Raw genomic sequence first — 563163 nt, forward strand, 5'->3', positions numbered from 1 at the left:
ACAGGGACAACAATACTAGGAAGTTGCTGCCAGGAAGCACGACTTACGGTAACCTGTAAAACCACAGTGTTGTTTTTATATTAAAACAGAGTAAACAAACAATATACGATGTGTTAATTAGGTGCTTGTTGGCAGATTATTTTAACTGCTAGCTGTTTCCCTGTGTCCAGCCATTATGCTAAGCTAAGCTATACTACGCTAGCTTGCTAGCTCATGTTAGCCTATCATATGAACACCAAATCCCAAAATGTCCAACTTCCTTTAGATACAGATAAAAAAAAGTCATTGCAAATCTGTTATCTACTGTGTGCTTTACACACAATGATTATTGTAGACACCCACACACGTTTAACCGGCCATCACAAACAAGTCTGTCTTTACTGCCGTCCATCTTGATAACATTAAGATTTCAGACAGACCATTAACAAACAGTTGATTCATTCTGTCTTTCTGGGCCAGATAATACTGATAAAGTAGTCTTGTTTAAACAAAGTCAGTACAGACAGCCAAAAAGATACTATACTGTGTGTGTGTGTGTGTGTGTGACGGAGAGAGAGAACCAGCTCATAACAGACAGGGCTGATAAACACACACAAACACACAACCGGCGAGAACCAGACAGACAGGTCCTTATGCACAGTGAGTACTTCTCTGTGAAGCAGGGTGTGTGAAACAAGGAGTGCCCGAAACATACACACACACATGGAGACACACCAGACAAAAACAAATGTGAAAGTACAGGGTTAGAATTGGTACAATAAACACCGTGTGGAGGCACATATGTGTTTACTCAGTTGAAAGAACACGTTGGATCCCGTTTTGCCTCACGCTGAGTTTGTTAACAGTGTGTGTATTTCACTCAACAAACAAATCAATATAAATATTGTTGCAGTCATATTAATGATCTTTTTTATGGGTGAGTATGTGAATGTGGCGTAACTGTGTGTAGGTGATTGTTTTTTTTTGTGGATGTAGGTGTTTTCATCAGGAGACATTTCCTGTTTCCTGTTTCTTTGCCTTTTTTGTATTTTTATGTTGTTTTCCATTTTTATGGACTGTTAAAGATTTTTTATTTTTTAGTTTGGCCATCCAGTGTTTGTTTCTATACAGTTTATTTTTGATAACACAACATATTTCACTTTCAAGTGACCAACTCCTACATCATCGAGGAGAAAACATGTATGGCTTCTTTTTTTTTTTTAGCATATATTTACAGAGTGTTGAAATTCTGTTATATTTTACAAACTGTCTTTGAATGTAACACTGCTCTGTATTCTTAGTTTTAAAGCATTTCTGCCTTTTTGAAATAGTGGCAGAGACAGACAAGAAAGGTCGGGGAGAGAGAAGGGATGATATTCAGCAAAGGGCCCAGGTCAGACTCGAACTTCAGCCGCTGCACTCAGGACTCAGTCTTAATGGTATACGTGCTCTGCACTGGGATGCCCCTACCACATTGTATTCTCTATCATACATCAGTGTTATCTTGATGTTACACTGGCAAAATGTCAAATTTATGGGGAAATTCCAGTTTTGTACAGTTTTGTCATATTTTCATACTTTTGTTCCCACTGGTTTTGATAACAATGTCCTCGCTCAGCTGATTTCTGAGATTACGGTGACTTCACTTAAAAGTCACCGATGACAAACAGTCAGATGATCAGACATGAATGAAACAAACCTTACTTGAGCTCAAAGACGAACTGTAAAATTATCACCTGAACTGTGTTATAATCTACCACAGTTTAAAGTCCAACTTCCTGCTTCACCTTGACCTCCTGCACTTACAGTTGATTTATAGTATGCACAGTTTGACTGTGTAATGAAAGGCTATACTTACTGATATTTCAAGTGCACTCACTGTCAGGTTGATCAAAACAAAGTGGTTTAAATGATCTGGCTAAACTTTTGGAGCGTTAACAACCTGTCTCATTTTTTGTGTTTCATTTCCTTTTGTTATAATGAGGTCACCATTTTCTCACATCTCAGCAGCCAGTTTCTATTATGAGTATAATGTTATCATAAAAAATAAAAATGATGGCCAAAACTGCAAAAATAAAACCTAAGTTATAATAAATCATAATTTTCCTTTAGTTGTAGGCAGATGTGGGGAATTCAAGTCACATGACTTGACTTGAGTCAGACTTGAGTTGCAAATTTGGGACTTGCTTGACTAACGCTGATAAAATACATGCCTTTCCTGGGTATTCATGACTTGACGCTTGACTAAGAATTTAGACGGATGACTTGAAAGGATGTGAATTTTTTCCATTAAATATTTGCATTGTTCTATATATTGAAAAGTTAAGTTTTGTTTTTGAAACTTATTTTTATTTGTCACATGATGAGTGATTCACATGAGGGATTTCCAGCTCAATGTGCGTTACCTTGGCAGCCAATTAGGATGCTGCAGACCATTAGAGGCCAACACATGATGCAGCTATCCATGAGGCAACTAAAATAATTACACTAGGAATTATGTTGTCAATAACGTTAGTAAGAAGAAAACAGTGGTAAGCAAGGTCTGCAGCTCAAAATCAGTGACACAACCAACATCCCACTTCATCCATCACTATAAAACCCACAAAGAAAGGTACGTGAATTTTTCTTTTCAGTTAATTTAATAGATTGTAGGTCATCAAAATTTCTCGACTTGACTCCTGACTTGCTTGACCAGAGCAATGACTTGTCTTGCTTGTCTTATCAAGGGATGACATTTTTGTAGGCAGATGCCAAAGTTAGCTTTACCCAGGTTTCCTCATCAACGAGTAGATGGAATTTCTCAGTTGGATTTTGGATTATTGCAGAAAATAAGCTCTGTGGCAAACAGAAGTTTATGATACTTACAAGTTTTGTCCAGCAAGATAAACTTTACAAATGGACACCACTTTAATTATTTTTGAAGCCTGAAAGCAATAGAAGTAAAAAGCTTATGCTAGGCTATAGATGAACGACATCACGGTTGCTTGACTTAACATCGCCACCTATAGACTGTATATAAAGATGGATGATGTGTCTCTACTTCCTCCACTTTACAAAGACAAATCCCAAATATCCCGGATACGGCCGCTGCCATCTTGCACAGGTGGCGTCATCTGGAGCCTTAGTCTGCGCAGTAGCAATCTCCAGCAGTGTCGAGTTTCCGCCAAACACCTGTCTGACCAATCAAGAGTAGCACCACTGATAGTGGGCACACTGATTGGCACACACAGCTGTCAGTTATGACCTCAGTCCCCCTTTATAACATCAAATAACCAACTAAAACCAAGCTTATCAGAAAAATGAACAGTAACGCAGGGTTACTCGTGGTCCCTAAAGTCTCCAAAAGTAGATCAGGAGCCAGAGCCTTTAGCTATCAGGCTCCTCTCCTGTGGAATCATCTTCCTGTTACGGTCCGGGAGGCAGACACCGTCTCCACATTTAAGACTAGACTTAAGACTTTCCTCTTTGATAAAGCTTATAGTTAGGGCTGGCTCAGGCTTGCCCTGTACCAGCCCTTAGTTAGGCTGACTTAGGCCTAGTCTGCCAGAGGACCCCCCTATAATACACCGGGCCCCTTCTCTCCTTCTCCTTCTCTCTCTCTCTCTCTCTCTCTCGTATCCTATTACTGCATCTTGCTAACCCGGCCATTCTGGATGTCACTAACTCGGCTTCTTCTCCGGAGCCTTTGTGCTCCACTGTCTCTCAGATTAACTCATATCACAGCGGTGCCTGGACAGCGTGACGTGTGGTTGTGCTGCTGCCGTGGTCCCGCCAGATGCCTCCTGCTGCTGCTGCCATCATTAGTCATTAGTCATACTTCTTCTGTTATTATACACATATGATTATTGTCACACATGTATACTGCCAGGTATTAATACATACTTTCAACATATTGTACCGCAGTAACCAGAACTATAACTATAATATTATTACTTTCATTAATGTTGTTGTAAGATACTGTCATTACCTGCATCTCTCTCTCTCTCTCTCTCTCTCTGTCTCATTGTGTCATATGGATTACTGTTAATTTATCATGTTGATCTGTTCTGTACGACATCTATTGCACGTCTGTCCGTCCTGGAAGAGGGATCCCTCCTCAGTTGCTCTTCCTGAGGTTTCTACCGTTTTTTTTCCCCCGTTAAAGGTTTTTTTTGGGGGAGTTTTTCCTTATCCGCTGTGAGGGTCTTAAGGACAGAGGGATGTCGTATGCTGTAAAGCCCTGTGAGGCAAATTGTGATTTGTGATATTGGGCTTTATAAATAAAATTGATTGATTGATTGATTGATGAACATAGAGCACAGAAACCATCTTTGGGAAAAATTTATTTGACATATGCTTTGGGATTTTAATTTGGACCATGTCTCATCCACTAACATGAAAAGGGATGGCTCTATATACAACCAGGCTGTAAAGCTATGTTCGGCACGATGACATTCTTCTGAGTGGTGCATTTACTGACATATTTTATGTTGTCGAACAAAACGTGCAAGTCTCTTAAGCTTGTGTTTAATCACAGACTTCGTTTCAGGCTTCTCACCAAAAAGCCATTCATAAACCGATTGACTTCAAGACGAGGAAACTGGGAGTGCAAAACTGCTAACTTCATTTTCATATTTTAGAATTCATTCCTGCACTTCTCTATAGAAGGGACTTGCTTGATTCTCTTGACAGTAGCTTGGGACCTGCTTGAGACTCGAAAGTAAGACTTGGGACTTGCTTGCACATGTGTGACTCACCTCTGGTTGAAGGATATTTATGAGTATTTCTGGTGCCTGTTCTAAAACTCCAGCTTGAAAAGCTTCATGTGGTGAGCTGATGTGCGGAAACTGATGGTGATGAAGCAGAACTCTTTAGGAAACTCATTCGATGGCAGTAAGAGGAAGCTTGATGAACAGATGTTCAGGTCCTGCCAGCTAACAGGAATCTGCGTCGCTCTGTGTGCCTCTCCTGACCTTGTGATCTCTTTCATAACAGGATAAACATTCGTAGCACCATACGGGGTAGATTCCAAGTAACTTGTCTGTAACTTGTCAGCCACATTGTCGTTTCTGTGGTTTGTTTCTCTTACTTTTTTCCGTTTCAGGAGGACATTTTCTTTTCCACAGAATCCCTCAAACTTTAGATTCATAGCAGCAAACGCACTCAATTTGTTAGATAAGTGAGATGCACAGACACACATGTGGTAAATATGGTCAGATCATTTGTGAGGAGTTGCAGAGTAGGCTACAGTTTTAAATTAGAGTTTCAGTAAGCCTGCCTGCTCCTGGTTCCAGAGAAACACGCATACAAACACAGTTCTTTGAAATCCTCCCCCACACTTGTGTTTTCACACTTAATGACAAAAACATAAACCACATTTCCCCTGAAGCCGGCACAAAGACTGGAATGGGTTGACCTTTGTAGAAACTGTCTTTGGGAGGCAGGAAATCGACTGCTCCAGTAGGCGAACTGGCCACCAGTGGCCAGACATTTTCTCTGTTGCATGATGTTGCCAGATAAACTGATACAGCTGGCCTTTGATGCTGGTCAAGTGATAATTAGGGGAAATACAGTATTTCTGGGTCACTGAAACTAGTAATGATGCAGTTTAACAGACACACCAACATGCATACTAACTTATGGATTTTTGTAGTAACATAAAAGCGTGATATGATGCAACTTACAAAAGAATAAAAAAGAATTATTTCGTATTATCTTGTCAACACCATGATTGAATTTTTATTCTTTTAAAAGGTCATGATTTCTATGCCAATATGAATTTAACTTACCCAACTTAATATACTTAATGTCATTTTCTATTGTCGAGCTAATTGCATTGTGTTATGGTGATTACTAATTCCCAGCCCAACGAATGAATGTCCGACAGCGAATGTGCTGGAGTCAGCAGGATGGCATCTTTGACTGTGGCGAGGAGCCAGAGCATTTAAGCCTGCGGCACCTCTACATATTGTTCTGTCTGCCACACAACAAAACCAGGGCCTCCGCTGCAAAATACAGCCAAGAGCAACACTGCTGAGCTGCAGTCAGAAGAGGCAGGTCAGGGAGCTGCTGGTGTACAAGTCGGTCAGTCACGCAAACATTTCTTTGCTTACATTCGGGTTGGATTTGTTGGTTTTGAGATACATGTTGAAAAATGACCAGCAACGAGGAGGCCAGACCGTTTGGTACCATGACAACAGCTGCCCCAGAGGTGAGTTCATGTCCACCCAGACTCTGCAACTTCCCTGAACTACTTTTTTGTTGTTGTTGTTGTTGTTGTTGTTGTGTTGGGCGTTTCATTTCATTGTGTTAAAGTGGTTTTGTAAAATGACTTTTCAAATGCGACTGCTACAGGACACTCAGGGTGATGATATGAAGTCCAGACAGGAACAAGAGGAGAAACTGATCCTCACAGCCTGGCAAAGCATGGTGAGTACATGAGGAAAGGTATCCTTAAAACTGTATCCCTTAAAACACTTCAGTGAAAGGAGCAGTGTGTGGGATTTAGGGGGATTTGATGGCATCTGCCTGAGGACTGTAGGTTGCAACTAGCTGAAACTTCTCCTAAATAGAATTCCTTCAGTGTTGATTGTTCAGGAGGTTTTAAGCGAGAGTCGAATTTTTCATGCAGGCCGTTGACGTTACATCTAAGTGTTTCTCCGATGCTGCTCGGCTTGTTGCAGACAGGCCGTTAGCCCTGACAGCTAATTACTTAAGATCCAGACATTCAGGAGGTTTTTACCGGGAGTCGCATTATCTGTGGAGGTCTCTTCCTCACAAAAACAAATGGACCCGGTGATTAAAACTGGCAAAAACACTGAATAAAGCAGTTTCGTGTTAAAAGAAACATCTCTGGTTTTCTGACACCGCTCATTGTAGAGGGGCTGCAAACTATAGTGGCTGACATGAAAACCTGAATGTCCCCATCTAGAGCCGGTGTTTGCTTTGTCCATTCTGGGCTACAGTAGAAACATGACGGTGCAACATGGCAGACCACATGGACGAGAACCCGCTCCCTATGTAGGTTGAAACAGCTATGGAAACGAAAACACGCTGTTTCTTATTTTCAGGTGATTATACACCTAAGACAACATACTAAATGACTAAATGACCCCTGTTGAAGTGCTATTTATCACAAGTGCATGGAAGTTAAAAAGATTTGTCGGGGTATACCAATATAGATGACACAATACACGATTTTTGTTGATTTTTTGCATTTTTTCCTCCCCGATTTGATGTGTTATGGCCATTTCCCTGTAGGCTACTGATGTCTTTTTAACTGTTAAGTATCTTGTTTTAACCTGCATATGAAGAGCCTTGTGGGGGGATGGCAAATTGTACACATAGGTTTATGCTTTCCCTCACTGGCCTCCCACGAGCAAGCCACAGTGACATTTTATTAGGTGTTTAAAAATGTTATTTGTTTACACGCAGAGCTAATTTGGCCCGAAGACAAGTGTTAAACACCATGTTAATGCTGTGCTGGTATAGGAGAGTAATTGCAGTGTCAGTAATGGGCTACTTATTATATTACTGATAGCAGGTGTCAGTTTAGGCTGGTCAACATGTCTAAATGTTAGTATTATAGTGTTTTCACTAACAGCTGATAGATTGTTTTTGCCTCCTGCAGTCCTCAGCTCTGCAGCAGCACAGTTTGTGCAAAGACTCCAGACCTCCAGGCCCGACTCAGTCTTTCCTGGCCAAGCAGAGGCAGTCCACCCAGGCCAGGAGGGTGCTCTCCCCCCAGCTGCAGCCCAGGTAGGAGCCTCCATCTGCAGGGACAAATGGAGGAGTACAACCCACTCACAGGTGTGATGGAAAGCAAGATAGAGGAAGAAGGTGCTTATTTTCGGTCTTTTTTTCCCCCTATGAAATCACTTTGCTGCTATCACCCCCTGCTGGTCAATGCTGGAACTGGAATTATATTTAGGACTAGATGTAAAAACAAAATAGTTATCATTATAAATTACTGTCTTTAGCTGTTTTATACCTAAATGTGCTTGTCAATAATCACCAGATTGTCTGCTCCATTCATCATTGTATAATATTTATATATTTATTTTTGTAGATAAGATACAATTTCCTTTAGAAATGATGCAAAACATATTAATTTTGTCATTAATGTAAAACAGTTGTGTATTCTCATTCATTTCATTCAAAGTTTGTTTAAATAAAGTCTGAAAATACGACAGATAATGCATTAGAAATCAGTCTATTTACAGGGATATTTTAGTAATCAAAGAAAATAAAGTCACCAAGTAAAACTGTCCCCCACTTTTGTCTGTTCATTTCAGCACCTTTTTTGTTTTTTCAGTACAAATTTAGGTTAATGATAAAATACATGTACAGTCTTCAGTAGCCTAATAACAGGCAATATGTTGATATTCTAAAATATAATGTGCAGATAACTGAAAAAAAACAACAACAACAAACGAACACATTTTTAAACACACACTCCTCCTTGACCCCCTGGCCAGCTGGGGCCTATCTGTACGGAGTTTGCAGCAGTCAGTGTGTGATGTCCCATGTCACCTACATGTCCATTTGTGTCATATTGTATCTTGCTGGTGGTCCAGCAGAGGTGGAGGGATTTTGCCTCTCTAAACAAAATCTGGGAGTTCAACATTGTCTTTTATTTAATATATTTTCAGCAACTGGAGCAACTCTAATAGTGGAAGCACAGTTTTATATCTATGACTAATTTCACTCTTGAAAACGTGCACTGAATCAATCATTATGGTTTCAAACAGTCAAAAGTTCATGGGAACATAACAATCCACCGTCCACCTAGGACCCAGTGAGCTCTGATCCCATGCTCACACTGCGAAAGCGCTGAGGTTCGTCGTAAGACGGCACAGTGAGTAATGACATTTTGTTTCCACCAAAGGGAGGTTTGGAAATGGCGGGCACAGCTCTGTTCTGGTTGATAGCTGGCTGGGAGCTGCAGTGCTCCAGACTGGAGTGGACAGCTGGGTGAAACAGGAAGGCAGAGGGGTGACGGGAGGTGAAGGGAGTGGCAGAGGCTGACTGAGTGGTTGTCTCTCTTGAGGACTGGGGGGGTGGAGGAAGCAGTGACACAGGAGCTTGGCTCTCCTCCATTGTACTCTCTTCGCTCCTTCTTTCCTCCCACATCTGCCATTCTTCATCACTCTTCCCCTCCACTCCACTCACCTCCCTCTTCTCACCGACGGCAGGATGCCCTCCTCGCCTCTCCTGCTCTGCACCAAACTGAATCTCCAGCAGAGGCGTTTTGGCGCTCACCTCCTCCCTGAAGCTGCACACAGTGCTCTGGGTGTCCTGCCCCAGCCCTGAAGGCAGAGACCCACCTTTACCTATTTTACCACCTTCATCGTCGTCATCATCGCTGGTGCATTGGTCAATGCTGGGAGAGTGGCGTAGCCTCTGGAGCTGTGCTGAGGTGCGGCGAAGAGCCCCTCCCATGAAGCCAGTAGGGGAGGGGGCTGCGTTGAGAAGGCGGTTGAAGAGGGCCATGTTGGCGTGACGACTGCCCGACTCTTCCATGTTCTCAGCAATATTCTCCAGAGGCTGGAAGTGCATCTCCTCTTTAGGGATCCTGTCAAGAGATGTCCAAATAATTTACCTTTTTATTTTGTTGAAAATATCATAATGTACAGTTGTTGGTGAAGCTTCTCAGTCATCCAGGTCATGGTAAGCTTAAGTGGTATATCGCAGGCAACTGGACTTGCTTGAGTTTCTCAAAGATGTTTCACCTCTCATCAAAGAGGCTTCTTCAGTTCTAACGGACTGGTGCGGTGTGAACCTTTACAGAATTGTTGGGGTCACATGTGAGCTCTGAGTTTCAGAGTTGTCACCTTTTTTCGTGACCTTAACGACTCTGTAAGGGCACATAAAGCCTGTGACTTTGCACCAGTCTGTTAGAGCTGAAGAGGCCTCTTGGATGAGAGGTGAAACTTCTTCATAAAACTCAAGCAAGTCCAGTTGCCTATGATACAGCATACTCTACAGCTGTGTTTTATGTTGTGTTTGGACATTTTCACTCTTTCTCAGCCCCAATAACTTCACACTACTACTTTCATTTTCATCACCCAAATTTTCCCACCCAATGGGGGGATTCAAACTGAAAGTGTCACAATCACAAGTCGAGCACACGAAGAACAAGAAGGTAAAACCCAAAGACTCACGCCATGTCGAAAGTGGACCCCTGGAAGGAGGGTTTGCGGAGGACAAAGAGAGTGGCGGCAGTGTAGGGAGGCCTAGGGTTGGAGTCATTCCAGTAACGATCTCTCTCCATCATTGGCAGATCTCCATACATCTCGTCCACCGCCATCATGGACACCTGCGGAACAAAACACAGAAAGACACACAGACACTGATAAAGCACTGGGAGTAAAGAGCACAAGACAGATCACATTATGGACTTACTGTACATAAATAAGGTGATACAGCCTCTGATGTTTCATGTGGGATTAAAAAATGTCAGCTAGACAGATATTGTTGAGGCATTTTTGGCGTTCACACAAATATATTGAAAGAGTATATAGTAAGATGTAACAAAGCAAATAAGAAAAAGAAACCTGGAAATTTCTGTCTATCAGCCAGTTGGTCTCAAAGTCGTCATCATCTTCTCCAAAAGGGTTGATCAGCTGCTCTGCAACCTTCAGGACATAACAGACGAAGTGACAAACTCACTTCATGAATTATTGATTGATTGATTATGTTCAGGTATCAAAATATATCATATGTGATTCTCTCTCTGACCTTGAGCCACCCAGCATAAAAGAAGAACTGTAGTAAAGTGAAGATGGGCACGTAGAGGTCGAGGTCATGACCTGGATAACCTTGATTGGGGTCCAGAAACTGGCGACCAATCAAACACACCAGGAAAAAACTGTACACTGCCAGAGTCACCACCTGTGGGAAATATGGAGGTTATTAAACAATTTTTCATTCATATTTTTATTTGTTTGTTCCACATGGTAAACAATACGGCACCTCCCACAATTTTTTTATATGACGTAATGCAGGTATCACAGCGCAGAAAGACGCGTGCATCTACAGCTAGCCAACCTAGCACCACTGAGCTAGCTAATGTTTACATCTCATGTTGTCACGAGCCTCTCATCCATGAGTAGATGCACGCTTCCTTCTGCGTAGTGATACAGTTGGTGGGCGCAGTTCTGCTCTGCAATCTGTGGATTATCATGTGTAACCACTTCATAAATTTTGGCAAGGAAACAACTGACGTGTCAGAGGTCCCTTGAACTCTCACCTCAAGATGTCTTAATGAAAATGGGATCCAACAGTCTCCCCTAAACTTGAGAAGGCTTGTTCCCATTAGAGGTTTTGTCCCTTATGATCAACATACTCCTTCAAACTAAAGCTACAAATTTGTCTTTTCAAAGGAAAAAGACAACCAGCCCATCTGAAGAACAATGAATCGAATGAATGAACTTCCATATCTACAGGAAACGTAAATATACTGCTTGTTAAATGCATAGTCTTTTTTTAAAAAAACTTACATTGTAGGTAAAATAGGGGTTTATTTCCTTAGATTTAAGCCCAGTTCCGACCAAAGATTCGTAACGAGATGAGTTGAAACAGGCAACTATTTGCAATACACATTTTGCAGCGTTCTGAAAACCTGCCGGTTCACACCGATGCAATTAGATGAGACAATTTATCATCTCAATGCAACAACTCCCTGTACTTTCATTCTGATTTCCAGCTTTTCAGGCTTATTCTATGGCTGAATATAATTTGTAGCTTCTTAAAATATGAATGAGGATAGTTGATAGTGAGATACTGGCTACAGTTGTATTTGTAGTAGTGATGAAATGGCGAAAAACAGAAACAAAACGAGCATCAGATGGACTGTGTTCATGATAAATACACCACAATAATATAAGTAAGCAGTACCAATTAGTTAGTCAATGAAAATTTATGAGTATGGGGGAGCATAAGCACATACAGCGAGCAGCAGCAGTGACCCACTGTCCGACATTAGCACACCGTGAGGATGGAAACAGACGGTTTGGACGGAGCACCTGCCGCAGCAAATGAACACACTGTCTGTGGTCATTTTGACTTGACTTGTGGACTTCACTACAAGCTGACTGGCTGTAGAAACACGTGATGAGCTTTATGTTATAAAACCTGCAGAGTTGCAGACACCATCAGCCTGCTTGAGTCAAGGTCAGACAGCCAGTTCACACCACTGCAACTTTTCTCTGCAGCGTTCTACAACAGTTTCAACTTGTCATGAATCTTTGGTCTGAACTGGGCCTAAGGCATCAAGAGCACAAAAGCAGGTTTAGAAAAAAAAAGGTGAAGCACCACTGAAGGGTGCTTTGGTTCGTTGGTGTCTGACACCGACAGGCCACTGACTAATCATCGGTATTTGATGAGTTGGTAGTGAGACTTGACTATAAGTATGTGATTTCATAACTCTCATATTGACACAGTTTTCCATGTAGTGTATATACACTTACCTGAGTGTAGACCAGAGGAACACTTATCATGTCGTAATGAAACAGCATGCTGCACTTCCCTCTGAACGCATTCAGTGCCTGTTCACACACAGATACAGTACAGAGACATGCTGAGGTCACTTCACAGCATTTATCTCTTCTGTCTTAATGTCTGTGTAAATATAAATTGCAAACTGAATCTTAGCTGAAACACAAGAACTGTTGTTCCTCATCATCAGTGGGCCTGTGTAATGGTGTGTGTGTGTGTGTGTGTGTGTGTGTGTGTGTGTGTAATGCTGCACCTCCAGCAGTAGTTTGAGTGTGTGATCATCTTTGATCCTGCCCTCACAGCGGGCCACAGCCGCCAGGTTCGTGAACCAAACGCAGGGGATCCAGTATTTGTTATAAGGAGAGTGGAGACCCTCAAACTTCTTTCGTTCCTCTCTTGACATGAATCCTGCACAAACAGCAGAGCAAAATGTCAAACCTCAGATTATTTTATTCCTTATGTAAAATCTGGTTTAGTATGATCTGATTTAACCAGTGTTTGCCTGAACTTTTCTTGTATTGTTTCCAATTAAGTCATATTGTGAGTGAGAATGTGTCAAGAAAAGGACTGTGCAGCTCTATCAGTTAAAACACAGCTTGTTAAAAATATTCTGTTACTGCTGACATCTTGTTAATAACACATAAAGTCAGGGTGTAAATCAAACTTTGATGCCACCAAAAGTTGAAACTAACAGAGTAAATTTAAAATACAGCAGGCGTCTCATGAACTTGTAAGTGACGTGTGAACTTTTCTTTTATCTCCAGTGAATTTCAAGATGTGCCTGTCCTTGTGATTTATCCGCCCACTGCTGGAGAGAACGTACAGGAGAGGAAACAATACACACTGTTGACGTGAGCATGTAACTGATTACATCACTCCATAAACAGCACTTCCTGACGCTCTCTGAGCACAGCGTGAAAAGGTTAATCTGACACATAAAGCTCAGTGTAAATAGTAACTACTGAGATAGAGGTAGTTATTTAGTTTTAATTCTTGTTTGGAAGATCACATTTTACTGACTGCAAAATCGCAGCGGGTGTTGTTGGCTAAGGTCGGGCCCCACCACCCTCCATCATCACCCCTGTTCTTGTACCTACTCACCAGCCTCCACCACGTGGTCCATGGTGGGGAAACGTTTGAATACCGCCGTGCTGACAGAGCGGAGGATGAGCAGGGCAGACAGACTGGCGTAACGCATCATGGTTCGTCTCAGCAGGCGACCCCTCTCATCGCTCCCCTGGAGGCCCCCAGACAGGACGCACATGAGCCTGTCTGGGAGTGGGATGCTGGTGTACTGGCTCCACCAACGGTTCACCACCAGGGTCACATAGAAACCTGGAAACAGCAGTGGAGGAGAGTTGCAGGGAGATCGGACCTGAGAGGAAGTGCTAAAGGTGTTTTTTGTCAAATTTCCTATCAAATACTGTCCCCTGCTATACATAAAATTGTTTTGGCTTTACTGTTACATCATTTCTGCTATTAAGCCATGCATATGTAAGCTTTAGCAAGTATTTTAGCTGATTTACATGCATGAAGGATATGAAAAACAGATTAACTGAGTAAACTTGCAGTACATACTGCAGAAAATGTACTGTGGAGTCTTTAAGAGCAACAGAAATGCAGCAAGAACATAGCCTTTGTGCATGGTGCACCTGCTCTACCAGGTGAGCTAGTGGGCGTCCCATTGTTTTTACATTTTGGAGCCTGGGGCCCTTTAATGATGCCACATAATACCATGGACAAATAAATACGCTTCTGAATTGTACTTTTACTTAAGACGTGAATTATTATTAATCATTTCTAATGAAATGTTGACTCAAAAGATTCAGAGTCTTGTATTAAATGCTTAGTGAGAAACACAACGTTACCTTTTCAAAGCTGGAATATTTTTGTGCACATGCAAAAGATTGAGAGACACTGTTTGTGATCTATATTAATGTAGTGTTTTTATTCTTTCCCCAATGAAGTAAACTAATGTAAACTGAAAAACCAGTAGAGAACCTCTAAAGAATGATACAGAATCTTAAAATATTTTCTATTGGTTCTTCAGGTTTGTTTAGGTAAGTTTAGTTTACTGGGTAAAGAACCAGTAGAAAACCTCTTAAGAACTTCACAGGGGCTTTAAAAAGTTCTCTGTGTGACCTCAGTACTATATGTAGCACCTCAACCCATGCCAAAGAACCAGGAACCAACATTTTTCCGTGAGAATGGTGATAGAAAATGTTGCCTGGTATATCTAGATTGATTCCCAAATTTCAGTATCGCCATGAACCATATTAACAATCAGTTATGCTCACAAATTGTCAGATAATCAGTATACTAATTATCAAATCAGAATGCGACCATTCCCTCCATCACCTGCAATGGATGTATTCATATCTCATGTGCAGCAATGGTCATGCATGTGTGCCCTATGCCTATGAAACAGAGGTCTTAAGATCTAGAGCTGCAGTCCTTAACGTGGACACCCATTACAAGACTTTCGTGTCATTTTCTTTTTGCTCACTCCTGTGTTATTGAGCAAATCATTCTCTCATCTAGAAAGTCACACTAAAAGCATGTCTGGGATGAAGCTCAAATCCTGCCCCCTCCTCTATTCTCACAAAGTTGACAAGAACATGATTAGTGCTTACCCAGTACAAAGGACATAGGGATGAGACTGGCATAGTGGTTGCAATAAATTGCCAGCTTTTCAAAATACCTCTTCTGATCATCATACAGGAAAAATCTAAAAGAGTAACAGTGGCACACAATGACAGTAAATCAAAGCATTTGTGAATATCTCAGCAGCCAGTGTTTCCTAAAACTGTCCTCTCTTTCTTACCTGTAAGTGATGCTGATGGCGGTATACATGGCAAAGAAAGCCAAGAACTCTTTGTACAGCACCTTGTAGATGCTGCCTTTCCAGGCAAGCAGCAGCTTGGAGAAGCCACAGAAACGGGCGTTTGCAACTCTGGCTGTGTAGGTGACAGTCATTGGTGACAGCCAGATTATAGGTCCTCAAAGAAAGAGATCTATGACACAAACAGCCACCTCTGTAATTACACCTGCGGTGAAAACATGCAACAAGTTCAGGAGGGTCAGAGGCCATGAACAGACCAAGCTAAAGTTGACAAAATCGCTCATATAAGAATCTATAAAACTCTCGGGTCATTCATTTGATTCACAGATAAAGTGTGTTCCCATTAACGTGATGAAATGACACCAAATGAACAGATGATAAAGTTACTAATAATGTCTTTTGTTGAAAGAATATCTGCTTACCGTTTAAAGTGTTTCCTTGGATGTACCTCAGCGCATCTCTGTGCGTAATTGGCACCACTGGAGAAGCGACTTCACATTTTCACTTAGCACTATAGTCCTCTCTGTGCGCGCCAGTGTTGTGTCTTCAAAGAGCTCATAACTCTGATATCCCCTGGCGTAAGCTCGGTTAACTCGCGGCTCGGTCGGCTGCATGGCAGTAATCCTCGGAGCCTCCTCGGTGCGTCCAGTGGTCAGTGCGCCCCGGGGTAAATCCCCAAAACGAGGAGGAGGAGCTCGTTAGCGCGGCCCCCGACCGGGACAGCGCGGCCCGGTGATGGACCACAAGCGACAGGCCGCAGCGCCGGGGCACAAGGAGCGCACAGGACCGTACAGTAAAGCAGGGAATTATGAAACAGGAGCCAGTGGAGCATGGAAAACTTTCGTGTTAAGTGATATGTAAACAACCAATTTTAACGGCTATAGGTTCATAATTATATTTATTGAAAAACAAAAAGAGGATATAGATATTTCCTGCAAACTTCAAGTGTAAAAAAAAAAGTTTTCCTGTGTCCATCCTTTCAAACTTTTCCTTTTTTCTCAAGAAAAAAATCCCAGCGGGGTGTAATAATCCCACTTGTTCCAATTGTATTTTCTCACCAGGACATATTTTTCAAAAGGAAATCATTTATTACGACTCAACAACAACCTTTAATGACTTTGGATATTTTGGGCAGACACGTGCTGTGCCTGAAACGCTCTTGAGACCTGCAGGATTTTACGTCGTTCAGTTTTGCTGTGACACATCTTCCCTTATCTTTCGTTTCAGAAACGTAAGTCACTCCTGAACTGTGGTGTTAAGGGTTAACTGAGGCACTACGCTCTGTCAGAGGAAATCTGCAGTCTGGTTTGTGTCTGTGCGCGCTGAAGAAAATGTGCTTCAGTCTGCTGCAATTAACAGGTGTATTAACCTATTCAGATCCCCTGACCAGTCCAATGGACTTAACTTTTTTTGGGATGTCTAGATTTATGGCTACTGTCATCTGACTCCCCCCAAATCAACAAACTTATTTAATTGGATGTCTATAAGCCAATCACGCTGTTCCACCTCATCCAAGGTTGACTACTGTAGAGCCACAACCCCTTTTTCAACAAGCATGGCCGACCTTTATCTAAGGAGGGAGTGCAAGGCACATTTTGGGCTACTAATCAACATATTGTTTAAGTACAATATTTGTGCTTAACAATTTTTAAGGTAAATATTAAAAGTTGTATATATACAAAATGTAATATGAAAGATTTATATCGTTTACTTTTTAATGTTTTTTAATTCAGTTTTTAATACATCTGCAGCCCTGTTGCCAGAAGAATGTTTGCATTGTGCGTTTCTGCAAATCATGGATTTTATTACATGTGTACGTCTGATATGTAATATATCAATGTTTTTTAAAGTGACGTAATATATGAGTTGACTTTATCATCAAGAGGTTGAGGGCATAGTTGATGACATGACACTTTTGTGAGATGATTGAGCTTGTTTTTTGGCAACCCTTTGCAGCATTTCCACCATAGACTGTAAAAATGATGGGCTAAGCTTCGATGAAGTCACCCAATGGTTTGTGGACTCCCATTTTGAAGTCCTGAGTTTGGCATTTCGGCTGTCGCCATCTTGTTTTTGTTGGTGCCAGAAGTGACGGTATTTGGGTGAGAGGCTATGGAGGAGTGAGGAGTTGACCTTACTGAGAAGCTGAGGACACTACTGAGGTCACTCAAAGCAACCTGCCCTAAATATTGCGCAACTTTAAGCTTTAAGAAATGTAAACAGGTGAGTTATATAGAAAATCATCCCCCTATGGTTCTCATAAAGGGGAAATAAGCTGTAGAGACCAAAACCTGTTTTTCTGCTGCATTGTTTACATGACTATTTGTGCTGTAAAGTTGGGCATTTTAACATGGGGGGGTCTATGGCTTCTGGAGCCAGCCTCAAGTGGCTGTTCAAAGAACTGCAATTTTTGGCACTTCGATTTTGGCTTCATTTTTCAGCCCTGGATGCTGATGGTTGATTTCCCTCTGGTGTTTGTAGCACCAAACAGTTTTTTCTGGCAACTCTGTGCAGCATTTTCACAGGTATTTGTTGCACCAAACTTCCAACTATGCATGTCAAAGAACCTGTTTTTTCTTTTTTGTCAATCTACACATCCTGGTGTTTACACCTGTAAATCTGGGTGTTTTAAGCCAAAACATGATCTTTTTCTAACCATTACCAAGTGTTTTTATGCCTAAACCTAACCACACCTTCATCAGTGCTGAGAAACATAAAGGTTCCAATGTATCTGCTCCAAAGTAATGTACAGATGTAACAAATCTGTGGTTTGTAGAAACGTACACATTTTTTTCAGGTGATAAGGTTGAAATCTGCCCACTGGACTGTACAGTGAAAAATACACATAAACAAGTATTTGAGTAAAAAACATCTAATGATTTATGTGTGCATTTAGAGTGGAGATCCTCCATTACAATATTTCTTTGTTCGATACATAATTGGGGTGTGGGGTTGGGTTAAAGGAATGACAAAAGGCTCACATCTGAGGCAAGTTTGTTTTAATTAACACTCGCAACATAATTTAAAGAAAATCTATAGAAAACAGATTATTGACTCAAAAGCATTCAGAGACAGAAAAAAAGGGGATGATTATGCTTTTCCTTGATGGTGAATTAACCTGTCATCTGTATTGTTCTGTTGGTAGCATCAGGCGAGCCAATCAGAGTCCAGTATTCAATCACCAGGGCAAAGATGTTGGATTCTGCTTTAACAACTCATCATTCATTTGTTCCACCTTTGATTAGGCAACATTCAAAATATTATCAACAATGCACTAAATAAGGCTACTAATGTATTTCAATGGTGTTCCCGTATAGTTCTCAGTAAACAGGGTGGACACAAAGTGTTTGACAGAGTTTGATGAGTTCTATGAGCGCTGCATGGGAACCTGGCGGTGAGACTTCAGCTGTGACTAACTCCTTAAGCTTCCAGACACTCGAACATCAAGAGTGTAATTACACATTTTGCCTTTGAATCTCATAAAACTGCTGCCGTCTCCAACCACAAACCACCTGTAGCAAACACAGTGGCCTAAAATATTTACCAGAGGCCATTAAGACTGTCCAGTTCAAAAAATGACATAGCTGTATTTGGATATAAAGCTCCCAACTCGATTCAGAATCTCACTGACATTAGGTTACTGCATTTACACCAGGATTACACAGTAAAGTGAGGTCTAATGATTTGACACATGGTAAAAGACTGACTGCTCTGATTTGCTTTATTGCAATAACGTGGATGTTCGTGGCCAAGAGAAAATATTACTAAGACCACAGGCTATGTTTGTTTTTGTTTTCTAAGATAATTGTCTATTTTATTGCCCTGCCACTGCACCCTGAATCTGTAGACATTTTGATGTAAATTCCAGATGAATCTGCATGAAGTTTTAGTCAAAACGTCAAACTGGAGAAGAGACACAGCCACCAAACCACACAGAATAATCAAGGCATAAACATCAACCATCTGAAAGCGGTTTTATCCTGGAATACACAGCACCCTCACTGGGAACGCTGTTTTTACAACTGAGGCTGGACACTGCACAGGATGGAGGAGGAAGGAAAGGGTTTTTTTCGTAGAGAAAAAGTTAAATGCTTTGAGTATGAATAGTATAACTGCCACACAGAGGATATGAAGGAACAAGAAGGTGAACTTAGAGTGAGGCAGCACAGATCTGTACCGTCTTACCTCTGTAACAATATAGCAGGTTATGTACGTGTGTGTTTGTGATTTCATCAGCTCCCATTCAACAAGGGCGTGTCTTGCTGTAGCAGTGCTCTGCTTTGGATGACGGACTGAGGACTGAGTGGATTGACTTGAGGCTGTTGCTGCAGGGTTTGAGGCTTTACTGGGGGGAGCTCAGAGGAGGTGAGTTCAGATTGTAAAGGTGGGGTCTGTAGGAGGGAGAAGGGAGGTCCTGCAGGTAGGGAGATCACTTATTTGGGGGTTTGTAGGGTTCCAGAAGTTGCTTAGAGAATGTGTTGACCTTGTCAGCACCTCGAACCTCATGTGGCAGCAGCGGTAGCTTGACTATGTGGAAATCTTCATAAAGGTCCTCCATCTGTAGAGAGAAGACAGACCACTGGTGAGGATGATGACAACTCTGCAGCTGTATTTGTCGACACAACCCCAAAAACAAAATGCTGACTCGTACCTGGTCTAAATACTTGGACTGTATTTTGTGGCGGGCTTCACACATTTTGCATGGCCTCTCTGAGTCAGGGAAAACAAGTTGGTTGACGATGATGTTGTGTGTGTCAATGCGGCACTTGGCCAGCTCCTGGATCAGCCGCTCCGTCTCATACAAGGAGAGGAACTCAGCGATACATACACAGATGAAGGTGGTCTGTTCCTGATGGATGTGGGGAAGAAAGAAAGCCTTTTAATATGACTAGTTGTTCTAAATGCTAAACCTATTTTAAATTTCATTACCTACAGAATACTTGTGCTAAATCAACGGTGGAACATGCGGTACAATGAAGCTGCAATCGGAGGACAAGAGGTGATAGAAATAGGATGTCTGCAAAAAGCCTAAAGCACTCCGCTGGAGAAAAGCTGTTTTATATAATTTTTGCAATAAAAATGTTCAGAAGAAGTGTATCAAAAAACTGAAACATTTAACAGTGTTCTGAAATTTCATACTGTGCCGTCATTACTCCTCTCATCAAAATACCTCATCCACTCTGGAGGAGTGTGAGTGGCTGGGATGCTGCGTCACCACAGCACACATACGTACATGTGCTGTAGAGTCACGCTGTATGGATGCATACAGTGTAGAGATGTCTGTATGTCCACAGTGATACAGAGCAACAGCCACAGCAAGGAAAACATTTGCAGTGTCTTTGGTCAATCTCAAAGTGCTAAATTTAAAGTGTAAAGTGTATCATTTCTTTCACCTAAGGACAAGCAGAGACTTTGCATGCAGATACAGAAAACACTTTGAAAAGCCTGGATTACTCAAAGCAAAAACTCAAACAACATAAAAGCACTACACGGTAAGATTTATTATAATTGTTGTAATAACAGTAATAAGTTTTGGTTCATGTATGTAAATGGAGTCAGAGACAGACACTAATATCTTTAAGCACTGGCCCCGCAGACTACCAAGCCCCTAAATTTGTTGGCTAAAGTACATTTTTGATGGCCCAAATGTAAACTTATGTAAAAACAAAAGCCTACTGATGGCTTATTTTTGAATGCCTGAAATAAGAGCTGCTGTTAACACAAGCTTGAGAGACTTTCATGTTTTGTTCTATGGTGTAAAATATGTCAGTAAATACTCCACTTGTGAATTTTTAAGATTTATGTGTCTTAAAAACAAGTGGCTAAATGAGGCTACAGATTGTCATCATGCGTAACGTGGTTTTACAGCCTCATTGTGGTGAAGAAATTAAATCATGGGACTGCAGTCTACTTGGTTTATAGCCTAACATTTTCTTATTACTTCTGGTGATTGCCCTTAGGCTTCAAAATTTCTAAAAGCGGTGATCATTTGTGAAGATTATCTTGCTGAACAGACTGTTTAAATACCATAATTTTTTGTTTGCCACAGAGCCTATTTCCTGCAGTGAACCAAAATCCAATGGAAAAATCCCGTAGGCTTTTTAACGAAGGAGCCAGGGCGATGCTAATTTTACCGTTGGCCTACAGAAAAATACATCCCTGGTGCACTCTATTAGCTCCGTTAGCTGGTAGCTCTGTAAGCCATTCACACTGCAGAGCTCTGCTGCCCACTGACTACAAACAGTTAACTGGCTCTCCTCCACGTGATTACAGCATAAAGATGTAATACGTCATAGTTGGTAGATGACGTTTTTTTATTTTCATGTTGAACTACAAGGCACAAATGAATGGGGATGTTTGTTTGAACTGTAATGTTGTGTTGGGGAAGGCTTGCAGTATGGTTTTTTATTTTTATTTCTAATCCCTTAACATGCAGTTTAATTCTCAAGAGACCAGATAAAATGTAGTAGCAGAGGCCTGCCTACAAGCAATTGTTTGGGGGCCGCAGAGTTAACTTTTTATGGCCACAGTCAAAGGGCCACGTTCAATCTCGAACCCTGGGAGTGACTTACTGGATCTTTGAACTGCTCACTGACTGAGCGGATGACCGGCAGGGTCTCCTCGAGCTTAGATGCCAGCTGGTCTGCATTCATGTCACCCAGACCGAGCATGTTACACATCTACAAACAGTGAGAGAGATAGATAAGACAAATATGAGGCACTGAACCATAGTCAATTTTTAAAGTATAAAATAAACTACAATCAATAAGTGAGTGAAAGTGCTTGTCCCTCCTCACCTGGGAAATGAAAGGGCTGATCTGGTTCTTTATCTGCATGAGGCGGCCCAGACCACGCTCCACAATGGTGGGAAAGTTAAGCAGCCGCAGTGTGTGCCCAGTAGGAGCAGTATCAAAGACCACCACTGAGAAGTTCATTCCTTTAACTAACCTGGGGTACAGGTAAAGAGAAGTGCTGAGTAAGTAAAACACAGGCTACCATTTTTTATTAGCTCAAAATATAAATGCAACTCGGGGTCAGCAAAAATGCTAAAAAGTGCAATCTGGTATTCCAGTGACCGTGCTGTCTTACCTCATGACCTCTGCGTAGCTCATGGCCTCGTCGATGCCAGGGAAGGCGCTCATGGCCTCCTGCATCATCTTCTTACCCATGCTGAGCATGTTGTCCTCCTCGAAGAACTCATCAGGCAGCTCAGCCACACCCAGGCTCGGGTCAATCTCCTGCACTCACACAAACAGCTACTGTCAACTGGCAGGTAATTAGCCAATTTAGCAGAGATCACAAACACTCCATGTCATAAATATTCATGGAAGATAAATATGTCTAAGAGATTTTGATAATTCAGTCGACCTTTTTATTACATGTGATGGCTCAAACAGTCAGAGAATGTTTCGACGTGAAGAGTATGATGATTTCACTGAGAATCAACTCATCAGTTTTGATCAGCAAACCATGTGCAAATTGTGGACAGTTGTGCCAAAACACATGAAATTTGGTTGAATGAATTAGAAACTCAAAGAAATTTGAGCTTATTCTTAAATAAAATATATCTCCTTCAAGAATTGTGGCAAAGCAAAACCTGTCAACATCTGACATGTGAACGGCCGTACATGTGCATGTTGTTTCAACGGCATGACTTACTGAGATAATTAAATAGAACAGAGACACTAATTACTTTTATTTACACCTGTGCTTTTTCTGCCATCACAAATCAAAAACACCTTTTGAAAGAGGTGAAAACAATCTCAGTTCAACTATTATAAGCAAAAAATGAAAACAGGTCGTGACATTTACTTCTATACTTCAAACTCTGTCTGTAGTGTCTCCCTGTGCACAAGTGCTCACAGTTTTCTTAATGCAGAGCGACTTACCATTGCAAAGAGGTTGTCATAGCCCTTGACCTTAGTAGGCACCTTTGAGAACTTCTGGTCAAAAGCATCAGAGATGTTATGAGCGGGATCAGTGGAGATGATGAGGACACTCTCCCTGACAGCGGCGAGCTGGACAGCCAAGCTGCAGCTAGAGAAAAAACACAGGGGGGGTTTGTGTGTTATCATTTCCTGATCTTACAAGTTGCATTAAGTAAACTGCAGTGAGCAAGATAAATGATGCATTCTCTGGACATCGATGGTTCTGTTGCATGTAATGAATGCAACTAACTGTGGCTATCGGATCCATAAGACTTTGGTTGATCCTTAAACCTTTACGTGTGTAAGTATCCAAAAGCACTAACTTGCTTGCCATAGCCCCAAAGTAACATCATAACATCATATTTTGGGCCTTAGAAGTTGCTTATCCCTGCCTTGGATAACACATGTTTTTTATACTGTACGCATCACTCATTGGCTTCAGTGATAGTTACAGGAGGCGTAACTATGTCAGCTATCATGCAGACATCACAGCTAATGCTAGCTAGCTTGTGTATTCATTACCCGCGGGTAGTTGTCCATTAGATTAGTTACGGGCTAACGTAACTTAAACACAATCTACTCGTTGAATAGACACAAAGCTGAAGAGAACAATCAGGCTGTCGGTGTTATTCTGCCCCTTGGTTGTCAAACGACTTAAGACAGCCATGAATAACGTTCATGTGTCAGCTGGCTAACGTTAGCTAGTGACAGTGCTTCACAGCATTCAACTACCCGGCGAAGTGACAGCTAGCCTACCGTTAACCTAACTTAATTTACCAGTGACAGTATTGCTATTTCAATGATAGTGCGTCTTATAATTTTAAACTATCGATCTTTAGATTCTTGATGAAGAAAATAACGTTACATCGTTTTGGTCCACTTACACTGATCCACGTCAGGTTATCGTGGTGGCCAATCTAAGCTAACGTTAGCTATGCTAACTTGCGACGTAGCATGAGTCAATAGGAGGAAGCTAACGAGCATTTTCTTTCAACTTACCTGCACGTCGTTTTACCGACACCACCCTTCCCGCCCACAAATATCCACTTCAAAGATTTCTGCTCGATGATATTCTTCAGTGTCGGTTCTAGCGGCTCCACATCAGGCGCATCTTCAAACTCGTCTTCCAATGAAGCTGCCATCTTGTCTGCGTACACTGTTACAGCTCAGGTGGGATGAACCGACGCTGCTGCCTTCACAGCTCCTCGGAGAAAGTCGAGTTAAATATGTCTGAGGAAATAAATTAAATTAAAACAGTAACAAGAAAGAGAGAAGAAAGGGTAATTTGATGGTAGTTGTGGGATGAATATGTTGGGTGTCAAGGCAATGTCAGACCACCCCATACAGATACTCAGATATTATAAGTAGGGGTTGGGCCAGAAGGCCAGAATTGGCAGAAAAGTAGAAATTTAAAAAAGCCGGATGTCTGTAAATGTCACAAAAATAATACTTTCAGAAGGTAAGACTCATACCATTTTAATAAAATAAAATAATTATTTTTGAAACAATTAAGTACACAACACATTCCCAATTCAAAAAGAGTTCATTCTTTAAGTTGTTTCCATTTATTGCAAACACAACTTACACATGAAAAGTAAACACAAGACAATTATTTTAAACTTTTAAAAGGCTATAAATGGTTTAAATGAATAATGATTAGATCAACGTAATCAAAACTTCTACCTGTGAATTCATTTCAAATGAGAAAAACCACAGATACAGGCTTACAACTTGAATATTTGCTTGGCTACTATTTTTTTTTTCAACAACCTTTTTATTGGGGTTTTCAACTATATAAAGATATTACACATACATAAAAAAGTCAGTCTTGGCAGCAAATGTGGTAAACCATCAAATGAAAAGGCAAACAAGAACAAAAAAACCCCATCAAAACAGAGGTGAGCGAACAGATGTTAGAATAGTGAACAGTAATCGTAAAGTGCACATGGGCTACTTCACTTTATATCTTAATTCAGTTGCCTCGCCCCCTCTCCAACCTTTGGTTTTAATAAAAATTAGGAACACTTTGTTTCAAAAATTCCATGAATCTCCCCCAGATATTTCCAAACACTTCCCCTTAGTAATATGCAACACATGTTGATAAATCCTTTACATATTGATTCATACTTGCTTCGTTCACATCTTTCAGCCTTATAGCTATTTCTCTTTAAGCTTGTAAGAGACACAAATGTCTTACAGCACAGTCACACTTCTTGGTAATAAAATCTTTTGGATAAATACCTAAGATGCACAGCTTTGGCCAACAGGGGATATAAAACTTTAAACCCAGGATCTCCTACCTGTGATCAACACCAGTTTCTTCAGTTAAACATATTTAGCTACTTGTATGCTGTTATCATAAATACAAATGGGAACTATTCTTCTTGTGAAAATGATTTTATCATCATCAAGATATATGACAAGCGTCTTTGATGTAAAACAATAAAAAAAAAGTCACATCTGATATATGCCTACGCCAAATGTGCAGGAATGAAAAAAGAGAGGTGAAAAGTTTTCAGTGTACTGAAACCACAACTCAAAATAAAAGCTATTACATGATTTTCCCACACGATATGAATGTAGCACAACCCAAAAGAAATACAGGACTATTTAGCTGTGTACCAAATGGCAGGTTAGCATTACTGACACCACACGTGTACTTGACTTTCGAAGAGCTTGTGGCCACAAAGCTGACTTTTTTTTTTAAACCCCAGGCCCTCACAGAATGGAGAAAGTACATAAGTGGCCTTTACAGTACTTCATCACTACATAGGCACTTCACTTTGCAGCAGCTTTCACAACAGAGGACTGTGGTTTGAGTGTCAACGACCTGGTTGTTCTGGGGTGACTGTGCCCCAGAAGGTAGAGCAGGCTTTTTACTAGAATCAAGACTGGCTCCTCCAGTCTGGTATGTTGAAGTATTCTTTGGCAAGATACTGAACCTGCCTACTGCCTATTGCTGCAGGTGTGTGAAGCAGCACCTTGTGTGGCAGCCTCGGCCACCAGTGTATGAACATGAGTGTGAATGGGTGAATGTGGCATGTAGTGTAAAAGCGCGTTGAGTCATTGGAAGTCTAGAAAGATGCCATGCAGATGCAAGCACATTTCCCATTTACCAAAAGAGCACTGTTGTTAAAAAAAACTGACAGATAAATAATTCACCAGGAGAATTTATCAATAGAAAATATTTTGATTTAATTCTGCTTTAAACCAGTAAAGTACATGCAATGTTTTACTGAGAGATTAAAAGCAGCTGTGATTAGGAAAATCAGTCATCACAATTTTGATTTTATCAATAACAACTCAGTGACAGAAATACATGTGCATATTAAAGAAAACCCTCTGAAGATTAGGATTGACAATCTTTGGCTCTAGTGAGAAAAACATTCATTGACATGAACATGCACATGCTGTGACCACAGGATAAGGCACTTGCCTCCATAAACATCTTTTCATGGCGTCACCTGTCCCCATCTCAGTGCTGCCATCAAACCTGTCAGCTTTAATCCTTCTAGACTCATCGCTTCCCTCTCCAATTCCCAAGCAGTGCCAAGCCAGAATCCTTATGTGACTTGTCTGAGCTCGCACACACTCCATCCCAACAGGAAAAGAGCAACTTCCCACTCCATCTGATCTTTCACAGTCTGTCTGCCGGAGCCAACGTGGCCAGAAAGCAGGACCCTGATCCACCCATTGGTAGCTTAAGCCACAAGTGGCAGAGCGCACTAACCAGTCTCTGACTGAACTTGCAGCATGTGAGGGCAGAGGACTGAGGTCCAGATCTGCCACTTCCTTTACCAGCTTCTGGTGATGGGTCTCTGCAGCCTCTCTCAGCTCTGGAGAAGCGGTCAGGTTGAACTTCTTCCTGGCAGTGGTGTAGTTGGGTAATTTTGCAGGCAAAGGTTGACCATCACCATGAACCCCAGTGGCTTCAGCCGGCTGCTCTATGGACATCCAAAAGGGGTCAAAAGAGGACCCCAGAAGACGCAGGAGGCGAGAAGGTCGGCGATGTCTGGGTTTGGGCATGTAGTGGTAGTCTTCGGTGTTTGTCAGCAGGGTGTATGGGCGGACTGGCTGCGAGTAAGATGGTAGACTGGCTCTCAGCTGAAGAAATGGTGAATCCCAGCCTTTGTCCTCCTCATCTTGAGTCACATTTGGAAGCTGGATCTGGGTTGAAATGTTAAAAGTAGACAATGTAGATCCATGCAGATGGACAAAGAGAGAAATCCAGCAGAGACAGCTGAGCAGTCTTGGCATGGTTTAAGGTGTGGATGACACAACAGAAAGATGAGAAAATGCTCCTCGTTCTCCTTCTCATCCGTTAAGTTATGGGTTCTCCTCTGGGTGCTTCAGGGACTCTGTGTACCCTACACCAGACATCCTTGAGCTTGTGAACAATAACATACTGGAATCAGTGCCTTACACACAAACAGCTTATTATTGAGTATGGCCAGAGCACACCTAAGCTCCCACTTCTTCTTCAAGGCTCTGATGTTTTGGCTAACTTCAAAGCAAACATACAAGACAGTTCTGAGAAGTTTGGTTTCATATGTTGATTACCAGAATTGCGATAAGTTTAAAAGATCCTTAGGTGTGATAAATTCAAGTGAAAACAGTAACAGATGTGTCATCATGCAGACATGTATGAGATCAAACAGAAGTTCCACATCACAAATTTCACAGCGAGCATGATTCAAGAAAAAGAAGAATCATTTGACCTCAATTTGGTGGAGCCGTGTCAGCAACCTCAAACACAAGATCTTGAAAAATAACAGCTCTCTCACACAAAGACTGCACTTAGATCAGTTCTAAAAACAAGCTCCAGGGTAAAATCCCTTCATGGCAGCTTAGATAATAACATAGCAGAGATGATTTTAAAAGAGGAGGGATGCAACATATTTGCAGGACAATAACCCCATTTTATTCTCATCTACACAAAATCAGCTGTCTAGGTCAAAGGCACATGATGGCGTAATATCAAATATATTTTTAACTTCATACTTAACTGTAAACACTTGTTCTAATATCATTTTTTGTTTACATCACCATTATAATAATACATTTCATAAATACAGTCACAAAGTTATTTATACTTACATAAAGATTACAAACAGCAGGAATTATTGGAGAAATATTGCATTTATACAGTGAGTTGATTAGGCAGCAGGTCTGTAGTGTCAGGTTGTATTGTGTGTGTGTTTTCAGAGAAAACCTGACTTCAAGGGAAACTCTGGTATGTTTTCAAAATGGTCCCTATTGTCCCATGTTTTTCTGTCTAAGTGACTAAAGGAGACAACAATTTTTGAAACTGGTCCAGTATTGAGAGACCGCTACAGCTGTAACATCAAAATAGGCTGCAATTCAATCCCTACAGGCAATTGTGCATTAATTAAAAGTGCTTATTTTTTAGCCACTGACATTCCAGATTGTGATTAGAAGTAGCAATGGGCATTTTAAGCAATTTCCATATTCAAGTACTTGTATTAACTTATTACAAAGTAATTACAAACAAACAAACAAACACAAAAAATCTAATGTAATAATAGGAATGTAAATTGGCTAATAATGGAAAATTTCAATAGTCAGGCTTCAGTTAACCTACTAAACCATATATTCAAAGTCATATAAGATAAGGAAAAGTCAGCAAACTTTCCGTCGCTGCTATTACACAGTTTAGACACAGCACTGAAGGACTGTCTCTGGAGTTCAGAGCCCCTCTCCTCCCAGTCAGTTTTGTATCTGCCTGGTTAGCATGAGCTAACACAGCAGGAGCTGCTAATAGCCGACATCAAGCTGTTCAACAGTCCCAATAAACTAACACCGACACTGAAACAACTCAACTCTAAAATTTAACCCACTAAGAACCAGTAATGTTAGCCGTGTGATCCTAACAGTAAGCCCTGTCACTGTGTGTAGACTCATCAACTGTTCCCTGGTGCGGAGTTCACACTCCTGTAGCAGTAGTCTCATGATAAACAGGGAGAGCAACAGTCAGGCAAGGAGGTGCCGAGCAAGGCAAAACACTGCATGCAGCTCTACAATTAATAAATTAAATAAGACTTTACCCATTTTAAATAGCCCAAAAATACATATTAAAGTCATGTTTACATGAGGGAGGTTGGGTGGTGATTACACATTGACGGACGTCCAAATGGAGTTCTCAAGTACTCATGCCCATCCCTGTTTAGAAGTGTCTCACAACTTTAGGGAAAGGACCCTACAGAGAAATTAAATGTTTCTCCATACCTTTCGCTGAATCAGTCTGTTTGTTAGTTTGTGTAACCAAGTCTCGCTAAAAATCTGAAATCCCGAGGGGCTTTTTAACATAGTTGAAATCAGCTAAATAATTAGCCATGACATTGAAAATCTCTCACTAACCTACACTTTTTGTACTCCAATACAACAAACTCTTGCCAGCACTCCTTTCTCCAACTTTCACAAACGTTTTCACCACTTCTTTTTGCAACATTGCAACATTTCAGAATGAAACTAATAAACAGACCAGCAAAAAGGTGCTTAGAAACAATAAATTTCTCTGTAGGATCCTTTCCGTAATGCTTCCAGACACTTAAAATAACAATCGGAGCCTGTCAGTGGCAAAAACAATTTTAATGGACATACACTGAAAATAGGGTCCAGGTTGAAAAATACCAAAGTTTCCTTTTGACACAGCATGTGTGTGATTGTAGGTATTTTAATATGATTGCGTGTGTGTGTTGACCTCTACATCCACCCGCTTCTCTTGTTTCTCCTCAAACTCAAAGTGAAAAAAGCTGGTCATGTGATCGGTCCTGTTGCCGGGTAGACTGTGGCGGTGGTCTGGATGTGGAGGGTGGCCCGCTGCGAACTGCCTGCCCACCTTGGTCTGCCGCCTTCGCCCGATCTTCCAGAAACTTATCAAACTCTGAAAAGGACAGTTACAGTTAGAGATGTGTGTGCACATCATCAACACATGAACATACAGAAGAAGAAGCAAGAAATCTAAAATGTCTTTTGCATTAAAATGGCAGCAATGTATCAGAGAGAAAAACATACCTTCACTGGACACTCCTTCACTAACTAAAGAATGGTCTTCCTGCATTTCCAAACACAATAAAACACAAAGAGTAAAGATTATATCATCCTATATCACACAAACACTCCTTATAGAGAGACACGCTTTCTCTTACCATATCACAAGTTAACCATTTGTCAACATCATTCTGCAGAGAGTTTTTCGCTGGTGGCATCTGAGAGGAAAAGTGATGAAGAGAGAGATAAGGTGATACTTCGCTTTAGCTATATCCACAGATTTAACACTTGGTACAATTCTTTAATAATACATGAAATATTTTGCTCAAATCCATTTCTGTGTTACATCAATATACACACCCCTCCTGTGACCTGCAACCTCGTATCCAGAGCTCCAGCAAGGCCCTCCACAGCTCCCGGGTCCTCATACCTAACACTGGAGACAGGATGTACAGTCATGCAGTCATGAAGCAGTGTAGTGCTACGTGACAGTTTTTCTCAGATAACAATGGAAATTCTCCAAACTACTTGTTCATCCAGACATCAACAGCTAAGGCTACCACAAGTGATGAGACATTTTCATCACTCATAGTCACTGCTGCACACAAATAAAAACACGACACATGTCGTGAGAGCGTGTGTCAGGATATGATGTGTCTCTCTCTTAGCACTGCTCACCTTTTCCTCTGCTCAGCCAGGGAGCTGCCTCTTGTCTGGGCAAACATGTCAAACTCCTCCTCCTCTTCTGCAAGATGGAAGATTAACTCAGTAAGTCATAACTGAATCAAAAACACAATGTCAGTGTCCTCCATCTTGCTATTTTAATTCCTGTAGCAACACAGTTTTAATAATAAAACCTCAAACTATTTCTATACCAAAATGTCATCATTTGTCATTTATAGAAAACGGCATATTTTTTGTAACTGTGAATATGTAGCCATAGGCTTAGTGATGCCCAACTTTCAAACACATTACATGCTTCAACAGAGCATTTTTTCGGGATGTCATCCTTTTTCCTACATTGCCATGTGATATCAAGTCATGGTGATGTTTGTTATTGTAAACACTCCCTCCCCATGTGATGCTCAGCCACAATATCCTGTTTTCTACCACAAATACAGCTTACAAAAGCATGACTTCAGTTTCAAGTCATATGTACAGATTTGGTGTTACAAAAGAGCACACATGAAGCAGAATTTATACAAAGTTTACTCACTGTGGTTGGCTGATTGCTGTTGATTGGCCCCGGTACTGACTGCTGGTTGGCTGGTTGTTGCGATGACAGCAGGTTGGCTGAGAGTTGATGGCTCAGGGCTGAGGTCGATGAGGCTCGGGATTGTGGTAGAGCTCTGAGAACACAACACAGTAGGTTAGGGTTGTATCGAACAGTTTGAAGCTTCAAAAATTAATTTGTTATATTGCCATTTGAATTCTACATCAACATTCAAATGCTCAGTGGTGGCTCCTTAGGATTGGTTCTGACTCGTGCAATCTGGAAATCCATCAGTTAAAAAAAAAAAAAATTAAAAAAAATTCTTCCTTTAGTAATGTAATGCAATGCAGAATCTGTCTTGAGAGATTATGACTCGTGTGATCAAAACATTCCCAACAACTCCAGCAGAAATGATGAGGAGCATCTTACCTGTTGAGTATTTGGAATTTGTGCCTTGTTCAGTCTGTCAAACCTAAAACAGAGTAACAATACAGTGATCATGAAATAAGCCACGAGAAAGCTACATACAGCACCCTTAAAACTAACATTTTCTTAAAGACATAATCCAGCAGCACACCTCTCATAGCGGATGAAGGCATTGTTGAGGTCATCGTTGACCACGAGCAGCTCTTCAATAAACCCTTCATCCAGCAGCTGGGGGATGAGCTCCACCACTCGAGTCTGCATACTCTTACACATCGAGTACAGTTGCTGCTCGGACAGAGGGCGAGAGTGACATTAATTCATTCTCATCACTAATGACATGGAGTAAAAGAAAAGCCGTACAGTGCGGTTGTACAGACAACTTGAGCAGAACACAGACCAAAGAGATAAAATGTAATTAAGTTAAGTAAAACAAATCAGAAATTAGCATCTCTGCCTGTTATGTAACTTGTTTTTTCCATGTAAGATCGATAAACATAGACACACATGGCATGCTGTTAAAACTAATTAACAAATTACATAAATGTTTGCTTTTTAGCACCTTAAACTGCATAAAGGTCAACAATGATACATTTCTTACTGTTGACTTACCAAGTGTGATCATACAAGAATGAAGCATCACAATAATACACTCAATAGACAGTATATCTTCCCACAAGTAATTGTTTTAAACTGAAATGATGAATGTTGAAATGATGAAATGAATAGGGCAAAGACTTGAATACAGGAAATGCTGTAGACAAATCACACACACACACACACACACACACACACACACACACACACACACACACACACACACACCTGTAGCAGCTCTGTATCATCTTGCTTGCTCTGTCCAGGTATTAACTCATTCAGCATTTCTGACATCACAGTAAGATTTCCCTTCACCAGCGCCAGCTCGCTTCGCAGCTTCTGTTCCTGGATAAGGAAATGTACACATGTATATGTAAAAAAAAAAAAAAAACAGCAGTCAAAAGCCACAACAAAATGGTGTTCATTCTATAGTCATTGTTTTGCTAACTACTAAGATTAGATGCTGTTATACTGTATGGGGGCAACACTGGCTGGAGAAACAGCCTATAACTCCTCTGATACAGTTATATTTTAGTTATATTTTATATTTTATATATATTATATATATATTATATTTTAACATGTCATAGCGGGAAAAGCACATGTGAAACTATTAGTATTAAAACTAGGGTAGGGGGAAACCTGGAAAAAGCCCAAAGAAGCAGAATTTTAAAATACACCCTCCTCCTGCAGCTCCTCCCTCTCTGTCCTGCCCCTCCCACCAGAGAACCACAGCCATGTGCAAACACTCATACAATAACCCTTTGTTTCCCATCCATTGATTTATTTAATTCTATTTCATTGTAGAGTTGCACACAGTGCATCTGCACAGCCCCTCCTCTTTTTATCAGATCACAAATGAGACAAAAATCAGCTACTAGCCACCCCACAGTCCCTCCGCCTTGCTCCTCGCCACTGTGGACTGCTTCGCCAAGAGGAGAGCAGGCAGCAGCTCTGTAGATGGACCTTCGGTCGACAGCTGTAGTTGCTCGAAATCAGCTGGCACAAACCCCCCAGTGCTGGATGTTAGAGTTGGTTGTTGGCCAGGGGCAGTACCTGGTGTAACCTGTGTAACAGCAGCAACAGAAAGTTTACTGATCCGACAGGGAGTCGGGGCTGTCCGGTCCCCTGGAGCTGGGGTTTATGGATTTGGGTTGCTACAGCCACTGACTGATGGTCTGTCTCCGAAGCTGCTGCCCACTCTCCTCCCTGCGAGGCAGTCTGTAGTGGTGGGTAATGAGGCGGAGGACACACTTTGATTTGAGGCTCGAGCTAATGTTAGCTACATAAACGTGAACTTGAAGCTGCAGATATGAGCCTTTGGTTTCAGTTAGCAGATGGCTAAACTATTAGCAACATTTGCTGTACATCTCTGAAACACAATGCCGAAATTGACACGTGTTTTGTCTCATTTAATGTCAGACTCTCTTTTAGACTCTCTTTTTGATAAGTCTGTCTTCCTTCGTTTGGGATGCTTTGCAGTGTAGGCAGTTGTTGCCAATGCTGGAATAGCAACTTTCTCTGCAGGATTATTCGTCATGAATCAGGGTTTCACCGAAAGTACATGCCAGCGCATCTGCATTTGTAGAACAGCCAACAGGAATGGCTTTTCCCTGAAACAACCTGTGATTTGCTGAAGTCTCCCGTTACAGCCTAGATTTCCTAAAACCTGAAAACAGAGCCAAGACGAGGTGCAGAAGTCTAGTCTTCTCTCAGTCCACTTGCATTACAATATGTTCAAAGTTTATTTTGGAATATTGGCCTGATGAGGCCAAGATAAAACAGCCTAGCCCAGCTTTAACAATGGCTCTGCTCCAGCAGTTATTGCAATGCACTGAAGCTATTGACAGTGTTATTCATTACACCTGTTCTTTGCCAGTCACATTGTTAGCTCTGACAAGGGCTTGTTTAACTTCAATTTCACGTCACATTCTTCCCCAGGTCACATGTGCCATGCAAGGCTCGGTGCCCAGTTTGGAAACCTCAGACGTGATTTAAGATGCAGGTAAACTCAAGTTTATGTTTGTGGATTAAATGCTGCTCCAAGGAAGTTTAGGTGGTGATTTCTTCCCACTGCTGTATGTAGTCATCGACTTAAAGGTGTTTTTTGACCGTGGTACCTGTTCTGCAGAGAGGGAAGCTGGCTCCTCACTGGACTCGACTGGGGGTAAAGTATTCTGAGTGGTAACACTGGAAGGTGCTTGTGGTTGTGACTGCTGTGTGGGAGCAGCAGCAGGGGTCATCTCAGCAGTCCCATTTTCTGGGATACTCTGCAAGATGAAGAGAGGTACAGGGTAGAGACAGATATCTGTACGTAAATTTGATTCTGTGTGTTATTTTTACTTTGTAGACAGTCTCACCCTATTTGGAGTGTGGATGGGGGACAGAGCATCCAGATCTGTCATGGGGAACTCTAGACCACGTCTCCTCAGGTCATCATATACGTACACCACCCCTGCTAGGGAGGGAGTGCTACGAAATGCATCAGCCCATGACTGTGGATGAGAAGGAGATCATATAACAAAATATAACGACAATGACAGAATACTAAATCAGTGTTTAATGCCACAATATACAGGCCAAATGTGAAGAAAACAAGAAAAAAGCAGCAGAAAAGGAATGGTCCTTCAGTATTTACAAACCCGACTATATCTAATGTTATCATTCCAGCTGCTCTCTATTTCACACAACTGACTTTCACCACGTAGCAGAGGAATGTGTGGAGATATTTAAATCACAAAGAACACTACAGATAATGCTATTCAAAATATCTGCAGCCATAATAGAGTCCAACTTAGGTAAACTTGGAAAGCTGTCGGATGTCAACACACCACTGAAATATCTCTCAATGTAAGGGAAGTGAAGAATAAGAATTCCAATTAAATAACAGGCTTTAATAGTCTTCAAAAACAGTTTTTTGAATTTGCATCAGGAGGAATATAAATGCCCTCTGTGGGAGCATACAGTTACCTGTATGAGGCTGAGCACCCTGTCATGGAGGGCAGTGGGAGGGTTGTATTTGGGCAGAATGGAGCGGACCAAAACTCCTTCAACAAACTCCTGCGACGCCACAAGAACGTGGAAGCGTTGGCCACAGTTCTTCACACAGGTCTCAAGAACCTGTGTGACATTGAGACAGTCCACAAAACAAAAAAGGTGCAAATGTAGTTAGATTTATGCAAGTCAAGGTGCTCCAAAACACCATCACATCTAGGCCACCAGCCAATCAGGATGAGGATCAGCCTGGCCTTAAAATGACTCTCTCACACCCTTCAATCCTAAACTCATAAAATAATGAATAAAACTCTTACATGCAATCACCTAAAGACAATACTCACAGTAAGGGCCAACATGATCTCTCTGAAGTTCTTGTTTCCAACAATTCTCTTCTTAATAGCCTTGACAGCGTCTCTTGGCCTAAGAAAATATATGAAAATAAGCAAATATATGAAAATAAGCTAAATTCATTCACAAGCAATATAAAGCTTTGATGTGTCGGAAACATACAGTGTGTGAAGGTAGTTTTGTTTGTGGCTTATCTCTATAATGAGAGCATGCTAAAATTAAGGGGGTCATTCCAAAGTTCCCAGTTCCTATGTTCCCCAGATGTATATGGCACACAGTGGGAACTTGATGAAGGGTCCTATGTTCCCCACTTCTACTTAAATGCTCTCCCAGGGTCCTATGCTCCCCAGGTCTTAGGACCTAAGACCCTGGGAACATAGGACCCTGGGAACAAATGACCTGGGGAACATATGGCCGTGGGAACATAAAACCCTGGGAACTTAGGACCCTAGGAACACAGGACCCTGAAAACATAGGACCCTAGTAACATATGACCATGGAAACATAGGACCCTAGTAACATAGGACCCTGGAAATATAAGACCCTGTGAATATAGGGCCCTAGCAACATAGGACCTTGGGAACATATGGCCCTGGGAACATAGGACCCTGGAAACATAGGACCCTGGGAACATAAGACCCTAGGAACATAGGGCCCTGAGAACATAGGGCCCTGGGAACATAGGACCTGGGAAACTAAGGACCCTAAGAAAACTGAGGACCCTGGGAACATATACGATCCCAAAATTAAGTCACTTTCAAGGCACGAAATCTAAAGACTTTTTACTGTACACATCCAACTACTACAAACACATTGCACTTCAGGCTTAGTGACATTCTTCTTGAGCATTACAAACCGCACTGCCTAACAAACTATGAGATTGGCCTTAAACATAAGTAGGTCATTCAGTCACAAGCAATTACACTGAAATAAACAACAAACCCATAAAGGAAGTGGTACGGTAAAAAGTTGTGCAAAAATAAAACATGGAGTTCTACATACAGCAGTTTACTAATTAGTCAGACAGGTTAGGCAAAGTGCACCAGATGGGGACAGTTTGTGGCTTCTTCGTGAAACTGTTACTTATGTGACCACCTTACCCCTCATCTGTCTCGTTGATGATGTCACATATCTCCATGTTGAGCCCCCAGTCCTCTGACTGTAGAGAGCCGCTGGTCGCTTGCTCTATAAACAAAGAGAGAATCAGGTGAAGGTGCAGACATACAGTAATACCGAGAAAATATCATGATATCTGCCAGACTATGGGAAGTCATGCAAGTCATTTTTAGCTGGTCTTTCGAGTTGTATTTCAGAAATCATTCTGGGATAAACGTGTCAGTTGGAATTAAAATGTGTGGCATGGTTCACATTAATGGAACAACACATAAAATTAAGAAAATATCACACAGTAAATACAATATGTTGCCCACACTTGGACACTTTCATATAGGAAAGAACATTGCCACATGATCATTTCTGGGTCTCACTTTTAGAGTTCGGGTGTCTTCTTTGTATCTGTGGATCTAAAGAGTGAAATGTGCACTGCATTTACAGTACTGGTACTTGAGATTATACACCTGAAAATTGATTTGAAATTAGAATTAATATTTGGGATTTTTAAAAAAAAAATCCATAGTCAATTCAACTGGATATTTTTGGCTAGTTGGAGGCAGAGACAACAAGCTATAAACACAATATTAACATATGCCTTGTAAAGTTGCTGTGGTGAACGTGTAACAGCAGTTGCCAGCAGACATAGAGCCATATTGTTATTCATTTAGAGTTGTGTTTCTGGCCATCTGACAAATGTAAATCAAATATTCACACTCCATTACAGCTCAGTTTTGGTCTCCACAAACTCCTCAGAGAAATAACTTTCTGTTCAGCTGTTAAATGCTCCACTATGTTCGTGTATGTGTGTGTGTGTGTGTGTGTGTGTGTGTGTGTGTGTGTGTGTGTGTGTCTGTTGTTTAGTGGTGAGCATTTGTGTACAGTCAATTTTAGAGCTTTTTTTCTGAAAACAGCTGCCTGCTACAGCTGAAAATGAAGCTATGAAAGCAGGAGCTATGAAGGCAGTGCAAGTGAACCAAAATGGTAAAGTTGTGGGCCAGAAAACCAAAACAATGAGCTGAAAGATGCTAAAATGCAGCATAGAACTGAGGTAAGCTTCAGACTCTGGCGATAATTCTCAGTGGGTTCATCACTGCAAGAGACACAGTCATTTGATCCATTATTCATAGGCTTAAAGCAGGCTGTGTGCACAGCCAAGTCGATGAAATCATCACAGTTGTTTTTCAGACTCCCTCCAGAGCCACATAAGACATTATACAACAGTTTTTACAGGCTGAGTAACACTTGCGAATTGTAAACCATAATTTGCATGTGTAAAATTGGGTTGAGAGCACATGTGCTGTAGTTGGTAACTTTCTGTCTCTACAACTGCCTCTATATTCACACAGCACTGAATGAGACACAGCAGTCAGTCGTGCCAATCACTGCTCCTGAACTATGGTCAAACTCAAACAAGGCAGTGCTGATCAAATATGTATCAGGATTGTCACTGTATTGGCTATTCGTTGCCTCGAATGTTTTCAGAGACATATTTAGTGTACTGTTTAGCTGTAAAATAAGATTACAAGCTTTCTCAATTTACAGCTAAACAGCACAATAAAATGCAGTACTAGAATCTTGGTTCATATCTGATCAGCGCTGGCTAGTTTCCCAAGTTGACCACAGTCTAACAGCAGTGATTGCCATGATCGACAGCTCCATTAGAGACTCCTCGGCTCAGATTCAGGGTTTCACACACGTTTATTTATTTGTGGCAGCCTGCCACGATTAAAACTTCTGCCGCCATGTATTGATTTTCTATTTTCAGGGCTGGATAGTTCATCAGGAGCAGAGCTGTAATATATATCCGTCCTTTTCATCTGCTTATCCAGGGCCAGGTCGCGGGGGCAGCAGGCCAAGCAAAGCACCCCCGATGTCCCTTTCCCCAGCAACGCTTTCCAGCTCCTCCTAAGGGACTCCAAGGTGTTCCCAGGCCAGATGAGATATGTAATTTCTCCAGCATGTCCTGGGTCTACCCCGTGGCCTCCTAACAATGGGACATACCCAAGTAATATACCATTTGATTATTAATTGCGCCATACTCTTGCAGCGCAGAGCATTCTCTGGGCACGGATGGAGCAGCAGAACATCAGGCGCAGTGAAAGAGAAACTTAAAAATTGGTTCTCATCCATTGATCTGATCAGCTTTAAACAATCCAATCTGCTCCTTGAGGACTGTGTGGAGGCGGCTGAATAAGATTTCACTGAAAATGGTGGAGCACAGACAAAGGGGAACACAGCTAAAAAAAAATCAAATAGGCCTACTGAAATCTCTCATATGAACTAAGTGGTTTCCTCCAGACAATGATGTTTTTATGGGAACTCATTGTTTGTTTTAATAAACTGATGGAGAAAATTAGTTTTCATCTCCACCATGTATTCCCGTCCAAACTATTTAGCAATCAAAGCCAGCTTTCTTTGCACTCCACCCCTCATAGGCTCCTCATAAGACTCTAAATCTCCTTCATTCCTTTCCACCAACACCCCCACACTTCTCCAAATCTTTCTCAATCCCATTTTACTCCCTTTCCCCTCCTTTGCATCCACTCCCTCCCTCCCTCCCTCCCTCCTTCCTCTCTCCTTCCCCAGCTCCCTCCACTTCATGTGACTGTCAGCTGCTTCTGTTCTCATTGGCCTCAGAAGGAGCTGAAGCCGTCTCTGACATTTATATGTGAGAAAGTGAGTGGATGAGATAAGAGGAAGGAAGGCTGGAGAAGGGGTGTGCAACAGTTTCTCACTAACGTCATGACTGTCCTGATTACACATCTTTCCAGGCATCTGCAGCTCTGTGGAGGATGTGTTGGCTGCACAGTTTTGCAGTGCTCTGACAACCTGTTGCCATTATGAGAAAATACTGCTGTTTTAAAAGTTGTGTGACGCGACATATGCTCGTTGGAGAGCATCAGCAACACTTGTGCGTAAGGTGTGAAATTGTATCCGGGACAAAAACACATCAGTCATAGAGGAAGTGAGAGGAAACACACAGCGCCTTTTTAATTCGCCACATTAGGTGTTACTTAACTTGAAGCAACCAATCACATGTAAGATCGAGGGAGCTTAGCCCCGCCTCTGTCGCGTCATTGGCTCAACTGACTTCTTTTTATGTTTCTGTCAAATTTGGAGTTCATTATTAAACATTACCGAGTAGGAACAAGAATTTAAAGTGTTGTTAGGCTGTTTTAAAAACCCCGTGAGTGTGCTTATAGAATCCCTAAACATGTTATTGATTATGGAAATTAAATTAAGTCAAATTGAATCAAACGGTGAACAACTCCTGACATATCCTACTAACGTTAGTTTCAAAAGCAGCTGCGACTTACCGATTCTCTGACCGACGGGCGTTGAAAAGGGGTTTCCCATTAGAAACTCCATCGTCTCCCCGATTGAAAACATCCTCGAAAATTGCAAGTGTCCACTCCAACTGTATTAAAAGTAGTCTGACAACTCCTGAGCTCAAAACTGCGGTGTTTCCTTTTGCTTTCAGTCGCTGCTTCAGAGTGCACGGACTCTGTGAGAGGTCACGTGAAAGCACACAGAGCCAGGAAACAGCAGCAGACATCAACACAGGGCCGTGTGTTTCATCACATCTGCAACAATGCTGTAAAAACTCGATTGTACTCAGACAAAGACACTTTATTTCCAGTTGCTGGTCCCAGTACATTGCACATTAAACTCTGAGGTCTACAGAAATAAAATTATTAAGTATGAGAAGAGTATTTTTCAGGTAGGCCTCAAAAAAATAGGTCGGTGCAGGTCATGGACCTCAACCATTTGGTGCTGGAAGAAGAATTGAGATCTGTGAACCGTGCTTTATTGAAGTTAAAGTCCAGCATCACACATCAGTTCTGCAACCTATGGAAACTCTAAATTATAATAATAATTGTAAACTTCATTCAAATAGCATCTTTCAAACAACAACTACAGCACAAAGGGCACATTTAGCATTCAGTGCCTCACATGCAAATAGACATAATGGACCTAAAAAAGTCAAGGAAATTCAATATAAAGGGACAATTAAAATAGTTTAAAACATGGATTAAATGATTCTACAATCTTTATTTAGAGTGGTGGTGATTTGAGAGCCTGTTATAATTAAAATCTCATACAGTATTTCTTAAATAAATTACTTCTATATTAGTACTGGGTAGTTTAATCTAAAATAGTGCAGAGGCTATTTAATGAACTGAGTTTCCCACATAAAGTCTTGACTTGAAAAATAACTATAACACCAGAAAAATGTCGTAGATATTTCTGCACACCGCTGATATGAAACATTCAATCAGTCAATCAGTTTTATTTATAAAGCCCAATATCACAAATCATAATTTGCCTCACAGGGCTTTACAGCACACGACATCCCTCTGTCCTTAGGACCCTCACAGTGGATACGGAAAAACCCCTTTAATGGGGAAAAAAAAACGGTAGAAACCTCAGGAAGAGCAACTGAGGAGGGATCCCTCTTCCAGGATGGACAGACGTGCAATAGATGTCGTACAGAACAGATCAACATAATAAATTAACTGTAATCCGTATGACAATCACATTCATATGTTATTATGTAGCAGATCTGTTGAAACGCTATGGTTAAGGTGTGGTTAAGTTTAGGCACAAAAACCATTTGGTTATGATTAGGAAAAAGAAAAGTGTTATGTCTGGTTGTGTTGCTACAATCACAGCTGGAACTGCTGCGATGTCTTGAAAAACATCTGGTTTGGTGGCACAATTGGTGCTGGAAATGACCCAACGTCCTGTGAAAAAACATCAGATTATTGCGGCACAGTCTGTGTTGGAATTGCCTTGATGTCCTGTTTTGAAACACCCCACTGGCAATGCTGCAATGTCTCACAAAAAAAAAAAAAAGAGTTTTGGTGGCACAATTGTGCTGGAAATGCTCCAATGTCCTGCTAAAAACATAATTTTTGGGGGGCACTAAAAAAAACCCAATTTTGGTGGCACAATCAGCACTGGAAACGCCCCATTGTCCTGCTAAAAACGTCAGATTTTTTGCCGCACAGTCACAGTTGGAAATGCCCCGATGGCCTTCAAAAACCAACTGGTTTTGTGGCACAATCAATGCTAGAAATGTAACAATGTCTTGCTAAATAACACCTGTTTTTTTGTTGTTGTTTGCTGGCCTAATACTGGTCTGCAGTGGTCTGCAGCATGGCAGCAGTCCAGTCTCACATCATCCATCACCCCCTTTACCTTCTGATGACAAAGTCAGTTTATATGCATGTAACCAAAACTACGTCACTTTAAAAACGCTGATGTGACACGTAGGCAACATAAAAATGTAATGTATCCTTGGTTTGTAAAATGCACAATGCCAACATTTCCTTCTGGTGACTAGGCTCAAAGAAGGCTATATGTGCTTGGTGACCTTAATGAACTTTCTTTGACCAATGTGAAATCAAATGTTTTCTCATAATTGATACGTGCAGATCCTGTTTTTGTGCATGTAGCTACAAACCAGCTACTCTGAAACTAAGACCAATTGCAGCAACCCAAGACAGTGTTTTTATACATATATCATCCCTTTGACCTTTCCCATACTCTCCCCTTGCAAGAGGAAAGATAAATATCAATTTTGTCCTGTTTCTTCCAGTGTACAGAGCTACCATGATTTGTTGAGTTGTAACAATAATGAAAAAAAAAAACAAAAACAAAAAAAAGGGGGCGGCACGGTGGTGTGGTGGTTAGCACTCTCGCCTCACAGCAAGAGGGTTGCCGGTTCGATCCCAGGCATGGGAGCCCTTCTGTGCGGAGTTTGCATGTTCTCCCCGTGTCAGCACTCCGGCTTCCTCCCACAGTCCAAAGACATGCAGATTGGGGACTAGGTTAATTGGTAACTCTAAATTGTCCATAGGTGTGAATGTGAGTGTGAATGGTTGTTTGTCTCTATGTGTCAGCCCTGCGATAGTCTGGCGACCTGTCCAGGGTGTACCCTGCCTCTCGCCCGATGTCAGCTGGGATAGGCTCCAGCCCCCCCATGACCCTCAAGAGGATGAAACGGTTAGAAGATGAATGAATGAAAACAAAACAAAAAAAAACCTCCAGTGAGAAAAGTTTATTCATTTAAAAGTTAAATGAGATTTCAGCCTGGGTTTCACTGTAACTAATGTTACCCTCCAAATCAGTGTGCTGCCTTTGTAATCCTGCACGGTTCCTCTCAAAATGAATATGGATTATGAAATGGTGTCAAGCATTTGCAGTTATATATTTGTAAATATCACCAATTTTCTTCTCTTTGATTACATGTTTTGATCCTCAGAATTGACATCAAATTGGGCTCCCTTGTGTATGTGCGGAGGATAAGCTTCAGACAACTATTAACACATTAAAATACTTGAGGACACTAGTTTGCAGCTTGATGAGGGACTCTCTGTGAATCAGTCTTGAGACTCAGTCTTTTCAGTATCACTGCGCAAAGATATGACTTTCATATGCGTGTCTGTTCAGGATGGAAATATCCCCCCAAGGTTTATGGCTCCATCACCAGCGGTTTCTCTTTGTTTCTCATTTCAAAATCCTGCTGCTTTGGTCTACATGTACAAGTAATGATATTGTTTATGTAATAAGACAAGATGAATATTTGTGAAAGAATCTCTGGTGACAAAATTCACACTTCATCTACACAAAGCCGTTCTATGCAGTGACAGCCTTGTAGGACATAAGAACAATGAGAGAATAAAAGCCCCTGCACATGAAGACGTAGAGCTCAGTATGAATGATATGATAATGAGGGGCAGATAACTGCACACTGTGGTTAGTGTGTTATAATTTCACAACCAGCATCTGAGACCACAAGTGATGTCAGTGTGAAGGGGTTTATTATGGTTAATAATTATTCTCCACAATTATATTTTATCTATTTTGCCCATAATCGACCAATTTAAAGATAATATATCTAATGTCGTAGTAAATGTATGATAAGTCTCTCTGTGAGTCTCTCTGGTAAAGAAAACAACAAACTTTAAAGTTTACTGAGGTCACCTGACAGCTGATAGTTTCTGGTGAAATGGTGCCCTCTAATGGACAACAGCGGAAACTACAAGCAGACACAAATACACAGATGAAAACGTGTTCACAGTTTTTTCCTCAAATTTTACTATTCTATTTCTTTATTTTAATATTGTACTTTTCTAATATACCCACCCAACCATTTTTTATCTAATTAAATAGAAAATAAAACATATTTTAATTGTTTTAATAAATTCATTTTAAATACTAAAGCTGTTGTCCTGCACTTATTTGTATATTTTTTTAGAAGTCATATTTACTAAAAATTTTGTTTTAAAAAACGTATATATATACTCTGTCACATGTTAATTGTTTATAATTATTTAATTCAATTCCACATTGTAGGAATAAAAGTGTGTGTTTTATTGTTTTAAAGTTAAATTAATAACACTAAATCCTTTTGTTTTAACCTTGTATATTAGATTATTTTATGTATTTTGGTTAAATATCCCTTCCTTTTTATGTGGCGTAAACACAGTACATTTGATAGATATGATATTAATTTGTTTACATATATATATATTAACCTTTCAAAAACTATTCTAATATCAAGCCATTCTGCATGACTGCTGCATGTAATGTCCTTTTGTATCTATACATGAACACCACTAGGTGGCAGCATTGAATCTAAATGGACCATGTGTGATCTAATCTGTCCAGCAGTGTGATTTTATGACAAGAATCCATGTACTGAAAAATCATGGACATTGGTGTTTAACTAAAATGGTGAGATGATTGCAACCAAGTTGATGTGCACACCATCTCTTCCTTTGACAGTTCCCACTGATACAGTAATGTCTAAGTTTCATTCAATACTTGCACCTCTGATGATGATGATGATGATGATGATAATACCTGAAATAGAAATTAAGAATAAATTGAGGCGTTTTCGGATGACATAACACTTCCTCAAATCCACAACTGTCATCATGGCTTCTATGGCTCTTATTTGAATGTCTGAGCTGAGGTCAGGTCTTCTTGCCCATCCCATGAAACAATCACTACTTATGTCAATGAGCAGCTTGTATCTGTCACATAACCAACATGCTGTCCTCCGGGAACCGATGACAACACTGGAACAATTATTTGTGACTAAAGCCAGTAAGGATGTGAAGATGAAAGTCAGTGACCCCTGACCTTTCTGTTCCTGAATTTCCCTGCTCCACAGACACCCTCAGGCCTGCGTGTGCTTATGACCCTGGTCGTAAAAATTAAAAGTGAAAATGCTAATTGCCATTTATCACATCTATGGCTCTCTAAACATTTTCAAAACCAGATTTCATCATCTTAAGCAACACATGACTTCTCTTTTTCTGCAGGCACACGACTCCTCTCCAAGCACTGTGGGCTCAGTTGATATGAGAGTCAGATTAGAGAGCTCAGATGGATGCTGGGTCACAGTGTGGCTGAGAGGAGGAGAAAACCAGTGTGTTATCTCTTTTCTCCAGGCTGTATGACCCAGCATAATGTCACAACTTAAAAAACCCTCACACCATTGTTCATACAATGAGAGGTCTGTATCAGGCCTCTGTGGCCAAACACATTCATGTTTCCTAATTAGCCAGAAACAGCTTTATAGCAGGAAATTGTGGAAAGGAAAAGTTTACTTATTTGTATGTTCATTCATGTTTGGATATTTAAAAAAAAGCAATTTAAAGGAAACATCTCAGTTTTCTAGATGTTTCCAGTGGGCTCACACTCCTGTGGTTGAGGAGACTATTATGCCTGAGGGAAACTTGTAGAAAACCACACACATAAGCACGTTTTAATCCAAAAGTGCCACACAATAAATGGCATAACCATGCATAATTTCAGGAGACTAAGCCTAGGAAATTGCATGCATGTATGTATGAATGCACTTGTGTGTGTGTGTGTGTGTGTGTGTGTGTGTGTGTGTGTGTGTGTGTGTGAATGTGTGTGTGGTTGCGCTGGTTGTAAATTGATCCCTCCTACTCTCGCTGGTTCGTTGTGCAGAGGAGGGGCGAGGAGGAGGAGGAGGAGGAAGAGGAGGAGGAGGAGGAGGAGGTGGGAGCCGAAGCAGGAAGGAAGGCAGGCAGAGAGGGAAGGGAGGCAGGCTGTGAATGCCAACAAGCCCCGTCGTAATCACACAGCTCCGTAGGTAGGGTTTGATAAAAACGTCTTGCAATGGAGAGGAACGACGACCACTATTAAACACCTACTATGCGCCAGTGCCGCGTTCGCCCTGTGCGCGTGCAGCAGCCTCACCGTCGTCGGCACGTTTGATCAGAAAAACCGTCTTTTCCGCTGAGTGAAATGTATCGCGACTGCTCGGGATTCACATTCTGACAATGGAGATTGAAAATATCGTGGCCAACACGGTTCTCCTGAAGGCAAGGGAAGGTAAGCACCGCTACATGATAAAAAAGAGAATAAATTCAAATGTATATTTCCCCCCCCACCTCAACGACAGCAGTGACCATGGACGAGCCTGAGCTTTCGGCTGTCCTCCTTGGGATTTATGCTTTCTCTGTCTCCCATCCCCTGCGCAGCGCTTTGTCTCCGGGCAAACACCAAACATATTTGGCTTAAATCAGCTGTTTGTACCCCAACAACACACATATGTACCGGGCAGGTTAACAGAAGGCCCAGCAGGCTGGAGATGAACAACGCAGGGAGTGTTTGCAGCATCGCGCTTAGATGGCAGCGTTGCATTAGAGGCTGTCGAGCAAATTTTTTCACACAAGCACCAGTGGTCTTGTGGATATTTACAATTTTACGATGACATAACGGGTATTTAATGGTATTCGCATTACATGTTGTTGAGTGGGGACCAAAATGTAGCTGCGCAATGGGGCTCCGTGCCTCGGAACATCCTCTGCTTACCTGTCATTATAGGTTTCGCTGTATTTAAAGCCCAATTAAGAATGTAAAGTGAACGTGTGGTATTATTTGACGCAGAAATATGCCACTGCATTGCCGTTTGGCTGTTGATAGGGAGCTACTGGGAGGACGGGGTAACGTTATAGTGGAGGTTTTGGATGACTGGAAGAAGGCCCACCATGTACCCCGGCGGCCCAGGCGCTGTAGCCCCGGGTGTGCACGCTGCTCAGTGGGCCGGTGATCCCGCGGCAGCTCACCTGGAGGTGGAAAAGAGATGAGTATCCATCTGTTTTCCAGGAGATGGCAGAGCAGAGAGGCTACTTTGTAGCCCGTGAGTGGGCGCAGGGTGGGTGTACAACACTGTATCAGCTGCCAGGGGAGGGTAAAAGGTGTTATCACTGCTCAGCGATTTCCACTTGTGTTTTTTCCATCTTCCAATCGGATTGGACACCAGCATAAGGGTCTGTGGCCTCGGAGGATATTGTCCAAGTTGATCCATTTTTATTCGACAGCAGAGTCGCCCACAGTGCGTACATGGCTCGGGGGTCGCGGTTCAGTGTGCGTATGCAGAGGCCTCCTGGTTTGCATTATATTCGGACTGCGTTTCAGTTCAGGACTAAACGCCAACACTGCTGTGAAATGGATTATTCACAGCAGCAGTGAATCCATTTCATAGCAGCAGCTGCTCCTGACGAGGCATCAGGCTTCCCTTTACCTGCCGTTAACTGGTGCTTGGTAGTGGTGTAGTGGAAGTTGAAGAGATGTTTACTGCTGTTTTGTGTCTGTGTGGTTGTTTTGGCAGCTGGGGTGTTGTAGTTTTTCAGGGGCATTGTTAGATTTGACATACGAACAAGACCAGGTCAAAATTTTTTTGCCAGAACTAAAAAGTTCTGCAGTTACTTTGCATCTCTTTGTGTCCCTCTGTGGTCATTTTGGTCTGTATGTGTTAGTTCTAGTGACACTTGGTGAAGGCAGGGGTGGGGGTGGGGGGGTGGGTGGGGCAGGGTACCTGACACTTTGGCCCAGGGGCGTAGTAGTGGGGGGAATAGCGAGACTGATTACCCAGGGCTTCAATGAAGGGGTTGAAAATGCTTTTAATAAAAAGTTTGTTTTTATTTGCAATTTATTTTTTTTATTTCTAAATTATTAGCGCCATAAATAAATTAACATTGATCACATACATCATTTGAAAGACTGAACTTTGTATGAAAAAAATGGAAGCCCTCTTAGGCTCCTCTCACCCCTTAAAGGTGCAAAATGGTTTAGTCCGCCCTGCACTAAGATGCGTCTCTAAACTTAGCGAGAGCTTAGTGAGTGACTGCTTATGCTGCTCATATCTTTCCTAAATAAGGGAAACCAGGGTTCTAGAAATGCAAAGAAAGAGGCAGGAAAGGGAAAGAAAGCAAATTGACTGTGTGAGAAAAAATTCAAGAGGTACGTTAAAGAGATGAACAGAGAAAGGGCGTGGAGCCCACAGAAACTGCTTATGCATAGGGCCCAGTATTTGGTGCTACGCCCCTGCTTTGGGGCTTTGTGCTTGCGCCCCGTAGGCCCATTGAGTAATCCATCCATGTTTGTCTTCACACCTCATGATGTAAACTTCACACTGTTATTATCATTTTAAGAAAACATAGATTTATAAATAAGGAAATCAGTCATACTTGCAGCCTTAACAAGGATTTTTGATGTAGCTGGTATAGCATGGACACAATCCTTTGCAACATCAAACATGTTGATCATACAATCGTTGTTTTTAATATTTCTCCCTGCTATACCATTCACTGTGTTAATTGGCACTCAGATTAAAACAGTTAATGGCTCCCAATTTATCCCTTTAAGGTGCACAGGAGACTAATTTGATTTTAATTAGGCTTTCCAGAGGTGGGTGTTTGCAGCTGTCAAAGTATTTCATTATGTCACACTTGTCAACACGACAACACTTGACACGAGCTGTGGAGTGAACCCCCACCTTTAAACACGAAGATCCAGACAGAGAACTGCTCCTGTAGATCAGAGGTCAGCTGCCTTTTTATTCAACAGCCTCGATCACCTTCATGCTACATGGCATCAAGGCCTCTGCGAGCAGCTGAGGGGTGCAGGGAGGCCATCCAAGCCACTGAGTCAGCAAGAGTTTGCTCTGCTGATGTGTCCTTGAGCAAGACATTAAATCAGTTGTTCTGTAACTCTCTGACCTCGTTGTGGAGATGGAAAAAAGACAAACAGTTTCCCAGCGTACTAATAAGTATGCACAGTGCATAAACAATTATATCTTTTCTTTTTTGGCCAATATGCAGCATTCTCCCTCCCAGATTTAAAGGGATACTTTGCCGATTTTCAACCAGCTTTGTATCATAACAGTGTGGTTTTATATGTGTGAATGAACTGTGGTAAACTTCCTTCCATCTTGCCAGCACCCAGATCTCCCTGTTCATCTCCCAGCTCAAATTTTCTAAGGCTCTAGGGCTGTTGCCTGAACTACAGATTGTGCTTCAGCATTTTTGTATGCCTGCCACCACTGACACAAAGAGTATAGAAGTGGATTGAGAGAGAGAGTTTAACTGTACTAAGAGATTGTTACCAGCCAGCTGCCATATTATTTCCTGTGTCAAAACGGCCAAGCTTGCATTATGTCACCCACCAGTGCAAGCGTGTATTGGTCCAGTGTGGCACAGTGCCTTCTGTTAGTTGTAGGTTTTCTACGTCTTGACCAAAAGCAAATGTCGCTGCCATTTTTCTGTTTTCTCTGGTCATATAGCACCAATTTCAGTCTTTAAATTGCATATACAGCCCAGTTTTATGAAAAGACTGGTGGTGCCTCGAAGAACTTAAAGTCTGGTCACAAGATGCTCATAACTTTTGACTCTTTAGTCAGCTTTTACACACCTGTTGATGTGAAACTGGGTGGCCAGAGTGAGAAGTGATATGACAGGGTGTGTCCAGTTGAGATGACACGTGAAAGGGAAGTGGTTTGGTGCGGTAGGGATGACACCGCTCCCGCCGCTCTCCACTCCTGCCTCTGTGAAACTTATATATACATTTGGTGCATAATGTGGTAAGGAAATCCAACACCTGTTACAGTATTTAGATTTTCCTTTACCGCTAAAGATGCAGGATGTGACAGTTGCATGACGTGACAGTCTTGTACAGTCAGAGGAAGTTATCGCTACAGCTCCCCTGAGAATATATTAGAAAGTTTTTGAAATGGTGTTTGTGAGAATACCGAGGATGTGGCAGAGAAGCAGCCCATAGTTTGACAGCTCAAACTGTTTTCACATCGCTGAGTAGCACTCACACACAGTATTTTCCTATAGATTGTAGAATGTGACTGATATATTTGAGGACATGTTTTGCTGGCTCATATTGTTTTATCACAGACTGTATCGGTGCATATATTGGCTGGTGTTCACAGAAAACTTGTTGTAAACAATGCAGTTAAAAGCACTTGATATAATGCAGAAACAGTGTTATCATACTTTGTCCCGCAGACTCCACTGTTTACAATACTTTGCAGCACCTGAGCTGGCAGAGCACCTATCATAGCGGAGCAGATGGTGGTGTGAAGTCTGCTGAGAAAAATTATGTTTACTCTTCAGCTGTAAAATATCCTGCATCCATTACATGTATTTGTCAGGTCTCTTCAACGACCACATTGGAGGGTCCTTTGATCAATTCCACATAAAAAATGATGGTTTATATAAAATGGGAAATGGTTGTTGATACAAACTGATAAGTTTCTTGCAGCTGAACATACAGCTGTATCACAATAACTAAGCAAGCTCTGTTGAGTAGCTACTGGAAAAAAATTATAGTAGACATATTTTGCTTTTTCAGACCTGAAAGTCAGAGGATGCCAATCCTGATGTCAACCAAGTTTAGGGGTGGGAATCACTAGAGCTCCATGTTATGATATTATCACGATACCTAAGTCACAATACAATATTGTTGCAATTTTAAATGTTTTGTGCTGAGTATTGCGATTACATATATTGTGATATTTTGCAATTTCTAACCCTTTTTTCAACTGCATGTGTCAGAGGAAAACTTGGTCAACATCTGTTTTTATAATATGATAATAAGATAAAGAATTTGGCAAAAGGAGGACTGGGTGTTGTAGTTTTTCAGGGGCATTGTTAGATTTGACATACAGACAAGATCAGGTCACATGGTGACCCTTAAAAGCCCAGACACATCAAACCAACATCAAAAGCTAGTGGCTACAAAGGCCAACTGTTGCCTGTGTCATACCAGAAAGTTGCACCTGAACACACTGCAAAGACTACAGCCAACGATCAACTAGCATGTACATTCTGTGCTTGCGTGAGAAAAAATAACTCTAGAACTAGAAGACTGTTGGGATGGATTCAAAACGCTAGTTAGCCAATTAGCACATTAACAACACAACTTGATGTTGAAAGAACAAATTATATTTACCATGCGCTAGTGGCTAAAAAAAAAATCTTACCTCATGTAACAAGTTAGTTTCAATCTCACACCATCTTGACTTGCGCTGTTCACCTTTTTCTTACTTCCGTTTTTCTCATACTCAGATTCAACATGCTGAAATGGCTAATAAAAGTGTCCAAGGGTTGACAAGTGCCAACAGTGTGGGATGCACCATTAAAATCTAGGGTTACAGATGCCCACTGACGCCCAACACTGACAGGTGGCCGACCGTCAGCTTGGTGTGTCAGGGCCTTGAGACTGATAACTGTAAATTTGTGGTTTGTTTCCACCACATTTACTTCAGTAAGAGAGGGACTACATTTCCCAGAGGTCCAGTTGAGAGCCGGTGTTTACTTGTTGCGTTCAGCCATGAGTTATAAATATAGTTGGGATAGACGGCAGTGTTGGGTGCGTGGTTGGAGCACAACAGAAAGAGCTCTTCCAGTTGAGAAAAGTTAGTTGCAACTGGGATTAGGGCTGTCTATTGGCAAGAATTGGCAAGTATCACGATACAGAGTTTACAATTCAATATATTGTGATACTGTACTGATTTTTTTTTTTTATCTAATTGTAGGAAAACTGTTAATGCAAGGGGTGCACCCTTTATGACTCGGTCTGTGTTCTTTGTTTATGATAGCGATACTCTGTTACATTGGAGCGGAAGAGTCAAATGGTTGAAGATAGATTACAACACTGCTATTTGGCGGTTTAAACACCAAACAAATGGCCACCACGAATCTTTGCATTAACTATTCATTAAAAAAATCAAATATTGCGATGCTCAAGTGTATAGATATTCTTTTACACCTCTAGTTGTGATGTCTGACTGTAATGCATTCTGGTCTAATGAGGTTTGTCATCTAACAACCTGGTTCATGCTTAAAGTTTGTAAAATGGCAAATCTGACGTGCTGTCGGCTTCATCGGCTTTAAAAATGCTCTAATTGTAATTAAAGCTGCACTTGTGAAGTACTGATGTGACTTTTAAGTTTTCTGCATTTGGGATTAAAGAGCATACACTTTGTAAAAGCATCCTGTTGCCACAAAAATGTTGCAGGGTGGAATTAAAAATTTAAATCTGAGTTGGTCAAAAATGGCCAAATAGAAAGTGAAATAAACAGGTGATTCATTTTATGGCCATCGCTGACTTTGAGCCCAGATCTAAAGATTTAAGCTTTTTGGGAGAAATGTTTCTGTGCTAAGAAGCAATGGAAAATGGGATGGGATGTGGATGGGGGTCAGCAACAAACTTAATTTAGCCACTTAAAAAATGCCCCATCTAAAAAAATCAGTATCACTTTTTGTGTATGCATTATTCAGAGTATTTTCACTGTTTGACCTTTTAGTCAGGCAGCCAGTTCCCACGGAGAAACTATTAACAGCTTCAGTTACCCCTCTGTGCTCTAAGCTGCCAGACTCCAATGGCAAAAACAGTAACTTTAGCTCACTGAAGACAGGAGCTGCCGGTCCACCCCTGCCTTGATCAGTTAGTTTGTTTGTGTTATTTTTTCACTAATGTGAAAAAAACTTTAAAAATGCCAAAGTCACACAATAAACATGCAAACTCACTAGCAGTGGTAGGCATGCAGCTCCTGTTCTTCAGCACTGTTAAATCACTGTTTTTCTCAATGGAGTTTGGCTCTGCTTCATGTTTCAGTTGGAAATCACTGTCTGGCACTGAGGTGAAGCAGTGAAAATACTCTTAATATAGGGTACAGTCAAACTGATACAGATTTTTTTAGGTGAGACTTTTTTGAAGTGGCTAAAATAAGTTTTGTTGCGGACCCCATCCACAGCAGTACATTGCTTAGCTTCCATGTCGAGCTCAAGCCAGCTTCTCCAATCTGTGGATGTGCTGACTGACATCTACTGTAGGTAAAACATGGATAAGTATAGATAAGTACCCCATACAACCCCACTTCAAAATATCTGAACTGTTCCTTTAAATTGTTTTCTCTTGTTAATACAAGCAGGTACTTTAACATATGTTCACCTCATATTACATTTCCATGCATATTTTCGTATTCTAATATAATAAGAGACAGGACATGAAGGGCATTTAATCCCTGTTAGTAGAATCAAATTTCACTAGATCTTATCTCTGCTGTGTTTCTTTCATCATTCCTACTGTCTTCATGAAAAGGAAGGAATGTGGACAGTCAAGTACTCACATTCCTCCCAAACAGTAGAAACTAATCCTGCTTATATAACTTATTTCCACCTTACAAGTTGGAAGCTTTGATTTCTTTTTTTGCCACAGAGCATTAGAGGTGTGTGTGGATATACCTCTGCTGTTAGTGTGTCTAACCTCTCTCTGCTCTCTGCCCCCTCTCCACCACCCTTCAAATTGTAGGCTAGCAGGTCCTCTCAGACCACTTGTGAGGGTTTTCCTGTGACGTTAGCCAGCGTAGCTTTATTAGTTTTGTGGTCATAGCTGGGCTAACACTTGTTGTCATCACTCTGGGGTGTTTCCTCCAGCTGAGGCTCATAAAACACATTGCTTTGTGACTGTCCCTTGATGTGGGACTCATTTTACAGTTATTACACCCACAAATGGGCTGTGCGGAGAAGGAGACGCAGTGTGTTGCGTACGCGGCTATGCAGCATGGCACTAGCAGCGATGCTTGGCTGGGTGGCTACTGGGATGTTCATTAGCACAATTTCTTGGCAAGCTGACTAAGCATGAAGAGGCACTTTTTGTGGCACTTTGTGAACATCATAAGGACGTTGTTCTGCTGCCTTGTTAAATGTTAAATGGCCGATCTTCCCATGAGAACCCAGCTGTCAGCCTGATTTTAACAATGTGTACGGCTAAGTGTATTTACAAGTTCTTATGGTTCAAATAAAGATTTAGTTTCTCTAAAAAGAGTTTTTAGAGGTCTGGCAGAGTCTAAGTCTAGTAGCAAGTGTATTAAATATCAAAGGTCCTTCATGCTTTATCAGTTTGAAACATTCCTAGAGTCACAATTTTGCCGTCTGCCCTTGGTTAAATTTTATGTCAGTCCTGCCTTCAAGTATGACTTGAAAGTGTTGTCTTATCAAAGATAATCTTCAAGGTGTAACATGTGCTGTGTGTTCCACACCCAAGGGCTCAGTGCTGCAGAGGGTGCTTTTTGTGTGTTCCTGCTCTTTCAGCGCGGCCATGAAATTAACCAGTGGGCCCTTCATCTGAGAGACAGCTGTAGATAACATATAGATGATTAACCTCTGAGTCTGTCCTCTTACTCACTGGAACTCTGCATGTCTTGCTCAAGTTTTAGTCTCACCATGTTCCCTCACCGTCCTTCCCTCCCCCTTCTCCCTCAAGACACTGTGAAAACAAGGGTCAGTTTTCAAGCACGTCTCGGCTAGATTTAATGGAATATCTTGAACACGGAGAGATGGGGCAGAGGAACGAAAGGTCTTGCAAAACACCACAGCACGCTGGTGGAGTGAGCAAGAGCGCATGTTTATGTGCAGCGTGTGTGTGTGTGTGTTTCCTGCTCATGTGAAAAACTGCATGTCCTACCTCGTGTGAGAGGTTGGACATTCCCCCCCCTGTGCCGCGTTGCTCGTCGTCTTGTCATGTCCTGTAATTTACTCCGATTTTGTAATGTTGTTTACATTTTTGCACGTGACCTACGCCTTCTCGCAGGGTCATATGGAGAGAGAGCAAGATTGAGAGGGGGAAGTCTGGCTATAAAGAATTAACGACGGCATAACAAGAGAAGAAAACTGTTTATATGGGGGAGGGGAGCAAGAAGTCAGAGAGAGGAGGAAAAAGGGAAGGGGGCATGTGAGCGAGGTGAGGATTAGAGGAGCGCAGTGCTGCCTGATATTCACATGTTTCTCTTTTCCCCTCTCTCTCAGCTGATGTGTGTCTTTCAGTGCGAGTATACAGTCGGATTACCTTATGCAAACACTGGGCCTTTGCTTTGAATAGGCAACACAGATACTCGCAGCTAATGTTTTCCTTATCAGGGGCTACTCCAGCCAATCACACACTGTATGGGAGAAGGACTGGGAAAGCAGCAGGCCATTCATTTATCATGGCCAGGCTCCATTGTGCCCATGTGCGTGTGCATGCTCATATTACAATGGGCCTAAACTATGCGTGACCCTCTCTCATTTCCTACCATTTAAGTCATGTTTTTGGGAGAGTACCGCAGCCCTCCGATCTGAACCTCCACCTATGTGACTGCTGTAGGCTGGGGGTCAGATCTGAGAGGTGTTTGGCTGCTACCAAATATTCAGGGTACGATTACATTGGCCAAAAATATCTTAGTAAACAGTGTTATCAGTGTTTTTAAAGTTAGGAAAATGCTGCTAGTGCCAAAATATAGTGGAGTTACTTAACAGCATGTTTGACTTTTTACCTTTCATTTACTTTTCTCTTCGTTTTATGCTCAGAGGAATTTTTCAAGTGACCAAGATCATTAATCTCCGTGCTGTTTTTCTTTTTAGAGTCAGGGTTCAAGGAATTAAACCTTCTTGCACTCATTACAAGTCACTGTGTGTAAGTGTGTAGCCAAACTGCCCGAAGCGGACTGTAAGGAGATGTAAATACTGGCTGCTTGCTGCCGTGGTCGGTCTGTCACTGTCACAGACGAGCTGGATTTTCTGGCCTTGTGGCTGTTATTCTTGAGTGTCAGCATGTGACATGTGTTCATCAGATGGGTGAGCGGCTTCTCCCATATGGCGATGCAAAATAAAGACGGGTTGTGAAGACAGCAGCGCCCGCGCCGCTCTGTTTTCACGGTCACATCTGAAAAAGCTGGGAATCACAGCAGAGGAAGTTGCCAGTGATGCTGTTTCCCCTTCCAAATGTTTTTATGCTATCACAACTATCTCTTTAACTTCCACAGACTGACCATTTATTCTCTGATTATGGGTGCAAACAATCACTTCTGGTGTTCATATATGTGCCACATAACAACATTTTGTTTTTCAGTAATTACAGAGCTGATTGTAAACTTTAATTTTGATGAATAACTAAATGGAAATCTCACTCTGCAACTAACCGTTATTTTCTTGATGTTTTTTTGGTCTTTAAAATGTCAACAAATCCAGCCAAAGTTCCCAGAGCTCATGGTGGCTTTTTAAAATCACTTATTTTGTCTGGCCAGCCGTCCAAAACACAAAAATGTTGAGTTTATTTTTATACAAGACAGATATTTATTATTGAGCAAAATCTGTTTAGAGCTTAACCGATACTGAACTTTGAGACAATATCCAATACCTGTATTTTTACATAAATGCGTATAATAAAGACATTTTGCTTCGATACACCGACAGCCATTCACAAAAGCCCTTAAGTATTGTTACCTATGTTAGCACCACTAGATGTGCTGACGCTGCTAACGATGCCAACAGAGCTAACGGTTATACAATAGTCAGCAGTACACTGGATTTGCAGCTCAAAATTTAGCTACTTCACCGCTGGGCGACCTGGGTGGAGACCAGAGGGTGGGCACAGTGTTTCCACAGCAACACTGTTGATTCATGCTGGTGTTACTAGCAGTAATAGCAGAGTGAGCGGCACCACTACCAAGATCCCACCAGACCTTGGTGGTGTGCAGTGCAATAAACTGAAAAGTGGTAAAATTAACCTATAGACCGCCATGTGTAACCTTTCAAAAATACTCTCAGTGGTTACCTGAATCATGGTTAACCATTGACATCTCTTAGAGGCATTTGACAAAAACTCTTATGACCAAGATGTGTAATGGTGGAAGGTTTCACGGTTTAAAATAAACTATGTAATGTCAGCACTGTTTCCTTATTACCGCAAATATATATTTGGCATTCGTCTTGCATCTTATTGTGACTTGACAGCAAATACATATGCTGATATCACATCTTTAATGATCTGCTGACTGACTTATTGGTCTAGGTTTTGTTTCACCTGTTTCTCCATGTAAATTTAATGGATGAAAAAACCTTTAAATGCTGTTTAGGCATATGAAAGATTGAGTCATAAACCCATCGGTCACACAGGAATTTCTCCTCCAAGTACTATTTTATTTTATTTTTTTACTTTTGAATTTGAGATAAGTTGTGTGAACTCTATTTGAACCGGCTTTAAAGAAATAAATCTCAAGTCTGAATTTGTGAAAGCTGCAGGAACTCTGAAATGGTGGGGTGGGCAGAGGGGGAGTCGCCCTGAGATGATACTTCCACAGTCTACTGTATGACCTCCAGTCTGGTTCCTTCTCCCACTTGAGATGAAAGGGAGAGGAAAGGGAGGACAGGGAGAGGAGCATATTTGGGATAGTGTTGGACTGCATTTGGCCATCACACGCATTATGAGCATGTGAAAACAGCAACTGATCACTGGGGAGGAGAGAGAGCCCAGACAGAGAGAGAGAGTGAATGTAACATTCATTAATGCACTCATAGCTCACTCCAGACAGACAGACAGACGTACAAACAAAAGCTGCACGAAAACACTCTTGGTGTACTCCCTCTCTCTTGGTCTCCTTCTTTGTGTATTTCCTTTCAGTTTTCATACTCATACAGACAGAAAGTAAATTAAACTGCTATTGGTGTATCATTTCTACTGTAAGAAGTGCTCCAAGTAGGGCTGGGGAATATGGATTATAAATAATACTGCGATGTTTTTAGGCTCTACTGCAATACACGACGTATATCTCGATTTTCTGAAATCTCCTCTGAACTATGGAAGACTGCTAAAATACTAACCGACTACAAAAACTGCAGTCACAATATAGTTAGATAGTTACTGTTATATAATAAAGTTAAAATAAAGTGCTGTTATGATAAAATTAAAGTAGCCTACTGTTATCAAAAGTTGAATTAAGTGTCGTTAAGTTTGATAAAGCATTGTTTTAATGAAATTAAAATACTGTTATAATAAAGACAAATAAAGTATTGTTATATTAAAGTTAAATAAAGTATTTTAATAATAAAATTAAATAAAATATCATAAACATAAAGTTAAATAAAGCACTGTTATAAAGTTGAATAAGGTATTGTAATAATAAAGTTAAATAAAGTATCGTTACCATAAAGTTAAATAAAGCACTGTTATGATAAAGTTAAATAAGGTATTGTTATAATAAAATTAAATAAAGTTGAGTTATAATAAAGTTAAATAAAGTACTGTTAAAATAAAGTTATAGCAAGTACTGTTATAATTTAGTTACATAATGTAGCCTTCCATTATAATAAAGTTAAGTATTGTTAAAATGACATGAATCAAAGCGGAGCCACTGATTCTTTTATTGCGAAGCACCTGACTCGTCTCAGGCAGGAGGCGTTGATGCTTTTGCTGTGAACTTGAAGCTTCTGGTCAACAGTTAGATGTTAGCAGTTAGCATAAAGTTAAACTGTTAGCAGTGCGGTGCTATTGGGTCAGCTAATTTCGATGGTGACACTAATGCTAAAATCCAAATTCTCCAAAACACAGAGAGTCTGACTTACCAACATGTGAGGTTTTATTCACTGAGAGCAGGAAACAAACTAACAGCTCCCCAGTTCATATCTTAACTATATTTGCAAGTCGCACTGGTGCTCCACGGTCACAAAATGTGACTAGATAGTTGCGCCCTGGAGCTCTGCACATACAAAAACACACACTGTTTTGTTTTTTCTTGTCTGTGAGATGGAGGAAGCCATAAGAGAGGGCGAAGCAAATCTCATACTGGTGGCTTAAAAAATGACGGGACAACATATACTCAATGTTTGCAATTTTGTTGTTTTTTTATATCCTGCACGTAACAAGCAGCGATACATTGTTTATAATCAGTACATCGCCCACCCTTCAAGTGAGCCAAAAATGATGGATGGTGATTCCCTTTGGATGCTCAGAAATATTGTTATATGGTAATAAGACATAAATGCTCCATCAGAGGCTTTGCATTAATGTGACCTGGCTCTCTGTGTTCCCTTTAAGAAAGAACAGACTGTTGGATTTTATTAAAAAGGAATAAGAGGGCTTTGGTTACCGTAGGTTGTTTTAAATGAGCTGAGTGTAATGTTGGGTCACCCATTCATCTGTGGCCAGAGCTGTTTATGGCATTTTTTATGGCATTTTGCTTTTGCTGGATAGTTGACAGCAGAGAGCAACCGGAAACATGGGGAAATGAAGAAGGGGGGGGGGGGGGATGTGAAGCCAGTTAGTTACACGTCTAAGACTGCTGTTTGACCAGGATGACCCTGCCGTCTGTAAATCTTTTAGGGAAAGGAATGTGCATCCTCGTAGTCGAGCAGCATGTCTCCTGATTTGACACCAGTCTTTTCTCAACATGTTCCAACTTTTGAATCTCGGCGATGCTGCGCATGCGCAGACCTGTCCCGAGATCCCGCTCGATGATCTCAGCGCTGGCTGTAGCTCGGCCATGAATGAGCGAAACTGCTCTGAAGTCGGTGTTTATGGAGGGCCCCGTTCTCTCGGAGGGGAGAACCAAAGTTAAATAAATACTTGCTCCATCCTGTCTGCATTAAGGGCCTGCACACATGGCTTTGACGTCAGAGTGACATTAAACAGGGTGGGGTGGCCCAGCCAGCTCCGACAGGCACATGCACCCGCGCACACACACACACACACTTACATACACACATGCTCCTCCATAGCTTGCTATTAAAATCCCTGTCTTCCTTTTGTTCTCAGTATCTTTGTCAATTTTATTGTTTTCCTCCAGTATTGTCTCTGTCTTTCCTTATCTGTCTTTTTCGTCTGACCCCAAGTTTAGGTGACATTTCTCACCCTTGTGTCTTTTGTACAGCGCACAAGTGTTGTCACTTTCAACCTTTTATTGGCACTACAAGTCTCAACTCCCTCTAACAACATCAGCCTCTCACAGGGAAGAAGTTAATCTTTGACGATTTGTTACTTTTTGTTGAACTGGCTTGACTGTGTTCATCAATCATCCTGTGTTTTTGGCTCAAGCGTGTGCAAGAATTTCTCCTGCAAAATAACCAGCCAGGTGCAACTGGCTATCATCAGACAGTGTTATGCAACATTTATCTTTTCTGCGCTTCCCTTTTTAAAATGTTGTTTCCTTCTCCCTGCAACAGAGAGAGTATATTTTTGTGCATGTGCTCATACATCTACATCTGTACATGTGAGTGTGCTTGTGTGTGTTCATGCCCTGCAGCCCCACAACTGGTCTATCAACATGCCTGTCAACATCTACAACTTGAGACTTCTAAGTTTTGTTAACAAAACGTCAACAAGTATCTACTCATAACGCTCCTGTCTAACCACAGAGACAGACTGCATCATACTCTGAAATCCACACCCACAGGAGGGGGGAACGATCAGCGCCTCGCATAGCTTATTTAGCCTCAACCTCTACAGTCTGTCTGGCCAAATTAGGAACTGGAACTTATTTAATGACAAAGCACATTGCCTCAGCTTTATGAAAGTTACATCCACCATGTAATATCCACTTTGTCTTAGTAAAAGCTCTGTTTTTCGGTTTGACAGCTCATAAAAACTTAGTTCTGGGTTCCTTACCCTGTTGGCAGTGCATCCCACCACACAACAGCTTTTAGGCATTTTTCTGTTGTTTGCTAGCAGATGTAAGTGACAAGGAGGCACCTTCATGCAGTATAAAGTCAGAGGAGAGCAATGAACTGTTTCCCCTCCGGTGTAGGCGGGACTTAATAGATTGATTGCATATGATGTCAGACATTAGTGCAGTGTCCAGATGGAAGGGAATGCAACTGACTACCAACAATGCACAAATGTTTGATTTGCACTGTTTACGGCTGTTCCAAGTGATCACATTTGGAAGAAACAAGGGCCACTTTAAATCCCGAAAATATTAGAATGTAAAGGGGAGAAGTAAAAAAGAGAACAAGCTGTAGTTGTGGATCATAAACCTCCGCCCTCAGTCAGAAGAGCAGAGTCAACTAACTTTAAACATTAACTTTAAAGCGGTGTTAAACATGCCTTGAGTTGGATGCTATTACAATATGCTGTGACAACTTCTCCATGTTTTTAGCTATGACCCAGATTTTTTATGGCATTTCAACTGACCTCTGGGAACAATTGACTGAGTAGGTAGAAAATAGTAGCTAAAGTTAGCTAATATTAGCTAGTAATATTATCCCAACAGTGGAGCATCCAAATATAAAGGACAGTTATACTCAAGCACATTTACTCACCCGACCAAAGCCAAGACAGCAGTCGTTTCAGTTGTGGACCTGACCGCACACAAAATAGTTAAAGCCCATGAGACTTTGTACGCTTTCATCAGCTTGCCGTGTAACATTAATAACATTAGGAGGTCCAGAGAATGAGGTCATTTGTAACGATGATCATGTCCACACCAGGCAAGTCGGTCAAGTTATGGGAAAAGTCCCTTTCTTCATTTTGTTTGTATCACATCAAGGGTTAGAGATTAGCACCAGCCACCAGCCAAATGCTGGTAAAATATTGGTTAGGGTTAGGGTCAAGTGGCTCCAGATTTTCTTCACGAACCAGCCAAAAAAAAACAAAAAAACAATTGTAATCTACTGAGTAGCTGGTAAATTTCAGAATCCACCAGCCACAGTGGCAGATGGACAGAAAAGTTTATTTCCAACCCTGAATCTAACATGAGTTTCAATTTTCTGATTATACCTGCTGCCTGCAGGTTCATACAATCCTTTTATGCAGTCACATTCCTCTATTTCCAATCAATCGATCAATCAATCAATCAATCAATCATTATATGGTTTATCACTTCCTGCCCTTAATCTGAATTTTGCGTGTCATAAAAGTCATGCGATTGCAAACGCAGCCCAAATACGTTGTGACAGCTTATATTGCTGAAATCTAACCTGCTAGTATGTTTGTGGTTGTTGTTGTTCACTGTAGGACAAGCCTTTAAAGTATAATTGGTTAAAAAAAAAAGATGTGTTGCTGTAGAAGAAGAAGGGGGATGTTTTTGTAGGGGTGAGGAGAGCATGGACACTGAACATGCAGTGTGCTAGTGTGTGCTGGGACGGTGTTGTTTTGCAGGTGTTTGACCACGATGACCCCCTGTATGTATTTGTGTTGAAGCTGTCACGTGTCACTGCCGGACCAGCTGGCGTCTGGTGAACTTCGGGGCAGAGGATTTCCCTCTCTGTCATCCTCAAACCGTCACAGTCTACGTGGTTTACACGAGCTCTGGGATAGTTTATTTACTCAGTGTTTTAAAACATGGGATTAAAGTGATGGGAAAAACAGCAATGTGTGCCCAAAGATAGTCGAAGGTTGAAATCCGCTGACTCAAAAACCAGATGTGTGTCTCTGCAGCGAGGGCTCTCTGTCCTTAATCTGACTCCTTCACTAATTTTCTACTCTCTAAAAAAATCAAAACCACTGAAGAGGTAGAGTGCAAGTTTATTTTTTAATGATAGAAAGAAGAAATGTCATGTATAATTTTTTTAAATGGGAAATGTGCCCATCATGCAGAGTATTGGTTTGTACGCTTTATAATTTATTCAAATTCAAACAAGCTTTATTGGTGTAAGTGTGGACAATACATTACCTATTTTATATTTATAATTAAGCTAAATGAGATGACAAGATTAGTCATTTACTGATTTGACAGTCTGTAATTAAAACGCTAGTCTTGCCAACTTTATACTGGCAACGTTTTTGCACAGCTGACTTTTTTTTTTGAGTGTATTTTTTAAACTGTAGAGCTACCAAATTATATATACCAACTAAATATTGATTTAGTATTGATTAAGATATCTATTTTTAACGTAAGTTAAATAAAGTGTCAACTTCCCATCTGACATTACCAGAGCCTAAAGTGATGTCTTAAAAGCCCATTTCATCTAACCAAAGTCTGAGTCAAAAAAACAAAAAGACCAAAGTAAGCAAATTCTCATAAATGAGAAGTTATATATTAACCATAACCAGCATGCTTATGTTTATAACTGGAAGAAAAAATGCTGATAATCAGTTTTGATCATAGATGTACATTGATACAACTGTATAAGCTTCCCTCTTGTCTCTTTAACCCATTCGTGCCCAAAAACTGTATAAAGTATAATGAGCAATAAACTGCCACAACCTTTGTTCTGCTTGGTCTAAAGCATTGAAATCTGGTACAGGCATACTTCTGGTAAGTATCTAACACAGTTCTTTTTCCAATGCACAAAAAAGCAAACAAAAAAACCCCCAAACACCTGCTAATATCTGATTTTTAAATGTAATTGGAAAGGTTACAATATGCATTCACATCCGATTCTTCAGTTGTCACGGGTATTTATCAGCTCCGGCTCCAATCGGCATTGATGGAAACACAATGCACCAATTTTAACTCCTTAACCGGTGAGATGAAATGATGCGGCACCACAAAATATCGTCCGTCTATGCCCAAGCCGCACTCAAACACTGATCCAAATTAGTCTGCACCAACTTTGAGAAAGAGACTGAATAAGTAAGAGATATTTAAGAGGAAGTAACCAGTGTAATGTAACACCGAAGGAACACCATGATAAGAAAATGGCTGTATCTCAGAAACTGTTTGACCGATTCAGAAAATTATGTCTGATTTGTGCTAAGACAAGCCCAGAGAACACTTCCACCAAATTTCAAAAATAAGTTGCAGGCACAAATGGGTTAAATGTCTGCTGCTTGTGTGTAAAGCTGCTAATCTGCAAATCAAAGAAGCATATCATCGGGATACTATACTGACTTCATCATTTTTAGCACCCTGTCTGTCCTCAAGGAGTGAGTACCTCAGTTCACCCCACATACTGACACACACACACACACACACACACACACACACACACACACACACGCCTGCTGGTGTTGGAATGAGCATATCAGTAAAATAGACAGCATGGCCCCGGTCCTCTGAAGAGGGCTGTTGTGCCTAGAGGTCATTCACCTCTCACATCAGGGTCATCTCATCTGCTGAGAGGACTCTCCAACGCCCCTGTGTGTATGAGATTACTGAGATTACTTTAAAATGTTAAAGTTATGTTTGGCCAGTGTTTGTTTCCAGCGAAAGAGCCTACTTTGTGTTTGTGTGTGTGTGTGTGTGTGTGTGTGTATGTGCGCAAGCGCGAGCATGTTGACCTTGCAGCGACCAGAGGCAGGGACAGCTGGTTCATCTCACCAGTCGCCTCTATGCATCATGACAGAGCATGTGGTGAAGAATGTTGACAGCTTCAAAGATCATGAGGCACACACACACACACACACACACACACACACACACACACACACACTAGGCTGGTTGTCCTCTTGTTCTTGTGTTGAAAATGCCAACCATTGGATGTGGTTAAAGACTCAAGTGCAATGTTGAAACAGTGATTTGATTGATGGGCTGATCTAAATGTCTCTCTGTGTCTCTCAGGTGGAGGAGGGAAGAGGAACGGTCGCAGTAAGAAATGGAAGGAGATGCTAAAACTCCCCCACATCAGCCAGTGTGAGGAGCTACGCCGCACTATTGGTAAGAAACCTGGAGTGTGTGTGTATGTGTGGGTGAGAGGCAGAAAGATAACGTGCCATGCTGTGTCGTTGGGGTGGGTCTGACTGCGGGAGGAAGTTCAGATTGGACTTCCTTCCTGTTTCTACCCGTCTCCACCCGCAGTTACAGGCAGGGGACAGGAAACCGTGTGTGTGTATGTGTGTGTCTGACTCAGGGAATCCTTTTGCACAGCCATTTCTTCATCTTAAAGACTCTCCTAACATTACGTGTGTGTCTCGCTGACTATCTGTCTGCTCACACGCCAAATCAAAACGTCTTCACCCCGGCTTCCTTCCTGTTTTCCACATCAGGTTTGACTTGAAAGTAGGGGCAGGGTTCTCTCTTTGTGGCCCAGACAAGTGCTCAGCTCCTGGGCTACATTATCTCCTCGTCCCCCACCACCCGCCCTGGTCCTCTGAATGCACAGCACTCCTAGCTGTGTGTGTGTGTGCGCGTGTGTGTATATGTGTGTAGGTGCCTGTGTGTGTAATAGTGCGTCACAGCTATCTCTGCCAGAGATTGCAGTGCCACCCTCCCCCACATACTCTCCCTCCCTCTTTTCTGTCTCCATGCCTCCCCCTCCCACTATCTGCATCTCTCTGTCTCCCTCCCTCTTTCCACCACTTCAGAGCAACATAAGAGTGGCAGAACAGGAGAGTTACAGAGAGAGCAAGTGAAAAACAGAAACACAGAGAGAGAGAGAGAGAGAGAGAGAGAGAGAGAGAGAGAGAGAGAAAGAGGGAGAGAGAGAGAGAGAGAGAGAGAGAGAGGCTTCTACTAACAGTAGGAAAGATCTCCTAAGGACAGGAGAGAGTGAGAGAAACAACGGGAGGAAAGGAGGGAGGCTGAGTGAAAGAGATGTAGATGAACAAACTCCCTACGGTGATATCTCTTACTCAGCGTCGATTGTGTTCCTTGTCGTTTTGTCTTCATATCACAAATCAGCACTCGCAGATCTAATTATCGTAAACCTGAATGTATCTGTCGGCAGCCATGATGTATTACCTGCTGTAAAACGGCGCATAAATGTCATCTTAAGTGTGAGGAAGCATTGTGATCGGTGTGTCTTACATATTTAGTGCCATTTGGATTATAACTTTGCAGAGGATTCTAAAAATGGGCTTCATGTCCGTGTGTGTGTGTGTGTGTGTGTGTGTGTGTGTGTGTGTGTGTGTGTGTGTCAGTGCGCACAAACGTGCACGCTGCAGCTGTTGAGGGTTACATACGTCACTATTACATAGAAGCTATTGCATAATTTCCCTATCACACCGAGCGCAGGATCAAAATAATCCTTTTTGCCTACTTAAACACACAGACGTGTAGGCATGTGCATGCACTCACACACACACCCCCGTGTGCATAGACGCTCACGCATGCCCGCACACAGTGTAGGCACAGTGGATAGGATACAGTAAAGCGACTGATAGCAGTGTCTTTGTTGTGTCTTGATAATGTCAGGCATTTGACCTTAGCCTTGACAAGTGTGCAGTACTTCTAGGAAGCCTAGATTACATTATGTGGGCTGCAGCCACTTTGTCTGCCAGCCTGAGGCCACTCTGACGCTCTCTCCTCCTTTCCTTCCATCTCCCCTCACTCTTCGGGTATCCGTCCAGTGCGTACGGTACACCTGCACCTATCACTTTTGATCGCTGCTGCAAAAGCGTGCACACACATTACACATACATCTGGCCATTCACTGTCTCACTAACTCACTCCGTCTTGGCCTAAATTGGAGTTTTAATTAAGTTGTAATTGCAGCTTACTTCACTGCCTCAGACAATTACTAGTCCAGGCTAGTTCAAGCTTTACGACTCTCCCGTCATTCTTTTCAGTCCTTTCATTTTCCTGTTCGGTTTTCTGTCTCGCATCTTGTTGTCTTGTACGTCATACCGACTGTCTCTCTCGACTTTCAAAGTTGTTTTTCTCCAGGACACAGGAGAGGGTTTGCTTAACACAAAGGGGACATTTTTCATTAGTGGAATGCTGGCCTGTATTCTCGTATTCAAATGATTTAGAGCCTGGAATCGCCTTGGACACAGAAACACAAACTCATACACTAACCCAGAGCCAGGCCGAAGAAACTCGTTTCCTTTCAGGCATTTGGTCTTTTTATGTTCACAGTCTTCATCTTGTAACACAATCCTTTAGTTACGCAGGTGAACAATCTGTAAACTTCATCAAAGAAATTTCCAAGATAACAAGAAAGAATGTGCAAAGACATACATGTGATTTAGCATTGTTTCTAGCTTGATATTAGGACATTAAAAAACACTGACAGAGTTCACGTCCAAACCACTAAAACTGCAAAAACTATAAGCATGTTGCTAATTTTTTAATTGCACCTTTTTTCCTTTTTATACAGTCTGACATGAAATACTTCTGTAGTAGTTGTTGCTCCTACAGGAGTAAGCTATGTTATTAAAAAAATGACTTGTTTACAGCTAACTTATGAAAACATAGATACTAAAATCTCTCCTGTGTCCCAGGGTATAGATTGTTGCCAAGTCCAAGTTCTCTGTGTACCGTTAAAATGTAAACAAATTATGACAGAAAATAACAGTACGTACAGAACTGCTGAGACTACTCCCCTCTGTTTAAAAGGCATGTAAAGGTGGTGTGTGATAGAAGAGGCTTTGCACTATCGGGACATCTGTGCTACAAGCTCAGAATGTCCCCTCAACATGATTTATATATATATATTTAGAGACAGGCACACTCCTCTGTCCATGCATATACACACATATGTGGTAAGTTGAAAACCCGTTGACAAATGGGTATAAAATCAAAAGTAATAAAAATAAATAAAATAAAAGTAATTTGCAATTTAAATTATACTGAAAATAATGATTTATGGCACGCATTGCTCTTAAGTGACAGGACAATAAGCCCATAAACAAATATAGCTGAAAGCTAAACAGCGGTTCAAAAGGTCAAATTATTGGTTTTTGGCCTTCATTATGGCTCGAAAACCAACATCCGTAGAAAAGTTTGGTCTCATTTTAAAGTGGAGCATATGCAGATTAATTCCATACCTGATATGATATGATCCATTTAAGTTAGGCAAGATACAAGATCAGTAAATCCCCCTTTTTGTTATCTTCACATTCATCTCCACCGTAGCCAGGAAGGACAAAAACACCGGGTGCAACTCAGGCCCCCTTTGAAGCCAATTTGACATAGTGGCTAAACTGTGTAACTACAACCTTTGAGTTCGTCACATGATGCTATTGTGCCTAAAAATGCTTTTTTCCATAGACTTATATTGGGAGAGAGACATCAGTTAATTACTTGATACATCTTTTTGAGTGTCACATCTCCCATGGGATGACTCGCTTCACTTTAGGGGATTTGATTTATTTGGCTGGATAACAAAGTCTGCAAGAGCAGCACAATTAGAATAATTTTATCCCCATTCAAGTTAGCTGAGGGTTAGTGATGTAGCTGACCTGGCTGACACAGGTTAGCCACTTTGCTGAGGAAGGCTCTAGTGCGCTTGCTTTTATCCGAGTAACTTTACACCTGGGAAGTAACTTTTTTGGCTTCATGCGCCACTGAGTACCTTTTAATAGGAATAATCGAGGCCCCACCTCCAACACTGAATTCTCTTCAGTTCTTTTTATACATCTATGGTGCAGATGCGCCGCGTTACAGTGGCCATGGTGGCCTGGCATGGTGGTTTTGTTCTGTCCACCTGATGGTGTCACACCACAATGAGAGCGTTTTAGAAGAACTGTTTTGCCTGCCCGATTTTGTAGACTTGCAGGCTTCTGTAATTGTGTTTATTTTTATTTCCTATTTTGTCAATAGCCTACAGACAAAGTTAATACCGTTAAAGTCCAGTTCTGAATGACATGGGTCAAAGATTTGTGGCTGTGTTGCAGCTATTAAAAATACATTCATTCTCATAGCTACACTGTGTTTATATTTCACTTGCAGCGCCTGTTGGCAGGAAAACTAGATGTGCTTTGTGCAACGCGATACAGCTCACATAGTTTTTGGGATCGCAACTGAAAAACGCTGCAGTACATCTGCTGGAATTTTTTCAACTGGAAACGATCAGCTCAGGCAGCTGCCCAGCGGTGTTCTGCATTCTACTGAGTGCACTTTTGTAGTTTGGATTATGTTCGTGGCCACCCAGTGACACATGGATCATGTTGCTGTCACATACATTGCTCAATGGGTCTGTTACTTAAAAACTGTGAAATCCTTTCAAGAACATTGCACAACAGTTTCTGTGATTTTTTTATTACGCAAATTGGAGTGTGTCACCTCAAAGAGTGATCAGTTGTGCTGTTATTCATTAGCAATTAGACTGACACCACCCTTAAACCCCCACAGCAAAACCTGTTCTGGAGCAAGACGCTGAAACCTAATCAGGAGGCTCATTGTAAACTGGAGTGTTGGTGTAATGATATGCAGTGGGGGGTAAACCAAATTCCCATGAGAAAATCTAAACTAAAATACAGAATCTGTAACCTCTAGCTTTTTGGTTGCTGAAGAGCAGACGCTAACGATTCAAACTAAGAGAGCATTCAATGTTCGTTTTCTTCTGAACCAGAGTGGAAAAGTTGACTTTGTTGAATTTGGTTTGTTTAGGTTCACACTGCCCATTTGCAAACAAACCAGCTCATAAACAGAAGTCACGTGCACTCACATGAAGCATCTTTATTGGACAGAGCGTTGACAACCTGTCCAGTGATTGCCACAATGCAGGATTTGTAGGAAGTCAACACATTTGTTTGCATGGAAGTAAAGGGAGATCCACATTTTGAGGTGTTCACAATGTCGTTCTCACCTGGACAGAAGAATCAATGAAAGGAGCAAACACTCCAAAGTTAAAATAAACTACTCCAGACGTGTTTTTGCTGCCCTAAAATTGCCCTTATCAACGATGAGTGTGCGGGGCTTTCCCAGCTCCAGCTCACAGCTGAACACAGCTGATAGGGAAACACCAAAGCAGGCCTCCAAAAACTTGGTGATCAAAGATGAAAGGCAATGTCTGAAGGCAAGTGCAAGGCAATACAGTCACAGATCTCTCGCTGAGATTTTTTTCTGAAAGAGCTTTTGTTCATCAGATTTAAAACACAGCGGCCGCACAGTGGAAGGGGAAGCAATAAAAATATCATATCTCTACAGTCTACTGTTTGCTCGCCAAAGCGATAACTTAGGTTTTGTGGTCGTATAAGTGGTGAGTTTGAATGAGAAGCTCAGAGCTGCAGAGCGGAGGGGAATGCTGTGTAATAAACAGTGCAGCTGGGAGGGCTGTTGTGAAGATTTGATTTACTGTTGGAGGTTGTCCTGTAGCTGTCAGCACTCAGAAATGTTCATCCCGTGCATCCCTCCTCCTCCTCCTCCTCCTCTAGTCACAAGTGCACATGTGTACGTGAATGTGTGTGGCCTATTTTTGTTTGTATGTTTATCTTGTGTGTGTGTATGTGTGTCCTTTCTGTCAACCAGTGATGGAAAACGTCCTGGGTCTTCTTCCTCATTTGGTGCCAGAGGAAATATGACTCAAATGGACGCCATTAGTCCTAATAGGCTGGGGCCAGCTGCACAGGAGACACGCACACACATAGAAAACACACATACAGAAAGCACAGAAATGCAGTGGGATTTTTGTGTGTGTGTGGTTTTTTTTTTTTTTTTTTTTTTTGGCATATTGTTGCATGAGCAAATACTAATTAAAGGTGTGTAGGATGTAGTGGAATCTAATATAAGTATGTTTTCATTAGTTAATAATCATCCTGCTTTTAGTACATTAGAATGAGTTGTTTATGTGTACACAGGTAGTATGTTTTCATCTATGAGGTCCGCCATGTTGCACCGTCATGTTTCTACAGTAGCCCAGAAGGGACAAACCAAATACTGGCTCTAGACAGGGCCATTTAGGATTTGGCATGGCCACCCTAGTCAGAAGCCCCTCCATGATAAGTTATCAGAAAAAAAAGTGGGCACACATAAGCAAGTGCTGGTATAACTGCCCATCTATGTCGTGCGGAACAGCATCCAAGAAACACTGTTTTGTACCATGAAGCTGCTTTATTAAGTGTTTTTACCGGTTTTAATCTCCTGGTTTGTGTGTTATGGAGAGTAAGGGACCTCTATGTATGATTTCACTGCTGTAACACTGAAGGAAATCTAACCGTGAGAAGTTTCAGATGGTTGCAATCTGTAATCCTTACCCCTAGATGCCACTAAATCCCCCTAAATCTCACACACTGCTCCTTTAAGGGACAGCTCGCTTTGTAGATGAATTTTACATTCCTTTTCTCTCTCCTTCATGCTTGCAGTAGGCTGTATCTGCAGTTACAAAGTTACTGGATGTGCATGATGCAGTAGTTTCTTTTAAAGGATGGGGAATATATCTTTAAAGTCCACTTAACAAAAATACACATTGTAACGTAATGTACATGTTTATAAAGTTGCTAAGATATGGACATTTGTGTTAGAGGTTCAAAAAATGTAAAAACGGCCCATTTGCGCATTGGGATTTTTTATTTTATTTTAAATGACGATATTGAAAAACCTTTTATTCCCAAAGACTTCTCTGAGGAGCTCATTTTTCATCTTATCATCTTATCATTTTATCTTAAATGAAAGCAGGTTGTCTTTTACCATTTGGCACCTGGCACACTGCTTCTCACATGGCAGATTTCACAAATTGGAGAAGTGAGCAGTTTTAAGCTGAGAGTAATGCATTAAGAGCAATGATGTTATCTAAAATAATCGATGATGTTATGCTGCTTCTCGTGGATATATGTGCACTGCGTCTCTCTTGATGGGGAGTTGGACAGCAGCTCTGCTCTGCTCTGCTGTCTGCCATGTTCTCACTTTAGAGAAGGCAATTAATATTTTCCTTATCAATGATGTAGTATTTAACCACCCACAACTCGGGCTGGGCGACACAGAGAAAATCAAATATCACAATATTTTTGACCAGATACCTCAATATGGGACAATACTGAAAGGCTGACTTTTGATGCCTTCACAAAATATTAACACAATGATAATAAGTCATCATCAGTAAATGTGAATATAATGACCAAGTGGGTAATGGCACATGATAGAAAACAGCTAGTCTGGTAAGTTTAGAAAAGTACACTTTACTGCAATGCATTCTTTAAAAAGACAACAGTTTTACAACATCCTTTATCAAAGACAATATCTAGGCGCATGTCATTGATATGATATTAAAATAGTACTCAGCCCTAACCACAACGCATCCTCGTGGCCCTTTGTGTGTAGCAAGCCACGTGTATATGTGTTGTGAACCTGCCGATGTAGGCACATCTTAATATCTGAATAATGCACCCTTTAAACGGCAAAAAAATACTGCACCGTTAACTTAAGACGTTGATCAATGGCGCAGTCACTTTCTGCTGCCTTAAAGTAGAAATGCGATAACAATGGGCTTGACCACAACTTCATTTTAAGACCAGTACGCCCATGGGCACACAGATGGGCTCATTTGCTACTTACACAGCATGGGCACTGGCTGTGAAAATTGCAACTGCATTGTTCTCAAACTAGCAAAGACAGTTCGCTGTGCTGTGCGCCGCTTTTCTCCAGGTGTAAGATAGGGCCCTCAGACTTTCTAGACTCATCCCAGGGCTGCTTGTGGGGTCTCAATCGCCCGGTTTAGAACAATTGTTTTGGTGTATTTTGTAGTGTATTAACGTTTCTCCATCTATCTCCCCCTCCTCTCCTCCCTGCAGAGAGGGACTACACCAGTCTATGTGAGAAGCAGCCCATTGGTCGGCTGTTATTCCGTCAGTACTGTGACACCAGGCCAGAGCTGAAGCGCTGCATTGAATTTATGGATGCTGTGGTAAGACTTTCATTGAACTTTTTTACCATCATTCTGCTTATTCTTAGCTCTCCCCTCTCTCACTCTTTTACTTTTCTGTCCCTGTTTCTCTGTCTCACTCTCTCATCTTCTTTGTCTCTCTTTGATTTCTCCCGTGAGACTCGGCCTGAATCGGGCTCTGCAGAGCAACAAATAGGAGAGGCAAGTTAGTCCTTGGTTCTTTGCCTGCTCTTGGCAGTAGCACAAGGTGGTGGGTGGGGTGGGCGTAGGGGGTGATTAGCGATTTAGACAGGCTGTCAGAGAGCAGACCCCTCCCCTTCCTCCATGCACTCCTCCATGAGGTCAAGCCCACGTCAGAGGCAGGTCCCCTGGGTGAGCAGGCAAACACAGGCCCGAGCTTGTGTCTCGGCCCCTGGAGGTATGCGAGAAAGGAAAACAGGGGGGAATCATGCTTATTTAATAAGAACCTACATCAGTCTTTTTTAAGGAAAGTAGACAGGCACATGTGTAACTGCGCTGGGGGTGACACACACTTACACTGACTGACAAAAATGCAATAAATGAAACAAGCACCATTTTAGTGCTGAACATGTGCCGTTAGTCCCACTGAGGGCGTCATGCTTTGGCTGTGATGCACAGTCGCATTGCTCGGTCCCATTCCTCTCCACCGAGCTTGTTTTTAAACAAAACACACAGCTCAAAGCAGTCAAACTCCAGACCATCTCCCTGCCTACAGCCATATTTGACCAAAAACACAATCTGCGATGCGGTGAGAGCTGAGGCTTCATCCTGATAGGTGACGGATATAATGAGCGAAGCGTGAAGATGAACATGTTTGCTAGTTTGCCGCTTTGACTAAGGTGAGATGTTTTGTCACCAGTGCCATCTCTCTATTTGTCTGCGGTCTCACACTCGTTTCTATTTTCACCTGATGAAATGATGCTGACTTTAATTTCTTCCTCTTGCTTGTTCCTCATTAACCCCTCCACCCTTTTCTCTCTCTCTCCACCCCCATCTCAGCCTTCCTCTCTGCCTTCTGGTGCCCGTCTCTCTCTGACCTTATTTGGAGAGATATTAAAGATGGCTGAATGAGTACAGCTTCCTGTGCTGTTGTGGTTGCTCACACGTCTGTTCTTCTCTGACAGGCCATGTACCAGCTAGCTCCTGACGAGAAGAGGAGGGACTATGGACTGAATGTTTTAGACACATACTTTAATAACGGGGTACGCTGCACACACACTCACTTAATGACAGAGCTGGTCGATATGGACAAGATGATGTTTGCTCACATTTACAAATGTGCAGAATAAATCTTCCAGTTATTGAACTGCATGATTTCATTAATCAAAACAGCAATTTTAGAACTGTTTGTTTTTGATCTTCATGTGATTTATTGCTTTCTTTAAATATGTCAACATTACATCTTCACTTAGTAATGACTAAACCAGGGATACACTGATTTATGGGCTGATATTCGCCTCGTTGACTGCCATCAGCCAATCAGCAATAAGATAACAGTCAGTTTTTCTATTGTGTCCATGAACTGTAAAAATAATAAACGTAGCTACTGTGACATCACCCAGTGGTTTGTGGACTCCGGCATGTCGCCATCTTAATTTTTTGGAGCCAGAAGACGGTATTTAGGCGAGAGGCTGGTGCTGTGGTGGAGCGATGGGTGGATCTGACTGGGAAGTCAAGGACACTATCGGCAGACAGCCTGTCACTCCTAGCAACCTGCCCTTAATTATGCATAACTGAATGCCTTATTAAAATGTAAACAGATGAGTTATAAAAAAAAATCACACCTGTACAGTTGTCATGAATGTTGAAATTAGCTACAGAGACCAAAAAAAGTCAAACACGACGACAACAAAAACATGGGTAACAGCCCTGAATTTCATAATTGGTGCATCTCTAGACTTAACACATTTTTGCCAGTGATGTTTAATGTATGATCTGCTGTGAACTGTATCGACTTTGGACTTTATCCAAAGTGTATGAAGCCAGAGATGTGGCTGCAGCGGTATTAGGCGGTGTTTACATCTCTATTCTGGTTCTCTTGGTTGGTTTATTAGCATCATTGGTGGAGACTCTAACTGGATGTCATTTCTGATTAAAAACGGTGAGACACACCTAGAAATAATGTACAGGAAATGGGCTGTCATATAGTGCAAATCACAGGAAATGGGTTGGGTACATTTCTAAAGTTTTGGCTATTAATCAGTTTAGCTTTTGAATGTATACATGTGTCACACACCCATGTCACACTCTGGTTTTTCCTTGTTGTGTTCTCACCAAAACCACAACGAGATCTTTATTTTCATGCTTAGAGCACTTTGGTCCGTCGTAGAGTTTACAGCATTCTCGCCATCCTAAATGAACTGACAAATGAAACAAAGGTGAGGTGAGGTTTGACCACAGCTGTGATGCCATGCACTCCTAGCCAGACTATGCACGTTCGCAAACAGCAAGGGACAAGCTGACTGTTTATGTTTTGATCTGTTTTCTTAGCCCTTGCAGCCAAATTACACCCCATCATCTCTCTTTGTTCCTGTCCCCCTGTCTGTGTATCTGCCTGCCTCACCCTCTGTCTTCTCTTTGTAACCCTGAAGTCGGCAGCCCATCTGCCAGACGTACCCCAGGATGTGGTGGCTGGGTGTCGGGAGAGGCTGGAGCAGAGTCCATGTAAGGATCTCTTCAATGACTGCACCAAGTAAGTCTCCCTCCAGCATATAGATTTAGTGTTTCTGTTATTCAGTATGATTGAGTCTGGCCATCAAAGTGCGGCGGCACCAATAGAGTCCTGTTCCTTCAGAAAGCGTGTGTGTGTTTGTAGACTGTGTGGACTAGTGCACCATGTCACTAGTGATGATGAGGCAGCTGGCACCTGGAGTGCAGTATTACGCACGCACACACACAGACTTGCAAACACACGCACAGTGGAGGCGAAGAAAAAAGAGCAGTGGGCAGAGAGAGCATCCGGATGGCTGGCATGAAAACAACAGCCACCTCAGTGTTCCCCGTACACACACACATGCATATACACACAAACACAGATTTACAAACACATACACACACTCGCACACACACACACTCTTGCAGGTGTTTCTGCTTCCTGCTCTGAGAGCCAGGAGAAGCAAACAGACCGGGGATTATTACCCCGAATGTACTTCACATTGCACAGACTCACACACATTCACACACCTCAACGTAGCCCAATAATTTAACTCTGTCACAGTTAGTTTCTGTTGCCGGGACGTCAGCTGAATGATGTATTGTGAAATGTATATCATAAGTTGTCACATTGACCTCTGTGACAATAAATATGATAGTTACACTGTAGAAGGAAACTAGTTGTTTTAACTTAAGGCTAAAAAGTTGCTGCTTGAAGTTAGTGTCCAGGCTGCCATAAAATTTTAAGTTTGCTGAATTTGAGAAGACAAGTTGAGGTTATTTTGCAATAATTAAAATCAAATAAACTTTTCTAGTCCAATAAACTTAATTCAGTTGTACTTACAGTTCGGGTAAAGCTAAAATAAATATGTGTGATGAGTTATAGTTGTGTTATTAAGCACCCAGCCACATTTGAATGATTAAAAAAGATGCTAATGTGTTTCAAAATCTTGCCACACCCACCCACAGGAAAGCTGCAGCCTCTTTAAAGTGTAGCACTACAATGGATACTCCATATAGCAGCTTTGTCAGACTTTTGTCAGCCGTACATGTTTGAGCCACCAGAGCCAGAATCAGATTCGGAGCCAGGGTACACTGAGCTCCCCGAAAATAAACATGGCTCTTCTAAGTCTGCGACAGAATGGTAATTTTATTTATTTTTTCAAACAACAAACCTTAACAGCTTTAGTTCTTATATAGTGTAGGGGCGGGGCTTGTGCTAAGCTCCATTGCGTCACAGAGAAGACTTTAGCCTCACCAAAAAATCCTCGACACAGAAATGGTGAAAAACAGTCTTAACTCCACATTTCAGTACTATATAGTGTTTTCACGTTTCAACAAGTGTTTTCTAACATGTATAAAGTGTTTAGATATGAAACTCTTACTTTACCCTGACATTAAATCCTTCAGTTTACAGACCTCTCCAAGCACAGTTCTATCAGCCCCACAAAACTTATACTAACTTATGCTGTTTCAGTTACTTACAAATATAAGCTATACTCTTTGTGATTGATAATAGAAGACCCTGTCAAAGCCTTGTATTAGTATGATTTTATGTGACAAATGATTGATCAAGTGACAGCTTGATTGAACTAAAGGATTTAAATACTACAACTAAATTAAGAAAAAAATTATTTCTTTTGAATTATTACAAAATTACCTCAACTTGTCTTCACAAATTCAGTCATCTTAAAATGTTAAGGCATCCCAGACATTAACGTTTTCAAGTTAAAACAACTAGTTTCTTTCTCCAGTGCATTATTTTTATTTTCCACATTTCTTATTTTGGCTCACTTCAGATATGTCTGTATTGGTTAATAGTAGTATGAGCAGTTAGAGTTTGTTGATGTCTAAACTGAAGTGTGTGATGATTGGTTTGTTGAAGTTCTGCTTGTTTTTTGTAGCTTTTTTCAGTTTAATTACAGTAAATTGATGTGAGTAAATCGAGATTGGTGAGAAAGTCATAAAGCTGGTAACACAATAAATTTTGTTTATTGTCCTGCCCTAACCAGGAAACATAAAAAGTGCTTTCCATAGACAAGTAGGAACCAAAATGTTGCAGGATTGTGTAATCAATCCGGCAGTGACTTGGCAGAAAAAGACGTGACCCAGGTTTACTGCCATACAACACAATTTATTATATAAAACCATGTACAAAAACGTACATAAATATATCACATCATTAAATAAGAAGCAGATCACAGTACAGTCCACCCCTCACTAAATCAGAGAGCTTCAGGAAAACAGACCCATGTTCCCATGTTCCCTGGCAAAAGCTGAATTTCTGTGAAGTCCCAACTTGTAGCCACACAGGCAGACAGACTTGGGTTGGAAATGCTGCGTCCAGCCTCTGATTCACTGAGCTTCCTCGGGGAATACCGGAATCTGCGAGAAGGAACTCCAGAGAAGTGGGAATTATGATCGGGAATACACTCAGTTATGTTCCCAGCCTGTTCGCCTGTTCTGGCAAAACACGTGGAGAGCTGTTGGATTTATAAAATGAGTAACCCATACGGGTGAGAAGCTGGTCATGCTGACTGCGAAGGACAGATACACTGATGGCGGTGTTTTTGTGATTTTCTTTCCTTTCTATGTTATCTAGTTTTGTGCAATGCAGTAATGTGGGTAGGGCTGGGCAGTGTTTAGAAGTGTTGATGCCAGTGCTGATACCTTGACTTACATACGGGTTCCTGAACAATACTTTAAAAAAGAAAATGAAATTACTCATTATGGTGCAAATCTTTAATTTTCAGTTCCTTGTGTGTGTGTGCGTTTGCAAGGAAAGGCAATGTAGCGGGACCTTGAGCTGGGTGAGGTGGTGGCTTATGTGTGACTGAAGCTGGAAACATCAGTGTGAGGTTAAGATGACCACAGCACACCTGTCTTCTCTCTTTGGCATCTCAGGTCATGGTCTGTTGGCCCTGTTTCCTTCCCCTCTGCATGCATCTCTATTTTAACACGTCTTGTGTAGTCAAAAGGGCTCTGGCGAGGGCAGAGAAATGGTGAGAGAAAGCGAGAGGCCACAGAATTATAACACTGAAGTTTCACACTTGGTGCTGTGGGAAGCATCCACTCCATTCAGACTTCTTGACCGGATTGGAGCCAGTGAGAAAGTGATAAATAGACAGGCAGAAAGCACAGCATGAGGGGCGAAGTTAGAAAGACCCACAGAGAGAAATGACAGGAGAGCAAAAAGGAGAACTTGGGAAAAGTGAGGAGAAATGGAAAGAAAGTGTTAAGGAGAGCGGGGCAAAACAGCAGAGTGTACAAACATAGAACAACACAGGCACATGTTTGTGTTACTGAAAGCCTCGCTGCTGCGGCAGTTCAAATGTTTTTGAATGGGATTCCTGTTCAAGTTCGGTCATCACTTCTTCCACTATCATTATTATTTGTACCCGGTTGTGGAATTTTTATTTTCTTTAATTTTCTTATTCCGATATGTAATCCTGACCCGGGGCTTATTCAGTCTTTTTCTCAGAGGGAAAGCCTGTAGGAAAGCATGGGGCTGCACGTGGAAATGTGACTTTTGGCAGAGCCTCACACCCACTAGCAGAAATGTATTAGCTCACTCACGGATTTTCTTCTGCTGCAGTGGAACATACGGTTATGTCATACCAGGAGTAAAGCGTGGCCCTTCAGTACATGTGTATCTCAGTGTTTTGTGTATCGCTGATCTTGACAAAGGTCTGTATGCTGATATTTCTCCCCTTTCTCTTTTCTTCTCCCTCTCTCCTTCGAGTAACAAAAGCCATATTGTAGCTGTGTTTATTTCTACTGCCAGTGGTGTCTGTCTGAGGCTGGACTCCAAGCCAGGCACTGCTAGGCTCCTGCCTTTCTGGAGCCCCTTTCTTTAAGTGTCCGGGACCGGTTTTGTCTTGTAAGACTGAGGGAAGCCAGTGGACGTGATAAGTGAACGCTAATGAGAGTCTGGGCTGAGAAAGTTAAGTTATTCAGGCCATGGTCTGAGATTTAAGACAGAACTAGATGCAGGGGGAAAAAAAGTATGCTTTCTTTGAAAGTCCAGTGTGTAAGATTTAGGGGGATATATCAGCAGAAATGGTATACAACATAAAATATGTATGTTTTCTTTAGTGTATAATCACCTGAAAATAAGAATCATTGTGTTTTCGTTATTTTAGAATGAGCCGTTTATATCTACATAAGGAGCAGGTACTCTTTCACAGAGTCTGCCAAGTTGCACAGCAATGTTTCTACTTCTTTCCATTTTAGCATCGCCACTGCAGTAAGCAGCCCCTACGCAACGAGCCAAACGGCATCAGAAAAATACTGCTTTTTAATATGAAACTGCTTTATGTAGTGTTTTTACCAGTTTAATTCACTGCATCTGTTTGTTTTTGAAAGAAAGAGACCTTTACGGATAGTTCAGCTCCCATTTAAAAACCTCCTGAATGTCTGGATCTTAAGTTATCAGAGAGAAAATGTGAGTGCACATTAGCAGGAGCTGGGCTAGCAGCCTGTCTATGACAAACTTAACAGCGTAGGAGATACACTAATGTGTGAAGTGAAATTGCTTTACTGCTGGTTCATTTGTTTCAGAGAGGAGGAGACCTCTGCATATAATTTGACTCCCAGTAAAAAACTCCTGAACAATGAACACTGAAAAGGATTCCTACCTGGGAGATCACGCTAGGCACATGGGTTGCAATCTGCAATCCGCACCGCTAGATGCCACTAAATTCTACACACTGCCCGCTTACGACTGTATTGAAAACATGTTATTGTATCCGTTGAGGTTACAGAGCAAACCAGCACTTTGGAGGGTGTTTTAATTAGTTTTAATTTATCTTTGATAAACATGCTTTCATTACAAACCCTTGTGAGCTCAGGAACAGCAGAATAGAGACCAATAACATCTCGTAGACGCTGAACTTCTCCTGCAAAGACAACTAGTCCGAATAGGTGGAATCTCATGTACAAAGCAACTGGGTCCCATGATGACATAATTCAGTTTTCTTTTACACAGCAGAGGGTGCTTCCCTTGTGGAAACTCTCTACTCTCGAGCCTTGTGCCAAGAACAGCCACCCCAGCGCTGTTGGTAACCACAGGCAGCTTTCCTCATCCTCCTTAGTGATGAAGTAATTTTAAAATATGGTCAAGGAAAATATGCTTGCCAAATATGAGCATCTCTTCAACGTTTTGGGTGGTAGACGACGGATATCTGCTGTAACTTTGGTTTTCAGTCATGTGCTGAAGGCTGGCAGGAGAGATTTTTTAGCACACAGGTCAGCAGGAGAGAAAGTGCTGCTGGTGAAACAGTTGTTGTTTGCTGTGGTTCAGGAGGAGTACAGCTCACCTCTGAAACGCTCTGCACAGAACCTTTCTGTGGTCCTGGAGTTAATGTTTATGCACACTGTTGGGGCAGTTCTTTTTTACATTTGATTGAACCCCAAACTAATAATATTGATCGCAAGTCTCAAGTCTTTTTCACTTACAGAAATGTAATCAAGACATTTGATGTTGTGCAATGAATCTTTGGGAATGTGATGGGGCTGTTGTTTAGTACCAATGATTAGACAATTGTTTGGCCAGATATCAAGGTTCTTTAGAATTTATTTCACCTTTGAAGGCTGTTCATGTAAGGCAAATGGCAAAAGTGGAATTATACTTTGTGTTTTTTGGATCATGCATTTTTACCAGATGTTTCTGTTTTAATCAAGTTAGCTAAATTTCTTGCTTTGAATTACGCAATTTTTTGATCTTGTTTGAATTGTGCCATGATTTTCACGTTTGTCAATTTAATCGATCATTTTGCAAGAAAGTCGAGTTTATCATAAGTTTGTCATGGTACCATTTAGTTTTGTGTGAAACTGCTCAGTTAACTACATCACTCGTCTAACACGACGTACGTCACCAACGCTAGCTAGCTTGTTAGCTAGGTAACTTAGCGTAACGTTGTCTTGCCTGATGTGTTTTATCCAGCAACTCCTGGTCTGTTCATCAGCTGGGAAGTGAAAGATTGAGCAGGACCCGTTGCTTGATTATGCTTGATTATCTTGAGTTAACCATAGATGATAACTACATATCACACCCCAAGGTTGCGTCAATTCATTTCAGTGGAGTTGCTTGTCTGGCGCATATGCCAAAAAAAAAGTTTCTAGCTTCTGGGTGGGTTAACTTCTGTGGTATGCAGTCCGCTGAATATGCACAGTAGTGTCTCTTCCGCTGGCCCCACCTGTGAGTTCCAGCTCAACTCAAGGACTTAACATTGTGATGACATCATGGATTTTTAAATCGATTATTTTGGCTCAAAGAATATTTTACAATTACAAAACCCCCATGTATCAAACATTTACACTAGAAAGAGTCATAATTGACCTTGTTTACAGTTCGAGGTGTGCTGTCAACAGTTTTACAGACATGTCTCTTATAACGCTAGTCTATGGGGAACCACAAGCAGAGGGCCATCTAGTTCCACTACACTGGAGAGAATGCAGACATCTCCACGGCTTATGTCATTAACACTTGACAACTCGTAACAAAACAATTTAGGTTGATAAATGGCACTGGGGGTAAGAGGAAAACATGTTTTGGGTTTCAAGATGAACTGTCCCTTTAAAAATGTTATCTGTTGGCATCACAGACAGCAGGGACAGTAGATATAGTAACCACAACATTTTTGCTGACCTGCATTGTTTCCCTCCACAAGCCTTGAAGTAGCTGTGTCATACTGTTCACTTCATGTCTGTTTGGTGCAGCAGTATCAAAGAGGACATGGTGTTTAAGTCAAACAACATCTGTAGTCAAAGCAGTGAAAGAGGACACTGATATGAGAGGCTGGCAGGGTCATGTCAAAGAGTCATGTTCTTACAACTCTCAGGGGAGTGACGTTTGACGTATGGTCAGGAGACGATGAGGCTGTGACCTTTGGTAACCTTTTCTTCCCTCAAAGAACTTTAACTCTGCGTTATGGTGGGTGTCAGTTGCCTCACTCCTTTAACCTACGGCAGGACTTTTCCAAATTTCAGAGGGGGTGGTTATGTCTGAATATATGACATAATCGCATAGATTCAGAAAGACTCACACCCACATTCACGTGCGAAGGAAAGTGAGATTAGATGTTCCGCTCAACCTCCTGCTCAGAGAAAACCGGTTTCCCCAAAATCCCCTGTTTCCTGGTTGAGTTGAGTGGAATGTCTTCGTTCAAAGGCATTTTTCATTTTTCACGGTGGTGTACCGGCGCTGAGTTTTTTCAGTCTTTCCACTGAGAACGGCTTTGAACCGGAACACAGCCGGCAATGCCTGAACACACACACAAACACACAGATCTACACAAACACACACGTGTGTGATTCAGGGGGTAGTCAGATAAAGAGGATGTGTGTGTTTGTAGTCATTGTAAAGGTTAAAAGGCGTTCTCTGGGGAACACAGGCCAGATGTCTGTTCATCTGTGTGGAAGATTTGGCAAGAAATTTTACACGTGCTTGTTTTTTTGCTGTTGTTTTCTGGTGACATGTACACTGTTACATCTTTATAACCTTATTATTAAATGATCACCAACGCTCTCTCTCCCTCCCTCCTTACAGAATAGTTCGTGATTATCTGAGTGGAGCTCCATTTTCCTCCTACCAGGAGTCCATGTACTTCTCTCGCTTCCTGCAGTGGAAATGGTTGGAGAGGTGGGTAGTCACTGCAGATTATGCACTTGGTGAAGCAGACATGCAAACCATTCCCTTTTTCTACATAAAAATGACATCTGACATATTCAGACTTTTTATTTTTGGGGGAATCATCATTTCTAGAGGGGAAAAAACTACAGATAATTAAGGTGAATATTAATGAATATGATTTAAAGAAATTATGAAGGTCATCACATTGCAAAACACTGCAGTATTGCACTTTATACAGCAGTTAGCTCTGACCAAGTAATTACATTAGACAAGAGTGCTGATATAGAGTGTAACAGCAGTGAGACCTTTAATCATACATGTATCAGTAACAGTTTATTACATGACTAGTGTCAGAACAAATTTTGCACTGCAAAGATGAACATATTTCCACAAAAAACATTTGAGTTAAATCATGACTAGTTGTCAGAAGAGCACGGAGGGAACAAAATAGACCTGGATACTGCACTGCGAATCTCCAGGTGTGCCCACATGACATCATCCTACCGGCTACTGTTTGTTCACGCTGTTAACTAATTGAAATCACACCATACTGACTGTCAACAGACTGTTATGTCACTAGCTGAACAATAAATAGAAACACACAGATAAATATACACGATACAAATTAGCTGGCCTGCGGTAATGTGTAGACCTACACAAAGTAGCACGCTAGTGTGCAGGAATGTTTATGTGTTGCTTGGCACCGTTCAGTCTCAGTCCAGCTGAGGAAGTATTTGGATTGGCGGAGCAAAAAATCATTTAATAAACAAATAAATCATAATCTATTTTCACTTATTACTGTTACGTTATGAAAAGCACTTGTAGAACTGTTGTATAAAAACAATGTCAGACTTACTATCTCAGGCATTCGACCTGCAGCCTCGTGCCTACGACCGAATCACAGCCATAATGATATTCCGTGCTCTATGACAGGACTCCTTCTCGTCTAATATTGCGTAGTTGAATATAGTAACAACAAGGGCTGCACAGTTAATCAAAATATTATCAAAATTGCAATATAGGTAAATGCAATAACTAGATTGCAGGATCTGCAATGTTTAAGAAATGTAAAATCTGGTGGTACAGGGATGTCTCTGCCTTCAACTCATAATCAAGATGTAAGGGAACATTCTTGTTAGTTTGGTACAGACGACAGCAAAAAATCAAACCATTGTCATTAAAAGAAAATAATTTCTAAATAAAAACAAAATTCAAAAATTACCATTTCCACAAAAATCATGATTCATATCGCAATTGCAATATCTGTCAAAATAATTGCAATATCTTTTTTTTGGCAATTCCTGCAGCTCCAGTAATAACATTCTGTCAGTAGGTGCAACCCTCTCCGCTAGGCATAGTCCAATTGGCCAGAATCTGCATGCATGCAAATGAGGTTTATTAGACTAGTGCTGCTGTACAACCCTGCATGGTTGAAGGAGCAAAGTGTGACAAGATGAGTGCAGACAAAAGTGCAAATGCCCGCCAGCCATCTGGCAATATTTTGGGTACAGGAAATACGAAGTACTGTGCAAGTCTGATTCAAGAACTAACTACATTTTAATATCTGTTTATGTATTGCTAGTAATATCGTCATTGCGATATTCAACATTGTTATCGCAAATCGCATATTCTCCTCATATCGTGCAGCCCTGATGAAAACCTTATCTAAGGCAAAAAAAAACTGCTCACAACAAACAGAAAACAAACAGAACAGGATACTGTACATAGGGACTAGTCACAGGAAAGATGTTTGCATTAAAACACAAAGGTGGTGCTGCCAATCAGCGTTTTTTGTGTGTCTTGGTAAATAATTGATGATGCTTTGCATAATGGCTGGGTAACAGAAGCAGGGTGGAAACAGCAGTCATCAGAGAGGATTAATAATATATTAGAGCATTACTCTGTCTGCGACATCACATGGTCTGAGAGAATGACATAACCTATCTGTTATTTTATATCTCTTTTTGTCTCTCTCTTTATCATTTCTCTTTTCTTTCTGTCCCTGCAGGCAACCAGTAACCAAAAATACCTTCAGACATTACAGAGTATTAGGAAAAGGTGGATTTGGTGAGGTGAGTGTCACTGCAATCAGAAAGTAATACATGAGGGGTTGTTAAAGTTTTTGTGATGGATACAGAGCCAACATTATGTTTACTGACTTGGCAAGTTTGGGAATGAGACGTTAATGATTTACATTACTACAAGCAACCTTTAGAAGTTGATGTTGGGTGGGGAAATGGGTGGTGTGACATATTAACTTCCATTAGTTATAGTTTTTAAGGTATGTGTGTTTTTTTTACTTGCATCTGTGTGTGATCGTGTTTCCCCGCTTCCTTTTTTCCAGGTTTGTGCCTGCCAAGTACGTGCCACCGGTAAGATGTACGCCTGTAAAAAGCTGGAAAAGAAACGAGTGAAGAAAAGAAAAGGTGAAGCAATGGCACTAAACGAAAAACGCATTTTAGAAAAAGTTAACAGTAGTTTTGTAGTAAGTACTACTTTTTTCTTATTCAACCTTTCAACAGAATTGTATCTGTGTGAGTGAGTGAGTGAGTGAGTGAGTGAGTGAGAGCATTGTTTGTTATGGCTCCAGGATCCTGCAAATGAAATTGAATGGCGTGTTTGCAAAGGCTGTCCATCAGCTGTTAAAGACAGTCGCTGTGACTCCAGCTTTGTTTGTTTAATGACGTCCGCACCAGGTGGAAGAGCTAGGGAGTCGCTGTGGAAAGAAACACGATGGGATAAAGTACAAAAGGGGGGAAAATAAGGCACATGATATTGTGATTATTGACCAGTTGCAGGTGACTGCATACTGCGAGGGTTTGCAAAAAGGTCGACGAGTTCAGCTGTAACCAGCTTGCAGACACAGTTTTAATCAAAACCAAATGCAAATTCATTGTTGCAGCAAACCTGAGATTTTGCCTGTGCAAACATGTCGAATTAGATTTTATTTGGAGCTTTCTGTCTGCCTTTAATCATCTGTGAATGTATTGTGCAATTTGATTGAAATCTATTTAATGCCATGTGATTCTTAATGTTTTCATGTGTTCTTGATGCAGTGGTGTTTGACACTTATACAGAGTGATGGTTTTATATTTGTGACCTTTTACACGTGCATGTCATTGATTGTGAGGAAAAACAACAAACATGACTCTGCACCTACTCTGGTCACACACATTTTAACTGTCTAATTTTAAGTTTGTGCTATAGCCTGAATACAATGATGGATGTCACTAAGCACACTCAGCTAAAAACTAGACCAGGGACACGATAAGGATAATTACTTCATCAATCTTATTTGCAGTGACCCTCGAAACTGAGTCACAGTTCATCTAGATTCCTTTAAGTGTCCAAATGTCCTCTCAGCTTGAGTTCATTTGGGGCCAAATCAATTATTGGACATGATTTAGATCGAAACACGTCTCTAATCAACGGAAATGTTCATGTCAGAGCAGAAGCCTGAGCGTTACATTCAAAGCTGTAGTTGGTAACTTTTGTAGAATTAACTTTTTGTTATAATTGTTAAAAAGTCACTGTATTCAGAGAGCAGTACATGAGACAGATAATCTGTGGAAAAAAAATACTCTGCCCACTGTAGTGCTTCTAATGGCCTTACAGCACCTGAAGGACAGCAACCAATCAGAGCCAAGGAGTCTTGGACACAGCTGTCAGTCATGTCAATCACTGCTTGTGAACTGCAGTGAAACTGTCAAAGTAGGCAGTGCTGATCAAATAAGATCAAGATTCTGCCACTGTGTTGTCTATTTCTCACCTCAGATGTTTTCAGAAACATATTTCAGTGTACTATTCAGCTGTAAAATGAGAAAGTTGGTCCAGCCGGTGGGCAGTGCTTGGTGCATCGCTCCACTGTTTTCAACATGGCGGCAAGGTCACAGAGGTTGAATCCAAATGTCCGGACTTCACCTCACTTGCAGACTGGCAGACTTTGCGGATGCATTCCCAGAAAGTCTGGGAGTGCTGAGGGCTGAGTTATAGTCCTGTACATTTTTGTTCAGTCCCAAAAAAGGCTATATATGGTATTTATATCTTGTTATCTGCAGGGACAGATGAGTAAGCACTATTCATCAACTTTTATGAAATATATATTAATATGACAGCAGGAATAGTTGACCATCTCCACAGCAGCGAGTAAAACAGTGTCAAGGGCTGTCTATCAACCGCTTGCAATCTTTGCCCTCGCAGACTTTACGTAATGACAGTGAATATGTCACACTAGTATGTACAACTGAAGTCCACAAGGGCTCAATCTGCAAATCCAGAGGGTGGACATTTGGATTCAGCCCAGCTTTCTCATTTTACAGCTAAACAGTACACTGAAATATGTTCCTAAAACATTTGAGACAAGAAATAGGCAATGCAGTAACAAAACGCTGGTGAGCTTGACAGTTTTACAGTAGTTCACAAACAATGATTGACATGATTGACAGCTGCGTTAGAGACTCCTCGACTCTGATTGGTTGTTATTGGTGAGTCACAGTCTGATTCTAGTGAATGCCATTAGCAGCAAAATTAGGTGAGAGAAGAAACGTGATTTTTTTCGCAGACTATCTGTCTCATATGCTTCTGTGTCACCACCTTGTTTCCAACTGTATTTTTAAGGAACTGCCGAATTTCAAAGACAATGCTACGGAAGCACAATGTTTAGAACAATATGAAAACAACTTCCAAAAAACTTCATCAAAGCATTGCAGGTCCAATCATTAGGGAACAGTATTAAAACTGCTCTTCTTTTTTGCTCCACCAAAGCGGCACCTTACTAACATTTGTAAAATCCTGTATGGTGCTGAAGTTTCATAACAGAACAACAGCATGTAGGAGAGAGCAGTGCAGTGTCCTGCTCCGAGCATGTGAGCCAGCACAAAAAAAGAAATCATTACCCTGCCACTGTACCATCATGCCTCAAGCTCTTAATGGTGGCGTAGCTCTTGGCTGATTTTCCTATGGAGGATTTTTATAAATTGAGCCATAGTCATGAGTAAGCGGTGGTTTTTGGCTGGCGCTGTAATGCCAAGCCTGAACGCTTTTTGGGGAGTCACCTAGCTTTTCATTTCTTCCATGCCGTACCAAAGTACTGAAGGGCAGAAATTTACAGTTGACAGTCCATTAACATGTAAGATGATACATTATAGGAACAGTTAAAGACCTTAAAATGAGATGGCAGTAATTTCTATAGGTGATATATTGAATATAAAAGAGATGTGACAAGTTATTTTCATTTAATTACTGTGATGGAAGTGCATAAAATACAACTAAAATAAGGGAGATTGACTTTATTAGTGGATATTTTCTTAAATAAAATATGACTAGGACAAGTAGCAATTTGTCAGCTCACAAACTTAAAATATGAACCACCCTCACTCCTTCTACCTCAGTGTGTGCATTTGATGCAGTGGATGTGTGTATATGTCTCTGTTTTTTAATTTTGCTATCATCAGTCCTTTTACATGAAAATGAAATGCCTGAATTTTAATGCATGTTGACATCAGGAGTCAAACGCTGCTGGAAAACCAGTAATGTGTGCTTCTCTTTCCATTTCGTCCAACTCTACACACACAAAACCTCTCAGGTGCTCCGGCAGGAAAAGAAAACTTAGCTTTGGCTCTGTGTTATTATTGTTCCGAAGACAAGAAAATTACAGCAAGTGCTCGTTTTACATTCTTGAAACATGGCGAGGAGCTGCTAGAGAGATGAGCATGTTAATTTCTGGTCTGTGTGCAGTGTGTACTTTGTATATGTGTACCTACTGTAGAACACAATGTTCTGCTATTTAATTGTACAGAATGGAGATATTGATCTTTTGTACAGTAAGCTGGACTGGAAGGGAGCAGCAGAGTCTCACAGCCTCTCCATGTTCTCCATTTGAAGCTAATGGATGTGTTTGAGTTGTACTACGTTTTGGATTAGTCGGTTTCTGATGCAGTGTGAGCTATGTTGCACGTCCTTGTTTTGAGTGAGTCATGGCAGGAGCATGTGTATGGGCATGCACACACACATACACACACGCACACAGAGGCTGGAGTGGGCTTGTTACAGAACCTCAGACTTGCAGCTCTTGTCACCTGGGATTGGCACATGATTCTGTGTGTGTGTGCGTTCGTTCTCTGTGCTGCAGGCAGAACTGATGACTCTTCATATGCCTCTCTACCTACGAGAGCAGCTCTGTTGCCTAGCAACACTGACCAAACAGCAGTAGCAAGGAGAAGAGTCAAGTGCTCTCTCAAACCCCTCATTTCTCTCTCTCTCTCTCTCCAGCGTTTTTCTTCTTTACCTTTTTTTGATCAGTGCATCATACTATTAGTCGATACATACTGCTGCCTTACTGTACGTTTTAACCAGTAACCCATCCACATATTCAGTGTGTGGGTGTGCATATCATGTGTATGTGAGACGCAGGGCAGGATGACCCTGTTCTAAAGTCTCCAGCAGGTGAAACTGAGGTAGAGCTGCATTGTTCTGACGCTATCACTTGAAATGTTTTGATACTGGTGCCAATATGACAAGTTGTTACAGATTTGCAGCACTTTTCCCTCTACACAAGTCAGAGGTCGTTCTTTAATGTCTTATACAACCTTCCTAAAATCTAAAAGGTTTACATCGTAATTGTTCGACCACAGAATTACACAAAGTGTGATATCAGTAAAATTTAAAGGTCCAGTGTGTAGGATTTAGGGGTATATATTAGCAGAAATGAAATATAATAAGTGTGTTGTCTTTAATGTATAATGAGCTGAACGCAAGAATCATTGTGTTTTCATTACTTTAGAATGAGCCGTTTACATCTACGTATATCATCATATTGCACCACATTTCTACAGTGGTTTTTGCATCGGTAACCGTGGTTAGCCGCCCCTCCACAATGAGAGCATGGGAAAAATGGTGATCTTGTTTTCAACAATATAACACCTGCGCTACATTCAGAGTGAAATACCTAAATACAAAAACTTGCATGTTGTCCATCTTTATTCCCCCCAGCCCCAGGAAAAACAAGTTGTATTAAACTAAAATGACAGTATACATACATGTATACATGGGCAGATACATATTTCAGACATACATAAGCAGAGTAAATCAAAGTAAATCAAAATGTAAACATAAGTACCCACATGCATTCATACAAATAGATTTACACATCAGTCACAGTTGTCTATAGCCAGTCTACTTTGTAATTTCAGTTATTGAACATCACACAGTTTTAGTGTTTTCATATGTCAGAAATTGTCGCCATGTCCTGTAAAATTAACCTGTAGAGCCACCCAGCTTACACCTTATTTTCTCAAAGTATAGTAAACTCATAAGATCACCGTCCCACCTCCTGCTTCTGCTTTGTAAGTGTAAGGCATCTAGCAATTAAGGAGGCAAAGACAATAGCATTTGTATAGTGTTTGGGAATGCAGGGATTTTTTTTAAATGTGAAACTGCTTTATTCAGTGTTTTTACCAGTTTAAATCACCAGGTCTGTGTGTTTCAGAGAGGAAAAGCAATTATCGGAGAAAAACAGTGAGCACACATTAGCAGGAGCTAGGCTAGTAGCTTTTTCCAACATACCAAATAGCATTAGAGGAACACTGATTTGTAACATGAAACTGCTTTATTCAGAGTTTTTATCGGTTTAAATGACGGGGTCTGTTTGTTTTGGAGAGGAAGAGCCCTCTGCAGATAATTCAGCTCATGGTAAAAACCCCCTCAGCATCTGGATCAGAAATAAGTTGTGAGTTATCAGAGAAAACAGTGAGCGCACATAGCAGTTACTGCGCGAGCAGCCTGTCGGTGGTTTGCCAAACCGCATTGGAGAGGCACAGATTTGTAATGTGAAACTGCCATGTTTAGTGATTTTACCAGTTTCAGTCACCTAGTAAATTTGTTTTTGAGAGGGAGAGACCTCTGTAGATAATTTGACTCCTGGTAAAAACCTCCTGAGCATTGAACACTGAAGGGATTCCAACTGGGGAAAGTTTCAGCTAGTTGCAATCTGCAATTCTCACCAATAGATGCCACTAAATCCCCCTAAATCTTACACACTGGACCTTTAAAATATCTGATCAAAGAACAGGTAAAGACTAACCCTTCTCTTACTTTCCTGTCTAAGAAGCTTATGATGATTAACCTCATTTGAGAGTGAGTAATTTTCAGTAAGCCGATTGCTTTGGGTTGCCAGTTCTGTGATTTTATTGCATTAGCATAGATGTTTGGCAGTAGCGGACATTTTGATGGCACAATTGAAATACATTTAGCTTCTTTTATTACTGGGAAGCTTCCTGACACCAAGCCCAGTGTGAGAGGCATTGTTTTGCGGTGCCAAGTTCAATAGATTTGTCCACTGCTAATGAATAAACATGGTTTTTGGAAGTGTGCACAAGACTGTTTGCTTTGGCTTTTGGTTCATATTTGCGTGTTTGTTTAGGTACGGTATGTATATGTGTATGTGTATGTGCTTGCCCATAAGAATTTTTCCCATCCCCTCTTGTGGTCCCTCTTCGACTGTGTAGTTTGAAGCAGATGGGATTCTTCCCAATGGCAGCAACATCCTGCTTGTACACAACAGCACATGCACACATGCTATACCCTGCGTGTCACTGACCTACAGGGAGGAGGGGAGAGGGGGGGGGGGCTGGTGGGAATGAAGGGAGAGAAGAGAGATAGATGGTGGGATTAGAAGGAAGGGACACGAGGTGATGGAGTAAGAAGTGGAAAAGAAGTTTCTGGTTTTCTGTGATATATCTCTCTTTGTTTCTCTTTGTATACATTCCTGACATTCCATCTTGAATAATGGATGATTATTTCGGGCATTAAATAAACCAAATTAAACAATCATGTTCCTCTAGGCACTCTGTCTCTTACCACTGCTCTTCCCTCTTCCTCCTCCTCCCCCCTTCCTTCTCTCTTCATGCCCTCTTCTACACTGACTCCTTGACTCGCTCCCTCACCTTCCTCGTTCCCCAAAATTTGCCTCCCTCTTCAGGTTAGTCTAGCATATGCCTATGAGACCAAGGATGCGCTGTGTCTGGTGTTGACCATAATGAATGGCGGAGACTTAAAGTTCCACATCTACAACATGGGCAACTCGGGCTTCGACGAGCAGAGGGCCATCTTCTACGCTGCTGAGATCTGCTGTGGCCTTGAGGACCTGCACCGTGAGAGGATAGTCTACAGGTCAGAAACAGTCCTGGGGCAGTTGTAGATGGGGGATTAAGTGAAACAAGAAGACTAGGAGATTTTTTTTTTTTTTCATCATAGGATTTCTGTTTCAGAGATTACTGTAGGCGGATCATGTTTCCTGTCTAGCCCCTCGTGCCTTCACATGTTAAAGACTACAGTAAGCGTAGAGGCTTTAGGAACATTTTTTAGTGGTATTTTAAGGATCTCTGTCTCTGAGGACCAATGTTGTGAGGTTTACAGCCCCAGAACAACATTATGTAAGCTTGTTGTTATACAATAGACTTTGCCTAAAACTGGCTGAATGTCCTGGCCTTTAAAGGGGCACTCTACTGATTTTACACAGGAAGTTTAGATGAGAGGGTGAGAGGATTTTCACTCCTGTCCCATCGCACACCCACAAAACAAACCTTTGCCTTTAATCTTTATTTCCTCTTAATATGTTTTTCGTATGCACCAAACATGAAGACAAATTCCTTGTAAGTGAAAACTTACTTGGTAATAAACCTTATTCTGATTCTAACTGCTACAACCACATGTCAAGTAACTAGCGCTTAGTCCGTTAGCTCAACATTAACACATAATGGCAATGACCATCGATGCACAGAAGTTAGTATCGCGATCACGATAATATTATGTTAACAAACGATCCATTTTACTTCACATGCTTAACATAAAACAACGTGTGCTCATACTTGCAGGCAGACTTCACATTGTTAGCTCTGTATTGTTGTTATTCCTCTCGCACCTGCTATTGAAATTGATTCCCATCCTGCGGGAGTGCCACAGGAATCCCATGACCCACTGGATTCCCAAAAAAATATCAGCCTTTGGTAAAATAGCTTGTCACAAGAAGCAGCAAATATAGTTGTATGATGTCCTCTTTAAAGAGAACTTTAAAGACAAACTGGGGAGTGGGAGTGGGGAGTTTAAACGAAGAAGATTTTTACCAGGCACTGACTGTGGTAACAGAGTGCATCTTTCTGTTCATTTCCTATGGAGAGCAGGAGAAACAGTTGTGCAGGGCATGATGACAGTGTTGCGGCAAGTCTGAAGGAAGGGTTGCGGTGAGTTCGCTGTTTCACAGTTGCATAAAGTAGACTAGATTCAAGCATAAGCAAATGAGTCTGCCCAGCACGTCACCCCTGGCCTACGAAACTTGGACCGAACTTTCAGACTCTGCGATGTAATTCTAAAACAAAACAAGACTCAGCACTTGCATTGCCTATTTTTCTCCTCAAATGTTTTTCCGAAATAAATTCTGTTGGATTGTTTAGACAGAATAACAAAAACTGTATGAGCTGGCCGCCATGTTGTTTTCAGCTAGCAGAGAACCAGGGACCGCCCAACTAGCAGCGCGTTTATCCAGTCAAGTGAATCCCACGATAGGGTACACTAGTGTGAAGCCCATCTAGCAGCCAGTTGAGAGGAGCAGCACGTCCACTTGCATCCACACCTGATTTTTTTTTTTTTTTAAATATAACATAAGGGTCCAATTTAGATGCTATTCAGTTGCATCATGGGAAATGTAGGATCTCAGATTTAGAAGCTTGACCAATACTAAGAGCTAAAAGTCGTTATATATCAGCCTCTCCTGCTTCCATTACCAGTCTCTTACACATGACCAAACTTTATAGAAGTGTTAACAAATCAGTGGAATACTCATTTAACTCTAAGACAATCGACAAAGCCAACCAGTCCAAGAGGTCCAAAACAACTCATAAGCAAACTCCAGGTCTGGCTATTTATCCCGGCTCTGGTGTTATGAAGAGCAAGAGTGTTTGCGGTAGTGCAAGATTTGGGAAGAGTGCAAATGGAAAGTCCTGGATGATGAAGTGTCACTGGATTAATGGTGTACTGATTTCACTGAGGTGTCATGCACCTGTCACACTCAGTGGAGCCTCAGAGTAATGCTAAGATAAACACTGATGTTCTTAGTGGACGCTCGCACCCACATGCACATGGCCCACATCGTCATATAAACACAGTGTTCCCTGATCTCTGCATGTGTTACAGTAAACTTCGCAGATGGCACTGTGGTGGAACTTGGCATCGGTTAGCAGAGTGTCCGAGATTTCACATTTTACAGCAATTATAATGAATAAGAAACTTTTTTTAAGACAACGATTCGGCTTTAAAATGGTTGACGTAAAGTTAAATAAAGACGTGGCTTTAGGTTAACGGAAAAGGCCTTAACATATGAATGAGTTTTGAGATGATATTTATGAAAAGACACTGACTTTATAAGCCACAAATCCTCAGTCAGGCTGTTGTAACTGTTGAAAACAGGCTCAGTAAAATAAAACACATGATAACAAATAAAGCAAATACAGTTATCTGGGCAGATAAGCCATGTATTAATCCACATGAAAGATTGTAGAAGCACCCGCGCAATAAAAGACAATGAAATGTCAACAAAGTGACAAGTTAATAAAGGTTACAAATATTTATCCAGGGTTTTATTGTTATATCCTCAAACGTAAATTCTATTATTACACAAGCACTATATCAACTCTTTTTTTCCCCATAGGGATTTGAAACCTGAAAACATCCTTCTGGATGATCGTGGTATGTTCCTTTTTTTCTTCTTCCCTTGATGTAACCCATACCTCACAAGGTACAAGACACACAGTTTATAACTTGGTGCTTTATGATGCGTAAGCACAGCAGCAGAATGTTTCCCCGTCTTTCACAGGCTGAAAAGCCATCTCTCCAAGTTCTTCACATCACGCTCTCTCCTCTTCCTCTGAGTCATACTCCCATATTATCTATTCTCTGTAACACAGTGTTATCTTGAAAAAGAGGAATCTCCTTCATGTCTCTCACGCTTGTACTTTTCCTGTTCTCTTTCTTTCACACTTCTATCATTAAAGATCATTTCAGTGTAATGAGTATTGTGAGGGGGCTATGGCTTCGACCTTTGCACTCATTAATATTGTTTTTTGTGACTCTTGATATCTAGACAATGAAATGTATTCCTCTTTGGTGTACATTTGATTTAAGTATGTCCTTCCAACATCATCTCAGTTAATAATCAGTGGTTCTTTCTCAGGACACATCCGAATTTCAGACCTGGGCCTTGCTGTTCAAATCCCTGAAGGAGAGACGATACGAGGGAGAGTAGGCACTGTTGGATACATGGGTAAGGATCTGGGTAACTCTGATGCCCTCTCCTACCTCCTTCTTTAGTCAGACATTTCATCCGTCTTAACTGGAAACGGCTGAAACCATTCCTTTACCTTATCTGTAGAGATATCAGCTCTCTACCACTTCTTATGAACTTAATTAAAGGCACAGTTAACCCCAAAATCAAAAATACATATTTTTCCTCTTACATATATTGCTGTTAATCAGTGTACATTGTTTTGCAGTGAGTTGCAGAGTGTTGGAGATATCTGCTCTAGAGATGTCTGCCTTCTCTCCAATATAAGAGAGATGGATGGCACTCGGCTTGTGGTGCTCAAAGCGCTCAAAAAATACATTTGAAAAACTCAACAGCTATGTCTCTTTCCAGAAATCATGACCTGGTTACTCAAAATAATCTGCAGACCTTGTTGTCAGCAGTTTGATGTAGAAACTTTTCTTTCTACTACCCACCACTCGTATTACCGCACAGAAGGAAGCCTGCATCTACTGCTGGCTCACTTAGCACCACTGAGCTAGCTAACCTTACAGCTCAGCTGAGGAGGAAGCTATCAGTGTTTTACATCTTGCACTGTCACAAGCATGAGCTGCTCGTCCATGAGTAGATGCACGCATGCAAGTTTTTCAAATGTATTTTTTTGTCCCTTTGAGCACCACGAGCTGAGTGCCATCTAGTTCCATTATACTGGAGAGAAGACAGACATCTCTACAGCCAATATCTCCAACACTCTGCAACTCACACCAAAACAGTCTAGATTAATAAACAGCACTACAGGAAAAAGGAAGAATGCTTTTGATTTTTGGGTGAACTGTCCCTTTAATTGTATCCATTCCACTTGATTCAGATTTTGAACCCCTTTCTTAGGTTTCCTGTTTGCCACTTGAACTGACCTCTCTTTTCTCACTCTTCGTTCCCACCACTTCTTCCTTTCCTCAGCTCCCGAGGTGATCCAGAACGAGAGCTACACCTTCAGCCCAGACTGGTGGGGGCTGGGCTGTCTGATCTTTGAGATGATACAGGGCCAGTCCCCCTTCCGCAAGCGCAAAGAGCGCGTCAAGCGGGAGGAGGTGGACAGACGAGTACGCGAGGACCAGGAGGAGTACTCTGATAAGTTTGCAGAGGAGGCGAAGGACATCTGTAGACAGGTGAGAGTGAGGAGATGGAGGTGGCAGATGACTGTGGGTTTAGGAAATGGGACAAAGGGAGCATGTTAAAATCATTCTTTGAGACTCAGTACACATGAAGACATGGATGGATGTGGCTGAGGGGACAGCGGAATGAGAGGAGTATGCAGAAAAACATTGTTAGAGCACATGGTGATGATATCAGTTCAATATAGGCATAAGCTTTAAAGTTCATGTCTTCATAAATTACATCAACAGATTTATAGTACTGCAATAACTGCCTTTATTAATATAATAAGTAGCCGTGGCCTTAATAGGTGAGCTCTTTTTATGTTCTGCCAGTCACTGAGTGGACATAGTGACACGTGAAAAGAGGAAGTTTCACAGTGACATATTAAAAACAACACCGTTTAACTGGCAGCATTTCATTCCAAAGAATGTGATCTTTTTCCTGTTTTCGAAGAAGCAGAGTTCCTTAAACTGTATTTTGTTTAAAAAAAAAAAAAAATCTACAAAAGCCATACTCTTTTTATTTCGCTTATCCTAAGATGCAGATTTTCAAAATAAGGCATGAGGTGTCTGGCAGCCCAAATTTCATTTTTATATCACTGAAGAACTACATGTTCTAATTCAAGATTAGATAATAATATTGAAAATGCCTGTTTGGTTCAGGAGAGTGTTAAAAAATGAAAATTTCCCTCCACTACGAATGTGCTGTTTAAAAATATACCTTATTTCTGAACAGATTTACTTTACACCTGTATTATTTGATTTTTTTTGGCCACCCAGAGACAGTAGAACAAGCTTTAAACACAACACTGACAATTATCATCTTTTAAAGTTGTTGGCACAGTTGCATATTTATACATCCAGCTGATGAGGAGCAAAATTACCGTGTGTTCGTATTTCTAGTGACCCGACGAATCCTCAACTTTTCTGGCACTGTTTTGGTCTCCACCACCTCCTGAGAGAACTGGTTGGCTCTTTAGCTACCAAATGCTCTGCCATGTAGCTAAATTCTCTGCTTGTCCTTCGGTGCTCGACAGGTACCATACAAAATGAGTTGATCAGGGGTGAAAACAGCACTGATGAGAACACTGAGACAAAATCCAAATGGTTAATTTGCAGGCTGTAAAACTAAAACAATGAAACTGCTCACAACAAGGTCTGTGGATTATCTAAAGTAACCGGGTCATGATTTCTGGAAAGACACATTGCTGTTGAGTTTCAAACGTATTTTTTCAGTGCTTTGAGCACAAAAAGCCAAGCGCTGTCTAGTTTTATTATATTGGAAAGAAGGCAGACATCTCTACAGCAACACTCAGTTACTCACATCAAAACAATCTAGATTGATAAATAAGAAAAATACGTATTTTGATATGAGGGTGAACTGTCCCTTTTAAGGAGATAACTTATGATAACTTAGCTTGAAATGTTTCCATCTGTGTTTCCCCTCCTGTCTTCCACAATCCCACCATTTTGCAAGAGGGAGCCACTGAGCTGCTTTGCCTCTGAGCAGGAGGGGACCGGACGTTTATTTGTGTGACGCCGTGGAACATTCTGACCCGAGGTTCAGCAGAATCAAAGACTCCCCAGGGAGCAGAGGACAGGAGGGGGCAAAGAGAAGAAAGGTTTCAGCAAGAAATGGGAGAAAGATAATAAGGAAGGGGAGAGAATGTGAAAAGGGGGAGAACAGTCTCTGCCACGCAAGAGAGATGGCTATTACCACAGCTCAAAATAGACAAGTGATCCAAGAGCAGAAAGTGAGAGCGATAGCCTGCTTTGAACCCTGCTGTAAATTGGGCAAGAGTTGCGCAAAGACAAGAAACAATGGGGAACTAGAGAGAGAGTGAGAGATGTGATGAAAAAGGGAGAAGCCACTGGTGCGTTGATTGTGAAAGCCACCAGCTTTTTGGGTGACAACAGGGCCAGTGAGAGTGTCCACTAGTAGCCGAACCACTAAACAGCACTCATCCACTTCATAAGCCTGCTGTACTGTAGGTGGTGTGGTGGTAATATTATCCAGAAGCTCTCGTAGAGACGGTGATGGCGCTATCTAATTCTGTCCATGATGGCGCTGCATTAACCCCTGAGTGCATGGATTTGTGTTTGTCTTTATTAGATTACAGTGGGTTGGATACATATAGGCAAGAGGATTACATGCAAACTATAACCATGTGTGTTTGTATACATTGCACTAGAGGGATTAGTCAAACTGTCAGGAGTTATCCAACATTACAGTAACCCTCCCTCCCCTTTTTTGTTATTTATGATTAAGAACCGAGCTTAAATAGAGGTTTAGTTTATGTTATTTTTAATAATTTGAAATACATTAATCTGTAATTTATCTTCCAAAGCCATTTGGGCTGACATGCACATCATTAGAGAGTTGCAGTGTTTAAAGAACTCCTGCTTCTTCCTCTTCCTCCTGCTGCGTGTCAGCTCCTGGCTAAGGACCCCAAAGACCGGCTGGGTTGTCAGGGTGGAGGGGCCATAGAGGTCAAGCAGCACCCCATCTTCAGAAACATCAACTTCAAACGACTGGAGGCCAACATGCTGGACCCTCCCTTCAGCCCCGATGTAAGAACAGCGCGCACACACACACACACACACACACACACACACACACACACACACACACACACACTCACAGTGCATACAGGCCCGATTCACAGCTTGCAGCCTGAGACTCCAGCGAGCTGCAAATCAGCATACAGGAAATACCATTGTCACAAGTAAACAAACACTTCCAGTATAAGCTAGTTATCATGCTAGCTAGTGGGGGTGGTGAGAGGCAGGCGTGTGATTTCAGTGTTGAGATCCCAAACTGGCTGACAAAATGGGAAAACATGCTTTCTGGAGCGAATACAGCAGAGTTGCCCCGTTTTATGGTAATTGTCACTAATAGGGGGAGACGGGGTTGGTTGGCACGCAGCTATTTTCTGGTCCTTTGAAGGTCACAGACACAAAAATGTAACATAGATAAAGTTTGCTTTCTTTACCTGCACTAATCTACAGTGTTAGAACATCTGCAAGTCACTAGCTGTTTTGGTGAGGGTGACATTTTAGTTTTATAGTATTGAAAGTAACTAAATGGGACTAAATGTATTATGAGACTGTTAGATAGAGATATTGGAAATGTGTTACTTCTGGTTAAAAGATAAAGAAGGTCTTTAAAAAGCCAGCAGCACTCAAGTTTCCATCAAACTTTCTCGTTTATTTTACTCACAGGCAGTTTACAGGTAGCACAGATGCGTTTTGACACACTGATGAAGACCTAGTGTCGAAACGCGTCTGTGCTACCTGTAAACTGCCTGTGAGTAAAATGAACGAGAACGTTTGATGGACACTTGAGTGCTGCTGGCTTTTTAAAGACTTTCATATCGTTAACAGAGCCGTGCACCTCCACAGTTTTTTTTATCTCCGAGAGTGCTCGTATTTTCCACTGTTTAAAAGGTAAAGAAATCATCTACATTTTGATGTAAGATCTGAAAGTCTCTGATGAGTGATGGTAGCTGGCTAACAGAATTTCATCACAAACTCAAGTCAAATTTTGGTTGGCCCACTAATTGTCAAATTAAAAGTTGAAACTGTGTTTTGAGAGATTAAAACTTTATTTATATATATTATTATTAATTTGAATGGTACATGACAAAAGTAACTAGACATTTCAGCACACACTTTGCTGAAAAATGTTGTTTGATGTTTTAAAATGGACAGATTTTCATGTATCTGTTCATGTTTTCTGTTTTTTGTTAACTTAATTAATGAATTGTTTTTATTGGGTGCTTCATATTGCACGTTGTGCCAACAAACCCTTTGACAAGGCTGGTTGGCACAAAGGCAAAACGTGGCTTTAATCACAAATCACCTAATGCCATGTGTCACAAATTGAAAAGTGTGCCACCTTACCCTGTTAAAGTGAAGCGTGTGAACAGTAGATTGCTGTGGTCATATTAGGAAAGTGTGGATATGTAGAGTGTAATATCATCCACTACCTTTCCTGGATAAATGTAGTTAACCAAAAACACTGTAAGATATTATTGTGTGGTGCACTCATAGATTTTTGCCTGCGATAACAAAGCTGCTCACAGAGAGAATCATGACATTTTCAGTGTCATAAATAGCTGGGGTGAGGGAGAGTGACTGACCCCCGAGGTTAAATCAATAGTTGAAAGTACATAGTGCTATCTGTGTTTCTATTTTTGGGCTATTCAGGTCAGTAGGGCCTTGCTGAGGAAAACAGAGCAGCAACGAGTCCTCAGGCGTGTGATGACTTATATTAAAGTAACCATGAGACTTTAAGTATTTCAGGATTCCCCCTTTGATCCAAAGTAAAGACATTTTTCACAGTCGTCTCATTTCTCTCTGTCATTCTCTGTCTCTCTCAGCCTCGGGCCGTGTACTGTAAAGATGTCCTGGACATTGAGCAGTTCTCCACTGTCAAAGGCGTGAACCTTGACCCCACAGATGACGACTTCTACCACAAGTTTGTCACAGGCAGTGTCTCCATCCCGTGGCAGAATGAGGTACTGCAGGCACAGGCAGCTGAAATGATGTCACCATTCAGTCTCACAACAGACATACAACGCAGTACAGCACTGATGGCATAGGAATATCTGTATTAATGATGAATGCCTTCCTTTAGGAGTATTATAAAACAATGAGCCCGTGAAAATGCTTTTAAATATGAATATGCCATTGCCTGTGAATGACTCAAGTGATTGAATATTTATGAGTGAAGGTGTGGAGGTGTTCATTAACTTCCTAAATGCCAAATCCAGATGGATTCTTAAGCAGCTACCTGTAGAGAGGCTTGTGTTATAAATAAATTGCACCCACCCCAATGCTGACGCACAGACCTTTTGTAACCAGGGTAGATAACTCGACCTCTCATCCTTTGTAGATGATTGAGATGGAGTGCTTCAAAGAAATCAACGTCTATGAGACTGATGGGACGCTGTGCTCAGATCTGGACATGAACCGGCCTAATCCTCCACCAAAGAGAGGCTTCTTTTACCGCCTGTTCAGAAGAGAGGCAAGTGCTAGTGCTCCGGCAACTGTCCGAGGGGGTGGGGGCTAAGGTACTTCTTCTCTTCCTTCTTTCCTTTATTCTTTTTTTTTTTCTCCAGGCCTTGTCCAAACTCAACATGTGAAAACGGTACCTCTGAAATTTGGGAAATTTGAATGTTGAATTTGTTTCCAGTGAAATCAGTCCTAGTTCAAGTTGGTTGGAATAAGGCCTCTCTTTTTTCCTTTTCTTTCCCTTTGCATTTTATTTTCTGTATTTGTTGCTATGCGGCTTTGTCTCCGAAGGTCTAACAAGAATTTTTTTTTCTTGAGAGAAGCTGATTTTTGGTTGTGGGGAGTCTTGATATCAAGCTTTGCCTTTAAAGGTCCATTGTGTAAGATTTAGGAGGGTTTTGTTGCAGTCAACTGAAACTTCTCCCGGTCAGATTTCAGTCACTGTTCATTGATCAAGAGGCTTTTACCGGGAGCATTACTGTTACAAATCTGTGTTTCTCCTATGCAGCTCAGCATGTCACAGACAGGATGCTAGCCCAGCACCTGCTAGTGTGCTCACCCTTTCACCGATCAAGATGTTTTTACCAGGAGGTCAGTCATCACCATAGGTCTCCTCCTCTCCAAAAAAAAGGGACCTGGTGATTTAAGCCAATGAAAAATACTAAACATAGCAGTTTCACATTTTAAAAATCTGTTTATTTGACATTGCTTATAGCAGAGGAACTGCTAGCTACTGTGGCTGATGTGACACAGAGAATGGTCCTATCTAGAGCCAGTGTTTGGTTTGTCCATTCCAGGCTACTGTAGAAACCTGTAGGTGTAACTTGGTGATCTCTGTAGGTGAGGACTTGCTCCCTATGCAGATATAAGCGGCTCATTCTAAGGGAACAAAAACACAACAGTCCTTATTTGCAGGTGATTATAAGTAAAGGTAACATACTACTTATATTTTTATTTAATTTCTGTCAATATATCCTCCTAAATCCTACACACCGGACCTTTAAGATACAGAGACACATATCACAAAATGTTTGTCAGAGATAAAATATATTCAATATTTTACTGGTTGTAGAGGGCTTCTCAACTACCACGTTATTTCCACTAACTTTCACTTGTCCTTTATCAGAGGGATCTTTCATTTTGTTCTGTACTTGCTTGAACTTTCCTGGAATTCAAGGGTGTAGCTACCACTGGGAACAAGGGGATGACACATCCTCATCACTTCTCAAAATCTGTCTTTTGTAGTTTCAGTTTGGTTTTCTTATTAAAGCACTCTGAACAGTGATCTCCTACGTGGAAAATGCGGAGAAGATAAACAATTAAAATGTCAGTATGCTCATCTGAGATGCCTTCAGATACCACCATGTGCTCACTGCAACAATCTTTAAGGTTGTAGTAAATGCTTTGTGGATGTTTTTTCACCCTGCGGTTTGCCACTCAGGCTACATACAGTCTGCCTTATCTTATTGGTAAAGGTTGTTGCAGTTGTATTTAGCGTGAGAAAAAGTTTGAAGGCACTGCCAACCTCTGCATGATTCTTAGAGATGAAAAACAGTAACAGTAAACAGTAGGCAGCTCTTTGTAGATAAGATGCAAATACAGCATCAGGTCTCTAGCAAGGCAACTGCATATCATTTTAAGTGGAGATAATGCATTAAAAACTGATTTATATAGCAGTTTCAGTTTTGTTATACTATCATTATTCTAGGAAGCACAGAATAATCACATTTTGTTAACTGCTACCAAACGTGCACCTTTGCTTCAGTTGCATATCTTATGTTATCCTCTAACTGCTGCACACCAGCTTGGGCTCTACAGAAGTACTACTTGTGATGTGGTTAAATCAAGGTTGGCGTTTGAGGAGAGTGTGACATCATCTCGCTCATGGGAGATGGTGTAGAGAAGATAGTTGCTAATTTTAGTGATATATCCTCACTTCTGGTTCTTCCCAGGTCTGTTTTAAGAGCGGTTACAGTGACGACGAGATCGAAGAGCCCTCGCGACTTTAAACCACTCCCTCCACCTGCCCCGCCCCCCTCGCCGCTGAACTTCACCACAAACTCCAACCGAGCGCAAATCTTAGGAACTCAGTGAATGTTGACCTGTATTTATGAGCTGTATTAAAAGTGTATTATAATTAAAGAAAAAAGTATGAGTTTAAAGATTTTGTACATTTGTACTTGAATTTATGTCTAGATGTATATTTTCACTAAAGGTTGTATTGTACAAAAAGCCATAAAAGTACCACTTGAATGCATACATTACATTTTTATTTCCTTTTTATTTTCTTTTGGAATGAGTATGGATAATGTGTATTGGGGAGTTTTTTTTAAGAAGCACAGTACCAGTAGTTTTGTTTGTATTTTCTCAATGTAGCATAAGGCCTTTTTTTGTTTTTATATGTGCTGTATGTTTGTCATTAATTTGGTGACGTGCTGTTAGCACATCAGATCCACCCGGTTCTCAAACTAACCCTTAGCCTCTGCACCCCTCTAGGCTCAGGTAGATCTAAATGAACCGCATAAATCCAAATGATATAGGGGAAAATAAATCCAGTCTAACAGAGCTGTGTTGATGCCATGCTGCTTAAGCCTTCCCATATGTTTACCACATCTCCACTTGCCCCTTTGATTCGAGTTTGGGAGTGATAATCCACACCCTTCCCTCAGCCCAGCCAGGCAGGTTGCACTGGACTGGACAGCATGTGTGGTAAACCGTCTTCTAGGTGCCTGTAGCGACTCAATTCTAGCAGAGATGGCATGGATTTATTTCTGACAATCTTTAAGTCAGCATGTGCAACGGTTAGTATATTTTAAGGAACTATTACAAAAGCATTTCTGGGTAATACAAGGCCTGATAATTACCGCTCCTGGACCTCTCTGAAAATCTCTCATGAGCTGCAGAAGGCTCAGATCAACAATGTCAGAGTGTGTTTCCTTTTGGGAGCACAGCTGTTAAAGGGATGGTTCTGATATTTTGAAGTGGGGTTGTATAGGGTATTTATCCTTAGACAGTATATTACTTACAGTAGATGTCAGTCGGTGTGCCCCCAGTTTGGAGAAGCAGGCTGGAGTCCAACACAGAAGCAAAGCAATCTATTGCTGTGGAGGTGTCTGCAACAAAACTTATCTTAGCCACCTAAAGAGAGATTTCTAACCGCAAAATGAAGCTCTCTTCAAAGCCAGACTCCATTGAGAAAAACAATGATTTAATATTGCTGAACACAGGAGCTGCTGATCTACTGCTGCCTCAATCAGGTGGTTTGTTTGTGTTATTGTGTGACTTTGGTGAATCTGAACTAACCTGTTTAAACACCAAAGTGGCACAATAACCCAAACTAAGTGATCGAAGCAGCGGTAAACAAGTAGATCCCATATTCAGTGAGCTAAAATGACTGTTTTTGTCAGTGGAGTCTGGTGGCTTTGACAGGAGCATAGATGGGGAACTGAATTTGTTAACGGCTTGTCCGTTGGACTGGGCTATCTGACAAAAAAGGTAAAGCAGTTTAAAATACTCTCAATATAACATACACTTAAACTAATGTCAAATTTTTTTATGTCAGACTTTTTTTTAGGTTGCTAAAATACCTTTTTGTTGCTGACCCCAAACCACAGCAATGCCCTGCATAGCTTCTACTGTTAATGGTTAATAGTAAGAACCCCATACAACCCCACTTCAAAGAATCTGAACTATCCCTTTTAAGTAAATGTCTGTTACATTTTTCACTCAGGCAAAACACTTTTTTTTATCTTTATTCCTCATCTTTTTTTCTTTTGTTGTGCTACCTGGCTTTTCTTTGCTTTGTTTTTCCTGACGTCTCCAGTAAAGAAATCCTTCCCCCTGAAATACCCTAGTAATTTGCCACCCCTATTTTTTAGTGTACCAGAAAGTTAACTGAAGAATGAGTTGGAACACAGAGACAGACGATGAGGATGATGATGGCACTGTATCAGAGATCTGACCTGCAGCTGACAAGGGCTTCATCTAGATAACAAATTGCCATTGCATTAAACTAGCTTCCATTGATTCAGCTGTCAGCAGCTATTAGCCTCTGCGCTGAGTCAAGATACAGCCTGCTTTGGCCTCTGTTGATCATAGATAGTACGATGCCTGTTGGCCACATATCCTGCTAGTAGATCTCCAGTTAGATCCAGTGGCTTTAGCTGTATGTACTAGATCAAAATAACATTTCTTAATAGCACCCGCCTTTAACAATCCCATTGAAATCCTGTATGTTGTTCTATCGTAGGAATGATGTGAGACAGTGTGTTGACAGGGAGGAACATGGGAATAATGTTTATTAGTATCCTACCTGCAGAGCTACCATCATCTGTGTACAGGAACACTTGCAGAACCACAGCTGTTTTGCACTTTTGTTTCATCATAAAAGAAATGTTTCCTTCCAAGTTACTCAAACTGTGTACAAATGCATTTTCTGTACATTTTCCAACATGTTCTGATTGTTTGGCATTTTTTGGGCATTTGATGCCTTTTTTTGCTTTTGAATTTTGTTTTTGAGGCAGTTGCTGTTTACTCCCCACCACCTGGTTTAATGCTGTGAATACCCAATCTGAACATGTTAGCTTTGTGTGTGTGCATGTGTGTGTGCGTGTGTATTACATTGTATGCAAATGCAGCTTTTGTTCAATCTAATGCATTGAAGTACAACAATACAATAGTTACAAGTCACGTAGGGACTTGGATGTCACTCAGTTGGATTTCAAACCATTCAAGACTGCTTACATTTGAAATGGTACGCATATAATTCCCCATGTGGTTAACTAATTTGGAGAGTTGGCTTGTTCTAAAAAAATGTCCCCTGTTGCACATTCCATTATCAAAAATTAGGAATCAAATGCATCTGTTGCTGGCTTGTTGTCACTTGAGTTTCTGAGTGTCTTTGTCTTTTTTTAATTTTATTTTGTTTTATTTTATTTTTTTTTTTTGCTCTCAGGCACATTTTAAAGCTGATTTTTCTTGCCTATGTAGATTTTAGCCTTTTTGCTCTTTAGCCTCAAAAACCTTGTAAATGATGTATTTCTAACATGTAACTAAGCTCTAACACACATTCACTCACTCTCACAGGGAAATGAAACTGTGTTTGCCACCCATGCCTCTGTCATTGTTTGAATTTACTCTGATACCATCCATATAGCAGTAAAGAAATTCTGTTTAGTTTCATTGCACTATGGTGTGTTTTGACAATGACTATAGGAAGTGTCTTTAACTTTTTTGCCAATGATACCAAAAGCAACATTAAGTAAAGCGAACTTGTCTTGTTATCGGAATAATTTACTAAAGACTGACAGCCTTTATTGTATGTGCCAATTACCGATCTAAGTTCTGACATCCCGCCTTTTTTCAACCTCTTTATCATTCCGTCCATTCTGAGAGAAATTCCTTCACATAAAGGAACTTTAAACAGCTCAACAGTTTTGAATGTCCGCACTAAGTGCATTGTAATGCCTGTTTTAAAAAAAATACATATGTTTTATTACTCAAGCATGTATCGGTTTGTAATACTTCAGGTTCCTTGTATATGTAAATGATGACCTTCTAGTGCCAACATATCTCACTGGTATCTGAGGACAACTTTATAAATGGCAAGGTGACCAGCTGAGTTGGCCCCGTTTGAATTCAGGACATGCATTCCTCCTTTCCTCGATGGCGAGCCTGTCCCTGAAAACTGGGATGGCACTCACCAGCAACGTTTAGTTTCTTGATGTCACTTGAGTTTTGGGATAACCACCGATAAATGCCTGGAGGTTCACCAGGGTTTCACATTCTTCTGTCCAGATATGTCAGATAAGTGATATTTTCGAGGAAGGGAGGAATGACAAATGCATTATTGGCATTCAGATGGGGCCTGGGACTTCTTGATTTTTCTTCTTTTTTTTGTATCTGTACAGTCATGTTGTTCAACCACTGCAGTCATTGTTAATTCTTGTACAAGTTGTATCACTGGTTGTTGTACCATATCTGACATTTGTAATTATGAAATAATACACTGCCATTTGTATAAAAATACTTGTGTCTTGACTTATTTGTGTCGTATGTTAATATATTTTTTATGAATAAATACACACAAACAGAAAAAAAAATAGGAAATAATAAAAAATAGTGTCATGCGGTAAGACCTGTGTTACATCCAAGCCATAATATGAATTTGCACTGCTGGTATTACAGGCTATTTCCTGCAGGTAAGACTTTAATACAGCCTTTTCTACTACTTCCTTTCATTCCTTCCAGTCATTGCATTAGAAAATATTCCTTTCAAAGTTTTAGATTTCTTTCTGTTGTCTTTTCTTCATTAAAGCTACCGTTGCTAACTTACATTAGAATAACTTTTTTGTCATTTTGGCTGAAACTGTCACTAAATCCAGACAGTAATGCATGAGACAGATGATCTGTGGAAAAACAATCATGTTCTTTCTCTTCCTTGTGGTGCTTATAATGGCATTTTCTAGAATCCACCACACCTGAACGAAAACAACCAATCAGAGCCGAGGAGTCTCAGTTGCAGCAGTCAATCAAAACTGCTCATGAACTGCAGTCACACTGTCAAGCCCGCAGTGATCAAATATGAGTACAGATCTTGTTACTGCATTTCCTTTTTCTCACCTCAGATGTTTTCAGAAACATTTTAGAGTACTGCTTAGCTACTGATTAGCCCTATCCCCCCTGCGGCTTGCCCAAAATGCAGCAGTAAGACTCAGTGGTACCAGGAAGAGAGATCATGTCACACCGGTACTGGCCTCTCTTCACTGGTTACCTGTGAAATACTGAAATGATTTCAAAATTATTTTATTTGTTTTTAAAGTGCTGCATGGACACACAGCTGCTTACATCTCTGAACTGCTTATCCCCTATTCCACCTCCCGACCCCTCAGATCTGGTGACCAATCACTGCCCTCCATTTCACGTACCGAGTTAAAAACTAAAGGTGATTGAGCATTTTCAGTTGTTGGTCCTAAAGTGTGGAATAATCTCCCACTTACAGTTTGACCTTCCCCTTCTACCTTTCTTAAGACCCATCTCTTTTCTTTAGCCTTTAATTATCACTAGGAGGAACACTGCTTAACACGTGTATTTTCACTGTTTTATTTTGTTGCTTGTGCAGTTATTGTATGGTCTTATTAATTGTACTTACACTCTCCTATTAATGGCGGTTTTGTTGGATCATTCCTGTGTTTTTTAATTTCTTTGTGAAGCACTTTGGTCAATATTTGTTGTTTTTAAATTGACTCTCAAAGTAAAACTGACTTGGCTAAAATGAGAAAGTTTGCTCCTGACAATGGGCGGTGCGTTGTTGACTGTTTTCAACATGGCTCTGGGCCACAAAGTACCATTAGTAGCACTACAAGGAGGCAGAGGAACACATTTTTTTTCCACGTTATCTGTTTCGTGTACTACTGTCAAATTATAGTGACAACAAATATAGCATTACCATCTAGAGCTTTAATTATCTTCCACTTAGTCAGGGGTTTAACCTCAGTAATATAATTGTCCATGTGAGGATGAGAGCTAGATAAGTTAGATTTCCATGCATGTGTTTTTATTCCTTGCTTTTGATACATAGAAAGCTCTATTAACCTCCTCACTGACACACCGCCCACTCATCTATCCTTGCACACGGATAAGAGCCACAGCTACAGCATGTGTGTCGCTCAAATGTGTTATTACAATCTGGATTACAGCGGTCCCGTGACAGCAACAATAACAACAAAAGGAAAAAAAAACCTTAGTCACTCATTGGCCCTTTCTCAAGTCACTCAACATATAGTCACAGTCTGATTGGCCGCTGACATTTCACCCCTCCCCTTTCTGTGCAACTGTCACATATGCCACTTCCTGGTGTGATTGTCGGGGGATCGCAACGCTGCATCAAAGATGGCTTATTATCAACCAACATTTTGTCCATTTAGGAATAATATTGTGAAAGAATAAGAGATATCTTGCACGAAGGGAAGGCGGAGAGCCGGTGGTAGCTGTCGCGAGCAGTGTTAACACTCTCGTCGCACTACGCACCGCTTGCTCTCTCTGTGCGCTAACTTGTCCCCACTGTGCTAGCTAGTTAGCTCACATAGTAAATATTAGCTAGCCTAGCTACCGTTAGCTTCCTTACTGTTGATTGCTAAAATGGCCACCATGGAGAAATTGATGAAGGCCTTTGAGTCTCTGAAGTCATTCCAGCAGCAACAGGGACCACCAACCGCCGAGGAGCTTGTCCAGAGGCAGTAAGTGGACTGTTTGGTCTTACGGCGATTGCATAGCAAGCTAACAGCTAGACAGGTAGCTTAGCTCGTGAGCTAACGTTGGTGCCTGTCAGGTAACGGCACCAAGGGTTAATAGCTAGCCTGAAGCCAGTTACGCCAACATGCAAGCCAGTAACCAGACCCATTATTGAAACTTCTCCGCTGTCTATCTACTTGTTGCCAGCTGTTGCACCAATGCTTAGCGAGGATTTGCTGCCTGACATTATCTCAGTGCCAGCAAGGGAGATTTTTGGGGTCAGGCTAGCTGAATGATAGCTAACACAGAAGGCATCCGCTAATTGATGCCCACGCACCTGCTCAAAGGGTCAGGGATCAGTTAAATGACTCACAGTCTGCTTAATAAGTTGATCTCGGTGGACCAATTCTGTTTGCAATGTAAATGTTAAATTCGAGTGTAACATGGTGCAGTTAATTGTACAGGAGGGCAGATGTAACTTCTGCCGATGACCTGGTGCATTAATACGGCAGCCTCCTGGAGTGACGTCACTTACGCCTGTCCATCGCACCCCATCCTGATCAGTAGAGCCAGAGGTGCTGTAGTGACTGGGGGTGTGATCCAGAAAGCAGGTTTTGTTAGTGAACCCTGAGATGAGGGAAACTCTGGGTCTTTGAGTTACAGAAAGAGAGGTAACTGAAACTCTGGGTCAGTTACTGTGGTCACTGACTCTGGGAAGCTCACCTGCTGCCAGGTTTTCTAAACAAACCCTGAGTTTCTGTCTGTCTCCTCCCTCTAACAGAACTAAACACACTGTTTCATTTCTTTATTGATTCAGTCATATCAAAGCATGGATCAAAGCACATTATTTAAGGGAGATTTACTGAATGTCTGGATCAAAATTTTGGTTGGGTATCAGCTTGTTATCCAGACTATCTAAAGAAACATTTATGCCCTGCCAGTCAGTTCTTTGATCAACGGTTTTTGCCCTGATTCAGATATAACGCAGCATCAAGTCACCCTTATTTCACAATCACACGTCTGCATGTCCTATTTTTACAGGGCTAGAGCACTCCCATTAAAATGTTTATTGCACGGTTTAGACTCTTAAGATCAATGAATAATAATCCCCATGATGTGACTGGGAACATAATTCCTCTAATATTTGAGATAAGGCTATGTTAATATTTCTGAGAGAAGTGCATGGTGGTGCTGCTGCAATATGTGAGCATGTGAGGGTTTTTTTAATAGGCTGCATATAGTCTGAACAACAGCTTTTGAATGAAAATGTCTGAGTGTACTACGTTTGTTGATATAGGTGGGTGCTCTACTGTAGCTTATTTCTCTACTCCAGTGCAAATCCCCAACCAACCACATTATTACTGGATCCAGTTACAATCATGTCTCAATGCCTTTGTCCTTGATTTATGTTTTTTAAATCTTCAACTCTATTTTCCATCTTCAGTTGCTGGCCCCTGTGTTTTATGTCCGTCAGACTAAAGCTGAACAAATAGATGTAAAATGTTGGCTAATATAGACTATAACCTAAATGATGAATGAATGGACAACCTCGAATGAAACTTCATGGTGCTAATTTAGTACACTATTACCCTGACTCAGGCTCTTTAAAAAAAGATAAATGTGCACAGTCCACATACAGGTCTTCAAATATATCATAGATTTATCAAAATAGACCTTTTTTATGGCAGACATTTTAATATGTAATAGTAGAAATAGCACAGGTGTATTTAATAACATTAATGATAGCTGCATTCCTCTTAGGTGAAGCCCTGGTATTGTGCATGCTGGCTCACTGCAGTAGCTTACTGGGGCACTTAATGGAACTGAGCCATTAGTAATGTTATAAGTTTGGTCTGTTTTTTTCTACTATGACAAGTCAAAATGTATGCTGTGAAAAGGTCCACCCTGCCAAGCTCCAGTGGCGTAGTTTGCCATCCCAGTTATTGTTATCTGTACAATTTACCTGTTGCAATGGTGGATTGTAGTATCTTGTAGAGCTCCATTGATGATGGCTTTTTTTCATTCACCGCACACAAGCTTAACTCAGATTGAACATATTCAGAGTTGATTAAACTGACCCTGATCCCGAAAACTCAGTGTTTTCCACCTCAGGGTTCATCAACTCAGAGTTCAGGATTGGACTCAGATTTTGATAAACCTGCTTTCTGAAATGGACCCTTAGTTTTTGTTTTGCCTCTGCTCAAAGAACCAAGCCTTTTCATTCAAGAAACACATGCCAGACACCTTCCATAATGACAGTATCATCTTTTCCATCTTTTCAAATATATTATTCACCTTAGTCAGTAATTTCATCTGCCAAGTTTCAAAATGGTTTGGTGTTAGTACCGCACCATCAGATTTATCTGGCTCATCTTGCAGTCCAGCAGTGCCCAAAAATGTCTGTTTTCACCTGTTGTCAGCAATACACTCCACAGAATGGTTTCTCCTTTATGATTAGTATACAGTATAACCAATTTATAAAGGTAATATACTGTAGCTAGACAGTTTAGACTGCCATAAACAATCATACTTTTGATGTATTAAATGAGTATCAACTTCTAGTCCATGCAACATCTCAAAGCTATTATCCTGGATAGAATTAAATCTTGAAACTCAATATGTTTAAATCTGATGAGCCAATAAGGACTTAACTCAGGGGAAAGCCAAGTCTCTGCAATCATGCTTTGAGCTTCTGCAGTTGCTGGAAAGCAGCTGCGGTGCCTGGCTCCAAAAACTGCAGCTGCTTAGCTCTCACATGATTATCATTCTCTCTGATGCCACAGAAAATCATGAGCAAGTCAGACGAAATCATAACTGGCATGCATGTTGTTATGATTGCAGATGTTAATTATGGTGTGGGCCTGGCTCATCTCTAGGGAGTCTACCATATTAACAACATGCGCTGTTATGTTTGCGTGATGGGTGTAGTGTTTGGAAGGTTCACACAAGGAGGTCACCATTTTTTATCAGTTGAGTATCCATAGAGAACATTGCTACATATTTTCACATGACGTAATGTAAAACAGCAGCTACGTTGAATAAGCTGCACAGTTAGTATTAGGCTACTCTTTAAGCTCTACGTCCTGTACTTGTTATACACAACATTATGGTGATTATAAATGGCATCACTAATGGTGTAAATGATGGAATATACAGTATATGCAGTCTTCCAGCTATGTAGAGAGTGCCATTTACCCAGTTAGAGAGCAGGGTTTATGCTACTCTGTCACTGCTGCTGATATATGCTTTATAATTAGATGCAGAGTAAATCAGTCTGAAATTGTGGTCTTGTGAGTTTCCACTTAAGTGGCTTGCCAGTTTTGTTATGGACATTTCTCCCTTTAATTCAAGGGATGCTTATATTTGACTTGAGTTTGAATGTACACTGTGGTTCCTTTTTATGTATGCACAGGGATTTCTTTGGTTGTTGTCTTTTCAGTGATACCTATAGAATTGGCCAGCGTTGCAGTGTTTTATGGGTGGGGTGGTACTGACGTGTTACATTCAGTATTCCATCAGCAATAAATTTAATTGTAATCCTGATTCATGTTTAGAGATATAATGACTACCAGGAGTTTAATTTCTTTGAGGTACTTTCTCAGTCTGGACCCAATTCTTCTGTCCAATATGTCTCCTCCTCTGCCTCTATCGCTTCTTGTCTTTTGCTGACTCTTGTTTTTTATTTGTCCCTTTTCTCATCCTCGCCATCTTTTCTCTTTCACAGGAAAAAAGAACAGGCTACCACAAAGAAGGATAGGGTCACCCACTGCCTGACAATATGTGAAAACATAGTGGCTCAATCTCTGAGGTAGGCCTTCCTGAATGAACTTCAGAGAGTGTGTGACAACAGTGACCTAAGCTTAATATTTGCCAGTTTGAGTCGGATTGCATTGAGAGGTTATGACATTTTACCCCCTCTGATTTCATGATATTTTTGAGTGTTTCATGTGTAAACAATTCAGAAAAGTGTTTTTTACATATACAAGCAATGTCTGCTGAAAGTTGATAGTCTGTGTGTGTAATGACATTTGCCTCACCTTTCCTCTCTATGGTCCTGGGAGCAGAACATCTCCAGAGTTTCAGAAACTGCTGGGCATCGCCATGGAGATGTTCCTGCTCTGCAGCGATGACAGCGAATCAGATGTCCGGATGGTAGCCGATGAGTGCCTGAACAAAATCATCAAAGTGAGCAGGACCCCACACTGCTTTCTTTTCTCCTATTTTCAACTTTGACTACGTTTACATGCACAACTTATTCTGTTTTTTTGCCCTTATTCTGGAGCCTTTCTCTTTCATTCCTTCAACCACCTTGAAAAGGTCAGCGATGAAATATTTGCGCATATCCAAAAACATCAATGTTGATATCAAAGTTTTTCATAATGTTTAAAAGGAGGTGTGTTTCTTCCTCCCACCCAAAATGTGTGATTTTAAATGAGTATGCATGTCAACCCCACAGCCTTTCAAACTGTTGGCTAGTTGGTTGCACAATGCATTCATGACAAAACACAGGGCTGACCATAAACAAGCCAGAGACCGTGTGTTGCAAACTGTGGTAAAAAGCTGAGACACATATTCCAAATGTGTTGTATACATGTCCAAAGAATGCTCCTAAAACCTGAATAATATTTGCATATCCCACATGTCTTAATCAGCAAATGCTTAATTTGGAAAAAGGCCTGATGGACGTATCCAGATGGAATATGCTGCTTATATGACTAGGACAGTATGTTGATCATCAATTAATTTTCTGTTAGCACCCAATGAGGACACAGTACACTTACAGAATAATTAGCCTTGGTTTGGAGAATAATTTTTGATATTTATTTTCAGGCACTGATGGACTCCAACCTACCTAGGCTGCAGCTGGAGCTATACAAAGAAATTAAAAAGGTATGAAGTATATGTTTGTGCTGTGAGTTGTTTTTTTATGCCACAGTGTTATCCTCAGACCAATGACAAATGTTTGACATTTGTTTCATGTAAAGTGCGAAAATGCAAACACCTTGTGTGCTGAGTGACATTAATGATTTTTGGGCATCTCTGTAGAATGGTGCCTCTCGGAGTCTGAGGGCGGCTTTGTGGAGGTTTGCTGAGCTCGCTCACCTCATCAGACCACAGAAATGCAGGTATGCACACACAATGCCTGAAAATCCCACCTGAAAAATAGCAAATTTTGGTGTACATTGCAAACGTACTAACTAGTTGGTTAAGGCCCTGTCTACACATATACAGATATTTTTGTAAATTCATATTGTCCTCACATTTGGCCTCTCATCTATGCAAATAGAGTTTTAGGTTACTAAAACAGCTATTTAAAAAAAAAAAGCCTTTTGTTGTTAGAGGAAGAAACATCACTGTCTAACACACTTTGAAAAGGGTTTTTTGCTGCTTTGTTCTATTTGCATTCTTATCCTTCCCTCCATCTCTGTGGTCCAGACCCTACCTGGTCAACCTGTTGCCATGCCTCAGCCGAATCACCAAGCGACAGGAGGAGACAGTACAGGAGACTCTGGCTGCTGCAATGCCCAAGATCATGGCCGCCTTGGGACACTTCGCCAATGATGGCGAGATCAAGGTATCCAGACAAAGCAAAAATGTTGAAAGTGTTGATAATGGAAATTGAATTTTTGCTTTCAATTGCTTCATCTGTTGTCTTTTAGAATTTAATACCGTGTTTCTGTACCCATGCCTACATTTAATTTTAAAGGCTTGCTTCCTACCGGCAGTGTCAAAATGCTGTCATTTTAAAATGTTTTAGATGTAACTAATTTAACAGAAATTACTGCCAAAAACTGGACACCATGTGCACGAGGACATATGCCTACATGTACATCCTGAAAGCTTGAATTCATAGTAGTCCAACCATCTTTGTCCCAGGTGCTGCTGAAGTCATTCGTGGCCAACCTGAAGTCCAGCTCCCCCACCATCAGACGGACAGCAGCCAGCTCAGCCGTCAGCGTGTGCCAACACTCCAGACGCACCAGCTACTTCTACACCTGGCTCCTTAATGTGCTGCTGGGTAAGACACACACAGAGGCACACACTCATAGAAATACTCAAGACATTCACTTTCTCACCTGCCTAGTTTTAAATTAATTAGTTTTAATTAATTACATTTGTGACCTATTTTAGTATTGAACTGCTTTTAGCTACAGCACTGTAGCTACAGACATTCAAATAGGACAAATAAACACACATCCTGACCTTCTGTGCTAAGATAAGATAAAACTTTATTTATCCAGAGGCAAATTGCTGTGCAGCAGTTGCAATACAAAGTTGAATGAGAGCAAATATAAAACAGCATGGTGCAAATCCAGAATACATACAATATATATCCTTTTCTAGGTCTTCTGGTTCCAGTGGATGAGGAGCACCCCAGCCACCTAATTCTGGGCGTGCTGTTAACCCTTCGCTACCTGATGCCTCTGCTGCAGCAGCAAGTCAACACCACCAGCCTCAAAGGAAGCTTTGGAGTCATGAGGAAGGAGGCTGATGTACAGCCAACACCTGAACAACTGCTACAGGTAGAGAGTAGAGAGTGACTGTGTGGATGTCTGTGTTTGTATGTTAAGTATCAAGGTTTGGCTAAATTTCACATTTGTGTGTCTCAAGGTGTACGAGCTGACCTTACACTACACACAGCACTGGGATCACAATGTAGTCACGGCGGCTCTGGAGCTCCTGCAGCAGATGTTCAGGACTCCCCCGCCAGAGCTGCTGCATATGCTCATCACCGCAGGCAGCATCGCACGCGGCACTGTATTCCGCCAGGACACCGAGAGCCGTGCACGCTCCGGCAGCATCCTCGAGCTCATTGGTAAACACATAAATCAGTTGGGACTGTGTTCATAAAGCTTGTTATCCCCTTTGTACGATGTAGTGTTGGCTCTGCAGTGTTTTACATAGTCGCAAGGCACTTGGGATGCCTCAGCTTCAGGTAGCTTTTAATTCATTAACCCTTGCTGATTTTGCCAGGTAATAATTACTCAATCAAACCGTGTTTTTGCTCTGCTCTAGTTCCTGCTTTGGTCTGTGTTCGCAACTTTTTTCTTTGCTTGCTAACTCTTTCCCTGTTGTCTGTAAATAATCGTTCGGTTTCCTATGAGTTTCTCTGAGCTTTTGCTGCTTTTCTCTTCCTCACCTCCTGTTTCTATATCCTGTTTCCTACCATTTGCAGCGGGGGGAGGGTCTTCCTGCAGTCCACTCATTCTCAGGAAACAGAGAGGTGACTAGTCTATTTATCTCCTCTGCTCACCTCTACCCTCTAAGTGATGTTTCTGTCAAAGTTTGGGCAAATTTACCTTTGACTGAGTCACCTGTGGCGGTTGATTTTCCTCTGAATTGTGGATACGTTGTTAATGATGCACAGTATTTATTTTTTAATGTACGAATCCAAGAAAATCTAAGGCAGATTCCTTTGTTGTCGTGTTTTTAATACACTCAGTTAAAAGTAAATTTGCACCACCCAGGTTTAAGTCTCTTTCCCTCTCTTCATCTGGTGTAACTGTTGATGTTATATTGACACTAAAGTTGTTGTTCTCAGGTAAAATGCTCTCTGGGGAGGAGGATGGGTTGGAGGACGACGCTGAGAGAACAGAGGTCACCACTGGTGCCTTCACAGGTGAGATACAACCACCAGGAGGCAGAATGTGAAGTATTATGCAACAGTGGCAGTCTTACCGGCTATATTTCATTTTTAAAACTAATTGATAAAGCCCCATGCTGCAGTGAAAAATAAGCTTTGTGTGCGTCTTTCTTGCAGCATCGGTCGTTGGTGCAGAAGGCTCCACGGCGGCCCAGGTTGACATCATCACCGAGCAGCCGCGCTCCTCCCAGCACACCCTGCAGCCTGGCGATTCTGTGGACCTCAGTGCCTCTTCAGAGCAGGGCGGCGGCGGGGGTGGAACATCTGCATCCGACACGCCTGAGTCACCCAACGACAACGAGGAGGAAATGCTGAGTCGGAGCTCCAGTGGCGGGGCCAACATTACTCCAGAGACGGCTGACTACACCACACCAGAGAATGTCACACCGGAGGGAGGACCCTTAGGAGAAGGCGGGACTCTGCTAAGCACTAATGACCGCTCACTTCCACCCAGCGACTCCTCGCAGACCACCACAGAGGGACCAGATTCAGCTGTCACCCCTTCAGATGTAGCAGAACTGGTCAGTGTGACTGAATGGGCGTGCAAGTGAGATTTAATTTAGTTGGTGAATACAGCTTAAACACACAGTGCTTCACTTCTGTGCATATATGTGTGAAATCCAGAGGACAGCCTGCTTCCCTGGACACTAAAAGACTTAATTACCATGAAGTGCTAAAATTAACTATGAACATTAATGTCCCTAATGGCAGAGTTTCCACGTTAAGAATGATGCTACACTTTATGGAGTTAGGATTTGTAGAATGGACAAAATATTAAGCACTGAAATCAGCATAAGGTGGTTTTAAATGTTTTAGCCCTTTACCTACAAATTGCATATACGTAAATCTAATTTAAATCATTTCCCAAATCATAGTATAATGCTTTCAGTTGATGACTTTATTATTGGTAATATTAAAATGACTCCACTAACACAGATAAAACATGGCCTAACAAGAACATTTATAGCCACATTAACACATTTTTATTTAGTCTCGCACCTAACCTTGCCAATATCAGTCCTGTTGAGCCAGGAGAGGTATTTCCTCTCTGATAGCCAAGATGGATCTTTCTGTGTTTGTTGAAGGGTGCAGCTGTATCAACAGGAGAGGTGCTAGTGCTCTGGCTAGGACTAACGGTAGCTTCCTTCCCATCAGTAGCAGAGCTGCTTGCATCCTCACCACTGTTGCCCAGATTCAGGTTGGGCGGCGCATCTAATTTTTAGACATTAGTGCACGTAACATAACACCTGTATGTGTGGATGGGCAAAACCTTGCCCTCTATAAAGCATAGTGAGGACTCCCTAAATGACAGCAAAATGCAGTAAAGACACTTCCACTGAGCTGAAATGAAAGAGTGCACCTAAATTGTTTCAGAAAAGCACTGACCAGAGGGCCCCACAGAGGTAAATCATTGATTTTCGAATAGATGGATATTTGGCTTATTTGGCAGGGCTTACAATTATAGTGGAAAAACTGTCTTCCCTGTTTGGGAACTTGTTGGTAGTTATGTTTAGTACATTTGATAAGCAGTAATGGAGCACAACATGCAAACCACTTGTATGGTAATGTATGGTGTATGCAGAATTTTATAATAATAAATGCTCTTTGGAGTACATAGGTGAGATGTGACATCACAGATTTGGTTCAGTTATTTGGGTTTTGCTGCTCCCCTTCAGAGACATTTTGGTGTGAGTTTGTCCACTCTAACAATTCTACCTCTATGGCCTTCCCCCCTCCACCTTACCCTTCTCCCCGCTTCGTCGCAGTCGCGCACTCCATTGCCACGGGTGATTGAACCATCCCCTCCCTCGCCAACTTCCACCGAGGGTCCTGATGCCACAGACAGCGACTCTTCTGTCTACACTGCTTCCTCTTCGTCCTCTTCTTTCTCTTTCTCCTCCTCTTCCTCCTTCTATGCCACCTCTTCCTCTAGCACTAGTGACAAGGTCAGCCAATTGGACACTTTGAACGCAGTGGGAGGGGCTTGCTTGTCTGGAAACTTTTGGCTTCCTCCATTCTTTCCCCTTTCGTTCGCTTGTTCGTCACAACCCATGCACAGAACTTACCCTGCTTATTGCTTCCTTTCCCTTCTTGTTGTCATTGACAATATATTAATCCCTGTCTCCTCCTCCTCCTCCTCTTCCTCGTTTCCAGTGATTTCCTCTCAAAAATGAGATGCTTTTGAAAGACCTTTGTAAAAGCAAGCAACCCCAACATCCCATGCCGATGGCTTGCATTGAAGAGTTCAAAGTTGAAGCATGAAGGCCATCTGTTCCTTTAACCGTTCACCCTCAGATTTGATTCCCTTTACCTTTCAGAGAGACTGTGACAGGCTTTTGTTCCTGCGGAGGCCAAACCTGGGAAAACAATTATTTAAAATTCTCGGATTGAGAGTTCTTTATACATCTTCCCAGTTAGTTCTCTGTAAAATGTCATGTGTGTTCCCCATGTAGTCGAAATACTAATACTAGTTTGGATCAAAAGCTTGGTCTTCCTCTGGATTGTGACAACCACAATTGCAGAGTTCTCAAGCCTGTGCTTTTTTTTTGTCTGTGTGTAGTTGATTTGCTGTAAATTAAGTGACTCAAGCATGACCCAGCAGAGTTTAATAAAGGGAATGTTTGACTTGCAGTTTCAGTTGTTTGTTATGCTGTGTCTCAATGTCTCCTCAATCCAGCAAATCTAACTCAAAAATGAATGAGTCAGAACTACTTCAGTATCCTTTGCATGTGGGTGCATTGCAGATGTGTTGCATTAAATGTTTCTGTAATCTAACTTTAGTTTCTTACTGACAATGTTTGCTCTGTGTTTCTGTGCATAAGGTGCTGGATGGCAGTGAGAGCCAGTACTCTGGGATGCAGATCGGGACGTTACAGGATGAAGAAGACGAAGGAGCAGCACCTGCCTCCCAAGAAGAACCTCCAGAACCCTTCCTGCAGTCAGCGCTGGGTATGCTTGTGTACACAAATATGCACACACATAAATGGGTTGACAGTGGGAACAGGTTCCTTTTCATTGATATGAAGTTTTAATCATGCTTTTTGTTTCTATGTGCAGCTCTGAGCAAGCCTCATCTGTTTGAAGGCCGAGGTCACAACCGGCAGGGTTCAGACAGCAGCGTGGACCGCTTCATACCAAAGGACGAACCTGCTGAACCCGAACCTGACAACAAGGTAATCCACGCACCAACATCCATGCCAATTTTTTGTACCTGAAGGTAAAGAAGGCAAAATTATTGTGTATCTGTCCTTAACTTAAAATGCCTGCTTCTCAGCCATCTCGGATAAAGGGTCCGATCGGGCATTATACAGACCAAGGGGCCGAGCCGCTGGTGCACTGTGTACGGCTTCTTGCTGCTTCCTTCTTGCTGACAGGACAAAAAAATGGTAAGTGTTATCAGAACTTCTTAAAATATGCCATAGGTGTGTTTAAAGATGTCATCCTATTTTCCTACAAATAGACTGATATAAGTCCAAATAAGTACCAGTGACATTTACCCTGTTTTTTAAAAGGTGCTCAAGTTGGAGCATCTGTGAACTGCAGCACTATGAGCTTTTACTTTTAGGTTTATCTGGCTTCCTTTTTTGTTTCATTTGCATATAAATTTTTGCTGTGCTATGTTTTTCCAGGTCTGACCCCTGATAAGGAGGTGCGAGTGAGCGTGAAGGCTCTGGCGCTCAGCTGTGTCGGGGCGGCAGCAGCACTGCATCCTGAAGCCTTCTTTAATTCCCTCTACCTGGAGCCGCTGGACGGCATTCCAGTAGAAGGTAAGGGCATAAAAATTTTAAGAGAATCCTATTCAGATGATGCTTGATGCCTCAAGAGGTCCCTTTTGACAAAAGGCCTATATTGGGGATTAATGGACAAAACTAATATTGTGGGTTGGGAGAGAGTTACTGCCCCAAGCGAAGGGGTTCAAGTATCTCGGGCACTTGTTCACAAGTGAGGGTAAGATGGAGTGTGGGGTGGATATGTGGTTTGGTGTGGTGTCGACAGTGATGTGGGCACTATGCTGGACCGTTGTGGTGAGCAGATGAAAATGGATGGATGGAATATTGTGACAGTCATCACTCAGATCCTAAAGTCTAAGGGCTTTTATTATTAATTTACTAGAACATCATCATACTATTTTCACATGGAAAAGAATTCACATATTTAGGGGCCTTGCACACCCACACAGGTGTTTCCACTTATTCAGGCTTGTTAGGCCTCTGCTCAGGTGGGTGGAGCTATGCTGGCAGACATTTTGACTTGTCACAGTAGGAAAAGCACAGGTGTAAGTAATGAAATCCATGATGGCTGAATTCCATTTAGTTGCTTTCGTTTCAGGTTGCTGATGGTGTGCATGCTGGCTCTGAACTTGTACAACTGAGAACCATGATACTGAGAATTTGTCATGATATGATTATATGGATGCACAATAAGCAATATTACTGAAGTTTGAAGCCTGAGGAATGAGTGTAGCTGTGGCAAGAGTTTTGGATTGCCTCACTGAATCTCCAGGATGAGCAAAATGTTAGACTTTTGGTGAGATATTGCAGGTAAAATTGGCTTTTGTTCATTGAAGCTCATTGTTAATGTGGATATCTTTATTGAAACAGCAGATGTTTTTGTTGGTCTGTGGCCTTTTGCATTCACTTATCTTAGTGAATATAATTGCCGCTGTTTTATGGAGCACAATGGGGCTTTTACACAACAGACATTTTGACTTGTCATTGTAGGAAAAGCAAAGGCATCACTAATAACGTTAACTGTCTTCCAGTTTGCAATGACAGTGTGATGGTGAGCCAGCGTGCACCATGACAGGACCCTAAAACTAAAGCAACTAAATGAAATTCAGCCGTAACGGATATTATTATTCACACTCCACCGTCTTCAGCTCTGCCTTTGACCCTGCTCTCTTTCTCTGTCCCCTTGCAGAGCAGCAGTATATCAGTGACATCCTGGGCTTCATTGACCATGGGGACCCCCAGATCAGAGGAGCCACTGCCATCCTCTGTGCAGCCATCATACAAGCTGCACTCACCAAAACACGTTACAACATTCACACCTGGCTGGCCAGTGTGCAGAGTGCAACAGGTGTGTGTGTGGTGTGTTTCTCTTGATGCTGACATTTTTAAAGTTTGGATAGTATTTAAAAACCCCCTCCAGTCAGTTTTACTTCCTGTTTAATAGTTAACATTCTTTTTTTTTTAAATCAGAACAGGGAGTGTGTTTAATGGTCAGATGTAACATTAATCCATAACTATAGCAAAAAGATGGCATCTACAAAAGTTTGGAAAACATCAATATGGCATTACTTTGGTTAATTTGCTGTTAACAGAGCACAAGTGAGACAACACTTGGCACAACATGGCGACTTTCTTCTCTCCTTCACTTGCTCTCCTCTTCACCATCTCCTCCTGCTGCAGCTGTTGGTTGTGTAGTGATGAGGTGCTCTTTGGCTGATGTGCAGCTCTGTGGTGCAGCAGCAGCCAGAGTCCCTCAAAGGAAGGATAGATTTGTTGCCAAGGTCTGCTGTTTGAAATGGAGCTATGGGATGTTTAGGAGGGGCATTGTCTACTAGCATAGGCTGCTTTCGCCTCAGCGCACAGCACCGATGCTGCCCCGATCAACAGTAGTGTCACTCTTTTTATTTTTTCTAATGGCACTGAAAATTATGTGCTTCCCAGTGTCTGGACCTGTTAGAGGCCGATGCTGGTGGGCAGTACAAACTTTAAACACATCCCGGAACTGCATTTCAGACAATGGACTTCTCTATCCATCCTGCGGTGCCCTGTGGCCAAGAGACGGTAAGGAAGAGAGCAAGTGAGAGACATTTGGTGTGTTGTGCTATTTTAGCCGGGGGTATTTGGTGATATTCGTGGTGTTGATTGACGCCATTCACTTCACACTGGCAACAAATGCCATTATTACAATAAACAACACACTAAACTAAGATGGAGGGCAGCTACACAGAGATGTTACTAAGGTTATGGTGCCACAATTCGGGTAAAATACAAGATAACTAGACAAGCTATCTTATTATGATGTTTACATTGTTCAGACGGTGCACCTGCCTGAGGACAACATATGACTTAGAGATTCTACTATGGTCATACATCATCTTCCTGTTTTAGCAACAACCTTCTATTTTTAACTTTGAGCACAAAATTAAGTTATTGGACAAAAAAAATCTGAACAGTATCATAATGGTTCTCTCTCGCCTGTCTGGTCCAGGTAACCCCCTGTCCCTGGTGGACTTGGTGCCTTTGCTCCAAAAAACTCTGAAAGATGAATCATCCGTCACCTGTAAGATGGCTTGCTCTGCAGTGAGGGTAAGGCACTTCTGTGCAAGTGTGTCAGTAATCGGTGCTCTGCGTGCAAGTTTGTGTCTGACTACTTTTATGCATATTTCAGCACTGCCTCATGACTGTGTGTAGCAGTACGTTGAGTGAGCTCGGCCTGCAGTTGTTGATAAACCTTCTCGCTCTGAGGGACTCCTCCTATTGGCTTGTTCGCACTGAGCTCTTGGAGACCCTGGCTGAGATGGACTTCCGGTAAGAGCAGTTGTCGTTTTTTGTATTACTGGAGCTACCTGCTCAAGCTGTTAGGGGTGGACTGTACTTTCAGCATCACTGTTCTTCACATTATCAATGTCTGTTAGATAGCATGTCTAATCATGTCACTCAACTGCCTTTTAAAGATATTTACTCTTTCCTCTTTAAGGTTAGTACATTTCCTCGAGAGGAAAACGGAGACTTTGCACAAAGGGGATCATCACTACACTGGGGTAAGTTCTCCGTTCTACCTTTATTGTAGTCTTGCTTTGAAAATTCAAATCTTCAAATGTTTTTAAGACACAAAGACATTCAGTGTGTCCTGTTCAACTTGAGTTTAGTGCTACAACTAACTATTAGTTTGATATTGGATTAATCTGTTTTACTTTGCTTTATCAGTTGTTGATCAAATAAAGAGGGGAAAAAAAGCTATTTTATATTAGTATTTTATTTGAAAAAACAACAACTTATTCCTCATCTTCTCGACAGTGCTCTTTCAAACAACTTCAAATAAAAATCCACCAAATGTATGCTACATCAAGACTAAGTACAGAAAAGGCCTCTTCAATAAGAAATGAATTTGGGAAAATGGGAAATGGGACAAGCATATATTTGATCAGACATTGCTGAAGTTTCTGTGGTGAAGAAATGAAGGATTCACTTGAGACTGTCTCTCACTGATGCTGTGAAATTTTCCAAAAACTCCATAACATCACGTTACACTCCAGTGTCTCTCTGACCTAATTTCAACAAATTAGTGTTCACTCACAGAAATACCTTCTGTCTTGTTTTCTCTGTTTTGTGATGATCAGTGTAGCCAGGCCCTTTTGATAAAGCTATTTGTTAGCTTTATGAAGTGTTAGCTTCAAAATATTTGGGGGCTCAGCTAAGGGATGCCTGGCTACACTGGATCAAATGCTTACTCCAAAGACAAAGGAGATGGCATCATTTCTTGTAATGCAATACGAGCTACACAAGATGTGGAATTGGCTGACTTACTGCTCCACTAAGTCTTTGCCTCCACCTTAGGAGACGCTGCCCAGTGCGCCATGCATCATAGCATAGACCCAACTAATCGATTATGAAATTCAATGGCAACTATTTTTATTATCCGTTTTTAATTGACCCTGCTTGAGTTGCTGAGACTGTGGTCCCTAATTAGTCCACATTTCTCTCTATCTAGCGGCTGCAGCTGCAGGACAGAGTCCTGAACGATGTGGTCATCTGTTTGTTGGGAGATGATGACCCCAGAGTCCGGCATGTAGCAGCCTCTGCTGTCAGCAGGTATACTATCTCTTCTTTACTGCTGACAAGCGCACTTTTTGTATTATTTTCCCCCCTAGGTGTCTTCTTCCTAATGTCTCCTCTAATCCTTCCCGCATGTCTCTGCGGCTTTCTCTCTACCAGGCTGGTTCCCAGGTTGTTCTATGACTGTGACCAAGGTCAAGTGGACCCGGTAGTGGCTATCGCCCGAGACCAGAGTTCAGTCTATTTGCAGTTGCTGATGCATGAGACACAACCCCCCTCCCAGTTCACAGTTAGTACAATCACAAGGTATGTGCAGTCGTCTCACAGGCTCTCAGTGCCATCCTATTCCTAAAAATGATTCTCAAGATCATTGTCATGTGTTCCTTTTTATGGTACATACAGTTTGTTGTGTTGTTCACTCTACAAGAGCTTTGAAATTGAGTGGTTTAATTACAAAGCTCATGAAAAAAATTAGAGCACAACCTGAGAAACTCTGCTCTTCCCTTTTCTATGTCTTCCAGGACATACAGAGGCTACAACTTGTCCAACAATGTGTCTGATGTCACAATCGAGAACAATTTGTCCAGAGTTGTTACTGCCGTCTCCCATGCTTTCACCTCCTCTACCTCCAGAGCCCTGACGGTGAGCTTTTAAGACATGCATAACATTTTACCTTTTTTGCCTGCTCTATGAAAAGCTTGACATTGTTTTTAAATACCATCCGTTTGTCTTATTTCTCTGCAGTTCGGCTGCTGTGAGGCCTTGTGCCTCCTGGCTTCAAATTTTCCTGTGTGCAATTGGAGCACAGGCTGGCACTGTGGCTATGTTAGCTCCAGTAGCAGCTTTTCTTCCCGCTCTAGTCTCAACCGCAGCAGGGGCAGGGCCCTCAGGTTTGTGCACTCTCTCTTGTTGATTAATATTTTCCTGTACATTTAATGCCATCCTATTTGTATTATCTTCCACACAATTTCTTGCCAGCCAACGTGCTCCTCTTTCTCCACACACACCTGATCATCTTATGTCCTTGTCCCTCTGTTCTGTAGTGTGTCACAGCCCAGCAGTGCTCCAGCCTCTTCAAACACCACCTCGTCTGCACCAGAGACTGAGCGGAGGACTCTGACAGTGGGAATGGCTAACATGGTCCTTTCCTTACTCTCCTCCGCCTGGTTTCCACTGGATCTCTCTTCACACCAGGATGCACTTTTGCTCTCTGGCAATTTGATCGCTGGTGGGTAATGTGCATACAAAGATTCATGAGACCATGCTGTTTATGGAGCTTGAAATTATACTACATTGCAAACATACCACTATTCACTCAAACTTTGAGGCAAAAACAATAACTTGTTATCGATAACTGTTATCATTAACTGTCTCTTGATCGTGTGCCCAGCTGTGGCTCCTAAATGCATGCGCAACCCATGGGCTGGAGAGGAGGAAGGCAGCAGTGGTAGCACCAACACCAGTGGAGGCCCAAATAAGATGGAGGAACCCTGGGCAGGGCTGTCAGAGCGCTCCCTGGTGGCCATGGTGGAGCAAGTCTTTTCTCACCTACTAAAGATCCTCAACATCTGTGCCCATGTGCTAGAGGACACACCACCTGGACCGGCAGTTAAGGTAACTGTTCATAGACTCTCTGTGTTTGGTCATCATTTGTAGTGCGAGGTACACACTACGCAAGAATCAGGCGGATTTTTTTGTGCCTGATTCCCTCTCCTGACAATCATCAGCAAAGCCCGGATTTTTTTTTGATGCTTCTAAAGATCATCTTGCCAGATTTTCCTGTGGTGCGAGTCATGTAAAGAGTGTTTTTTATATCCTCTGATCTGCAAGGAAGTCTATCTTTGCCACAACAATTTCAAAATGCAAGTATCAAATGTTAAATATTTACGATTTGAAATTCTGTGTGAGCGGAACTCAAGGATCGTCAGCGGCCCTGTGGGTTTCAGAGGGTTTTAATGCAATATCAATTGGGTTTCAACTCAGAATTTACTCTGTGGTATCCTTGACTTTATCCAAATTTTTCTTTGTTGATTTCCTGTAAAAAAGTGGTGCAAAACCTTCTTCCTGCCTGTCCTCTCCCATGTTTGTTTACTCTAAAGTCACAAGATTCACAGTTTGGGAGTCAGGACTCTGGTTGTTCGTGAATGGAATCTGTTAGTGTGTTGTATGCTGTTTTGGGCAAATCCTTGCTCTCCACACACTTTAGAACAATTATCTATTTATCATGACATGTCGGTTGGTTTGGTTTGAAATTTGAAAAACGTTTAGCGTGGGCCAGGCTTAAGTCACATTTCACTGGCATCTGCTTATGACTACAAGTTGTATCCACAGGAAGGTCATTGTATTGAGTTCACTTCTTGTTTTAGGCTACCCTCCCCTCCCTGAGCAACACCCCCTCCCTCAGTCCCATTCGGAGAAAAGGCAAGGAGAAGGATGCCACTGAGCCCAGTGCTGCACCTATGAGCCCAAAGAAAAGCAATGAGGTCAACACAGGTAAATGCACACCTGGCCATGCACAAGCACAGCTTCATATAATCTCTCTGAATTGTCTGTGAATACTTAAAAGTTTGATTTTGTGCTTTTTGTGAGCAGCCAGGCCAGCAGAGAGCACTGGGTCAACAACCGTTAACAAATCTACCACCCTTGGCAACTTCTACCACCTGCCACCCTACCTCAAGCTCTACGATGTCCTCAAAGCTACACATGCCAACTACAAGGTCAGGGCATGCCTCCGTTTTACCCCACTTTTTATCAAAATACAAACAAGTTTTAGTATCTTAAGTGGTGTTAATTGTGTGTGTTGCATCCTAGGTGACGCTGGACCTCCACAGCAACCAGGAGAAGTTTGGAAGTTTCCTGCGTTCCACTCTTGATGTTCTGTCACAGCTCCTGGAGCTGGCCACACTACATGACATCAGCAAGGTAAAGATATGACATCACCTCTGTGAGCAGGAACGAGATTCTGGATGATTTTTATTTCATTAAAAATAATTTAGTTTGTTTCAGTAATATAAGCCAATGTATCAATCAGTTGAATAAATTGATGAACTATATTCTCTGTCAGTGTGTGGAGGAAATCTTGGGCTACCTCAAATCCTGCTTCTCCAGAGAACCAACCATGGCTACTGTGTGTGTACAACAGGTCAGTAATCTGTGTAGTTTGTCTGTCATTGTAGAGCAAGTTGTCTGTATTGTTGGCTGTATTTTGTGTGGCAGTCTTTATGGTTCCAACACTGAGCAGTGTGCTGCAACCGGTGCGACTCCACACAGAGTGAGGCTGGTTCCTGCCGACAGGGCCTGTAAAGGCATTGGTTTCCCTGTGCGATGGTTCCATACATCTTAATACACACATAGTCATATATTAGCCTAATGTCGTCTTGCCTGTGCCTTTTTAGATGCAGCAAATTTCGTAACTGTTAGCAAAGTATGATGAAGAAGGATTATATGATAGTCTGCATTGCATAACAGTCAATCTAGTTTGCACTGAATTAATTCAGAAATTGGAGGAATTTCTTTCCTAAAAGAACAAAACAAAACAGATAGATCACTGTTAGTAAGCGCAGCCAGCAAATCTGACGGAGATAACAAAGATGTGTCCCTTTGGTATTTACTCCTGCAGGGACATCAGCCCTTGCGAAGAAAAATGTCCTATGCAAGACCAAAGTCAGTAAATCACAGGGGAACAAATAAACTTAAGATAAATTTAAGGATGGAAAAATCTAATCCAACACCATAAACATGAGGTCGCCTGAAATGGGGAATATCCTGTAAGACACCCCCACGACTTAATTATGATTAGGTGCAAAGAAAAAATACTGACTTGGTTGATACTAAATATTTTCTAATCAAAGGTCCAGATACACCTAATCTACATCAAAGGACTAGTGGCGACGGAGGCTGACTGTTTCGTCGCCTCATGTTGCCAAATACGAACTGTTTCTGCTAAAGAGCTCAGTGGCTAAAATCATAATCTTTACTAATTTAAGAAGTTTGTGTCAAGCTCACCCTGACAAAACACTGACAAGGTGGCCGACTACTGCCAACGGTGCCAGATACTAAGCAAAAACTAGGTCAGCAGACATTCACTGGCAGCCCATCATTGACTGATGGCTTGGTGTTTCAGGGCCCACTTGAGAATAGCAGATTTAATCTAGTTAGAAGAAATGTGCCTTAATGAAATGAATCCTTTTTAAAATGTGTAAGCCAGTTTATTTACACAAGTCTATTTGAAAATTAAACTCATCTAAACAAATGTGGACTCCAAACTATTGCTTGTTTTATTTATTAACTGAAGACCTATCTTTCTTTAGCTGCTGAAGACCCTGTTTGGCACCAACCTGGCCTCTCAATATGAGGGTTACCTCAGTGGACCAAGCCGTTCCCAGGGCAAGGCTCTCCGTCTTGGCTCGTCCAGCCTGAGACCGGGCCTTTACCACTACTGCTTCATGGCACCGTACACTCACTTCACCCAGGCTCTCGCTGATGCCAGTCTCCGGAACATGGTGCAGGCTGAACAGGAGCAGGACACCTCTGGGTGGGTTGTAGCAACATACAGATGAGGCACAGGAGGAGAAAATGACATGCTTTCAGATAAATAAACATAACAACATTTAAGAAACTGCCTTCTCTGTCCTCTTTTAGATGGTTTGATGTAATGCAAAAGGCTTCGAACCAGCTGAGGTCCAATATTGCAAATGCAACACGGCACAGAGGAGACAAGGTAACCTGTTGTGCTGTTTTTTGAGTTGCGATTGTGAATAGATATTCAAGTATAATTTTCATTGCTCATTAGCTTGAGCAAGGTGCTGCTCCTCTAATAGTTGTGGCCTCCCCTGTTGTTTTTTGCCAGAACGCAATCCACAACCACATTCGTCTGTTTGAGCCGCTGGTGATCAAAGCTTTGAAGCAGTACACTACCAGCACCTCTGTGGCCCTGCAGAGACAAGTACTGGACCTGCTCGCCCAACTTGTGCAGCTCAGAGTCAACTACTGCTTGCTGGACTCAGATCAGGTTAAACATAAACAAAAAAACACACACACTGTGTGAGTTCATCTTCAGTCTGTTGAATTAAGCTCACTCAGGAAGATGTATTCTATGTTTTAGGTGTTCATAGGATTTGTCCTGAAGCAGTTTGAGTACATTGAGGTTGGACAGTTCAGGTGAGTTTTTTTTTTTTTTTCTCTCATCCATGAGTCATGCATTTTCACAAACCCATGTCTCTCCCAGGCGTTTTTTTTATGTGTGGTTACAGTAGTGATAAAACCTTTCTCCCACTGAACTGTAGATTAGCCCATCTATTCAGTGCCGTCCTGTGAACTAAAATAATACCTGTTCTTACGCAGAGATTCGGAGGCCATCATTCCCAACATCTTTTTCTTCTTGGTGCTGCTGTCTTATGAGCGTTACCACTCCAAGCAGATAATCAGCATCCCCAAGATCATCCAGCTGTGTGATGGCATCATGGCGAGCGGCAGGAAAGCTGTCACACACGGTGAGAGGGAACACATGCAACACACAACCATTTTCTCTACTTTTAAACACATTCACTGAAGTTTACTCTCGCTTACATTTCTAAACTTTACTTCACACTAGCGCATTACTTCAAAAGCACATTCTTACCATAGCTGTAGTCTAAGTAATTAAATTTTCCCTCCACAGCCATCCCAGCCTTGCAGCCAATTGTCCATGACCTGTTTGTGTTGAGGGGCTCAAACAAAGCAGATGCAGGCAAAGAGTTAGATACCCAGAAAGAAGTGGTGGTGTCCATGCTGCTCAGACTTGTGCAATACCATCAGGTACGGTCACAAATGGATACAAACAGACCCAAAATGTTAATGTGAAAACATTCCAGTCAGTCTTTTCTCTGCCTGATGATCTCTGTTCCATGGTGTGTTGCAGGTGTTGGAGATGTTCATTCTTGTACTGCAGCAGTGTCACAAAGAGAATGAGGACAAGTGGAAGAGATTGTCCAGACAGATCGCTGACGTCATACTTCCAATGATTGCTAGGCAGCAGGTAGGAAAATGTGTGTGTGTGTGTGTGTGTGTGTGTGTGTGTGTGTGTGTGTGTGTGTGTGTGTGTGTGTGTGTGTGTGTGTGTGTGTTGGTGCACAGTGACAAATATAAGACATTTAGGCTACAACATATGTAATGAAAAACCCTTATATTGTCATCAGTAAAGATATTTGTATGTTGATCCTCACAGATGCACCTAGACTCTCCAGAGGCGTTGGGAGTGTTGAACACTCTCTTTGAGACTGTGGCGCCCTCCTCTCTCCGACCTGTAGACATGCTGCTCAAGAGTATGTTTACCACCCCGGCCACCATGGTGAGACATCTCATTAGTTAGTATGCACAAAAACCTGGACAGACTTTTAACTTGCCTGTCGAATGTACCTTAACACACCTTGCAAAATATAGATTTTTAATTGACTTAAATTCAAACCTCTGCTCCTCCCAGGCATCAGTAGCTACAGTCCAGCTGTGGGTGTCTGGCATCCTGGCGGTGCTCAGGGTACTCGTCTCCCAGTCCACTGAGGACATTGTCCTGTCGCGGGTCCATGAGCTGTCCCTCACCCCACATCTCCTCTCCTGCCATACAATCCGTCGCCTGCATCAGCAGAGCCCGTCCCCAAGTGACCCTCCCCCTGCTGACACTCTAGGTAACCAGGAACCTAATGGTGAGGCCCAAAAAGCCCTGCCTGAGGAAACCTTTGCCAGGTTAGTGAGCGTGTTTGCTATCTGTAGTTATAGGATATTTTTGATGTAAGGACTGAGGAATATTTTTACTCAGTCTGATCATTTTTGCAACCATTACTTTGCTTCCATGTGTCTTTCCTTTTTTCCTTCTCACTTTCATTGACATCTGTCCCTGTAATCCCTCTTTCCAGGTTCCTGCTGCAGCTGGTAGGAGTGTTGCTGGATGACATTTCCTCCAGGCAGGTTAAAGTGGACATTACAGAGCAGCAACACACCTTTTACTGCCAGCAGCTGGGCACACTGCTCATGTGCCTCATACATGTCTTCAAAAGTGGTGAGCTTGTTGAAATTTAATTGTCATTTTTGTTGAGAGTCTGGCTAATACAGTAGATGTTAAGCTTTACAATGAAATGCATGATGCTCTTAGGAAGTGATGCACTTTAAATATAAGGACACTGACAGTCCTTTCCCTCTTTGCTTTCCTTCTCCTTCCAGGAATGTTTCGCAGGATCACAGCTGCAGCTAGCCGTCTCCTGAAGGGCGAGGGTGGAGGTGGACAGACAGGCACTGAGGCCGGCCTGTTTTACCCTTTGGAAGGCCTGAACAGCATGGTGCAGTGTCTGATCACCACCCACCCCTCCCTGGTGTTGCTGTGGTGCCAGGTCCTCCTCATCATCGACTACACCAACTACTCCTGGTGGGCTGAGGTGCACCAGACACCCAAGTAAGAATGGATGTTGTAGGTTACTCATGGATGTCATATGTTTGTGTTTAGACCTTAATCGTTCATGTGTGTCATATCATAAAAAAACACAATGAGGTATCCTGAATTGTAAGACTACAAGGCATCAAAAAATGAATTTGTAGTGCAACATATTGTCCAAAATGAATCCCTGTTTGAGCATGAGCACGGCACAGAATCTTGTGACAACCTACCCTGTCTCCATCCTTCTCTCAGGAGACATAGCCTCTCTTGCACAAAGCTGTTGAGCCCTCACTCCTCTGGGGAAGGAGAAGAGGACAAGCCTGAGACTCGGTTAGCCATGGTCAACCGAGAGATCGTACGCAGGGGGGCCCTCATCCTTTTCTGTGACTATGTGGTGAGACTCATAACAATAGTGTTAACATATTTTGTAGTAAGTCACAAATAGATGATGATCGTAAAAATATTTTGATTACACAAAACTTTAAGTTAACGTGTTCATTTTGATTTTTCTCTTGGAATAATAGTGTCAGAACCTTCATGACTCAGAGCATCTGACCTGGCTGATAGTCAACCATGTGCGTGACCTCATCAGCCTGTCCCATGAGCCTCCAGTGCAGGATTTCATCAGCGCTGTGCACCGCAACTCAGCTGCCAGTGGTCTCTTCATCCAGGCCATCCAGTCCCGCTGTGACAACCTCAGCACTGTGAGATCACACCCTTTTTAACTCCTGCGCAGCCAAGTCATTGTATTCATAAAGCACATTTAAAAACGACCAGTCTTGATCAAATATATCTTGATTTTTCTTTTCAGGCAACATTCTTTTTTGGTTTTTCAGTTTATCATCACAGGAGTAATTTTAACTTTTCCTTCTTTCCTGCCCTCTTTTCATCCACTTGCCTTCTTCTTCACCTCTCTTTCTCTTTGCTCTTATTCTGTCACCCCTTTTCTACCTTTACTAATTGAGTCCTCCTTTCCTCTTGCAGCCTACCATGTTGAAGAAGACCCTGCAGTGTTTGGAAGGCATCCACCTGAGTCAGTCCGGCTCCCTGCTGATGCTGTATGTGGACAAGCTGCTCAGTACACCCTTCAGGGTTCTGGCCCGCATGGTCGACACACTGGCGTGTCGCAGGGTAGAGATGCTGCTGGCTGAGACACTACAGGTACAGCTTGTGTGTGGGCTTGTAACTTGTTGTCACAGGGGAGTTGGCTTGTCAGCTCAATGTGTGCCAAATTTTATTTTAGTGTCATGGTTCCATAGGAGTACCCAACCTATATAAGACTCATGAATATATTGATAGAAGTAGATTTCTCACTTAGGGTAAAAAGTTTTTGAACTTAAAATTTCTCTGAAGTTGTTATTCTGACCCTCCGTCCTGCAGAACAGTATAGCTCAGCTGCCTGTGGAGGAACTGGACAGGATACAGGAATACCTTCAGACCAGTGGCCTGGCTCAGAGGTAACTCTTTTGTATTGCAATTTGAGGTTTGTAGTTTTAGCAATCTGTTGCATATTAATTTATATTTGTATTGTAAAAAGCAGAAGAAACAACAAAAAACAGAAATAAAACACACCAGTCAAGCTAAACTTAAACAGAACATCTATCTGGAAAAATGCATTATATTCTCCCTGCATTTCTCTTTCTCAGGCATCAGAGGTTCTACTCCCTGCTGGACAGGTTCAGAGCCACTGTTGCGGACACCAGCAGCCCCACACCTCCTGTGACATCACACCCCTTGGATGGGGATCCACCACCAGCCCCTGAGCTCGTCATTGCAGATAAGGTGAGAGATTAGAGAATCAGTGTCTGAGTCTGTATTTCATTTTTTTACTGTCTGTCTTGGTCCTGCAAAGTAAAGAAACCCAGAATAGGAGGTATTAATGTTTTTTTGCACATGATTTAATTTTGTTTTTAGGAGTGGTACGTGGCTCTGGTGAAGTCTCAGTGTTGTCTTCGTGGAGATGTTTCGCTGCTGGAGACAACAGAACTCCTCACCAAACTTCCTCCCACTGACCTCTTTAACACCATGAGCTGCAAGGTGACAGACTGCAGTGCCCAGATATCAGGGATAAATATTCTTGACCATACTGATTATTTTAATAATTGAGTATATTGCATCTGAACCTGCCTTTTTTTTCCTTCCAGGACTTCAACCTAAGCCTGCTGTGTCCATGCCTAAGTATGGGGATGCAGCGGTTAGCACGGGGTCAGGGGTCACTCTTGTTGGAGACAGCCTTGCAGGTGACCCTAGAACGGCTTGCGGGAGTCACCGGCTCCCTCCCTTCCCCACACCAGTCCTTCCTGCCACCCGCCCAGCCACTGCCATATTGGAAGCAACTAGCTGATGTGTATGGTGAGTGGGAGGGAGAGATTGGTGTATGAAAATATAAAGTCAGAGCTCCGTAATATCTCATACTAGATCAGTCGTTTCTAAGTCTGCTAAATTTTGACCGCTTGTACAACTTTAAGTTAAGTTGAACTGACTTAATTGACCATGACTTCTTCTGTAAAGCATTGAGGTTGCATTTTGTATTAGGAGTAGAAGAAATGCTGGTTTGATACCTAAATCTAAGGGGAAAAATGCTGAAGAAAAATATTCTTCTCTGTCTGCTGTCTGTTTTCAGATGAGCCAGGTTTCTACTCCAGGGTTCTGTCGCTCTGCAGAGCTCTGTCCCAGTACCTGTTGAATGTGAGCCAGCTGCCTTCCTCACTACATATTCCCTCTGACAAGGAGCACCTCATCACCACTTTCACTTGTACTGCAACTGAGGTAAAAGACCACTTATTAAATGTTTTGTTTAGTCACTTGTTTGTTATCATTTGATTAATTTAATCACATTTAAGATCTTTGTTTCTCCTGTTTGGTGAGATTTCCAGGCTTCAGTCTCAATCATCTGACACAAGAATTTAATAGTCTATAACAAATAGGGATGAAATTATGGGGTCCCAGATACATTAGACAGAAGTGGTTACTCTCTCCTCCACCCTTGTATGTCTCTCTCTGTCCAGGTGGTGGTGTGGCGTCTCCTCCAGAACAAGTTGCCCCTGAGTGTGGACCTGCAATGGGCTCTGTCCTGTCTGTGTCTGGCCCTGCAGCAGCCCTGCGTCTGGAACAAGCTCTCCACCCAAGAGTACACCACACACACCTGCTCCCTTATCTACTGCCTACGCCTCATCATTGTTGCAGGTGAGAAGGCTGCTGGGACTCGTTTGTGCATTCGCTTTTAAATTGTAGTACGGTCACATGTCATGACTGCCTTAAGACCCAACATGTTTTCATGCCATTTCAATACTGGTTAAATGTTTGGTCTTGCCCCCCTCCAGTGGCTGTGAGTCCTGGTGACCAGCTTCTGCATCCAGAGAAGAAAAAGACAAAGGCAGAAAGAGATGCTGAAGGAGATGAAGTGGACTCGCCACATGCTGACCGTGAGCACATATGTAGTGATTCAGTAAAGCTAACGGGCTCAGTCATTTCCTCTGAGTTGGATCCCGGAGGGTATTTGCCATCATGTATCCCTTAAAGCTTTCACCTGTGTGTTGCAGACATGTGCGAGTGGCAAGCATGTGAGATCATGGCAGAGCTTGTGGAAGGCCTGCAGAGCATTCTTGCCCTGGGTCACCATAGAAACAGTGCATTCCCTGCTTTCCTCACACCAACCTTGCGCAACATTGTCATCAGTCTGTCCCGACTGCCTCTGGTCAACAGCTACACCCGAGTACCTCCACTGGTCAGTGTGCGAAAGATATTATGACTTTAGTATTTGTATACGTGAATGTATTAGTCCATTAAACATCTATGTGTTTAGGTTTGGAAACTGGGCTGGTCCCCTCAGCCAGGAGGAGAGTACGGCACAACGCTGCCCGAGATCCCTGTGGACTTCCTGCAGGAAAAGGATGTCTTCAGAGAGTTCCTCTATCGCATCAACACACTGGGTATTGAAACACAAATATATGGAATGATTCAGTAGAGTAAACTCTTGAATGCATGTCATGTGACTGGATTTGTTGCTGTATGTTTAGGCTGGAGCAGCAGGACTCAGTTTGAGGAGACCTGGGCCACACTGTTGGGGGTGCTGGTCACCCAACCCATCACTATGGACCAGGAGGAGGAGACACAGCAGGAGGTATAGTATACCTGTAACATAACTCACACAGATGCTTACTTTAATTAGAAAGATGCAAGCATTCACAGTGCAACACATAGTCTGGTTGTCATGATACATTGGAATAAATTGTGGGATATAATTCTAAAGCCTATAGTTCCCTTTCTTCATCCTTCCCACCTTCGTCAATGTTTTGTTTATCCTTTTGTCTCCAGGAGGACTTGGAGCGTACCCAGTTGAATGTCTTAGCAGTGCAGGCCATCACCAGCCTGGTGCTGAGTGCCATGACCCTGCCCACTGCTGGCAACCCTGCAGTCAGCTGTCTGGAACAGCAGCCCCGCAACAAGAGCCTGAAAGCCCTGGAAACACGGTAGCTGCACATCCGTCTTCTATTTACACCGTAGTAGTGCCCAGAATAAATATGCAAAGATTTCTAAAGTTTGTGTGTGTTCTCCCAGGTTTGGAAGGAAACTTGCAGTGATCAGGGGCGAGGTGGAGAGAGAGATTCAGGCTCTTGTGTCGAAGAGAGACAATGTCCACACACACCACCCGTACCACGCCTGGGACCCTGTACCCTCGTTGTCGGCAGCCTCAGCTGGTAATTCATCGTCTCTCACTAGACCCACAGCTGCTGGACCTCCTCCTACTCTGATTTCTTGTTTAATTTTGTTTCAGCAGGCACGCTGATCAGCCATGAGAAGCTGCTGCTTCAGATCAACACAGAGAGGGAGATGGGCAACATGGACTACAAACTGGGACAGGTCAGAGATGCATTAAAAGAAGAGAGAATGTGGTGGATAAAATGAAGCTTGAGGAAGAGTGTGTTTCAGTTTAAGTTCTTTTTTGTGTGTGTGTTTAAGATATTTTTGGGGCATTTTTTAGCCTTAAATGGATAGGACAGACAAGTGTGAAAGGGAGAGCCACCGACGCCCTGCAGTTTAAGTTCTTAATTTTGATACATACATTTTCTAAAACAATGTTAAATGTTTTTAACTTATGCCAGAAGCATTTTGTTTTCAGGGCTGTCCATCAGTCCCTTTCTTGTGAATGTGATATTTTAGGAATTCCTGAAGGGAATTTCTTCAGATTTGGCACAATCTGCCTTGTTCTTCTGGTAGTCCACCACAAGCTTATTTTGCTGATACTGAGTTTCTTTGTTTTGCACCGTGTGACCAAGTTCTCTATCAGTCCTCACTAAATATAGTCCCCAAGTGAAGACAGTATATTTTTCAGTGGAAATTATTCTCTGCAGTCATAAATGTCAGTATAGTAAAACTTATGACAAAACTTGCAAAGGCATACAACTACAAGGCAGTCAATCTAGTTTTCTTCCCTTTCTAGGTCTCCATCCACTCAGTGTGGCTAGGTAACAACATCACCCCACTGAGAGAAGAAGAATGGGGTGAAGATGAAGAAGATGAAGCAGACACTCCAGCCCCCACCTCTCCACCCATATCTCCCATCAACTCAAGGTCAGACATGCACTCACATTTCTTCAGTACACATGCACTGAAACAAGAATGGGACTGATCACTGTCTCTGTGTTTTCAGGAAGCATCGTGCAGGTGTGGACATTCACTCATGTTCCCAGTTTCTTCTGGAGCTCTACAGCCAGTGGCTGATCCCTGGCTCCCCGAGTAACAGGAGGACCCCGACCATACTCGTCAGTGAAGTGGTCCGATCGGTGAGCTACGATGCACAGTCTTGGTGTTCATTCTACATGTTCAGCCAGGCATCTTCATTTGTATCAGTAATGGATTGCCTAAAACTGTTTTAGAGTTTCCAGGTTATTCTTGAACAGTAGGCACTCACTCTGGAAACAACATAATAGACAATACAAATTCACACCTTCTTGTCTGCTCTGGGAAAAGAAACATTTGTGGGGATCCAACAGAAATGAGTCAATGACCACCTCTCACCCTCTCCACCGTGTTCCCCCTCTTGTAATTCTCTGTAGCTGCTGGCAGTGTCGGACCTCTTCACAGAAAGGAACCAGTTTGACATGATGTTCTCCACCCTGATGGAACTGCAGAAGCTCCACCCGCCAGAGGACGAGATCCTCAATCAGTACCTGGTGCCTGCCATCTGCAAAGCTGCTGCTGTACTGGGCATGGTGAGTGGCTGTGTGTGGCTCAGGGGAACCTTTTTATGGCCGAAGAGTGTGTTTGTGATTGGTTGTAGTAGTGTACCATTACCCTCTACGGTATATGAACAATCTAAAATGTATATTTCTAGGACAAAGCGATAGCGGAGCCTGTGTGTCGCCTGCTGGAGACGACCCTGCGCAGCACACACCTGCCCAGCCGCATGGGGGCTCTGCATGGAGTGCTATATGTGTTGGAGTGTGACCTGCTGGACGACACAGCCAAACAGCTCATCCCCACTGTCTCTGAGTACCTGCTGTCCAACCTTAGGGCTATTGCTCAGTGAGTATCTCTGTTTTAAAAAACAAACACGCAGACACTGACCTCATTTCATCATCTAATGAGCTGAGGATGAAAGAGCCTCAGTGAGCAAATGTGTTTGTCAGTATGTGACCCCCCCTGCACTGTAAGTGGATCTTGGAATCAATTAGTTTTATCCATCTTAGGGCTAGTGCAGATTAGTTTGCTCAGACAAATTTCTTTGATCCAAGACTAAAATCCTCAAGTCAGCACACAGTCTGCAGTGGGACCAAGAGTGCAGTGCAAACATTGGCCACTAGGTGCTACCCTTCACATTTCAAACAAATAACTACTGGACTTTCTGTTTTAATATACTCTTAATTTTTTCCCACTAACTCTGTACCTGTCCTCTTTTTTTGTATGCTGCAGCTGTGTGAACCTGCATAACCAGCAGCATGTGTTGGTGATGTGCGCAGTGGCCTTCTACATGATGGAGAACTATCCTCTGGATGTAGGAGCTGAGTTTATGGCTGGAATTATACAGGTAAACATTCTGTGTGTGAAGCAACATGAACTCTGACGGTATATAGCACTTTTACAGCACAAAAATAACATAAAACACAGCGCCCTGAACGTCTTGATTTGAAAAAATTTGAATTCAGAGTGTAAAGTGACTGACCTCATGGGCATGGTTTGTGTTAAATTAATATTAGCTCACTTTCATCATCACCCTAGGCAAGCTGCAAGACATCTGAACAAACTGTAGTCTAGCATTTAAAAAATGCACCCAGCATTCTGTCTGCTCGAGACCTCTTTTCTTGTTCCTCTCTGTAAAAATGTCTTCCTCTCTCTATCCTCCATGATCTTCTGCCTCTCCCTGTGCTTCAGCTGTGTGGCGTGATGGTGTCGGCCAGTGAGGACTCCACTCCCTCCGTCATCTATCACTGCGTGCTGCGCGGTCTGGAGCGCCTCCTGTTGTCAGAGCAGTTGTCACGTGTGGACGGAGAAGCGCTGGTCAAACTCAGCGTGGACAGAGTCAACATGCCGTCGCCACACAGAGCCATGGCCGCCCTGGGCCTCATGCTCACCTGCATGTATACTGGTAAGAAGGGCTGTAACACTGAGTGATACGCCACAAAAGCAATGTAGCATCCTGCATGCTGGCTAAATCACCAGCATGCACTGTATAAGGACTGGTGCTTCCATTACTGCTGTTGTGACTTTCTCAGTCCACCGCAAACTCACCATGGGATTGAGCTAGCTGGCTAACTCACCTGCATGAACCTCAACTTTACTGTGGCATTGTTATTTCAGTTAAGGTTAAAGTTGATGGTCTGCAAGCTTAACTAATGTCAGAGCTGCTTCAGTGAGGATGTGTCCCATTTTCTTTCCTGTACTCTCATCCCAGACTCCTTCCTCCCGAATAGTATGTAGAGTAGAATGTTGTGATGTCCCCGCTGTAATGACCCGTCCACCTCTCCCCACAAATGATTTGCCTTCACCATTATTAACAGCTAAAAAATAAGGATGTAGACAGCAGTAGTGCAGTATGGAGTCAGATATGTTCTCCTGTTAAAAACACAAGAAAAGAGTGGTCCTCCTTTCCAGTTATACTCCATTAGGTTAAAATTGTTGGTGCTGTCCCGTTACTCACTGGAGTTGCTTACCTCTTAGCTGAGGGTGACTCTAAAAGAAAGAGGAAGTGTTGTGGGGCAGAACTGGGACATTCCTAGAATACCATTAGGTGAGAATTCAATATATTGCTGTCTTTAAGCCTACAGAAATGCTAACTCATTAGCTTTGCGCTTGTTTGTGCATGCCACCATTGCATGCAGCTTACAGCACATACTTTTCACACACAGCAAATTGCGAACCATTTTTTATATTTAGCGATGCATGGAAAGTGCACAGCTTTTGTTATTTATGAGACACATAAGTGTTATTAACCTTCCAGTGTACAAGGGGAACGCAAAACTCTGTATTTTAAAAACACTTACAGTTGCTACATAAACAAATCGGCCCACTATACACCCACTGTCAGTTATACCTACATGTAGTTGAACCCTGTCATGATGACCAATATTAGTGATTTACATTCATTAAATCTCTCTACAGCAGAACAGACCTCTCTCAAAACTCCAGCCCTTTCTTGATGCCTGTGACAACAACAGAACTGCTTGCTCCCTGCATGTGATACCTGTATTCTGTACATACCTCTGATATACCCTACCTCTAACCCCTATGTCGTTCCCTACTAACTCTAGAAGCTCTTAGCGTATTGTTGTCCATATGCTGATTGGCTAAATAACACTCCTTTGTTGCCAAGCGCTAGCCAGCAAATCTTTTGAGTAAGCCGCGGCTCTTGAAAATTCAAACTTTCGGCATACCTCTCTTTATGTGCGGCGCAGCAAAGCAAGCTGAAGCACATTCAGGTCACAGGAGAGGATAATCTACTATGTAATGTACCCAGGAAACGTGGCATTGAAAATCTCCCCTAATACTTTAAGCACCAGTCACTTACAGAAAACCTACTTCTTAAGGCAGTGATTTGACTGAAGTTTCCACTTTTCAGTTTGAGGTCAACTAAATTCTGATCTGAAGTTTGTGATATCAGTGTCCCCACTCTAACCTCTCCCCCACTGGTTCAACCGGTGCCACCTCCCTCCCTCTCGTCCTCTCAGCGGTGCTTGCGTCGGGTTCCGACGTGACAGGGGTTAGAGGTCAGGTTGACTCTGGCTCTGCCGCAGCAGAGGCGATGGGCGTCACGGCAGGTCATGTTGGTTTCTCCTCAGGCAAGGAGAAAGCCAGCCCTGCCACTCGCCCCGCCCACTCTGACCCTCAGGCTCCAGACAGCGAGTCGATCATTGTTGCCATGGAGAGGGTCTCTGTGCTCTTTGACAGGTAACACACACACTTGCACAGTACATTCTCCATTATACAAGAATGCACACAGTTCTATTCAGTAAAACATGGTTGCCATGGGTCTGGAAAGTGCTTAGATTAAGAAAAATATATAATCAAGGCCTTAAAAGTGCTTTGATTTAGCTTACTGGAATCTCTGGGTTTGAGTGTGGTGCACTCTGTTATCTCAGAATTCACAAGATGATAACATCCGGACGGCAGGGCCAGGCCACACTTTCTTTTTATATATCACTCTCCATGTAGGCTACAAGCATACAGCAATGAACTTGTGTGCTCTCTGGTGGTGAGTTCATCAAGAAAATGAAGCATTTCAAATATAAACTCAGCGTCTGTGAATGAGAGGCACCAACCAGGAAAAACCTACATTTGGACCTTCTCATGAATTGTGAGATTTCTGGATATTTTGCTCATGTAACATGTCTTCTTAATGAAATCATAAAATGTTGTTTTTAATATAGATACGACACAGTAGCCCAACTCACAGTGTTTGTTTACAATAACTTTGGGTAGAAAACCCCTGCGTCACGTACATGAAATGAAACGGTGCTGAACAAGCGCTGCCTCACGTGGTTAGTTTTCAGCCAACTAAAAAAAAAAAAAAAAAGGCGTGTATACTATATTTTAATATTTACAATGCTTTACCTTGCTGTCAGACAGCTCTGTCCAACTGGGAACCATTGACAAAGTAACTTTACTTTGCAGAACACAGGAGTTGCTAGTCTACAGCTGCCTTGGTCACCTAGTGTGTGAGTAGAGAAAATATTCCAAATATAGCGTACACACAAACTGATGGATGTTTTTTAGGTGGCTAAAATGTGTACATTGGTAGATTTAGTTTATCAAATACGATAGCAAAGCAACATGGTACCAAGTAAGCACAGCAGAAAAGCCAGATAGGTCGGACTACTATTTTTAACTATATATCTTCAAACAGTTATTTATGGCTGAAAATGGCAACAAAAATAAATAGTTGTGTTGTTTTCACACATCTCCACAATTCAGATCAGTTGGTAGTTGTCTATCCAAAAGTGCTTGTTGTTGTTAGTGAGACATCATTCAGTCTATATGACAAAAATTCCACAAATTTATCAAATGTTGCCCTTTTTGAGTGATGTATAAGTTCCACAATATTTGACATAACCATAAAGTAATAAGGATGGTTGAAATGCCTTTCTTCTGAGTAATCATATCATATGTAAAAATGCTGATTTGTTTTATAGTGGTAAATATTGATGAAAAAAGAGGTGCACCAACAGCCATTTTGAAAAATACATTTTACTTACACTCAAAATAATCTCCTGATTCGTAATAGGTACAGCTACCTCACATACCCACTCCTCAAAGAAATAGCCTTTTTTAATACTGTCAGGCATTAAAAAGAAAATTTAGCCAAAATGTTTTTCAGCACAGATCATATGTTTCTCAACATTAACTTTTAAAACAAGATTTTTTTTCCCACCTTATTCCCGGTTGGTGCCTGCTCTTTTATTTCTATTTCGATCTAATTTAAGTAAGCCTTTCAAGCCTGTGTATAGTACTGTGCTGGGTTAAACTGGTACATGCTACCAACTATATGCATTATTGCATATGCATTGAGGTAATTTGTCAAAGTGCTTGAAAAGTCCTTGAAATATAACATAAAAGTGGCAACCCTGTAAACAAAAAACAACATACACTTGACTCCAACATTTTTAGCTTTCTTCATTCATCTTGGACCTCTGCAGGTTTGTGGCATCCAAAATAATTTTACAGTGTGCGTTTTGACAAGTAGTAGCAGTACGTGTTTTATCTCCCATCACCATCATGTCTCTTTGGGCTTTCCTGTTTGTAGGATCCGGAAAGGTTTACCCAGCGAGGCTCGGGTGGTGTCCAGGATTCTGCCCCAGTTTCTGGACGACTTCTTCCCCCCACAGGACGTCATGAACAAGGTCATCGGAGAGTTCCTGTCCAATCAGCAGCCTTACCCACAATTCATGGCCACTGTCGTCTACAAGGTCAGCAGCGGGACATGAGTCGTGCAAATGAGAAAGAAAATCACTCAGCCATTTAATGCTGAACAATAACAAGATTAGAAACTTAATAGCATTCTGTACATGAGGCTCACAGGGGATCTTATTATTTTATTCATTATTTGTTTTGTCAAATCAAATTCCCTGACTGCAGAGAGTTGTGGTGGTGTTTTTTATTCCCTTTCTGGCAATTTGCTTCTTGCAAGGAGCATTTCAGAGAATTTCAGTGAAGTTGTTACTTGGTACCTCTGTTGTTACCGCCCCTGCCAGCTCCTTCTGTTGTCCAAACAGACAATAAGTTGTCAAGACAACATCAAGCTGGAGCAAAGACAGTGTGTTCCTGTTGTTGTCCAGGAATCTAAAATAAAGAATAAATGAGATCTGTGCAGTCAGTAGAAATTGGAGTACAGCAAAATATGAGCAGCAATGCTTAAACCTAAATGTTGAAGTGTCTGATTCTTGCATTCTTAGTAGTTGTTTTGAGATCTTGTGTTTTTGGAGAACACCACCTCTGTGTCTGCCTCTGTGTGCTGCATTTATTGTTGCCAGGCTTCAAAAACAAACCCAAGTTAGATCTTTTTTTCCTGTAGTAATCTCCATATATTTGTCTGATTCCTCTCTACCTCTCCCTCTGCTCTGCACCCATCCTCAGGTTTTCCAGACACTCCATGCCACAGGCCAGTCTTCCATGGTGCGAGACTGGGTGCTGCTGTCGTTGTCCAACTTCACTCAGAGGACACCAGTGGCCATGGCCATGTGGAGCCTCTCCTGTTTCTTTGTTTCGGCTTCCACGTCCCAGTGGATCTCAGCCCTGTATCCTTACATGATATGAAACCCATGAGCAGGACACTGACTGGGTTCTTGCATAGAAATGGCATTAATAGAATAGTTTGATGTGGTCATTTGACTAGTTAAACAGAAAATGGTGCTTGTTGGTGACAACATGCACAAATCTGCCGTGAGGTGTTACCCTCAGTAGTTTGAGCACTACGTTTTGGCCTGCTGCTGACTATTAAGTGATGGACAGTGATAAGTGAGAGACAGAGACTGCAGGGATAAACAGCAAGTAGATCAGCTTAATTTTACATCTAACTTTAGTTTTGGACCAAACCAGAGTTGGTGGTTGTTGGAATAGTGGACTAAATAGATGACTAAAAGACTAACCAAGATAATTTTGGTGATTTTTATTTTGTTTCTGTTGAGTTTAAAAAGTCTTTTACGATGAGTTAACACAGCAATTATGCAAATGTTAGTCCTAGTTCAGTGAAAGAGAAATTTGGTTTGGTGTATGGGTGTAATTTTTCTGTTTAATAAGGAAAATAGGTGTAAGAATATTTCCTTTCCTTGTAGTGATTTATTAGATACGTATGAAGGAAGTAAAGTCTCTGCTCGAACACATCTTCAGGCTGGAGCTACAAGAGCTGTAATGTGAATCCAACAATCCTTTATTTCTCTCTAGCAGTGAGGCAACCGAGAGAGTGCACAAAGAAGCCTCTGCATGCTTTGCACTGCTACGCCTTTGGTCGTTTGGTTGTTACTCTGACTTGCTGCAAGTTGCTTTGTTTATATATGTATTTATGTATGTAGGGATGTACAGCAGTTTAAATGTACATCTTACCAAACAGCGTGGTCTGTTGTCCTTAACCCCCTTCCCTCAACCAGACTACCACACGTGATCAGCCGTATGGGCTCCAGTGAGGTGGTGGACGTCAATCTGTTCTGCCTGGTGGCCATGGATTTCTACCGGCACCAGATTGACGAGGAGCTGGACCGCAGAGCTTTCCAGTCTGTCTTTGAGACTGTGGCCTCACCAGGCAGCCCTTATTACCAGCTGCTGGGCTGTCTGCAGTCAATCCACCAGGACACATCGCTCTGAGGGCCACGGATGAGACGGACATGAAGGCAGAGAGAGAGAGAGGGAGGCCGGGGGGAATGAAGCACGGGGAGAGAAGTGGATTAGAGTGAGAAATGTGGTAGGGCGAGAAATTAGATCTCCACGTACGTCTCCCCCTTGAGTTGCGACAGAGGGGAAGAACAGAATGTGTCATTAGAAAAATCTACTGTAGCCTCATCCCTTTCCCTCCTTTACACTGATGTGAGTACAACTACTGAATGATGAATTCAGTGGGGTGAGCGTAAGGAACAAACCAAAGGGAGATCTGAATCCATGTCAATTTAGGGTGTGTGTTAATTATACCAAGACTACGAAGGACACTGGCTGCAAAACCTTCAAACTGAGGTTCTCCCTACGACCACATTGCCCCCCTACAGACCATTCCTCCAGGCGAATGACAGCACCTTCAGCACCTCCTACCCAGCACCTTGATTAAAACCACATAAAAAAAAAAAAACAAAAACACCAATCAAACACAAAATTGGATTTGTTTATTTTCCTGTGAGGACTTGCTTGAGTATTGTGATGTCAGTAAAGTAAAATAGAGGAAAAAAAAAAATAGAAAATGCAAAGTATTTACTATATTTAAAGTTTCAATGCATCTATTTTTCAGTGCGTTTTGTTAAAGAGTGCTACAGGTCTGGTTAGGACACTGACAATGGGCTGACACATAAGGGTCAAAAATGCCTGCTTAATGTTGTGAATTAGTATCTTTGAAGACCTTTTTTATATTTAAGTTACTTGTGGTCGTTCTCTGACACACATGAGTCAAACAGTAAATATTTTATGTGTAAGAATGATCACTAATAGCCATATATAGTTTTTTTTCCCCCAATGACAAAGAAGCAGGGGATGGATTTTGTGATTTGTGGCTGCAGAAAGGGCAACTTGATTGCACTCATTACAGCAAGTTGCTTCAATTTCTGTGTCTGTGCAGTGGCCTGTTCTGGATGTTATTTTGAGTGGACAAAAATTAGACGGGTATATGCTTGGAAGTGTAAAAAACAAAAAAAACAATACATTTAACTGTCAAAGGGCCCGTATACCAACATGTGAGACGGTGTAAACTGTCAAGCAAGAAAAAATACCAAAATTGCAGTGATGTTGTTTTCTCTTTTTTAACCAGTAGCAGAGGGAAACATTTCCTCTTATTATTTTTATCACAGTCCTTATATCTGTCTAGTCCTTTTTTAAAAACTTGCATTCAAGTCTCGTACGCTCTCCCGTGCACCTGAACGATTCCACCTTTCCATTTCTTGTACTTTTTTTAATTCTCAGGATGTAAGATGTGACTATTGTTATAAGACTGGAAGTCATTTACAGTCATCTTTAAATGGAGTTCGTATCTGTAAAAAAAAAAAAAAAAAAAAAAAAAAAAAGTAACTGTAAAGTAATATGAAAGCCATGGTGCATGATAAAATAAGAACTGTGTAAAAATGAGAGATTCTCAATAGACAGTAAGATAATGTGATTTCTTCTCAGTCTGTCTGTCTACACACATACACACGATCAGAAAATGATAAATCAGTGACTCAGCAGACCGCAGAATGCAGAAATCTCCGAGCTTATAGTATTTTATTGAAGACTTGACCTTGAGTTGCCTGGGAGTGTGCTGGGCGGCGTTACTCTGTACATACACTTGCCTTAGATAAAGACTGAATATATGTATGTCCTGTACACTGAAAGCTTGAAAGCATGCTTAGCATTACTGCTATTTTTCTTGCATAGTCCTTAATACTGTATTTCCGTGGGTACAGTTGCCATGACTGTTGTGTGGGAGAGATGCAACACAATCCAAAGGGAGCCTTGTAACCTTAGCGACCAACAGCAGCTTTGACAAATCAACAGACGAGGAAGTGTAGCGTAGTGATGCCACGTGACAGCAGGAGGTTTTTTTTTTGTTTTTTTTTTTGAGCTTTAAGTATTTTGTCTCGGTTAAAGATTGATAAATATTTCATCATTCATTGTGTTTGTGCAGAATATTAAACACACCTAGCACTTAAAAACACTTGAAGTTCCTCTCATGTTGCTGTTAGGCGCTTTCTTGATATGCAATGAGTCCTGCAGTACATAAAAGTAAAAACATCACAGTGATTTGTATGCTAAATATGTCACCACTTTCCAACCTTCAGAGCAATGTGACTGGCTTCTTTTTGATCATGTTAAAGATAATGCATTCACACAATAAATGACTCTGCAGCTGTCATTAAAATTCCATTCTGAGGCCTCCCTTTCGCAGATAAATGAGCCTAAATGAGTCCTGCTTTTCTCGAAAGATCAACAGCATTTTCTAAGTCAGTGTGTGTAGTGAAAAAAAAAGAGGATGACAAAAAAGCTTTTCTGCGCTACTGTTCAAGGAAATAATTCAAATACGGGACAGAAAAAAAATCTTTTCATGTCAGCTTAGTATCTTCTCCAGGCAGGAGGAGAGCAAGAGACTGACTGGGGCCCCCTGCAGGGGGTAATACGATTACCCAGAAATCTTTTGTGGTTTGGAGAGGTGGGCGTGGAGGTCATGGACAAAGGTCATGTTCAACAAATTTAACATGCTTCCCTTGAAGACTTCATTTTTTCTTCCACTTTAAAAATCAGCAACTCAGAATATATTCCTCCTTTGCCGATTTGAGAATCACTGCGGTTACATTTTCTCTTACATGCCCTATAACATCGACTGTGTTTGCAATTAGCATCTTGGCTTCTAAAGAATACCTCTTTTTTTCCCCTCTCTAGAAAACACAGTCGCCACAGCTGTGATTCTGAAGGTGGTTATAGAAGACGTACAGACTGCACATGATGTGATTCCCCTTTATCTAGATTCTGGATCCTGAACAGGACCATGGAGCCTCTGTCATATTTTTGGTTTTGTTTTGTTTTTTCCTTTTTTACAATTGCCTGTAAAAAATGAAGAGATTGTGTATTTCAGTTCATTTTAATATTTTAAAGAGATTAATCACTGCATATGGTCTGTTGTAGAAATGAATAAATTATTTAAAGATGTTAAACCTATGTGACGTTTGTGAATAGTATGACTTCATGTAGGTGAGTTGTAAATTCACCTTAACCACTAAGAGTGGCACAATTTAAAGTGTTAAATGTAAGGATACGGCCATTACAGCGTTCTGCCACGCTGTGCCTTGTCTTCCAAGCTGTTGCCAGCCAACTCTGATTAGCCACAGAGGCAACAAATGGTCAAGGTGACAGAAAATACTTAATTTACCAACATGTGCTCATTTAAAGGTCCAATGCGTCATTTTAAACTTTATATCAGACCTTAAACTGACTCTTAGCTGACCTCTGATGTGATCAAATTATTACGTTGTACCATTTCCTTCTGTCAGCCAGGCTGTAATTCCCTTTTGTAGTCTACACACTATAAAAACATATGTTGCACTTGTTTTACAGTGCCCATTAAGATGGGTGGTTCATGATTAAAAGGTATTAACAGGATTAGCAGACAGCTGCCATATGGTTCATGAAGCACTGGGCTGAAATCATGATGGCACAGGTATTAAGCAAACTGTACATGGCAAATGCTTTTTATGGTACTTATGATACTTGAGAGGTTTATCATGTCACCTGTATGAATTACACTAAGAATTTTACATCATAATACACGATAAAAACTACAACATTGAACATCAGATAAAGTTGAACAGGTCACAGTTTGGGAAAGAAAGTTAAATGCATCCCAACAGTGTTTTAGATCATCTCATTTCAACTCTATATTCCAAAAGTGCAATAACTTTTTTTAAGCTTTTTTACTCTGGTTTGCAATTGTGAACATTTTTCACATGCACATGTGACACTTGGACATGCAGGTGTCTTGCTAAAGTAGATTTCTTTAGTTTATTTCACTGGCATAAAGAATCAAATGTTTTACTTTGAAGTGTTGGGTGGAGCTGCTCCTTGCTGTCTTGTGTTGATTCCTTTCGAGGTGTACAACAGTGTTAGCTGTACAATTTAAGGAGCTTTTCCTATTTATTAACATTATTTTATTTATTTAACACAGGCAATTAATACATATAAAACACACGACAATATGATGACTTGACAATATAACCTCACAAAAAAGGAAAAAAGTTAATACAAATAAAAAAGACAAAATAAAACAAACACATCCCTCCTTCAGTAATTCAAATAATTTGCTTTACACTACTGGTAGACACTGAAATATACATATGACAGGTATAGCATATTTAGAGATAAATGTAGTCCCAATCTTCACTGGCACTTTTTTTTTCATTTCATGTTTAGTTGTGCTATGTTTGTGACGGTTTGTAGCATTTTTCCCCCCAGAAATTGGCTTTGAAATGCATTTTTTGGAAACTGAAATCTTGATTGAGCTTTATTTATGTGTGTATTGTTGTTCCAGTAACAAAAAGACAACAAATAATGGCAGTAATGATATGACATTAAATCAAGCGTACAAAAGATAAAAAGGACTAGGGTTGCAATGAGATTTTCATAGGATAACCATCTTAGAAAATATCACTGTATCACGGTATGTGGTATCGCAATTATTATTATTATCATCAGGTACAATGATCCTTTTAGGGAATTAAAACAGAAGGGTTTTTTGGTTGGACAAATGTTTTATTATAAGTGGGACTTAAAACTGTTTTTTAAAGTCTGACAGGCAGTAAAAGAAGGAAAGAGATGCACACATGCAGGTGAGATTCTCTGTCCAGTCTTTTTAATATCCTGTATACCTTAGCAAATATATATGGTATGATAACAGACATTTCCATACCATGGTTTTACGGTATACTGCTGCAACCCTAAAACAGACATAAGAAGGGGAAAATATATATGGAAAATTAGTTGTAAAGTAACCTTGTATGCACAAACCTAACTAAATGGATACACAGAAGTGGTGTTTACAGTTGTAAGCAATGAAGGCTCGTGATAACAGGGGTATATGAGTGTAACTGGTGATGATTCTTGGTGAAAAAGGGCAGTAAAGACAGTTGAAGACCCCACAAAACAAGATATAGCCTAGACCAGTGGTTCTGAAATGGTGTGCCGTGATGCAAATCCAGGTGTGCCATTGTATTTTGTGATAACCACACATTATAGCTGCAATATTCAACCGGGCCTATACAAATAGTAACAGATTCATTTTTAATTGACTTTATCAGTATGTTGTGCAGACCCATTTCCTAATAAAGAGGCAAACTGTACCTAAACGGGGAAACCAATTTGTCGCCATCCACGTGTGGGAATAAGTTTCACATTATTATCTAACATTATTTCCATGTAAAAAGAATGTGTTATTGGTGCTTTGCTGTAATTTTAAAACATTTAACATGTATTCTTGACTCACTTTAAGCCACATTTCATGTGTAATAGTTGGTTGTCAATTATTATTTGATATTAGTAAATAAAAACAAACATTTATGTGGTGATAAGAGTGATAACACACCTTATAGAGGCTATTGTGCACAGATATTTTGGCAAAAGTTTGAAACCCACTGCTCAGCACCCTGGATAAACTCTCCCAGTCACAGTATCAGAGGAGATAATGTGGCCTATATGAACTTTTAAAGTGTTTTTTCTTGCATTATCTTTAGTGTTTGAAGTCTCCCCCTCTGATCTGACCACCCCCTCCTCTGCCCACTCTAAACACACCTCCCTCTCCTCCAGTCCTCCTCCTCTTAAGGCTACTTCGCCAGATGGTGCAGCCTTTTCTTTTGTTTACCCATCGTCCCTGAGTTTACTTTACTAACCCTTAGCTACTAAACTATGGACACTGCCCGGGCAGCATCACCGTCGGACACCGACAAGTAAGTCGTTTGTCTTTTTTAACCTCCCGCTGAGTGAACCCGCGACACCCAACATCTTTGTCGGAACATAAAAAAAAGAAGACCTGCATCCACCTTTTACTTAGCTATCCCTGCTTTACAACTCAGACGTATTGTGGCCAGCTGTTGTCGTTTGCTGTCTCGCTACGTGAGGGTGAACTACAAATACATACTTGGGTCCTGCTTTTTAATAATATTCCCAAAAAATTAATTACAGTAGCAGACATGGAGGGCCGCTCTTGAGATGCTGACTTTTGACACCTGTGGAACAGGCGACTGTTGATACTTTTATTTGTGATTTCTCAAACTAACTTTTGTCAATTTATCCACATAACTGTCCGCCGCCTGACTGACAACTCGGGAAACCAATGACAGGATGTAGAAGTCTGTGTACACCGCCGTTGCCATAGTTACAGACCGACATTCCAAAGACCTGGAAATCGGGGGGCGGGACTAACGTTTAAGCACGGGTGTGTGCACTTTTGAACAGCAAGTAACGGCAAGAAACTTTTTACATTTGTAACTTTGCGAAGTTAACAGAGAAAGCATGCACTTCTGAGTATTAACTGTCAAACACATGTTTTTTAATTTCTTTACAAAGCAAGCGTTACAACTTGAGCTAACGTAACTTTACTAGCATGTACCGCTAACCAAGCTAACGGTAACGCGTCAGCTAATCTCAGCTAACGGTAATAGTTTCTTTACAGTTCAGTACCGAATGTGTTAGACTATTTGCGGACAAATGGTTTTAAACTCGAACGAAAGCCTCAGTCCGTGTTGATAGTAAGCTATAAGCAACGTTAAAAGTTACCCCAAAGTTTCACTTGTTGAAGGCTGGGTCTAATTAATTTTACCTGCATGCCTGTCAGGTGTGAAAGGTATCTCCCATTGGACAGAGCTGCTGTGACTCCACCCTGCACAGGTGTGTCTGTGTCTGGTGCCTTCCTCTTAACACGTGTTATTAACTCTCAATATTGGCATTAATGACAGTATAATGCCTTGATATTGTGCATGATTTTATAACTATAGTTACCTATGTACTATGTGGAGTAGAATTATCCAGTAAACTTTGGTTGAAACAGTAAAGCATGTTAAGGAGAGAAAAGGTTCATGAAATGTGGACTTAGCACAAGTTTGGTGACTTTAGACTTGACAAAATCAAGAGAGACTTGCAACTTGACTTCAGCTTTAAAAGCAATGACTCTTGACTTCACTTAGACTTGAGCCTTGTTACTTAAAAATACTTGATACCTTACCCCAAACCCAAAGACTGAAAAGTATTAAAAAGTGAGCCATAAAAAAACTCAGTTCCTTATTATTTCCTGATTTGACTTAGACTATTAATTCCCAGCAAGCTGACACTTAGTTTCTCTCCATTGTTAAGACATGATAACTGAAACTGGGATCCACTTGATCTTCGTCATGACTTTGTTTTCTTAGTACAGCACAAGTCTTCTCTTGTATATGTGTGAACAGTTTTTCATCAGTGTCACACATTGTTCACACCCTTTTCATAAAAGTTAATACCAGAAAGACCAAAAACTACTGGATAAACTGTGTTGAACAAAAGGCAAACATCTATTCACAGTTGATAAAAATTATTTGCATGATTATGAATTTCCAATGCACCTATTTGAAACTCCTTTGCACAACTCTTCAATCAGCAGTCCATTTATAAAATAAGTTTTGTTACAAGTTTCCAATGCTTTATGAGTGTCAGAGCATTTTGCAAACAAAAATCTTCATTTTTCCAGCAACCTTTTGTCTGTGAACTATTTTGAAAATTATTTTCTGACTGGACACGTGTTCAGGCAAATCAAAATTGTAATTCCCCAGATCCACATTGCTTGAGCCAATCTGACAGCATCCAGTCAAGTTGCAGGAGAGAACCATTAAGAACTAATGTTACATTACTGAATGCCAGTTGGAAAAAATTATGCCAAAGATTATGTTGTTTGTGTACAAAAAACTACATGGTGGTCATCAAAAAAGAATTGCAGACATATGCAACAACTTCCAACAAGGTTGTTTGAACAAATAAGCACACATTTTAAAAGCACTCATAGTTATTTAAAAGTTTAACATGTTATTACTCTTTTGAAATTCAAAGTTTAGGACTTGGGACTTGACTCTGGACTTTTCAGTCTTGACTTGGGACATGAGTGTAAATCTTGAAACTTACTTGTCTTCTGAAAGGTTCTCATGACTGACTGGCTTCTTTTCTGTTGTGCTGCAGGTAACTGAGCCTCTGAATTGGGAGAGAGTGACACCAGGATGGGAATGCTACAGTAACAAGGCTGTGCCAGTACTGAGGATAAACTTTCACCCCTCTGCTGCATTTAGAACCGCGACTCATTTTTTCGTAGCAGCTTGCCAGCAGAGCGGTGTGACAAGAAGACAGTTGAAGATGCCCTGCGTTCCTGCCTGAGCAGAGCCAAGGGATGTATAATGACTAACTGATACATACTGAATCAATGGACAAGAGGACGTTCCCTGGCACAATGTTCAGGCAAGTGGATGCATCATCCAAAAGACGCCCTTGTGGTGGAAGTGGACTGCCCCAGCCTCTGCCATCCTCCTCCATCCAGCAGGGTCGCATCCGGGCTGTGGAGGTGGCAAGAGGGAGAACAGGGTATGGCTTTACGCTGTCAGGCCAAAGTCCGTGTGTCCTCAGCTGCATCCTGAAAGGGAGCCCTGCAGACTATGTAGGTTTGCGTTCAGGAGACCACATCCTCTCTGTCAATGACATCAATGTCTCCAAGGCATCGCATGAAGATGTGGTCAAACTGATAGGACGCTGCTCTGGTGTCTTGAAACTAGTCATTGCTGAAGGAGAGCGCCACAGGCGGCACCATCACCACCACCAACGCAGTGCTGGAAGTCGTCATCATAGCAGTAACACAATGGCAGCATCGTACATGGACTCATGCTCTAGTGATGATGAGCTGGATGGTTTTTATGACAACGGTGTAAATAACAACAATAACAGCAGGTCAGGCTGCGGGGCTCGTGGGGGGTGGTACAAACCCAAAATGGATTCTAAGCAGCTGGGCATCAACAGGGCAGAGAAGGTTGTGGCAGAGCTGCAGTCCGGAGGAATTTTTAACATGATTTTTGAGAACTCCAGCCAGTCCTCCAGCAGCTCAGAGAAGGAGAGACCTGGGGCCAGCTCATCATCAAAGCCACGCCCGCTGTCCGATCCAGAGTTCCCTCCATATCGGAACCCCTCGCGTTCACAGAGCAACCCCAACCTGCTCTCTGAGGAGGAGATGGCCCAAGTTCTAAATGATGACTCAGTCTTCCTGGACGTAGACTTCCGTCATCTCCACCTTCAGCACCACGAAGAGCAAGACTTGGATGTAGGAGATGGTGGCGACTTGGGCCTAGAGCCCAGCGAGGGCATCCTCAATGTGGGCATGATTGTTGGCTATCTGGGCTCCATTGAGCTGGCCTCCATAGGGACGAGCTTAGAGAGTGACAGCCTGCAAGCCATCAGATGCAGCATGAGACGCCTCCGGGCCGAGCAGAAGATCCATTCACTGGTCTTGATGAAGGTGCGATTGAATGTTTTGTCAGCCATCATATGATAATAACTTATTAGCTATATATTTTGAATGTAGTAAAAAAAACAACACTAGTGTACCCTTGACTGCAGTAAGCTTAAAAACCTCTAAACTTTGTCTTGTTGAGCACAAGGCCTCAAATAAGCAAGACAAGATTTGATTATACTGCATACACTATTCAAGAAAATAATCAACAACATTACTTTGTTTCATTGGTATAAACACAGTGGGGCGTCTGTCTGTGATCGTTAAGATGTCTGGTAACTATGATTGTCTCATTATCCTCCCCTGTATCAAATTGTAACATGTGTTAACTATATCTTGCCAGGTGATGCATGACAGTGTGCGTCTGTGCAGTGACAGAGGTCAGGTTCTGGCCACCTATCCTGCAGAAAAACTAGCCTTCAGCGCCTGCTGCCCCGATGACCGTCGATTCTTCGGACTGGTCACGATGCAGGCCACTGACGACCACGACGATTTTCACTTCGGCAACGGACGAGATGAAGAGGGCAGTCTGAGGACTTCCTGTCACGTCTTCATTGTGGACCCAGACCTCTGTCACCACCAGGTGTGAATAGAGAGACAGTGATGAGATACAATAAGGGGTTACAAGTCACACATTGAAGGAGATAACTGGATTTTATCACAACATCAACTGAGTTATTTTGTTTTTACGTACATGCATAAGTTATTCCAATTTAATTGTAAAATTACTAAGTATTGGATGTTTTATTTTCCACTGTTTTGTCAGCAACAGATAGGACTTCCAAACATAAAAAATGCAGCAGCCAGGTGCTGAATTAGTGCTCTGCTAGGTGCTCTTTAAAGGAATAGTTTCGATTTTTTGAAGCAGGTTTTTATGATGTACTTGTCTATGGTCAGTGTGTTAACCACAGTAGATGTCAGGTGGCATACTGCTTTGGAAAGGTGCAGCAGCAGCCTTCTTATAGAAAAGTCTACCCCCATTTGCTGTATTAAAAAAATATGTTTTGCTGCTGCCCCTTTTCACAGCAGTATCTTGCTGAGCTTCTGTGTCGGCACTCCTGCCTGCTTCTCCAAACTGGGGGCGTGTTGACTGCCATCTACTGTGGGTAATACACTGACTATGTATAAGTGCCTCATGCAATCCCACTTAAAAAATCCTTTTAAGATGAAAAATAATCACAGAAAAAAAGTTCTGACTTTTTGTATGCAATTTTATCATTGAGAAAAAAAGATAATTAGCGTAAAAAATGTCTACTTGTCGACTGACACTCAGGGTGATTGTTGTTTCCGAAGGTTCATTTAGGTGTAGCGAGGAGGTTTGGCTTTGAGTGCACACCTGACCCTGACACAGGAGGCTGCCTGGAATTCCCACCCAGTTCTCAGCCTCTCCTCCAGTTTGTCTCCGTCCTCTACCGGGACATGGGGGACAACATTGAGGGGGTCCGGGCTCGGGCCTTCCACGATCCAGACAATGACGCCCAGCAGAACCACAGCACCAGCAGCAACAGTGACAGCGGGATCGGCAACTTTTTACCAGAGGAGAAGAGCAACAGAGTGCTTTTAGTAGACCTCGGAGGTCCTCCTAACCACAACCACATCTCTGGGCCACGCCACTGGGACAGTCCACCCTCATCCCAGCAGGCCTGGAGCCCCACCCTAGGAGCTGCGGCCCCTCACCCACCTCCTCCTCCTCCACCAGCTCTGCGAAATGGCCACTACCGTCATGATCCACACCTGGCTGACCTCCCTCACCCTCTCCCCTTGGCTCACCCCGATGTCCCTGGCAGGCACTCTCGAGGGGTCCACCCACACCACTACTCACCGGGAAAGCGGGGAGGAGCTGTGGGGGGAGGAGAAAAGAGAGGGGGCGGAGGAGTGGGAGCAGGGGTGGAGCCGCAGCGGTGGCTACCAGTCCATGTGCTGAGAGACTGGCGTCAGCAGCACCACCACAGCCATCTCCAGGGCCTGAGCAGCGATCAGGAGTCCTACGCCGAATCCACCGACGGATGGTCATCAGCCAACTGCAGCACCCTGCCCCCACCCATGAATAAGATCCCGGCCGACCGCTACCGGGCTCCACTGGCCCCCGGGGACCACCTGCCACCACCTGGAGGGAGCCAGCCTCCTCCTCCTGCACATCCCCACACCCACCGGCTGGCTGCTCACAAAGATGAGTGGGCTAAGAAGCTGTTTGGTGGAGACAGGGAGAGAGCTGGGGCAGAGAGAGGTGAAAGAGAGAAGAAACGAGGGAATGTAAAGGAGGGAGAGAAAAAGGTATGTCTTTGATAAAGTTATTAATCTAATTAGTAATAGCCTTAATTATCATGCCGACATGTATTTTATTCATTTTTATTAAATATTTTCAGCCCAGTAGATGGTCAGTCTTTCTACAATCCTGCATTCAGTCGTGTGTTATGCTGTGCCAGTTTGTGGGCTGTGGGCTTTTGGAAGAGTTGTGTTAAAACTGACCATGAGATGAGAAGCCCGGGCAGCAGGTAGCATCCCCCATCACATGCCCCTGCTGTGGAAATTTACTCTGACTAGAGTGTGTCCAAGACCACAGTTTATTGAGGCTATAAATCCATCTGCGTTCATCCCACTGCTCTCCATCGCATTCTCACCCTCTCTTTTTAAGGGCCCAGCATTTAACTCATTCAGTCCCTGAGTAAAGTCTGTCTCTTTCTCACATGTAAAACTTTTTGGTTGTTTTAAAAGTTGGGTTGAACCTTGTTCACCCCACCAAACATCCCTATAGTGTGTCAAATAATGCCAGCACCGTGGTTGGCTCTCTCCCCAGACTTAGTACAAGTGGATTGATAAGTTATTTATCCCCACTGCTCCAGTATCAGATCATGTATTATGCACCAGGCCGGCATCTGCCTTCACCTGAAAACCACCTGTTTCCCACCGTAATGAGACTCAACAGCAGACCAGGCTTTACACTGGTGTTAATGAAGTAAATGTATTTGCATAGAGTTTGTTTGATTTAGTTAAAGCATTTATTTGCTTATATATGATTTATTAAAGACATTTCAACCACATTGTTACATTAGTAATATGACAAACAGTAAGTGAAAACTAATTTACATTTGAATACACTGGCTGCATTATTTTGTTAGAAGAAACTTCCTTTTGCATTGAGATACAGCACATTATTGGCTGTTTGTTTCCCAACAATAGAGAGGAACAGATGCAGACAAAGAGTGAAAGATATATCCAGCCTGACTGGATTCCTTCTGCATTAATCTTTCTACAGCCCGTCTGAATCTACAGAAGTATTTAGAGAACAGTAACATCATCAACATGTAAATATCCAAACAGATACTGGGGATAGAGTCTTTTTTTACTTGATTGTGGAGGAGACTGGTGCTTCCCTGAGTAAACGCATGGTGGACAGGGTCCCAGAGACCCCCAGGAGACAATTGGAGGAAGTGTTTACATGCCCAGGGCTACGGTAGCGGCTGAAAGTGACAGGAAGGTTGAACAATGTCTTCTGACTGGAGACAGCTAACTTCAGAGGCTGTGACTTTCATGGTAAGCCACGTATAGTGGTAGTCAAAATAAAATGCTGACTCTGCTGTGACAAATGTAGCTTTGCTGTATTGATATAGCCTTCTGTCTCCTGTAAGTAAAACTGTATTATATGGCGATTTTGTACAGATATTGTGACGTGAGACTAGATATTGTCTTTATTGGACATCATCGTAAGTGTTGTCTTTTCCTGGTTTTAGAGGCTGCATTACTGTAAAATTGTGTAATTTTCTGAACTTACCAGACTGTTGTAGTTGTTGCCTTAACCCACTTAGTCATTATATCCCCATTACTGATGATTTTTCATTAAAATCTTGTGTAAATATTTTGTCAAAGTACCAATAGTCAACCCTACAATATTTTCGCAATATTGATATTGAAATATTTGGTCAAAAATGATTTTTTCCATGTCAGCCAGCCCTATGGTATTATACCGTAAGTATTAGAACTAAATTATTAATTATTGCATACATGTAATACAGTGTCTTATGCATCCTAAATGTATTTTTTTCCAAACATTGAATTTTCTTCATACAGACATGTGTACGTATGTATACAGTAAAAAATCAATGGGTGCCTTGTCAACCAAAACACACACTGAGGCACAAACACAAAACACAAATAATCATCTTATCAGACACAAAGCCATTTTTTGTACCTAAAAAGCACGTTGAACGTAAAATTATTTTATTATCGTCACAAAAATTTAGTTCTGAATAGCCTTATCGCAGGTCTCTGTTACAGAGTACTCAGTCTTTCTCTTCATCATTTGAAAAGTCTGCATATTTTACAAAAGCAGTCTTTTAAACATAACCTGTTTCTCTTTTTGTGTGTACATTATTTCTAAAGGGAAAGCTATTGGCATTTTTCTAACCCAATGTGCAACACTTGTATTATTAGTCTTTTTCTAAAATATTGTGATAAATATTTTGGAGTGCAGGAGACACATACCTATCATTGTTCACTTTTGGCATACTTATTGTCTTTCAGGTAAAGCCATGAAATAAAAAATCTAGGGTCAGTTGGACTCTTGTTTTGAAATAATCTTTTCTGTTGCCTTTGTATCCTCTTCCCAAAGAGATTTTATCTGACTGCTTTGCTAAACATGATTAAATAATGTACATTTTATACATTATATTTTGATCTAATTAAGTTGGATTGATATATGTTCGCATTAGATGTATACACAATTTTCCTTAACGTATTCCTAAGTCTTGGCCACATGGTGGCACTGTTTTACCATCTAAACCTCCATAAGCCCCCTGCACTCTAATCACAGACCATGGGAAACTAATTTAGATTTTTATTTTTAAAAAAGCTATACATCTATTTTGAAAGTCTCTTGGTAGCTGAAGTTCATCTGACCACAGAACGCATGTCTTTGATTTACTTACATGATAGAAATCTGAACTTTGAGTGCCTCATTATGGAATTAAAGTCAGAATACACTAAATACAGACACAAACAGGCAATTGAATCCTGACTCTTAAAACGTGATACTGTGATTGATATGATTTTTTCATTTATTGTAGAATCAAAAAGATAACTGTTCAGTTATGTCAGTTGTGCTTGTAAGACTTTGGTACAATTAAGCCCGTTACACTGGAGCAGTTGTTGTTTTTAAGAGGAAGAAGTGTTGTGAGTTTGGGTTTTTATGTTGACAGCTGTGTTGTTGTAAACAGGAAAGATGCCTCTTTTATGTGACAGTGATAGTGTGTGTGTGTGTGTGTGTGTGTGTGTGTATGTGTGCGCGTGTATGTGTGGGAGGGAGACCAGGGGACATGATCATCAGCACAGATAAAAGCTGTGAGTTTTCCACTAAAACATAGTCTTTCGGATGTTTCCCTGAGCGTGTAAAAGCCCTTGTGCAGCCACACCCAGAGCAGAACAACCCCTGACTAAGATCAACACGGTATAATTTTCTTTTCAATCCAAATATTCACTTATAAAAAAACCTTTTGTTCACTTACTGCTTTGTTTCCATTACATAGAAGACTTATTTTCAACTGACAACGTTAAACTGAGGTCATGTGTGCATGTGTGTATCCACATGTGTAATCGAGTGTTCAGATCTGCGTTATCAGACACTCACACACACATACACATACACGTACACACACAGACGTAGGGTTGCCTCAGTATCCAGGCAACACCACTGGTCATTTCCTAATGAAATGCTGACAAGACCTGCTCCTAATCAGCCAGTCAGATTCAACATGTGTCACAGTTTGGCCTCTGGAGCCTGCCAGCATGGATTAATTACTAATTAGTTAGCTGGGGTCCGTTGATATTCACTCTCAACTGAAGTATAAGGAGATTGACAAAGTGTCGTTGGTGAGAAGAAGAGAGCAAGAAGCGGCATATTTCTGTTGTTCTCCAAAGAAGAACAGTTAAAAGGCTAATTGTAGACTCCTCTCGGGTTTACAGCACTTCTCCGCGTGGTTACATCATAGTCAGATGGCTTTGGACAATAAATCTTGATGACCCAGTGGCTAATTTTCTCATGTACTCATTTCAGGCAGCCGTTTATAGCATCATGTAACAGCTGGCCGGTTTTACCTTTGTTCCAGTTAGTTGGTTTCCACCAAGCAGCAACCTCCAGGGCTGAAAAATAGAAGTGCCAAAAACTGCAGTTCCTCTAATGGCCACTTGAGGCTAGCTCTAAAAGTGAGTTAATCCCTATAGACACCCATGTTAAAATCCCCAAATGTACAGTACTTCTTAGTGTGGTTACATCAAAGTCAGATGGCTTTGCACAGTAAATTTTGATGACCCAATGATTTCTTTCATGAGCTCATGAATTGCAGTTTTCTTTTTAAAAAGCTGCATTTTAGACTGCAACAATTCCAAAAAATACCAGCAAAATCCTGGAGAGACTGACTTTCAGCATCATGTAACAGCTGGCCAGTTTTAGCTTAGTTGGTTTCCACCACAATTGTTATGTCATCTTGCTTTTGTCTACAATAATTATTAAGTGGAAGTACATTACATGTACACAGTAATTAACCCTACGCAATACAATTCAAGAGCACAACATACCACTTTCTCAGATACAGCTCCACAAGTGCCATCCTGTCCCTCCCATCTGTGTGTGTGTATGTCTATGTGCTCTGGCTGTGGTTGAGGGGTGAACTAAAGTACTATCTGGTACCGCAGGCAAAAATCACAGGACTGTACATGCTTGCGCATAACATGTGGTATTTAACATTTAAGTGGAAAAAAGAAGAAACCCATGCACGTGTAAGAGAGGAAGCTTCAGGCAAAGCTGAGCAAATGTCTTCATGTAAGCTTCCATGTAAAGCTGTCCACATGGTATGTCGAGTCTTTATTTAACTGACAGACATTCAATTATCTAAAACACCTGTCGGACCAAAAGCACACACAAACGGGCACCGGTCAGGCTGTTAATTTACCTGTCAAAATCTGTATCGGATAATTGTTTTGATCACTACGGTTTAGAAATTCTAATGTTATTATCCCATGGGTTTTTAATATAACACCCGTATGGGTAAATTGACATTACATGACAGAGATGCACGACAGCATTATTAACACCCACACAAAAACCTTGGCTACTGTCCACAATCCTCCAACAGTGTAAACACTAAAGTTTAAAAGCACTCATAATGAAAATATAATTGAATATGGATATGTTAGATAAGATGAGTAGATGTTTACTGTGCATGTTTTTTTTATTTAATATTTTAGGATGTTTAAGGTTGATACTTATACCAGTATTGATATTCGATATGATATTTCACTTGTTATTCATTTTCTTTTCTATATGAAAAAACATTTTTGCCCAAGATAGTATCATATAAATATATTTTTTTAAGAACTGTGACCAGGATATCTACTGAAAGGGACATTTTACAGTGTGAAAATAAAACATGTCAGTACTGTCTGGTGAACAAACTATCCAATGGAGACACTTTTAACCCCAAACATATCTCTGCTATGCTGAAATCTGTCATTTACATTTACATTTACATTTACATATGCTGTACCAGTATATCTGCCATAAGCCAATATCGGACGATTTATTGCTCTAATTCTTATGTAAATTTGTTTATTTTCGTGGGATTTCACCAGTTAAGAGTGACAGAAAGTATGAAGAGAGATAGGGAGAGGGATAGGGCTGGGTATGGGTACTCAATACTGTAAAGGTATCAACCGAAATAACCCAATACCAAGTAATATCAAAACTTCTCCAGTCAAACAATACCAGCATTCTATTGTCTCTGTATGTATGTGAAAGTCAAATGAGCATTGTTTGCTGTTTATTCAGCTTCCCGTAACAACTTCTCCTTTGCTGTTGGCCAATTTCTTTCCCTGACTCGTAGGCTACTGCCCCCCCCCTCACCTGCATGTACTGAACCTGTGTATATTTTCTCTCCTCAGGGTGGTCGGTTCCGTGGTCTCACCATGGGCTTCCCTCCTCTCCCCCAGCGCTCCTCAGCCAGACGCTCCTTTGGACGCTCCAAACGTCTCAGCCTGGCCCGCTCTCTGGATGACCTGGAGGTAGGAGAATTTGCATGCACACATACTAACACACACACACATACACACACACACACACACACACACACACACACACACACTGTTCTTCCATCGTCCAACAAAGTATTGAGTGTTACTGTAGCGTTCAAGCTCAGTCTGACCACTTTGTTGCAGTCACATTTGAGCCACACGTGCACCATCCATCTCTAATAATAGCACCTCATGCACATCATACATCCTCACATATCAAGGAATCTTCTGGCATCACCGTGGCAACATACACACAATCGCAGACAGAGCCAGGCCAGGATACAGCAAGAGCCAACAGACGTATACAGCCTGGTATTTATGGATTTGGACGGAGGCTGGCGTACAGCTTTGATAGGAAAGAATTTCTCAACATTAGGGTCTCAGTTTGATATCTGCAACCATACATGTAGGTGTGGAAGTATAGCATATTAAGCTGACAGGGTGCAGTATGGCCACGCTGTAGCAAGAATCCTACTTACGCCTTCTTTTTAGCTGCAAGAAATGACCTATTATCCAGTCATTTGAGAAACATGTGTTTTGCAATAACAATATGCCTATTTAGTACTACTGTACAACATATAAAGAGGAAGTATGCAGCTGCGGCTGTAGTAGATTTTAGGAACAATACACTGCTATCATGGTTACCACTGTCAAAAGCCTTGAGACAAAGCTTAGGTTTGCTCAAGGTTATACTCATTTTAATTGTGTTTAAGATGAATATATATGGAATTGCATTTCTAGCAGCTATATTTGTCATCTTTTTATCATGAAGTGAGATAACAGTTGCCTAACTGGCTACAGAACAATAGTGCACATTCAAGTTCAACTAAAGTGGAACATAGTGTTATTCTCATCATGCTTGTGTCTGTGTGAATGTTGGCAAGACCAAAACAGAGTCCTGCTGTCTGTGAGCACAATTCATAACAGCAGTTTTGGTCTTAAGATAGAGATCAGAAGGAAGCTAAATGTTTCCGGCGTTTAGTGGCTACTGAGGCGCCCAGGGGGTGGATAAGCACATCCCACACTGTTGCTTCAGTAGTGATTTTTTTTTTTTTTTCTGGAATATACATTTTTGGCATTTTTCCTTTATTGGACAACACAGCAGAGAGAGACAGGAAGTATGGTGAGAAAGGGAGTGAAGCTGGCAATTACATGCCACAAAAGTCCCTGGCTGGATTCAAACTGGAGATGTTGTGTCTTAAATTAATAGGCCCAAAATAGGGATGTTTATTCTTAACTGTTAAGTACCAAAAATTTTGACCAATACTATCAGATAAACAGTTAAAAATAAGAATCAAGGATAGTACACTGGTGCTGCAGGGTGAGATAATGAGACAGCAACGTCTGCCGCTGCCCAGGCTGGAGTCATATGACACCACCAGTTCAATGCCATGGTGTTGCTGTAGGGAGAAGACTGACATTACAGCACCCCTCAACAAGCTAATGACGAAGAGGCAGAGGAGAACACCTATACAAGAGACTATCCTCCTTATTGGATACAAATGTCAATCCTCTTCACTGGTGGGAAAGACCAGCAAACATTCTGTTGCTTCTGCTACACAGAATGGTCAGTACAATGTTGCCCATTTAGCATGAGTTAATACAGCAGCAGCTAACATTCAACACAGAGCAGTTTAACGCCCCTAACAAACTCACACCAACACTGAAACGGCTTGACCTGTTAGATAATGGTAGCTGTGTGATGCTAACACTTAGCTCTGTTGCCTCACAGCAAGAGGGTTTCTGGTTGGAACCCAGGGTCAATGCCAATCTTAATGGAGCTCACACTCCCGCAGCAGTAATGTTATAATAATCAGAGAGAGAGCACAGGGGGAATGGAGCACTGAACGAAGCATTACGCTGCCTGCAGCTCTAAAATGAAATAAGATTTTATACGTTTTAATGAGTTAAAAAAAAGAGTCATGCTCAGCTCCTCCCCACTGTCGGGCAACGGTTAATGATTGGTTCACTAGGGTTGGCTATTGGCTGTCGTTTACAAAACAAAGTTCTAAATTAACATCCCTAGCCCAAAACTATTTTAATTACATTTAATTTGGCTGTGTATAGTTTTTATGAGAAGTCTTCCGACTGAGTCAATTTCCTCAAAGGCAAAATCAATTTGCAGATTACTTGGTACCTCAAATTAGCTTTTCTGCCCACAAATTCCCATCATTGCCAACTATAATTAACAAACTATAATTACTTTCTGTTCATGATGTTATGAAGAAGAGGTTGCACTCTGCTAATATCCATGTTTTACTGTCAGTCCAAATGTTAACTAGACACTTAAGACCCCCCTACAAACATATTTCACAACCTGTCTTTCATATAATCATATTCATTTTCTTTTTATCACAACGATAATTACAAAAATGATTCATCACCAGGTGGTAAAATCGGAAGCACCAGGGCATTTTTCCAGACACTTGAATTGCCCTCCATTGTGTGTGTTTCATACAGGGGTAGATCTTTCTCTGTGTCATTGCCAAACCATCCCATGGCAGGGTTTCTCTCCTCTTTCTCCTCATCATCCCTCCCCCCCGATCCTCCACCCCCACTCTATTCTACCTTTTTCTTCCGGTCGTTAGGCCTTTTTCTCTAGCTGCTTATGCGGTAATGTCCACAAACAGAGAGGGCTTTGTGTTGTGAGAGGGGGGAAGAGAGAGAGATTGGTGTGTGTATGCATGTGTGTGTGTTCGTGTGGTGATGGTGGTGGGGGGTAATGGGGTTCGAAGTGTTAGCCTGCACTTCTAATGAGCTCTGATGAGCAACAAGCTGACATTCCCCTCGTTAGTGAGGCCTCACCACAAAAGCATAGAGTATATAGACGCGCACCCATGCTCACACACATATACATGAAGAGCCGTGCACGCATATACACAAACAAATTGCACCCCTAAGTCGGTCCCACACAAACACACCAGTGCACACGAACATGATTGCACTATAATTGCACGGAAACACACACAGACATACATGTACACGCACAGTTCTCAGCCATCTTGTTAGCTGTGCTATCGAAGCTTCACCAGCAGCTTTCAGACATCATGCTGCAGTTGAAGTGTGAGTGTGCATGTGTGTGTGTGTGTGTGTGTGTGTGTGTGTGTGCGTGCGTGCGTGCTGTACTGCATGTATGTGTGCATGTCTGCCAGAGCTTGAGGCGTGCAGCTTGTCTTGTGATCGGCCTGATTGTAGAGCTTAACCATTTTACACTCAGACACACACAAACATACCCACAAACAAACAAACAAACAAACAGACAATGTCTTATGACAGCAGTAAGGGGAAGGAAGTCAGGGCATACGCTCTCCTCTGGCTGTGTGTGTCTGGATTTCAGTTGTCTGATAAACTTCTCAGCCACATCATTTTCCAGTGGTGTGTATGTGTGCAGGCTAAGGGACACTGTTAAACAAATACCTGGACAACTTTTGAAATTAGGTTTTATATCACACCATCAACAAGATTAAGAAAAAGCCTCACATTCAGCCAACAAAATTCACCATTTCAAAGGACCCGCACACACAAAAACCATTCTCAAGTGGTCCTCAAAGGTTGAAATCTGAAGAGCAAGGTGATTGTGTGTGCCACCTGTGGAAGATATTTACTAAATAGGACTGACAAATGTAAACAGGCAGAGATAATCATTCAAATGCCAAACAATGTACAGGCTGATTGCAAGACTGATTGCTGCTGTTTCATCCAAGAGCTGCAACCTAATGATAAGTGGAGGAAGATGAAATTTCTCTTCCAGTGGAGCTCAAGTGCCGGTTGGGACAGACAATGCCAAAGAAGATATTTTACCGGTGCAGGCAGTGTTTTCCATATGTGTGTCTGGGCATCCACTTGCTGCTTCGTAACTGAGCAAGACAGGTTGACTGTAGCCACGTATAGGCTGTCCACACATAAAAAGCAGTCTGAGCAGGCACACTGCTGAGGTGGTTAAAGAATTAGTGCTAAAGTTCAGCTCAGTGCCAATACCTGATTACACAATTACTGTAATATATAAGAAGAGTTGAAGTAGTGCAGGAGAAAAGCCTACACACACTTATTTTAAGATTAGACTAATATGATATCTTGGTTAGTTATAATCTTATTGGACGTCATCGCCAAACACTCACAAGGTCAAATCATTTTTGACTGTTAATGCGGTGGCTCAAAGTTTGACATTAACAAAAGCTTAAGCAAAAAAGCAATGCAAGGTTTGTAAGTTTAATCCTCAACATGTGAATTGTAACAAACCCCATTTTGATACTATTTATTGCCAGTATTTTAACCACAAAAGCTATTCGACGTATTTGCAGGCTGTAATTGCCTCTCTAGACAGTAGTTTTTATTGTTGGTGGTGGACACCGCATTCCCCACGTGGGAACTGTGTACCCACATGCCCACATGTGATTGACAGGAAATGACGCATCTACTAGATGTGATGTGGAAGGCAAAAGCCACATTTCAAGTATTATGAAAGACATTCCATCATAGGTTCATTATTTCTGCTTTGGATGACTAAAACAATGTGATAGGTGGAATCCATTCAGCCTACAGGTTTTTTGATTGCGCCGCTAATTGTGGATGTATAAAGAGAACTGGATACAGCGTTGGGGGCAGGACCCTTTTCATTCCTATAAAAGTTGCTCAGTGGTGCATGAAGCCAAAAAAGTTTGACTTCCCAGGTGTAAAATTACTTGGATCTTCTGCATTGTTGAGCCCATAGAGCAGCTACACTAGAGTCTTCTGCCGACTAAGCAGCTAGCAGACCTAGCCCTCCGCTAACATGAATGTGGATAAAATGATTTAATTGCACAGCTCTTATCGTCCGAATGGATTTAATCCTGATAGTAAGATGATTATTTCACAAGGGTTGTATCCACCGATTTACAGACATCTCTTTCACGGTCTCGCATTAGCGTTCAAGTCAGGTGCACTTCTTGGGGGCTTGCCGTAAACCTTTGTTGCATTTCTGACAGAATATGAAGTCAGGTATGCTGCCCCCTGTGGTCAATATGTGTCATTTTAAACAATGTCTGGCCTGTCCTTTTTAAAAAGTACTTGCAATTATCATCTGTGACCACAGGTGTTGCCAAATCAGTTAAAACTGAAATCTTTTAAATTATAGGTTTTAGTCCTTACTAGTCCGTACCCATTGAGTGCACAGTTGCCCACGTACAGTTTCACATGGTGTGTGTTTGGGATGCAGGTGATAGGAAATTGCAGATTAAATAGTCAACTGAAACCATTAAGAGCAATGTATTCAGACAGAGTTTTTGTGAATTTGATAGTGCGATTGTTTTATTGAAAGTACAGTAGTACCATTGTCAATAGTGGGATAGTTAGTGGGCTAAAACTGTACATTAGCAGTTGAGGTAGCATGTTGAAAGGCAGATAGTTAAAGTGTTCATATGTTGTATTAAAAGTGGGGCGCACTGGTAGAATGACTGACAGAATGACTGACTGACACTTTCCGTGATTATGTACAGCATACCATACCATGACTTAGTCATACCAAAAATTAGAAAAAACAACAACATTGGTCCACAGGGGGAGCCACAGCGATCGGTCACATTTTAGCCATTTTTCAGCATTTTTCTCTTGTTACAGCGCCACCCAGTTGCCAATTAGAGTTAAATTTCTCCAGTCACCTTGAGTGTCCTGTTCTACATATCTACCAAGTTTAGTAAAAATCGATATGGCGGTTAGGCCTAGATAAGAAATTAGCTCTCTAGCGCCCCCACTTTGTTTGATGGGGTCAATAATGGAGGGGTCCCCTCAGATTATGTGTGGTCATATGCCTACAAAGTTGCGTGGTGATCAATGAAACCCTTGAGATGTTATACACCTTTATGTGATGAGCCACGCCCGTCGCAATATTCATTGCCTTATAGAAGCTCAGTTTTAGTAAGTTTTCCAACTTTTGCCAAGAGGGAACTTTAGATATTGCTCCCTAGATTATGTTCACCCAGTTTCATGCAGATCGGTCAAACTTCCTAGGAAGAGATCGATTTTAAGAGTTTCTCAAAAAATTCAAAATGGCAGAAAATCTACATAACCGGAAGTTAGGGGTTCTTGAGGCAAATTTGTTCCTCATAAGGAGAGGCATCTCTGTGCGAAGTTTCATGTCTCTACGACATATGGGGCATGGGATATGCCCACTCAAAGTTTGCAATTTCAATCAGCTGCTCTAGCGCCCCCCTTTGGCCAATTGATGTAATATTGCTTCATTCGCATCCCCCCATGACCCTCTACCACTGTGCCAAATTTCACATGGATTGACCAAGTCAGTGAGGAGTAAAATGTGGGACAGCCACACCCACAGACAGACAGACAGACAGACAGAGTTTTTGTCATTATATAGTAAGATTATAATAAGAAAATTATGAAATCCTCTCTACCCAGGACTGACCTTAATATTTAACCAAAATGAAAGATTTCACCTCTTCAGCCACCTCTGCACTTTCTCTCGCTGCAAATGTTCTTTTTATTTTTATGTTTTTTCTGGGTGTAACATTACCCACACATGCTGGGTGTGTGACTTTTCAGAAGCTAATTGACTTGAGCCCTAATGTTGGCTTCTTCTCCACTGTGACAAATGTCTTTTTCATGGGAGACGGTGGGAACTCGCAACTGAGAAGGTTGGATATTTTTTTCCCACAGCTCCCATCATTATTATGTTAGAAGGGGCAAGAAAATATTGTTTTTGCTGAGACAAACAGGGGTTTTTAGGGGTATCTTTCATTTTTTCTATCTTAATACAGTACTCACATGCCAGTATGTACATTGAAAGGCTGTAATTGTTCCTCCTGCCTCTACTGGCTTTAAACAGATTAATACTAAGTGATGGGGGAGAAAATCCACAGTCCTCATTCTGCGCAAAAATGCATTCTAACGTTCAGCTGAAGCAAATATGAAACTTGGGTGTCATCCAAAGTCATGCTCATAGTGCAGATTTCCCTCTTCTACTTCCACTGACAGTGTTTCCTTTTTGAGCTGCAGGGGAGGCAAAGTGTCAAAAGACTGTAACTTTGAAAGATACCCACTTGATTCGACGCACGGTGACTGTGTAGCCCCATGTTAACTTTGGTATACTTGTGAATTTATTTTTGCATAGAACAAGGAATGTGTCCCCCATCACTCTCACTAGAATAACATTAGGGCGGGGATCTTTTCATGGCCAGTATGGACAAGAGGGAATTATTAAAGCAATGACAGTGTTGTTTTAATGTACATAAGGGCATGTTAGTACTGAGCAGGATTGAAAATTGCAAAGGTATTCTTTATGATTCATCTATTGGCTCAGTTGCTCAGTAAGCTCTCTGATGTGGAAATCTATGAGCTACGATTGAAAGCTCTGATTAAATCTGATAGAATTTTGTGCATTAGAGGTAATGACATTATCAGCGTTATTTTCTCGGACTTAAAGTGGAAATACACAAGTTTTTGTATCCAACTTCGGTGTTACCCACTGACTTAAACTCCATGTATGGCGGGGGCTGGGGTTCACTAATGAATGATGCAATGAATAACAGAACAGCACAGCGCACCTAGGAATGGTTCAGCTCCAAAATAGAAAATCAAAATGTGGCAGCAGATGTTTTAATTGTGGCAGGCTTCCACAAATAAATGGATGTACTGTATGGGAAAAACTAAACTTATAATTTTTAAGTAAATGTTGATTGCACAGTGTAATGGCTATAGAATAATGACACCAGTGGTGCTTAGATTGGTTCCCTACAAGCCACGCTTTCACTATGCATCTCTGTCTGCCAACTGGTTTCGATTTATGGCACAAAGAAGTTCGTCAACCAATTCACAACCAAAACAAGGAGAGGATAGCACTTTTGTTATCCTTGGTAGCTATTTATAGCTGTCCCCAGTTAGCAAAGAGTATCAGCGCAAGTTTTTTGCAGTTACTGTGCCCAGTAGTGGAAATGGTGGATGGTGGAACAACTGGAGTAAACAAAAATGCAGTGTGTCCTGTGTTGTTGGTAGTCCCAAGGCCCTGAGGAAAACGGATCTAGTTGTCTTTGCGACAACAATGCCAAGAATAATACCACTTGAAAATGCAAGGTCCAAGAACTTCAAGAAAGGTCCCTCTGTAGCCACATAAGGTATTAAACAGCCATTTTACAATCTGAGTTGCACTAACTATGACGAATTAACTGATTTTTATGTGTAAAATTGGTGCAGTTCCCCTTTAAAACAACATAGAAATATGTTCTACCAAACTTTTATATCGTGTCTAATATACTTTTACATACAGCCTATATCAGTCGAAAACTAGTATAATTTAGTGCTGGGATAGACTCGTGGTTCACAATAAGCGTGGAATGGAGTAAGTGAAATAGAGGCATTCATGAACTTTGTCTGTAGTTGTCCAGAACTCCAAGTGACAGTAGATTATAATGTGAAAACAAAACCTGAATATCTTTTGAGAGTACTTCAAAACATTTTCCAAAGCTGTGTCAGAGTGACAGTCAGATGAGCCATATTGTGGAAAACAGGTTGACATTGAATGCGGTCGCCTCCTGTCTGTTAACTGCTCTCTTGGTTATTTCTCAGGGCTGAGTGTGAATGAGGTGGTGCTTCACCCGCTGTCCTCACCCCTGAGCCGAGAGGAGGACAGGCAGGAGGTGTGTGTGTGGGTGTGGGTGTGTGTGTCTGTGTGGGAGGGGGGAGTATTAGGGTGAGTACCTCCACTGTGTGTCAAGGCATGTTGAGGAATTTAGCCACTCCTTCGTTCACTTGTACACAGCCTAATCATTTCTACAGGTATCAATCCTTGCTGTCAACAGGATGATCTCCCTGTTTTCTCAAAGTATCTGTCTGCTCTCACTCCTCCACCATAAATCATCACTGAACGATCAGTGCACTCATTTCTCTGTGTTTTGCCTCTTTTGCTCCCCCTCTCCACCCATCATGAATGTCAGTTTACTCTGCGTGCTCCAGACATGCACGGGGCATACTAAGCAGATGACAGAAGAGCACTGAGGGTAACACATTCAACTCAGCGCTGATTCTATGTGTGGGTGTGTGTGTTCCTTAATGGCAAGGGGTCTCCCTCTGCAGCCGTGCCTCCGCATTTGTCTGAGTGTGTGTATGCGGGTGTCTCTCAGCCCACAGCAGTGTGGGTGGAATAGAAATTATACGAGGGTGGGTGGAAAAGCAGAGGAAGGGGAGGGGGAGAGCGGAGAGGCAGGGCGAGGGAGATGATAGAGAGGGAGGAGGTGGAAGAGGAGGGGGGATGACAGAGAGAGAGAGAAAGAGCAAGAGAGGGAAGGGGAATCTGGTGACAGCGACATTCTGTAGCGGTTTGGACATTTGAAAGCCATCAAGCTTTGCCGCTTCGTCTCTCTGCGCGCACACACACACACACACACACACACACATTCAACAGCTGATAACAATGTGTACTGAAGGAAGCTCTCACGTGCAGCGCTGAGGATTACTTGTCTCTTCCTTCATGGAGCAGCAAACTTTGAGCGTTGATTCTGAAACCACCGCTGATCCAGTGAGTAAACGAGCCGTGTGTGCACGTCTGTGGGAATTTGTGTGTGTGTTAGCTCTCCCTGTGTTTGATGCAGCATCCTATATTTGATCCCAGTGATGACTCCCTTGCTTCTGTCACATATAGCATGCAGGCTGTGTTACACAATCGTGACTGTGCTGGAGGAGATGACATTACTCGAAGAAATATTACAAATGGATTTCTTGTCAGCTTGAATGAAAACAAACTGTAGATATTAAAGCTTTACATGTGTACACCTCCTCCAACTGTTTTATGTCACTGTTCTCTATTCCTGTGGTTCTGGTGGAGCTGTCAATTCATGCTAATCCTTTAACACATATTTATATGGCTTAAGATGACTTAAATGCTCTGAAACTTTAGTTGCTAGGCCCTATCTCTGGAATGACAGATCATGTGATCTGTACAGGCCAATCATCAAGGTCTTATTGGCTCTGTTGAGTTAAAGGGAAACCTGTTGATTCTTTGGTGCAGTCCATTGGATCAGTTTTACTGTAGAGTGTAAGTGTATTTGTGTTTGTTCCAAAGGAGAATTATTTTGAAGATTTTTGTCTAATGTGTTGTAATGTGATTTCCTTTTGAAATATGACCATGCCACGTTTGTCCATAAATACTTACTTTCTTATCTGTTACACTAAATGTGTAGATTTGTAACTGCTAGTATATATATTATGCAATGAGGTTGTGGTACCCAAAGTATTGTATTTATGTATTATAATAGGCCAGTAGTTGTGTATGAGTGTGTGTGTGTGTGTGTGTGTGTGTGTGTGTGTGTGTGTGTGAATGTGTATGTGTATAGACACGTATGTAGTTTTGAGGGAGGGGGTTTTGACACTCTGGTGGAAAGCAGCACAGAACAGTATTTCACTAAACACAGCTGTGAGAAAAGAGCGGCCTGCAAGCCCTCTGACCCACACACACACACACACACACACACACACACACACACACACACACACACACACACACGGGGACATAAAAAAACTCATTCACATACGCAAAAAGAAGTGAAAAATCAGATGCTCAAAGATAAAAACCTGTGCACACATTTCTTTTTCTTTGTGTGTGCTTTCTCACTGTCTGAGGGTGTGTGTGTGTGTGTGTGTGTGTTCCTCGTGATATCCCCTGGGAGCAGAGTGTGTTAGGGAGGGAAAATCAGATGATGAGACAGAATCAACACTGTTCCTGTACATGAAACACCTCAGGAGGCCAGGAGTCACATCATTTGTTGCTCCAGTTTCACACAAACACAAGTGTTTCTTTTTATCTTCATCAAGTGCCAGATGGATGCAGTTTACCACATCAGCACAATCAAGCGGCGTCATGTGATAAGTCATTTGCAGGACTGGGTACTGAATTGACTCGCAGATACAAAGTGTAGACAAAATAAGAGGGAAGGCTTACCAGTTTGAAGCTGTACTTTGTCGTAGCTGTTGATCAAGTTATCCTGTCTTTCAAGCAGTGTGTTGGCGAAGGTCTACTTGTTCCTCTTTCCTGGTGCAGTTTTCCTGTTTGACATGAGTCATCATAATTTTCAAGATCCTCTTTACTTTTTGCATAATTTTGCGGTGTTTGGGACTCATGCACCGGCAGCTACTGTAAATCACAGTTTTTACAAATCATGTTAACGTGGAAGTCCTTTATTTTTTAACCTGCTCCCTATTTTCCGATGTTTTTCTGTCCAAGTGACTAATGGAGGCAACAACTTTAGTAACTGTTCCAGTATTTAGAGAGAGTGCTGCAGCCGGCAGCAGCGAAACAGGCTACAACGTAATCACTCAAGGCACAGGCACCCCTTCAATGTACGTCCACTGAAAATGTTTGTTTTTGCCACTGCCAGGCTCAGACTTTTATTATGAGTGTCTTACACCATTACGAAGAGGACCCTACAGAGAAATGAAAACTCTCTCCATATCGTTCGCTTGTGCTGTTGTATTTTGTGTTCAAGTCTCACTAAAGTAGAAATCTTGTTCTGAAGTCTCGTGAGACGTGACTTACCTAGTCCTATCTGAAAGATTTTCAGTGTCATGACCAAGTATTTAGCTGATTTTGACAATGTGAAAAAGTCTGTGAAATTTCAGACATTTCTTTTAGGACACAAAATAGACCAGAACAAGTGTAAGGCATGGAAAAACATTTAACTTCTTTGTAGGGTCCGTTCCATAATGTTGTAAGATACGTATTTTAACAATCTGAGCCTGTCAGTGGCAAAAACAAGCACTTGCAATGGACATAAATTGACAGGGCACACCTGCCCTGAGTGGTTACATTGCAGCCTGTTTCTCAGCTGCCGGGTGCAGCACCCTCGCTCAATACTGGACCAATTTAAAGAATTACTGTTCCCATGAGTCACTTAGACACAAAAACATTTGAAAATAGTGTCCAGGTCGAGGAATGCCAGAGCTCCCTTTTAAGATTAATATCATGTAGCAGCATGTGACATCTTTAATAGAGGCGTGACAGTCACCAGTTTTTAAGCAAGCTTTCAAGCACACACGAGACAACATACCGCCTGAGTTGATGGTGCACCAATAAATCTGTAGAAAATGTTTCTGTTTGATATAATACAGGTTTGTGTGTGTGCATGTTTGTGTGTGTGTTGTTGCCCGCAAGGTCTGCACTTAGTGGACTGTCCAGCCGCATTAGCTATTGATGCTAACACACAGTGTGGTTCATTGATTAGGCTGTTCAGCTAACTCATCATTATTTCACCATCTCACATTGAATAGTGGTTCTGTTGCAGTAAAAAAAGATCTGAAGAAACCAGATGTTTTTTCCCTGCCCTGCTTTGTCCAGTGATCGACCTGTGTTGTGACAGCAGAGGGCAGTGTTGAGTTTCGTTGGATTTCAGTGTTTGAGTGCACGGCAGAGAAAAAGAGAATCTCTTCTCTGCAGAAATATTATGGCTCTTTTAAAAGTGAGTTATGAAACGCCTTTCATTTTCATGAATTGTTAACCAACTGTTGGTGAAGTAATTAAGTAAAACCACCTGTTGATTCCTCCTAAATTGCTGAACCTTGTCTCTCATATACTTTATTTAAGACTCTGGCTTCTGTCCCTCTATTTATTACCTCACCACAAAGTTTGAACTTTTGAAATGTGATAATGATTTGCAAAAAGTCTTATGCAGAGGTCAGGCAGGATAACTATGATCAGACTGTGCCAAATGCTGATGCCTTAAAACAGGTGCATTGGAGGAAGATTCTCATAGGTAAGAGAGAGGAAAATACTTACAAACTGTATATACACACGTACACACACATATATATATATATATATATATATATATATACTTGCAATAAACTTTATTTAAATACATAGAGATGTATTAATTGTTGGGAATTTTACTAAATGGTTTATGGCAAAGCAGCAAACCCGTTTATCTCTGGCTGCATTAGTCCATGCTAGGCAGCGTTGCAAATCAGTGAGCAGGACTGCTTTATGGCAATATTGGATCAACAGAATTTATGTGCCAATGTAATGAAGCGCCTGCATTTGTTAGGCATTTAATTAACTGAATAATAAACTGAAACTGAGTTATTACTGAATTTCCAGAAAATAAACTACATCACATTATACAGAGATGGGCAGTATTTCAACTAACTGTATGTATGCATATTTAATTACTTTAGAGTATAATGTAGCTTGTATTTTGCTGGACAGAAGAAATAAAATACTCTTAGAACTTGTATTTGTGTATTTAAAATAAGAAGCATCTATATCCCGAGGTTTAAACTGTAGAAGAAAACTGAGCAGCGTTAACCTCATCACAGACTGTGGTTAAATGGAAGTGAATGATGTGTCCTGTCTGGTCCAGCAATGCACTCATCGTGAACTACCATAATTCATTTGTGTTCTCCTGGACTGCAGTGTCAGGGGTTACATAAAGGAGAATAATACTATGTAGGTTGTTGTTGATAATGGGGGGGAAGAAGTGAGGGATGCTTCTCTTTTTCAACTACTATTTGGTACTGTGTCATACTCAGCTCTACTGGTGCTGCTTTGTGTCTTTTGCACTTGTTCAATTGATTGCCTGTAACGTTAGAGATCTTTGAAATTAACTTAGTCCATTGCATTTATTTTTATCACTCTGGAGAAAGACATCTGCTAAATGTCCAGTCTTACTGTCATCTGAAAGAACAAGTGCATCACTGTGGCAAAAGTGTTCAGTTCTCTTCTCTGCATTTTAATTGGCTGTTCACTCAGTCAGTCAGTGGTCACTTTGACCGACAGAAACCAAGTAACACGCACCCCTGTATTCCCAGCCAACCACCTCCAAAATATCCTGATATGCCACTTCAAATCTATGATCTGTTGACATGGTATAATTACATACTGTTTGTTTAAAAGAATGCTCCAAAGACAGACACCTGGATCTACAAATACAAAAAGCATAAGTTAGAAATAACAAACAGGGACATGATAGCATAGAGTATGACAAACAATACTGACTGCAGCCTAATATGACCCATTTAAGGCAATAAACCATATTTGAGATCTATACTTGTTGGTCTAACGAACACATCTGGCTGGCTAATATTTCATGCATATTTCAGGTATGTAGATATATATGGTTGCTTTAAACTGACATTTACTGTAGAAGTACAAACTATTTTCAGCATTAACTTCTAACATGTGTACTGCATGTGTGTGCCTGCCCTGTGGTGTCACTGTCATCTGATATCTGCATAGAATATTTCCCTTTCATGTTGAACTTGCCACGAAAAGACGGTGATATAATGCTCATGCACACAAAGAAAAAAGCGACTTGGCTATCGACCACAGGAATCAGGCTTAAGAGAGTGAGATGTGAGTGATATTTTCCTCTCCCCTCTCTTCCTTTTCTCATCAGGATGTGGATTTAGCCAACTTAAACTTTGTCACATCCCTCTTATCCTGTGTAGCACCCGGTGCGTCTCTCTTCCCCTCCACTTACAGATATGATCTGCGCTGAACTTGAGCACAGGTTACTCACACAGCACTCATAGTTCTTCCTGGTCTGTCAAAGATGTGTGAAAGACCAGTGAGCTGTTCTAAAATTAAGCACTCATGGTTTACTGGCTTTTGAGGTGTTGATTCAAAGGTCCAGTGTGCTTCATTGAGGGGAATATATTGGCAGAAATGGAATATAATATACTAAGTATACTTAGTGTGTAATTATCTGAAGAGAAGAATTTTTGTTTTTTATTACCTAAGAATGAGCCGTTTATATCTACATACAGAACGGGTCCTCTTCTACAGAGATCGCCATGTTACACCACCATGTTTCTATTGTAGCCCAGAACAGACAAATCAGAAACTGACTCTTGATAGGGCAATGATATGGCAATTGTGTTTTTGTGTTGGCCACCATAGCCAAAAGTCCCTCTGTGATGAGAGTGTAGGAAAAACACTGATCTTTTAACATGAAACTGCTTTATTTAGTGCTTTTACTGGTTTGAATCTCCAGATCTGTTTGTTTTAGAGAGGAAGTGAGCTCTGCGGATAATTTGGCTCCTGCTAAAAACCTCCTGAACTTCTTCATCTTAAGTTATCAGAGAAAAAAGGTGAGCACACATTAAAGGGGTGACTGGGCTAGCAGCTTGTCTACGACACGCCCTACAGCATAGGAGAAACTTGTAACGTAAAACTGCTCTATTCACTGTTTTCACTGGTTTTAATCACCTGTTCCATTTGTTTTGGAGACAAAGAGACCTCTGTGGACAATTCAGCCTCCAGCAAAACCCACCTGAACACTGAACACTGAAGAAATTATGCCCTGGAGAAGTTTCAGCTGGTTGCAGTTTGCAGCCCCCCCAGTAGATGCCACTAAAGCCCTCTAAGTCTTACACACTACTCCTTTAAGCAGCTGCACCAGGCAAACATGAAAGTTTTAAAAAATTAGCGGCCTATTGGTTGGGTTTTAGTGTTAGAAGCTCTGGTAATTAGAGTTTTGGCAGCGCTTTTAGCCTCAGTATGTGTGTTTGTGTTGTGTGTATGGTGGTAGTGGGGGGCCTTAGTGCTGGAGCCATCCTGATGTTGCTATGATACGGGGACGTGGAAGGTTAACATTAACTTTAACAACAATATGGTGCTGCGTTTTTGGGCTCTATGGCCTCAAATGGCGCTTGTGGAGCTGAAAAGAGGGCAGTGAAAATGTCCTGCTTTGGGCCAATGGGCGTTAAAGTGGCACTCTTTCATTAGAAATAATGGGAGGGGAACTGTAGTGGACATAGCTCTTCATGTTTACTGGTTTTAATATATTTTTAGACGGTGCAGCTGAGCTCTTTGATGTTTGTGATTCCTTTGGGCAGTGCTACATCCTACAAGGCAAGAATAACCGAAAATAAGCACAGACAAAAGACAGATTTTAATAACTGGACTGTTTTATATCCAATTGAAAAACATTTAGATTTGCCACAGCTTTAGAGTCTGGCAGTCATACAAGTCCAATTCAGAGGAGAGATGAGTGGAAACACTCACAGACAGTTTGTTGTGGTTTGTAAAGAAGACATGGGAGGAAAATGTTTAAGTTTATCTACAAAATTGTGTAATTGAACACCCACAAACATCTTAACACACACATACTAGTAGAGTGCAGCTCAGGGTCAGATACTATCTGTGGAACTCGGACCAGGTCCCATAGACACACTCAAACATTTTTACTCATGATGATGTGGGGTTTTTTCTCACTGTTCAGCACACACCAGTGAGTCATCACAGATGGAGACAGTGTCATTACAAAGACAGAGCATGGAGAGAGAAGGTGTAACAGAAACTCTCTTTTGCCAAAACAGGAAATTAGGGGGAGCTAGGTGTAGGCTCAAGGCCATATGCACGGATTCAATTGCAGCCTTTGTGTGTGTGAGAGTGTGTGAGTGTGCTGAAGTGGGCTGCTCTGTCCTGTGAAGTGCCTTTGTTTGCTCCAGTTGACCTTTTAACAAACCTGCAGAAATTTAATTAATCTTTTCAAAGCGGACACCAGAGAATAAACTCTTTGTCTTCTTCCTCTTCATGCTTTTTACCCCTTCTTCTCCTCTCCCTCTGTTTATAATACATCAAGCAAAGAAGAAACGTAATTTCCTCAATAACTGGAAAACACCAGTTGAATTCAGTCATACCTAAACCTGCCTCACTGTGATTTGAACAGTGAGGCGTAGGAGGAGGGTGGAGAGGTAAGAGCAGTGCTGCTGCGTGATTGGCAGGCTGACCTTTGTTCCCTCCCCTTCTCGGTGACTACTGCCCGATGGGGGCGTGTCACTATGGAAACGGAGCCGAGTATGCGTGTGTGTCTGTGAGAGAGAATGGAACTTCCTAGTCAGTCTGTCAGCTGAGTGTGTGTGGAGGAGTGTGTGAGAAAGAGAGGGAGAAGTATAAGATGTTGTAAGAGAGGAAAAGTATGTTAACTGTGAGATACAGTATACGTACTTTGGCAGATAGTTGAGGGTAGTTCTTAGGTGTGTGTGTGTGTGTGGGTCACAGACGTGCTGCGGCATGGCTCCATCCAAGTCAGCTGTCTGCATGAATTTCCTGCCCTAGATAGCTCCCAAAGAGGCACCGTCATCGTCCGTGCACGTGTGTGTGTGTGTGAGGCTGTTTTCATGTGTGTTTGTGTGCTTCAGATATGTAGATTCAGTGGGTTTCCTCCTGTGTGAGAGGAGAGCAGGATGAGCCTGAGGAAGAGGCTCTCCTTCAAGCGAGTCTGGAACTTCAATACAGTGAGTAGTATTCACGCACACACTTAGTACAGTGCTTTACAAGTGGTCTTCATAGAGAGAGTGCACAACTTGCCATACTTTTTTTATAGCACAAGGAACTGAATTGATTGAGAGACTCTTTTATTTATGTCCACAGAAGCAAACTTAACTAACACTGGATTCAAAATATTTAAACACTCTCTGATTTATTAGCAAGAGTTGTTAACAACAAACCAAAGTCTGGCTGCGATGCTGCCAAAATGCCACAATTGGATAAACTTCAGCAACACTTTTTCTGACCTCAGTTTTGCATGGTTTTGTTTTTCCTTCTGTACTGTTGATGACAAAACTGAAAAAGGATGAGAAGAGAAAGAGAAAAGGGAAGCAAGAATGTTTTTCAGTGCAAGTGACAGTGTTGTTCTGCTAACTAAAAGTGAGAAAGACGGTGACAGATGGAGGAAAGAGAGAACTGTCACCTACAGCAAATTACAGAGAGAGAAAGAGGAATCCATTACCTTCAGACCATATGCGAGGAAAACATGGGGATGGGAGGAGGAGTGTGTACAAAGACAAATGGAGATGAGGGAAGATGAAATACAGTGAGAGGACAGTGGCTCCTGAGCAAGGAACAGTATAAATACTTGAAATGAACACCCTGTCTGATAGTAAAGGAAAGAAGGGACTTGGTTGTGGCAGGCTGGGAAAGTGTGTGTAAAGGTAAAGTGAGACAGAAAGCTAACAAGAGACGGCTCCAGGCTGTTTCCCTTCCTCTCAAAGCCAGATGTGTTTCTGGTCAGAGCGGGAGATAGAGAGGAAGAGAAACAGAGGTAGAGACGGGACCACAGGTTGAGACAAATGGAGGCAAAGAAAGAAAGAGCTTCTTTTTTTCTTGCCTTTGTAAGTCATATGGTTTGTGCATCTTACCTCAGAGGCTTGTCTTGTGTGTGTAGAAGACAGTGAGAAAAAAACAGCTGTGAGACAATGGAATTAATTTCTTGTGAATTTCACTGACTGTAGTGTGTAGACTGGCAGCTGCGGGTGCGTTCAGACAGGGTGATTTGATCAGATTGTATTGTGTTGCATGTCTTGTACCCTCTTCTGTCTGTGTGTGAAAGGCAAGGAGCCAAGTAAAACAAACATTTATCACAGGGCTCAGCCTCTGAGTCACATCTCCTGTGTGGCTCTATTGTAGGAAAACAAACATTATCCGCATTCCTTTCTTTCATAGAGAGTGGATATTGATTCCTAAATACATTGCAGGGATCTCAGGGCTTTATTCCCAGAATTCCAGACGGAGTCTCAGAGGATTTCACTTTGGAATAGAGAATGGAATTTTGAAATGTTTGCGGGGACGCTGAGATGGTGAACACAGGGTCCATTGACACAGAGTTTTTGTGTTTGTTTATTCATCAATTTAGTCTGTTATGTTTTTGAATATCTGCCTGAAAATCTTTTTTTCCCAGGAAGGGATAAGATTTGTGCAAATCTGTCTTCCTCAAATCAGGGTTGCATTCAAAGCATCCTCACTCATGCTCACACCTGCAGAGCCTCTTTTGACTTTGGGAACATTACAACCTCACCAGCTTGTTCGCTTCATCCCATCCTCTCTGAGGTGAAGCTCCAGAGTTGATAACGTTTATAAAAATACCCTTTTGTTATATTTGCTGAGACTGACGCTACATTCATTCAGTACCACATAAGAAAATGAATCCGTAGTTGGGTTTCTGTCCAGATGTTCAAATTTTAACAGAATCTTCAGAAAATTGGCAAAAGAAAAAGCAAATTATGTGCTTTTTCATCCACTAATGTTATGCGTATATTCGGAATCGGTTCATCAAGATAAGCAGTTAGGTGGCTCTAATTCTCTAAGCAGGTGTCATTACTGTATACCACTGCAGAAGAAAAACGCTAGTACAACCCCAAATGAAGGAAAACAATTGATGTACAATAACAGAGAGCATAGTGGATAACAGAAATAGAGTTTTGAACAACTAATATTACAGCTCTGTGCTCTAGGAGGAGTTGTGGGAACAGCCCGGTGTGCAAAAGTGTGTCAAAAGCCATCCGGAGAGAAAAAAGAGCTTGCAGTGGCCTATGCAATGACTGTGCACCATCATTTATTTGCTGAGTCTGAGTCTGTTTCCACAGCAGTAAGTCGCATTTTCTGTTTATCGCTGCACCAACTTTTCCACCTTACCCAAGAGTAAAAACTTTTTTTTTTTTTTTTTAAATACAATATTTTGAGATGTGGTTAGAGCATTCTTCTTCCATGCGGAAGGTCAAGGGTTTGAATCCTGCTGGGGTCGACGTCAGCAAAGGCATGTGGTCACAAGAGGTTCCCACCGCCGAATCAAACGGGATCAGATTCCTTAAAGAGGCTTTGGGATAAGGGAGTAACTCGGGAATCTGAGCCAAGTCCTAAACGAGGGCGCATCTCTAGCCTCCTGTAGACAGGAGGTTCTAGACTTAAAAGCAGGTTAATTTCGAGATTTTTTGGTGTTTCCACTCAGGTTTTTTTATGCACAAATTGAAAATGTGCATAAAAAGGTTGATGGAAACACACTTGACAAGAAAAATCTTTGCCTCCTCGTATTGCTTCTAATGGCATTTGCAAGAATCCATTGTAGCTGGATGAAAGCAACCTGTCAGTGTGCAATACAGCAGTCAGTCATGTCAGTCATTGCTTGTGAACTGTGGTACAACTGTCAAAATGATCAAATATGAATCAAGATTCTGTTACGGCATTGCTTATCTCTCACCTCAAATATTGTCAGAAACATATTTTAGTGCACTGTTTACTTGTAAAATGGAAAAGTCTGTGACCCAGACGCCAAGTTGAAAACCATCGAGTGAAAACCAAGCACTGCCCGCCAGCTGGGGCAAAGTTAATAATTTTACAGCTAAACAGTGCATTAAAATATGTTCCTGAAAATATTTGAGGTGACAAATAGGCAATGCAGTAACAGAATCTTGATTCATATTTGATCAGCACTGCCCAATTTGACAGTTTGACTGCAATTCACAAGCAGTGATTGACATGATTGACAGCTGCGTTGAGCTTCTTGAGTCTGATCGGTTGTTTTCGTTGAGCAGCGGTGGATTCTAGCAAATAAGATTTGAATTTATTGAAAGGACAGCCTCATGAATACAAATACAGACACAAATACGAAACATAAACATACAGACAAAACTGCATTACATAACAAGCATACACTACAAATACACAAATACCATTAGAAGCAGTCGGAGGAGGGAGAGGAACGTGATTTTTTTTCTGTCTCGTGTAAGACTGACACTTTCAAAAAATATGACAAATAGTCTCATAAAAAATGACCTACTGTAGCTTTAAACTAAGCTAAAGCTAAGGGGGTTTCATGGTTGCCAGCCCTGGCAGGGTGACTCTGGTCTTCTCAATGGCAGCCACTATTCACCTCATATTCAAAAGTAAACACACAGGCACGCACACATTGAGACTGTTGGCGCAACAGCTTCCTCCTCAGCTGGATGCTTGTGTGTCTGTGGATGTTTGCGTGCAGTCGTGAAATCTGTGTTGTGAACTCGCCCTCTAAGGACAGCGTGTGTGCATCAGTTGTTCGGTTATAGGTGTGGTCACCTGTGGTAGTGCCAGTGTTTACAGGCACATGACTTGATATGTTCAGTGTTCTTCCATATTTCAATCTTTACAGTCATGTTTCACTTACACACATAAAAATCAAATTCCTTACCAAAGGTGGCAGTTGCAGCTCCCAGTGTTGGAGCCAGGAATAGGTTCCTGTGGTACAAACAGTGTTGTCTTTGTGTGTGTGAGTGCATATGTTATCCCTGACAGTTTCTCTCACAGATAGACAGTTTTTATTCACCCTGTAAAGTGTCACTGGCTGCTCTGTGTCTCATCCCATAAAACACAACGTCTTTTTCCAGGAACCATCGTCCACCTCTGTGCACGCGTACAGATAGGAATTCCGGAAACTTGAGATTGTTAAAGAAGACTTTTATGGCTTTATAAAGTATTAATATTATGATAGCAGTGAGAATGAACGGCTGTAAATTGTACCCTCTGTTTCGCCATAGTTTGAACTCGATGTCCAGGCTTCATAACAGATGATGTAAGCCACCCCTCTCCCACTAGTCACAGCTAATAAAGCATTTGGGACCTGTGCGCACAGTGACCAACCACTCCCTGCAAACACGCACAAACACACACACATAAACAAGCCAGGCATGTGGCTACAAGATGGCATTTTTTGTTCAGGGAGCTGAAGGCAGGAGGATCTTGGTGAACAAACATGTTGTGACTTGCAAACAAAATAATCATGTTTTTGAAGCGCACATAATCCATCAGGTCATTTTAAAGCTACTGATCAACAAGGTTTTAATGCAAGATAACACTACAAATCCCACTGGCATCCCTTTTAGCAGCAGTGATGGACTAGGAAGGAAAAACAGGAGGATGTTTGATGTAGATCTGTGTCTGTGTTGCCAGTAGTGAGTGTTGTGAAGACATGTGATGCAGTTATCTTTTGTTGAAGTGGGCCAGAAAGTCATTTTATAACTGTTCAGAGTACAGCACTTCTTAGAACACCCAAAAATATTCTTATGAAGTTCCTCACAGTAATCTCTGATTTTTTTTTTCTGAATTCCACCATTTAAAACAAGATGTGCCAGCAGCTGCAGACTGACTCGAGTTCAAATATTAGGTCATAGGGCAGAGATAAGACTTAGATAAGGCATGAGACACAAGTGGTCCCCTTTCATGTGATGTTTAATATCCAGGATTTCCTACACATTTATTTAATCAGGTGCTGATGTTGACCTGCATCTGTCCCTCTCTCTCTCTTCACTTATATAGAAGTAGAACGCTCTGTTTCTTATAACTACAGTGCCCTCACTTTAGTGTTGTCTATTGTTTTTTCAACCTGCTTTTGATTAAACCAGCCGTATACTCAAGGAAACCACGCACCACGGGTCTAACCTGTGTAACTGCAGCAAAAGAAAGTTTGTTTTCATTCACCTCTGCATCAGCTGCTCCTCTAATCCATCGATTAAATCTGATCAGCAGTGATCAGTGTGACCACAGACTGCTTGACAGGAAGTGTTGAGTTTGATGATTAAACAGTTTATTCTTTAATTCTCCTCCCTGTGACATAACAAACATTCCACCTGTGCTGCGTTCATGGCCCTGCCAAAACCTCAGAATTGAGAGAGGGGACACAGAATGGTCACAAATGGGAAAAAAAACCCTGTCAGCTACCACAACACATAGAATCTATTTCTGTGGGAAACACCAATATCTGATAAGTGCTGAAATGACTGGTGTATTGACACAATAACACCTACAATTGATGATAGACACTGAAGTCATTTGTCAAGGGAAAATGTCTTTTAGGTTTCCAGATTTTCAAATTTTAAGATTTTCTGGCTTTCTAAATGTGAAAAAATGAATATCTTAGAGTTGTGGACTACTAATTACACAGAACAAAAAATTTGAAAGTGTCATTGTGGGCTCCAGGAATTTGTAAAGGGTATTTTTCACTATTTTATAGACTGAACTATTTATTGATGAATATAAAATAATGGAAACAATAGTAATTTAATATGATTCTCGGACTTCATTAGATTAAGATCTATACATTAGGTGAGCTGGTGTAGTTTGTCCATCAGGAAACACAGACAAGTTTTCTCTTTTTTTGTCACTTAGATTTTATTTGGTCCTTTTTTTTAATTTAAGAAAACAGAACATGAACAACATAGCCAGGCGTTTTCAATTTGATGAAATGCTCAGTACATATCTTGTTCACAAAAATGTTGGTTTCTTTTATGTGTCAATTTAAAAAATATACACATAAATTGCTGTGTCTGAACACCTAAACCAGAAAAGCTTCCCTGTCTGACATTTTGATTCACATATCAGTGCGCTAGAAGGTCAAGTATCAAATTGAAGTTATCCTGCATAATTACATCTTAACAGCTGTTACTTATTGTTTTACCAAACTGCTTTTCTACTTTATTGCTGAAAAGATTGTATTTTGAAAGTGCAGGATTTTCTGTCTCTTAGGTCAGTGTCTTTTGTTTTGTGTCTGCCCTAAAAAATCAACAGGAACTTGGCAAGCCTTTACATTGAAATGCAGTTAAAAAGATTCCTAGCAATGGCTGTCATGCCACATTGTAACTGACTCTATCTGAGACTCTTTGAATGGCAACCATTAACTACAGCTCTGTTTGAATTCACAAAATTCACAACCACATGCACATTCTGAGGTTTTGCTTGGAACTGAGTCCTCCACACATGTGGAAACCTTAATCATGGCCATCAGTCATGTGCTGCTGTGTCACTTGGTTTTCTGCTGATCTTATCAGTGCATTTACTGTATGATATATGGGACATAAAAGCCCCATTAATATCTTTGAATCAGCATCAGCAGAAAACAACCGCAGACAATATTGGGGCTTTGACATAGCGGTAAATTGCTACTGCCAGTAACACTCAGTTAATATAGAGCTCACTAAGTTTGAAAGCAACGGAGGCTAAAAGTAGCACACACTTTGTGACATACTGTGGGGGATTTATTTGATATTATGAGTCTCTATTATCAAGACTGTTACATTTTCCAGCTTCTCTGTGGATAGGGGCTTGTGGAGAGAGGCTTGAGGAGGGAAAGTCTGGAAAACCCCAGTCATTCCCTGAGGCTGTCAGGAATGACCGGGATCTGCCAGGAGAGGAGGGGGAACACCACTGGAATGACTGAGGAAGGGTTGAAGGAGGGAGGGTGTGAAGAAGGGAATGACTTGGGGGAAGAGTGGAAGGAGAGAGGTGGTTGTGGGGGACAAAGGAAGAAAGAGTGGGGTTACTGGGTAGGAGGGAAAGAACAAACAAATGGAGAGGAACTGAAATGGGTTAGAGGTGCAGGGAGGAAAAGAGAGGAGAGGGGACTTGGGGCCTCGACTAGGGGCCAAACCACTCCACCACAGAATACGTCTGGAAGTGATCACACTGGAACTGAATGGGGATGGGGGGTGAACACACATGCACAAATGCAAAAGAATGCACCCTACATACAAAAGACATCTCTAACAGATGTCGACCACATGCATACATGGACTACGCCGATAAAAAATACATAGCATGTCTTAACACACACATGAAACACACACACACACATCAGAGGCAGAGTGCACGCTGTTGAAATGTGTGAGATGTTAAATGTGTGGGAGTCTAATCAGCGTTAGGATTGGGTAACCAGTTTCCACTGGTGAGATTTCTGCCTCTGTCCTTTTTTCTTGTCCAGTGGGACGGTTCGACCACAATCAATTGCTATGAAGTCACATCAAATCTGTTTTCACACGCCACTGCCAACCTCTGCTCTTCCAAGAACAGTCTGAAATAGCTAATCCCAGTCATTACACTGGCAATGCCATCTGGCTAGGACAGCTTGGCTCAAACGAGGAAATGGCCAAGATGCACATGAATCAAACCAGCACATATGCTGCACCAGGGAGTCAACTCAGTTAGATTTGTTAGTAAGTGTACGTTGAATCTTTGTCAGGGTATTGCAGGATTTGTGTGTGCAGCAGTTTTATTATTGCAGGATTTGTGTGTGCAGCAGTTTTATTATGGTTCTTTTGTATGTGCAAAATATGAAAAATGTGTCCGTGCGTTTTAGTAACAAGCTCCAGGAAGAAATCTGTCTATGAAGGGCAGGGGTGTTATGCAAGTCAAAAAAAATTAAAGCAGGGGGCATGAGCGTCCTTACCCAGAAAATTCTCTGCAATTTGATATATATATATTCAAAGACTTTGGGGGGGATTATTTAAAACGACACTAAATCAGTTTTAATTTCTAATCTTCCACTGTATATTAGGGTAAACATTGCTCATTTATTTTGAGATTTTTGATCAGTTATTTGTGCTATTGTGGTTATTTACTCACTTTTACAATAGCTTCTACACTGCCGCTGCTTTCCTTGAAAAGTAGCTCAATCTTGTCTGCTTCAAATTCAGACAATTAATATAACATTCATTCATTCATCTGTCATTGGGTGAGAGGCAGGGTACACGCTGGACAGGTGGCCAGACTAACACAAGGCTGACACATAGAGGCAGACAGCCATTCACACTTACTTTTACACCTATGGGCAATTTAGAGTCACCACTTAACCTAACCTGCATGTCTTTGGACTGTGAGAGGAAGCTGGAGAACCCGGGGAAAACCCACACTGACACAGGGAGAACATTCAAACTCAACACAGAAGGGCCCTGGCTGGCTGGTGGATTTGAACCCAGAACCCTCTCGCTATAACCACAAGCAGCTGTTAACTTTTTTTAAAGATTATTTTTTTGGGCTTTTTGCTTTTAATGATAGGACAGAAATGTGAAAGGAGGAGAGACGGGGGATGACATGCAGCAAGGGGCCACAGGCAAGAATCAAACCCGCGGCTGCTGCAGCAAGGATATTGCTATTGTGGATGGGAACCCTGCCCTACCCACTGAGCTACTGGGCAGCCCAAATGCTATTTCCTATATAGAGGTATAGCAGAGTCATGGTGTCATGAGCAGAGAATGAAGTCACGCTGCCTCTATGTGTGTCATAGTCCAAACTTCTCTTTTCATTGTTACTCTCTGTGAGTAACAATGATCAGCCCCTTGTTAGCTAATTGCGGTTGCTCTGCACAGCACTCATACATTGGTCACCACTGATATCGGTACGGTGTAATCGTGGAAGTGCAACGCCCAGCCTTTGGTTTCCCCCTGGTGAACACCTGTCGCTTTGTCAGCACTGTTACCATTGTTAGCACTGTTCATGGAGTTAGTGCCACTAGCTACAAGCCGCTGGCTCAGCCACCCACTTGTTGTGAACCTTATACAGACAATCCTGCCACAGACTCTAAATCGTCAGCTCCTTCATGAAGTCATGTAAAAAGACTATATCCACAATGCATGTTCATTTACAGAACATAGACAAAGCCACAGTTGAAATGAACCTGCAGACATGGCAGTTTCTGTATTTTCAAACACACTGCACAGGAAGCAGCACAAGTTCAGTTGAGACCTTTCTGACATCTAATAGCAGTGTCAGCTCCATTGTGAACTCAATCTCAGACTGAGCAGTCGTAACCTATTTTCTCAAACCCCTCAGCCTCCTTGAAAGAGCCATCATCACCACGAGCCGAAGTTCATATAACCTGTAACCACACCTACGCACTCTTGTATCACTAGAGAAGGAAAAAGAGGGGTAAGCAATAATTGCAGTGTAGGATTTTCATGCCTGCCTTACTGCCTGTCTGCAAGACTTTAAAAGGAATACCAAACTCTCTCCAAGTTTGTTACAAGTTACAACATAATAGTGTATCTCTTGCACTATTAACCCTAACTGAAGACAGTGCTGGGGCTGTCATTTTTTTTTAAAGAATGATGAGATTTTTACCATGCATCTTGAGTCGCATATATAAAATGGAATTCAGTGTTTTGCAAACTATACCCTGTGAAACTATACCCTTAACACATCTCTCCCTTACCAATATTTAATAGGATGCTATGCTATCACAAATAACAGCTATGCCTACGTTTCCCAAATGTTATTATGTGTGTAAAACTAATTGCATTTCATTTTTACATGTTTGAAAAAGGGACTGATAATCTAATGACCTACACACATTTAAGCTGTGGCCTATTTTCCTCCAGCAGCGATGCACAACAGAGTGATACGAGTGTGTGTTGCACACCTGCTGTTGTAAACCAATTTCATCCTGCAACTTTTGGAAGAAACCAATACCATGGGGAAAGAGGGGTTGACTTGTAAAGTACGGTCCATGACATGATTAGAAGAATATATTTGAATCATAATGATAAAAGATCAGAACCAAATATTATTTAGAAAATATATAAATAAATAATTTAAAGTCAATTTAAAAAATCCAGTTTTTAAAAAATTTGGTGAAGCACCTTCCCCCCAGCTTGAATAGGCACGACTCATGTGATGGTGGGAAATCTGAGAGCATATTTACATACACTGTGGTAACCTGGTGACTGTAAAACCTGCATATTTATAAACCAAGGATGGATAATGCTCGGTGTGTTATTGCTACAAGATGCTGTTCCAGAGAACACAGTTTTCTGTCAGTGTGAATGTGTCTGAATCTTACGGCTTACTGTTCAGCTGAGAAACTGACTTATTTAGTTTACCAGAGGCTTCTGTTTTTTTCAATCATTTCATTGTTTTGAACACAAATAATGATCTTTTCTTTCAACACTTCCCTGTCTCAACTTTTCATGCATATGTTCAAATGCATTTAAGTACAGTATGAACACATGGCTGAGGAATTAAGGTTTTCCAGCTTCAGTGAAACACTGGGTGTAAACTTCTGTCAATTATGTTTAATTAATCAGCTTACTGTAGAAGACTGACGGTAACCAGGTTACTTAGTTTGAATTAATCCTCTGAGTGAAGTAACTGCAACTGGTTTGAGGGATTTACTCAAGGTTGTCTCTGTGACCCTTCGTCATTAGGCTACATCCACACCTATATATTTTTTATTTAGAACACATAACAATTGCTATGTTTATACCTAGTGTTCACACTACTCCGACATTTTGGAACCACTAAAACAGTGTTTAAGTATGGATGGGTGGAAATGTAGACTTTTGAAAACAATAATACAGACACTCATGTTTGCTTCCCGACTGGATTTTATCAGTCACGATGTGTCAAGCCAAAACATTAAGGCTGTCTACCTTTTGTGATTTCATCCATCTTGTGTGGATACTTCTTTTCCATTGCCATGCTTCCTCTGGTGATGGATTAGGCTTCTGGTACCACTCTAATATGTCGCCTATATTGGCTTTGTAACGAATCCCAATCTGTTTTCTGCTGCATTGACCACCTTATATTCACGTGTTACTTTTACTAAGAGTTCCACCTCGTCATCAGTCCAAGCAAAGAAATCTCTGGTCTTATTTTTTGCCATTTCTGTAGTAACTTAGCAACCAGCCGTAGAGTAGAAAATCTGCTCCCTGTTTATACATGTGTGTCCAGTGTGTATGAATGGTCATGTGATGTGCATTTTCAGGCATGTTCATATCTGAAACTGTGCTTAAACACTTGTGTGTACTCAGATCGTTTTCGTGTTAAAACGCAATTTTAAAGTGAAAAACTATTCGTGTGGATGTGGCCTTAGTCTGCTTTCATTCTGTGGGTAAAAACAGGGTGTGGACTCGATATTATGCGCATCTGTGCAGATGCTGCTCAGTTTTCAGTTTAAATATAAATTCATAAAATGTAATTTTCTGTGGAGAAACTTGCAATGAAGTGGAAACATTTCTAAGTGATGACCAGACGATAACCCCACAGAAACCTCAAGTCATCCAGGAGACTCCCATGTGTTTGTACTGCTGAGTAACGATGAGATCATTCAAATTTCCAAATGCAAATGTTCCATAGAAAATACCCTCAGAAGCAGCAAATATGCCCTTGTATCTCCTGCACAGCCTGCCTTCCATCATATGAGTAAACATAAAGCCGGTCATTAGCACCATTAGTGGGCAGATTAACGGCATCAAAAGCTTCTGACAGATCGACAGTGTGGCTTAGTGTGGATTATTTATTCAGAGAGCTGATGTGAGTTGGCATTCTGTGTTTGATAAACACTTCTGTCTTTAATTGCTGCTCACCCTTCCTCCTGTTTCTATTTTTTCCTCTTTCCCCCCTTTCTCTCTTTTCCCTTTGCTCCTTCTGAGTCACATAGCGTTCCAGAGTTAGCTACATTACTGATGTCTGTGTTGAATGATCTCATCCCAGCTCAGCACGTCTGGGATAAAAATCACTATTGTGTGCTGTGTGTGTGTTTTTCTGTGTGGTGTTTTGTGTCTATGCCTGGGTAATAGGATATGATCTTCAAGCAAGTTTGGTTTGAATTAGTCTGTGTAGACATCTGTGTCTGAAAATAAGATTAGATACAGATAGAGATACATATGTCGATGCTTGTTAAACTCCAGCTATATTTGGTGACCGTGGGATATGTAAGCAAACATCACACTTGACTGTGAAATTGGGGGCAGGTAGGCCTAAAGTTCCCCTCTTCACCTCTTCACACACACACACACACACACACACACTCTGACAGTAAGCCCCACCCCTCTCAGGAGGCTTTCTTGCAGAGCAAGCACAGCCAGTTCACAGATGATTCCTCCCACACACAAGACAAAGAGTGTGGGCGCTAACCTGACTGTGTCATGATGTGAAAGTGTGTGTGATAATGAACCAGGTTCTGTGAGACACCCAGTTTGTCTGCGTCTGCGTCTGCATGTGGCTTAAAGTACATGTCCAGGCAGCTGCCTCCTGGCGCTGGTGTCCTGTGTGAGCTTGTGTGAAGATGTCTCATCTGTGTGATGAGCTAATCTCCTAATCCATGTCTTTCTGTCTTTCTTTACAGTCCGCTGCCGTCTCCGATGGAGGTGAGTACACATGTCTGTACAACATCTGGCACTCGCCATATCATGTTTTGAAATGCCTTTTGTCATCATCTTTAATCTAATTGGCCTCCTTTGGCCTTCAGTTGTTGAGATCTACATAATATAGCACTTTACGGGATAAAATAAAAAGCTTATAGCAGGGGTCTTTAGTGTTTTTCAGGCCAAGCACCCCTTAGCTTAAAGAGAGACAAAGCAGGAACATAACTACACATATTATGTAAAATTGAGTTGCATGTTAACCTGGGCGTACAATAACATGTAGGGCTGCCTAAAGCGCCATGTATAAGCATAACCCTTTTATTGTGCATACAATACTAAGGTGTGTCTGAGGTGGACGGTGTGTCAGAGTCTTTTGCTTGAAAAGTTATAAAACACTATTGTGGCTCACAAGAATGTCCATACACTTGAAATAATAACAGCACATTGGCCAATATGTTTCAAAAGTGAGTAATGTTAGCTAACTAGTTTGCCTGCTGTCATGGACAGGTGCTGTACACAGTGATTCAGAGTTAGCTAGCTAACATGATTGCACAAGGATTTGTGGGTAACAGTTAGTCTATCATTAATTTTTGTGTATTGTAAATCAAATGGTTTTTTTTAGGAATATGCCAATTTATCTATCTTAATATGTTGGATATATGTTAATGTGTATTTTCAGTCATATTTTAATTAAAAAAAGAAGCTTAGATTAAAGCTTAAATTACCAAACAATTTAGCAGCCCCCTTGCAGGAACACTTAGGACTCCCTAGAGGTGGCGGACCCCTGAAGACCCGGGGCTTATTGTGTAGGGCCAGTGGTGTTGTTCTTAAATGTAGGATTATGGTCAAGGTCATTGTGGATGTTTTGTGAACAGTAGAACTGCCAAGGGTTGCTGTATACCTAAAACCGCCAGGGAATTTACCCGCTGTTAGAATGCATCGAATCTCAAGGTACATGACATCGTAAAATGTTAAATAAACAAATCTTGGTTCATCTATGTATTATTCTACAACACAGCTTTGTAAAATGGGATGCCATAGTTGTAGTCACAAAATGTCAATGTGGTAGTAGGATAAAATGATAATAAGGTTGCACTGAAAAAGACTGATGTCTGAAGTACAACCATCAATCTCTTTCTCTTGCCCATAGTGCAGGACAGCCTAGGATGTATGATGCCACTCTATTACACACAGCAGCAGACAAAAGGCATTGCCATAGCAACATAGATTGTTTATCCAAACATGAGCAATAAATAGCACAAAAATAACTGCATTTTCTGTAAAGGTAAATTTTACACCATGGTGCTGTGAGGTTTACATGTCCATCTTTAAAAATCTGGCTTTATCTAGAAAAAAATTAACAACAGGAAGTGCTTATAACAGACTTTTAGGAGAAGTCACAGACTGGGAGACTTGGATGTTTTATTGAAACAAAGTTCCATACAGTTAAAAAACAGCTGCTGGTAAATTTCACCTGTTGGCGGATCTCCTGTTAATATCTGGCTGCTTTCACAAAATTGACAGATAGTCACAGACAGTCTGGTTTGACCTGCTCTACATCTGCCCCACCTCGGCCTGCTGAATTTGGCAACCCAAGGATAGTCCCACATTTGTAAACCTTAGCTGCACAACAATTTCTTGTGGCACACATGGCCTCTGTTGGGTCTATAGTTTTAACAGTGTGTCAAACTTCTCAGGTATTGTTTTTATTCGTCATGTTGTGCTGTATTGTACTGGACCTCATTTGAGGCAAACTGTTGGTGTCATGCGTAATTAGCATGTGCCAACAATAACAGAAGCTCCCTGATTTGGGAGACTTCTAATGGCGCTTCAACACCTCACAGATGCACATGAAAGACACCATTTATGGCAGGTGGGAGATAAAAGGAGGAAGAGGAGGTGAGAAACAAGACAGAGTGGTGTAGAATGCACGGCAGACATGTTTACATTCAGCTCCAGTGTGCACAAGTGTTTATGGCCACTTGTTCACACCACGTGTCTGTGGAAAAGTGGATGTGTTGTTGGTGAGTGAAGTGGACAGCTTGCTCTCCTTGCACATTTATGTACATGTGATGTATGGAGCATGATGATATACGGACTAGTTTATTACATTTTTTACTTAAAGCACAGAACAAAGCAGCTGACATGACATGTCAAACAAAATGAGCAGCTAAAAAAATAAGAATTAAGAAATAGTGGGCATTACATCCATCCACAACCTTTATCACCTCCTGCAGCTACATAAAGGCAGCATCAAACAAACAAATAGGCTTTACAGACAAATAGCAAGGTTATGGGAAGACTGATTTACAGGAAATGTACAGAGACTAGCTAAACCGATTTAGGAAACCCTTGTGATATGGAAGATGTCAGTGCAGATCCAGTGTACTTTAAGTGAGGATCCCAAACTTTATAAAAGCATCTACTGAAGAGTGAAGCATACAAGAGATATATTCACTGGGAACACACTGCATTAAAAGATTGTGCCACGACTTTTTGTTGGAGCAGCATCCTTCATCCAAAAAGCAAAATATTTTTCCTGGCAGCAGAAGTCAAGAGATTGAAGAGTCTCTTGTGTTTGATATTTGAAATATGACCATCCGGGAGACCGAGTAGGAGGCACATAGGGTCTAAATCTATTTGAACACCAAATATAACGCACAGCTCATCAAAAATACTCGACCAATGGCTTTGTAGCTTCACACAGAGCCAAAAACAGTGACTGTAGCTGCCAGACTCAGAGAGAGGAGACATATTAGCATCTGTTTTGTTTTTGAGAGCAATATTATATACAGTATGTATGATGTACAACTGTGAACTTAATAGATTTGGTGCTGTTACAGATAGATATTTCCACAGCATGGGTCCACACTTTTAGAGAACATTTTTAATGATTTCTCTCAGTTGTTCAAACTAGTAGTATAGACCACTATCAAGAGGACTCGCTTGATATGTCAGCCTTTATTGACTCATTGTTTGTATTGGTGTTATTACAGGCAAGAGAAAACTGTGTATATAAATTGCTAAATTATATTGCTGCTGTGTTATTGCCTCTCTTACGTTAACATCATTCTGAGATAACGTAACAAGGAAACGCTAAGGAAAAGGATACTTGTTTGACAGTTTATCCATTCTGCATACTTCAAGTTAATGAGTCGAGAAACTCATGAACTCACTGAAGGTTAAATGATGGATGTTATCTTCATAGGTAAAGGAATCCAGCACAACAAACCTGTGGGAAATTGTGTGGGAAAGTTGCTATAAAGCCCTCAACTGTGAGACACACATGTACATTTTGGCCAGTTTAACTCCCGGGTAACAGCAACATAACAGAGAACCCCGTTCCCATCTGTAATGCATTGTGAGCTATAATGAAGTCCATTCCTCCCTTGTCTCAGATTGATGGACTGATAAATTAGCTGTGAAAAAATGTGCAAATCTACGTGTAGACTGCATTTTATTGAGCTATGAGTTCACCCTCTGTGGCAAACTCACAACATCTGTATACGTTACATTCTTCTGCCTGCATTCAGTGGTGGAATTCAGATTATTAATGCAGTATAAACCAATTAATGGATTGCGATATATTATGATGGATTACGCTGCTCAACAACACATAAAGTATTTGACATTACCCCAATCTTTACCAGCTGCAATTAGAAGTGCTTACACATTCATGCATATCACTAATTATATTATCCATTTAGTTTGATTCAGGTGTTGCAGTTTAATCAATACTAGCTTTTTGAAAGGTTGTTTCCGATATGCCAGCTCTGAAACTACAAACTACATTTTCATGTTAATACAACTTAACCTCTTCCACTCTCTCCTCTCTACCATAGACCCATATTTGTCTTGTTTAGGGGTGACAGGGAATCTTGGAGATAGCAGGTCAACAGTATATGCCACATAGAAATGGTATGCATCATCTGAAAGCTAGGAATTTTCTAGATGCAGCTCAGGACTGTGTCAAGTTTCTCTAGTCATAAGTGTCCAATTAATTCCTTTATCAGGTGCTATTCATACTTTGAAAGTTTAAAGTGTATAGGATGCTGCTGCAGCACTTTTTGGGTTAATAGCATTAGATACACAGATTTTGTGCTGATTTTGGTGCATTTTTTTTACCTCTTGAAAATTAATAAAATGGTCAAAAATACCTCCACAACACCACATTAAGACACCAAGACCTTGAAGAAAGCCACAGAAAAATCTGTGCAGTGATTTGGTATCTATCACTTATGATATTTGGTGATTTCTGTAAAAATTGCTTTTTCAGCGATTGGATGGCGAGCACTTCTCTTCTGGAAACTGCTGAGCCATCCATCCTTTAAATGCTCCAGTCTCTAGTTTGTGGTTGTAAATTTTCATGAGGCTGTGATTTTCTCAGAGGACACTATAGCTCATTTTTTACAGTGATGTCTGTTTTAAAAAAAGGTCTCACTACAGTGAAATGGCTACTATGGGGACTAACATCATCACACTTTAATACAGTTGGGCAAAGTGAAATCACAAGAGTCTCAGCTTTCCAGTCAAATCCAGTTTATGCCCAGTATGCAGAAATATTCAAATACAATAGGCTAAAATAACACATATGTATTGCATGAGAAAAACTGAAAAGACTGTGTGGAACTAGCATAAAGAGGACACGTCTGTAAAGGGGAGACTCTTGGGCACCTGTAAAATCATTTTCATGTAGATATCTTGAGGTGAGAGGTCAAGGAACCCCAGTGAAAATGTTCATGCCAGTTTCCCTCATCAAAATTTAACTTTGAAGCGTTATTTATCCCCCTTCCCGACAAGATAGTATGACACGGTTGGTACCAGTGGATTCCCCAGATCTTTTAGTTTCACTCTAGGCCGCTACAACCTCCTAAAGACAGTAATGTCATCAAGGACGTCAGCGTCCTAGTGGAGTGGAAGAGGTTTAACATATTCACATTTATAGACATTTTTATACACTTAAATAAACTAGTGAAATCAGTTATTGTGACACCAGGAAACTGCTCACAATAGCACACCCTAGACAGTGTGTTTTTAGAGCAAAGAAATTAAACAAAATACCCCAAATAACTCATTTATTTTGAATTAAATAAAACTGACTAATCTGAGAACACACATTAAAATGCCTTTTAAGCCTCATTTTATATTTTATATGTATATCCTGTGAACTTGCTCTCCAGTGTTATACATATGTAGTGTAGCATGGATTTAGATCATGTTTTGTGTGCATATACTAAATGTCACTCTATGACTTTTATATACAGCAATTAAACTGTAGTTGCAGAAGGCCTAAAGCAGTATATTACATCTTGTGTTGTGCCTTATTTGGAATCCGTGTCCCACATTTTGATTTATTTTAATCTGTCAGAAAAGTGAAGAGGCGGTTGACAGATATTCTGCCTTGTTCTTTGCATCAGTCAGCTGTGTGTGTCGCTGTATGAGGGCTGCAGGCCTCATTAGTCTCAGTAGTGGCCTTCCTTTAACAAGCTCCTCATCAATACTGCAGTTTTTGTGTGCATGTGTGTGTTTGTATGTGTGTACACATGTATGCGCTTGTGCTCCGGCGTTTTTAGTTCCGTCCTCCCTCGGCTCTGAATTATTCATTATCTCAAGGCCTGTGTGTGCTTGTATCACTTGCCTACCTGGAAACTCATAGTGGTGTGTATGTATGTGTGTTGTGACCTGACTCTCTCTGTGTTCTCTGCGGTTGTCAGCCAGCTTGCTCGCCACCACCAGCCTCTGTCTCTCCTCCTTCTCGTCTCCCTGTTTTTCCTCTGTCTCGCTTCTTCCTTGTGATGCTGTCAGCTGCTCTCGTGTGTGTGTGCCCTGTCTTGGACTGTGTGCTCAACCTTGTGTGTATGAGTTTGCAAGGGGCCCTGATAGGGTAGAGTATGGATGGAGGGGCTTGGTTACCTCTAAGGATTCGCTACTTGCCCCGCTGGCACCACACAGGCTCCTACCAGCTCTACCCAGGTGAGGATTGGTTCAGATGATTCTTCTCTGGCTAGAGGAAATGTAGAATTTGGGAGCAATAAATTAAACTAATATTAACCTCAGTTTAGCTTTAGGTTAGTCGTTGAAATTCTTTTAAGGATTGCCCCACGATCACAAGATGCAGATGGTTTGCCAAAGTAACTATCAGCTGCAGGGCAGGAATCAGATGAGCTTAAAGGAGCTACAAGGAGTTTTTATTTTTGACGTTATATTTTGTGTGAATGACTGATGCTGAGGCAGGATTTTCTGAGAGAAAACAACAAAAAAAAAAAAGATAAGGGGCAATGGTAGAGCACAAGAAAAAAACGCAAGTTAACTTTGGGTAGTCATTCAACAGATGTAGAGAATTGTGGATTTGATAGCATTCAAAACTGACCCTGAATTGGCCCTCTTCCTTTTTTGGCAGGTGTGGAATATATTTTTTGAAATACAGTGCAAGAAGTAGTGTAATATCAACATATATATTTATGTATGTTAGGGCAATGTTAGGGGCAAAAACAACATTGTCACTGTCGTATTACAGTTGTTAATTTTACACAGTAACAAACGTGATAAGTTTCCTCATCACTATGCATCCTGCAAACAGCAGTGTTTAAGAAAGACAATAAGAAAAGAAGTTGCATGTGCTAGCCAGATCAAGATCTTGCTCATGGAAACAGTGATAATCATCATAATAAAGATACTACATTTTATTTAAAAGGCACCTTACAAAAATATCCAAGGTCACCTTACGGTGCGTAAAATAACATAAGTACCAACAACTACCAGTTTTGTCCACAGGGGCTCTTTAAATCAGCACAAAATGAAAGTTCCTTGTAGTTGCTTTATCCTGTCTGTGTTCAAAAATGTTGTTGCTCGCCTGAATGGTGTTAAGTGTTGTACTGCTCTGCTGTTTCTTGTCTCCATCTTCATTAAGAGATAAAAGTGGCTTTAGAAGGAATGTTAGGAGTGAGGCAGTGACGCTGTCGGTGGACCAAATTCTAAGACTCTTTAGGTACTTATTATCCTTCTTATTGTATTTTTCTGGTCTGCTATTATGGAAGGCTAACTTTGCTCACTCTGTCACTGAGCTCTGTTGAGCATTTTCACAGTAATGCCTCTCTAAAGGCTGATTTCCTTTTGTATGCACAGCAAAATGTACCCTCTGTGAAATGCAGATATCAAAGTGTACACTCTAATCTTGCACAAAGTCCCTGGAGACTTGGTTTTAAATCTTTAAGGGGAACTATGCAAATTTTCAAAAAGTATTATTCCTGTGGTCTAAGACAGTCCAAACAGTCTAAATATGAGCAACTCTCTCCCAAATCTAAAAACTAGAGTACTAAAACTCAAATTTGTAATGCCCTAGGGTATGAAGTCTAGAGCTGCTCCGTAGACAGTGAATGCTGGAAGTTGTTAGAGATGATGTTAGAGATGAGAGCACCCAGGGAAATATTCTGAATATATGTGTATATTCTCTGTTTCAGAACTGAGAACACTAAGATAGAAGAATAAAGCTCATTTGGGTTTAAAAAAAGAAAACAAACATTCTGTGGGTCCACAAAATCAGTCTCTCACTCATTGTCTATGGAGCTGTACAGACTTCATACCCTGTGACATCACAAGTTTAGACTTACTTCTCTGGTTTCTGAGAGTCGCTCATGTTCATGAATATTGATTTAACTTTACTAGACCATGGAAATAAAATATTGGAATTCTTAATGTAGGTGTGCTCCCCTTTAGGTATTTCTCTATAACATTAAATATTCATGTTTTCTAGTATCCTGAACCTTTAAAATCGTACTCTTCAGTGATGGCTGTGGTAGAAATTGTCATCTCTTACTGTGTATATCAAGCTCTATTCTTTTTTAAATTACACTTTCACTTTCATTTATGCGGTGTATACTGTACATGCATTTAAGCATGTTTGGTTTGTTAGTTGGCTTAGATGACTTGTGCAAGACAGGGGAAATCACTGTAGACCGTTTCATTAGAATTGCTTTGCTAGGCAACGGCTTGGGTCCATGTCTACTTCCTGTCAGCTGATGTCATTCATTGTCAAGTTTGAAACCGCCTATTTAGTGAATTTTTATTTTGAGGAAAAAAATTTGGGAATATCTCAACTCTTGTGTGGTAATATGAAATGACATCTGAGACTTCTCTCTTGTTGTTCGCAGCCAGATATTACTGCTGTGATGTGCCTTTATAGTGTTGGCCTGTGTCTTTGACAGACAGGGGATCTATTCAGAGTGTATACTGTGATAGACTCCAGCCTCTGTGGATCAGAATGAATCACTGAACAGGATAAGTGGTTAGAAGAATGGATGAATTAGTGTTTTCATCTCATTCATGGGGATTAAAATTACCATTAATGACTAAAGCAGGAGTCTTAGTCATTGTTTACTATGCAGTTTGAAACTAAATGAGAGTGAATAAGGTTTGAAAAAAACTTAATCCTCAGTGTATAACCTCTCACTGAGAAGAAGAAACTGGTGAAAAATGTGCAGAAGCAGGAATCACACTGGAATGATCTATTAATAGCCAAGTTTCCAAGTTTGAAATTACACATGACTTGTTGGGCAACATTATGGCCTTTCAGTTTATTTACAGGATTTGCGTGGTGTCAGGCACCTGACCGGTGATGCCTTCCCTCTGGCCGTTCTTTTATTTTGTTTTATCTCAACTGAGCATCCCGCTTTTAGTTCATCAGGCCCGAGGCTCAGTTATTCTGGTTATTATCAGCTTCTCTCTTGTGCCTTTGCTTTGCAAGTTTGTCTTAACATTAGGAACACAGACGTACTGAGGGTCTAGTTGTGAGAAAAAAAAATCGATTCTTGAGTGCGTTGGGAGCCTCCTTAGAGTGATTGATCATTCATGCACAAAACTTCCTAATTGGAATGTTAAAGTAGTGCTTTGTGAGTTGCTACAGTGTTAGGTAAATTGTTTTGGGGAGTTGTTGAAGATCATATCAGTGAGACTATGAAGCGCAAGTACGACACAAAGATAATGTGTGCAGTGAAGCATGTTGTCAACATACTTTCAACAGTACTGAAATAAACAGCATGGAGTTGCAGGGATACTTGCAGCTTTTTGGTTACTTGTGTCTCATAAGTACGTTATCTTTTTCCATGTTTTCATTTTTATACTTTATGTGGAATTGCATAGACATTTTCTGTTGTTTTACACAACTCCATTGTCCACAACTACACTAGTTTTTGTTTTTCACATGAGTGTTTTTGCATGTATTTGTTGTATTATGATATGCAGTATATGATGTCACAGTCTGGCGCTTGGAACATGGCAAGAATAGGAAACACTTTTTGTAATTTAACCTTTATTCAACCAGGAGTAAAAGAGACATTGAGATCAAAAATCTGTTTCAAAGGTGTCCTGGCCAAGACAGGCAGCAGCACAGATAACATGGTTGCAGGAAAAAAAGAAATATATAACAGTTCAAATTGTAAACAAAAAACATCTTACAGTAATTAAAAGATATTAAAAGCATTCTTCAATCCGTCCAAACATCTACAGGGAGATGTGCCTGCTTCATAGCCCATGTGTCCAATGAGACCAGCTCCTAAAGAATAAAGAAAATTTGTAACTGATTTCAAGCCGAGGGAGCAACATACTTTAATGTTCCTTTTCCCAGTTCAGTATTGACTGTAGGAACAGTTAGCAAGAATAAGTCCTGGGGGCTAAGACAATAACTTCCTACAGTTTTAGAAAGATGTTGACTTGTAGGTAAACAGGTAAAAGACCAAGAACAGTCTTACAAATAAGAATGTGCCAGTGGTTAAGTCTGTGGGTTGGACAAGGCAGACCATCCTACCTGAACAAAAAGAGAGCAATAGGGAGTAAGGGCTTTGAGATTTGTAATAAATCTCAGTACTCTGTGGCAGACAGTATCCTGTGTGTAAGCATTTTGAAGACACATGAATGTATAAAACATCCCCATAGTCCAGCACAGACATTAAGGTGGCAGCAGCAAGTTTCCTTTTGACCTTGAAGGAAAAACAAGACTTGTTTCTAAAATTAAAACCCAAATGTAACTTCAGTTTTTTTTTCACCAGTTGCTGAATGTGAGACTTCAAAGAAAGACAATCATCGGTTATAATTCCAAGATATTTGTAATGAGATACAGACTCAGTCTCAGAGTCCTTTAGCATTTGAAAACATCATGACTTTTGTTTTGTCAGCATTCAAAACAAAGAACACTGATTCGCTAAATCATAAAGGCAGATTATTTATAACTTCAAACAGATGGGTAGATAAAATCTGTAATATCAGTATTGCAGTGTGCGTGCGTGTGTGCGTGCGTGCGTGTGAAAGCATGCTGTAGTGGTGTTGTGTTGTGAAATGAAAGGATAAAGCAGCAGCAAACCACAGCAGGACACGTGTGGGTAGAGGAGGTTTCATTGGACTGGCTGCTACTCTGACCTTATCACTGGCACGGGACACATCATGCCACTAATAGTGCTGAAGCCCCTGCAGATGGAGAAAAACAAACCGGCAAGCTTGCAGAGAGAAAAATAATCATTTGATTTTAATCATATCACCCATCCCAGACCAGAATAATCATAAATTATGCTGTTGTGAATGTGCACTGACAGTGGAAAAAAAGAAAATCAAAATTAAGATGCAGGGAAAAAAGTTTTTAATTACTGCTGACTGAAAATCAAATTGCGAGATACCTGGAGATTCTCAGCCCTATTTGAAAAACTACCACTACAAGTATTTGATGTTGTTTTTTTCTGTGTGTGTGAACAGAACTTAACAGCGTGGAGCTGCAGGGCTGCAGCAGCGACAACAGTCTGAACAGTAATGCCAGCCTGCCCAGTGTTCAGAGCCACCGGCGCCACACTGAGAGGAGAGTGGCCAGCTGGGCTGTCTGCTTCGAGAGACTCCTGCAGGACCCCGTGGGAGTCCGCTACTTCTCGGTACTATAAACAGCACATGGCTGGTGTTGGCCAGCGCATTCACATAACAGATAAGCTATGCTTCCCTCAATTCAATTCAGTTCAATTTTATTTATAAAGCCAAATATCACAAATCACATGTGATTTGCCTCAGAGGGCTTTACAGCATACGACATCCCTCTGTCCTTTGGACCCTCACAGCTGTTAAAAAAAAAAAAAAAAAAAAAAAACTTTTACGGGAAAAAATCAACTGTCAAAAGGAATTTAAAGCTACAGCTGGTAACTTTATAAAAAACATTTTTTTATTTTTGCTGAAACTGTATTCAGACAGCACTAAATGTGACAGATAACCTGGGGGGAAAATCGTTAAAAAAAAAAAAATCATACTCCTCTGCCTACGCCATTGCCTTTCCAATGGACTTACCACACGTGAATGAAAACATCCAATCAGAGCTGAGAAGGTGTTGCAGCTGTCAATCATGTCACTGAACATGAACTGCAGTCTAACTGTCAAACTAGGCACTGCTGGTCAAATATGAATCAAGATTTTGTCACTGCATTGCCTAGCTCTCACCTCAAATGTTTTCAGTACTTATTTTAGTGCACTGTTTAGCTGTAAATTGAGAAAGTTTGTGTCACAGCTGCCATGTTGGATGCAGTTAAACGGGAGTACCAAGCACTGCCCCCCAGCAGGACCAGCTTTCTCAGCTTAACAGTATGCTAAAATATGTTTCTTAGAATATTTATGTGAGAAATAGGCACTGCAGAATCGTCATTCATATTTGATCTGCGATTGATACGATTGACAGCTGCTTTAGAGAGACTCCTTGGCTCTGATTGGTTATTCCTGACCATGCCACAGTCTGATTATAGCAAATGTCATTAGAGGCAGTAGGAGAGGAGGGGGGACATGATTGTTTTCGTAGATTATCTGCCTCATGTACTTCTTTCAGAATATAATGACGGTTTCAGCAAATGTGGCACAAAATTATTTTATAAAAGTCACCTTTCTGATATTGTAAAGTTAAAAGTCAGGTCAGGTGGGTTTTCTGTGTCTTCTGACTCATCATGCATATTACAGTAACTGTATATGAAGATGGACAATGTGTCTCATCTTCCTTCCACTGCACAAAAATGAACCCAAATATCCCTGATACGGCCGCTGCCATCTTGTGCTGGTGACATCATTTGAGGCCAGAGTCTGCACAGTAGCGATCTTCGAAATATCGAGTTCCTGCCGCTACATTGGTCTGACCAATTACGTGAAGCACCATTGATCGCGAACACCCTGATGGACACATAAAGCTGTCAATCATCTCATCAAATCCCCCTTTTATAGCATCAAATAACTAATTAAAACCAGACTTATCAGAAAAACAAACACTTAAACATACAGCAGTGTGATGAGAAGTATCTTGAATAAAAGAAACCGTCTTTGGGATACATTTATTTGAGTGTTTAGTTTGGCACATGTCCCACCTGCTTACATGGAGGGGGCGGCTTTTACGAGCTTTACTGCAGCAAGCCTTCAGGGGTCGATCCAGATGGTTTGGCTTCACTTTTTGGGAGCTGTCGTGTTGTCCAGTCTGGTATATTGGTTTGCAACATTTTTTCCCGATTTTTGATCCACATCTTAATTCTTGTGCTGCAGGAGTTCTTGAAGAAAGAGTTCAGTGAGGAGAATATCCTGTTCTGGCAGGCTTGTGAGTTCTTCAGCCACGTACCTGAGAATGACAAGAAGCAGGTAACAGACATGACATTGTTTGATTACACACATGCTTCTGTTTACACTCCTTTTAGCAATAATGATGGAAAATGTTAAGTGTTAATCAGCTTTTTTTATTCCTTGTTTTTCTCTGTCTTTGCCTCTATCTGTACTTTGACCTCTCCTCCACCCTCCATGTTCCTGCCTGCCGCTCACTTTGCCTGACCCTCTCACCTCCTCCAGCTTTCTCAGCGTGCCAGGGAGATCTACAACAGCTTCCTGTCCAGCAAAGCAACAACACCGGTCAACATAGACAGCCAGGCCCAGCTAGCTGATGACATCCTCAACGCTCCCCGACCTGACATGTTCAAGGAGCAGCAGCTGCAGGTAGCATGCACCAAACACAAACTCAAGAACCTATACTTTGAAATCTCAAGGTGATCAGCCGCCGTGTCTTTCAAAGAGGAAGCATCTGCTCCAGAATCTGTACTTAGATGACACTGACCTCTGCCCTTCCTTGTGAGGGGGAAGTGAAAAGACACTTTCCCTGAGGGACGAAGTTATTATTACCCCTAAAACTGAATCAAAACAGACCTCCATTGAAGTTGTATTACAGCACGCAGCATAAGTTCTGCCATTCATCTTTGGCTGCTGTAGAGCATCATGGATGTGAATGGCTTTTTAAATGTGCATGTTGTGAAGGGGGGGGGGGGGGGGGGTTTAAAATGCCCCATCGATGTTTAACCTCTGATAAGACACTCACACACACACACACACACACACACACACACACACACAGACACCACACATGCACACACACACACTTTCTCCTCAGTAATTTCATTATATTTTCAAGCAGCACACAAAAATATCAAAATCTAACCGATCATCCTCTGGGCATCACAAAAATGCTCCCCAGAGGACAGACACAATTTATTTTTATAACCTCATGGATTTTAGGACTCCAAGAAAATAAAATCATTTGTGTGCTGGTAGTCATCTTTGAACATGAGCAACTTCAAGGGGTTGCCAGTGGGATGTTAGACTTTTACTTTGACCTTTCTCCCATGTGCTTCCAACATGTCTGTATCTTCATTTTCTTCGGTCTTTCCCTTTATTACTCTCAAGTTTTCCATCCTTAAAGGGATCATTTGCCGATTTTTAACCAGCTTTGTAAATGAACTGCGTGAAACTCCCTTCCATTATGCCAGCAACCAGATCTCCCTGCTCATTTGCCAGTGAAAATCAGCTACAGATTGTACTTCCTTACTTCCACATTTTTGTATGCCTGCTGCCACCACAGACACAATGAGTACAGAGGAGGATCAAGAAAGAGAGACCCCACCCCCCTCTCTGTTTCTCAAACTCATATGAAACAGTAAAACTAGGCAGTGCTGATAAAATATAAACCAAGGTTAATATATTGCCTGTTGCTCACTTAAAATATCTTCAGAAACATATTTTTAGTGCACCGTTTGTCTGTAGTATGAGTTTGTGAACAGGAAGCAGGTACCATACTGTTTCCTGTATTGTGAAACATAAAGGCTGAAAAAAAAAATGAGATCAAATGGTAAAACTAAGCAGTGTGGAACAAAATTGAACCAAGATTCTGTTATTGCGTTGCCTATTTCTCACCTAAAATATCTTCAGAAAAATAATTTAGCGTACTGTTTAACTGTAATACGAGATTGTTTACTACCTGCCGACCACCATATTGACCATCTTTCCAGCAGTGAAATATTTTATTTATTTAAAATACATTAATCCTCTCCCCTTTCCTTTCTTGTTTTGCCTTCGTCCTGCCCTCCTTTCTTTGCATGCTTGTTCATTCCTTGCCCACTGATTACTCCTTTCCTGCCCTTTCTTCCCTTTAGATCTTCAACCTGATGAAGTTCGACAGCTACACGCGGTTCCTCAAGTCTCTGCTGTACCAGGAGTGTATGCTGGCCGAGGTGGAGGGGAGGCCCCTGCCTGACCCTTACCACATCCCCAGCAGCCCCACATCCAAACATAGCACCACCGGCTCCGACCGCTCCAACCTGTCCACACCCAAGAAGGTAAAAAAATGCAAAGCCTCAACAAACACTTCCACTTAGCTTTGCATGTCACGGTTTTCTCAGAATTAGTGTTGGTATACACAGAAACATAGGGAAATATATATGAAAAAATCTATAATATAATGTATATACATTAGAAGTTTCAATAGGAGGAGAAGCACAGAATTGCTTTTAAGATTTTTTACAGTTTCTACAGTCGGGAATGATTCTGGGTTTTGCCATCTAGTAGAAAATATCCAATTTGGGGTGTGAAGAAAGGCACAGCACTGGCTTGTCATTATATATTTCTGTGTGTGGTTACATTCATCCTACAGTGAGGTTCAGGTTGTACCTTTGTGTGTCGATCCCTCTTTATTATTTATTATTTATTATGTTTATTATCTTTGTGTCTTATAGGAGGACAAGAAGAGCAAGTCAGGCAGATCTTTAAATGAAGACAGTCGGGATGATTCAGGAGACCGGAGGAAAGGCATGTTCTTCTCCTGGTCCCGCAACAGGAGCTTCGGCAAAGGCCCGAAGAAACGAGAGCTGGCCGACTTCAACTACAGTCAGTAGTTTTCAACGTGTTTAAAACTGTATTGATTTCAAAAATGGATCATCACCTTGTCTGTCCTTCCTCTAGACACTACTGACGAGTGCATTGTTTTTCAGATTTTTCTGGCAGCAATGGTCGCCGGGAATCCCAGGGCTCGCTGTCTTCAGGAGCCAGTCTGGAGCTGGGACCATCAGGGTCAGGAAGGAATGAGGTCAGTCTGGAAAGAGACATCAGCAGATAATTAGTTTAGACGTTGCAGTAATGGGCACACAGACATTCATTTCAGCACGGAGCAGCTTTATCTTCACACTCTTCCTCTCGGTGTATCTGCTTTAAAAAGAGCTCAAACAGCAAAACACCGAGAATACAGAAATAATTTAAGACTGTTTGTTATTTTCCTCCATTTCCATTGTCTCTTTTATTTTTTTAACCCTCCTCTCACTATCTCCTCTAACCCTCCCTGTCTTTGTTTTCCTCTCTCAGGGTGATGTTTCCCGAGGCGCAGTATCAGTGTCAACAGAGCGCGGAGGGGGCAGCGCCCCCTTGAGGCAGTGCAACATAAGCTTGCCGGACGGCTCATGTTGCTCTGTGCCACTGAGGGCCGGAGTGTCCATCAGGGATCTGCTGCTTGGTCTCTGTGAGAAGCTCTGCATCAACCTGGCAGCTATAGACCTCTTCCTGGTTGGAGGGGAGAAGGTACAACACAAGTGGATGTGGCCTTTATTATGGGCTTCAAATCTCTTTATGCAAATGATCAAAAAGGACAACAAATCACACTAAACCAAATTAAGCACACAGAATTTAGTCTGGGTTGGTTGTTATAAAAACATATTTTAATGGAGCAATAATCAGTTTTCTTTTTCTATAAACAACAGGTGAAAGGACTGTGTGTATTGTGAAAGATGTCTCTTGTAATGATGAACTCAGGAAATTGTAACCTGACCTCTCAGGCCCTGTCTACATGTATACAGATCTTTTTGAGAATGGATATTTTCCCTCTCTGTTTAAAAAAAAAAATCTGTCACACGAATCAGCAGACCTACACAACCTTGGTTTGACAAAATATCTACAGCCATACTAGAGCGCAAAAACAACTCCAAATCCTTGCCGGTGTGAGCTATCGTCAGCAGTCTCCCCTCGTTGTGGTGGACCAAATAACGCTGGGAGCAGCGGACGTCTCTGTTCGTCTGTAAAATTGTGCAGTAATGCTAAGTTTAAGTCTAAAGTAGCCATTAGACCAAGCAATGCTAACAAAACATAAATAAACTGGTAGTCCGCCAATGTTGTTACTGTTGGCACAGGCTTATTATACAAAGCAACAATGGACATGTGCAAATTGAGGAGAAGTTTTGAAAAATCTGCACTTTTGAAGGCCTTTTTAAAGAAATCTTTGTTTTAGTGGCCTAAAACTTCATGTGCGTGTCAAAGAGAGGCCAAAAAAGGAAAATATCTGTTTCAAAAGACGTCTATAAACTTGTAGACAGGGCCTTAGTTCTACTTTTACATCTTTCAGTTCACTGTTAATGTTTTATAGCCTGCAGCTTTACTGGAAATATTTTGATAACATGATGCTATATCAACCCTATAAGGTTAGCCAAAAACTTCTTGATGCAGCTTTAATAAATGATGATTACAATTGCTCATAAAGAAGCATTTCATATCGGTCAGGGGGTCAGAGAGCAGTAATTGCCAGGTTTAACTTTTGTTGTTTCATTTAACAGTCAGTGATCACATTTTAGGGTTGCGTAACTAGTTGGACATTTTTCATGATGGCTTCTCTCCTTTTCTCTGTCTCACTCTCTCAGCCACTTGTTTTAGACCAAGACTGTATGACATTGTGCTCTCGAGACCTCCGACTAGAAAAACGCACTCTCTTCAGGTACAGTAATGAGCAGTAATCACCTAAAGTTTTTAAACACTTCAAACCAACACCAGAAGTAAAACTGAGACTTATTTTCCTTTTCCAGACTTGACTTGGTCCCTATTAACCGCTCAGTGGGCCTTAAAGCAAAGCCCACCAAGCCAGTGACTGAAGTCCTCAGGCCTGTGGTGGCCAAATACGGCCTGCACCTCGCTGACTTGGTGGCACGTATTGTAAGTCCATCCTCATTCTGACTGCCTGTAGATACACAGAAGAAAACACACAGACAGGCAGTGTATTTGATGACATCATATCACTTGTGTGTGTTTGATGCAGAGTGGGGAAATGGAGCCATTAGATTTAGGTCTTCCTATATCCAACCTGGACGGGCTGCGGGTGGTATTAGATATTGCAGAAAACACTCCTGGAAAAGGTAAGGAGCACACATACACACGTATAGTTGCTGTCGATAATAAATGCAATCTGCTGTTTCTCTTCAGGTGCATTTACGTGGATCCACTATTAACAAAATACTCAAAATACAAAATACTGAGCAAAAAACTAGCACATGTATTGCTGTCATTTTTGCATCTGTATTTGCTTTCATCCAGCAGACAAACAGAAAGTAGCTCCTTCCAAGAGCCTCGTCCCTGCCTCGACAAGCAGAAATCAATCGACAACAGTAAGATCTCCTCCAGCTCATATTTTCCCATTTTCCTCTTGCTCTGGAATGTTCCATAACTCACTGAATGTCTCCACTTCCTGGTTGATGATGTCACGCTACTAAGTGTCTCTCGCTGTCTTCAATCACCCATGTCTGTTTGCCATGTGTCAAAAATATGTGCAGGTGTATGATGTTTGTCTCTGGCAGCGATGTGTGCCTGTGTTAATGTGCACTGTTGCTGTTGAGCCTCGTCACACTCTCAAGGTTCCTAATGTTCCATTATTGTGGTCTGCCTGTGGCCGAATGCATCGTCAACTTCTCTCTCTGGTTTGCTGGTTCTCTTTCTTCCATAACAAACCCAGTGGCTAGGCAGTAGTAGCCCAGTCTTGCGGGGCGTTTGCTGGGTCTCAGAACCTCAAAGACTCCCTCTGTGCAACTGGGAAGGACTTAATTAGTGGTGGCGGTTGCTCTTTAGATTGCTGTGCGGGTTTTCTTTCATTTTGGGCCTGATTGATGACCATCTGTAATGGTCACTTACTGCTTTCTTGGCTGGTTCTAGATGAAGTTGTTTTCCACTCAAAGGGCAGTAGTGTGGCTTAAAGTAGTAGACAGTTGGTCCCTCTGGTGTTGTGGTGTCTTTTACTATTAGCTTACATGTTGGTGATGCTTAGTACACACAGTGTTAAGCATTGTGGTTGTCTGAATGGAACATCCCACCTGTCTTTCAATTATAATTTATGTTTTATTAGAATTATTTTTAGTACGTGTCACTGATAATGAATTACACAAAACCAATGAATTCATTTTCATAATTATTTTGATTCCATTTGATTGTCCTTCTTCTCAAAAGCAGTATTATTGAAACTTGTGCCCCCCTTCCCCCCATCAAATTGTTCTCATTATACAATTTGTCACCCTCCTCACCATCAGTAGCACTGGTGCCCACGTGTTGTCATTACTTGTGCCCATACTTGCGCCACCATGACTCACCAGGGCTCTAATGCCCTGCTCCGCTCTCCTTATGGCACCCAGGGGGAGGACAGGCCGTCAGAGAAAACCGGTTCAACCCACCCCCATGGGGAGAACGGCAAAGCTGGGCCCAGCCCTGACACAAGCAGCCAGCCGTTACCCAACCACTCTGTCTCTCTCCATAAGGCTCCGGAGAAAAGAAAGCAGAAAAAGATTAATATAGACGAAGCTGAAGGTAAAGACTGAACGACCTCCCTCTCTGTAGCTCTGTAGCTTGGTTGCTGTGATTACAACTAACACTTCCTCCTGTTTGCCTTATTGCAGCAGCAGCAGCACCAAATGCTTTCAAAGCTAGCTAGCTACATGTAGCTTCTGCTCACAGTGAATGTAGCTTTGACTTGTCTGATTAATACATACCCTCTGCTGCATGTTTTCTGATTACAATGAATGTGTAATGCTGTTTTTCAAGATGTTATTTTGGTGATTATTCATTTATGTATGTGTGTGTGCACACGTGTGTCTGTATACTTGTTTCTGTTTGTTGTGTGTGTGTGTGTGTGTGTGTGTGTGTGTGCACCTGCAGAGTTCTTCGACCTCATATCCAAAGCTCAGAGCAACCGAGCAGACGACCAGCGAGGCCTGCTAAACAAAAGCGACCTGCAGCTCCCAGACTTTCTGCGCCTGTCACCAGTGGCAACCAACCCGGCTGCCCCTCCTCCCTACGACCCTGAGCCCAGTTGCTCCACCCCTTATTCCCGTAACCCCAACAACGGCAGCTTCCCTAGCAGCGGTCGCCGGGGCAATAAGACGATCAGCAACGACAGGGGAGGAGGAGGCAGCACCCACTTGCTCAACGCGAGCCATCAGTCCCAGAGCTTGGACTCTGCACTGGGAACTGAGAGTGGAGGGGGGAGGAAAGCCAGGCCACCTCCTCCGTTTCCTGGCACCATCTCCCCCATCCACCCATCCCAGGGTGCCCAGCGTGGTCTCCTCCAGGACTCTGGCAGAGGAGAATCAGTCCAGATGCTGGAGGAGGACACGCTGTCTGATCTGACTCTTGTGGGAGAGGGGGACATTAACAGCCCCAGCCTCAACTACGTCACTCCCTCAGCCCTACAGTGCAAACCCCGACCCCAACAACAAGCACAGGACGGTCGGCCTAGCTCAGGTACTTCCCCCGTGTGAGCTCTAAAAACTTTTAAACTTTCACCTCTTCCTTCAACTGACTGTGAGAGGGACTGGAGACCCAATATAGTCAGTTTGAAATTCCTTGTTGGTCACTTTTGGCCCAGAATGCATCCAGTTCTCCTCCCTTTATTTCATTAATCACTTTCTACTGTCTCATTAAAATTGTGGAACATTTTTTTCCGGATTCAAGTATAAAACAGTCAGTAATGTAAAAGGACAAGCTTTCATCACATGCAGTAGAAATGAGTGTTAAAGGAGCTGTTTGTGACATTCAGACACCCATTGTTCAGAGTCTAGGGCAGAATTGTCTGTCCATGTTCTCAACATAGAGGTGGCTGAGCTGGCGGGTAGCAGCTAATGGTGCTAACCTGCAGGGAAACTGGAGGGTGTGCGCCACTCTTTAACAACAACACTATCCTGATATCAGTGGTAACCACCATATGAGCACAGAGCAGAGGCGATTAGCTCGCCAGTGGGACACACTTACCTGGAGGTCCTTTTCATCACGCTAACTTATGCCTGGGCCACACTGCCTGTGCATGTGGATTGTGCATCCTCTTGTGTTTTCTTTTTTTGGCACCCGTGTTAACAGGTTAGAGCAGCCACATTGCCCAAGTAAGCAGTGCTTCTCAGGCAGGCTCAGCTGCTGCACAGCTGGGGAACATCCAGATGTCTCCACGTCACGCACGGATTCAGCCATAATAGACAATGATAAGGTTTTCATAAGCAAACTGACATTGTACCACCTTTACAATTTCAATTTCTCTGTCTGTCACAGACATGAAAAAATCTAAATATTTATTTTTAACTTAACTTTAACTTTTTACCGTTTCCATGTAAAAGCCCTCTGACAATGTTACGACCTTCAAAGAATAGACACAATCCCTTCATTTGTTAGTACTGGCTTTTAATTGTGTAAATACAGCTCTCACAGCTGCAGCAGCAATGCTGTCTGTGTGAACGCCGCACGTGTGCGACCTGCAGCAGTTCAGCGAGGTAGCTGTCACGCGCTGCTCACACAGGCAGTGTGGTCTGGGCATTATGCCTCCTCACCCCCTCTCTTCTCCTGTGACCCAGAAATCATTCCCGTTCCACAATCATGGAGGATCTTCCAATTCATTATGTGCACCTTGAGTAGACGAGGAAAGAGGAGAAAGGAGAGAGGAGGCCTCTGGAGGAGTTTAGAGTGAGAAAACACAGGTGTGTCATACACAGAAGTCTTTCATCAGTCGACATACACACATTCTTACGCAGCTATGAGGTGTATTACTGTGTACATAACAACGCGAGTAAATAAAAAGCCTAAGTAATAATACTACTAATAAATGGTTATGTTAAACTGTTATAGGCCTATAAGAGATGTTCCCATCTATCTGTTTAAGGTTTTGAAATTCTTTTTAAATAAGGGGTTTTGCAGACATTCATTCCTGCCAGTCAGTTTGACAGGTGATACAGCTGTGCAGCACGTCATGAGTAACAGACTACTCTTAAGACTGCTGCTCTGTAACCAAGGATTTCTCACTTGGCAGTTTCAACTCCTTGCTTCCTCTGCTTGCTTCTCTCTTGGGCGAAATTAAGACACAAGTAAAGAAAGCAAATGAGGGAAGCGAGGAGACACGTCAGCATGATGAAATGCACCCAGGGACATTCGTTCAGTAAAATGCACGCACAGCCGGACTGTCTCCCACAACATCAAACAGAGAGGTTAGGATTACAGTACACACAGAGGGAGCATGACTTAATTCTCTGCTCAGGACACCATTACTCCACTATAGATACATAGCAAATAGTAGTTTGCTGCTATAGTGATGTTCTGAATGTCACATACAGCTCCTTAAAGTCAGTCAGTGGATATAGTGAGTTGATAAAGTGATATGTGCACTACCTTGCGGCCAGCATCTACTGTAAGTCAACGACAACCTTTAGATGAACTTGGTGAGACACATAAAGAGAGGAAAAATGGATGCATTAGGCTTGGGCAGAACTTTCCCTGCGTGGTTTGTATCTGTGTGAACTTTTGAGCGGACTTGCTGTGGATTTTCTTTCTGGAGACGTTAGCTCGAGGACGAGCTCAAGAATAACTGGCGATGACCAGTGCCAAACTCCCTCCCGCACCCCCTCCTCAGTGTACAGAATCTAACAATGCACTTTAGCCAATTACAAACAAGACTTCACTCATATTTACACATTTTTAAAAATAATTTTCTCCCTGCTCTTTTTTTTTTTAACCTTTCAAAGTGTCCGTTTCGTGCTACAGGTGGTTGAGCTGCCATAGGTTTAGAAAACAGTTGATATACTTGCTAACAATTACTAGCTGTTCCAAACCCACAGCGGTATGGAGGCTACATTGCTGCACTTCTAAGTGACCCGTGTGTTATTTTCTACTTATTACATGCTATTGTGCACACTGCATGCTGACCCCATTAATACAAACATATGCTACAGTGCCATGGACACACACACACACACACACACACACACACACACACACACACACACACACATTTGCTCAGCTGGTCTTTGTCGACTCAACACAGTACAGTCTGTGTTTCCACCACTGTCCTCTCACCTCAGGCATTTCTCGTGTCACTCATGAAACAGACTGAGTGCACACACAGTCCAATCTTGCTCTCTGACCAAATGATCCAGAAACGTCTGCACTGACTGTACATGAGCAGTTTTTCAATATATTTTCTTTGCACTACATCACACGGCAGCATCTGTTTCTGTTTCTTTCCGCAGTCTCGCAGGTCAACAGTGTTTTGAACCGTCTTTCCCTGCAGGGTTTTAGCTGGAAAAATTGGACTAACAAGTAAAACCGTTTCACTTTTTAAAGGTTTCACTCATACTTTATCCTGTACTATATTATCAAGACGACATTAATTTATCCCACATCCTTTTTTCATTTTTACGATCTATCAGTTAAAAGTATTAATTTGTATATAGTCAACTTTGTGAAAGCACCGTATCGCTGTAGTCATCGTTGAATTGCAATGCAGCCATGCTGTTTCTTCAGTTGTGTCACAATAGAAATCAATTCTCCTCTGTTCAGTCGACTGTACTGTCTGTAAATAGATCAAATAAATGTTTTAAACGTTGAACTCTCTCTCTTTTGAGCCTCCTGTGAGTGGCTTCTTGTCTTTTCTTAGACTTTCAAATGATATTCTGTTCTTCTCACTTCATCTGTTAGGAGTGTGTGCCTCAAATTTGTCCTCAGCACTTCTGTGTGTGGAGGCGCTGAGCTCTTACCTGTAGAACTATTTATCAGTCTAGATTGTTTTGGTGTGAGTTGCCAAGTGTTGGAGATATCGGCCGTAGAGATGTCTGCCTTGTCTTGAATGTGATGGAATTAGATGGCACTAGGCTTGTGGTGCTCAACACACATCTCTACAGCTGATATCTCCAATACTCGACAACTAACCCCCAAAACAATCTTGACTGCTAAATATATATGTGTTTTGGTTTTTCATCCAAGTATTCTACTTCTCCTCCCCTACATTTCAGAGGGAATTCAGTTTTACTCCACTACATTTATCTGACAGATGTGGTCACTAGTTACTTTGCAGTAGTTTTACATTTCTATAAAATATTGTGATTTTTTTTACAGATTAAATTGCACAGCACTATATAAAATAGTTAAATTCAGCCCCACCACTAATGATAAGTAATAGAATATGTCATGAAATAATACTGACAGACATCTTTCTGCTGCATAATAAGTGCTCTTACTTTATGTGCAGTTGGTTGTGAATACATTTGTGCTTTTGAGTAACAGTTTCAAATCTTTGTTGAATTGCTACTCAAGTAAAGGATCTGAGTATGTCCTCCACCACTTGGACTAACTAATAATGGTTTATATCTCATGTTGTCAGACTCAAATATCTTATTCTGAAATTGACCAACAGATACCTTTTTATTATAGCTAAAAAGATGTTTCAGTACCAGTTAAGAGCGTCTTCAGTTTATTTTTTCTTCAGTTTGTGACCTCTGACCACCTCACTCTGTCTGCACAACCTCTCTCCTGTATATCTTACTTGATATTCCTCTCCTCTCTCTGTTGCTTCTTCTTCTGTGTGTGTGTGTGTGTGTGTGTGTGTGTGCGCACGCGCACGGGCAGGGGCAGGACAGGGCTTTTGTTTCAGGGTACAAAGGCTTTTGGGGGAACTGGGCTATTAGCTATGCATGGGTTCCCCTCTGCTCAACGCCTTGTTAGGCAATCTTTGTCATGCTGGGCTCTTTGGTAGCTCACAAACAAAACTAGCTTCTGTTTCTTCCTCATCTTCACACACAAGCACACAAACACACTCACAGATACCCATTTCCACGTCACATATACGTACTCATGCTCACCTACAGATACAGAGCATCTGGGTGTGTGCGTATCTTTAGCATCACATGATGATCTTATTCTGTAGCGGTTTTCCTTAGAATAATTCTTCAGTGTTGTTTGTTGGGTTTGTGTGTCTTATGGGCCTGACATGTGATAACAACAGCAACTTTATTTAATGGTTCATGCAATTAAGCAAAACAAGTTTGTACAGAAACAGAGAGGGAGATAAAATACCTTCGCCTGTTCTACTTTCTCCCCTCTCACACACACACACACACACACACACACACACACACACACACACACACACACACACACACAAAGGAACAGACAGTTCCTGTCTGACTGTGATGTATGGGTCTGCGGGTTTTTTAAGTGTTCACCAGTAGACTATGTCCGGGGCAATGTCGGGAAATAGATAGGAAAGGACAAAAAAGAAAAGAAAAATAATCTGTATCTGTGAGGACAGTGGATACTGTCTCCTCCATGGAGTTACAAATATGTCAAATGAGAACTACAAAGGAGCTTTATAGAGACCATAAAAATTTATTTGGTCAAATAAAATCATGATGAATATCAAGGAAGTATTGAGACTTCAAAGCAAGCCATTCTCTGAGTGTTATTCTTGTTTTAATGCTGCAGGACCCAGTGAGTCGTCTTACTGTTGCTGTAATTGCATGGGAAAACCCTGTTCACAGAAGCTGTTATACGAATACAGTTTTGGCTTGGTGCTTCGATTCACTGGCTCTTGCCTGGACCGTTGCCCGTGTCCACTGGCCAACTAAATAATTGCCTTCCTGAGTGCATCAGTACTACTTAGCCTCTCATCTCAAATGGCTCCATCTGCTGGTGAGACAAGGAATTTAAAATAGGTGGAATGGTAGAGGAGCAGAGGTAGATGAGTTTGAAAGAGGCAGTGGGGAGAAATCACGGAGGAAAAAGAAGAACACACAAGAAATGTCAAGTACAGAGATGATAGTGAAAATGATGACTGGAAGAAAATTGACTGGGAGTCAATGGGAGCTCTGTTGGACAATCAGAGTTGTGAGATGGATAAAGGACAAATCATCATTGGATGTCACAGACAGAACTGGAAAAGGGAATAACTGAGTTGATGGTAACCAAGTGTCATATTTCCCACTTAATAGAAGAGTTCCAGTTAATGGTGTTGCTGATACACCAAGTATAGTCGACAAGCAGATTTAAAGGAGCAGGGTGTCAGATTTAGGGTGGCATCCAGCAGCGAGGATTGCACATTGTAAACAGCTGAGAGTTCTCCTGGTTATTAGGTTAAAATTCTTTCAGTGTTCATTTTTCAGGAGGTTTTTTTACCAGGAGTCGAACTATCAACAGAGGTCTCTTCCTCTCTAAAACAAACGGACCCGGTGATTTAAACCAGTAAAAACACTGAATAAAGCAGTTTCACATTAAAAATCAGTGTATCTCAAACACTGTTTGGTCTGTCTTCATCGAGCACCTACAGATATGTGTTCACCTTTTTTGGGATCCAGTCATTTAGGAGGTTTTTACCTCGAGCCAAACTATCCACAGAGGTTTCTTCCTCTCCAAAACAAGCAGACCCTGTGATGTAGACTGGTAAAACCTCTGAACAAAGCAGTTTCACATTAAAAATCAGTGTTTCTTCAACGCTGCCTATCACGGAGGGGCTGCCGTCTATGGTGACCGATGCGAACATTTGATTAGCTGTCATGAGCCAGTGTTTGGTTTGTATGTTTTAGATTGCAGAAATATAGCAGATCAATTCCCTATGAAGATCTAAATGGGTCATTCTAATGTAATGAAAACACAACTATTCTTTTTTTTCAGGTATATTCCATTTCTGCCAATATATCCCCCTAAATCTTACACACTGGACCTTCAAATAATGTTACAGAGTTGTTGGCTGTCATACAATGTTCAGGATAAGTGACAGGGAGAGGTGTGCAACAACATCTGTTATGATGCATTTCGACTCAGTAATCCTGCCTGACAGATTATTCTTGGATCATATCAGTTGTTCAGTCAGGGCTTTTGTTCCCAAGCCCATTCAGCGCAGGCATTGTTGTTATTTGGACATAGCTTGTTGGTGTGCAGACATGTTACACGGATGTGTAGTCAATGTCGAGATAAAATGTGCAGCAGCAGAGCCCGAGTATAATCAGTGTGGAGTCATGAAGCACAGCGGGCAGATTGTCCAAAGAGATAGAAAGAGATGGAAGTCACGAGGATCAGGTCCAAGAAAAGGATGTCACGAGGAAGCAGCTACAAACAAAGGATTAAAAAAGTAAGGGAGAACATATCGGGTACAAAGCAAGATAAGCATTGTATTGTGTCACTACAAGGTTAAGTTCTTAGCATTTCCGCCTTGGTGATTAACTGTGCTGCTAAGGCAGAAAGGAAATCTGAAAGAACAGAAATAGTTGATGCTGCAAGAAAGTTCTTAGATATTGTGGGAAATACTGGAGAGGAGGTGCAGGGGCTGTTGAGAGAGGCCTTCAGGCCCTCTCAGATAGATAAGGCTAGTTTCAATAAAGAATGGGATGGGGAGAGACCCAGACCAAGGCGAGTTGAGTCTTATTTTCAATCCAGTAGAAGGCGATAATGCAACATTTTGGATGCCAACCGCCATTAAACAAGAAGAGAGAGGAGAGGGTAACAGATGGAGAAAAAGAAGGAAAGTAAACAAAACCCCAGTCAGAGCAAAGTGTATTGTATTAGAACAAGCAGTTCAACCTTCACTTGAAATACATTGCATGCGAGAAAGAAAGAGTAGGTTAGTTTACAGTTGCACTTTTATGGTACAATCATCAAAGGTCAAGTGTCAAGTCTGTGGCACCTTGCGACATTTTTGGGGAGGTTACTTTTGAAATGTAATGGGTTACAGAATACTTAATACCCTGCTAAAATAGAATAACTACTTTAACTATTTTAATTACATGCTTTGTAAATAATTACATGTAACTAGTTACTCTTACTGAATGAATGTAGTATTCTACGTAAAAATGTTTAACGAAAGGAATACAATCGGATGTAACTCCCTTGTAATCGCCAAAATTTTGATTAGTAACTGAGTTAACTAATTTTTTTCTCTGTAATTACCTGTAAGCAATTACATTTATTTTGTTATTTATTAACGGTATTACTAGTTATATGTAACTAGTTACTTAAAGAATGAATGTTGTATTCTACACAAAAGAGTATATTTGTGTGTAACCCCTGTAAATCACCAACATTTTTATTAGTAACTGTAACTTAATCACATAATTTTCTCTGTAACTAACTGATTACAGTTACATTTATTTTGTCATTCAATAAAAATGTAACTAGTTACATGTAATTAGTTACATGTTGGGGAGTAACTACTCCAGCATGGTCTAGCGGTGAGTGCCAACCATGTAGTATAAGTACGGTGGCCGACGCGAAAACGCCAATGGCCTGTTCAGAGACGGTGTATGGTTTGTCACTTCTGGGCTACTGTAGAAACGATACGGCGGACTCGGCGGACTCCGTGGACGAGGACCTGCCCTGCTCCGTGGATAATGTTAACCGCTCATTCTCAGGTAACGAAAACGTAGCCAGTTTTAATTTCTGATACAGTAACATAATTGTTGTGAGTATCGATTTCATATTCAATTTCTGCCAATGTATTTCCCTAAATTCTTAACACCGGACCGTTAAAGGCTCCGGACACCTAACGTACGGTCGCAGTCCTCAGGAGGAGAGGTCTAATTAGGGAATAAGTGGAAACACCTGGAGACCAACGGGGTGTCTATTCATACTTCTCGTCATGTAACGTTAAAGCTTATCTTGAAACACAGATCTGAAATGAGATATTTTGTACTCTTGCAACAAGTCAGCTTACTTGCAGTTGGTAAGTAGGACGACCTTATTGTGCTGTGTCAGCTGTACATTCACCACAGTTACAGCCATGCTAGCTACTCTGTGAGCCTATGCTTCGGTGAGCTAAAGGCTAACATTAGCATGCTAACATGCTCATGTTTAGCAGGTGTGATTTTTAAAATGCTCAGTAATTGATTTTAGCGTGTTAGCATGCTAACACTTGCTAATTAGCGCTAAACAAAGTAGCTACACCTACAATGATAAACGAAAGCTATCCAAATGTATCTGCTGTTTATATAACAGTGGTCGCGATAATCCAGTCGGACCAAATTATTGGACCAATCACCAGATAAATAAAATGCTGAAATGAGAACAGCAGGGCACAATAGAGGACGAAAAATTACTTCAATAAATGAATAAATAAATAAATGTATAAATAGGTTCAGGAATAAATATCTAAATTAATACTGAAATTAACATGGAAAATTTTCTACATTTTTGTTCACTTACATTTAGTAATATGTATTTTTGTATTTGTTTATTAGGTATGACGGTTTATGTATTTATTTAAAATTTATTTTTAGCATTTATTTTTTTAATTAATTCATTCCTGTATTTACTTTTACATTATATTATTTTTATATTTATTTATAGATTTATTTATTTCCATATTTATTCCTATGGTTTTATACATTTTATTATTTATGTATACATTTACTTATTTCTGTATTGATTTATGCCTGCATGCATTTATTTAATCATGTATTTACACTTAAGTCATTTTTCCTCCTCCATGGGGCATAAGGGAGATATGTTTTTGTTTTGTTTTTTATCTTTATCCCCCAACTTGAATTATTCCATACGTGTTTGTCATAGCAGGTAAAGCACAGGTGTAACCAATAACATCACCATGGCTGAATTTCCACCATCTTTATTGATTAAACCTGTGTATTTCCTGCCAGTACATGTCAGATTTCTACTGTATGAAATGCCTGCTTAACCTTGTGTGTTCATGTCTTTTGAACACACAACATCAGATGCAGCAACAGATTTAAAAAGGTCAGAGTAACATAAAATTGAGCTGTTGAGAGTAAATCAGCTGTCACCGCATAGTGAGAGAATAAATCCCTACTTACCTCAGCCAGTAGATGGCAGCAGGCTGTATTAAGAAGGGGACATCGTCTCCTTTCACTCACATACACACAAATACACACACATTCACATTGAGCACCCTCTAACCCTCTTTCCCATGATGTCATAGCCAAGAACCAGCCCTAGAGCCTGCATCCCAGCCCTCCCTGGGTGTGTGTGCGTTCGAGAGAGAGAGATTGTGTGTGTCTCTTGCTGTATCCATGGTGTTGCAACAGTTGGCTTCATGCTGGTCATGGCTGTCAGAGTGTGATATTTTACTGAATTTGACAGAATGTGAATAAGCTTCTTAATTTCTCGCTCTCCTCTTCACGTACACATAAACTAACCAAGGGATGAAGATATCCATATCCTGTAGCTTTAGTTCATAGTCTGTGTGTTCTTGTTTTTTTTTTCATTATAATTGTCACTGCGGCACAGACTTGCTCTTACTTTTGTGTGTTCTTCGCATGTGGATGGTTTGCAGTGACGGTGAGTGCTTGCTTTTCATTTCTTTTTTATCCTCCGTCTGTCTCTTTTGTTGTTTCTCTTTTTAAAGCAGCCTCTTCTTCCTCAGGTAAAGACAGAAACAGATGGAGAGACAGGGAAAAAGGAGGAGGAGGGGGTTTCAAAATGCCTAGCAGAAGAACAACATCCTCCAAACCCATCCCTCCCTCCCCTTCTCCTCCTCCTCTTCCTCCACCACGGCCTCCCCTTCGTTCACGTCGCAAATCCAAATCACCTTCATCCCGCTCTAACCACTCGACCCCAAAACGAGCCCTGGATTTGGACAAAATTGGGGCCACGTCTGACACAGAAGACAGCAGGCAAACCTGTAGAGGGTCCAGAGACCCCCGGGGCTCCCAGGGTTCAGAGCTGGACAGGAAATGGGAGGGTGTGGCCTTGGAGCTGCGTTACCGTGGCAGCAGGATGAGGTCAGCAGTGTACCAGACTTCAGACTTGCCCTCCATGGTCAAAGCCAAGAGACAGTTGGAGCAGAGTGAGGGCAAAGGGCAGATAGACCGGAGTAAATTGAAAGCAACCTTTGTTTGAGGAGCCTAATGTTTAGCTGACTCATAAACTGTCTGGCCTGATGTCGTGTCTGTGACTCTGACCACGCTGACGCAGTCTGCAGCAGCTGTAACATTGTCGAGGCCTAAAGTTTAGGCAAAGGGCTTAATGTCAACAACTGTGCAGCTGCACCCAGACTCGATACAGAAGGGTGCTATTAGTGGATGACAGGCTGAGATTAATCAAATGCTGTGTCCCAATTCCAGACTGCATACTCATTCCCAGTATGGACTCTGCAGTGGTGGAAAGCAACACTGTACAATTTTTTGAGCATCTCCATTTGATGCTACTTTGTACTCTTACTCCATTACTTTTAAAAGGAAAATATTGTACTTTTTACTCCACTATACTTATCTTCAGAACTTATTATAACAAACAAAACATACTGCCTTTTGAAATTTAATGTATGCTTTGATGAAAACGCCCAGCTCCAGGAACACACTTTTTTTTTTTTTTTTTTTTTAAATCTGTAGAAAAATACTATGCTGTCTAATTGAAAGTCAGATTAATTAGCACGTTTTCAATGATAAAATCTATAATGTATGTTAACTGCAAAAACAGCATCTGCAACAATTGGTTTATTGTACTGAATATAACAAGTATTTAGTATGTAATTGGGACACAGCACTGCTATCTCTGGGCCTAGCTGTTGGCTTTCTCCCTCACGTTGTGCCCATACAGGAGAATACTTGTATTTCTTTGGTTCTGTATTTTGACAGAAATCTGTTAATTAAAGGGGCACTGCAGCGATTTAGTATAGATCTTCCATTAAAGCTATAGTGCGTAACTTCTGTCGCCTCCCAGTGGATAATGCGTTACTACAACTAATAAGCCGGCGGCACTTCCATGTACACAGAGTAACACTCGCCAGTCGCCACACACCGTACACAGAGTAACACTTTCCTTTGTGGTAGGATCCACTTCTGAACTGTGTCTCGGCCGCTTCTCCACCATGTTGCTTTCTCTTTCTACCTGCGTTCTACCTCTCCGCTCTTCCTCTCCCTCCCTTCTTTTTGTGAGGAAGCATTTCCTGTGTGCCAGTGCGGGAATGTCGCCGGTCTACATGCATACTAAAAATGATATGTATTGAAAAATACCACAAGAGGAGCCGATCGGCTTAATCAGCATTGTGTCGTCTCCTCTAGTAGTGGCTTGGGTGAAATGGACATTTACGGACCTGTAGAAGTTACGCACTATAGCTTTAAGTCGGAAAACTTGGAAACAGGGAAACTTGAGGCAGCAGAGGCTGAAATATTCTGACTTGCAGTCCTCAGTGTGGGTCAGACGCTTAAAGTGATGGATCCAAGTTTTCCCATAATGCCACTTCACAGCGTCTTTTGTTAGGCCCTCCCTGCCTCATAAACACCAACTCGTTTAAAACTCCACAATCTCAGTTTGCACCCCAGACTCTCTGTTAAAAATGTGCAGCCTTCAACCTTAAAGCTGTAGTTGGTAACTTTTATAAGGATATTTTTTTTATCATAAATGCTGAAACTGTCACTTCATCCACACAGAGGTACACCAATAATCAGGTTCCTCCTCCCAATCCAAGTGCTTGTAATAGCATTTGCTAGAACCTACACAGCAGACAGTTTGCTCCACCTGGTGGGCAAAGCTTAGTTTTTGGCTTAACTGTTCCCAACATGGCAACTGGGTTAGAATTGTTCTCCTTTTACAGCTTAACTTTACACTAAAATATGTTTCTGAAAATGTTTTTGACAAAACAGTAACAGAATCTTGGTCCATATTTGATCAGCACTGCCTAATTTGACAGTTTGACAGTTTGACAGCTGCATAAGGGACTTCTCGGCTCTGATTGGTTGTTTTCATTCATGTAGTAATGCCATTGTAAGCACTACCAGGAGGCAATGCTGTGGCTCAGAGGTAGAGCAGGTCGTCCACTAATCAGAAGATTGAAGGTTTGATCCTCGGCTCCTCCAGTCCGCATGTCAAAGTATCCTTGGGCAAGACATTGAACCCCAAATTGCTCCCGATGGCTGTTGCATCGGTGTGTGAGAGGGTGTGAATGGCTACTGAGGAGCAGGTGGCTCCTTGTATGGTAGCCTCAGCCATGTGTGTGAACAGATGAATGTGACGTAGTGTAAAAAGCGCTTTGAGTGGTCGGAAGACTAGAAAGGCGCTATACAAGTGCAGTCTATTCACCATTTTACCACAGTTTTTATTCACAGATTATTTGTCTGATGTAATACTGTGTGGATACAGTGACAGTTTCAGCAAATAGGACAGTTATATTTTTTTAATAAAAGTTACCAACTACAGCTGTAATGAAAGAGGACAGCACCAAGGTTTTCTTTGACTTGACTGAACTCCTCCAGAGCTGCAGAAGACATTACACAGCTGTTTTCACAAACAAATCTGAAGAGTGCCTTTTTCAGGCTTTTAAGGGGTAGACAAATAATGAAAACTATAGCAGTATTAAAGTCAGTTAAAGTTCTACTTTCATAAACTGTTTAACATGTCAACCACCTGCATGACAATTAAATATGAGCAGTTTGAAAAATGAACCCTGAGACATTGTAAGCTGTCTGCGTTTTGTAGGATAATATAGTGAAGTGTTCCTGGCACCAGCTTGTTCATTAAATTCACCTGTCATTCTAGGAATAAATGGCCCTGAACTTAGAGAGGCCCTGGAAGTAATACCATCCTGAAAACATCCAATCCTGAGTCAGGTGCTTTGGTCAGTAGCAATGCAAGGTTTATATTACACTGGGCCTTGTAGCTGTGAGACAACAGCAGGACTGCTGTAATCACCCTTTTGCCCTCAGGATGTGCTCACTCAGTGGACGTGACATGTTCACATAATAAAATATTTTCTTGACTAGTAATCTTGTATAATCATTTATTTGTTGTTGCGGATTTGAATCTAATTCGCTCATTTTACATCTCTTAATTGGCATTACTCCGGAGTCAACTTTTACAGATTAAACTGGCTTTCCACAGACAGAGCAGAGGCTCCGCTGATTAGCATTAAGGCAACATGAATCCCTGTCTAACACCCAGCTCAGGGCCAGCTTTTTGAGTTAAGTGAAAGGTGCGCGAGTTATGCACTTTTAATTGAATTAGCTCCACTGTAAACAATAAGCACTTGACGCAGGGTGACAACTGTACTAACTTGGCACGGCCCTGCGGGGGGAGGCTGGTATCTCTCCCCGCCTCGGTGCTGTGATCGTCGGGGAGAGAGTGCAGTCTGCCGGCGGGGCTTGGGCTGTAAAGGCTATTTTGAAAAGTGACCTCCCCTCTCTATGGACTGGGGCACACACACACAACACACACACCACACACAGCTGCTCGGAACCATGACAGAAGATGACGGATACAGTGGTCGCGGAGGGACAAGTCAAGTTTAGAGATGGAAAAAAGGTTATTTTGTCCAATATTATTCTTATTTTTTAACTTTAAAATGTTTTTCCATACTTCAGAGACAACTACAGGAATATATTTTGTCATTTAATGATTCTTTACAAACTTCTTCACAGTGGAAGACTCGGTGCGTCGTTCTTCGGAAGCCCTCTCCGGTCGCAGGTATGGCACACCGTCTTTATTTTCACACCTATCTAATTATTTCCACTGAAAGTGTGAACCCATATGTAGCGACAGAAAACCCAGTTAATTCATCCGTGTCATTCAGCACTAATGTTAACTGCTTTTCTGTGGTTAAACTAATCACAACTTGTAAATTGGTGTCTTGGCTGTGCGCCACCGGAGCGCGCGTTGGGTATAAGCGTCAACACGGGGATGTCACGCAGTACGACCGCTGAAATAATCGATTGGATTTCTTTAATTGACCAAATTCACCTTTTAAAGGATGCGGGCAAATGCCTGTCTAATTCAAATTAAGACTGGATATGAAATTAAGTCTGGTGTTTTTAGTGCCAGTTGGATTTTAGGTTAATTATTTGAACGCCTCCCAGCTATAAACGTAACCTGTGACTGCCACAGTGTACCAGAGGTTTCTTTGCAAGCTTGGCAGAAACTGAAAGCAGCATGTCTGAAAACAGTATTGAGTTTCACTTGAGATGCTGTGAGGACAGACGCTGTGCCTCTCTGCATACACAAACATGTGGCTGGAGCTGTAGCCTACTGCTGTGTCCTTGAGGAAAGTGGGTATAATGTACTGCTGTGTGTGAGTACATGTGCGTGTGTATTTGTGTCTTGACTTTCATCAGCAGCTGTGCCAGTGGATCAGTTCATTGTTTTAGGGTTTGTTTTGACAGCTGTTCTGTAAACACAGGCAGGCATGCAGTGGAGATGACAAAAAAGCGACTCTTTTGTTATTCTGCTATTAATCAGAAAATTGAACTTTAAGCCTGTCTGTCTGTAAAGCTCTTCACTCTGTGTGTCTCTGCATCAGACTGTCTGACTCTGCTGGTGTATAAAGAGAAGAAGAAAGGGAAGGAGAAGGGCACAGGCCACAAGGAGAGGCTAAATGTAACACTGGAGGTATGTTAAGCAGACCAAAGGCCTGCTGCTTCTGATCTCAAGTGCAGCTTTGTTACAGCTTTTTATTGTTTTCACAAAATGAACCTCAGCCTTTCTACTGCTGCCACATGGATGGATAAGAATATTGAGGATGTAGTGGCATCTAGCAATGAGGCATAGATTAGAATTCCTTCAGCATTCATTGCTCAGGAGGTTTTTACCAGGAGCCAAATTATCTTTAGAGGTCTCTTTCTCCTCCAAAACAGACTGTCCAGGTGATTTAAAACCGTGAAAACACTGAATAACATAGTTAAGCCTTACAAATCAGTGTTTGTGTGCTCACATTTTGTCAATCATAACTTAAGATAAAGACGAGGATGTTTTTACTGGGAGCCAAATCATCTTCAGAGGTCTCCTCTTCACCAAAACTCCATTTATATATTGGCAGAAACTCCATGTCTGCCGAAATATCCCCCTAAATCCTACACACTGGACTTTAAGCTGGGTCATGAATGGACTTTCAAATGGTTGGAGTATTAATTGAAAAAACTGCAAGACGGCACTCGCCTAATGTCACCTGGGATAGGCTCCAGCGATCCTGTGTCAGGATAAGCAGTTACAGAAAATGAATGAAAGCAATAGAATAAACAATCAGGGACAATATATCAAACTCAGGAATACAGCATCAAACAAAGAGGAGAAAAGAAGAGTATCTATGCCTAAAAGAATTCACTTGACCTGAATCAGGAAAGGCATAGCTCTTTTGATTGAGGTTGATCAGACTATTTCCCTTTTTAGATTTAAAAAAAAACAAAAAAAACCAAACAGAATAAAAGAGTAAGTACAATCTAAATGACTCGTGTGATTTACTCTTTTCCTCAGGGGATCTGTGGCGTGGAGCCGGGGCCCGGTTATGACGGGGTATCCTACACCCTCTCCATCCTCTGCCTGGCTCACACGCTGGTCCTGGGCTTCACCAGCCGAGACACGCTGCTGGCCTGGGATGCCCGCATCTGCTACAGCCTGGGAGAAGGTCAGTGGTTTGGTCTGTCACAGTCTGAGCACTTGTTCAAGGATGTGATGTGCAGATGGTTCATGCACTGAAGGGGAAGGTCTGTTCACTAAGCTGCAGTTGGGTAATGCACATCAAGAAATTCAGCTAGTTGTTTTACATCAGCTTGGTTTTTGTGTTTGCATTATGCACTAGAGGAAGCAAGGAGCCCAGAGAGTTGCATACAGCTGAAGAGGAGGCTGTTTTTTTGTGGATCAGCAGAACAACGCTTGTATAGGGAATTATTTGTTTGGTTGAGTCAGTATTAATATCTAAAGTATTGCTTAGTCAACCCTTAGGATTACATCAGATTCACCACGACCCAGTTCTTTTTGGTCGTAACATGTTTTAAAAGATTAAACCATGAGTGTGGTCATATGTATGTACAGGAAGAATATCCTAGATCCTTTGTAGTTTGGTTGGCTACAAGGTGTACTACTGTTGCAAAGTAACACTTCAGTGGAGGTCACTTGCTAGAGGGGATCGAAGAAATGACAAGTGGAATTACACACTGATAAAATCTGTCCTCTATCGCTCTGGTCCTCATCTATCTGCAAAATCTGCTGTTTCATCTTCACAACTTTCTTTTCAGTGGAAAGTGTTTTGAGGGGCTGAAAAGGTCCAGGTGTAAGAAATGCCAAAAGACACTGAATCCCATGTTATATGGGTAAACTGCTGATAGAGCTGCTTTTATACAACTGATGAAATTTACTTAAAGGTTCTAATACAACATTTAGAACATTAATATAGCAGAAACAACTATTTCCTATGTAAAGATATAGTGGAGTAATGGCTTCCTGAGCAGAGAATGAAATCACGCTACCTCTTTGTATGATAACGCCCTCCCAGCCTACAGTGGCAGGGTGACTGTTGCAAAAGCGTAGTGCCCACCCTCTGGTTCCCCCCTGGATAACACCATTAGCCGTGTTAGCACTGTGGCCATTGTGTGCACTGTTTTAGCGCTGTTAGTGCCATTATTGCAGCTAGTGCTGTTAGCTGCTGTCATTGTGGCTCAGCCCCCCGTTATTATCCTGGTGCTCTGTCGATTTTTACTGCCTCATCTTTTTTTTTTTTTTTTTTTTTAAATTTAACTCATATTTGACCAGGTACGTCCCGTTGAGATTAACAATCTCTTTTACAAGGGAGACCTGGCCAAGACAGCATCACACAGAAAATGTTTACAGCCAAACAACCACACAATAAAAAACATAAAAGATACACACTGACATGTAGAAATATCAGAACACCTATGCACAATAGCTAAAATGCTCAAGTAGTGCGAAATAGTAGCAGAGTCTTGCTACCCCATCGAAAAATAAGAGGAAGGATAAGGGGAGCATATTTTGATACTTTATGATAACATCTTTGAAATCTGAGAATTCAGGAGTGGCATATTATGATAGACCAATATTCCTATCCAAAAATACTTCCAATGCACAAAAAGACTTTTGCAAGAAGAGTTAAAAAAAAAAGTAAACACTTTCACTTGAACTCCTCCATCTTCTTTCTGGATATACACAAGCATTTTATCTGTTGTTAAAAACTCTGTCTTTCAGTTATAAGTTTACTGTGGTTCTCTTAAGAATTCTAATGTGGACTCTTCACAAATAACTTTTCACCTCTGTGCAAACTTTATTGAGAAATGTCCTCTCTTATTATCATGAATTTTAAATGTCTGCAGCCTGTTTTTTTTTTTTTTTTTTTTAAAGCTGTGCTTCACAGCCAGGCTGTGACTTGAATTTACATTTTCTGTGTAGCACTAGGGAGCACTGTCAGTGCTTACATTTTTAAACATTTTTCTGAACAGGTAATTCTTCTCCTTCCTCTTTCCAAAATATCACCTGAGGATATTTTCGAGGCTCCATCCTACTCCTTAATCATATTATCCAGCAGCGTTCTGCTCCTCCGTCATTATGTGAATGTCACATAATTTTATCTTGCCTTGAAGCCCACAAACGACAGTTTTGCTGATATTAAGAGCTCGTGTCGGAGGACATTTTCCAGCTTAATAACAGCAGCTCTGTTCTTTCCTCTCCTTACTGTTAAATTCACAGCACATTAAATATTTTATGTTTCAGTCTAAAACCCACTGCTAAGAATCCTAATGTAAGGACTGACACACAGGGTTTGTAGCTGTGCTTTCTTTAGATGAGAATATTTTAAAATGCATCCACCATTAACTTCATTTCCTCTTAAAGATCACTACAACTCTCTTCTCACAGCAAAAGTTGATTACCTGCATGCAGATTGTCCACAATGCTGCTGGCCAAATGCTGAAACCACAGTTTATCCTTCATGCAAATTATGAATACTTTACAACTGCAGTTAACATTTTCCAAAGCATACAGATTTCCATGCTTCAAGGTGGTACATTTTACATAACTTAATTATGCTAGAAAAGCACTGACTGAGCCCTTCAATCTGTTCTGCAGACTGAGGTGAGGAGAAGTGAGCTCACTCTCTGAAGTCTCTGCATAAACTCATTTTAAATAAAAATGCTTTCTGTTTATATTCTTAACTTTATTAGTATCTCTCAGTTGATGTTTGTCTTGGAACGTCACTTCACTAATGGTGTCAAATGGGCACACAGTATGTATACATATATGTACATACTATATGTGACACTGTACAGTATGTGTTGACTGTGAGAGGCAGAGACAGACCTTGGCACTGAAAAAGGGCCATCTGCACAAACTGAGCAGTGACAAATTGCAGCCAGCAGAGCTTAAAGAACTGCTTAATCATCATTACCACAGCCATCGGTTACACTGTACATGTGTGTTCATGTGCTCGTCTGTGTGTATCCCCTGTGGGTTTGTTTTTATGTTCCACCTCATCTGCTGTGTGATATATGTGCTTTATGATCAATGATACTTAAGTTGTCTTTAAATTGCTATGACAGAGTACATAAAAGCCACACACACTAATCTTTTCAAACCTCCTCTCTCTGCTTCTCTTTGTTTCCTTCAGTCCACAGGTTCAGTGTCAACGTCGAGCCAGGCACCAAACTGGAAAGCGGCCCCGCCTCCCTCCACCTGTGCAACAACCTATTGGTCCTCACCAGAGGCGTCCCTCCTGTCGTCATTGGACACTGGAAGCTGTCAGCGTTGCGTCGATATGGCGCTGTGCCAAATGGCTTTGTGTTCGAGGGCGGGACTCGCTGTGGATATTGTAAGTAACTCCTGGTCTGAGAAGGTTTTACTGCTGTGTGAATTTAGGCTCTGTGGCCTGAAGCCAAAAAGGGCAACACTTTAATAACTGAATAACAGCTATGAGCAATGCACAGTCCCTCCATGACTGGCTCTGTTTGTTGTTGTTAGTGGTGTATTTGTCTTATTTGTAGGTAACAGACCAAACCTAGATGACGTACGGTTGGAGTAATTTCTACTAGAGCTGCAGTAGTGCTTAAAGGTCCAGTGTGTAGGATGTAGGGAGCTATATTGGCAGAAATGGAATGTAATAAGTATGTTCTCTTTAGTATCCTGACATTGGGTTTTTGTTACCTTAGAATGGAAAATGCCATGTTGCATTGCCGTGTTTCTACAGTAGCCCTGAATGCACAAACCAAACACTGGCTCTAAATGGGGCCGTTTGCATTTTCGTGTAGACCACTGTGGTTGGAAGCCCCTCTGTGACGAGCTGAACAGCACAGGAAAAACACTCACTTTTAACATGAAACTGCTTTATTCAGTGTTTAAATCACCAGGTCTGTTTGTTTTGGAGGGGAACAGGACTCTGTAGATAATTTGGCTCCCGGTAAAAACATCCTGAAGGTCTGGATCTTACGTTAACTAAAAAAAAATTGTGAGCACACATTAGCAGGTGCTGGGCTAGCAGCCTGTCTCTTATGAGCTGGACAGCATTGGAGAAACACTGATTTGCAGTGTTAGACTGCTTTATTCGGTGTTTTTATTGGTTACAATCACATGATCTGTTTGTTTTGGAGAGGAAGAGCCCTCTACGGCAACTGCAGTCATCACCACTAGATGCCACTGAACCCTACGCACTGTTCCTTTAAAGAAATCTATGGTCAACATTGTATGTTGATGTCAGTCCCCCACAGACAAATAGCCTCTTTCTGTGTTCTCATTTTACACCAGTATTCAATACATTGTTGAAAGCACTAGTAACAAGACATGCTGCATTTTGCATAAGCAGCATGACTCAAACCTCCTAAGCTGTTGCTGTGACATGTGTATATGTTTTGCAAACAAATGGGAACACATAGATTCTGAAAAGAGGAAAACCAATAGTAGGAAATGTCTTCTTACTCAGTGAGAATTAAGATTTTTGTTGCTTGTTTTCCATATAAATTGAAGATTATATCTAAAAACAAAAGATAGTCTCAAAGATGGAGAAAGTGCTTCTAAGTTCAGAAAACAGGTCCATATATTAGCAGTCCTCCTGCAGGGTCACAAAATCCACGAGTATGCATTCAACCATGAGAGATTCATGTTCAGCATAAGAACGAGAGTAAGTGAACTTCAAAGTCCAACCAACCAAAACTCCCTGGACTGGTATTGTCCATGTGATGTACAACTACTGCAGCACAGTTGTCTAAAATCCACATTTTAAAGTGCCTCCCTTGGATCAATAAATGCTCCATTTCATTTCTCTCCAGTGCTCACAGGTTGATAGATCTGTCATTTAACACTAACAGACCCATATAAAAAGCTGTGATTTATGTGTTTCAGGTGTTTATAGAGTAACTTGATCCCCTTAGAAATTATTTTCTATGTATGAACCCACCACACTATACACCTGCCCACCAAATCATGCTCTGTGTGTGTGTGTGTGTGTGTGTGTGTGTGTGTGTGTGTGTGTGTGTGTGTGTGTGTGTGTGTGTGTGTGTTTGTATGGTTGCCAGGTTGCCAGGGTGTAGATATCTCCTGAATGTCCAGCTGATGTGGGCATGAATGTGAAGAATGAGTGGCAGTTTTATGTTTTTGGGTGGGGATGTGTGTGTGTGTGATAGAGAAAGAGACATGGACAGCAAGATAGTGAGTGTTCAATGGCATCATGTGTAAAGTGTTTATTGTAGGGAAACCTAACAGCCAGCAGCTGCTGTGTTCCTGATTTTATTAAGACACATACCTGAAAATATTTTTTGTAGCTCTCCTGTGTTAGTGTTAAGAGACGGTTCCTGTACGTGCTTATGTGACATCTGTCTTGCTGTGTGTGTGTCTGTGCAAACAGTCTCATGGCTCCTACAGGAATAACCATGAGGGCCACAGGCTCTGGTTTCAGTGTTCGAATGGGCAACATCTATAAATACCAGCCTCCCCCTGTAGTGGCCACTCAACCAATTAGGTAGTGGCTGCTGGCTAGACTGCCAATCACAGTATTCTTCTTCACCTCATCTACATATTACCCAGCAGCCACCTGGGCAGTTGAAAGAGGCCCTCTTGGCATGGCTGCAGAAACAGAATGACATAAGGAGAAAGATGTGATAGTCATATCGGCAAGTGACATTCCTTGCATGAGTGCAAGGTAGAGCCGAGTGTTAGCTTACATTTTTACATGTTTATTTGTATTTGATGAGTGCATGCGGGACATACCAGAGCTCAGCAGTGAGTTTATGGAGTGTTGGAGGCTCTGACTTGCTTCTACCATGAGTACATTGGGTTGTAAGAAAATTTGGATACATTTAAGTATCACACTACTGAGTTCTGTAATACTGTAGTGATTGTCAAAAACACTATTGAGTTACAATGAATAGTTTACATGCAAAGATTTGTGGCAGTGGTTCACTTTGTGTTGTTTAAAGCCCGATTGCTAGATAGCAGTGTTCAGTTCAGTTATTTCAGAACTTAGAGGGCATTACCTCATACAACATCCCTCACAGAGGATAAGAAAAAACTCCACCCAAAAAATCGTTTAATGAGAAAAAAAAAACACTATTACCCACCAGTATTGTAATTTATCTTCAGCCATTTGATGCTTCCACCTAATGTAACAGTGCATCGCTAGAACACAGGTCTATGAAACGGGCAGAGTCAAAAAGGGCGCACAGGCACAAATAACATTTTTCTTAATGTTTTAAAGATTTAGCCTTGCTTTGAGTATTGGAAATTTCACAATATACTGCGTCGTGACCTCAGTATCATGATTCAGATCATATCACCAGATTTTTTGCCAAAACACCACCCGTATAGAGTGCTGCAGTAATAACTCCAAAAACCTGTAAATGAGTTTGCACTCCCAAGTTCACTCGTCTTAAAGTCAGTGGGTTTTTTGAATGGGTTTTGGTGAGATGCCTACAGTACAGTCTGTGGTTAACACAATTAAAGAGACTGTTTTGACTTTTCTGTTTTCTTCTGTGACATAAAATTTGTCAGTAAATCCCCCACTCACAAGTGGCTAAAGAGACTGCAGAACATCAAAACAACATGGCTTTACAGCCTAGTTGTGGAAGGGGTGCTGAAGTCATGCTACCATATAGAATGCTTCAGGAATAAAGTTTTTGGTAGGCAACACCCTTGTTCCCCACAATAAGCTCTGTGGCAAACAAACATTTAATACTTGCCTGTTTGTTCAGCAAGATAATCTTCACAAATGAACACCACTTTGTTTTTTGTTTTTGATGCCTAAATGCAATCGCCAGAGGTAAAAAGCTAATGTAAGGCTATAAACGAATTACTCTATGGACGCATGACTTAACGTTGCCCCCACAGCACAGCTGTAAAGCTGTGGTTGGCATGATGATGTTCTGTAGTCTCATTTAACTACTTGTTAGCAACCGCCTTTTTTAAGACACATAATAGCTTCAAAGTTCACGAATGGGGTGTTAACTGGTGCATTTTATGTCATAGAACAAAATGCACAGGTCTCCTCAGCTTGTATTGACCACATACCTTATTTCAGGCATCTCAGCAAAAACCCATTTTAAAAAAAAAAAACAAAACACTGACTTCGAGATAACCAGGAGTGGAAAAATGCTCACTCATTTCCAAGTTTTAGGACTTGTTCCTGGGGCACTCATAGTAGTGTGTTTATAGCCTAATGTTAGCTTTTTACTTCTGGCGGTTGCTTTTATGCTTGAAAAAATTAAAGGTGTTCATATGTGAAGATTATCTTGCTGAAGAAAACGTGTTGGGTATCATAAACTTTTGTTTGGCACAAAGTTCATTTTCTGCAGTGATCCAAGATTTAGTGGAAAATTCCCATAGGCTCTCTGACAAGGGAATCAGGGCGACATTAATTTCTGCATTAACCTACAAAAAATCATCATATCTGCAGCACTCGTACATTCCCCAAACACCATTTCTGTATCTTTTCATACACAGCCCAGTTTTCAGTGCCCTTATCTCTAAGCAAATGCGGTGCACCATGCCTTATATGCTGTATTAGCATGCTAAAGCGTGTCCCTGAGTTCTTTCAGAGGGTGTGCAAATTTACTGCAAGTTCCATGATAATATATGGGTGCTTATAAATCATGCAAAAACAGTAGAATACATAGGAGCCAACACACTGTGCGGCAAAGAAAATCTTGGAGTTTGAACACGAGGAGTTCTTTAATAACACACAGTGCCTTAGTATGCTTGAAAAGTACGATATAGCGGAACATATTTGCATCAGGCCATGATCAGTGCAATAATGTGCAAATGATGCAGAAAAGGTACTGAATAATTTCAGGGAGACATTGTGAAGTGTTCATTAGGATACACTTTTTGGGCACTGTACTTTGAACCAATGTAAAATAACTCCTTTACCCTCTCCGCTCCATAATTTCCCCAGAGGCTTTTTTGCTCGAGCAAATCAGTAAGCGGGTCCCTTGGTCATCTAATGCTGCTGTATAAAAATATTTTACCCTTGACTGCCACTGTGCTCTCTGCTGCAGCTGCACTTTGGAAGTCAGCTGCGCCACGGACAATATGATTTCTGGCTGCAGAGTTGAAGATGTATACCACGGTGACACGACACGCCTTTTTACTGCCATGGATACACACACACACACACACACCCTGACAGCCAACGAGCCAGTCCTGTGGGACAGTGGGCAGTCGTGCGTGTGTAAAGCCTTTTACTAGGCAACAATCACTTGAGCTGGGGTCTTCATTGATGTGTGTTGGATGGATGCAAGCCTTTAGTTGCACAGTCACATGCACACACAATCACACGCACACACTGTAACAGTGTGAATCGGTGCATAGTGATATCAGTGCTTCAGCTTCCATTCAATGTGATAATGAATGGTGTTCTGTAATCGATAATATTTGGAGCAGAGCTGTGTCTTTGCTAGATGGATATTTTCTGGCTTATCAGGTCCACACGTGTTCCTGTTGACCCCGTACCCAGTGCACACACAGACAGGGTTTCAGAGCTCACATGCAGACAGAGTAATAAATGATCCTCCGCAGAGGTTGGATGGCTGTGAAGCCTTGTGGTCTAGATAAAGGCGATTTTAAGCTGACATGCTATGTCAGCAATTTTTCCATGTCTCTCAGCGGGCATAAACACACACACACCTCATATTGTGGTACAGGAGTATGTTGATGCACGTGTTAGGTTGAGTTTATTAGAGGTTCTGAAGTATTACACAGTACTTTTGCCTCAGAGTGCCATTACAGTTTATCCATATTCATCCAGATCAATGACTGTATATGAAGATGGACAGTGTGTCTCCACTTTTTCCCACTGTACAGAATTGAAGCCAAAATATCCTGGATATGCTCGCTGCCATCTTGTGCTGGTGACGTCATTTGAAGCCAGAGTCTTTCCAGTAGCGATCTCTGTGGTATCTAGTTTCTGTCTGACCAGTTGCGAGCAGTGCCATTGAACGTGAGCACACATAGCTGTCAATCATGTCATCACCCCCCCTTTGTATACCACCAAATAACCAATCTTAACAGTAAAACTCTTTAACATACATCAGTGTGATAAGAACTACCTAAATGACAGAGACCATTTTTGGGAAAAATGTATTTTATGTGCTCTTTCACTTTTGGTGTTTGGTCCATGTCTCATCCGCTAACATGGATAGGGTGGGATGTATGACCTGTAATGCAGTCAGCCACCAGGGGACAAATTGAGGTGTTTTGGCTTTACTTCTGGTGAGGTGTCATGTCTTCCATCTTTATTATACAGCCTATGATCCAGATGAGATGGTTTCTAGAAGTACAAAGTGACAGGCAACTTCAGCCACTCCAGTGTCATGTGACATTAAGGTGTGAATGATCCACAGAGGTTAAAAAGTCTCTGAATCTCCACCTGTCATTAAAAGCACTGACGGCTCTTTGATGAGTGGTGGAACTTCTCTAAGACCCAACAGCTGTTCACCTGCCTTTGCTCATTACTTCTACATTATATGTCATTATAATCCCTGCAGAAAGTTGTCAGCTAGTGTAGACGATGGAAGGTGCCTGTGTGAGTGATTAAGCTGAACATCAATCCCAAGCTGGCAGAGCTTTGGTTTATCTGTTGTAACCTGACAGAAAAGCTGCCTCTTTCTGTATTCAAAATAATTCAGTTCTGCTACAATAAGAAAATCCAGTCGGCTTCTTTTAAGATGAGCTGCCATGAAACTGAACTCCGCATATTTGTGAGAAATAAATGAGGACCAGGTCCAACACGGCCTCTTTGGTGTTCATAACAGATAAAAAAAAAAATACAACTATGACTGCCAAAAAATGTCCTCAGAGAAAATAACAGATTTGTGAAACACATCTTATTTTATTTGAACAAATCCAAATGAGTTTCTTTCTAGTGCTAGAGTTGCCATGATGACATCGTCTCATAAATGCTGGAAAAACATTCTAAAATTGCTTGCGCAGAGAAAAAGCTTCTCAAGGCCTCTGAATATAATTTTGTTTTTCACACCAGATGAAAAGGACAGACTAAAAATATGTCCCTGACTTCACTACACTTTGTACAAACAGAAATGTTGGTATTAGCACACAGTAGGATTAATTAAGTCATGAGTCATGACAATGTATGTATAATTACCAACAACTTTGACCGATAGTTCCCAAAATTATACTCACAATTATGCCAAGTTAAGCTGCTGTAATCAATATTTTTAGATTAACAATGGATTAAGTTGATGAATGGAAATGAGCTTTTAGCCATATCTGGTGCAATAAATATGATGTGCATTGTTCCTGTTCTATATATAATAAAACAAGCCTATAAAGTGAATTAGTATGTGAAAGACACTGCTCATAGTGATGAACCCACAGAGAATGATCTCTTGAGTCTGCAGCCTCTCTCAACTCTGCTGAGCTTTTTGGCATCTTTCAGTTCATTGTTTTGGTTTTCCAGCCTGCAACTTGACTTTTTGTTGGTTCATTCTTTCGGCTCTTTCGGCTCATTCTTTTGTGCTTGGCACCAAATGGCGGACAAACGAAGGTAGCAATGATCTAGCTTCTGAACATAGTGGAGCATTTATAGCTAAAGAAGTGCCACATATTTTCATCAGGAGTTGGTAGAGACTGTCTTGAGCCTGCAGTTTTTGGTGCTGTAATTTAACTGATGGTGATTAAGATGTTAAGGTGTTGAGTAAATGCCTTAGAAGTGAATGCAATCCGAACAACAGCCTAAGAAATGGTCAGTATTTTTTAAACATGAAAACAACACTCTTGTTGTGATGGGCAAAAATGAACTAACCTTTTTAGATGACTCTTATTAGTGAACCGTGCCAGTCTGTCAAACGTCTGCGTGCTTATGAATCCCCAACTTTGCCCACTTGCTGTTATCTGTTCACACTGCCTGCCATGGTGAGTGAACAAAAAGCAGTTGATTCAGACTTGAGTCAAGACGTTTGCCAGCCAAGGCCAATGGTTCATTCTTGTGCTTCTCTGAGGCTAATTGTTCCGACTTTGGTGTGTTCATGAGCTTACAGTTTTAAAGTGAAAACAACATGAACACTACAAAGCAGATGTGGTGTGTGTTATTGCTCTGAGTGTTGAAACATGTTGATAACAAAGAGCGTGACTGGTAATGCGTTAAAGAGAAGTGTTGTGGGGCCGGCAGCACCGCTGTCGAACATACATGTTGTATAACAGAGTGTCACAGAGAACTCAAAATGTTTGATATGTTTACCTGTATCAACTCAAAGGAATCAATACTGTGAAAAGACCTGGTCCGCCCACACTATTTTGTCTGACTTTGATGGCTGAAGCAGTACATTAGGCCTTCCACATGGCATGAAACCTTGTCACTTGTGACCTATAGGTGAAGCAACACCTTTCTGACATATTTCACAAAACTGTAGATTCATTAAGGTCAACTTCTCAAAGTTCCTTCAGTTCAGCTTAATCATTTAGATTAAAAAGCAGAACATCTTTTGCTTTTATTGTTTTTCTTTTTAGTGTTTTGTAGCCTCAGAGTAACCATGAGTTCTAGAGGTCACTATGTAAAATACTGGCTTTCATCTCAGCTAATAGCCATACAGTTTTATTGTCCATGATGGTAAAAGTCAATCTTAACTGATGAGTTTATCAGCAGCTCGAGCATTTCTACCGCCTTAAGGAAATACCATAAAATACACAACACCTAATGAGGGTAATAGGTTTCCACTGCATTTAATGCTCAGTGATGATTCAAACAAGAATCTCTGAACCTTAGGGCACTGGACACATACTTAATATTTAATAGAGGAGAAAGACACCTTTACCCAAGTACTAAATGTTTGGTATTGTTGTATTAAACAAATACAATTTCCAGCTTTTCCATAAAACGACAGCAGGCTGACTGGCATTACTCGAGATCGACTCAGATCAAAAATTGTTCTCAACAATCTTCTGCTCTACTTTCTCAGCTGTTTTTTGTATTAGCTGCAGACTCTGTTCCATAAGAACAAAGATTATTTTTTAACCCAATCCCTGAGTAAGGGCTTACTTTGTGGCTGTCTTTTCAATATCTCAGCGATGTGAGATTTTGATGTTTCATGAATTTTTTTGCTTGCCTTGTGTTTTCACAGACTCCTACCTCTGTGTGGGCTTTATAGGAGGGTGAATTGAGAGATGTTTTATGTAACCTTTAGAAGAAAGGGCTGTTGCTGCCTCAAAGAGCAGCCTTGCCTTTACAACAGTCTTCTGAACTGCTCTGGATTTTGTTTGGCCTTGCTCAAAAATATTATTTTACTCTACATTTGACCATTTACTACAGTATTTTCTTACCTTTTTCCATGTGCCATACTGATTACTACTATTGCTTCATGCTGTTTAATTTGCTGATTAATTTTTTTTTTTTGAGTCTTCCATCACATAAGTCATTCATTGATGGTGCTGCCTGTCTCCCTCCTCCTCTCTCTTCTAGGGGCTGGTGTTTTCTTCTTGTCCTGTTCAGAAGGAGAGCAGATCAGTTTCCTGTTTGACTGCATTGTCAGGGGCATCAGCCCCAGCAGGACCCCTCATGGCCTGCAACCTGCCCTGCCAGGTGAAAACACGCTTGTTTAAAAAAAACAACTCATGTTTTGGGTTAAAATAAGTGTTATGTGACAGTAATGTGACAAATATATCACGTGTAATGTCAGTGCACGACAAGCGTACGTAAATTAAATAGTATTACATAACATTACATTAAAAACAAATATTTAGATTTGGTGTCACCCAGGATGTACATTTGCAAGTTATGTAACGTTGGATGAAAACAACAAAGACTTTTGGTGTCAAACAGGACATGATCAAACCCCTAGGAAGTGCACTGGGCTTTAAAGCCAGTTTTTGTAGTGGTCAATCTATGTCCATAATGCGATGACATCAGGCCTAAAAGTCTTTTTCCATGGACTTAAGGCCCATTTATGCTCAACGTTAAATACAGATCCGGTTACGGACAGAGACTTCTGTCTGTGCTCCGAGTTCATTTCGTCCGTAATTCTGCACATTTCCATAAAGCTTACGGATACAGGCCAAACGGAGCAGTACCCCTGGGAACCGTAGGGGCAGTGTTGCTGTCACTACCCCATACGTAGCTCTAGTGAGACACGAAGAAGAAATTACAATTCAGTTTCTCTCATTGGCAGTACTAGAGAAAAGAATTCTCCGTCCTCCAGTCGCGATGTATTTAACGGCCTCACCGACCACCGCCTCCTACAATGCTGCCTCTGTTTTTGTCTTTTATGCAAGAGGTACATTATCAATATCACCTCCACAGTCGCCATGTTTGTTGTTGAGTTTGTTGTTATCAAACTTTTGACGCTGGGCTACCTCCTGGTGGATATAATGGTTAACATCCATGCCAACGTAAAGGGCTCATGGAAGTATGTGGGCAGTGACCTTAACATCGTTTGAAACAGATGTATACATTTTCGTACGTAAAGAGAGCATAGATGGGCCTTTACATGGTGAAAGAGACGTCTGTAAATCAGTGGATACATTTTTTGGAGCGATGCGACCCTTATAAAATTACTCATTTTACTATCTGGATTTGATCCATTCCGTCCGATAACATTTGGAAAGTCTAGATGGTCCGCCCGATTAAATAATTTTATCCCCTTTCAAGTTAGTGGAGCTCTCAACTGGAGGTAACCAGCTAGACCAGTGAAAGTCTCTAGTGCGCCTGCTATATGGGCCACACAGTGCAGAAGCAGTGCCGATCATTGGGGTAATTTGATATGTGGCAGGTGTACTTTTTTGCTTCATGCACCGGTGAGCAACTTCCATTAGAATTAACGTGGCCCCACCTCCAATGCTGTATTCAGTTCTTTTTATATATCCACGGACACGTACTGCGGTCTCCTGGGTGAAAGTCTTGTTTTGTTTAACCCATCCACCTACACAGACTTTCTTGCTATTTATACCTTGACAGTTGCTATCACTGCCAAGTATTGTAGTGGATTGGTTTACACCAGAGTTACTTGAAAGCCAGGTTGGTCTCATGAAAACATTAAAGGGTGCCCTTGGCGTCAATATCACATGTTGAGGGACGTGACAAAACATTGGGGACCCGGGGATGTGAACAGGTAAATTCATGTAGTCTAAGGAGGATTGAATAGTGATATTTTTAGTAATAACATTAGCAGAAGAGACCCACTGTTATGAACTGAAACAATCAACCACATTGGTATGTGACTCTGTGACTTTCATTATAAAGGTTTACTGCCTGTTTAGTGTGCATGTTTAGCATTTGTGCCAGGCGCCATGCTAACGGAAACACGACATGCTTAGAGCCCCAAGGGTCACTGTGGGGCTTAGAGAGGTCATGCCTTTGTGTGTGACTTGTGTGCTATTGTAACGTACTGCTAATTTCATAGGCATTTCTGAAATCACAAATATGTAGACAGACGGTTTAGTGACAGTTGGAAAGAGAAAAGGTTGTACAGGGCACATACCAAGGATCTGACAGCTCAAATACCTCTGAGTAGACACAGAGACAAGGTTACCTCACTGTGGTACATTAGGCTACACACACACACACACACACACACACACACACACACACACACACACACACACAGTTCCCAGAATCTGTCTTTTGATTAGGACAGATGTACTTTTTGTAAAGATGAATGCTTTGGGTCCAATAGGTGGAGAATTGACGCCATTACGGAGCAAAGTCCTCAGTAACAGGTTTTGGCCTTTTCTTCTTCATACTGTAGAAAAAGGACAAGAACAGACCTTCAGTTCTTTATTTTCAGACATTAGGTACTGTCATTATTAAACTGCACTTAACTTTTTTGCACAGTCACTCATTTAAAAGTAAAACCCTGAATATTTTGACCTGGGTTCAGTTTTCCAACCTGTTACCATCATACTGAGATTTTAATTTGCCTATCCATAGGTGTCAGTAGAATTAATCATTTCTTGCCAGTCAGGGAGTTCTCTATGTGCAGTTTTGTACTGCACAAGGACTCAACATTATAGCATGTGTTTTTCAATGCATCAGTGGCTCACTCTGTAAACAAGAGCCTTATGATCAGTATAAGTTAAGGAACATAAAATATCAACAATAACATAACATGATAATGTTGCACTGACATGGGGCATTCTGCTGCCTAATGAGCATGTTGTACTTGGAGCAATAAGTACAACATGCTCATTATCCACCCTCTTATCCATATTTGGATGAAAGAGCGAAGCTAACCCCCAAGCTAGCTGCTAGCTTGGATAGTCGGGTAGGCTGTGGTTCACTGTGATAATGCTAATTTTCGCTAGTGAAAAACAGGCCTAAAACCAGAAAAGCAAAATGTACTTGTTTCAGTATAACCAAATGCTGAACAAGACCTTTTTAAGTCACCAAAATGTTATAACTAAGTTTAATGACCTGAAAACACACTGAAATAGCGACAGCTACTGCTATGCTCTGTGAATCTGGTGATATGCCATGGTTACTTAACCTAACCAAGATAGATAGATAAACCTTTATTTAAGTGTCAATCCACAACACACAATAAGAATACCAAGTGCTGTAAAGTTTGGCATTTTAACATGGGGGCCTATGGGGATTGACTTGCTTTTAGAGCTGGACTCCAATGACCATTCGAGGAACTGCAGTATTTGGCACCTCCATGTTGGCTTCATTTTTCAGCCCTGGAGGTTGCCCCTTGATAGATTCTGAATTTATGACTAACTTATTAAAATGAAGTATTTTTACATTGTGGTATTGCTACTAAGTTAAAGCAAAAAATCAGAATACTGAAAATATAACTTAAGATATACAAATACATGGTATGTTTCTTGTACATGGTGATGAGTCAGCATTAATATACAAGGCTCTTAAGGACTGGATCAGACAGCCGAGAACATGGCCAAATAAATTATGTGTGTAGCTGTGTAGGTAGGTGGAGAGAGTTGAGTCCGAATTTATTAGGTTGATAGAAAAATAAGAAAAGACAGCATCCAGCTTGAAAATGTCCAGAGTTAAACTTCAGCCACCCTGCAACATTTATTCTAGTGTGAGCCAGCCTGCGTCAGTCTGAGGCCCACTGTAACCCTACGACATTCAGCGCTGTGAAGCAGCTATAATTAGCATAGACCAGCAACGTTAGCAAATGTTAGCTGACACCTCACATAGCGTAGTGAAGAAAGTTGGCAGGTTAGCATTAGCTGCTGCGGTCCAGAGGCAGAGATCCAGGGGTTAGGTTGTTGACACCTATACACACAAACACCCTGACCCAATGCAGTGTGCGCACATTGGCAAACACACACACACACACACACACACACACAGAATGTATATATAGCAGGCATTAAGTGTGTAATTGGCAGGGTTTTACACTAAATTGATGTTCCAACAGATAGTTGAGGCGCCTGTAACCTCCTGGGAGACGTTAAATTTACAAGCACTCATAACAGCTGGAGACTAACTTAAACACACACAGGACACATCTTAAAGAGGAGGCTGATGCATTCAGTAGCACTCCAACAACTTCTGCATTTAATATTTCCATTTGGATTGATAAAAGAGTTTTCTCGGCTGGTTATGTGAGATAAATATTTCTAAAGGACATTCTGCCATGCTGAAGTTTGTTTTCACAACTAATGCCATTTTAAAAAAAAAAATGAATGTGAGTGACCTTAAAATATTTTCATTTACGTCTTTATCTACATACACACCATCAAAACTGCGGTGAATTCATTTGCTCCAAAGACTATTCGGGCTGCAGTCAAATTACCATTTTAATTTAGAGTGCGATAAAGATTATTGATCCTTGAAATGCAGCAAGGACTTCGGTTCTGAGCTTTACTGTTTCTCTTACCTTGACGTTGGGACAGCTTCCCCACAATTGTTGCTTATAGATTCGGAAACATGATGGACAGTGAAAATGTGTTTTAATGTCATCAGGTGTGTGCACACACCTCAGTCTTGTTTTCATTCTCTCTGCTTACACATTCTGAAGGGTCCTTTTTATGTTTGTGCATGTCTGTGTGTCCTGTAAAAAACAGAAGATCCCAGTGCTGACCCAGTGTCAGCAGAGGACCGAATCGACAAGGAGGCATCAGAGCTGGAGAAGAGACTCAGCATGTTATCTCAGAGCAGCCTCGCGAGCAGCACAGGTACGTTTATACTGTTTACTTCACCTCAAGCTGTACTGTATCAATATATAAAGCATGAGCACTCTGTAATGTATCAGATGGATAGTAAGCGTCATCCTAGGACCTTCAGATGTAGTTTATTATGACGTTTTGCTCTAAATTATGAATCTCTTACTCACCACTGAACCTTATACTGTATGCTTCATCACTGGTCTATATTTACAAGGCAATTTTTTGGAAAGTTTCTGTCATTACGTGTGTGTATGAGTCAGAAATGTGAAGTTCGGAGGGTCAGCAGGGCACCTATCCATGATTCATTTTTGATGACTAACTCTAAAGTTGTGGAAAAAAGAAAACCTTCATGTTTTCTGCCTTCACTGCATAGAAAGGCCGGCAAAAGACTTGAACCGTGGCAAGTGAGGACAGCTAATTGAAAACGGATTTCACAGGGTCATGGGATTTTGTACCCAGAGCTTGAGTAAAGACACAATTTATATTTTAATTATTAAATGTTCTGTGTATAGGCATTAAACTTTATGGTTTGTGTGCAGGCTAATAAATTACTTCAACGGGATCTAATAACTTTATCGCCCTCTTTAGCTTCCACTTATAGCTGCAGCACCTCCAGCTCCTCCTCCAGCCAGTCAGATGCAAGCTACGGAAGCAGACTTCCATTTTGGGTGGAGCCATTAGGTAGACCTCACCTGTCCAACGAGACGGCGTCAAGCTCGTCCACGCTGAAGGTTTTGACCAGCTCAGATGACAGGCTTTATGCTGCTGTGATGGGAAGCTCTGGGACTCGGCCATCCTCCGCCCAGCTCCATTCTCGTGGTCTCCATGACAGCGGGCGACAAAGCTCATTAGACAGTGGGATCGGAATAGCTACAGGCAGTCAGTCATCTTACTCAGGGAGCTGCTCCTCGTATACGGGGAGTCTGGACATGGCCAGCCAGGGAGGGGAGGGGGAGTTTGGCTCTGTGGCCAGCCTACCTGCTCCACCCCCTCCTCCTTCTTCACCTCCTGCTCTTCCTCCCCCAACTTCTCCTCCACCTCCTCCTACTTTTCAGTCCACACCTGTCCCAGACCACAGTTGTGCTACCTCTTCCTCCTGCTCTTGTTCCTCCAGATCCAGCTCTCGTGTGTCCCGGAGGCACAGTGACGAGTATCAAATCCCCAACCTGCTCAGACAGCGGTATGACACCCCCAGGAGTCTGCTCCAGACCCTGTCCCTGAGGGTACAGGAAGGCCCACCAGAGCTGGACAGGGACAGCAGGGGCAGTGGGGATGCAGGGGGCAGTCAGGGACAAAGGTTGAGCAACATCCCCACAGAAGCCAAGGCTCAGCATCATGCTGGGATGCAGCGCTCACAATCCTGGGGCAGTGAGAGGGCGCCCTCCGTAGACAGTGAGGGGAGGTCCACACCTAGAACCCTGCTGGTGCCTGGAGGTCCGGTTTGTGCAGAAACACAGGTACTAACAGTCTCACACTCAAAACTTCAATAAACCAGTCAACACTCAACTAACTAAGCACACTAAATATCAGAGTATCTTAAGATAATGTATGTTGAAATTAAAACTCCTCCTCATATATTGGATCAAAGTGATAAAAGATATTTTACACAGGCTCTATCAGTGGGACCAGAGAAAATATGCCTTTTAAAATATTTCCATAACCCAAGAGTCTAACACTGAGGAGATTTGGTTAATCACATTATAATATAGTACAACCATCTCTGCAGTGCTCAGCACTATATTCTGAGAAATTCTCAGACTTTATGTTCTCTTTGGGAGTTTTGTTTCTGTGCTAACATTTGCATTAAGTGAAATCTTAATGAAATGAAACAAAATGTTTCATGCTAATCACTTACTCCAGGGTTTACTCCCACAGATTGTAATGTCTCCTTAATGTTTCTGTGTGCATTTATTAAGCCCACACTGGTATTTCTTTTATTCTTGTATTAATGATAAGTGGGGTCTTATGCAACTATCCCTTGTGATAATAAGACAGGATAAGCACCTCAGTCGAAATGGGGTTTGGCTGTAGAAGAAAGAGGCAGCTTGAGTACAAGTGATATCGCTAAGGTTACCAGTTCGGCACCTGCTGTCACAGATGTTTAGCTGTATTGTAGTTGCAGCACTTCAGTGAAACACTGCTGTTGATTCAAGTATCTGGGAGAAAGTGTCTGTTTATGTTTTTGCAAGGTTCAAGACCCGGCTCATATATTTCTACAGTAATATGGGGAGTAGTCTAACTCCTGGGAACCCGTGGTACTCTGTCGTCCTAGTATGCTACATCTGTTTGGTCCTGGGCATAATTCTACGTTTAACATATAGACCAAAAAAAACCACATTTAAGTCCAGTCTCAGTATTCAACAGTACAGTGAGGCTGTAGATCTTTAGATCTGGACCATGACCATATTCAATAGGATTCATTCTTCAGTAAACCAATCAAATCTGCACCAAATCTCATGGTGATGAGAGATGTTGAGACAGGCCTAATTCAGTCCAGACCAGGGGTAGGCAACCACATGTGGCTCCTTATTTACTCTACAGTGGCTCCCTATGGGTTTGTCAAAAAAAGGATATTTTTTGACATTTTTTTTCATACATCATTGTTCTAGGCCTAAAGTGATTTTACATTTGCCACTTGCAAAAATGTGTAGCCTGTACACTGATTAACAAGGTCTTCAACTAAAATGTTAATAGTATGCGGACAGATGTGTTAGCTTCACAGCCAACGCTGCAAAACTGAAGTAGCAAATAATCATGACGCCCAATGCAGAGGAGCCACCTTGTGGTAAAAGATATTAATGAATGCTCGTTTGGAGCCATCAGTAATGTTGATAGGCTAATTTAGATACCTTCTTTAAAGGCTCAAATATGCCTGGTCCCTCCATGCATCCTTTTTCCTTTTAATAGTAAAGGTTGCCAACCCCTGGTCTAGATCAAAGTGGTGGACAGGTCAACCAACAGACAAAAACTGACATCCACAGAGCTATGCTTCCAGCATGGTTAAAAACTAGAGAACTAATACAGAAAACAAGCTGGAGTTCTTTCAGATTACCTCTTAGAAGTAATTAAAGGAAATAAAACACCAGGGATTAAGTGCTGGACACAGTGCTACAACCTTTAAACACATCACTTAACGCCATCTACAGCACAATGGTCATATCAAAGCTTACATTTAGACTTACAATACTATATCCACACAGTGGTACATGAGACTGTGACTAAATTATGTGTGAAAACATCATGTTCCTCCACCACCTCTGCTTCTAAAAGCACCGTGGCTGATTGAAAACAACCAGTCAGAGCCGAGGAGTCTCTCATGCAGCTGTCACTTATTTTCATTAGGGCTGTGCGTTCAAATGTTCTAGATATGTGATGGTGATAAAATTTATGTCGATAACGATAAGCTTTGGACTTTTTCTTTTTTTTGACATTCTTGATATGAATAGATCTGACAGCCTATCACACATCGGAAATGAACACGACAATAGCCAGTCAGTCTGCTGCATCTCCTCTCTGCTCTGTGTTGCTGCCAGTTTGTATCAGCTCCTCACAGACACAGTGACAGCAGTGTCAGTTCAGAGCAGAGCCTAAGCGGAGGCAATGAAACAGACTTAAGGATAGATTTCATTGGAGTCACCGACAGCAATGCTCATTATCCAGAAGTACAACAAAGAGGAGACTGTATGATCAGTTTATCAAACACCTGTTGTCATGTGGCGTCTTCAGGTCATTCTGCCTGCAGTGCCTTCTCTTAATCCATATCCAGTTGGTTCTACACAGCCACGGAGCTCATAATGTTAAAGAGCTGAAAGTAACCTGCCGTTATCCTCCACAGCTGAGAAAGTATTGACAATGAGCAATGAGTTGCAGATAGAGACGGAAAACAAATCAAGAGTTATGTCATTCAACATATTCTTTTATCATAAAATATATTTTAAACCAAGCCATGTTTGCATGGTCAAATGTTATTTTGTTTTAATAAACTATTGTAAAGTTTAACACATGAACCCTGTGGTTGTTTAGGCCTCAGTCATGAGTATCAAATTATATATCGTGCTAAATATGAATATTGATCATTATGGGAAAAAATTATCATGATAATGTTTTTTGAAATGTCATCCAGCCCTAATGTCAATTACTGTTCATCAACAGGCAACCACCAGGCAGCACTAATCAACAGAATTCTGTTACTGCATTGCATATTTCTCACCTCAAATGTTTTCAGAAACATATTTTAGTGTACTGTTTAGTTGTAAAATGAAAAAGTTTGGCTTGACTGTTTTTAATATTGCGGTCAGGCTACGTTTTCATTTTACAGCTAAAGACTACTGTAAAATCTGTCTGAAATCAACTGAGGCAAGAATTGTTTACAAACTTGTCATATGCACTACTGTGTAAGTTTCAGCAAATATAACAAAGTTATTTTATTTATAAAAGTTACCAACTGCGGTTTGAACCTAACAGAGCCAAACGAGTAGTCAGTAAAGTTCTTGGCAATATATAACCTTTAATTTGTTTTTTAGTACTTGTAAGGTTAAGTTGATTTGTTGAGGGTTGCAATGTTCGTTTCCTGGTTCGGACTGAATGAAATGTTGATTCAACCAGATGGTAATCCTTGAGGCGTTAGTTTGGAGAGTTGTTCAGCAAATTGCCCATCAAGCTGCTTTTAGTCGGTCAAGTTGAGGGTCTCTCTTTTCTAATGGAGTTTTTCTCTGTTTGGCCTTTTGTAATATTAACTTTTGCCCTTGCCGTGTTACTGAATTTTGCAGTGTTTGTGACTGATGCACCAGCAGTTCAAGCAGCAATTATCTGGCCTCTTCACATATACACACAGCTACTTCCAGTTCAACCTAATGACTCACTTGGGTGACTGCCTTTGTAATTGCGATTTATAGTCAACGCCTCAAAGGCTCGTGGGGAAGTTGAGAACACTGCAGTGCCTGCCACACGAGCAGAAAAGCAAAAAGAATATGTGGGCATGTTTTCTGTATAGAGTCTACTTGCTATTCTGTGATTTAGACTGGGGATCAGTAGCATCATAATCCATTCCCACCACACAAAAACCTTTCTTTACGGTCTAAGGACTGTATAAAAGAAGTGGACATAGTTTCTGGGTCTGAAAAGTGAAGCCAATGCAGAAGTTCCTTAAACCTACATTCTTTCTAATGGCCAGCAGAGGGCGACTCCACTGGTTGCCAAAAGGGGTTTGATTGTCTAGATGTCTATGAGAAAATGACCCTACTTCTCACTTGAATTACTAACTCGGTAAACATTTTCCTAACTGGTTTTTGGTCTCAATCACTAGTTTCAAGTCTTCTTCAACACAGCATGAGGTTCATTTTGTAATTTATGATCATATTAGAGTAAAAATTAGACGCTAAAGCAGGGTATGCTTCAGGGTGTGGCTTTTTTGTGATGAACAAGTCAAGGTGACCTGCCAATCAGGACAAAGGTGTAGCAATGTGTATCCTCCTCAGCTCCACCCTCTCATCCACATATGGTCACTTCCTTAGACTGTATAAAATAATGGACGTAGCCACCATGACGTCACTCTCTGGCTTGTGGACTCCTGTTTTGAGCTCCTTGAGGCTTTAAATTTGGCTGCCGCCTTGGATTTTTAGAGCCAGAAGGGACCATATTTGTACAAGAGGGTGACTCTAAACCTAAGGCTAGCTGCTAACTTGGTCAGACTCAGCACGGTGCATTTATAGCTATGATTAACTGTGATAATGCTAATGGTGATTTTCGCTAGAAAAAAAACAGGCTCAAAACCATTCAAAAAACATCCGAAACATTCGACTCTTGAGAGGGTATTTTAGTCCAACCAAATGCGGAGCAAGACTTTTATAGATGATGTTACATCTAACTTTCATAAGCTGAAAACACGCTGAAATAGCAACAGCTATGGCTATGCCTGTACTCTGTGGATCTAGGGTTAAGCAATGGTAACATTACCTAACCAACATTGTTGTCATGGTAGTGACTTGTTAATGAGTGGCACCTACCTGTCAGTCAAAGCAGCCTTGCCCTTAATTATGCATATCTTTAAGCCCTAATAATCACCCCTGTACAGCTGTCATGAATGTTGACATTAGCGACAGACACCAAAACAGTTTTTGTTACAGGCTGTAAACCTATTTATTTTTGCTTTAAAGATAGACATTTTAGCATGGGTGTCGATATAGATTCACTCGCTTCTGGAGCTTGCCTTAAGTGGGCATGGAGGAACTGCAGGTTTTGGCACTTCATTGTTGCCTTTGTTTTTCAGCCCTGACGGTTGCTGCTTGGTAGCAATATGCATCCTCCCCAGCTTCACCTTCTTGTATAAAAATGGTCACTTCTGTCTCCAAAAAACCAAGACTGCCGAAACACCAAACTCGAGGCTTCTAAACAGCAGTCCACAAACCAGTGGGTGGCATTGTGGCAGCTACATTCACTTTTTTATATACAGTCTATGCTCCTATTTTGTAATCACAGCATGCCCCCTCAGTTTATTCCATTACAGGCAGTTTAGCCTCTAGTCCAAGTGGCTTTGCATGTCTTTGCTCTCATCACCTCAGGGTGTGGAGACATGGTGTGAGGATTCAAACACCAAAAAGAAGTGACTGAATCAAAGCCAGGTCCTTCTCACTTTGAGATTACTGTGCCACCTGCTGAGCCACTGAACCGCCAAATTAGAAAAACAATAACTGCAAAGAAATTAGGTGGTAGTTTCTATCAAAAACCTGTCTAGAACTGGACTTATTTTCACTTTGATACTTATTGTCTGAAACCTCAAAAGCCCTCAAAAGAGACTTCTCCACATTATGTCTAATTAATTTTCTGATAGATTGTGAAAAGCACTTCCCCCATGTAGCGAGTAAATTATCAGAGCAGGAGAGGAAGCAGCCTGACTTGTGATTTCTGACAGCTTGTGTAGGAGTGTGTGTGTGTGTGTGTGTTCATTATACATCATGTTTATACTGGAGAGAGAGAGAGCAAAAGGCGACGGAGAGAGTTAATGAGTAGTGATGAAACAGACAGAAACCCTCAGAGAGGAGAGTCCTGTTGTATGAAACAGAAATGAGTTTTCTGTTTCATCAGTCCTCGACTCTGAAGTGTCAGCGGTTCAATATGGCAAAAACTACACATCCGTCATGTCGGTAATGAGATGATGCCTAAGTCCACAAGTTGTATCATGTGCTGAAACAAACCGTGTGACAGAAAATATTCTTGAAGCGTGAGCCTGCTGTGTTATTAGCTGCTGTGGGCAGGAGGAAAACGATAAATTGGGATACGCTGTCAGAGAGTTCTCATGTCTGAGCCAGCCGCCCTTTTTGTTTCTTGTCTACCACCTCAAAAAATGTCAGCTCTGTCCTATCGACTCTGTATCACACTTTCTTTTTACCACACATCCTCACGCTTCCCTCTTTCTCCTGATCAAACTTTGCCTCTCAGTCTGCAGCTGCTTACAAAATCTCCTCTCTCCATACCTCATTTCTCTCCAGTCTGAACAGTTGCTGCTTCCTAGTAACAGTGTTGATTTGTCGCTGTGAAAAAACAATTAACCCTGTCTCAATGATAACCCCTCTTGTCTCTCCAGTGCAGTCATGGGTCAGACAACTACATTACACCGGAGCAGTGGCGGTCAGCGAGGAACAGATGCCTCACTCAGGTAGGATTTTATCCGCCTATTAGCTCCAGCCATAAAGAGATTTTGTATACTTAAGGCAATGTAGCTTTTGAAAGAAGAAACAACACACTCAACAACACACTTATATGAGAAGTTTAATTCATAAGCAAATAAAACACACCTTCGCATATTTCAATACAGTCAGAGGTTTTGCTGTTAGAGCCTTAAAGAAGACTCTACCCACAAAATGACCAACCTAGCATCACACAGTTTTTCTCACATGCCTCCACTGTGACCGGATCTTCATGAATTTAAGTAATCAGGGTTTGCATTTTACAACAGCAAAACTATATAAAAACATCTTTTTACAAACTCTCACACAACTTGCACAGTGTAATCCAAGCCTCAATTATCCAGTTGTATGCTCAGTAGTCTATTTCCTAAACACGTGCCTTTTCGAGAAAACGTTACTGTATTAAACACTTTCCCAACAAGTAGCACGCCTAGAGCAAGCCTGGGTATGGGCATGCGTTCTGCTTGGGCTTTGTTTGAGCTCAGTTGTGTGACCGGCGTGCTACTTGTGCCGTCAGTTATTTGCCTGTACTGTGTCAGTGTTGGAGTTTGACACACACACACCACAGATTCGTTTTTACACACATCTACACGGTGCTGCAGAACTAACCGTCTCAAGCACCCCTCTTTACCATTCAGGACATCAGCTGACCCACTAAACTATCACTTGCCGCAGGTCTGCCGGTAGCTAGCATTGGGCGAAGCTGAGGGGTATAAGTTGCAACCATGTTTATTAAAGTAATAAAATAACACAGAGGCTGCTTAGTCTGAACCAAGGTGGCAAACTCCTTATTACCGTCAGCATCATCAACATCAGGGCATTAAAACTTCACACCCACCATTTATAACTTTGACAATAAAAGCCCTAGACATATTCACTGCTTACAAGAGGGAACTTAGTCACATAATGTTAAATATTTTTCATTCTCGGAACCCATCGGCTGTATTCGGCGTCTGACTTCCGGCAGACGGCGATACAGCCTCTGGGGGCAGACCCCCGATTCTTTGGCATTCCGATAAGTAAATATGCTGAACCACTGCGATGGATTCAGAGTTTGCAGTGACACCAATTATGTTCCGCCTCATTAGTTCACTACATGGACCATTTAACTTGGCAACAACTGCAGCCGGCTCAAACGTGATTGGTCAATATCACGCGGACTACAAACAGCCTACAACCGGAAATGAGGGCTCTTTCGCTCTTCTTCTAGAGGCAAGATCTCCGGGGTTTGCCTACAGACTCTACATTCACTGAATGTAGAGTCTGTATATAGAGACTAAATATTTTTAAATATTTTAACTCTGACCTTTTTTTTTTAAGTTTGCATTCAACATAATACCTTAATATCTCAATGCATGTACATGTAGGCTAACACAAAAGGCAATTTATTATTTTGACCTGTTAAAAAAAAAAAAAAAATGCTTGGCCGGTGAGTGAAAGTTACATTTGGACACTAGCTTTTGTAAAAATGCATGTGGTTGGGAAGTGCTGAGCATATAATGGGATAAATGAGACTGGATTAAAAAGCACGAGTTGTACAAGAGCTTGTTAAATGTTTTATAGTTCTGCTGTTTCACCCCGATTACTTTAATTCACGAAGAACTTGCACCTTTTTTGAATTCTTCGTTTACTGGAGGCATGCGAGAAAAAACAAACCTTTCTTCATGAATTCAACGTAACATGGTGAATAATTGATACACAGTGGTCATTGTGTTGGGGAAGGATTCCTTTAACTAGTCTGGGATGATCAGTAGTAAATTGTGGCTGATGTTAAACGGTAGCTAGATGCTGTGTAACTGACGTGAGTACATGACGTGCCAGCTTTAAGACTCCTCTACCTGTGTTACTGTTAGACTATCTAACATGTCACAGATTAACGTAACAGTGTCTTTGCTGAAGAGAATCTCTGGTAATGTAGCCAAATTCATTGTGCTGTTATCCTGTAATTACCACTTGTGTCTACAGTATCAAATATGACAAAAGCATCAAACAAGCTCATTTCTTAAAACAAATACAATGGATATAAGCTGCAGAACCTTTAGTCAATTCTAGAGTGCTTCAAAATAAAATCTGAAATGCTTTTGTCATACATTTTCTAGGCTGCCAACTCACCATCAGGACTGTCATCTTCTGCAGATACACAAGGTGTGTTTGAGTCTTGCTCAGTAACATTTACTCAGGTTCTGTACTAAAGTGCAGGTTTGAGGTACTTGTACTTTCTGTGAGTACTTAAGTTTTATGCCCCTTCACTTCTATTCCAACACATTTCAGAGGTAAATACTGAATTTATTTGACAGTTACTTTTACTTTGACAGTTAATTTTACATTTAGGTTTTAAATAGTTTATAAACTATGATGCATTACATTGATTGAACTACCAAACAGCATATAAAGTTGTTAGAATGAGCTCCACCATGACAAGTTACGACACTGAAAATACTGCTTATATGTTTGTTCATTACATAAGATCATACATTATTACATAGCACTGACCGGGACCTTTCTGTTGAATGAGTACTCTTTTGATACTTAATACTGTAATACTACTTATACTAATTCACACTTTAACAGAGTATTTTCACATTATTATATTATTTTTATTTGAGCGAATGATCTGAATACTTCGTTCACAGATCCTCCTCTCTGTGTGACAGAGGATCAGGATGAAGTTGGGGATGTTGCTGACAGGTTAGCAGGTCTGAAGTGGTCGTTGTCCTCTCTGCCAACCTCTGCCCCTCCACCTCCACCTGTAGCACTGAGCATGCACAGGCCAACATCAGCTTGTGGTAAGAAAGTCCCCATATCTCTAATAAGTGAACTATCATGTTTGATGTTTCCCCAGATGTATCTCATTTGTAGCTCACTGCTGATGTACTAACACTAAACCCTGCTGGTCAGGGGTAACCAATAGGCAACCAGTTTAACAGCTACACTTTTGGATTCTTCCTTCAGGTATTTTCCAGTCAGCCCACACAGCTCCTTCATCCCTGGACACTGGGCTCCACAGTGGCAATGCTGCTAATTATGTTAATATCCCCATTAGCCCCCTGCCAGCTAGAACTAACAGAGAGCTCCTCTACACGGCGCTTGATCTGCGGGAGCCCGGCTCAGCTCCAGCCTCTGGTCCTTACAGTCCTCTCAGAGGTAAGACTTTGCAGCTCTGCAGACCCAGTAAGAATACACAGCCTTAAATTTAAATCTCCTATTTTTCTACTGCTGCTTTCTTTTTCAACTGGCTTCTGAGAGGGTGGTTTTATGTCAGCTTTTGCATCATACGTCTTCAATATCCATAGACCTAATCTATCATTAGCATACACAATATTATAGTTTGACATGGTGTACATTGATAAAAGGTAAGAACAAAGGCAGGGGTAAGGACAACAGAACTGCAATATGTTTAATTTGGCTAAAATCGATCTTACAAAACCTAAATGCACCACCAAAGAAAAAATTGCACTGATATAGAGTGCTGCAGGAATGAGTCCTAAAACCCCGAAATGAGTCGGTATTAACACTTCGGTTCCCTTGTCTCGAAGTCGGTGGGTTTTTTGGTCAGATGTCTGAAATAAGGTCTGTGGTTAATACAAGCTCGAGATTTTGTTCTACAATGTAACATACTGCACTCGTGAATTTGGAAGGTTTTATGTGTCATAAAAAAGGCGTATAAGAAATGTCTGGCATTACCACGTGCATGCCAAACACGGCACTACAGCCTCACTGTGGTGGCGGCATAGAAGTCATGTGACCATAGTGTAGTTCGTTTAGCTTTAACTTCTTGCAGTTGCATTTACACTTTAAAAATTATAAAAGTGATGTTCATTTGTGATGTATATCTTGTTGAACAAGACGATTTTCTGCAGTCATCCAAAACGGAAATGGAAAAATACCCCCCTTTTTTTTTTGAGGTAACAAGTGCAATGCTAACTTACAAATTGGCCTACCAAAAAAGTCATCCCTGCAGCACTCTATTATGACTGACTAAAATAAAAACTGTTTTTGTGTGGTTGAGAGTCCTCTACTATTGCTGTTTATTTTACTACTTGCCTTGTTGGGGAGGAAAGTTTACTTTGCAATTAGCATAAAGTATGGACAGATCAGTACACTGTATAAATAGGGAGAAACAATTTATTGTGCTGATTTTTGTGTTATAATCACACATTCATGGACTGAAGCAGTTAACAAAAGTGACCTAAAGCAATTTACAACACAGGTAATAATATAAACATCATTCTCAGCTTTTAATTGGCAAATTAAAGAGAACATCCAAAGTAATTTTATGCGTTCTTACAACTAGATTAAATTAACGGGTTACAAGAAGACTTCTCCCACATGACAATTTGTGGTAACACTTTCATGGACTTGTCAAACATTATGTACATATCATAAACATTTATGACTGCTGTCATTAAGTGTCTTTCACTTTTTGTAATGACAAGTTGACATTGTTTGGGTTGTCTTGATTATGACAACTTGACATTAATTAAAGTGACATTAACATAAAGACATCTTCTGGTAGTGTCATCCTGGTAAATGTCAAGTTGTCATTGTAAGGACATCCCAAACAAAGTTAATGTCAAATTGACATGACAAAAACCGAATGACACTTCATGACAGCAGTCAAACGTTTGACATGTACATAATGTTCATGACCGTGTTATGTCACTCTTATGTAGATACCTTCAAGTAAAGTGTTACCCAATTTGTAATCACTGTGTGTTACCTTGAATTCTTGAAGTAAATGGTGTCTGTATTTAACAGCATTTACAAACTTTTACACTACTCCTGAAATATAGCCCAAGTCTCATTTATCCAGTCGTATGCTCAGTACTTCCCAAACACATTTTTGCTAAAATATCACAATGTAAAACGCTCCCGCCTACAAGTAGTGCACCCTGAGCTCCACTTGATCAGAGTTCAAATGCGTGCACATGCCCAGGCACACCACTCGAATATTATGTTTGAAATCAATAACATTTTAGTGAAAATGCGTGTTTGGCAAGTACTGAGCATACAACTGGATAAAAGAGACTTGGATTATACTGTATGAGTTGTGTGAGAGTTTGTAAACAGATATTTTGGTATAGCTTTGCTGTTGTTTACATGGTCCCCATAAGTTTTCTTCAATAATTCAAGGTAACATCCTGTAAGTATGATACAGTCATTTTGTATCCCAACAGTACCAATGAAGAAAAGGTCATAGTGTATGCTTCAGTTAATATGTGGCAGAAGTAACTGAACATCTCAAGGACGGACAGGTCGCTGCTTGTTTTTCCTGCATGTGACAAAGTATAAACAAATGTTGTCTCCTTCTCCAACCAGAGGAAGGTTCCATCAGGTATGCCCATCTTGACATCGCTGCCATGGAAACAGCTCAGAGAGTGGGGGCGGAGCATGTTCAGGGCAGGGAGGACAGACTGACTCAGCTGGAGAGCAGGCGGCGAGGGCCACCGAACTGACTCTGCAACTCGGTGACACTTTAAAATACTTTTCATTGCTGATTCTCTCAAAATAAGCTCAAGTGCTTAACTGTAGTTGATCATTGTTGTACTTAACACACCCACAGTTGTGCCAGTGTACAGAAATTCCCACAAACAATCCATTCCACTAAGAATAAGAAGAAAATAGGAAATGTCTGGGTAATCTCTTATGCAGCTGCCATCTTGGATGCGTTTTGTGTTAAGTTCTCATATTCTTGTACTTAAGTTAGAGCTTTCCTGCATTTCTAGAAGACTTTTTATCCCAGAAATGCTCCTTTTTTTACTGTCTTTTGGGCTGCATGGCACTTATATCTGCCTCTTTTAAGATTCTCTCAGGTGACTGTTAAACATGGATTACAATAGCCTTAATTATGAGGGATTAGGAGGCAAAGTCCCTCCCCTTCCAGTGGACCACAATGGGACCTTATTTTGCAAAAAATGTGTAGGGTAGTTAATCTTGAGACAAATAATTATTTGATCCCATTTAAATTGTGCCACAAATTACACACAATGTTTAAAGGGTAATTTTGCAAGTCAAAAAAAGTTGCAGTTTGTTGTAAAACTGAACGATAAAACTACAAAAATATGCAAGTGATGTCATAACCACCTTCAGCGCTTCATTGACACTTTCATGATCGATCACGTGCAGCCTACTTCAGCCTTTGACTATTTAAAAAGCAACACTGTTGCTTCAACTAAAGCATGAGAGGAATGCTGGCAGAAAACTAATTGTGCGAATTTTTAAAGCGTATTCATTTCACACTGTTTCTTACAACATATTCCCTCTGCTGACTGTAGCTACTCAAAGGAGCTGTCAAGGTTGCTTTTTAGCTGGTTTTAAGATGAAACTCGGCACATAAATTAAAAATAACATGAGTAGAACATAGCTACGTTACCAGGCTACTTAGCTTGCTGGTCTTGGTGACGTAGCTATGTTGAGCGAGACGAGAGCTGCAAAGTCATCTTTTAAACTGACAGATGTGTAGTTCATGGCACAATTCAGACAAGTTAAATTACTTTGTCATACAGAAATAAGGTCCCTTGTGGGACACTGGAAGGGGAGGGACTTCACTTCTCTATGGCACCAAACACTAATGTTTACCACTGATATCATAGCTAGGAGACAAGAGACAGCTGCTGTGCTTGGCAAATTGTAATTTGTTAATCTGGAGTTTCTTTTAAATTCCAGCTAGATTTACTTTAAGACTGTCTTGGCATGGCACTATTTGTTGTTACACCTCCTATTAAAAGGTGAGAGATCGAGCCCGCCTCATCGCACTGATGCCTCACAATCGACTGTTAGAGTCCCAGCTTGCTTGGCTATCATTCCACATCAGAGCTCAAAAGCATTCGATTGAAGTAAGCGTCTTAGAGTTATATCTCGGATGCAAATTAGATTAATCCAGGCCCATGTGGCCCAAGAAGGACATGACTGAGTAATCGGCCAGCCAGGGACATTATTCATCACAGTAATCAATGTCTCTGCTCCAGGTCAGAATTGATGAATGGGAAAGCACAGTGTGTGTTCCAATTTCTCACCTCCCTCTTGATATCATCAGGACAAATTGTCCAACATTTGGCACTAATTTATTTTTATGGCCGCGGTTCCCTACCGGCATATCTCAGGAGGCGAAACAACATGAGGGCGAGTTATAAAAACTTTCCCAAAAATAGCCTGTTAATGTCACGACAGGGACTGCTTCCCTCTACAGGATTTGTAAATAATAACTGCTTTTATTTATGCCAAGACAATAAGAATGATATTAAACTATATTTTTAAAATATTACTGTTTGTATGTTGTTGGCACCTGTATCTTATTGATTAAAGACTGCTGTTACATTTTGACGTTTCCGGGTTTCAGTGCTTCTAACCTGAATCTGCAAAGCATTCTTCACATTGATTAGACGGTAACAGTGGCATCACAATATTTCAGCCGACTAATGTCTGAGTTACTACCGTACCAACAGCCACTCTGATGTAGCATTAATTACTTGCACAACTACTGACAGATGGGTGTGGACAAACTGTCTGGCCAGCAATGTGCCGATATTCCTGCAAGATGAAGTACTCATGCAGTCAGCTGGCTGTTCCCCAGGACCTGAACCATCCCTTAAACTACATCAGCTGGTTAAGAGTGACTCAACTGCTGCTGTCTATCCCTCACCAAACACCCCCACAAAATTTGCAGGCCTGAAGTACTGCAACATTTACAGCCAGACATTTTTTCTACACCTGCCTGCAAACCGTACAAATAAATGCAAAGTACCAGACTTAACATGTAAACTATTCCTTCTTTGTTTTATCTGTGACCTAATAAGTTCAGCTGATTTTTATAAATCTCTCATTATGTACAATTCATCCATTCAGCAACCTCACATAAGAAATCAACAACTAATAACACTAGAAATGTAGAAAACACTGATTTTTTTTCTTTACAGTAGTTGAGGTGGAATGGGGGAATGTAGCGTACGCTGTGTGTGGGGTTGCAGAGGGAATTATTTCAGTTCGTCCAACCTTCATGATTCCGTGCCTCTCAGAGCTCGTTGTGCTCGAGTCCCTCACCAGAGATCTTGTTGGACAAGTCCTGCATATGTTTCTTCATCTGGAATCGAACAGTGAAAGACATGCATGTTAACATTTCGCCGCAAGACGAATATCTGTAGATCTATAATTCAGTTTGTGTGGTGGCTGAGAAGTTTACAACGAAATATGCTCTGCCTCAGCATTTACACAAAAACTAAGAACAACTTTTTGGTTGTTTTCGTGGTAAACTGTCGCTAAGACTCTGGTCAGTCTTTTGCAATGTTCATGTTTTATAAAGGGAATCTGTAACCTCTCTTAGGTTGATTAGTAATGTTTTTAAACTTTTACAGCATTAAGATCATTTTGGATGCTATACTTAAAGGGAAATTTCGGTTTATTTCAACCTGTCTCCTACATATTTAGGACGATAGGAAGATGAAAAGTTCATTCATTTATTTTATGAAAGATTTATAGAATAATGGCTGACTTTTTGCCAGACTTCGACTTTGTGGAGGAGGAATTTGATTTTGCAGAGTTTGATGGCCGCCCTTATTTATTTGAGCCAGAATACACTGACGAAGAGCTTCGTGAAATTGAAGAACGGAGGAGGGGAGAGAGAGAGAGAGAGAGACAACAGGTAGAGGACAAGAGAGGAGGAATGGCTGCTGCAAGGCTGTGTAGCTCTGGAGATTGGTGGTGTACCTGTGAATGCTGTGCCCCAGTGCCCACAGAAGAGGAATGCCTCTGTTGCAAGCAATGGGACCGGTTGCAGCCTTATTTTCAAGGTCTGGATGTGACCGAGGACGAGACACCTCTACCTGGAGTAGTATCCAGCTGGGCTTTTTTTTTTTTTTTTTTAAAAAGGTATTTTTTGGGCTTTTAGCCTTTAATGGATAGGACAGACAAGTGTGAAGGGGGGAGAGAGAGAGGGGGTGTGACATGCAGCAAAGGGCCACAGGCTGGAGTCGAACCCGGGCCGCTGCGGCAACAGCCTTGTACATGGGGCGCCTGCTCTACCACTAAGCCACCAGTGCCCCAATATCCAGCTGGGCTTTATCTAGAGCTCGCGAGATATATTTTGGCCGCGCTTTGGAAAGCAGAGCTACATGGTAAACAAACATGGCACCACACCGGTAAGGTAAGACAACACATTTACATGACGTTTTCTATATGTTCTCTGACATTTATCCTAACGATATGAGGCGGTCTTTGTGGGGAAAAAAAGCTTGTTTAGTGGACTAACTTTGCACTTGAAGGTTGCCCACTCACTCACGTTTTAACAGGTCTGACGCTACTATGCGCCATGACTGTATCTAGGCTAACGGCTATCATGCTAACTATTACTTTTATGTCACTAGTCACTTGAAGCAAATTTAGGACAACAGGAGACAGGTTGAAATAAACCGAAATTTCCCTTTAAACATATTCAGTCACATTCCCAAAGTTAATACAACTGTGGCACATTTATCTATCAGAATATACTTTGAAATAGTTGCTGGAATGCCAATGTGGAGCATGGTTGAAATTTAACTTTTGAAAACTAATGGACTTGTCATTGGATACAACACAAATTATTGTTTTTTGAGAATTTATCTCTAATTAACATGGATACTTTATCCTAATAATCTTTAATACATTGGTTAAAGGCATTTTTCCCCCTGATGACTACAATGATATGTAGAAATATGAAGTCTCTTTTCTGTAACACTTCCTATAGAGACCACATCTATAATGCATTATGAGGGCAATCAGTGAATTATTATTAATGCTTTCTGATGCACTTTATCAACAGTCATAAAACATTATGCCTTATAATCCATCGTAAGTGTCACATGTGTTATGGATGCTCATGATGAGGCTAATAATACATTATAACTACAAATGACTGACTTATGACATTGCCTTTAGACATGAGTGTCAGATTTTAATCTTTCAAAAGTATTTAAGTCTTATCAAAGTATTCTATTGTGTGGTAGGCATTTCATAATCACTTATGATGCAGCATAGATGCATGACGTGCATTACAATTTACTTAACACCAACAATGACACATTATGATGAAGCAGATATTATTATAGTGGCACCAATGTGCTTCACTTTACATAGCGCATAATATGATACTGCATGGACTATTATACAGATGATTGCTGAGGTGTGTATAGGTAATTATGATGCATTATAAGCCATCAGTCAGCCTCTAGTTCATGACTAGTCAAGAGCACCCATAAGACACTTGACACCTATGTAATTCATTACAAGTCACATTTTACAACGTTTTACGACTGTGGATATAGTGCAGTGTAGTCAAAGAATTATGATTCACTATGAATGCCCTCATAACACATTGTGGATGTGGTATTCATGGAAAAGGTTGCCGTTGTGGAACATCCGTCAGCCTTTTGTTTATGTCAGTTGTGTTGCAACTCTAGAGGTAAGAGACTCTGCTCCTCTACAACCAAACAGTACAAGATGTTGTAAACCTTTGTCCTCTGTTTCTTTGTAACTACTTTTTCAACACTACAGCGATGTTTTATTCATTGCCCATTCTGCAACATTACTATTGTCTACAGCAGGTGAGCAGTCTGTTATTGGACAGTAGCTTTGTGGTCTTTGATGGCAGAATGTGGAGTCAAGGCAGAGACACACCAAACTGGCATCAAAGAAATGGTGGGGATGAAGGCTGACTGTTGTGTCGCCTGTGCCTCGGCCAAAAAGTTGCACTTGAACACACTGCAAAGACTACAGCCAGCGGCCAACTAGTGCTTACGTTCACCTGCAAATAACTGAAAAAAACTCTACATACCAGCAGGTGGCGGTAGTCTGTATGTGTCATTCAAAAAGGGAAACCGGAAGACCGTCAGGACAGATTTAAAGCTTGTTAGCACATGAATAACACAACCAGATGTATAAAGAACAAAGAATATTTACCATGTGCTAGTGCTCAGTAACAAACAGTTACAAATCGTTTCTGCTAAGAGCTCAATGGCTAAAAACATCTCACCAAATATAAGAGGTTTGTTTCTATCTCACACTGTCCTGACTTTAGTCTTTTGTTTGCTTTGTTTACTTCTCTTCTCTCACTGATGGATTCAGACATGGATTCAGACACGGATTCAACATGCTGAATTGTCTGAAAATCCACTGGCAAGGGCTGACCAGGGCTGACCAGTGCCAACGGTGCAGGACACACTGCAAAAACTTGGGGCACAATTGCCCACCACCGGCCAACACTGATTGATGGCCTACATTAAGCTGACAGTCGGCCATTGGTCACTGTTGGGCCGTCAGTTAGTGTTTCTTGCCCAAGTTAGTGTGCTGTGTTCCCCAATGTTGCCCCTCGTCAACTATTTTTTGGCCAATTCAGCATGTTGAATCGGCGTCAGCAAATACAAAGCCTGTCGTCGAATGAAATCACTCTGATCTGCAGCTCAGCCCAACACACGGGAGGAGAAACACAAGTGAGAAAAGTAAACAGAATGCTAAAGTCAAGAGGGAGTGAGACTGAAACAAACTTGTTACATAAGTTAAGATTATTTTTCTTTAGCCATTGAGGTCTTCAGCAGCAATATTTCCTAATGGTTTGTTTAAATGTTTCCTGGTGCACGGTGTTCTTTCAACATTGGATTGTGTTAATGTGCTAACTGGCTAACTAACCGGTGTCCCTTTTTGAATGATTACAGACAACCACCATCTGCTGGTGTAGAGAATTATTTCTTCTCACACAGGCGCAAAATGTTCATGCTGGTTGGCTGTTGGCTGTGGTCTTTGTAGTGTGTGCATGTGCAACTTTCTGGCCAAGACAGAGGTGGTGTCAGTCAACGCAGCGGGGGGCCTTCATCGCTGCTAGCTCTCTGAAGTTGATTTGGTGAGTCTGGGCCTCAAGAGCTAGCACACAAACTTTATATCGCTCCTTACCTTGTAGCCCATTTCTCTGGTCTTCTCAGCTAGTGTGTTGTACTTTTCCTTGTTCCTCTTGATGTGCTCTTTGTCTCCCAAAGACTCCACGTGTAGCAACTTCTGGTGGGAAAGCTCCAGCTGCTCCTGGTAATGACTGTGCTTCTCTACCTTGGTCTCAAAGTGACGCAGCTCCTCCTAAGTGAACAAGAAAAGGAGGGCGGTGAGCACGGGGGGGTGCAAGTTCAGTTCACCTTCAATTACATGCACAGCTGCACAAGGGAGCTGATATGCATCTCAAGTAGTGACTCGAGAGGAAATGTCACAGAGAAAATTCTAGCTGAATGTTTCTCTGTGACACATTTTGATCTTGAAGCCAGATACATTTTAAAAGAATGGAAATTTAAATTGAGTTGTTCACTGTGATTCTCTGCTCATGGGACAAAGGGTGAAAAGAGCACAATGAGAGAAAGGAGAGTGGAATACTTGGGCATTTCAAATGTGTAATGCATAAATGTGATCAGAATAGTGTGCACTTAAGGTTTATGGCTTACCATACACAAGTACTACTTTGCTACCAAGTACACTACAAAAGTTAAAAAAGCTGTTACAAAAAGAGCACTTGACTAAAAAGTTTCCAAGAGGTTTTCTAAAAGTTAGACTGCAGCACTCTACTACAACAAAAAGTTTTATCTCGAAACTAATCAGAGGAAGTGTCCAAAAGACTGTCACAAGCAATGTAAGAGCTACCTTGAGAGAGTCCAGCTCGTCTTTGCTCAGGTTCGCTCTCTTGGCAGCCTCCCACAGCTCAATCACACGGGGCTCCCGAAACTCTAAAGAGGAAAATGGACAGAGACAGATGAAGCGATAAACAGTCCAAGGAGACACCAATACTTGCCAACTCAAGAGGGAAGGAGCTTTGAAGAGGAGCAGTCACAGCAGATGTTTTAATCACAACAAGCCTAGATGCTCAGTAGTTTGGTATAAACACAGTGGGGCTGGGTAAATTGGAAAAAGTCAAATCTCACAATGTTTTTGACCAAAGACCTTGATATCAACATTGCAACAATTTTGGGTTGACCACAGGGTATTAACGAATTACCGCCATTTTTGGTTGTTTTTGCAAATAACTTCATTCATCCTGTTTTTAGTGCTTTGTAAATGAGCTTTATTGTTTGGCTATCATCAGGTATATTGTCACTTTTTAAAAGACAAAGATGACAAAATTTTAATATAAATTGATACTGCATTTTTACATGCCGAACACAGAAGGACAATTATGTGCAATAAATGGCACAGCAATTTTCAGATAAACCCTTTTGGTTTCCATGATACAGAACATCTGGACAAGTAAACCTGTCAGCACAATGGATGATGGGAAGGCTGAAGCACGTAGGGATTCAGTATTATTTTATCCTCCACTGCTGCTGTTGTTCAGCCTTGTGACTGTTAGGCTCTGTCTAAAATCACTCACTGCATAGTCCACCATATAGTGAGTAGGGAGTAGTGAGTAAGTGGATGATTTTGGACACAGCCTTGGTCTCCACAGTATTTGTCCTGCCCCTCCTCCACTATGATTAGATGACTGGGTAAAAAGTGACGGTGATAAAGGGCTGCAGCGTTTTAATCAAAGTAAAACATTTTTCAACTCTTGCAACTGGAAAAAAAGAAGCAAATGCACAGCTTTCGACGCAGATTAGACATTCAGCCCCTTGTCCTGCTGCTGGCCTTTGTAGCAGAGAGTAAATATGCGGTGCTCCCATGGAAAAAGAAAAACCATGAACACAGAGACTGTAGCAGCTGCTTGCCATCCCGAAAGATTGGCTTGTCAGTAGTGCAGTATTGCGGTTATAATGACAACCTTAATTGACTGTTAGATGTTGTGCTTTCACAAAATATTTAAAGTGAGATTTTTCATGAATAATCATCAGTAATGTGGATATAATGACTACCTGAGTGCAGTCTGGTGAGTTCAGAAAGTTACATAACTTTACTGTAATACAGCCTCTAAAACCAGGAGAAGACAACATCTAGTCTCACATCACAGTATTGATATAATATCAATATAATGCCCGGCCCTAATACACAATATAAAAGAGAAGAAAACTGCTGGCATTCACATCTCTGCAGTCACAGTTTTCTCTTCCCTCCATAAGCACCAGAAGCTGCACGGATAACAGAGCCAGACGGAGAAAACAGCAAGGAGGAGATTAAGACTGTTTTGTGCAAGAGGAGGCAGGAAGTGAAGGGTTGAGTGAGAAACAACCTGGAGGGGAATCAAAGGAGACGAAGTAAAAGGAGTCAGTATGAATCAGCAGCAGGTACATCAACTTCATATAAACTCTTCAACAGACTCCCACTGAAACCTGCACAACTGAGACTGCTCACAACGTCTGCACTACACTCCATCAAAGGCAGCAGACTATGAGAGATAAAAGACTGAACTATAAGAAAATTAAATCATGAGAGAGTAATGAACGCTTTCTCCAAGTTAAATAGCACAAAGGACAAGCTGGCTGATATCACTGGATGGATGCAGCCATGTGGGCTAAAAACTAAAAGCACAACACACTTAGGTTAAGTCGTTAGCAGAGCAATGCTCGCCAACTGTGATACGGCAGAGTGTGTTATTATTATTACAAATCCCAGTGATTAAGCTGATGAAATAAACGCAGAGTGAAACTGCAATGCACAAAGAGACAAGCCGTGTGTGTGTGTGTGTGTGTGTGTGTGTGTGTGTGTGTGTGTGTGTGTTTTCTCTCTTACCGCTGTCTTCAGTGAAGCCCTCGTGGCTGAGCTTACGGAGGCGCTCAAATCCCTGGTTGAGGTCTCTCATTTTCTGCTTCAGGTCTGTGTGCTTCTGATGCAGCACATGCTCTTTGGCGTCACCCTCCAGGGGGGAGATCACATTCTTGTGTATTTCTGTTTTGGCGAACAGGCGAAGGAAAAGACAAGGAGGAGAGGAGGTGATGGGGCAGGTTAGGAGTCGAGTTGGGTGGGTGGTTTAAATGAAAGAGAGGGGATAGGAGTGGAAGAGGAAATGAAGGAGGTATGAAACAAGACACCACGAAGAATAATAATAGCACAGAGGGAAAAAGGGAAGAAGGAGGAAATTAAAACAATAAAAGAGACAAAGAAAAACAGCATTTAATATGGAGAGTTTAGTAGTAGCTATAAAATATAACGTGTCGCAGGACTGGCTTTTTCTTCATATATCACATTTATTTTTCCATAGAAAACTCGAGAAACCTATGATCATCATCCTGCCGGTAATACCACCATGTTTTTATGAAATACCTGCCTGTCTCAGCCGAGGAAAAGGTGAGGAATTAAAAAGCGGAGTGAGGCCAGCTGGACAAACGCTTGACATTTGGATCAAAAAAAAAAAAAAAAAAAGGTGAAATGAAGACTGTGAGAGGCAATAAAAGTGTGCGTGGATGGAGGTGGGGGAGTTGTGGAGGTACATGGATACTCCCCTCAAGGCAACATGTGATTGGCTCAATGTTTAAACGCATCAGACAAGCAGAAAAACACCCCTGGCTGGTTCGCCAAAAACGTAAGGCCGTGGAGTGCTAGCAGCAAAGTTCTGGCACGAAACAGCTGCAAAGTGTCAGTGGCGTCCGAATGAGACATGCCTGTCCTCCTTGTGTCTATCTCAAACACAGTGGGGCCTGTCAGCTCGGCTTAAAACTCACAGCTTGATGTGATGTGACAAGCACTGATAGAGCGCTGAGCGGTGGGTGGCAGCATGTGCAGTCTGATACCTTCCACCTACATACATGACCACAAGACTGAACAAACAGACAGAGAGTACTTCAGACTCAGGACTGGTTTTTGGATGACTGACCTGAGCGGCAACAGAGGAACTGCTATCAGCCAAAAGAGGCTGTAAGAGGACGAGAAGGTGTTTATTTTTGCATTTACTTTGGAAACAGTGCCGACAGCTAGAAAACATAAATCTGGCCTTATTTCTGAGCAAAATTCTCCAGGCTTTATTTAAACATGTAAACTTAGAAGTTATTCTGGTTTAGGAGCAAAGCTGGGATCAGAACCATATGTATGCTTGTATACAAACACAGATAGTGGTGAATAGTAAAGAGGAGGACAGGGCTTAAAGGCTCATAAACTTGGCCTCATAATACACTGATATAACTAAGCGGAGGTGGTGTGACACCTCTGCTCAGCTGCAGAGCAAAGGGAGTGATTCACGCAGCTCACCCTCGGTCCTGCTGACAGTATCCATGAGGATGTTGTACTCGTGGATCTTATCCTTGTGATGCTGGAACTCCCTCTTCAGACTTGACAACTCCTCGCTGGAGAACTTCCCCGAGCTCTTGGCCTGGCGGAAGAACAGTCATCGAAGGCAGAAAGGAGTTAGTCTCAAAAGCAGCAGGAGAGGAACGGACATACTTTGATGGCACAAGAATGACAGATACTAGTGTGAAAAATAGGTACGGTACAATTTATTCACACAAGAAGGTTTAGGTGGCATGAAATACATCAACGTCTATAATAGACACATTTGAAAATCCATCAACTCAATGGACTGCCAAACACATGAGGGCCATTTTACAAAGAACATACTGAATATATTGCATATGGGAAATCTTCTTAAAATATGTATCATCAGAACTTTAAAGTGGAACAAGTTTCTACTTTAACTTATTATTATGAAGTGAATGTCACTTGCACAGTGTAATGGCTGTAAAATTATGACACCATCTGTGTTGAGATTGCCTCACTTTCACTCTGCAATTTTGTCTGCCACACGGTGCAATCTCCTGTGAAATGAAAGATGGATTTATGGCACAAAGAAAGTATGTCAACCAGTGCACAACCAAAACAGGAAGAGGATAGTATTTTTGTTTCCTTGGTAGCTAAGAGTATCAGAGTAAGTTCTTTGCAGTTACTGTCCTCAGTAGCAGAAATGGCATAAAGTGGAACAACTGCAGTAGCTGTGGAAAACACAATGCAGTGTGTCCTGTGTTGTTGGTAGTTTCTTGGCTCTGAGGAAAATGGAAACTCCAGTTATCTTTGCGACAATAGCGGCAACTGTAATATACTATTTAGGACGAGTAGGAGGGCAAAAGTTGAAAAGTTATCTATTTCCACTTTTAAAATTGTACTGTTTGCAGCTGCAAAAAGTGCAGAGATTGAAGCTCAAACTTTTCCCATATGCTAAGCGTGAACTCCCAGTTAGGCAGCTAGCCCAGCGCCTTCTGTGTTTGCTCACCTTTTTTCTCTGACAACTTAAGATCCTGACGTTTAGGAGGTTTTTAACTCGAGCTGAATTATCCGCAAAGGTCTCCTCCTCTCCAAAGCAAATGGACCCGGTGATTTAAACCGGTGAAAACACTGAATAAAGCTGTTTCACCTTGAGAAAAAAAAAAGTGTTTTTCCATTGTTGCTCGTCAGGAAGGGGCTAATAACTACAGTATCCTTATCTAAAGCCAGTCAGTCAGTTCTGGGCTACTGTAGAAACATGGCAGTGTAACAAGGCAATCTCTGTGGAAGAGGATCCACTCCCTATGTAGATATAAATGGCTCTTTCTAAGGTAATGAAAACACAGCGATTCTTATTTTCAGGTGATTATAGACTAAAGAAGACATACTTATTCTATTAAAAACAATTTCTGCCAGTGTATTGAACCAAAATCCTACACACTGGACCTTTAAGCAATTTCAGACTTTAACTGTGTAATTTAGGAAATTTTGATACAACTACAGTAAAACATATCATTATTTTCTTTCCCTAACGAGCTGCACACTTCCTGTCACAAGTTGCCAAAGGACAAGCTTTTGAAAATAATGTGTGTGTGTGTGTGTGTTTTTTTTTTTTGTTTTTTTTAAAGGCACAAGAGTGCAGTAATTGTGTCAAATGTGAAAGCTGCATTAAAAACACCACTGGTGCTGCTAAGTGAGAAGACCCTTGTAACCCTAGTCTCGCCACCAGACAATCAGAGATCTCCGCCTTCTGATAGTCTGGGGACACTCCTTTCTAAAGCGTGTTTAACACACCGGAGAAAACGGCCGGCAACAAAGCAACACCTCTTGCATTTTTGAAAAGGACATGCCCTCACAGAAATGTGCGCTCCCCCTTTCTCGTCCGCAAGGAAACAAACACACAGAGAGCTTGAAAATGGATGCCGAGAGATTTAACTCCGTTTTATCAAACGTGTGCTCAGTCCACAAGATTGTGGAAATGAAGACCTTACAGCGACTTTGTTTAAAACTTTTAACGCAGTCGGACTATGTTTATGAGCACAAGAGTTCAGCGAGCCACCGAAGGACCGCCCTGCGGATTTACTATTGGTTCTGCAACATAGGGAGTTTTTTTAAACTCTGAAATTGTATCCGCCCATCTAAACACAAAATCAGGGAGAAAGACATCAGTCTTTAGTTAAGCAAAGCGTCTAAAGACTGACTTGTGAGTCTATTGTAACCCTGTCACTCAGTTTCCCATTAAAAAGATCCGGAGCACCAGATGCTTTACAGTTCTCTTGTAACTGATTTGAGGGTCATGTGCCTATTCTATTGGTAGATTTCGATCTACCAGCAGAAGCAGGGAGCCATAAAGGTTGTACAATGCCACTACAAAAAAATAGGAGGCATAAAATCGAGCCACCATATGCAAAACATATTTTGATAGTTCTCTTTCCTTCTCCTTTGCACACATACAAACCTTGTTCCATAGTTTGTCCAGCCTGGGATCATCAAACATGTCTCCCTCTTTGGCATCATGGTCCTTCAGGGAGTTGTTCTCCAGTGGTCGAGTGTCTCTTTTCCCATCCATTCCATACTTGGCCAGGATCACTACATAACACAACAGAGTTTTTACTAAAGAGCTAAAAACAGTTGTGATGACTGATCCTGACATGAGCCTGTAAGGAGTAACAACTGAGGCTGTCATGGGAGGAAACTGTTAGACACCCAAGAGAATATAATTTGACTAAGACACTATTCATCATTTAAGAAAGACTAAAACATTTCACATCAAAAATTATCCACGGGCTCACAACCCTTGACAGCAACTCATTAATTCCTAAGTTACCACACAGTTTAAAAAGGAGAAGCATCTCTAATGATTCAGCTGCTGAAAATATGCTGAGCAGGCCAAGAAACAACGTTTTAAAGTCTGAGAATGTAACGAGAGCTTATCAAAAGAAACTAGCTTCACTTTATTTCTTGACACCGAGTGGGAGATATCCATGTGCTCTATTCCGTGCTGCTCTTAACCTGTAAAACCTTTAAAGATGAGAGCGAGACAAGAGGAAAATGCTCATTTACCCTTCTATTTGTTCACTTAACAGATCGACTTACTCAACCCAAACTTGGCAGGAAGCCGGAACAAACGAGGAGAACAAATGAAGAGATTTTAAATGCATCCAAAAACTGCCAGGACACAAACAGACTATTTTCCATGACAGATACGTTTTGATGTTGCCACATGTTTTGAGATTTCTGTAACTAATTTGCTGGATATTTTCAGGTATATGCAAAAGAACCTGAGCAGCACGATATATTAACAGTGTCTTCCTCTCTCAACATTTCAGACAGCTACATAACAACACTAAGTGGACTTTGCTGTGAAGAATCTCTGCCCTCATTATTCTGCTCTAGTAAACTGTTATTACATCCGCTGAATCAGCACCATCTCAACCTGCTGGTAGCCCATCACTGTCACATATTAACAACAGATCCTTCATTAGGAGAGTGTCTGCATGTAGGGGGGTAGTTTAAAATCCTCATAAACAGGATGGCAAGCTTGTCGACTATCTCTGCAGTACTGTAGGGCTCGTATACTTTATATTTTATGGGCTCAGTTGAGGCTTTTGACCAGAGTGCAATGAGTACAAGCAGTAAAATAAGCTTATGCTCCCTGATCAACCAATTTACAACAAGAAAGGTGTCAGGATATGTCTCTAGCATATCAAACTGAGAGTACAGAGGATGTGCTATGACAAGAAACATAAGGAAAAAAAGAAATGGTTTCTGAGCCCAATTAGAGGGACTCGAGGAGAAGGACTTGATTCAGCGGGGAGAAAGGGACTTGAGGTCCTCCTTTAAGATTTATATTTAGCTCCAGAGGAACAGAGAGTGATTCTGCTGCTTTGCCTTAAGCTGGAAGGTCAATGCACCACTGGGGAGTATGGAAGGAGAAGGGAAAATGTCCAGAGCGGATGGAGTGCTCCCAGAGGTGCTAAAGGGCGGCAAGTGTCCACCGACTGCTTGTGGCAGAATGACAAACAGAGTGGTGTGTATGGCTGGGTCATTGCCAGCAGATACTGAGGTGAAGATCCCCTCACATACTGGTACACCAGCTCCACACTTGTGATTATGTTATCTTATAATTGCTAAAAATGTAAAGACATGTGAAATGGTGGTGCTTGGTGCTGTTCCTGCTTCATTCCCATCACAGTATTTACAAAATGAGCTTTCTAAAGGATCACTAGGTGCAAGGATTGTGGGGTGTTTCAGTCTCTAATGAGCTCCATAATCAAATCAATACATACTTTTTTTTTGCCTGTATTTCACATGCACACTCATGTCTTTCACATTATTAATTGAGGTGCCAACACTGCATATATTGATTTGTGCACACTTTTAGTGTGTAGTATGGACACACCTAAAGTCTTAAATTCAAAAGGAGATTTTGTCAAAAGATGCTGGCAACAGTCAAGCCTTGATGGGGACGTTAAACATATTATACTTCTTCTTGGCAGTGCCTGAATTGAACCAAAAAGGTGCCAGTATCTTAATTCAGCAGTTACATGACAAGAGCACTTCATGTGTCTTGGGTATATTTTCATTTATGTGCATATTTTGGTAATATATCCCACTTCAAATGTTCAGGCCCACATCACATACATTATATATTTCCACAAGTTGTAAATAAATGTATATCTGGTTAATAAAACCTTTGTCCGTATTGATACAAATCAAATTGTACACAAATATAATATTGCATATATGCTACAACAAAACCAACTGTGTACTCCCAAAGATTTTACCTCATTTACTTGTTTTTCACATTTAGCAAGTCACCTGCCTTGTAGAAATGGTCAATTTGGTCCTTTGTCCAGGAGCAGCCAGGTGCACAACGTTACTACCACCACAGTAGTTGGCTGCTGAGGGAGAAGGCTCAGTGTTGGTGCTGCAACTAGTGTTGACAGCCTCTGAATCATTTGCACCGCAATTAGCTACTAACTATGCAGCTACAACAGCAACAGCATTAAGAAAGGAACCGTGGCAGATGCTTAAGTATCTACCTGGTCCTCTGTTTTTTTTTTTTACCCCCCATTCTTTTGGCTTTTTTTTTTTATCCATTTTAACGACATCCTTAGCAACGTTTTCTCAGCATTAAGCTAGCTATGTGTTAACACAGGGACACAGTTACATGGGTGTTAAGGAGTGCATTAAGTACCTAGACTCACACACTTGGGAGGCGGTACGCACTTTGAAGCAAGAGTACTTAATGTAGACAAAAATTTGCCAGTACTCCATTTCAGGCACTGCTTCTATGCTGATGCAATGCCAAGTAACACATTACACACTGCTTTGACTTTGTATAAACTCTGCCAAAGGGTAGAGTTTATTACATTAACTATCACGCCCAGAACTGTGTATTCCTTTATATGTGATCCCAAAAAGTTCAGGCATAATTTACCCTTTACTATGAAATGCCCGATGGCAACCATAAACTCTAAAAATATATGTGCTCTATTAGTACCTACAGTACCAGTCAAAAGTTTGGACACCCTTTGCCATTTACTTGAATGGAAAAATGTGTCCAAACTTTTGACCGGGCTTTGACGAAGATAAAAGTCACCTCAACCTGCCAACTCAGTGGATCTCTGTAAACCTCCAGCTTCAAATGGCAACACCTAAGAGTTTCACACTTGACAGAATCTACGTCTTACCCTTTAATCTGTCAGGAAGGTGCTATTTGCCCACAGACACACTGAAGCCTCCGAGTATGAGGTTATTAATGCTGCTTTATAAGGGAGACATCTGCATCACTGACTATGTTTACATGTACACTAATATTCCACTATTATTCCCAATATGACAATATTCTGAATTTGATACGGGTCATGTGAATGACATATTGCATTTCAATATTCCGAATTAGGCGTTTTTCCCAAGGTAGCATTTTTCGATTAAGACGTGGGTAGGCTAGTATTATTAGAGTTTTAGGAGCATTCTATGGGCATGTATACAGCTCATTTGGGATATGCTCACAATTGGGATTTTCACCACAATTTGTGACACATGACCTCTTTCCTGTTTACGTTCAGCTGTGTTGTCATGGATACGTTTTACATAAACCATGGCTTGGGTAGAGATGCATGCCCAAAGTGAAGCTCACAAGTCTGCCACTGGTATAGCGCTGCACGATTAATCTGATCGCAATCGCAATCGCAATCGCGATGTCAGGCTGTGCGATTACATAACTGCTTAAAAGGCTGCGATTTGCAATTTAATGTGGGCTAAATAAATGTTAACGTGTGTGCCTGTGAACGTGACTGCCTCTCCTGTAGTGTGTGGAGTTTGTTGACATCACGACCACAAGCTATCCTGGAGCGTGCAGCCGGCGTGCAGCAGTGACCAACACAGACACTGAAGGAGAGCATGAGCTCGACCATGAACAGCCTGACTTGGTGGCGAAAAAAACGTCTGTTACATGGCCATACTTTGGATTCAGGTACGGCGAGGCTGAACAGAAAGACGTGCTGTGTAAGTGTAAAAGTTAAAGTCGCCACGTCGCGCGGCAACACGACCAATCTATATCAGCACTTGAGACGGGACGTGGCGACTTTAACTTTTAAACTTTTACACAACACGTCTTTCTGTCCAACGTCGCCGTACCTGAAAGGCGTGCCGTATAAAAATGTAAAAGTTAAAGTCGCCATGTCCTGCGGCGACATGACCGATCTATAGCCTATCAACACTTGAGACAGCACAGGGAAAAGTAGGAAGAGTACATGTGAGAGAAAGCCAAGCCGTGTAACGTTAAAGACAAAGAGACAACTGAAAGCCACCAGAGCCTCATAAAACAACATCCACGCACACTTAAGCAAACATTTGTAAGTGTCACAGGGAAATCATGGACTCCATAACAAATGAAAAGTTTAGCAATTTTGCTCGGGTTCGGCCCACTTGACATGCTGCTGTGTTGTGCTATGGCGTTGGAATTTGTCATTTACGTGACAACGCCTGAACACAACACACGCTCGCTCCGCTGTGTGTACAGTTCCGTGCTGCTCTGCTGTGTGAGCAGCGTATTTGATGTGCTCAGTGTGTTGATGGTCATTGACACACTGTCTGTCCATAACAATAACTATGTCAGGTCACTGCCCCCCTAATATAATGTAGGGGAAACACTGAATCAAGCAAAAAGACTCATGATACCATTTATTTATTACATTTTATTGTAAATATATTGTAATCGCAAATCGCGATATTGTCCACCATAATCGCAATCGAACATTTAAATCATGCAGCACTACACTGGTAGGAAACTTTAAAAAAAAAAAAAAAAAAAAAAAAAAAAAATCATTTTTGAATGCAAAGAAGCAAAATGGCAAATGCAGCTCCTGCTGTTTCAATTTTCCATATTTTGACATGATAAACATCATGTAAGGGAACGTTACTCGGCGTATGCACAGCAGGAATATTAGTGGGAGATTCAGTTTTTTATTGGCCATGTAAACAGCTTAGTAGAAATATCTTCTTATTTTGGAAGAAGGACAAAACACAGAATTTGTGCATGCAAATGTAATCACTTCCTCATTTACAACACAGATTCTGATTACTAAAAAGCAGACTTGGCCAGTGCTTTTTACTTTATTCAGTCATGCAGTTCTATGTAAAGCTTTGTAAAGTTTTGTTGGTGAAACAGACAAAATCAAGTGTCTAGAAAAATCCTCAATGATACAATTTTCACTGTGGGAGCCGCTTAATATTTTATGCCATGTTTCCTATGTGCTACTAAAAGTTTCTGTAAACATAATTCGAGCCAATGTTCCAATTACAGTTATTTGTCAAAATCATAACATTTCAGCACAGAGCAACATCGCCAAGGTCGGTCACTGAATCTTTAGGACAAGCTGACTCTACAGTGAATTCAGAGCAACGTGAGGACATATTTTAACCTATCCCTGACTGCACAAGCGGACAAAGCTGTCTCACCATTAAAGTTACGCCGCAGTTGGGCTTCTTTCTCCCCGTTTTCATCCAGGCCCTCCACCTTCATCTTCTTCCACTGCAGCTCATCTTTCTCTTGGATCTTCAGGTCACTGTGCAGTTCAGCCTGTCGCACAGGGGACAGCTGCATCTATCAAAACCAAAATAAGAGACATCAGGGCTTTAGTTAGACAAAAGGAGGGGGAAACTTTGAGGACAGAGAAGGGTGAGGAGTGAGGACAACCAGGCAGCAAAGGGAGACTGAAACTATGACACAGCAAACACACTGTATAGCACCTGCAAATTATGTTTTTGGAAGAACTGTTTCTATAAAGGTGGAGCTGAAAACATGCTATACAACTCAAAGCCCAGCTCTAATCCCCATTTGACCATGATAGCAGATTTCAAGATCAGAGTCTGCAGTGGTCTAAAAATAAGGCAGGTCACCACAGTCAGCTCTAATTGAGCAGTAGGGCTGGGCTTTGGTTCTCAATACCTTTAAGGCATTGACTGCTATAACCTCAAACCAAATATCAAAACTTCTCCAGTTTAACAACACCTGCATTCAATCCTTTTGTACCCAGATCTGAAAAAAGGACTATTTGTATGGTTTTGCTCACAGCCAATTACCACAAGCCTTTTTCAATTTACTGGACATGTGACTGGCCCATTTTCGCAACAGCTACAACCCACACAATCTGTGATGTGGTAAAGTCAGGCGCAGTGTATTTGATGGATCTGGCAGTTTAACCTACCAAAAAGTCACCAAAACATTTCAAAGTATGGTTATGCTACAGGCCTGTGGCATTTTATGCAATTGAGTGCTTACATTATTATTTTAGAATAATGTACTGAAGGAGACTTTGTGCCATCACATTTTTTTGGTTTGAGAGCAAATATCCGGTTGCCGCTGTGCAAAACTCTGCAATACAATTAAGTCCGAAAAAAACACTGCAGCCTCGTGCCTATGACCAAATCACAGCCGTGACGATACACGAGTATAACATCACGAGCTCGAGTGTGATATTGCTTTTATACAACAGTTCAACAGTTAAATAAGCAAGGCTGATTAAGGCATGTTGAAAAATGAGGACAAAATAGATAATTTAAGCATTTTATTTGTCTTCCGCCAACAAAAATAGTTCCCTCAGGACTCCGCTGTCACCGTTGCTATGTAACGCAGACATGGTGCGCCAGGCACTTACTCTTTATACACATTTATCTGCACATTTCCATTAATTGTGCAGCCGGTGAAATAAGTCTCTGGCGACTGCATGGTGGACTGTCGCTTCACAGGCACAGCTGACTCTGCCTTCTGAGCTGACAGTACGTTGCTCCATCGTTTTCTGCTCTCCATGGATGGCTTCCAGTATTTTTAACAAGCTCTTAGACGTGCAAGACAAAAGGTATATTTTAGGGCCCGACTCCTAATTAGAAGACTAACTTTACACATAGGCTACGTTAAAACAACATCATACCTGTGCCCACTAGACCCGCATCTGACAGCTTCTGTATGGCAGTCGCCCTGAGGCTGTGATTGGTGTAGATAGCTGTTGTCGCCGCCTCTTTACACACCTTCGGCAGCATCTGTGCAAGTGAGTTTATTCCCAGCGGAGCTTTAGTGTACCAGATATTGTCTGTGTGAGCTGCTGTCATCCTGGGCTTCAGATAAAGGGCATTTGCATCTGGTGGAAGTTTGTTTAAATTCTTTTCCAGGGATGCAACACAACTGCTGACCTAACTGACACTAACCGTCAGTTTTGATTTGATTGTTGATTGCAATCAGCTGTGAGGCGGAGTAATACATACACAGTGAAATAACCGTGATGTTGTACTCCAATATCGTCACGGTTTTACAGTCTCTCGACCAATCAGATTGCAGGGCCGGAACTAACTGTTGTATAACTTCAGTTAGAATCCTACACTGTTGGCCACTGAGAACTGTAGGAGCGACATGGTAAATAACACTAATTCAAAAGCTGTAAATGTGTAAACCATGGTTACTTAGACAGAAACACACTCACTCTCTCTCACACACACACACACACACAACCAAACACTAGTAACGATTAGTATCAACCATTGATTCATCATTACACATAGCGTCTGAGTATTAACAACAGCTTCAATACTTAGTGTCCACAGTATTAATAGGCTACACTAGTACCAGCCGTACGTTCGTGCTCTCTCTTATTATTAAAGTTTACTACAGTCATTCTGCTGTTCTCTGCTACTATCCAGAATTGGAAATTAACCTTTTTGTCCACATGCCACTGTGGTTGTGGATGTCATCATAGACCCTTTTCCACTGCAGTCAAGGAAGGATCTTTGAATGGCTGAATTTGACGGATGATTCATCATCAAATTCTGCCAAAGGACTTTTCCAATGTCAGGGATGCTTCAAATTCTACCAAGGACAGAGTCCCTCATTCAGAGAATTTTAAAGGATGCATGTGTGTTTCCTCAGCAGGTAAAGTAACCACAATTCTCTGTGGTCATTCATTTGGATTGATATCTCCCCCAGTTTATATCATAGAATTATATATATAAAAAAAAAAAAATACCAATAGAAACCTAATAATTTACGGTTTCCAATGTGTCCACTGCCAAATGAGATTTTTAAAATACTTTGATTAAGATAAAACAAAAGTTTTCAAAATTAATCATTTACAAGAGTGACAGAAAAGTTTCATTTGGCCTACCTGTTTGGGTTTTTTTTTTTTTTAAGAACAATCCAGAAATATGTTCTCCCCAAAGGTCATGTGACTCTGAAAATACTGCTTACATTCGTTCAAATTGTACAACAACATTAAAGAGTGCCAAATCATCACAGTACCCTGAAACCCCCCTCAGTCAGCTGAGGGTTAATGACGCACACCTGGGGACACTCGTTAGCCTCTTCAAATGTGTGTTCACCAAATGCTGGGAGGGACTCTTGCCTTACCTCTGTAGGATTCTTTCTTGGAAGGACTCATCCTACCAAGGAAGGATCCTTGACTTTGAGAGACACCAGCTGAATCACTAGAATAGCTGACTAGAAGTGAGCCTTCGTTAGTGTCATCAGTTTCACCTGTGCTTTTCACACAATGACCGCTCTAAATGTTTGCTGTGAAAAAGGCCTACAATTGTGGTAAAGTCTTGTTATAGCTGTCTCTTAATAAAAAAAATTAATTGTATGTCCTCAATGTCATTTTTTATCCTTTGGAATCAAAAATGGCGTCGAATATTGATATATTTTAAGGAATTGTATCAAAGTTAGAAAGTCCAGTATCATGACTACATATACACACACACACACACACACACACACACACACACACACACACACACACACACACACACACACACACACACACATTTCCCAACAGCCGTCCATTACCATCACGATGCCCCTTTAACCACTCGCACACCTGAATTTGTGCACAGGTGTGCATCATCTCCTGCTTATCTAATTAAACCGTTACTGAATATTTCAACTGTACTGACAAAACTACAGCAACGTAGCTGCTTTATGGACAATGTAACGTTAACGGTAGCTGACTTTACTTTCTTCATTTTAAAGACCGACAAGCTAACATTAATTGTGTTATATGGTCTTGGTGTGAGCTACAGCTTCACGTTAGCAGTACAGGTAACGGTTTGTCTCATTGTACGTACCCTTTTAGCCTTCTCCCACACCTGGTTCAGCTTAGCTATCCTGAACTCCACCGTCTGCTCATCACCGCCGCTCGGTTTGGGCTCGTTTACTTCACGCGAGTATTTCCCGGCCATTACACCCACAGAGAAACACAGGGCCACGACTAAACACTGCAGCTTCATTTTAAAAATAACTATACACAACCAACGCCAGAACAACTCTAGCTAGGCTAAAAAAAAAAAACTAGCCGGACAACACTACAAATGCTCCCGTTGTTGTGGCTCACTGGAGTACCAACGGTCATGTGCTCAAAAGGGGAGGGTACTTCCTCAATAGGTGCATTCTGGGATGTGTAGTTTCGTGTCCCAGCTCTTCGTTATCAGTAGAACGTATACGACGTTTCTTTTAACTACAATTCCTGAAATGCCACTCTGCGTGGTTACCAAGCAACGAAGGAGAACACTGAGCAAATAGAAAGCTTCCACGAGTTTTATATGACTGGATGCTGTTCACATTAGTATGTACGCTACAAAAATGAGGTGAACTGTTATTCAGCAGGTGTTGAAAGGGATTTCCTGGAGTTTTCAATGGGAAGTCTAGGTTTGTAATAACAGACACATAAAAAAGAGGTAACTCACTTTGAAAATACACCCAGGTAAACTTCTTTTTGATTTCCTTTTTTGCCTGAAAGCGGTGGAGGTTATCACAAATACTGTGTTCCTAACAAAGTAAGCCCACATTAAGAAATTCTCGAATCTCTCAGTCAGCAAAATTGTAATTAAATTAATGGTAGGTAGTTTTTTTTTTTTTTTAATTTTTGATGTAATATAATATAAAACAAATGCTTAAAAATCAACTAAATTGTTGGTCTTTTTTTTCTTATAAAAAACCTTTTTATAAAGAATATTTAGAATATTACTTCTATATGTTATTTCTGCCCACTGTATTTCATATATAATGGCCAAAAATCTGAAACTGAAAAAATACGACATTAAAAAAAAAAGAAAAAAATCTCAAAGTAGAACAAAAGTTCTGAAAGATTTTAAATTACAAAAGTAATTAAATTAAAAAAAAGGTCTGAATCTGAAAACAAAGTCTGCAACTGAAAATATCATTTAATATATATGTGAAAATTAAAACAAATAATTCATTCAAAGGATTTTCAAAACAGAATCAAAATTATATTTAACCCAATTTTTTTTCCTTCACTTACTTTTCATTTAAATACATTGTTGTATTTTTCAAAGTTCAAAATCAAAGTTTCAGATTTTATTTTATTTTTGTTAATTATCAAACCATTCACTATGCTTTTTTATTTATATGATTAATCATATGTTTTTATAAAAATAAAAATAAAATAAAATGCACAGTGATATATACATATTTTAACAAATGAGACAATTTATGTAATAGTATATTGAAATTATATTTATTCTATTGCAGGCATCATTATTTTGTTTCCTCTGTTGTTGTTTTGTCTGTGTCTAATTGAGATAAGATTGAATGTCCCGTGGACAAGTGTAAACTATTCATTTTCATTTGTTTATTTTCTATATAAATTTGAATTCACACTTGACTACTTTACTGACTAAACACAATTAAAAACAAAGGTCATTGATCATAGAGCTTTGTTAAACTAATTACTGACTCCATCCTATCAGGGTACCATATGTATGGATTTGATATTTTATGTATTCACATTACTAGATCTGTATCAGTTGCACCATCCATATTGTTCTAAGAATGTCTACGTCCTCCCTCACTGGACCAAAGAGTTAAAAGAAGACACACACACACACACACACACACACACACACACACATTATGATTTAGCGATGTTGATATTGTTCATCTCATATTCATGTCGGCTGAGCTAATTGAATTTAGTGGGAGACAGAATGAGAGCAAGCTTTTTTTCTATTATTGATCTGCGCTGATCTCCTTGATAGAATTCTTCATGCAGCATTCATGCCAATGCACCGCAATAACCAAACTGAATTCAGTTAAACTATATTAAACTGGGAGGAGGAGAGACAAAAGTAAGACAGTCGGACAGTCAGACAGAAAGACATTATATTGTACTCCCGCGCCTTAATAATATTGTTTGAGAACTTCAACGTCGATAAATCTCATTCAGCTGAAAGCGAATTGAATTGAAGTGAGAGAGAGACGGAGAGGATGAATATTGGGCTGGTGCCATGCAGCAATTCACATCTGCTCAACAAAAGACCAAAACAAATCAGAGCAGTTTCAAAACAGAAAAGAGTCACAAAAAATGCTGCATTATTTACCTGTCAGTAAAAATCCAATTATAACTTCTATTAAAAAAGGATGTGACCGTAAATTACATTGTTTTTAGACCAGCAATCAAAAGTCAGTTTGATCAGCAGGAAGTGAATGGATTTTTATTCGGATACGATGACATTTAGAGACACAGATAGAAATAACCCAGGTGTATTATATTCTATAAATGTAGTGCTGTATTACTTTACCTCATAATTCAAAAACAAACTTTACTGTGAGACTTAACAAGATGAGTTAGCTGTGTTATCTCTGTCACCTGGTTATTTTTATTGTCTGATACGCTGTAACTCCAATATTACCAGATTAACAAATGTCACAGGGCCTGGCAGGTAGTTATATTTTCCCAAGTCAAAGAACTGTAGCACATTTGTACTAAATGTCATTCCTTAGAGACTGAGGGAGTCTTGTATTCTATTTCCTGACCAAGACTCATTTGTTCAGTCATCCAGATTTCCAGGCTTGTGGAGATAAAGTGCTTATCAGCTCGGATTATAAAGGGATCCCACTGACAAGATGTAGGTGTCTGGCCACTTCCTGTGTTGTTACTTTCCCTGTCAGGGTTCATTGGTTTCAAACATTTGTATCTTATCATTACACTGAGGTTTATGGTACAAACTCTGAAATCAGAAAACTACTTCAGATGTAAATACCCCCCATCTAGTGTGACTTCTACTGATTGCTACAGCAGAATAATCTTGTAGTATTTGGATCAACAAAATAAGAGAAATTAAAGCAGGGATTAAGAGACCTCCTTGTGTGCTCACTGAATGGTGACTTTTAAATATTGCTCTGCTTAGATACGTTTGGTTTAATCCCAAACTTAAATGCTGATACTAAAATTTATCTTAAGAGATCAAAAGACAGGCAGAAAGTTAATGAGTACCAGTGGCTGAAAGTCCATATATTGAAGTACTGAACTTAAAACTAGATTTGGTATCTTTTTTTGGAAAATAACTTTGTGTCAGGGGTGTAAATATAGACAGAGCAGGCACTGTGATTGCACTGGGGCCCCTGGGGTGGAGGGGTCCACAGAGAGTGGGCCCTTGCAAGTTATTCAGAGTGCCACCTTGAATATAAACCTGTGTCCAAAGATAAATGATAAAAAAGGATATTGTTAATTTAAAAATGGTGCCATTTGCTGTAGACTGCTCATAAAGGCAAACCCATCTGAGTCATTGTTTCTGATGCTGATGATGTCAAATGTCAAGTCTCTATTGACTATGTTTCTAGTCAAGACAATACATGCACAACAGGGTGCACTGGGGCCAGTCGTAACTTTCTTACACCACTGCTTCTTGTCATATTTGCTGAAACTGTCACTATAATCTGAAAGAAGTACATTAGACAGATTATATGTGAAAATAATCAATCAGTCATGTCCCTCTTTTTCTTTCTATTGCTTTGAATAATATTTCTATAGAATCTACCGCAGCGCACCAAAAACAACAAACCAGAGCAGAGGAGTCTCTAACGCAGCTGTCAGTCATGTCAATCACTGCTTGTGTGCAGTTGAACTGTCAAATCAAGCAGCACTGATCAAATTTGAATCCATAGTCGCTCATGCTGGTCATGCTATTAGACGTGCTACAAGACAACAGAGTCATCAGAAGAGTATGGTGTTTTTCACGGATTATCTGTCTCATTTAGCACTGTGTGAATATAGTGACAGTTTCAGTAAATATGGCAAAAGTTGTTTTTTTTTTTTTGTCAAAGTTACCACATGTAGCTGTAACCTAAGGTATTTGAGGTATCTCTATTTTTCTTGAGAATTTGCATTTTCTGCTACTTAAAAGATTGTGGTTAATAAGGCAAAATGTAATCAACCAATAAAGGATGATGTATTATTATGGTTACATAAGATAAGACATTATTGATAAAATAAATAAATAAATAAATAAAAATCCACAAACCACCAAGCTGTACATAAGGTAGTGGAAATTAGGCCCACTTTTACCAGGTGCAAAAGTAAAGTGATGTACAAATTAATGCATCAGTGATGCAATAATATATTTATTCTGATTCTGAATATTACACATTACTCTGAATTGGACCATTCTGCATAATGAGTATTTTATTTTTAACTTAAGTAAAAAGTTGAGTGCATTTTTTACGTGTAACAGAGTATTTTGACACTTTGGTGTTGCTACTTTTGCTAAGTACAATAAAAGAACTGAGTGCTTCTTCCACCACTGTTTAATACTTGCATTATGTCTAATAATTTTAAGCCTGTGTGTGCCCTGACTTTGAGTACTGTGAAGATAATTTATGTTTTAATTAATAATTTAAAGTCATACAAGCTGTCTACCAACAAAGTGTAATAGGGCTAATAAAAGCATGGATGAATTACTGAACAAGTCAACCATGCACACACCCAGGGGCCCAAAGTGTCTGGAGCCCCCCTGGCCTTCACCTGCAAAATGTCATTTAAATTAACATGTATAAACCAGGAAAAGATTCAAAATGACCACCAGGAGACACAAAGACCACAGAGAGACTGAAATGATAAAAAAGGACACAGTTATCTCAAAGAGACACATGTGATTAAAAAGAGATGCAAAACTACCACGAGGAGACAAAAAAATACCACAAATAAAATTGCCACAGAGACAGAAACCCACATAACATAATAATGACTACAAAGACATGCAAAAAACAAACTGGCTTTGCACCACAACGTCTGTGTCTTGCCTCTGTGTGGGAGAGGTGGTGGGGCCTTTTGCATATCTGTGCCCACAGGCCCATTCTCTTATTATCCACCCATGAATATAAGTCCCACCCTGAGTTCCTAAAGAAGAAGCAGCACTTTGATCAGATATCACAGGTGGTGTTCATTTACATATAATGAAGCACCACAAATGGGACGACTTAGAGTATGAAACTCCCTTGATCCTTTTCCAGCTCCTACTGTATAACTTCCTTCTTTCTATTTCATCCTTTGTTGTTGTTACATCTCCATTTACTGCACCTCCACATAACACACAGCTTTTTTCTTTAACGAGCAAAACAGTCTGTCAGAGATCCGCGATTGTGAGAGCCACACTTAATGAATGTGTCTGCCTATGACGAGAGCAGGCTGGCTAGAACTGAAAAGGTTAACAGTGACTTCAAAGGCGCCGATATTTTATCAGGAAACAATTGAAACTGTCACGTCTGTCTGAGCTTCTGACACACCTGCAGCATTTCTGTGCACATGCATGCACACAAACATCAACTCATGCAGAATGAATGAACAATTTCCAAATGGGAGTGAGGGACCTCATAAATATATGGAGAAAGATTAAAAAATACTTGCCTCTGTAATTCTTTTTCTTTCTTGTCATTCAGTTGACATTTTAACTTGCATCACTGATCTGCATCATTACGTGACAAATAAATAATTGGAATTCATTGCATTCAAATGACACCCCAGAAATAAGGATGTGCTATCCTTTGACAGCTACTACGACAAAAACAAAATCCCTTTTAACAAAAGATCTAAGTGATTTGTTTCTGGAGAACATTGCTGCCTCTGTCTCATTCCAGATATCCCTGCACTGCCCTGGATTACTTGACATATTTGTACATGAAATCAATGGGATTCAGTAGTGATGTCATAGATCAAAAAGGGATAAAACAGAGGGCGAGCAGTGGGTGTTGGCCTGGTTGTGATTGGGCGTAAGCCTGCACATATATGTGTCTGTAAGCGAAAGCCTCCAGAGTGGAAAGTCAAGAAGTAGAGAGAGATATTAGGCCAGTGGGAGACTGCAGCACAGCAAACAGCCCACAGTACCATGACTGTTACATAAACTATGTTTGATGACAGCATCATTTTGTCTCCCTTTGGCTTCCATTATGTGGAAAGAGATAAATCGACTGAGGTGGAGTATGAGAGCAGCGAGACGAAGAACAAAGGCGGAGGTACAGAAAGCGAGAAAGTGCAAAGGGAAGAAAGCAATAAGGAAAAAGAAATATAGAAACACAGAGACTGAGGTAGCAGGTGTTTTGTCAGCAGGTTGTGTTATCCTGTGGGTGTTAGGGAGAGTCATAATGAAATAAAGGATATATTCAATCACTGACCATGAACAAACACAGTCATTAAGACCAAGTGATTGCAATAAACAGGCTTCGATCATCGTATTACCTGTGCTAATTTAACTGCAGGGAACAACAGGAGCAGACATCACATTAGCTTAAAGTCTAACTTGGCTCAAATAAGCTCCTCGCTAATAAAACTTTCAGCATTTCAAAAATCTTCTAAGAGCTTTTTCATTTTTCTTCCAACAGTGCTGAGGATTGTTTCAGGCATGTTACTCCAACAGCAGTTTTCCTACATTTTGCAGCAGCTTGGTGGTGGAGCAAAAGAGAAAGAATGAATATTTAATGACTGTAGATATACCAAAATATTTGCTGATAAAGGAAAAGAAGACACATTCTTTCCCCTTGCTATTTATTTTAAATGATGTTTTCATTTTTAATTGTCAGCTTGCACAAACATGATGAGCCCCTTGATGTCTGAGCTACAATTGCAAAAGTTTAATGTTCTTTTCTTAATTTAATATTTTGTAATAAAGACATACATTGGGTTCTTTGGCTTTATTTAGATCCAGGGGGCAGATTGTTGGTGTGTAGAAGGGATGGATATTATGCTTTTAATACAAAACTAGACAAGTGCACCCAACAGAGTGCAGACCTTCGCCAGGCAGCCGCCTGGACTGATCATGGCCACTCTAGACAATTTTTGTAATTTCAGCAGGCATGCCACAGCAGGTTTGCAGAAATGTTCTAGAAACTAATAAAAATAAACACTTTGTCTTTCTTTGACAGAACCATGGCGCATTGCACAGAGCAGATCGAGTTTCCTGCAAACAGGTACTGTATACGAAATATAGATACAATATAATTATGAAGATTTAATGTATTTCTAATGACTAAAACACAGCCAGAAATCTTTGATCCATGTATTCATAGCTCAGGGGTGTCCAAACTTTTTTGAATGGGGGCCAGATAAAACAATGTGAAAATACCAAGGGGCCAACTGATTCTCGCATCAAATGGGTTTTAAAAAAAAAGTGAGACAAATGCAACCATTTTTATGTTTTAATGAACTATTACTACGTGATGTCTGTCTACACACTGTATGATAGTCCTGTCATTGTGAGGTGAAGGTGAAGTGATCTTGCTTGATTAACCGTTATTGTGTAAAGGTCCACATATGGTGTATTTTGAAAGTCAAGCTGAGGGCCAATTAAAATTGGTCTGTGGGCCACAACTGGCCCCTGGGCCAGACTTTGGACATGCCTGTCATAGCTGGACTTTGAACGGTGTTAACTTTGTCTGCAGGCTGAAGCACAACAAAGTACAAAATAATGACAATAAACAGAATAATTAAAAAAGAAAGAAAGAAAGGAAACAATTTCACTATGTAGCCTGCTTATTCACTGATGGTAGAAGCGCAAATTATCAAGGAAAAATGACCAAATCAACAAAATCTGCTAGTCTATAGAATCAAGCAGGTGAAACACTCCGCGTGCTGCAGATGGACAAAACCATGTTGCAGCTGCAGCCACTCAAATGATCCCTCCTGGCTCCCTTACAGTCAAGATGGCGGTGAAGATAAGGAAAAATGGCCTCTAATTCATCTCATATCGCGCCTAACTTCTGGTATGAAATTAATCTGCAAATGCTCTAGGTCATGAGACCAAACTTCTCAGTGGATGTCAGTTTTTGAGTCACAATGAAGGCCAAAATGTGGCCTGCAATAGACTAGAAAAGGCTTGCTATTTCTAGAAAAGCCAATTTCCAGACAACTTGCCATCCCTGCTGGCCAGATAAGAGGAGTGAGGAGTTAGCGGTCAATGAAAGTATCAAACAGTCAACAACTGTTACAACAATTCGGGGCATCGGTGGCTTAGTGGTAGAGCAGGTGCCCCATGTACAAGGCTGCTGCCGCAGCGGCCCGGGTTTGAGTCCAGCCTGTGGCCCTTTGCTGCATGTCATCCCCTCTCTCTCTCCCCCTTTCACACTTAACTGTCCTGTCCATTAAAGGCAAAAAATGCCCCAAAAATATCTTAAAACAAACAATTGTTAGAACAATTCAACAATTTTTAACAATTGTGAATCACAGCAACCACAAGGAGTCCTTGTGCATGCAGTCATACGTGTGTACACAAAATATGAGGCTAACTGGTCCAATAGTTCGCAAGATAACCTCCAGACTTACACCTGGTGGGGATAATAAAAGGAATTTCAATTAATGCAGCGGTGGGACAAGATCATTACTCTGTACACTACAAGTCATTCAAATTACTGCTGAGGTAAATGTGCTATCAGCTAAAACTACCTAAAGTATAAAAAATATTACTTGTTCTGAAGAAAGATGGCTTCTGTTACTGATATTTTATTATGTGTGTATATTAAATTATTAGATTGTTGCTGATGTATCAGTGCATAAGTTGCATTTTGCCGGCTGATGCAGAGTTGTATCCAGTGGTTCTCTAACAATCAGGCCCCTTCAAAGGCTCACAACATAAGTCTGAAGCAACCTGATCTCACAGAAATACGCAGGTGTACAGAATCCCTATGATAGGGATATATTACGACCCCTGGCACTACATCAAATTAGGTGAAGCTGCTTCCCAGAAGGACTCTAGCCCCTGCTGAGCTGCGCTGATGAAGCAGGAACACTCAGTCCAAAAACATGTTGAGCATGAGCCCTGCTCAGAGAGGATGAACCCAGTCGAGTACCTGTATATCTGGCACATTTCGACTGGCTGTGGCTTATAGAACAGAGACTTGCTGCGCTGAAGGTCTGCAGCTGATGTGTTATTTTTTCTCTCTCCCCCTTTTTTATGAGGCTTCTGGGATATCTTCTTCATCTTTTTCAAAGGCCCGGGTTGGGCTGCTACAGAGAGACTCAGATGAAAGAGATGGGGAAGAGACAGACGCCGACTTTAAAATTATACAATAAATCTGCATCCGACGTGTCACATAAAAAAAACATCACATACCTGTAAAAACCCGGTAAAAAATCACCATCTATTTGCAATTAATTGTAACTGACATAAAGTCAATTTAATGTTCATTTAACTCAAACCAAATAAGTGATATGCAAGTGTAATTTGCATCTCATACACATTACATTGGATTCAGTGGGGGGAAGTAACTAAGTACATTTACTCATATACTTAAAGAAACAGTGTGTAAGATTTAAGGAGATTTAGTAACATCTACCGTAGCAGTGAGGACTGCAAATTTTTTACCATCTGAATCTTCTACCAGTTAGAATTCCTTTAGCTTTCAGTGTTCAGGAGGTTTTTACAAGGAGCTGAATTATCCAGAGTATCTCCACCTCCATAACAAGTAGACCAGGTGATTAAAACCAGTAAAAAAGCTGAATAAAATAGTTTCACATTAGAAATCAGTGTTTCTCTGATGCCGTTTGGCATGTCGGAGACAGGGGATAGTCCAATACCTGCTAATGTGTGCTCACCTTTTCTCTCTGATAACTTAAGTTTCAGACATTCAGGAGGTTTTGACCTGGAGATGTTTTACCTGCAGAAGTCTCTTTCTCTCAAAACAAACAGATTTAAACTAATAAAAACACAGAATAAATTAGTTTCCGGATAAAAAAAAATTGGCGTCTTTTTTTTTTTTTTTTTTCTCTCTGGCTTTTTGCCTTTATTGGTTAAGACAGTTTAAGCATGGAAAGGGAACAGAGAGGGGACGACATGCAGCATGGGGCCACAGGCTGGGATTGAGCCTGTGGCTGCTGCGGCAAAGACATTGCCTTGGTAAAAGGGATGCCTGCTCTCACCACTACACCACCAGGAATCCTGGGGGCTTTTTGCTATGTTGGCTAATGACAAAACGACAAAAGTTATCTAACAACTCTTTCTTTTTTTTCTTACATATTTATTACTGTTTCATCCATCACCTTCTGCCTCTGACCCTTTTAGCCTGCATATATCAAGTTGCTCTTCGTCAGCTGTGCAGTTGCTGTCCCGCTATGTCTCCAATACAGCTGACTTTCTTGTAATGCTATCTGCTTCTGTTGATGTCTATAATCAAAGCAAAATGTGTCAAAGTAATGCACAAGGAGGATCCTGTGATTGAAATGTGCTAATTTTAGAGCTTGGTTAAAAAAATAAAGAGCTTCTATTTTTGCATCCCTGCAGCAAAATCTTTTTCCTGATGACCACAGTGTACAGGTTTGCTTGTCCTCATTTTGAACGTTTCAAAAATGATAACTTCCTCGCATTTTTCAGTCTGTCAGCAGTAGGGACTTTCAACTCCTGTCATCTTTGATGCAGTTTCAAGCCTGAAATGTCAGTGTGAAATTGCCAAAAGGCAAGTTATATGATATTGTCAATTTCTGAAGAGCTTACTCAGTCAAGGAAGTACGTTATATAAAACCTGCATGGCAAATATCAAGACATGAAATAGCAACATACTGTACATAAGATGTTTAAGTTTCAGCTTAAGTTTTATGCCTTGGGTGATAATCTAAAAGGGACTGAATATCATGTACAGCTGACATCAAAGTGTAGCACTTAACACATTACTTTAATAATATGCAGTCATTCTTTTGCAATGTGCTATTGCATACAGGGTCATAATTATGGGCTGTGATTTCAGTGACACTGGACTCTTGTGACTCTCTTAACCTGCACTGTAAGTGCTTTTGTTCTTTGAAAGTTGGCCAGATTCCCTGTCAGTCTTTCAGCTATAAGATTTTTATTTTAAAGCTTGCTGGCATGGAAAGGCATTACATTTTTAATGAGAAATGGATATGGTTGATGTGTCCCTAATAGCATGAGTAATATCATGTGCAGTGCTGCCAGTAATGTGTCCTTCTGCTTTACACTCGCTGGAGTTGAAGAGCATCACTCAAACCAATGGAAGCATTCACAGTAACTCCACTTCTCCTTTCTGAATGTCTCTCTAGCTATACATTCCCATCTCTTTGCTGATTTTATATTAATCACTGTTAATATGCATCATTATTCACACTTCAAAACCCAGAAGCCCATCACCCCATCATGCTTTGGTCAATGGATTTACTGTTTCTAATTAATTAATAAGAGAGCTGCTCTGTCTAGCTCAGTGCGCTCAGTGTGGCACTGCAGTTAGTCCTGAACTGTGCTTACCAACCAGTGTTCACTGACTAAAAACCATGTTGTGCAAAACAGTTTTAAAGCCACAGGGGAGTGCAGCACATACAGACAGACAGGGGACAGATTATCTAAAAATACCCCAATGGAAATTTATAAGATTTAAATTAGTACTGAGTTATGTATTCACTGTATATATTCCTGGCATGTTGCTCCTTCAGTACTACATTTAGCATGCATAATACAGTCCCACAGAAATATGTGAAACGGACATGAACAAGTTCTAATTTGAACAGTCGTTTTGATAGGACATGATTGCACTTTGGTTAGGTTTAGGAAAAGAAAAGCCACTTGGTTGGGTTTAGAGAACAAAAACATACTAGGTTAAGTTTGGGAAAAGATTGTGGTTTCGGACAAAGTAACTACATATGGGACATCAGTGACGTTGAATTATGTACTTTGCGTGGTTATGTAAAGTCCGTAAAGTCATGTAACTATGTTGACTTTTCGTTTCACACGCAACACATTCTCACTCTGACCTCGTCACATATCGATGTTAGGTCGTGGACTTTCCACGTCCAGATATCCCTTGAAAGGTACCTGGGTGTGTTGGTTGTTGTCTCTGGGACGCTGTGTCAGGTTCTGCCTGAAACATGCATCTTCTTCTTTCAAAATACACTTCAGTTTTCACGGGAAATGTACTGTTTACATAGAGTGTCTTTCAAAATAAACGCACTATGTCAGTACAACACCACATATTGATGTTTTTTCCTTCAACAACCAAAGCACGTGGTTGGGTTTAGGCAACAAAAGCATGTGGTTGGGTTTAGGTAAAAAGAACAGGGTTTGGCTTTATAATCTTACAGGACGTGAACACCACTCTCCCAAGTGAAAGTCGATGTTTGTTGGACCCATCCACCAACCCTCTCACCCACCCCACTCAGACATTCACTGCTGTGACTTTAGTTCTTGTCCTGCCGTGTTTCCCCTCATGGTGCAGAATGCAGTTAAATTATAACAGCGACTGGCCACGTATCATGCTGACATTAAAGTATGGCTTTATTCGTCAGTCGTCGGTCTCCTGGTCGAAAGTCCATGTTTGTTTGACCCTCCCTACGCAGACTTTCTTGCTCTTTATACTTCATTTGTGTATACATCAATACAAAAAATCCTCACTGACTTTGCATTACCATTGTTTTTGTGTTGCCAGCATGTAATTTTTTTTTCTTTAACAATTTTTTATTGATTTTACATTAAACAGTATACATTCGTTTACAGCATACATACACGTCATTGCATGTAGGAAAATAATAGCACAGTAGCTGTAACACTCAAATACTTACAAGTGTGTAAGATCCCTCACCCACTTATCCCTCCCCCACCCACTACCCGTGGGAAAACTTTCATTAATGGTTAAGTTCATTTAATTACAAAAGTTAACGCAGAGGAAAAATTTAAGTGAGAAAAAAGGTTGAGATCATTTGGAAAAGGTCGTGATAAAGTTTTAGTCGAGGTAAATAAGTAAGACGTTTGAAGTGAGATGGATGAATCTGGCTTATTGTGCTGTTTAAATGTCAGTGTATGGCCTGTTTGTAGTGATGTCTCCTCCTCCTAATGCTTTTGCCTTACTGACTGACTGTCTTACTCACTGTGCACAGAGCGCATCACTGGTATGTTTAGATATCGTGATAGATTTATTGCATGTGGAGCAAAATACACAACATACAACATATCTGCAGATACAGAGCAACCTCTCTGTTTGGTCTCACCCAACTCTGCGGGAAATTTCGGACTTTTAATGTTTCAAAATTTTCACCAGCTGTCGCTAATTTTGTCTGTCTGCCATTTGGTGCTGAGCAGGTAGTGTACAGTGGGTTTTTGGAACTATTTCACTGAAAACAGCTGCTGCCACCTGAAATAAGTTGATGAGAGCTGTGAGCAACCAAAGAGACAGAAAAAATGTTGGCATTGTTCGTTTCTGTAAACCATGGATATGCGGGCACAAAACCCTTTTGTTTATGGTTAAGAAAAGATCATGTTTTGACAGTTTTTCTTGTTTGCTAAGACACATTTAATGAAACTGGCCTAAACTTGATTTTCATCATCACCTTTTTAGCACAGCAGAAGTCTACTCTTGCAAATGTGTTTACACATTTTTGATTTGTTTCACACATTTTTTGAAACAGATAACACAGATTGCAGATAGAAGAGACCCAAAACTCTTCTGGAATAACTGTGCTAAACAAAATGAAAACATATATTCACAGTTGATAGAAATTACTTGCATACTTATGAATCACTAATACACCTGTATGAAACTCCTTTGCACAACTATTCAACCAGCAATCAGTCCTTATCCATCTATAAACGGTGCCACCTCTGTGTTGCTATTTGCAATATAAGAGGAAAAGGCAAGTAAGGAGAAGAAGAGACGAATATTCAGTATTTCTGAATCTGAAAAACATGGAAACAAGACTAGGTCAAAAACTATATGGTTGTAGTGGTCCAGCCAAAAAAGAAAAAAAATGCCATGGGAAATCTGATACAGTACAGTAAAAAATAAATAAATCTGATTATATTTGAGTTTGGGTTACATTCTTTTTTGTGAATAAAGAATGCAGCACTTAAGCTGTACCATACTGAATGCTAACTGTAGAGCAACACAGGTCATACAGTAAGTGCTTACTGTAGGTCTTACATATAAATGACAGTTGATAGGCACAGAAAAACCTGCACACTGGAATAAAATGAATAAAGGAAATGTTTCAACAGATCATCTTTAAAAGTGTAAAAGGTGCAGGTACAGAGTGCAACAGGTTTGGTATCTCTACTAAAATCATATTTGGAGAAAAGAATACAGTTCATTCTGTGATGTCCTTGCTTGTCTTTTGTGGCAGATACTGTAACTATGCAAAGTATCAATAATGTCACAGGCATTTAGCACAATCTACTGCAAGGTCAAACCAGTTCATATTAATAGTTTTGTATTGTATTTTGTTGTCCATTGTGGAATGACTGATTGAAAAAATATTTCAGCTTGACCACAAGTTGTGTTGAGTGATGGAAATATTTGCTTTTGTTGCATGTTTTTAATGTTTTGTGAGTTTTAGAACATTTTTGCAAAATGTCTCAGTTTGTGCCAGAGACTTTCAATTTATGTCTGTGTGTGAACGGTTTTGAAAATGTAACTTCTAAATGAACAAATGTGTTCAAGCAAATGGGAAAAACTGTGAAATACTTGGTTTCTGGGGCACAATCCTGGCTCGGAAAGCAGCGATATCTGTAAAAAACTACCACTTTTCATGGTACTTTCTCAGTAGGAAAAACAGTGACAGGCTGCTAAAAAAAACACCAACATTTGGTGCCTAAAAAGCTGACTTGCTAAATCACAACCCTTTTTTTCAGTTTGTTGGTCTCAAACAGTGGTCTGCAGTGCTCTACAGCTTGGCAGGCATCTCACCCAGGTGACACACTGTCCACCATCCCCTCCACCTCCTGATGACAAAGTTAGGTCATATACTATGCCACTTTAGAAACGCTGATATGATATGTATGAGCCGTGCAAATGTAATGTATCTGTGGTTTGCATAAATGTACAATGCCAACACTTTCTTCTGGTGACTGTGCTGTGGCGACACTGGACTAAACCAAAAAAGTTGCAGGCTGGCAAACCCAAACACTGAGCTGAAAGATGCTGAAACGGTCAATAGAGATAAAGGATATTGCAGAGTCACGTGACAATTCTCAGACCAGGTTAGATGAATCGTAGAATAAAACAGTTTCAACACATGTTCATACCTCTCCTTCTCCTGTTTTGTCACAGCCTGGAACACACTAAAGCCTGGTTCACATAGACAGGAGTGTTTTTGACACACAAACAGCTGTTACAAAAAAATCTCCTTCAAAATGCAAATGCAAAACCCAACTGAAGCCCTGAAAAGCATGCCAAACCCACAGGCAGCAATGCAACCACACGAAGAAGAAGAAGAAGAAGAAGAAGAAGAAGAAGAAGAAGACGAAGAAGAAGAAGAAGAAGACGAATACTAAGAAGAATACGAAAAATACGTAGAAGAAGAAGAAAAAGAAGAAGAAGAAGAAGGCGGCCAGTCAGAAGCCTTGGTTACATCAGTCATTGCATGAAATGTCGCCTCACTTGTGATGCCTTGCAAAGGAGATAACGGCGCACACTCTGACATTACAGGCCAAAAACTGTTTTCCCTTGTCCACATTGTGCCATGCCATTGATCCAACGGCCAGGAATTCCAAAGCCTCAAACATCCAAAAATGTGTCAAAATGGACCGAAAGCCCATTTGTATGAAAGCTTGTTATCCCAAAAAGAGACATCCATCACTCTGAAGGGCCACGCTACACACTCTATCAAACAGAAGTACATGGCTGATTATCATTATTGTGAATGACATCATTGTACCTTCTTACCATGGTGACGGCATGACCCACCCCGTTCTCCGATTGTCTTACCCTCACCTTAACCAATCTCACTCCTCATGCCTAAACCTAACCAATCCAACCAACAAAGGCAATGTGTACCAGCCTGTCAAGGGTAGAGTAGGGCAAGTCATGCCTTCACTACAGTCCAAAGGCCCAGTGACCTCATTCTGTATAATATCAGTCAATTCAATTTTATTTATAAAGCCCAATATCACAGATCACAATTTGCCTCACAGGGCTTTACAGCATACGACATCCCTCTGTCCTTATGACCCTCGCAGCGGATAAGGAAAAACTCCCCCAAAAAAAACCTTTAACGGGAAAAAAAAGAGAGAGATGCAGGTAATGACAGTAGCTTACAACAACATCGTTGAAAGTAATAATATTATCGTTATAGTTCTGGCTACTGTGGTACAATATGTTGAAAGTATGTATTAATATCTGGCAGTATACATGTGTGACAATAATCATATGTGTATAATAACAGTAGAAGTATGACTAATGACTAATGATGGCAGCAGCAGCAGGAGGCATCTGGCAGGACCACGGCAGCAGCACCACCACACACGTCACGCTGTCCAGGCACCGTTGCGATATGAGTTAATCTGAGAGACAGTGGAGCACAAAGGCTCCGGAGAAGAAGCCGAGTTAGTGACATCCAGAATGGCTGAGTTAGCAAGATGCAGTAATAGAATACGAGAGAAAGAGAGAGAGAGAGAAGGAGAGAAGGTGCCCGGTGTATTATAGGGGCGTCCTCCGGCAGACTAGGCCTAAGTCAGCCTAACTAGGGGCTAGTTGGTAGTTAGCCATATGCTTCTGCCTGGGAGAGTGTGTCAGAAAACTGGCCCTTTGGAGCAATGGGTGTTTGTTTTCTCAGTACCAGGCTGTCATACAAATGGGCTTTCAGTCGGATCTGTTTTCACTGACCTAAAACACAGTTTGTGTTTGGTCAAAAGGCCAAAATGCTTAAAAGCTAAGTTTGCATATGGCCTCAGAGATAATAATTTTCTTTCACAGAAAAAGAAAAAATGGATTCGCATAATGAAATTGTTTGCAGATGCCTTTAGCTAAAACAGATCCTAATCCTGTATAGGAAAAAAAACACCCAAACAAAAGCAAAACACAAAACAGCAACTACTCTTTTTATGGTCTCAAAAGAAATCAATAATTCCAATCCTCCTGCACTACAACAAGAGTTGTAATTATTCTACTTCTTAGCCCTGTTACCTTCAATCCCAGCGGTAAAATCCTGCAAGTACGTTTCTTCACTGATATTATTGTGCTTTTAAGTATGTATCTTTAGAGATGTATGCATACTCTTTATTGACTGTCTTGCCTCTGTGTGTGTGTGTGTGTGTGTGTGTGTGTGTGTGTGTGTGTGTGAAAAAGAGAGAGGGGTGGTAGTGGATTCAATATTCATTAAATGTTCTCAGTCTGCTGACCTTTTCCTTGCCACCCCCCCCACCCCTCCCCGAGTCCATGCTTCATTTGATTCAATAAGAGACGCTAATTTTCAAAGCAAACCTTACAGAACTATCCCCTGGAGGTATTGCTGTGTGTATAGAGAAGAGAGAGCAGGCATGGCATAGATCAGCTGAGAGGAGACGGATGACGGTGGAATGGGGAAAGAAAGAAAAAAGGGGCGGCTAAACAACCTGTTCTTTGCCGCAGAACCATCTTCAACCTGTCATTTTGAGGGTGGGAGAAAGAATAATACCAGTAATTTGTGCTCTGATGACATCCTTGACTCTACACAGGTGTAGCGACTTATTGTGTCAACTCCTCTGAAAAAGGTATTTATAGTTGAGCTGGGAAGTAGGAAAAGTTTACAGAAGATCCTTGAACAACAAAAACACAGACAAGGGTTATGATGAGGTTGTTTGACTGAGACAACTGAAATGGAACGGCAGTGCACGAGTGCACACTGTGCAGTCGTCAAAATTCACCTTTTGACTTACCTGAGATGGCAAAATAAAACAGCAACAGCAGCTGTCAGGCTGGTGTTTACTGGCACGGATGATTTGTATACTATGTTGACAGGTGTTTCAGTCCTTTTCCATACATTAACACCAGATGCATTCACTCATGCATTAAGCAATTTGTCATGAAATGCATGACTCACTGAGGCATTCAGATGTTGTAATGGTGGGAGACCTTTATGGATGAACTGACAAAGACTGTGTTCATAGCATTTAGCAGATGTTAATTTTTGGTCCAAGAGCATATTGTGAGTTTTCGAGGGAGAAAATTGGGTTTGTGTGTGTACTTTGTTCATATCGAAAGGTAGAGATGCCTGACCGACTGACTTGAGCTAAATGTCTTGAACTCTGTGGGTAGAGGGCTGTTTTCAGAGCTGCCACAACAAAGGAAGCACAAACAGACAAACTCAGTGTGACCGTTTCCCCAAAAGAGCATCTTTGTCCACAAAAATCTATTTCTCAAAGGCCAGCAGAGGCCCGGGGCTGACTCCATGAACCCAACAGTGAAAATCTGGTTTCTCTTGTTACCTTGCAGACCCTGCTGCTTGTGTTGACCTGAAACCTGCAGGGATGCAGGCAGGCAGCCTCGACTTATTTCTGTTGATCAGAGTGTTCCTGTTGCAGACAGACTGTAGACACAGACTCTACAGTCACATTTACTGCAACACAAAGTATCACTTTTTCAATATTTACTTTTCCATACGGATATACATGGGGTGGTTACCATGAACACTCACATACACAAGTACAATGCCAACAATAAACGTGATGAATTACATATTTGTGTCAGCCAACATGGACGAGAAGTCATTAAACTTTAGGGCTGTCAACGAACATTCTAAATTCGAATTTAAATTCGAATTTGAAAAAAAAATGGACCTTCGAATGTGAAAATTGATATTCGATTGTGGAGAGAAAAAAAACCCCACCACCGCAGCTGTCCTCTTTGCGAGTGGGCATTGGCATCTGACGCGCATTTCTCCACACTGGTCGACAAGCGGTCCTGCTCCCAGCTGTTGTCTCTGTCACCCGGCTTGACACATTCGCTCGCGGCTCGCGCAGAAAATAGACTAGACGCCAAAACGATCGCTGCAGGGCGCGAGCCGGTCACGGTCCGGTGCTTCGAGGCTATTCGCAGCGCTTCCGCGGGTGGTGTGGCCTGACAGGTAATGTTATAGATAATTGTTTTATGTGTTTTAATGTGTAGGTATGTAAATGTTTTCAAAGACGTTTATGTTGAAATAAAAATACCTACAAGTAGTTACGTTTCCTTGTATAAATACATATACAAGCATGTTTCCTTGTATTAGTTTGTCCTCTTGTGGACATTAGGCAGAAAAAAAAATATTCGAATGTTTCGAACCTATTAGTTTCCACTTGGCAAATGCTGACGTTCTATTAGTAGGAATATTCGAACGTCATTTTTGCGCAATTTTGACAGCCCTATTAAACTTATAATCTTTTTCCAGTCTGGACTGATTTAACACCCGTGGTTGCCATGGTGACAGCAAGTACAGTTTAATACTAAAGCAAACACTTGTTGAGTAACTCAGAAATACAACAAAAGAGTAGCTGGTGTGTCTTTTTACAGTGTAGCCAAACAGACTCATTTAATGCTGGGGTTGGCAGAAATTTGGAAAACGCAAAAAAACAAAGGAAAATAAAAACAGCAGGATTTGAAAAGACATCCTCCTCCTGCAGCTCTTCCCTATGCCCCTCTCACCAGATGACCACGGGCATATGTAGGCACTTACAGTAACCAAGTGTTTCCCCAAACACTGATTTATCCAATCTTATTTCATTGTAGAGTCGCCTGCAGCACATTTGCTATCTCTCTCCGTTTATGAGACCACAAATGAGACAAGAATTAGCAGCTTGCCACCCCTATAGCCTTTCTGCCTGCTGCTGTGAACTGCTTCAATGGGAGGAGAATGGGAAGCAGCTCTGGAGATGGACCTTCAGTTGCCAGGTGTAGTGGCTCATATTTAGCCAGTGCAAACCCCTGTGGTGGCCTACGGCAGCACCAGGTCTAACCTGTGTAAAGGCAGCAACAGAAAGTTGGACAAAATAGTCCAGGCTGATTCAGGTAACTGCAGGCAATGACTAGGGGTCAGTCTCTGGAGCTGCTGCCTGCTCTCCTCTTGACAAGGTGGCGTGTAGCAGCAAGGAGTGAAGCAGAGGACACTGTGATTCGAGGTAGGCTTGTGCCGGTTTGAAAATTTTCCAACCGGTTTGATTTAAAACCAAATATCTAACCAAACCAATATATCAAATTATATACCTAATTTTAACACTGGGGGTCGCATTTGAGCTATTTTTCCCAATAAAAGCCCATTAAAGGTGTAATGTGCTTCCAATCCACTAGGTGGCAGTAATGCTGTATTAACCGCCAATACACACAAGGTTACACAAGAAGAAGAAGACGCAGAAGGACACCAAGGAACCTTCCTCCGACTCCGCTCTCTCAATGGAGACACGGCGGTTGAGAGGGCCGAGTGAGAGGACGTTCCTGTAGTAGTTCCAGCCCCCCAAATAGTACCAGGAACTTCTTCAGTGGAAACAGGTTACTAGGGCAACAAACTGAATGACTGCTGACTCCCTCGCACTTTTCCCCGCTCCCAATGAAATCTGATCTCTGGCAGCAGCAGCAGACAACTGAGCAGAGCGGAGCCGCAGAGTCCCTCTGAAGCCTCTGAGACAAACTAAACAAAACACTTGTAGGCTCCTCCACTTCATTTATAAACAAACATAAACCTTATTAAGTTGTCATAATGCATGTTACAATGCAAGATAAGTTGAATATAGTCCCTTGACACGCTGCCGATGTGAAAAGCTTTTTTTTTTTTTCTCTCTTCCGGTTTATCCGGTTGACGTGAATTAAACCAGGTGGGGCTCTTAAACCGGACCGAACCGGTTAAACCGGAAATTGGCACAAGCCTAATTTCGAGGCTTTAGTATCAGCTACATAAATGTGAACTTGAAGCCGCAGCTGTGAGCCTTTGGAGTCAATTAGCAGAAGGCTAACTATTACTAACATGAAGTGCTTTGTTGGCATTGACATGTTTTATTTCATTTACTGTCAGACTCTCTTTTAGACTCTCTTTTTGATAAGTCTGTCCTCCTTGTTTTGAGTGTTTCGCAGTGTAGGAAGTTGTTGCCAATACTGAAATAACAACTTTCTTTGCAGGAACTTCACCACTGAATCAAGCTTTCACTGAATGGCTGTGCATGTGCATCTGCAATTGCAGGACAGCCAATACAAACGCCCTCTCTCTGAAATGACCTGTGATTGGTCAAAGTCTCCTGCGACAGGCTAGATTTTCAAGCAGAGCCAAGAGGAGGTGCAGAAGTCTTTTCTCAGCCCACGTGAATCACATTATGCTCAAAGTTTATGATGGGATTTTTGCCCAACAATGCCAAAATTAAACTGCCTACCCCAGCTTTAATGAAGATGTCAGTCAATAGCCTATGATGCGAACAAAAGGTCCAAACGAGCTAGGCTACTACTAGAGCTTGTTGTGAGATTGTTTATCTCAGTCACCTCTTTGTAGCTTGTAGATTTTTTGAGAAAGTGTCAGAGAAGTGTTTAACAACATCTAAGATGATTTTTGAGGCTGTAGTTTGTGGTGTTGCTGTTGGGTTATGCTGTGTGGGAAGCTGACTGCAGTTCAATGATGAGACAAAACACTGAAACATCTCACAGTATAAAGGACTATATCAGACTTTGGGTGTTGTATCATGAAGTTATGTTAAGATTTCTGTGCTACACCACTCTAAGCAGGAGCTGCTGTAATGGTGCTGCTGTCACTGGTAAATTCAGAGATAATTGCAATTTTTGCCAAACTGAACTCTTGAGGATCAATATGCCAGCACACAGTAATAAAAAGCTGATTTTTGCAACATGATTTTCAATTAAAGGTTGGCCTTCTGAGATTTACCTGGGTCTTTTTAGCATGTTTGAATAATTCATAGTTACTTGTAGCCTGGAGGCAACAAGCTGCATAATTGTCCTGCAATATCTTTTGCTGTAGTTGGCTAAATGTTTGCTTTCATAAACTACTGACAGAGTGCCATTGGAAAATTACATAAATTAGATAAAAAAAGTCAAGCCAATTCTGAATATAATAATGATGGATGAATGATCTTCTTAGGTCTGCTTCCAAGCGCTCGCAGCACATGTGAGATGTTTTTCTAACGACATAATCAGCAAACAGGAGCCTTGCAGAATATCAAAATAGGGATTTGAAACAAAATGTTGTGACAGAAATGTTATCAGCCTTATCTCTGGAATTCTAATAAGTATTTTTTTGTCAGATAAATGACGAGACGAAAAAAATCCGCATGCAGCAGTGCTCTCTGAATCACTGTTGTGATCTGTTCCCAGCATGGTGCCACCTGCTCATGCGGACCCTCTTGCATTATTCTGACAGTAAAAGCCTCAGGTATCATGATAAACCATGGATCTCATGTGCAGAGGCGTACAACTCTCTTTACCTGAGTAATACATGCGAATGAATGCAGTCCCACCATGCACCTGCCCTTGGCATTCAAAAAGAGAAGAATAAAAAATGAAAGCCCCTGGGTCCTGGTGAGCAGCCTGGTGCCAGATAAACAAAGGAAAGAAGTGTTTCTTTGGGGAATCTGTCACTGGGAAGCGCAGACTATAAGACCCAAGGTGGGCTTGGGATTGTAAAATTTGAAAAGAGCAAGCTTTGTATCACCACAAAACACACTTCATATGTCACAGAGCTGTACAACATGGCATTTTCAGGTATTAAGAGGAAATGGTATTTCATTTGAAATCAATTTCTTGATAAATGAAGAGGGGGAGGAGATTGTACAGAGGACGTTGTTTCTTTCTATGGTAAAGTTGAAATCTCAACATGAATACGATAAATGTCTCTGGGTAACACAGGCAGGGAAAGAGCAAAGGCAAAGTTGAAAGAGATGGAAACAGCAAGACAAAGAGAAAGAGAGACAGAGAGCGAGAGTGTTGTGTGTTCGGAAAGAATCCAATCCATTCACAGGCTTCAGCACAGATCTTTTTGAAAAACTTATCATCATGCCATTCAATTTTGAAGTCAAGCTCAAAGTATTTATATACGTGATTCACCTGCTCTCCTGAGCTCATGTGCACGCTGCTGTGAAAAAAAAACAGCTCTTACAAAAGCTCAAAAAGCAAACTAACATTTAGATGCTGAGATGTAGAGAGAATTGCATTTTACTTGAATGTGTGCGAATGTGTGAGAGTTCTAGTAAAAAGTTTGTGGGAGATGTCAAAGAGCGAGTGGACTACAGTTGGAGTAAGGAGACACTGTTATCTTTAATTCATAAGGAGCAGGACCACCACTGACATAGTGTTTCAAAGAGACAGAGACTGAGAGAGACAAACAACAAGGGCAAAGGGAAATAAAGGAAGCGAAAATGAAAACTGCTCAGCAGTGGGTGACCTTGCTCAAAGAGAGGACAGGGAGACCTGTCATTTGTTGGATAAGGGACTTCCTCCAGGGTGCGGCCGTTTCTGGGCAGAAAACCCTTTTTTTTCCTTTTACATCAGAATTGTTATGGTTTAAAACAGCACTCCACTGAATTTATATATAAAGATGGGTTCTGCTCAACCTGTGAAAACAGTTGTATAATGTTTATGGCTTTGAAGGAATTTTGTCAGTTTTGAGGAAATGACCCTATTCATGTCATAATTATGTCATCAGGGTTATTTCTACTTGTTCTTAAACCCAGTTCAGACCAAAGATTCGCGACGAGACAAAATCGTTTTAGTTGCAGTGCTTTTGAACTGTCTGGTCTGAGTTTGACTCAAGCCGCCTGATGTTGGCCTCTGCAACTCAGCTGGTCAAATCACCAGCGGCTGGTTTAAGAACATAAAGCATGTCACCTGTTTCAACAGCCAGACGGCTTATAGAGATCTTCCCTGGTCACGTCAAAATGACTGCAGATGGCATGTTTGCTTGCTGCGACAGGTGTCCCATCCTCGCCAACCCTTCAATTTCTGTCATCATAGTATGCTGGTGTTGGACAGTGGGTCGCTGCTGCTGCTGCTCGCTGTATGTCCACACACACATTCTCACTGACTGATTAATTGGCACCAGTTATTTATATTATTGTGGCGTATTTATTATGAATACAGTCCATCTGATGGTCGTTTGTTTCTGTTTCATCACTCCTACAAATGCAGCTGTAGCCGGTATCTCACTATCACTATACACATTCATATTTTAAGAAACTACAATTTATGTTCAGCCACAAAATAAGCCTGAAAAGCTTCAAATTAGAACTCAAGTATAGAAAGTTATTGCATAGAGATGATACACCGTCTCATCAAGTTGCACAAACCGTGAACCGGCAGGTTTTTAGAATGTTGCAGAATGGAGCATTGCAAATAGTTGCCCGTTTCAACTCGTCTTGTCGCAAATCTTTGATCTGAACTGGGCTTTAGAGACTGCAAATTTATGACAAAAATCCTGCATTACAAACTGGTGGAGTTTGAAGAACGTCAGCATTTGCCAAGTGGAAAAATTTTAACAAAAAATGTTATCAAGTTGCATTTTGGGAAGTGTAGTATTTTTGAAACTTGACTCAACCTAGGGAATAAACGTCAGAATATCTCGGCCTCTGCTGCATCAGTTTTGACCATTATTTTCAAAATGTGTCTTTTGCCACTTAATCGCAAAAAAACATCAGTATTGTACATTTCTGTGTACCATGGGTATGCAATGCTGTAGTTACTGTATGTGGTTAGGTTTAGGCACAAAAAACACTTGGTTATTGTAAGGAAAAGATCATGTTTGGGCTTGAAAAACCTGGTTTTGGTGGCACAATCGTGGCTGGAGAAGCCATCTATGTCTTGGTAAAAAAATAACCACTTTCATTGCACTATCCTTGCTGGAAACACAGTGATGAGTCACTACAAAACACCCAATGTTGCTGGCTAAAAAGCTGTTGGATAGACTTTGACAATTACCTGCCAAAAAGATAGTAATTTTTGTTTTTTATTGGTTGGCAGGTGTCTCATCGAGGGTTCACGTCATCCACCATCCCCTCTACCTCCCGATGACAAATCCAGTTCATATACACGTAATCAGGAGTACTTCCCTTTAGGGCATTAACAGAAAAGTCGATTTGTCGACGTGTCGACGTCAGTGGCACAAGTCGACACCCCCCGGGAGGAGTCGACAAGTCATGTGTTTTTTCCCTCTCTCTCTCTCTCTGTGTGTGCTTGTGTACGGAATGCAATCACTGCCTCTGATTACGCTGATACGGCGTACTCCGCAAGGAATGTCCGCAGTCATTCGGGCTTTCATAGTCGAGCGCACTTCCGCGTTGTAGTTTCCTGTAAAAATGTCCGTGAAAAATCCCCGCGATGTGAAAAATACATGCCGAGCAGTCGCTGGTGCGCGGAGCGGAGTCTGCGCGGTCGTAAAATCTGAGCTTTGCGCACACAGGGCTTGCGGACGTCCTCCGCCGTGTCAATGTGATGACGTCATCAAATGACTTGTCGACTCGACTCGACTTTATTGACAGATGAGTCGACCTGAAAAAAAATCAAAGTCGCTAATGCCCTACTTCCCTTCAGAAATGCTGATATGTTACCTATGAAACGTAGTCTGCAGAAACCTTTTGTGAGCCCTCCAACAATTTTGTATTGCACTTCCGTGAAGTTAAAGTACCTTTTAAGTAACTTACATGACAAAATCATACAATCCTTTAAATGTATTTGTTATCTTGATCACTGACTGGATTCATAGTCATTCTTTTGTGACAGTAAAAATGTTCAGCTTGAAATGTGTGTCTGCATTTGCATATTGACTGTGGTGTTATAATGGACAATGAGACAATATTCCACCCACAGCCTGTGTCTGTATCCGTATGTGTTCCTTCTCATTAAATCTCGGTGAGTGTACATGCTGAGTATAACTAACGTGGCACTGTGACTCTGTCACTGATTCTCTGTAATGTAGCCATGTGTTGGCCTTAGAGCTATGAACTGCCTTCTGCGATTTACATAAAAGCACACAGTTGGGTTCTGCCTCATCACATGGGCAAACTGATATGTTCAACAATAAAAGCAGACCAAACAGATGCATTTGTTCCCTTTCAGTCTCCCCTACAATGTCTCTGGAGGTGACTGAATTCACAGTACATTCCCTCAATATTAAAATCCTAAAAAAGCCCCACATCATTAAAGATATATATGATATCACACCCACAATGCTATCTGCTGTGTGCGAGATGACTGAATCACCCTGGAGGTTCTGTGTCCTTGGTTTTTCTGATTAACATGACTTTTTCTGCAAACATCTACCATGGAGCAAAACATTAACAAGACATCAAGTCACAAATGGACATTTATATGTACATCTATGTTCATAACAGTTGGCAGACACTCAACTTTCAATGCTGATCAGCATTTATGAGTTGGACAACATCAAATCAGCTGAGAACAAATGTCTGGCAGCACTCAATTTATTCCAGTGTATGACAGTGATTGCTAGAGGTATACAACCAGGACATCCAAACACACACACACACACACACACACACACACACACACACACACACACACACACACACACTCTTTCACTCTCTCTCTGTTTCTGTTCAAATTTTGTTTGCATTCATTGTCATACACAACATATTTCTTGCTAGATTATTGTGATAAAAAGGGAAATTTTATATAGTCTGTCTTTGGATCGCTTGTTATTTTATTAGCACCAACCAGGGTCGTGTTCGCCTGACATGGTTTTTAAACTGATAATATTATCCAATACTGAGAAGAGACACAACAAATCAGAGTTAAAATAACCCTCTTATCCTTGAAAAGTATTCATGCAAGGCTTGGTTTAACAATGAACTACAGATAATCTCAAAAATATGAATTTGACTGACAAAATTTACATAATGTAGTCGCTGCATTGATATAACAGGATTTTACAACAGAAGCTGTTATTAATGCTCCTGATTATCTGCATACTCTGTTCCTGTCTTGTGCCTTCATCCACCCGTATAATAAAACCATATGTGCTTTTTGGCATTGGCTCCAGGCATGGCAATGGCAGTCTGTCTTTTGGCTGTTCAGTTGGTCCACCACTTTAGTCCAAGCAGAAATATCTCGACAGTACCGGATGGATCACCATGAAATCAACCTGACCTTAGTAATCCCTTTACTTTTCCTCGTGCACTTTTGCCTCTCAGCGAAATATCTTAATAACTACATGACATTTGGTGCAGACATTTACTTCCACATAAAGATCAATTGATGGTTTTGGTGATCATTAACTTCACATCTAGCACCATCATCAGGTCGAAATGTAATTTATGACCAAATACCTGCAAAACTGTTGACATTCCTATAAGCCTCTGCTACTCTTTGTGTTTAGCGCTAATAAGCAAATGTTACCATGCTAACATGCTAAATTAAGAGGGTGAACAATGTTAAGCAAATTATAGCTGCTGAACATACGCATGTTAGCACTAAGGTTGGGAATCTCTCTGTGATAGACGATTCGATACGTATCTAGATACACGGGTTATGATACGATTCAAAAACGATACATTTTTAATACAGAACGAGTCGATACAGTGTAGGAACGATACGATTCGTTACTATTCTATGGTTAACATTTGTTGATGTAGACATTAATCATACATTATAAAATAAAGAAGCCAATTCTATAAAAGTGACATTCTTACAGTATTTTCAAATTTGTAAAAGACCACATCCCCAAGCATTGTTGCTGTATGGCACTGGCAAAAATAAAATAAAAAGACAAACAACAACAAAATCACATGTCAAATGTATTTATTTTTAGACATGGACCAAAAAAAGTCTTGCTGAATGAACATCATTTTGTTGGATGGGATCAATATAAAAATGAGAAGAAGTTTTAAACTTTAAGTGAAGTGAACTTTAAGTAAAATTTAAGTGTTTTAAACCTACTTGTTGTGTTGTTTTTGTGGTATTGTCTGTGTTTTTGTATGTATCTTATATGGACTTGAGTCTGGAATAAAGTTTATTATAACGCTGTACAATATAAACATAAAGCAGAATAAAATAATAACATGCAATGTAGGGGCAGAATCTGACATCTCCTGTTATTAGTTGATATCATGGACTGTGATGTCTAGCAGCTTATCACTGACAGCGTGTCAGACTATTTCTCTGTGTTTGCTACACTCTGTTTGTCATTTATAAAAAGATAAATCACTTTTCTATAATACATCAATGATATTTCAATGAAATAAATTACTTATTGACTTATTCATACTTCAAAACAGCATCAATAAGTGATTAACATAAGGGGGGGATCAAAATAAAATAAATAAATAAAATAAAAATCAACCAGCCGCCCTCCTCCCCTGACAAGTAAAGAACAGTCCCTAAAGTGCGGTGAGGTTTGTGGAAATGTGAACTGCTCATTTCTCCTCTGACACGTCACATACCTGTGTGTTGCCAGGGCTCGCCTGGTATTTCTGGGCAGTCATGACACCGACGAAGACTTCTTGGACCTGGAGCCAGGCTTGTCAGTCGCCGGCCGGTAAGCCGTTATCATGTGCCGCCATATTTGACAGGAATACGTATTTCTGTCTGTGTCTGTGACCCTGCGTTCAACCCACAACCGGCAGGATTCGCCTTTAGTTTCTGCTGCGGCTTGGCTGCTCCCTGGTTTATCCAACCAGCATTAGCTTCTGTTCCTCATCTCCACCGGTCAAGTTGGCGCTGATGTTTACATCCATTATCATTGTCAGTAATGCCTGCTACAGAGCATGCCGCCGGGCCGGCTCTCGCGATGTTTTCGAGATGCAAACTGTTAAAGCCAGTCAACCGATTTCTAGTCTCGCGATACCCGAATCCATGACTCTACAATCGATTCATCTAAGGATTCATGGCTGATTTGTATCGATTGAGGAGGCTGCTACCGACGTAGCCGTATCTCTCGCTTGTCAAACTGGATATCCGGTCGTATCGGTTAATTGTTCCCAACCCTAGTTAGCACTGCCGTGAGCAGTGTTGGGGAGTAGTGAACAACATGTGCTTTAATTATACCACAGTAGTAGTTTAACTACATTTTGCAGTAGCTTGCTGGTAGTTTAACTACATTCATATCTGTACGATTTAAGTAGTTTTATTACTTTGCCATTTGTTGTGTTGTTAAAGGGTAACTTTGGTATTTTTCAACCTGGACTCTGTTTTCTGACATGTTTATGACAAGATGACTGATGGCAACAAACATATTTTAAACTGCTCCAGTATTGAGTATGAGGGCTGTAGTTGGCAGCAGTGAAACAGGCTGAAATGTAATCACTTGGGGCAATTGCGCACCCTCAATGTATGTCCACTAAAAGTGCTTGATTTTTGCCATGGACGGACTCAGACTATTATTGGTCTATTATAATATCTAACAACATTATGGAAAGAATTGTTACAGAGATAGAGAAAGATCTCCAAAAATTGCTATTGTCAAACCCACCAGACTCCATTTAAATAAACAGTAAATTTAGCGTTTATAGAGCCAGCATATTTTCACATCTAACTGGGTGAATAAGGGTTTAACTCAACCAAACTGGAGTTAGTGATTGTTGGAACAGTAGCGAGACAAACCAAGATGACTTTTGTGAGTTTTTGGATTGTTTTTGTGGATTTTGAATGAAGTGTGTTCGATGATAATAAAATAACTGTTCATTTAAATGGAGTCTGGTGGCTTTCGGGGAGGCAATTTTGAGACTGGTTCTGGTTAAAGTCAAAGGACCTCACTCCTAAACAAAATATCTATCTCTCTTGGGATTTTTTTTCCATGATGTTGTCAGACACTCAGAATAACAATCTGAGCCTGTCAGTGGCAAAAAAAAAGCACATTTAGTGGATGTAAACTACCAATGCACAATTGCCCCAAGTGGAAACACTGCAGCCTGTTTTGCTGTTGCTGTTTGCACTAAATACCGGAACAATTTCAAAAACTACCATTGTAATTAGTTACTTGGACACAAAAACATGAGAAAATGGGGGCCAGGTTGAAAAATACTGAAGTTGCCCTTTAACTACTGAAAATATAGAAAATGTTTAGCCCTCCAGGCACAGTAACGCAGAACGTTTCCCTGTTATGCAGATCTAATTGTGTAAGTGTGTGTGGGAGTGTGTGAAGGTGTAGTTTTGCATTTGCGATTGCTGCAAATATGATGTTATGTGTATCTGAGTGTGTTTGTGTGTGTCCTTGTGAAATAATAGACAGATGTTTTGTGTATAGATTCTTTAAATATGCAGCAAAAGTATGTTTACCTTAATAACAGTCAGTGATGTATACCAGATCATACAGGTTTATTTACAATATATTTGCCATTTTTCTTTATTACTTATGTTAACATTCCTTCCTCAGAAAACAAATAGGTTTTTAAGTGTATTTTCATGATGCATTGCTTCAAGAGGTATATGGATTAAGTCTGTCCAGGAGAAGCAAAGATACCTTTGGCTCAAAATCAAGACGACCAATGAGTGGGCATATAAAGTTTTCATATGCAGCATGATGATTATGTTGTGTTTTTTAAATTGTGGTCATTACCAATTGTAATGTCGTCATCCATATCACATTGTCTGTCTTGGTTACTACACATTAAATACATAGGAGAGGGCTAAGCATTTAGTTCTCCTGACTTTAACCAGGTGCAAATACTCTGATAAACTAGTACTGGCTTGATGACACTTTGTGGCACACACCAATATCTTTTTCTGTTTTAAGAAAGGCTTGGATATTTGATACCAGTGGAGTAGGCCTTTAGTGGAGGTTTACTGGTCCCTTAAGCAATAAAAAACAAGTACCCATTTCCTACATGTTATTATCGTACCTTAAAATGGTTTGTGACTGACCAAGAGATGCATTTTATCCCACACTGTCACACACAAACTGACAATATTACAGATGGACATGGTGACAGAGAAGGGCAGAGAGAAAAGTGAAGGACAGAATATAAAGGAGAGGACGGGCACATGCCTGCACTGATGTGAGATGGGGTGTGACATATGAGGTTATTTCATACTTAGATGAATTGAATTTTTCACAGAGACTAGGGCACCTTTAGAAGTGCTATTTAATGTTCTGCTCATAAATATGAGAACGACTGCTACACTGTTAAGAGGAGAGGATACTTTGTCAAAGGTCAGAGTACAAAACTGGCTGCATAACCAACTGAGGAACCAAGTGAGCGTTTAAGTGACTGAATATTGTAATCAGATTTCTGTATTGTATACGTTGCTCATGCATTGGTTTATTTTAATCTCCTCCTGTCCTCTACCTTAATAGATACGTGTCTACTGTAAATAAATGTCCATTATACAGATTGATGTATTTTTACCTTACAGGTGTAGACCTGGTATTAACTTTCTGTGATCTGAACATAAATGGACAGCCCAGACACATCACTGTGTCTATTACGCGTCTCCAGCTGACCACTTGTGCTCAGATTACATTACTGCCTACATCACTTATGCTAGGAGGTCAAAGGGTCCCGCTAACAGTAATTAGGTCCACACTCTCGCTGTGCCAGCACAGCTTGAGATATCGCTGCCGGTAGAATTCAACACATCTCCTTCCAAAGGGCAAGTTGGTGAATGGTTACACAAAACTTCATCCAACTTGCCGTAAATTTTGTTGTAGAGCGTGAGCATCAAACAAAACAAACAAAATCTCTAACCTTCAACTGTACAAACAAACAGGTAGCTGGAGCAACACCAAAGAAATCACATGCAGATGTTTGAGATGGCAAGGCCATGTGCTAAGAATGGAACAGGGCAGGACAAGAGTCGCCTTAAGGGCTCATTTATGCTCCCTTTACGTACAAAAATGTATACATCCGTTTCAAACGATGTTACCGTCACTGCCCACATACTTCCATGCATCCATACGTTGAGCATAAATGGGCCTTAAGATGGACCCGCCCAGGCAAAAGACGAAAGAAGAGTAACTAAGTCAGTAAGTGTGGAGCATAAGCCATGCTATTACCAAAACAACCACCACAAGTCTTAGAATGATGACATAGCCCTTGTTTGGGATGCACCAGGACACATTAGTGTTAACATGACAAAAGATAAGTGGTCCAACGCGTCCCGGACAAACTCGGAAAGTGGCTTGTGTGATCAGATCACAATGCTTCTTGGTAGTTGTTCACACTTGTGTTAAGTGCTATCCACTTGTGATTGGATTACCCAAAATGCATGTTAAAGATCTAGAGAGGAGAATTTAGGGACATCTAGTGGTCAAGTTGCAGATTGCAGTCTACTGAAATTTCTCCCATGTGCAAAGCATGTAGAAGAACTACAGTGGCCAACGCGAAAAATGTGAATAGATAGTGTTTGGTATGTCTGTTCTAGGTTACTGTACAAACAACATGGTGGACTCCATGAAAGAGGACCCAATCCATTTGTACATATAAGTAGCTCATTCTAAGGTAACGCGTGCAAAACAATTCTTAGTTTTAGGTGATTATAAACTACTGAAAACATAGTTATTAGTATCACATTCCATTTCTGTTGGTACATCAGCCTAAATCCTTCACACTGCACCTTTAACCCTCAGAAGCATAAGTGGGGTCAAAAATGACCCCAGGGGTTGTTTTTCTTCAATATCTATGGAATTAAAAGTTTTTATCATTTCATATTCCAGGTATTGCTCATAAAACATGTTTTTGACATGAGGCCATTTGCATTAAAAAAAAAATTATATACATTTTAAGAAATTGTTGTTTTCATATCACTACCCCACTCTTCCATAAGTGGGGTCAAAAATGACCCCAAGCAGTGTGACCCCAAGTGTGTGTGTGTGTGTGTGTGTGTGTGTGTGTGTGTGTGCGTGCGCATACGTGCGCGCATGTTAGGTAGCCTATTGTGCTATTGATTATTCAATGATGTCGTTAGTAAGTGTGTGTGTGTGTGTGTGTGTGTGTGTGTGTGTGTGTGTGTGTATGTGTGTTAACATTTACTGCATTTGTTGTGTAGAGATAAGCAGACTTACTATGATATTTAAAGCTTCCTTGTAATAAAATCTAAGCCGTTAGGTAGCCTATTATACTATTATTGATTATTCAATGATGTCATTAGTTGTTAAAATGTTAATAAAAAGTGATAAATAAACATGTCAAACATAAAATCATTATTTTGTTGACCAAAATATAATACAAATCATAATCTTTAACCAAAATGAAAGAAATTGCTTAAGTTTATCACATAAAACGCATTGATTCTAACTTATGGAAGAGTGTAGGTATTGGTAGGTCATGCGTCTAAGGGTTAATACCAGGCATGAACAAACTCATAATGACTGAGGCTTGCTGCCGTAAGTGATTCACATTCTCAGAGATCAAACTAAAGCAGATTAAAGCTGCCTGATCTTGAGATCAGACAACAGGAGACGTCATTAACATGTTATCAGGGCTAAATAATCCAACAGAATCAAATGGCAGCTCACATTGCAAAACAACCATGTCAAATTAGTCCAAACGTAACCCCAGAGTAATTCATTCAGTGAATGTACCGGGGCCACGCTTTGATGAGGCAGTTTAACGGTCACAGGGGGCAATAATTGGATATTATTAATAATTATGGTAATTAAGGATGGGAGGCCTTTCAATACATGGTTCAGCTTGGCCTACTACATGAATGTACTGAGGCTGTTAAGAGTTTTTGGCTCTGTTTAGCTAAACAATTTGTTAACCAAATAACCAAAGGTGCTGACTCTAAATTGTCCGTAGGTGTGAATGTGAGTGTGAATGGTTGTTTGTCTCTATGTGTCAGCCCTGCGATAGTCTGGCGACCTGTCCAGGGTGTACCCTGCCTCTCGCCCGATGTAGCTGGGATAGGCTCCAGCCCCCCCGCGACCCTCAAGAGGATGAAGCGGTTAGAAGATGAATGAATGAATGCTAACCAAAGGTGCAGGTTTGGTCTCAGAGGTGTGAGGGCATAAAAAGTAGATTAACCAGAAATAAATAAATAAATAAATAAACAATGAACACAATTCCCTGCATTTATACACATCTTTATCTATTTAGCATATCACACAATTGGTTGCTTTCCATAATAATAGTAGTAATTAGAAATGCTCAGAGAGTACAGCCTACGCATTAAATGTCCTTATCCTGTGAGGCAAAACCTTGGAGGAAAAAAGCCCACAAAAGCCCTCACTGCTATTTATAAAGCGTATTGCTATGAGTGCACTGTAACAACTGAAAGCAATTTCTCTCATCTGGATTACGACACCTAGGCAGTAAAAGGACACTGTTTGGAGAGACTTCACTAAGCGAATCCACCTGAATGTGTAAAGGTGTTACATTTTCCCAGTTAAATTTTACCCTCAAAGGGAAACTATACTCTAAACACTGATGTTCTTGAAAAGAGTGCTTCACCAAGTTACAGCTTTGATTCTCTGGTTGAATTGGACCTGATCCGTTCGGGCCAGGCCAGGCTGTATTTCTCAAAATACCTTCTGGCTTGAACCCGGTTGGGTTTGTGCCAATTTCACTTTAATATGCCGACCTTATAGTCTATAGTAAAGCCAAGAATAATGTGTTGCCATCAACTTAATACAATAATGTAAATGTTGAGATTTAGAATTTGGTGTAAACTGACAAAACGTTTGAATTAGGGGGTCATTTGCTCACACACCGTACACAAACTCCAGTGTGCTGCACAGGAAGAAGCATGTACCTGGTTGTGTGCAATCTGGAAATCCATCGGTTAAAAACAAAAACAAAACAAAAAAACAAAAAAAAAAAAAAAAATTTGCTTGCCGTGTTGCTTACAAATACTTCGGGGAGAAAATCAGCAGAGTTTAGCTATATATCACATTTTTCATGTCACTATATCACCGTGTAGACTAATCTGATGTTTGTTAAGTCTATAAACACAATGATTGAACAAACGTTACTATTTCTGTGTGCATGTTTTGTAAATAACATGGTTATCATAGATTAGCTGGGCTAACCGTTAGCTGTTAACGTTAGCCGTTAGCGGTGTCTGTAATAACCATAGACTGTATAAAAATAAGGTAATAACTCAATAAACGGTCCGTGAATAAAATATTTTTTCCAGCGGATATCTTAGTTACAACATGATTGAGCTAGCAAAGCAGTTTTGTGTTGCTACAGTATGTGTGGTATTTATTCAGTTATGGGAAATCACGATATCTAGAAAGCATCAGTGGCTGCAGCTGACAGGGACAGTTAGCAAAGCTAACATCAGGACGTCATCTGTTAAAAGCATCCTGTTGTCGGATACGACATGAAACTACTCCAGTTAGCTCAATCATTGTAACTCAGACATCCGCTGGAAAAAATATTTTTTTTCACATTGACGAGATGGCGTTTTGGGTGGAGTGGTCGCTATGGACGCGGAGCTTGCTGTTTCTGTAGGTACACATTTCCTGGGGACACCTGCAAGGCTTGGTCATGCCCCCTCCATTGTGATTGGCTAAAGCGCAACATCGTTCAAACTCAAAGCCCCACCCCCCCACCTCCCCTTTCTAGTCGGCTTTCACACAGGGCTGCCGACAGATTCTACAGTGTAAATTGCAGAATCTGTCTTGAGAGATTAGGTTGTGTGTAATGACTAGAGTTGTATCAGACTGGAGGGAAAATGAGAGAGACAAAAAGGAGTCGCAAGGCGACTTGATTGGCATTGTTTGCCTCTGGTTCCCTCGCAGTGGGAGACGTGCGAAACATGCAACAGAGAGTGGTTACCATCATCTCCATTGCCATGGACTGCTGTGCTCAATTGAAACAGAGTTGCACTGAGGGGTGCAGCCCACTTTGCCGAACCTTTCATGTACAAGACATGGAGTCAACAACAGACTCTTCAAATAACAAGGAAGGAACAAGAAAGAAAAGTCAGAGAGATGGTGTGAGGAAACATCAGCCCTTAGACTGTAATAGATGTATTGACCTTTTTCACAGTGGAAATTCAGGTTTTAATCTGGGCTTGAGTTGGCTAGGACAGAAACCATGCAGGTTCATGTAGGGTGTAACATTGTTGACACTGATTAACAGACGCAGAGATACCCACGTATTCTTCTTTCTTGTCAAATCCTGGCACCTCCATTACCCACAATGACCACTTGAGTGGCAACAGTTAGGTTGGAGATTTGGGTGTACTACTTAGCCTCAAGCCTCTAGCTTCAAGCAGAGATGAGAAGGAGGCTATAGAGGTCATGGAAGGATCTTTTCATCAATTTTCACGCCATCGATGCAAGAGAAGCTAGATGCAATTCCCCAAATTTATTCCTTGGCACAGAGTGTGTGGCCTGATAGCACCATCCCCTTTGATGATTCCTTAAAAATTCATTTAACTTGAGTGAGATGAAGAAGAAGACTGTGGGTGGGCAGCCTGCGTGTAAAAGCTCAATACAGAGCACTAAGATCATGAGGAATCTCTTTTAACATTCATTCAATGTTAATGACACCCGTTACATTATAATTTTTGTGACTCAGCAGTCCATATCTTTCTGGGTGTCTATGCCACTTATTAGTATACGTATTTCTTGTTTTACATATGGAAATTGATGCAGCTCAGCATATTGTAGGACTTGGGGCATGTAAAGAAATGAGAACATATATTTGCTTCAGTCACAATCTAAGCGTCATATTCAAATGGTGGATACAACATGATTTACATGTTTATTACCTCTAGCTCTATGTGCCCCTGTGCATAATAAAATTACCATATACAGTAAAGCTGGGGTTTGAAGATTAATCGGAACAAATGATTGTGTGGAGCTTAGCGTCTGAATCCTGCCCTATGGTTTGTGTGCGTGATTACATGTGTGCCTCAGAGGCTGAAAAATGAAGCCAATGCGGGAATGCCAAAAACTGCAGTTCCTTAAATGGTCACTTGAGGCTAGTTCCAAAAGCAAGTCAGTCCTCACAGACCCGCACGTTAAAATACCCAACCTTACAGCAGAAATAAAGGTGTTAAAGCCTGGTACAAATAAACGGTTTTAGTCACTACGCTGAAAGTAGGAGTAAGTCACACGTCTCAAGCAAGTCTTATGTTAATGTGGTGAGAATCAAGCAAGTCAAGTCATTGCCTAGGTCAAGCAAGTCATAAGTCTACTCACAAACTCATACAGATGAAATCAAATTTTTTATTTATTTTGTGGACTCTAAAGTAATTGAGTCTGACTCGATCCCAAGTCATGAGACTTGAGTCCATGCTTGAGTGCAATACTTCTATATTTAATACTTAGGTACATTTTCCTGATTATACTTGCATACTTAACATTTCAGTGCAGGACTTGTGCTTGTAACACACTATTTTCATAGTGTGGTTTCAGTATTCTTAATAGAGTAAAGGATATAAACACTTAATCCACCACCGGCTAAGCCATGGCCCTGTCCTGCTCCAACCCCTGTCTGAATGGTCACGGTGAAAAACACTGCACTAATGTAACATACCTGCTGCTGTGAGAGAGCAGGGACGATAATTCCACATTGTAAATGTCTCAAAACGCTAGTAGAGCAGGAACAGGAGAGCAAAATAACTCAGTGAGCCACGGGGGTGTGAGAGGAAGATATCACATGGCGCATGGGTGCACACAGCAACCACACACACACACACACACACACACACACACACACACACACAGTAAACTTACTGTATGTTGTGGGAGCAGGCAAGGACAGTCTATGGTGTTTATCTACAGCATGTTGTACTCCCACAGGCCATCTGTACCTGCTGTTCTCCTTCTCTGCTCCATACAGGTAGAACATGGCAACCCACTGTATGCGTGCCAACCCAACATGGTTACCTGGCTGAATTGTGAAACACACATGCTGCACAAACATGTTTTTGGACAGCATTTAAATTTCATCCACAACAACTTGTGTTTTCGGATGGTGCTTTTAGTGGCCTGACTATATTTCAGTTTTCTCTCAAAGCCTACAATTTTCACTTTGCTCCTTCTGGTCTGTTAAAACTCAGCTGGTGTTTGCTTGAGGCGGGTGTCATGTCAGGTAGGTTGTACAGTAGATGACAGCTGCTGTCCTTCAGTGAGACATTTTGATGAACCTGTCCTCTGCCCGACAGGACAAATGCATCAGTCACCGGGCTGTCACTGGCCTTTTGGTCTGATTTCCTAACCTGATGATGAATTAGGAAATGTGTGCTTTAATGCACCAAAAACAATCCCTGCTAAATCTAAGGTGAGACAGCTAATGGAACTGCATCACTTGTCATTTTGCATCTTTGCCAAGTTTTGAAGTGACACTCTGCGAACACACCAAGGACAATAACCATTTAAGATGATTTGTAAAGTAGAGTCAAGTCAATTTTCTTTATATATACCAATATCACAAATCACACCACATCGAAATTTGCCTCAGGAGGCTTTTAAATATGTCCAGCATACAATAGGCTTGGGCGGTATGAAGGTATTGTGGTATTTTAAAATCCTGAAGGTGTGATTTGTAATTCCGTCAAAAACACAGATGCTCCTCTCTGTTAATGTGATACAGAGATGCTGAGATGTGAGGTGATGTATTGTAGTACACAGCAAGTGCCACCAGAGGTCTGTCTCTGCTGGTGGAACTGGCAGCTGAGCTGAAAAGATAGTGACGGTGAGTGGTGGGGATAACGTTACAGGACCAGTAAAAAAGAGAAATGCCTCTGCTCTGACATATAACTCTATCTTGGGATGACTTCTTCCGACCACAAAATCATGTTATAAGCGACATGATTTTAGTCAATGCAGCATTTCTGTCCAGCACACTGATGTGTCGATATTCGCAACAAGGGAACCAGTGTTACCAGGTCCTCCAGCAAGAGGGGTTCTTGTTTCCTATCAGTTCATTACTCTATGGTCATTAAGTACCTTAAGTAACCTTGCATATTACAAACAACAGCATTATATGCTAGACAAAGACATGCATGCTACATTTTTTCAGATAAATAGTCATATACTGTATACCCCGGTTGCGTTCGGCAGTTATCTGATGCTGATAAATGTAACAACCTTGACATGATGGGAAATTCACTGTGTAGCATCTTTCTAGTCTTTCAACCACGCAAAGCGCTTTTACACTATACGTCACATTCACCTATTCACACACACATTCATACATACAGTGGTTTCCAAGGCTAACATAAAAAGTGCCACCTACTATTCAGTTGACAATTCACACACATGCCATTGGTTCAGTATCTTGCCCAAGGATACTTTGACATGCCGACAGGAGGAGCCGAGAATCAAATATCTGATCTTCCTATAAGTAGACGACCAACTCTAACACCTGAGCCACAGTTGCCCCAAAATGGAAAATGATAGCTCTACAATATACATGTATCTTGGACTTGAGACACCTACGCATGTCTCTGTGCATTTCAAAATCAATCGAAGTGTGTTTCAGCATGCCTGTCTCTTTCTCAGCTCTGAGGTATGTCCCTCCACTCCCTCTGGTCTCCACTGAACTTTATTCATGCTGAGTGCACAGAAAGTATATGCTGAGCCACTACGGTGATGTGGTTTGTGTCTGTAATTGTGCATGCCTGAGTGATGGATGAATACATCTCTGACAGTGAGATCAAGAAGCGTGAAAATAGAAGTAACTGCAAAATTAGATAAAGTTTTGAGATGGCTAGAGAGATGGAGGAATGGAATTAGAATGAAAGAAGCTGGTAAGAGGCAAGAGAGAGAGAGAGAGCAGCAGAAAGGCGCAGCTCTCCTCTTTCAACCAAATTTCTCTGCCATTACATACTTTCTCATTCAATTCCCCCAGCTGTACATGACGCAAAATTAAATTAACGCTTTTCATTCCCAGCTCATTTTCAGCAATCAACTCTGCCTTGTTGTGTCAACACCCAACTGAATTCAACAGTAATTCATTATGTCTGCACATTGGTGTGTTTGTGTGTGTGTGTGTGTGTGTGTGTGTGCATTCCCCCATGAGACACTCCTGCAATGAAATCACACTCTTTTATTGCCTTTTGTCCTTTGTCATTTCATGTAAAGCCTGTAAAATCCTCTGTGAGTATGTGTGTGTGTGTGTGTGTGTGTGTGTGTGTGTGTGTGTGTGTGTGAATCTGGAATTACATGTGCGAGTGCAGCATATCAAACAGCTCCACTGTGTATTGCACATTCCCATCCTCACTATTCCCTGACCAAATTATGTGATCATATGCATCAGAGACTTGCAATGAAAGCAACAGGATCACATCACAAGACTGAATACTGGACTTCAAATAAAGACATTACTAGAAAAAGGATCCATCAACCCAAACCCAATTTTAGAATGCACGGCATTTGTCTTGAAACTGATTTTTTTTTAGACAGCTGAATGGTCAAATAATACCAGAAAATAGGGATTTATGAGAGAAAATGCTTGGTCAGAGTACTGCAATGCACAAGCGTGGCTTCTTCGCAGAAAATGCCTGTATCTTTATTTCCTTTAATTACCTCATGATCCAATTTTCTCAGTAGCCGTGCACTCCATGAGCTTTATATAGTGAGAAAAAAAGAGAGATGGTTTGCAGACTTTGCTTTTCAAAAAAAAAAAAAAAAAAAGAAACCTCCATGCTGTTAAATATTCATCCTCAAACAGAGGGTTATTCTGGTAGTTTCTGGAGTGCCACTCTAGCTTTGCCTGAAAAAGGAAGAGGAAGAGGAAGCCGAGAGGGGAATGGAGAAGGGAAAGCTTTGATTGAGTGAAAAGGTCAATGTGTGTGACTGTGCTCAGAAATAGAGGGTCACTGGTGGGTTAGTGAGTATCTGCCATACACCAAGGCTCACTGAAAAACTCTGACGCACATACTGTAAAAAGGACCATTTACATTACAGTACAGGCAGCAGAGATGCATCTCTCTACTGTTCATGTGCTTACAAAATCTGTTAAGATGGAGCTACATTTTGGGCACAGCCACATATGCAGCCAAACCCACCACAAAGCAGACAGTAACTGTTTGCAACTACAAGATACAGTTACTGCTGGCGGTCTACAAAAAAAGATTAAACCTAACTCGTACACGTTTAACATCAGCAATATGGCAAGTCCTTTTAACATTTAATCAGGGCTGACAAGTAGCGATTTAGTTTTCACTGGTGGAGATGTCATTTTGACATGTTGAAAAGTTAATTCAAGATGTCTTTGAAACAGTTTTGACATGTTTTTCACATATAGAAATACATTTTCAACTGGTCCAAACTGATTTATTAATTCCATTTTCACTAGTAAGACTGATGATTACAGATATCTACAATGCAATTCCCACATGTTGAAAAAGAATTGTGACAAGTGGAAATGTCATTTCCCATTTCAGATAACAACAGTTGCAATCCCACTGTGTTTGACATATCAACAAACCATTGTGTGCCATGTGAGCGTCATATGATAAAAGTACCACAAAGCCACTGGCTGCCTTTTAAATTAACATATTCATTTTGGATATGTAGCTCATTTTGCATATGTATGTACGTCATTACTAATATCTACAATGACATGTTTGACAAGTAGAAATTCCTTCTCTGATATGTAAAAGTCAATTCTGACTAGTTATAAAAGTTAGTGTAGAAATCTTAAATATAATTGCTAGTACAAATATAATTTCCACTGCTACAACTGTACTTCAGATATCTGAAATTAAATTCTTACTTGTTAGAATTCAAAGCTGACATATCAATAATGCAATTTTGACTATAAGAAATTCTAATTATAGATAACTACAATTCATTTCTCACTGGCCAAAATGTTAATTCTTGATAAACACTTCATTTTTTACAAGTGGAAATGTTCATTGTAGACATCTGTAACTTTATTACAACTAGCTGACCTTTACCATGGCTTATTTTTAAGCGCAGTTATAGATATCTACAGTTCAATTCTGACGTGTTATATTCCAAGCTGATACATCCATAATGTAATTTTTGAATGGTTGCAGTTGTAATTAATGATATTTACATGTTAATTCTCACATTAAAATGTTAATTAAATGTTAATTTAATGTTAATCAACAATTCAACTGTCACCAGTGGAAATGTACATTGTGGATATCTACAATTGTTTTTACATTACAGATACCATAAACTGAATTCTTGATATGTAAACTCAAGTGTCACTGGTATGAATATGTTGGCTTCAAATTCTAGCAGCAGTTGTTGATATCTACACTTGCTATGACTATGGTGTTAATTACAAAATGCAACCTTGATCTACCTGTCAGATAGTTTGGTGTCATGATTATCCACTTAGCATGGTTTGCTTGTTTTCCCCATTTTGCATGAGCAAAGAGAACAACAGCAGCCTAGTTGTATTGACTGGGGAACAGGGCATGCACAGTGTCATGAAGGCAGGTACAAGGCAAGGACAAACCACAGCCTTTGAATATTTAATTCAAACAGGTCGCTACAAATTAAATAATGATTTTTTTTTTCGCACATTAGATTGGTACTTTGAATTTCAGATGAAAGGTGACAGCCCTGATAACAGCAGAGGGACAAATGCAGGAGAGGAAATCTGAATAGTAAAATGATTGTTATTCTAATGCTCTCTGGCACCATACAGTGCCTTTTCTATGGTAAAAGGAAAAGTTTGCTCTTTTTAGGAAATACTTGCTTTTTTGCTGTGAGTTACATAAGAAGGTTGATACCACCCTCACATCTGTATGATAAATAACATAGGAAGCTACAGCCAGAGAATGGTTAGTTAAGCTAAGCTCAATGAAATGACTGGATATCATAGACTATCCTACTATATAATGATGAAAACTCTGTCTGTAGGTGTGTCTGTTCCACGTTTTTCTCCTCACTGACTTGGTCAATCCATGTGAAATTTGGCACAGTGGTAGAGGGTCATGGGAGGATGTGAATGAAGCAATATTACATCAATTGGCCAAAGGGGGACACTAGAGCAGCTGATTGAAATTGCAAACTTTGAATGGGCATATCTCATGCCCCGTATGTCGTAGAGACATGAAACTTTGCATAGAGATGCCTCTCCTCATGAGAAACACATTTGCCTCAAGAATCCATAACTTCCGGTTATATAGATTTTCTGCCATTTTGAATTTTTTGAAAAACACTTAAAATCGATCTCTTCCTAGGAAGTTTGACCGATCTGCATGAAACTGGGTGAACATAATCTAGGGACCAATATCTAAAGTTCCCTCTTGGCAAAAGTTGGAAAACTTACTAAAACTGAGCTTCTATAAGGCAATGAATATTGCAGAGGGCGTGGCTCATCACATAAAGGTGTATAACATCTCAAGGGTTTCACCGATCACCATGCAACTTTGTAGGCATATGACCACACATAATCTGAGGGGACCCCTCCATTATTGACCCCATCAAACAAAATGGGGGCGCTACAGAGCTAATTTCTTATCTAGGCCTAACCGCCATATCGATTTTTACTAAACTTGGTAGATATGTAGAACAGGACGCCTCAAGGTGACAGGAGAAATTAAACTCTAATTGGCAACTGGGTGAGAGAAAGAGAAGAGAAAAATGCTTAGAAATGGCTAAAATGCGACCGATCGCTGTGGCTCCCCATGACTAAGTCATGGTATGGTATGCTGTACATAATCACGGAAACTGTCAGTGTGTCATTCTGTCAGTCAGTCATTCTGTCTGTCCCACGTTTTTCTACTCACTGACGTGGTCAATCTACAGTATGTGAAACTACACGTAGGCATTGAGGATTGGCATGGGTAGAAGGTGACAAAGCTACTAATGGGTATGGACTAGTAAGAATAATGGATGGAGCTACCATGACGTCACCCATTGGTTTGTGGACTCCTGTTCTGAAGCCTCGAGTTTAGCAAACGGCCATTACCATAAGTGACCATATTTTGGTCACTTATGGTAAGAGGCTGGAGCTGTGGAGGAGTGAGGGGTGGATCTGAATGAGAAGCTCAGGACACTATTGGCAGGCAGCCTGTCACTCAAATTGGCCTGCCCTTAATTATGCATAACTTAGCCTTAATAAAATGTAAACAGGTGCAAACCCCCTCACTCCCACCCCACCCCATGGACAGTCGTCATAAAGGGGCAAATTAGCCATTGAGACCAAAACGTTTTTTGGAAACGAGGGAAAACCCCCAGCTGGACTCTGTCCAAAGGTAACAAATTTAGCCACTCAGCACCTCTGCTGGACTATTTCTTGGCTGGGTCAAGTAACTTCCTGTAGACTTGTCATCACAGTTGCCAGGCAGTAACATCGCCTAGGATGTACTGTCATATAATTGCGAGTTGACAATAATAGAACATTTAATCTTACGCCCACATATCAGCACAAAACAAGGCTCAAGACAGCACTGGCACTGCCTCATGAGGAAGAGATTCTCAAATCTACAGACAACCTGTTCCTCCTCAGAGTCAGCACAAGACTGCTCAGGCAGAGCGGTTTCTCCACAGACACACTGGAGGGGATCTCTGTAGTCGAGCTATTTGGAGCTGGATGGATGTCAGTGAAAATAGTCAGTCATCCAGGTCATAGTAATCATAAGTGCTATATCATAGGCAACTGGACTTGCTTGTGTTTCTTGAAGACGTTTGCCTGTCATCCAAGAAGCTTCTTCAGTTCTAAATGACAGGTATGGAGCTGCAGGCTTTAAACTCTGTGTGGGTGTGAACCCTTACAGAGTGATTGGAGTCACATGTCCACTGAACAAGTGGTGATATGTGATGAATTGGAAGTGAGAATATACTGACACACAACGTGTTGGTCTGTGAGCTGTACAGGTACTAGAGGTTGAATTTTTTATTTAATATTTGGACAGAGTCAAGCTAGCTGTTTCAAGTGGCTTACAATCTTTATGCTAAGCTATGCTAACCTGCTACTGGCTTTAGCTTCATACTCAATCAACAGATTATGATATTTATATTCTCATCTAAGTCTCTGCAAGACTTAACCTGTATTTGTGATACTTGCTACCTACACTTATATGATTTTGGTGCATTAATTGCATTTGCTCACAATTGTTAACATCTCAGATTTAATCTGTTAATAATGCCCACAAATCATTTGAGGATATTATGGTAAGTTTATACCAAAGGATGGCAGCAAAAAGTGTGGGGGCACTTGAGGCTGCGCTGCACCTATAGTCCTGCCCCAAATGTGGCCATGCACAAGCTTCCAGCCTGTAATACGACCCGTCTGATTCAGGATCACTGTTGTCAGCCCTCACAGATTCTGCTGCCAGCAACAAAATTAGATGCTGCCATTTTTTTCAAGCTCTGCTGCCAATCAAGACACATGTATGGAGTGAGGATAGAGGAGGGGATTCAGCTTGACTGAGTGACTAGAGGGATTTGTTATGCAATAGCGAGGTCATATGTTACATTTCTGCAGCAGTCGGTTGCTCTTGTGTATAAAATATTGGAAGAGGTAGCAGAATCTACCACAGGAATTATCTGTAAACACTGATTAAACTTCTTCACACCACCAAAATGAGACCGAATAAATTTTACATTAATAAATCTGAGGACAATATGTAATGAGAACTGTGTGGAATCAACAGATCCTTTAAATTTGACACATGCAAATTCTGCTCAGTCCACATACAGTGACAGTCCTCAACAAAAATCTAAGAAACAGGTAGCTGATGGTGTTGTAACTCCTACATCTCCAGCCTTTCTATTCACTGCCTCATTCAGATGACAGATGATTTAGTGCACTCATGTGAATGAAATTCATCAGTTTGACATGGGTAAAGAAACTTAAGTTGTCCCAGATTATTTCTTATTAAATCTACTCCTTGAAGAAGTAAGTGGATAATAAGTGCTGTGTTTTTCTTTTAAAGTTGTTGCTGCCTGTCACACAAAGCTGGGGTAAGCAGAACAAAAACAAAACTAGCCTTTAAATTCTGTGACTTTATAACTTTGTGCCTAGAATGCGAACACAGCTCTCACTTTGGTTTTACACCCAGAGAGTTGAAAAAATAAATGGGCGCCTCCCATTGGAGGTTTTCCTCTAAAGGGAGTCCCCTAACAGGGAGGATACCCCAGGGTGGACCCAGAACACGCCAGAGGGATTATATATCTTATCTGGCGTGGGAACGCCTCGGGGTCCCTCAGGAGGAGGTGGAAAGCATTGCTGGGGAAAGGGATGTCTGGAGTACTTTGCTCAGCCTGCTGCTCCTGCCACCTGGCCCCAGATAAGAAGGATGAAAATGGATGGATGGACTCTCCACATTGAATCAGGCTTTCATTGAGGGGATGTGCATGTGCATTTTAATTTTAAAAAACAGCCAATTGGAACGCATTCTCCCTGAAATGACCTGGGATTGGCTAAAGTCTCCCACCATGGCCCAGATCTTCTGAAGCATAAACACAGAGTCAATTAAAAGATGCAGAAGACTAGTTTTCTCCCAGTCCACTTGACTTACAATTTGCTTAACGTTAATTTGGGGATTTTTGCCCAATAAAGCCAAAGTTAAACTGCCTACCCCAGCTTAAATGACCGATTGGCTTTCTGTGTCTTCTCTTTTTCTTGTTCTTTAAGAAGTTTAAGAAGCTACAAACTCCCCACCAATAATAAAGAAGTCCTTCTTTTGCTTCTGTGAGAGGACATTATTTGAGGTTCCTTGTTTGGAAAACACAGGTTTGCAAGTGTGTGAACACATGATTTATGCTTTAATTTTGACAGTGTTGAGGACAGTGTCCCAAAAGTTTTCTTGGTGGCATCAACGCTTTTGGTGTCGGACTCGTTGCCAAAATCAGAATGAGGTTCCTTGAATAAGGAGTTCTTGAGAAAGTTAATCAGTTCCTAGATTAAGTACTTGCAGTCAAAAAAGAAGTATTAGTGGTCACTCTGGATAAGCATTATTTAAATGCGTGACATGTAAATGTGAGTGGATTATTAAAAAGAGCTCGGTGGAGATCAGCTGGTGAGATTTTTAACGTGCGTTGACGGGGATTTGAATCATTTCCTCACTTACTGAACTGCAGATTAAATATTTTAGAATATTCACAAATTGGGATGCATGAAAAAGATGTAAAATATAATTAAACACACATGTACTGTATCTCCTCAGTGGCAGCTCTCTTCACCAGTGCTGTCAATTCAAGTTTGATCCTCAGAGAAGCATAACATCTGTGTAACATCTGCTCTCTCATTATGCAAACTATTAGGAGAGGCAGTCGTCATTTTTCAAGGAGTCATATTGATAATATCATGTGATGGCCACTGTCATCTGTATGAATTGTTTATTTCCCCCAAAACATCTTGCTCAAGTGAAAACTGTACAACTACCTACAAATATGCACACACACACACACACGGTATGCATTTTTTTCTTTACTCCCAGGATGCACCATTTGTCTTGTTCACTTCGCCTAATACAGTAGTTTCACTAAGTATTATCATATCAGCGCAGCCTTGTCTGTTTCAGTGAAAGGACGCTTTCACAAGCCTATGTGTGCGTGTGTGTGTGTGTGTGTGTGTGTGTTTTCTTTGTATTCCTCCTGTCTAATCTCTGGCCGCAGGACATACAGCGCAGTACCGGGAGTAAGCTTTAAATAAGCTGACAGAGGTGGGAGAGGGAGATACATGTCTTGGTTGGATTCTCACCTCAGTAGGAGTTAACATTTACAGTGCAGCTCCTTCAACACACACATCCAATTAGCACTCAAGGCAAGTGTCAACTGCTCACATCTTCATGATTCTTTGAGTGCGCGCGCTATCAGGGATTCAGAATGTCAAGTGAAGGCCGACTGTTTTCTTTACAATCCAAGGATCTCATAGAAGAGAAAAATAAAGATGGAGAGAAGTATGAGAGCTGTCTTGCCTGATCAGATATAACTGTCAACTGGTTAACATTCCCATTGCATCTTCAGTCTGACTTTGCACTCACTGTAATTGATTTCCTTGGGGGAGGGGATTCAATTTTCCCTAACCGATCACTAAAGGCCAATGTCTTCACCTGAATCTAACATCATTTTAAGTCCACACTGATGCAAGGTCATGCCGGCATCCTGATTTTGCTGGGGTTTTAGCTTTACTGTCATATTTATTTATTCATTTAATAACATGAAGACATGTCAGTTTCGAACAGCCTCGACAGCAGCGTCCATCTCTTTTATAGTGGTCACCACTGTTGTTATTACTCCTCATTGCTTTTGGTGCAAGTCTGGCGACCTGTCATGGGGGTACCTTGCATCTAGTCCAATGTCAGCTGGGTTTGGCTCCAGACCCTGAATAGAAATGGATGGATGGGTTCTGGCGCACTGCTTGACAATGCTTTACAGCAGCTTCACAAAGGCGTTAATCCCCCCCATGGCCCTGACTGGCCAATTGTTATCCCCCCCGCAGAACTCATTGGTTGTGTTTCATTTAAACAAAGACCACTGTTTCATGTCATGGTCTCAGACCAATCAGTCAACTGGATCTTGATGGACTGGGCAGATTTTAAGATCTGTACCCAGGAAATGAGCTTTAAAAAAATCACTACTGTCATCAACTGCCTGGAGAGCAGAAACCACTCTTCTTTGGTGAAAACTTAGTCATTTAATTTTGTAGACATTATTCATAATTTCCAATTATTTCCTCTTGTGACCAACAGTTTAATGAAAGCATGGTCCTGTAAATTAACTGACTTAATTACTCTAGGGTCACATTTGATTGTTTTAAAATGTGAGCTGCCATCTGATAATTGTTGGATTATTTACCCCTGATAAGATGTTAATGATGTCTACTGTTGTTTGATCTCAAGAACAAGCGGCTTTAATCTGCTTTAGGTTGATCCCTGACAGAGAATCTGCATCACTTCAGGCACCAAGTCCAGTACAGTCATTATACAGGGATTTGTCTCATACACACTGATGCAGATTACAGTTTGTTATATAAGTCCGAGACAGAAGGATCTTACATATAGAGCAAGACAATGCAAATGATTTACACAAAAGGGTTAGGGTTATTGTAAGAATGTAACCAGCACAAGAAGTGAAACACAAAAGGGTCGAAGGCTGGACAGGAGATGACCATTGCAGGAAGAGGTGAAAAGAAAAAATAGTGAAGAGATAAACCATGACAATTTCATGAGACTGAGAAGAGCTGGAGGTCTTTCACTTTTAAGTGCTCTTTAGGTTAAAATACCAGAGCAAATCAGTTGTGACTGAAAAGGTCATAGGTTCAATTCCCTCGAGGAATTAAACCTTAATGCTCCATTAGTGAATGTTGACAGGGTGGCTGAGAGCACTGTTTTGTAATTTCAAGTGGAAAAACGATTTTCTGCCTTAACATTTTATATGTTATATTCTCACTCACTGTGTTAACAATTTGACTGTACAACAAGATTGATGGTCTACAGCCATGCTAGCAGCTATGTGAGACTCTTCTTTGAGCTACAGGCTAATGTTGACATGCTATCAAGTTAACAATGACCAAATTTATTGACCAACTATACAAAAAATAACAGCACGAATAGAAAACATTCAGGTGCAAACTTTTTTTTTTTGAAGCAGCAGGGAAGATGCAAATGGATTGCACAACACTGTCACAGCAAGATAAGTGCAGGTGTATCTGATAACATTAACGATGCTGCAATTAGTTTCAGTGTTAAAGCTCGCTCCACAACCTGGCACTGCATATGTTGGCTGACTGATACGGATTACTTGGACACTTAAATGGAACGGAGACAATGCTAATGTAATTAGTAACACCTGTGCTTTGCCTGCTATGACAAGCCAAATGTTTGCTGTGAAAAAGGCCTCTGTGAATGTTCTCTGTGTACTTTACCAGAGTCAAAATAATTATAATACATACGTGAGGAAACTCCCATTTCTGGCTGCATTTAATCATTCCCTGACAACCATTGACAGTTTTCTTTCCTCTATCACAGCTCTCCCTGTCACTGCAGCCTTAGTAGGTTTGTTTCGTCACTCTAGAAGATGGGTGTGCTGCATCATGTTGATAGTGTGACATCAATATGTCATGCAGACAAAGAACGGTCAGCACATTGCTGCACAACCTGTAGATAGATGTGCAGAGATGAATCTGTAGTATCTATACAGTATGTTAGCCAGTGACAAGAGACGTTTAATTTAATAAACATTAGGGTTGGGAACAATTAACCGATACGACCGGATATCCGGTTTGACAAGCGAGAGATACGGCTACGTCGGTAGCAGCCTCCTCAATCGATACAAATCAGCCATGAATCCTTAGATGAATCGTTTGTAGAGTCATGGATCGGGTATCGCGAGACTAGCAATCGGATGACTGACTTTACATCTCAAAAACAACGTGAGAGCTGGTGGCACGCTCCGTAGCAGGCATTACTGTCAACGGTAATGGATGTAAACATCAGCGCCAGCTTGACCGGTGGAGATGAGGAACAGAAGCTAATGCTGGTTGGATAAACCAGGGAGCAGCCAAGCCGCAGCAGAAACTAAAGGCGAATCCTGCCGGTTGTGGGTTGAACGCGGGGTCACAGACACAGACAGAAATACGTATTCCTGTCAAATACGGCGGCGCATGATAACGGCTTACCGGCGACCGACAAGCCCGGCTCCAGGTCCAAGAAGTCTTCGTCGGTGTCATGACTGCCCAGAAATACCAGGCGAGCCCTGGCAGCACACAGGTATGTGACGTGTCAGAGGAGAAACGAGCAGTTCACATTTCCACAAACCTCACTGCACTTTAGGGACTGTTCTTTACTTGTCAGGGGAGGAGGGTGGCTGGTTGATTCTTATTTTATTTATTTATTTTATTTTGATCCCCCCCTTATGTTAATCACTTATTGATGCTGTTTTGAAGTATGAATAAGTCAATAAGTAATTTATTCCATTGAAATATCATTGATGTATTATAGAAAAGTGATTTATCTTTTTATAAATGACAAACAGAGTGTAGCAAACACAGAGAAATAGTCTGACACGCTGTCAGTGATAAGCTGCTAGTCATCACAGTCCATGATATCAACTAATAGCAGGAGATGTCAGATTCTGCCCCTACATTGCATGTTATTATTTTATTCTGTTTTATGTTTATATTGTACAGCGTTATAATAAACTTTATTCTAGACTCAAGTCCATATAAGATACATACAAAAACACAGACAATACCATAAAAACAACACAAGTAGATTTAATACACTTAAATTTTACTTAAAGTTCACTTAAAGTTTAAAACTTCTCATTTTTATATTGATCCCATCCAACAAAATGATGTTCATTCAGCAAGACTTTTTTTGGTCCATGTCTAAAAATAAATACATTTGACATGTCACTTTTATAGAATTGGCTTTTTTTATTTTATAATGTATGATTAATGTCTACATCAACAAATGTTAATCATAGAATCGTATCGAATCGTATCGTTCCTACACTGTATCGAATCGTATTGAATCGTTCTGTATTAAAAATATATGGTTTTTGAATGGTATCGTAACCTGTGTATCTAGATACGTATAGAATCGTCTATCACAGAGAGATTCCCAACCCTAATAAACATGCTTGTTGTAACCAGATAGCTGTCGTTATAAGACTTGACTTTTGACTGAATTCATAGGCTTTCATTTTTCAATTTGATAATTAGAGGAACATTTTCTCAGGTAAAACATGTGTTTCTTATCATGGGTCAGGCTCAGACTGACCTTCGGGCATTTCTGGCGAATGCCAGATGGGCTGACCCACCTTGTGGGCTGCAAGGACACCAACAGCAATGTTGGAATAAAATTGTAAGGAAAAAAAGACCTGACAGCTGTGCCTCACTTGATTTACAAACAGCCTATCTGATTAGGGTTACACTGCCCCAAAATTGTCAACAGCCTACATATACTATCAGGACAGTGCAGTGGTACTGGCCGTCTTCTTGTGAATCAGTCCATCATGTAATGTCAGAGATCAAGCAGGAGAAGTTAAGTGGGAAATGAATAATATCAAGACAGAAGGAGTAGAATAAGTAGAGTGACCAAAAAGAAATGGGTGGTCCAGAGGAAAATTGCCAGGGTTAGATTTTGTTCCCAGTCCGACCCTGTCATGAGTGATGTGATACACAATGCTACCAGTGGGTTTTTGCACTATTCCATGTGGTGAGAAATGCACCAGAAAAAAAGCAGTGAAGAGGAAGACAGCTAACAAGAAGACATTGATTCAATTTCGACACAAAAACAAAATTAATTCACCTTGGCCAAACTGGAAAAAATGATCAAGCTATATTTTTTTTTCTTTTCAAAACTCTGCTTTGTAATTTGTAACTTTGCGGCTGTTTCCAATAACCCCTCAGTAAAAAGCTGTGAAGATTTAATTCTGGGAAGTCAGAAAATGAAAACTTTACTGAAACTCTTAAAGAGTTGAAGAGTTCAGGACATTTGCAAGACTGAATGAGCTCAAGGCCGCTTACAATTCTCATGTAAATATGACAATCAGTAACAGGGGACAAATGGCTCTGCAGCAGTCACAGGTATTTATTGGCTCCAGCACCTCTCAGCAGTGATGGAAATATGACTTCCAGATGGACATGCTAATTTTCTGGCTCAATGCATCAATGCCCTGCCGTCTCTGTTCAAGCAGCACTCGAACATTGTTAAAAATGTAGAAGCACTGAGTTTGAGAGAGCCTCAATGAGTAAGAAATGTGAGAAGAAGTAACCACAGTTGGGTTTTACTGGCTTCCATCCTACTATCACTGTTTACTAAGGAGACAACTGCCTAATTTTAGAGGGCTTCTCAAAACTAAAAAAAACCCTGCATATATGCACAAATTTTGTTGGAAAAGGGGTAAAACTGTGACTCCCCACTTAAACTGAATCAGCCTCTGAGTGAATGAGTGAGCGTGAGAGGCAGAGAGAGGGAGACAGATTATACTGCTGAGGGAGGCCACAGGAGAGAGGATATGAGAGGCTGACAAACAGAAAAAAAAAGATGAGGTTTCCAAAGACATATCAAACAACTTATGGACTGAGTGATTGCCAGCCCCCTTAAATAAGTACTGCTCATTCTGTTCTCATCATACAACACATTTTCCTTATCTCTCACCTGAAATGTCCCCACATCATCATTTACCTATGACAGTTTAAATGCTCACAATTAAAATAATAATCTGTATAGTAATTTGTTTCTTAATGAGATGCTTCTTTTCTTCAAGGTTTAAGAAATTTCCATTTACAGCCTTGTTTGTATTTATTAAGCACCGTAATGCTGATTTGCATATTAATACCCAACTGTGAGCTGAAGCTTTGCTTACATTTGTGGGCATCATTGTTTAATCTAATTTAAAGAAAATGAATGCAGTAGGCACATGGCTTTGCATACATGAACAATAAACACACATAAACACACCCAGTCATCCCGTCTTGTCCCAGTGGTAGCCATTTTCTTATGTTTCGCCATCCCTCTTGTTTATGTTCATTACAGTTCCCCAGTGGGCAACTTTCTCTCGTCTCAACTGCTGTTTTGTTATTATTTACACTGATGCTCGTTACTGCCGTTTCTGTCAAACAGACACGGAGAATGCTGCCACATCTGCCTCCCTGTTGTTGACTCAGTGGTTTGCGGTGCTGATTTCTGATTCTGTTAAGCTGTTGTGTTCGAGTCAAGAGCGCTCTCTGAGAAATGAACCACTGAACCGAGACTCAAACTAAACAGATTGTTTTTTTTTTTCCTTGTTTGGATTGTTGAGTACTGACATCCTCTCAGTAATGATGATAACACAGTTCTTCAAATATGTTTTCCTGTATTTATACACTTTGTCATTAAAAAAGCATTAGGACTGCAATAGACTGGGATGTTTCTTTGTGTGCTGAAAGGATGGTTTGATACAGCGGGGTAAGACCCTTGAAAACTCTACCAAATCAGATCGTGACATAACAAATCCTAGTTTTATCAGTTTTTATGAGAAAGGAAAAACTGTTGTGTTATGTCGAAGAGTACATTCAATTATAGAGCATATTCAAATTAATTAATCAGAACACACATGCTTTATTCGGAAATCATGAGATGTGAAAGCTTTGAAAGCTCAAGAACATAACAACAGACTGACATTCTACATGCAGGCTGTGACATTAATTTAGTGGTTAGAATTTGAGCGAGAAAACAAAATGTCTTTGCAGTGCATTTTATAGTAACAGTGATAAAAAGTAACTGAAAAGTAGCAACTTTTCTGAAGGAAAGAAAATAATAAAATGAATTCGTCTCCACTCAGCAGAAAATATTTCATATATATGAGCTTAAAGGTCAAGTGTGTGGGATGCAGGGGGATATATTGGCAGAAATGGAATATTATATAATAAGTATTTTTTTTGTGTATACTCACCTGAAAATAAAAATTGTAGTGTGTTTGTTACCTTAGAGTGAGCAGTTTATATCTGCATAGGGAGCGGGTCCTTGTTCAAAGATTCCACTACGTTGTTTCGACAGTAACCAAGAACTGACAAACTGGCTCAAGAGAGTGCCATTCGCATTCCCACATTTGCCAACGTATTAAGTAGCCCCTCTGTGATAAGCAGTGTTATAAAAACACTGCTTTTAAATGTAAAACTGCTTTATTCAGTGTTTTTAGCACTTTAAATCACAGGGTCCATTTGTTTTGGAGAGTTGTGGATAATCTGGCTTCTGGTAAAAACCTCCTAAACTAAGAACACTGAAGGAGCTCTAACCGGGAGAACTTGCAGCTGGTTGCAATCTGCAAATCTTACTACTGGATGCCACTTAATTCTCCTAAATCTTACACACTGTTCCTTTAAATCCCTGGGATATGAGCAGCATTTATGGCTTTATAATGACATTGTGAAGATATAAACTTTGGATCATATTCTTACATGTACATTATTTTGAACTCTGCCAGCCTACTTTGCAACATTACTTTTATTTTCGTGCATGCACGGGGCAGTGTAATATGTGGGCTCTGCTGCATAAATATAACTGCAACTTTCCTTTACTGTGGTCCAAGTCCATGAGTCACACACACACACACACACACACACACACACACATACATACACTCCTAGAATATGTAAATTTGCTAAATTGCCAGTTTGTCACTACACAGCATGACCAACTGTGATCTGACAGACTTTAGAGGCACAGCAGAAATATGTATGGGACTCTCATTAAATGTTGAGACTGTTGCATCGTTGCTCTCTCTATATTCGTCTTGTGTGTTTTATTATTATGAATTTATGATTATTTGCGGTGCTTCTCTAGAATACTCATGTTAGCAATTAACTTTGAGGTTAATATAATTAAGACTTAGTGGGTGATTGTTCTGTTTAGGAAGTCACAATATAGTGTATTTAGATTTATTTTATTTTTTTTTACAAAATTAGTGGTAAGATTTTAAACCTTTCTATCAAACTACTCTCATCTCATCATTAAAGGGACAGTTACATATTTTTTCTCTCTACTTATCCATCTGGATTGTTTAGGAATGAGTTGCAGCTTGTTGGAGATATTAGCCGTAGAGATGTCTGCCTTCTCTCCAATGTAACACCTGCCGATTGTATCACCGCACAGAAGGAAGCATGCGTCTAGCTCACCTAGTACCACTGAGCTAGCTAACATTACAGCTCAGCCAAGGAGGACGTTAATGTTTACATCTTGCTGTCACAAGCACAAGCCTCTTGTCCGTGAGTCGATGCACGCTACCTTCTGCGTGGTGATATGGTTAATAGTGTATAGTTCTGTAGAGAGAAAATAGTTCCTACGTGAAACTGTTCACAACAAGGTCTGTAGATTATCCTGAGTAACGAGGTCATGATTTCTGAAAAGAGACATGGAGTTTTTTTAAATGTATTTTTTCGGCGCTCAGGAGACATCGCCATGGCTGATACCTCAAACACTCTGCAACTCACACCAAAACAATTGAGATTAATAAAAAGCACTACAAGGAAGAGGAAAAACATGGGTTTCTTATTCTGGGGTGAACTGTCCCTTTAAGGAAGTATGTCCATCTTTTTCTCCATCAGAATCATCCCCTTTGTTTATGCATTAAAATTAATCACTTTTAAAAGTCAAACTGTACTGGAGAGGAAGTACACCAGCAGCTACAAAATGTGCTGACATTTACTGGGAGTTGAGTCAACTCTGTAGGAGGAGAAAAAGCTGTAAGGTTGCCCTCTGAAGCATGACCAAATACTGTGTGATGTGCTTCACTGGCCCTCCCAGCCAGTAGATTTGATCAGCTCTGTGAGGAAAGTAATAAAGGGATTGCATGAAATTCAAAATGGCTACAGAACAGTGAATAACAAAACAACATTTTAATTCAGTGCCACATGGGTCAAGAGTTATTACCGAAAACATACAGTTGCAGTTGTGTTTGACTGAGTTGTGGTGGAAATGTGAAACTTATCAACTGCATTTGGTGGCTCAGGGTCTCTGATGGCACCAGATGGCTTTAAAGACAGAGGGAAAAAAACTTTAAAAACAAGATTAACAAAAACAATACCAGGAGTATTTGGGATCCTAATGAACATCTGTGTTGTCTTTAAAAGAAACAGTGAGTTTGCCCGCATGGTAACAGCAGGCATACATTCGTAGCTTTAGGCTCTGGTGTTTAGATCTGTGTTTATTTCTCCCAGCAGTGTGGATGCATGTTGGGGCCGTGATCATGGAGGTGTGAGGAGAACACATACATTGCACCCCCTTCACAGTAAACACCTAATAACCAGCAGACGGCTCGCTAGCTATATAGTTTAGAGAATATTATAGATCCAAGATAAAACTGACACAAAGGCAGGGATTGGGGTGATCGCATTAGAATGGATGAAATTCAGGAAGCTTAGGGTGGGTGTGGTCACGGAGCCTTCAGTAAATCAGTGTCAACAAACAGTCAAACAGATGACCGTCAAACCTCAATGCTGAAATGTATTATTTTCGTTGATTAAAATCAACTGTTTATCATTAGAAAAAAATAATCAGTGGCTGTGCGGGCTCTGTGTGGAGTTTACATGTTCTCCCCGTGTCAGCTTGGGTTCTCTCCGGGTACTCCGTCTTCCTCCCACAGTCCAAAGACATGCAGGTTGGGGATAGGTTAATTGGTGACTCTAAATTGTCTGTAGGTGTGAATGTGAGCGTGAATGGTTGTCTGTCTCTATAGCTCCTTTTACACTGCCAGATTTTCCGTGAATGTTGGGCCATTTGCCCGCAAGCTGCGAGTGTTTATACACACAGAGGTGGAATGGCGAGTTGATCTGAGGCGCCCAAATTTCCGCCTCGTAGGGTAGTCATATTGGCGGAACCCTTTTAGTTTAAACAGACTGAGGCAGCCTTCCGCAACGGGAGGGGCTGTTGAAGACTTGTGGGAGGAGCTGTTGATGACGGCATACATGCAAGCCACTGGCAGTGGATAAACAGGAAACAGCTGATAGCAGGAATTAGGGAGCAGCTAGTAGCACAAACCTGACAGACACTGTAAAGATGAGCAACTGGGGAGACAAGGAATTGTGTGCCTTCCTTGCCCTCGCAAATGAAGAGGCCATTATCCGTCAGATGATGGGGACGGTGAAGAATGGGCCAACTTACGAGAGAATCACCGCCAGACTATTCCCGCCTGACCAGCCGCGGCTTACCTCCCACGTCACTGTTTACGTCATACGCTGAGCTACACATTTTGTTACTTGCTCACGCCCCTCATTTACAAAAATGGATGGATGGATGTATTGTTTGTAACAGGGTGTAAATTATTATTGTTAAGTAAAATTCAGGATGATATAAAGCACAGTGTCCTGACTGTTCAGAACATGTACGAACCGTCACACACAGGTGGCAGGTAAGTTATGGTCAACTTAAATGTCTGTTCAGCAGCTAAGAATGTCATTAAGCTGTGTGAGTTCACACACATATTTTATCACAAAATCCTCCTGCAGTGCATTCTCTTTCATCTGGTTTAAAACAGGTCAAATGACATTAACAATCTATTATTTATGATGACCTAATTAGTCCCATAGACGAGTGAAAACACATCATTAATAATCTTAAATATTTCACAAAAACAACCAGGACATTTTTTAATAAATCAGGACATGAATTGTGGCTTATATAAGTAATCAGAATATTTTTGCAGGTTGAGAGAGTAAAAAAATGTATTGATTTACTAATAATGTGGATGTACTGATAATTTAATTAAAGGTTTCTCATTTAAATTTTGAATTTTCCTCAGCTCTGTAATAGCCTGCCAGAGGCCATTAGACAGTCTGTTGATATGTTTAAGATGTAACTAAAGAGCCATATTCTTTGGGTTTTGATTGTGTTTACCCCATTTTTATCTGATTCGCTGTGTTTAAACTTCTGTTTCAATCTTGTTTTATTTATCTGTGCACTTTTATGTCTCTCTGCTTGTTTGTGTTTACATATGTCTGTCTTTGTGAAAGGCTTTGATGCAAAACCTGCACAAGTGTAGTCATCTTGTCTGTGTATACATACTCTACAGTACATCTGTCTTTGTGAAACACTTTGATGCATCTGTTTTCTGCACTGTATAAATAAAATAAACTTTAAACTTGAAAATAGACTTGTCTTTATTCTGGTGACAGGAGCAGCTTGTTGCACAGTGTCTCCGTTATGTTATCAATTATTCATGACAATTTGGCAGCACTCTAAAATACACAATACATTCAGTGCAGCTTTCTTCAATTCGACTGTATCACCAAGTCAGTTCTCTTTAGCATTTTGTCTTGAAGTCTCAATTCAAGTCAGGTCTCAGAGCATATGTACAGCTCTCGTTTTGGCTTGCTCATATTATCTATAACTATAATGGATCATTTTTGGGACAAACAGGACAGCACTTAGGATTCAGAACAACTGCTAATTATCTCAGACTTTACTGAACTTTTCGGGGTGTCTGGTCATAATGGTTTTGTGGGAAGAATGAACATTTAAGAATCTTTCTGTTCTTGATTAAAAGCTGTTTTAATAGTCTATTTTTCACTCTTTGGAACATGCCATGTGAAATTACTTTTCTCAGACGCTCTTCTTTCTGTGATTGTTGTCTCTTGTCTCGTCTGTTCCTTATGAATGTGTGTGTTTCTCACTCACTGACACAACTCGCAATACTTATCGGAATGCACAGTTTTAATCGGCCGCAAAACATCATGTGAGATGATTTTCAATGCATACAACTGGTCTGTATGATTCCAGGGCCACTAAACCAGTGCTACAAATGCTGTGCTGGTTAAAATAGAAATTCATTCATTTTCCATAAATGCTTATCCTGTTGGGGGTCGCAGGAGGGCTGGAGCCTATCCCAGCTAACACTGGGCATGAGGCGGGGTACACCTTGGACAGGTTGCCAGACTATCACAGGGCTGACACATAAGCCTTTTTTAAAAAGGAATTGTGCAAATTTGCAGGAAAGCCCAATCAGTCTTTTTTCAGCATTGGCAGTATAAAAACAAAATTGGGAAGTGCGGCAAAGTGCTGCTTGCCTACTTTTGTTTATACAGAATGCGCCTTTTTCGGGGCAATGGGGGGCGTGAGCAAGTAACAAAATGTATAGCTCAGTGTGTGGCGTAACCAGAGATGTCAGTGGGAAGCCGTGGCTGGTCAGTCCTTCGGCGATTCTCTCGTAAGTCGGCCCATACTTCACCGTCCCCGTCATCTGACGGTTAATGGCCTCTTCGTTTGCGAGGGCAAGGAGGATGCACAATTCCTTGTTCTTCCAGTTGCTCATCTTTACAGTGTCTGTCAGGTTTGTGCTACTAGCTGTTCACTAATTCCTGCTATCAGCTGTTTCCTGTTTATCCACCGCCAGTGGCTCGCACATGCGGTGTCATCAACAGCTCCTCCCACAAGTCTTCAACAGCCCCTCCCATTGAGGAAGGTCGCCTTGGTCTTTTTAAACTAAAAGGGTTCCGCCAAAATTGGGCACATCGGGTCAACTCGCCAATCTGGCTCTGTGTGTCTAAACTCTCGCAGCTTACCTGCAAAACGGCCCAACATTCGCAGAAAATCTGGCAGTGTAAAAGGGGCTATAGAGACAAACAACTATTCAAGCTCACATTCACACCTATATGGGCAATTTTAGAGTCACCAGTTAACCGAACCTGCATGTCTTTGGACTGTGGGAGGAAGCCAGAGAGCCTGGAGAAGACCCATACTGACATGGAGAGAAGATAAGGACTCTGCTCAGGGGGCTCCCCCACCCCGGGGTTAGAACCCCCCACCCCAGGAACCCTCTGCGATGTCCCTGTCAGATAAACAATAAACTAAACTAAACTAAACTATGGAGAGGGTGGTGTGTGGGCCCAATCTACTATCCATCTATTAGTGACCTTAGGCGAGATGGAGAAGGATGGCAGGTTAAGGGGAACAAAGGAGATGGTGCCTTCCCATTGCCCCACGCTTACTGCTAATAAATCTTAATCAGCAGCTCCATATTTTACCTTTATTAAAATATCATCCCACTTTGGTCAAAGTTAACTTTGTGGTGTGTGATCTGGATTCAACACAAGCTCCTTAAAATCTTGTAAAGCAGCCAACTCTGACTTTAATCTGCCCCCCTCTTTTCTCTTGCTGTCTCCCTGAACTAACCACAGCCACCCTGTCCATTTGGGTGTTTTAAAGTCTGATTATTGCTTTGCAGCATAGTGCGTAAAAACTGCATATTTTTTTATGCTTTTCTGTAGCAACTAGTTACATAAGCCATACACAAGGGACAGTAATGCACAATAACACTACATGCAGAGTGCTTTGTTGACATTTATAGCTGCTGAGTCTGCATGTTACACTCTTGAAGATAATCATTAGGATGCTATCATAGTGTTTCTCTGAGTCTCCACAAGTCATTTTGCCATTTTTGTAACATTTAGATGTGAAGCACAAATGATTACAATGGCAAACCTCCTGTGCCAGTCTATCCTCAGAGTGCTCTACTACTGGCTCCATACTTACAATGCTTTTTCAAAAGCCAGGAAGAAAACAATCAATCTGTCAAAACCTCCCTGATCACAGTCAATCAATCACTGTGTTGGCTGACAGTCACACAAAACCTGCATGTCTACACAAAGACATTTTGATGCTCAAGGTGGTTAACATTTAATGTAAATCAGCAGCCTGTGATGTTAATTGCATGTATGGTATAGAATACTTAAAGTCAGAAAGAATCGGCCATCAGCTGCTGTCCCTGTGATCTCAGGTGACCTCTTGTACACAGCAAGTCTAGCTTAAACAGCCCGTAGTGATTATAGTAATTACTAGGCAGTTGAGGGAGGCCAGGGGCTAAGAGTGGGGTCAAAAGAGCCCTGGCATGATTGGCAGGTGAAGCCATAAGGTCAAATAAACACTACTAAACCTTATCAAACTCTCAACGCGTTTTCTCCTGTCGACACACAGCAATAAATGAAATATCAGGGTGTTTGATAGTGTGCTGCCTCACCCTTAGTGCTTGTATCATCAATTGGTATCAGATGCAAGCATTATCATAAACCCAGGATATTATTTTTAATCACAACCAATAATGAGCAGAAGTATGAGTTCTTTGCCTTTATCTGATACCATTCCTTCCCCTCTGCTCCTCTCCATCTACAGCCATCAATCTTGCCAGGACAAATATGACATTTTAACTTCCTCTCCTTGCCTGAGCGTAATGATTCATTTCTTCATCGGATCATTTTAGCATTACAAATTTGGGCAGCTGTCGATGGTCGTGAAGTGCTCTTACGGTCCTATCTTACATGCCTGTGGCACAGCACAACTGTCTTTGCTAGTTTCAGACATTTTTATGTCTCCAAAAATATTTGCTACATTAACTGCTCTTAACACAGAAGAAAATCAGTCTGTTCTCAAGTTTGCCGCATCCACCTTGTAAATAGCAGTTCATGAGGTGCAGAGAGTTGAATTCATGTTATGCCCAAAACAAGGGATTCAATAAAAGCAAAAGCTTTTTGCTCCTCTGGACCTGGACACACCTTAAATGCACTTGCACAATGCAATGTAAACCATGAGCTATGTAAAAATAGGGCCGATAATGTTTTTGTGTGTACTACATTTCATGACATGCCATCCAAATAGTTCTTGAGATATTTCATTCGGGATCAAAGTGGTGGAATGACTGACTATCATCTTGTGGCATGGCCAACACACACCCAACACATGCCCAAACCCATGTGTTATACCCATAACAAAGCTCAACCGAAAACATGCACCCAGTAAATTGCAGATCTCCACCATGCAAAGACAATGTCACATGACTCATAGTTGGAGCTTTGCTACTGCTTGAACCGGCATAAAATGATCGCAGCAGACTCATGAGTACAAGATTAACAACTGCGTTAGAAAAATAATCAATTATGTAATAAAAACTTGGAGATGCAAGCTAGTGAAGGTAAAAAGCTATAGGGGGGTAACTATGACTCCCAAAGTGCACTTCAAGAAACACCTAATCACAGAGCTTAATTCATGCCCTGCAAACAGAAGGCAAAGTAAGAGATTACAGTGTTAAGAAAACTGATGATGCAATCTGCAGTTTGTAGTAAATGACTTTACTGCTGCATTTTGGGCCAATTTGAGATTAATTTGCCAACTATGGCGCAGTGATTTGTTCACAAATTCAACAACAAAGCATTTTTAATTTGTTACTTCTGACTGTTTTTTTCTCAATAGCAATGGCAGCTGTGACTGATGGGTATTGTAGTATTTAGAGCCATCCAACCAAACTGACAGGAATCAATCTGATGGTCATAACATAAACATTTGTGATTGTTTCATTCTCTGGTAGAGTCTCATGTTTTATTTTAAGCATCACTGGTGATATTGTTGAAAGAAAAAAAACATCTCACAATTTGTACTGGTAGTCTTCGTTGCATCAAGCACATTTTATAACGGATTAGTAACACAAAAGCCATCGAAGAACTTGGATGCATTCTTAGACATCTGATTTAGCATGTTTAGAAAATTTAAATGTTAGAGATGATATTTTCTAAAAGAACTGCATCAGGTGCTTTTTGCTTACTTTGGCTTTTTACTTAGTGCAAAACTAACCCCAACATCTCCACTGGAGTTGCCCAGTTGTCACAATAAAGACCTATGATATACTGGGTATGTATGATCCTGAGAATACTTTGTGACAGCCTAGTTTTCAATCTTGATACAAAGTGTACACACTGCTGTGCCTTTTTAACAAAGAAAACTATGTTTGTACAGTCGTCCCTCAAGGCGTTAAGTGATTTATGTGCCCCGTACTGAAAACTGTAAATCTTTCAACAGCTGCTGTTTTCTGTCTCCTGAAGTAAGAAGAGAAGCTCTGTTGTTTTGCTGACACTTGAGGGCAGGTGGTTGTCAGAGCACCTTGTTAGAAGTTGTTCTACAATACCTCCTCTCAGAAACATGTCCCATCTCTGACAGATATCAGTCTTACTTCTGCAGCAGGGGGTGCAATGTTGGTGGGAAGGTACTGTGTGTTGACCCTCTTGGTCCTGACAGTTTATGATTGATTGATATGTCAGACAGTCAGTTATAGAGTGAAGTGTTATGAAGTTTATAGCAGACTCTGTGGTCAAGCTCAAACCAATGAGAGCTCTGACATACTGAAGGTGTATTTGTCTTGTAAGTGTGGAGCACAAGGCATCTTTAGATGATTTATTAGAACAACGGACAAACTGCAAGAATGCCTGAATATCAGAATTCATTTTAAGTTTTTACAAGCCTCTCAGAACATTCTCAAAAGATGGAGATAACAGAGACATGTTAAAGATGTCAGAAAATCAATTTGCTGAGATTCTCACCTTGCTGCAATGAAGTTACAACAGAGTGTCGTCAGCAGTGCAGAAATCCAGAGAAGATTAGAGAAACTGTGCTTTCAGCTTTTCCTAAAGTTACTCTTTTACCTGACCTGCATGCTACATGGACATACCTTATAAATCTCCCCTCTTGGCAGTTCTTTGCAGCTGTGGACACAAAGACGTTGCTCCCCCAGTGCTATCTCTCTGTTCATTAGTGTTTATACTATTGCAAGCCAGTTACTTTACAAAGGTTATTCCCATCAGGAAAAAAATGCCTGAGCACAGGGCTTCAGACTGCAACCAGTCTGGTGAGTGAGCAAGTTAATATTTCATGTGAGTGCATAATGACCATTATCATCGGTAGCCCCACCAGCAGTTGGTGCCCCATGCACAGCATGTAATGGGTGTGTAGGCCTATTTAGTGTCATAGAACTTTCTAAAAAACAATCCATTCAGCTGTTACTGTGTTTCAAAAATGCAGCAGTTTGTGTAGCTGATTATTTCAAAAAGCAAAATGAGGAGAGAGAAAGAGTAGGAGGCCGGTTGGGAGAGACAACAGAGGGTTCCAACTCAGTAGCCACTGATGATGATGTATGATCAAATTTTGTGCTGGCAGGACTAACTGAGAAAGTGGGAAAAGTTGGTCTGAAGCCTTGGATTACCCCCTGCATTCACTTCAATACGTGGCATGCAGTAGAACGCTTGTGGCAAAGTTTGGCATTTGTCGGTTCACATCAGTTTGCAGACTGTCCACATGAAAAAGGTGAGAATCAATCATTTCAGCACATGCCCCAAAACGACATACCCTCCATTGTTTGTCAGTTGGGAGAAAAGTAGGGACTATTGTTGATGCCAATGTTACTATAGGGCAACAATGTTCACAGAATGAGGAGGTCAGTGGGAGGGGCCAACAAAATGTTCGTCTTTAAGATGGGAGTTTGTTTCCGGACAGTCAGTGCTTGTTTCTTTTTACCATGACGATTTTAACCTGGACAACAAAAGTCCCCTTACCTTACCAAAGTAGTAATTTTAACTCAAACCATAATCTCTTTCAGTCTAACCAAGTTGTTTTTGTGCCTATACCTAACCAAACTTAATTATAGTGGCGTCAGATCAGAAAATAAAAAAACTGTCAGAGAGCATGGACCAACAATATATCTTGTCATGTTGGCCCCAATCACACAGAGAGTGCAGCTTTTTGTAATTGTTTTTACTGAGAATGAAGCTTTTTAGTCATGTTTTTTGCATTGCGATGCACCTCGCATTTCTGTGCTCTATCTGGCATTTTTTGCCGGAGTGCTCTGAACTCAAGTTGAAAAAAACTTCAACTCTGAACGTAAAAGCACGTCATGTGATTTCTTTTTTTAGTCATCTTTTTTCCAATTGTCCAATCAAATAATTTGTGAGGCAGGCGTTCTGTGGTGGTCACGACAACAGGTTTACAGTTGGTAAACAATGAAGGGGTAACTGGTGGTAGTGGTTGCTGGATACCTAGAGCAATACGGCACAGTGACAGACAGCAGGTTGTCAAACTGCCACAGAGTCATCCTAAAATATGCCTGGAAATGGCCATCATCAAGGGAAAGCTCCAGGACCAACTGGTGGTACTCCCCGTGATCTACCCTCTTTTATAGGTACCCACACAGATCTCTGTTTCTCTGTGCCCAACAAACTATTTGCTGACAGCCTGTCACCCTCAACCAGAGCGACAACAAGTACCCTCTGCCTCAACATTTTAGAAACTAGCTACTAATTACTGTGAAAAAATAACAACAGTAGATTGATTAGATTGATTACACAGGAAGGTTAGTGAAAGGACGCGATGGGGTGGTTGCCTGGCAACAATAAATAGGTGCAGCAAGTGTTTTTTCACTAGCGGCATTCAGTTTAAAAAAACAAAAGGCAGTGTGGTGTGCCTTACATTTTGCATCTTGCAAAATGCTTTCTGTGTGATCGTGGCCTTAATTTGGAGGACTTGTCAGTTTGACATATATGGCTTTCATCAAGAGTTCATTATTTTTCAAGCACCGCCTAACATTTTTGACATCAGGTGATGCACAAATGAAACACATGGGCTCCTAAAATTTCATGTTTGTTCACTGTACAGTGAATTTGCCATCTACTACTGCAGTACGATTTTGAAGAAATTGGTAGTTTGATTGATTGGGTCAATAATAGGTGGAGGTGTCTCTGCAGACCAGAGAGAGCTACAAATGGTGAAGATGTAAGAGCTGTTTTTCTTGAATGAACAGGGGTGAGGGGTGCCTGCTTTTTGAATCGTGAGGTCCTGCAGGCTCACCAAACCCTCAAGGATTTTATTACAATACACTTTCATCCTGTTTTTAACAAAGACCTTGCTGTCTGCCAATTGAGGTTTACTACCCAGTCAGTCTGCCGAGATTCTTTTCTGAAATGTTTCAGGTTTTCCTCTATATATTCCAAGTGACAGGCACACAAAGTTTGATGTTTATGTGGATTTGATTTAAAGTTTTATGACTTTTTGTGGGAAGTCATGGCCACATTCCCCTTTGGCCAGTTGGTGTGAAAACTGTATGAGCTCCCGATTCCCCATAACAAGTTTTGTGCAAATGAATTCAACTTTTTAGGATTTCCCATTAAACGTCAAACTAAACAGAGGGAGAGGCAGGGGGAAAAAACAGGCACAAATCCATGGCCAACTCTGCTGGTGGAAGTAATAGTGACATTTTAACCTGGCTATGCACTAACAGCAAAAACAGGTAGAAAAGTGGAATTCAGTTGAATGACCTATTTACACTCAACAGAATTACAAAAAAAAAGTTGTGGATATTGTTATGCAGGACCAATAACAACACACCCCAGATGATGTACTGTGGGTTTGTCAAGAGAAAATAATTCTTTTGCTTTTCCATTCTTTTTTCTTTTCCACATTGGCTCTTGACACTGCAGCATTTTCTACTTGTGCTGTTTTGAAACAGTTGAGAAAAATACCACCACATTTCCCCAGAGCCAAAGGTGACATCTTCAAATAGTTTGTTTGGTTTGACAACATTTAAACCCTGCAAAATATTAAATTTAGAATATGAAACTGAGAAAAGTGGCAAATCATTACATTTGAGAAGCTGAATTTACAGCCCAGTTGCCTGAAGAAAAATGATGGCATTGTATGTTTCTGCAAACCACGAATAAGCTACATTTGCATTATTACATGTATCCTATCAATGTTTTTAAAGTGATGCAGTATATGAGCTGACTTTGCAATCTGGAGTTTGAGGAGATAGTGGAGGGTGTGTCATCCCTACGCCAAAAAAAATATTTTTTTCCTCACCATAACCAAGTGGTTTTGGTGCCTAAACCTAAGCACACATTAACCATAGCACTATTGAAATGTAAAGTTTCAACTAGGATTGAGTGTAAATTTAAATTAAGTGAATTTTACCAGGTGTCCCACTTGGCTCAGCAGCCATTCCTGGGTAGAACACAATGACATTGTGTCCCATTGTGTAGCATCATGTAACATCTGAGTTCTTTGTCCATATTAAATCCATTAAATATGCACATCCGTTACATCATGTAGACAAACCACATACACTGAACAAAAATATAAACGCAACACTTTTGTTTTTGCTCCCATTTTTCATGAGCAGGACTCAAAGATCTAAAACTTTTTCTACATACACAAAAGACCATTTCCCTAAAATACTGTTCACGAATCTGTCTAAATCTGTGTAAGTGAGCACTTCTCCTTTGACGGGATAATCCATCCCACCTCACAGGTGTGGCATATCAAGATGCTGATTAGACAGCATGAATATTGCGCATTTGTGCCTTAGGCTGGCCACAATAAAAGGCCACTCTAAAATGTTCAGTTTTATCACACAGCACAATGCCACAGATGTCGCAAGTTTTATGGGAGCGTGCAATTGGCATGCTGACTGCAGGAATGTCCATCAGAGCTGTTGCCCGTGAATTGAATGTTCATTTCTCTACCATAAGCCGTCTCCAAAGGCGTTTCAGACAATTTGGCAGTACATCCAACTGGCCTCACAACCGCAGACCACGTGTAACCACACCAGCCCAGGACCTCCACATCCAGCATGTTCACCTCCAAGATCGCCTGAGACCAGTCACCCGGACAGCTGCTGCAACAATTGGTTTGCATAACCAAATAATTTCTGCACAAACTGTCAGAAACCGTCTCAGGGAAGCTCATCTGCATGCTCGTCGTCCTCATCGGGATCTCGACCTGATTGCAGTTCGTCGTCGTAACCGACTTGAGTGGGCAAATGCTCACATTCAATTGCGTCTGGCACGTTGGAGAGGTGTTCTCTTCACGGATGAATCCCGGTTTTCACAGTTCAGGGCAGATGGCAGACAGTGTGTGTGGCGTCGTGTGGGTGAGCGGTTTGCTGATGTCAACGTTGTGGATTAAGTGGCCCATGGTGGCGGTGGGGTTATGGTATGGGCAGGCATATGTTATGGACAACGAACGCAGGTGCATTTTATTGATGGCATTTTGAATGCACAGAGATACCGTGACGAGATCCTGAGGCCCATTGTTGTGCCATTCATCCACGACCATCACCTCATGTTGCAGCATGATAATGCACGGCCCCATGTTGCAAGGATCTGTACACAATTCCTGGAAGCTGAAAACATCCCAGTTCTTGCATGGCCAGCATACTCACCGGACATGTCACCCATTGAGCATGTTTGGGATGCTCTGGATCAGCTTATACGACAGCGTGTTCCAGTTCCTGCCAATATCCAGCAACTTCACACAGCCATTGAAGAGGAGTGGACCAACATTCCACAGGCCACAATCAACAACCTGATCATCTCTATGCGAAAGAGATGTGTTGCACTGCGTGAGGCAAATGGTGGTCACACCAGATACTGACTGGTTTTCTGACCCTCCCAGACCCCCCCAATAAAGCAAAACTGCACATTTCAGAGTGGCCTTTTATTGTGGCCAGCCTAAAGCACACCTGTGCAATATTCATGCTGTCTAATCAGCATCTTGATATGCCACACCCACAGGTGGGATGGATTATCTCGGCAAAGGAGAAGTGCTCACTAACACAGATTTAGACAGATTCATGAACAATATTTGAGGGCAATGGTCTTTTGTGTATGTAGAAAGAGTTTTAGATCTTTGAGTTCAGCTCATGAAAAATGGGAGCAAAAACAAAAGTGTTACGTTTATATTTTTGTTCAGTGTAAATATCAACTCTGCGCTCCAGATCAAACTGGACACGTAACCACTTAAAATGTGGGTGAGTAGGCTGCTTGCAATCTTCTGCTTGTAACATTACTTTTTAAAACAGAAAACACATATTTTATATTGTTATTTTTATTGAAGTTGAGTTAAAATATAGCCCACAGCCAGTAGCCGAGCCTGTTATTAGCAAACATCATGTAACAGCAACGTTCAGCTTCCTGGTGATCTCCCTCCAGTCAGCTGACATATGTATTTTGATTTTTGTAGTGACATAAGGAGTGTTGAACAGATAACACTTCATTTCATTTTCATGAATCTGCCATTTGTGATGTTTTCAAAGTGAGTGACAGGAATAAACACAACTACAGTGTCCAACAAAAGTTCAGCTCAAACTGGTGCCTGCACCTCTATTGTCAGCTTCATATCCAAAATGTTGTCATATTGATGCAGTTTTCTTGAGAGACTAACCCTGCCATGTCTTTTCTCGTCACCCCAAAGAACATAGTAACTTTCAAATAAACAAACCTAACATGTGCAGCTCTTCCCTCTCCCACTTGTACTGAAATTTGACCTCCTTCATGTTGTTGACATCAGCCTGGGCTCTGCAGTAAATTACACATGACCTGTCAGACACTAGTGGCTCCGTTAGTCCATTTACACACGACCTGTCAGGCACTAGTGGCCCCATTAGTCCTTTTATAAACATAATATTATATTAACTGTGTTGTTATATTGCTTATTCCTGATGCAATATTAACTGGATTTAATGCAAAGATGCTGTCAGCACCGGTTGCTGATGTAGGCTAACTTTTAATTTGCTAAAACATGTAATAATGACAATACCAGTTCGATTGGTTTGCATAAAATAAAACCAGTTTAGGCTTGTACACCAGACTGGACCAGGCCAGAAATTGACCCAGTTCTATGGTTTCAACTACTCCTGCTACATGATAACATGAAAATTCAACATACCATTTGTTTGCAGAGACTTTTTCTAGCAATCGGTTGGAAATGACCATATATTTGGTGTTTATACTTAAAAAGTGACTTAAACTTCTAACTGATTATCAGAATTGTTGCTAATTAATTTTCTGTTAATCAACTAATTCATTATTCAGATAATTGTTTCAGCACTACTTGACTCATTCTCCCTCAAAATTAGGTCATATACCACATCACTCACATGTGGTGCCCACACCCCTACAGACACACAGTTCCTGTTGTTTAAGCTTTCACTTCCTCTCTTTGTGTCTCCTCGCCCCTCTGCATTTATCTGTCCTCCCTGACCAGCAACCCTGTGAGCTGCGCTTACTGTGGCAAAATTGTGCTGCGTTAGCGAGGAACACAGGTTCAACAAAATGCTTCTTCTGAATCCCCTCCAATCTCATTTGTGCTGAGTACACTGGCAGCAGGCACGCATAGACACAAGCAACGAGAAACCCTGTTGACAGGTGATACCTCACATCGGAGAAAAGGGTGTTTTTTTCTGAATGGACAGATCTATCACAGACTGGAAACTCAAGAAACTGTCAGAGAGGGAGGGCTGAGAATAGATCAAGTTTGGGAAGTTGGCGTAAAGGTAATCAGGGGAGCTTAGCCGGGGTAGTGAGGCTGTTAGAGTTCAGAGCCCACAATCATTATGCCTCACAACATTAAACAGTGGTCTTTCCAGAGCCTGCGATTTGGTGATTCAGTGTAATTACTCTGCATATCTTTAGTTTTGTGTCTGCTTCCACAGTGTCAGCACAATCTTAAATCACCCAAAAGTCTTTTCTGTAAAGTTATTGGCCCATCGCTTATCTGGGTTCACAAAGGCACCACTCCAGCCGCAATACTATCAGCAGAGTGAACTAATTAAGGGTGAAATCAAAGCTTTTTCACTCAATGTGTGTGTGTGTGTGTGTGTGTGTGTGTGGGTGTGTGTGGTCAGTGAGTCATGACAAATTGGTACTGCCCCTACTGAGGTGATTCCTTTTTTTTCTCTTTTCCAAACACCAGCTACAGTATTTATATGGATTCAGTACATTTCTTTAGGGAATAAACATCTTACTGTATCAAATGCATTACCAATACAGATACACTCGGGGAAGAACATGTTCTCTAAGCATGCATGGTTAAAAAGGAGAGTGTGTTTGAATTAGCTCGATCAATATTGCAGCCATCGTCATGCTGGCAGACTTCCAGGCTCATTGTTTGAGGAACACTGACTGGGATGCGTTTCTGACTGGGATGCGTTTCTGCCTGAAACCAAGAATCAATGAGCTCTGTTACACCGGGGTATTACACAGCCAATTACACATACACATAATCTACAGTATACTGTTGCTCTTTTGTGTGCACAGGCTGATGCAGAGAGATGGCATTCAATTGAAGCCCTTGTGTCAGCAAAAAGCCTAATTGCTAGAATACACGTTGGCATTGTACATTTCTGCAAGCCAGGGATATGTTATATTTGCACATTAAGATGTAGCAGGTAATTAAACTTTACGTTTCTTTATGTGACAATAATGCTGTGGTTATTGCGTGGTTAGGCTGATGGTTAGGAAGGGATAATGACTGACATGCTTTTGGTGTCACAATCCTGGCAGTGTCTCTGTAAAAAACAACCTCTTTATGTGGCATTATCCCCACTGGAAAAACAGCCACGGGTCACAATAAAAACACCTAAAACGCTGCTGGAAACACAGAAATGTCTCGCTACATCCCAACGCTTTTGGTTATTTGTTGGTCTCAAACAGCGGTCTGCAGTGGTCTGTAGCTTGGGAGGCGTCTCACCTAGGTTACACACCATCCACTATCCCCTCCACTCCCTGATGACAAAGTCAGGTCATATACTACATTACTTATGACATGTACAAATTTAACGTATCCAGGGTTTACAGGAAGGAACAATGCCAACAATTTCCTCTGGTGACTGGGCTGCTCAGGCACAGTTTACACCGGTCAACATCACTGTAGATGTAGTGTGTGGCAGCGGGGTTCTGGCTTCCTCCTACAGTCCAAAGACATGCAGGTTAGGTTAACTGGTGACTCTAAATTGCCAATAGGTGTGAATGTGAGCATGAATAGTTGTCTGTCTTTATGAATGAATGAATGAATTAATGAAATTTTTATTTTCGTGTCCTGCCACCTTGTGGCCCATCCCATATGGGATTATAAGACACATCTCCTAGAAGACAAAAAAAAGGAAATTGACAGTCCTTCCTGTCTCTAATACAACATAACTTATACTACATACCACACATAGATACACACACTGAATGTACATACTGGAACAAATAAGGTCTTTCCCTATTACATATACAGGGCCCTCCTCCTCAATGACCAGGCCTTTTCAAGAAATGAAGCAAATGAAAAAATATCATAATGAAAAAGATGTTTCAATTTCTCCGAGTTATCCAACCACACAAACTTGTTTTTTGGATCTACCTTATTAAAAAGTCTCTGCCTAATAAAATCATACAATGGACAATAAAAGACAAAGTGCATTTCATTTGCAATTTCATTGAGATCACACAGACTACATATTCTATCCTTCAGCAGTGCCTATATATCTACCTGTCTCGGTATGAAGACCAAGTATCCCAGCTCTAATTTGAGCACACAGTGACCGTTTCTTTCTTGACAGATTATACAATACATAATTTTCTGGACCATAAACATGCTTTATCTCACAGTAAGTACGAAGCTTCGGTTTACACCATATATCTAGTGCCCATCTGTCCTTTACTTGCTGAAAAGTAATATCTTTAACAAAACTGATATCTACTTTTTCTTTGTCATAGTAATGGTCTTCATACCCAGTTCTAACAAGGATGTCATACATATCACTCGCCCATGCGCCCTTAATCATGATATCCCACTCAAAAATCTTTCTTATAATTCTGTTGGAATTCAGCCCTAATATTCTATTCCAAAGACGTGCCATACGCACACTCCACCGTACTTCACTGGGTTCCCACCCCGTATCTCCCATAATAGCCAGGGTTGGTGCAAACTTATGTACACCCAAAAAGTACCGCATGGCTCTATTATGCACAGCCTAACTTTTGGGGTATTGCAAGTTAGAACCCCACACTCCTGCCACATAATCTAAAACCGGACATACACCTTTGGTTTAATTTGGAGTAAGTGGAGAAACCAATATCCCTCAGGGTCTTTGTTTTCCCTATAACTCCCCCTAGTGCCCGGTTTGCTGACTCAGCCAATAGACATGTTCCTTTTGAAAAACACATGTATTCATCCAAGTAAAAGCCCAAATACTTATAATATTTTGTGTAATTCAATTTTACTTGCCCGAATTGTAATTGAAAGTCACAAATGTGTGTGGCTGGGGTTCTAAAGTGCATAATTTCAGTTTTCTTATCATTTATTGAAAGTCTCCGTTTTTTTACACCAATTATTTGCACATGTCAGCATTCTTTGTAAATCCACTTCTGTTTCTGCCATCAAAACAATATCATCAGTGTACAACAATCTCATCAGTGTACAACAGTATGCTGACATGTTCATTTCCACATTTGACTCCACAATTTAACTGTTTAATTTGTCTGGCTAAATCATTGATATATATGGCAAACAAAGTGGGGGACAACGCGTCTCCCTGCTTAACCCCTGATGGTGTGGGAAACCAGTCGGTAAGGTTATCATTTACTTTCACACAGGCTTGGGGTGCACTATAAAGAGAGCGAATTGCCTGATAGAATTTTCCATCTACACCGGTTTTGATCAGTCTGTACGCTAAAAGGTCTCTATTGACAAAATCAAAAGCTTTTTGAAAGTCTATGTAACATGTTGATTTATTTTCCTTCAGTCTGTTTCTTACTATAGCACATACTGTATAAGTATGGCCAATACATGCCCTGGCCTTACGAAAGCCATTCTGCTCCTCTACTAGTAATTGCTCAGATTCCAAAAATTCCATCAATCTCTCATTAAGTAACGATGAATACAGTTTATAAACTGTGCTCATCAAACTAATTCCCCCATAATTTAGGGGATCATTTTTCTGTGATTCTTTGATTTTTTTCTATGTGTCAGCCCTGCCATAGTCTGGCACCCTGTCCAGGGTGTACCCCGCCTCTCGCCCAATGTCAGCTGGGATATTTTCCTTTATAAACAACAGTACCTGGTGTTTTCAGACAGCCACACACACTCTAGTCCTGACGTTTCGTAACAGTGGCTCCACTGGCTTCTGTAACTCAATGGATTCTCCCATTGAGGTTTGTGCTACTTCTAAATTACCCTCTGTGATTTAAACAAAAATACATGTTTCCTCTGTTAGCAGTACAAAAACAAAACTGTTTCCATTAAGTTTCGTCGGTGCAGCAGTGCACTATATTATAACTGCTCTCCTATATTCATGTTATCCACCCATGCTTGCCTCTGGTGATATTATTCCTAATTTTTTGCTGTATTCTCTGCAGTCAAACAATGCCGAAGCTGAAGGTTTTTACCTCCCAATAGTCTTTGTTAAAAGTTGCTTTTTAATATATTTTTTAAAGCACCACCCCTGCCTGGACAAGTGACGTGAACTGCATGGAACAATATTAAGCAAGGTCATGTTGTGGTGACCAGTTTCAAAAATTTCACAATTATAAATGTTGATGTGATTTTGGGCAAGGTTTTCTTTCTTCTGTGAGAGAAAATTAAAGTTATTGTTTCACTTCAGCTACGACAGAGAGTTAAACAACTGAGAGGAAAGGCCTTCAAACTTGCAAACAATTGTGGATGACAGATGCTGGTCAGAATCAAATGAAGCTGTGCTCTTGCTGTTTATTTTGAGTATTCATGTTTGTCTCCAAAGTGTCTGCTTTGAATTATTTATGGAAGACACAAAGGATTTTTTTTCCTTTTGTTTGTTTTGAAAAGTAGTTTAAAAGTTTCTTTTGTTTCTTAAGGGAAAGAAAATGTCAAATCCTATTAGGACTCATTAGGATCAAAGTCGGAAATCACAATTCAGCTTATATGTACTGCAGCTATAAAAATGGTCTGCATGAGTTTGGCTCAAGGCAAACAAACCCTAAAACAAATTTAATACAAAACATAACCTGTTCACCTAACAGCTCTGCTCAGTCCCACTTCCGAGGGTGAATGTGAATGAGAGGACGTCTACAGAAAGACCAGACATGAATATTGATATTTGTCTTAAAGCTCTCTATTCACGTTCAATATTATTGAACAGATAGCACCAAAAAAAAAGATTTTACTGTCAATTCTTATCTGAGCTGTAACCTCCTCAAAACAAGTCAAGAAAATCAATACTGACTGGCTTATTACAATGAGCTCTGAGGGGGCATATTAAAGGATGCTTACTTTTAAAAATGTAAAATTTTGATTGAGTTTTTCTTCAAAAATTCTGTCTGTTTACAGTAATCACCAATCGAACGTCAGAAAAAGAGGTGAAAATAAAAAAAAAGTCCTTTCCAAAGCATTTCAGTCTGAGGCATTACTTTCACCCAATCATTTCTGAAGCCTGTAAAACTTCTCAAATTTATCATTCTTATTTTTTGGGGGGAGAAAGAGTAGATTTTACTTCTTAATGATGAGAGTGCAGCTGACACCTCCCTGCACTGACACAGACACATTACCTCTGTAGCTCTGTCTGTCTGTCTGTCTTCTTCTTTCTCTCTCTCTCTAGCTCACAAACACACACACACACACACACACACACACACACACCTTTCACAGGAGGGTGACACACCAGCTTCTGTCTTGAGGAGGAGACAGTATGCTTCAGAAAGGTCAGAGGTCAGTGTGGAGGAAGAAGAGGAGACTTAGAATGATTTAACAAAGCTCACTCTCTGAATGATAAACAGAGCCCATGACTTGACAGAGTGGGAAGTCGAAAGTAAAAAACATCTGACAATTCACAGAAGGTTTATGAGTAGTAGGATGTTCTGCAGACTCAGGGCCAGATTTATTAAGCCCCTTGTACGTGTGCTCTCTGCCTACAGACAGGCACGTTATCTACTTTGCTTTGTCATCTGAGGCTCAGTTTAGGAGTACTCAGTGAAAAACATATAATATCAAATAATCCCGGCATGTTTAAGCATCTCTATGTTTTGATTTTGTTTTCGAGCTTTCTGAAAGGCAAACCATTACACTGAACGAGTTCAAGCCCCCATTTACTTGCAGCAAGTCCTGAGGACAGTCTCAGGCTGGAGAATTACAGCAGCTGCTGCTTCAACAAATCACACACGACTTTCAGGCAGAACCTAAGACTGTGTGCACAAAAAGAATAAGAGCTTTGGCACAAATGTTCTTTCATGTACTGAATATAAATCCGAATTTAAGTTTGAAATAATTTACATTTACATTTCTGTAAACCACAGATACTGTTACATTTGTGCAGTATTGTGTAGCTGGTACACTGAAACTTCATGTTTCCACAACGCTGTGGTTAACATGTGGTTAGGTTTAGGCATAAAAGCCACTTAGTTCTGGTTTGGAAAAGATCAGATTTTGGCTTAAAATACCCACTTTTGGTGACACAAATCCCACTGAGATGCAGCCATGTCTTGGTAAGAAACAGCCACTTTTCATGGCATTGTCCCTGGTGGAAACACAGAAGTCTATCGAAAAATATATATTTTTCCTGGCACTATCCTGGCAGGAAACATATGATATCGTGGTCAAAAACAACCGTTTTTCATTGCACTATCCTCAGTGGAAACAAAGAACTGTCTCATGAAAAAACAGTTGCTTTTCCTGGCACTATCCCCGGTGGAAACGCAGTGATGAGTTAGTGAAAAACAAATGGTTTTGTTGTCTGTTGGTCTTGAACAGTGGACTGCAGCTTAGCCGGCCACTTGCCTAGGTGGCATGCCCTCCACCATCCCCTCCACCTCCTGATGACAGCTCGTATACTATGTCACTTTATAAACGTTGATAGGATGTGTATGAAAAGTACAAATATAACGAAGCTTTAGGGGCTGTACATATGCCGTGTTTTTTGTGCCCTCAAGTTCATTGATTTCAATATAGATGCATTGCAGGTGAGCTCAAACGCCAAAACGATGCCTTTGCAGCACATGCGTTCCTGAGTACCTATTTTTCAGGGCATGACGGCTGCACTCTGACATAAACTCAACTTTTGGAATGCAGCAGCATGCACTGCATGCCATGTGACGAGGACTAACCAATCACAGCCAACAGATATCTTTCTGTTCTTCTGTAAATATCAGTCTGTGGTAACTATTGAAAAGTTGATCATTTTAGTGCAGGGCTGCCAGAGCTTTATTATCTGTGCCATGGACAATAGGCCTACACATAAATAACACTTGGAAGAAGATCAGCTCTGCACTCAGGATTTCAGGTAAATAGGCTATGATATGGGGCTTGTTGAGGCTGCTTAGCAACCTCAGACGCAACCTGCTGCCGCGTCCTTGAAAGCTGGCACACAGTAAGCACAACAGTAGCACCCAGCGCCTGAACTCGCGCATTCTAGACAGTTAAAGACGCGGCATGTGTACGGCCCCTAACCCTACAATAACTATCCTTATTAAAGTTATATTATTACTATTAAACTACAGTACCAAAAGTGGAGCCTTCCATTACAAATGGAATATTGCATGGAAATAAATGAAGGCAGTTATTGCACAGGATCGAGGCTAAGTGCTAGGTTGATAAGCCGATACTTTTACACTTGTAGACCTATTCATTATCACACACAGGGATACACACACATATGCTTACACACAGACTTAGACAGAGGCTGTTTGTAGCAGTCATGTCGGCTACAGTAATCAATTGTCTGTAATTGAAGGAGTGTAGGCTGGATTGATGCGATTTGGTAGAGAGGACAGCGGAAAGCATTAATGAGTCAGAGAACAACATCGATCCTCTGCTTAAGGCTCATGCACATGGCATTGCAGAGCTGTGGACATATACCTGTACATCCTCATTACACAACTCTCTGTTGTTCCAAAAAAAAAAACTTGAAATCACATATTCTTGATTTGCTTTGCTCTATCAAATTCCACTGTTGGTATCACATTAGCAAGTGTAACTACAGCCTGCTGACAACCTCTGGTTTGTCAAGATGGATGTCCTACAGTAAAAACACCCAAGAGGCATCTCATAATGTCATTATTGCAGGAAGGTGAAGTGCTGTACTCACAAATACAGTTAAGAAATCCCTGAGTCCAGCAGTGTGATGAGGCGCTGAGTGTATATTCTGCACTGAGCACTGCCTGTTTGCTTTTTTTTTTTCCTCAGCGCTGACAGTTAAAAAATGCTCAACTTTGGGTAAAAGGCTGTGCTCGCCACTGTCACTTTTTACTCAGCCATTCAATCACAGTGGAGGAGGGGCAGGACAAATACAACGAAGACCAGCTGAACAACAACGACAGTGGAGGAGTATGTTAATATACTGTGTATATATTAATTTATGTTTCCTCTCATGAACCAACATAGACCAGCAGCTCCGTCCTCTCTCCCTACGTGCTTCAGCCCTCCCTTCTTCAAGAGCAACGACTCTACCTTGTGCAGACATTTTTACTTCATCAGCTATTCTGTATCATAGCAACCAGACACAACCAAACCAACTGCTGTGCCTCTAGAGTGCTGAAGTGCTCCCAGCTGGGTGTTTCCTGAGGAGCACCTGGTGTTTTCAGCATGGTGGAAACAGGGCCTTAGACTGCTTAGGTAAAATTACCAATCACTGGGTCTAGGGGTAATAACTTTCTACAAAAAATCCAATACAGCATACCAATATTTCTTCCTGAGGTACAGACACAATACTCTCTGCTAATACAAACAAACATGAATAATCCTCCGGCCCTATCACAGGGCTGCTTTATAGCTGCTTGTTAAGTTAACAAGATGTAACATAACATCAAAGAACACCCATTATATCAGAGCTTGGCAATTAGTTTTAGCTACAGGCTCGTTTTTTCAGCACTGTTAATTGGGAGGCCAACACTCGTTTCCAGGTTCAGCAGAGGCATATGGCTATGACTTTCTGTTCCTTCCTCGATTTTTTTCTTTATTAGTGATCCGGAAATAAAACCTTACTAAAACCCTGTGGCCTGAAAATGGGATGCTGTATGTTGAACAAAATTGGGGTTGAATTTTATTCGAAGACTAGAACTTTATATTTTGACACCCAGATGTGTCATTTTTTAATGGAGCATGTAAAGGCTCTAATATTAGACTGATCTTTATTCACATGACAGACATTGAGGTTTGTTGGTAATGTCATTGCAAGGCTAGCGCATTTGTACCTGTACTTGTAAGTTTCACCTACTGCTGCCACAAAGACAATACATGCATATGAATGAAGAGGAGTGGAAAGTGTCCACTAATTTCAAAAGCTGGTGATACGCTGTTAATTTGAGCCCACCTTTGACCTGAATATTTAGTTACATAACTCATTTTAGAGTCAAACTGAATTTCAGATTCATTGGACATGGTTTTCCATGCAGTATACAGGTGGGAGCGAGGAACGATCATGGCCCCGATCAACAACTCCCAACTGACTATTGGACATTCGGATGAGTTTCTGACATGCCATTAATTTTGGTCGGCTGTTGTCAGGCTCTTGCGCAACTAAAGCACAGCCTCATGCACATTCCCCAAGGTCGGCGCCTTTTTCTCACTCTATCAATTAAACAATGTATACCCAGCTATTATGTTGGTGCTGCTAACTTGTTATCTTGTGCTTCTGTGTGTGTGTGTGTGTGTGTGTGTGTGTGTGTGTGTGTGTGTGTGAGAAAGAGAAAGAGAGGGAGACCAGATAAACAAGAGGGGAAAATCAAAAATTGGACTGTTCTGCTTTTGCAAAATTGACTTTTAAGCTCTTTCTGGGACCTCTGTCTCTACATTATTATGAACAGCAGTGCTGTAACATTACAAACATACCAAACATACACTAGCGAACAAAGTTGTCCCTGGCCTGCACCAAAAAGGGTCCACAGGGGACGATGGGCCATTCCAGTATCAATTTTACACGTACAGTGCGAGTACTCAGGTTGTGGCTTGGCGATCGCACCGAACAGTGAGCACACAAATTGGGAGCATTGCCTTCTCGTTGCGGGTAATTTACTCACACAGTGGGAGATGGACTTGAAAAACAGCATTTCTAAAATGTGCTCAAAATGTAAAGTGTGGACGCAGCTTCAGACACAGTCCAGGGACGGAGTTACCCGCAAAGCAGCCAGAGATTAAAAATCTTAACAATCACAGATCTTTCCAACTGCTATCTAGAGATTGACAGAGGAGTGTCTGAGTATGTGAGTGAAAAACAGAATGAAGGAATGCCTATCACTAGCTGCACTGACTAACATACTTAAACACACAAAGGTCAGATATATGTTTTATTCATTATGTTTTCATTACTGGAGAAAAAGTTTTAAGTAGGAGGACTAATAAATGAGCTTTAAGCTGTGGGAGACCTAGTCTAACCTCTGGGAACCTCTAGCCTATTTTTAGTGCTATAATGTATCTGAAACCTTCATAAAATACCAAACAGCTGGATCCACTGCTTATTGCTCCTCTTTTTGAAGTGAAGACAGAGAACCAATCAAAATGCTGCCTTTGAAACCACATTTTGCATAAAGCAGTGAAAGCAATGTTCTATCATAACCAGACGGTCACACTGATGAACAAACAAATAATACCCTGCTACACAAGAGCCACAGACTTTAAACATCAACTCACATTAGCCTTTTTGCATTAGTCTCCTTCTTATCACACTCATAAACATGAACACATTTTAACCTGCACCTTAGCTTGTTAAGTGACCAAACAACCATTCACTGGGGAAAAAAAGAAACTGCTAATGTCATTTTGCAGGCTAGAATGCTAATTAGATGCTCAGCTGCAGCACATTAAACAGCAAGTATTCGTGTAGATGCTGGGGTGGTCTTTACTCTTCAATACCACTGCTAACAACAAACGATCTGCCCATGGCTAGTAAGCTGTTGCACTTACAAGTTAGTTTATTTTATCTCTTCTCCCACTGTCAGTGCTCAGCCTGCCAGCTGCTGTCCATCAAACACTGTCAAGCTTCTCCAGAAATTGAGAAGAATAGAGATATTTCTCCAAATAACTTTTTCATTCCTTTAAGTGAAAAGGAAAAAATAAATCTACTGACAATGCATATAAAAACATTATTCTTGATTGCAAAAAAGGATGGTAAAATGTGATTTCAGATGTTGTTTCAGTACAGAACACCAGCAAACAGCCACAAAAGAAAAGAAAACATAACAGCACACAAAAACCATACTAGCAAGAGCATTCAGTCTTTATGCAGCAGAAAGCAAAGGCTTCTGTCTTTTGTATCATCATGTTGTATGCTTGTATTGATGTCATTACATCACAGTACGTGTAGCACAAAACTGCATGGTGGCACCAGAGAAATGAGTATAGTACAGTCTAACACCAGGACAGTTAAACTTCAAGGATATCAATCTGTCTGTTTAGTGAATCAGTTTCAGCTGCTTTGGTGCAAATGAAAGTGACATCAGGTGCAATGGAGAGGCAAAAGCAAGACACCTCCAAAAAGGGAATGGTTTTACATGTGGTGTCCACAGGCAGTTGCTCTCTCCTTCTCCTTCCTGACTGATTCTTCTCTAGTTTTGTGTCTGCTAGTGTCCTTGTCACTACTGGCAGCATGAGGTGGTACCTGCACCCCAGCTGGTTGCGCAGGTAGTCCAGCTCCTCAAGGATGGCACATCCATATGTGCAGTCACAAGAAGGTTTGCTGTGTCTCCCAGCACAGTCTCAAGAGCATGGAGGAGATACCAGGAGAGCGTCTGTTACACGAGGAGAGCTGGACAGGGCCGTAGAAGGGCATCGACCTAGCAGCAGGACCAGTATCTGCTCCTTTGTGTGAGGAGGAACCAGAGAAGCACTGCCAGAGCCCTGCAAAATGAACTTCAGCAGGCTACTGGTGTTTCTGACAAACTGTCAGAAACAGACTCCATGAGGGCCTGACGTCCTCTAGTGGGACCTGTGCTCACAGCCAAGCACTGTGCAGCTCGAGAGGCATTCGCCAGAGAACACCAGAATTAGCAGGGATGCCAGTGGCACCCCCTTCTCATCACAGTTGAGAGCAGGATCACACTGAGCACATGTAACAGGCGTGAAAAAGTCTAAAGACGCCATGGTGAATATCATGCTGCCTGTAACATCACCCAGCATGACCAGTTTGGCGGTGGGTCATTAATGGTCTGGTAAGGCATATCCTTGGAGGGTCACAGAGACCTTCACGTCATAACCAATGGCACCCTGGCTGCTGTTACATACCGGTATAAAATCCTCAGAGCCATTGTCAGACCTTGTGCTGGTGCAGTGGGCCCTGGGCTCCTCCAGGTGCAGGACAATGCTGGACCTCATGCGGCCAGAGTGTATAGGCAGTTCCTGGATGACGCCGCCAAGTACCACCACAGATTGTTCAGGAGCTCACTGATGCCCTGATTTTAGGTCTGGCAGGAGATCCCCCAGGACACCATCCGCCCACTCATCAGGAGCATGCCCAGACGTTGCTGGGAGTGCATACAGGCATGCGGGGGCCGTACATGCTACTGAGTCACATTATGAGTTGCCGTGATAAAATTCACACAAGTTGGATCAGCTCTTTTTCGGTGTAATTTTGAATTCAGCCTTCAGTGGGCTGACGATTTTGGTTTCCATTTATTGTGCCCAACAAATTATACAATGTGCATCAGTAATGATTTTCAACTTGAATAATTTGTTCATCAGAATCTGATGTGTGATTTAAGTGTTCCCTCATTTTTTGAAGCAGTTTATTAAAATGCCTTTGCACTCTGCTCACAAATAAAAGCATATCTCTAAAATTAAACAGTGTACACAGTTCAGTTTTAGAAATATTTTGTTCATGTTTCATCATTTAAAAATGTTTTGGATTAATATGTTTTTGTGTTTTCATTTTGTAAAATGTAATGAAAAACAGCATTTTTTGAAGAGAAGACGTTTTTTTCATTTATAATGCATTTCAATACCTTTTTCAATTATAATGGTTTATTGACTTACATAACCTTTTAACTTAGGTTATACAGATTTTAGGGATATGAAGCATTTGAAGAAACCAATGCAGGCACTGGCAGATCAATTATATCGCAGAGTTCAAATCTCAGCTATTACTTTCTTTGCCTGTAGGAGATGACATCAATATGTGTGCATCTAAACTGTTGCTTCTATTAATTTTCTTACCTTTAGGTGGCACAACATGTGTAGATCTCATCTGATGATGACAGAACAACTCTCGCCTGCGGGAAAAAGATACAAGTCAGTAAGTGAGATACACGCCAGTGCCAAGATGTGTTTTGCATTAACCAAGAAAATAAAAAACACAACATGTTGACATAGCTTCTAAAATAAGCATGTTCAAAGTTACCCCCTGCTGCGTGAATGTATTGAGCTACACCAGCTTGTGAATGTGAGGCTTATACATGAGCACAAAGTATTTTCCACTCAAAGGGTTCTGCGGAGCACTGAAATGATGTAACATCATTTCCCTAAGCCCTGCACATTGCAAAAAGTGCTAAGCATGCACACACAAGCCAGCCACTGAACTAATCACACATTATCACACCATCAAATGTGCAACTCATCAGAGCTGGACGTTGCAGTGTGAGTGTTGCAGTGGTGCTGTCCATCGTACTGAGGAACAGTGCAGCTTATGACTATTTCATGCTTCATTCAGAAATGAACGGAGCAGACTGGGTGCCACATGGCACATGAAATTTGAAACTACTCAGTTTAGAAATTGCTGAACAAACTACTCACTGGATAAAGTGTTGTTTTGTGTGTGTGTGTGTGTGTGTGTGTGTGTGTGTGTGTGTGTGTGTGTGTGTGTGTGTGTGTTGGATATACCCTGGGCTTTTAAAGCACATCCACCGAATAAATTGATTAACGCCTTATCTTATAGCCTTGCAAGTTGGAATTCAGATTAAGTTGGTATTAAGGAGACTATGTTGAGAGCATGGTGTTTCTGCCTAACTGAATGTATGTGTAGGTGTGCACAGCATGTGTGTATGAATAAGAATAGCGCTTATATCTGTATGTAAAAGTGTCTGCAGGGTTTGGCCATATAGAGGCTGAGCAAGACAGAAAGCGGACTCCAGTCTATCTGCTCTGATGAAACAGTAACCAGAGGCTCTTGCTCTTTATCTCTCAATCGCTCTCTTCATGGAAACAAATCTATTATATTACATTTTCTCTGTCTGTCTGTCTGTCTGTCTGTCTGTCTCTCTCTCTCTCTCTCTCTCTCTCGCTCTCTCTCTCACTCACACACACACACACACACACACACACACGATGTAATATAATTTCTGACTGCCTTATTTCCCCTCTACACGCAGACTGCCATTAACCCAGGAGAAATGGAGGTTCCCTTACGTGTGTGCCAGCATGTTGTTTGCACGTGTGTGTGAGTGTGTGTGTGTGTGTGTGTGTGTGTGTGTGTGTGTAAATCCCTGACATTTTCTCTCTCAGACAGCTCCTCGGCATGCTATCAATATATATCAATAGCACTCTTATGTTGATAAAATAAGTGTGTGAGATTATGCATGAATAATTGTTGCTATCTTCCACAGCTGTGTCCAAAATCTCACCCTTTATATCATATAAAGTGACCTACATTAACCCTTCACTCAACCTGCAAGCTGTCAATCAAACACAGACACTAAAGCACCCCTTCAGAGAGTGAGATAAAAAAGGAAAACTTTTTGAAATACTTGTGTCCCCCTTCAAAACTCTGTGTTTAATAAACTGGCTTTTGAATAGATTTTGTGTGTGTGTGTGTGTGTGTGTGTGTGTGTGTGTGTGTGTGTGTGTGTGTGTGTGTGTGTGTGTCTTTGGTTGTTTGTTTACTCTATGCTGTCATTAATGCTGTCTGTTCTCAAATTTTTATTCGTCTCTTTTATTTGTTTCCGTTTTAAGCCTCTTTGAATTACTCCAGTCTTGCAATTGCACTTTGTATTTTGTTTTTTGTGCCTGTAAAGCACTTTGTAAACTTGTTTTTGAAAAGTTCTATACAAGTAAAAGTTTATTATAAATTATTTATTATTTTAAAGTTATGTTTTTTAGGGCAAAAACCTAGAGATGTTAGGATATGGATATCAGTATCAGAAATGCTTCCAGCACTGCCTAAAATGCTGGATCAGGTTTCATTGAGTATGTGAGTCTATGCGCTGATCCAATACCATTTCATTTGTTAATAAACTTTTAAGTAAAAGTTTAAAAAAAAAACAAAAAAAAAACAGTAGCCTATACAACAAGGTGTGTTGTGCAGGCACTAACCACTGCTGTTACAGCAGTGAAGAATGGATGTCTGGTAAATAATGTAACATTAGCTGTTAACAAAATGTCAGCAATTTGGCAGTACTTTACAACGGAAAGTCCCACCAGGAAAAAGACAACATGTACCGTGTGCGAGGCTTTAGTTTCTAGAGGTGGCACGAGTGTTGCCAATTTAAATGCCACCATCATGTTTTACAGAGGATTTAACCTGAGCATGCAACAATGATAGCAATTATTTCACATCGATACAGGATCAAAAAAAGATGGCATTTCAGTTGACTCTAAGTTGAAGAACCACTTTGTTTAATGTGTTTTCATTATGAAGTAAATGTTGATTGTACAATGTAATGTCTGTAGAATAATAGTGCCATTGACATTTAGATTGGCTCCCTATAAGCCGTGCTTTCACTATGCACTATTGTCTGCCATCGTGTATGATCTCCTGGGAAACTGATGGCTCGATTTACAGCACAAAAGAATTGTGTCAACCATTGCACAACCAAGAAAGAAAGAGGATAATGCTTTTGCTTTCCCCGCTAGCTACCCAGTTACCAAAGAGTATTAATGTATGTTCTTCTTGTTACTATGCTTGGTAGCAGAAATGGTGGACAATGACACAACCAAAGTAATGGTGAAAACTCTACCCAGATGGTAGTTTCAGCATTCTGGTTGTCTTTACAACAGCAGTCCCAACAGTAACACAACTTGGAAATGCAAGAAGGGTGAAAGTTGTCTGTTTTCTCTTTAAGGTTAAAAAAAAAGAAGAAGATGTCTCAGTCTTTCATTGTCAGTCCCTGTGGGTTTCAGTTGCCCATCCAATCTCACATCCCACAGATCTCTTCCCATTTGCCCAAAATGGAACTTTCTGCCTCCAGTAACCAGCAAAAATGGCAACAACATGCAAATCTCAGCTTCAAAACACCGTTAGAAAGCTGTGTGTTATGTTTTTCAGTCATTCCTTTCAACCATAGTTAGTAGATAATACATTATTGTGTGCATAAGAAACCTCATATTCTTGTATAACTATGGAAAAGGGGCTTTTTAGCATGCATATCATCTGTCTGTTAAAATACGCGAGCTGTCATTCTGTCCTGTGCTGTCAGCAGATAAAAGACAAGTCTGACAAGTGTTGCTTTTCTCTCCCTTGTTCTTGTCTCATGTCAACTCAATATCTTTATGTTCAAAAGCAGGGGCTGCACATTCAGTTGCCAAAGTCTGGATTTACAGTGTATTTAAATGGAAGTTTCCATCTGGTGTACAATATGACAGATACTAAGAAAGACATCAGCAGCGCGTAGACTCTCTCCCATACATATAATTAGTGTATATGTACTGTAAACGCAGAACAAAGAACTTAAAACGAGACAGGTGATCCACTGCACATACACACTCACACGAGTGGGAGGTTTCCTTTCTGCCTGTGTGGTCTGGCAGAGTTTGCCCTGACAGCCACTGCCAGTCAGTCTCTCTTAGCTCTTTATTGGGTTAGAGCTATCACAGAGGACCAGGTGGCCAACGAGCTGCAGGCAGTCCATTTCTGGGAAGGACACACACACACGCACGCACGCACGCACGCACGCACGCACGCACGCACGCACGCACGCACGCACACAAATCCAAATGCATGCCCACATCCACACAAATAACACAAATAAAAACTGTTTGCATACATTCACGCACACAAACTCAGTCACTGACTCTAGTGCACTTTTGAATAGTCGGCAATTTGTGGTCAGATCTTGCTCCAGTCGCCGTCTGTGCACATCACAATATATCAGAGACACAGAGAGGGATAAAAACGAGAAAGGACCCGCATCAATTTAGCTGAATGATGACAGCCCTGTCGAATGATTTGATTCTCCCTTCTCCCATACAGCTTCGCTTGATTAAACTAATATGTCACCAAGGCAATCTTTCTTCCCTTGTAATCAGAAGCACACTCTCTCATGTCTCTGTTTGTCTCACTCTGGTGTTATTTTGGCTATTTTTCTCCATCTGTCTCGATGTCTTCTTCCAATTTTTATGTCCTGCTCCCTTATGCCTTTCTTCACCTCTTTATCATGGTGGCTTGTGCTTGTCTCCTCTCTTCTGCTCTCCCTGTGTGCTTCTCTCTCTTAGTGTATTTAACAACCAACAGTTCTAACCAATGTAATTGAGTTCGTTTACTGTGTTATTCTAGGACACACACTCTATAATTCTATCTCTATATTTTCCTGCTATTTTAAAAAGATTCATCTTTCATCTGGGAGACACCTTTTAAACAGTGACTAGGTTTACACACACACACTAAAGCCCCTTTCCCACAGGACAAAAACCCTGTTAACATCTGGCTTTTGTATTTAATGGGAAAGGTTACAACTGGCAGTCACTGCTGGGACAAATTAATCTGCAGTTGTCATAGGTGTTTATCGGCTCCAGCTCCAAGTGGCTCTGATCAACAGATATGGAAATATGACATCCAGGTGAACATGTTAGTTTTAGCTTTTTTTTTTTTTTTAACGGGTATTCCCATATTTGAAAAACCTGCATATATTAGAATTTTGGTGGAAAAACGGTATAATTCTCCACTGTTATATGACAATACTCTTAATTTAATATGGGTCATGCAAACAACATATTATGTTTGGATTTTCCAAATTGGGCCTTTTTCGAATGAAGCATTTTCCGATTAAGACATGTGGGATGTGGTGGTATTATCCTGGTTTTAGAAGCATTCTTTGGACATGAATACAGCATATTAGGAATATGCGTCTCCATTGGGGTTTTTACACAGCCTCATGCCTGCTTACAGTCAGCTCTGTGCGTTGTACACACACCAACTAGCCAAGGCTGTTGGGTAGACATGCATGCCCAAAAGAAAAGCACAACTGTAAAGAAGCAAAATAGCACAGCTCCAGCTGTTCAACTTCTCCATATTTTGACATGATAAACAACATGTTACAGCATGTTAAAGGGCCAGTGTGTAAAATGGGTTGAAAACAGTGACATCAGTGGTCAAATTCTAGATTGCAGGGCTCACTCGCTCACCCCTCCCGTCGGGTAAATGACGGTGGCCTCGTGGGGACAAAAAGCCTTGCGCAAGAGTTTTTCAGGAGTAGGTCTATCTAGCAACGAGGTGAATATTTATTTAGAAATCTAAGCCATGTTACGATATTGTAATGAATCCCTCACGAGCAGGAGACCAGAGGAGCATTCGGGAAAAAGGCCAGTTTATTTGAGCACTCCAAAAACTCCGGTAACACTCCAGGGGGTAAAAGACTCCGTCCCAAACTCTGACTCTTCTAGCGTAACAGACACACTTCATACACACATACTCATTTACCATACCCCCTCCCCTCTCTGCTCCACCAATCTCCAGCCCGCACACTGACTGACAGCGTAGCCTGTAAACAGAGCTCAGCTGTTTATTTAGCCTAGCAATATCTCTGGACTATAGTAGCTGCAATGGACGACTTTGAACACAATTTTGAAGAGTTTCTTGAAGCGGACACAGACCCAGAGCTATACCTGTTTGAGCCGGAGCATACAGATGAGGAACTCCATGTGTTTGATGCTGAGCGGGCGAGAAGAGAGGCTGAATGCACAGAATGGGATTCGGTGTTACTGCTGCCATCGTTGGGGAGATATATCATCAGGAGGAAAAGCGCTGCAGAGAGTGCATCACAAGGAGTGAAGTTGTGTCTTCTTTTCCTCGCAGATGACGGTTCGGGTTCATTCTCTCCTGTTGCGTGGTAAGTGTGGTCCATTCGCAAACTTTCTAACTAAAAAAACTTTTCACTACTCTCTATCGACAAACTACTAACACTCTCTGCTGTTTCCTCCTCCTTCTTCCTTCCTCCCGCTGTCTTCGTTGGTTTATTTATACACGCGGAACGTATTCTCTGGCTGGCTGGATTGTCCGCTAGGTCTGCCATACATACATGGCGGCACAAGATGGCGACCTCTCTAAAGCAAGGCCCTTGTTATATATATATATATATATATATATATATATATATAAGCATAATTATAAGGCTACAAAAACCAAACGAATTTTATTTTATAGCGATTATACACTTGTATAAACATATTAATGGGTAGAATATTCAGATTCAGATTCAGATTGACAATAAACCATGCCAAATATTACACACTGGCCCTTTAATCGGAGTATGCGCGGCTGCATGTTGACAGGAATATTCGTGGTATATTCATTTTCATTAACCACCTAAACAGCTCAGACATGAATATGTTGTGCGTGTAAACGCAGTCATTGAGATGGAGTGGAGTGGAGCATACATATACATACTGACATGCATGTTTACAGTGCATGCATGTGTATGGTAGAATACTGTACATACACACTCACAGACATACCCATTGTGCGCCTACAGCGTGCTCAGGAATGAAAGCATCCAAGGTCACATCATAATCCATCTTTGAGTCTTTGGTAATTAATTTAGAGGAACTGCGTACGAGGAAAACAATGACTGGAGCACTATAAATTATTCAAAACAAAACAAGGTAGACATGACTGAGGTGTCTTAATGTTTGATGAGTTCTGAATGCACCAGAGACATGTTGTACAATGGAGTGGGGGTATCTTGTTTGTGGTTTAACCTTGCTATAATTCTGTTCCTCAGGGGGAGAACACAAGAGCAAAGGAGTGAGACTGAAAGGTGAAATAAAAATGGAGAAGGAAAAATAAAGGGAAATGGCAGGAGGTATAGAATATATGGGGTTCTATGTTCATTTGTCGATACGGATTTATTGCGGAAACATTATTTGCTTCTGGACACACCAGGTGACCCAGCCAAGGCTGATCAAATCCCTCTTCAACCAATTCACCCCCTTTTCCACTTAATGCCCAACAAGATGAAGGCTTGTCAGGCAGCCATCGGGCAGCAAAGCCCCAGAATCCAACCTCTACTGGAAAGCTCCTTGCTCTCAAGCCAATCATTCCCACATTCAGTAACCAGCTCCTTGTATTTGGCAAGTTACCTTTCAAAGGCTTCATCCACGTGATCCTCCCAAGGGACTGTCAGCACCAGAAGGACAGCTTTGCTCAGTGGATTAAGACAAGAGAACAATTCCTGATCTCAGCATGTTGGAGGAATTTCCATTGTTTCTTCGCAGCAGGTCTTTGATACTCCATGACTCTCGTAAAGGTGGAAGTATTTTTTAAGGGCACGATCCCATCAAAATCAGAGCAGATGGCTTTTAACAATGACCTTCAAGATTTGATCATGCCTCCATCTGTATCATCTCTCCCCAGTGCTGTGGAACAGCTGCAGAGGATGTGCTCTAGGGCTACACTTTTAGTGGACTCTCAGGCCCTACAAATGAAGGTTTAACAAGCAGAAACATACACTGTGTCATTAAAGTGTGGGCTTCTTTTCTGTCATTAGTTTGTACTGACTTAAGTCAGGTGGTATCTACTACACCTGGTTTTCCCATGTGATCTGTATCTAAATATGTCATCCAGAAAATGACTTCTGATCATAGGCATATGCATTTTCACCAGGCAACGCATTGTATCTTGACACAGGGAGTCGGCAGATCTTGATGTAACAGGGACTGGCGGTACATAACGTAGGTGGACTAATGGAAGATGTGGGTGTCTTTGCATAGGAGATGGTTGAAAGCCCTGTGCATCTTCTACAAACACTATAGGGTGCCCCTGGTGTCATTATGATGTGAGGGACGCTGCAAAAGCAGCATATTTCAGTGCTCTGGGATTGAGACCAGGCTGCACCAGGTTAATATCCATTCTCATTATCTTGGCTCCAATATCTGATCTGACATCTTGACTGTGATTGGATGTCAATATGCAGATTAAGTCAGTGAAGCCGGTGAGAAACAAACAAAATGTTGGTCAAGAGAGGCAATGCTGTTGTATATGGGCTCTCAAACATTGTGTTTCCTCCTTGCTTCATGGATGGGTTTCATACTTTCAGAGTGATAGCAGAAAGAAATGACAGGACAAGAGGAAAGAGATTCCAATCCGGATTTCAACTGTGCTTGCTACGATTCAGGGTTGGAGTTTTAACCCCTAAGCCATGGGGTCACCCTGGCATCATACATTGATAAATAACTTTTTAGCTGCACTGTGGCTTTATATCTAAAGGTGGTCTGGCAGTCTGATTGCAATGCACTGTGTGTACCTTCACACAATTTTCTTATCTCCTGCAATTTTTCTTATTCAGATAAGATATCCAAAACATAACATGTTATAACAAGGTGTAAATTGGTCTCCGTGAGACAATTTATGCATCTTGGGAGGATTTGTTAGCAATCTGATTTCAAACAAAGTGTTAATGCATCTAAGAAGCATTGAACACAGATTAAAATTTGACTGCTCTAACCACACCATGAAGTGGTTTTAGACACATTATAAGCAGATATTAAAAATGTGAAAATTCATCTATCTCTCCAAGACAAGTTTGCAAAAGTTACTACTTCAATAGGCAGTCGTTACAGCAAGCCACTTACAGCATCTGTCCCCATGATAATGGAGCTGTGTTTAGGATTCAGGGGGATATCAGGAGAAATGAGATAGAATATTCATAACTATGTTTTATTTAGTGGATAATCACATGAAAATAAAAACTGTTCTGTTGTCGTTAATTAAGAATGAGCTGTTATATCTACCTACAGAGTGGGTCCTTTTTCAGAGTGCACCAAGTTGTTCCTACAGTAGCCGCCGGCCCATTCTCATTCCAAACTCATTGAATACCACCATTTTTTGAGTGATTTCCACGTCAGACAACTGACGCCAAAAGCCACTTTTCACGGCAGTATGGTGCACGGTCGGGAGGCGTCAGTATGAAACACAGCCGGACATAACCTCTCATGTTGTTATGATATGCCACCGATTGGCTGGACAGCACCTGTCAAGGTGGCATGATATGCAGCCAGGTGGCATCAGGATGCAATGTGGCTGGACGTAACCTTTTGCCTTGTTATGATATGCTGCTGGTCGGCCGGACGGCGCAGTTGCTGTGGTATGATACATCAATGGACAGTGTCAGGTCTAAATCCTGCCTGTAACAATGTAATGTTAGGAGCTGCAAAGTCCCTATAGAGCGGGTGGGAGTTGTGGTGCATGGGTCCAGCAAACCCCAGTGTTGACATTCCAGTGTTGGTAGCACATCCTGGAAGGTCAACAGCAGACGCAGAAGAATACCTAGCACATAATATTTAGGCAAAAGGCTGCTGACAAAGTAGAGGACAATGCGTTGGCCCAGAAAGGGCAAACCAAACATTGGCTCAAGATAAGGCCATTGGTGTTATCACATCTGCTGCCATAGTTCTCCTACAATGCTTGGCACACTGGAGAAGTTTCTGTTGGCTGCAATCTGCAACCTCACCACTAGATGCCACTAAATCCAACAAACCCGACCTTCAAAACAACGTGAACAAAGTCTCCAGCAATGTCAACAAATAAGATCAGACAGAAAAGGTATCAAGTAGTTGTAGCATTTACATGAGCCCTGATCAGTTTAACCACTGATTGATTTGTGTGTGCGAAAGAGCATTGATCTGTATGGGTGAGGAAGAAGGGCAAGTGAGAGCACATGAAGATGATAACACTTTTGTCTCATTCATAGTTTAAACATACCATTCATCCATGTGTTTGTGTGGGTTTACAGACTGTAGTTGTGTTTTTAACTAAAATGTTTAAGTGCACTAGTTATTCTGGTCTTTTTGGCAGCCTCAGGTCCCTTATATCGACACCCTCTAGACGGGAGTACAGACGACACTAATAACTACATAATGCTAACTACATATAGCCCAGGAAAACCATGAAGGATTGTAATCAGATTGGTTATCTGGCCATCAGAGATGCACTGATGTCCAACATTGTGGTCCAACATTGCAGAAATGTTTGATTTTATATTCACATCATTTTTTGATCATCATTACCATTTAAATAGACTTTGACCCTGTGCAGCTGCAGTGTCAATTATATGATGTATAAGCACAGCAATCTAAGAGGTTCTTGAACCAAGAGTGGTATTTAATCAGAAACTAGAGAAGTAGAGACATGCAGGTTGGATGGAAGTGGCTGCTTGCCAGCTGACTGGCACTCTCCATTTGTCTGTGCCTACATAAAAGTGTGCCGTTTTCTTAACTCGCCTTTTTTTCCTCTTCATCCATGCTCCCCACCTTCCCACAGGACGTGGGACATGAGGTCGGTTGACCAGATAGTGTATTGATTTATTGTCAGAATAGCAGAACACCCACACGCCAACCAGCAGCTGGAGAGTGTACACAGCTCTCCTTTCTTCCCTGGCTGGCACAGCTACTGCCAATCTGATTTAAAAGACTGGTCAGAGCTCACAGTAAATGTGTGGTTAAGCTTTTATTTCTGCAACAACAGAATAGACAGGGATGGTCAATGCTGTAATTTAGGCATGTGACAAAGGAAAGAATGGGAAGAGAAGCAGAGGAGGAGGAGATGAGCATGTTTGTCTGCTCCTCTGTTCCAGTATGTCACAGCATAAATCACCAAGACATAAAATCAGTAATGTAACAATCTGTTTGTCAAATATTTGTTATAAAAATGTTGACTTTTGTATGTGAGGGAGTGCATCACCCGATAAAGGGCTGTGATAAAGGGAGAGTGGTGCAGGAGCTGCTGCGGACAAACACCCTTGAAATGACTTCTTAAGATTGTTGTAACACTGACATGACTCACACTGCAAGCTTAGGAAAAATACAGAAACTGCACACATATGCATCGTCTGTAGTGGACTGCAGTCTTGCCAAAATTTGTAATTACCTCAGGAGGATCAGTCTCTGTGTATTGGAATTTCCAGCAGGGGACACAGTAAGGAGGGAGGGGAGGATGGAAAAAGAAAGAAGGGGAAATAGTTGGATAAATGCCAAGAGGAAAGAAAAGAGGAGAGATAAAGAAATGTTAAGAGGACAAGGAAGCTGTAAACAGAGGGATAAAGACATGGATAAGAGCGCGCCAATAAAGGATTTGACAGAACAGACGTCCTGTAAGCTCAGTGAGAGCTTGTCTATTTAATGGACGCTCGACACACAGAACAAAAAAGAAAACTTGTAGATGTAGTCTTTCTGAGTGATATGACAAGAGGCGCATATAATAAATGATACACCCAGCAGTATTTCACTGGCTCTATTCATTAATGCGGGTATACTGATATCAGATGTCAATGCAAAAGTCTATAGAAAAGCCATCCCGCAGTTCTCTTTACTCACTGTGGTCTGACACTGCTATTTGTTAATTTAATTTAATTTAAATTAAAGTTAAATTGAAATTTAGCTTCAATTTAAAATGCGATCCATTAACTTAAAACTTACACTTGAGGAGGTTAAACTTCAAGTTTCTTGAGGAAAGTTAAGGGACAGCTGCTGAATGTCTCTCAAGATACTGTACTGTCTGTTGTTTTTTTCCTTCTATTATTTAGCCATATTGTGCAATTAATTCGGCCTGAGCATACGACTGGATAAATGAGACAAAATGGATTAAACTCCACGAGTTGACTGAGAGTTTGTAAACAGATGTTTTGATAAAGTTTTTCTGTTGTTAAACTTGGTCCCTAATCAATCAATAAATCAGTATGTTTGCTGTTATCAGTGGAGGCACAGGAGAGAAAAAAATCAAGGTAACACGGCATGACTAAGCGATACGCAGATGGTCATTTTGTGGGTGAAGTATTCCTTCAAGTTAGGGCTGTACAAACTATTTTGAATGGGGGCAAGATTACATAATGAAGAAATACCTTGGGCCAGCTGCTTCTTTCATCATATTGGTTATCAAAAAAAATCACATACAAATGAAACAAACACAACGGTCCATCTTCATCTATTAGTGAAAAGTATTGAACCTTCCACTGCTCCCCAAAGCAGCCCTCTCTGTCAACTTATACTTCTTTGCTGTGGCCATGTCTGCTACCTAGCAGGAAATGTCTGCGATTAAAAATCCATTTGTTACTTGTTTACAGTCTGTTTATGAAAACACATTAGTTCTGCCTGTGTGGTTCCTTCTTGATGCATGTCTACAAAGTGTATGATAGTCCTGACATTGGGAAGGTTACGCAAAAAAATGCAAAAGTAAAACTGCTTGATTAACCAATATTGTGTGGCCGCCACATATAGTATATTTTCAAAGACAAGCTGCATGCTGTTTAAAATTGGTCCACAGGCAGGGCTGCCCCTGACCAAATTGGGGCCCTAAGCGAAATTTTATTTGGAGGCCCCCATCCCAAATGTATCATAGGTACAAAATGACCGTACAACAACTTGCCATTTAACTTGACAACCTTTACTGGCAATAACAAATGTACTGTAGATACAGTAGTTTGGCTGTATGAGTCAAATAAAATAAAAAATTCAACCTGAAATAAATAAATAAATAAATATTAAATAAAAATAACTTCAAACTGAAATAAATTAATAAACAAATCTGAGTCACAAATAGCCATCAATTACTCATCAAAAGAAAGTAACTTCCACCACCTCAATCCCCCACCCTTGATTAAACACTGAAAATAAAATAAAAGAGGGAGACAGGTTTTTCCTATTTAATCTTATTTTGTTATATTTCTCCCTCTCCCCTCTCTGGAGGCGTCCGATCTCCCTCAGCCCTCCACCTCTCCCACCTTAATTAAACACTGAAAACAGAACTAAAATACAGAGACATTCTTTTCTATTTTCATCTTATTTAGCTATATTTCTCCCTCTCCCCTCTCTGGGAGCATCCGACCTCCCGGCCCCGCACATACCCCCGAGGCTCGGGTCTCCCCCTCCGTGGAGCCCGCCCGCCCTTCCGTCCCCGCCCATACTCCTGAGGCTCTTTTGGACGACATGTTGACAACTCTTCACCTGCTGCAGCTCTGCAAGTGCCTGCCAGCGCACCCCTCTTATTGTTCAAATGTCGAGTGCTGTCAATCACTGCAGTGACGCATGGGTGGTCAGGTCTCTTCTCTTCTTCCTCGAGCTGATTCTACGCGCGCCTCATGGTAGCGCATGTGCGCATATGCGCAAATGCGTCCCCTCATGCAAAATGTGGCCCCCCATGGAAGATGAGGCCCTATGCACAGTGCGTGTTCTGCGTTTAGGGAGGGGCGGCCCTGTCCACAGGCCACAATTGCCCCCGATCCAGTCTTTGGAAATGTCTGCTTTAAAACCACGCTTACCTTTCTGGAAATTTTACACTTTCCTTTGTTTAGGTTAAAATGCTATTAATAAGCTGATGGCACACTAAAATGTAAGTGAATTCCACCAGAAATAAAAACTCATAATTATACCATTCCCATATGGTTCTAAGAAAACTCAGACCAATCATTACATTCAGACTGAATGCAATGATTGGCCGAGTGTCCTGTCTGTCTTCCCCATGTGGAGGCCTCCAACTGACAAAGCTAAAAAGGGACGAGATGGTCGCAGAGTTTGTGCTAGACAGGTACTTTTAAGTTTGCCTCTAATGTAACATAGGCTATAACGTTATATATGACTCCTCTTCTCTTCTACTCTTCTCTTGGCGTGTTACACTCACTCTCCTCTTCTGTGTATCAAATGTTACCATGCCAACACCTACGTCTATCATGGACGTAATGAAGACGTAATGGAGGAGGGGGGAGTAGGCCTTGGAGGGAGGTGGAGTTGTGGATGTTCAAATTTTTTCTAAGTGCTGTGTGAAATGCAAGAAAGGTAAGAGTAGTTTTAAGTGAAGCTTTACAGATCAGTTTTAAGTCATAAATAACAACATATTTTGGGTTGGGCTGGGATGTGAAAAAAAAATCCTTTGGATGGACTGTTTGTCCACTGGGACCATTATCCATTAATTTACAATGTATTAACATTTACAACTGCAGACATTGTGGATTAAATAGATTATTAGGATTTATCAACTACATTATAACTAAATAGAGAGGATAAACACTGACCAAACCAAGCAACATAATGACAGCTAATAGCTCATGACTGATTACTGAAAGCATTTTAAATTACATTTAACATGTGCTAAGAGTATTACTGTTTTACTGTAATACAAAAATAGAAATATTAGTTTTGTAATATGTTAGGAATAAAATAGTTACCTATTACATAATAAGATATCTGTATTTGCTACCAATAAAAATGTCTCTCCCACTACTGTAGAAACATATTAAATAAAGAAGTGGTGCCTAGTTCTTTGCGCTGTACTTATAACGGTGTGGTAATATTAGCACAGGTGGGAAGCCAATGAGGGAGCATGCTGCTGTGGTAATTTCTCATTGGTTTTGGTCACTGTCATACTATTTGTTTTTTTTTTTACACACTTTAAAACAACATTCTGTATTTTAAATACATTCTACAAATATACGTATGTAAAAGTGTTTACAAAACAGTCTAAGTGATTCTATCAAGATCAAACACAGCAGTGAAATATATGCAAGGGCTGGGACTACAATGAGAAGCCATACAGCTGACAATGCAGTGACTAATTCCCTTGTGCACTGTGACATTGTGTTTGTGTAGGGATGTTTTATTTACATCAAAGTGACAACAGAACGCTCAGCCAACGGATTAAATGGCCACCACAGTCACACAGTCTCATGACTCTGATGCCTGCCAGCGTTAAAGATGGGCTCACGGAATCAAAAGCATGTTCTGAAAATAGGCAAAGTGAGGCATCTTTGCCGGGGGAAACACTTATCCAGCTTCATTATACATGTGCAGCCGTATCTCCCCTAAGGACTTACATCACACTGTAGATGCTGTTAGTTAGGAGCAGTATCCAGCTGATTCCCCTTTGTGAGTGGTAACCTTGAGGCAGTCCCCTTGACAGCTGGATCTACATTCATTGCACATAGTCCCTTCTACTGCATGCCATCTCATGCCAAAATCTGTGCCTATGTGTGTTTTCACCAGTCAGCATTTCGTCTTTCTAGTGACAGAAAGCTCTCACACAATCGGTTATTAAATGGCGTGTGTGTGTGTGCGTGTGTGTGTGTGGCAATGACAGTGATGACCGGTGAGTAAGAGAAAGGTCATTAAAATGCCCTGGATTCACAATTACATGCCTTTTTGTCTCCTTCTCTCCCTAAATATGCTAACACGTGCACACACATGAACGCACACACAGATACACACAAATACACACTTTATGATTTTGTCTTTCAGTCCTATATGGAGGAATGAAAATCTGTAAAGAGGATAAGCAAATTTAATGGTATTAGACCGTGAAGGATAAAGTCTATGTGGACGTAGTGAAGCTTCAACAATAAAGCTTCCAACAATGTGTTCTTAAGGCTTTCATTACGTAACTGCGTCACAGGGCTGTCTCACACTCACTGAGGCAAAGAAATTGATCTTTGCAGTGTTTGCATAGGGTCCTTTTAATGTAGGGGTAATTCAGATATACAAAAGAGTCAAGGTTGCAGTCCTTGAAAAATAAGATAGAAAATAAGTTAAGTATATATACATACACATTTATGTATGTATGTATATATCTATGTATATATATATATATATATATATATACACACTATTTAAATATACACGCATACACACACCTGAGGAATAATATACACAAGGACACGCATGCCTACACGCACACATGCACACGCACACACACACAGTTGGTGCAGAAATGAAGGCTATATTTCTGGAGTCTAAATGCAATTACTCATTGAAGGTGTGGACAGAAACTATTCAACTCGGCCTTTCAATTCAGTTTAGATTGAATGCATTCATTGTTTGCAGCTCAGAAATAGCTCAGGCTGACAGTCCACACTGACTCACTCCCACTAATAAAGTAAGTGAAATATATCAGGCACCTAAACAAAGATTGCTTTCTGATTTATTGGAAAGAAGCATCACAAGGAAAAGCAAAACTAATTTTAAAAAGTGATACAGTGATTCCTTTATTAAGTTAGTGACAGTTTTTGGACAACTCTGTTGAGGGAGTTTTGATTCTTGAGCCTGGAGCTTTTGCTGTGTCCTCATTTGTCACAAATCCTACTGTTGTGACATGCTGTAGTAGGAGTATGCTCTTTGTTGAGGTCTATTGCTGAGAGGATGTTCCTTTGATATGGAAAACAGACTTAGTAAGTCATTATGAGGAGAATCTCTCAAAATAATGAGAAACTTTCTCAAAATAATGATTTGCTTATTTAGAAATAACGATTTAAAATGATGACTTACTTATCTCTAAAATGATGATAAACTCTCAAAATAATGACTTACTGAACTTAAAATAATAAGCTTTCTTAAAATGATGAGTTAGTATCTCAAAATAACAAGAAACTCTCAAAAGCCATGACTTAGTATCATCAGTATTATCATCATTATCTGAGATATTAAGTCAGTATTTTTGGAAAGCTTCTCGATATTTAAGATATCAAGTCATGATTTCGAGAACGTTTCTTATCGAAATGTCTTACATGATTTTTTTTATCACACTGTTGAAAATAGGCTTCCATAATGAGGTGATTTAAAGTTGCTCTCGTCAAAAAATGTTCTATTAAAAATGGATCATATGACTATGTATAATATGGATGGGGATACACATGATGAACACACAGAGTTATTGTTATGTTTCAGTTCAAAAGAGGACCCAAATGCAGAGCAGGAGGCAGGTGGTTTAATAAAGGGGGGGTTTAATGCAGAACACCTCCAAACAAATGGTAAAAGGTAAACGGACCTGCACTTGTATAGCGCCTTTCTAGTCTTCTGACCACTCAAAGTGTTTTAAACACTACTGAGTCACATTCACACACATGAGGCTACCATACATGGTGCCACCTGCTACTCAGTAACCATTCACGCACTCTCACACACCAATGGAAGAACCATCAGGAGCAATTTGGGGCTCAGTGACTTGCCCAAGGACACTTCGCCATGCGGACTGGTGGAGCCGGGGATCAAACCACTGATCTTCTGATTGGTGGAGGACCTGCTGTGCCCCTAAGCCACAGTTGGCAACAAAACTGGAGATACAGGCAGACGTAACCCAATATACGAAAGAAAAAGGATTAAAACCTAAATGGAAAACAAACCAGGATGGCACATAGTGATGAACACAGGGAAGCAACCCAATGGAGAACGCGAGAGAGAAACACAGCCCAGGGAAAGACACCATGAATACAGCAAAACTGAAAAAGGACAAAAGGGAACGTATATACAGTACACACAGAAAACTAATCACAAGAACAAGACACAGCTGTAGTAAGCACACATGGGCAAAAGGAGGGAAACACAGGGACTGGCTGACAACGAGGGCATGGTAGGGAACACGAGGGTGAAACAGACTGATACATGTGCAGTGAAAACTCTGGAAACAAGGAGGGACGAACACGACTGATAGATGGCAGGCATGTTGGAAAACAAGTAGGAAACAAAGTAACCCAAGACACATGACGAGACTGACTGTGTGTTCCAATCCCCATACTACCATACTATATAGCTGTGCAGAAAAAGATTCAGTATGTCTCAATACATAGTATGTCAAATGCAGTATGCCAAAAATACCAGGATGTCCTACTACATCTGGTTCAATTTTGCAGTACGCAAGCCAGCATGCTCTTCTGGCTATTGTGACCCATAATCCTCTGCGCAGCGGACGAAATGTCCCATCGACTGACCCACAAATGGATGACAGCTGATTGACAGATGATTGACAGCTGTCAGAAGTGTTTTTAGCTACAATGTACTGTTTTGATTTTACAGCCCATAAGCACTGTCACTGCTTTCATCAACATCAGGAAGCTGTTTTCAGCTAAAACAAAACACAACACTAAAACATAGCTACTGGATCACCACCAAATGGCAGACAGACAAAGCTATCACCTAGCTAGTGTTGCTGAAACACATTTAGCAAGGTAACAGCCAGATTATTTTCTCAGGAGTTGGCAGAGAGCACAGCAGAGGTGCAAAGAGAGTAAACATTGGAGCTAGATTCATCAGGCCAAAACAAAAATGACTCCAAATGAATGCTCATGTTGCTTGATGTCTAAACAAGACATCAAATAGGAGCTGTTGTCATGAGTTAAAGAGCATTGAAATGGACTGACGTGCTGGATGTACAAACGACTGACTTTTAAGTCTAATGGCTCAAAAACAGTTCTGGGCACACAATAACTGGAGATAATAACAGGAAAAGAACCTTGAAGATTTGTGCAATAGGAAACAAAAGAAAGTTTTAAGTTTTAGTTGAAAGGTTTCTGCATTTAACCTTTTTTTAAATCTATTTAACCATGAGCAAAACTCTTTGTCACCTTTATTAACTGCTAAGAAAAAGAGTTTTTCTTTCAAAATCTGCCTTTTATTTGCAGAGTTCTGGGCATTGTGGGCAGTAGTCATTAACTTAAGACTATTCAGACCTGCACAGTTTTTGCTGTGCATTCATACCATCCTTAAACAGAGGAGGTGGTAGTCTGAGTGTCAGACTGAAGCTCCCAGAACCTTCAGTCTGACATGCCTTCCATTGAAGGCGATTTACAAGGGGGAGGGAATTTGATTTTTCCCTAACCAATCAGTAGAGATCAACGACTCACCCAGAATCTGACGTCATTAGTATCCATGCCTCGGGGGTGCCGAAAACAAGCAAGCATTGCCTGTTTAAAATGTCTCCATCGTCGTGCACGCCCAGCTGCATCGCTGTTAAATCCAGTTTAGCAGCTTCCTTAATTTGGTCCTCCATTAACGCGAGTAGTGGCAAAATACCTCGATAGCGTCGTTAATGTGGTCTGTAGGATCTGTAGCGGTTGCCATTGTTGCTATCCTCACCAGTTACCCACCAGCGTACAGCTTGACATCAGCGTGGCGCTGATTGGCTAATCGCTAGACCCCCGGTGTTCATTGGTCCGTCCATCGTTTGGACGAGATAAATCGCAAATTCATTGAAATATGCCAGACCAGTAATGCAAGCCTACTCAGTTGAGTGGGCGGGGTCTATGGTCTGGAACCAGGCTAAGGAGGTAGCCTACCACACCATTTATCACCCACTTACAATGCACTCTTGGGATCTATCCAAGACTTAACATCCATTCTCACCTTGACCCATCTAACCCTGACAACACACAAGATGGTCGGCTTAAGCCTAGTTCACACTACACGATTTTCACCGCAATTTTGACGTCGCAGAGGATCTTGAGAGCCACTTTGGGTCGGAGGTGAGTCGGCAGATAGTCTGCCACGACAAGTCCTCATATGTGAATAAGCCTAAGAGCAAGTCGCCCCCTCGTCTGCGACTGGGACTGGATATCTGGCATGCTGGAAAACTAAAGAAGTCTGACACGACTGACAAAGAGCATCAGCCAATGAGAGGCGGGATATGTCCCACGTCAGCATGCAGGAGGACGGAAGAAATGTGAGGAGGACAAGCCAAGCCAACAAGCAACAACAACAATGGCCGCGTCCACAGGATCACGGGGAGCGCATTGTGTTTTGACCCAGGCCCCGGAGGCAGATCTGATTCAACACTGGGAAGAATATCCATGCCTTTAGGATGTGTTGTCTCCATTTTAAAAACATAGTTTGGTGATGTCACAGCGTTATCTGGGGCTCTGTCGGCGAGGGCTCGGTGGAGAAATCTTGTGGTGTGCACACACAAGTCGTAACGCAGTTGGCGAGACTCCCGCTGACAGAAACACACGTCACCAGGTATGAACACTCAAAAGATTACGATAGTTTCCGCAACGCAAAATCAGGGTGAAAATCGTGTAATGTGAACTAGCCTTAAGTCAAAGACTCACATGTGACCTCAACCTCTCTGTAAGGGTTCACACCCACACAGAGTTTAAAGCCTGTGACTCTGCACCAGTCCATTAGAACTGAAGAAGCCTCTTGGATGAGAGGCGAATGTCTTTAAGAAACTCAAGCAAGTCCAGTTGCCTACAACATCACACTTATGATTAAAATGACCTGGATAACTGAGAATCTTTACCAACACATTCACACAGTAACTCTCATATCATGAAAAAATTGTTCTGTAAAAATCACATTTGCTTTTTAGCAAATTAAATCAAATCAAAGACAATGACTGTTAACGGTTTCTTTTACCACGGTATGTCTTTTAAATTGTACGTGTTTAAAGAATGATTTAATCAATAATCATATGTTTAGAAGGACAAAACATTTTGGCTTCTATCGCTCTGTAATATGGCCTTATTAATGCAAGCTGCCGATTTACACCTTCATAAAACTTATTGGCTTCACAGTACGTCTTCAAAAAGGAGAGTTGCTTGGAATGACAAGACTGTCAAATGGAAAACTTTAACAATCAAAGTTTAATTACATTTTTGTTACTTTGTTCTTGAAAGTTAATAAAAAAAATCTTGCCATTCAACTTCCATCATCTAATTTAAAATTGGCATCAGTCAGAGAATGGAGCTGTTGATCTTAACTCTATTTTACACTTCATAGGTTTTCTTCCTCATAGCCCATGACAGAGAATCAAAATATTATTATTATTCTGCAGTGAGGATCAAGGCCGTTATTATAATCAGTCTCTATTTTAAAACATGTGGGCAGTCTACCTCCTCTAGACTCTGAGCAGCATCAGTGCAGCAGCAATAAACAGAAAGTGGAGAAAGAACTGTGACAGAGACATAATTGGATCACGTTGGAGGGCACCTCATCTGACTCCACACGATAGTTCATTATAAAGATCTATCGATTATCTCAGGATAAACTACATGGTCTAAAATCATTTAAGGTGACTGATGTTAGAACTAAAATGTATTTCAATGTGCCTCTCATAATAGAAATGACAACAAAAATATGCTAACTAGTATGCTGAAATCATAATGTGGACCCAAGCACAGCAGAAAAGAGCCACAGTATGTCAACAATGCACCCTTGCCAAATTGTAATTTGCAGCAATATGCTGTTTCCGCTGAAAGAACAGGTGGACAAACCCCAGAGGAAGAGTGGAGGCTGTGAGTTAAAGCAGCTGTTGATGAGATGTCACACCAGCACATCCTGTTAATTCATAAAAGAGATCAAAACACATTTGACTCTTTATCTTTTAACTGTTTCTAAACATTTCTGAAAAGACATCATTAAACCCACAACTACTTACAGTCCCTCCCTTAGTGTCCTTATGTATGTTTGTCTTATGCTGTTAACTACTCTCCCAAAATACAAACAAGGGTGCATTCATTATAACTTCTCATTTTGAAGGCTTGGGTGTCAGCAAATCAAATAATCACAGCTAAACTATGGCTCCAAAACAAATTCAAGGCCATGTCTTTATTACCATAATCAAACACTTCAGAAAGCTAATTCAGGAGGTGTCTGTGTGGAGTGTGTTTGTGGATGTGCCTGGTACTTGCTGGTAAACATTTGGGTTTGATTACAAGCTCATAGTGTTACCAAGTTTCAATCTCCTCTGATACCCTGTGTTCTTGTCTGACTGCAGTATACTGCTTGGAAACATGATGAATAGCTGCAGGAAGTTAATCTTCATTTACACATTCATGAGGAACTTGATTCTCACTGTTAATATCTCACTTGATGGTTTCAGACAGGATCACGCATCTTAAAGTGAGCAACTTTTTAAACTGCTAATTTAATTTGAAGCCGTGTTGGGGGCTGTCTGGGGAAGTCTGTCTGTAGGTCTGTCAGTACAACACATTCTCACTCCGACCTCATCACGTATCGACGTTTGGTCATGGACCTTATAGTCCAGATATGACCTGAAAGGTACCCTGGGTGTGTTGGATGTTGACATTCTGGGACGCCGTGTCACGTTCTGCCTGTTACATGCATTGTCTTCTTTCAAGATACACCTCTGTTTTCATGGGAAATTTACTGTTTACATACAGTCTCTTTCAAAATAAAAGCACTACGTCAGCACAACAATGCAAATTGACATTTTTTTTCTTCCAACAACGAAAACACGTGGTTGGGTTTAGACAACAAAAACATGTGGTTTAGTTCAGGAAATATGAACAGGGTTTGGCTTTATAGTCTTACGGGACACGAACACTGCCCTCACGGGTCAAAGTTGGAAAGTCTGTTGGACCCATATATCACTTTTAATCTTGTTAAAAAAATAAGTACTTTTGTTACCTGACAAAACTTAAATACATCATGAGTGACGTCAGTGCTTGACAACTGGATGACTAATACTGTGGTGACGCCTCACAGGCAGCTTGTCACTCAGTGGTACGCCCTCAAGTATGCATAACTTTAAGCCTTCATAAAATGTAAACAGGAGAGGAATATAAAAATGTAGTTCAGAAGAGGGACATTAGCTAGAAAGACCAAAAAAGCATGACAAAGCATCTGTATCTGACACCCTGGAATTGTGAATGGCTTAATTGTTTATTGTAATAACTTCTTTTTTTCTTTTTATGCCCAACCATTGCCAAGAGCACATATCACAGATTCTTTCATCTCGACAACTTTTAGTTCTCCCTCCCACATAGGGCACTATTAATAATGGCAGAATGAGCTCTTGTCTCTATACAGAACAACCTGTTGTTATTCACGTGGGTGTACGAATACGCACAACGGCATCCTACTGAAATTAACTGCGTCCTGGAGAAAATATATTCTCAAGGTTTGCAGCAAGTTTAATATCAGATCAGGTCAGAGCAGAGAGCTGTTGTATCCAGGGAATTCTGTGTTTGCGGTTGGTGAGCCCACAAATTGAGCTTATGAACCTGCATACCAACATACAGCTATAGCTTTATATAACCTTTTTGCCTGTGTATTTGTGCAAATTACAGTGGGAGGCTTGACTTATTTATGTCCCATTAGTTCATGCATTTATTATTATCACCATCCATCCATCATCGTCTCTTTTTTCACTTCTTTGATTTAATTTATTGATCTTGCTACAATATCTCAAGATGGATAATAAATAAAGGCCCTAAAATCCAATTATCAGCCAGTTACCTAAAGCAATGCACTTCTGCAAAGTAGGGGCATTTTAAATTATTATTGTCATTACCTTTTGCCCGTAATGCTTTATTTTTGACAGTGAGACAAAGAGAGGAAAGACATGGGAACGATTGGGGCTGACATGCAGCAAAGGGCCTGGGCTGGACTAGAACCTGTGCCGCTGAGGCAAGGATTCAGCCTTACAGTACATGCTCTGGTGAGCTACCTTGAAGTCAGGGCATTTTTAATTATTTTATATAAGTGATTTCAGTATTTCTGTCTTTGTCTGTGCTGTTTCACTGGTTTGAAGTAGACAGGACTCAGTCAGAAAAAAGAAAAAATATTTCTTTATCCCCAAACTAAATTTTGATTAAGTAGTAGTAGTGGATTACTAGCTTGTGTTGTCTGGTCACTGTTAAACTTGGTTGTTGTTTATTTACCCACCAACTGTTAAAGCTGTATTATGTAACTTTTCTTATAAAATAACTTTTCACATTTGTTGAGACTGTCACGGCAATAAAAGTGTGTGAAAAAAAAATCTGTGAAAAAAAATCATATTTCTCTACCTACTCTACTGCCTTGTAGCATTTCTAAAAACAACCCATCAGAGCTAAGCAGTCTCTTACGCAGCTGTTAGTCATGTCAAAGACTGCTCATGAACTCTGGTCTAACTTCCAACTAGGCAGCGCTGATCAAATATGAATCAAGATTCTGATACTACTGTACATTACCTTTTTTTCATTCTCGGAACCCATCGGCTGCATTTGGCGATACAGCCTCTGGGGGGCAGACCCCCGATTTTTTGGCATTCCGGTTTGAGGAGGCAAATTTCCAACTTGCGTTTATATATAAGTAAATATGCTGAACCATTGCGATGGATTCAGAGTTTGCAGTGACGCCAATTATGTTCCGCCTCGTTAGTTCACCGCACGGACCGTTTAACCTGGCAACAACTGCAGCCGGCTCAAACGTGACTGATCAATATCACGCGGACTACAAACAGCCTAGCACCAGAAACCAGGGCTCTTCTGCTCTTCTTCCGGAGGCAAGATCTCTGGGGTTTGCCTACAGAGTCTACATTCACTGAATGTAGAGTCTGTATATAGAGACTACCTTTTTTTCAGCTCAAATGTTTTCGGACACGTATTTAAGTGTACTGTTTAGCTGTCACATTACAAAGCTGGTCTGCCCGTTAGGTGGTTGTGGTGGCCGGGTCACACACTTTCTCATTTTACAGTTAAATAGTACACTAAAATATGTTTCTCAAGACATATGAGGTGACAAATACGCAATGCAGTAAGAAAATGATGACTCATATTTGATCAGCGTTGCCTAGTTTGGCAGTTTAACCATTGTCCATGACTGGTTGTTTCTGGTGTCCCTAGGTACCTAGGTTCTAGTGCAGCCATTAGCAGCAGTGGGAAGACGAGGAGGAACTTTTTTTTTTCACAGGTTATCTGTCTCAGTGAAACTTTCTGCAAAAATGACAAAAAGTTATGCACTATAGTTTTAAAGAAAAGTATTTTCCGGCACTTTACAGCCCTGACCCGGGTCTTGAGAGGATTGAATGGAAAAAGCAGCATAAAGTTTTTTGGAGGTGCTTAAGTTGGAACTGAATGGTACAAAAGGGCTCCTTGGCTGTAATCCTACAGTACAAGTCACTCAACCTAATATATAAACAACATTCTTCCTTGTTAAAAATGATCACGTTCTACAGTTCATTCTATCTGTTTATCCATCCATCCATACGAGTATTTCACTCCAATTGCAGGCTCCACGCTGCCTCTGATTCAGCACCCCGGACAGCGCCTGAGGTTGTGCTTGCTCCACAATAACAGGCAACACCGTGGAAAAGTTGCCTCGAGAAAAGGGCTGTTAGACACACACACACACACACACACACACACACAAAGATACTTAACCCTGCCACTTTCCATCTATCTTCTCTGTCCTTCACTCCATTACTCCATGCCCATCACGTAAATAGCAGTGGGATAAGCTTTTCAGTCCATTCCTCTTTCATCCTTTATGCCTCTCAGTCGTTTCTGCCTAAATTCCCCGCTCAAATCTCAAGATAACCTGATTTGCTAGTCCATCTCCACCTACAGAGCTCAAGAGGACCCTGTTTCTCTGTCTCTCTATATTCCACTGTCCCTCTCCCACCACTCTATTTCCCTTAAGTACCATAGGCTAATACTGGGAGATTGATGATCCTTCTGTCTCTGTGCAATGCCATCTCTGTGTTTGAGCTAATTCACCTGCTCTGGTGTCTCTCTTCCTGTATGAAACCTTATAGGGATCACTTTACACTTACCCAACAACTCCCCCTCTTTCAGTCAGTCCCTCCACCTCTTGCTCCCTGACTTTCCATCCTTTGGCCTTCCCCTATCATATGCTCTGCTGGTCTATGCCCATTGATAATACTTGACGGGTAAGGAAGGAATGGAAATATGCCAAATCCGACCCTCTTTGCTTTGCTCCTCTCCTCACATTAAGTCCTGTCATCTCTCATCCCGGCATATCACTCGCTCCGGTGGTCCATACTGTAGGACCACAGAGGGAGATATGTGGCAATGCTGCAAGCTGCTGAGGTGTATATCTGTGTGTGTGTGTGAGAGAGCCACTCAGGTGAGCTCAGCCCATAAATTAACAAATCAGGATGCAGACGGAGCGGGAAAGCAGCTCATTCAGTGTTCCTGCTAGAGCATGGTTAACCCCGTGATTTATGGGTGTGTGTGCATGTTGTTTGTCTGATGGGGATGGAGTGGACAGGGACGGTCATGCATGTGTGTATGCTGTGATAGACTGTGTGGTGGCTCAGTGTTTGCCTGCATTTAGTACAGAGATGGTTGATGGACTAGTTTGTGATTGACAGGGACAGTGAGTGGAGGGTGGGAGTTTGATGGCGGAGTTATAAACAAAGGGAGCCTGAACCAGTTCTCTGTCTCTCCCACCTCTCCCCCCTGTCATATACTTCATCACTCAGAAAAACAACCTCCTCCCAACCCCTTTTTTGAAATTTCATTTCATCTCGCTTTTATCAGCTGTCACCTTTGCTCCTTCTCTACTGAGCAGCCTGAACTTTGGCTGAATAAAAAATAGCTTTCTATCAACTGCGCAAATGTAAAATCTTTCTAAATGATTCTCTCGCATATTTACTATATTTCTACAAATGAGAAGAACAACAAACATTTCTCTGAAAGTAGTCTGACCTAATATAGAAAGTAAAATGCGATCTGAAGAAATTGAGGGTGAAGCCAGGAAACAAGAGGGTGGGAAAGTAAAATAAAGAGACGTCTGTGGCTATGAGTGTTTCTACTTTAATCGTGTAAAGACGGGAGAGAAGCCTGGGAGACAAGAATGAACCAGGACAGAATGAGATGGAGAGATAGAGAGATGTGGGTGGATGTTGGAGAAAAAGACAATAGTAACTACATTAGAAGCCCCGCAGCCCTAGGCACTGGCAATATTGCATTTCCTGCTGAGAAAAACAACATGAAAACAGGCCCACAAAGAAGAGGGAATTCACAGCTCTGCCGATATAGAGTTGCTATTCACTGTTAACACATAAAGGCAAACATGCAGCCAAGCACGCGCCCACGAGTATGCAACCACATGGCTGCACGTGCAGAAAGAGACAGACCAACACTCACACTGTTTACAGAAACTAAATCTGCGAATCCCATATTTTTAAGGATTCCGCTTAAAGTAGTTAAAAAAAGAAAACTAGAGTCTATAGCCATGCTAACAGCTCTGTGAAGCTGCACTGCTCGTTTAAATAAAAAACAACTGAAAGATTAGAAGTCCAAAGTTCGTTCTTGATTTTCAGATGTCACGGAGTACAAAATTGCTTCTAAAAACACATTAAATTTGTCTAACTTGGGGCGTCGGTAGCGTAGTGGATATTGCCGGCGTCCCATGTACAGGGGCATTGCCTCGCTGCAGCAGCTGCGGGTTCAAATCTGGCTGCATGTCAGTCCCCACTCTCTCTCTGTCTCCCCCTTTCACTAACTGTCCTGTCATTAAAGGCAAAAAGCCCACAAAAATAATCTTTAAAAAAAAAAAGAAATTGTCCAACTCAGATTTTTTTAAGCCCCATGTAAGCTTTAGCTGAGTTTAATCACCTAATGGTACACTAAACAAAGACTTTGTCCGTTGGCTCTTGGGGGCACAAAACAATGATCAGGGAGGTTAAAGAATATCTTTTTTGTAAAAGACAGACACATTTGCGCCTGAAATTGACTATATAAACTCTCAACAGTTTAAAGCATACTTAAATATAACGATATGAATAAATACAAAACGCTATTTACAAATTCACATAATAAATGAAGCATAACCCAACTACTGCAATTTAGCACTAAATAAAAGGTACATTACAAATTACTAATAGCAAAACAGATTTGAGTTGGGATCAATAATTGTCCCTAAACTATACTCACACTGCAATGCTGTGTTTAACTTCATACTTCATACAGTTGCTGCAGCCTCACTGTCACCCCCTGCCCCAGGGGGGTTATGGGGGTTTTTGGGGCAGCAGCCGAGATTTCAGGGGATTTACAGTTGTCATTACAAAATGTGCCAATTTGAGTAGCCACCTTGGGCCCCTTTTCCCAAATTATTTTGGCAACATTTGCCTGGTTTGCCTCTCCTGACAGTGCACCACTTGACTTACCCCCATTACTTACACTGAAATCACATTAGTTGTGTTTTTCATATAGCTTGTATTGACAGGAGAAATGTTTCAGTGTGCTGACGGTTCCAAAGAAACACAAACCTCGCCTTTGAGGTAAAAACAGCAGGGCTATGATGTACAGCAAAACAGTTTCAAGATTGACTGTGGCTACAGCTGTGCAGCTGTCATCAGTAACCGATGCTGCATGAGATGTCAATTAAGAAGAGAAGGATGACTCATTTACCAAAATATAAATGTTTACTCAATTTGTTCGTCTTTGCATCTCTTCCTTAAAGGGGAACTACACCTATTTTAAAAAATCCATACATTTTATTCCTATGGTCTATGACAGTCCAAAAATATTAGTAAAAATGAACAACTCTCCTCTGAATTCAAAAACTGGAGTGCTAAGACTCAAATTTGTGACACAAAATTGTCAGATATAAAGTCTGGAACTGCTCCGCTGACAATGAATTGGGAAGGATTTCTTAGGTGACACTTGAGAGCACCCAGGGGAATGTTCTGAGTATATGGGTACATTTTCTGTTTCAGAACTGCGAACATTACAGAAGATTAAAGCTCATTTGGGGGAAAAAAAGAAAACAAATACTCTATGCGTCCACAAAGTCATGCTCCTATTCATTGTTACGGCTCAGCTCCAGAGTTTATGCTCTGTGACATCACAAGTTTGAGACTTCTCTGTTCATGTTCACAAATATTAACTGAACTCTCCCAGGCCATGGAAATAACATATTGGTTTTCTTAATTTAGGTGGTGTCCCTCTTCAAACTGGGGGGGTCTAAGAAGTAAGTGAGATAAATGAGGAGTCATTTGAGTAAATTTGCATGTAGGGGAACTGGATACATTCACGGCAACACTTCAAGCACTCATCAGGCAGTTCAAACATTGCAGAACATCATTACTGAAGTCATTTTTCCATTTTTACTGTCTTAAGCTGTGGGTGTTTAAATAGCAAACTGCAAAGGCTTTGAGATTAAGTCTGTAGACATATCTTCTCTGCACATATTGGTATGCACGTGTGACAGCGGGTGGGCTGTCGAAGGCTGTGTATATAATTAATATGACCTTTAACTACTGATTACACCCGTCTGTTTGCATGAGCCGTCTTTGGCCACTGGGGAAGACTGCTTTCATCCATCACAGTATCTGGGTGTGCTTCTGTGTTCGGGTGCACATCCGTACATTCTTTTCTCATCAATTCATCTTAAGGAATTCATGAGTAAAGTAACTGCAAACGGGCCAGATCATGTTGAGACTTACTTGGCACTACAAGCAGCTCACATGCTGTCGTGCTCTTCCTACTATAGATTCATACCCACAAGTATAATAATTCATTTGTTACTGGGGGGGAGGTTTGTGCAGCTGTAATACATTGTGTGGTACAGGCTCAACCACATATACAGCTGCCTGTATGTGCACAGCTGCAGTTAATTTTATCCGAGCGGATTTGTTAGGAAGATTTAGGAGATTTGCTTTTCAGACAGCAGAAAACACAAAGGAATATCTGGCAGCTGGCTCTTCAGCAGCACTGCCTTCCGAAAAATGCATTTATATACAACACTACTGCACTATATTCCATGCTTAATGATACCTTTTCTGAAATATCTGAGAAATAACAGGATATAATGACTATTGCAACACTGATGATGGGGCAGATGCAGGATACATGTATGATTAGGCACAATGGTTACTGTTATAGGGGATAAAAACACACGCATCATAAGTTCAGACCTACCCAACTAATACAAGGCTAGAACAGTCGCAGTAATTAACTTTTTAGCATCTCATAGCATGGGTGACCGCCGTACATTTGTGGGGGTTGTTGATCAATGCCAGTGACTCAATAAATACTTGGCAAGGTGCTGCAAGTTCTGGCTTTCAAACCTCAACATGTGCTCTGTGTTGGCACAAACCTACCTGCCCACTGTAATTTCAGGACACTCCAGTTCCCTCCCACTCACATTTTTGCAAAACATTTCCAAAAATGCACATAACAGAGATGTGTTATTATCATGACACTGTGGCAGTTAATGCTGTGGTGTGTGATTAAGCAGCATGAGAGGCAGACCATCAACAACCCAAGGGGGTAGAGCTGGATGGACAGTTTAGGCAACACGAGGCTAAATCAGGTATGACGTCTTGCATGTTTCTTATGTCTTCTATCATCACTGTTAAAGCTGACCCTGCCTTATGAAGACTGCAAAGTATGAACATGACCATAAAGGCTCTGGCCAGCAACTGCCACATGCAAGGCTGAACGTTGAAGAGTTTTCCCACAGAGGAGAACAGTAAAAGTTTTGTGATGTTATTTATTGTCTATTTTAAAGGCTGAAACACGCTTCCCCAGGCGGCACATAGGCAAACACACACGGGGGCTGCTCAGAGACATACATGTGGCTGCTGATTTTATACTTGTACGTACAACTTTTTAAGAGTATGATGTTTGCTGTATGTCACATTCCATCTTCATAAACTGAGTGAACAGGATAGGGTGTAGGTTTCATTTTAACACTGTAAAAGACACATGAAGCAGGGAGTTTGGGGGTCCTCTGCCAGGAAATTGAAAGTACCAAAGACTTCCTGCATTCTGGTGAATTTTTCTGCAGCAATTTGTGCCTTTTTCTGTCTTAATTTACGGAGTAAATGTTTTTATTTTTGTAAAAAATGCTGCAGCTTTATCATTATTATCCTGAGGGTGGGAGGGTATCCCCTGCGCTCCCTTGAAATCTACGCCAGTGGTTACAGACATGAGCAGGAACACTGGATTTTGCATTCAGAGATGGTGCCTTCTTCCTATGAAAATTGCTCACTGAGCTCAAATGCCAAAAATGCCTCCGCAGGCTTCCTCACGATTCTGCATTTTTGGGCCCATACAACATGTACAATGGAGTCCAGTTGAGAGCCTGTGGATCAGACTTACTCTGGCCAAGCCGTCTGACTTCCTCGTGGCTCCCAGCACACATGAATGTTATGAAATATTTTAATCTCATTGCAGACTTTCCAAATGTTGTTGGACTGAATGAACTGAATTCTGATAATACTCAGAGTCAGTCTGTGGCCTGTGTGACACAAAACTCAGGTAAAATGAGGGTGTCTCACCTGAGGAAGCCAGATTACATTATTGATGATTCTTGTGATTTCGATGTAGTGATCACTGTCAGACTTTTAGGTCACATGTCGCCCACTGCCTCAAGAAGACTTATTCCATACACAATCATTAAAAAAGGAATGGCTGTAAAATGATGAGTACATTTTTATGAAACACCCTGAGATGACTTTTAGAGACATTTCATCCAATAACCCTGAGAAGTAGAAGAGTGTGTAACTATATTATTGTCATACCCTTCAGGTGCGCAGGGAGCTGGCAGGAGGTCAGTTGGCTGAGCCAGAGTGAGACTATAAAGCTCATGCTCTATACCCCCACAGACGCAGAACTCTGAAAAGTGCTTGTGCCTGCTAGTATCTTCATTGGAATAAGTGGGGAGTCATCTTGAACAATTATTCAGTTCTCCTCAGAGGTGGAGCTGGGGGTTGGCTTCTGAAGCTCTGGCCATAAATGTTTTCACAAAAGCCTTGAATCTTTTAGGATTTTAGCCCTCTCTCTCTCTCTCTCTCTCTCTCTCTCTCTCCCTCTCTCCCTCTCTCCCTCTCATTCTGTTACTGCATCTTGCTGACTCGGTCATTCTGGATGTCACTAACTCGGTTTCTTCTCAGGAGCCTTTGTGCTCCACTGTCTCTCAGGTTAACTCATATCGCAGCGGTGCCTGGACAGCGTGACGTGTGTGGTTGTGCTGCTGCCGTGGTCCTGCCAGATGCCTCCTGCTGCTGCTGCCATCATTAGTCATTAGTCATACTTCTACTGTTATTATACACATATGATTATTGTCACACATGTATACTGACAGATATTAATATATACTTTCAACATATTGTACCACAGTAGCCAGAACTATAATATTATTACTTTCAATAATGTTGTTGTTAAGAAAAAATTTGAGTTTTTCTGAAATGATGTACAGAACCTTGGGCATTCTGTTATCTCAAATAGCTTGAAAATAGAGCATAGCTGCCATAAATGGAGAAAAGGTCAACATCAACCTAAATATGCCCTGCAGGAGACAGTAAAGCCCCGTTTCCACCGGGCAGTATGGTTCATTTCAGTTCAGTACGCTTTTTTTCGTTTCCACTGTGAAAAGTTGTGAATGGTACCACTGGAACCGTTCTGTACCATCCCCATTTTTGGTCCCCCCTCTGTTCGGGTACCTAGCACACAGATCTGGTACTAAAAGGTGGAGCTGTGAACACTGCAGTCCATTGGTTGGTCAATACCGGATGGTTACTCTTGCTCAGGGCTGAGTTGTGGCTGGTTTTAAGGCAGAAGCCACTAAACTGTAGCTATAAAATGAAAGGATGTTTTGCTGGCTCTTGTGCCAGCTTAGGTCTGAGAAAAAAAAACTTGGGCCGACTGCCTGTGACTTTTAAAGTGGAGGGTATACTTGTAATGTTACTCAATGCAGTTGATGTAAATCCATCAGCACACCTTAAATTTAAATGTCAACTTTGACCATTACTTTATTTTTTATTCTCTCTCTTGAAGGACATACATTTTTAGTAATATGTGGATCTTCAAGCGTTTGAAAACATAAATGTTTAATTCGACCGGATTATGTGAACTGCATATATCCCAATCCACTTGGAGAAAAAAAAAAGTGTTGCGGAGCATTGTTCTTATGGGCTCCAACCAATAGCTGTGAATCACACAACCATGAGGCATGATTGCCTATATAGTCATAAATGTACACACAAAACATTGATCAAGTAGCACACAAGTATTACGCCTGGCAGAGATAAATGTGTATTTATCAAAAATCAAAATAATCATTAGATGTAGCCCTATCTGCACAAGACATGTTGGACTGCTGGATCTCTTCAGATACGTAACATACTCATCCATATTGTGAAAACCTGACTTTTCTGTTTGTGTCAGTAATTTGCTTCTGCAAGCAGTGCCAGAAATCTGCCACACTTGCACTTCCCTGGTGGCAAAGACAGTTTGATAAATGATAAATGTCCTGATTCCCTTATGCTGCTTTAAACATATTTCAGATGAGAGGTTTATTGACAGGTTCTAGGAAGATGTACTGCAGAGGGCGAGTCAAGTTGCTCCATTTGTAAAAGGAATTGATAAAAGAGCAGTGGTAGCAGAGGGCCGAACCGAGACAGGAGAGGAGGAAAGAGAGAAGCCCGTTCAGCTAATCAATACCTCCCAAGTGTTACTTCATAATCTTTTCCACTCCACACATTTACATTGATCACTCACAAACACTTAGGAGTAATATGCCCATGAGGGCCCTGCTGGCACACACACACACACGCACATACACACACACACACACACACACACACACACACACACACACACACACACACACATGCAAGCAAGGGTTTTTAAATACAAATGGTTCAGGGAGGAGTAGCACATTTATTGTTATTTTACGCAGCGCACTCTACACCTGCGAGGTTGGATAACGTCTAATGCTCACAGGGTGCAGGATTGAAAAACAGCAGCAATGCAGTACTCTATTCCAATGAGGAGCTATCCATCTGGTCTCACACTGCTGAGGGATGTGTGGGAACAACACTGCAACAGAGGTGTTAATGTTCCATGTCACTCTCAGAGCTTCTCCATGGGAGCCAGGAATGAGAGGCACAGACTGACAGTACTCCATGTACAACAGAGCCGTCAGTTTAGCCAGCTGAAACAGTCAATTCCAGATAGCTTCTCAGGGGAATATACTGTGTAGTCTGTGGGAATTATTTATCATGGTTAAAGGGAGTTTAAGTAATGTGAGTATAAAACAAGTCCCCACATTAAAAATGCAACTGTAAACAAAAGGATTTAATGTGGGAGGAACATTTAAGAACATTAAACAATAAAAGTAAATGTCAGGATTTGGTGTCAGACCTAAAGAGCAAGGACTTCTTTCTTGCTGCAACTGAGACTCAGTAGTCACTCAGGGAGAATAAGATACCAATATTCCCACTGACAATAAACTCAGCAGACTCAACAGATCATTATGCAACACCGCTCCAAGACATGTTGTGTTTTGAAGGATGGGTGTGTGCACCTTGCTCTTTCTCTTCTGGATCCTCACTTTCTTGCTCTTGCTGTTGCTATTATTACTGGTCCCTGAACCTGTATGTAATAACCCAGCTGGATACAAGTCCATACAGGCTCCCCAGGGCTTGCTGAAAGTCATTTAGGAGAGAGTGGAGTGAAAGTAAACAAGGCAGAGTGAAGGACGGTGGAAATAAACAAAGATATGTCACAAATCAAACAACTCCCAGAACGCAATATATGCCAGAATACAAATCACAGAATAGCTATGTAGAGAGTATCTGTGGGTTTAAGTGTTTTATACCATGCTGCAGTTTCACTACTTTGATACAGACTGAGAACATTTACTTGGATTGCCATGATATCTTCGATAGACATTCCTGGTCCCTAGAAAATGAATCTTAAGTTTTGTAATCCTCTGACTTTTCCTCTAGCACTACCCTGAGGTCCATATTTGTGCTCCTGAGTAAAATGTCTATTGGACTAACTATTGGATGGATTGCCATGAAATTTAGCGCATACCTGTACATGCATGTCCCCCTCAGGATGAACTGTCATAATGTTAGTGATCCCCTCATTTTTCATCTAGTGCCACCATCAGTTTTTTTTTTTTATTCTCTCAATGCTTAAGTTTATGAAAATTATGTTTTCTATTGACATAATGTGGAAATGTTGCTGGGAAGTTGCAAAAATGTTGAAAACTAAAGTATCCACAAAATCCATTATTACATTTTCTTTTTGTTCACATTTAACCGAAATGATGAACCTTATCCAAAGTGCTTTTGATGGCTAATTCTGGACATGAACCCAGCGTTCAGCTGTCACAATTCTGCACTTAGTATGTCTGCCATCCAGCTGGATCACCTTCCTGCAATTCCTGTGTGGTACACATATGTAGTCTTTTATTAACTAGAAGAAACTTTGCCTATGAGCACAATAAAGACAATGATTACCTTTTCAAAAGAATGTAATTATGAGATTAATTTAGTAATATACAAATCTCATTTCTAGGGGACAGGGTTGCCTTTGGACATTCCTTACCGTCTGATGTGCTCCGTGTAAAAGATGTATACCGTGTACAGTGACAATTTGTGGTGCTGTGTGAGACCAACGTGCTGGCAGTTCTTTTGTCTTAAAAATGTCTTGCGTCTGGTGTCTTATTCGTGTTGTGTCTGATCCAGCTCAAAACTCCAAATACCTCTTGACACAGGTGCCACTAAAAGCAGCTAATGAGTCAGTGCCACCACGCCATAAGTTTGGTGTCAGTTCTGACTATAGACTGAAAAAGAAAATAATGGATATAGCTACAGTGACATCAGGTCTGTGGAGTCTAGTTTTGGAGCCTGAGTTTGGCATTTTGGCTGTTGCCATCTTGGTCTGGAGCCAGCAGTGACCACATCTGGATGAGAGGGGTAGATGTGACTCACAAACTGTAGCGACACCTCCAAGACAGTCTGTCACCTCAATGGCCCTGCCCTTAAATATGCATATCTTTAAGCCTTAATAAAATGTAAATGGGTGAGTTTTATAACATCTTACCCCCTGTACAGTCGTCATGAATGTTGGGATTAACTATAGGGTCCAACACAGTTTTTTGCACCAGGCTGTAAACATGGTTATTTCTGCTGTAAAGTTGGGCATTTTAAGATGTGGCTCCATGTGGACTGACTTGCTACTGGAGCCAACCTCATGTGGCCGTTTCAGAAACTGCAGTTTTTAGCACTTCGACACTGGCTTCATTTTTCAGCCTCAGAGGTTGCTACTTGGTCCTGACACCGATATCTAGAAGACTTCACCAAAATAAACCAATAACGCTTGATTATAACAATAACATCTACCTTTCAAAAAAGTAGTAAATGTTTAAAAGATGAAACTTTCAGCTGGAAAAAAAAGACAGAAATAGAGAGTAAGAGCAAAGTACAAGTAAAGGTGGATCACATAAATAAAAATGTAGTGGCCTATATACAATGATCCAAATTATAAGCAATGGATAAAAACAGCATAAGATGCACAGATGCATTAAACTGCATGGCACAGGCTTTGGCTGTTTGTTTGTCTGTTGCCATTAGCAACCTATTTCCTATTCCACTTAGAGCTGAAGACCAAACGGCAATAACATTTTCAGAGCTGGAAACAAACTATGATTTTCCAAACCGCCCGCTGTGGAAACAATTCTCTGATGGACACTATCCTCACAAACAGGACACAGAGAGGATTAACTGTCTTTCACACACACACACACACACACACACACACACACACACACACACACACACACACACAGTCAACAATCACAATACCACCTCAGCGCTGACTCTAATGAGTAAAGGAGATACAAGGACAGTTGCTAGATGATTTGTTAAATGAAAAAAACACATGCATGTGCTCAGATGGGAAGACAAAGCCAAAGCCTCACACTGACATGATACAGCCTGACGGTTACAGTGGACTGCTTATTTGGGGCATGACTGAATAAAAAAAACAAAACATGTTGTTTGTAGTATTCTTCTTATTGTGGGGACTTATTTCATACTCTGATCTCCATTCATTTGATTTTTTTTTTGCCTTCTAGCGTACATGCTTATTGCTTATGTGACCACATAATTTGTACATGTACGTTGTACGTCTTCAGATATGGTGACACTGATATGTTTTTTTCTGATCATCTATGCATTTTTTCTATATAGGGGCACATTGACATTGTTTAAGACCTACTGGAGGTTAAAACGAAATCTGTGTTTTATCATTTTGAATGGCTGTGTTTGCCTCAGCATCTCGCTGGATCTTTAGACATATATTGTTTCCTACTCTCTATGATTGTGTGTTCTCTTTCCAGCAGTTTTATTGCTGTGGGGTGCACAGACACAGTACTGACACAGTAATTTTGATGTGACAAGAACATAAAACTGAGCTGTTTTATACCTGTCTGCCAGACACACTGCACAGTGTTGGTACACACAGATCATATAACCACACACACACACACACAAGGATGTGTGGGGCTGCACCAGCTGTGTTGGTGATACAGGACCTGGGTGAGCGGGGAACGATCAGTCTGGGATTTTAGAATCCGATAACTGGGGATGAACAGACCAGAGGCACAAACACAACCTAACATGAGCAGCATAACAATGACCTATGCACATACAGCCGGATGTGTGTGCGTGATGGGGTGGGCTTCAGTGTGTGACTGTGAATGAATGAGAGAAACAAAGAGAGAGAGAGGGGTGTAATGAAGGTGAAAAAGAAAAAGAGAGTGATCGAGGGACCCATGAAAGTATCCACAGTGGCGGGAGCTCAGAGAACTCACAGAGTTTATAAGGCAGCAGATGGACCATTACTACACCATTAAGGATCAAAGAAGCAATAACAATCCCAGCACCTAAAATATGGGTCTCTGCGTGTGTCGTTGCTGTTAACATGTTTTAAGTGTGTATAAAAGGGGTTATTTTCCCTCTTCATTGCCTTCATCTTCAATCCAAGAGTGGTCTTAAAAGCTTACAGCTTTTACAATCACATTATACAAAAACAGTCTCCAGCACTTTCTGAGATTTAGGACAGGTAAGATGTGCTCATAGGTTCAGGCACAATCTACTTATAGTTTTTTTTTAATTTTTTAAAATGAGATCATTTAAGTGAGTTGTTGACCACTAGTAGCACTATGGAGCAATGTCGGTTCCTCTTTTGTTTATATCGTTTAGATGCAGGAGCACACAGGTGCTGCAATTCACACCCAACTGATGGTTGCTGGCAATTCTCGACACAGAATAGAGACAGCCACTTTCTGATTGAAGCGTGCATGACATGTCCCTACAGACCACGCCCACCACCAGTACATGACAAACACACCTACTTTATTCATTATACACGAAGATGTCACCTTATACGTAAAGAAATGTTACCCTTATCATTACCCCAACGCTCATTGCCTCTCTTTTAACTTAACACTTCATAGCTAGCTCAATGCTAACTTAGCATTTTCTTCAGGGCTTCTTCTTTTGTACCAAAGGGCAAATGGGACTGATGTTGTGGGTGTAGTGGGCTCAAACACACTCAAACTTTGAGACCACAAATAACTCATTTAGACAAGTATTTGTACCCATGCTCACTGTAAAGTGACTTATCAATCTCGATTTGAAAAGCAAAAGAATGACTTTAATCAGCCTTAAATTCTGCAACATGTTAGTCTGGGTATTTAAACTCATTTCCTCTCACAGAGTTGGTGAATAAAACTAGACTTTCAGCTGAGTTTAGACTGTTTACAGCACACACTCACAGATAACCAAGCCTCCTACCTGCCCGTCAAACAGCATCAAACCATAAACCTTCTCTAGACACTCCAGATCTGAGCAGACTCCTGTGGGGATCAACAGATGTGAAGTCTGGTGGCTGCTCACTCTGCTGTGGTTCACCGGCTAACAGGCGGAGCTAGCTGCTAACAGCCACTGCTGCAAGTAATAAACTCCATAAATCCATTCAACGGCTCCACCATCCACAGTCAGTCACGCACGACTGCATATTTACTGCTGCATAATAGCTCAAAGTGTTTTGCAGCCCAGTGAAACATCATGGCACCAACTATTCACTAGCATTTACCAGCCAGTTCTTACTGTTCATACCACATGAGAGAATAATTACAAACCCGGCTGTTCTCGGCTTTGTAATTTAAAAAAAACATTTTCTTGACATGTTTTTGGAAAACAATTTATCATTTGGTTCTCCTCTTGGTTTTATTCAAGTACTTTGTCAAGGACCAAGTAAAACACGTCTGATTTTCAAGGTTTTTCAGTACTTCAATTTCTGAATGGCACATTCAAGTACTTAAAGCACCTTAAAATACTTTGTACGAACCCGGTCTGTTGTTTGATAGGATGATGTGTGATTCAGTGAATAGAGAATTTAAGTAATAAAAATACAAAAAGTCACCAAATAAATTTATCACAGAATTCAGACCGTCTTGACATTTCTTTTTTAATGCACTTGGGTGATTCACAGCCAGTGATGCACTTCATTTAACAAGGAGTCACATCTGGCTTGTGCTTTAACAGCCCTGAACACAAAGCCACAAAAGACAGACAGACAGACAGACACACACACACACACAGACACACACACGCACACACGCACACACACACACACAGACACACTCAAGTTAATCACGGTCAAGGAGCAAAACACTGCCATTGTAAGTAATGCCACATGCTTTATAAAAGCTGTTATAGTCAGAGTAAGATAAATACCATTAGGCAACAGGCAAATAATCTTCCTAATTATGGCTTTACATCTGGCTGACTGGCAGCTATAGGCTATATAGGTTGTGTAATGCAGGGTAATTAGAGAAATAGGATGAGAGCTGGAGAGAGAGTCTGCTGTGCTTTTCTCTCACAATGAAGCTTTAACCCTGTGTTAAACAGTGTTGTATTTGATCAGTTACTGCCCATTTATATTTAAAATCAATAGATATCAAGTCTCCATGCCTCCAAATCTGAGGCCATGGTTGTCTGCTGGAAAATGGTGGATTGTTGAGTTACTGCCTCAGGCAAAGGAGTTCAAGTATCTCAGGGTCTTGTTCACTAGTGAGGGTAAAATGGAGTGTGAGATGGATTGGCGGTTTGGCGCAGCATCTGCAGTGATGCGGGCACTGTGCCAGACTGTCATGAGGAAGTGGAGGCTGAGCCTTAAGGCAAAGCTTTTGATTTACTGGTCCATCTACATCCCAACCACCTACCTATGGTCATGAGCTTTGGGTCGAGATCGTTGATACAAGTTGCTGAAATGAGTTTCCTCCGTGGGGTTGCTGGGCTCAGCCTTAGAGACAGGGTGAGGAGCACAAACATTTCAAGGGAGATCAGAGTAGAGCCAGTGCTCTTTCGCATCGAAGGGGGCCAGTTGAGGTGGTTTGGGCATCTGATTAGGATGCCTCCTGTAAGAGGTGTTCTGGGCACGTCCAACTGGTAGGAGGCCCCGGGGTAGATCTTGAACACGCTGGAGGGGATACATATCTCATCTGGTCTGGGAATGCCCTGGGGTCCCCCAGGAGAAGCTGGAAAGCATCGCTGTGGAGAGGGACGTCTGGGGTGCTTCGCTCGGCCTGCTGCCTCACATAAGCGGATGAAAATGAATGGGTGGATGGAAATATCAAGCCTAACCCAACATCAATTAGTGTTGACAGTGTGCAGTGGCTAGATATATAAACAATGTGTACACAAAAACCTTGTGTAGACCTTTTTCCACACATAAACTAGTATTCTCAAAGAGAGAGAATGTGAATGTGGACCAGATGGATGAAAGGTGGCCTGACGGACTTTAAGAAAGAAGCCATAAATCAAAGGGTGAGGGAGTTCAATGCCAAGCACAAAAAGAACTCAGAGACCACGTCAAAGTATGAGACAGAAATCTTCAACCTTAAGAGAAGTCTTCAACTATAGGAGGAGAGGTTAAATGCTGCCCTGCGCCTGAGCAAGCAAGAATTTGACAAGATGGTCGCATGGTATGAGGCAGAGAAACAACTAGTCTCAGACCAAAAAATCAACACAGCAGTCAAGAGCCAGCTGCAGATTGGCTATCAAAGGAAGGTGAATGAGATGGAAGAACAACTCCACCAGAGGGATGCTGAAATCCTGATCTCAGCAGGAAGAAGCAGAGTCTCTATCAGATGCTTAAATGAGACAACAAACCAGCTGTTAAGCAAAGGAGCTGCACTCTTTTAGAGCAAGGAAACCTGGTGGGCAAGTTCACCAAATACCTGGCTGATGAACCCTGTGACAGGGATAAAAAAAAAAGGTGGAGAATAAGAGTAAGGAGCTCAGGGAAAAGTTTGCATAGAACCTAGCAGAGAAAGAACAATGCTAGGAGATGGAGCATTTGAGTGCCAGAAGAAGGTGAAGCAGATGGTAGAGCATATCCACCAGAAGGACACTTTAATCTCAGTCTCAACAAGAAAAAGAGGTTCTCTGTAAAATGCTCTGAACAACCTCAAGCCAGCTGTTGAGCAAAAAAACTGAAGTTTGAATGAGAAAGCCTGGCAAGCAAAGGACAACGCTCTCCAGGACAAGTTCACAAAGGACCTGGCTGAAGAACACCAGAGCTGGGAGACAGAAGAAAAGCAGATGCAGACAACATTAAAAGTGATGGAGGAAGAGAGAACAGAAATGGAGGATACATTTATAACAGACCTGGCCAAGACACATCAGAGCTCGAAGATGCAGCAGACTGCGTATCAGAATAAGGTGCACCAGGTGGAGGAACAGATCCATAGGGACACTGAGATTCTGAAACTCAGCAAGGAGTAGGAGGGTCTCTCCCAGCTGAGCAGCAAAGCAGCTGAACTTCTCCAGAGTGAAAGAGCTTGGCAAGAAAAACACAAAGCTCTGGAGGAGAAATCAATGAAAGACCTTGCCAATCAACACCAGAGCTCCGAGACAATACTAAAACAGATGGAGGGCGAGAAATGGGAATTGGACGAGGTCTGTCTGAATATGAAGAGGAAGAGTAGATGCTTCCTGTTTCGCAGAAGGACAACAGACGATAGAGAGAAATGAAAAGCAAAATACGTCAGAAGCAGATGAAAAAGAAAACAAAAGAGGAGAAACTGGGGACAAAGAGGGTTCTTTTCAGATAGATGCACAAGAAAAATAAGTGTGACAGTGACAGTAAGGTGGAGGAGAATGCTTGTTGTACCACTCAGCTTGGAAAACAGCCCCACTTTTAGCTCTCCACCTTCCATCCCACCTCCATTTACTTCAGGCCCTCCTTCTATCCACCCTCGTCCATCTACCTCTCACCCCTATTCGGTATACTTGCCCCCTCCTTCTATGCACTCCACCTCCATTTACCTCACCTCATCCCTCCATTTTCCCATCCACCCCTCCCCCCCATGGCATCACCCCCTTCCTGCTATCCACCTTTCCCCCTCAACCTCCCCACTCTCCCCATCACCTTCTACCTCTCCTGACAAATTAAGGGTGACACAGTGGCTCAATGATTAGCACTGCAGCCCCACAGAGACACTTCCACCTGTTCAACTGTGTGGAGTCTGAATATTGTTCCTGTGTCTGTGTGGGTTTTCCCCTTGTGCTCATGTTCCCCATTAAAATTATTTAAAAATGAATAAATACAGAATGTGACAGAAAGTGTCACTACATTGCCATTACTGTCATTCCCCAGCTGCAGGTTCAGTGCAGAGACACAGAGTACAGATGTGAAAGACCTAAACCAATCAGAGGAGACTGGGATTGTTTGAGAGACAGATGCTGCGGATGTGTTCCAGACAGAGGGTGAATACAGGTATATTCAGACAGATTGTATGTGTTTTTTTTAGAATACAAGTATGAACTTCAAAATGAGCATATAATGGTGCTTTTAAACATTTTTAAAATGTAAAGTGTCTCTGCTAAAAAATGTAAGTGGTTGGGGCTTTAATTATTACTGAGGTAGAGGTTAAAAAAGTCTAAACCAGTGCAAGTGACTGAAATATCTTCACTTCCCCAGGAAAAATATATCCTGTCTGAATGGGCTCAAAGCTGAACAATGTCCAGACTTACACATGATTTAAGTCTTTTTACACAAACTTTTTACTACACATTATTTGACTCCTAAGTCATGTTTAGTACCATTCTTCAGGCAATTTCTTTTAGTTTTTATACCGAACTGACAATAATTAACTGTAAGTAAAGTACAATAACTTTGAAAAGCAGCACATAGCTTTCATAAACTACCTGAATGCCAATACTATTACGAATTATTCATAGAAATACTTTGAGATGGATCACAGGGCCAGAAGTCACCTCTTTTGCTCATTACTTAAAAATATATATATTCTGAATGTTGCATAGAACACCTGAAATACGTTCTGTATGTAAATGTGTACCAGTATTAACTGTTTTTTATTGCCAGTGGGTAAACAGGTTGTAACATAACTTATAAACTGAGACCTTCCCTGACTTTCTCAGTTGCCTTTAGTGGCCTTTGACCTGCCTTTTATGTAAGGGACTCGGGCCAAATTTTATGGGAAAATCCAAAAGAAATGATGTTATGCGTGTTCCCAAGTGCCTTAACTCTCTTCAGCTCAGTGCTAACAGTGTGCAATACTAGTTTGCTATGGTCAACAAACAACTGGTACCCACCACAACATGGAGTCCACACATGCTGCTTTCATTATATACTGTACATTTTGAGAGACCTTTACTTAGCGCCCTGTAGCAAGTCGAATGCAGCCAGAGCAAGATCAAGCACCGAGGGTCTGAACTCAGACCACCCTCTCTTTTGTATGAACATTTTTATTGATTTTTCCCCACAAATAATACAAATAAAAACAAAAACAAAAAAACAAATTAAACAACAAAACAAACAAAAACACAGACCACAACACTGACACCTCTCAACAGTCAAGCACTACAAATCACTGACAGCATTACACCAACAAATCAACCATCAATTCACAGACAGCCAGTCGGTAAAAGGGCTCCATGTAAACATATATTGGTCCAATTTATCCAGCAGGGAGTATGTCACCCTCTCGTAAGCAGCTAGCTGTGCCATTGTTGTAGTCCATTCTTCATAGGGGGGTGGATATTTTTTCCTCCAGTGTCTAAGTAATATCCGTTTAGCTGTTGTGAGAGCCAAAATAATCCACCTTTTGTCATTGTCCTGAAGCTCAGTGGTCGATCCCAAGATAGACAGTTTTGCAGAGATTTGGAACTTTTTGTGCAAGACTTCAAATATAATCTGACGGATGTTATTGCACCAGTCACTTAAGTGCTGGACGTGTCCAGAGTATATGTAGTATAGAGGCACCACTTCCATCACATCTCCAGCAAGAGTCTACTGGTATTAACTTCCATTTATAAAGTTGTTGTGGTGTCCGATGCCATCTATGTACCCTCTCGACCGTCCCGAGTCCCCGCCGGATCACCTGTATATCGTGTGCTTGTCCGTCAAAACGGAAACAAAATCTGTGTAAAGCAACATATACTGTATCCTCTGCTTTAGTAGTCTGATGTTGTTTGTGCCCTTCAGAGACAGTTGCAACACTGCTATCAATGTCATGGGAGACTGATAGTCTTGTGTTTTCCCTGGCTGAGATGCATGACAATGATGCAGGCAGCCACACCCCAGATGAGATCCAAGTCCACAACAGAATTTAGACAAATATTAAAGAAAGTGCAGGTATTTTCATACATGTCATAACATGATAGTTGAGTAAGGGACATGTGAATCTCAAACTATTCTATTAATGTAACTGTAGTATGGGGAGCTCCCATGATTTGAAATGTTGACCATAAACTACAATGTCCACTACAATAAACTACAATAAACTACAATGTTTGATGCCAAGTCTGGCATCGAACCTTTCTTGCACTCTCTCTCTAATTTCCTGTCATAGTCTACAATAACGATGAGAATGGCCCCCAAACAGAGAGGTAGGCTGAAACGCTGAACAGCAGAAACTGTTGAGAAGGTTTGTGAATTAAAAACAGCAGACAAAAAATGTGAAAACAGAAAGCAGTAAACTAACAGACATTGTGGGATTATGCATATCGAGCATGACCCTATTTTTTTAGCCCACTGACAAAAAAAGAATCTGCATGCTCTGCAATTCTATGGGCCACTTTTTCAAAGCAGTTTGCAAAGTTTCTAAATTTTCTCCAGAATTGGGAATATCTGTCTTACAGATTTTTTGCTAATAATAAAGACATCTAGTAGCTGCTAAAACTGCTCAATAGCCCCAGGCAAAGGAAACTATTGAACTGACAATGCTGTTGGGAAAACTAGAGTGCTTTAGTATTGTAAGGAAAATTAAATAGAGATCCATTAAGTGGTATAAAGAGAAGAGCCTGTTGAAAGGAAAGGGTGAATTAATTTTGCTCAAAATCTTTAGTCATTTTGCTGTTGATAGTTTCTGTCTAGTTTAGGTCCACAGATGCTAAAGAACAATAGACCCACAGTGCTTTATCAATATGGTTATAGCTGTAGCTTGGAGCTTAGCCAATCTGTTTTCTTTACCTTTCCATCTACTTTTAACATCAGATCTTTTTTTTAATGTTTCAAAGGCAGTATAGACCTAGTCTGAGTGGGCAGAAGTTCGCTGCATAGATCAGCTTCTCATTGGGCAGAACGAGCCACCCGCCCTACCACCTCCGGTTGTGTAGCAGTGTTTGATCTTACAGGCAGCCCAGAACAATTGTGATTGGTTGAAAGAAATACAAGCAGCCGGGGTGTTTTTTTCTCCAATCTCAAAGTGAGAGTCGGCCCAGCCAGACCTTTCTTTTCTTGAGAAAGGTCTGGTGAGCGAGACTAGTATAGACCAAACACAGTAGGACTATTCTTTCTTCAATTCTTGAGTTACAGCCAGAAATGTGTTTTATGAGGTCACTGATCTTGACTTTTGACCACCCAAGTTCTAATTAGTTCACTCTTAAGTCCAATTGGAAGCTGGTGCTACATTTGAAGAAATTTCCTTAAGACACTCCTGAGATATTGCATTAATGAGAATGGGATAGACAGATGGACAACCTGAAAACATAATGCCTCTGACCCCAGATGACACTGGTGTGGAGGCATAATAAAAAAATGAGTTCACTCTCTGTATGTGTGAGTGGATGGGTGTGTGCATGTGACTGAGTATGGCTGTGCACGTGTGTTTTGCTTATATTCTTCATTTCATTATGTGCAACTGTAATTCAATTAGCCATGCCATGCTCATCTCCAGCATCGACAGCAGCAGGCTACGACCAGAGTTCAACTCCGTCAGGAAGTTGTTTGTGTGTGCGTCAATTTTTCCCCATGTGTGGAGGGATAACCTCTGGGTAACAAGACTTTTTTTATATTCTGGTAAAGTTCAAAAAGAAAGATTAACATAGGGTCAGCATATTTGAATCACTGCTGGCTATAAAAAGCCAAACACTGATCCTGCCCATCTGGTTTTATGGATTTTGACTTTCAACTAGCTCCGTCCACCCACAGATCTATTTACATGTCACATGATGAAACAATACTGCAGTCAAGAATCACTTTATGAAAGTCATTGTGTATTGATGATATGGAGAACAGTACAATAGCCAAATTCAGCGGCCGAAACAAAACCCTTCCCGGTTATTCTCAAGTTATTTCAGAAAGTGCTGCATTATAGCTTCATAGTCTTTCTGCTTTTCTTTTTAGAGGAATGTTTTGCAAAGCAGTGTTTACCTTTCTTTAAACTGTGCAGCCCAGCTGGGTCGAGTCCATGTGTGGCTTCTGAACCTTGGATCCTGCTTTGGCATGGCCTCCTTTCATTGCTCAGGAGCAGGGATCAAAGATGTGAGCCTGGTGAACTGCAAGCAAAACGAGGGATTTTTGAGTGCCAACATGCACACAGAAGTACGTAAAATATACCTCAAAGCAACAAAATAGGAAAGGAAAGTAAATCCAGACTGGTAGTTTTGAATGTTCTAGTTATTCACAACAAATTAGAATTCCTTTTCAGAAAGCCAGGGAGAACAAAATTTGTTGTTTAACCAAACATTTATGGCATTTTAAATGTGCTTTAAACCACTGATGGCCACTAGGAGGCAGAAAAACCTAAACACAAGTTGACAAATGCACACCATCACCTAAAAATGTTACAGCTAACAAACAATTCACTACTTATACAATAGTCAATACAATACCTTGAAAAATATCTATATTTAATACTATTTTCAATACCACGGGGAAAATTAAGGGCATCTGATTACTAAATAAATAAATATAACATGGATATATGAGAATGATGACTTTCATTTTCTCGGTTAGAAGCAGAAAACAGCAGAATGACTGAAGTTAACACGAACAATCATCAAAACCTTTTTACATTAATGAAAATAATTTCCTTCTTGTGGTAGTGCACATGTTCAAAAGCCTCTGAGATCGTCACACATTCAAAATGCAATTAAGTGCAAGAAAAAACAAAACACAACCATGCCGCACAGGGCTATATGCAGTCAGGGCAAATGAGACAAGTGACGAGACCATAGCATTGTAAGAAATAGTAGGCAGAGGTATGGGGTACTGCAGCATTCAGACAGAGCAAGAAGGTAGTACTGATAGAACTGATACTGCACAAAATGAGCTTTAAAACAATTTCAAACATTCAGAATAAATATGCATCAACAAATCAGTATTTTTGACAACACTATTACACATCCAGCAGACTCCAAAAAATATTGGCACTCATTTAGAGTTGTTTTTTTCTTTGGTTAATCAGTGAATCTAAGTCCATAATTTACTCTGTTTTAGTTTCATTTTGGTCTGTACAAAACTTTTGAGGATCATATCTGGCTTTTTAGCTGCTTGATGTTTGCCTTTCTTCACTGGCTGATCTTTGGCTGGCTGCTGTTTGGCGCTGGACAAGTTGTGAAGAGTTGTTTTATCACTGCTTTTTGGCTGGAAAGAGCTACCTGTGGGGATTGATGCAAAAGGTCAGACTCAGTGAAACCAATCCAGTGAGCTAAGAGAGGCTGAGTGTTTTACCTTGTGTATCAAAAACATTGATTCATACAGGTTTAACTGTGTTTTGGGATATTTTTCCTGTAAGCTTGCCTCATATGGGGACGTACTTCCAAAAAGTGAGTGACCGTTGTAAGAATAGGACTGCAAGGCTAAGTGCAAGTCAAACCCAGGGTGGACTATATTCTAAAAGTGTTCTAATTAGCTGAAAACATTTCAAATGATACTATCTGCAGAGTCTATGATCTATAACTCCAGGGGAAGACCATTAGGGCTAGAGGAAGACATCCCCTCTGACAGAGACTGCACAACCCCAGCTGCAGTTTCTGCTTTTGTTTCTTTGGGAGATTATGAGGTTTCTTATCCACAAAGATCAAAGAGTAAAACATTTTCACACATATCAACAGGAGTCTGATTCTCTTCATGCGTTTTTGCTGGTAATTGAATCAATTTGGAAAAAAAAAGAACCAAAACACCGGAGCATTTATCACTGAGACTGAAATATCTAGTAAATCACACATTTTGCTCTCATGCTCACAGCCACTGCCAATCAAAATGCTAAAATGAAATCTCCAGTTAGTCATCACTCACAGGTACAAACGTTTGCTGGTGCATTGTTCAAATGACTCAACATGATGACAACAAATCAAAATTACAAATCAGAGCAGAGAGAGAGGGAAAGATTAGATCCCCTGTTTGGGATATTAATGAATGAAAAAAAAAAACCCACCACACAGAGGGAACGAGGGAGAAGACAGGAGGAGGGGGACAAAAGGGAGAGTAAACATCTCATGCTATTGTCCCCATTATCAAACATCAAAACAAGTATTTACGTTGTAGTACTTTTTCTTCATGAACACTAGGAATGGTGGCCAAAATTATTTAAAATGAAATCCCTTTAAATTAGGGCAGTCAGCGTTAATCACAATGCGGTGGCTTCGCCCTTAGTGGAGCCACCCTTAGTGAAGCCGCCACAGCAGCTTCCTGCTTCCTGCTGCTGCAGTGATGGAAAATAATGATCCCACTGTGCTTTTGAATGGCTAATTTCACTCTAAAAAACTACAAGACAGCTCAATTGACAAGTCAAAAGTAATATTCACCTTGTGTTAAATGTAATTTAAATATCACTGCAGTACCACACCGAGTATGAGTTACTACCTGAGCTGAGCATACAGGTGCAGCTAATCAGGTGTCAGCAGGCAACTGGCAAAACACTGTGCAAATTGCCCAAAACCTGTGGATGAAACTAAATTACAGAAGTTAACCACAGCACTTGCTAAACGGCTGGCAATTGACTGCAGACCCATCAACATCGTGGAAGGCTCTGGTCTAAGGGATGTCCTAACGTTGGTATGTTGTGACCAGTTATATGCCTTACCATCGCTGTAATTTCAGGTGAGGGATATTTTTCTTTTAGTTAGTTGCTTGGAGCAAGACATAGTACAACAATGACAAAGTCATCAGGTTTTCTTTTGTTAAACTCCTGTTCCTCAGTTTTTAACAGAACTGAAGATTAATAGAGCTATTGAGTGTTTTTGTTTGTTAATCACTTTATTGAAATGTGCTGCACATTTTGTACCTGCACTCCTGTGTGTTTTGCAATGTGGAACAGTGTTATCCTTTTAAAAAACACCACTGTATTTCACTGAATAAGCACTCTGAAGTTGCCTCTTTCCTCTAAGTCATGGTTTCAAGACCACACTATTGTAAGCAGTGCAGCACTGAAAGAAAAAAAAAGGGAAATAAATCTGATTCCCAATCAAAACACTCACTATACCTTTGTAATATGGGCTTCAAACTGTTTTGAAATACAAAATAATGGAATTTTAAATATACAATAATAAATTAAAAGATTAATTGCGCTCAACTATTGAAATTCAGCAATTAATCAAAAAATTAATTACTGGACAGTCCTACTTAAACTACACTCAATTCTCATGCAGTCCTCATTAAAATCCGTCCAGCTGAGTCAAACTGGTACAATACAGTTTGTCCAAACATCCCAGCTCTCCTCCCATCACACTGAGCTCTGCATAATTGAATCCAGTCAGGCCACACTTAGCATGGCTACAAACACTCATACACACATAACGAAGTCCAAACATGTGAAAACATACTGTTGAGGATGATAGAAAAAGAAATGCCTCCCTTCCAAAACAGATGAAACCAACAGGAATTTGCTTTGACACAAGCTGTTTTACACTTGTCTCTCTCACTCTGTGGTATCATTTAACTGCACAGCACACACACATAGACACAGACAGACACAGACAGACACAGACATGCACACAGACACAGACACAGACACAGACACACACACACACACACACACCATCCATTATTCACGGTGGAGGGCAGTAGGCATGATTGGGCAGAGAGGCTGAGATGTCACCGCTCCAGTTGAAAAACCACACTGACACCACAAAGGCAAAGCCTGTATTCAAATCAGCTGGCATTGTCACCGCCTGTCCACAGCACAGACTTAAAAGGGCTTAGAAGCAGACTGTCTGCAGATAAGGAGTATTTTCCAAACTTAAAGAAGATTCAACTGCTTTGATTTTGTATTGAATAAAGCATGTTTCCTCTGAGGCTGGGATAAAGGCAAGGTTAGAGGAGAACAGCGCACAAACACACATACTCAGCAAAGCCCAAACACACATACACACTCACACATACGCACCGAAATACAACTGATCCCTTACTTTCACAGCTTGGATGATGTTACGGTCTTAGCTGTAAATAGACAGAGTGGGGAGAAAAGAAAAGTGATACAGATGCAGGACAAAACGGTTTCATCATGCACTGCCCAGATTGTAAGAAATGAGAGAAATAGCAACAAAACACAGTGTGACAATGTGTCACAGTCATTTCTACAGTCCTCATCAAACATAAACATTTTCGGTGCATCACAGTGAAAGATAAACTGCTGGACATACTGGCAGGAATGGCTCTGAGTGAGAGTTCAATCAAGATGACAACTTCATTGACTTTCCCTGTCTACATTCATTTATAGCCACAACTTTTAAGTCCAAGGAGAAAGAGGCTGTAAGACAAACTTTTTCACATTTGCCTTCAGATCGAAGAAATCGCCTTGCACCCCACAAAAGGATGATGTTACGTGTCTGATGTAAGTAATGAAGAATTAATGAGCAGAGAGATAATGGATTGTAAACAGTCTATAAAAGCAATGATGCAGTTTGTAGTCTAATAGTGTAACGTTGTAAAAACAGTGTGATAGTACATCACTGGAATGATAAAGCTTTCCCGCTTCATATTTGTTTTGCAGGTCGAAGTTGAACAAGTCTGCCAGAGGACAATCTTTGTTTATGCTCCATCTCTCATTGGTACTTCAGTTGAAGCCTGTGTGATGGATGAATTCAACAGTCTGCACTGTTTGTATGTTTATCTATGAAAAGAAATGCACCCCAAGTCATATATAAGCCACATAATCACGAGCCAGTACTTTGTGTATATCTTTGGGTGCAATTACTTGACCAATGTGCTGACGGGAGTGGAGAAGGAAGAGGTATAAAGACCAAAGTCAGTGTAAGGAGGCAGGTTGGCGTGCCAAATGGGTCAAACAACACATGACTTCCCCCATGAGATCAGTGTTCATGTCCTGTGTTAAGCCAAGTAAACTTGAGTTATCTTAAGTATGGTTTCATGATGTTTCTTTTCCCAAATTTAACCTACGTAACTTTACTTGCCTAAACCTAAAGATGTCCAACCATGTTTCTTTTCCATACTGAACCAAGGCGACTTTACTTGCTTGGGAAAGTAAACCTAATGTTAGGTACATAACATCCTTTGTGGGGTGCTAATTGGTAAGGTATTAAATGAACCACTGTATTATGATATGATGAACCCTAATCAGAGGACCTGGCAGACCTACTGATAATAGATGATGTAATAAATCTCTAATGTAGGCAAATGCCTGTCCATGCAAACCACTATAAGTGATCACAAGAACTTTAAAATGGATTTTGGTTTTGATGGAGAGCCGGTGAAGAAAAATCAAGATCAGTGAAACATGAGACCTTTTGGAGGACCTGATCAAAACCTTAGCATCAATTTTCATCACAAGATTTGATTTTTTTAAGCTCGAGCTGAATAACAGCTTGTTTGAAATAAGCAGGGACAGGATCATATATTTTTAGATGATTGTTGATCATAGAGAGCACACAAAGACCAACAGAGCTATAACATTCATCACCAGGGATGTAGCTAAGATGTCAAGGGGGCTACAAGAAGTTTTCATACAATTAACTATGTTTGTGAGATCTTGGAGTTTTATTAACCCTATGGGTGTGAGCTATCCAGATTTGCCATCACTCCATGTCCTTTTATGTGCCTGTATTTTATATTAATTTTTATATCAATGAAAAAAACAAATCTGTGTTACTAAATTTTTACATTTTTACATGTATCTCACCATAGCAAGTTAGAAAATTACATATTCTGCCATATATGAAGAGGGGAGACTCTCTGGAATCTGGCAATATAAGAACCATGATGGTGGGACATTCTGTCACTTCACAGCTGTCCAAAACATGTGGTTTGTGCCAGGCGGACATGATTGCCAGTGTTTTTTCATTATTGCAAGAAATTCCACTGACTTATTCACAAGTCAAAAATGTGTTTTATCTGAAAGAAACATGCAATATTTACATCTAAGACAAAAGAAAAATAGTCAACCAAGTTCAATGATGTCCTCCAAGATAATATTTGCCACTTTGTTTGCAGTAAAAAAAGTTTGTTGTTGTTTTTCAGTTTCAGTTATATATTGGAGGGGCATTTTGAGTATTGTCCCTCTCAATGTATATGGTGACTACGGCCCTGTCATGCATGCATAATTAGGCTACAGTTGTCTGGGTGCGCAAAGGTGAAGTGCGCTTGTCTTGTCATACAAAGTTTGATGGAGTGTCAACTGGACAATATGGAGATATTTGCATCTTGAAAGCCGGACTACAAATGTGGATAGACAGGGAGAAACACACGCAAGCCTAAGACGTGGTAAGATACGATATTCCTCACTATATGAAGTGACTGATTACAAGATCTGTATCATGGATTGTAAAGAAATTTGTCAGGTTTTTATTTTGTAGACAATTAATCTGGATTTATAGCATGATGGGATGACAGCACAATGATGTGTGTGGTATCACTGGAAAGCTCTGCCCCTGCGCTTTCATGTGATGTGTGGCATTTCTGTGCGACCCTGCATTCGCGAGTAATCCACCCAAGAGTAATGTGTGTGCAAAGCTGTATGAAAGCTCTGTTATACATAATTTTGGTGTAAATGTATCATTGTTTTTCGCTGTGAAAACATTGGACTACCGACAAGTCACCTTGTCGGAAAGCTACAATTCCGCTGTTTCACGTGATATGTGTGGCTTCTCGCTGAAATGAATAGAGAAGAACAGGTGTGAATTTGGACGCACTATGCATCGTTCGGGCCCATAGGGTTAAAGAATAATTAGCCTCAAGTAATAGAGCAATGTATCATCATACAGCAGCTCATATGATATCTATTAGTGCCTAAAATAACTCAAAGTTGACTTGGTTTTACATGGTACCGAACACAGTCCCCACCACTGTTTCCTGGAGGAAAGTCCTGTGTTTGTTTGACCCATACACCACCTCAACCTGCCTCCCTACACAGACTTTCCTTCTTTACTCCCATCAGCACATTGGTCATGTGATTACAGCCTTCCCAGTGACTTGGGTTATACACAAATCACTTGCTCATTATTACGTTATCAGGCTCACAGGGAACAGACCCACATGCAAGACTCAGAGGCAGATCAGGTAAGTGGCAATCAAGGTCTTCAATGATAAAAACAGGTCTGGTACATAAGTAGCCAGTCAGCGAGGCAAACAAATCCAAAAAGGGCAAGGTAAAGGGAGAGTCAAAAAACAGTCCAAAACTAACAGGAATGAGAAGGCTAACATGAGGGAAATACTGCTGGAATGCTTGATACAAAAGACAAAGACAAACGGCACAAAAGGAAAGGAACACCCAGCTTATATATGCATGGGGAGGCAAGATAAAAACCATGATAAAAACACACTGGTGTGGCAATCAGATGCAGGTGAAACACATTAAGGCAGGGTAGGTAATTACACAGGAAGGAAATTTGACAGGATGTGGGGCCTGAAGTGATACGAGACACAACAAACTAAAACATGAAATAGACAAAATGAAGACATATTCAGGAACATAACCCGTCAGAGAAGCACGGCATATGTGTGTTACATACAAATTGTGATGCCTTACCTTTTGTAGGTATATGTATGAACAGTGCATGACAACAGCCTGCATAGAGAGGGGCGAGACAAGGAGAAGCAAAAACCCTGCACAGCCTCTCACCTCCATACACTTTGCCAATTGCTGCATGAAGTGTGTGTGCTTGTCAGATTTACAGCATAGTGACGCCTTAAGCTCACCACTGGAGCTCCTGAAACCGCCCACAATTTGATGCTTGTGGGTGGATCTATTGTCTTATCAATTAAAATGCAGTTTACTGCTTGCTTATATTGGCTGTTGCAGTTTGGTGAGATAGACAGATGCAGCAGCCTTTGATTTGCGTTTTATTTCAACAGTAAAAAAAAAAAAACGCTTTAATTTACATCCTTTTTTATTAAATTCCACAACAGGTGAGACTGGTTATGACTGTGACTTTATCTGAGTTTACTGATTCAAACTTTGCCTGCTGTGGCACCAGCACCCACCTGGAGAAGCAACTTCGCCTCAGGCATCCAATGATGATGCCAACTCTTACCAATCATCATCCTCAGCACCATCAAAACTAAAAGCAAAGTATTGGGAGTGATATTGGTCAGAGGGTTGTGTTGCTGAGCAGTAATTGAGTTGGGAAGTGTGAGGAGCTATCTCAGCTGCTCCTAGCCAATGTTACATAACTTACAGCTGGAGCACTTCTACGGCTTATTGGATCAGCATGAAACACTTCTTGTTAAATCATCAGTACAAAGCACGAACAAGACAATATCATCTTCTTTGATGAAAAGTGAAAGACACAAGCCTACATGCAAAAACCTTCAAGGGAGAAGTTAACTATGACTCCCTAACATCCAAACACAAAGCTTAAGATGTTTTCTAAAGATTATTTTTGGGGCTTTTATTGCATTTATTACAGTGCAGCTACAGAGTGACAGAAGAGGGGAGAATGATGATGAAATGCAGCTAAGGGCCACAGGTTGGAATTGAACTCAGGCTGCTACAAGCCTACATGGGGCGGACACTCTACTTGCCGAGCTGGAGGCCACCCCAAGAGCTACAAAATTCTACTGTGTTCCTTGTTAATGGCAGGTGGAAGCTAAATAATATGTTGTTGAAATGAATTAAAATATGCAGATCAAACAAAATTAGTTTTTAAGTTTGGGTAAGTTTTGGATGGACTTAGCAACTATGGCACCATGTTTTGATTTGTTCATGGCAATGGCAGATGGCTAATGGGTATTGTAGTCCTTTGCAATGCTACACTGACAGACAAACCAAATAAACCAAGAGAGTCTTGTGTTTTTGTTAGGTAGCACTGAGGGCACTGTTTAAGTTAGAGTAGGAGCATACAGTATGTTGGTCTGCTGTGACCAGTAAAGGTCCACTTTATGTTACCATTATCACAAATGCCTCATATGGTAACTTGACCATCTGGTCCTAGCTTATAACAAATAAAAAGCCTCTTTAACACAGAGATACAACTTAGATACCCACATAGCAATTAATTGGCAATACACTTATAGGCTGTACAGCTGTTCACCCCCAACAAACCCCCAGATACAGTGGTATCCTGTGAGAACATCAATAAGATGGGGAAATAGAATACAATCCTCGACTCAATTCCCAAAGTGTGAATAATACCTTTCAACCCTACTGCTAATTAACTGATGAAGAAAGGTTTCTACCGCCCTACACAATCTGATGCAAGGATCTAGGCAACCCAGCCTCTTTTCCTCCTAAGACTTATCTTCACTCCTGCCTCTGCTTCTCGTCTTGCTCTTCGGTTGGCTTTATTCTTTCTCCAGCATCTCTCCCTTTCTTGCCTCCTGTTTGTTTTTCCACATTCCACTCTCTTTCTCTCCCTTCCCTTCACAACTCTGTTTCCAAAACTTTGCCCTCTCCACACTGGGCTGTTACAGGTTTCCGCGTTATAGCCTGAGCTCTCAGAGAGCAGAGGCATCAGTAGTGGGATTACACAAGCGAGCCAGGCATCTTGGAGAAACCCGAAGCGCTCGAAAAAAAAATACCTTGTGGTTACCGAAGGCTTTGAAATGATCTATCGACCAGGGTATAGGTGGAAAAGGTTCTGTAATGCAAGAGGCTTGAGTGGGTTTAGGTGCAGATAGTGCATTACAGTGTGGTTCCATGTTTGATTGGATCTATTAGTACTCCCATTAGGGAGGTTTACTTTACCAACTGACAAGTTTGGCTTTGCCAAGCTCTGTGCGGGCAATGAGGGGGTGTCTGCAGGTGATTTACAGCTGAATGCCTCAACTTAGATTCATTTTTATGTCCACATTCAGCAGTTTTACCTCTAGGTACATTAAAGTTGAGGAGCATTGTTTCACAGGATAATATACCATGAGTCCAACATCTCCAGATTTATTTTGGCATACATGAAGCATTAAATTGTTCAGTGTTGATTCCATCTGCAAACCAGAATTAATTATGACTTCTCACAGCCAATCCATCATCTCTGCTTTCATCTGATTCCTGTATCAATTTATCTGTCCTCTCCTGGCCAATCTGTGACCTCTCCGAGTAACACTTCACAGATGGTCATTTTTGACCAACAGCAAGTCAATCTGGTGTGCAGATCATGATGCAACACCCAGTGGACTGGTGTCGGTCTTTGTCTGGGGGTGTCACGTTTTCAACACATTCCTGCTGCACCTAACGCTCGAGTCGCCTGCAGATCTGCCAGTTTGGCCCAACTGTCACTCAGATGGACAGTAATGACTTTGTCGGGCCAGACAGTGTTCAGACACTCGTCTTAAGTTCAACACTTATAATTGGACAGTCAACATTTCTCGGGACAGTTGCATAATCTAAACGGTGTCTCTGCACTGTAACAGGGTGTTGTGCTATAGCACAAACGCTTCATGAGGATGACAGGGTTTCATACTGGCCATTCTGGGGCAGCATTTTTGGAAAAGCTATTTAATTTGTGTTTACAAGCACAAAATGTGGATTATATGTGAAAACAAATTAGTTTTGGGAGAAATATCTTGTCAAGGAAAATAATTGTTTTGGTTTTGTCTTATTTTGATTTTGATATTTGATAAAACAAGGCTGCTCCATTTCATGTTACAATACTAATAATATTGTAGTAATTATTGCATCATATACTAATCTTAGTAAAAGCTCAACGTACTATTGAACTATTGATTGTAGTTCCTCAATTAAAAGAATGTGCATCATCAAAATGTATTCTTTTAAAAGCAGATCGTAATACCCAGAGGGTAATATATATCATCAAGACAAGGTCAACATTTACTTGTTAGTACCATGAACAATTAAGCCATCATCAATGTCTGTGCACGTCACTGTGCAGACCCATTAAGGATAATTTGTAAGTTCACAGTAAGGACAATTGGCACAACTGAAATGCAACACACAGGTTTTCTTTCCAAATGTTAAGCCAGCCAGAAAAGCCTCTCTGTTGTTTAAAAAGCACCCTGTTTGACATCCAGCTGCCTTCTTCACAGGGACAACTATGCCAAGGTCACTGTGGATGTGCTGGCACGTCTCTGGAGGCAGCATTGGGTCGATAAAGGCACCAGGGTATGACACAGAGCTGACTAAAAAATAATAGTTCCCACTGGCTTTTTTAATCACTCTGGCCTAGTCATGACAATCCCACATCAGCTCAGCTGCCACAATAAACTGTTGGCAGTGTACTTTTCTGCAAACCACGTCATTCATATGACTTGGTTTAGATTACATATGAGCTGAGTTTCTCATCAGGAGGAGGAGGGGTTGGTGGATGGCGCAACAACTAGGCAGCTAACCAACAGACAGCAGGAGACCACTGTTCAAGACCAACAAAAGCGGGTGTGTATGTCACAACTAAACTGGGTTTTTCAACCATAACCACATGGTTTCTGTACCTAAACCTAACCACAAACGAACCACAGCATAATTACAACATAAAATTGAAATGTAAAGTTCCAACATATTTGCTACACATAGAATGTAGAAATGTAGAAATGGTTTGCAGAAATGTACATGCCAACATGTACAGTATTCTCTCTACTGGGTTGCCCGCACACATACACAACTATAAAGGAACAAACATCTGAGAATGACTCAATGGTTCAGACCAGTTGGAGACACGTGAGATTATTTCAGAAAAAGAGAAATGGTGAGCGAAGAAATATCGGCAGCACCAACTTTATGTTTTCATAGTGATAGATTCAGGATTAGGATTACAAAAATATAGAAATCTCCTGCATTTTAAAGCAGTCCACAAAAAAAAACTCAATAAACAAATCCACACTTCCATTACTCTTATTTTACTGTTCTTCCTACAGTGTAATTCGTCACAGAGACACACTAGATAAGGAGCATACCCTGCTTTGTGAGGTGATGGTAGCATGAGAGGAACTCCCCTGGGTAAGCTGTTGCTCCCCTGAACTATTTGTTTCTGGCTCTATAGTTGTCTGCCCAGGTAGCACAGTCATTTGTCACTGTCAACAGCTGGTACTATACTTCCCTTTATGGGGGGCCTATACAGAAACCACAGCACATAAGGGAGGGTGGGAAAATTAGAAGTAGCTGTCGTTACTAGTTTAATTTCTTTGGGGAATAGGCTTTGTTAGTATGCGACTTAGTATTCTGTTCTCATGTTGTGCATGCATGCACAGGATGTAAACAAAAAGAGTTCATACGCAGGAGGTAGACACCTCTGGCAATATATCTTCTAGCCATTATGAGAAGCTGATTGGGTGATGAAGCGTAATAACCAGAGTGGTCACTGTATTGGATTTCAAGGGGCCACAAAAGGCCGGTCATGTTACTTTGTGAGAGTACATCAAGTTTTTGAAGCTCATTGTGTGAATCTTATTAGGGTCAGATTGTCTTTGTCTTCCCCCATTTAACAGAAAGCTCTGAGCCTCCATTCTCAGCTGCTACAGTGTAGAACTTAAAGGAATACTTCGAATACTTTGTTTTTCTCACATGCCTCCACAGAAAACTGCAAACAGACTGATTTTTTTCTTGATTGGGGATCATGTTTAACAACAGAAAAACTACATCAAAACATTTGTTCTACACAACTTGTGCAGTATAATCCAAATCCCAGTTATCCAGTCGTATGCTTAGCACTTCCCAAACATGCATTTTTCACTATCCATCAATGAATCAATACAGTATGTTTGCTGTTTCCTGTGGAGGCATGTGAGAAAAACAACATTTTCTTCACAAATTCAGAGTAACATGGCATGACTACAAATGGTACAAATGGTCATTTGTGGGGGAAGCATTCTTTTAAATAAAAGTGCAGGTCACTGCAAACCAACAACCGCTCTGTTACAAGGAACAAACAAGGGCCACATTTTGTGCAGCTGCAGTAACTGAACTAGAAAAACAAAGAAAGGAACAGCAGAAAAAGGAGGATAATTTAGTATGTCACTAGTTTGAAAAGAGCACAAAAAACAAGTACAAAGCCTTGATTTAAAGAGATAAAAGTAATCAACACAGTCTTGCTGACACCCAAAAGCTGGCTTCTGGCTAAGTTCTACAGCAGAAAGAGCCAACTTATTCCCTGAGAGCAGAGCACAATGTTGGAAACAAGAAAAGGGCTCGGTAATAGCTGAGATCAGTCACTGGTGCCCCAATTATATGGACAGAGCTGTGGCCCCGGGACACGACTTAATGACCATAATAAGGCTTGTCTGTCTGTTCAAAATCAGCTTAGAGTGCATCCAAGCTGACCTACAGCATCACTCTAGCCTTAGCTCAATTTAAACAGGCAGGATGAGAAGGAGCAGGATGTTTTAGGGCTGGTTAAGGGGGGACAAGTTACAGTAGAGACTGTCCACCATGACTTTATTCCCAAGCAGCTGGACCATGACCCTTGAGCGCTCCTCATTCCACCTCCTTGCCTTGATGAGGGTCAATTTGGACTTGAGCATTTCTTGTGGCTGCAGCTGCTCTTTAATTCAGTATGGCTGAGCACTCTGTGATTAATGACAGGTACTTAGCTGGAAGACTGGGCAATAAACGCACTGGTCCAGGACCTTAATACCAGGCTACAGGGGAGGCAGGCTTTCTCCTGCTGGCAGCACCACCTCGATAAGAGGGGGCTGACAGGAAAAAACACTGAGATCAAAAACTTTGTGTAGCAATTGTGTATGCACATGTGTTTTCATGGAAAATGAAAATACATGAATAAATAACTCCTAACAAGATAACCTGGAAGTCACAGCCATGGTTGATTCGGCCCTTTATTACCTGATAACACCCACCCAGGGGATGAATTCATTAATCATATATCATGCCTCACTATATTCTGTTCGCATTCACACTGCTTTGCATGCAGATGACTTAGCGCCTTTCATATCCCCAAAAGTGGAGTGCTTCTCAGCTTCAACAGAACATGACAACAGCACCCTGTAATCCTGTAATCTTCTTATCAACACAATTACCACAACATAAACACACAAATTAATAATGGCAGGAGAGTGCAGGGAAATGATAAAAGTTTCCACTGCAAGGTCACAAGGACTCTCTCTATGATCATCTTAAAGGGCGCATGTTAATCAATGCACAATGGAATATCTATTCACCTAATGGCTGTATGGATATATGTCTAATGGCGTTCATATTTACGGTGTGTGTGTGTGTGTGTGTGTGTGTGTTTCCCTCCGGGGCTGGCTGTTACAATACTGACCTCCAGTGTGCGCACAGAAGGACGGAGCAGAGCGTGCTCACCGTGGTGCGGGACTCCGCCGCTGTCAGTCTGTGCGTTTTGACAGGGATGTGACCTTCCCCCGAGAGCCCTGCCGACTTTATTTAGTAACTTGGGCGAGAGCACGCTCTTCACCCTGAAATAGACCTTCAAAAGTCAAATCAGAAGAGAGATTCACTGATCAGCTGTCCGATTTGTGACAGCTACAATTCTGACAATGCAGATAAAGTGGGCACACACAAGCGCGGCTCCAGCAGTAGCAGCAGCAGCAGCAGCAGCAGCACACACTGTTCTTAGGAAATAGTCCCAAATAAATGATCATCTGCAAAAACAGTCAGTGTAGTACAGTTTGCCTGCTCTTTTCCCCCACAATTTTTATCTCCTTTCCTCCAATAGTCGCTCCTTTTTTTCTCCGCGGCAGAGCGGCTCCCTGCTAGGTTTTTTTCTCTCTAATGTAAGCAAAAAAAAAAAAAAAAAAAAAAAAAAAGACACGTGGTTGTTACAAACCTCTCTCAGGACACAGCGGGGATGCGGAGGTGGAGAGATGCGGGCGCAGTCGGGATGGGAGAGGGCGCGTTGAGGAGGGAGCCCGCTCACTAACTATGGAAATTCAGCCTGCACGTTTTCGGAATAAGGAGTTAAAGACTTTACACATCGCGCTCTCTGTCTCGCTCCCTCTCTCTGTCTGCCTCTCTTTTTTCCAAAGGAGAGACTTGCATGCAGGAGGTGGAAGATCGCAGGTGAGGAGAGAAGAAAAATGCCATTTGCAGTACATTTCTGGAGTGAAATATGCGCTGAGGGTCTGATGCGATATTTCTACAGATTATTTAAGCACATTTTAATTTTTTAAAAGTCATCATATTGACTTAAAAAGACTCAAAATGGATTTCTTGAACAGGTCCAGCCTGGAGGACGGGATAGAGGCAGAGAATATCTCATCTAATTCCACTTCTCAGAGCCAGTACACCCAGCTCGCTATCTGGGGTCTGGCCGGACTTGTCAGCTTTCTGATTTTGTTTACAATAGTCGGGAATGTCTTGGTTGTTATCGCCGTTTTAACGAGCAGAGCTCTGAAACCACCCCAGAATCTTTTTCTTGTCTCCCTGGCCAGTGCGGACATACTGGTGGCCACCCTGGTCATGCCCTTTTCTCTGGCAAATGAACTCATGGGCTACTGGTTTTTTGGGAAAATTTGGTGTGACATCTACCTGGCTCTGGACGTTTTATTCTGCACCTCCTCTATTGTTCATCTGTGTGCAATTAGTTTGGACAGGTACTGGTCAGTGACACAGGCGGTAGAGTATAACTTAAAGAGAACACCTAAAAGAGTTAAAGGGATGATTGTGGTGGTGTGGCTGATCTCAGCTGTCATCTCCTTCCCACCGCTGATATCAATGGACAGGAGCAGCAGTGAGGCCAATCCCCAGTGTATCCTGAATGATGAGACCTGGTACATCCTATACTCCAGTATTGGCTCATTCTTTGCCCCCTGTGTCATCATGATCCTGGTCTACATTCGGATTTACCAAGTGGCAAAGACCAGGACCAGAACAATGTCAGAGAAGAAGAGGGATGTGGACTCGCCACTGGAGAATGGGATGGACCAAGCCGAAGCAGGCAGAGGAGGGTCACAAAAGTCCACCAGGGACGGGAGCATGAAAGATCAGGAACGTGAGAACGGGCACTGCCAAGAGCAGGTGGTTCGATCCCCTCTACCAAACGAGCCCAAACACCCACCTACAGACCACGATGATGACTTCGACGACAGCAGCTCGTCAGACGAGAAACCTAAGAAAAGTTCCTCTAAACATCACCGTAACGACAAAAAAGACAGGAAGTCCAGCCGGAAAAGCAGCTCCGCCTCTAAATACTCCAGCAGGAAGTCGCGTGCCAGTTCCAAGTCTATGGAGCTTTTCTCATCTCGCCGCAAACGCCGGAGCACCGTCAATCGCAAGAAAGTCTCCGCTGCTAGGGAGAAACGCTTCACCTTTGTCCTCGCTGTCGTCATGGGCGTTTTCGTCGTGTGCTGGTTTCCTTTCTTCTTTTCCTACAGCCTGTACGGAATCTGCCGGGAGCCGTGCCAGATACCTGAGACACTGTTTAAGTTCTTTTTCTGGATTGGTTACTGTAACAGCTCATTAAACCCGGTCATTTACACCATCTTCAACCAGGACTTCCGCAGAGCCTTCCAGAAGATCCTCTGTAAGTCATGGAAACGCTCTTTCTGAATGCTTCCTGCATGATGATAGGGTTGTATTAGACATTTTACCCAGCAGACAGATTTTTACTGATCTGAGCTTTAGGATGAAGTGCTGGCCTGGGGGAGCTTTCAGACCTTTACTTTCAGGGATGCACTAAGAAATGAAGGAACGATTGAACTAAGGCGCAGAAAAGGGGTTCAGGAAGGCTATTCAGGCTGCTTTTGAACTGTGATATGGGCTTCAGCTCATTTCCCCCCCTACTCATCGACTTCTTCCCCCTTCACTGACATACAACAAACTGACTCGGAACAGTTACTGTGATGCATGCACACCACAGTGGCTGCACTTGGAGGAACTGCACAGGAGGCAAAAGGTTTACAGAGACACTCGATTTTACAATGTGACCTCATTCACTGAATTTACCTGTATTGCGAAGGCCTTGACAATCTCCACACAACCGTTGCTTGTGACATTAGATAGTGGCGTCTATCTTCTCTTTCTGTCTCTAACTCGACTTTTTTCTCTACCTTTCTATTACGTCACACTCTCGACATGAGGACCAATGGGACGAAGGGGCTCCTTGCTAACTGTTTCAGTAGCAAAACAGTTTCATTAAAAAACAAACAAAAGAAAAACTACAAAAAAAACCTAAAAAGTCATGTTTCTGCTTCAGTGTTCTGTATGGGGCTCAAAAATGTCTGAACTGGGAGCTGCAGTGGAAACTTTTTATCGGGACGTGTAGTTTTTTTTTTTTTTTGTGAACTTGTACATGTGGCTCGGTCTGGATACAGTGGCATGTACAGCCGAATGACTTCATGGGCAATTTCCTCTCCCAGGCATGTGTCTGCACCTTCTGCTCCCCTCTGAGAAAATTGATGGAGTACAGAGGTACTGCTGAGACAGATGGGCACCCACTGAAGCTTTCGCTGTGTGTGTACGCGTGTGTGTGTGTGTGTGTGTGTGTGTGTGTGTGAGAAAGAGAGGACAAAGTGTATAACATGGGGAAATCTGTGGTGATAAAGGGAGCTGCAGAATTTACGCATCTTATCCCAACTGCCAGTTAGTGATTGTAAGTATGTGTCTGTGTGTATCTGTATGTGTGTGCATGTGTGTGTGTGTGTGTGTGTGTGTGTGTGTGCATAAGCTTGCTCAAATGGCCCGATTCTTTCTGGTCAAATGTCTTTCTACTCGCATCCTATTTTCTGTCACACGTCTATTCTCTTCCTCAAAGCCACAAAAAGCACTTAGCCACAGTAAACACCCAAACACCTTATCACTCTGGTCTAATGTCTGCTGCTCACACACACATACACATTAATATTACACACATGAAGACGTAAACATGGCTTATACTGTCGGTATTTTCATCTTTACATTTGAAGCATTTATAGCCAGAAGGGCTAATGCTTTTTTTTCTCTTGTGTACATAATTGAAGAAAGTATAGTATTATTGTGTGGTGCCTCATAATCACACATGTATCAATATGATAAAAATGTATTGTTTGTATAATGAACAACGCTTTGAAAAATTTTCATGTTACATCCAAACTCTGTCCTTTTCTAAAAGAGCAAAGTGTTTACTTCTCTGCTTTGAGCACATTCAAAAAGATCAAATAAAGAGATTACTTCAACTGTCATTTGAAAATGGCTGAAGTGCATGACTGTGTTCTTCACCGGTGTTAATATTTATATTTATTTTTTACTGTTACACCACTGTTGTTGCTACTGACACTGGCACTAGTGTGGCTCAGAACCTGTGACAAATCTGTTTTGTTTTTTTAAGTGTCATCATTTTAAAGGGGAACTCATGTTTTTTTCAACCTGGACCCTATTTTCCAATCTACTTATATTGGAATATTTGACATTTCTCCAGTAAGAAGCTCGGGCTGACCTGCCTGCAGCCCGTGAGCGCACGCTATATTAAATAATAGGGCACTCAGACAGCGTCAAACAGCGTCAAAATACGTCCACTAGAAGTGCATTTTTTTCACACAGATAGGCTCGGATTGTTAGTATAATTATCCGACAACATAACGGAAAGGCGAAATGAGCGTCTGTGTTTACCTTCAGCTGGATTCGGACATGTTCCTCTGCCTACTGCTGAAGACTGCTACTCCCTCTCTCTCCTCATCCCCTCTGCATCCGTGTACGTCCGTGTTCAAATAAATATGGGCGGTCATCAAATTCAAATGGCTCATCCAGATCCAGTTGGTCAAAATTGGGTAAAAATGCAGCCATGACTACTCCAAACAGAGTAACTCCTCACGTTTGTAAGGTCACTCCAGCAGTAACTTCCTGTAACAACTCAAATCTTGCGAGACGTGAGATTTCAGAGCCAGACTTTCACTTTCTGAGTGAGTGTTTTGACTTGCCACAACAAACATGTCCAAATTTTTACCCGATTTTGACCAACTGGATCTGGATGAGCCATTTGAATTCGATGACCACCCATATTTATTTGAAAACGGAGTACACGGACATACACAGACACAGAACTCATTGAAACTGAACTTGTCGGATAATTACACTAACAATCCGAGCCTATCTGTGTGAAAAAATGCACTTTTAGTGGACGTATTTTGACGTTGTTTGACGATGTCTGAGTGCCCTATTATTTAATATAGCGTGCGCTCACAGGCTGCAGGCAGTTCAGGCCTAGCTTCATACTGGAGAAATGTCAAATATTGAACATCCTATCACTCATTTTGACAAAAGTAGATTGTAAAATAGGGCCCAGGTCGAAAAAAACATTAGTTCCCCTTTAAGGTAGCCTCCTTGATGCGCTGCTTCAGGCTTGAGACCATCAGTGAAGAGTAATCCACTTAAAGAATGTGATGTAAATGGAAATTATGTCATTAACGCCTTAAGATATTTTCAGTGCAGGAAATAAAAATCCAAGGTCAGGTTAGTGATCTGTAATAAATCAGACTTTAATTATTGCCTGATACACACCTTGTAGACAGGTGAGAGGGACACTGAAATTACGCGATGAATTTGCAATGTCATGGCTGAGTTTATAAAGCTGCAACGTTCCATTAATAGATGTTTGCCAGCCTTCAAAATCAAGTGGCACCACAGCCTGCAACAACCAATCAGGACAGCAGTCATATCGCCAGTACGATATAATAATGCCAGTGATTTCCAACCAGAAGTCTTACCCCATCGGGCACTTTTGCAGTTCCCGTGGGTTACGGTAAATGGAACGATTGTGGAGTAGTTCAGCTAATTAAAATGAAAAGATAACTATATTTGCCACAATAACCAGGAACCTTCCAGCTATGACAGGCAGACTGCAAAGGACCTGAATCAGCTGTAACACCTGAACACCTGCATGAAAACTGGTTAGTATGTGAGCAAAGAAGTGGATATGGAGCGCTTAAAGGACAACTTCAGTATTTTTCAACCTGGGCCCTATTTCCCCATGTGTATGTGTGCGTATGGTTCATGGGTACAACTTGTTCTAAAATTGGTTCAGTATTGAGGGAGGCGGATGCAACCGGAGCCGCAAAACGAGCTAAAACGGTAACGGGGGCAAATGCGTCCTGTATAAGTTTGCGCATTAAAAGTGCTTTTTTTTGCCACTGACCGGTTCGGATCGCCTGTGCTATGAGTGCTATGAGTGGAGTCAGCTGTCAGTCAGTGTTGGAGCGGAGAGGGGGAGGGCTGCCCCGCTGGGTACTGTAAGTGAGTATGTGTGTATGAAGTGTGTGTTTTTTTGCCACTGACTGGTTCAGATCGCCAGTGCTATATCTGTAAATAGCATACTAGCCTTTCCCTTACCTCTGGGCTGTGTGATGTCACGAGCTTTGCTCCACTGTGTCTGTAGCTCTCTCTACTCGTGGGACAGCCGTTTTCTTGAGGAAGAGGTGTTTCAGGATTGGATGTCTTCTCTTCTTCGGCTGGCAGTAGTCATCTTGGGAGAAGTGAGCACTGCAGACCCGATGGTCTGCAAGGCGCAGTGTCTGGACAGGAGTGTTAGCATCCATTTCTAGCACAACTAGCCACAACTTCAGCATCTCACCTCTTACGGGGTGTTGCGTGACAACCTGTTCTTGCGTTCGGGGAAAAAAGCCTGTTTATTTGAGCACTCCAAAAACTCTGGTAACACTCCAGGGGGTAGCACGTAAAAGACTCCGTCCTCTGACTCTTCTAGCGTAACACACACACACTTCATACACACATACTCACTTACAGCACCCAGCGGGGCAGCCCTCCCCCTCTCTGCTCCAACACTGACTGACAGCTGACTCCATTCATAGCATTCATAGCACTGGCGATCTGAACTGGTCAGTGGCGGAAAAAAAGCACTTTTAATGCGCAAACTTATACGGGACGCATTTGCCCCCGTTACCATTTTAGCTCATTTCGCGGCTCCCGGTTGCATCCGCCTCCCTCAATACAGAACCAATTTTAAAATGAGCTGTAGCCATGAATCATATGCACACATACACATGGGGATATAGGGCCCAGGTTGAAAAATACTGAAGTTGTCCTTTAAGAGGGTTGAAACGTCCAGCTTCTTAAACTGCAAGTGGTTATAGGCATTTTCAGACCAAACAGTCCTGGGGATTCCCTGAGAAGAACTGCCCGCTGGGGAGCTTCCCTGAGAACTACTGTACATACTTTCGAGGGCTTTCTTTCTGTTTGCATTCGCACTGCCAATAGGGATGTCAAGGTGATGCACTGTGAGCCAGCTGGCATCTCATATAGCAACATCACTTTGGGAAAAAAGGAAAAAGCCCTGTCACTTTCTCTCTACTGGGTCAAAACCATGTTGTATTCCCACTGTCGTGTATATGCTTAGTGAAGCCTGTTGGTCCATTGGTCAGTAAATTTGAGCTTTTCTGTTGTGTACACGAGTAACAGGTTTTTAAAAATGGTGGTTGCTGGTACTGGATTGGTTGTGTTCAACCAACCTAAGCTTACGACATCTGGCCAATCACCGTACACTAACGTATGGTTCTTTTTGTGCTGGCAGAGAACCTACCCGGAAATAGGAGCTTTAAAGTGACGTTCAAAGACCTACGATCATTCATAGTTCTTGTGGTGTGAACACAACAAATAGGGGGGTCCTTAGAAATACGAAAAAGTTCCTCTGGTCGAATAACACCTTTAATGAATGCAAACTTTGCTCATGACTTTAACTTGACTTGACTGACAAAAAGAAATCAATAACTCAAATTACTGTACCTTGTATTAAAAGACTGAACAATATTCACTGTTTTTGTAATTAATACTTTTAAATAAGTTGCAGTCCATTTAAATGAATACATGAAACTGATGGATGGTGTTCATGAAGGTGTACTTGAGCTGACATCATAGGGTTAGGGTTGGGAATCACTATATTACGTCTACAATGAATGATAAAACATTAATAGAATGAGACAATAAATGCATTTAAAGATCCTATAATACAATAGAAAATATTGTCTGGTTGTTGTCTGGTTGTTATCTTCATCCCCCTGTCCACAATTTGAACTTCCTGTCTTGATAAAAGTCACTTAATCATATGAACTGTATTCTATAACTCTTGAGATATATTGTTTATCTTATTTTAGGGATATTTAAATACATTTTGTTGAGTTTTCCAGTTGTTTGTGAAATGAACCCGTGCTGACTGGTTGATAGAAGCTGTGCTTTTGTATAAACGTGTTTAATATTTGGATGACTGATGAATGTTTATGACTGGAACATTATAGTTGAATGTAATACACTATGCTGTGTGCAACACTTAAACACTTTCGAATACATTAGATTTGCAAGAGCTTGGATTTGACTGTACAAGTAAAGATTTGAACTTGTGAGGATGTTTTGTAAATGAGGCTCACGATAGAAAATACTCAGTTAAAATTGCTAAGCTGCTCCCTAGACAGGCTGCACAGATAAAATGAGACTTAACTGTGTACAAACTGAAGTGATCAAAGTCAGAGTCAGACTCAAAACAAATACTTACGAGGCTTCTGCAGAGTTTTTCTCCCTGCGCATTTCTTTCAATTCACACAAAAAAGGTTTAAAAATCAAATCAAAAATCTTGCTTTGTCTGCCCAGACTTTGATGTGGTTTGCCAAAGATGTACGCTGCTATCTGAATGACACAGTACCAAACTATTTTCTCCTGCTCAGAGACAGCTCTTTCTCTCCCACTGTCTGAAACCCAGTAGCCAATCGTAGGTGGAAACAATATCTTTTCTGTTCTGCTAGAGCATCATATCCTCCAGAGATACAACTGTTTTGTGTACTGACCACACTGCAATTGTACACAGTGTGGTGCCCCGGAGTGCTTTCACAAAGCCTGATGGGTGGTTAGGAACAAACTGCGTTGGCTGCAACAAATTAAATCAAGAGCCCCGGTTTCATTTTTGTTTATCATGCGACTTCTGCACCTGAGTCCCTCTAACAAGCATGACTAAGAATTGCTGGAGAACTGGTACAATACTGCAGAGTGCCTGAAGTCTCAAAAAGTATTTTTATTTGTGCACACATGTTAATTATCTTGTGGAATCAAATTAATTATCTTGTGCTGCAAGTTAGCACCTTCATACTTCTGACAAGAAAATTGTTTGTGTGCTCAGTCACCGTAGCTTAATGCACCAGGTACGAGCAAGAACTCTGGTCAATTCAAAGAGGGGTTAGCAGCCTCAGCTTTCACTGATATATTGTATGTGTAATTATGCATTTATGTGAGTGCTGGGAAACACTACTCACGAGAGACCCAATCCAATCAGAGGTCAGATTTGGGTCAGAGTTTAGCAGGAAGCCTGGATAATTTCCACTGAACTAGACGATGTATACAACACACCCATCCTCTCCCTGCCTGTCACACGCTCATTTATTTACCTCCCGAAAGCTGACTAGAGTCGCCTCCATGACGAAGCAGAATGGATTCTGCCACTGCCGCCCCTCCCTCATGGAAGTTTTTATGGCTTGCTGTGTCAGCGGGTCGCATCACCGTGCTGCTGGTGGTTTGCTCCTGTGCTGCAGATCTGAAGCAGCATCCATCAGACGCTCCTGAAAAATGCACAGACAGAGATGCACTTTGCACTGTCGTACCTCATGTCCTCTTTTAACTCAGGTCTTTGAACATGCTCCTGGGCTTAAGGGGCAGAAAAGGAGAGCTAAATACATGTTTTCTTCATCATCAACATGTATATTCATTTAACTGATCTCATTTATTTAAGAGCATAAGAGCATGACTGTACTTGAGTTTGAAAATGTTGCTGCTTGGATCAGACATGACTGTTCCTTTAACAAAAAAATGATAAAAGAGAAATAATATTCATGAACTGAGCTTAAACAGCATCATTCCATAAATCTTTAAAGTCTTTAACCATGTTGCCTTCTGCTGTTGTAGGCGCCAATGATGTCTTCAACTCAGTCTAACCTCCCAAATCCCCCGTCTTCTCTGCCTCCCTCACACATGTCATAACTAATTTCAGCAGATCTGCGTGAGCGCTCAGTGGGTGGGAAGTGGCGAATCAAGACGGGCCAGATTGTAAAGTATTTCATGTTGTACAGTATGTTGCGGTAAATACTCATGAGAGGTTTTGAAGCTAAAAACCCTAATGCTAAGGTTCTGAATGTGAAGGAGATTAGCTTTCACTTGGACAGACTGTATATTGTTTTCTGGGGGGACTTGAGGGAATTTACTTTTTTGGGAGTATTTGAGGCATACATTTGAGGATCTGAGTCTTACGAAATGTGGTCAATTGATTGACAATGCCGCTCTGTCCTCATCTTTTCCTCTCTTCTTTAATCCCACTTTTCATCCTCCACCAACTTTCCCTCTGCGTATGATTACACATCCTGGACAGTTTGAACACCAGATTTTCTTACACCACTCAAACCTTATCTTGATCACCTCTACCCATAATCTTCATTTTCATTTCCTCCCTGCGGACACTTCGGTCTGGCTTAGTGTTACGTATCAAAATCTTGAGATGGAGCATCCAGAGAAACGTTATTGTGTAATGAAGGCACACACAGAGACTGAAACACACAATATAATAGCCAAATATTTGTGACTACTTGTAAAAATTTAAGCAGCCAGAAGGCCAACTTCTAAGCACCACGACCAGTTACAAACAGAAAATCAGCACCACGGACAGCACCAATTTAACAATGGGGAAGTATGGGAAGTATTTGTGTATTTCAAACACATACAAGATGGTCTGTAGGTCATGTGTTTGATACATGTAGCCTACTGATACTTCATAATGTGAATGTAAAACGTTGCATGTCTTCTGAATTTGCTTCTTTTTTATTCATTATCAAATCTGTACCGGGCAATAAATGGATGGTTATGCAGTTGGGTGGGTGGGGGGGGGGGGGGGGGGGTTAGGACTCTGTGTGTGTGTGTGTGTGTGTGTGTGTGTAAGAGAGAGAGAGAGAAAGACAGAAAGAAAGAGACAGAGTGCACATGTCTTTGCTCTAGGGTGACCATATTTTAATTTCCAAAAAAGAGGACACTCGGCCCGGCCTCGCAGTTTACTCAAAGATGCCTTATCATTTTAATATATTTAAAATTTATATGTATGGATAGAAAATTCAAAATAATATCTCTCAAAGACAGAAATTCAGATAGGCCCTTATAGATAGGGGACACATACACACACTAGAGTGTGGCAATCCGAGCCCGACAGGTCCCGACGGGTCGGCCCGGGTTTGGTCAAAAATGTAGCTATAAATTGTATTTGGGCTCGGGTCGGATTCGGTCAGCTTTCAGTGAACATGTAGTGTAAAAATAAATAAAATCCTATTGTCTGTCCTGTTTATTGCTTGGGGACTGTTATTTACGTGACAACACCTGTACATAACACACACACACACACACACTGGCTGTTTGTTTCTACCTCTCCCCTCGCTGGAAGACGCCTTGATTAAATGCTGAAAATAAAATAAAAGAGGGAGACAGGTTTTTCCTATTTTATCTTATTTTGTTATATTTCTCCCTCTCCCCTCGCTGGAGCCTCAGGCCTCCTACTCAGTGCTTTAGTAATTAAATAATGTCGGGCTCGGTTCGGTTTCGGACATAACAAAACAGAATGACTGTTGGGTTCGGACAGAAATATGCGGCCCGTGCCGCACTCTAACACACACACACACACACACACACACACACACACACACACACACACACAAGGAAAACTGGACATTATCATCAATTTATAAACACCCCCCAGACGCCCCAGACAGGACATGAAAAGTGGACATGTCCGGGCACAAGAGGACGTTTGGTCAGCCTACTTTGCTCACTTGGCTTCCTCAAAAATTTTCCCTACACCACACAATCATCTTTACTTTTTGTATCTCCTTTTCAAGATACAACTTGTTAGTGAGCTTTAGGCCCAATGCTCGCCGAACGTTTTTTTCCAGCTGAAAAAGCCAGGCACTCCACAGGAAACGCCCAGCTGGGAGCACTTTTGAAGTGTTTAGTTGTGTCTGGTTGCTATAATACAGAATATCTGCTGAAGTAAAGTGTCAGCACAAGGTAGAGTACTTGCTCTGGATGAAGAGAAGGCTAAAGCACATAGGGACAGAAGACAGACCCACCGGTCTGTGTGGGTTCATGAGAGGAAACATAGTATATTACCATAGTTCTCCATTGTTGTTGTTCAGCACTTTTACATGTTAGATGTGACAGTTGGTCTTCATGGTTTTTGTCCCTCCGCCACTGTGACTGAATGACTGCGTAAAAAGTGACAGTGATCAGAGCAGCGTTTTACTAACTTTCCGCACTCCAACCCAGTCTCATTCCAAAGTTGTTGAAATCTGGCACTTGGGCAGTGACTTGCAGCGTCAGACACTGTTGATAAAAGCCGTCCATTAACGACGGCGCAATATGTGGCCAGTCACCATTATAGTTAAATGGCACTTGGCAGCATCAGAGGTAACCACGATGGAACAAGAAGGAAAGTTAAGGCAGCGAAAGTCCAACAAACACTGACCTTCACCCAGGAGAGCAGTGTTCACGTCATGTAAGATTATAAAGCCAAACCCAACCACTTGTTTGTTGCCTAAACCCAACCACTTGTTTGTTGCCTAAACCTAACCACGTGCGTTTGTTGTTTAAGGAGAAAAAAAGTCAATTTGTGGTGTTGTACTGATGTACTATGTTTATTTTGAAAGAGACTGTATGTAAATGTTACATTTCCTGTGATTAACCAAACTGTATTTTAAAAGAAGACAATGCATGTAACAGGAAGAACTTGACACGGTGTCCTGAAACATCAACAACCAACGCACCCAGGGTACCTTGCACATTGTATCTGGACATGGAAAGTCCATGACCAAACGTCGATATGTGACAAGGTTGGAGTAGGAATTCAGGAAAAAAAGCCAAATGTGCTGCGGATTAGACAAGCGCCTCCTCACACTGCTGGTGTTTGTAGCATAGCGTAAATTCGTGGCAGTCCTCACTGCAACAAATTTAAAAACTACACTGGCTGAATGCACGTCCTTAGTGGGGTAGGTGTGTATGTGACTTTTGAGTGAGCCAGGGCAGCTATTAACTCCTGCTTCTAGTCTTTATGCTAAGCTAAGCTAACTGACTCCTAACTCCCTATTCAACGGACAGGTATGACAGTGGTTTTAATGTGAAACTATTGCTTTAAAAATTAGGACAGTTGCCCCTATCAGGATCAAAACCTCCAGCTGCTTCTCTTACAGAAAACACAAACACAGCCCTATAGCCAAACACAAAGATCAGCATGACAGATGAATAGCTAAGACAGTGAATTAAAAATACCAACAGCCACCTCTTTTTCTCTATTGTCTAGCAAACAGAGTTCTGCCACAGACAGATAAAGGGCTCTGTAATGGATTTCACTGAATGTGATATTAATACCTTTATGTAAAGTGTGTATTTCTGTCAGTGTTGCTGCCATGTTATGACATCAGACATGCGAGTATTTGATTAATAAAATATAAAGTCCGGAAAGAATGATGATTCAGCAGTGAGAGAATAAGTCAAAAGGTAGACATGTAGCACAGGAGACTCAGATGCAGGAGAAAATTCATTCCCTAATCAATCACTAAGTCTTTTTTTTTCCTCAGGGTTCTCAATCCCTCTTCTCTCTTCCCAGCAAAGATTGGAAAAACAGAGGACTCCATCTCTGGCACACCATCTGCCATCAGTCTCACACTCCTCATGCTATCTCAACCTCTGTCTTTCACTCTTTCTCTCTCTTTCCCAATCAATCTATCTCTTCTCCTCAGTCTGACAGCCGCCATCCATTCTGTGAGCTTCTGCTCCATTTGCATGATAGAGCAGGAGTGGAGTGCATACACACATACACTGGAGTAAATACAGCTCTAGGTCCTAGTTTTAGTACAAGGACGATTGCTTTTTATCTGGCGTACCTTCTAATAAAGCTGCTCTTAATAACATTTCTTCAGCCGAATCAGTGCTTGTTGGTTCAATTAAATGCTTTAATTTAAGGGAAAAGACAAGTCGTCTCTGTGGACTGCATTTTAACAGTGGAGATGTCTATGCGCTGTTCACAGGGGAATAGCACCTTCTACTTTCTAACAGTGCAGCCAGATGGTCTACTTGGATTGTTTTTCCCCCTATGGCTTTAGCATTCACAAGCTGCTCCTCACTCACAACCTGCAACCAGCCTTAAAGCCAAAAACTTCATGTACTACCCCGTAACTTAAGGCAAACTTAAATAGAAATCCTATTTTATTGAATGGACATGTAAAAACTTTCAAAATGTCTTCTCCACTTTTATAACCAGAAGTAAATGTATTTGGCAAAAACTTTATTTCTAGACTGAAATAAAGTGTAGAGAGAAGGTATGACTATTCAAAGTGACAGCAGTGAATTATGAAAGAGTGGAAAAGCTGACGGAGGAGGTAAATGAGGAGCAATCATTTATTTACAGCTCCAAATGCTCCATTCTTGTTTCCCCTCGCATTTCTGTTTCAGAGTCTAAAAAAGATTGAGTCTTCAGCCATGCTAGCAGCTCTGCAAGGCTGGAACTTGCCTTTAGCTAACGTCAGCATGAGAACATACTTACAGTCACTGGGTTTACATGCATACTAATATTCCATTATTATTGTGAATATGATATTCTGAATTTGTTGTGTGTCATGTTCAAGGGTCAAGGTAGAGTTCATTGTCATTCAAACATGTTAAAAAAACATGAGGAAATGAACTTTGTTACCCAGATCCAGCAGCACACACAATAAATAAACAGTTAAGATGGACCTATAATAAAGAATGAAATGACCAAAAAGCCTATAATAAATGGCATGTTCCATTTAGATATCCCGAATTACATCTTTTTCAAAATTTAGCATTTTCTGATTAAGACATGTCGGATAAGCCGGTATAATATATGTATATATAATATATATACAGTACAGGCCAAAAGTTTGGACACACCTTCTCATTCAATGCGTTTTCTTTATTTTCATGACTATTTACATTGTAGATTCTCACTGAAGGCATCAAAACTATGAATGAACACATGTGGAGTTATGTAAAAAAAGGTGAAATAACTGAAAACATGTTTTATATTCTAGTTTCTTCAAAAGAGCCACCCTTTGCTCTGATTACTGCTTTGCACACTCTTGGCATTCTCTCGATGAGCTTCAAGAGGTAGTCACCTGAAATGGTTTTCCAACAGTCTTGAAGGAGTTCCCAGAGGTGTTTAGCACTTGTTGGCCCCTTTGCCTTCACTCTGCGGTCCAGCTCACCCCAAACCATCTCGAATGGGTTCAGGTCCGGTGACTGTGGAGGCCAGGTCATCTGCCGCAGCACTCCATCACTCTCCTTCTTGGTCAAATAGCCCTTACACAGCCTGGAGGTGTGTTTGGGGTCACTGTCCTGTTGAAAAATAAATGATCGTCCAACTAAACGCAAACCGGATGGGATGGCATGTCGCTGCAGGATGCTGTGGTAGCCATGCTGGTTCAGTGTGCCTTCAATTTTGAATAAATCCCCAACAGTGTCACCAGCAAAACACCCCCACACCATCACACCTCCTCCTCCATGCTTCACAGTGGGAACCAGGCATGTGGAATCCATCCGTTCACCTTTTCTGCGTCTCACAAAGACACGGCGGTTGGAATCAAAGATCTCAAATTTGGACTCATCAGACCAAAGCACAGATTTCCACTGGTCTAATGTCCATTCCTTGTGTTTCTTGGCCCAAACAAATCTCTTCTGCTTGTTGCCTCTCTTTAGCAGTGGTTTCCTAGCAGCTATTTGACCATGAAGGCCTGATTCGCGCAGTCTCCTCTTAACAGTTGTTCTAGAGATGGGTCTGCTGCTAGAACTCTGTGTGGCATTCATCTGGTCTCTGATCTGAGCTGCTGTTAACTTGCGATTTCTGAGGCTGGTGACTCAGATGAACTTATCCTCAGAAGCAGAGGTGACTCTTGGTCTTCCTTTCCTGGGTCGGTCCTCATGTGTGCCAGTTTCGTTGTAGCGCTTGATGGTTTTTGCGACTCCACTTGGGAACACATTTAAAGTTTTTGCAATTTTCCGGACTGACTGACCTTCATTTCTTAAAGTTATGATGGCCACTCGTTTTTCTTTAGTTAGCTGATTGGTTCTTGCCATAATATGAATTTTAACAGTTGTCCAATAGGGCTGTCGGCTGTGTATTAACCTGACTTCTGCACAACACAACTGATGGTCCCAACCCCATTGATAAAGCAAGAAATTCCACTAATTAACCCTGATAAGACACACCTGTGAAGTGGAAACCATTTCAGGTGAGTACCTCTTGAAGCTCATGGAGAGAATGCCAAGAGTGTGCAAAGCAGTAATCAGAGCAAAGGGTGGCTATTTTGAAGAAACTAGAATATAAAACATGTTTTCAGTTATTTCACCTTTTTTTGTTAAGTACATAACTCCACATGTGTTCATTCATAGTTTTGATGCCTTCAGTGAGAATCTACAATGTAAATAGTCATGAAAATAAAGAAAACGCATTGAATGAGAAGGTGTGTCCAAACTTTTGGCCTGTACTGTGTATATATATATATATATATATATATATATATGTCAGCATACTACAACAACAACCACCTGAAACCCAACCCATCCAAAACCCAACTATGCAGCTTCCATCTCAAAAACTGAGATGCAGGAAAAGAACTGTGTGTCTCATGGGATGGTCACAAACTTTACAATCACCCCCACCCTGTGTACCTCTGAGTCACACTCAACAGGACACTCTCCTTCAAGCTCCACCTCCAGAACACCAAAGCCAAGGTCAACACCCGCAACAACATTCTGGGCAAACTGGTGAACTCAAAGTGGGGCGCTGACCCATCTACTGTCCACACAACCGCCTTAGCCCTCTGCTTTTCCACAACAGAATATGCCTGCTCAAGCTGGAGTCGATCCCACCACACCAAACTGGTCGACACAGCCCTTAATGACACTTGCCGGATCATCACAGGATGCATAAAGTCAATCCCTGTCCCATGCCTCTATGCCCTAGCTGGCATTGCATCCCCTCACATCAGGCGATCCATCATCGCTCAAGATCAGCAGAGAGCACAGGACGAAGACACAAGGCACCCCCACCCAGACTGAAATCCAGATCCAGCTTCCTGCAAACAGTCACACCTCTCCAGACATCCAAGGAATCCGCAAGGACCAACATCTGGGTAGACGAATGGTTCAGACTCAACACCTTAACCCAAGAATGGACGGAGAGAGGAATCACACCGACTGAATGCCTCGCCAGTGGGCATGACCTCCCATGGCCAACCTGGAAGACCCTTAACAGGCTACATGTGGAGCAGGGGAGGTGCAAAGCACTGATGAAAGAATTGAAATATCACACAGAAGACAAATGCAGCTGTGGAGCAGTACAGACCATGTCCCACCTACTGGAATGTGATGATGCCCCCCAGTGCAGCCCTCAAGACCTGGCTGAACCAACCCCACTAGCTGTGACCTGTGCTAGATACTGGCAAAATGACATTGCAAAGGACTCGAAGAAGAAGAAGATCTGGTATAATGCAGGTTTTACAGGCATTCTTTGGACATGTACACAGTGCATTCAGAATAAGCTTCTCAATTGTGGTTTTTACTGCAGTTTGCACCACATAGCACCTTGCCTGTTTACGGCATCTCTGTGTGTTGTCATGGATGCGTTGCACACAACTTGCCTACAGTTTGCAAGGCCGTGAGGTGGGGATACATACCCAAAAGAAAAGCCCACATTTATGGTCAGAATGAGAAACACACCTACTTTTAGACAAACTGAAAGATATCAAAAAGTTTTTGGACATGCGGAAATATCATCAACCTGTTTAAGAAGGTGGTTGAAGGAATGAAGAGGGAGGCTGTGTTCGAAAGGTCTAACAAGTCCACCTCCAGTTAAAAACTTTGAAATATCCTATTTTGCTACAAAGAAGCAAAATGGCACAAGCAGCTCAAACTGTTCCACTTTTCTATACATGGCTGCATGTAAATGTAATTATTAATGGAATATGGATTTCATTAGTCATGTTAACAGCTGACTAGTACTATTGTCTTTTTCTGGAATGGGGGCAAAAAACGGACTCTTTTGTGCACGAAATTGTGTATTTTGAAAACAGACAATTCATGTAGCTCCTAGAGTATCTTGCACGTTGTATGTCGAAGTGGAAAGTCCATGACCAATTGTTGATATGGGACGAGGTCAGAGTGAGAATTGGGACAATTGGGATGATCGGCACAGCTTCCACGTCATTGGGTCCATAGAGCATGTGTACTAGAGACTTTGCCTGCCAGGCCAGATGCTGCCGGTTTAGCGCTCCACTAACTTGAATGGGGATAAAAATATTCAGTAATGCAAGCTCTTCTAGACTTTCCAAATGTTATCAGACTGACTGGGGTGAATCCTGATTTCGCAGGGGTTGTGATGCTCAAAAAAACGTATCCACTGATTGACAGACGCCTCTTTCACCATGTAACTATATGGGGAAAAAGTCTTTTTGAGCCCAATGGCATCATGTGACCATGTAATTACGCTGTTTGGCCAGTACAGAAATTAGCTTCGAAGCCTGGTGCACTTCCTCGGGGCCTGGTCCATCTCCTATCACTCCCGCTCTGAATGGACTTTGTCATTCTTTGTACTATGTCGCCTGATTCTTTAATTTACCCCTGTAATAATTACTGTAGCAACAAGAGGTCACCACCAAACAAAAAATGTAAATATGGGTCAGAATTGCTGCTCATAAAATGACATATTTAGTCAAATTTAAGAAGAGAACATCTCTAGTTTAAACATTTGCTAGTAGTTATCATAATTCGTTTGAGCGAGACAAAAAATGTCAAACAAATCTCATTTCAATCCAACTAACTGATGGTGACACTTAACTCAAAACCACAAATGTGAACCTCATGGTGCTACAGGAAGAGTCAAGGATCAGAAAATTCAGTAGAATTTATCACCTGGGAACAACAAATGTCTGTACAGAATTTCCATCCATCCAATATTTGCAGAGATATTTTAAAGTGCTATATGTACCTTTGGAGAAAGATAGTTGATTGATGAGTCTCATTCCCAGGTCGTCAAACAGCAAAGTCTTAGGGCTGCTGTGAAACTGCACCTACTTAGGGCAACAAAAAAGTTGGCCTTGGGTGCACTGGTATAACAGACAAACAAGAAAGGACAGAGAGAAGCCACAAAAAGGTCCACAGGCTGAGATGAATGCAAAGATTTATTTAAGACATCCGTGCACAAAAAGCACTGATGATAGTCAAGGACTAAACATTTGCTGCTGGTTTTATTCACTTTTTATTTGTTTTTACTCTTTGAGTACCATTTTGTTGTGCATAGATGTTTTAAAGAAATGACTACTTTTGCATTGATCTCAGCCTGTGGACCTTTTTGTGGCTTTCTAGCTCAGTTACATTGGTGTGCAGGTATCTCATTCCCAGGTAATCAAATGCAGACACTTTGAGTTGGGGGTTCGGTGCAACTACCAGCTCAAGGGTTGGCATTTGATGACCTGGAAAAAAATACTTAACAATCAACTAGCTTTCTCCAGAGTTACATACAGCTGTATGTATGAATGCTGTCAAGTGTGGACCAAATTTTTAGAACAACCAACCCACCAACAGACAAACAGTGCATCCACAGAGCAATGCTGCTAACATGGCTAAAATACATGTGAATTGAGAACCCATCTATGGCAAAATCTTTTCCAAGGACAAATTCGTCTCTGGGCGAAAACTGTGTATAAAGGCTATAGTATTTATCTTTGTCCAAAGACACAAGCTTTATCATGGGCTGATCATGGCTCTATATTTCATCCGACTATTTCATTTAGAAATGTCTTTCTCGTGGTCTGATGTCTGGTTAAGCTGCCTCCGTGCAACAGCCATACACCCTCAGGGTCATAAGTTCATTCCCTGCTCCCGCTCTCTGTTTTGCTCTATCCATCCATCTCATCCCCCTCCATCACCATTCCTCTCTGTCCTCAACACGAAATGATGGAGAAGATGAAAAACGACTTACTCAAACAAAGCAAAAAGAAGGAAGGTTTTCCATCGGAGATGATGCTGGTTTGACGGGCCATGGTCATTTAATGGAACAAGCACTGTCAGACAAATCAAAATGAGATTTGATAAACAGAGAATCCTGCCTTAATTTATCCTTTATTGTGTGCGCACACTTGACTTTGAGGGAGAAGATAATTAGCAGAATGTGGTTTTGTATCATAATCTTTTGTGTTGGCTCTACATGATGGATTAAACACACTCACAAATATAGAAAGTCAGTTTTTACTAGATATCAAAGTTGTAGCTTTTCAAAGAACACACCATTTGCAAGTTAATTGTTAAACATTGGTAAAATTACCATAAACAAATGAGACTGCTTGCCCAAAGTCATTTGCCTCCAAATTAAAAATGTATTCATTAAAAATGCACAATACCTAAGTGCCTGCAAATTAAACCTGCTGCTTCCTGTCAAAAGGGGTACATTGAGTAAACTGTTAGCTTTCTGACTTCATTATACAAGATAAACATCAGCAATCTCTTACTTTTAATCAGACAAAACAGGCAGATTAGGTTTCAAATCTGTTGGTGAAACAATGTAATATGCAGAGGCTGATGTGGTTCATCTTCAATAGTGATTACTACAATAATGTCTCTAAATGACTGTGTTAGTGTATATTTATTGTATTCAGGACTCTCATTGTGGTCAATTGTCAATTTTTCCACTCATTGACTGAAAATATTGATTGGCCTGTCTCTGGGGTGTATGTCTCATGTGTCTTATGAAGTTTGCATTATGCATGTGGGGTGATTCATTTGAGCACAACAATTGTTGTCTGAGATTAATGCTTCACGTAATCAGGGTGGTTTAAATTTTCCCCTTACAGGCAAAAGGGAGGAAACATGTTGTCCATATGTCATCTGAAAAAAAATAATTTAGCATTCATTATTTGATTTATTCTAAATCTAATTTAGCATTCATTATTTGACCATGTAACTCAAGTGGGATAACATGAATAAGAATGTAATTGCATGTGTATGTAATGTAAATTGTGTCTTGTCAGCCCACTTAGGTGTGCACTTACACAAAGGCATTCATTCAATATAGCATGTATTATAAAAAAAATTGTGTACTTATATCATCATTAAAAAGAAAAAAAAAGTATGTCACCTGTGGGGTCACATTGAGGTTGCCTGCCATTTTTGCATCAATACAGTGTTGTCTAGGGTTGCAGTCCTGTTTAGGGTTGTGGAAGGCTTGAGCCTATCCCAGCATGCACTGGGGGAGAGGTGGGAAAAACCCTGCTGAGGCTGCTGTCACATAACGCATATGGATAAACACATCCACACGTGTCAGGCAACTTGGAATTCACCTGATATGCAACAGTGCAGTGTTCACAGCTCCACCTTTTAGTACCAGATCTGTGTGCTAGGTACCCCAACAGAGGGGGGACCAAAAATGGTAAAGGTTAGGAACGGTTCCATCGGTACAACTTTTTTGCAGTGGAAACGGGAAAAAAGCATACCAAACTGAACCGTGCTGTATCGTACTGCTTGGTGGAAACGGGGCTTAAGCAGCCATCTTGGGAGCTGGAAAATGAATCTAACACAGGAGTGTCAAAACCTGCAGTTCCTGGAATGACCACTTGAGGCTGGCTCCAGAAGTGAGTCAATAGACCCCCATGTTACAATGCCCAAAATTACAGCAGAAATGTTGTGTTTACAGCCTGGTACAAAAACAAACAAACAAACAAACAAACAAACAAAACGGTTTTGGTATGTAACTTTGGCACAGTCCCAGATTTACAGAATATAAACATAACCATAGCTGTGTTTTCAGTTCATGAAAGTTAATCTAACACTCGCCACTCACACCAAACTGGCATCAAAGGACTAACAAAGGCTGACTGCTGTGTTGCCTCACATCGCCTGTCTCTCGTCTAAAAAAAATTGCACTAAACACACCGCAAAGACCTATGGCCAACTTGGACATATGTTCTGCACCTGCGTGAGAGGAAAAAACTCTCCATACCAGCAGATGGTGGTAGCCTGTGTTTGTCATTCAAAATGGAAACTTGGATGACCAACAGGACAGATTCAAGATGCCAGTTAACCAGTTAGCACATTAACAGCATAACCTGATGCTGAAAGAACAAAGCATATTTACCGTGCACTAGTGAACAATTACAAATACAAACGGTTTCTGCTAGAGCAAAAAAAAAACAAAAACAATAAAACAAAACAAAAACAATCTTACATAATGTAATGTAACAGGTTTGTTTCAATCTCACTCCCTCTTGACTTTTGCAGTTTGTTTGCTGCCCTCACTTTCATTTCTCTTCACGTGCACTGAGTTTAGCTGCCAATCAGAGAGATTTCATTCATTGACAGGTTCCACCATCTGCGATGCAAATTCAATATGATGAATAGGCCAAAAGTAAGCTGACAAGGAATGACGAGGGCCAATCCTGTGGGACACTCGCGGACAGCCCAACATTGACCAATTTCCAACCATTGGTTTGGTGTGTCAGGGCCCTAAGGAATCAAATGTTCAGTTTCCTGGTAAGTACATTTTGCTCCAATGATTTTAAGCCCGTTTTTCCACTAGAGTAAACTAGCGTTAGCATTACCATTCACACTGTTTACCACACTGCAAATGTACCGTGCTAACCAAGCTAGCAGGGAGTGAAAGGGTTATTGGAAAATCCTGTCATTTTCCAATAACCATGGGGGCATAATGGATTTCTCCAGAACTGATATGTGCAGGTGTCTTGTGTGTTCAGACATAAATAGGATGTTTATTCACAGATGAACATTTTTTCATAAACTGATAATATGAATTTCATGAGCTGCATATGAACTCATCTTGTCCAGTGCATCATGGGATTGGCTCCTGCCCCCCTGAGACCTACCCAACCTAACTTTAAGTGACATACATTAGTGCACTGCTCAAATGGATGGGTTAATGGTATTCTGCTGGCTTACACCATTATACATATAAAACACCACATTTTCTATGCAAAAGAGACTGAATCAAAAATGCAGTAATAAAATGAATCATGAATATTAGGCAGAAAGTTGAATGAATAACAATCGCCTCATTCCCGTTGCCCTTTCCACTTAAATGCAGCATGCCGAGCCAAGTGCACTGAGCGAGCAGTGGTGACAAAGTAAGAGATGGGACAGAGTCATTATGATGTCAGCCTGAAATGCCAGGTTATTCCACCCTGGAGCTTTCTGGGAAAGGAAAATTGCCATGTGAGCACAATTTTCTGCGTTATGATTTTCATATTAGCATTTTCTAGCCTCATGTGAGCGCATCAGGAAAGATAGTCGTGTGCACATCCACAGAATCCTCGGCAGGTCAGGGTGCTGGACACGAAGATCAAAGCAAAGAAGGACATAAAGATGTCCTCACACTGGAATTAAAGCTCCTGTGAGAATCACTTTATCGGTAACTTTATGATGTGATTAGGTGTTCATGATGTCTGTGGCTGCTTCTTATTTATACCTCTCATTTCTTTTATATGGTTGAAACATTGCTAGTAAAGCCTGTTTCCCAAGGGAGCTTTGATTCCAGAGCATGGATACCTTCCACTTTCTATTACAAACATATCTCCAGCTCTATCCTGTTATCTCTCAGCATGTAACACTGTGTTCAATCAGATATACCAACTTGTGAATGCCATAGCAACTTAATCATTTGTGACATGTCCGCCCTGTTTACATTCTCTCAGATCTGTCACATACATGATTTAGATCTGTCTGCTTTGTTTACTTTTTTGAAGTCAGAACTGGGTATTACAGTAATGTCACTGTTTGCCTATCACAGGAATGAACTTCAGTCGTCAAAGTTTAATGCATAGGAACAGAGCAGGACAATCATATAGAGTGCCATTGATACACACATCCTATCTATCTCTTTTCATTAGCAATGCTTTGCAATTTAATCGCTCTCTGCTTTATGGGCCTGGGAGTGTTGCAATATAGCAGTGAGTCATTAAGTGAAGCAATCTGCACGTATTAGCCTGTTAATCTCCCTAATTAATTTGACTCTTGGGTAAACAGCTGTATATAGACAGTCTCTTGAGGAGCATCTTGGAGTGGCTACACACGGCACACTCACTGACACACTCAGTGCCACACTTACACTCACATGGCTGCACATTGTCAAGCACACACTCACTTGCACACATTCACACACAAACATTTCTTCTCCTTTGTGAGCGTGTGTGTGTGTGTGCGTTTGTTCTCTCAAAACAAACCGTCAGACAACTCGGCTTTGACAATGCTTGGCTGAGGATGAAGACAAGAACCAGACAGACAACTGTGTTGGTTCCAATATTTTTGCCATCATAGCTGGATGGCTTGAGTGATGGCAATGTCAGTCTGTCTGTCAGCCAGTTCACCACTGCAGTCCAGACCAAGCGGCAACCTCCAGGGCTGAAAAATTAAGCAAACACGAAGTGCCAAAACTGCAGCTCCCTGAATGGCCACTTTAGGCTGGCTCCAAAAGCAAGTCAATCCCTACAGACCCCCATGTTAAACTGCCCAACTTTCAGTTCAATTCAATCCAGTAATCCAGTCCACAAACGTGTGGACCAGTTTTTCTTCATCTTTTTAAGATACGATATACGTAATTTCTCCAATATTACGCAGATGAAAGAATGCAGTCCATAACATGAGTTAAAAGACAAATCTTGGTCAAACATTACTCCCGGGTTCTTAAGGTTGCGCTTGAGACCAGAGCAATGCCATTTAGAGAAAGTATATATTCAGATGGAGAGTTTCTGAGATGTTTGAGGCCAAGAACAATGACCTCATTTTTTCACTGAATGTAACACAAGGAAAGTGGAGCTCATCCAGGTTTTTATAAGACATGTTTGAAGTTTAGATAACTGATCCATTTCTTCTGGCTTGATCGAAAGATATAATTGTGTATCACCTGCATAACAATGGAAGTTGACAGAGTGATTTGTAATAATGTTACCTAAGGGAAGCATATATAAAGTGAATAGAAGTGGTCCAAACATAGAACCTTGTGGAACTCATGTTTGCAGCCTGGTACAAAAAAATGGGTTAGATATTTATACCAAATTTCCCTATTCATAAAAAAACTGTTTCACTGTTATATAACTGTTTAAATTGTATTATAGCTTAAAGCTACACGTGATTAAGGGCGTGGTCTCTTTGAGTGACAGGTGGCGGCTGTCTGTTGACAAGTTGCTACTATGACGACAACCTAGGTAACTTTACCATAGCGTAACACCGGATTTAAAGATGACAGGTGTAGTCGTAGCTGTCACAAGACATTAAATACCATTTTGACCATTGAGTTACGACAGGACTCTGAACTAGGAAGGTGGAGGCTGGGGTGGTGGGGGCAAAGCTTTGATAGTAGCAGCAGTAGTGAGTGTGGCAGCACTGGTGTAGCAGGGAGTACGATGTCTTAAAAAGGTGCTTGTTCTGTCGCAGACTGAATTTTTTTTTGTCTGACATTATCAATACCTGCACAATGGCTAGCAGGATGCTACTTCAGCTGGTGGCCATATTCTCCATCTTTTCCTCAATGTTTCTTGATGTTTACATTTGAAAACCTCGACCTGGCTAGCTAGCATGAGTTGGCAGGAAGAAAGATTAAAGACTGGTGAGTTGATTATCTTATTCCTAAAAGTCACTTGTAGCGGCACGACACCATAGTACAACATCATCCACAAAAAGCATCACCAGAAAAGCATAAACTTAGCAAACATTTAGCAGAGCTGACAAAGAGGAGACTGGAAATGTCCATGCCTAAAGTAATTTCAGCATCTGTAGAGCCAGCATCTTTTCACATCCAACTGGTTGTATCAAAGGTCACTAGAGTTGGTGATGAACCGAGACATCTTTTGTGAGTTTAATCTTGTTTCTGTTGAACCTGAACGAAGAGTGTTTTACAATGATATAATTACAATTTATTCAAAGGGAGAAAAGCAATTCTGGGGCTGTTTCTTTTATAGCAATTTTACTCTTTAACTAAAAGGTCTGTCTCCGTAGGGATCCTTTACATAATGTTATCATACACCTAGAAGAATAATCTGTGTCTGTCATTGGCAAAAACAAGCACTTTTAGCGGCCATAAACTGAAGGTGTGAACACGCGTGAGTGATTACATTGCGGCCTGTTTCAACACTGCTGGCTACAGCCCTCTTACTCAATGCTAGACCAATTATCAAAAACCTGTTGTTCCAATTAGTCACGTAGACACAAAAAACATGGGACAACAGGGTCCAGGCTAAAAAACCTTTGAGTATTCCATTACTTATGTGTGAAAGGTCAAAGGTCAGGTCTCATTAACTGTGAGGACATAAATAATGGAGTTTTGGAGCCATAATTGATTTCCTATACAATCTTAATATACTGGTAGGTTACTTGATTATTATGGATGATCTGTTTAGCTGAATGCAAAGTGTCTGTTTAAATATACGTGTACTATGTATGTATGTGTATGTGTGTGTGTGAATGTAAGATGGTGAGATATTGATCTGCAGGTGTTTGTGCTGGTCCTGAGATTAACGAGTTATTTGAGACAGAATGGGACACAGAAAAAGACTGAAGCACCTAAAATCTATAGGTTCCTGACTCACTAAGTGCTGGCTCTTGTGGTCTGTAATGACATCACTATTGCTTTATTGCATAAAATTAACCTTTAAAGAAAGGCAATGAAGACTCATGGGCTAAAGAGATGAAAAGAGGAAATGAAAGAGAAAGGAAAAAAGAGAGGAAGAAGAGGAAATGGCAGCTCTAATAAACATGATGAATTACTGTTTTGCAACTGTGGATGGATTCATTAAATTTGCAGTAAACAAGCAGTTTAAATGTATCCATCATTCAGGGATGAAAGTGAGGATGTGAGGAGAGAAATATGTAAATAGGCATGAAAACATAAGTCCAGACTATCAGATCAGGTGTCAGTGAAGGCAGCTGAGGGTAACTGCAAGTCAGGTCAATATATTTTCTTCTATGCAGAGCTGCATAGGACATGTCTGCACCATAATGGAACACCTCTGTGCTTCATTCTTTCTCTAGTGTCACACCAGGCACTTGTGCAGCCCAAGTGTTCTTCAGTTTAGCTCAAGTGCCCCTGCTGTGACCCTGTAGGTCAAAATGAAGCATGATGCCCCCTTTAACTTTCACCCTTCCCCCATGAGTCTGTGCATTCCCCTGCCTCTGTCATCTTGACATGTTTGCACAGACTCCCTATTTCCGGCCAATCCCGCACAGAAAATGTATCCGCCAGATTAATTTGTGCTCTTCTTCCCACACTGCCAGGGTACAATGCATCTGGAGAGAGGCAGGAATGAAGCTCAGAAACCTAGGAGCATGTGTGTGTGCGCATGGAAAAGAGTGCAATACAAAATGTGTATGAAATTGTGCCTGTGAGTGTTGAGCTGGCTTGCGCAGGTTAGTCAATTAGACCTGGGGTGTACAACACAACATGTCACAAAATCTTCCTTACTTCACCCTCTTTCTCTTTTAACTGCTCTCTAAGGATTACACAAGATAATTCTGTTTCTGAAGGTCCCTGCAACGAGACAATGGCTCCATAAGACCTTGCCGTGTGCAGACTTTTGATGGAAACGATAAAAAAACCCTGCCCCCACTGAGTAACAGGTGGTCCCTCACAGGGCTGGATCTGCGTGGTTTCCCGTACAACACTGTGTATAATCTTGCAGTGCGAGATCCCTTTGCTGCCCGTAAGGAAAAAGACAAGAGATAATGGAATAGTAATGGAATCTGGCTGTTTGTCTGGGCTTGTTGGGAGTCCATCCATCTCATGTACAGCCTACGCTTCGGTGATGGATGCACAGAGACGGGTCACACATGGGAGTAAACCTGTGTGAAATTACACGGGTGATGACTGTTTTGGAATATCTGCAGCATACGAAAAGATTGCATTTCCTCTATGAATCCACGGTGCTTAGCTACATCACGCATGGAGGCGTAAATCTCACAGGATATAAAAAGTGAACTACGAGGCTGAATATGGAATGAATGCACATGTCTGATGTATCAGATACCCAGAAGGAACCCATGATATGTCCATTAGAAGATTTGACACAGAGCCAAGGGGCCTTATTTCTATCTGGTGCTTCCTCCTTTAAAATAATGTTTTCTCCATCTGCAGCGGTGTGCTCTAAGGTATATACAGTAACCTGCCAAATTAAATAATTCAATTGAACAGCCTCTGCAGCAAACACAAGGGAGCTGTGAGACTGGAAGTGTTATGGTTTATAGGGAGCAGGAAAGTGAAAGGGGTTCAGTCTTGAGGAAAAACAGATCAAGAGAGCAAAAAAGCATGAAAACATTAACGCTGACAGTGGAAGTCTTGAAGTTTACAGGAGATAAAAGATGATTATGGGCTTTGAAAGTAAGAGGAAAGATAAAGTTCTAGTGTCATATTGTTGCCTTGAGGTGATTTCTTCAAACTGTTTTCAATCTCTGACCTTGAGACTTAAAAGGATCCAGCTGCTCCAACATTTAAACTTGAAGAATGACCACTGACATGTGATGTGATATTGACAGCAATTAAATCAAGATAAAATGAAGGATAACCCAGATTAGAAATTCTCCTTTCCACCTGAGAGTATACAGTAACCTGTATGCAAGCTGACAAATTATTTAAATCTTTTCATGTAGGCCTATGGTTTCAAATGTTTTTCCTCATCCAGTTTCTTTGTCTGCAGGACAAATTCAAGAGCGAGTAAACATCCTTCAGACTTAAAAATGTGACCACAGACCAGCCAGTTGTAAAAATGGGTCTCCGTCTGCAAAATACTGTGAAATGAATGACTGAGCTGCGACCAAAGTGAACATTTATTTGTTTGTGTTTTTCTTTGTGTAAGGGAAGTCTCTCAGCTTTTTGTGTGAGTAGAGACAGTAATATAAAACCAGAGCTGCTTTTGTCTCTTGTTTTCTTTTCCATATGCATACAAGAGATCTGACAGCACCTTGCTTTCTTATTTCTGCAACACTGCGACTGCAGGTCCAGACACAACCATTTCTCTATTTGCAACTGGGAATGGTGGTGGCCGTGGAAACAGACAACAAATCAGGCTTGGAAAAAAGTACAAATCTGGCATCCAAATGTAATAACGACACATATCCAAGCTGATGTAATTAATTTCAAATGCACTGAAATACTCAAAATACACAATGTATGTCATTAAACACAACACATGACACTAATATACCTGAGCCATCCCTCATATTTACAGTATTAATATGTGATTTCTGTTCTTTTCAAAATTATTATTAAACATTTTAAAAATAAATAAACCTGAAACAATAAATTAAACGCCTTCTTGTTGTTGTACTAGAAGAGAATTCTGGATGTACATTTATCAGGTGCCAAAAGCATGACTCCTAATGTTCCTCTATGTCTGCTGGATGTGTTCAGACAACTGCTTAGTTCACCATATCAACATGATATGTCAACGTTTTGTTTACAGCATGTTGTACAGCCTCAACCCTGTCTCCTAGAGTAATGCTGTTCTAGTACTAAATTGTTTTCTTAAAAATATTGGGGTGACAAAGTTTTCCCACAGATTTTTTAATGTCAAAAAGTTGAGCTGAGAGTATTCTCAGAGGGCTCCTAACTTTGTGTAAAAACTTTAGCAAGGAGTCGAAACCTAGGAGTGAAACAGGGAACATTCTCAGAGCAGCTCTGAGCAAGGAATGGACGCACTTTACCTTAATGAGGAGGTGAGGTTGACCCTGTTGCTAGGCATGACACATTCTTTTAACAGATGTGATTGGTTGTCACAGATACGCCCTTTTGTGACCTTGCAAGGTGTGGACACCCAGTGGAAATTAATGGACTACATCACAATATGAGACTGAAAGACTGCAATTGTATGTATGATGACTCTGCTGATGGAAGGTTGAGACAGACCCAAAGCATCACTGCTGCATTATTCCAGTTTTCCAAATATCTAAGTGTTGCATTGTGTGGGAAATGTGTGCGTATCCCTAATGAGGGCGAACATAAACATTATCCCTGCATGATCTAACCTGTAGCATTTCACTTACTCACTGTAATCCAGCATTTGGAGAACATAATCTCCTACCTCTTTGTCTTTCTGCCATTTTCTCCTCTGCTTAAGAAACTCTTAAGCCTCTTAAAAGTGCTAAAAAGTCCTCCTACTTTTCCTCCTTCTCCAAACAGTTTTTCACCTTAACAGCTCTCTTAAGGGCTGAGATGCTTTATGAATAACTTCTATTTTAGCAGGACCTAGTCATAACTTTAAAGTAAATTCTAAGAAAACATCATTACCATAACAATTTTCTGAGAATTTTGTCACTGAGAGCAACACTTTGTACTACACAGCTTTGTGAATACGGACCCTGGAGGCCAACTTATTCTTTGTTTTATATATTAAATATAAGAAAACAAAATCTTCAGCGTTTCTGTAACAAAATGTGTTTATCTTGGTGTTGCAGTATGCTTATTTTTCTACATTAAGTGTTCAACATCGATCTCAAATTATTTCATGTTTGATGTTCTACTATACAAAAAAACATACTGCATGCATTTGCTGTAGAATCCCAAAAAGGATCATACTCTTACTTAATTCCTCACATAGTAATGCTCAGCATTATGCAACATGTAATTGGTCTGTCAATATGTCATCGCTGCTAACTGACAAATGTCCAACAAAGATAGTTTAAATAATCTACTAGATTGCATCACATATGTGATCCGATCTTTTCCAAGCACTGTGCGTCACCGGCAGGGAACTCATGTATACTGTATGTCCTTTAAACATTTATGTCACTGGAGATAGATAAAGGACAGGCGACGTTGCCTGGCATGTATTGAGCCCATTAGGCTCAAGGTGAGTTATAGAAAACATGTATTCCATTACCATTACAAATTGTGCATCAACATTTCCCTTTCCGTTTTTCTGTATCCGTTTCACCTCTCTCTCTTAGTGAATCTCTGGCTGGCTCCCTGTCTCGCCCGCATCTCTGCAAGGTCAGTTCAACCAATTACTTTCCCTGTTCCGGAGAGGTAAAGTGTCCTTCTCCCCTCTTCAGCTCTACAAGTGATGAGATCAATAGCACTCCAGGTCCAAAGTTAGAATGTCTCTTGGCTTATTAGCACTGAGCCACCCTCCTGACAACAACTGCACTCTTTCAACCTAGGGTTCACTGTCACAGTGGACAACATGTGAAGTGCTTTATCCCAAGAGGAGACATCCTCCATTCAAAAAGAGAAATTACACCCACACATGGTATTGACTCCTGACATTAACATGAAGCACCTACTGGTACGTCCCTGCTGAATTTCAAGTAACACAATTATTGCAAAGCTGATATGTAGTAATTTGGAATGAAACACACTTTTATGTATGCTGTGCTTCATTTAACAATACCTGTCAGTAAAGTAGAAGCAAAAAGATGCAGAGGATAATGAGTTTGTTCACTGAGCTGTTTTTACTGCATTGTATTAGGTTTTATGGAATTGCATGAGAAGGTTATAGTAGAGAATATTGTATTGTTAGTAAATAAATATGTGGGTAAAATATGAACCCCACAGCAACAAAACTTCTGTACTTCTTGTTTTTATTAATACCATAAATTTGATTTTCTTGTTGCTACAAAATCCAATAATAACTGTATAGATCAGCATGAGAGACCGGATAAATCACATTTAAGTTGCTTTACAACACTACACCATTGTTTTTATTGCTTTAAAAATTCTTTTGAGAAACTTCTACTCTGTTTTTCCAAATCTGTCCATAATTCTATTGTTTATGCTTTCTCCGGGAAAAAAAAAAAAAAAAAAAAAATGGCTGTTGAATTAACAGCTACAGTTGATGTTTCTGCTTGAAGTAATTTTACAAAAACAAAGTCATTAGTTCCATTAGGTCTGTATCACTCTGCTTCACTGCATGCTGGTTTGGCTTACACTGAGCCCACAGGCCTGTCATTCAGTTCTGTCTCTGTGTGTCTTATAGTTTCATATCTCAACTTGTAACACAAGATGAATTAATGAATTTGCTGTCATGAAATGAAATTCATGAATCCACAACAATGAAGGCATACATGGACTCAGACACACGCACATGCACACCAACACACACACGCACACACTTTTATTAATGACAAATACGTGAGATGCATATAAGCATGTTTTATAAATTAGTGTGCAGTGTACATAAGGTACACAAATAGGGCTGATTATATACTGGGTGTGTGCATGTCTGTATGTTTTGGCAAGGTGAAGTGTGTGTGTGTGTGTGTGTGTGTGTGTGTGTGTACATGTTTATGTACAGCAAAAAAAAGGTACAGGAAATTAGAAACTGTTGATTAAAAAGCTCTGAAGCGAAACCCTGTTATCTTGACTAATAACAAAACAATTAACGTACTTTGCATAGAACGCTCTCAGTGATGCTGGCACACATACACACACACAAATGACAATCTCATTCATTCTCATACACATACGAATGACCAAACCTGGGTGTAGGGTGACTGAACAAAGATGGGTGTGTAGCTTGCATTTTTTAAATACTTTATATACAGTGGAGAGACTGAACCAAAACAGTAAAGTTGTGGGCCATAAAAGCAAAATGAGCTAAAGGACGCTAACACGCTCTGTAGAGCTCAGAGGAACTGCAGAGTCAGGTGATAAGTCTCTGTAGGTTCCTCATTATGGGCAACCCATTCCACATTACAGTCATTTGACCCCTTTTAAATACAGAAATATTGCTTTGTGCAGCTTTAGGGACTATAATGTTCCAACATTTGCTTTGATTTATTACTTGGTATTGGTTTATGCTGTTCATAAATGATGTTGGAATCGTCTCTAATATTTTATGCATGTGAAGTCCAACCCCTTTGCAAATTTCTGCTGTTCTGCATTCCTAGTTTTGACAGTATTTATAGTTTTATGGAGCTGGTCCATGGTGGAGAAACACAAACTCACAAAGAAGGTGACATTTGTGTAATTAAGATGCTAGTCATGTCATGTTGTAGTGAAACATGCCAAGGGCGGACCAATCAGTCAAGGAACAAGGTAGAGAGGGAGGAACGACGCAGATACTCTCAATGACAGTCTTAGAATTCACACCACTAGCAACAATCACAACAGAGAATGTGATGCTTACAAATCACCATGGCTGTTCCTTCCCCACTCTCTGCCACATGACAACAGACACTACTATAGAAATGTACATCACTGAATCTTCGTTAGTAGCCTCAGTCAAACATAATCCTCCTGTTACCCAGTTATTATCTGAATCTGCATATGCTTACTGTAGGTCCCCATAAAACAAACTTTAAGGCAGCTATAGTCACCATTTATCCATATAAATGGCTCATTCTGAGAGATCTTGTTTCCACAAAGGATAATGGCACTGATGCATAATGTATAGGCTCATTAAGAAAAGCCAAGGGAGCTGAGGAAAACACATATCAGCATTAAGGATTACATTGGACATGAGTGTATATGGAAAAGAAACTGAGCCTGGGGCAATACACGGCGCTGCACAGCAGGCTGCTGACCTTCAAAACAACACAACAGTCTCCACCTTGTCAGCACAGTAATGTGTACACTGTGGTGTATGTGCGCATTTGTGCATGTGTCTGCAAAGTCACTCTTAAAGCTTATTGTCACTGAGCTGTCTAGCTTTGTCACTGGTGCCCCAGGGAGGCCAGAAACACTATACAATATCCAAACCTTTTAAGACAATCAGACCTGATCAGTCCATTCAGAGAGTCTTAGAGGACACACATAACACCAGAACAGGTTAAGGCTATTAAACCCTCCCAGTGCAAGGTGACTTCCTGTGGATGTGGAGGATGTCCTGGAGAGGACCACAGCAGGACAGAAACTTAGCAACAACACTAAACTAAACATTCAGTAACAGGGAGGGCAATCTTTTTAAATTAAAGGTCCACTGAGAAACAACACACACAGGTCAGTGCCTGATTTAGACATCTCAGCAATCCACAGCTCTCACCAGCTCTCAGTAAGGGATACTATGAGATGAGCCAGCATTGGTAAAGACAAAAGCTACGTTTACACTGCATGTTTAAAAGGCGGGAATGTTGCACTGTTACTCTGTCTTGCTGTTCTGTGTAAAAAGTGCGATCACAGAACGGGGGAATGGAGTTGTTTTACCTTTTAGCCAGCTGCAAAGGTACTAACAGTGCTGAATCGACATCTGTTTAAAAAGAGCAGTTACGTGTTTGACCCACCATCGTGAGATTTAAAATGCAGCAGGTGGCATAAGCAGCTAACATCGAAAGAACAGCAACCAAAAATGTCCACAAATTAGCGAAACAACAAGGTCCTGGAGCTCTTTACGCTCCAAGCAAACTCGGTCTCACTCTGAAGTCGTCGAAATCCGGCACCAGGTCGGTGACTTCTGCTATCAGACAAAAATTAAAAAAGCCATCCATTCATGTTAGCATGATACATGGTCAGTGGCTGTTATCATTTAATGGTACCTGGCGGCGTCAGGGAAAAACGCAGCGAGACAACAACAAAAGTTAAGGTGGGGGAAGTCTGACTAAGGTGGATGAATCCAACAACCACCGACTTTCACCTGCGAGACCGGTGTTTGCTTCCTGTAAGATTGTTAAGCCAAATCCTCTTCCTTTTTCTTAAACCCAACCACGTGCGTGTTTGCAAAACTTAACCACCTGCATCTGTTGTTGAAAGAAAAAAAAACGTCAGTTTGAAGTGTTTGTTTTGAAAGAGACTGAATGCAAACTGCACATTTCCTGTGAAAACGGAAGTGTATTTTGAAAACAGACAATGAATGTAACACACGGATCTTGACATGGCATCCTAGAACGTCAACAACCAATGTACCCAGGGTACCTTGCATGTCATATCTTGACATGGAAAGTCCATGACCAAACGTCCAAAGTCCATGACCAAATGTGACAAGATTGGGGTGACAATATGTGGGCCGAGCAGAGGATGAGATAAACTACCATATAACGGGGATGGTACATTATTGTTATTGTCATGTTATGCCATTGTTATTGTTTATTAAGAACTGCCCCATGCCCGTTATATGTCACAAAGAGGTTGACGCTCCTGTATTACATGTCACACCCATCGTCCTGCATTTTTTGCTTCCGAAATGCCTGCACGGGATGGCAATATGCCTGCCTTGTTTGTCTCCATAACAAAAAGCAAAGCTGGCGAAGTGAAAGGTCTTTGTCATGGCTTGATCCCTATGTAAAAGGGAAACCCCCTCACAGCGCTTAAGTGGCTTATCATGCTCACATGCAACAATAGGACAAAAGATGAGCAAAAAATAGGCAAATACTAAAAAGCACAGCCCCACACCACAAAATAGATATGCCTGGAGATCCCTGGGGACAATTTTCTGCCTGATATAATACATCCTATGAGATTCCATGCTCCTGCTGTTGGAAACAAAATGATAACATGATGAATGAAAATAATAACTACATCTTCAAGATGATAAGGCCTCAAAACTAAACTACAAAACTGGTTGTTTGTCACTGCCTTCAGAAATGACCCATGTCAGTATTTTTTTGATCTGACGCCCCATTGGCCGGACCACACAATTCATCAGTGTCTTCCATAACCTTTACTTATGACTAAAACAAAAACCATTTTTTCTCATCTTCTGCTACTATGGCTAAGGTTTGGTTAGATTTGAGAGTATGGGGAAAGATTAGTGTTGCAGGATGTAAAGGTCAGTGTTGCAATTTTGTGATAGGTCACAAACTCTGGCTTCCTGCTTGAAAGTCAGGCACACTACACACACATCTACCCGTCAACCTCCACACATCACTTTACTTTCTGCATCTCTACAGAAAGGAAAAACTACTCCTTGTAGTGGCACTAACAGTTGGCTTTGTACATAAGTTTGCTGGAAATATTCAGCATAGTTGTTTTTTCAAATATTTTAAACAACCTGTGTTCATGTTCACCTGACAAGGACCTCTTGGGGGCGGCAGTAGCTCAGTCCATAGGGACTTGGGTTGGGAACCGGAGGGGCGCCTGTTCGAGTCCCCATCCGGACCAAAATATGGAGCGTGGACTGGTGGAGAGATGCCAGTTCACCTCTTGGGCACTGCCGAGGTGCCCTTGAGCAAGGCACCGAACCCCCCAACCGCTCGGGGCGCCTCACCAAGGGCAGCCCCCTCACTCTGACATCTCTCCAATTTGTGCATGTATAGGTCCTGTTTGTGCATGTGTGTGTCTTTCGGACCTGTGTGTAATTGACAAGCAAGAGTGAAAACATTGAATTTCTCCTCAGGGGGATTAATAAAGGAAATAAACTTAAACTTAAACTTGTGGTGGCATTAAGTTGTTGTACTGCTTCGATATGCCTTTGGGGGGAGAGTCCAAAGTGGCTGGATGGATTTGGTCCCCAAATCATGTTATCTTGACTCAAACTGTCGTTCAAAATGAAAATATCCCAACAACTGTCCGATGGATGGTCATGAAATTTGGTAGAAACATCCATGGTGCCCAGAGGCTGAAGCCCAATAACTTTGGTGATCCTCTGACCTTTAATCAAGTGCCAGGGTCAAATGTTCTTCTATCATTTAAAATATCTCTAATTCTACAAGATGGATTTACACAAACTTTGTACAGACATTCACGATCCCCAAAGGATGAATTCTAATGTAGTGTAGTGTTTCTGTATCTATTTCTCTAGCGCAACCATGAGGTTGACATTTCAGTTCACAGTGAAATGTCTCAACAACTGTTGGATGTATTACCATGCATTTTGCTGCAGACATCCATGGTCTGTAAACTGTGGTGATCCCCTGACTTTTCCTTCAGTGCCATTGTCAGGCCAAAATTCTATTTTGTCCAATAGGTTTACTCGTCTAACAGTTTGATTTTCTTCAATATGCACACAGCCTCACAGAGTCACTAGACTCGTAGTCTTATTCAGTCAACGTTGAATTCTTTTAACCAAGCAAGTCCATTTAAATTAAAAGACGTCATACAACTCCTCTCTAGGGTGGTGTCTGTGGCCATTTCCAGTTTCTCTATAGACAATGCATTGATCTATCATGTGGTCAATATATCACCACAGACAGTAGGCGATCTGTTGAGGGTTTAAACCCATCCGCACTTTATCTATTTCTTTTTTTAGACATGAGTTCAGTCTTCAACCCAGAAGTAATTTAAGACAGCAAAGCAATCTTGTTTGTGTTTTTACATTTCACATTAAAGCCTCAGTGTGTAAAAATGGTGAGTAACAGTGACATCAGCGGTCAAATTCTAGATTGCAGCGCTCACTCACTCACCCCTCCCATCGAGTAAGTGACGGTAGTCTCGTAGGACAAAAAGCCTTGTGCAGACAGCAGAGTTTTTCGAGTTTTTCAGGAGTATCTAGCGATGAGGTGAATATTTATTTAGGAATCTAAACCATGTTACGATATGTTATAGCTTACCAGTGAGATATAGGTTATCTGTGAGATATATGTTAGGAGTGTTTTATTTCTAATTGATTTGGTAACACGAGCATTAGCACAGTAATGCTAAAATAACACGTTTTATGTGATAATCACGGCACAGTGCGGCAAATATAGGTTGGTACGATTATAATATATGTGTTTCCAGAGTGTTCTTCCACAGGACACAGGGAGATGAGGAAGAGGGAGAGGGAGAGGGAGAGAGAGAGGGAGAGGAGGAAGACCAGGGAGAGGAAGGTGGCGAGGGGGTAGAGGTGGTGCAGGAACAGCCAGGCGAAGAGGTGTGTCTCAGCTACCCAGAGGGAAGAGGACGAGGAGAGGGTGGCAGCCTTCGCAGCAGTGTGAGAGGAACAGATTAGGCTGTAGGCTAGGCTAACCATTTAGCTGTAGCTCTGAGATAACGTTAGCCAAGGCTAGGATAACGTTAGCACGTAAACGTAGCTGTCACTCGAACTTAGACGAGAGGGAAAAGTAGTTGCAAACATGAAGCCAAAATGATTTTAAAATATCAGATTGAATTACCTGTCTAGCAGAAAGCAGGCAACCTCCGCATCCCTTGTGAAATCCTTCTCCTTCAGGAGTTCTTTCCACCTGGAATAAGCAATGCCGATATTCACTCGCGTTTTGTCCTGTCCTCACTTATCTGATCTTTTTCTTTTATCTGGTGGCGTGGTTTCCCTCTTACGGGGCAAAACATATGTGTGGTCCTCCATTTAAAGTGCGATAAAATCATAAAAGTACAAAGCAGGTTCACGCAGAAGCGCCCCAGATTGATCTTCACTTTAACCGTCTCCAGTGACGGCAAGTTCTAGGTAAACATGAAAGGCGAAGCGCGTATATCCCTTTCGGCCACTGTATTCAAATATGGCGACGCAAGAGGGCAGCCTCCAGCAGACCGCACCCTGCCTGTGTATATATAGAGAAATCATTTTAAGCCTATGAGAAAGCTTCCATTTGTATATGAATTGCATTACACTTTAGTAAATGTATATTTATGAAAGCAATAGTTCATATTTGCTAATAAACAACCACGTAAATTACACATTGTAACTTTAAAATAAATCAATCATATCAATGCATCCTGTAGTTTAAACATTCCAGCTAATTAATTCATCAACAGTTAACAGAGCCCAGTCGCTTACAAACCCTGCATAAGCAACTGCATTATCATTTGAAAAACTCAATATACACAGTGAATGTGGTGCAACCACATATTATAAAGACAAAGTCTGTGCCCCATGTATTCTAGCTGTAACGTCTAACTTGTGTTACGTTTTAGTAATTCAGTGTCATATAGGATTGCAATGGTATGAAATTTAAGTGGTATGATAATCGTCTCAAAATATCATGGTTTCAGGGTATAAAACTATTCTGATTATCAGTTTAAATCACCTTTAAAGGATTTTTGGGGGGTTTAACAAATGCTTAAGTGTAATTTAAACTTGAAACAAGTTTGGTTAATGGAAGTATGTGTAAAAAAATCTTCCTTTTGAAAATAAATGAATAAAATTAGACGTGAGATCCTCTGTCTGGTTGCATTTATTTTTAATACTGTAGATAAGCAGTTGTGCAAGCTGTGATTGTCAATGTTCATACCACAGCATACCTTGAAACCAGTACACCAGGGCAACCCTACTGCCATAAAAAATATTTTATGTTTATTTGCTGTCAGTTTGAATTTGAATGGGTATGTTTGCTTCAAAGATGCTCTTTGCTTTGTCACATAGTGAAGCTTTACAATACTGCTCTTAATATTTGCTTTGAACTCAGAGCATATTGTGAGACCTGCTGGTTTTGAACTGCCTGTAGGAAGAATGAACCTGAGTCTGAAAATTCTTGACTAAAAGTTCTGTTTTTGCTGTCTACTTTTTTTCTCTCCCTGAATGTGTATCTCAATCTCTATCACAACGCTTACTGGAATGCACAGATTTGATTGGCTGCGTAGCATTAAGTAAGATGATCTAATGCATGAAATTCGTCTGAGAGTTACCTGGTCCCCCAAAGCAGTGCTATAAATCTGCACCAGGTTGGAAGTAGAAAAGGCTTTGTCAACATTTAATAATTCTCAGTAAATTATCAGTTATAGGTTTGGGTCTGGACCTGTGGGATGAAGAGAAATAGCAGGTTACACACTACAATAATCCTACAAAATATTATGGCCCTCATTTGACTATGACCATAAACAAGACAGTATAGCATTACTGTATACACTTTTTCATCCTAACCCACCAATGGGTAAATAAATGAATATCCATTTTTCATTAAACAAATTCTATTTCTTTTAACCCAATCATCCAGACTACAATTTCATAATACAATGCCTTCAAATCACCTCCATCACTAAACAAATAAGCCAAATTTCAAGGTCCAACTGCTTTTGAACTTAACACATCCATGCAACATATTTGAAAACATATTTTCAATGAAGAAATGCTATTACTGAAGAACAAATATAACACAATAGAGGATACAGAAGTAGATTCAAACCTAATTCCACATTTAACCCTCTTGGCTTAAAAGTGCAGTTTAGAAATCCAGAATTGTAACCATGACAAGGTCCATGGTCTTGTAACCATGACACTGAGCATTTCCTACGATTAACCAAGTTGTCTGACCCTGACCATGCTGAAACCGTTATTTGGTTGCCATAACCACAATCTTTTGCTGACCTGTATACCATAGATCAATGCAAATATATTGTAGGAAGCAAGATTTGTAAAAACATTGGCATTGTATGTAATCAGAGATTTTTGCATAATTGTCAAGTACTGAGGTACTGAAGTACTGTCAGGGGACAGGGTTGCATTTTCCCTGCATGGACGACCTCAGAGACTCAGAAACTGAAACTGCATTGCATAAGGAAACATTATGTGGTGGGATGACATATGGATGATATTCTCCACAAGAATAATTATGCTGACACATGGAAGGCTATCGCTAGGTGGCAAGGTGGTCGTGCAATATACATTAAACACAACAACATCCAGAGCAGTCCCAAGAGGACGATGTTGATCCTGTAGCAGCCGCAGCTGCCACCAGAAGGATAACCTTCATTTAGCCTTTTGTGTGAGAAATGAAAAGTCGCCCACAAAAGGCTACATGAGCCTATTTCCCTCAAGGGTCTTACAGGTTACAGAAACTGCGATTGCAGTCTGTGACTAGGTTCTCGGGATGTGTATGAATGCATTAAGATGCCCTTCGTGTCACATACTCCCTGAGGTGATATCAGCAAAAGGAGGGTTGACAGAGGTCTGCCAACCCACACCCCCCTGTTTGGTTTCACTCCCCCACCCCACCCTCTCTCCCTGTCTGGTTGGCATCACCCCCCCCACCCACCCACCCCCACCCCTCTCTGCCTCTTTAATGCAATCATTCACCAGTGAACTCAGGAAACCCAGACACTTATTGGGTTGCAAGGACAAAGGAAGTGCATTTGCCCACTCACACATACACATACACACGCACACACACACACACACACACACACACACACACACACACACACACACACACAGGCGAGCAGGGCAGGCAAGAGGACATGCAATCTCTGCGTGCCCAACACCTGTTGTCGCTGTTGCCGCTGGATGGGAGACTGATCGAATTTCCCATGATTAACAATCAGCCGATGTACGCAACCCCTCTGTTGTAAACAAGAGGAGGGAAACACTGAGCGATGCAAGCTATGCATTTTCCTTTCACTCCTCTTCATCTTGTCTCAATCGTCTACATGATCCCCGCTGGGTTTCTGGAGCCTATTACATTTTAGCTGATTCACTGTTTGACCCTCCCCTTCTTCAAGGAGGAGTTAACAATGATCATGGTGTCTGCTCTTTGCCTCAGATATTCATTTGGCAGGACTCAGGAGGCACTTTGCTAAATGAAGAGAGGACAGCTCTTCAATCTGTTAATATGGTAAATCCTGACTGAGACACATTGAACTTTAACCCAGGATTAACATCGGTCTCTTGACTTACAACATGTCTATAAAAACAAAACACTGCACAGCATTACTAAAGAATAAGGCTGGTGATATTGTATATTACTCTTAGGTCTCATGTCCTTATTCTCAGTACTGTTGACTGGCCTGTGGCACTTAATCCATTTCCCCAACTGAGGATGTAAATCTTTAAAATCAGGTCATAACACTGCGTTGGAGATATTTTCAGCCTTGGATTTTCTCGAGAGTATTTATGGCAGGAGGATGGTGTATGTGGGATCGACTCTGAATAACTACAGTGTGCGTATAATGAAGGATGTCACCCACTAACAGTGTGACTTATCGATGCACTTTTTAATACTTTGAAACTCTGTGGCACAGAGGAGTAAGATCTATCAGGCGTTGGCTACAAGAGCAAGAATTGTTTGTGGGATACAATGTTTTTGGTCTCTTCATGGGATTCTTTCTTTTATCACACAAATCTTCTGTTGTATTCTGTTCTGTGTGTGTAGTGTAGAGCTGCAGCAATTAGTCGATCCACAGAAAATGAATTGGCAACTATCCTGGTAATCAAATAATAGTTTTAGCAATTTTCAACAAAAAAACCCAAACATTTGCTGGTTTCATGCTTCTAAGTCGATGCTTTTCTTTGTCATACATGATGATAAACTGAATAGCTTTGGATTCCTTTGATTGTTGGTCAGATTAGACACAAACAAACCATCTGAGGACATCACCTTGGGCTCTGGGAAAATACACAAGGCATGATTCACTATTTTGTGACATATTGGATCCATGGAGATGTTGAAGCACTTTTCTATATTTTGGTATGATTGTAGCTATTATTTTTCTATTGCGTGATCGATATGACTGTCATGATGTCTGTTGCATGGCTGTGATTTTATATTGGGATTGCTGAGTTCCTGTCTGCACAACAAATTTACCTTCGGGTACTAATAAAGAAACCTTGAACCTTGACCCTCTTATTGACATCATGATTAGTCAGTTAATTAAGAAAATAATGGTCCGATTAATCGATGAAAATAATCATTGGTTGCAACCCTAGTATAGTACCAGCACTTTTATTGTCTTCTGTTGCCCCCTTTTTTGTGTTTTATATTTTATGTATTGTTTTGTTGCCTTGTAGCAAAAACTATTTCCTCATGTGGGACAATAATGATTTGAACTAAACTGTACTCAAGTAGTACTCAATGATCCAATTCATAACGGTTAAGTGAATAGAGAAGGGGTTAAGGAAGTCCTGTACCTAGACTTAGTTTCCCTCTTTTCTTTTCATTTTATTTCATTGTGATTCATTTTTTTCTTTTTCCCTTAATTTACTTTATCCACCTTTGATACACACGTTATGTTGTCCTGTTTACATGTTCATGTTGATGTTTTCCTGCATCTCTGAACTTATTATGTCAAAATTCTTTTTTGTAAAATGAAATAAGCACTGACACTACAACATGATATATATGAAATTTCATCTTTGGCTCAATAAAAATACTTGGGAGATAAGATAATCCAATTTATGATCAAATGTTATTTCTGTTGGTGACACACAATGGATGCACCCTAAGTTACTGCGTCATGAAACCCCAGGTTTGCAATCATGGCGAAGTTTCATTTTAGCAAATTTAATTTTTAAAAAAAAATCCAAACTTAATGTTTGTAGTGGAACTGTGGAGATGGAAGCCAAACCAGACTTTCAGACCCAATCGAAACAGCCAACAGATAATGACTATCTCAAGAAGACCATCTGCAAACTCTGGCATTCCTCCTGCATTGTGCGTGACAGACTCCACTGTGGTAGAGGTACTGTGCTGTCTAAAGCACCAGTTAATTACACCTTATAGAGCAGGTACGCCTGTCTTTTTATATAAAAATTAATTCTACAGCCGAGAACGTGAGCTGAATCTGTATGTGTGTACTCATATAGAGGTGTCCATTTTGCCACAGGAAAATGGAAGGAAAAAAAGATGAACATTGACCTCTCCCTGCTTAGAATCACATTAATATTTCTAACACTGCAGACATCAGTCTACAGGTTTATCCTGAAGATGACAGGGAAGGTCTGAACTGTGGCTGAAAGCTCATCCTTGCATTCTTAGTGGAGATTTCCTCACCTTAAATCGGATTCCTGATTTAAAATCCATGCCATGCACTGACAGAGAACATGTTTAATTAGCTTTTTAAACAATCTATTCTTTTTTTTTTTTTTTTTTTTTTTTTCTCAGAATAGTCCAGTAAAAGCCTACTGTCAGTCTTGATGCCCCTGAAAACTATCTTTTAATTAACAGAAGAAGCTATTTCTAGGTTTGGACCATTGAGAATATAAAGTCCACACTTTGCCAATGCATCAGTCTGTGTTTTGGACAAAGACAGAGAATTGTGTGCTTAACAAGGCAGATTTCCTCCAAAGCTGATTCCCTTAAAAAGTTGCAAATGGGGTTTGTTCCGCCAGTCCTGAAACTATTTGCAGTTCTAATCAATACTTAATCATGTCTTAGGATGAATTTAACAGCCTGTAGATTTACTATACACCTGCTGCAGCATTGTGCGTAGCTACAACTGTGTGTCGCAGTGCTGATAAACAATGCATTTTCTACATGTTTGTATTCTTCAGTATATCACACACATCCTGCTTTTCATTATATAAGAGCCAAAGTGTCCTTTCTACCATTGACAACTGTTCTCTGAGATATACAGTTGAGAAAACACTAAAACCCTAACTCTAAAATACATCACGTCCTGTTAGTGGCTGTAACTCAAACATCAAGAAGCTGGCCAAGAAGAAAACTTTTAAATACACTCCAAAATCAATTGTAATCAAACTCAAACATCAAGGCTTATTTAGTTCAGATGGGACAAGATCCAAGACCCTTTCAGCCTCCCTCTTTTGTCTGTATGTTCAAACATTCAAGACTCCTTCATTGTCATCAAAATAACGTTTGAAGCGGGACACAAGAGAAAACGAGCCTCACAAAAGTACTATAGCTGGAAGTATGTACATGCATTCATTCATTCATCTTCTAACCGCTTCATCCTCTTGAGGGTCGCGGGGGGGCTGGAGCCTATCCCAGCTGACATCGGGCGAGAGGCAGGGTACACCCTGGACAGGTCGCCAGACTATCGCAGGGCTGACACATTCACACCTACGGACAATTTAGAGTTATCAATTAACCTAGTCCCCAATCTGCATGTCTTTGGACTGTGGGAGGAAGCCGGAGTGCCCGGAGAGAACCCACGCTGACACGGGGAGAACATGCAAACTCCACACAGAAGGGCTCCCACGCCCAGGATCGAACTGGCAACCCTCTTGCTGTGAGGCGAGAGTGCTAACCACCACACCACCGTGCCGCCGCTATGTACATGCAGTAAAATACAAAGTTAAATATGAGTTGAAGAGGTAAAGAAGTTGAGTGAATGTTACTGTTGACTAAGGCTTTTCACTGATCTTAGTCAACATATCACTGCATGTGAGAAAAAGGTTGTGCAACTTAAAATGTATTATGTCACTGACAAGGTCAGAATGATGATGTAGTACATAACAGTACACTTTACCCATTTCACTCAGTAGCATTACACTGCCATGAATCTGTAGCAGAAACATGAGAATAAAACCAGTAGTACAGATAAGTTTTAGCAGCAATGCCACCCAGTATGAGGCTAAGTAGATAGAATTAAACAGTGCTGGAGGGAACAAAGTAAAATGTGAAGTGAATGCTCACTGAGTGTACATGATTGTGGTATCCTGACATCCATGCAAGTATTAATGTTCTGTATGAGCTTTCAAGCTCAAGGGGGAAACATTCAAATAGCAAACTGTAACACTAAATGCTCTTACTGATCCATAGAACCATAGTGTTATTGTGTTTGCATAGTTGGAGTCCAGCCGGTTGAAGCCTCGTTACTTATTTAAATGGAAAATATGACAATATGCAAGCTTTCACATGCTTTTCTTTAAAAAACATTTGTTACATTTGACTGAGTACCTTTTTATGTATGTTATGTTTGTCCTGTTCTTCTAATTCAATAAAATATGAGAAAAGTTGTAGTTTTTGTTCTTCATTCATCGTTACACCCCAGTTCAGACCGAAGATCTGCAATGAGACAAGCTGCAACAGGCAACTACTTGCTCTGAAAACCTGCTAGTCCACATCAATGCAACTAGATGAGACAGAGTATAATCTCTATGCAACAACTCTTATTCTGTGGCTGAATATAATTTGTAGCTTCTTCAAATATGAAGCAGGATAGTGATAGTGAGATACTGGCTACAGTTGCATTTGTAGTAGTGATAAAATGGCAAAAGCGCATATACACATACAGCGACCAGCAGCAGCGACCCACCTTTTGACACCGACACACCATGAGGACAGAAACAGAGGGCTTGGCGGGGATGGAGCACCTGCCGCAGCAAGTGAACATGCCATCTGCGGTCATTTTGATTTGACCAGCGGACTCCACTACAAGCTGATTAGCTGTAGAAACAAGTGAGGAACTTTATGTTCTAAAACCAGCCGCTGGCGATTTGACCAGCTGAGTTGCAGGTGACACCATCAGCTGGCTTGAATCAAGCTCTGACCCGCGAGTTCACACTGTGGCAACTTTTCTCTGCAATGTTCTAAAACAGTTCTGAGTCGTCGTGAATTATTGGTCTGAGCTGCGCTTTAGATTCCTCCTGACTGTAATAATCCCAGACAAAAGCATCCCCAAAGTTAAAATATGATTGCAGTTTTGGCAGCACACAAAATTTATTCATATATAACCCCTAAGTTGGGAGTGTGTGCATATATTTCAATTTTGGGATGCAGTGGTCTGTGGTATTATTTGTGATTTTTCCAGGCTGATTTTTTTAATGAATATTCAGGACCAGAGAGCTGAACCGAGATGGCGGCTGTTAGGAGCTGATTCTTCTGCCCATAAATTCATAAATCAAAGCAAATTAACAAGGTTTTTCCTATTTTCCAAGCATAGGGGGATAATTAGTAATCTGCATTGTTTGTTTTATACAATTGACATTTTTATGACTTAAAATAATTCAACAGGAACAAAAATAATGGATTATAAAAGTTGAGATTTCATGTAAATGTAGACCGAACTGCTGAATATAATTCCACTGCATAGCCCTTTGACATTGACTTCAATAAAAAATGTTAAATGGGTTTAAACTGCACAATCTGTGCACTGTACTGTATACAGCATGGACTTTAACTAGACTGAGGACCATGTAAACTGCAGCATGACATGCTCCACCTTCCTCCAGTCCAGTGCTACATATTTTGGCTCCCAGTGAACACAGCAGCACCTGATGTGCCACAGAGGCCATTATCACCACTACATGTACAATTTTCTGTAATCAGACAGAAAATGATAAGTGATACTTTGGAGCACAAAATTGTACCCTGAGACTCAACATTGGGCAAAATAATACAACTATGTGAAATGTGATGCTTCTGGAAACCTACTCTCTCTACAGACTTGCAATTAATTTCCATCTGGATAACCACATTCCTACAGGGGTTATCGGAGGTCCAACTGTGCAGCACGAAAAGGTTGTTATGAACAAAAAAAACCACAAGGGCATCGCTCAAGCTTGTTTCCACTAATGAAAGGTTCCTCTTGTTACAAGGAAGAATGGCACCTACCTACTAGCAGCTGAGACAAGGCTGAGCAGTGACAGCTTGGACTGTACTTAAACGTCCAACACACACACACACGCGCACACACACACACACACACACACACACACACACACACACACACACACACACACACTTTGTTACAGCCCATTACCCAGCCTTCGGTATGGTGAAGGGAGGAGACTGGCAGGTATTGATCCATAACAGCAAGTCCAGGCAGATATACACAGAGAGAGGAGAGAGCGAGAGGGAGCACACACCTCATCCTGTCACTTTCTCTCTATTCTCTGTCCTTCAACCCCCCCCCCCCCCCAACACACACACACACACACACACACACACACACACACACACACACACACACACTCACTAATAATGAAAATGTGCATTTCATTAAAGGCATCATTTCAATACAACTCACAATACTGGTAAATAATTCCCTAATTAGGTCTACTGTGGTTATAAGTCAATTTTGTATTCATATAAGGTGATTGCTTTTTTCATTTGGATGTCTACAGAAGCCCATTAAGTTAAGTTGTACTATATCTTAAAGGGGAGGTTAATCATCTGCATTTGATTCATTTTAATGGCAGTGGGCAGTGACAGTGCTGCAGTAACTGGGAATGATCTCCACTGCTGAAGCCAGCACCAACGTGTCTTAAAGGAATAGATGGACATTTTGGGAAATGACACAATCATTACTATGTCAGTTAACCTTAGGAGACCTGCTTAACCTTTGCTTGTACTTGTATATTTCTGCAGACTAGGGTCCCCAAACAGTCTTGAAATTTCATAAACTGGGTATGACCGGAGAGCTAAGACTCTTGGATTAAATTAGCCCAATTTCATTTATGTGTGATAATGTTAGTCTCCATAGTAGCGATTTCACTGTAGATAGATCATTTTTTGAAACTTGGTATCACTGCATAAAATGACCTACTGTGACCTCCAGGATAATCATAGCCTCATGAAACTTTACAACCACAAATTAAAGACCTCGTATATTCAGAGGATATATGGCTTTCATAGGTATATTCGTAATAAAGGGGTTTCTCTGCCGTTTCCATAATAGAGGTGCTCTCCATACAATTTCTGAAAAATGCAGTTCTTAAAGAAATCTCCAAATGTCGACAGTTTTTGATCCGGAATCACAGCGTGGCTTTTCTTTTGGTGTTCCTCGATTTTAAAGGAATTTATGACTTTTTTTTTCTAATTAATTCTTGAGTGGTAGTAAATGCTTAAATGTAGCACTAAATCTGCGTTACGACTCAAAAATTGCTGCAGCAAATTATGAGACATAATTGAGCATGAGAATGGCCATCATATACTTCTATCATGATGTTCTGAGCCCCTGTGCACTCTAAACTTTAAAAGTTTGAACAGGTGCCTAACCAAAACACAGCGTTTATTGCAGATTTATGATAAGAAAAACTCGACAAATTGCTGAGCTGCATCTGAAATTGACCTTCAGGTGCCCCTGCTTTCGGATGATGTATATCACTTTTATGAGGCAAATTCTGTTAACCTCCTATCTCCCCATAAAGATCCCCTGCCCCTACAAAAAAAAGCAAAATATGGTCTATTGTAGGTATCAGAGATAAGTCATTTGTCCAGGTACAGTAACTTCCTGGGGTCTCCTGTTAACGTCACGGTGATGACAAAACAACAGAAAGTCACTGCACCAGCCAATCTGTACCAGTACAAAGGGTTCATATATAGATTACACAAAAGCAATATAACATCTTGTTTCTTGTCTCCCTGCCTCCGGTCTTTATGCAGCGTTAATACGAAGTAGAGCACAAACATGAGAGTGGTATCGATTTTCTCATCTAACTCTCTGCAAGAAAGCAAATGAGGGTATTTAGAAAAAATGAATACAATATTGAACTATTCCTTTCAGGCATACTCACATTAAGCTTGTGTTCAACATAAGTGTCTGCACTCAGCCCTGAAAAAGGGTGTAACAGCACAGTTTATATGTGTGGCAAACTATAAACAGTCTGGAAAAGCGATGCCGTGGTTCTGTATTCCTGTAGTGTGATATTCTACTGCACAGGGTGATGGCACATGCTAGAATAATGACATAGGTTTGACTGGCAAAAAATTGAACCAGGCTAAATGTTTGCTGCAGTGCAACACATCATCCAGCAAGGTGCTGCGTTGGCCAATCAAATACATACAAATAGCAGGATGAAAGTGTTATACGACCCTATAAAGGCTCACACTTTTCCTCACTTTTCATGTGTACAACTTTGTACACGTGAATGCATTTGATCAAAGATAGTCCAAAAGTGTGCACCATTATCCACAGTTTTTTATGATTCATTGCATTGACACTGCAAAGACATAAAGACAAAGAGCCCTTGGAGAGAGATCGGGGGTTGGGTGATACAGCTGAAAGGAGGCTATGATGGCAGGATTTTCCTCCACTTTTGAGTGTGGCCATTTGGTACATGTATAAACACTTCTGCCTTCAGACATGGCTGGATAACAACTCATACTTCAAACTAAATGGTCCCATTCAGCCCTTTGAGTTTAAACTTCTGCTAGACCTTCTTCTTGTGCTCACAATTACTTCAATAGGATTTTATTTTTCTCTTTGTTGTGTCTTGAAAAGTTGGTCTGATGCATTTCTCTGCCTTATATACCGCACATTTTAATTGCCTCTGTTTGAAATCTGCCATATAAAATGAAAAAAAAAAAAAAATGTTGTGAAAACCCCTCTGTTTGTCTCACCACAAAGCTTATGCTGCATTTTCCTTTACTGCAATTTTTCTTTACTTTAATTGCTGAAACAGTGGCTTTATGTCTGGTAAATGACTCATGGGATAATTTTACTCTCAAACCTCTCAAAAACTTTTAAACCAAACAATGGCTTCAAAACTTCTTAACAATGTTCGGATAACGCCTGTTTGCTTGCTGCAGACATAAGCCTGTACTTGTTCCGTGTATCTCTGCCTATGACAGAGTGGACCATAATGTCATGGAGGTATAGTTCCCCCAAAAACAATAAAAAACTGTATATATTACTCACCACTCTAAGCTCTCTGTGTCCCAGAAAAAGTCTTCTATCAAATGGTATTAAGGGGAGCAGAGCACCCAAAAAATGAAAGCTTGTCAATGAACCGTCATAAGAATTTTCAGAAAGATTTTCATATGTGTTATAACCTTTTTTGCCATCTTTCACTCAGTCTCTATCAAAGTCAGTGTGCAAAAAAAATGCTTCAATTCTTTGGGCGCTCTGCTCTTCCTCCTCTTGTGCTCCTCTCCCTTGCGGTGTCCCCCAGGGGTCCACTCTGGGTCCCCTCTTTTTTACTACATACATGTTATCCCAGGAGTCAATAATACATACAGTAGATATAATATCAATTGTCACTGCTGCATGAATGATATGCAACTATTTCCAGATAAAGCCTGATAACTGAGTTTAACTTTATTATTATCTCCTACCTCGCTGAAATTAAAAACCAAATCTCCAAAAATGCCCCGCAACTGACCGAAGTTAAATCAGAAATAATTATAATTATCCCTTCTGGCCCTGGCAATAGCAGCATAATCTAGCTCTTGTCTTGTCAGTATGCTTTATTTAATAATTATATTTAAAAAAAGAGGTCTGCAACCCAGGTTTGCTTTTTCACTTAGAGTTGTCTTTTGATGCATAGGAGACTAAACTTTGTCCAACTGAGACATTTAACCAAGATCAGGTTGCAGATTTGCAAAAGGTCATTAATGTTTTTACCTCCTCCAGGCTTGACTACTGCAATGCACTTTATTCTGATATCAGCAGTTAAAAAAAATCCAGAGACTCCAGCTTGTACAAAACGCTGCTGCCAGGCTTTCACCACTCACTAAGAGAAACACCACATCACACCAATCCTTTTTGCCCTGCTCTGGTTACTTGTGAGTTTAAGAAGCGATTTTAAGATTTTATTGCTCGTTTCTAAAGCCTTGAATGGACAGGCCTCTGGCTATATCTGTGATCTGCTAACTCTCTGTAAGACTGATCACTCCTAGACATCCTCTGTCAGGGCCCCGATAAAGGTTCCAAAATCTGTACTTCGCACTAAAGGTGACCTGGCCTTCACTCTGGAACTCTGTGACATAATATGTAAAATATACTGTACATAGGAGCGTCTTTGGCTACAAAAACAGGAGTGTATGTTAATGATAAGCATAATGATGGTTGCCAGAATGAGATTAAAAGTCCTTCATCCACTCAGAAAGCACTAGAACTTGTACAGTTATGTGTAATCTCTCCCCCTGGGTTTTTCCACAAGCTTTTTTGATGCTTTCATCTCAGATAGTAAAAAGAGGTCTGGGTCAGTTGCACTGCAGAGGGCTAAGTAAGGACTGTACTCATTCCTTTACCACCACCAAATCCATCTTTCAACCTTTCTCTTCATGTCCTGTGCCTTTATGTCTTCATTTTCCTTCCTTTGTTGACACCCTCCACTTCTCTTACAATCCGTTTATCCATCTGCAGCACTTTTCTTTCCCGTTTCTTCCATTACTCCATTGTTTCCATCATCGCTATTTCTGTCACTCTGAGTCCCCTTTTACTTTGATTCCTGTCTTCCTGTGTTTTTTTCACCCATGTTCCTTTCTCCCTCCTCCACCGCTCAAAGATGTTGACAAGATTTAATCTCGCAGCAGCCTCAGTTATTCAGGATGATGGTCTAACTTGGCGCTCGGTCGTCTACCTCCATTTGGTAACCCTAACAACACCATGGTAACCGTGATGTTATCATAGCTGTGTATCTGCTCCCAAGGTAATGGCTTGAAATTTTGTTTTCTATTGTCTCAGGATCGATAGAATGGCACAATCAAAAGCTGACTTTCCTTTGAGTATTTTTCTTAATAAGAGACCTCTGAAACTTAAAGCAACCTGGGCCTTTTCTGTTAATATGTCATGGTCCACTTAATTTAGATCCCAGTCAACAGCACTCGGTTTCATAAGCTTCTGTCAGCTGCTTTCTGCTCGAAAAGTTCATTATTTCCCCATCTGGTGCTTTAAATGTTTCATAGAGGGAATCACGGGCAAAGAATCAGCCTTTGAAACTCATAAATTAGACAAAATTATGAGTCGAAGCCTATAATTGAGTTTCTGAATGTTAAAGTGACAGTCGTGCTCTCTGCCAGCCGTGGAAAGCATAATCATAGCGATTTTTACAGGGATATACTAATCACCCATGTATCATGCTAAGAGGATAAGTAAAGTGTGAACAAATGAAGACGCCTGGAGGAGTACATGCATCAATCTCTCAGTCACTCTCAAAAGTCCAATCAAAAGGGGCGTTTTTCATAAATCAAGCAAACTGCCCACACATACCAGTCTGACAGTCACTCCTCCGACTCCCTGCCTCACACTTCTTCTGATCACCACAACAGGGAGAATGCAATATAAGACCTGTAGTGCTCTAACACAAAGGATCTAAAGATAATGATACACTGTATGCTTTTAAAATGAACACTTACACAAGCTTCTCTGCAGGCTCAGATGATAATGCGCTCTAATTACTCTATTAACCCCCCATTGTATTTTCCCAATCACCATCTGACAATCTCTCCTGCTGTTTGTTCAACCACAACACATCATGCAGCAAATGGCTAAAGCAAGGCCATAATAGCAAGGATATGGCTATGTCCATGTGTGATGTCACCATGGCAACAGGCACCTGACAATATCCTATCGAGCAAGTGGTGAGAAATGAATGAAAAAGGGAAACAAAAGAAGGGTATATGAGGTATAAGTGTTTTATCATGCAGAAATATCATGATAAAGTATTTTGAGAAACCCCATCTCATCTCAACAAGCATAAATCAGTAATCCAGCGTCATAGTTCGAAAGGCTCAACAGATTCATCACTTTCTGTATCCAGTTTAAATGTATTTATCACACAGATTTGACTTACGTTTCTTCCACCAAAAGAAAAACAAAATATGAATGTTAGCAAAGTTGGAGCCTCAGTTTGTTAATGTCAAACAATGATTTTCATGGTTGTCTTTATGCAGACACTGTACATAGACGCTCTGTCCTTTGTCTTTCACTGTGACTCTCTCACATACCATAACACGTTTATCCCACAAGGACATCAGGGTATATTGCATCATTTAACACTGGCCATAAGAATGTGCACGAATGTGTGCGTGTGTATGTCAGAGAGGGAGAGGGCAGCTAGAGGAGAGAAATACGCCTGTATGAATCACAGATTGAAACTCCAAACTGACAGAAAGGGAAGGTCAGTGACAGGCGGAGAAGAGCTTGTTGACAAGGATAGAGATATGAATATTGACCTGTGTCAGTTTGAGTCGTTACTATCTGCTATACACACTGGATATATCAACACTGCTAAAGCCCTTGGGGTGAAACTGTCAGCTTGTCAGTTTATTATACCTTGATTAGGTCGCACAGCGAAATGCTGGTGGGTAAATAGGTTACCTCCTGGTGTTTTGCTCAAACCTGTAATTCTTTTCTTTTCTTTTTTCTTTTTTTAATTTTCTGCTATTGTGACCTCTCAAGTTTTCACTAAGAAAACAAAAGTACAGAAACTTTTTACTTTTCAAGGCCTTGGAGACTGTGTTTTCACACACACAAAAGATCAGAAAAAGAAAGTGAAATACCTTGGTTTGACCGTGAACAACAAAAATGTTTTATAGTAAGCTGTCATTATAGGTGACAGCCAGTCTAGACATGATTTGACTATTTGAGTGTGTATGTGTGAAAAGTATAAAAGACAAGAAAAGAGTTTGCATGATGAATTGCAGGAAAAGATCATGTACACACTTATTATAATGCAATAATGCACAATATGCTGGGGACACGCAGTCCTCTCTAATTATGGTTAAATTAACAGACTACCAAGAGTGAATCTTGCAGAGGAACAATGACTTGATAAAGATATCCCTAAATTCAAATTACATTAAGACAAAGATGTTCCAAAGATAGTTGTCACCGTATGTGTGCTGGGCTCATGTCTCTTTCAGTCTACTGTCCTGTGTGCTGAATTGAAATGAGAAAGTCAGTCATTTATCAGCCCAGCCCTGGTGACGGTAAAGCCCTAGCAACCTAATTAACTGTGATAGCTGTCGGGTGTTTAATCTTCACGGCCTCGCAAAACAAGCGTTGTATTCCAACAGAGATTTACAGGAAGCCAGGGGTAAGAGCCGACACACATCTGTGAAAACTCTGCGGGACGAAGACACAGTCAGCCCGCTGCATCTCTGTGGAACTGTGCGTGTGCTAATCTTTGATGATACAAGGTTATAACACAGTCTGTAATATGTTAGTGTGAGTGTTGTTTGAGTTTTGTCTTTGTATGCTTTTGGGAGCATTTGTATTATTCCAACTTCCCACAGCCAAAACCGTAAGACTCAGACAAACGAGCAACTAAATTTAGAGACCTGTCTCATCTCACCTGCAGTTGTGTCTCAGCTCCCAGGTGACTGCGCCATGACGGCGCACCGCTGCAGAGAAACATGGTCGGGTGGCAGCATGCAGCTAACAGGGTGAACTCCAGTGTCGACACTTCAGGTAATTAAAGTATGGAGTCTTGCTGTGGCCCACTTTCTCCATTACCTGAAAATAGACAGCAAAATATGATTAAGAAAATGCACTTTTTAAACCACTGTGGCATGTTCTATATTGCTAAATCTATTGTCATGTGTTTTGCAGTGATCATTTAATACTTCTTTTTTTCTGAAATGCACTTATTTCCTTCCTTTCTGAGAGTGAGATGAGAAAATCAACATTAAAGGATAACTTCGGTATTTTTCAGCGTGGGCCCTATTTCCCCATGTGTATGTGTGTGTATGATTCATAGGTACAACTCGTTCTAAAATTGGTTCAGTATTGAGGGACGCGGATGCAGCCGGCAGCCGCGAAAAGAGGTAAAACGGTAAAGGGCAAATGCGTCCCATATAAGTTTGCGCATTAAAAGTGCTTTTTTTCGCCACTGACCGGTTCAGATCGCCAGTGCTATCTCTGCAAATAGCATACTAAGCATTTCCTTGACCCTTCACCTCCTCCCAGCTGTGACGTCATCTTGCAAGAGCTTTGCGTGTTGCCAGAAGAAAACAGAGGAGCCGTGCTGAGCGCCGCTCAGAGTGGCGCTGGTTGTCCCGGAGTACAGTTGAGAGTTTTACTGCATCGGTATCATGGCTGCATATTTACCCAATTTCAAGAATGAAGATGAGCCCTTTTATTACAATGGCTGCCCGTACTTATTTGAGCCCGAGTATACGGACGAGGAGCTCCTACAAATTGAAGAGCAGACGAGGATAGAGAGAGAGGGCCAACGAGCAGACGAGGGTGAAGCAGTGGCTGCATGAACGCGAATCTCTAGGACTGGTGGTGCTCCTGTGGTTGCTGTGACTCCATGCCCACAGAGGAAGAATGTCTGTGTTGCAACGAGTGGGACCTGTTGCCCAATATTCATGGTCTCGATGTGTCCTGGGATGATACAGAAACTACCAAACGCTGTGTAACTACCTTAGAGGATTTCCCCCCTCTGATCAACAGGCAGTGCTGGATACCTTTTTTCATGTGCCCAAAATAAATTGGAGGAGGCGGCCAAAACCACAGGGACCAAATGGTCTACTATCCATCAAGTAAGTATAACTAATATGTCTTTATGCATGTAATACTGATACCTAGAAACGTCTCCAAGATGCACATTTACTGTTGCATACTTTGCCCTCATATATATCACATCCTGTTTTCTTCCCGCAACAGGCAAAGCTCTCGGGAGATGACATCACAGCCGGGAGGAGGTGAAGGGTCAGGGAAACACTTAGTATGCTATTTACAGAGATAGCACTGGCAATCTGAACCGGTCAGTGCCGGAAAAAAGCACTTTTAATGCGCAAACTTATACGGGACGCATTTGCCCCCGTTACCGTTTTAGCTCGTTTCGTGGCTGCCGGCTGCATCCGCCTCTCTCAATACTGAACCAATTTTAGAACGAATTGTACCTATGAATCATACACACATACACATGGGGAAATAGGGCCCAGGTTGAAAAATACCGAAGTTATCCTTTAATCTCATGTCTGTGCATTGAAGGAAAACAAGTTATTACAGCCTGACTTTAATTATGAAAGCTCAGGGTATTGGTTCTATCAGTAATAATAACATCATACTCTCCGAAGTAGCTGCTTAGATGTCAAAATGTGGCAATGTTGCTAAAACTAGGAAGAGGTAGAATTCATGAGTTTAGTTAGATTGGTAACAGATGTATTTGGAGGTAAAAATAAAAGTGAGCACACCCATAACATTGCTCATAAACCCTGGACAGAAAAACTAAGTTTGAGTAATAATCTATCAATTTCCCTTTTTGTTTTTTCTCCAACCAAGTTTGACTCTTGTTTACAACCTGTATGATAATCTAATGTGTTGTTGTCTAAGCAATTACTTAAGTAAAATGGCATCTTTACCAATAGAACAGATGGACCAAGCTACAAAAATACAACCAAACAAACTGTAGTTTTCCTTCAAGTATGGAGCTGGAGCCAGGACATGTTTGGCCTAAGCAGATGAAAAGAACTGTAAGGCTGTCTAATGAACACACTGAATCTCATTAACATGTAATTAGAATCTTATTTAACTATCACATAAACAAAATGAAAAAAACAACAACAATGTGTACTTTTAAGGGGAGCTACCAGCCATAATTATCTCTGGTAAACAACAACTGGGCGCAGCCACCCTAAGTCATGTTATCAGAAAGGGGATACCAGATTTGGTACCTTTCTGCTTTGCCTGTACTGACACCAAAACCAAAACCTGTGCTCATCAACTCGATCTGGCAATCCACACTGTAGCCAGTGATGCTGCACAGAAGTACTGGGATAAATTAATGGCTAAACTGCTGTTCATCAAGAAACCAAAAATGCAAAATCCAACTTTCCATAAAATACATTTTTGTTTATGTACAGGTTTTAAAAAAAAGTGAGCTATTGAGGTATTAGTGAATGTTTTTTATTTTTTCATTTTTTTTTCTAAGTTAAGCTCAATACCATATACTGCATAAAATAAAGGACATAGTGGGGTGTCAGTAGCGTAGTGGATAGTGCCAGCGCCCCATGTATAGAGGCGATGCCTCACTGCAGCGGTCGAAGGTTTGACTCCGGCTTGTAACCCTTTGCTGCATGTCAACCCCCACTCTCTCTCTCTCAACCCATTTCACTCTGTCCTGTTCATTAAAGGCAAAAAGCCCAAAAAATAATCTTTTAAAAAAATAAATAAATAATGGACGTAGCTAATGAGAAGTCAACCATTGTTTTGTGGACTCCCATTTGAAGGCTCAAGATTGACATTTCTGCTGTTGCCATTATGGGTTTGTTTTTTGTTTTTTTTTGAGCCAGAGGTGACCATATTTGGGCGAGAGGCTGGCACTGTGGAGGACTGAGGACTGGATCTGACTGAGAAGCCAAGGACAATACGACAGACAGCCTGACGTTCAAAGCAGCCCAGCATAAATTACAATAAATTTAAGCCTTCATAAAATATAAAGGGATGAGTCATGTAAAAAATCCACCCCCCATACAGTTTATTTCTGCTGTAAAGTTGGGCATTTTAACATGGGTGTCTACAGGAATAGACTGGCTTCCAGAGCCAGCCTCAAGTGGCCGTTCAAGGAACTGCAGTTTTTGGCACTTCCATGTTGGCTTCATTTTTCAGCCCCAGAGGGCACTGCTTGCTTAACACATACTGGCTCCATCTCTGCACTTACTGCACATGCATAATAAGCGTTTTCCCCAAAATTTTGAACTATTCCTTTAAATTTCATGTTTTGCTACCAGTAACACAGAAACCTGCTCTTAGCGACTTAAATACTCTGGCAAAGCTCAGTGGGATTGATGCCTGTTATCAGTGCTGTGTTAAATAGGAGATGCTTCACGGTGAAAAAAAATGTAGGAGGCTCTCCTGCGGTCCTGACTAAATCACTCTGGACAGGCTAAATGAAAGTCATTGTCGACACAGTTGGAATGAGTAACACTGTGGTGAAGATTTTAAAGGCCAGAAGAAGTTGGCAGAGAGCCGGGCAAACTATTTCTGCCTCTGGAGAGGAGAACTGGTGATCAAGCAACACAGCCTGAGGATATAGAGTCGGCAGGTTTGAGAGAGGAAGATGATGGTGTAATAAAACATAAAGGACTACACTCTGTGTGAATGTGTGCACGCATGCACAACCTCACATAGAAAGAGATGCGTGCTATTTTAAAAGAATACCTGCAACTATTATCTAATAACTGGGGAAAAAAATCACGAAGGAAAATATAAACAGCTTCTTTCTGGCTGCATTGGAGGTCAAGGCTTAAATCATTACTCAGGTAACATTAGCTGTGAAATCGCTCTCTGAGAGATGGCTTTATGACCGATGCAATTATCCTCTGCAAGAACAAAAGCTAATGGTAAAGTGCTCTATGACAAATGGGAGTTTGATTAAATGAACCACCCTGGCATCAACCTTTTCGCCCCACATTTCGCAGAATTCCTGTTCAGTCTGGTTTTAAGCAGAAATGCTTTATATATCTTTCTTCTCTGGGGCTGTTTTGATTTTCTCTCTAAATACAAAGCAGAAGAGTCAGTGAAAAGAACCACAATGAGATAGTCTAAATGTAATATTTTACTTCAATATCCCCTAGTTCACCGAAAGGTAAGATCAATATGTTTTCTAATTTCTCTGACGTCTAAGTCTTGACTCACCTTGAGTGAACTAAACTGTTCTCTTTCTGCGTAGTTAATCAAACATACTCGTGGTCAGAAGAGGGAGCAATGCCCCAATAAGCTTGGCTTAATTATGTAGTTCAAGTTATTAACATTTGCTAAGTGGGGGATAAAAACAGGAACCACAACCATCTCATGTTTTTGGAGATACCTGTTCTGTGGTGTAAACCCTGTATGTCAGTGCAGTTGTGTCATTTGGAAAAAATAACAAGGCATGCTATTTCTGTTAAACAGGTGGCCCAGTCTAAAAAATACATTTTATATACAAACTTACCCTCTACAGAAACATGAGCTACTCTATGCATTTGGGCCATTGACTTAAACAAAACCACAGGAACAGTGTTTGGTTCTGTTTCCCTTTAGGCTAAGATAATCATTATACTGAAAGAGGTGGCTGTGAAAGTAATAAGAAAATCCAAGCACCCAAGACATTCACAAATCATCCAGTCATCTATGCCTTCCAGGTCCAAGTGCAGTATACAGTAGGTAAGCAATGTAGCTTTCTCCTAAGTCGCCAAGCTCCTCCTGAGGAAAGATTTATCCTGGCTAAATGGGATATGTTTTCCCCTTAGGGTGCTCTAGGTCCGTTCTGAATTCTCTTCCCAGCTGGTGGGCCCAGACAAACTTCAAAAGGAGGTACTGTCCAGGAGGCACCTTTATCAGATGCCCAAACCACTACCATTAGCTAATGTCAATGCAAAGGAGCAGCAGTTCAACTTCAGGCTCCTTCTGGGTGTCTGACCTCCTATCCCTATTCCTAGAGCTCAGCCACTCTGCAAAGGAAATTCATAGCCTACTCATCAGCAGTCTTTTTTTTTGGTACCTACCCAAAGCTCATGAACGCAGTTGAGGACTGCAACTTGGATCAACTGGTAAATTGACACCATCCTCAGGCTTGGCTCACTTTTCACCATGACTCCATCTGTCTGTTGATCTTGTGTTGTAGTTCAACAATCACAATTTAAACCATTAAAGGCACATATTGGCAGAAATTGAATATAATAAGTATGTTTTCCTTAGTGTATAATAAGCTGAAAATAAGAATCCTTGTGTTTTTGTCACCTTACAATAAGCCGTCGAGTCAAAGAGACCTCTGTGGGTAATTCAGCTCCTGATAAAAACCTCCTGAACGTGTGGATCTTAGGTTATCGGAGAAAAAAGGTGAGCACACATTAGCAGGTGCTGGGCTAGCACCGGAGGAACACTGATTTATAACATGGAACTGCTTTATTCAGTGTTGTTTTTAAACAGATTTTAATCACCTAGTCCGCAAAAAGCCTTCTGAACAATGAACACTGAAACAATTCTACACTGAAGAAGTTGCAGCTGGTTGCAATCTCCAATCCTCAGCACTAGATGCCACTAAATTCCCCTAAATCCAACACAATGTTACTTTAAGTCAAATATACAGTGGTGGAAAAAAGTTTTTGGACACCCTTAAAATTTTACACAATCTCAAATATTATCATGAAATATTTGTGGAAAAATCTAGACAGATACAAACAAATACAAATTATATTTTTTTGTTTATTGTTTACAAGAAAAACTAACAAAACTAAATTCTTGACAGTTTCAATATGTCAGTTCTCAACATTGTCGGTATCAAAGTCAACAAATAACAGAGAATGTGTTCAAAACTGAACAAAAAATAAATAAACCATCACATCATCAAATTAATATTTAGTAGTCCTGCCACTGGCACATAGTAGAGCTCTAATCCTGGCTGGCATGTTCCCCACGAGCCTTTCACACTGTTGAGGGGTAATCTTGTCCCATTCTTCTTGAATTACTGCTTTTAATTCTTCTAAATTCTTTGGTTTATGCTTTGAAACAGACCTTTTGTCCACCACAGATTTTCAATGGGGCTCATGTCCGGGGATTGAGCTGGCCACTCTAAGACCTGGATACTGTGCTCCTGCAGCCAAGTTCTACTGGCCTTGGATGTGTGGCAAGGGGCATTATCTTGTTGAAACATCCAGTTTTTACCTCGACGGAACAGTGCACGCGCAGAAGGGAGCATGTGGGTTTCGAGAATGGTACAATACTTGGTAGAGTTCAATGTGCCATCACAGACAGTGAGATGACCAACACCAGCAGCACTCATGCATCCCCAAACCATGATACTGCCTCCACCATGCTTGACAGTAGGTACTGTACATGCTGGAGATAATGCTTCGCCTGGCCTTCTGCGTACCCTCACATTAGTAGGAGGAAGATAAAGCTGGAAACTGGACTCATCTCACCACGAAATCTTCTTCCAATTCCTGGCTGTCCAGTTCTTGTGTGCCTGGGCCCAACGACGCCGGGCTAACCTCTGTCTCTCATTGATCAGGGGCTTCTTGATAACCTTGTAGGATCTTAAGCCATGATCTAAAAGTCAGCCACGTACAGTGCGGGTGGAACACTGGACACCAGTTTGGTTTGACCACTGCTGCTGAAGCTCCTGTGATGTCATTTGGCGGTTTTGCCTGCACATGCGGATCAGGATGCGGTCATTTCTTGCTGAAGAAACCCTTGGACGCCCAGATCTTGATTTGTCTTCCAAGCTGTTGGTTCATCTGTATTTCTGCAGAGTGTATCCAACTGCTGAAGGACTGCATCTGCACTTCCTGGCTATCTGGCGGCAGCTGTACCCTTCCTGGCTGAGAATCTTTATCTTCAGGCGTGTTTCCTGCGTTAGGTTCCTTGTTTTAGCCATTTTTGTGTCTGAAGAACTTTCAAATGTGCTGGCTTTATGTAGACACGAAGCTTGGCAACAAAAATTGTGTCTTTTAATAAAAAGAACGACCTTCATTACTGGTACCAAAATGACCCAATACTCAAAATTTCTTATGTATTTTTATGGAACCAATCAATTTTAAGTTTTTAATGGCTTTTTTAGGATTTATTTAGTATTTTGGCTGTGACTGTACTAAAAGAAATTGCACTTGAAGACCTAAGAGTGATTCTTAATGCAATATTTCACAAATGCACGGGGTATCTGAAAACTTTTTTCCACCACTGTAGATTTAAAAGCCATCACAAGACGAATCAACACTGTCATTTAAGTCTTGTCAGTGCACTGAGGTTGCCAGGTTAAGTCATTTTGGTTCACTCTGATCCAGACTGAAATATCTCAACAACTGGTCAGTAAATTGCCACGAAAGGAGGAAGAATCCTCAGAACTTAAGTGTTCCCCTGACTTTTAATTTGACACCATCATAAGGTCAAACATTCCCATCATGGCCTGACATTCCCATCAGCCTCAGCTGTACTCAGCTGTTTGGGCTACCCATATCATGCTAACATGGTACACATTATACCTGCCATAAAGATCAGAAACATCCCTTACTATTATGCAGTCCAACTCCAACACAAACTGTCACCTCAAAAAAGACTGAAATTACATTTTAACAGTGTAAACAAAAGCCTGCAAGTTACCTAAATTAAATTTCTTCCATCCAGCCCCTCTCTGTGGATTATAAAACCCCTATATACCCTGATGCTTCACATCTCCCACGTTCTATATGTGTATCAAACTGCATCAAACACCAGAGGACCCAAGCCTTTTAATAACATCACAACTGTAATAAGACAAAATACCATGTGCTAACCGTAAACCAATCTCTTCAGCATCTGAGGGAACACATAAAATATCAATTACAAAGTTTCTTGGCATCTGAGCCCTTTTAATTGAATATTGACTCAAGTCTCTCATGTTGTAGACGTACTGTAGCTTGGGGACCTTTACTCACTGTTCATCTACACACCGCTACCTCTCAGCTATGTGGTGCAGGTGTGGAGGGAAATGCGGGGAAGTAGAGGAAGATGACTGGGTAGGACAAGAAAGCAGAAGAGTACCTGTGAGTGTTTTTGCACACACATCACACATCCAGACTGTGGACATCACCATGTCCATGAATATATGCGTGTGACCACCCTTATTAGCTCTGTAGTTAAACTTCTAAGACCAGGGGAGAGACTTTGACAAATAGCCTGTCTGCTGACTCAGCCTGCAGCAGTCAGTCTAATGCTGTAGCATTTGACATTTGGCCCATTTCTAACTCACCGTAATATGACTGAAATATCCCAGGCCTTTAATCATTCACAGCCCTGAGGGAGAGGAAAAGTTACGAATGGATGGGAAGAAATGGGGAGAACAACATTTCCATCTTTCTGCAACTGTTGCACAAAAACATATGCATACACAAATAAACCGGCATTGACTCAATGCTCCTTACACACAAACACACACTTGCAAAGTAGTTCATTACGATCATTGTTGCATCACCACAGCACATTGGACATTACTGTGAATGCAGTACGAGGACACTGAATACAAATGTTTTTCATACTTGTGGGGACAGAGGAATCATTTAAGAAATCCTCTTGTGTATTACATGTTTTAATTAATAATGTAGCACACTATTCTAAGAAGAAAGAATTGCTGGGATTAAAGAGAAGAGAAGGCGGCTGGCTTAAAGGGTTCAGCATGCTTCAAAGTGTTGTCTGAACATATCCACGGGAAATAAAAAGGTTTGCTCTGTTCAAAGTGGCCACATTTAGAGGCAGGATGAAAAGCCTGCTGTCATTGAGAAGGGGGAGACACAATGAACTGTACAAACAGGGATAACAGCGCATTTTTATACACACATAGTGATACAAATAGTTGAGTGAAGAATGAAAGAAGAGAGCTTGAGTTCAAATCCAGCTTACTATCTAACCTCTGCAACCTCGGCCAATGAAAAGTGTGAAGCAAGAATGTTTGTTAGATTATCATTTCCTGACCTTTCCAACATTGCAAAAGATGCAGCTGACTCAACCCCTACTTCAGAGAGTTGTAAGGGGAGGAGGTTTCAGATACAGTCCCATGATCTGACAAGCACTTGATACCTTAAAGGTCAGGTTGAGTTGTACTACATGCTGTCTTATCACCTCTAAAGTCAACCCAATGGCCAGACAAAATGTTGGCACAAACCATGTTACATTACTATGCAGTGTTTAAACTCTACAATTCAACAATGCTATGGTTAATGTGTGGTCAGGTTTAGGTACAAAAAAACTTGGATATGGTTAGGGAAATATCATGTTTCGGCTTGAATTATCCATTGTGTCACCATCCCGGCAGAAACACAGCAATGACTCGGTAAAAAAAAAAAAAAAAGGCTTTTCATGGCACTATTCCGACAGGAAACACAGTAATGTCAGGGTGAAAAACAATTGCTTTTCATGGCACTATCCCCAGTGGAAAAACAGCGACTGGTTGCTAAAAAGCACCCACGTTTGGTTGCTCAAAAGCCGCTGGAAGACACAGCGATGACTCACTAAAAAAACAACAGGTTTGTTTGTTGGTCATGCTATCCACCATCCCCTCTACCTCTGGATGACAAAGTCAGATCATATACTACATCACTTTAGAAATATTGATATGATACGTACAATATGTACAAATGTAGCGAGTCTGTGGCTTGCAAAAACATACAATGTCAATGTTTGCCGGCTGCTAAAATCTAAAGTGTTCATAGTTGTTCTGAACGGCCACACTGGGAGGCGGAGAGAAAAGCCAGAAGTTAAAGTCACAGGAAAGATGTAGTATCGCTTAAATACAGAGAAAATTGTGTACATTTTCAGACAGTCTCTCCGGGGAAATGTTCATCATGTTGGATCTGGTTGTTAACATGTAAGTGAAAGAAATTGTTGTGTTAAGAAATAAAGGAGCCAAGAGAAAAGTTCAAACCCTGGCTCCTCTCTCACATCCCCACAGCTGACCAATCATGGTGTGAAGTGGGTGTGAATGTCAGATCATCAGTTTTGGAAAGTTACATAAATGGCTGACTCCGTCAGACCAATGTAAGAAAGGCGTGAGGGATGGGGAGGCAAACTGGCATCTTAAGACCTCCATGAGCCCCCCCATGGATGTTTCTCCATGAAACCAACCTGCAACAAGGCAGGTGGCCAGAAATAATGTTTCTGGTTTTCACTGAGTGGAAAAAAAGAAGAGAGAAGAAGGAAAATATACTTACAAATCACAAATGAAGAAAATAAATAAAAATCCTTGGATCTGAGTAAAATAATCCTATCAGACGTCTGCTCTTTGTCGGGCCATTATCAATCAATACACCAGGAATAGCTCGCATTTCTCCTTTTTGGTTGGTAAATTCAGGTAAAAATGTCGGTCTAGATCATCTTAAAGTCCCTTTGTTTTTGTCCTTGAAGGCTGAATGAGTTTCTGTGCTGCTGCCTTGCTGTTTATATTCACAGCACTTAGTAACAAGATATCTGCGTGCCAGCCCTCTGTGTGTGCATCTAGGGCACCTTGAGAGTTAAATGTCTTGCTCAAGAGCACCACAGAAGCAGTTACTAAACAACAGTAGCCTTTGGGTAGTAAGGGGCTGTGTCCACTAAAAGTTTTTTTTCTTGAGGCCTTCATATTTTTTAATTGTTTCAGTGGAAGCACTGCCTATGTAGGCTATGCTACAAACGCCAGCAACGTGACAAGGTGCTGTCTATTTTGCAGGAGCACTGCACATTTAGTGTTTCTTTCTGAGCACTGAGAGCTGAAAATATACATTTCCTCTCATAAACCCACACAGACCAGCTTGCATGCTTCAGCCTTCTCTCCATCCAGAGCAAGGGCCAGTGCAAGTACTCCACCTTGTGCTGACATTTTACTCCGGCAGATATTCCGTATTATATCAACCAGACTAAATCAAAGCATCTCATCTTAAAACAACGCTGCATCTCCAAAGCGCTCTGAAGCGTTGCTAGCTGGGCGTTTCCTGAGGGGCGTCTGGTATTTTCAGCTGGGAAAAAAACTGTTTGTTGGAAATGAGGCCTAATGCTGTATTCACACTGAGAGTGACACAGCAACAGCATGACCAGCTACATCATCCCCAAGTCGCCGCTAAACTGTTGTTCAACCACTCGTTAAAGTGGATAAACTGTCACATGCTTGTGTGTAACGTAATCTTAAGTATCTATTTGGTCAAAAAAAACATCTATGTTTTTTAACAATGTCTGAGGCCCATTGCATGACGTAATGCAAAGAATGCTAGCAAAGTGTCCACTAACCGAGCTAAATAAAACAGTGCCACAGCTAGACGGAAAAACATGATTAGTTGATGTCGCTCGCAGTATGAACACAGCATAAGGCTCTCAGACTGGCCAAAATGGTCCAATGACTCAGACCGGTGACATTCAGGCCAACAGTAACAGCTTGAATCAGGGCTTTCTGTCATGGCAACATCAGCACCACTTCCCTCTTTTGTCCCCTCAGCCAGTCACACCTCACCTGTCCACCTACACCCTCACCGTGTCTCCCTGTTCTACACACCTGTTTCAAATCACCTCATCAGCTCCCCAGATGCTCCTTATTGGCTCATTAGTCTTTCTGTGTGTTGTGAGCATCATTCTTTCATTACAGGTCAGATTGTTTGAGTTGCCTTTGTGGAGGCACTCTAGCTGTTCTTGTATACCTCGCCTTTCTCTGTCTTTGCTGCAGCAAGTTTTAGTTCAAATTCTTGTTATATGTGTCACATTTCACTCTGTTCTCAGTACCCAGAAAGGTTATTTTTAAGGTCTTAGCCTGCACTGCACCATTCCCCTGCCATTGCAGGTTAAAAAGTCCCTATTAGATAGCTGGAATGAAATTCAGCTGTACTGTGGGACTGGGGACCAGTGACTTAAATCACATAAGTAATTACGAGGCTAATGGGGTTACTGCCATTTGTAGTGGAATAATTTTAACCTTACACATTATTCATGAAGTGGAGAAGCTGAACAAGTGACGGGTGTAATAAAAAGGAGTATGACAAATGACTCTGACTCCAGTTCACATTAATCATTAACTATTTCAGAGATTAAAATCAGATCGCAATAATCTGTTAGGTTTGGCAGCATCAGACAGTCATACAGGCCAAAGAAAGTGTTTGATCTCTGAGTTTCAACAAGATAAATGTCAATCAAATCCAGCAAGTCATGATATTTCTGTATAAAGCATCTGAATTTGTTACTGTAACTCAGTTCAGTGCTCCATTACAGGGCCGCTCAATTTAAGAGAGAACAGGGAGTGATTTTCTCTGAGTGGTGCTCAAGCCATTAGCCTTCCCAAACAGGTAGCAAGGTAGAGTGAAGGACCTTGGAGAGTAAGACCCTTCAGTGGGAGCAGAAAAGCATACCAGTTGCCATGACAACCACTGACAAGAGTTGAAGCTGGCAGCAGGTTTTGCTCAAGACTGTATTAGTGTGACTCTAGTGCCATCTTATGGTTGGAATTCACATTAAACATATACAGTGCTGGTAAAACTTAAAGTTTGGAGTTTTTCTTTTCTCTAAAAAAAAAAAAAAATGGACTGAACACTAATTAATACAATTATCAATCAGTAAGCAAATTGGTCCTCAGAGGTAGGATTAGCTACTTAAAATGGGTGTTTGTTATGCAGGAAGAGGATGAGTGACAGCAGAGTGAGCCAAGCACATAAGGTGGGTGTCAGCTGCAGGGGGAGCTGATGGAAATGTGTACACTGGTGCCACTTGGTGATGACTTGCTTGCATGCCTTTATGCATGTGAGTGGTTGAGTATGTTAGAATTGTGCCATTAAGATAAAAGAGAGAAAATGTAACAAACCCTGGTGCAGAAATACCATTGTTATTAGTTAATATTTTTTATATAAAAGTTGAATGGCCATTTGCACCAGACACTTGAGTGCAAACAGCTTGGTACTCTTAATTCTGACTATGCTGCAATCAGAGTGTGAGTTCAGCGTGTGCGCATGTGTGTGTGTGCTCTTGACTGGATAGTGTGCAAATGGTTTCTGACAGTATGGGTCTTGACAAAGGCCAGGGACCTGTGGAGAGAGAGGAAACTGTGTAGCTTCATCCAATCATCAGCCAGAATACTGCGGGCAGAACTCCGCAGTAGGCCTCCATGTATCTAATCATGCCTCTCACACACACACACACACACACGCAGAATGTTTCCCATGTTACCCTGCCAAATGTATGATCTCGTGGATCTCGTGTGAGATTATTCTCTTGTCACTCTGGTTAACAGCTGAGAAAACTTCAGCCTTGGGAAATATTTGGAAAAATGCAAGGAAACGCAGAAGGTGAGAGGTGAATGAAATCAAACTTTCTGTTCCAATGGTGGTTTAAGAAAAAAAAATGTTATTTATACTAAACATTCTTGCAAGCTAAACTTGTGTGTGCGTGTGTGTGTGTGTGTGTGTGTGTGTGTGTGTGTGTGTGTGTGTGTGTGTGTGAGGAAAATTTAAAATAGCTAAAAATTAAATAGAACTAGAGTACTGGAGAAAAACATTTATGCACTCTCGTAGAGTGTTGTTCAAACACAGCTGCATTTAATCTGTGCCGTTTTTACACAGAATATTTTATCTAAGAACATTCAGAGCACTATGTGCTTTACTGGTGACACAAATGGTGTTAAATATATATTTAGTGAAAATGACAGTGTTTGAGGTCCCTCTCCACCAATTTTATGTAACCTTTTAAAGTTTTTTTCCCCCTTGAATCTAAATAACTAATTTGATTTGCTTTACAAAATGAACCTCACATTACACTACTGAAATACTACACCTATGACCATGAGATTATCAACACAAAAGACGATCATGCAAAATGACTTTTTTGATTCACAAAATGTAATACCTTTTTTGTGTTCTCTTGCAGTTATTGCTCACCATGAACAAAGAAAACAAAGAAACTAATAAAAAATTACAACTGACAGTAACTGAAGAGAAAAAACTGACAAAATATTGATGGATATTTGAACAAAAAAAACTGCTTTTTGAATACCTTCATCATTTGAAATATCAGTGCAAAAAATCTAATTACGATTTTTGAGCAACAATAGGTATTAGGTAAATCGAACAAAGTGTAAAACTATTTCTAGATAAAATAGAAAATAAATTCAAGGCGTATTTTACTATTTTTCTGTTTTTAAAAACAATTTAGGGTTATTTTTTTCCCAGTAGGAGTTAATTTTCCTGGGCAAACGTATCATGTTTTGTTTGACTGAAATATTTTAACATGTTTTCAGTGTTGTGAGATAAAAGATACGTGGAGATTCTCGGCCATCATATCAAGAAGTACAAGAGCAATCGGACTTGATTTTGATTCTTGATGAGTTTGGTTTTTCTGAACAAAAAGCCTCTTAGGTTTTTCAGAGATAAAAGATAATAAATTAATGTATAAACCACTAAACTTCTCCATCAGTTCTGTCTCGCACGTCATGGATGGAGTTACAGAAATGTACAGGCCTTTTCACTGACGACACTTGATCAGGCTGATGCAGGCCCTTGATTCCAGTGTCCTGTCATGTAGTGTCTCACTGATGATCCATACTGCAAATTACCCTGTGAGGTTGTGATAGAGATTAGGGGCATTGTATCTTGCATCAATGGTATTGTGTGCCCACATAGGCGATTTAGCTCAGAAGAGGGAGGGCCAGATTAAGGTGATCCCTGTATTTCATTGACAGCACATTAAAGGGCTAAAACATGCCCCATCCAATGCGAACTATACAGTAATCACTTTAGCCTGAGAGTCATTTAAAATAGGCCATGTCTCAGATGTGTGTGTGTGTGTGTGTGTGTGTGTGTGTGTGTGTGTGTGTGTGTGTGTGTGTGTGTGTTAGTTGGTTGGTGGGTCAGAAGGACTCCACACACACTAAGGAAGTGCAGTAGTGGAAGGAGGGCGGGGCTTTGAGGAACGTTGCGTGACAAGACTGAAGAAAACAGAGCACAGTCTGGTGTCTCACTAACGCACACGCACAAATGTGCACTCAGACTGCCATCCCCACACACACACACACACATACACACTTACTCATACACATGCATGCGCACATACAAGCTCTTTACTCTTTTATGTCGCTTCAGGTTAGGTTAGCTGCCCTGGCTTTCCTTCACTCTTTGCTAGACTCTCCTCCCCCCTTCAGTTTCTTCTACCCCACTTTTCTCCTTCTCTGCTTCTTCTGCCTATTCCCTAGTTTAATATCTGAAGTCTGTCTTTACTTTGATTCTCTCTGCATGATTGTGCTGTCTGGACTAATTCGTATTTGCTCTGTAATAGTTAACAAAAGCAAATGAAAGTTATGATAACGATTAATCATTTTGTCATATTGTTGATCTTCTATCAGCTCCTCCAAGGATGCCACATAAGATATTTTAAAAGAAGAGGAAAAGTTTTTCACTTAACTTTTTGTGTGTTGTTCAATCATTTATTTTCTCAAAGGAGCGATACTTATATCATAACTTTGTCTTAGACCATACGATTCATACATGCAGATTCTGTAGGGGAAGCAGGGGACACTTTCCACTCGAACATGAGACATAAAAGTAGCGGAGGACTTTTGTTTTAGACAAAATGAAAGCCATTTAAACCATATATTAATGCAGAAAAGGCACAAACTGGTGCACAAAAATTCACCAGAATGCAGGAAATGTGTTTGATGCTTGAAGGTTTCTGGTGCAGGACCCACAAATACATCTTGTTTCCTCCAATGTTGCAACGAAACCTATGCACCCGCTGGGATTAGACTGCCAGGGTCTACATTAATCATGAAATCTTTGATATTAACCGAACAAACTCAATTATTATAAAAGTTAAATTCACTGAATAATAGTAATTATATGTTTTCAAGTTGTCTTGACATGCATGTTTTAATAAAAACAGAAAAAGAAGCAGGGGGAACCTGGATTGACTTTCCACTTCTAACTTTTATTCATCATTTTATTTATTGATTGATTGTTTGGTTGGCTTTTTTAATTTACAGTTTGCAACTTCTTATCTTCCTTTTTGTTGTTGGTTACAAAGTTTAAAAGAGTCTAGGCTTTTGCCATCCAGTTATACAAGTCATTTAATACCAGTTGTACGCTAGAGGAGACCAACACCACCACAATCTTGGATGCTGTGTTCTGTATTTTATTTTGCACGAACGTCATCATTTGTTTTTCCATGATGTAAATCATTTGGATTTCACTTAGCTGGGCTTTACTAGAAGTATGTGTATTTTTTTTTCTTTTTTACCACAGTTGTTTTCATCCAACTGTCCTGAGGCCTACTTGTCATGATGTTTTGCGTTTGGATTTCGCTTTTCTTCTTCTTCTTTTTTTTTTTTGAAAGACAAAGTGTAGTTCACAGTCATCTTCCATGTGGGACAAAAAACAAACAAACAAAAAAAGGTTTTAGTGTGTTACTTTTCTTCTCTACTGTGCTTTACTGATTTTTTTCACATAACCTGAAATACATATTTTTTTGCATTGAGATGCAGGCCACATGTACACAACTTTAATTTTAGGCTGAACAGAAACACGTTTTACACTATGAGCTGTCTTATTGCTGGAGGGTTAGCTGGCAGTATTCATGTCATGTTCACACTGTGCGTGTCACACATTAACCACAGCCTGAGTAAAGCTATTTTATGAATGAATGCTGAAGATACTGAGTTTATTTGTTGTGATCGCTATTAGCTGTGTCCTAAAGCAGAGCTGGTCTTCCTGGGGTCCATATTTAATACTATACATTAAAAATTACAGTCAATTAATGTATATGAGTAAGTATATGTGCATATGTGTGTATGTGCGTGTATGCAGTTTAATTTAGCCTTTCTGGTTCTTTGTTCTCACCCCTCAACAGTGTTTCATTAAAAAATAAAGCAACAAATTGCAAATGGCAGCATTGCTGTTATTTTGTTTTTCCCTCAAGTCATTTTTGCCTCTTTTTTGTGCATGAAAAGGAAAGCCATTCTAATATGAAGAGAATAGGAAAAAGGCTGATCAGCTACAAGAATGGCAACAACATCTAATTTAATTGTCCTTTAGCCTGCATGGGCAACATTACATATGTGCTGCAGAGTGGTAAAACAAAACGGAACTACTATTAAAAATTGGAAAACAATTACAATTTCTCGAGGAAATAATTATTTATGTCCATATGTCTGGTAAAATGCACATACACTGCACCAAAGATTTACAATAAACTGTAAATATGCCTCTCTAAGTCCTTAAAGATGTGAATATGTCATTAAAACAACCTCTAAACAGTGTGATGTCACACTCTGCTAACATGCGCAGTAAATAAAGAGTGTGACACTTGTTGTTTTGTTTGTTTACCTGTGTATGAGGTGACCGTGTGAGACTCTCTTGGATAAATAAAGTCATATGAACAGTGTGGTGATGCTGTGACAGACTGTGCCACCATCCTCATTTACTCCACTCGAGCTAATTGACAGCGGGCCTTCAGCTCGCGCGCTCGACCCCGTCCCCTCTCTGCGCTTCTCGTGCCCTCCTCTTCTTTCTCACGCGATCGTTTAATGTGATAGGCGCTCATCTGAGCATGAGATAAGTGAGGTGAGAAAGAGAGGGACGATACATTAATGTGCGGCTCTTTATAGCTGCAGCAGCTCCAATAAAACAAATGTAGTATAAGTGTTAACACACCACGAGCCGGAGCACCGCAGAGCGACCGGAGGGCGCGAGGTTGAATAAACAGGCTTTGAGACAATCTGACAGCGGGGAGAAAACTCATGTGATCTGCTTTGATGGATTCGGCTTCTTATTGTGGTGCAAATGAGATTTGTAATTGTGGTCACACTAATATGCTGCTAATCTGAGTTTTAATGAAGGACTATTGGCTAACATGAGGTCATGAGAGTGAGAAATACGCAACACCAGCCCTTTGGCTTTTTATGTGGATTAATTTAAAACCGCAATGACATAGTTTATTGGTAAATTATCTATTTCAAACGAGGGTAAAATAAACAAGTAAACCACGACATTACACCAGTTATTGTAACCTACAGGGAAATGTATGTTGTGTGTCCCTGTGCGTGAGCTGCATCTATCGGGTCACTGATTGATTTGTTTGTGTTTGGACTTGTGCCAAAGTTTGACGGAACACTTAACAGCCTGGTTCAACCAAAGTTCTCGTTTTGTATTTGCCATATGACCAGATTCTTTTTTTTTTTTTCAAAGCCTGACTGAACACTGCGGGCAGATTTTGGCTCCTTGCGCACACGGATCTATTTTGCCATAAGCTTATTACAGGAGGTCAGCAAGTCCCCGAGCCACGTGTTTTCAACTATGGTAAGAAATTATGAAGAAATATTACACCTCGCTTAGGACGCATTAGCATGTTCCTCTACAAAGGCAAAAACCAAAGCGAGAGAGGGGAGAGAGTAACTGCAGGTCCTGCAGGGCTGAGAGGAGGAATTCACCAAATGCAGCAGGCATCATTACGCAATTCACAATTAAGTGCTTTGGAAATTCCAGATGCCAGTTGCCTTTTTTTGAGTGAGTTTATAATCATGACATTTTTCTCCCGTTGCTTTTCGTTTCCCTTATTTTACAGTAATCTTTCAGAGGAGACTGGGAACTTTTCAGGAGAGCAGGCTCGGGTTGGAGCACAGGGCCGGCCGAGGGGGAAAGGTCTCCGCTTTTCAGCCCCTTTGTACTGCGCTGACGAGTGCGTCCTGACAGGGGTTAACGTACCGTGAAGAGGTTAAACAAACGGACATTCCCGTTAGAAATCCTCCACACACATAAGGCCTTATAAGTGGACAAATTGGCAGTGGTGGTCTCGGGTTTTAACCAGCGATAAACTCGCCTGATTGGTTTTTAAAACTAGACCACCTTTTTATAGACTTTTTTTTTCGAGTTAATAAATTCAATGTAACCCTTAAAAATAGGATGAAGTGAATTGTAATAATAGGGTCTTTTTCATTTGAAATTGATTTTATGAGTTTGATACACACTGATATTCATTAGACATTTGTGTATGAATTTATTTTCATTTAACCTGACGGATTAGTGTGTAAACATTTATACAACTGAAAATGATGTTTATCTGAAATTATTACCTGCAAAATAAATATATGAAAAAGGATAGATTTTTTTTAATGAGGCCCGTTTGAACAGTGATAATGATTTACAGTTTTAACATTATTGGTCAGGGCTATCAGAGTATGTAGACATGAATTTATTAGAGAATAAATAAGATAATTAATTTATCAGTCAGATTTGACAGACAGGGCAAAGAAAGAGAAAGCAAATGCTAATGTTTGAGTTTTTACTGCATCATTTTGCAGCGAGTCTCCTGCACAGTCAGGTGCAGCAGTCCCATCTGGACATCTCATATGGTGTAGTCATTGTAATCCTGTGTGAGGAATAAAAGGACCTGTGGTCAAAATCCTCAGACTTTAACATTTGACTGGAGATAAAAAGGTCTGACTCATCCATTCAGAGATTCTAAAATGACTTTATGCTACATCAAGGCTGACAGTAATTTCATGTATTGTACCATAACTAAAACAAACTGTGTTTTTCAAATGAGTAGCCCACTGACACAAATACATGAGGCAGAATGATCAAGAAACTAGGTTACAGCAGGCTCTGAATGCATTCTTAATAATGAAGGAGATAAACATGCACATCATAGACAGAGCCAACAGATGTGGAAGGAAAGTGGCATTGTAACCATTTCAAACCCAGTCTCCAGAATAAATGTTGGCACTGTACATTTCTGCAACACACAGATACACTACATGCAAATACATTGAAATTTAACATTTCAGTAATGCTGTGGTTGATGTGTGGGAAAGTTTAAGCACAAAATCCACTTTGTTATGGTGAGGAAAAGATCATGCTTTGGCTTAAAATAACTGGTTCTGGTGGCACAATCTCCGCTGGAAATGCAGCAATGTCTCGGAAATAAATTGCAATTTGTGTGGCACTGGTCTTGGAGGAAACACAGCAATGAGTCACTAAAAACACCCACATTTGGTGGTTAGAAAGGTGCTGGAAATGCAACAATGACTCACTAAAAAACAATCGGTTTTGTTGTTTTTTGGTGTCGAACTGTGGTCTGCAGCTTGGATTATGTCTTGCCTAGGTGTCACTCCATCCACCATCCCCTCCACTTCCTGATGACAAAGTCAGTTCATAAACTATCTCACTTAATCGTTGATATGATATGTATGAAATGTTCCTAAAGTGATTCATTTTGATTTGCAGAAATGTACTGTGTCAACATTTTCTTCTGGCAACTGGGCTGGCATTTCTTAAACAGAGCGACTGCATTATGTTTTTTCTTTGTGTTCTTTTCTTTGTACTAAAGCTTTTCAGGTGCGGCAACATCAGTTAAGTTTGTCTTAATAAGGAAAGCAATGTGCCCGAGGTGTAAAGCTCTTTACTTTGGATACAAATATGAGTGTGCTGACTTGAAATCCAAATACAGTGAGAAAAAAATCCCCAAACCCTCTAAAGTCCTTTGAGTTCTGAGTCGAAAATCTCTTCCAAGCATTCCTGGTTGTGAGGCCTTGCGCTGATATGGAGCTAAAAATGCCTTGCTAAGGTCTGGCATTTGTAGGCTATATGCTGTTGACTTGCACTGAGAGGAAAGAGAACGGCAGAGATTATGGGCAATTAAAGCCCACTTTATGCCGGTCTGCTGGCGTCACAAAGTCTGGCCAAGAATGCTCACCTCGGCTAATACTATCAATGAGAACAAACTCTGCAGCATCAACTTATTATGTACAGTGAATTATTAATGCCAGAGCTAGCACGATCCGGCTAAGCTGGCTTGCCAGTTAAGGAAAGCAAGTATGCAGTGAGATTTTGTTAGAATGCTGAATACTTAAATACTGCAAAATTTTGGCAAGAGGAGATGAAAAGGCTTCTTCACTCTATTAAACAGGCTCAAATTACAAATGTGTTCAAAGAGGACAAATCAAATTTCTGTGGGTTTACAAGGAGAGAGGGAATCAATTTTGCTTTTATTACATTTAGAAGTAGTGACACAATCTACTTTGCACCTTCATGCTTTGCTGAACTTCCAACATGCAGTTATTTTGCCAGCACAATATGATCTGAGAGTAATGCCAGCTAATGAAATTACTGCAAGAGGGTCGTTTTGGCTGCTTGCTAAGAAGCATGGTGCAAGACGGTTTATGCTATACACTGTTCTGATGATGAATAACTAACTACTGGAAATTTATGTGACTTTTGAACCTAAGGTGCATTGCACTCTTTTGACCATTGGAGGGCCCTCTCACAGACCAGAGACAAGTTCCCGTTGGTTTTTCAGATCTGTGTGACTGTGACAAGTCTCAGTGGTTTAATTTTGCCAGCTTCATTTAGGTACATTTTACTTGACTGTGCCACTATTGTCTCATTTCAGAAATAAAAAAACAAAAGAAATATATTTAAATATATAAATGTCTATATGTTTACTGTAAACCAATATTCATATATGAGTGTGTGCATCGTCTCAAATGTAAGTCAGCTGAGGTCACCATACTTCACTGAGTCACTATGAAGACCTCTTAATGTAAAGAGAGCTGTGAAATGCCCCAGAGGAGATGCATGCCTTCCTGTCTCTGCCTGCCTGTCTCACTGCCTCCAGTGTAATGAACTAGGTCAAACTGTCTCCACTTTCATTGACTGTAAACCCCTACTGAGAGTGGTAGACTCCAGAGCCATTAAAATCACACTTGAGGGAGTAATGGCTGTTATAAAATGGTGATTAGACCTGGGTTATTTCAAAATTAAAAACAGGAGACTGCAAAGGAAATATGACTGGTTAATAATGATCATATGTGTGTTTTTGAAGCAAGAATGTACTGCTTTTCAAACTGAATACTGTCAATAGAAATGCAGCTGCAAAATATAGATCGGTGTTAAGTGTCTTTTCTTCTTTTAGGTCTCATTCTTGTTACTTTTTAAACAAAAGATCATCTGTATCCGAACAGAACAAAATGGAACAGATCACGGCTGCCAACACGGCTGCTGGAAAATGTTTTATGTTGTTCTTGTGCAAGATTTCAAAGCATATAATGTGTGTTGTGTACAGTCAATTTGCTTTTCAAAAACCATGCAATTCGGCCTCATTGCCACCTCACAGAGGACTTCTATTTTCTCTTGGATGATAATAACACAAACTGTAACGCTGTGTTTTGCTGCTTACAGGCCTGGCTGCACCGAGGGCTGGAAAACACTCACCGCCGCCAACTGGAGAAACATGCTCAATTTGATGCAGCTGTCTCCTGGAGCACACGCTGATGATGTGATGGTGTGTGGTGAAACTGTACTTCAGAGCTGTGGTGGCATGGAGGGGGCTGTGGCTGTGGAGCAGGCCAGCAGGCCATATAAAGCAAAGGGCACGCCAGGCTGGATAAGGATCAGAGGAGGATGAGAGAGAGGAGAGAGAAAAGTGAGAGAGGGAAGTGAGAGAGGGGCCTCTGGGTCTGGGCTGTCGGCCCCCAGAGCAGGGGGTGCTGGCCGGGGTGCCACATCGTTCAGACGGCCTGGTGTACACAGAGAAACCTGATCTAATGTGGACTTTTGACACACAAACATAATATCCTCTTTTAAGGTAACACCACCAGAGAGTTAGTGTCTTCATATTTACTCAACTGCTGTACTTAATTTTGAGGTAATTGTACTTTACTTGAGTATTTCCATTATATGCTTTAGGCTTTGCCCACACTTGATATTGAATTTATGTGACAGCTGGTTACTTTAAAGACTGAGATTTTAAATAAAACACATAAGCCTATATAAGCTGATTATAACACTGTATTACAATAGATAAAACCAGTTGTTCCAGTGCTTTCGGGCATCTAACCCTTTGCAAAAAAACATCATGTCAGTGTTTTGATGTCCAAGAGTTGTAGGAGACATTTCCCCCTAAACTTCTCAGATGGTTTCAGTCTGAGGCCCCAAAATTAGAAAAATAGAAAATTAAACAGCCACAATTTCATTAAAACAACAAAGATTAGAAAAAAAAGTACAACGATGAATACAAATTTGTGTAGCAGAATTTGTTCCTCTCCCATTAATCACCTCACTACCCCTTCAAATGTTATTGGAGGGGGCCGAGTCTGTCAGTTGGAAACCACTGGACTCAACTATACTGAACTGTATGGTTGAAATTAGCTCCACCTCTTCCAGCTACAACAGTAAAATTACACACTGACATACCTATTTAAAAAAGGAGAAAGAGTACTTTTACTTCTGATGCATTAAGTATAGGCTGGTTAGTTTTGCTGATGATGTCTGTACTTAAAGAGGGATTTGAAATGCAGGACTTTTATTCTATTTTCACATATGAGTACTGGTAGTTTTACTGTTCTGAGTACTTCCTCCACCGCCGGTGATAACTGAGAAATGCAGAATGCTGTACTGTTCAGTTTACAAACACATCTAAACATAAAATGTGGATTTTTAATAAATCTGAAAACTAATATCTGCAGCAGGACAAAACATGTCCTGAGCAAGCATGAATGGTAATGGATCTTTATTAATTTTAGCCAAATTTAATATTAGAGCATTAAATTTAAAAATGATAGTTTTGCAGAAAATGAACACATCTCATGTGTGATGTGTTCTTCACTGAAAATTGTATTCTTTGCTGCAGTTGTGGTAGGCTGTGGTGTGATTTTATAATTATTTATGAATTATTTGCAAGTAAAGCTTCAAAGAGACTTTGTCTTTTGGTCATATGGCATTTAACGTCTGCATACACCTATTGCTATATTCTTTTTTTAAACATTTATTAAGTTAGTTTTTAGGATATCTGCATAGAAGTACTTGTATTTGTGTGTTTTTCTAGGCTATATCTAGAGAGTTTATAGGTAGTTCTCACCACAGCTCATTCAAGTTCTATATTAAACAGCAATTTAAAACACCAACAACAAAAAACATCCAACAACTTTGCATTAATCTCCCAGCTGAGGCTAATTGATAAAATGTCAAATTATGAAATAAGGTACCTTCCCTCCGCAGTTGTCTGTTACGCTCGCGGGAGGAAACCGAAATCTGTGAACCAGTACCAAACTCCGTTATGAATTCGTTGAGTTTCCTGAGTGGTTAAGTGGTTAGGGTTTAGGGTCTGGGTCACGGGATACGATGTAACAAAGGCGCATCAGCCAACGCGATACTTTGTCTCTTTATTGAGCGGCACATTACAAGACAGGTGCAAAACTCAGCTCTTCAGCACACGGCTCATGTTACTGTTGTCTGCGCTGAGTGTTAGGTTGAAGAGCAACATTACCGCTGATCCTCTGTCAAAGGGTAAGTCTGGCCTAAGGGAGGAGGGAGGGAGAGGAGGAGAGAGACAGGGAGAGGGAGGCTGGAGTTAAAGGTCAGCGCCGCTGACTCCATTGAGGGAAATAAAAAGCTCAAATGTCTTGCCATTTCAACGGAAAGGGTAAAGACGCCCGTCAGCACTCATTTAAATGTTTCAGATGATCTAATAGTGATAAGCTTATCTTAATCTGTCCGATGAGGGCTGCAGTCACCTCAGACATATTACTTTTAATCAGAGAACTCCTGTGTGTTTACACCGTTTCTGCAGTGAAGCTGGAGCGCAACAGGACAACAGCTTGGAAAAACGTTTCAGGTTAAGCTTCACGAACGACTTGTTTAAGGTTATGTGCTGCTTTGTGACGAATTTTCAAATGCTGCTTGAAGTTTAAAGGAAATGTCAACTATATATATATATATTTTTTATTTTTTTTAAGTCAAAATAACAGATCAAACATCTGGTCACAGCTGTTTCTGCACCAATAGCTATTTCTGAATACAATCTCATTTTTTCCACTGCATAGGCCTACTACATCACGACGCTATAAAGCAGAAAATATACCAAATAAGACTAAGGCAACCCTGCGCTGAAACAGCTACACGATGGCCACAACAGTAATTTAACCTATCAACTCTACATCTTCAGATTAAGCAGGAAATGTGTAGTTATACATGATTAAACCATGCAGCGCTCGGCGACAGACAAACAGGCCTATTATCAAGAATATCTGAGCCATTATGCAAAGTTTGGATAACCTTTGACAGCAGCCGCATCTCCAAGACGCAGCGTTTCACGTGCCATTGCCAAGCCATGCGTGGTTCAGTACGCACATGCTTTCGAAAACCATAACTCTGAGCAACTGTGAGTGAACCACCACTGAAATATGGCCATACTGGCCTACTTACATATACTGAAAACTGAAACTGAACATCTGATGCTGTCAAAGGTTATCCAAGCTTTGTACAACATTTTAGAGGACTCTAAAATGATAAATGCTGCATTCCTATTAAGGTATAAGGGTATAAATAGGGCTGCATCGGCGCGCGCGCGCGCGCGCGCGCACACGCACACACACACACACACACACACACACACACACACACACCCTTAAAATTGACAGGCTCCACATGTCGTTCCCTGCCAGTTAATAGCTGACTATAAGCCTTCCTATATCAGAGTGGACCGGCCGGGTGGGGGGTGGGGGGCGACCCCGGGGATGGCTGCTGCCCTGGCGGATCTTTATTTTGATTTGCACTCTAATTGACCCAAATAAAGAGTGCTGTTCCACGAACAGAGGTTTTCTCCTGGCTACATGGCCTCGAGGGGACGGGCCTGCACGTGAACACACACACTCAAACACACACATACAGAGCAGCCGTGGCTGACGCAGAGAGACAGCGATTCTCATTTCCTTAGAAAACCCCATTTGCTATTGTGCTCGTCCAATCGCTGGATGCCCTCGGTTCGTTGAGCGTTTGACTTGACGTTTCACTGTACTACTGCTTCCGTCTCCCTGTCTCCCTCTCTTCCCGCTGGCACCGAGGATATCCCCGTCCCGTCTCTGCCATGACTCCTCATCCGATCACGGCGCAAAAGCAGCGACGCTTGAAATGACTGCTTGGAATCTGGGTTGCCTTAACACACACGCGACACAGGATCCGCTCGGTTTTGCGTAAAAGCGCCGTAAAATCGGTAAAACATGACGGATAAGCTAACGGACAACCAGGCTGCCACTTCATCGAGGGCGTCGTCGTTTTTTATCGAGAACCTACTGGGCAAGGGGCGGAGTGGACATGAGTCGGTGTCGGACAGGAGCCGTGGGGAAGCTGGTGTGGAGACAGTCTCCACCGGCCGAGTCCTGAACGGACATCACGCCGACGCAAGCACTCCAGTGCCAGATGGCTGCAGCTCCACAGCTCGGTCCCCGTACAGAGACTTGCCGTTGCAGTGGTACCGCGGGGAGACTGCCTTAAACTTCAGAGCTTTGGAAACACCACAGAGTGAGTACAGTCACTTTATGCGTCCTGGACATAGATGATAATTTCACATTCGCACAAAATAACGTCATGCAAAAGATAAGCCATCTCAGCCAATGTGCAACACAATACACAAAACGCAAAGAGTTTGTTGCATCTATTGCTGGAACTGTACTGGTACATGCAGTTTACCATTATTTTTTATTAGCGGACTACTGGCATATATTAAATTATTCAAAAATTAACTGAAATTCGCGGGGTAACAAAACCATGTTATGACAGCAGTCTTGAATTTTTTTTAAAAAAAGAACAACAGTGCGTACTCCACGGTCTGTGGGTCTAGATCATATTCATGCGGCTTTTATTTACAACCACACATTACTGTTTCTTTGGTGACATTATTTACGATGTCAGGTCGTTTATTTATTGGTGTAAATGTGCGGAGTTGGTTTTATTATGACCATATGGAGTTGATGAAAGCCAGTCTGGAACGAGTGTGTCGCTTCTCGCTTCATTAAATAAAACCAACAAAGTCTGGGCGAGTCGAGTTTGGATCCTAAACTGCTGTAGCCGTGTCTCTTCTCTCCGTTCACACACTCTGAGCTCACCGAGCTTCCCAAACTAATTCAAAGGCTACCGTGCATTTGTTTTGTAACATGTGCCAACAAACAGGAAATCCTTGAAGGCACACAGGCATTGCATCGATCTTTAAAACATATTTTTCATGTGTGGTCACAAAAGCGTAACTCTCTACTGTACAAAACCGGGGGATATATTATGGTTGCTTGTCGTCAAGATATTTCGGTTTTAAGATTACGCACGTGGATTACGCACAAGTACCCACAATACAACCCAAAACAGAGGCGCAGTAGCACTGCACGTCAACGTGACGCTTTTACGCACATTCAGTGTCATTTGTGCCACTCAAACGCGCCCTCTCATCAACACAAAGTGCCCCTCCCTTTGGAGTGTACAGTCAGATACTTTGATTTTAAAACTTTTATCCCACCAGCACTGTGTTCACAAGTGATGTAAGCGCCTGGTCAACGCCAATGTCCATGAATCGGTTATTTATTGGATATTATCATTAACTGCAAAGATCTTGAGTTTCTTTTGGCAGACTTATCCATTTATTATACTCTTATCTGTATCACAGTCAGCGGTGACACGACTTCCTCCCATGGATCGTGTGTCGTGCAATCCAAACAAAACAGCTTAGCTTTGCCCATGCGCACCCCAACTGTCAGTAACGGATGAATTAAAAAAAAAAAAGTTTATTTTAAAATTCGAATATTACTTTAAGTAAAGGGGGGATGTCAGGCAGGCCCCATGCTATATATCCCAGCTTGTTTTCATCATTTTCTTATGGTGCACCTTTTTATGCTTCGAAGCATTGAAGTAAAGGGGAAACGTTTTATTTGTTTTCAGGCCTGGCTGTGAAATTAATCTATTTTAAAACCAGTCGTGTTCTTGTGTTTTTTCTCCTGTCAGGTCCAAGAGATAATACAAGCTCAGACGACCACTGCTGCTCCATATCGACGAGTGATAGATGCTCTCCTGCCGTATCTGAACCGATAACGGAGGACAGCGACGAAACCGATAGGAAAACAGGCGATAGCAACCTGACAGACGACAACGAGGACGCGCACAACGGCTTTGACGCACGGTCAGAGCACGACGGGTCCTCGGATCCGAGCTCCACCCGGAAGAAGAAGACGCGTACAGTGTTCAGCCGCAGTCAGGTGTTCCAGCTGGAGTCTACCTTCGACGTGAAACGCTACCTGAGCAGCTCAGAGAGAGCGGGGCTGGCAGCGTCCCTCCACCTGACAGAGACTCAGGTCAAAATCTGGTTCCAGAACCGGAGGAATAAATGGAAGAGACAGCTGGCGGCGGACCTCGAGGCTGCGCATATCCCACACTCGACGCAGCGGATTGTCAGGGTGCCCATTCTGTATCACGAGGGACCCACACCCACTGCAGCAGTGGGTTTCAACCTGAACGGACATCCACTTTCTCCACCCCTCGCGGGCTTCTCCAGCTCCATCAACTACCCTCTGTCCTCGTTTGCCCACTCCATGAGCATGTTAAGATCACAGATGACCGGCTTGGTGTAAAGACTGCTGAAGACTGATTACAAACTGTTTATTAATAATATAAATTCACCCTGTTAATACCGAATCGTGCAATAACCTACAATGCCGCAGAAAACTGTTGACTTCATCCAAAGAGCCACAGAGACATGAATTATGAAAACCCCAGTCATCCTTATAAATCTGTTCATAACAAGAGTCTGTGCTCCTGTCACAGAATAGACTGTAACAAGGCCGGGAGCAGGGGAGGCCTAAGCTGTTCATGTACTGTACTGTATGTTTGAATACACATATTTTTACAAACTTTTATATTTAAAGCCACACATTTTTCCAACTTTGTCACTTTTTCCACATAATAGATAAATAAAAAAACAAGCACAAAACTGTCTCTTTTCTGTTTTTCATTAATACTCACTGAGCTCAAATGTGTCCTCGTCTCTGTCAGTCTGCATGGTCACACAGAGAAGTGTTTGTACAAAAAGAAGTGAACCCATATGTGCTGTGACACAACCAGAGAACGAAGAACCTGTGTGCTTTTATTCCGGAAATGACAAAGTTAACCTTTTATACACTTCTTGAAGTTTCTGCGAGAAGCGGGCCTGTGCTATGACTATGCAAGCTCTTCTTTGCGTGCATGCCAATTAAGCAACATTTAATTAAATAATCTATGCAAGAATATAACTTTTTTTTCAATCAATGATATGCAAAAATGATCGTTGATAAAAAAAATAATTAAGATACAAAATGCAGTGAAGAGGCGAGTCATCTAATTTTACCTGTTTTTAATCAACTGATTTACGCACTTTTTTTAAATGGCAAGCAGTGAACACGTTGTGTCCTTGTCTTTTTTGGATAAAGTATCTACATGGCAAAATAAGTCAAAACGCCAAAGAAGGTGTTGTTAATGAATCCCCCGAGTGCAAACACATCACTTTGTTGAAGCAAATTCCCAAACCAGTGTGGATTTAAAACGAAATACATCAAACACAGTGAATGGATAACGCATGGGCAGTGGATACGCACAAAAAATAAAGTTACATGGGCTAAAATTTTATTAATATTTCTAAACACAGGTAAGATTAATCTAAGGCTCTCGTTATTTAAATTTGATTTCACTGCTTTAAATGAGCAAACATGTAGCCCATCCACGACTTACTATGGACTATAAATACTGTAAATAATCCCATAAATAAACAACCATTTTGTGAATGCAACATGGTACAAACGTAAAAAAAAAACAAGTAGTTAGTTTTTGGGATGTTTTACTATATTATTTATATTTGTACACGTAGTGGCCATTAAATACTGCGAACCCAACTCACAGATGAAAAAATGTATATCACCGTAGTTCTACACAAGAATATGCACTTTCAATAAACACATGCGAAAATGTCAGATACACAAAACCAATGGCACTAATAATAAAAGTTTTTTTACATTTACTTTTCGGGTTGCAAATCAGTTGACAAACTTTTTTCCACACTGGGGCAATCACGTCTGACTCGAATTAAGCAGCTGCCGGGCCGATGCATCAGAAAGAGAGTGCAGGCTAAATCAAAACCACCATCAATTGTGTATGGTCTCACAGCGCAATACAGTATGGTGTGAAATAACAGTGAAATTAAACTCTTTATTTTCCTGAGGGACCCCTGCAGGGCTCCGAACCCCGGCTCTCCTTGCAGCAGATGTACTGTTAAGGATGAATGGAGGAGTGAGAGGGGAGAAGGGGGGGGGGGGCACAACAACACTCTTCTGCCCTCCCCTCGCCTCCCATCCCCTGGCTGTCATTGGTCTGTACTGCACGCTCCTCCGGACCAATCAACGACGACAACGCGCTCCATCCGGTGTGTGCAGTAACGGTACAGGCAGTGCATCGCCAGCCCAGCAGTGTCTGCTCAGTGGCTGCTGCTATGGTGCGTGGAGCATCGAGACGTTAGTGGTCATATTAACGTCCCGGTTTAGACTTAACGGCGAGACAGAGTCGCGGAAGTAAACATAAAAGGAAATAAGCATTGGAGAATATGAACAAAGTGGACGCACCATGTCGACCCGCCGCCTCTCTGAAATTCACTATTGACAACATCCTCAATCTCAAGACAAGCGGGAGGAACTGTGACAGTTGTCACCCCGCCGGACTGCAGGATGACTCGGCCACGGCGATGCGTAAAGACGGTTTCCAAAGCCACCACGAGGAGCACGTAGTCCAGCAGCGACAGGACCCGGGCAGCAGGCTCAACGAGAGAGGTAAGAGGGCTTTGGTAAATTTGAAGTTGGTGTGGACAGAAACCTTCTGTCATCAGTGTTCACCATTACGCACGGCACTCAGCAGATGAGCTTACACTTTTCAGGTTAACCTAGCAGCACATTTGTGACTTAACCACAGCGGGTTGAACGAAGTGTCATTTTGTTCGCAGAGTTGATCACAGACTGCAACGGAGCAACGGAATCTGTCATCATCAGCCGCGGAGACCCGACGAAGGCGAGGGAGGTGCGCTTCGAAAGCGGGGACAGCAGCTGCGACGACAGCAGCTCCACTACCACGGCCACGGACACCCACAAAGGAGGCAACCCTGCCAAGAAGAGCAAAATAATAACGAAAAAGAAAACGCGCACTATTTTTTCCAAGAGACAGATTTTCCAGTTGGAGTCTACCTTCGACATGAAACGCTATCTGAGCAGCGCAGAGCGCGCCTGCCTCGCCAGTTCCCTCCAGCTTACGGAGACCCAGGTGAAAATATGGTTTCAGAACCGCAGGAATAAATTGAAACGGCAAATATCGACCGAAATCGACGGACCTGTTAACGATTTTCCCGAGACTGGAAAGCCCGTGGTGGTGGGGCAGCTCCCGGCCTTGTACAAAGAGAGCAACCTGCTGGGGAGATGCCTGCTGCCCATGCCTCTGCCCGTTGTATACCCGGGGAGTAGCACGCCTTACCTCTGCTTCTCAAACGCCAGCAAGTACTTCAGCCTGTATGACGGGGACGTATGATGGTGTTATTAATTCCCCACGTGAAAGAGACACTTTTTGGTGGTCTGTTGCCAAGTTTTCAAGCATTTACGGTGTTTAGATGGTGGGCCGGACCTGCGGCCTTACTGTTTATGAACACTCCAAGTAAAACGACAGAGGAGTAGCCTACATATCACTTCAAAATAAGATGATTCGGTATTATTTATTTTTCTGTCAAAGCTGTGGGTTTTGTTTTGGCCCAACGATAAACATGATAAAGCAACACATAGCCGTTTTTAGGAAATAGCAGGCTAAGCTAATGATAGCCTGAGGGAGGCCTAAACAGTATAAATCCCAACATTTTATTGTTTACATGACATGGCATTATTATTCTAATTATTATTACCATCATTATTGTTATCGACAACAGCATTTCCAGCAGCTTACGCCACCAAAGAAATTACTATAGCCTAGCTATTTGCATGCATTTCCTGTATCATAATGAATTTTGAATTACTGAAATTATCTATGTATTTAAATGAATGTAATTAACATTTTATTCTATGTTTCACGCATGTCTATTTTTTTTCTTGAGTATCCTACTATTCTTACTTTATTCCACATTTGCCTAGAGGCTCATTACACCGTTTACTGAAACTGCAATTAAAACATCTTCATTCAAGAAATACTTTTACAGAATTGATTTACTATTTTGAACTGATTTTTTTGTGTTTCAGGTTTACCAAAACATGGAATTGAATTTAAGGAGGTTAAAATGTGCTCAGTTAGTGTATTAAACTGTGGTTTTAACTGTACCTTTGTAATTCTAGCATAAAGTGCCACATAGATCATATTGGTAAAACACTTTATGAGAAAACTTACTGATTAAACACATTGAATACCTACCCTGCAAAAAGTTGTAAAATATTAAATCAAAGCAAAAACGTAAACACTTGGTGCCAGCTGAAGGCCCCTTAATGTAAACATACATAAGACACAATGCTTGCTAATCAAACAGGCCCCAAATTGCTTGTAGTCACATGTTCTTGTCTTGTTTCCAGCAAAAAAACTCCACCTCAACATTATGCAAAACACGTATAAATTCAGAATTATTATCAAATCCACAACGAACAGCTTGATATTAAAAGTAGAAGCAACACGACTATCTAAACTGTAATAATGTCAGTAAGTGTGGGTAAAATGTACAAAACAGTGAACATCAATATCAAAATCAAAACATGTATCTGCAACTAGTCATATAACTGGCATATTTAGGGTATAAACTACACAAATGATATACCAGATTGGCAATATAAGACTCTCTACATGTCAGTCAATATGACAGACAGGTTTCTTGGATGCTGGAAGTGGTGGACAGACAGTTGACGAGACTGATCCCCTTGTAAATGTCTGTGTGAAAGCTTCAGGATATACCTGGCATATTTATACAAAATACGCAACATTGTAAGTAATGTGAGCAATTACTTTTGTTCCTTGTTGATAAACTAAAACATTTTGGGTAAAATAGTGATCCATGCAGGAAGTGGTGGACAGATGCAGACAGGAGGTGAGGCTCATCCCTGCCCAAGTTTCTGTGTGCGACAGCGTCTAGATCCTCACAGCGGAGGCCACTCTGCTGTCGTACCACAGCCACAGACCGATTTACCAGCAGCCTCAGCATAATTCAAAGTGTACACAATGGAAAGCTGTGCTCCCGCTCCTGTGAAACCAAGCCAAGGCTCATTCCTTATGGACTAGCTTCAAGTCGGGTGAATTACTAAAGATTTGGGTTTGGGCTTTGGGTATAAACCTCAGATGGCAGAGTGAATTAATGCACCACAGTAATCCCTAAAAAGAAACTGGGTTATTGACTTTGGATTTTTTTTTTTGTTTGTTTGTTTCTGTGATAACATGCCTTAGTTTTTATATCATCTGCTTTGTGGAATGTGTAACTCTTTATAATATGGCCAACGACAACTGAGAAGAGTTCAATATCAACACTGTATTCAACTAACAATATGGAAAGTCAAAGTAAAAAATGTAAAAAGCAAATTTGTTACTGGTGATATAACCTGCAGATTTTGGAGGTAAACTACATTATGGTATACCAAATAGCATGACATGAGTTAATCAAATTTTGCTTTTCTTGAAAAGTAAAAACATATTTGAAAATGACTGAAAATTACACCAGATATTTTGGACTTTGTTTCTTTACCAAACTCTTCTTGTGTCTTCTTGTTCTTGTGATTATTATTTAAAAAGACTTATGATACTGACCTTTGAAATATCTCAAATGACGATGGCAGTCTGAAAAGCTTCTCAGTGTAAAGCTGTGATGTTTGAAACCTCATGACTCTTTGACCAAACATTAAAATCTAGTATTTTATTGAACCCTGAAGGAAACTGTCCCCTCCCCTTTTTACAAGCTGTGATTTGGACAAAAGCAGAACTAAACTAGACCAAACCAAAATCTAAACTAAAGCTATCCATGAATTTACAGTGGCTGGAGATATGAACCACTGTTTTTTTCATTAGTGAAAATCCACTTCCTGCACTGACCGAGTTGAAAGTCAGTTGACCTTATCAGCGCTGCCCTTTGACCCCCACTTCACTTTGCTACGACACGTAACCTTCACAAAATCACACTAAGCAGAAAATGAAAACTTTAAAAGCATCCAGTATGTTCGTATTTGTAGTGTAAAAAAAAAAAAAAAAAAAAATCAGGGCACTCTTTGTTCATTATCAATCGAATGCACCAAATAATAAAGAAATCTCTAAGGCATCTGCATGCATCATTATGTGTGTGGTTCAGAGACACACACTGAGTGTTTGTGCGTCTATTCACCAAAGAAGAGAGGCCTGTTATGTCCAGCAGGCTGTCTCGTGTTTCAGAGCTGCTAGAGAGAGTCACACCACTGCTCAGTACCCACAATCCCTGGCGGCTACCCGCTCAGACATGATGGCAGACTGTCAAGATGCGAGGTGTGGCCAAATGGTATGTTAATAACATTGAAGCCGTATTTAATGGAGACATAAACTGGAGATCATGCGATCTTAAAAAGCATTCGGGTGGGATCTTGGGACTGCACATACTGAGGTAAAAGGATTTTTAATATATAAAGTTTTATTTATTATGAATGACCTACTGATGTCAGACATAAATGCGCTAACTAATCTCAGTGCTTGTTATAAGAAGTGCTAATCGTTTCTACCACTGTGCTCTTTTCATTTTGTCACTCCTCTCCCATTCTTACTGTACTTGCCTCCCGCCTCTTGCCTTGTCATAGCTCATCACCGCAGTCTGTGCACTGAAGCCTGGCTATGTGCGATTGTGACTGAATGAGAAGGACTGAGGAGGAGAGTGTGTAACAAAGAGAGGGAGAGAGGGAGGAGAGATTGGTCAGAACCAGTTGATGAGTGTGTGTTTGTGTTGGAAAAACTACGATGTTTGTATTTCTGCATGGGTCCTCGGCTCTCTATAGCTGCGGTCTGGCTGATCAGGAGCAAGGAAGTCCTGTTCCTGTTGGTTGGAGAGTGACTCTGTGTGTGTGTGTGTGTGTGTGTGTGTGTGTGTGTGTGTGTGTGTGTGTGTGTGTGTGTGTGAAACTCTCTGGCAGCTCTTTTCTGCATGACTAGAACGGGGCCCCTCTCTCAGCTCACTTGTTACTTTAACCTCTGTTGACCTCTCCCAGTCATCTGACAAAGGTCATCGCCCAAGACGATGGGAGAGACTGTTCCAAAATGCTTCTGTGACATGTATGCACAGATAGACTGTCACCAAAAGATTTCACACTATCGATGCTCCATTTTAGGCTCTACAGGCCAGTGATGTAGGCCTACTGTATGAATCTGTCAGACGGTGAAAAAACAAACTCATTTTGGGAGGACTCTTATCAACCACAGCTCTCAGTTCAACAATGCCTCAACAATCTTGGTCATTCTGATAAAACAAGACACATTCAGGAAGAAAATGTGTCTCCAGCATCAGCCTTGTCCAAGGATTCCCCCGGGGTGTCCCAGTGCACTGGAGGGCAACCTGAGACTAAAACTACATGACACAGCACATTGTAAAGTAAACAACAAGGCTATTAGTTAGAGGGGGGAACCTGAGACACGAGGTCTGTGTATGTGTCACACTTAAAGACTGTTTGATGGCCTATTGATCTGCTAATTTAGTCAACCCCCCACCCCTCTCCATGATGCAGATTGCTGGAGGAAATTGAACGATGGCAGAGGGGGATGAAATCAGATAAAAGTAAGTGATACAGAGATAAGAGATGAGAGAGTGCAGAGATGAGAGAAGATGAGACCAGACTGGACCGTGGCCAAGAATTAATTGCAAAGCAAGCTAAGTGACAGAGTAAAAACAAATGAAGTTAAATGAATTTATAGATTTAGACTATGCAATATGAACATGACCAAAGTGTGTGTGTGTGTGTGTGTGTGTGTGTGTGTATATTTGCACAAGAGTACTTCATATTTTAATTTGTTGTAAACTAAATACATCAGCATCTTATGGAATAATATATTGAATAGCAGACATAGGACAGAATGATGAAATAGAAAATATTTGTAAGTAGCTTAACTGCATTTTGGTCAAGGTCTGAGGTGAAGGTGGACTTGCACTGGTTCAGAGTATAACCGCCATATTTTACTTTTATTCCAAGAGAAATATTATGAAACAAAACTACGTTTACAGCCTTGCTGATGACTCTGTAAGGCTGTCAGTATGCTAACATGGTTACGATGACTATGCTAGCATGCTAATGTTTAATCTTTACCATGTTCACCATCTTGGTTTATAGTGTGCTCCATTTGCACTGGAAAATTGGAATTTCTGAGTTCCCAGTTGAAAATTACAACTGGAACGTTGCCTGGAGTCGCATTTCTGACTCAGAAAGTCGGAGGGACCTCACCAAACCTGACCTCAAAATCCAAGATGACCGCTCAGCACATCAAGAGCAGTACTGTTTATTAGCATGTCTATCTTATTTGTGTCTCATTAAATACGTTGTACACACAGTACTGTCTGTGGACATGTTGCTGCGACAAAAAACAGCGAGATGCCTTTTTATCAACAAGCATTGCTAACAATGGCTAAGATAACTGGAACTGGTATTGCAAACAACATATAGGTTTTCCATTTTGTTGTACTAGAACGCGGTCAACTTTGAATTGAATTGCATTGCATGTGATGTCATTCCCAGCTCCAACTTCTATGGTTAATGGAACGCAGCATAATCTCTACCATATTCCTCATCTTGGTTTCATATGCTAGCACGATAACATCTGCCAATAAGCATTAGCAACTAGGGCTGTAACCGACACAGAATTATGTCAGTCAAATCTGATTTGACGGTTTAAAACAAGTATTCAACCATTCATTTTGTTTCCATTTAAAGTTTGAACAGGACTCAGCTGGACGTTCAGTGTGACAGCGGTATTCACACAGTAAACAAGCTAACAGTGGGAAATGTACAGCAAGATTTTTTGCCAACACTAGATATCAAACAAAAGCCCGAGACTGCCATACGAAGTATCTGTGAGCTGTAAATTCACCACTTCCAAGCAGAAGAAAGAATATAATGTTATCTTGGAGCCTTACAGTGGAAGGTTTCTCCTCCTCGGTGCTGCTGCATGTCTGTAGCTGTCTGTGCCAAAGAGTAGCATGAAAGTCAAGAGTGTTCACTCTGCAGCAAAACATGGGGTACAAATTGTCCCTAGAAGTGCACTGCACAGCACACTGACCAATGCAAAACAACTGACGGACTTGAAGCAATCTCAGACAACCAAGGGGCCTCCGACTAATGATTTGAATCTCAGATTTTCAAGGGGCAGCCCTATCAGCAACTGACATTGTCATCCACAGGGTTATGCTGTGGCTAGCACAGCTAAATGTGTGTTTAATGTTTGAGATAATTAGGATTTTCTTTTTGATTAATTCAAGTCATAGCAGAACTGTCAAATAAGCAATGACTTCATAATCCCATTACCACATTATAATCATCAACAATACATAACCGCAGATTGCCATGTAAGAACTCATAGCTCTTGTTGTGGTGTCAAATTTGTTTTAACTCAAGCGATTACAGATTCAAAATGGGCTGAAAAAAATATATAACCAAAACTTATAACCATCTAAAAAGACCTATATTTGCATATCCTACATCATTTTACATTTAGGATAAACACCCTTTTCATTTACAGCTATAGCAATGTGAAGGTATTATTATCACTTGAAGTAGTTCTAGTACAATCTAAATATGATTCTTTGTTCATTACATCTCTTTTGCAGATACACATGCACATGCACACACACACACACACACACACACACACACACACACACACACACACAAACAAACCGTGTATCAATTAAAGAGCATCGTCTCTCACGCCCTCCCTCACGTCCTGTCCCCTCAGACACTCTTGTCAGGGTAATGTGCCATTAATCTACCACTGAAAACACATTATTGGCCAATCAATAGGTAAGATGGAGGGATAAAGGCAAAGGAAAGAGGAGAAGGAAGGAAGGAGAAGGACAGGAGGCAGGGGAGGGATGCTCTAAGTCTGGGGGGCGTTTGAGCGAGGAAGAGAGGGGGGTCAACACTTATCCATAACACCACTATTTGCAGACATGGAACACTCAATGTGGTTTCATGCTGACAGTCAATAAAGGTCCATTAACAACAGCTACAGTTGTCAGAGTGTCCTAACTTTTTATACCCCCCTCCTCTGTCCTCCACAAACCTGCATAACCTACAGCTGACAGACGAATCTCTGTTTCATCACTGGGATTGAATTAAACGTTCTGGTGTTACTATGGATTTCTGAGTTGTTGATCGCGAGACACTTAACTGTAGCTTTGCAACATCACATCCTTTTAACAATCCCATCATGTAACATTCACTGAGAAATAGCACACTTTGTTGGGTCAACAGCTACAAATGCAATGTTGTTTGTGGCAAATCAGTACGAAACAAACATGCACACTAGTGCTGCCACTAACGATTATTTTCATTGTCGACTAATCTGTCGATTATTTCTTCGATTAGTCGACTAATCATTTCATCGAAAAATGTGTTAAAATGTTGAAAAGTGTCGGTCTGTCTCTCCCAAACCCCAAAATTATGTCATCTAATGTCTTGTTTCATACTCACGCCGAAGGGGTTTAGTTCACAGTCACGGGAGAGTGTGTAAAGCTGCCAATATCTGAACTTAAGAAGCTGCAGTAAGAGTAGTTTGAGGTACTTTTATAGTACTTTTCTATGAAAAATGACTTAAACCGATTAGTCGACTACTAAAATAGTCACCGATTATTTTAATAGTCGATTAGTCATCGATTAGTCGACTAATCGTAGCAGCCCTAATGCACACTCACATTTACTGTATATTCAAGCCTAATGTTTGTAAATTCAGATTCCTATCACTACCTGCCCTTTCAACATGCACACACACTACTAGACAGATCGTTTCTGTGACAGTGAACACCTGCGCACACACCGAGACACACAATGATGGCCACATATACCTTCAGCTACAAAGGCTCACTCAACCTTCCCACGCACACCTTGATGGTCTTGTACCACAGGATGCGGTCATCCAGATCTAAGCGGAGCAGAGCATGTACTGTGCGTGTAGCGGAGCTGACCTGCATGCCTCTGTAGTGACATGACACACAGTCACACCCAGGAGACCAGACAGACACTGGCCTGCTGCCATTTACAGCTTCACTGGATGCTACTGAATAAATAGCTGCAGTGAAACCCAGTCCCCAAACAACCATGTCCTACAAGTTTTTGTTCCAATACTGTTGCATGTGATCCAATTAAGGCCTGCACAATAGTCCTGTCCACCATGATGAATTCAATGGGTAAGAGCATGAAAAATAAACTGAAGGACAAGGGGTACGTAAGGTTTGGAGACCTGCATAACAATCCACTCTATCTCAGACTTGTCCCAAATTTGATAACTTTTAAGTCCAGAGAAAAAAGAAGCACACTGTGTTTGTTGATGAATAAAAAACAGGGTGATGCTAAAATGGTTATAGTCATAACAGTGCTGCTGTTTGTTGATGGGAATTTCCCCCTTGTCATTTGAAAAATGGTATTTTGAGACTTATCTATTTGTGCCTTTGCCATCACGAGGAAAAGGTAAAGACAGGTTTCTAGTTTTGCTTTCCAGCACAGACATTATGATGGTAGGCTATATAAAGTGTTGACTTGAGAGCTTTAGGTATTACAGCTAGTATCCAGGAAATTATTCTTGCACTGACACACGGATTCAGCTCCAACATGACTAGCTGTCACAGCACAACCCAATTTCCAGAACAAAAATATCGGCATTTTACATTTATGCAAACCACAGATCTGTTTTGTTTGTATGCTATTATGTAGTGTATACATTGAAACTTTACATTGAAGCTTTACATTTCAACAACGCTGTGGTCAACATGTAGTTTGGTTTAGGCACAAAAAACACTTGGTTACGTATCTTTGGGAGCACGATCCAGCCCCGAAACACAGCAATATTTCAGTACAGAACAACCACTTTGTGAAAGTATTCGTGGTGGAAACATGACAATGGGTTGCTAAAAAAAACAACCACATTTGGTAGCTAAAAAGCCACTGAGAAAGCAGCAACAGCTCCCTTATAAAACAACTGGTTTTCTTGTTTGTTGGTCTCAAACATTGGTCTGCAGCTTGGCGTCATGCCATCCACCATCCTCTCTACCTCCTGCTGACAGTTAGCTCATATACTATGTCACTTTAGAAACCATAATGTGATACATATGAAATGTACATTTAATATTTCCGTGGTTTGCATAAATGTATAATGCCAACATTTTCTCCAGCCCACTGAGCTGCACTGTATGTCCTTCTGATTTATAGAGCAGATACTGCCCTATTAGGAAACTATGTACTGTAACTGTTGAACAGTCACTGTAAATGTCATGGATGAAATGAAATGTAAAAGTGACAAGGAAGAATAAGTTACTGCACAGCCAATGCCTGAGCTCGACTGTGTTCTCAATTAAATGGACAGCTCTTCCAGCAGAACAAGCAAGACATTCAGCCAGCAGCGTTGTTGTGATACAGTGAGCTTCCACCCGTAAAGGCTGGAGGATCAGTCTGATGTTCTGCCTACTGGTGTTGTTGAGCAGGCGGCTAGCTGGTGTGGAGAATTCTACTTGTGGTAGCAGAGCTAATACAGTGATCTTAACTGTGTTCACTGTTCACTGACCCCTCTTAACTGAGGAGAAGTAACCACTGTTAATGCAACAATTTGTTTGAGCCTGTCAGTCAAGCTGGAGCACTCAGAAACAAAAAAGTTAGCATGCTACAACATAAAGCTTAGCCTAGGTTTGGCTGAGAATGGGGGACTCTGGATTGGCTATACAAGAGAGCATGCTAAAGGATTTTGCACTATTGATCATTACTTCTGCCATTACAGAATAACATATCAGACATGGATATACAGTAAGGCTGAAAATAATTGAGAGAATTTAGAGTGAATCTTAAAAAAGTTAAAATAAAGAAATATCCAAGCACTTAATAACATCAACAGCTGGATAAGGGTGTGTTAAGATTGATATTAACTGTGTGCAGCAGGTACCTCTGTAATGTCACTGAGACACAACATTCGCGGCCCAGTGCTGGTCCAACACAGGGTCCCAGACTCTAGCCAGAAAAATCCAACAAAAACGTTGAACCTGACTCAACCTTTACCAATGCATAATATTGTAATTTGAACTGAGTAATCCTACTGTTTAACCTAAGATCCTCCTGACTTAAGATAAAATGACTGCCATTGAAAAGAATTTCATGAGTTGTAAAATCCTATAAATCCCTTCTGTTGGCATCTAAAAAGCCCTCAAACTGACAGATCTAGTTCTCAAACTCAACTTCCTGGTTTGTATTTAATCTTCTCACCACTTGAAGCAATACACCCACACAAATGCAGACCCTTGTGTTTTTTATTTATTAATAGAGTGCTATTTTCAGTCTGAATGCTTGCCATGGCCTTGGATTTCCTATATTATGTAAGAGAATAAGGTCCTGAAGTGAGAAACATAAGGCTGAATCTGAAAGCCTACTGACAATCAAGCATATATCAAAAATGTCCACATCCACACAAATACGTTTGCTTTTCACCACTGAAAATGATCTCTGTACAAACAATCATTTCAGCACAGTTTCAGAAATAATTTCTGTTCCAACTAACATGCCTGAAAACGCATATCACATGACCATTCACACACACTGGGGATGTGAGTGCCAGGTGTAAAAAGAAAGCAGATAGATACTCTGCGATTGGCTGGTTGATTACAAAAAAATACTACAAAGATGAAACCATGTAAGACCAGAGATTTCTTCACTCAGACTGACGAAGAGGTGGAACTGTTACTGTTACAAGAAGGATAAAATCACAAAAGGTATGTAGACCTAGCTATAATGTTTGGGTTTGACATGTTGTGACTCAAAAGATCCCATCAGGCCAATGTAGTTGTCAGCATCGCTGTTTTAAAACGTCTCTGTTTCTGCCTGTTCTGACTAAAATGTAACCCTGGAGTTTTCAAACTAAAACAAGGTCAGCAGCGTTTTCAAAGGCCTCCATATTAGGGGTTCCAAATGTAGCAATAGTAATGTACATAATGGGATGATTGTAGCCTTAATCTGCATGTCTGCAGTATTCTTGAAAAAAAAAAAAAAGTTGGTGCAAGTGAGGAATCTTGCCGTCTAAGCAAGACTGCGTATGACACCTACATGCATGTATGTAACTAGATAGCGTAAAACCTTGTGTGCTTAAAGGCATAGGCTACATAGATTTTGTTAATGATTCTAAAATTGGGATTCATGGCATGTTACGCTAAGACAGAACAGCATGTGACAAGGTGAGGGAGAGGGTCGATAACTTTGCCTGTATAAAGAAACTTAAACAGGGAAATGTTCAGCTCACACAGCTACAGAAGGAGCATGGATTAATGCACTGAGCAATAATAGGTTGAACATGACTGAAAATTCTGCAAGACACTGCAACACAATTGAAATCCTGTTTACATGGTTTTTAAGTTTTGTCTTTCATTCCAGATATTTTGTGCTTGCTATCCCTGTCGTGATAACTCTCTGTTACCTCCCCACAAAAACGCACACAACAAACACACCTCTTAGCCCTGAAGCGAGTAGATCTCTCGAGGATTGTGCTCCCCTCTGGCCAGTTCAGGGGAAGCTCTAAGTGCTCTGTAATAGCCAGCAATCAGCACAGATGGATAGAAACCAACGTCTCGCCCTCAGGAAAGAAATATAAATAAATAAGATGAATAAATAAAAGCCCTGTGTCCTCACAACCACATACTGCATTGGGCATGTGTTTTATAATGAATATAGATTGAGAGGTTGAAATATTTATGGTGCAGGGGTGGTGTGAGTTTGGGAGGGGGGTGCTAATGGTGTGAAATCGCATCCCAAGTGGACGGAAATGAAAAAGGAAAATTCCTCTTGGTCCGGAAGCTTCCAAGCAAGCATTTGTGATGCCTCAACTGGGATTCTGTAAAGATGCTTCCAGCAAAATGGCTGTGGGATGATTTTTATTTTCTTTTTCTGGTGTCAAAAAGAAAATTTTAGCTGAACTAGCACTGTAAAATCATAACCTATTCTGGTCGTACACAAAAACATCTACATTTACAATAACTTCTTCATGATCCTTGTGTGATGCCACAAAACAGCCTCACTGTGATCAGCATTTACAAAATGCCTTAACACTCCCCTGAAGTGCTCTGTACACCCCTATTACCTAATTTGCTTGGATGAAGTCTTCACCTAAGAGCCATAAACAGTTAAAGCCCTCCATTGGTCAGTGGAGAGGTGTCTGGGGACACGGGCTGACTAAGAACAGCCCAGGGGCCAGATGAAGAATAACTGAGTAGACTGCTGCAGAGAGAGAACATATTGTCCCTGACAAGAACAAACATTAGACTGATAAACAAGTGGCTCGGGGTGAGCAAGCGTTTTAGGGAAGCATGAGAGAGAGAGCAAACTGTAAGCGGTAAGAGGGAGTCAGAGGAGATGAGCCGAGATGAGCGCCGACTCCAAAAATAGTCTCACCGAGGCCTCGTGAGAGCTCTGAGATTCACTGATTCTCTTTTACATCGTTACCTGGGATCAGCCTCAAGATGTTTTGTGTCTGTGTGTTCGTATACAAACATGTGTTGGTGTGTGAGTGTGTTGTCTGTGCGAGAGATTATTTATGATGGTATGTACATTATATGTGTAAACCTGCATACATAGGACATGTTACTAGATAACAGTGCACAGTTGCTGCTTTAATTCTGCCTTGACTGAACTGTGAACCACTAGAAAGCATTAAAGTAACCCTGGTTAACCCCTGGCTCACCGAGGCAACTGAAATGTAATGTTCATCACTACGCTGCACACCAATTAAGCAGACAGAATAGAGATAAACATGAGACCTAAGTTGACATTAACCACTTATGCCCTGCAGCACTGAGATTGTCTATCAATAATAACGTCCATGTCTCATAAAAGCGTCTCCCAGGCTCTTCTGGCGATGATAAAGGAACACGTCATCTGAGATCTCTCTTTTCAGAGCTGCACTACTCCCGGCACTATCACTACTTAAGAGGCATGAAGCCTGCTTGTTGTCAGACAGAAAAATATTCCTGTCTTGAAGTAAATATTTTGTTCTGCATTTGAGGGACGATTTAAAACTTAGGTGTTTTAAAGCGCTGTCTGGGGTTAGGGGGTTTAGATGAGTGCTGGAGAATATTTGAAAGAGGCAACTTCTGGTGGCAGCAGGAATAAAAAGTTGATAGTCTGTTGGGACGGTTTAATAATGAATCAAGAACATGTGGACTTGCTAGAGTTAAGTACACTTAGGAGTGCACTCAAAAGTGTTGTGGAAGAGATACCGGATGACAAGTTAGAACGAGGAGGTGCCATGAAGATGGTTAACAAACCGCAGCTTGGAATCTGGGTCGATTTTAGGTCGGTCAAGGAAACAGATTTCCCTTTATGGTAATTGAAAAGATAACATACAACACCCGCAGACCTGATTAACAGACTGTTATAAAGCACAGAGTTGTTCTACACTCAAACCTAGAGGGAGTTAATGCAAATGTGCTCCATTCATAAGCAAGAATTACTGAGTGCTGGTGTCTGGATGCTATGATGCTGCAGATTGAACAATAAGTGTAAATGCATTCCACTCATGTATGCATAAACATAAAAATGTGTACGCAAGTATGTGTGTGTTTGTGTGTAGCCTCCCTGTGCCATCAGGAGGTTTTAATAGAGTAGTATATTCCTTTGCATTTTACATGACTCTAGGGCACGCTGCTCTCGCCTGTCTGCTCTGCTCAGATCAGACACTCAAATTGGAGCACAGAATGGACTGCAGGTCTTCATACTATCCTGCTCTGTAATCTGTATGTGCCTGCATGTGTGTTTACAGGAGTGCATGTGTGCATGCTTTACATATAGCCTCAATATGAATCGCTACTACCCTACAACACTTTTAGTATTGTACTGGATCTGCCAGCCGGAGCAAAGTCTGAATTAATACAGTTATTGTCTTCACATAGTGGCCAAAACGACAACTGAATTTAAACGACGTGATTTTAGCCATGCCAGCTGCATGCCATTACCGTCATGGACCCCAGGGGATGAATCCCACCACTTTTGGTGACCCCCTGACTTTCTGTCAAGTGCCATCTAAGGTTCAAGTCTGTGGTTGTACATGAAATGCCTCAACTATTGGCTGCATTGCCATGAAATTTGGTGCATATGTTCACATTCCCTATAGGATGAATTGCAATACTTTTGGTGATCTAGGCGCCTTACCATCACTTAGTTAAAACTTAATTTGTCTAGTACTTTAGTTAAGGACCAAATACTAATGGCATCCCCATCATCCTCAGCTGTACTTACTGTTTAGTACTAATTAGCTAATGTTAGCTGGCTAGCATGCTCTAAGTGATAATGCTAATATTCTGATGTTCAGCAGGTATCATGTTTACCATATTTACTATTTTAGTTTAGGATGTTAGCATCCACCATAATTAGCATGTGTATGTGGGCTTTTTAAAAGCAGGAAAACCTATTAAAAATGTGCAACAGACTCCTTTTCCATCACCAGTTAGAGGCAGTAATAAGAGTGCCTTTCTTTTTATTTGTTGGTGTGTCATGTACAGCATCACATACATGCTGGAAATGGGTTAGTAAAAAGCAGAAAGCAGCATCCTTTCTATACTTATTCAGTCTCTCCTTCAAAGTCAGTGCTGACTTATTAAGAATGATGTTCCAGCGCTGCTTGGATGGTGACCAAAGGCATTTGTGGTGTCAGGTAATTGCATTGTGCCACAAAAGGGGCAAAACTTACTGTGTCCACCCAAGTATCATGTTTCCATTACTGCTGATCGGAGCCAATCGGAGCCGGAGCGTGACTACTGCAGAGTCATTTGTCCCAGGAGTCAATGCTGATTGTAACATTTCCCACTAAAGACAGAAGCCAGATATTAGTGGGCATTAGTGGGTTTTCTGTTGAGTCGTGGGAAAGGAGCTATAAAGCAGCTACACTGCGGACTCTTCTATTTCTTCATAAATACGCAAAGACATGAACTTCTTGTACATTTATCACAATTTTACCACAACCTCAGTCTAATGGAAAATACAGCCAACAAAAGACAGGGCATACATTTAAAATCACATCGCTGTCTTTGATACTTGTGACTTTGCTGTAAATAAATCCTAAGAACACCACCTACACTGTGTATTTTTCCAAAAAGGCTGTGGTAGTTGCAGATTGGTGGGACCAACTGTTGGCTTCAGATGAAATAATGCTGCCCAAACCCTGGTTTGTGTTTTTCATTCTCTCTCTGGCAAAGAAATCTCCAACCATCCAGTCTGATGTGTGTCTTGTTTTCACAACACAGGAACAGGTCTCTGAGGCCCTTTCTCACACTTCTCCTCTCCCATGTCTCTGTTGACTTTTGTACAACATACAGACTAAAGTCTCTGAACTATTCATGATGTTTCCGTTATAAAAGCCAGATTAATAATTTATCATTCCATACAAAATTATTTTCAATACAGGTTCACCTATGCCTGGCATACACAACTAAAAAAAACAAACAACGAAAAAAACAGCAAACAGGGAAATCGCAACCCAATCCCCAGAAATATTGTTTGCATCGTACAGTTCTGCAAACCACATACATTTGCACATTAATATAGCTGATACGTCAAAACCTTACATGTTAGTGCTGGTTAATGTGTCTTTAAAGGTTTAAGCACAAAAACCACTCAGTTATGGTGTGGAAAAGCTCAAAAATACCTGGTTTTGAGGGCACAATCCCTGCTGGAAAAGCAGCAGTGTCTCGGTGACACACATAAAAAGTGTAAATGTAACATATCTGTGGTTTGCAAAAACATACAATGCCAAAATTTTCTTTTGACGACTGGGCTGGACATTGTTACTGAAAAATTACGGCTACATTTCCAATTTCTTTCCAGAGAAGGAACAGTCTGACTGAATATTGGCCAAAGCAAAAATCAGTGTTAAAACCATAAATAGACATGCCTGATAACTGACCTCAGACCCTTTCCCCACTTAATCGAGATCTTATCTAATATCAAAGCTATCAGGAGCAATGGGTATTGTACCCAACGCTGTCACACTGAAACTGGTCTTAACCACTGTTGCATGCAGCACTGAGAGAGCCAGAAGAGTGACTGACTCCCACGTTTCCACACGAGAGAGCAGTGAACTGGACTGTATGACCAGAGAGAGTGAGAGAAGAAAGAGTGAGGGAGGGGTTGACAGCAGATGTAAAAAAGACCAGATGGAGAAAAACCAAGAGACGGGGACAGGAAAAACAGATTCTGTATTAATATGAGAGACAATAAAGTTTAATACAGTCGTCACTCTCTAACTGGAAAATACTCCTAAGTCTCGCAAGGCACATTAAGGTGAAGAAAGTTATGTTAGACATCAATGCCAATATGGATTATGGACCTTAAATTGTGTTTGAGAGGTAATTTTTAACGCAGACACAAACACACTGCGTGTATTGTTAGCCCTGTAAAAGTGTGCTTATGCCGCTATGTGCTTCTGAGTGTGCGACAGCAATTACGTGTGTGCTCCTTTTTACTTAATGCAAATTTAATGAGACTTGCCCTGCTTGCCTGAAGAAGAGTGCCGCCAAATCCTCTCATCCCCACTGACAGGGCGAGGAGTGAGTGAAGAACTATTAAACAGACTAATTGCCAACAGGATAGACCTGTCAGACAAAAGGTGCCATTTAGACTGAGGAAATAAAAAAACAAGAAAGAGAGAGATAAATATAGGAGGACAGGGGGAGGACAGGAGGACAAGAGAGTTATCAAATTATAATTGGGTGCATTCAGAGTACAACATAGTATGGATGTGGATTGAAGATAATGCTGGCATTGAGGCTGACTCACTATTTATATCATTATCACTATTTAAAGCAGTGAAATTTCAAAATCACAAGAGCCACAATTCCATTTACTGTATAATAGAACATAATCAACAGTGTCTTAACAAGCTGTATAAGTAAAAGTAACACTAGCAGCTGCTGATGAAGACAGATATCTGCAAGACTCAGCCAGGTGGTTTTGTGAAAGAAGAAACTTCACCCTGTATCATTTTTAAAATAAGGACCAGGCTATGTGTTTTTAGGGCTCTCCCGGATACCAGTTTCTAAGCACTGAAGCCAGAGATGCACCAAAAGTAATGTGACAATTAGCCACTTTGCTAGCACGCAGGTCACAGTAACATTAGCTGTAATAGCTAGAAAAATGAACACTTTGCAAGACAGCTAAGCTAACCTGTTACTTCCAGTTTTCAGGTGATTTGCTAAGCTTGTTGTACATTTGTGATATGCAAGTTTCCTTTCCATTTTTAGCATTCAACTTTTTGGAGGTCATCTTTGCAAATTATGAAACGATTACAGATGCTAGACTTTTTTTTGACATCTTAGCATATCACGTGTGGTCAAACTGTCCCAGTTTCATTGGTACTGGCCGATATGAACCATTTGAGTACTGCTTTGGCTCTTGATTACCATGGCAACAGTTGAAGCTTTGAAGCATTTGGGTCGGCTCTGGTGTTCTTGCTTTTCATAAAAAGACAGAGTGGTGTACATAAACAATCTCCGCTTCCGTCAATTTCAGAAAGGTAGCTGCTGATATTCGCCTTGCTGACTGCCATCGGCTTATCTGCAAATACGATGACACTGGCCGATAGCAGTGGTCGATGTTTATCTGTTGTGTCGGAACAATGTTGCACAGGCTACATGTTGTGTTGGTTATTTGTGCTTGGATTTGGACAACACAACCGAGCATACCCTGCTGCTGATTCAGACCAAACTCTGGCTTGACACAGAGGGCAATGGGCCTCGTGTGCATGTGTGGTTTGTTTTTACGTTTGCCTTCAGGAAGCGGCAGTTCAGCTCTGGGTCTCACATCTTAGAGGAGAACAGGAAAAGACTGAGCTGCAATAAGGCAGCGATACTGTACTCATCTTGGAAAAGAAAAACACACATCTAAAGTAAAGGACCATGAGCTAGCAGTATTTTTCCCCCCCTTTAATATTTATATTTGCAAGAGGAAGTGCAGTGTATGTATATCTGTGTTTCTTTATTTTGTGTAACTGGATACATGCTCATTCAAAGATGGTGTAATGGAACCCTTCGTTATTTTTTCATAATGAAGAATTCTCTGTTTCCCTGGCACAAAAGGGGTAATAAATGATAACAAACACAAAATAAGCAACAACAAAAAAATCGGTATTGGCATCAGCCATAAGCCAAACTGTCATTTTACACACTGATGAACATCAGCCCAGAAATTAACAATCACAGCATCCCTACAAATGTGTATTAATACAGGACTAAAAAATAGGGCTCCCTGCGCCCCAAATGGAGTCTCAACAAATGCACTATTTCCTTTTGTTTGAGTAACATTTGCTTAAAATCTAAATTTTTCTTCATGGAATTTGTTGAAAATAGGAAAAGCATATATATTAAAAAAACATCAGTGTTATCTTTTGAGTTTGGTCTGTAAATATCTCCATCTTCAACTCCTGTCATCAAACAGAACAAGCCAAATCTCTGGCTCCATTTTTGTTTTGCAGACCACCTAAAAATATCATCTGAATGCAGCACTCTCCCCTCTCTCCATCTTCACACTAAATTGAGTGGCTGAACACAACTCAATTCACCGAGTCTAGGTAGAGTTATATTGATAAATATTAGATGGGATACTTTTATTGCTCGGAGCTTGTCGTGGTTGTTGTTTCAGAAGTGTGTTGCCTGTACTTACACAGCAAACAGGAAGGCGAAGAAGTAAACGCAAAGAAGTGAACCAACAGAAATAGTACACACGCCACAAGAAAGAAAGAAAAAAAAGCGCTGCTCTGTCTTAAATAGTGTGAAGATTTTACCTAAAGTGAGCAAAGAGGTGTTTCCTCCTCTTTGGATGTCTAAAAAGCTTTTAAAAAAATGCTGCGGCATCTTCTTGATTCAATCAATATTGCAGGGGTGTTGTGGGGATAAATAAATAAGTGAATAAAACACATTTTGAGTAGAAATGCTCTTATTGCTGCAGAGTTTCCATGTATGCCCTCTGGCCAAGCAGCAGAGGAACATGTGTCCCATTACAGAGTAGGAATGCACAGAGGAGACAAACCCATCACTTTGTACACAGAATAAAAATGAAAACATAGATTAGATGCTAGATTGTTGCGGAAAATAGACTTTAAGTATAACATACAAAAGCAAACACTTTCTCAGTGTCTAATGTCAGTCAGCGTTTTCCTTATCATGCTTTTTGATTATGACTTTGATTCTCTTTGTCTCTAATCATCTATCAGGTTACAGACAGCCTGAGAGTGACTTCATCTGCATCTCCCCATCCTGTTAAACCCCTCCATTAGATTTATTGTTATCATTTCATAAGGTCTGTGTGTGTGTGCGGCAGTGTGTATGTGTAAGAGAGAGAGAGAGAATAACAGTGAGAGAAAAAGAGAGTGTCTGTGTGTTGATTTATGATGCTGTATTGGTAATCAATATGGTTCTTTTAAGTCATTTAGATGCAGTGATTGATACTTGGAGCGGTCAGCATATGGGCTGGGAACTCGAGCTGTAAGTCTGACCGTTCCCATATGGGTAACAGTATCTGCACTGAAACCAGTACATCTATTGTTTGTGCTAAAGTGAATTAGTGGGAAATAAAAAGCTGGGAAATTAAAAAGCACTTGTCAAAAGCTGAAGCTTTTCTACGAGGGAATTAAATAAGCCTCTAAAACAACTAACTCACCGTAAAACATCGGAAACCTCACATTTAAAAAAGGGGGTTGTCCTCTTCTTTGGGATTATTTAGTTCTAGAGACTATAAAGGACTGCACAGTTTAGTTTAGGGGGTGTCTCCTGTCTCTCCTTCATGTGCAGGTTGATTTGACAGGAGGGTTAGATGAAGATAAGAACATACAGAAGCCTCTTTTTGGTCGTCTGTCATCGGACAGAGACAAGACTCCCTTCGACAGACATACTTTACCTCCGGCCAGGCACGGGAAGAAAGGTAGCTACTTTGATTGAGCTTTGATTAAATGTTGTTAACAATGCAGAGAACTGGTCTGGCCTTTTCCTAACTTGGCCGGCACACGGGCAAAGGGGCCACAGACAAAGACTACAAAGAATTCTCGCTTGTGCTTTTACAAACACAAGATAGCTGAACTCTCAGAGAAGCTGTCGGTGAATTAAACTGTCATGTCTTGGGTTCAACATTGTGGTGCTTATTACATTTTTTTTTTTACAGGAGATTGGGGACTAATAAAAGATGAAGATCATATCAGACAATATAGGTGATATCTTTCTCCCCCAAACAGTTTGCTAAAGAGAATAATTTTCTAACTCTGGAATAAAAAAAAAAGTAATTGATAATAACTGTAGCCATGGATATTAAAATGTATTTTTCAAGATTATCTCTGCAAAAAATACTGTTTCAATTTCTTTTTGTGTGGGTGTGTTAAACATTGCAGGTTGTCTGGCTCCACATACATAAATTACTATTATTTGGGTTTTTTCGGCCAGTGCACACAGTAGTAACACTGCTCTGAGTGTCTTCGTCTAACCTGTGTTAACAGCCTGTGAGGCTGATCCAAACTATTAGAAAGGAATGTTTCATCCGGGGCGATGAAAGACAACAACTACACTCATCTTATCAGCTCCTGGTGATCAGGATGGATACTCAAAACCCTGCATGGGGGATCAGAGCCCCGCAGACAAGGAGTACACACACACACACACACACACACACACACACACACACACACACACACACACACACACACACACACACACACACACAAATAAAGCCATACATATTTGCGGAAAGCCACGTTCACACACACAATATATATATTTATATATATTGCTATAATCTCAATAATGAGTGAACAACTACTTACGGAAGTTGATGACAGTCAAAATAGCCCCGCTGAGAAATAATCCGCCCAACAAAGGCTCTGTTATTTCAACTTTAAAACCTCTCCAGTTTTGACATGGTTTTTCACATTCCAAAAAAGTCACTGCGTAATTTTATGGGTTATGCTTTTAAAATTTCTATTTACAAATTTGGAAGATTTGTAAAGAAGATAACTGTGTCTGGTTGAAGATATTTTCCTGCTTGATATGGCTGGGTTATAATCCACTAAACTTCTAAAACTTGTGGGAAATTTGCACCAAAAAATACATTCTGAGCTCTCAAACTGTCAAATAATTACAATAGGTTGTCTAAAGCTAGCTCAGATATATTGCTTATTGGTTGCAAGTTTATTAAGCACACATGTAGGTAAAACTATGTCCATCATGAAGGGTAAAACGTTGAGTGTTTTAGAGAGGTGTTGCTTCAACTGTTGTCTGTCATGCTGTTGAATTTTATTGTGTTATATCCACACAAGTTACTAGTATTACGTCTACCCAATTTATTTCACTAAGGGTAGGTGTCATTCTGCAGCTGCTGTATTACACCATATTAGTTCTAGCTACTGTAAATGTACCTAATAAACTGACCACATATGTATATATCATTGCTCTCTCTCTGGGCTACTTAAACACTAATCTGTCAAAGTCTAATTATATGATATGGGTGAACAACAAAATATTTTTAAAAAAAATCAAAAATAACAGTACAAAATGGTGGCTGTTTCACTGTTTCATAGTGTTGGCTCTGTTTCTTATAAAACAGTACTCATGGTAAAATAACAGGTCAGTGTAGAGTCTTCAACAAACACAACAGTGACAGCACACTAATGTAAAAAAAAAAAAAAAATGCATCATCTTACATGTTTCACAACTGCTGTACCAGGTGTCCCATTGATTATTTTGGACTGAAACTGTAACAAAAAGCCATCTGAACACAAACAGGCATGCTCACACACACGTATCGGGTCTCACAGGCCTGTATTTCATGTCCAGCACTGCGCTGATTGCAATAGATTTCAGATGAGGATCAACACTTTGAAACTGAGTCTGTGACCTGAGGGTTGAGAAGAGAGGAGGAAAAGAAAGAGAGGGGGAAAAGATAAAAGAGGAGAAAGAAAGATGGATAGTGAGGGAGAATGAAAGAGAAACTGGACTTAAAAAAAGGACAAGAACAGTCCGGAGAAATAAAAAAATGATAAAGAGAAATACATCTGAATCACCTAAAAAAGTGAGAGCGTTCAGTGGATCTAAATCTGGGTGCTGGTGTGCATGTTATGTCTACGTTGTAATAGGAGTCATAATAAATAGCCTCGGCACGCTCACGTCTTCTTGTGTTTTCCTGCGTGTGCAATCTAAGAAAGATGTATTCATAACTCGCCGTTCATAATCCAATCTGTGACTGATTTAGCTGTCTGCTGCCCAGGAGCCAAGCAGGCGCTACGGGACACCCCATCCAACACTCTGCTTTCCCACACCGGGACACTGGGATACCCCCGCGGGGCCGGAGTTGGGTCGGAGCAGGCCGATCACCTTAGTCTAAACTGACGTGTCTGCTTAACACACACACACACTCCAGGTAGTGTGTATGACAGGGGCTTGGAGGCGATACTGCATCAGTAAGGATATGTGCTTTGGCCTGTGGTGTAGAATATCGCCCCTGAAGGGGCTCGGGAAGTGTGAGTGTGTGTGTGTTTGATCTGCTCTAAGTATATTGTAAGTTTCTGTGACTATGCGAGATTGAGCGTTGCATGTTTTGGCACGTTTGCCAGCATGTAACAGAGACAAAAAGGCTCTTGCAGATATATTTTACTGCATAGTAATGGTACATTTGAGCAGCCTGGAAGACATTCACAATCACACAAAGCACACTGAGGAAATACTCACTGGCATTAATCCTCAGGCAGTGAATTGAAATTGCCTTCCCCTCCATGTCTGGATAATAATCATCACCATGATTTTCACCACCGTCTTTCAAATGTTCTTGGCCGTTGCCTCTGGGTCTCTTTTGTTTCTAAAATACCAAACCTCCCTCTATTATTGGTTTCATACAGGGATCACGATCTGAAAACACACCGCAGTGATGAATATTTTGAGTAATCGCTCGCCCCGAACCCTGTTTGAGCTCTTTGTGAGCGCAAGAGGAACTTACCCAACATAACCCAAAACTGTGGCCTGTATTTACTGAATCCACTTTCAAAGCCTTAGGAGTTAACAACCAAAAACCAACAGAAAAACATCCTGGGTCCAGGGGTCAAGGTAACTTGGGGGTATTGTTGTTCCCTGGATCTCTCGCCTCTCGCCCTCCGTAATGAATATGAGAGGCCTAATAGACCCTCAGTCTGACCTCCAATAAGTGCTCCACGCTTGGAAACATGAATTGCTGTCTTCAAAGCGCTGCCACTTCCTGAATGTTGCCCTTTCATTGAATGTGTGAAGTGTGTGTGTGTGTGTGTGTGCACGATTGTGTGTGTGTGAACATACACACACTTGAAACCAATGCAGCAGAGGTGACGGCCCCCTCGAGCAGTGAGGAGAACCAGGGGATTCCAGACTCACACAAATTTCAACAGTCACAATTATTCATAATTGCAGAGTCCGTGTGAGTGTGTGTGAGTGAAAAGAGAGAGAAAGCTGAGAGACCCACAGGCTGACAAACTCAATAAAAAGCCAGAAAGAGTTTGGCAAACTAGCGGGAAAAATAGAGAAAGAAAGATGGTCAAACTGTTTTTTCGGGGGAGAAAGAGTTGGCACCAAGAAAAGCAAAGTTTTCACACTGATTTCCAGTCAAAGAGCAGACTGAATAGGTGGCAACAGCTGTGTTTCCTTAAGAAACCAAAATGAAGACATTATACAATAAACTGTCAGCAATCTGTAAAATAGTCCTAATTAAACTTTTTCCAATCTCACACAAATCTACGTTACACATATCACACTGTAGTTGAAATAGCATTGCACCTAATCCTCCTCAACTGCACATCGCAACAAAAATCCCCCAAAAGAAAATAAAAATGTTTCATCCTGTATCTTATAAATTATTTCAGTTAAATATGTACTTTCACTGGCTTCCTCACACAGGACACAATCAACTGCAATTAATCTGATCAATGGAATGTTAAACGGTGTACAGGATATGCTGCGGCAAGAGTAAGTGCCCTCGAGCCCCATCGAGGATATTCGACGTGATGGAGAAAAACCATGTCCCCATCTCCTCAGGGGGCTAAATCTCTCCCATGTTAGATAAATTAGTCTGGGTTAGTACCTGGACTTCCTATAGTCAACTTGCAACCTTTTGATCTCTAACTACGGCAAAATGGATCCAAGCTGATGAATTTGTACGCCCCGGTTATGATTGATTATGTGGGCGCTTAGGACGGAAAGGCCTGCCAAAGTTTATTTTGAGCTTTTTTTGGCGCTGGAATGGGAGTTGGTTTCTTTCAATGTTGAAGGATCTTAAAAGAAATGGAAACAGCCTTACAGAACACACAGAAAACAGAGGAAAACAACATTAAGGTGCACATATATACGTAGAATCAAAGGGGTCAACAAGTATGAGCTGGATTGGGACGGGGCACAGTTGTATGTATGTGTGTGTGAGTGAGTGTGAGACAGCGGAGGTCTTGGGAGTGGCGTTGAGCTGCAGTTAAATGATGACTCTAATGAATGAGGCTGTAATGATCTCGTCCGCAACGCCTGGTTCCCATGCAGACCTGGAGAGATGGACAGTCAAGCTGCAGGCCATCATGCACACACACACACACACACACACACACACACACACACACACACACACACACACACACACACACACACACACACACACACACTAAAATAGAAACACATGGTGACTGTGTGCGTGTCTATGTGCAATGCTGCATGTAGGGCAAGCAAAAGGAGCATAAAATTACTCCTCACCGCCACTCACTCTTCTCTCTTCTATTCCTTTCTCCTTTCAGACCTTTACACACTAAACAGCAGGGAGTTGCCTCCTCTGTTTATTTCAACGATAGTTTGACAGAAGCTTTGCCTCCTCGCCAGGCTGCAGCGGCACATTTTGTCCCACCATATTTACACACAAGAAGAGGGACAGAATATTTGAAACACATTTCAAAAATAATCCAATCTAATACACAATAATTCCAGCCAAAAAACAGCAGAAGTGACCACCTCTCAGTGAGACAGACACATTACCAGCTTCGGTAAACCTATACAGTGGCTTAACTAACCTGGTAAAGGCCTTTACACATGGGGCATATTTTGCATCAAAACTGTTCAAACCAGCAGCAATACTAATTTCTGATAGCTCCAACACTTGTTCAATAAAAGGTTTTGGTGCAAATCTATTTGCAGGCAGCTATGCAAATTTGTGACAACTAATATTACTGGGAGCCAACTGACCTTGAGCAGTGTCTGTCAGTCTGTCTGAAGTAAGATACTGTGTAGCCTAAGCTACTCTAAGCCATTTTATTGAGTTTCTTTTCAGCAAAATGCTCTGAGTGAATTTGAGTTCCCAGCTACACAATGCACATTAACGTCATGGTGCTAACATGTAGGACTGTTATTGAGAAAGGAATGAACGGCAAGAGTGGATTTGGTAAGTGCTGCCTTTGTCAAAGTTGAAGACGACAAAAAAACAAAGTTTACCATCTTGGTTTGGACGTCAGAGCCTCTGTGTTGATGTTTTGTAATTCTCATGAATAGGCACAATGTGACTGGTTGACGCCCTTGCTCACAGTGTGAAAGCTCAGAAAAATCGACCTTATTCCGAAACAAAAATGACGCTGCTTTTTCACTGCGTAATATTTGCATTCTGTCTGAATGTTCTCAGAGAACAAATAACAGTTTGGATAAAAATACTATAGTGCAAATTAACTGCACAAAAAAAACACTTCCACATTGAATGCATCTCAGAACACACTCTGGCCCAGATGACTGCAGTGGTTGACCTACAATCTGCTGTAGCCATGAAGGTGGCTGTTGTACATTCACTATTACAAACACAAGTTTGCTGTTAAGTGTTACAAAAGTGCATACATCAAATGGGAGAAAAACAATCAAAAAAACTGTCCTCATCAGAAAAACAATACTATTGACTGGTTATACAAACGGCTCAAACTGACCAATACGTTTTTCTTAAAAGCAACCTTTTATGTCATTACACACTACTTCCACCTTTGCAGGTACTTGCAAAGGTAGGAGGAGGGTGATGAGCATTATACCACTAAAAAAGTTGTGTTGGAGGTCCAGCCTGGTCTCACAGCAGTAAATGACCATAACCTCTAAACACTGCATTCAGTTGTGGTGGCACATAATATAAATATTACATTTATCTTTTCACACAATAAATTACTATGTGTGAACATAATATGATTTTAAAGGTATTACTAGTTGCTGTAAAGTAATATCACACCTAAAACCAAACCTGGTTTGGGCATAAATGCAAATTAGTTTTATATAAAGAGGTCATTTCTAGGAATCGAGGTTGTGTGTGACAACGACACACCATTATTGTAACAGAAATGCCTATTAAAACACCCAGCTTCACACTAATTGCTATTACTGCTGCCGCTGCTGCTATCCATTGGCCAGCGGCCACAGCTGCAACTGGAGCTGAAAATGCTCAAAATGAAATGCTCTTTGATGTGAGCTGACTGAGGGACTATGCTCATATTCAATTATCTCATCTGTTGTCATACTGTATGAGTACACTTAACACCAGTGTGCCTGTTCCACTCAGTCTATTCCCACTGGAGGGTTTTGTTTTATTGCACTGTCTGAAATCAGATTGCTTTCTGATTGGGCAGGGAGGTAGTCCTGAGAGGACTCATTAAGCTAAATGTAATTGTGTTTTCCAAACAGTAAACGAACTAAACTAGCTTAAAGCCTGAAATTAAACACCTCAATTCCCTCTTTGGTGTTCTTCTCTTTCTGCTTTGCTACTGTACATCACTTTCTGCTCAGCTGACTCTGTCGACATGGTGTAATGCACAAATGGAAGTAAACGCATTCCCGCGGCACAGTCCTTTTTACGGACACTTGTTTCTGTGTTGACTGTCATATTTTTTGTGCATATGCATCATTTATACCTTTTGCCCCAGGTAGTTTTTGGAGAAGCTGCCTGAATGACATCAAGTCATCCATCTACTCATCAAAACATCTATCTAACCAAAAAACCGGTATTAATGGAAACTTTTTAATGGTATGATTCTGTGCACAAAATCGCATGCATTATACATCAAATAATTAATAGTTTATCAAGCAAAAATGTCAAATATTCTCCAGTTCCAGCTTCTCAAAGTGAGGATTTGCTCTATTTGGATTTATATAATAAAACATAACATTTTAAAATATCACTTGGACTATGGGAACTTGTCATAGACATTTTTGTCACCATACAAATGTTACTGTCGGACATATACAGCATAATAGATAAGTGTGTGATGTGACCCACGGGCATTAAGTGCACATATAGTAGGAAGAAAGTCAATGTTCTTGTGCGTGCGCATGCTGCACTAAGTGTTGTGGAATTAGAGGTGGACTTGGGGTGTCAGGGCATCAAAGGCCAGTTGTCTCCATAGACGATGTTTGCCATTTCACTTTATAGCCCTTTTGACTCAGAATTGTGAGGGCAAAAGTTAATGGATCATTCTGTGTGTCTTTGAGTGTGTATGCCCTTGTATTGCTTTCACTCACTATAATGTGTGTCTTGAAGGAGCTCTATATGACATTCAGAGCGTATTTATGATTCAGAGTCTGATTCAGACTGACTGCACATGGCTCTTAACATAAAGGTGGCTGAACCAGCAGCTACAAGCTAATGGTGCTAACAGTACGAACAGTGCTTACAGGCGGCGGGCTGGAGGTGGGCGTAAGGCCTCCATGCCACCGAAGAATCAGCAGGAACTACTGTATGAGTGCAGAGTGGCTTTGATCAGCTAGCCAGTGGGATACACACACAGAACTCACGTGCATTAACCTGCTCGCACAGTTGGACCATCTACCATAACACACAAAAGAGAAGCTCAAATAATAACACACACAGAGGTAGTGTGACTTCATAATCTGCTCAGGACGCCATTACTCCTCAATATCCTTACATAGCAAACACTTGTTTGCTGCTGTATCAATGCTTTGAGTGTCGTACTGATAACCTTTAATAGGCAAAAAGCAGCAAAGTGGTTGGGAAAGCGGAAAAATAACTTCAAAGGCTAACTCTGTGTCAAAATATTTCCCTCCCCATGATTTTTTAATACTTTGCATACCAAGACAATAATAAAACATTTACATAGAGAACAACCTGAGACGTCCAGGTAAATGTGAGGGTGTATGCACGGCAGTGGAGAGTGGAAAAGCTTGTGTTCCTATGAATTGTGTGTGTGTGTGTTTTTGGGTGTGTGTATGTGTATAAGTGTGTGCGTGTCCAGGTCCTCAGCTCTTCCCATTAACAGAGTGCTGGTATGACTTACTCCCTGAATAAACTCACTAAATAAAAAATAAATACAATCTGATCTACTTTCAATGGCTACACCTTTTTCATCCTTCTATCTTTGAGCCCCTCCCCCACCGGTGTTACCATGGAGATGACCAAATGCATATCATATGCATGCATGAGTTTGTGTGGCTTATGCGCTCAGGGCTGGGCGGCAGGCAGAGGGGGAGAGTGGGGAGAGCGGGGTGCGACACAGAAATGTGTTCTACTTAAAATGCTAATTTTACATATTTAATGCCACGGAGCAATTTCTATTGGGAGATGAGCGTAGGGGCAATGAAGCGAAAGGAGAAGGGGGAGAGCACTTATAGCATACACTCGACTGTCCAACAGGACGGAGGGGGTGCGGGAACGATGAAAGCACAAATTCCCTTCTCCCCACTTAACTCATTTATTCATCTGTTTGTACCCTCTCCCCTCACTCTCTCTCTCTCTCCTGCCTGCCCTCGTCTCTCTTTCCGTCTCTCAGCGTCCCGAGCCTCCTTATATAATTGTTCTAAGTGTGATGAAACAGAGATTCACTGACAGTGGCTCAAACTGTTTCACTTCAAACAGACAATATCAACCAGAGAGATTCCTTGACCTGTTGCGAAAAACACTAGCACACTTGTAATTTGTAAATGAAACAGGAGGTTGTAGGGAACAAAACAGAATAACGCAGAGTACGAGGGACAATTTTGTGGTAAAAAATACAAGCCGTATTAAATCATGCATTTACATAAAAGTTTAAAGCGGTAGAGATCACAAAAATCATGTAAAGAACTGATTAAACTAGACACAAACTCTAAAATAAAATATAAAGCTTTTGTAATTTTCCATATTGTGTATCAGCATGACAGAACATATCTGCACCATATCCAAGTCATCTTTGACTATTAGTTCAATGTCCCAGTGTTCTTTCGAGGTCTCTTCCTGTTGTGCTCCCTGACCCCAGCTAGCATGCAGCCATCAGTGGTTTCATGGTTGATTACAGCCACTCCTGGATTACTCCCGTGTTGTTTTTGGGGCTAAAGGTAAAACCAGATTAACTCGACTTTGGATCTGTGAACTCAGCTGGAAGGCCAGAGGGCCGGTTCTCATGGAGAGAGGACACACACATCCAGTGAGCAAGAGCGTGTGCACACTCCAACACACAAACACACACACATGCGCACACACACACACAGATATCAAATGGGCCTTATCTTAACTGTCTGTTTCATCTGATCATAGCATAATTTAGCCTAATTTGGGAAGAGTTTGGATTCACATGTTTGCTCTGCCGTCACAGCAAATGACCATTCACAGTCATGCTCATGGCGGGCATATTTGTTTGGCATAAAACAAAACAAGTGTCTTGAGGGGATTTTTGCATGCAACTTTGAAAATGAGAAACAAATGAGTAAAGAAAAACAGAAACAGTAAAAATATTTGCTTCATCCACTGAGCAAAAGTGCTGCTGCTACTCTTTCCAAATGTTGCTGCTGACATTAAAAATAGAATGTGTTTTCTAAAACTTTTTATGACATGTTGCAACATGGTTTCTTTCCAGTCCTAATTTGTGGTTAATTGCAAAACTGCAGAATGTTTTACATAATTCTTATCATAGGGGAAGATTTCCAGGTTATTCTTGTGCAATGCTTTTTATTCTAACAATAAACCAAACCAGTTATTAAGATTTAAAGATGCCTGGTGGGATCCTCTCTGTGCTGGATGATGTCAGTTGCTGTTTAAATATTTGTTGAATCATCAGCAAATGTACCACATTTAACTTTCATGGGGGTCATTTTGAGATCAAACTAAAAATGGATATGATGGATTCAACCTATCAACCCTCTACATTAAACTTACAATTCCAGTAGCCTTTTTCAGCTGTAGCATTAAGTCTAGTGGCCATCTCTTGCTCTACCCATGTCCTGTCTGTATGACTCCTGGCTTCACCCTCTCTGCATACCAGCCCAGAGGCCATCAGCAAAGCTTTCTCAGTATGTTTCGTAAAGAGTCTTAACTCCCGAACCCTGAGGCCGTCTTCATCACGCTGACAGGTTGCCTCTGCTGTGGAGCTCAGTGGAGCCAGTGAGTCCTGGACTCTCTGGCTGATGATGCCCATGGCTGGCTGGAGCTATTGACAGTCCCTGACACTGACAGCAAAGCAATCTGCCTCCAAAGTCCCTGGGCTCGCCGTATGTGTGTGTGTGTGTGTGTGTGTGTGTGTGTGTGTGTGTGTGTGTGTGTGTGTGTGTGTGTGTGTGTGCGCGCGCATTTGTGAGAGCACGTGTGTGTGCATTTAACTCAGTCAACTGACTTTCAATTGCCAAAGCATTCTGTGTGAAGATGTGGAGTTATTTTAACCCCAAAGCCCCCCTCGCTTGGATCTAGGCTCTCGTAAAGGGGTGGCCTGCCTGGGCTATAGGCCTGCTTGGATTATAGTTCTAGAAACCCATAATGATGGGTCAAGAGAAAAGGCAGGCAACATAAGTTGCCAGTGATTCATTTGTCTGTGCAATTACAACACATTTAATTGGTAGAAATTATATTTTCTTCTCTTGCTACAGGAGATTGGCATGACCCTGCTCCCGGTAACATACTTCCTGGAATTGTAGCAGCGCTGTCACAATTTTCTGTGTAAAAGATGGCCTTTTGGTCATACTAGACTTGAGTAAGCGTGCCATCTTGCCAGTCACAGATGTCCTTAACCACTATTTTAGTCTGAGGAGAGACAAATAACATAAGATAAAACTGACAGGTTAACCTTTTCAATTATCTCGTAGCCATGAGGAAAAACAACGCACACTGTTAATGCAATGTGGCATGGAGACAATTGAAATATCATTGCTCTCATATCCTGGGGCCTACACACACTGTATCACCATGAGATACAGCAAAAAATGCCCAAACAAAACAGCTGGAATTAGATTCCTGTGCATGTTTGTAAAGTTCAACTCCCCGGTGTCAGTAGAGTCTCTCTGTGTCGTATGCCTCAATAAAACAATCAGCCGTAAAGAACACACACGCACACACACACAAATCTCAGTGAGTGGCCTGCTAGACACACACAGTTTCCCCAATCCTCCCACAGGCACCAGTCCAGCCCATGAGGTCATCGCCTGCCGAGACCCAGGATTATAACTCCAAAGGGACCCTTGGAAGCATGCGGTTATACGTTCTGACAGCCCAGCGGCCTGATTAAGCCCCCTGTTTGCTAAAGCTAATGCTAAGCTAATATTAGCTTTGTTGTCAGCCGAAAGGTGCCTTTTTCAATAGCCCCGCCAGGCTAAGCTATGGTAGGCTAAGCTAAAGCTATGCTAATTTCCCCCAGTGCGCCTCTGTATTTCCTATCCAAATGACTTAACTCAGTGTGAGAGATTCATCATCACATAATAAGCTCAATGCACTGAGCTAACGGAGGATCACTTTGGTCTAATACAAGATTAAGGAGGGTCATATGCAGAGGATTTGGGTTTAACTAGTTTGGAGGCTGAGGGGAACAAAACTGAAAAGGGTGAAGTGTAGGGACACAAGGTTAATGCCGCTGCCTGCCTTCAGTTTAAAACTAAGCAGTTGTTTTAGCACATAAATATGTAGCCTTAATCTTCATAAAGAAATAATAATCCTTTTTCCAATCTGCGTAACCGTAACAATCAAAAGAATATTGTAACTTTTTTTTTTTTGCTATAGTCCACCATCTCGTTAAAGTGCCCATACATTTTTAGATATTAGATATCACCTGGATAATATCTCAACTAAGGCTTTCAGTCCCACTTGTTTTGTTTGCAAGGTGTCTCAAAAGCTTTGGTCTCAACCTAGAGGCGCAACTCAAGAAACAGCTTTATAAATTTCCAAACATATCGCAGGCATTTGGGGATTTTATGCCCTTAAATTACAAAAACTCTGGCATGATTGTGCATCACTACATTACACTACATATTTTTGAAATGTTAGAATAGTTTGGCATCAGTATCCATACTTTGCTTTTATTCCTGGTAAGCATGTTCCCTTTGTTTCTATTATAACATAAGATATCATCACAGGTTGTTCATTTTGAGAACTAAACAGTTAATAGTCAATAATGATTGATAAGTGTTTCCTGAGTAAGAAGCATATTTCTTATCCAATAAAACTGACATACCACCTCACAGGCATCAAAACCTTCACAACTGATGAAAGATGATCACCTTCTCCAATTGAATACACGCATTGTGCTCTATTCAGGAAACAGCATGTCAGCATGGTATTTTCATATTATTATTTTCATATATCAATGTTTGGGCTTGAGAATGATCCTATAACACAGATACCATTTCTCTTGACTCTCTCTCTGAATACACAGTACCCATCAGTGCTCTGAGTACTCTGTGGTTTTAACATCAATTAAAATCCCAGTGCCACTTGCTGAGCTGCACTGTGCACTGTCACATCGTGTTGTGTGATCTTGCGGTGTGATGAGCTGTGACAAAAAGCTCCATAGTGTTTCTCCGCTACACACACATTCACAGACACACGGTATAACTCCCTCTCTCTGTCTCGCTGTATGTAAACACGCAAACATATGTCTCGAACATACAGCCATTATAATAAATGTGGTGTGTACACAGATTAAAATTAAGAGATTCATGCATGCCTGCACAAGCAAACACAATTAACAGATAATACGATTTGGCTGAGAAATCAAACAGAAAGTGTCATTAAATACGATGAGAGAAGAGAGGGAGACTTGTGTGAGAGAAATCAACCATCATCATCTCCATCCGTACGAGTTCTCCGCTTCATTCTCCCTGTCCTAACACATCGCCCAGTAAACAGGCTGAGGCCAACGGCTCAACTCAACGCCACCACGTGTTATCCCAGAGTGTCTGCTTACGCCTCTCTGGGTCTAATCAGCTCTGACAAACCAAATATCTCTGGAGAGTTTACGCCACTTGGTTTGACTTGTCGGTTGACTCCTAACTACACGGCAGATTGCGTGGCTTTGAGGTCAGCTGCTCTTGCAACAGTTAACGTGCAGACAATCTAAAGGGTTAAAGCTGACGAGTTAAACAAAACCCCAAAATACTGTAAATAAATGAAGCATTTTTAGCAGTTTTATGTGTTTAATATAGTTTCAGATGAGCCCAACTGAACGTCAGATTTTTTAAGATTTCTTTCAACCTATTCTGTCTTTTCTGTCAGGATTTTAATGATTTTTATACTGATTGGATGAGAACAACTAGATGACTGAACTAAATGTTCAATCATCTAGTCAGAATCTAAGAAGTAGCTCTGCATCATCATCACCATCACCATTGCTATCTGTGTGTGCTCAGTGATGCTGACTGTGTGCGTTCACTGGTGCGTTCACATACTCTTGCATGACAGCTAAAGTAGCTCCGTCTAACGGCACTGATGTTCCCTGCCATTTGCCTTCAGGGCTTTTCCTCATTCTCTCTCTTCCTCACTGACTTTTAAAGTGTTTTTCTGTTTTTTTTTCTTTTTTCTTTTTTGTTTCTCCTTGAGGAAACATGACCAACAAAGCCTGGCTTCACAGAGAGCGAGGCCACTGATCTTAGTGTCTGTTTAGTGAGTTATCATGGTCCTGCCAAAGTCTTCCGCCAGTTTACACGTCATTCAGTTAAATCCAGGTTAAAGTGAGGGCAAGTGAAGTTGGGGTTTGAATGTTGCCTCTTTCTGAACTCCTTTTTTTTAAAGTAATGGAATGTGACTGGACATTATTCAATAAAGAGAGGTCTGGAGCATTTATTTGCAAAAAAGAAAAGTGCAACTTTTGAGACAAAAACTGAAAAAGTACAACTTCCATGTTAATATAGTTCTGATCAGGGTTTAACAGTTTAGTCACAAATTTACATAAACTGAAAATACCTCCAAAGTGGCAAAGAGCTGTGATTGACAACATTAGCCGCTACCGAAAATTAACGTTAATAAACCTTGTGATGTACTTATAGTAAGCATTTCTGGCCTGTTTAACCCAATTAAAAGCAAATACTGCGGCCCAAATCTCATACCATTATTCAACATACTATTGTCTAGGAATGCAAGATATTGAATTTTATGCCTATATGCTGATGACAACGTATTTGGTCCCTAACCAATACCGATAAATCTCTTCTGTAGTGTAATCAATGTCATATTATGCATGTATACTCTTATCGTGATGGCCCACCAGCAGATGGAGACATGAAATAGAATAATTTTCGGTGTTGGCCAATTTTGTTGGCTCATTTTAAAGCCGATATTGGCTAATACAGATGATGTACCTATATTATCAGCATGTTGGCTGATTCATTTTAAAGCCAATATCTGCCATTACCAATGATGTGCTGATATTACCATGCATCCCTAACATAAACAATACTAGCTTTCAGATGCCACTTCCTGACAGCCTCCTTGCGGATTAAAGATGTGCAACCATGGTATCCCGTGCCAGCTACAAGCATGAGGAACCTCTTGAGTCATTTTCTCATCACATTTGTAAGAATAAAGTTACTTTGGCCGTTTGAAAATGCAAACCGGAGGAAAACTCATTGTGTAACGATACGTCAAAGGCATCTTTGCTGTCAGATAATGCTTAAATTAGTCCGCTGTTATGAATGTTGTTGTCATTACTGAATTGCATTGTTGGATGTTTCTGCCAGCGTAGTGTCAAGTTTTTGCATAATGAATGATTCAGTAGTATGCAATTCATGTGCTATTGGTTTCGGACATACTAAAAAAATCCTACGCACTGTTTTAGCAGGCTAAATAGCATGTTAGTTGGAACTTTGGATGCAGACATGTTGTTATACAGGTTTCACATTCCAAAAACATAACTACTTTCCAAATTAAGTGGACTTATCAAAATTCAGGAGACGGTCCTAACAATTTGTTTTAGTACTGACAGTAGTCCCCTCCACTGATTTACTGTATATAACGAGCATGTTATCGATACAACAAACAAATAACACAAATCCTTGTCAATTATGTTTTCAGTCTTTCTATATGTAATGGAAGCTATACGGTCACTACTGTTGATTAAGACGCACATACTCAGTGGTTCTGTCACCTTTAAACAAAAACATGGCTTTTCCATTGACACTTTTGGCCTGCTGAGTCAAGCTATGTCACTTTGCGTTTCCATACCCAGTTTAAATGCACTGAGTTATGCCAAGTTAAAGTCGGGTGAAAGTGCACCCAACAGTTTCCAAGCAGGTTGTGGTGACGTCAAATGGGCTTCACCATTATTTAAGGATTATTTTAGCGTCAACATTCAGTGATGATTAAGCAACATGTTTTTGTCATCTTGTTTCTGTTTGTCAAACAATACGCAGTAGATACCAAGCAAAATTGTAACAACAGCCTGATAATCCATGATGGTAAGTATGTGGCAACCAGTGCAGCAGTAAACAGTGCAATGGGGCGTTGCTTTTAAACATCGACTCAAGACAAGTACATCATCAGTTTAAGACACACCTTCAAGTGGGTAGCCCTGTTGTATGGAGATGCATATTCCTGCCCAGCTGGGCCAGTGAGCTGAGTCAACCATCTCAGGACTTGGTTCCTGGCTGTAGTTTTTTATATATTTGTGATATGTCCTGATATTACATATGTGACCTGACACATGAGCTAGATGGACTGGGGACTCTTGCTCCTTGTACTGATTCAGTAAAGTGATCAGGTAAAGCTGGTTTAACATTGGTTGTATTAAGTTAGATAAAAAGGCTGTTTTTGTTTGATTAAGTTGTTCTTTCAGTTATAATACAACATTACTGTAAATAGGTCTCAGTTTCACGCGCTTTCTTTCTTTTTTTTCCCACTGGATCTGTTCAGTATACATGTAATAACAACAATATTGTATGGTCTACTTCTCAACCTTGCATAAGGAACAGCAGGGAGAGATGGACTTGAGATGCAGCAGGAAGAGAGGGAACATCAGAGGCCTCAGGGAAACAACTACCTAATTGAATTGCATTTTACTTCGCTACTTTTCACAAAAACCAAAAGGATCGGAGGTTGAGGAAAAGATGGGAGAGATAAAAAATGAATAAAAACAATTTTTTTATATGAATGATGCAAAGGCCATTTCAGAGCACTCTCTGTAAGAAGGACAGAAACAAAAGATATCTCTGAGATATGTATACTGCATGGTCTGTTATGCCTCAAGCTGACAATAAAGTAAGACAATATTCACTGCAAGTCCTGACATTTATTTTGAATGACATTTCAAGTCCAACATTTGACTTCATCACCCCAATTTATCAGCAGTCAGCCAGTGAATCAGACATATTCAAAAATATCCCTAAAGTACGTCCTCTGAGTGCCCATCCATGACAACATTTCAGATGTCTGTCAGGATTCTAAAATAAAATTATCCAATTAGCTGAGTGAACAACCAAGTAATTTTACCTCTTTACTCCTTTTCCAAATGCATCTTAATTTTGATCTCAATTTGGTTTGTAAAGAAACACATTGTTGTTTCACATTTATTTTTCTCTTCATTAACTTGCTCACTTCTCCCCTGAATCATAATGACAAACTAAAAATACAGCTTTCTGTATGTCTGCATCCTCCGCTTTTATATTTGTTTCAGTGGCCACGTGGCTCAGGGGCATTTTACCCCAAGAGAAACATCTAAAATAAATTTGGAAAACTAGTTGTGTGCACATACATGTACTGAACATGTATTTCTATGTTAGTGCCAGCGTACATTTGCGTTTGTATTGTGTGTCTGTGTTTCTTTAACCCACCATCCTAAGAGAACGTAAAGGCCAGACTGTCTGCTAGGGGTGTAATGGTACATGCATTTGTCCTTTACAGCTCAAAACATTACACTGGATTTGATACACAGCTTAGAGTAGTACAGCCCTGTTAAAGCTCCATAGAAAAACATTTCCTCTATATAAATATGATTTTTTTGTAGTGTGAAAGGGATCACTCGTAGGGACGAATCCAAAGAGAATTACTGCCCAACTCTGTAACTCTACAAATAATTTTAGCCACTTCTAGGCAGCTGTTTTCATTGTACGGCCCAAGGATTCTGCTTAAGCCCATTTCCAGCAGCAAAAGACTGCAGCATTCAGCAAAGGAGCTCTGAAAATCCAACTGTGTGCTACATGCCTGGCACCAAACAAAAGACAAACACAATTAGCACCTGATTGGTATACATAGCGGAGCATCTTCTGAGCTAAAAGGCTAGGTATTTTTCTCTGGAGTTGGAAAAAATCAAAACAGGGTTAAAGAGAGACTAATATTTGAGTTAAATTAGTCAGGCGCCTCGGACAGGATGATAATGTTCCCTTGTGTCTGCTGGATGTGTAAATAATAGGAAACTGTTTGCTAACATGTCAGATAAAGGCAATCATAGTAGGGCTGTGTTTACATCTTAGCATATGTGGTGTGGACCACTAATGCAAGAACTCCACCCAGAAAGCTTTGGCAGCTATCAGTTGTTGACTGTTGGCTAAACCATCTGTATTCCAACTCATACAGCAAATATTGTTGATGTGGAAAATGCAAAATGGAAGATGGAACTCTATCCCTGTATCATTCAGAGGATGTTATAGCAACAATGGATAAAGACAAGGTTCCCACACATTTTCATCGACAAAGTTTAAAAACTTTTCCATGACTTAACAAGGACCTATAATAAAATTTCTATGACCATTCACAATGTTTAACATGAATAGAACTGTGGAGTGCACTTTACTACAAATATTAATTTTATTACTATAGGTGGTTCAAGGACACAGGAGAGCTCCCAAAGTGGAGGAATGACTGTTGAAGTTGGTTGGCCCTTTTGTAATTTACTTGGAAAAAAAAAAAAAAAAACGAATTCTCCGTACATTCAAAGTGCCAAGTTATACTTTCAGAGCAGCTAAAACAAAACAAATGTGTGCATTGGCACTTTAAGTGCCAATTAAACACTCTACTGCCCATGTCAATTGCTCAATCTCAAAAATGAGGCACAATTGAAAAGAATTAGTGGGTCGTAGGTAGGAAAACTTTGGGACTCATGATCCTACATATTAAATCACACTGTCACAACATTATTTTTCTTGCCTCAGCTGCCCTGCATATTCAAACATATCAGATTCAAACTCTATTTTAACGGATTTCCAGCTAGCTGGCATCATGGATTATTGGCTGGCACACATGCTGTGCATTTCAATGTCCATACTACCATATTATCTGTATGCCAGAAAAAGATTTAGTATGTCCCAATACATGGTATGTGAAATGCAGTAAGCCAAAAATACCAGGATGTTCTACTACATCTGGTCCCATTTTGCAATATGCAAGCCTGCATACTTGTCTGACTATTCTGACCCACAATCCTCTGGGCAGTGGACAATACGTCACATCGACTGACCGACAAACAGATGACAGCTGTCAGAGGTCGCAATGATGGATGACAGCACATTCAAGAAACTGATGACCAGAGGAATAGTAATTACAGGAATTATTCATTGTTTAAGTGAGCAAAATAATCATACAAAACAACAGTGGGACATAACTAAAAATAACAATGACAGAGAACGTCACACATCAACACCTTTTAGATCTATGTTGTGTCAACAGCTACAGAAAATACATTTTCCACTATGCCATATTCATGGAAGGTTATCTACGGGAGATTACTGTAACAATTCATGTCCTTACACATGATTTTGTCGAAAACTTTCAAGGATTTTACTAATTCTGTGACTTTTCCAGGCCTGTAAAACAATATTGTGAAATTCTAGAACTTTTCCAAGTTTTCCATGACTGTGGGAACCCTGTAAAAATTATACTGACATTAAAGACAATGTATGCTGATGTTCAACTCAAGTCAGGTAACATTATGTCAGGAAATAACTGCATCAAACACACAAACTCATTTGTGATGGTACCCCTGGGTTACCAGAGGTAAAGTCCTTCTCCCTAAGCATTTATTAAAACAATGACAAACATCACAAGAGGGCTGTATGCAACCCAGTCTGACTCAGAGAATTTGGCATTTAAGTGTAATATGCTCAGGGTGGTGGAGCCTCACTATGTTCATTCCTGTGCATGTAGTTCTGTATTTAAATTGGACCAGCACAAACATACTGTCTTTGTTCTTTTTTATATTACATACTGACCATATCCAGATGTTTGTACTGTTAGGTTAACAGCAGGAAGAGGCCATGAGACACTGTTTAGTGTTCATTTAATGAGGAAAAGTAATCCAATATTTTGTTTTTCCTGCTGTACTGACAACATACTGAATCATAACCTCATAACCATGTATGAAATTGTGAAATTTGTGTAACATAACAGCCCTAATAATCTCTGCAAGCCTAGTCTTCTATATAGTCTTGAATTCTTCTGTCTAGCTATTTCTCTATCTATCTATCTGCAATATTGTCCTCATGAACAATGAAAAACAATTCACACTCATGTAGCATCTATTCAAAATCATTATCCCATCATATATTCCCACGTTGTGTAAGCTATCTGTCTGTGAGAAGGTGCCGACAGAAGTTGCCCTAGGAAATCAACGTAATCACACACAAATGGTGCAGAGCTGTGTCCAATTTCACACGCATTGTCGCTGCTCACGGCTACTCTGCTCTGACCTCTGACCCCTCCAGCAACCAGACTCTGGTTGTTGTGGTACAACTCTATGGCAACAACACTCCAACCAAATCAAAAGCAGATACTGTCTTTTAACAAATCATGAGCAATGAAATGCAGGAAGGAAAACAGGGTTATTGATTTAAGAACTGATTACACAATACTGGTGAGGCGAGAGTGAGAGTAGATTGTTCTATTCCATAAATGTAATGAATTCAAATTAAATGACCGCCAGTAAAGACTAAGACTCAATGTCAAACATTCCAGAAGCAATTAAGAGAGGATATGAGAATGGTATGTGAAAGCAGACAAAGAAAAAAAAAGCCCTAAAACATTTTTTTACCCAATTCCCTCCTCCTTCCTCTTTACAGCATTTTGGACACATAAAAAGAAAAAGAAAACCACAACAAATAAAGGGAAAGCAGAACGAGGGGTAAACAAACTCAGCACTGGTGAAACTGCCACTTGTTAAAAGAGCTTAAGCTGGCAAATTAGTTTTGGGGTCAGACCCTGACTCCGTTCCATTGTCTGCCATGACACCAGTTCGTCATGCCTCTGCAGAGAAAATCAAATAAAACAATAGCAGCGTAACAGGAAAGATCAGTTGATGTTTTAGTAAATCCTCGTGATGGCCATTGTGGGAGTCATGGATGGGTAGCCATGAGAGTGTTTAGTAAAGGAAGTGACTCAAAGAGATGTCCAACTGTGTGCTGCTCACACAAGGTCTTAGTTATCACACTCAGTTAGACAGTATAAAAACAACACAAAGAGGAGGTTTCAGCTTCAAGGAGAAAATGGATACATTACTGTGTCTAAGCCCTCAGATGTTTCAGTTCACACTGGTACAACATTTTCCTTTATGTAGCACTGCTAGAAATTGATTGTCTTGCTATCTTATTTTGAATGTAATCTCAGAATACCACAACCAAGACAATGCAATGATAAAAACCATGAAAGATATTTATGCACTCCTGGCAGATTTAGCGAATGACAACTAATCATATACTGCTAGTTATCACTGTGCAACGTATCCTTAATTAGCCCCTGACAAATTAGTGCCCATACCGCTTAGGTTAGGTTTAGGAAAAGAATCATGGTTGGGTGTTGCACATTATGTACTTTACGTAAAGTTATATAGGTTGGGTTTAGAAAATTAAAATTACTCAGCTCAGTTTTAGGAAAACAATAATGGTTGGGCATCATTACGTAAAGTAACTATGTAAAGTAACGTAGGTTAGGTTTAGTATAGTAAAGTAACATAGGTTAGGTTTAAGAAAGAAAAGTCAGGTAGGTAAGGTTTAGGAAAGCAATCATGGTTGGGCATCATCACACAACTCATTTAATGTAAAGTAACTTAGGTTAGATTTAGTATAGTAAAGTAACATAGGTTAGGTTTAGTATAGTAAAGAAATATAGGTTAGGTTTAGGAAAGAAAAGTTTCATAGGTTAACTTTCGGAAAACAATCATGGCTGGACTTTGTCACATAACGTACTTAAAATAAAGTCACGTAGGTTAGGTTTAGTAAAGTAATGTAGGTTAGGTTTAGTAATTAAAGTAACAGAGGCTAGGTTTAGGAAAGCAAACGTTCGGAAGTTAGGTTGAGGAAAACAAACACGGTTGGGCATTATCACGTGACTTACTTCACCTAAAGTTACGTAGTTTAGGTTTAGGAAAATAAAGTTGCTTAGGTTAAGTTTGGGAAAACAATCACGGTTGGGCATCATCATATTTCGTAATTTAAGTAAAGTTATGTAGGTTGGGTTTAGTTAAGTAAAGTAACATAGGTTAGGTTTAGGAAACAATAATGGTTGGGCATCGTTACTTTACGTAACTACATAAAGTAACGTAGGTTAGGTTTAGTATAGTAAAGTAACAAAGGTCAGGTTTAGGAAAGAAAACAGACAGAAGTTAGGTTTAGGAAAACAATCATGGTTGGGCATTGTCACACAACTTATTTATTGTAAAGTAACGTAGGTTAGGTTTAGTATAGTAAAATAACATAGGTTAGGTTTAGGACAGAAAAGTTTCGTAGGTTAAGTTTAGGAAAACAATCATAGCTGGACATTATCACATAACGTACTTAAAATAAAGTTACATAGGTTAGGTTTAGTTTAGTAAAGTAATGTAGGTTAGGTTTAGTAATTAAAGTAACAGAGGCTAGGTTTAGGAAAGCAAAGTTTCGTAAGTAAGGTTTAGGAAAAAAATCACAGTTGGGCATTGTCACGTAACTTCACCACCCAAACTTACCCTTCTTTACCCCCATTAGCGTATTTGTCACATGATTGTGATTACGTGGGTTATATAAGAATTCTGGTGCATTACTCTTCATAGATACACATACGAACAGTGCATGAGAACAACCTGCACTTTGTCCACTGCAAACTGAGGAGTTGCCAGCTGCAGCTTTAAATTTTAAGTTTCAAACTTTGAGATAAATCATGTTCACAGCACTCTGGTTGCAGCCTGGCTATATAGGAATGTCTACTCGATTCCTAAATCGAGCCGATCCTAAAGTCTGCATTTGCCCTTTCCAGTATCCTCACGCAAACAAACACATACGAACACACACATGCATACACACATACACAAGCATACATACACCTCATTCAGTTACTCATGCCCCCCTTAACCTACCGCCCCCACTCACACATACACACAGTCTACTGTTCCCCTGCCCTTATGTGTGCACGTCCAGTGGCAGGCCTGAGTCTGTAATTGCTGCCTCTGTGGCATGGACAGACAGGCGGACTGAGGATTGGAGATGACACGCACCCATTATTAGTGGACCAAGTGCTGTTTTTGCAATTACAGAGGGTTTGGCTGAGCACACTGAATCAGACTCTGGGATTCTCTATTCAGGAGCCATTTAAACTCCAACTGGCTGCACAGCTTCTGTTGGCCGTGGCCTAACAGCGCAGGGCTGGGCCTCTCTGTGAGCCTGAAAATCAGCTCTGATGGGGTTTGGAAAGGATAAGTGAACCAGGTCTTCACTTTCTGAAATGTCTGACTCAAGTGTCCTACAATCCAAATCTTTTTTTTTTTTTTTTTTTTTTTTTGCAGAGGCAGCACCCAGGTGGCCGAGGCAGGCAGGGTAAACAAGGTGGTGAAAAGGCTGGAGAGCTGAGTGTGGACAGCCTGAAGGCAGAGCAGAGACGAAAAAGAGGGCTAAGCTGGACATCTTTACCATCCATCACATCGCTTTAAGGCACAACACAGCAAGCATCAATCACTTCAGAGGGATTTAACAGCCAGAACACTGGGATGGTGCTGAAGCAGGGTGGCTACAACACCTGTAAATTAGGGATGAGCACCATTATCTTTATCTGTATCTATTCAACCAACTAAATTATCTGTATCTGTGTTTGTACTCAGAATGATTGTTTAAATTGGAGTTTGAATCATACGTGGGTGGGTACCAGAAGTGGGTGGGGCCTAACCAGAAGCTGTTATTTCAAGCCTGAAAATGTTATGGGTTGATCAGAAGATGCTATATTTATTATTTATTAAGAGACTATTAAGAGAACAAGCTTCAGATCCTGTTTGATCACAAAAATAAGAGACTGACCAAAGATACCCAAATAAGGATTTCTTTCATCATAAGTACAGCACGCCTCCAGGGACATCACCAGGCTTTTAAGCCAAATTTACAGGGTGGCCAAGTATGAAATTACAACTTCTGGGACAACCTGTGATGCCATGAGGCCCCAAAAGACTTGCACATAGGCTAATATTGTGAAAGAGACATCCGTATATCAGTGGATGCATTTTTTTGAGTGTCAAAACTTCTGTGAAATGACTCATTTCACTGTTGGGATTTGATCTATTCAGTCTGATAATATTTGTACAGTCTAGCAATGATATAATTACATACCCATTCAAGTTAGTGGTGGGCCAAACCGGAAGTCTCTAGTGTGCCTGCTCTATGGGCCACACGATGCAGAACATTCAGGTAATTTCATACCACGGAAAAACTTTTCTGGAAATGAGTAAGGCCCTGCCTCTAATGCTGTATCCACTTTTCAAAATACATTAGTGAAGTACGGACACTGACACTTTACTTGGATGGAACTCATCCTCGTAAATAATACATTTTCTGTACTGATTACTCATTTCATCCAAGTATTTGGCTCATGAGCCAAATACACTTGGGGGAACACACTTGTTTGCTTTCTTGACAACAGTTGAATGAAAAGATCAATACTACTCTTAGATTTGTCAGTTATTTGTGGAGCAACAGCTGGGAGACTGTTAGCTAAGCATAAAGGCAGAAAGGGGGGCAAACAGCTCGCCTGGCTCTTTCCAAAAGTTAAAAAAAAAAAAAAAAAGAAATCTGCCTACCAGCACCTCTTAATCTCAATAATTAGCATGTTATATTCTGTTTGTTTAATCTTTTCAAAGACATAAGTGGAATAACAACAATTTGTGGTTTTGCTGACGTTATGTGCCAAACTATTTCTTGGCTCGGCCACTTCCTGAAGTCAGTGCTAACCTTACAGTGATGACAAGACGTCAGGATGTCACTTCTTCCGGCCAAGAAATAATCTGCTTGCAGTTGTTATGCCAAGCTATACTGACTGTCTCCAGGCTGTAGCTTTTTACTATTTTCCTCAAGCATTCCTTTAAAAAAAAAAAATACAAAAGTTCCCTCCCCTGCACTCATTTAAAAGATCTGTCATATGTTCAGATGATTTGATTGTTTTTTCTTACAAAGAAAATACAGAAAAATTGTTTTCAGACTGCCTGCCTGCATGGTTGTATAGGCATTTTGATTACACTTCCAATCCCTTTTCTTTTTTCCTCTCAGAGCAATGGTCTTTTAAACGCACTACTTGGTCAACAGAAGTCTTGATTGCAAGCATTATTTCTAAATATATTTAAATGTACACAAATTCCTTCCAGGCATGATAAAAAATAATCAAGCGACAGTTGCAGAATATACCTATTAGTAAAAAAGTAGCTGAACAATCAGTGCACATACTGTGCAGCTGTATTCTCAGGTAAAGAAGTTCCCAGGAAGTCTAGACATACATATTAGTTCTGCCCAGCAGGTCAGTAAGAGAGGGGGGCTGACTTGGAGCCAGCCAGCCGCTCAGGCATGAGGAGGGTTTGAACCTCTCTGAGTCTATACAGTCCGGAGCTGGGGCTGAGGTTGTGGTTGTTGTGCCGGCAGCCAGTGGCTGCTGCGTACCTGCAATCTCCCTGATGGTAATGCAACATGGCAGCCCCGAGGGCAAAGCCCATACAACTTTCTCAGCCCTCTCTGAGTAATTGGTGACCCCTGAACCTGCCCTTCGTATAAAGGGAGGAATGGGAGGGGAAAGGGGAGACGGGGGGAGGAGGGGGAGACAGGACAAGGGATAGTCAACAGAGACACTGGAAAAGGGGAGACAGGGTCATAAAAAGGAAAGGAAGACAGAACGCAGGAGAAGGAAAAATCAAGGAGACGCAAGCTGGGAGGAAAAGGTTAATCTCTTTTACTGTGGATAGTTTGAAAGTTCAACAGAGACAGAAAAAGTCTGCAGCCCAGTTGTGTCCATCACACATTGGGAGCAAACAGGGAGACCCTTCAGCTCCAGTCTGTCCTCTAACTGCATCTTGTATCAGCCCATCTCAAACTATGTTTGAGAAATTGCAAGTAGCATTCTCTCTATTGTTATCAGTATGATCAAAATAAGCAAGTATTGTTAAAATTAAACAGGTCAGGATGGATGCTGGCCATACAAAACACAGAACTTTAGCACCAGAGAGAGGAACCACGCTTAGGTTTAGGCTATGAAAACACTTTGGCTAAGGTTAGGGAACGCTTGTGGTTTGGGGTAAAGCAAGAAAAGTTAACACATACACTTTTGTGCTTCAAGTCAGCTTTGAATTTTTGAGTATTTAACCAAGACCATAAACTTTTTCTAACCTTAACCAAGTGCTTGAGTCATGTAATGCTGCAATCATGTCATATTGGAGTTACCATAATTACCTGTTTCCTACTTGAAGTGTTTACATCCATGACTTAATCATGACTACGAAATTTGGATTTTTATGAAAGGCTAGATACATTAAATTTCGCTGTAAATAATACAGAAGTGTCTGAAAAAGTAAACAGATATGGAAACCTCACATAAGCCAATGTAAAACCAAATAGATCAGCTATACTGTCAATGCATGGTATTTTTAACCCTCATACAACCAGTTCTGTAATCATGCAACTGTCTTGAGTGACCAGAGATATTAACTCTTGCAAATCACGAACATGGGAATGTAGTTATTTATGATGTAAAAGGGTCACAAACAAATTCCTGAATATTTGAATAATGCTTTAGTTGTGACGAGTGGATACTGGGTTGGAAAACAAGTGCTGGTACATTCATTACAAACATTTACTCATCATGTTGATTAAAAAAATAAATCATAATGCAGGAGGCATTACATTTCTTTGAATTAATTTTTTGCATAAATGAAATACAAAAATGTAATTTATATTCCATATTAAGACCAATGCTCACCTACAACTTATGGAAAGGCAGTAGCAACATTGTACTGGTAGATCAATTAATGAATTGATTACATCCACCAAACACCAAATAATAGCCCATCATATTTGGGGACAATTGCATCCATACAGGCAGTCGTTTCAAAACACTAATTTGCTCTTGAGAGCTACAATTAAAACACTAAACACATCACTACAGATTTCAATATGCAGTGCAGCCATATGGTATGGAGATACTCTTTGTCCTTAGAGCTTTTTATAAAGCTATCTATTCTTTACCCGAGGTGCTTCACGTTCCCCATCTCTATCTTTATCTTTGGGCAGTACATATTAGTCTGTTCCACTGCATTCATCGCTCCGGCCCTGTCTGTGTTGGTTTTTCTATGCAGTATGAATCCATTTGTCTCCACTGACGGAAAATAATTGCAAAGCAAACAAATCATCTCTGCCACATTGAGCAGGCCTCTACTCCTGGGGCATAGCAGCTAGATAGCTACAAGAATGAAAGACGGACCGCCACAGAGAGGAACGGAGAGAGAGAGGAGGGAGAGGAGTAGAGAAGGATGGAGGAAGTTCAGAGCAAAGTGGTTTGGCATTTGCATTATATGTGCAGAGTGTTAAAACAGGTTATGTTAGAGAAACTGATGCAGTCAGATTGAAAGTGACTACACAGGGCATTGGGGAGGCGAGAGAGAGCACGAGAGCGAGAGGGAGACAGAGAGAGGCAGAAACCTCAGTAGAGGTCTGCCAGATGGAAACTCACTCCAGGAACATAAGGAGGAGACATCTGGGAACACACTGCCTTGGAAAGAAGATAATTATAGCATGATTCAAAAATGGCCTTTTTGAAAAGAAAAGCTACAAATGCATCATAACTGTTGGTGTTGTTCCGACTATAGAAGCAGCAGGGTTCACTGATGAGGCCAGAAGAATGATTTTACAACAGAGAAGTTGCTGGACTTTTATGACAACATTCTGCAAGGCCTGTTTAACACTATCCCTGCCATTGAGGACATAATCTGTCAATCTGTGTTTTCACTGTTATAAGACATGGGGCGCTGTTACACACCTTGTGAATAAGAACAGCACTGCCTTGTCCAAAAACAAACAAAGAAGAAGATCCACTGGAAACTGGAATAAGATGTTCTTACAGAAATGTAGCAGCTTGTAAACTGCATGACGGAAAGGTTTACGGTTGCACAAGACGTGGAGATGTTAATGGACTCAGACTCTGACAATACCTGTTGATCAACATTCTGAATCCAATTTGGAGGAAGACGCAAAGAAATTTGGTGGGATGAACCAGAATCTCTATGACGGTGACAGTGACACACAGACAAGACAACTACAGAGGAGAGGAAGACAAAAGTATTGACACTGAACGATCACTGAATGTGGCAAAGTGTTCCTGTTTTGCCCTAATTCCAAAAAAAAGCCAATAATAAGCTGTTTGCATGGCTAATGAAAATTAATATTCCATTAATAATTCCCATTGGCCACATGGTGGTGCCGTGGTTAGCACTGTCCCCTTACAGCATGACAGTTCCTGGTTCGAACCTGGGGGGGAGGGTTCAAATCCCAGAGTGAAGGACTCTCTACTCCCACAATCCAAAGACATGCAGGTTAACTGGTGACTCTAAATTGGCCGTAGGTGTGAATGTGAGAGCGAATGGTTGTCTGTCTCTATGTGTCAGCCCTGTGAAATTTTCCACCAGTGGCGGACTCATTCAACAGTGCGAACACAGCCTCCATCTTTCATTCCTTCAACCAACGTCTTGAAAAGGACACTGATGTGATATTTTAATGTGGGATTTTCTTTTGGTCATGCCCCTCTACCCCACAGGCTTGCAAACTGTTGGTTTGTGCACTATGCATAATGACAACAAAAAGAGATGACCGTAAACAGGCAAGAGGCCACGTGTTGCAAACTGCAGACATGAATGCATTTAAGGAAGAACTAAGTCAAACTGATTGGAGTGATGTTTTACTCACAGATGATACAGAGGCCTCTTGTGAATCCTTTATAGGTGCAATAAACAGAATTAAAGAAAAATACACCAAAACGTTTAAAAATGGATGCCGTAAGAGTAATCTGCCCTGGTTTAATGACCACCTGTGGGACTTGATGAAAAAACATGATTTTGCTTTGAAAGTAGCACTGAAGTCCAAATCACTTAATGACAGACACATTTTTATAAGCCTTCGTAATAAAGTAGTGAATGAACTAAAGAAAGCAAAGGCAAACTTTTTCATGGATATTATCAAAAAAGGAAAAGGAAATAGTAAATTGATTTGGAGGAATATAAATAAACTAACAAAGAAAGACAGCAAGCAAAATCAGGGAAAGGGACATGAACTGAAAATTCAGGGAATTTTAACCAATGATCTTAATAAAATTGCCTCTGCATTTAATACTTATTTTACTGAGTCAGTGCAGAATCTATCATACACATTTGGTGCAAGAATTAAAGAAACAGCAGCACCAGATTTTACCAAACCAATTTTTAAGATAACTGAAGTCCCCCAAAGCAAAATTTGCAAAATCCTAAGCACTTTAAAGTCATCAAAGGCAAAAGATACATTTAAGTGGGATTCAACATTTCTAAAAAACAATATTCACTCCCTCAGCACCCCCATTACACATCTGGTTAATCTGTCAATAAAACAGTCAATTTTTCCAGCTGCATGGAAGGCTGCAGTCGAGGTTCCCATTTTTAAGGCAGGTGAACCAACTGATGTAGCCAACTATAGGCCCATCAGTATTTTGCCTGCGGCATCAAAGATTGCAGAAAAAGTGGTAACTGAGCAACTAACTGATTTTCTAAACTCTGGACAAGCCTTACTTCATCCCATGCAATTTGGCTTCAGAAAAAACCATTCGACCGAAATGGCTACCTGTTATTTTATTGAAAAAATCAAATCAAAACTAGACAGTGGGAGTGCTGTAGGAGTTGTCTTCTTGGATTTGAAAAAAGCATTTGGCACAGTGAACCATAATGTTCTTCTTTCAAAACTGTCAAATTTTAATTTCTCTGATGATGTAATCAAATGGATGGAGTCCTACCTCACTATGAGAAGACAATGCACCAGAGCTAGGAATAAGCTGTCGTCATTCATTGACTGCTCTGTTGGTGTCCCGCAAGGCTCAATTTTAGGCCCTTTATTATTTAGTTTATATGTTAATGACTTGCCACTTGTATGTCCTGACGTTGAAACCCAAATGTACGTGGATGACACGGTTATCCTTGCACATGGAAGAGACAGATGTGAAGTGGCAGCCAAATTAACAGCAGCAATGGTCAAAATTTCCACTTGGCTTTCAGAGTCTTGCCTGACACTAAACATCAGTAAAACTGCATGCATGTACTTTTATATAAGAAAAAATGGAAATCAGCCAGACATCCTTGTAAAGGGGGAAAAGATCCAGACTGTGTCACATTTTAAATATTTGGGAATTACTGTTGACTCACAGTTGTCCTTTAAGAAACACATAAAGCAGGTGTGTAATACTGTCAAATTCAACCTAAGAAATTTTAGATATATCCGAAATCAGCTTCCCTTAGATGCCGCCAAACTATATATGCACTCAATGATTTTTTCACATATTGCATACTGCATCACAAGCTGGTCTCAAGCAGGAAAAACTACACTTGCTCAACTACAAACGCTCTATAAACAAACTCTCAAGGCACTAGACAAAAAGCCATCAAGTTATCATCATTGTAAGATCATACAAAGGCATAAACTCTTGACTTTTGATAGTTTTGTGTGTCTTACTGATGTTAGCCTAGTGTATAGGGTAATTAATGACTTGGCTGCTCCTACATTAAAGGAGTTCATATCACCACGTCCAGACAACAGGAGGACAACTAGGACGACCAGCAGAGGTGACTGTGCAGTACAGCACAGATATACTGAGTTTGGCAGATCAGTCTTCTCTGTCAGAGCCACTAATTACTGGAACTCAGTACCAAGCGAGATCAGAGAGAGTAGCACCTTTACTGGCTTTAAATCCAAGATAAAATCATGGCTAAAATCAACCCAATCATGCACCCATCAATCATAAATTGTCAAACACAGGCTCATAATTCACTGGTTCGTAATCTTGTTGTCATTGTCGTGTCTTAACATTGTGATTTTATTGTTGCCGTTGTGTCTTAATAGTGTGAAATTTTTGTTATTGTTGTTGTCTGAAGATGTTGCTCTGTGACGACGTTTTTATATTTGTTTGTATTCATGTGTGCTTGTTTGTTTTATACTATAGTGTTAGATTTCTGTCATAACACTATATGTTTTCTGTTCCTGCTCTGGGACTACAGATGAAAATTAGCTAGTAGCTAACTCTGGTATGGCTGAGAGCTGTGCAATGTCCCTGTTAAACAAACAAACAAACAAATAAATAAATAAATAAATAAATAAAGTAAAAACCCCAGTTGAGACGTATATTCTGAATGTGCTGTATACATGTCCAAAGAATGCTCCTGAAACCTGCATGATATTGGCATATCCCCTGTGTCTCAAACGAAAAATGCTAAATTTGGCAAAAGGCCTAATGCAGATTATCCAAATGCAATACAGTTTGAATGAACCATATAAAATTCAGAATATTGTCATATGGAATAAGAGTGGAATATTGGTGTGCATGTAAACAGTCATTGACCACATTTACATGCACACCAATATTCAACTTTTACTCCGAAGGTGCCTGAAAGTATGTAATTATACAGTATCTGGACCACATCTATCGTCCAACTCACTTTGGACGAAACCATGCCCACTTCCGCATAATGAACCTGAATTGTCAGATGTCAAGGTCTGATGACTGGCTGCCAGTCTATTGCATCTCACTCCATCTCACTCCCTGCTGCAAGGAGACTACACAGCTGTAAAGTTTGCTGATCAAGCAGGGAAGAGACTGCTGCTAGCTAGCTAGACAACCCATGGATGTAGCCCATGTCCCCTTCACCTCACTTCCCTCGGACAGTTTGCTGATCCAGCGAAGGTTTGGGGGGGGCTGTCCACCCACTGAAGGTCTGCATCCACAAAATATGACAGCCAGAGTAGCTTGGAAATGGAGTATGGATACTTAAAAGGGAATTTTTTAACCAGCTCTGTGTCACTGCAGTGTAGGCAGTGTGTACAGGCAAAAGACCAGCAGACTTCCTCCAGCAAATGAGTGAACTCTGAGAGCTCACAGCACAGGGGGGTGGCCAAACCCTTGGAGATCCCTGCTTATTTGCCAGCAAAAGTCCAGTTGTTCTCTGCCGGCAGATGAGCAGGAAGTTCCAGGCGCTCCCCGAGGGATGAGGGATGATATAGGGTTGAGTTCCTATGTGTTTTGTGGCAGAGGTGGTGTTCAAAGCCACTGATGAACTCGAGCTGTGCCGTTTCACAGGGCACCTAGTTAGTGCTAAGAGTACTACTCTCAGTAGTAGGCTGGCAGCCAATAATTGGGCTTTCGTCTGGCAGTACATTTTTGTCACGCGTAAGTGGGTGTAATTTCACCTTAACTGGGATGGAAAAATGACATTTGCAGACCTTTGTTCATGTCTTCATCGAATATGTGACATCACATTTTCCTGTGTACTCCCACCCACTTCAAACCAGTACGAAAAGGTCAGATAAAAACACAAATACAGAAATCTTTCAAGTTGAATACACATAACTGTTCAAAGATGGTTAGAAAGTTGTATGCTCATAAAAAAAAGAACAAGGCTGTTGCAGTTCAGTTCTCCATTAAACGCAGCAATACGTGTTTTAATAAACGATCAATGTGTGCTGATTATCACTGTGTTGTGAGTGAGTGATACCTTGTTCTGGGGTTGGTTAACAGGTGGTAACACACATATCTGTAACTGCATGTTCTGCATGTATTGAGATGTCCACTCCCTGTAACGGAAGGTTAAAAGGTTCAAAGAAAATGTGAGTATTTATCAAGTCTTAGGGCTGCTGTGAATCTACGCCTATTTGGCAAATATCAAAAGCTACAGTTGAGTCACTCTAAACCCTAGTTACTTCCAGCGTGGCTTTCCAAAGCCTCAATGTTCAAAGGCCGAACACATTTTGGCTTTCATGATATGGCAACATAAGGGCGCTCATACTACTGCTACAGACCCGCGGCTTCAGTATGAAATGGTCAGCCTTTAAGTTTATGACATTTATGGTTTAAATCCAGCTTTGTGGGATGTACTACATCATGACGTCAAACATTAGACTTCTGTTTACACAAAAAGTTACTGATGCAGCCCACATTATTTGAGTTGGATTCAGCTTAGTTCACTAGTACACAGTCTCATAACAAGGATGTTTCTCCGCCCACTGCAGACTTGCATTAAGCTCATCATCATAAAATCGGCTCTGAGCATATATGACCAGTCCATAAGGGTCAATAACTACTTTAGCTTCCTTGTTAACTGCGTGGATTGCATAATATAGACTACACTATGCAGGCCTCTATATAGTGCAGCTAATTATGGGATATATTATGGATATGAATTGCGCTCTGGCTTAATACACGTGCATGCATTAGTTCAAACACAGGTCAGGGTGCTTTAGAAACAGATAGCAGATGGACTGTGAGGTTAGGAGAGGTTGCATGCGATCCAGTCCCCAGCAGATATTATTGATAGACCGCTGTGCATGCTCTGCTCCAGCTGTGACAATTGGGTAAGCTGTAGGATGCAGGTGGTGCAGCTGGATAATGCTGGATAGACCTAAATAAACAGACGCTAGAGAATGTATTGCAAGTATGGATTAATTTCACGTCTGTCATTACTATGCATGACCGTTCATAGTCACTGCACATTGGTTGCTTATTTACATGCTTAATAATAATAATTTTATCATTTTTTTTAATCTGCCTTAATGTCTTATGTGAATTCCTTCAGCCAAGTGTGCTCATTGGTTGGTCCAGGCACGTTTATAAAGGTTAGGCTCATAATAATTAGGAGTGGGGAAAAAAATCAATACAGCATAGTGTCACGATATGTTTGCATAGCATTATCATATTGATACACTGACGTCTAGTATCTGTTTCTTTATTATATAAATTACCAATATTGCAAATACAAATTTACCTTTTGGTAGCCTACTAGAATAATGAAATGCATGTTTTCAGTCTGTTAGATACATGGTGCTGCAATAAAAATGAATGAAGTGAGATTAACAGATTATAAACTTTATCTTAAAACAAAATGTTGACAAAGTTCTCCTTTGAGGACAAAATTAGCAGTTGAAAAAAGGTAATAGATTGCAATATATCGCAATATATGGCATATATATGACATGTTTAAGATCCCAATAATATTGCATCATGACTTAACTATCCGATAATATCGTGGAAACTATCGTAAAGGGGTAGAAATGTAGTTTGATACTGCATCATTTTATTTATCACATATAATCATAAATGGCACAATAATAAGTTCCTTTTATTTGTGCTTTAGAAAGAGTTAATACAGAATATGGATAGTATGCCTATGGTCAAAAAAAGTCTATACATTTCTATAACACTAGGCCTAGACAATACTGTCATTTTATAACATTAAAACGGGGTTTTCACTTTAGCAACACAAGATTTTTATGACATGTTGCGAGGATCCCTGCCATGAAATCGACCATTTCATTTCCTCAATAGACCTCTCCTAAGAGAACACACAGGTGCATGCTAACTAATGACGTGAACATAATGGCTGCATGCTGTATAGCTGTGGAGGTTACACAGCCCAGGTACTCACTCGCAGATACAGCAAGAGACTGTTCACCAGGCCAAAACGTACAGCTGACAAATATTGAATGTACTGAGAAAAACTGCTTTTATAAATTGTACTTCTGTGAGAGTAAACAGTTAGCTTACCTCAGGGTTGACTGCTGAGGGAAAGGCCTGTCAGTTGTGGGCCTATCTGTCACACAAAAACTAACTTCAGCAACTTTGT

At 41.1% G+C, this 563163-nt stretch overlaps 14 protein-coding genes, 2 long non-coding RNA genes and 1 other non-coding gene across 32 annotated transcripts in view; 10 read left to right on the forward strand and 7 right to left on the reverse strand.

Moving 5' to 3' along the window:
- The window catches only part of LOC125886431 (protein Hook homolog 2-like), a 44292-nt gene extending 36572 nt beyond the window's left edge, over positions 1–7720 (forward strand). The window contains exons 3-5 of the mRNA XM_049572638.1: positions 5823–6169; positions 6313–6387; positions 7589–7720. Of these exons, the coding sequence (XP_049428595.1) occupies positions 6113–6169; positions 6313–6387; positions 7589–7720 (264 nt within the window). The 5' untranslated portion in view covers positions 5823–6112. The remainder of the gene's footprint in view (positions 1–5822; positions 6170–6312; positions 6388–7588) is intronic.
- Positions 7721–8732: 1012 nt separating this feature from the next.
- On the reverse strand, positions 8733–16079 carry best2 (bestrophin 2). Its single transcript, XM_049572630.1, has 10 exons — positions 15721–16079; positions 15281–15503; positions 15090–15184; positions 13558–13791; positions 12710–12864; positions 12429–12506; positions 10699–10851; positions 10515–10595; positions 10122–10276; positions 8733–9532 (listed from the first exon to the last, which is right to left on the reverse strand). Exons 2-10 carry the CDS (start codon positions 15430–15432, stop codon positions 8746–8748), a joined length of 1890 nt encoding a protein of 629 aa, XP_049428587.1. The 5' UTR covers positions 15433–15503; positions 15721–16079; the 3' UTR covers positions 8733–8745.
- A 2201-nt stretch (positions 16080–18280) lies between these two features.
- Positions 18281–24538, reverse strand: get3 (guided entry of tail-anchored proteins factor 3, ATPase). The gene is made up of 7 exons (XM_049572632.1): positions 24226–24538; positions 23188–23335; positions 22388–22536; positions 22096–22246; positions 21871–21978; positions 19950–20147; positions 18281–19856 (listed from the first exon to the last, which is right to left on the reverse strand). Exons 1-7 carry the CDS (start codon positions 24366–24368, stop codon positions 19728–19730), a joined length of 1026 nt encoding a protein of 341 aa, XP_049428589.1. The 5' UTR covers positions 24369–24538; the 3' UTR covers positions 18281–19727.
- A 281-nt stretch (positions 24539–24819) lies between these two features.
- On the reverse strand, positions 24820–27483 carry LOC125886429 (noggin-2-like). Its single transcript, XM_049572636.1, has one exon. The coding sequence runs from the start codon at positions 27481–27483 to the stop codon at positions 26614–26616; it is 870 nt and encodes a 289-aa protein (XP_049428593.1). The 3' UTR covers positions 24820–26613.
- Positions 27484–29324: 1841 nt separating this feature from the next.
- On the reverse strand, positions 29325–40442 carry LOC125886426 (target of Myb protein 1-like). Its single transcript, XM_049572631.1, has 15 exons — positions 40246–40442; positions 36916–37000; positions 35809–35887; positions 35441–35590; positions 34831–34965; positions 34591–34740; positions 32699–32815; positions 32028–32161; positions 31880–31922; positions 31454–31586; positions 30916–30982; positions 30598–30673; positions 30396–30455; positions 30262–30301; positions 29325–30130 (listed from the first exon to the last, which is right to left on the reverse strand). The coding sequence occupies exons 1-15, from the start codon at positions 40316–40318 to the stop codon at positions 29985–29987; spliced, it is 1488 nt and encodes a 495-aa protein (XP_049428588.1). The 5' UTR covers positions 40319–40442; the 3' UTR covers positions 29325–29984.
- Positions 40443–45963: 5521 nt separating this feature from the next.
- On the forward strand, positions 45964–107240 carry grk4 (G protein-coupled receptor kinase 4). 2 transcript variants are annotated; one of them, XM_049568927.1, is made up of 16 exons: positions 45964–46306; positions 64524–64619; positions 72353–72465; positions 73590–73667; positions 75057–75157; positions 82667–82759; positions 84759–84822; positions 85095–85235; positions 91728–91918; positions 94452–94489; positions 94974–95063; positions 96003–96211; positions 98633–98770; positions 100582–100719; positions 101097–101274; positions 103168–107240. In XM_049568927.1, exons 1-15 carry the CDS (start codon positions 46255–46257, stop codon positions 101271–101273), a joined length of 1719 nt encoding a protein of 572 aa, XP_049424884.1. In that variant the 5' UTR covers positions 45964–46254; the 3' UTR covers position 101274; positions 103168–107240. The 2 variants fall into 2 exon arrangements, with proteins under 2 accessions (XP_049424884.1, XP_049424879.1); XM_049568922.1 differs by having other exon boundaries at positions 101097–101228.
- A 1810-nt stretch (positions 107241–109050) lies between these two features.
- Positions 109051–148601, forward strand: htt (huntingtin). 7 transcript variants are annotated; one of them, XM_049567713.1, is made up of 67 exons: positions 109051–109452; positions 113172–113255; positions 113512–113632; positions 114278–114337; positions 114494–114573; positions 114884–115022; positions 115325–115466; positions 115793–115971; positions 116060–116264; positions 116625–116672; positions 116991–117068; positions 117210–117613; positions 119915–120041; positions 120150–120265; positions 120367–120478; positions 120722–120859; positions 122013–122171; positions 123312–123409; positions 123492–123631; positions 123801–123864; positions 124815–124915; positions 125039–125185; positions 125401–125521; positions 125624–125769; positions 125923–126107; positions 126270–126493; positions 127246–127372; positions 127472–127596; positions 127691–127801; positions 127944–128021; positions 129190–129413; positions 129521–129599; positions 129729–129890; positions 129984–130039; positions 130223–130371; positions 130539–130675; positions 130779–130895; positions 131085–131207; positions 131340–131599; positions 131770–131912; positions 132074–132302; positions 132537–132678; positions 132809–132988; positions 133269–133445; positions 133665–133741; positions 133931–134066; positions 134199–134321; positions 134429–134636; positions 134908–135053; positions 135293–135470; positions 135608–135709; positions 135827–136011; positions 136090–136216; positions 136304–136407; positions 136602–136756; positions 136845–136984; positions 137065–137147; positions 137728–137858; positions 137938–138070; positions 138344–138499; positions 138622–138812; positions 139200–139314; positions 139659–139872; positions 141563–141671; positions 143524–143686; positions 144354–144514; positions 145364–148601. In XM_049567713.1, exons 1-67 carry the CDS (start codon positions 109355–109357, stop codon positions 145575–145577), a joined length of 9486 nt encoding a protein of 3161 aa, XP_049423670.1. In that variant the 5' UTR covers positions 109051–109354; the 3' UTR covers positions 145578–148601. The 7 variants fall into 7 exon arrangements, with proteins under 7 accessions (XP_049423670.1, XP_049423655.1, XP_049423679.1 ...); XM_049567698.1 differs by lacking the exon at positions 116625–116672 and having other exon boundaries at positions 137062–137147; positions 141452–141671; XM_049567722.1 differs by lacking the exon at positions 116625–116672 and having other exon boundaries at positions 141452–141671.
- On the forward strand, positions 128089–128218 carry LOC125886678 (small Cajal body-specific RNA 14). The gene has a single exon (XR_007449087.1). It is a non-coding gene; the product is annotated as a small Cajal body-specific RNA 14 (non-coding RNA).
- An 885-nt stretch (positions 148602–149486) lies between the features above and the next one.
- LOC125886628 (regulator of G-protein signaling 12-like) lies at positions 149487–215611 on the forward strand. Of its 7 annotated transcripts, XM_049572967.1 has the most exons (20): positions 151392–151866; positions 152266–152318; positions 153633–154950; positions 155288–155527; positions 156238–157218; positions 162877–162996; positions 192624–192645; positions 203383–203552; positions 205183–205275; positions 205480–205623; positions 207111–207293; positions 207690–207840; positions 207945–208039; positions 208312–208524; positions 209634–209707; positions 209796–209922; positions 210026–210122; positions 210301–210371; positions 211386–211557; positions 211906–215611. In XM_049572967.1, exons 3-20 carry the CDS (start codon positions 153871–153873, stop codon positions 212505–212507), a joined length of 4635 nt encoding a protein of 1544 aa, XP_049428924.1. In that variant the 5' UTR covers positions 151392–151866; positions 152266–152318; positions 153633–153870; the 3' UTR covers positions 212508–215611. The 7 variants fall into 7 exon arrangements, with proteins under 7 accessions (XP_049428921.1, XP_049428925.1, XP_049428927.1 ...); XM_049572964.1 differs by lacking the exons at positions 151392–151866; positions 152266–152318 and adding an exon at positions 149487–151378; XM_049572968.1 differs by lacking the exons at positions 151392–151866; positions 152266–152318 and adding an exon at positions 149487–151378 and having other exon boundaries at positions 210304–210371.
- LOC125886631 (uncharacterized) lies at positions 157022–174008 on the reverse strand. The gene is made up of 3 exons (XR_007449057.1): positions 173927–174008; positions 162839–163021; positions 157022–157156 (listed from the first exon to the last, which is right to left on the reverse strand). It is a non-coding gene; the product is annotated as an uncharacterized LOC125886631 (long non-coding RNA).
- A 4659-nt stretch (positions 215612–220270) lies between the features above and the next one.
- On the forward strand, positions 220271–225897 carry LOC125883361 (uncharacterized). The gene is made up of 2 exons (XM_049567564.1): positions 220271–220400; positions 222386–225897. The coding sequence occupies exons 1-2, from the start codon at positions 220271–220273 to the stop codon at positions 222859–222861; spliced, it is 606 nt and encodes a 201-aa protein (XP_049423521.1). The 3' UTR covers positions 222862–225897.
- Positions 225898–226065: 168 nt separating this feature from the next.
- On the forward strand, positions 226066–258866 carry LOC125886629 (protein Dok-7-like). Of its 3 annotated transcripts, none has more exons than XM_049572972.1 (13): positions 226066–226260; positions 226377–226422; positions 227252–227340; positions 228202–228352; positions 231341–231541; positions 240629–240748; positions 245197–245307; positions 245887–246755; positions 252881–252952; positions 255083–255128; positions 255617–255769; positions 255936–256127; positions 258303–258866. In XM_049572972.1, the coding sequence occupies exons 1-13, from the start codon at positions 226207–226209 to the stop codon at positions 258437–258439; spliced, it is 2241 nt and encodes a 746-aa protein (XP_049428929.1). In that variant the 5' UTR covers positions 226066–226206; the 3' UTR covers positions 258440–258866. The 3 variants fall into 3 exon arrangements, with proteins under 3 accessions (XP_049428929.1, XP_049428931.1, XP_049428930.1); XM_049572974.1 differs by having other exon boundaries at positions 255638–255769; XM_049572973.1 differs by having other exon boundaries at positions 245200–245307.
- Positions 258867–259908: 1042 nt separating this feature from the next.
- On the reverse strand, positions 259909–281015 carry lrpap1 (low density lipoprotein receptor-related protein associated protein 1). Its single transcript, XM_049572976.1, has 8 exons — positions 280722–281015; positions 277071–277215; positions 271561–271691; positions 269097–269217; positions 267645–267800; positions 265629–265711; positions 264900–265076; positions 259909–261063 (listed from the first exon to the last, which is right to left on the reverse strand). Exons 1-8 carry the CDS (start codon positions 280881–280883, stop codon positions 260995–260997), a joined length of 1044 nt encoding a protein of 347 aa, XP_049428933.1. The 5' UTR covers positions 280884–281015; the 3' UTR covers positions 259909–260994.
- Positions 281016–363514: 82499 nt separating this feature from the next.
- On the reverse strand, positions 363515–424096 carry LOC125886524 (uncharacterized). Its single transcript, XR_007449036.1, has 3 exons — positions 423647–424096; positions 409455–409579; positions 363515–363590 (listed from the first exon to the last, which is right to left on the reverse strand). It is a non-coding gene; the product is annotated as an uncharacterized LOC125886524 (long non-coding RNA).
- An 81-nt stretch (positions 424097–424177) lies between these two features.
- adra2c (adrenoceptor alpha 2C) lies at positions 424178–426616 on the forward strand. Its single transcript, XM_049571319.1, has 2 exons — positions 424178–424404; positions 424563–426616. Exons 1-2 carry the CDS (start codon positions 424382–424384, stop codon positions 425890–425892), a joined length of 1353 nt encoding a protein of 450 aa, XP_049427276.1. The 5' UTR covers positions 424178–424381; the 3' UTR covers positions 425893–426616.
- A 77260-nt stretch (positions 426617–503876) lies between these two features.
- On the forward strand, positions 503877–506556 carry hmx1 (H6 family homeobox 1). Its single transcript, XM_049571267.1, has 2 exons — positions 503877–504177; positions 505645–506556. Exons 1-2 carry the CDS (start codon positions 503877–503879, stop codon positions 506265–506267), a joined length of 924 nt encoding a protein of 307 aa, XP_049427224.1. The 3' UTR covers positions 506268–506556.
- A 1583-nt stretch (positions 506557–508139) lies between these two features.
- hmx4 (H6 family homeobox 4) lies at positions 508140–509784 on the forward strand. Its single transcript, XM_049571268.1, has 2 exons — positions 508140–508487; positions 508658–509784. Exons 1-2 carry the CDS (start codon positions 508265–508267, stop codon positions 509230–509232), a joined length of 798 nt encoding a protein of 265 aa, XP_049427225.1. The 5' UTR covers positions 508140–508264; the 3' UTR covers positions 509233–509784.
- Positions 509785–563163: the final 53379 nt, after the last annotated feature.

This window comes from Epinephelus fuscoguttatus, linkage group LG3, assembly GCF_011397635.1.
Source record: "Epinephelus fuscoguttatus linkage group LG3, E.fuscoguttatus.final_Chr_v1".
Lineage (NCBI taxonomy): Eukaryota > Metazoa > Chordata > Actinopteri > Perciformes > Serranidae > Epinephelus > Epinephelus fuscoguttatus.

Excerpts from the sequence above, each read along its gene's own strand:
- best2 (XM_049572630.1), bottom strand. The coding sequence starts at position 15,432 with ATGACTGTCACCTACACAGCCAGAGTTGCAAACGCCCGTTTCTGTGGC. Across the intron at positions 12,507-12,709 it reads CACTCAAACTACTGCTGGAG|GCACTGAATGCGTTCAGAGG; the intron begins GTGCAGCATTAC and ends GTGTGTGAACAG. Across the intron at positions 9,533-10,121 it reads GGGTCCACTTTCGACATGGC|GATCCCTAAAGAGGAGATGC; the intron begins GTGAGTCTTTGG and ends ATCTCTTGACAG.
- get3 (XM_049572632.1), bottom strand. The coding sequence starts at position 24,368 with ATGGCAGCTTCATTGGAAGACGAGTTTGAAGATGCGCCTGATGTGGAG. Across the intron at positions 22,537-23,187 it reads ATGACAACCTCTTTGCAATG|GAGATTGACCCGAGCCTGGG; the intron begins GTAAGTCGCTCT and ends GTGTGAGTGCAG. Across the intron at positions 21,979-22,095 it reads TCAGCCCTTTCATTTCCCAG|ATGTGTAACATGCTCGGTCT; the intron begins GTGAGGAGGGAC and ends CACTGTTTGTAG.
- LOC125886429 (XM_049572636.1), bottom strand. The coding sequence starts at position 27,483 with ATGCCAAGACTGCTCAGCTGTCTCTGCTGGATTTCTCTCTTTGTCCAT.
- LOC125886426 (XM_049572631.1), bottom strand. The coding sequence starts at position 40,318 with ATGTTTTCAATCGGGGAGACGATGGAGTTTCTAATGGGAAACCCCTTT. Across the intron at positions 34,741-34,830 it reads CCATCCACACTCCAAATAGG|AGTATCCCAGAAAATGGGAC; the intron begins GTGAGACTGTCT and ends TTCATCTTGCAG. Across the intron at positions 30,302-30,395 it reads AATGGTTAACTTGTGATATG|GAAGACCATTCTTTAGTTAG; the intron begins GTAAGAGAAAGC and ends TTGGAAATGCAG.
- grk4 (XM_049568922.1), top strand. The coding sequence starts at position 46,255 with ATGGAGATTGAAAATATCGTGGCCAACACGGTTCTCCTGAAGGCAAGG. Across the intron at positions 72,466-73,589 it reads TTGAATTTATGGATGCTGTG|GCCATGTACCAGCTAGCTCC; the intron begins GTAAGACTTTCA and ends CTTCTCTGACAG. Across the intron at positions 101,229-103,167 it reads ACCGCCTGTTCAGAAGAGAG|GTCTGTTTTAAGAGCGGTTA; the intron begins GCAAGTGCTAGT and ends GGTTCTTCCCAG.
- htt (XM_049567682.1), top strand. The coding sequence starts at position 109,355 with ATGGCCACCATGGAGAAATTGATGAAGGCCTTTGAGTCTCTGAAGTCA. Across the intron at positions 125,522-125,623 it reads CTACCTCCAGAGCCCTGACG|TTCGGCTGCTGTGAGGCCTT; the intron begins GTGAGCTTTTAA and ends ATTTCTCTGCAG. Across the intron at positions 131,600-131,769 it reads CCTGAGGAAACCTTTGCCAG|GTTCCTGCTGCAGCTGGTAG; the intron begins GTTAGTGAGCGT and ends CCCTCTTTCCAG.
- LOC125886628 (XM_049572964.1), top strand. The coding sequence starts at position 153,871 with ATGGACAAGAGGACGTTCCCTGGCACAATGTTCAGGCAAGTGGATGCA. Across the intron at positions 155,528-156,237 it reads CAGACCTCTGTCACCACCAG|GTTCATTTAGGTGTAGCGAG; the intron begins GTGTGAATAGAG and ends TTGTTTCCGAAG. Across the intron at positions 192,646-203,382 it reads CGCTGCCGTCTCCGATGGAG|AACTTAACAGCGTGGAGCTG; the intron begins GTGAGTACACAT and ends GTGTGTGAACAG.
- LOC125883361 (XM_049567564.1), top strand. The coding sequence starts at position 220,271 with ATGGCCTGTTCAGAGACGGTGTATGGTTTGTCACTTCTGGGCTACTGT. Across the intron at positions 220,401-222,385 it reads TGTTAACCGCTCATTCTCAG|GTAAAGACAGAAACAGATGG; the intron begins GTAACGAAAACG and ends CTTCTTCCTCAG.
- LOC125886629 (XM_049572972.1), top strand. The coding sequence starts at position 226,207 with ATGACGGATACAGTGGTCGCGGAGGGACAAGTCAAGTTTAGAGATGGA. Across the intron at positions 228,353-231,340 it reads CTGCTACAGCCTGGGAGAAG|TCCACAGGTTCAGTGTCAAC; the intron begins GTCAGTGGTTTG and ends TGTTTCCTTCAG. Across the intron at positions 245,308-245,886 it reads CAGCCTCGCGAGCAGCACAG|CTTCCACTTATAGCTGCAGC; the intron begins GTACGTTTATAC and ends CGCCCTCTTTAG.
- lrpap1 (XM_049572976.1), bottom strand. The coding sequence starts at position 280,883 with ATGAAGCTGCAGTGTTTAGTCGTGGCCCTGTGTTTCTCTGTGGGTGTA. Across the intron at positions 271,692-277,070 it reads ACTGCGGCGTAACTTTAATG|TGATCCTGGCCAAGTATGGA; the intron begins GTGAGACAGCTT and ends TGTGTTATGTAG. Across the intron at positions 267,801-269,096 it reads TACTGTCAGCAGGACCGAGG|AAATACACAAGAATGTGATC; the intron begins GTGAGCTGCGTG and ends TCGCCAAAACAG.
- adra2c (XM_049571319.1), top strand. The coding sequence starts at position 424,382 with ATGCAGGAGGTGGAAGATCGCAG. Across the intron at positions 424,405-424,562 it reads CAGGAGGTGGAAGATCGCAG|GTCCAGCCTGGAGGACGGGA; the intron begins GTGAGGAGAGAA and ends TTTCTTGAACAG.
- hmx1 (XM_049571267.1), top strand. The coding sequence starts at position 503,877 with ATGACGGATAAGCTAACGGACAACCAGGCTGCCACTTCATCGAGGGCG. Across the intron at positions 504,178-505,644 it reads AGCTTTGGAAACACCACAGA|GTCCAAGAGATAATACAAGC; the intron begins GTGAGTACAGTC and ends TTCTCCTGTCAG.
- hmx4 (XM_049571268.1), top strand. The coding sequence starts at position 508,265 with ATGAACAAAGTGGACGCACCATGTCGACCCGCCGCCTCTCTGAAATTC. Across the intron at positions 508,488-508,657 it reads CAGCAGGCTCAACGAGAGAG|AGTTGATCACAGACTGCAAC; the intron begins GTAAGAGGGCTT and ends TTTTGTTCGCAG.